The 576,716-nt window shown below is 45.2% G+C and overlaps 5 protein-coding genes, 1 non-coding gene and 3 pseudogenes across 14 annotated transcripts; 5 read left to right on the forward strand and 4 right to left on the reverse strand.

Annotated features, from left to right (window-relative positions):
- The first annotated feature begins 23,526 nt into the window (after positions 1 to 23,526).
- On the forward strand, positions 23,527 to 368,207 carry ATP10B (ATPase phospholipid transporting 10B (putative)). Of its 3 annotated transcripts, XM_053665940.1 has the most exons (28): positions 23,527 to 23,601; positions 23,848 to 23,970; positions 92,664 to 92,712; positions 97,035 to 97,076; positions 169,223 to 169,289; positions 221,353 to 221,416; positions 281,967 to 282,261; positions 283,279 to 283,473; positions 298,218 to 298,422; positions 311,271 to 311,356; positions 314,676 to 314,782; positions 318,179 to 318,310; positions 321,374 to 321,501; positions 322,979 to 323,231; positions 324,239 to 324,477; positions 331,187 to 331,378; positions 332,700 to 333,303; positions 335,669 to 335,778; positions 337,929 to 338,055; positions 340,840 to 341,024; positions 346,869 to 347,190; positions 349,908 to 349,984; positions 351,377 to 351,502; positions 356,447 to 356,647; positions 358,377 to 358,457; positions 359,735 to 359,839; positions 362,664 to 362,851; positions 367,699 to 368,207. In XM_053665940.1, the coding sequence occupies exons 7-28, from the start codon at positions 281,987 to 281,989 to the stop codon at positions 368,153 to 368,155; spliced, it is 4,395 nt and encodes a 1,464-aa protein (XP_053521915.1). In that variant the 5' UTR covers positions 23,527 to 23,601; positions 23,848 to 23,970; positions 92,664 to 92,712; positions 97,035 to 97,076; positions 169,223 to 169,289; positions 221,353 to 221,416; positions 281,967 to 281,986; the 3' UTR covers positions 368,156 to 368,207. The 3 variants fall into 3 exon arrangements, with proteins under 3 accessions (XP_053521915.1, XP_053521916.1, XP_053521917.1); XM_053665941.1 differs by lacking the exons at positions 23,527 to 23,601; positions 23,848 to 23,970; positions 92,664 to 92,712; positions 97,035 to 97,076 and adding an exon at positions 133,402 to 133,576; XM_053665942.1 differs by lacking the exons at positions 23,527 to 23,601; positions 23,848 to 23,970; positions 92,664 to 92,712; ... (3 more) ...; positions 281,967 to 282,261; positions 283,279 to 283,473 and adding an exon at positions 284,281 to 284,784.
- On the reverse strand, positions 84,114 to 84,599 carry LOC119046613 (transcription factor BTF3-like; annotated as a pseudogene).
- LOC119048241 (uncharacterized) lies at positions 217,250 to 217,369 on the reverse strand (annotated as a pseudogene).
- A 38,403-nt stretch (positions 368,208 to 406,610) lies between the features above and the next one.
- Positions 406,611 to 406,717, forward strand: LOC119036434 (U6 spliceosomal RNA). Its single transcript, XR_005079991.2, has one exon. It is a non-coding gene; the product is annotated as a U6 spliceosomal RNA (small nuclear RNA).
- Positions 406,718 to 489,978: 83,261 nt separating this feature from the next.
- Positions 489,979 to 491,069, reverse strand: LOC119036426 (branched-chain-amino-acid aminotransferase, cytosolic-like; annotated as a pseudogene).
- Positions 491,070 to 498,898: 7,829 nt separating this feature from the next.
- PTTG1 (PTTG1 regulator of sister chromatid separation, securin) lies at positions 498,899 to 510,920 on the reverse strand. Of its 6 annotated transcripts, none has more exons than XM_037128187.2 (6): positions 510,786 to 510,920; positions 506,638 to 506,738; positions 506,006 to 506,190; positions 504,677 to 504,770; positions 499,701 to 499,859; positions 498,899 to 499,054 (listed from the first exon to the last, which is right to left on the reverse strand). In XM_037128187.2, exons 2-6 carry the CDS (start codon positions 506,726 to 506,728, stop codon positions 498,975 to 498,977), a joined length of 609 nt encoding a protein of 202 aa, XP_036984082.2. In that variant the 5' UTR covers positions 506,729 to 506,738; positions 510,786 to 510,920; the 3' UTR covers positions 498,899 to 498,974. The 6 variants fall into 6 exon arrangements, with proteins under 6 accessions (XP_036984082.2, XP_036984081.2, XP_036984078.2 ...); XM_037128186.2 differs by lacking the exon at positions 510,786 to 510,920 and adding an exon at positions 507,264 to 507,314; XM_037128183.2 differs by lacking the exon at positions 510,786 to 510,920 and adding an exon at positions 507,210 to 507,307.
- Positions 510,921 to 511,036: 116 nt separating this feature from the next.
- SLU7 (SLU7 homolog, splicing factor) lies at positions 511,037 to 524,514 on the forward strand. The gene is made up of 16 exons (XM_037128201.2): positions 511,037 to 511,135; positions 512,779 to 512,964; positions 513,569 to 513,722; positions 514,063 to 514,143; positions 514,451 to 514,615; positions 515,484 to 515,552; positions 517,150 to 517,197; positions 517,402 to 517,533; positions 517,795 to 517,892; positions 518,073 to 518,140; positions 518,246 to 518,385; positions 519,208 to 519,369; positions 520,858 to 520,962; positions 521,118 to 521,189; positions 521,289 to 521,408; positions 522,679 to 524,514. The coding sequence occupies exons 2-16, from the start codon at positions 512,795 to 512,797 to the stop codon at positions 522,856 to 522,858; spliced, it is 1,764 nt and encodes a 587-aa protein (XP_036984096.2). The 5' UTR covers positions 511,037 to 511,135; positions 512,779 to 512,794; the 3' UTR covers positions 522,859 to 524,514.
- Positions 524,515 to 525,869: 1,355 nt separating this feature from the next.
- On the forward strand, positions 525,870 to 531,683 carry FAM200C (family with sequence similarity 200 member C). Its single transcript, XM_037128204.2, has 2 exons — positions 525,870 to 526,317; positions 528,543 to 531,683. The coding sequence occupies exon 2, from the start codon at positions 528,592 to 528,594 to the stop codon at positions 530,374 to 530,376; it is 1,785 nt and encodes a 594-aa protein (XP_036984099.2). The 5' UTR covers positions 525,870 to 526,317; positions 528,543 to 528,591; the 3' UTR covers positions 530,377 to 531,683.
- Positions 531,684 to 544,139: 12,456 nt separating this feature from the next.
- Positions 544,140 to 558,911, forward strand: C1QTNF2 (C1q and TNF related 2). 2 transcript variants are annotated; one of them, XM_037128200.2, is made up of 3 exons: positions 544,140 to 544,206; positions 554,745 to 554,996; positions 558,141 to 558,911. In XM_037128200.2, exons 2-3 carry the CDS (start codon positions 554,753 to 554,755, stop codon positions 558,752 to 558,754), a joined length of 858 nt encoding a protein of 285 aa, XP_036984095.1. In that variant the 5' UTR covers positions 544,140 to 544,206; positions 554,745 to 554,752; the 3' UTR covers positions 558,755 to 558,911. The 2 variants fall into 2 exon arrangements, with proteins under 2 accessions (XP_036984095.1, XP_053521889.1); XM_053665914.1 differs by lacking the exon at positions 544,140 to 544,206 and adding an exon at positions 553,725 to 554,169.
- Positions 558,912 to 576,716: the final 17,805 nt, after the last annotated feature.

Here is a 576,716-nt window from a genome sequence, read left to right on the forward strand (position 1 = left end):
GAGGAGCCAGAGACTGAATCCCTTACCAGTGGCTCAGCAGTTAGTCCAACATGTCTAGGTAATGAAGCCTCCACAAAGACAGGGTGTGAGGAGACAGGTTGGTGAACAGGTGGAGGTGGGGGGAGTGCATTGTGCTCAGAGAGGGCATGGAGACCCCTTCCCCCACACCCTCACCCTGTGCATCTCTTCCATCTGACTGTTCCTGAGTTACACCGTTTTTTAATAAACTGTAGTCTACCAAGTAAAATGTTTCTCTTTGTTCTGTGATTTGCTGTAGCAAATTAGTTAAACCCCAGGAAGGTCATGGGAATGTCTGATTTATAGCCAGTCAGTCAAGTACAGGTAATAGTTGGCATTCTCAGTTGGAGGGGCATCTTTGGAACCTCCCATCTGTAGCCAGAGGGTCAGAAGCTAACAACCTGAGCATGTTCCTGTCTTCCAAAGTGGAGCAGCGGTGTCTTACGGGCCTGACCCCTTAAACTGTGAGCTATGATGCTCTCTCCAAGCTGTTGGTGTCAGAACTGAGTTAAACTGTAGGATACCCAGCCAGTGTCTGGAGAACTGCTTGGTGCTGTGTTGGGGCAGGGAGATGGAGAGCCCCCCCCCACACACACACATGATGAATTTCAGTCCCAGAACTATTATCAATTATTCCTTGCCACATGGTGCATCTTCTTATACCAGCAAAGAAATTACTGACTTGTTTTTATTTAAGTCATATAAAGGTACACAGAGTAGATGAACCCGTGAACTATGAAACCAGAGCAACTGCTAAACTTCTCTTGCTCTGCTTCAAACTTACTTTCAACCCCTGTTTCAGAGTCGCAGTGAATGAGATGAAGTTGCAGTGTGATAACAAGGCAACCTCCCCCACATCTCAAATTTCCAACTGGAAACTTGCCTTCGGGATTTCCTCCATATCTTGCAATCCACAAATCACTTCAGTTATCCAGGCACTATGAACTTTAAAAGGTCTCCAGGGAAAAACTATTCTAATGGCCTGATTTTATTGTTAGTACAGCTGTAAGGAATTACTGCCAGTCCCTTACTGAAAAATACATGAGACAAGATAATAAAAAGAGGGGATTGTACAATAAATCATTCCGACCAGGTAGACAAGTAATAAACGTAGATCAACGAAAAGGCTAGGCTGTTAACTAATGGCACCAGCTCCCTTATTTCTGGGGAGACAACCAGTTTATCCTTTTGCTGAACAAGTGCCATTGCAGAAAACAAAGTCATTCTGGCCTCTATTATTGTTTTTGTTGTTGCTGTAACTAAAAAAAAGAATCAACAAAAGTTTGAGACTGGTTGGTAGTAGGAAAAGCCCAAGTTTGAAGTATATTTAAATACACATCTCGCGCAATGATGCTACAAAAACTTTTCCCATCATTTTAATGATATCTGCAATGCTCCAATCACTCAAATAATAGCAACTGAAAAATTAATAGGTATTGCACAAAATTCGATATTGAAAACCTTGGATGTAAATTTGATTGGGAAAGAGTTTCACATAGGCATGAAGACTGAAAATGGAGTTGATGAGATACATTTCACAGCTTTTCAAATCCTCACCAGTTTTCACTTCTCATTTCAGTGAGGAGAAGAAAGTCATTTAACCAAATAAAAAACTTCGAAGACTGTACGGTGGGGAGCTGCATCCTTGGATTCTGCAAGTTCTTTTGTCCCCCCAGTGTCAGTCCTGAAACTGATTTAGAAGTTTTATGACAGAGTTGGAATTATTCATAATTTGTGGCACCTAGAAGGATGAAATTGATCCTTAAAAAATAGCTGTATTGAAGGATAATTGTTATATAATATACTACGCATATTTGAAGTGCACGGTTTCCTAAGTTTTGACATATTTATATACTCATGAAACCTTCACCACAATCAGATAACGAATATTTTTGTCTCCCACAGAAGTTGCCTCCTGCTCCCCTGTTGTCCTGTGTTCCCTCCCCTCCCTGGACTCACCTCCCCCACCCTGCCAGGCAGTAACTAATCTCTATTCTTTCACTGTCCCTGGGTCAGCATTTCCAAATGCAATCATAGGGTTATGTAGTAGATACGCTTTTTGCCTGCCTTCTGTCATTCAGCATAATTTAGACTCATTCATGGTACATGTATTAATAATTTACCCCCTCTTGTTGCTAAGTAGAAATCATTATATGGATAGTCCACACCTTGTCAGCCATGAATGGATATTTCAGTATTTCTACTTTGGGGCTATTACAACAAATGAAGCTGCTACAAACATTATTGCCCAAGTATCTATAGGCACATAAGCTTTTATTTCTGTTGAGTAAATACCCAGATACACACCTAGGAACAAAATGGCTACGTCATACATTACAGTATGCTTAACTTTTGAAGAACTATAAGCTGTTTTCCAAAGTGATTATACCATTTTACAATGCCAGTAGCAGTGGTAAATTCCAGATTCTCCACACCCTTGCTGACACTTGGCATGCTCAGTCTTTTCTAGTTTTAGCCATTCTGTAAGTTGTGTGGTGGCTTCCCATTGGGCTTTTAATTTGCGTTCCCCTAGTGACTATTCATATTGAGCATCTTTCCATGTTTCATTGATTCAAATGCCCTCTGACAAAAATTAGGTGGTTTTTCATTTAGTTTTTAGAGTTATTTATATATTCTGGATACAAATCTCTTATGAGATATATATTTTACAAATATTTTCTCCCAGGGGATTCTCTTAACAGTCTTTTGAAGAGCAAAATTTTTTTTAAGTTTGATGAAATTTAACTTAAAAATTTAGAACTGTGTGTTTGATGTTATATGTAGGAAATCTTTGCCTAACTCAAGATTACAAAAATTTTCTCCCAGGATTTCTGAAGTTTTACAAATTTAAGTTTTTATGTTTAATCTGATGGTCCATTTTAAGACAAATTTCTGTGTATGGTGTGAGGTATGGATCAAAGTTGACATTTTTGCATATGAATTTCTTATTCAAGCACTATTTATTGAAAAAAAAACCTATTCTTTCTCTACTGAATTGTCTTTGCATCATTGCCAAAAATTAGTTCTTTTTGTGTGGGCTTATTTATGTGTGTCTTTATTTCATTCCATTGATCTATTTATCTTTGTGCCAAAAGCACATTGTCTTGATTACTGTAGCTTTCAAAAAGCATTCAACTCTAAAAGAATGGGTCATTTATGAACTCTCATTTCTATTTCATTGATACATATATCTAGATTTATGCCAGTAACAGCCCCACCCCCAACTGGTCTTGATTACTGTGGCTTTGTAGTAAGTTTTGAAATTATAAAATATGAGTCTTCCAACATTTTTCTTCTTTTTCAAGATAGTTTGGCTATTCAGGGTCTCTTGAATTGCCATACAAATTTCAGAGTCAGCTTGTCAATTTCTGCAAAAACATCAGCTGAGATTTTGGTAGGGATTTCACTGAACCTGTAGATTAATTTGAAGAATATTATCATGGTAACATTTGTCTTGCATGAGGTTGGGATGTCTTTCCATCTGTTTAATTTTTTTTCAATGATATTTTGTAGTTTTCAGTATACAAGTCTACACATCTTTCATTAAATTTATCTCTAAATATTCTTTTTGATTATATTACAAATAAAATTATTTTATTTATTTATTTAGTGTTTATTTCTAATGCACAGATATACAGTTGATTATTGTATACTGATCTTGTATTCTGTAAACTTGCTGAACTGTTTTTTTGTGTTTATTCTTTAGGACTTCACGTATATAAGACCCTCTAAAATGAAGATCATTTTACTTCTTTCTTTCTTTACTTATTTTCTTTTTACTTCTTCTTTCTTTTGAATGTCTTCTACTTCTTTTTCTCTCCTAATTATGCTGGCTACAAACTCCACTGCAGTGTTAAGTAGAAAAGGCAAGAGTGGGCATTCATATGCCCCTGATCTCAGGGGGAAGGGTTCCAGTTCTTCACCTTTGAGTGTGGTCCTGTCTCTGGTTTCTTCCACAGATACTCTTTATCAGGTGAAGGAAGTTTACTCTTATTCCTAGTTTGTTGAGTGTTTTCATCATAAAGGGAGTTGTATTTCTTCAAGTGCTTGTTCTGGATCCAATGACTTGATCACCTGGCATCTGTCCCTTATTCCATTAATAGGCTGTATTATGTTGATTGATTTCCATGGAAACCAATCTTACATTTTGGGGATAAATTTCTCTAGTTGGTGGTATTTAATTTCCTTTTGTGTTAATGGGATTCTCTTTTATTCGTTGAGGGTTTTTGAGTCTCTGTTTCTAAGGGATTTAGCTCTTCTGTCTAGTAATGTTGTCTGCTTTGGGTATCATCAAAGTGTTGTTTTCTGGAATGAAATGGGGGGTATTCTTTCCTCTTATTTTGGGGGAAGAGTTTTTGAAGAACTGGTGTTAATGCATCTTTCAATATTTGACAGAACTGAGCATTGGAGCCATCTGGTCATGGATTTTTTTTTTGAGTTTTTTACTGCTAATTCAAACTCTTTTCTTGTCAAATTTTCTTATTTTTAGTACATGTTAGTAGTTTGCATCTTTCTAAGAGTTTCTACATTTCCTCTAAGCTATCTAATTTGTTAATATATAATCATTTTTAGTATTCCCTTATAATCTTTTTTATTTCAGCTTCATTTGGAACAATAATTTTGTTGGGTATAAGTTTCTCAGCTGACACTGATGTGTTCTCAGTTGTATGATTACATTGTTTCTGATGAACAATTTGCTCCTCTATACATAAGATTTTTCCTCTATTACTGGGTTTGAGTGATTTGATTACCACGTGTCAGGGTAGTTTTCTTCATATTTCTTGTGATTCAGATTTTTATTTTCTTGGCTCTATGATTTATAGTTTCCATCAAATTTGGAAAGTTCTCAGCCATTGTCTCTTGAGATAATTTTTCTGTGCCTGATCCTCCTGACCTTTGGACGCTCTAATTGCTTGTACATTAAGCCACTTGAAGAGGTTCCACTGCTCACTGGTACTCTTCGTTGCTTTTCTATTCTTTATTCTTACTGTTTCATGTAGTGTCTACCAGTGTCTACTAGGTATGAGCATGTGAAACAATTTATTCTTATAGTATTATGTATTAATTATGGTATCATTTTCCATACAAAGAACTGTAAACCTACCTTTACCCCACCTTGTACAGTTCCAAGATTTAAAATGATAACTCTGGAAAACAAGAAAGATATATGGTCCTATTTTTTTTTAAAAGGGAACCCATTGCAATGATTGTGTAATATGTCCACCTTTGTAATATGACAAAATCCGCAGTTTGTCAACACTGAACTACATTTTTCAGTGTTCACTTTCTCGACTGTCTCCACGGGAAGATCCGTGGGCGGTTGGGAGCATGGAGAAGCAGTGCTCATTATTTAGCTCAGGCGCGTAGTTGCTGTCCTGCTGACTCACGCTGTTTTCCCGAAGCAGGAGCTGGCCCTGAGTCTGCTCTGCCTTCCCCTGGATCATTTTTTAGCTCCTCTGACTTCTGGGCAATGTGTGTATGTGTTTAGTTTTGTGATAACAGACCCTAGCTTCTTCTGCAGGGCATCGTTGTCACCGATATCAGAGACAAAAATTGGAGGGTATCAGTCCATCTTGTGGGGACCCCACCGGAGCTCACAGTGACAATTTGCTCTTCTGGTCCCCCACTTTTTGTGTTTCTCTTCCCTTCCTGTCAAATGCAGAGACCACAGCCTTCCTGCTTAACTGGCCTCCACACTTGCTTAAGGCCATTTCCCTGTTTAAAATCCCCTTATCTATTTATATCTATATTCTGTTAAGCTCTCCTAGCATCTGTTTGAATTTAGGATGCAAGAAACTGAATGCCTTTTACCCTCAACTTTGGGCCTTACTATAATTTCAGAATAACAGGGAAAATGCCTCTTAGGATCCTGTTAAATTTTATCCTCAATGGAGCCATGGAAGGTTTTTAAGGATGGGTCATAACATAGGATTTGCCCTTTAGAAAAATAACCTTGACTCCTATATTAAAAGCGTAATGGACCCTAGAGGCGAAATGTCAAGTTAAGTTGCTCTTGAAGCAATGCAAGGGGAACATAATGATGAGGGCATGACAAAGGGCAAAGAAAATTAACAGGCCATGATAAGAGATTTTAGGAAGTAGATACAACAGCATTTGGTGAACTTCAATATATTTAGTTCATTGAGTATTTGCATTTCTCCTGAGCAAGCAAGAAGTAAAAACACACAAGAGGAAATCACTCATGGGGGCATCAGGGCTGTGAGTCTCCTAAGTGAGAAACTGTCCACATACTGAGGACAAAGATATCTTAGCAATAATCCTCAACTTTTGTGCATCACCCTAATTCTCAAATAGATTATAAAGCTTCTTAGAAATTTCAGCTCATGGTCCTCCTGCATCCATAGGGGCTTGTTAGAAATGCAGAAGGTCAGGCCCCACCTGGAACTTCCTAAAGCAAAGTCTACATCTTTATAAGATCCCTGCAAAGATTCTAGCAGGCTGCCATTTAGGACAATGGGACAGGCTTTGAGGACATGATGCTAAGTGAGATAAGACAGAGACAGACAAATACTATAGGATCTAATTTATGAGTGGAATCGTCAAAACAAAACACTAAAATAAACACACGCACACACAAAACTGACCTTATAAACACAAACAACAGATTGGTGGTTACCGGAGGCAGGGAGTGAGGGGTGGGGATGGAGGATAGAAAAATGGGTGAAGGACATCACAATTTCCAGTTTTAAAATAAATTTCATGGAGACGTAGACTACAATGCAGTGACTATAGTTGCTAACAGTGTATTGCGTATTTGAAAGTTGCTAAGAATAAATCATAAAAGTTCTCACCACAAGAAAAAAATAAATTTGTAACTGTGTACAATAATGGATGTTGACTAGAATTACTGCAGCGATTATTTTGTAATATATTCAAATATTGAATCATTGCATTGTACACCTGAAACTACTATAATGTTATATCTCAATTACACCCCAATTTTAATAATAATAATAAAATGATTAAAAAGAAAATTGAAGATTCTAGGAGGCTGGACAAATCTAAATCATGTTTTGCTCTTTCAGCCCTTTAAAATAAAACATTCCAGGCCAAAGAGGAAATGGCTGGTACAGAAAATTTTAAAATTTGTCCTCCTTGCTCTCAGGGCGTCAAGGAAAAGCTGCCAAGTCTTCTTCACACTCCCTACCTCTCGGGTAACATTTTAGCCTCTTCCAAGGAGCAGGTGGGATTCCTGACATCTTATCACCACTCGTAATTTCTAAACACCACAGCAGCCATGGCTGTTGGTGGGATTTTCCAAAGCATTTGGCATGTGCCAGACTTAGAGTAACTCCAGCAAGACTAATAATAAAGGGCCTTTCTTTGAGATGCCTCAGAAGCAGATATAAAATATTATCTAGTTATAACTAGATAAAAGATGTTTCTTTCAGTGAAGGCTTTTTCCCCCTTTTCGAATATTCTCCTACTAATAATGAGCAGAGAAAAGATGAGGCTACTTATACCTCTGAATTCTTTTCATGAGACATAGATGGGAAGTGGGTTTGGCAGTGAAGGCACTGCACTCTGGGCCAGGCCTTGGGTCTTCCTCACCAGTGAACAGCAATAGTCCATTTCAGCAGCCCTCAGGTTAGGTCCGAGAACTTCAACTTGCAGGAAGCGATGCCCAGCACTGTGCTCAGTCACTAGCTGTTCATTGAGATCCAAAGAAAAGAGAAGCTCTGATTTACCTGCTTAATGTTCAATCTTACCCAACTAAACAAACTCTCTATCATATTCTGCAAAGCTTTGCTGGGTCAGCCTCCATTTCTAAACTCACCTCAGGCAATGCTGTTCTCTTTCTTCCAGCCATACGATTTTCTCCCATTTCCCCTAACACTCCAAAGTGATTCCATCTCTACGGAGTTCACACACGTTTCCACTGCCTGCATCCTCCCCACCCCCTTCCTGAGCATGTCATTCCTTTGCTTAAGGTTCATCTCAAAAATAAGCCTTTCAAGACCCCTTTGTACCTGCCTCCACTTAAAGTAGGTCCCCTAAGATATTTTGCTCATTCTTTGCCCTGTTCTTTTCTATCATAGCATTTATCACATTCATAATTATTTATCTCATTACTCCTCAGTTCCTTCATTAAATAATAAGCTCCTTGAGACCAATTCTGATTTATCTCTCCAGGGCCTGCTACATAATCATTGTTCAAAGGCATGATGGTAATTGTACAAATACATGCATGCTAGCCTACCCCCAACAGTGAGCCCTTGGCCATGGCCCCCTTTTATAATCTGTGTGTTTGTCATGCATTCAACCCTGTGTTCTTTTGTAACAGTGCTTATCCGCAATGATGACTAGAATCAGCTCCTGCAAGAAAAACATGTTTGTTCTTTTCTGCATATCCTACTTGGAATAGTTCCCCAAGTATAGGGTAGTTGGTAGGTCTCAAAAAATGTGAGTTTAAATGATGAATGATGGGCTCTCTACAACATAGCTAGTTTGTTCCCTCCAGGGGAGCATTTAGCTATTTTAAATCTCTGTTACTTAGTAAAGGTTGCCAAGTGCTTGCAAAATTTAATTGGAGATGAATGATTTCTTTTTCTTCTCTAGACTCTTTTTGTTGCCCAGAATTGGAAAGTTAAGTCATGTTTTTTGGTTTTTTGTTTTTGTTTTTTTTTGTCCATGAGATTTCGGAAGGAAAATGGCAGAAAACGATGCATGTAAGTCAGTAGAGGCTTGAGTTAAATTATTCTAGAATTTGCTTCTTATACCATGAGTGCTGTTTGTTCCTGAGTGAATAAAGAAGGGGAGCATGATTTCAGGGGAGAGAGGACTTTGGAGGAATTTAACTTTTACATTTTAATTAAATTATCTCCATAACATCAGATAGAGTTATCCCAAATGGAAAGAGAGATACTAGTTTGCACCTTCTGACACTTAATAAAAAATCACATCTGTTCTCCTTTTTATGGACACAATCAACATTTAAATGTCCACTTAAAAAAAGCATCTATGTGTATCGGGCACTGTTTTAGGTTTCAAAAAGCTTAGAGACAAGAAAACCAAAGTCCCTGCCTACACAGTTATCATTGGAGGGAACAGATAGGTAATGAAACACAGAGTCAAGAACAAGATCATTTCACATATTAAAACGTGACTCAAAGGAGGTCAGACAGGGGGCTGTTGTGTACAAAGTGCCTGAAGAGTAACAGTGACTTCAGCCTGGATGGTCAGGAAGGCTTTGCAGTGACGGAAACACGAGTGGGGACCTGACTGATGAGAAGGAGCCATCCTACTCCTCTTACCTCTTCCCCCACCTTTCCCTCATCTCTTCAATGTCCCTCGTCCTAAATTCCTGTGAAAGAGACTACGGTCCCACTTGGATGAAGTTTCCACTTCTGACCAAGGAATGATGGGGTCACATCATATAACATGGCCATTGGGGACCTGTGTTAATGAAGGGGCAGTTAAAGGGATCATTGTGGTTGAACCACCTCAGCAATGTCAGAAAGACTGTTGCCTGTGTCCTCCTACCCACACCCAGGATCTAATTGTTGCCAAGGGACAGAGAGAGAAAGATGAGGAACAGATGGCAGAGATGTGAGAGAGGTAGGTGCCTGCTTACAAGTGAGGCAGTAGGAGAATTCAGGCCACCTTGGGACTCAGACCTCAAGCTCGTGATCTAAAACTCACCATGCTGAGTTCAGTATCCCGATCACACAGTGAAACAGTCCAGATTCGAGGAAACATTTACTCCACTGATTTTAACTCTATCTTCCTCACAATGCACCACTGTGCAGATGACACAAATTTAATTGTTGCTCTGTTCTTGAAGTATTGGCCTAATACACTTCCTTTCATTATTTAGATATTTAAATGTATGCCTTTTTATACATGTGCCCAGGCAGAGAGGTGGTTAAATGCCATTGAATAACCTTACCATTGTGTTCTTGTTCCTTGTGTTTTTTGTTTAATGCCAAGCCCTGCGGAGTAATGATGGGGTTTTATAATCTGTAATTTTAAAACAGGCCTGAGTTGTCCTTCCTTATATTATCTCCCTAAATAGGACATACCTCCAACTCCTCATTTTTTTACTTTAGTGAAAGTTTTGACATCGCCAAAGAGGAATCAGCAAGAATATTTAATGCTGACAGAAGAGGAATGATGTCTATAAAGTTTCTAGTACTTTCCTCCTAAGCACCTGCATATTGGTGTGCCCATCATAATCTCAACCAATTAACAAATCAGATTCCTGAACTTTATTTCCTTCTTCACATTCACTTATTTAAATCCACTTAAACATATGAGCCTACGGGGACAATTTCTATGTAAGAATTGGGTTCCCCCCGTGGTGCGCTGGGTGCTGGAAATGGCCTAGAGGAATTCTTAGTGTGCTAAAGTGGTATTTTCAGACCTCTTGGCTTTGAAATGATTAGTACTGATCAGAAAATCAGCACAGTTTTAGGAGTGAGACATGGCCCGTACCATTTAGTGAGCATGTTCCTAGCCAAGCATTATGTTTAAGCCCTTTATACACATTTTCACATTTGAATCTTACAGCAACTCACACGTGACCAGTCTTGTCCCCACTCTAAAGATGGACAGTTTTAGAAGGAAACTAGTGTATTCTTTATCGCCCTACAAACATGCCTTTGGTACAGCCTCACTGAGGGACACACCCCCAGGCTGAAATCTGCCACAAACTACTGATTGACAGCAGGGCGAGGTGACAGTCCTCCTGAATCTGAAGTCGGCGTCCAGGACTGTACCCTATGCAACATGCCATCTTCATGATCACGCCTGAGGAAACTTAACATTGCCTTCAAAGAAAGAGGTTAACTGTCATCTCCAATTACGCAACAAATTGGTGAGCCTAGCTGGTATTTTCTTTTTCTAGAAATCAGTTCTCAGAGAGCTTTTCCAAGGACAAATGAAAATTACCACTTTTCCAATGTTTAAAATATTACCTCAGGGACAAAAAGGACCTTTAAGCCAATCAAAATACCATTTCTTAGTTTTATTGCCATTCTTCACATTGCCTCGGAAGGCAGGGTCACTAACGAGATGAAGGGTCAGAGATAAAGTCTTTTTACTGTTACAACTCATCTAGGCAAGCGTTTGTTATTTCTGATCATATTCCCACTTCCAAAGATTCTGATTTCATTAGTCTGGGGCGTAGCATGAGGATCGGAATTTGTTCAAAGTTTCCCCCAAACTCTTCGATGTTATTTAGCTTCAGCCTTTTAGATTGAGAACCACCCCTTGTTTATAAAATGAGGTCCTTTTAAATCATTTTTTTCAAATATCACTTATGGAGATTTCTTTGTGTGAAAGAAAAAGATCAAGGAGCAAAATTAAACCAGAAGTGGCACCTTATAAAGCCGGTAAGAGTATGGCAGCTCTAATCCTCACGTTGAAAGTGGGGGTGAGGCAGCAGTTGAGGAGGAAGAAGGATACACCTCAGACCCAGACCTGCTACTAACCTTCTTGCCCCGACCTGCAGCCTGAGCCAGATTCAGGGCAACCTCTTCACTTCCTTGCACTCATAGGAATCAATAGCATTTGTGGAGGTGAATGGAGAGGACTGGTTGAAAGCTAATGGTTTGGGACTTTCAGTTACCCTTCCAGGTCCACTCCAGGGCTTAGGGGTGATTTGGGAAAGTCTGAGGCCAGTCTGTGGGACCCTAGTTGGAAATTGGCTCTGCCTTAAGACATAGACATCCAACCAAGGACTCCTAAAGGCAAGGTGGCCCCTCTCTCCTCTTTGGGGCCTGGCACTGTGTAGCTCAGCAACCAACAAGCATGTGTTACCTTACTCATTCACACAGCAAATACATTTTCATGATCTACAGAGGAAGGTGCTGTTGTAAGTGCTGAAGAGACATCGATAAACAGAACAAACCTGATCTTGCTCTCAAGGAACTTTCAATATTATGGGGAAGCATGACAACAAATAATAAATACAGACAAAATGCTATAAATTACAGTAAATGTGAAGGAGGTAGTGTGAGACAATAACCCTGAGAGGCCTACTTCTGTCAAGGGGCTCAGAGAAGTCACTCTGCTCTGAAGAGGGCCTTTATGCCAAGGTTGGAAGGTTGGGAAGAACCAACCCTATCAAGGAGAATATGCAGCTGGTGCTGGGGGAGTAAAAATTTTCAGGGGAGGGAATGGCATTCACAGCGACCCTGAAAAGGGGAAGACCTTGCTGGGGTAAAGAGGGTTCAAGTCAGCCAGCGTGCCTGGAGCTTATTAAGTGAGCAGGTAAGTGGCTTAAGACCAGGAGGAAAGGACATCAGGGGCCAGGTTATGCTGGGTCTTCAGAGTCACAGCGAGAATGTGGACTGACTCTGAACTAAAAGCATGGAAAGTCATTGGAAGAAAGAGATGTGATGTCATGTAACTTTTAAGGTGGTCACTTTGCAACATGACAAATTGTAGGGGACAAAGTATGCAAACAGGGAGTCCACCTCACTGACTATTGAAGGAGCCAAAGGGGAAAAATGTGGCTGGTCCAGGGTTTTGACCTGGATGGCCAAGGGGGGCAAACTTGAAATTTCCTTTAAAAGTAGAATGCAAATGACTTCCCTGCAGGGAAGTAACATCCAGTCCCACCACTGAGTCACGGAGTACCATCCATGGACAGAGAAGCTGATGGGTCTGGATTCACTTTCCTCAATCTGTCTGGAAAGCTGGTATACCATCTGCCCTGATCACACAAGATTTTTGTTAGAAAAAGAAAGAATCATCCTTAATTTTATATTTATGAGCATATCAAATACAACAGAAAGACCAAGGTGCCAGCTATAGCATTGTCCCGGTAGTAGAAGTCACGGACATTGATTTCAGAACGTTGTCAAGGGTAAATCGGCAGATAATATTATACTGAGTTTCAATATCTAAACTATTTACTTCTCAATAAGGATTGATGTCTTGGGTCTGGCTGTGTGATTTATTAGCTTCGTAACCTTGAAAATGCCAATAATATCAGGTCACATACTACGTGCCAAACCTTATGCTTTGTAAGCATTTTGCACATCTCACCTCATTTATTCTTCACAACTATCGACTTGTTGTCCTCATTTAACAGATAAGGGAGCTGTAGCTCAATGAGATGGGGTGACTTGTCCTCCTAGAATAACTAGAAGGGGTCTCCGGCTGAGCCAGAACTCAAACCAGGATCTCAGTATGGAGCTTTGATGTTTCCATTTCCACAGGTTGACCCAGGTATAATCCTGCTAGCTTTACATGTTGGTTGGGAAAATCAAATAGTATATGCAAAGTATGTTTGTAAACTGTAGTACATTTCAGTAAATAGAGACGGTTCAGGACAGGTTGTAAGTGCTGTTTTTTTTTGGGGGGGGTTGTTTGTTCTATAAGATGGTCATGGACTGAATGCTTGGAAGTCTAATTATCCAGTGTTCTGACAAGGCCTGAAGATGGGCTTTTTTTTAATCATCTCTGTGTACTTTTGTGTTTGTCAATTATTTTTTTAATTGTATTTCCTCTTCTGGGTCCTGTCTAGGGTAATCTGTGTAGGATGACACGTTTTGGTCTGCCTTTTAGTCTGTTAGTTCAGAGCTGTCATTGATATGCCAACAAGGACGTCTTGAGATGGTATAGTTTCAGATTAATGTCTGTGCCAGCAGCCACAAATTGTAACTTTAAAACGTCTTCATAGATGTACAGCCCCAGTTAGGGTCACATCCTACAGGAATTGGGGAGTGGGATGCCTTTCTCTCATTTTTGACTGTGCCCGAAACAGAAAACAATCTTAACAAAGTGGGGAATCATTCAGATAATCCAGGACCAAAGAATTGTACACTGTTATTGAAAGTATGCACGGGAGAATAGATTGATATAAACTAAGCAGATAATTAATCAAAGAGTTAAACAGATGATGCTTCCTTTCAGATTTGTACCAGCAAGTGATGCTCCTGAGCATTTCAGATACATTATGGATTGACTGCAAATGTCTGTAGAAATGCACAAATAGTGTAATTAATGTTGAGTCTAACAAGAACATGGAAACTCAGCAGTGCGTGTAGAGGGTGGCATATTCTACCCTTGCCCTCCCTGCTGGGCTCAGGGCTCCTCAGTGGAAGGAGATGCTGATGACACTTCTTGCAGAGCAAGGTCATGCTGGACTTGGGGAAAAAAAACAATTCGTGGTGAGTTATAGCACCATTTAGGAGAACTTAAATTAGCTGTCTGGTACTTCCATTTCAGTGAGTATTGGCTCATTCTAGGCATTTCCCCTTCTTAAGTAGTGATCAGCTAAGCAAGGCCAACTCTGGGGAGTAAAACAGTGTACTTTTCTCCAAAACCCCAATCATAGCCATGCATAAACTGCTCAGGAACTTTGAAAAGCCTTCTAACACTAAATTTTCACCAAAAATAAAAATCTCAAGTGAAGTAAACCATTTGTATGCAAAACTCTCTAATTGGGAGTGTTACGCTTGCTCTGAGTTATGTAGACCTTGAAGATCAATACAATGGAGCTTGAGATGAACACAGTGATGCCCAAGACATCAGTGCCCTTTGCCAAGGGCCAGCTCAGTTTTAATCACTAGATCTGCCAATCGATGTCGTCACTAGCAAGGGTGTCTCTGAGCAGTCTCTGCCCTGTGTGCTATGTGAAGCAAAAGAGGACCCAGATCCTGTCAACAAGGTTCATAAGATCCACGTGAAGAGAGAGGACATATGCACAAATGAAATTTAACAACATATGCAATTAACAGATGACACAATAAATTCTACTCAATTGGAGCTACTCAATTCATGTACATACTGTTATTTATTCACCAACTTCACAATAACCTTGGACAAGCGAGCACTGAGCTCAGAAGGGAAAACTAACTTCTCACCAACGTATCAAGACTGTGAAGCATGATCCTTTTTGAGTTGGTCATTGAGGATGGAAGGTTTGGGCGGCAGGGATGAAAAAAAGCCAAAGAGAATTCTTTAGCCCAAGCCAATAATGGAGGAACTTAGACTGGAAGAAAAGAGAGAGGAATTAGGAATTGTTAAACCTGTTTTCTCATGTTTTAATATTTGATTTTTCAAAAGCACTTAACACTATATCAGCATTTCAATTTTCCTCTTAGAGTGCAGTCCTGTCCTCACAGGAAGCCAGTCCCCACTCCATGCAGAGATCTAGACATAGGCATGTCTGGGGTGAAGGGTCAGACAGAAATCTCTGCCTGAGACCAAGGAAACTGTGGGAGGTTATGGGTGAGGATTTGACATCAGATGGGCCTAAATTCAAATCCTGACACTGCCAGATCATTGAGCAAGTTAGCTTACCTTGCTATACCTCAGTTTTCTCCTTCATTTGTCTAACAAACATTATGTAATGCTCTGTTTCATACTCTTTTTTTTTTTTAGAGAGAGAGAGTGTAAGGGAAGGAGAAAGAGTGGGAGAGAAACATCAATGTGTGGTTGCCTCTCATGTGCCCTGACTGGGAACCGAACCAGCAACCCCTTTGCTTCACAGGCCTGTGCTCAATCCACTGAGCTACACCAGCCAGGGCTTTGTTTCATACTCTTCACAGATGGTGTGGAAATAGTAGAGAACAAAACAGACAAAACTCCCTTTTACCTTCCTGGAGATAATGACAATATCTGCCTGAGAGGATTTAGCTGAGATGAAAAGACACAAAGCACTTCACACAGTGCCAAGCACGTGGCTAGAGCTCTAAGTGTTAGTGGCTGCTTTTGAGTCAGGCAGACATACATGGTTCAGTAAGGCCGACTTAGACATCAGAGAGGGAGTGCAGTTATTACAGAACTGTCGCTTGCATGTAGACCTCACTATGGGTTTGTGCAAGAAAAAAAATCTAAATAGAAATGAGGATCAGGAAATTGAGTGACATCTGAAGCAACTCACTCGCCAGGAAAGTTTGGAAGACGCCGACCTCTTTGTTGGAAGCCACGTGGCAAAGTGGGATGCACACAGGGAGAATCGGCCCTTCAGCCTCACCTACACCAGCACAGACAGTGGCACTGCTAGGCACAAGCATGAGGATGGAGCACCGAAGGCACTTGCTCGGAGGAAGCAAACACTGGAAAATACGGAAACAGTTCTGGTGCTCAGAAGAGGTAAAGATGTGGAGATAGGACCTTCACCAGAAGGGAGCTGGAGGAAGTGGTAAAAACCAGATAAAAACCTGGTGCTCTTCTTTGTAATAACTGACCACAGCTTGCTCACAAGTTCCCTCCTGGCTATGGAGTCCATGTGAAGGGCACTGTCTCTCCAGGAGTTGAAGGCCCTCCAAGCAGGTAGGAGAAAGAGCATGATGTGCTGGTCTTGCCCCCTGCATGACGGTGCTGGAGCCCAGGCGATGAATGTGGTATCACCCACAGTCATGATAGCAGCATGGGGCTTGAGTGGTGCTCTGCACTGGCCATTCCATCTATAGATAAGTGTGCTGAGAAGAGGTCTTCATTGGGAGATATGGCAGGTCCTTCAGTAAAAACTATGAAATGCATTCATGTGGGTGTGTTTGGAGCAACAGGATAAACCATGAACAATAAAAATGATCATAATAAGTATAGAGATCAATGTCTGCCCCTAAATGAATATTTGGTAAGTAGTAAATGCCCAAAATGACGGAGAGCAATTGTAGAGAAAAATCAATATAGCCAGACTGTATGAGAACATTAATGATTCTCATTTTTTATGTATAAATTCTACTTCAGAAAGAGCAAAAGAGCAATAAAACAACTTAGGCTGGCTCTTTGCTGTTTTTCTTTCTTACGTGGCAGTGTATTTCTGTAGCTCAACTTAATTCCCGGCCACGCAGGACCAGAGGGACAGCGGTCATACCTCCTGATTCCAGATAACTGCTTTTACTTCTGCTATGGTGAATTGACCACTTTGAATTCAGGTTATTTACAATCACCTTTGATTTGATTGTTATGATTAAGTGTTTTCTTTCATTAAATATCTATTGAATTCTTTCTATGTACCCAGCAATCACCATCATGGGCACAGAAGATACAGGGGTGAAGGCAGATAAGGTCCCCGCCCCCATGAAGAATATATATTATCATGCGAAAGAGACCATAAAGAAGAAAACAAGTAATCAAAATGGCTTCACAAAGTAGTAATGCTATAAAAAAATAGAGTAATGCGTGAAACAGAGTCTATGTGTGGTAGATAGGTGCTTACACGTAGGTACTATACAAAGTAAGGCTATCTGGGGAAAGTTAACTGTGGGCTTTCGAGATCTGAATAACAAGAATCCACTATGTGAAAAGTTGTGGGAAGAACAGTCTAGGCAAGGTGAAGGGCAACTGAAAAGCTCTGGGTGAGCAATAGGCTTAGGAAGAATAAATTCTTGAAACAGAAGTCCAGTGAGCTGGAGTGTAATGAAAAAGTAGGAGAGGCATAAGAAACGAGTTTAAGGAGAGAGGAAACGTGCAGAACATGCTATACTTTCTAGACCTTGAAAATAAGATTACATTTTCTCTTGAGTGCTTTGAGAAATGACTAGATATTAAGCAGTCTGAGAAGTCACTTTAATTCTTTAAAAAAGCACTGGGCTTCAGTGTAGAGAATGGGCTGATCAATAAATTCCTAAGTTTATACCTGCTTGGGTAGATAGTAACTTGCAATTTAGTAGCCAAATTAAAACATCAAAATTCATTCACTCACCGAGTATTGTATTTGTTGACCGCTCCACGCTATGCATTGGGGATACAGAAGCCAACAAAATGTTGCCTCTGCCATTAAGAACCCCACAGTCCAGGGGGAAAAAAAGGAAATTAAACAAAATCAGTTGCAATTTTTACTTTACTCAGGTGAAAGTACAGATGTTTCTCCCTAATCTGAATTTAACACAGACTAAATTTTTAACCTTTTTTCATCTCATGGCACACATAAACTAATTACTAAAATTCTGCAGCACACCAAAAAAAAATTTTTGCAGAAATGACAAGTAAAATATTCAAATGTATAATTTTTATTCATTCATACCAGCCAGCTATCATAGTGTTGGCTGTTGTCATTCTTTTTATTTGACAGTCTAAGGGAAAAGGAGTTAGCCCCCAACTAAGTAGTCAGGTATTGCATGTTTGAAAATTTTTTGTGGTACACCAGTGTGTCCACCATGGTACAGTGCTTGAAAATCGCTGGCCTAGAGAGTTAGAATCTGTGACTCTCCACTGAAAAGACTCCACTCTTTCCAGGGGTCTGGCTAATAAGCAAAAGCCTTTATATTAGGCCTTCTTTAGTTACAGTATATACAAAATCAAGTCAAACTAACTTAAGGTCTAGAGTGTATGGAAGGTGTTTTACTCAGGTATATGAACACTCCAAATCTGAGGAGGCCTGACTAGTCTCAGTTTTAAGGAGTCAGACAATGAAATTCAGTGCAATCACAATAGATGGAAAATGAAGGCAGCCATTTTGGAAAGAAAGTTGCCACAGAACTCACCAAATCTATAAGTAAACTCCACCCTCATCTTTTGGTGATTATTGATTTGTTCATGAATCAAGGAAGTTCAAAGTTCCTGGTGTAAAGCAACAGATGGAAGATGGAAAAAGCTGAACAGTTTAAACTGCTGCCCTCCACAGGGAAAAACAAGTTTGAATTTTGAGTCATCCCAAATAAATTCAAAGACTTAAACAGAAAATATGCATAGATTGAAAGAAATTATGTGAAAACCCAGAGCAGATAATGGAAACTATAAGAACTAAATGAATGTTTTAGAACTATACAGTTAGTTATACAGTGTCTGATGAGAAATTTGGCAGATGAAAGGATTAATAAACAAAATCTTACTTAATCCATCACCACCAGACCTATCTCATAGGCGGTAGTTGACCACCTCAGACTTAAAAATTTGCCTGGTAAATTTTGCTTCTTTGTTAGTCTTCACTAGTATATGTTTATACCTATGTGTATATATGTGTGTGTGTTTAGACAGAGCAGAAAGCTATGGTCAGGTATCTAGCCAGTTATATCAGTAAAAAATTTTTAAATGAAAATTTACATTTAGAAATTCTTACAGATTTCATTAATATTTCTGTTTTTACAATGTGTTTAGATTACTCATCCTTACATATTTAGAGTTAGAATTAAGAGTCTGTAGACCACATTTTATAAAATAAAAATTAAATACATACTTACTTGTGCTTAGTATGAGACTCTAAGATAAAAATTATCTATTTTGTCCTAACATAATGGGAATAATCTAGTATATAAAGGATAATCAAAGACATCAATTTCAGCAAAAAGTTTAGAAACTGATAAAGTACTAGATACTTGAAACATTCAATCTTAATGATATTTCCTAGAGTCATCTTAATAACTGTTTTATAACCAACTAGCATTCATGGTAGATGCCGTAACTACATCTTTGACCTTTAATAAAATTTAAGAACCAAGATAGCAAGTGTGGACTTAAACTTTAGTTTCCATGGCAAAAGCCACAATTTTACAATAAAAGTGATGAATGGTGGAACAAAGAACAGTTATATGTATTATAGTAAAGAATGTCAGTATTTATTCTAACAAGTAAAATGCAGAGATTACATGGCTTTTCAAAAACAGCATATGCAAATTAAAAGAAATCTATCTTCTTTCCATTCTCTAAGAGCAAAGGAATGTTTATGAATATAAAAGCACTGGTGAGCAAGGATGCATGAGACCTACACATTTAAGGCCAATTGATTTTTGACAAGCATTCCAAGGTCATTCAATGGGGAAAAAGAGTCTCTAACACAGTGCTTCAACAACTCAATACACAAAAAAAGGATGACATTAGATTCATACCTCACTTTATATACAAATATTAATGTATAAGAAATGGATTAAAAACCAAAATGTGTAAGCTGAAATTATAAAATTCTTGGAAGAAGAAATAAGGTTAGATCATGAACCTTGTTTTAGCAATGGATACCTAGATATGACACCCAAATCACACACACAAAAAAGAAAGAGATATTGAACTTCATTAAAATTAAAAACACTTATTGAAAGACACAAGTGAAAAGATACCACAAAGGGGGCAAAATATTTGCAAATTATACATAAATGTGTGATTTTGTATATGTGTGTATAGATGAATGATAAAGGTCTAATATCCAGAACATGTAAAGAACACTTATAACTTAATAACAAGAAGATAGCCCATATTTTTGAGAAATGGGCAAAGTAATTAAATAGATATTTTACTGAAGAAGACATACAAATGGCCAACAAGTACATGAAAGTTTGTTCAATATCATTAGTCATTTAAAAAAACAAAAATAAAACCACAGTGAAATACCACTTCACACCCATTAGACTATAATAAAATGTAAAACAAGTTTTGGTGAAGATCTGGAGATAATGGTGCCTTCACGCAGTTGCTAATGGGAGCACAACATGGTAAAGCCACCATGAAAAACAATTTGGTGAATCACCAAAATATTAAACATGGGGTTACCATATGATTAGCAATTCCATTTCTAGGTATATTCCCAAATTAATTGAGAATGGGTATTCAAACAAAACTTGCAAACCAATGTTGAATATAGTACTATTCACAATAGCCAAAAAGTGTACACAGATGAATGGATACACCACAAATTGTGGTGTATACATACAATGAAATGTTCTTCAGCCATAAAAAGGAATAAAGCACCGATACATGCTACAGTGTGGAGGAAGGGCTCATGCTGTATGATGTGTCCTCAATAGATAAATCCATAGAGACAGAAAGGCGATTGGGGGAGGGGGATATGGAGTGACTGCTTAGTGAGCGTATGTTTTCCTCTTGTGATGATTAAAAAGTTTTGGAACTACGTACAAGTAACACTTGAATGGGATTGTACGTGTACTAAATTTCACTGACTTATCCACCTTAAAGTAATTAAAGTTGTTATGTGAATTTTAGCTCATTTGAAAAAAATAATGCACTATATAGTTTTAAGTCTTTATGCTAACATATTTAGAACACACCTTTCCTTTTTCTCCCTTTTTTCTATGAAACAAGTGCCAACAAGAAAAAGAGAGTAAAAATGCATTGGGCTCAATTGTACTATACTGCCCATTTTCATTTATTAAAGAAATATAAAATTTTAAAAATTATCCAGAAAAAAATCAGATATCTTCAGTCCTGCTAAGGAAAGCTAAAATTAAAAAAGACATTTTTAAGGTGGCTAATGGAGTTCTTCAGCTCTATCCTTCTCTAATTGTGAAGAGCAGAGATACAAAGTTCTTCAACAAATCCAGTTCTCCCCTCTCACTTAAATATTCTACAAGGCTTTTATTGCATAGGTTTATCCACAACTCCGATTTTGAAACCATGAGATCTTTCCTTTTTTTAATTTTATTTTTTAATTACCATTTACATATTTCGTATTCGTTTCAAGTGTACCACATCATGGTTAGACCATCATGTACTGTACAAGTGATCCCCTCCCACTCTTCAGTCCCCACCTGGCACCGTACAGTTATTACAGTGTTACTGATGTATTTCCTCCGCTGCACTTTCCATCCCCACGACTGTTTGGTAACTACTGACCTGTACTCCTCAGTCCCTCCACCCTTTCCACCCAGTCCCCCTAACCCCCTCCGCTCTGAAAACACTCTGACCCTTCTCTGTATCTATGCATCTGTTTCTGTCTTGTTTGCTTGTTTATATTGTTCTTTCATTTCCACATATAAGTGAAATTATGTGGTATTTGTTTCTCACCATGAGGTCTTTTCAAACTGAAGTTTTCTGAATCCTACAGCGCTTTCACTTCCTTTTAAATATCTGCACAGAGAATAAAGATGATTTGGGTCTTGGCCTGAATCACACGCAAGCATTCAGAATCATCAAAACTCCAATGGTCATTATATTCGAAAAGCTACCAAGAGTGAATGCAAAGGGATTGGATCTAAATTTTCAAAGGTGCAGAACTGATAAGCAATACATTTATGCCCTGAGTGTCAAAAATGTTCAATTCTCTAATTACTGTAATGTGTGGTTCCTTCAATGCTTCAGCGAGACTGCAGCCCATGAAAGGAAGCTCAATCTACAGAATGTATAAAAGGCTCAGCATCAACTCAGAAATAACTTTGGCTCAAAATCTTAAACACCAAATTAAATTGTATATATTGGGGGACAAGGTTCAAGTGCAAAAAGCTGGAGATAGCGTGCAGTGGAAGAGTCTCTCCCAAGAGGCCCGACCAAGCCTGAAGGGCAAAACGTCTTCCCTGGGGAAAGCGACATTGAGCTGAGACCTCGAGGAGGAATTGAAGTTACTCAGCAAAGGACAATAAAAGAAAGAGTATTTTTACTAAAAAAAAAAAAAATACCCCTTGTGCGTAGGCAATGAAAATCTGTGTCACTTAAAGGGAAGAAAGATGCCATGTGGCATGGTGAATAGGAAAGAGGTGTTCTGTGCAATGTCTTATTCATTTAAGGATTGTGAATTTTATTCTGAAACTATTGGGGATGCATTTAAGAAAAAGGACTCATGGACATGGACAACGGGGTGGTGATTGTGGGGGAGGGGCGTATAAGAGGGATAAGGGGTAACGGGGAAAATACAATAAAAAATAAAAATTTTTAATTGCAGAGTTACCTACTTAGTGACTTTGTACTGTAATGGGATATTTGACAATTGTGTGGAGAATTTGCCACCAGGGACCTTTATATTCAAAGAAACTAGTTGACCAGAACAGAAATAATAATATCACTGAGGTAGCCATTAACCTGAGAGAATGTGACCAGATTGAAGATGTGTTCAGGGAGCAACATTAACAGTCATATGAAATTGAATTAGCTGAAATGTCTTTAAAAGCCTTTGGTTATCCAAATGATGGCAAGGTAAGCCTTACCTGCTGACTCCCCTACAGAAAACAGCTACAGGCATACCTTGGTTTACTGCACTTTGCTTTACTGTGGTTTGCAGACATTGTGTTTTTCACATATGGGAGGTTTGTGGCAACTCTGCTTTAAGCAGGTCTGTTGGAGCCATTTTCCAACAGCATATGCTCAATTCATGTCTCTGTGCCATGTTTCGGTAATCTCACAATATTTCAAATGTTTTCATTACGATTATATTTGTCCTGGTGATCTGTGATCAGCGATCTTTGACATTAGTATTGTAATTGCTTTGGGAACCCAGGAACCACGCCATTATAAGACAGGAAACTTAATAAACACAGTCTATGTTCTGCCTGCTCCATGGGGGCCTTTCCCTCATCTCTCTCCCTCTCCTCAGGCCTCTTGGTGCCTAAGACACAGTAATATTGGAGTTAAGACTATTAATAACCCTACAATGGCCTCTAAATGATTAATGGAAGGGAAGAATTGTACATTCTCATTAAATCAAAAGCTAGAAGATTAAGCTTACTGAGGAAGGCGTGTCAAAAGCCAAGACAGGCCAAAGGCTGGGCATCCCGTACCAGTTCACCAAGTATCATAAACACAAAGAGAAGGTTCTTCAGGGGAAGTAGAGGTACTGCTCCAGGAAACATGCAAATGATGGGGAAGGGGAACAGCCTTATTGCTCATCTGGAGAAAGTTTTTGATCTTTTTACAAGATCAAACCAGCCACAACTTTCCCTTAAGTCAAAGCCTAATCCAAACCGAGGCCGTGTAATTCCCTTTGTTTGAAGGTGGAGAGAGGTAAGGAAGCTGCACAGGGAAACTATGAAGTTAGCTCAAATGGAGAGCTTCTAATACTCTCAAGGAAGTCCAGATTCTGTGCATGGATGCTTCTTTAAAAGGTTCAGTTATATTTTCACTTTCTTTTTTAGTTCCCTTATATAGTTTTGTTTTAATTTTGGTTTTGGGTTTGGTGGGGGAGGTACCTCTAGAAAGGTAAACCTCTAGCTTTGCAGTGGCCCCCTAACTTCTCCCATTTCCTTCCAGGAAGAAATAGATCATCTCATCAATCATATGACCCTGTGGCCTTCTGAGCAACTCCAGCCCTACAGCACCAAGGCCAGCATCCAAGGAACCAGGGTTTGGCGCATGTTGTTGACCACCTGCCAGGTAGGACAACTGAGGATGCATGTGGATTTGCTATTTGGAGTTTAATTACACAAGGAGTTAAGTCATTAACCTTCTGCAGCAGTCAACTTAAAATCAAGTTACTGTGACTCCCAAGGCTAGAATAACATAGCATGAAACAGCTGAAAAAAGCTAATAAATATTGAAAAAAGGCACATTTTTCTTAGGGGATGAAGAGTGTTTACAAGAATCAAAACCCTATGGCAGAGCAAACACTTATTTCGGCTTGCCAGATGGGAATCTGAGGTCCCGGAGGCAGGGGCCAAGCTGTGGGGTGCCTCCTCTCACTGATGAGGTTTGCCCTAGAATCCGAGGAGACAGATGGAGCTGCAGGTTGGAACCCCTTGGCAGTCTCCCTGGGAGTTGGCGCCATTCACTGGGCCAGTTCCCGCCTCTGGCCTCTCCCTTCTCTCTTCCCCAGCTCCCCTCTCCTCCTCTACTTGTGTTTGTAGCTTCCCTAATACACTGTGTCCCCATGAATGTTCTCCCCGGTGTACTTCTCTGGCCTCCTGTTATCCATTCCCTCCTCCCTTTTTGTCCTACCCCCTGCCCCCAGTATTTTGGTTCATAACAGCGCCATCCATCTTGATCCTTTCTGAGCCCATTAAATTCCTGTTTATTCACAAGTGTGCCAGAAAGAGGTCACATATAAATTAATGAGAAGGAAAAGAAGATGCTATTAGAAATTCTCATTTCTGTGTCTGGTACTCGATTTAAGGAGATTTGTTTCTGGAAAAATAAAAAGAGAGAAAACACTTCAGTCATTTGAGAAAGTGTAAGGGGTCTTCCAGCCCCCCTCCCCCCAAAAGTCTCTGGAAAAACTCCTCAGATCATGGCTAACATGCGTGATCTGATCCCACATGGTGAGAAATAAGTGGATTTCCACAAATCAGGGCAGATCACTGAGGAGGGAGTAATTCCCTGGCACCAAGCACTGTGCCAAAACAGAGCTTTTTGATGCCGCCAGGATGTTGGTAACAGGTTTGAAAGTAATTACAAAAGCTTTCATGGCTTAATTTATCTAATATCATGTTGGAATTCATGGCTACGATGAATTTAGGTTTTCATGGATAAGTTATGGAGAGGTGAGATGCACAGAAAGCCGGCCGGTGGGCTCACTGAGCAGGCCTGGTGAAGGGTATTCCCAAATCTTTATGATGAAGCATCATAGACCCAGGACATTCAGAGTCCATCTGGAGATATTCAGAAACCCCCGATCTGCAAACACTTTCAGAGCATATAAATCTCCTTTAAAAAGCAATTGTACTTGAAACATGTAAGTGTTCTCTTTACATTCTTAATTCTATGTACTAGGGAAAAAAACGCTTCTGAATCAGTTTCCTACAGAATAACATTTCTTATGCTTAGCTTCTAGACAGAAATTCCACAAGAGTTACTGCATATTCATGGCTAAAGAACCATTTGTCTGTTAAGTGTCTGATACCACCCTTACAGGGGACACAAGTGGGTGCTTCCACAAAATTAAAAGTAATATGTCATGGGACAGGAAGATTGTTAAAAATTACTCAAAACTTTGTTCCATCTGTGAAGGTCAAGGGTCTATGGCATAGCATGATGCAAAAAAAAAAAAATGAGGCATTTAAGCACAAAGGTTTTGGGGTTATTTGGATGGAGTTTTCAGTTCCAGCTTAGCCACCTTATTATTTATGATGCTGAGGAAGTTCCCAACTAGCTCTTCATTCACGAGCTCCAACACAGTGAATGCCTTTCAAGGCTCTAAGAGCAATGTCAGGAGTGCGCTCCATACAGCACCAGGCACGTGCAGGCCCTGGAATGGGAGTGGGGCCGCTCTGCTGAGGTCCTGCCAGTCTTCTGCCCCACAGCCTGCTCTCCACTTAAGCAGCCACCACTTGAACTGGTTCCTATTACATGGCAGGGTAAAAGCCACTTGAACTGGTTCCTGTTACATGACAGTGTAAAAGCCTCCAGTGACCTTCCCCTGCAGGCAGAAAAAAATTCAAAGGACGGGTGTTTTTTTAACCGGTTGTCAAGCCATCCTCCTCAGTCATGCTCCAGCCTCATTGCCCTTCCTCTGTTCCTCACTTGCTCGGGCCTCCTGTCCACACCCAGGCCTGTGCACTCCCTGGGCCCTTCTCTCGGGGAGAGGCCCTGCCCACATCTTTGCTTGGTTGGCGCTCTCTCATCTGAGCTTCTGTGTCACCTCCTCGGAGAAGTCATCTCTAACCACTTCATCCTCCATTCAGTCTGAATATCGTTATTTGATTTTATTACCGTAATAACTCTCATCATGATATGTAAATAATTATCTTGTTAATTCTTTTCTTTTCTATTGTCTTTCTCCCCCAATTAGTATATAATTAACACCTTTTTTCTGTATGATTCCATGAATCCCCGTTTGTGCTTGACATACAGTAGGCACTCAATAAATGCTATTTGAATGGCTGGGTGGAAGGAGGGAAGGGAAGAAAGGAAGAAAAGAAAAAGGAGGGAGGGAGGGAAGGAAGGAAGGAAGGAAGGAAGGAAGGAAGGAAGGAAGGAAGGAAGGAAGGAAGGAAGGAAGGAAGGAAGGAAGGAAGGAAGGACAGACAGGGCCACTAGTTGATGCACTGGATGTAGTAATGGTGAGGTAGGAAAATGATATAAAAATCTACATGACAAAGAAAATATCACAAGTTGCTGTAGTCTGCTAAAGCAGCTCAGGAAAATGGGACATTAAAAGAAAAGTGGAGATGAGATGGAGGAACTTTTAGGAAGTTGTTTAACCTCCAAGCATCTGAGTGTTTCTTCTTGTCCCTTGGGGGTGAAGACAGGTCTGCCCCTCATTTACGGGATGTTCTGGAGCCAGAGATAATGCGTGAAAGCGCTGAGCACTAATTAGCTCCGTCCAGGCACAGGAAGCCAGCAGGTCTGACTGGCTGATTGCAAGGTCTGTAGCTGAAAATACTTCTTGCCAGCTTGCCTGTAGGGGCTGATAAGGGAAATGACTGATTCTGTGAATTAACATATTCTAACCAGGTCAGAGGCCCGGGTGTAGAAAACCGTGGTAAAGATGGAAATAGAGGTAAAGCCCTCCTCATTTTCGTTGCTCTGCCCAAGTAGTGAAGCTGTGAGTTCTGGGGCAAAGGTTGTCACCTTGGAGTCAGCTGTGGGTGGCAGCTGAGTTTCATTTTCTCTCGGGGTAGCTACTGGCAAAATTAGTGGGGGAAAGTATACCTGTATTTTTTTGTGCAGACTACTTAGTTCTCTTCACTCTGCCCTTTCCTGTTTGAGTGGTGGGTTCCACACTTACTTTTTCTCTTCTGTTGGGAAGTACAGTATTTCCAGCTCTGCTACCCCATCTGATAGGCCTTTTCCACAGGACTTCTGAAGTATCAGATTTCCCTGGACACCCGAGTTTAGGAGAATGAGCACTGAACCAAACATCCAAGAAGATGAGGATTCTGGTTCTGGTCCCTGTCCTGTAGATGTGTGAGTTATGATTTCTTTGGTTGAAAGTTACAGCATCCCAGATCAAACGCTTAAGAAAATCACTGGCTTCCATAATTGAAGTCCAAGGGAGATGGGGACATGAGGCATAGCTGGGTCCAGGGATTTAGAAATGATAACAGCAAGCTCAGTCTTCTCTCCATCTCGCAACCCTCCTTCTTTTGACCTAATCTGAACTCTAACCCTTTTTCATTAGTCTTTTATTATTGACTCCCTCCGCATTGTAATGAATAAGATCATCAGTAACTCCAAGGTTTTTGCCTTAACTCACTATTGATAAGGGAGAAGCATCTCCCTGTGGTCTGGGAGGTCAGGCCAGTGGTATACTTAACCCTGTGGCAGACCAGAGCAGCTGCTTATGTGCACTGGGGGCTACGTGAAAGGAGGAAGGAGGCAGTCGCCAAAGAAAAAGATGCTTCTTAGGAAGACAGCCACGGTTCTTGTTATTCCCCCTCTGTAACATAATTGCATTCAGTAAGATTACAGATGTGTATACGCTCTGGAAAGCATAAATGTTTGCCTAAGTGAAAGCTGGTATGGTTATATAAAGACTTCTCTTTGTTATATGATTGGAGAACTCTTGCTATGCAAGGTATCGGTTGGCTTATAAGGCTGCTGGAAAGAAGAAATGGGACCGTGTGTGTGGGCATTTTACAGACTACCTGACATGACATTAGTGCCCAGTTAGTGTCTGTCCTTCATGCTGGGTGCAGGGCAACTTCCCAAAAGTTTTACTTATAGAGAAGAATCTAATGGAATGAGCCATTTCTGCCAAACAGCAAAGATGTTTGGGAGTGAGCAGGTACATTTTCTTGTATTAGTTAGCATATATATATTTCTTATTCTCTCTCAGATTTTTGTTCTGTCTCTCCCTATACAACTTGTGGAGGGAACTTCACAGAGTTGAATGTGTGCACGTGAAGTAAGAATGTTTGTTATTTTACCATTGGAATTCTTTACATGTGATGTGTCTAGCACATATTCATGTTCACTGAGTGGTGACAGTGATAACTTCAACACCAGCAATGACAATAGGAATAACAGGTGACAGTTTCGTGAGACAAAGGCTTTGAGTGGAGACTTTCTCGGTGTGAGCTGCACAGGAGGGCGTGAGAACTGACTGATACGTCGGTCCCTGAGGTCACGGGAGCATCTATCTGGTAGGGGTCTCTCACTTGCACTGTGCACATTCAGAGAAAAGTTGATTCTTCGTAACTGGCTTCCAGAAAGAGATCTGAAAGGCAAATGGCCTCTCAGAGCACAATGTGAAGCCTCACCCACAGAGGCAGGGAGCTGTGCTCGGGAGAGCACTAGAGTGAGCCCTGAGAGACCTGAGGAACGCTGTTCAAGGATTTATGTACCCCAGTGCTTCTGGGATCCAGCCCCCACATAGGACGAGGGCAAGTTGTTAGCTATTGTTTCCTCTCATCCAGTCCCCATAAGCCTCCTACTGGACTATTTGTCACTTTAGTTTCAGAACAGTAAATTCAACCCTAGTTTATGGACTATTCTAGTCCATCTCATACATAGACACCAAACACCTCTACCTCTGCAGGGTCCCCTACCACTTTAATTGATGTATCAAAACTACCTGAGTGGGAAAAATTTTGGAGGCAACTTGGGCAGTGCTGTGCTGCCTCCACAGAAGATAATTATTGTAGGTCTAGAACACAGAGGTGGGTAGGTGGTCCACAGAAAAAAGTGATGAACTAGGAACAAAAGAAGAGAAAGTGCCATCACAAGATACAAAAATGAGCAGGTTTTGACTGAATTACACTCAGTGTAGGTGCCAAGAAAATAGTCATGATATCAGTATACACCTGAGGAAGATGAATTGTTGGTTGGATGGATGGATGGATGGTTGGATAAGTGGAAGGGTGGATGGTTAGATAAAAAGAATGGAAACATGAATACATACCTGGATATAAAGACAAAAGAACTTGCTTTCTTTGTAGACAAACCAAATAGTGACTTTGCCAGTATTGCCAAAGGAGCTGTCATCAGATAAGGTAAAATTTATTACCCTGAGTGAAATCATTAAAGGACACAACAGGGATGTGCTCTTTGGACAGACTGGAATTATTGTTGTTGCTCATCGAGTAGAATGAATATTACTTATATGTTCATATTTGAAGTGGTAATAGAGTAATACAAAGTATCAGGGCATTATGTTGCTTTACCTGAGTATTAAATGCCCCGACTTTCTAGATAACGCATTGTGTTTCTGTTGCTTACAATCCACTGTAACACCATAAACATTGCCCTTCCTGGAGGGAATTACCTATAAAATAATTTGTTATGTAAGGTTGCCAGCGATGAGGCTAAAGCATACCCATTAAAGGCATTTACCCTGTGAATTCTGATGAGAGACTGAGTGAAATAAAGCATGAAATATGATTATTGTGGCTGAGGATGTAAGGATGGAAAGCCACTCATTTATTTTAGGACTGGGAATTAATTGAGCAGGATGTGTTAACTTTAAAAAGACGATTGCCACGGGGCAGAGCTTTTCCTGCCACCTCTTCTAGACCCAGGGGATTTGTCCTCAAGCATCCGGAGCCTCTGTCCGGCTATTTAACTGCTGTCCCTCCTCCCCCATTCCCTCCGCTATCTTAGGCCTCCAAACACCAGTGCTCTGGACCTCTTCTCTTTCACGAGATTCAACCACTCAAAAAACAGCTTATTGAAGGAGTTCATGTGTGGTCTCTAGGGAAAGACTATTTGCCTCTAACTCCTAGCATTGCTATTTACTAATAAAAAACCCTCAGGCCTCAGTTTCCTCATTCTGCATAATAATGATGGTAATGATGGGATTTATCTCACAAGACTGTTATAAGGATTAAATGAGCTAACTGTGCATTAAATATTTAGAACTTAATGGTAAGTTTTTCTATAGATGTTATAGTAAATTTTCATCACAAAGGCAATTAATAGCATTAAATAATCATAAAAAAGAAGAAAGAAAAACACATCCACAGGCCTCATACCCTAAGCCATACCTAGCTTTTGTTTTGTTTTAATGTACTAGCTTCAAAATAGGGAATTTTGTCTTCTGGATCCTTTCCATGATTTGGAGAACCCAGCAATGTGATCATTAGCTTTTAACACTATTTTTAAAGTATAAAGGGTTTTTTTATTATTGCAGAAAAGTGTTCCTGCACATAAAGACCAAAAACTCACTTCCCAATCTGAGAAGATCCCTAAACAACATTTAATAAATTTTAAGTGTATAGCTAGACTGGATACTTCATTAAACCAGTTCTAGTCTTTGAGTCTGGTTAACAGGTTCATCGAGTTAGTTCCATATTCTGTACAGTTTCACCCACAGGGCACTTGGGGTGAATTTACTGTACTGGAATCACAAGCGTGTCCTTGGCGGTCAGTAAAACCTGGGTTCAAATCCTAAATCTGGAGGTGTGGTCTGGGGCAATGACTGAGCTTCTCAGATGCCTCATCTGGAAGAATGAGGTTAATGACTGCACACAGTGTTGTGGGACTTGTAATAAGGGTAAGAAATGATCCTCATTTCATCTCTCACAATGAACACTGGTGAACGTCCCCAGGTGGAAAGTTTTCAGAAAAGAGGTTTTCCTGGAGGTGAAAAAGCTAGAGGCAGAGAGAGTCTTCAGGGGCGCTGGGCACAGGCCCTGCTTTCCTCTCTCATATGGCCCGTGCCCACCACAGTTGCACTGGTGCTGGGGAACAAGGAGTACTATGTCTGAGAACTTGCCTTAAGTCCAAAGTGTGAGGTGACAGAACCCTAAGTAGGAAAGGGCAGTGATGTAAGACTGGAGCTTTCAGACCTAGCAGATCCCTTACGTGTGGACATGGAGCTTTCAGATCCAGCAGATCCCTTACATGTGGACATGGAGCTTTCAGATTCAGCAGATCCCTTACGTGTGGACATGGAGCTTTGGATCCAGCAGATCCCTTACAAGTGGACATGGAGCTTTCAGATCCAGCAGATCCCTTACATGTGGACCAGGCCATTGTCAGCTGTGACTCCATCAGACATCTTGGGCTGCATTACAGCTCGGGCTGCTGTACCAAGAGACCACAGACTGGGTGACTTGACCAACAGAAACTTATTTCTCACAGTTCTGGAACCTGGATGTCTAAGATGAAGACGTCAGCCAATTCAGTTTCTGGTGAGAGCCCTCCTCCTGGCCTGTGGATGGTCACCTTCCCCCTGTGCTCAGGTGACGTTTTCTAAAATTGTGCCTGGGGGATGCTCCAGGAGACACTGAGCTCTCCGACATCTCTTCTTACAAGGATTCTAATCCCACTGGGTCAGGGACCCACCCTTACAACCTCATTTAACCATAATTACTTCCTATGGGCACTATCTCCAAATACAGTCATATTGGAAGTTAGCGCTGCAACATACGAATTTTGAGAAACAAAGAGGTAAAGGGAAGCCATACTGAGTTATGTGGCGCCTGCCCTTCGCAATTCGAGTTGTGTCAGGATCAGCTTAATAGTGGTTTGTGAGTGTGTGTGTGTGTCCTCCTTTTCCAAGCTCTAAGTCACTAGCATTGCCTCAGGCACCCACTGTTTTCTCACCCTGCAGATGATGTGTCTAGAAAGCCCAAATGAGCTGTCTCATCTCATTGAAGGCCAGGACGGGGCTAGAAAATCTAGGGGGTAAAATGATGGCAAGAAAAGTGGTGGCCCCAGTTTCTTGCCTTAACCACCCAGATAATTCTCACGTGTTCCACTCAGGAGGTGGAAACCACGTTTCTACTTGTCGTCTGTTACATATGCCTCTGGAAAACTCCAATAACCCAGGATGTTCGAGCGTGTTGAGAGGCACATTACACACTGCGATTTCCAACCTTGACTCCTTCTAAGAGTTTACAAAGGAGTTTTCCTGCCTCTACCTCGATGACTTGTCTCTTCAAGCTCACTCATTGCTGATGTATGACACCAGTCTTGACTTCCTGGAGAGAAGTGATTAAGGCGCACAGGCCCCTTGCTGAGGAACACATTAGCACAATTTCTAAAATACGCTCCTTAGACTCATTTGATCTATGATATGTATTAACATTTAATAAATATTGGGCTAGTTTAGGTCCTGTCTACATGTACTGGAAACATGTGTCAACACGATCCTTGAAGCAAGACAAAATAGATACTGTGGCAATGGCTCCAAAGTGTTTTATTTTTGTTTTGTTCTGTTTTTTCAAAACAGAGTTGTGACTCCAGAAACTTAAATGACATAATTATAAAGTGTGCACTGAGAAAGTATTCATTTCTTCTTAAAAATATTAATTAGGCACTTCTTAATCTCTGTTGCAGATCTCATTAGAAACTTGTTTTTCCTCCAACTGCCTCTTTTGATTAGACATAAATAGGATATAATTACATATAGGTGGGAGGTTATTACATACAAGTATGTTCAGAAATTATGTGAATAAAATGCACAATAGGGTTTAGTATTCTTCTCATCCAGTGATACAGATTAGAAGTAAAATAAGCAATATGTTCTCTCTTAGTATCCACCTGGTCTATTTCTTTTTCATATTAGCACTATGGAGCATGGTAGGCAATTGAGAGAAAAATAAGCAGTCATTCCAATCTCTAGCTGAAAGACAATTTGTTTAAATAATTTTTTTGTGTATTCCTTAACAGGTGAATTCCCCATTAGTGTTATTATTATCACCATCTCTTCATTTTACAGTCTTTCCTACCAGTTCCTCAGCTCAAATTTTAAGATGGATCTCTAAACCCAAATTCTGCTTTGAAGAGAAAAGTGAAAGGAATATTTACTGGACAATTGGAAATATGATTATTTTTAGTATTGCATGTCCATACTGTAAATATTTTGTTTCCTCCAGAAGATTCACAATGGCAAGACTTTCCAAAAATGTAATTTAGGAAATCTGCAGATTGATTTCTTTCCCTTATGCATCCAGGCTCATGCTCAAAACTGGATGGCTATGCACCGTGCATACCTGTGATAAACAGCTAATTACCTGTCAGTTACCAAAGCAATGTTTATAGGAAGCCTAAGAAGCTCTGTAACCCAGCTTGAGAGAAGAAAGCCCTCAAATTTTTACCTTTCAAGCCCTACTAGAGTTTCTGGCAGCAATGTGAGGATGTTTTTTTGTTTGACAAGTTCTTATGGAACCAATCTAACTTCTTTTCTTTGAGTGGAAGCTGTGTCATTTTGAGTGAGAGGTGGAGAGATTCAACTTGGAAGAAGCTTTGAGAGGCAAACACAATAGATTCATGACTTAGCCATGCAGAGTTCTGTTAGCAACAGTTGATACAGCACTGGCCCAGCGAGAAGCCTTCTTCAGACAGCTCTGCCTAGCTCCATGGATTCTAATCAACAACAAAAACCCTATAGATCACCAAAATACACAGTACTTCATGCCTTCAACAAACATGTTTGAGCACCTACTGGGTCAGCACTGTACCAGTCTCAGTGGATAATATACACAATGAACAGGGTATTAACAAGTCCCTACTTTGGGAGAGACATCCATTCATTGAATAAATCTTCAGCATTTTTCATGTTCTAAGCACTATGTTGGGTGACCTGAAAATGGTAAGTAGAGGCACAACCAAGATTTGGAGGAGAGATCAGCAGTAAGGAAAACCATCCAGGAGGAGGTTAGCCAGGAGAGGCAGGGAGGGCAGAAGAACATGATGGGAAAGAGGTAGTCTTGTGAACAAGATCAGAGGCGGGTAAATATGGCAGATTTAGAGAAACGTGGTTACTATGTCTGGAGAGCAGAATTCCAGTCAGGTAAAGGCAGCACCCTAGAGAGGTAAGCAGGGATCCAATCCTGAAAAGCCTTAAGTAAATTGGGGCGATTGCATTTTCAAAAGACAACTACAAGGCTACCTCCCAACCCACATGCTCTCTACAGTGTGGCCCTCTCATATTTCGTCCTTCAGATTGGAGGGGTCTCCACTCCCTCCCTAGGAATCTGGGTGGATATTTCCATTTCTGAGACAAGTTTATACACATTTCTGTCTTATTTTCTGAGTACGTATCCTTTTTGAAGTCAGCCACCATGCAGTAAAGAAGCCCAAATTAGTCCATGCAAAAAGACCACAAAGAGAGCCCTTATGTAAGTATTTTGGGCAGTTGCTGGCTGATGTCCAGCCAACAGCTAATCAGCCACTAGACATCGGGGTGTATTCTCCTGTGGATGACATGGGTGCCCAACAGTCAAGTTACTCCCAGGCTTCGAGTATTCCTAGATGAGATTTGAGACACTGTAGATCAGAAACAAGCTCCCCACACTGGGCTCTGTGTGAAATCCTGGCCTTGGGTAGTTTGTTATAGAGCAGTATCAAACAGAACACTTCTTAAGGAGTTTGTTCCTTTATTCTGAGGCAGTGGGGAGCCACTGAAGAGCTTTGAGCAGACAAATAACTGGATCAGATTATCATACTAGAAAAATAATTCCAGCTCAGAGGTGTGGGAGACATCAGTGAGGGTAAATTCTGGAGTCAGGGAGACCGTTGGGAAGCGGTGGCACAATTCAGACAATATGTAAAAGTGACCTGGACTTGGCTGACGGTGGGAGAGATAAAGAAAATAATTCAATAGTTGCATAGGAGCTACAATCTGTAGAGCCTGATGCTAGGTTGGATGTGGTTGGAGGAGGAGAGAAACATGGGAAACAAAAATCATGTTGGGGTTGTTGTCTTGGCAGCAGGGTGGCTGATGGTGCCTTTGGCTTTGATAGGAAGCACTGTAGGACGAGTCCCACATTTAGGTGGAGGGACATACTGGGCAGTCAGAAAGTGGGAGATAATTAATTCTTTGGGGGTCCCATGGATCCTTCACTCTCCAAAGCAACAACTGAGGTGTCTAGGAGGAACTTGATTATACGTGACATTTTCAGATGTCTTCTTCTGTTCTCCTAAGTCGAAGAACACAAAAGGTACAGTAGCCTATCTCAAAAGTTCTGCACATTAGTTGGAGGTGATTGACTGGCAAGTTCATGAGTAAAGCCTGTCCTGTTTCAAGGTCCTGCACCCAGAACTGGAGTGACCACAGTGACAAGTTAGAGTTGCAGATGCCATCCTAGGCCCAGGAGTCCAGCAGTAAAGTAAAGCTTGCAATGATGATAAAAATATAAGAAATGATAGATCATTTTTAAAAGGGCGATAACATCACTTCTTCGGCCTTTTGGGTAAGATCAAGTGTAAAAGGGCAATAACATAGTTTAAATAATATATCAGCCCCAGGGGATTATCTAAGTCCATGAGAAAGAGAAGAAATATGAGCAGGGAAACACTATGAGATGCACAGAAAAGAGTAAGAGGGAGATGCCACAGCACAGGTTGAGTTAGGAGGTGGGCTCTGGTACCAGGCTTCTTTGTTTTAAAGACCATGGCTGCCCCTTGGTAGCCTGAGAAAGTTTGACTTCCCCCCATTTATGTAGATGCAGAACTTACCTAGAGAATCATTTATTCACAAATATGCTGATGTCCTTTTCCAAAGAGGAGAAAGGTTTCGGTGAACCATGTAATCATTCTTTTCTATTCATACTTCTTCTAAGTAATACTTTTCTATTAATACTAACGACAATAGCTCTTTTCCATCATCTCAGAGCCTGCAGAGGCCTTCTAGGCACAGGGCACTAAAATGACCAAGATGTCTCAAAGGCCATGACCCATGGCCATTTTTGCCAGCTATACATGGTGTCTCCAGAACCAGAGGGAACACAGCTCTTCTTAAAATCAAAGGGGTTCATACTCGAGATGAAACTGAATTCTGTCTAGGCAAGAGATGTGTTTATGTGCACAAGCAATGAACCACACAGTGACTCCTGGTGGCAAACGAAACGGAGCCAGAGCAGCCTGGGGAAGCGGGAGTCCTGCTCCTAGACACATGGATGGTGTCATGGCTGGTGCTAAACCCCAGACCGCCTTCCTGCAGAATCCGTGTGATGCTGTCCCCGCCAAAAGCTTAAACTTATTCAAAAGTCAATAGAGAAAATGGATTTGTTCTCTTGTAAAAAAAAAAAGGGGGGGGGAATGATGGTGATGAGGGTGCTATTGATGATAACGGCAGCTCCCTTTCATTAAATGCTTACTCTGTTCCAGGCAGGGAGCTAAGAACTTTATATATGTAGTTTATTGTTAATCCTTTCAAAAAAAAACCTCTAGCACCAGATACTATTATTATGATCTCCAATCTACAGTTGGAGTTCTGGATTTAAATGGTCCAGTGTTCAGATTCTTCATTCTGCTACTATGCGGCCGTATCACCTCACCAGTGTGTACAAAGGGGCTAGTAATAGCATCTTCTCACAACTTTGCTGTGCAAATTCCTGAATGGATACATGAAAAAATAACAGCCACTTAGCCTAGCGCTTGGCACAGAGTAAAACCATGTGTGGCTGCATGGTCTCCATTCTGTGAGCACCTTTGACTGTGGTTGGCTTGCCTCTGCCTTCTCCGCGAGCACCTCGCCGTCCTGTTACCCTGCCCTCCTAACACTCAGCAGGTGGCTTCTGGACACCTGGCATAGTCACTGGTTGTGGCTGGCTATTGGAGAAAATGGCAAAGGCAGATTATTCCTCTGCTAAATAAAAAGTTTCTATATCAAATAATTGAGGGGGGACTTGGGAGGTGTTCCCCCATTGTTACTAACAAGGACATTTTTCAGTAATAAGTTGACCTTCCTCTTTGTGCTATGTCTCATGTTCATGTGCACCCCTTCCCCCCAAAAAGAAAAGCATTCTTTTATGGGAAATATAATATTTAACTATTTAATAAGAATAATGTAAAGAGGACAAGATCTGTGAATACAGGCCCCAGTGGTCAGAATTCTAAAGCGTATTAAGGACAACTCTGGGGGAGAAAAAAAAGGAACAAATACAAAATTAAGTCACATGTCTTGTTAAAAGACTTTTAATCACCCTCAATCTCTTGCTTCAACTTTACAGCTCCCCAGGGGCTCACTGAAGCCAAATGGGTCAGTCCGTTCTCAGACAAAAAGTGTTTGGAAACTCGTCTTCTTACTGAAAGATTCCTGAGTTTGCCTCACAAGTGCTCCCATTTCTGGCACACAGTGTGGCTACGGAAGTTGGCCCCACACAGGATAATGTGCTGACCTTCCCGCGGTGCCCTGTCCTGTGCGCCTTTGGGTTACGCTCACCGGTTCGGCCATGGTCCCTAAACTTGCCCTCTTCTCTGCCCAGACTAGCTGCCTTGTTCCTCACTGTCTAAGATTTCCCTTTCCTCCTGATGAATTCCCTTCTGAGACCATTCATTTGAGGAAAAACCTTGTTTAGGATTGTTCTAACTTACCAGGAAAGTTCTAATAACTTCTAGGGAAGAAAAGTGGTTGGTCTCCAGCCTTCTCCTTTCAAAAGACTCATTGGAAGTCGTAGTTCAACCTGTCTCTTTTCTCCAGTTCAGCTCAGGTGCCCTCAGTATTACCCCAAGGGCTCCCACCAACACTGCTGACCTCTCCCTCTGACCTTCACCTCAGAAGAACAGGTCATATTCTTCCCAGAACCAAGAAAGCTTTTCTAAGAAAATCTGACATCTTCAAGAGAAGCAGCTGAAAACTTTAAAGTGGTAGCTTTTCTCCTATACAAAAACAAAACAAAACAAAACAAAAAAACCACTTTATCACAATGAAGACCAGAGAAAATTCCATGAACTTGAAAAACACTAGGTTTTGAACAAGTAGAGAGTAATTCTGGGTTTCAAGCCATGGCTTAAATATATGGAATGTTCTTGAATCTGAGCCTCTCAATAAATTCAAAGCATGTTCTAGAAGACAGACTTCTGATGGGAACCAGTGATCAGCTCAGCTGCTTGGGAAATGCCCTTACATGCTGACTGAAACTGAAGTGGTCAGTCTTACCACCAATGGGCAGAATGTTAGACTGAATGTAATTCAAATTGAGTTCAGGTTTCAGAGGCCAGCTTGGCTTGAGTTCTGGACCAGGCACTGTGCCTTGGGAAAGGCAGCAGTGGACACGCCGTGCTTCTGAGCCTTGTGGGCACGTGTTAGACAATTCCAGTGATGAAGGAAATGAATCTGTACAAATTCTGTAAAAAAATAAAAGGACAGTAGTTCTCCCTTTCTCAAAGTGTATTGAAAAGTGTTACAGTGTTAGCAAAGTAATTTGAGAAACTCTGGACTCAGCAACAGGAAACAGGTTTCTCTCCTGGGAAGTGTCTGTAAATCTCCAAGACCAGAGTAGTGAATGCAGAGGTTTCTGCGCATGAAACATATTTCCGTGCCAGGGAGTGGTCCACACACCTGCCTCTGGGAGTCACTGTGCTTGTCGTTTCTTTTCCCCCAGCTGTGACATGTTAGGACAGAGAGAATGGCACGTGTACAGACCCCAAGCTTCACCAGTGGTGCTAGCGAAGGAGAAAGTACAGCAATATGCTAATATCCATTAATGTCTTTGCCTCATTATGCAGTGGCTTCCCAGTTTTGATTAATGAAAGCATTATTGGAAACAACCGCACTCGGTTCTTTTTCAGGCACACAGCACATTATTCCCAAAGGTGGGCACATTAATCTTCCTTACTTTGTTTATTTTTACCTTCCTTTGTCTTTATAAATGGCTTCCTGTGCCAGTTCTCAAATATCTTCCATGTGCACAAATTTGACTATGAGAAAATACCCTTCGGTGGGGAGGGTTCTGCAATAAAAAGTCCATATGACTCCCTTACACACGTACACACACTCCTAACACTACTGTCCAGCTGTGAGACACAACTTGAACAAAAGCCATCTGTGCACGCCTGCGCTTTAAGGAGATAGACTTCAGCAACTTGAAAATCGAAGAAATGAATGCCAGTGTACTGTGTTTTGTTCATTTGTGTTTGTGGTTTGTCAAAGGCAGGAAAGGGCAAAATAATTAAGTTAAAGGGAGAGGATAGGTCATGGAAGACCCAGCCTTGACATTGGGAACAAGGACTTCTCCTCCTATGGGGAAACGGGGGTATGAGTGTGGGCCTGTGAGAAGTGGGTGTTGCTGTAGATCAGAGAAGACCTGAGAAGAAGCGAACCACCCAGACTAAACCACTCATATAAAGAACAAAAAAAAATCTAGCACTTGCCGGGGCATGGTTAGGGAGAATGCCTGGGACCACTCATATAATCAAGACACCAACAGGTTGAAATCTGTTCTTCGAACACCCAGTGAATTGTCCTTTTGCACTCACTAACCTTTCTTAAATGTTTTCCTATCCCCTTTTCCCGACACCTGAGATGCAGGTTCTTCTCCATCCAGTTACATCCAATGCTCTCTCATCTTGGTAGATGTCATCATCTTCATCATCTGTCTAGGTGCAAAATCCTTAACCAAGGACTCATTCTTGATTTCTGTCTTTCCCTTCATATTTCCACTCAATGCATCCTCAAGGCTTATGGCTTTGCTTTCAAAATACACCCTTCAAAATATAGTCATCTCTACTCATAACAACAAGCTACATTTCCTTCTTGAGCTGTCTCTAATTGGTCTCCGTTCCTCTGTGCTCGATCCTGACTATCTATATACTTCAGCTAGCATGAGTGATATCTTTAAAATATAAATAATATCGTGTTATTCTCCTACTTAAAACTACCCAGCCCTGAGGCTATAATAAGGTTCTATTTTTGTTCACAGAGTCTGTGACCTGGAACCCTGACAAGCCTCCTTGACACATTTTGCATTCTACCTTAGAGCCACGTCAACCTTCTTCCTTCTCTTCAGAAAAGCCCACCTTCTTCCTGCATCAGGGCCTTTGCTGTCACTGTTTCTTTTGCTTGGGACGCTCTTCTCCCCCAGGACGTTGTGTGGCTGCATCTTTGTCACCACCGAAGCCTCAGTTCAAAAGTCTCCTCTTTAGAGAAGTCTTCCTTGACCCGTCAAACCTCTACCCCCACCCAGAGTCGTCCCTCCCTGCCACATAAACCCATCTTCAATTTTATAAACAGCTCGGCTTTATCCACAATTCAGTTTGGTTTTCTCTTCATTGTTTGCCTCCTCCCCACTCCTCTGAGCTCCACCAGAACAGAGGCTTTTTCATCCAGTTCATCCCTGTACCTTGGAAGCCCAGAGATTCTCTAATAAAATATCCTCAATAAACATTTGCTGACTGGATAAGCACACAGAAAATTATGAAATAAAAACCATTGATATCATTTGTTAAATATCATAAATCTTCATAAGAAAATGAGAAGTTCACAAAAGATTGTTAATTCTTGGGCTGTTAGAATAACACTATATAAATTTGACAATAGGGCAAATAAGATGCAGAGTAGTTAAGAACCCTCACTAAAGTTACTTCTCTAGTGCCTAAGGTGAGATAACAGGTTGTGAACAGTGGTTAAATGGCATTAAATAATAGCCATTTAAATTTTTTTATTTCTTTTTTTAAAGGGGAAAGGAGGGAGAAAGAGAGGGAGAGAACATCAATGTGCAAGAGAAACATCAATTGGTTGCCTCTCGTGTGCCCCCTACTGAGGACCTGGCCCACAACCCAGGCATGTGCCCTGACTGGGAATTGAACCCATGACCTTTTGTTCCTCAGTTTGGCATTCAGTCCACTGAGCCATACCAGCTAAGATAGTAACAGCCAATTTCGTTTGTAGGGAAAAAATGTACTTCTTCAAAGAGATAAGTCTGGGAATTAGTGGGGAAAAGGCTGGGATTTCAGTTGGAAGATGTTATTTTGCTAATACCAGTGACCAATTCTTCTAACAACTCAGTTTCAGTTCCCTTACATATTGTAAGGGATTCAACATAGCAAACCCTGAGAACTGTCATGAGAGACATCTGCCTGATTCTTTCTGAAGTGAAATAAAGAAGAAATTTATTTTGACCTGTGAATATGTATTTATACATAGAAGTTCTAAATGTATCTCAATATTAATATTTTAAAAATTTACAATCAGGAGCATTTGTCTTCTAGAAATTTTTATAGATTTGCGTTACTTGAGTACCTACCATGTATAAAATATTTCAATATATATAAAAATAATAGTGCATTATTTAAAACATTGGATTAGCCAAGAAGAGTGGGGGAAAGGAGAAATTTTTAAATATGGAGCCTGTAAATATATGAAGATAAAGAGAAAGAGAGAGAAAGGTGTACCAAGAGTGTTCTTCATATACTGGGGGGTTAATCACACAGAAGAGTGATCAACTACCAACTACTCTCACTGTGGCTACACAGAGCACAATGAGAATGAAAAGGTGAGAAGTCTCAGGAGACAGGTTTCAGAAGCTACACTGTAACTAAGTATGTGTAACAGTGACAGCTGTCCCACGCTGGATTGGGTTGTTTGGGAGACCAGGGGAGAACCCCATTGCCTGAACCATTCAGAGAAGAGCTATAGATACACAGTGGCGTGCTGGCAAATGCTTAAGTCTAGCTCTCCATGGAGGATGAAAAGGCTAATAAAAGAGCCCTGATTGACTGAGCTTGCTGATTTCCCTGGTGTAAATATTCCCAGCATGGCTGACTTCAAACTAACATCATGAAAAGTAGAGTTGGGAAGAAATAAGCCCATTCCATTCTCATAAGCTTGTCCAAGACAGCTCTAACACAGCTCTGGATGTGGTCAAAACTCTTTCAGCAGCAAGTTAGAGGAAACTTCATTCACATATAAGTTAAAAAAGGAGAGGAACGATTTTTGGTACATGTAACTGAGAAGTTGGGGGAAGGAGAAGTACCTCCTGACATTGCTGGATCCGAGTGGGACATTTATGGGAGTAATAATGGGTTTAAATTTACAAAATAAAGTACTGTTTTGGTGTGGGAGTTGTCATGAGGCTGTGTTAAGTAACTTTTAACTATGTGGGATATTGAGTATCCATTGACATGGATTTGTTCAGCCATTTACATTAATGAGCATTTAAATGCAACAGATATCATTTCAGGTGACTTAACATGAATGAATAAAAGTCAATGCTATTGGATAAAAAATATGACATAACCTATCTGAAGGTTACGTCATTCCTTCTTAGGCAAGCCACAGTTGAGTAGTTTGAAAATAGGAATAATGAGTGCTCGTCACATAACAATTAGATTATTTCAAGAAACCACCTCAATAAATACTCTATGCTAAGCAATGCACATGTGAAAGATGTTGAGAAGAATACATTTTCCTACATCTCAGCTAAGAGCTAAGTTGTATGGGGAATTCTTTCTCTCTTTTTTTTTTGTTTTTTTTCTTTCTTTTTTATAGAACTGACAGTTTTTTATTCAAACATATACCTTTAGACTTTCCTCTTGACTTTGTATGGGGAATTCTTGCTGCTTTCATTCATTCATGCATTAGAATTTAAATAAGATAAAGTGAACACAAAGTCTGAACAGTGTCTGGGACTGAATAATGATTTGTTCCCCCCACCCCACCCCACCATCTACGGGTGTCTTAGAGTCAAAATCAATAGGATTTAGCATTAAATTGGATGTGGAGGCATACATAAAAGGAGGAAATCAAGTGTGTTCCTGGATAAGAGGAAAGAAAGCAGTAGTGATTGCCAAGATGTATGCTCAAGATTTTTGCCACAGGCTTCTGGTGGGCTGTTGCCAGGTGATATCAAATAGCTGCTGACATTTCTTGGTGACACTGAGCAACTAGTGACATTTCCTGGTGAGCTCCGATGGCTCCCCTATAAGTCACCCAATATCCCTCTGACTCAGACAATCTATCGTTAGATCCTACATACACTCAAGTGTCATCAAGAGAGAACATCCTCCATTCAGTCAGTCAACATACATTTGTTATCTCTGCCATGTGTCCAGCCTGGTCTGGTCCAAGAAATTTAGCCAGTCACATAGCTGAGGTATTTTGGTTTTAATCTGCTTGGGGTCAATAGCTGTTGGAGCTGATTCAACACATATGGACTGTAGAAATTGGACAATGAAGAAAACAGTGGTTTATAGCTATCCATTAATTATTAGCTAGGTGATCATGCAGGCTACTTTGCCTGGGAAGTCTTTACATCTTTGCTTTTTCTTTTTAAAGGGTGGAGATGTTAAACTCAATAGAAACTATTGGCTGAAGAGATGACAAGTCCTCAAAGACTTAATTCCAATTAAAACCAAGTAAAGGAAAAAAACGCTTGTATCTCTAGATGGATAGAATATTCCCCACTGGCTAATTTACTGTGTGCCCTGTAAATCTTTCTTGCCTGAGAAGAGCCATTTGTCAAACCTATCTGAAGGTTATGTCATTTCCCTCTTAGGCAAGCAACAGTTGAGTAGCTTGAAAATAGGAATAATGAGTGCTCTTTACATAACAATTGGATTATTTCAAGAAACCACCTCAAAAAATACTCTATGCTAAGCAATGCATGCGTAAAAGATACTGAGAAGAATACATTTTCCTACGTCTCAGAATCGTATTATCTCTTCAGGGAAAGTGGAATTAGAAATAATTAATGCTAAAACAGGGCAGAGGTTAAGACACACTGGGGTGGGTACTAGGAGACATTTTTCCTTTCATGGATGGAAGCTGACATCTGAGACACTCTCTAAAGAAAACAATATTGGAATGAGCACCTTTAGCCCATTTATCCATCTTATTATCCCTTTATCCCCAGAGGAGAAAGAAGAGCTTATCCACTGATGGCCTCGGAGAAATCTGGATACTTAGGGAGGGAAAGCCCACTACCTTTAAAAGTTCATGGTAGACCATTAAGGTTTCCTGGTTTTATTATTGAAATACAATTATAAATAACAGCAGCATTAGGGGACACGGTGAAGATTTCATGGGACCTTAGTCTTCATTTATTTGAAACTCTTTTGAGTCTATAGTTAGTTCAAAATAAAAAAATTCTATAGTGGCCTCTGTATTTCTCTAAATTTCACTGCCTGATAGGAAAGCCACTAGCTGCTTGTTGCTACTGAGCACCTGAGACATCTTTTAAGTGTAAAATACCAGAGTTAGTATGACAAAAAAAGAAGTCAGAAGGTCTCATCAATCCTTTCTATGTTGATTACATGCTGAAATGATAATACTTAGAGTGTATTGGGTTAAGTACAAGATATTATTCAAATTAGTGTTGCCACTGTACATTTTTATGCAGCCGCTACAAAATTTGAAACTAGGTATGTGGTTCACATCACACTGTTATTCCAACAGCCCTTCTCTAAGTCATGTTCTCAAATGAGTTTGTGAAGGAAGCTACAGTTTTGCAATTAGCTGACTGGAGAGGCGTCTTCTCTGTAGGCTTAACTTTTCCCACGTGGGATGTAGCCTTGGGGAGGGGTGGAGAACAACGGAAGCCCTTAGGTCCAAACCACGTTTAATAATCTAGGATCACCTGTCGTTTATGAGCTTTTAAGCCCCATTTATTAATTATCCCCTTTGGCTTCTTCTGTCTTTTTCAATGGCTAGAACTAGTACGAGAGGACAAGGATTACCAGGCTCCTATAACCTTCAGCATGAAGGGGCAGGTGAGCTACTAAGAGGATATAGAGGAGAAAGAGAACACTTTTAATCCGGAGTATATAAAAAGACTAATAACAAAATGGCACTTATTTTGAGCAATGCGTGTAGAAATATTCTAGGACAATGACATATTAGAGATAGTATCTTAAAACCTGGGAATGCGGGACTGGACATCCACTGGATATTAGGATAGTTGCCTGGACACTGTGCAGCATCCCCAGGGTTGCTTAGGACACGCTGTGAAGGGACTCAAAGGAAGGCTATGAGTTCGGGGAGGACTCCATTGGAAATGAAGAGCCCTTAAGTAGCTGTCCGGCAGAGGAGTAATATATGCTAGGAGTGTGAAGAAGAGATTGACCTAAAGGGAAACTGGAGGCAGAGATGGAAGTACCTAGGCATTGCTCAGTAGCCTGTAGAACTTGGACATTAAAGATGATGAAAGCCAAATTGGTTTGGAAAAGAATGGCTTGGAAAAAAAATTTTTTAATGAATTGGAATAAACTCTACAATTTTTTATTTGAATTATCTTAATAACTGTTGAAAATATTCTGCAATTCAGCCCTAAGACAGGTGACTTACCTGTCCTTAGTCTACTGGGAAAAATAGACATCAGACTAATGTTTTCAAGTGTGTCACTGAGCAGGTCAAGTGCAAAGTACTTCTAGCACATTTTATTTCAGAGAGACATAAACTAACTTAGCCTTAAGCATCAGGAAGTGGCATTTTAGCTGGGCCCAGGAACATGATTCACCAGTGGGGCTCATTGAACAGGGAAGAGGGAACTGAATATACCAGGCTGAGGAAACTACAGTTATAAAGAAGTTCAGATGGGAAAAAACATGAGGGTTATAAAGAACCTACAGGAAGTCAGTGTGACTAGAATAATGTGAGAACAAGAAGGGAAGAATGGCATGCATGAGGGTAAAATTATGCATGGCTATGTTGTAATAGAGACTGCAGTCCATCTCCTTGCAAAAAAAAGTGGGAAGTCACTGAAAGCTTTCATACAGTGACAGGAAATGATTAGATATGAATTCCATATTGAAGTGAGACAGTAGGTTGAAGCCACCTAACAACACGGCTGAGAGGATAGAAGGAGAGGTGTGCTACGGTGTATAGAAAACACTGTGCCTAGAAGACAGAAAAAAATTGCTAAGCGCAGTATTAAAGATGTCCATTTGCTGAAAAAAGATGAATAAAGAATGGATTGGAAGGGGGAAGAGAAGCAGAAAGGATCATTTAGGAGGCTATTATATGTGATCAAGGGGAAGATGGTGGTTACCTGAATTTTCATTGTACCAGTAGAAGTAGAAACAAACGAACAAAATGAAGAATTTAGAATTATTTAGGCAAAAAATGGATAAGAACTACTGATGACTAATTGAATGTAGGGAAGTGATGAAGAGAGAATAGCCAATAGTAATCATGGTGTTGGTATGGTAGACGATGCCTTCCATGAAAAAAAAGGAACAAGGAAAAGTGTGAAGAATGTTTAAAAACACCATGCATAATATATAGAGCCTCTTTTCCTGTTGGATTAGATTTGTCAGGAATTTGTGATGACTAAGTCCAACACTGTCATTTCATAGCCAAGGAGCATTCAAAGTTTAAGTGATATTTGCAAGAGCTCACAGCTGCCTGCTGATGGAGCTGGAACTTGACCCAGGCCTCCTGAATCCTAGGTAGCTCCTTGTTGGACATCCTTGCTTCTCCAAGTTGGTCTACAGACCAGGAAGCATTAATATCACCAGGGGTCTTATAAAAAATGCAGATCCAAGGCCTCACCCAAATCTTCTGAATCTGAACTGCATTTCCACAGATTCTCATAGAATTTCCACATTAGAGTTTGAGTTTCACTGTTCCACGTCACAAATTCTCATTTTGTACATACATATCCAAAGCTAAATCCACAAGATATCCTTCTTTATAGCCAGAATACAAACACTTTTACTTTCCTTTTTCTTTTAACATAACTCAGCACCATAAATCTCAATTCTTTTTTTAAGTAAAAAGAACCCTTCCTGGTCATGCCAGGAGGCTGCTCTTACTCTTTTGAAAAAAAAAAAGAAAAAAAAGTGGCTGTCATCTCAGCCACTTTTTCAGTGACAGAGGATATAATTGAATAGAGCTATGAGTTTAAAAATGCAAGCAATCTATTTTTAATGACATATTTTTCTTAAGGATAAAGATGACACAGGTGATTGCTCAGATGTTGCTGGCTTGGTAACTCATCCCTGATACCAATCTGATGAATTCTGGACAACATCTTGTTCTCTGTTATTTGTAGGAGGAGACAGCATGCTCTTTGTTCTCAAAGGCTATAGACACTTCCCAGAGTTACTTTGTTCTCCACAAGCATCCAGCATATTTAAGTGTTTTTCACAGAAACTAGTTTGATTTGCATTCAGGTCAACCTTGTATTTGCAGGTGATCTTTTGGTTCATTCTTTAGCCCATGCACAGCACAAGCTTTTGTTATCTGTTGCTGTGAGTTGGCCCAATATTTCTTTCTTTTCCTTCCCTGTTACAACATCGCTTTTACAAACTCTGACCCTGTTGGTTTCTTCTGGTGCCCCAGTTCCTGAAAGTCTTCCTCAGCCTGTAGCTCAGAGGTCATAGTTCCAGGACACAGAAGGTCTTCTGAAAGCAGAGCACAATTGTATTTGTTTTTGGTTTCCCAGAACCTGGCACAATAGATTGCATTTCCACCTTAAAAGACAAGGGCCAAAAAAACCCAAACCAAACAGGCTTAAACAATAAGGAGAATTCATTATTGTTTCACTCACAAAACTGAAAAGTCCAGAGTATGCTCTGACGTGGGAGAAGGCTTGATTTAGTGATTTGAACCCACTGAGTCACCAAGGCCAAGGCGACTTCTCTTGGTAGCATGATGGCTTCAGTGGTTCCAGGCTCCCCATCCTCATCTCACACAATCAGCGGGGAGGAGGGGAAAGAATATCCTCTAGTTGTGCCCATGGAAGGGAAGAAAACTGTTTTTAAGAAGCTCATAGCTTCTTTTTGTTTTTAATTGTCTATGGGATGCCCATTCTGGAACATCCCTTAGTATCCAAGGAGATGGACTCTATTGATTGGCTTAAGCTAAACCAGGACACTCTTTAAAAAAAAAAGATTTTATTTATTTATTTGTAGAGAGAGGGGAAGGGAAGGAGAGAAACATCAATGTGTGGTTGCCTCTTGCGTGCCCCCTACTGAGGACCTGGTCAGCAACCCAGGCATGTGCCCTGATGGGGAATCGAACCAGGGACCCTTTGGTTCACAGGCCAGCGCTCAATCCACTGAGCCACACCAGCCAGCCAGGACACTCTTGAAATCAGGCTATAATGGTGGGGCCCAGCCATGCCACCTGGGTATGTATACCAAAGAGGATACGTGCACTAAAGAAAAAATTTTAGGTTATTCCAAAGACAATGGCAGCAAACTGAAGATTTCTGTGTATTGAATACATGCATGAACAATTGGGTTCACATTGATTTTCGATATCTTAACACAAAACTAAGTCTTAAAATGCAATCTAGGAATGGTAAAGATTATTTCTTGGATAATTTCTAAGAAGACAGGGCAATATCAAAATCTTCTTACTACTCAAAGCAAAGTAATCCATATTTCTATAAATCTTTAAGCCGGTTTATCCTGTCCTGATCTCTATTTCCCTCCACACACAGAAGAAAAGATATTTAACCCCTTTTCTTCTGTTCTGGTCAGAATGTGACTGAATCTTGCCAACTACCAATTTTGCTCTTATTCTGAGATTTGGAGTTTGTTAAAATTCTCAGCTCACATCTAACCTCAAGTGCCATTTAGTTGGTAACTTACCTTTCTTCCTCTTTAAAGGCCAAAGGTTAAAAATCACAGGAACACTGTAGTTCAGTCTCCATTTGACTTAGACTCTCTGTCTGATGCCTGCAACCCCAAGTTCATGGAGGGTTAAGTGTGGACTGCCATTTCTGTCGTGCATGTCTTTGGCCTGGCTGTACATCAGTACAATGTGGATGGGAAGCAGCATCTACTAGATCCAATAACCATGTCTTGTCAGCTCGGATTTGTGGTCCTTCCTCTTTGTTGCTTCTTTTTTTTAGTCAAATAGTCTTAAAACCTGCTGGGATTTGTAGTGTTCAAAAACAGCTTCTTGTTGCCTAGCTGGAAATATATCTTTTTTACCATTCTAAAGAACTTGTATATTATAACATGTATATGAAGCTGAGCCCTCTTAAATTACAGAGCAGGCCTCTGATCGTTCTTATTTTTTTGAAGTTTGTTTTCCTTTCTAATTAACTGCTGTTTCAATGACAGCTGTCAACCACTGTAAATATATTCTTAGTACGGACATATGATTTATATGAGGTTTCACGCTCCACCCCACTCTTGGACCCATCTCAATGAACCACACAAATCAAATTTAGTTATAGCATAACTAAGACTATGTTCTGTGTGACAGCAACACCATAGTTTAAAATTTTTTAAAGTTGTAGAATTGGTCATTTAATCCAAACATATTAAACATTTTGACAGGGTATGATAGATACCATTTCCTTACACGGCCACATAAGTTTTTTCTCCACTCCTGGTTTAGACCCTTTATCTTGAGATTAATTATGATGCCATAGAAGAGAATTATTAGGTTTACAAATATACTACATGTCACCCTAACGTAGCATATTTTAAAGATGAATCTGGGTTCAGATCTCTCCTCTGTGAATTACTAGCTGTGAGGATGTAGGTAAGTTGCCTAGCCTGTCCGACTTCAGTGTCTCCTGGAAATCAATGAGCTAATGCAGAAGAGCAGTCGGTGCAAGGCTGGGATGTGGCAGGCGCTCGGTGAATGCTCACTCCTGTGAACCCCTAAGTCCTCACGTATTCATCTCAAGCCCTTTCTAGAGTCAGCAGAATTAACCTGCTTGGGAATGCAGGTAGGGAGAAGAAGGAGAGACCTTCAGACATATTTGGTTATTGTAAAGTAAATGTTTTGAGAAAAGCATCTTTAGGATAGAAAATGAAAAGTAGTAACTACTTAACATAACCACCTGGAAAAAAATGCCCCAGGTTATACGTCAAATCTATATTGCAAGCCTAGACCTGCCACGTGTAAATAAAGACTTTGAAATGCAGTCACAGATCCATTTATTTCACCTTATTATCTGTAAGTGCTTTCGAGCTTTAATGGTTGAGTTGAATAGTTGCAACAGAAACCACCCAGCCCGCAAAGCCTCAAATATTTAATATTTGTCTTTTTACAGAAGAAGTTTGCCAACCCCTGGGCTAGAACATCACTTAAGATTATGAAAAGGTCATAGCCACATAACTTTCTGAGTCCCTTGGAGAGCTGAACTGGAGACCAGTCCTAGAATGCAGGCAGGTTATTTGGGAAGTGATCCAAGGAAACAGCACCGGGGGATTAGAAGGAATGAAATAGCATAGGAGAGAAAGGCTGTGTTTTCAAGCTGATCACTGCCATGGGCAACTGGGGCTCAGTCTTGCAGAGGCCCCTGAAGAGCTGTGTCAAATGCAGCTACAATGTCCACCTGAGAGATGGAAGAAACATGTATCTATCCACAAGCTTCAATCATTCGCTGGACAAGCTCCCCACTGGGGTGTTAACTCCCTCTCACTTCCAGATTTGTACATGCATGTACCACTGCTAAAGGATTTTTGTGTATATCCCTCAACTCAGCCACACAGAAGATTCAGGCTCCAGAAGTGAGGAGTGCTCAGTGCAGCTGTATTGAGATGGATGAAGTGCCTTTGGTGGCTCTGATACAAAGTGAGTTGCCCAATAGTGGCTGGAGCAGAGGACAGGCCAAGAGAACAGAGACAGGGCACACACAGCAGGTGTCCCACAGAGAACCTGATCATCAGTGAGTGCTTAGGCTGTGCAGACCACTGAGTGAGAAATGCTTTCTCTGCATTATCGCCCTGCCTATGACACTGACACAATGAGCTGAATAAGTCCTTTACTTCTTACAGTTAAAGACATGAATGAAGGAACTTAGGTTAGAGACACAAAATAGATACTAATAACTATGATAGTACTTAATATTGACTTCCTGTTATTTTCATATGCTAGCCAATGCTATAATCCCTCTACTGGAATTTACTCATTTAATCCCCACAATAAACACTGCAGGTAGGGGATATTATCTGTATTTTATTAATGAGATTTAGAAGGGTGAAACAGATTGCCCACAGACATACAGCCTGTAAATGGGAGAGCTTAGCTGGGACTCAAACCCATGGCTCCTCAACTCCAGAGGTCATGCTTTAAAAGATTTCCTTAATCTGCTTTCCAAAATTTTTATAATGGCTTCTTGGCCAAATGCATATCTATCATTACATACATTTTCTGATAGAATCTGTCCCAGTGTTTTAATGGTTTGTACACTAGGACTACACCAAACACTCCATCTCAGTGAGTCAATAAAAAGGTTGGAAACTCTGACATGTTTATCATTTAATCAGTTATTTTAATCACTTGTTATTGATTAGCTGACAGTAGAATAGTGAACATCCAAACTAAATTACAATCAATAAGTATGCCAGCGTCTTCACCAAGTTTCTGTGGGCATTTGCATTTTTATTGTTTAGCTCCTGGGTAATAGGAAAAGTGGCCCAAGCCTGTTAATAGTGCTTAGAAGCACATGAATACATTTCAAACTGATTTTCATAGCACAGTGTAAAATGGCTTTACATAATATGATAAGCAAAAGGCAGTGTCTCCAGATGAAAACCTAAATTAGATTTCACAACAGCCCAGGGCCACGCAAATAGACCTGAAGCTACAATCACAGGTCATGAATTCAAGGCCTCACTCTGTCACACGTGCATCACAAAGGCAAGTGCATAAGCCCCTTGAAGTTGGTTGCAGATTTTCACAGTGAAATGCAGTATACCTGCCAGACAGACCATCCTAAGGTTCAGATGACATCACATATATGAGCACAACCTTGCATGTAATTGACAGCGGGCAGGATTGAAGTCCGTTTCACTGGGGGTTGCAGGAGCACCAGAGCTGATGTCGAATGTGCCCACTGGTGTCTTTGAACACAATCAACTGATTTTTTTCTATCAAAAATGATGCACCTACAGTAATGAGTTCAAGAGCCCAGAAACATTGAATTTTACTACTGCCAGGGAATCTGTTAAGACGCTGGATAATTGTGATTAACACTGTGTTTCAGTAGGACCTTCATCATTGATCTTGCTGCTTGCGAGCATTAGCATTTTGGGCCAAGGAAATAACTAACAATGTGTTTTGAACAGGACCCTTTTTTTTTTCAGTCAAATGGGCACATAACTTTGGGACAATTTTTGAAGTTTTCATAAAAATAAATAGTTAAATTAATGAACAAAACTTATGCTAACTACAGTTGCAACAGAGGACAAAACATGTATTGAACTGAGCAATGATGATAAAAATTGCTGTCCTTTATTGGGTGCTGAGCATGTACCAGACATTCAGCTAAACACTTACTGTTCTTTCCCATCTTGGAGAATCTACCTTCTACCAAAAGCTCCAAAACTGCCAGAGAAGAATTGACTTCCTCGGTTTTTTCTCTGTACTTGCAAAGGTATTCTAGGTCACGTGGATATTTTTCCTTCTATTTTGGGGGGCATACATGTTCTGCTAAGTGATTCTAGAACATAAGTCTTCTGTGTTTGGATTCAGATTCATCCATGACTTTGTAAGGCAGACAGTGAGCTGAAATATGTCTAGAGATTTGTAATACTAAGGAAGAACCTGGAGGACATTATGCTAATTGAAATAAGCCAGACACAGAACTACAAACTGCACGATTCTACTGATATCAGCAATCTAAAATAGTCCAGCTCTTAGAATTAGAGAGGAAAGTGGGTGTTACATGGGGCTGGGGGAGGGAGAATCAGGGAGTCATAAACTGGTGTAAAGTCTGAGTTATGCAAGATGAATTTGTTCCAGAGAGCTGCTGTCCACCACGGTGCCTCTAGTCAGCAATGCTGAATTTTGCAGTTAAAAATTTGTTAGGAAGGTAGATCTCATGTTATGTGTTTTTGCCATAAGAGGGGCAGGAAGCAGGGAGGGGTGAGGGAGGGGTACTTGCCTAGAGAAGAGGTCTAGGACCTCTTCTTGCACTAGGACCCAGCTGGCAGGTGGGGTCAAATTTCTTTTTCTTTTTTTGCAAGAACCCCCTCTGGAAGGCTTAGGCTTTCTTTATCCTCTGCATCGAAAGCTTTAAAGGAACAGTATCCTGCTGTCAAATCTCCAGGGTGTAGGAGAAATGACCTGCTCACTCTCCAACTCAGAGCAAGAACTGCAAAGAGCCTGAGGGGAAGTGGCATTGGTTGAAATAAACTTTATGTGATGTCGCTGCAGGAAGGTACATGCTGACTCTGACATTGCCCCTGATTCTGTTGTCAAACTCTCCTTGTATATCCCTCAGTTGGTGATTTAATTCCTTCATTCCCATACCGGAGCTTTTGCAAGGTCCCTGGCCTCCTCTGTTCTATACTCTAGTAGCTTTGGAGGAAAGGCCTCTCTCTGGTGATATATTCCTCCAGTACAATTACTGTGATAATGGCTGGAATGTCTCTAATTGCCCCACCTTAACACACACACACATGATAAGGATACAACTGACAGCATGTGATAGACTCTGACCTATTGCTGTTTTTCTTATTATTATTACTGTAAGAATAGTTGACATGAGATCTACCCTCTTAACCCATTTTTAAGTGCAGAATGCAGTATTGCTGACTAGAGGCACTGAGGTGCGCAGCAGATCTCCAGAACCTGTTTATTCTTGCATAGTTGAGATGTTGTGCCCATTAACTGGTAACTCCCCAATTCCAGCCCTGGGGAACCACAATTCTACTCTCTCATTCTACAAGCTTGACTATTTTAGGTTCTTTGTACAAGTGGCATTGTGCAGTATTTGTCTTTTTGTGACTAGCTGTTTCACTTAGCACAGTGCCCTCCAGGCTGATCTGCATTGCCTGCTGCAGGACTTCCTACTGTTAGAACCATCCCATGGTCCAGCAATCCCAGTTCTGGGATGTTTATCAAAATGACTTGAAATCAAAACCTCAAAGAGATAGCTGCAGTCCGTGTTCATTGCAGCACTATTCACAATATGGCTATAGGATGTGGAAACAACATAAATGTCCATTAATGAGTGAATAGATAAAGGCAATGTGGTATATACACAATGGAGTATTATTCAGTCTTAAAATCAGTTTTTTAATTGGCAAAATTTTGGTTTTCTATTTTGTTGTTTTACTTTGAATTAATCTTCCAAAATTTATAAATTGAATAGTGCATGCTCTCCCTCCCTCCCTCCCTCTCTCTCTCTCTCTCTCTCTCACACACACACACACACACACACGCACACACACCAGAAATATTGGTAGCTATACAACCCTGGTCGACATTTCAATATGGTGACAGTCCATTAGAAGCAAGAAGGGCCAGCTGGTATAGACTGAAGTAAATGTTCTTTAAAACATCACAAGCCACTTCTGGCCCACTTAGTGTGGCATTTCAGGATGGTCCCTTGTAATATGAAAATTTGGTATCTCTTGGTTAATAAACCTCATTTTCACCTCCAGAATCCATATGGCCCTTTGTCTGAGTGATCGGCCCCCAAGAAAAAGCAAAGTTACTACCTGCTTATCCCTTTCCAGAGACCAAAGCTTGTTTACATCATCCAGGCTGACTTAGGTCCCTTGTGATAAAATATGAGAAACTAGAATGTGCTAGAATATAAGTTCCATGTGTTCAAGGAGTTCTGTTTGTTTGCATCACAGCTGTATCTGTGGCATCTAAAATGGTGTCTACACTTAGGAAGTACTCAACAAGCACTACTGAATAGCTAAATAAACCAAATTCATATGGCAGGTTTCCCAACTTCTTGACATAGAAGAGGGCTCATTTAATGAGCTCATTCTGCTCATTTAGTGACCATGACCCTACATGTTGGCCAAAGGATAAAACTGAATGACCAGACTATTTTATTTCTATAAGAGAGAGTTAGAGGTTAAACTGCTGAAGTTCAAATTCCCATTTACCACTTCCTGTGTGACCTTGGACAGGTTACTTATGCTCTCCATACCTTAATAGCTCTATCTCTAAAATGGCATTTACCTCATACAGCCAGGAGGTTGAATGAAGCAATCTATGTAAGGCATTCAGCAGAATATATAGTGCATGGTACATGCTTGATAAATGCTACCTGTTAATTTTGTACCTTGAAGCTCATTTTGGAATGGAAACTAATAAATCATTTCATCTGGGCAGACTATAGATGTAAGGTAGTAGTAGGAGATAATGCTAGAGCTAAACAGAGGGCCCAGAATGCAATTCTAAGAAGTCTAGGCAGTGGGAGTGATGCAGTGTGCTTAAGCAGCAAAATGGTTTAATGTTCCCCCAACTATGCATTAGGAAAATTAATGTCAGTGGCAGAGGATGGGCTGGATTAAAGGCAGTTACAGCCCATGGTCTCTGCAGGCACTGACTAATGCAGATCTGGGGTTTTCTTTCACTTATTTTCTTGTCATGCATGTAGAAATTATTCTTCTTTTCTTTAGTTTGGGAGGTTTCACAGAGTTCTAAAAGGTTAATTAGCTCCTGGATTTGTAAATTAGGCAAAGCCTGGACTCCCTCCCTCCCTCCGGGCAAAACAATCTGCACCAGCACTTCTCAGAATAATGCACCAATCAAAGAAGGAAATTCCGCCCACTCCCTTTGCACTCTCTGGTACTTAAGCCTTTCAAATACGTTGGGCTTGTGACCTGAGAGGTCATCTGGGAAGCTATCTTGGGAGCTCTTCAAAGTCAGCATTCAGCAGCGTGTTTCTGATCCAGGGAGAGGAGGCAGCAAAGAAGGACGTGTTGTTTGGGGCTTGTTGTCAAGAGCTGTTCCACTTGAACTCTCTCCATCCGTGGGTGGAAAATTCAATTAGTCTCCAGTTTGGGGCTATTTCTCTAGAACTAATAAATAATATTTCCTAGAATGTTAAAATTATTAAACAAGAGGTATCATATAATTCTTTCCAGCCAAATACCCAAAACCATTTATGAGCCTCCTGAGAAGGGATCTGGTTGTGTGAAGAAAAAGGAGTTGTTTACCCATTCAATGACTACATATCAACTAGCTCCTTTATTCCTAATCCTAGCTCCATACTGTTGAACAGTACAGTGTACCTGTCAGCATGGAACACATATGTAGTCCCACTCTGTGTGTTATGTACAAGTTCATGCCTAATGCCTTTGGAGTAATTAAGTTTGAATTCTGGAGTCACACAAACCTGGGATAGAATTCTATACTAGTTTTATAGTCTTGGGAACATTTTGACATGAGTAAATTTGTTAGCACATTAATATGTGATCATATGCCCACTGGCCAAGATTCAGACAGTCCTGAGGATTGGAAAGAGCACTGGAAGTCTCCCTCTTCTTCCACACAAAAGTAACCAATTGTCAAGTTTCGTATATGAGCTTACATCTACCCAAATATTTTTCTTTACATAAATGGGGCCATGTTGTTCATATTGTATATACTGAATTTTGATGAATTCATTGCTAGGATAAAAATACATATAAGAACAATATATACAATATTCTGTGTTTGTGTAAGGTCACTTTTTTAACAGCTGCTAGTATCTATGTTTTATTTAATTAATTTCTTCTATAGTTGGTGAACATCTAGATTATTTCTCTACCCCATAGTAAATTAACTTTCTTACCTGTCTACAGTACTGACATCACCCAACATATCAAACCAGAGAGGTTCATAAGCAAAGGGTCACTTTTTGGAGACACACACACACACACACACACACACACACAAAAGTAAAGCAATATATTAGAAATTTGCGTTATAAAATCATTTATAGGAGACCGTTCTGCATGGCGTGGGCCCAGCTCCCACTTGGAAAGGCCCGTGGAAAGCAAGGTCCAGTACACAGGACCCATGCCCACGGGTAGGTTCTCCTGTGGGGAATCAGGCCTGCATTAAACCTAGGGTGCTTTGAGACTTGCTTTTTGCTAAAACTCCCTCACCCTGAACTGAGGCAGCAAACATTTACTGCATATCTTTAAAGTAACTTCCTAAAATCTATGCTAAACCTTTCAGGGATGAATGTAACCAGTTCAACCACTTTTCCCTTTGCATTTGCAAATATCCTCCTTCTGTGATGTAATTAGCAACATCCTCTCCTTTGTTTTCTGTAAAAGGTAACCACCTAAAGTGAACCTGTGCATAGTAAATGAAGACCATCCTCAATGTTATGTGCCCAGAAAAGCAAAAATCTTGTCAAGGCAAGGGTCAGCGCATTCTTCTCTTGACAGAGTGGTCAAGGTACTCCAAGGCTCTCTGAGGTGCTCTCCCCTTGAGAGAGTGGCTGTGCTGTTCCTTTTCCTCCACAGGACTCCATAGTTCATGTGAATTTGTCTCATATCTCATCCACAATGCTGCAGACACTGCAGGCCAATGTCAGCATGAACCATTAGTATAGGCCTCAAAGATCTAAAGGGATCAAAGATCCCTTTAGATCTTTGAGGCCTTATAAGGGATTCTGAAAGATTTGATGTTTGTTGATAAAAAGTTCATGTCCTAAGTAAGAACTGACTTTCCTCCAAATAAGCTGACACTCGTGAACTCAGACATTGAGACCAGTCAGCATGGAGAGAGGGGTCGCAGAGACCTTAGCTCCTTAAAAATGGTAATGACACATATTTTCCTCAGGTGGTCTTTGCTTTGGAGTCGAATGAGTATGTTGCAAGATGAAAAACAGATTAGTTTCAATTATGGGAATGATTTGTTGGCAATAAGAAACATGGTGCTTAACGCATAGCCCTCTGTATCACATGGGCAGGGCAATATAAAAACCATCTATGTGCTCAGCTAAAGAGGAGAATTAGTGATTGTAATTTCTGGTCCTGTCAGAGAGACCAGAATGATGTTTCAGAAGCTGGGAGTTCAGAGTCCTCTACTTTGATGTTGTTGGGGAATCGCAATCACACAAAACACATGGATACCCCAAAGCCACAGGGGCTGAACCATTTGAATGATTATGTAGTGGCATTAAATTAATGGAAACCACATTGGAGAAGAAAGATAACTTATTTTAAGTCATGCAAAATGTCTAGTGTCTCTTGGGAATGGAATTACTTAGGAAGACAAATGAAATTAAATATGGTAGCTTTATGATATAAGTTTAATTTATGCCCATAATTTAATTGAGTTGACTGATAGCCAAGCTTATTCAGCCACTTGGGCACACAACAGCTTCAGTGGCAATAAGTTGATTTTTCCACATCACCCTTGTTCAAAACAGAATCCTATTAGAGTTCTCTAAATCTCCCTTCTACAACTCACCGAACTCATTTGATGCTATACTTTATGGAAGCAATTAGCTAGCATTAGAAAACCCTGATTAAAGCATTATGATTAATTCATGCATAGTCATTTCCACTTCATCAGGTCTGTTCATTTGAATCTGGGCTTAATGCTTCTTTTTAGCTACTGCTTCTTTATTTAAATAAACAATCAAAATTTCTTCTCTAAGCTGGTAGGAGAGAGGGAGGAAACCGGGGTGCCATAGGGTTGTGTTGTGATCTATTGCAGGTTCTTCCTGAGCTAGGCTCCCATAAGTTTATTTATGCTGTAAACATTTTTAGACTTAAGTTTTATGTCCAATGTGGATTTCAAAGGAACTTCAACCAGTGCATTTCTCCCTCATTGAAGTATCAAGTATCAAAACGGTATTTGATGTCCAGGACCTTGTAAAGCTTTGAGTTTCTTTTATTCAGCAAAGAAAAGCATAATTATCTGCCATCAAAAGTGATAGAGGAAGAAGTCCCAATTTCTGTATTCACCTCATAAGCACTCCCTTCCACTGAGACTGCTCCTCATCCCCAGCTTCTCCTCAATTTCCTAATGGTTTTTCTATTCCTAGATTCCTTGAATTTCTTCACTAAAGTTGCTCTGTACCTATTTGTTGCTCTCTATCACATTGAAGAGGAAAAACTTGTCTATTGAATACGACAGGGAGGAGTTGGCTGAAAATGGATCTGGTGAGCCGACCTTGAGGGAGAGAGTACGTACAGAGAAGGAGCTCTCCCACTAACAAATGCATGGGGTAGGCACGTTTCTCCCACACTTTCTCACATTTGTTAATCTCTCATCTCCCCACTCCAGTGTGCCATGGTGGACGACATTTAGGCTGGCTTGCGTTTGTTTCCTTCATTGGCAACGTGGCATTTTGAGAAGCCAGTGAAGATTATGCTTGGGACACTTTTCACCATTGAAAAAACTCTTCACTCAGAACATGTTCCCTCCATTATTATGGTTAATTTCCCCCTTCTACCAAGAAGATCTGAACTGACTGAAGGAGGAAATGACCCCAGAGAAGTAACAGTTAAAAACTACCCCCGTTATGACCACATACCCTTGGCATGTGTTACTAAACATGTGGAGCATTTAGTGAATGACTAAGATGACTACTGCAGCAGATTGTCATTGTGTGACTTCTGCTGGTCCCTGAAATGGAAGCAAACCGTGGTAGGAAAGGAGGTTGACACCACCAAAACCATAAAACTCAGTGGGAGAAACCATCTGACAGTGATTTGCAGAGAGGGACTTCAGCCACGTTTGTTCCAGTGAAAGGCATGAGGAGCAAAAGCTTATATATGTGTCGGCACAGGTGTGGGGTGCCTCAAGAGACTGTAATCATTTGAAGGACTATTTTTTAAAAACATTATTTTCATAATTCATGCACCAATATTCTTTATACCCCTAAACAGTTTCAGGAGGTGGTAATCTATATGGTGAAATGTTAAGGTGTTCAGATAGGACTATTGACTCTCTCAGGAGAAGGCTAGATCATCCCAAATCACTAATATTGGGGATGTTAAAGAAGAGCAAACATTTTTATTAGGTAGACACAATTTACCAAAGAGGGAGTATTATTCTACAGATTTATTATATGGTATTATATATAGTATACTACATTTTTATATATTATCTATAGTATTATTTGTCAACTAGCTAGAATGTATTCAAAAGATTAATCAATTATTATTTATGCCCAGGTAGGAGTGAGTTTGTAAAAGAGAGAAATTGGGCTAAAGGATAGCTCAGAGAGAAGTTCATACTCTGCCTCTTAACTTTCCCAATGACCTTGAATAACATAGTTATTCTGAATATCAACATTCTCATCTGGAAAATGGGCATGCCTAAGACAGACTTGGAGTCCCCATGAGGATCATCTCAGACATCTGAATGGGACAAAGTAGAAACTATATAAGTGTAACACGGTCCCACCTTATCTTACATGAGGTTAGATTCTGTAGTCAATATATGAAATGAAAATCAGTTAAAGTCAAAATTACCTGTTGAAAAAAATGAACACACAAAGTACAAACTGACTCATAGGTACAGAGAACAGACAGGGGTTGGGGGCCTGGGTGAAAAACATAAGAGAAGTGAGAAGTATGAACTGGTAGTCACAGAGTGGTCACGGGGGGTAAAGTATCGCATAGGGAATATAGGCGGTGATATCAAGATAACTGTGTGTGGTACCAGGTGCATAATTGAATTATCGAGGGGAACTACTTTGTAAAATATATGATCATCTAACCACTGTGCCGAATGAACACCTGGAACTCATATAAAATAATATTTAATGTAAACTGTAATTAGAAAATAAAATGTATAAAAAAGACAATTTTAAAAGAAACTACAAATTCATGTTAAAGAATACTTGTGAAAAAAATCTTTCAATATTCCTTAAAGCATAGAATTTATGGTAAGCTTGCCAAATTTAGAAGGAAAAAAAAAAGTTACTGTATTTTGCTGAGTATAATGCAGTTCTGTATATATTGTGCACTCATGTTTTTGGCCCAAACTTTCAGGGAAAAAATCTTCTGTTTTAATTTGTTCATTCAATTTGTTTATTTATTTACATTTAGATACTGGTTTTTGTATTATAAAGGAATTTTAGCATTTATTCCAGAGTATTATTATGCATACAGCTATTGCTTTCTAGAGTTACACTTTTTTAACGCATAAGCATAAATGAATTAAAAACATTGATATAGATGTGAAATTATTACTATCCATGTATAGTGCACATCCTTATTTTTCCCTCAAAAATTTGGACAACAAGTCTGCATTATACATGGTAAAATAATGCATTCTAAAAAAATATTTCTTTGTTAATTTGCAATTCAGATGTATTTTTTATTATTAGTTTTTTTTTAATTTTAAAGCTTTTATTTATTTATCTTTAGAGGGGAAGGGAAGGACAGAGGGAGACAAACATCAATGTCTGGTTGCCTCTCGTGCATCCCCCGCTGGGCACTGGCCTGCAACCCAGGCATGTGCCCTGACTGGGAATCCAACCGCGATCCTTTGGTTTGCAGGCCTGCGCTCAATCCACTGAGCTACACCAGCCAGGGCCTGTGGCCTGTATTTTATCTGGCAGCCCTAATTCAGGGCCACCCTCACGCACTGAGACACCCACCCGGGTCACCTCTCAGTGAGTGCAGCACCACTGGCTTCCCTGCATTCTCCGAACAGGTCTCTGTTTCTTCACTTGAGAACCAAGCGGAAAAAATTGGGGTAAGAGCCACATTGTACAGAAAACCGTGCCCATGTGCATAGCAGACCCACATTCTGTGAGGTGTGGCTCTATACACAGGGAGGCACCTAGGACCCGAGAGAAAGCGGAGCAGAATGGCCCCTCTCATCTGCCCCCTGCAGGGCATCTGCCCAGTGAAGGGAAGGAAAGCACACGCTATTTTTTGCTTCAGTTTTGGCGAATCAGATGCATTAATATAACTTAATGTGCAATGTAAAGGCTATATAAAGTGTCATCAATTCTCAGAAAACATTACCGTGGTAACTACTAACCCCACCTGTATCCTCCAAAAGAAGAGGAAGTTGGGTTTAAACTTCAGGCACGTTGCGGTCACCTTGGGTCAGTCCCGAAAGCCCCGTGATACCACAGCCCATGGTTTTCACTTCAACCACGTTACCATTACCATCCCGAGATGTGCTCCGCTCTTCCTGCAGGAGCTTCAAGAGGTAGAGAATGCCCCGCAGTGAGCAGGGGTATCATCACACACCCTCAGGTCTCAACTCAGAAACTTGGAGAAGAGCCTCAGGTACACACATTCATGCCTCTGACGGCCCGCCCTCGAAAATGACTGTTGAAATAGAATTTCAGTATTGGCGCAAGGGAGGAAGTACATGTTGCCTCTTCAGTGCCCAGAGAATTAATTCTCTCATAATCTATTACAATCCTCACATCTGGTAGAACAAACTGTCTTCATAAAGATGTTAACTTTTATCATCACTTGTTTAAAACAAAAAAAAGTCCCTTGTCTTTTAAAACCAATTTACTGCAATTAAGGACTCATCCAAGCCTGGGTAAAATGCTATTAAAATGAAAAGTTTCGCTATAGAAGAATGAGAATGTGAGATCCCTACTCTATTAGATGCTTTAAAAATCTGAGTCATTTTATTTAAAAGGACTTCAAAATATTCCCTCTACTTTTGAAAAGAAACCCCATTCATGCATCTCACCAAACTAGTTCCCAAGAATCTGTGTCAGATTTCTTTGTGATTGGGTTATGTTTATGGCAGCCCATTCAATCTATTGTCAAAATATTTATGACAGCCGCAGTGATTCCCGCAGGAGAGGATTCCCAGCGATTGAGAAGCCGCTATGATCTGAAGATGCCTTATTATCTCTTTCACTCTGAAGTTAGGTTCCCGTGCCTCCTTCCCTGCCCAGGGAGGAAGGTGGCCAGTGCTCAAAGCTGGGCCCAGTACACGGTGAGTGAGGGAGTCACTTCCGGCAGCTCCAAAGAGCATACAGGGGTGGCCATATGGTTCTTGAAATTCAACTAAGTCAAGTAATTTGCACCCTCATTACTGGAATTTTTTCAGAAACTAACTATGCTAAATGAATTTCCAAATGCCCTTCAAAAAGATTTTGTTTTTAAAAATTAGGGAATGTTATCTACACTGCCTAAGGGATAGCAACCACACGCATAGGTGATGACTTGGTGGACTTGGACGTTAGAGAGAGCCACACCAGAGCACACAAGTCCTGACATCAGGGCCGGAAGTGCAGATGGAAGAGGGTAAGGAAGCAGGAAGGTGCTATGCCCCTTCTTTCCTAGTTCCTCTATCATTGTTCAGATAGTCAGCTCTCACAAAATGATGATGTTTTGGGTTGTTTTGATATCCCATTTTTGCTTTATTAAACTTTCTCTCTCTTTCTTCCTCTAAGAGAGAAAGAGAGAGGAAGAGGAAGAGAGAGATTCGAATCAGAAATAGGAGTGTATTGCTTTGCGCTCACCTCCTCGCTTCTCTGGATGTTTCACATATTATCACATAGAGAAGGGTTGGACTAGTTTCTAAATGGCCTCTCATTTCTAACACTCTCTCCAGAAAATTGTTAAAGTTGGTTCAAAACAATAAACTCTGCTCTCTGAAATGCTTGAGACTCGATGGTGTCAGAGCTACACTTGAGCAAACATTGTAGCAGATACAAAAATAGGCCATGACTGTAAATCAAAAGAGCCCTGCTCTTTGAGCTGTGTCCCTGGGATCCGAATGCTGCTGAAGAAGCAAGTTCAAGGGAAGTTTACACAGGCACCTTCTTTTCTCATAGGCTAAATACGAGGTCATAACTTAGGCTGAAGTAGTTGATGTATTTACTTTCTCAGCAGAATAGCCACGAAAGTGTGTATGTGCGTGTGTGAGAGAGACTAAAATTACTGATATTTTAATATTTCATTAATTTATTTCCATCATATCTTAATGAAACAAGTGTCTCGAATTACTCAGTCTCCATGGCCAGCTTGCTCCTTCCACTGCTCAGACTTGTTTTGCATCACAACAATCTTCTCCTGCTCTGTAAAAACACATTTACGGTTTTTGCCTTGAGATTGTTTCTTAAAAATGTGCAACCTTGAAGAGCTATCTGCTACAGAAACCAATTCTGTAAGACTCTCTTCTTGAACTGAGCAAATATTTTATTTGACCTAGTTCCTTTCTCCTTGTACTGTGATCCATTTTATTTCTTCTTATTTTAAATGTTCACTATATGCTCAAAAAGAAGGGGAAAGGGCCTAGTCAAAGAATATGTATGAAGGACCCATGAACTGGACAACAGTGGAACTGGACTGACTGTGGGAGCAGGGGGTGGGCTGGGCGGAGGAGGCAAAGGGGGAAAAAATTGGAACAGTTGTCATAGAATTAAGCAAAAACTTCACTGTTGGTATTCATCAAATTTTATTTTAAAAGCCTTGCCTTTCGATGTAGTCATTAGTTAATTTAATAAACTTTATTCATACTTGCAAAATAAGAGACAAAGAAAAACTGTTACAGAAACCAATTCTGTAAGGCTCTCTTCTTGAACTGAGCAAGTATTTTCTTCAACCTAGTTCCTTTCTCTTTGCATTGTGATCTATTTTATTTCTTCTCATTTCCTATGTGTGCTCCAAACGACTATGTATTCTTAAGTTTTTTGGTACAATGATCCATTTTACAAACTTACTATTTTTGCTCTTAAACCTTCAATATCCTTTTTGACTTGTCTGTTTGGTCTAAACAGTTACCAAGAGTGGAGTGTATTGGACTTATTCCTGTAGTTGGGATTGCTATCATCTTTTTTATATTAAGTTCATTGTGGTATCTTCAACATCAATATTGTTTTTATCAAAAGCATTAATCTCTCAAGATTCTGAATTTCCCTCGCTGGCTTGCATAATTTTACTGGTTGTAAGCATGTGCTTCAAAGGCCCTATCTTATTCAACAATTTGTGTTCCTTGTTACAAGTGAAATTATCTTCATTTCAGACTGCAGGGTCAGGTATATCAAATCAGAGGTGACAATTAAATTGAGACCCAAAAAATAAGAAGAAATTATTTCAGTAGAGAGTGGAAACAAGGTCTTTTCAGGGAGAAGAAACATTATTGGTAATAATCTCATGTGGAAAAGTGTGATATTGTGATTTGTAATAAGAAATATATATTTGCTTCCTCCCTGTTTTGCTCCTAATATCCTTAGAATTTCCTAAGCAAAGAGGGTAATCAAGGTATCTCATGTTAATCAGGTAACTTCCAGAAATCACCTAAGTTTGGGGACTGGATACCTAGAGAACCAACCATGTGATTAGAAACTAGAACTTTCCATGCCACCCCTGACTTCCAGGAAAGGAAGAGAAATGGGCAGTTGAGTTCAGTTACCAAAAACCAATGGGTTAATCAGCGATGCCTTTGTAATGAACCCTCCATAAAAAGCCAAAGAACAGGGTTCAGGGAGCTTCCGGGTTGGTGAGCACAGGGTGTGCTGGGAGAGGGCATGGAAGTGCCCCGCTGTTCTCCATACCTGGCCTTTTGCATCCTTCTGTCTCGCTGTTCCTGAGTTACATTCTTTCATAAAAACCCAGTAATCTACTAAGTAAAAAGTTTCTTTGAGTTCTGGGAGCTGCTCTATCAAATTCATCAAACCTAAAGGGATGCTACTTGGAACCTCCAATCTGTGGCTAGCTGGTCAGAAGCACAGCTGATAAACTAGTGTCTGAAGTTGGGGGTGGGGTAGGGGATGGGAAGGGGCAGTTCCTCAGGATTGAACCCTTGACCTGGCGGACCTGATAGACAGCGTCAACATTGGGTTAAATTGCAGGACACCTAGACAGTGTCATTGGTCATTGTTCAGTGTAGTTTAAAAACCCACAAATCTGGTGACCATTTTAACATTGAAGATGGAAGAAAATACACAACAGTTTTGGCGTATTGTATTTTGTTATTTCAAGAAATGTAAAAACACAAATGAAACACAAACTAAGATTTCTGCAGTGTATGGAGAAGGTGCTGTGATTGATTGAATGTGTTAAAAGGGGTTTGTGAAGTTTCGTGCTGGAGATTTCTTTCTTTTTTTTTAAGGTTTTATTTATTTATTTTTAGGGAGGGAGGGAGGGAGAAAGAGAGGGAGAGAACCATTACTGTGTTAGAGACATATAGACCTGCTGCCTCTCGCATGTCCCCAACCAGCAACCTGACCCGAAGCCCAGGCATCGTGCTGGAGATTTCTCTCTGGATGATGCCCCGTGGTTGGGTGGGCCAGCTGAAGTTGACAGCGATCAAATCGAGACATTAATTGAGAACAATCAATGTTATACTATGAGGGAGATAGCCGACCTACTCAAAATATCCAAAATCAATAAACTTATTGGTGAAAATGAAAAATGAGTGTTTTATTTTTATGGAAAAACTCAACAGACTTTTGGCCAACCCAATACTTATTAAGCACATATTGATGGAGTAAAGCAATATGCAAGGTGGGCAAAAGTAGGTTTACAGTCATGAGTATGCAGAACAGTTTATTCTTGGAACATTACTTACTAGTTACTGCATTACTTTCCATACTAAAAAGTGTAAACCTACCTTTGCTCTACTTGGTTCAGAAAGAGAGCCCTGGGCCATGCTCCAGAAGTTGGTTCTGTTTTCAGCTATGGATTGATTACTGCAGTCATATTATAATGTTGGTCCCATTTATAATTGTGAGGATCAAATCAGATAATGCACATGAAGTATTTTGTAAAATTTGTATAAAGATAAGCTTTTATATTTTCTAAGCCAAAGCATTTGATGCTGCTTCTTTCATATCCCTGCTTGTTCTACTGCAAAGTATATATCTCAACTCCAGCCAGTTTTCCACCCCCCACAGCCACTGTCTTAATTCAAGTCATTGTCATTTTTCACAGGGACACTTGCAATAGCCTGCTTAATCCATCTCCTTGTGTTCAGCCTTACTCTGTTCCAGTCCATTCCCCACAAAGCAACTGTTTAAAACTATTAAACCTTAATAGTAAGGTTTACCAGTAAGCAACTGGTAAACTATAAAACCTTAAAAATGACCATAAGGCTTTTTATGACCTAGCCTTTGCCTCCTGTATTAGCTGTGCGTAGTGACACGCTCCTCATTCAGGCTTGCGTGTTTTCAATTTTGGTAAGATTTTTTTAAATGCACGCTGATACGACAGCTATCACAGCACAGTCTAACAAAATGAGTTCAAGACAACTAAGTGCCACCAGAGCCATCTCACGGAAAAAAACCAGAAGAACTTTTTGGCCAACCCAACACAGGAGGACAGCCCTGACAGCACCTGTCAGAGAGTTGATGTTCCTGCCACTCCCTCTCTCACTGCAGAAGTCTTGGCAAACCCAGCACCAGGAAATGCAAAGCCAGTAACGTGGAGCCAATAATAACAACAATAGATAAACTTTATTGCTACCTTCACAAACTTTCAAACTTTTAATATGCATTTTCTCATTTAATTGCCATAACAATCCCATGGTATCTATACTAATATTAACCCATTTAGAGTTAAGGAAACTGAGGCACAGAAAGATTAAATAATTCCCCCAGGGCGACAGAAATCATAACTTGGCCAAGCCAGAGTCTGCCAGCTTCTGCACTATGCTGCCCATAAGGAACTGCAGAAGGAAATCCGACTGGTCTGCGCAAGAACCACTGGGATCACTGACTTGAGCTTCCAGTTGGTGCCTCGCCCCTCAAGCCCTACCATCATCACTTCTACCGTAAAATGAAAGGCTTGTATCTCCTTATTTCTAGGCCTCCTTCCGATGCCTATTCTTTTTCCTTCCTGTCTGCTGGTAGGTAATCATGTTCTCAAGAGTTGGTTCATATGGTTTGGATGACTGCCCGCCAGTCCCCTCACTGGCCGTTTCCATCCAATATTCTCTTCAGGTTTAAAAACCACCCACTTCCCAGAGCCCCTGATGTCTTAGACAGTTCTCAGCAGACACAGAGGGTGCTTCCAAAGCATCCTGTCAGTTGATAGCCTGGCAATGAACTTGCCCTGCTTGCACACTCCCAGTGCAGAGCGCTAAATTGCAGAAGGTGTTTATCATATCATATGTCAGGCTGATAGCCTCCTGCTGCCGGCTTTGATTTGCTAAATACCTGCAAAAGATTTGGTGATGGAGCACCTGGGAGAGCAGGCTGCACCGCAAAGCTGCAGGCAGCATCTCAAGAGGATCCTAAGTGCCCTCCTTGTGCCCCTTGAAGGAACCACGGTTTACCTTGGTCTGTACTGAAATGGTTAAGGGAGGTGGGAACCTACCTCCAACCCTCTGCCCTGACTGATGATACATTAATGAACAATTATGCTGTGCTTATTAGCATGTACCAGGATCTGTGCCAAGTACATCAGTGGCACAAACTCCTTTAATCTTTCCAACACCCCAGGACTTTAGATACCTCACCCCCTGGTCATCCAGCAGATGGGTACTACAGCCTGGTTCACTTCTCTGCTCAGCTGCAGTCTTCCAGTTCCTTCCACCACACCTTGGATATCACACTATGATGTCTCAAAGGTAGTAATGAGTGAGCAAGCAGAACACGTTCTGCTGTGTTTTTTCTTCTCAGTTATGATATTCCTCAGCTCAATGAAAGCGCAGTGGTCACTAACCAAGCTATGAAGACACCATGATAAGTCAGTGGCTTCCTAGTCCCTGGATTAGACAACAGGAGAAAGGTTTGCCAAGTGGCTAATCAGAGCACAGTTTTGAGACTATTGTCTCCTCTGTCCCTGGATAATGATGACTGATTTGAATCAGTCCCAGTCTTTCAATTTGGAATTTGCAAATCAGTGGTCAATTGGTTCTGTTGAACATAATATTTTCCTAAAAAACCAAAAATAACAAAAACCAGATACTATTGCTAACACTTCTAATTGTTGGACTCCAACATGCCTGACTAAGCATTTTATATTTTTTGCCTATACACATTCTGCTATCTTGAGCAATTACTTAATTTTTCTGAGTCTCAACGTTCTCATCGGTAAAGTGGGAGTAATACAGTACTTATCTCAAAGGCTAGTATGAGGATTAATTGCAAACTTTGTAGGGGAGAGGAACATGTAATTGTGAAAGGTCATGTGCATTCGAATCTGGTCTCTGAGACTTCAAGACATTTAATAAGTCACTCCGTGTAGGTGTGTCCATGCTCTTTGTCTATAAAATGAGAATAATAACACTGCTTTCAGGATTGTGTTAAGAACTAAATGAGATAATGTACACCAAATGCATAGGGCAGCCCCTGCGCAGAGTACTTGCTCAGTTAGTATGGTTTTCTCTGTTTACATGTATTCATATTTTAATTTCTTAATTTTTGTTTTACTCACATGTAACTAGATGACTCTACTAAGTCAATAGATAAGGGAAAATTAGTTATATAGGTCAATGAACATAAACATTACTCAGGAATTCAGTGGATTTGATATCTTTGTTGGCAAGGTAGTTTCTCTCAACTCGTATAGTTAGGAGTTATGAACTCTGGTCACACAAATGTACAGGGGTCAGAAGTGGCTCTGAGCAGTGGAGTCAGTGACAAAAACAGCTCACACTTGCTGGTGAGCAGGTATCATCACAACCTGTTGATTCTGTGTGTGCAGAGCAGTGTGATTTTCTCTTGTGTCTGTAAACTTAAGTAAGGGACACACTGAGGCTGAGTCTGTCCTGGGGAAATGGAGCATTTGGTGGGGGCATTTGGTGCCACAATGTGTGTGCCCTCCTCACACTGGGGCTCTTGTACCAGGACCTTGGGGTCCTACAATTGACAAAATACTTTCCCCTGTTTCTCAGTTCTTTTATTCCTCGTAGGTTTAAGTTATTGGACTTAATTTTTTTGTTGGGAACAAGTAATTACAGTCCTTGGAAAGTATCAAAAAATGTTTCCGTGCTGGGTTTATATAAAAATACAGTGCCCTGGCTGGTGTCATTTAGTGGATTGAGGGCCTGCCTGTGAACCAAAGGGTGGCTGTTTCGATTCCCAGTCAGGGCACATGCCTGGGTTGTGGTCCAGGTCCCAGTAGGGGGCACACAAGAGGCAACCATGCACTGATATTTCTCTCCTTCTATTCCCCTCTTCTCCTCTCTCTAAAAGTAAATAAATGAAATCTTAATATATATATTAGCAATGGTCCCAGAGAGAAGGGGGTTTGACTTTGCAGAACACCCATCCAGGGTCTTTTTTTATCCTCATCTGAGGATATGCATATTGATTTTAGAGAGAGCAAGAAGGGAAGAGAAAGAAAGGAAGAGAAGCATTGATGTGACAGAGAAACAATGATTGGTTGCTTCTCACACATGCCCCAACTTAGGGACCAAACCCACAACCCAGGCAGTGCCCCAACAGAGAACTGAACCCACCACCTTTGGACTTATGGGGCAACCCTCCAACCAACTGAGCCACACTGGCCAGGGCTGTTTCCGGTCTTTCTGTAGTACTCTGTAAGAAGTACGTTCTGAGTAGATATATGAAAAACTGTTTCCTCTAGGTCATGTCTGTGCATATCAGGGAAGTGAAAATAGGCAGATTTCTTACTCTCAAAAGCTAACTTCTAGGCCAAGAGAGGCATGTGCTAACCTCAGACCCTTGGCATAAGAGAGCCTAGTAGGTCAGAGGTCAATACCCAAATTATAGGTATAGTAACAAACCCATGATATTGATCTGCTGAGAATGTGATGAGCTGAAAAAAAAACTAATGGGTTTAGAGTCAGAGAGACCATGACTAAGCTTCAGCAGTATGACCTGGAATAAGTTATCCATCCTCTTTCTACATAATCTCACGTTCTCTCAGAAGGGATACTAATGTCCACCTCCACAGTGTTTTGTGAGGATTAAGTGAAATAACACACACAAAAATCTTAGCTTGATCTGGCACAGAGCACAGACAAATGCATGCTAGGTCTCTTCTTTCTTCCTTGTCTGGAAAGGTGGGTCTTTTTTATGAGTGTTGCAGATTTTAAAGTGTGTCTTCTGTCCTTTGTGATTAAAGGTAGCACTCAGAGTAGGTAATAAGTGATAATAAGGCCTTTTGTTGAACAGTTACTACACATAGGCACGATATGTGTTCAACATTACAAGGTACCTTTCTCATCACCTCCTTCTTGCAGATTAATACACTGAGGCTCCAGTTTTAAGCAGCTCCATCAGTGACCTAGTTAGGAAGTAGCAGAATCCAGGTCTATCAGGGCAGCCAGCACACTCGATGAGTACGCTTTGTAGCTACATTAAGTCTTGGCTACATGACCTCATTTCTGCCTACACTTTTTGTTTCCTGTTCTCTTCCTAACCTCTTTTCATTATCTCTTCTACAGGAAAGCTCTACTCACGTGGGATTTATAACCTTATAAGCGATATTGAGGCTACCATTGCACATTATTTAGCAAATACTTTCTTCATATCCAGTTTCAATGAATGAAGGTATGGCTGTGTTGGAACCACTTGAGGAAGCCAACTGTCCTCAAGGGAACTGGAAGTACTCAGGCACATACATAGGCTGAGTATCATTGCTCTTGTTTTCTCCTTAAATCAAGTCACCTCTCCTGGGAAAACAAGTGTCAGGCCCAATTCAGGTCATATCTGTCTATGACCTAGAAGTAGCTTCCACGTTTTAGCTTGTTGATCTTCTTTGTCTTCCATTAAATGGGACCCTAGAAGTTAAGAGCAGTAATACTGTAGTAGTAACAGTAGCAGGAACAACAGCCATGGCCACGGCCATGGTCGAAGCATCAGCACTGAGTGCTCACTATGAAGTGGGTGGAGTCCTAGGCATTCCGTTTGTTCTATTTCATTGAGTCTTCATAAACAGCTATGAGGAACAGACATAATTTTTATCTTCACTTTAGAGGTAAGGAAACAGGTCAGGTAATTTGTCCAAGGTCAGTTAGCCAAGAAGTAATGACACTAACACATTCGCACAAGGTGCTGAACTGAAAAACAAAATATCAACTCCATCTTAAAGGCTTTGTCACATTAGAATTCCTCATACTACCCCACGAAGAGTTTGGTGGGTGACATTTTCTAAAATATACAAAGCTGCCAAAGTGAGAGAGATATAAATGATAAAACATAAAAATACAAAGAACAACTATGTGAAAATGTGGACAACTATGAATGAGATCATTTAATTTTTTTATGAAGAATTAAAACAGGGATCAGCAACGCATGGCCTGTAAGCCAAATTCAGTCCAGCACTTATTTTCTATGTCAGGTTTTACTGAAACCCAGTCAAAACCACTTATTTGTATATTGTCAGCAGCTACTTTCATGTGTGAATGGCAGAAAAGAACAGTTGCAACGATGACTTTATGGCCCGTGAAAGAAACAATATTCACTCTTTGTCTCTTGATGGGAAAAGTTCACCGACCCCTGGCCTAGAACTTCACCAGTTCTAATGATGTCCTATAGTCCCCTCAGGTCACGTGCCAGCCTCCCGCTGCTCCTCACAGGTAACCACTAGTGTAAATGGTGTACCTTGCTTATTAAAGCAGTGGTTCAGTACAGACACAGGGTCTGGCACAAATAATGCCCCTTTCTATTACAAAATCATAAGCATGTATTCTGTACCATAACACTATCACACTCAAGCACCGCATGGCATTTTAGGTGAAGTGTTCAAATTGCTGTCCCTTTCATACAAGACATGTGCATACCCTACCAACCACGCTCAATGGTGTTACTTCTGCCAGATCCTGTGTATTTATCTACAGTATCTTATAATGTTGATTGTTTTTTTAAAAGAAAGCTTTTTGTTGAAGTCCACACATAGAGAAATGCACAAACCCTCTGTTTATTCTACGCATGGAGTTTGAGATCTGGTTACCTGGTTAACTGGCAGAAAATGGAGTGAAATGGTACTCTCACAGCACCTCCGCAAGGACAAAGGGAGGCCAGCTAACCCTGCTGATCTAGCTGATCCCAGGGGCTGGGCTGGAAGTAAACCAAGTGGTTCCCAGAATGACCTCATGTGGGACAAGTCAGAGGTCAAGTAGAGGTTGCATGGAAAAGAGAAGCAACGAGGAAAAGTCATATCTGCTTAACCCATGTGGTTGGACATGGAAGGACAGTCCCAGGAGAGATGGCACAAAGTGAGAAGCCAAGGAAAGGCATGAAAGTAAAGAAACTCTTCATGGCTGACCATTGGTGTAGCCATTTTTATGGAGTGGGACTGGAGGGTGGATTGATGGGGCTGGTGTAAAAGCTCCACTTTGTAGCTGACTTAGCTTTGGATTTCTCGCCCCAAGAACAGGAATGTGTCTCAGACTAATGGGTGCAGACTGCTAAAATAGGTTGAAACCATTTATGCCGACAAACAGCCTGCCTTACAATGCCTCGCTCTTACACATCCCACTTTACCACCATATTTTTGTGGTTAAAGGCAGATGGTTCAAAATCACCTACCCCCACCTTTTACCTCAACATTTTTATGGCTTTGAGGACCCAGATTTGCTTTTCCTATTAAAAAAAAGTGAGACAACTTGGGATCTTTCCAAGGAAAATGCTAATTTTTATTTCAGATTATCTGAGGTAGTTGGGAAAATCCCGAATTGCTGTTTGCTGTGACTGCCAGGTAGGTTACACATATAGCATGTACCTGTCACTTTGGAATGTCTTCCCCTTGTGCATGGGGTAAAAGCATTTCTGTGTTTTATTTAAACCAGAAGCAGTTTCTATTTTTTTCAGAAGGGCATGCGCTCTCACCATGCTTTCTCTAGTGCAAACCCCCTTTTCTCTGTTTAGTTATCTGGGTGCTCTCGGGGAGCCAAACCTGCTGGGAGAGAATGTCCCAAATCATAACACAGAGCAATCGGAAAAAGCTGATCACATTGGATGAACATAAGTTGGCCGCTAGCTCTGAATCAAATGTTAGGAGGCATCAGGATCCCATATTTATTTGGTTTCTGTTCTAAAAAAGACAGATGGTGGGAGAAGCTGCCTGGATACGTTACTTCCCCAGGATCAGGAGATTTGCAGACCCTGAGCTCTGAAAAATATGTATCCCGTCATAGGGAAATATGAAACGTACATGTATACTCCCAGCACCGCTGAACACTGCAGTTCCAATTTTCTAAGCTGAGGTGAGGAAAAAAAGGAGGAGGTGGCAGAAAAAGGTGGCTTCTGCCCCTTCAACGCACATCAGCTTTAGAGACTAATTTTGAAACTGCATTTGCCTTTATTCTTCTTGACTTAAGTTAATGGGATGAAAATAGCTTCAGAACACATCATTTCTTTTCCAATTTCACAGAGCCACAAGCCCTTTCTTGAGGCGAGCTGACCTCCCACACTGTAGTGAATGCGTTTTGTTCTGTTAATTGCACCAGCATAGCCGGTAGACAGTCCGAAGTCACTCGCCACACCTGGCATAGGACACTGAGCACTTCATTAGCCCTGCATTAAGTCTCACCAGGAGGAAATCCTTTTTCCAGGAGGGTACACTCAGGAGGATCTGTGATTTCTTATCTCCTGATGGGATGTTTTCAGTATAGGGAGAACTACAAAGGATGTCTGTGGTTAAGGTTTTGTCAGTTTGTATAAGTTACCTTGAAGGATCATCAGCAAAGATGACAAAGCAAAAAGAATACAAATTTGGATTCAGACAGACCTAGGTTAACTTATGTAGGTACTGCCCTCACCAACTAGCACTATAATCTTTGCCAAGTTACTGGACACAGTGTTTCCCAAACCTCATTCACACATCAGAGTTGCCTGGGCTTTGGCCAAACAATCTGTTTTTTAAACAAGCCCTTTAAATGATGGTGAAACACAGCCAGGTTTGGGGGCCTCTCACCTAAATTCTCTCCACCACAGTCTCCTCATCTGTAAGATGTGATTCAGTACCTGCCCCACATGTGGGTACTGAGGACATAAAGGCCATGAAAGATCTTTGTCATTGTCCCATACTCAGTACATATTAGATGTCCTCTCTAATGTACTTCCTCCAAAAGATTTCAGCTCACTTTTAATTCATTGTAACTACCATGGATTTACTATTTCTTTCCCACACAAGATAGCTACAGCAGTTTTGCTGCTAAAGAAAACCTGCAAGTCACAAACGTAACATCTTCCACCCAAGAGGCGGGAGGATAGAGTCAGAGAACCAGTTTTCTTCTTTTTAACCACAGATCGAACTGTATGAATCAGGCACCAAAAAAATGGATTCGAAAGACCAGAATGGCACATTCTTCCCCCACTTCCTTTTCATCTGGAAGCCCATGAGGGTATAAGAACAACCAAACAGCAGGAGATCGTGCCAATTTGGGGGTCCTCCCCTCAAGTCGTGCTAAAGGCAGCAGTTGTCTCTGTTTACAGGAATTCCCTTCCGTTTGACCCACCAGTTCTGTGAATGTTTGACACCTTCTAATAGCTGCTTTCTGTGACCTCCCAAAAGTATTTCCTGTGTGGACTGGCTCTCTCCCCAGCCCCATCCACTGTGGAAACTGCAGTGTTGAAAGCAGCCAAACTCCTAACGTGATGATTTTTTCAGGATAGATGTTCTATGATGCTCATGTGTCTGTACAGCATTTTTTTCTCACTTCTCATTTTAGTCCATCCCTATCTTGGCCTCTTCATGTCAGCTTTCACAACACTGGATACAGGTAAAGCAGGTGTCATTGCTGCCTTTTTAAAGATAGATGATAAAAGTGAGGAATCCAAGATAGAGGAAGGTCACAGGGCTGGCTCGGTGACCCAGGTGGAGCCAGAAGCACCAGATTCTCAGTCTGTGACTTCAGGACTCCAACACCAATGGGCTCGTCCAATGTTACCTCTCAGGAGCAGGAAGTCCAGTGCATAGGTGATTGCTGGTTTCAGGAATTCATTTCTTTGTCTGTGCGTGTCTGTGGTGTGTGTTTTGATCCCTTGGCTGTGTGTCTGTGTGTCTGTGCCCATGTGGCCATGTGTATGTGCCTAAGATAATTCCCCTTTCCCTGGTTTTTGTCCCCATCTTACTTTGGTCTCTGTCTTTATCAGTCCCTCTCCACCCATCTCTCTCTCTCTCTCCCTATCCCTCCAAACGTTTCTCCCCATCTGTCTCCCCTCCTCTCTCTGTGTTATCAGCTGTTTTCTTCTTTCTAAATCTCAGTCTTAGATAAGCTTCTTCCATATGGTGTCAGAATGGTCCCTTGAGGTTTTAAGCTTCCATGCTTACAAAAATACAGAAACATGGGGTGCTATGAAAATCCTCTTTCTCTTTCTCTCTCTCTCTATGCCCTCACTACTGTTTTCACTGTCACTTTCATCCAAATGAACCCCTGAAACTGACCCTGGCTGACCTTGAGTTGTGCTCCTCACATGGACGACACTGGTACCCTGGACAACCTGAGTCACAGACAAGCCAGCACTTTGGACTCAGTCCCCTCGGAATCACTGGGTGTTGTGTAATGGAAAAGCAGGAGGCGCTTACCAAAAAAGAGAGAAAGCTGCGGAATTGGCAACGCCATTGCACGTCTGCACGGCCCTCACTTAGTGCACCATGGACTGCCCCCCGGATAGGATGTCTTTAAGGATTCTTAGTCCTTCAAAGTTAGGTCAAAAAGAGAATCCCATGCTGTTACCTGGAATAATGCCATGTGATGATAATAATCACTGAGGGCAAAAGCCATGTGAACAAGCCAACCTCCTGCTTCTAACAGAGAAAGCTCATCCATCATGGACTTTTACGAGAAGAATATTTTTACCTGTGCAGAAAAGAACATGAGGGAAGGAATGCTGAAGCAAGTTACATCATCTGAGCCTCAGTTTGCCCATTTGTCACCTGGGTAATGTGAGTCATAGGCACTTGGGCAGACCACAGAATCTGCTCTGGTTAGTTGGAGTAGAAAGTGATTGATTACAAGCTCACATAACTTGGTGGGAACCACACTGAGCTGCTATTTACCCAGGGTCCAGGGCATCAGGAGAAAAGCCCAGTCCTTTTAAGGGCTGTTTCATGGAAGCTCTACTGCAAATATCACCCCCAACCTGGATCAGAGGTGATGGAGAGAGGGAGCTGTAGTTTCACCCCAGCTGCTCAGAAGAGCCTCTGCCGTTGTGTTTGCAGGCAGATCAGTCTACGTGTGCATAGCTACCCATCTTGTTGCTCATTTTCCACAGCCAGATACAGAAAGCACAACACAAAGCCCGCTCTTGGTTGAGAGAGGCAGGTCTGCCCTTGCGCTGTATCAATGCTGTGGATCCTCTCAGCCCTGGCAGGAAACTCAGGGTTAGGCCAAAAAGCACAGGCTTTGCATTCAAGCCAATCTGGGCTCAAGGATGTGTGATTTTTACTTTACCCTCTTTAAATTCTCTATTTTTACCCCACTGTTAAGTAGGAATCCCTATAAAGAGAGATCAAGTATGCAGGGCGGCTACTTGTGTTTTTTCTATGGAACTCAAAAATGTGTAAAGATTATACCATAGACAGGCCTCCCCCTTCTGTCTTATGATCCTCCCCTTGGCCCAACTTGCTACAACCGCACGCAATATATGTCTCTGCAAATGTTCGCTGCCAAAGCCTCCTCCGGTGACAAGTTAGTCATCGGCAGCCTTTATTTCCAATTTCACATCCCCCTGCCTGAGGCCTCTCTCTGCAACTCACCCCTCATCCCAGGCACATGTGGGGTCCCCCAGCAGAGGCCATTCTGCCGCTGGCCCAGGCTCAGGACTCAGGAGGCACCCCAGGACAGACTGCTGAGGTCTCTGCTTCCTGGACACCAGGCCTGTCTCCACAGCATCATTCAGCTGAAAATAGACAAGGGGTTTATTTCAAGATCCATGCAGAAGAAACAGATAGATGGGGAGATGATTCAAACGACAGGCTGATGAGTCTCTCTGCAAATTCCAGAACCAACCTCACTCCTCTAAGAGCTTTCAGGCCATGTCCCCCCCCCCATGTTGCTCCCCATTCCTCCTGACCCACAACACTCAACTGCTACACCTCGTCCCCTGAACTGTAATTGTAATTCAGTTCTTGCTCTGTTCTGTCCATTGTTTTTGTATCCTTTATAAGACTATAAGTTTCCAGAGGAGAGGAGTCAAGAACAATTCTTTTTCTAGAGTGCCCCTGTTCCTAAGTGAGAAGTGTAGCTTTGGAATAAATAGACTTGTCTCAACTACTTACTAGTGATGTGAGTAAGTCTCTTAACTTCCCTGAGTCTTAGTATGTGGGGGGGAGCTGTTTAAATAACCATTTTAAGACATCCAGCATCATACCTGCCACAATGAGAGAGAACACTCACTGTGCACAGACTCTGGAAGCGTGGACCCTGAATTCAGGCTGTCTGGCGTCTTGAATGGGCTCCAGCACTTATTGGCGTTTCACATAACTTCATGGTGCATCATTTCTGTATCTTTAAAAAGGAGTCCAATCATAGTCCTTCATATATAGTGTTGTGAGGCTTGAGTGAGACAAGCCATAAAATGTGCTTAGTAAAGTGTCTGGTCCACAGTAAACTTCAGCAAAATTCTTTGTCGCCTTCTCATGAGAGGCTAAATTCAGACCAGCTGAAAGAACACACACCATCTGAATCTGCTCAGTCTTTCAGGAACATTTTCTGAGTTTCTTTTTAACTCAGTTAACTAAATAAATATCTCCTCATTACCCATTCTTGTTCTTTTATCACTGTACCAACCCTCCTTCATCCCTAGAATATTTCTTGCCCTTGATTGTTACAAAACAAAGAGTGTAGACACTTTCTGACAAACTGGTGACTGGAACATCAGGGCTTTTACATACAGCAAGTGACAACATTGTTCTCCCAAGATGCCATACTTTCTTCTCCATAAGCCAATAGCCAAAGAGCAGATGCCTGTTCAGGCAACTCAGCACCCCCTGTTGGATGAAGGAGATTTGGGCCCTCTTTTGGCTCTTGGATGACAGGAAAGGGACAATGCAAATGTAAGAGCTCTCCCAGCTTCCCACACTACAAAGTCAGCTACTGTTATGTAGGATGTTCTCTTCTAAACTTGACTCTGACAGCTGAATGCCACATGATGCTCCAACCCACAGTCATCATCCCCTTCTCAGAATTCTTATTATGCTCCTGGTCTAATTTGGAATTGCTGACACTCGCTTATATTCAAACTTTGTGTTATTCTATCTAGTTTCCTCAGCCACCCCTGTAATCAAGTCCCTTGTTTGTATTAAATTTTCCACTTAGGTAAACATCCTCCTAATACAGGGCCTTAAACTTCACCTTGTCTTCTATCCCATTTCTGTGCCTGCAGGAGAAAAGCCTGGGGCACTGTTTCAAAATGAGGGTGGTGAAAGCAGATGTTCTAGAAGAGTGTTTAATTAAGGAAAGCATGTGCCAATTACCTACTCGGAGCCCCAAGTCCTCACAGAGAGGAGGGAAAGGCAGACAAGAATACATCCTCGGCAGCGTGAGGAGACACATCCATGTCTTAGCCCTGACAGGAAGAAGCCACTATGCAAATGGCCCAGACGAGATGCAGAGATAGGTCTGTGAATGAATCTTCTCATTAGAATCAGCTATAGGTCCACCTTCTTTCCCCGTCAGGAGCAGCGAATCTCTTTCTGTTGGTGATCATTCACCACTGCTCTGTCTGTATTTCAAAACCTTTCCATCATTGATGATATCTTTTATTTCACCTCCCTACTCATTAGTGGTTGGGTTCTCTCATCATCATCCCTTCCTTACTGATGCTTTCAACTCAAAAGGTGATGGAATGTCTTGGGGCGGCTTTGCGCTTAGGCTGAGACAGGAGCTTTTCATTGCCCTTTGTGTTTGGTGGGAAGAAAGACAAATGCAACACTGTAGTGTTTTTTCTTGGGTTTTGAAGAGATAAACAACATTTCCTGGTCCCTAATTCATAGAAAACCCGGATAGAAGTGGGCAGGATGTCTCAGGTCAGAAGCCCTTGGTGGCAGTGAAATAAGGCACCATGAGTGGCCCGAAAGCCAGCGTCCAGGACAAACCCCTGACCAGGGAGTAGTTCACAGATTCACTAGGACTGAGCTGCAGTAAAAGACAGTAAGACACACCCAGGAGTGTTCTTATATTTTGAAGGCTGAGCACAAAAAAGTGGGGCCAAATCCAATGTGTAGCTGTACCTGCAGCAGCAGCAAAATAAATGATAGATAGATGATAGATAGATAGATAGATAGATAGATAGATAGATAGATAGATAGATGAAGTCTATAGGAGAAAGTGAGATAGACTCAAACTGCTCATTTGGAAATGAGCCAAATCATAGTCTGAATCTGATGCTTATCTTCCAACCTACCAAGTGGCAGGTGGGCGAACAGATCCTAAAGAGCTATTTTCTCTTCTCCTTGTGAATACAAGAAAGGGAAATACATTTAGTAGACCGTAACATTATAAATTCTGGAAGCAGCTTTTGAGGTCATCATTACTACCTGCACATGTTTTAAGTGAAGAAATCAAATGGCAGATAGTGTATGAGACATGCCCAGTGCCACCCATCTGCCAATGGCAGACTGAGATTCGAACTCAGGACCTTTGACTTCTTATCCACTGCTCTTTGACGTCTACAGGATTCCAGTCTTTGGGGCAATACTAGAGGAAACTTAAAAATTACCGTTAAAATAAGTGCCAGTTTTGTATCATGGGTACCCAGTATTACAGGAATATTGTCCTGTAGCCAGTCATGTACTCACCCAGCAATGCATTTGGAGTCAAGGTTACAATGTCACTGACTGCAGTTTAAGTACATGATGCTTGACCATGTTAAAGTCAGAGAAGAAAGCAACTAAGACACTGAATGTACATTGCAGAAATCAGTATAGGAACCTTGCATCTCAACAGTTGACTGGGATCTCAAGTCAGCTTCTAAAACAAACAACAAAAATAGTACAAAAATTACCCATCAGCACCCCTCAGAAGGCACTATGGGATACCACCACAATACTAACTCTCAGCATATTCCATACAAACTGCATTTGCTCCAGTTTCGGAACAGATTGCTCTTTCTGCAGTTGAACACCAGATGAAGTGGTGAGTTGGCTTGCATTCAGGGGCAGTGTTGTATGAAAAATATGTATCTTTAAACACTAAACACTCCACAGAGTGAGAGGCTCACTCTGGGGGAAACACGAGGGAACTTACTCCCAGGGGAGAAGAGCAGATCGGCTCCGTGTCAGGCTGCCTTGGACCATATGTTTCAGGGGAGTAGCTGGCGAGTCACCTGCATTATTTATTCTCTTCCCCTTCTTCCTTGTTTCTCCTTGTCATTGCTGAGCGGGAGTCAAATTTGCCCAAATTAAACGTATGTTGAGACTTCACTGAACTTCTCTGAATTTAGCCAGTTTGGTTAGCTCAAGTCACTGGCCCAGAATCAGGAAGCTACATATATACTCGTTAACTTATTTTGGTGGATTTCTCTGCTTCTGTGCTTCCAATCTCAGCTGCACTGATCACTGAAGCAATCGTACAGTGAGAATTTTTTTGAAGGTGGTGTGATTGGGAGTCCGGAGAACTAGTTTCTAATCCTGCTTTTGCAATGAACTAGCTGAGAACCTTGTACAGTGTGTTTAACCTCTGAATCACACATTCTTCGTCTTCAAAGAGAGGGCTCAGAAAAGATATCTAAGGCAACTTTTCATTCTAAATTTATAAGTTACTGCAAGTACTGGGACAACCAAAAATAAAACACAGGCACAAATTAGTAATATAATACCTCCCCTTCCTCCCTTCTCTTCCCTTCTCTCCTGCCTTTTCTAGTATTTCATTCCCCTTTTCTCCTGATTCCTCCCTTCCTCCCTTCCTCTTATCACTTACCCTCCCATCCCTCCCTCCCTCCGTCCACCCTCCCTTCTTCCTTTCCTTTTCTCTCCTTCCTACCTTCCCTCTTTTCAAACTATAATTAGGTACCTACTATGTGCTAGAGACTACGTAAGTCCTAAGGATACCAAAATAACCCTGAGATTAGAACATACGGTCTCTTGTACCTTAAAAAGTCTCTTTACTTATCTTGAATGCAACTGAACAAGTCCAATCTAATACTATTATCATAGACTAATTCAGTGTGAAGTTTCTTTGGAAAATCACATCTTTTATCCAATCTGGATAAAGATACTTTTTAGATTTCAACGGGGACTCATACAAATTTTCCTAAATTATATTTTCTAGAGCTGTCTCTTCTCTATTTACTGGTAAAGAAACACGAGGACTGAAGCTCCCGGCATAGTATGCAGAGCCATGGGGAAGCTTCTTCTTATATCCCGTTCCCTCCCAGTGCCAGAGCAGGAAGACAGGGTGGTTTACGAGAGCCCGAGTGTGGAATTAGACTTTGTAGCTGTACCACTCACCAGCTGAGTCTCCCCAGATGCATGACTTCACCTCTGGCAGTTGCAGAACTGTGGTGAGGCATGCTGGCAAAGAGCCTAGGTGAGTGCTGCACCCACGACAGGCATCAGACAGAAGGTAACTGAGCATAATTATGAGCATAACTCACGGGAAAGAAACTGACATCCACATTGCACCTGTTACATGTCAGGCATTGTATTATTAGGCTGCATCATGCTACAGTGACGAATTGATGTCAAAGTGTATAATGGCCCGAACAAAACAGAAGTTCGTATCACTTACCTAACAATACAGGTGGATGTTCCTAGTTGACAGCTGGCTTTTCTCCACGTGGTGATTCCAAGGCCCAGTCTCCTTTTATCTTGTGCTCAATGTCACCCTCATCATCACATCTGACAGAGACGGGAGAAAGTAGGCAGCCCCACTTCCTGAAAGCCTTGGTTCAAACGTGATAGAGAGTATTTCCGTTCTCAGTCCACTGTTGAAAAGTCCTCACCAGGCCACCTCTGGCTGTAAGCAGGAGCTAGAAAATGTCACTGCTGGCCACCACTACCCAGATGTGACTATATCCCAACGAAGGACAGCCAAAGGTTGGTGCCCAACTAATTCTCTGTCATGGTGACTTTGACTGTCAAGCCACTTAGATTTATCATGTAGGTATCATTATCCCCCATCTCATCGATAAGGCAAGTTCAAATCAGTCAGTGAGTAACCTCCCAGGTCACCTCCATCCAAGCCCTGGTGTCAGACTCCAGGGCACCCATTCCCCTGGCCTCACCTCACTGCAGCCCCATGAGGCAGAGTTCACAGGCTCTGGAGGGGTGGGCTGGGTTGCACCCCCCCCCCAGAATGCTGCCAAGGGGTATTAATTAACATGCACAATGCACATTTATAGCCTTCCTTTATAAATCAGAACATCTGGCAACTCTGGGTCTTTATTCCAGCAAAGCAACAGCTGCCTGAAGATGGCCCCACCTTCGATGCTGTAGATGGGTAACATGCCTTCCGGTTCACTCACCACTGTCCCCTCTCTCCCCAGTTTATCCCTGTCCAACCTAACCCATTACCATCCATCTAGACTCTCTAGGCATTTAAATCTGACACTTCTGCTTTGAGAGATGGTTTTATAATGTAATCTCTTGATAGGGAGAGTCAACATTTTGCTTAAAAAAAAACTTGTCATAATCATGCAAAGAAATTAAATATATAGGTTGAAACTGCCAGAAACCATTTAATACTTTTTTTGTGCTTCTTTGAATTTTGTGGCTGTCCTCACTCTAACCTCAGATGTATTATTCAGTCCGGATTCACAAGCCCACCTGAGTATATTTCCCCACAGCCTGGCCCTGTAGATCCGCGCAAGCTCCCCTCCTCTGCAAGACCACTTTTGTGTTCTTTCCCCAGCTCTCTCCCTCCCTGCACTTGTCTCCACTCCTCATTCCCCTCCCGGCAATAGCTCGACATCTATCAGTTTTACCCATCTAATCCATGTGTCAGCTCTTTGTCATCAGAGCCCAGAGAGTTTAGACTCCATGTTCTCAAGACTAGAGTTCAGTAAAGAAGTTGACAAGCAGAGGACAAGGGACTGGGAGGGAAGCTGGGCACTGACCATAGAGGGGAGAGCAGAGCATGAGCCAAAAATCCACCGCCTCAGAGGGCTCGTCCCCTGACCCTGAAGTGTGGCACCTCGGACCGTGGGGAGTGACTGTCAGGACAATCCCATCACACTTAATGAAATACCATTTTCATTCGAAGGCAAAAATTCTCTGACTCATCCACCAGGTTTGGCTTTGACAACACAGAGACTAGCAGCATGAATGTTGTTCACAAAATTCTCAATTTCTAAATGTATTCATTGTTTGCATTTCCCAAGGGCATGGTATTTTTTATTAATCTTTATTTCAAGCTTTATTCCCCGGCTTCTTCAGCTTAATTAGCTGCACAGATTGTTTTGTGTAGAAGCAAAAATGGAAAAGAGCTGCCAGGTCCAAAGAGCTAGACCTTAAAATATTAGAGACCTAGATTTGATCAGATGCACACACAAAATTTGAAAAAGCAGTCATAATATAAAATAGCATCCCCCAGTAACTTCTTCAGGTTTATCTTCAGAAGTTGACTCCATTCAGTTTGCTTCCTTCTCAGAAGCCTCTTCATCATTCTCCACTAGATCTGGAAGTGCATCACCATCATCATCCTCTCCCATGGCAAGTGGTGCTTTTCCATCCACAGGTTGTTTGGGCAGAGCTTCAGCCAAGTCTCCTTAAACCAGCCAGACTGGCTGCACCAACCTGGTTTAAGATGCTGGGCAGCATTTCTGTCAGCTGCTTTGTCTCAGCGTGGCCTCAAATGGTGAAAGTGCTCACTGCCAGAGATGCCTTTAAGGTTGTTCAAGTGATCACTGTCCCTTTGTTTGTGAACATATTTACCTCTTCAATGCCAGAGATCCTGTTTGCCCCTAACTTCTGTAAGGAGCACTGAAGTTTTCCATCATCTGCTGCAGCATTCTCTGAACCCTCTTCTTCTTCCTACAAGCAGTTCCTTTCTTACCAATGTGCACGTGTGCCTGCAGTTTGGGGAGTTTCTCTTGGTTCTTGATTGTTTCTTTCATCTTGTTGGGAAGAAAACAGGGCCGTGCAGGGGACTAGGGTTGGTGCTTAGGGGTCTTGGCAGACCAGCTGTGAATAAGGGCATACACACAGGGACGCGAAATGACAGCTCCAAAGGGCATGATCTTTTTTTTTAATAGTTGCTCACTGGGTGTGATTTCTATCATCAACTGGAATCTTCATTTAACTTTCTAATTGGTCATTCTTCTGCCTTCACTGCCTTAATCCTTCTTGAACTCACCAGGAAACCCTTCTAAGCAAAAGATCAAGAAAACCTTATTCCCATTGTCACGCAATGTGTTCCAAAATGAGTCCCACTAGTTCAGCAAGAAGCTCCTAAGAGGAAGTGTGATGCTCCTGAAGGTTTTGCCAAAGCTTCCTACTACATTGTCCTTCAGCATATTCATGACACAAATGAAGATGGGTCAAGATAAAACCATGCCTCAGTTAACAAAACAAAAACCACTTAAATGTAACTCCAGATTTCCCACCCTTATTCTATTACAGAATTCTACCCCTCCCCTCCTTTATCATGAAGCACCTGGTCATGTTCGCTGGGATTCGTGTTCCATGATAAATATCATAGGAAATTTTTCCCAGCAACAAGATGTTTTATTAGATGGAAATTCGTTCTTGCTTTTTTGTGGCCCTTTTCAACCCTACTACACATTGTGCAAGAAGGAATGTTTGGTTACAATTCTTTGTCACTTTCTGCATTCATAACTTTTCAGTTCTTCTTATGAAAGATGACATAGGTCCTGACTATGTGGTTTGCCCTGACCAGTGGTATGTAACATGAGCAATGGCTGGAAATGGCTTGTGTAGCTGAGCTTGTCCTCCTGCACTTCTGCAGGGACAGGAGAAGAACGTGTTCCAGCTAACCCACTGGTCCCAGAAAGAGGATGAGAGACACAGGAAATAGAGCAGCCCCAGCCACCCCACAGACTGCTGACCGAAGGAAGATTTCCTCACTGACCAGCAAAACATAATCAAGAAAGAAATGCCTAATGTGTACGACTCTAAGCTTTTGAGGTTGTGTGTATGCAGCTGTAGTTGGTTAACATACTGTGCTAGGTCCTATTCTAGAATATGTTGAGCTACAAAAGAGAAAAAAATGAAAAGTACTCTGCACCTCCAGTGACCACATAGTAAGACAAAATAGAAATAATAAACCACTAGTAATAATTCAAGACAAAATAAAATAAGGATGCCCAGAGAGGTACCATTAATACATTGTGAGAATGGAAAAGTAAATCCAATGTGATCCATAAGTTCTTTTTATTTTTATTTTTATTTTATTGATTATGCCATTACAGTTGTTCTATTCCCCCCTTCACTCCCCTCCACTCTGCACTCTCCCATTCCCTCCCCCACCATTCCCCCCTTTAGTTTATGACCATATGTCTCAAGTTCTTTAGATTCTATATTTCCCATACTATTCTTGCCCTTTCCCTATTTTCTACCTACCATCTATGCTACTTATACCTTCTCTGTACCTTCTCCCCCCTTCTCCCTCTCCCACTCCCCTGTTGTTAACCCTCCATGAGATCTTCATTTCTATGTTTTTGCTCCTGATCTAGCTGTCCTCTTAGTTTGCTTTTGTTTTAGGTGTGGTTCTTAATAACTGTGAGTTTGCTGTCCTTTCACTGTTCATCTTTTTGATCTTCTTTTTCTTAGGTAAGTCCCTTTAACATTTCATATAATAAGGGCTTGGTGATGATGAACTCCTTGAATTTGATCTTATCTGAGAAGCACTTTATCTGTCCTTCCATTCTAAATGAAAGTTTTGCTGGATAGAGTAATCTTGGTTGTAGGTCTTTGGATTTCATGACTTGGAATACCTCTTTCCAGCCCCTTCTTTGCCTGTAAGGTCTCTTTTGAGAAATCCGCTGACAGTCTGATGGGCACTCCTTTGTAGGTGAGTGTCCCCTTATCTCTTGCTGCTTCTAGGATTCTCTCCTTCATTTTAATCTTGGCTAATGTAGTGATCATGTGCCTTGGTGTGTTCCTTCTTGGGTCCACCTTCTTTGGGACTCTCTGAGCTTCCTGGATTTCCTGGAAGTCTATCGCCTTTGCCAGATTGGGGAAATTCTCCTTAATTATTTGTTCAAATAAGTTTTCCACTGGTGGCTGTGCCTTTCCCCCTTCTGGTACCCCTATAATTCGGATGTTGGAGTGTTTAAAGATGTCCTGGAGGTTCCTGAGTCTCTCCTCATTTTTTTGAATTCTTGTTTCTTCATCCTTTTCTGTTTGGTCATTTTTTCCTTCCTTCTGGTTCACTCCCTTGATTTGAGTCCCAGTTTCTTCTTCATCACTATTGGTTTCCTGTGTAATTCCCTTCATTTCAATTAGTTTAGCCTTCATATGTTCCTCTGATTTGTGACTAAAATCAACCAGTTCTGTAAGTATCCTGATCACCAGTGTTTTGAACTGTGCATCTGAAAGTTTTGCTATTTCTTCATCACTTACAGTTATGGGCTCTGGGGCTTTGAGATCTTCTTGAGCCATTTTTGGTCTGTTAGTGCCTGTTAAGTATGAGGAGCAGAGCCTTAGGGGCAGGGCAGGGTCGCTGGGTTGTGACGGTATATGTGGGGGTGGGGTCAGAGCGGGGAAATGGTGGCCCTCTCTGCTACCTCTCTTTGCTGGGGCCTGCTCGGTCCGTCTCACTGTCCACTCCCTTGTCAATCTATCTGTGCAGGAATGCGCCACCAGCACAGTCAACCCGCCGCCCTGCACCCTCACTGGATCCACCAGTCGCTCACTAGGTTGCTCACAAGGTCATTCACTGGGTCCGCCCTTTGCAACCCCATGCCTGGGATCCACATGCCTGAGTCCATCTGACCGAGTTTTCCTGTGCAACCCTGCTCTTCCAGCTGCTGGTTTCACCCCTCTTACCGGTCCAGCTGAAGCATTCGTTGTTATCATACTTTTGAAAAGTTCAATTTTCTGTGTTCTGGCTATGTTTTCTGTTGCTAATATTTTGTTGTCTCTAAACTTGGTTGTGTGAGAAAGCACGGCGTATCCACCTATGCCTCCATCTTGGCAGAAGTGGGCGGTCCATAAGTTCTTAAGCAAGAAGATAGAATTTAAGGTTCTTAAAGGATTAAAGGGGTTGTATTAAAAAAAAGGAATGAAGATAAAAGGCATTCCAGCGTAGTGGGAGCTCATCCACAAAAGGAAGTGTTCACATTTTCCCTCTCAGGGGACAGGAGTGATCTCTCATGTATGTTTATCTGTATGCCCTGTTTGTAACAAAGAAAACTAGGCAGCTATTCAAGCTCACATAGCTTCTATGTGGCAGCACTGAGTTCTAGAACCTAGGTCTCCCAACTCTAATTTTGTACCCCTGTTCTATAGGTGCTTGCATACCCTGGTATGGAATGGAAAAGCAAAAATAGAAAATTGGTTTGCTGTTCTGTGTGGGAGCAACTACAAGGGTCCAGGAGTGGGCACATAAAATGGATATATGCCCTGGTGAGCATCATCACAGTCATAACAATAAAGACCTAGATAAGGACATAAACTGCAATAGCTATAATTGACATTTGTCACTCACCTACCATGGGCTAGATGCTGTTCTAAGTGCTTTTTGTATGCCATCTGTGCTTCATAATAATGACCCTATGAGGAATGCACAATCAGTAGTCCTGTTAAACTAGATACGTAACTAAGGGACAAAGAACATAGACATTTCTCATGACTATACCGTTGGTGGGAAAATTAGACACAAAACCATCCTTCTCTGTCTCAGGAACCTGAGTTCTAATTACTGCATTCAACTATGGCAAAAAATTAGAATTCTCTCTGGAGCTTTTTACCAATGCCTATGTCCTGCCCACACTAATTAAATTAGAACTTCTGCTCATGGAGTTTCAGGGACCAAACCATCTTAAAAGCTTGCCATGAGTTTCATTAGTCCAGCCAGTGTTAAGAGCCCCTAGCTGAAGCAAGGCCAAGTCAGGGACGGGTGGGTTAGCTGGATTCAGAGTGTTCCCAAAGAGCAAGAAAATCATATAACAAATCAATGAGACAGAAGCCAAATAGGGTAACACTGGCCTCAGAGTTATAAATCAACTGGGAAAAGCTTGGAATTAACTTACTGAGAAAGCCAATGTTCTTAATGGAGAAAAATGTTCAGAATAACCCACTAGGGCATAACTGACCATACAGTGACCAACCAAAGATACAAAAAATACTAGATTGCACTTGAGCTTTCGGGCTAAGAAGGGGAAAGAACTGATGACAAATTCTGCCATCTTTTCTGGTCTGATTAAAAATTTTGAAATGGTCCTGGTTAGATTTTGGCATCCTCTTACCTTATGTTCTGAATCGTCTTGTATGCCTTTTGCAGGTGCCTAACACCTACACGTTTCCTCCCTTAGCTCCCCACTGCCATGGACACACTCAGATCCCCAAGGTCACATGATCTGGGGTAGGTCGGTCTACCCCTGCATGATCTAGTTCCCTGAGCAACCCCTGCTCTCATGTAAAATTCTTCACTGCAGCTGGACACAAGCTCAGAATCCTCAGCCGAAGGCAGGCCCTAAGAAGGAACAAGCATTGACACATGGATGGTGCAAAGAGAACAGATCAGTTTGCCACCTTGGCCTGAGAGCTTGATCAGGTGGGAATGAGGCAGGAGACCAGCTCCAGCACTGGCAGAGGCTGAGTCAGAACAAGAACGTTCGGCTGCTTGAAGCACAGGCTTTGCCTGCCTCCTCCATGCATGGAACTGCTCCTGGACCTTTTCCTGTCCATGATGAGGGATGCTCGCTTCAGTTTCACTTGCCAAATCAGACCTCACACTCACATGTTTCTTTGTTTACTAAATTTTCATAAAGACCTTCTGCTGTCAGTTCAGCAGCCCGTGCTAGAAGATAAAGTCCCTCAATTCATCAGAAGATAAAATTGAAGCTCAAAAATGGAAAGAGTTAGAATTTTAACATACAAGTGGGAAGGGAAATTGTGTCAGCTCACAACATAGTACATCAGGACTGGAATCATGTGTTCAGCAAACAAATATTTTCTGAACACCTGCCGTGTGATGGCATCTAGAAATAGATACATAAATTGTGGTTGGTATCCTGAAAACTCTATAATCTAGAACAGAGAGCAACAAACTGTTGACTGTGGGCCAGATTGGCCTGATGCCTGTTTAGCTAAATCAACGTTTATGGACACACATCCACACCCATTTATTTCATATACATACCATCTGTAGCCACTTTGCGCTATGGCAACAGAGTTGAGGAGTAGCTGTCACTGGAACTGTGTGGCCCACAAAGATGAAAGTATTTCCTCTCTCTGAGCCTTTACAGAAAATGTTTGCTGACCTCTGATGTAGTAGAAGGAGGCCTAAGTGAAATGGAGTGCTTCAGGTGTTATTACAAAAGTCTGTGTGGAGGTATATAGTGTGGGCAGCGATGATTTTCACAGAAAAGAAGAGGTCTTCAAAGAGACCCGAGCAGAGAGGCAGGATACTGAATGCAGGCAGAGGTAACTGTGAGCAAAACAATGGAGACAAGAAGCAGCAAGTCTCATGAGGGAACCACACTCAGCACAGCTGGCCTTTACTGAGGGACGATAGAGAGCAGGAGGAGTCAGCAAGGAGTCGGGGGAGGGGGGTCGGGGCCACCTTAGGAGAGCTTCTGTGCAAACCCAAAGCCACTGACTGTGCCCAGAAACCTCTGAGACTTTCGTGTGACAGATGCAGGCTATTCTAAAAATGGAATCCTGTATTTCTCTTCCAGGTGGCACAACTCCCCTCCCGGAGCCCGGGACCATTTCAGGCTCAGTAACCATGATACCATTCTAGCATAAGAGAAGGCAGAGTTTCAACTGAGTAAATCGAATTTCTGTCCAATGGATTTCTAGTCCCTGGCAACCAGGGTAACAGCTCCAAGGGAGAGTTCCAGGGCCCCCTGGCAGCAGATGAGCAGGAGGTCTGGTTTGCTCTGGGGGCCCTGACAAGGCTGTTCTAGGCAGTGACATCAAAGGCAAGATGTGAGGGCTGAGCACACATTAGCCAGGGAAGGAGCCAAAGAGTCACATAAGAACTCTGTCTTCACATTTCAAAATCCAGAACGGTTCTCCTGTTCCTGGTGGAATTACTGCATGAAAATATCATTGGGTCCACCTGGTAAATGGAGTCAGGACGGTCCCCACATCACAGGGTTGCTCTGAGGACAAAAGAAAGTAACACAGGAAAGGTGCTTGACATAAGGTCGGGCAGAGAATAAGCCCACAAGTAATGCCAGCCATCTCAGTGTCCATCTGTCTGTCTTGTTTTGTTTTGTTTTGTTTTTGTTCTCTAAGCATGGTGAGCTTGTCTTGCCTATTTATACAAACCTTCATAGTGTCTAGCTAGAAAAGAATTTTGGTCCATATATTATTGTAGAATATCAATTGACACTGGGGTTTTTTTTTTGTTTGCTTGCTTTTGTGAATCTCAGACTCAGAAGCAATGGAGCTTCACCTCTCACTAAGAGTGGGAATCCCTGTTTTCAAATCCCTAACAGATGGTCTTCCAATACTTACTCGGATGAGGCCAAAGATCACTTGTTCCCCAACTGGGCAGCTTTGGTTGGAGGAAAATACTTCTCCATATGGAGCTCAAATTCACTTTCCTGAAACAACCACCCATCGGTTTTACTTCTGACCTCTGGTTCACATAGAATATGGCCTCTGCTCCTTCCGTGTCATAGCCCTTCAGATTCCCTGGCAGTAGTTTTCCCACACAGAGCCCAGACCACGGGATGGGACCCCTCTATGGTACCACACTGTCCTCTCTCTCTGACCTTCAGTGGCAGAGGTCCTTTACCACAGAGGTCCTTTACCTCATCTCTACATCCAAGCACCTGGCACAGTGTCTCATTTCGTAGGCACTCAGCAAACTGTTGCTAAAAAAAGAATGCCTATTTCAAAGCACATTCTTTTAAAAGCAAAATAAGACTGTATTGTGGGGGTAACTTTGCCTACAGGTTCCCCCATCCACCACAGATGAAAATAAAACTGCCAAGACATGATCTGCTTGGGGAGGAAAGGTGGTCAGTCTCCCATTGGAGAAGGACCAAGAGCCTTTTCCTCAATGGGCTTTTATTGGGTTCGTTTGTATAAAAATACAGGTAAAGATCAAACAATAAACAGCATTCAAAGAATTATGAGGGCTTATTCTCAGTCAGGGTCAGATAGCTAAAGAGCCATAAAACTTTGAGAAACAGACTTCTTGCTTGGACGCTTATCATTTAAATGAAAACACTCTTGGCAAAGCAGGCTTCACAGGACTTTAGGAACTCTTTCTTATGCCCGATCACCCAGGAACCCGCTCTAACTGGCAAAGGGCTGCACCGCCTTCCCAGTCATAGATTTTTAGGCTTAAGTGGATTAAAGCCAGGAAGTACTTCTCCCAGTTGGAAATGGGGACTCAAGCTATGTCAGAATAGCCAGGGGGGCGAGGGTCCATCACTCCCTCTTTGCTGCAGCCCCCCAGTTCTTCCTTGGGGACCTCCCAAGTGATTATGTCTGGCTTAGGTTGCCCCTCCTCTGAGGGGTCTTACCCATCACTGACTAACTGACCAAACACTGGGGGCAGAGGATGAAGCAGAAGCATCGCTGCTGCCAGAGATAAGCTTTGTCTCCTTAGGGGCTCACAGTCCAGAGGTTGCTCACTCAGCCTTAGCCATGGGGGGCAGTTACCACTCCTGCAACCAGGCAGAGCGGTTCCCAACACTGTATAACATTTCAGTCAAGTTTATTCCAAACTCTAATGTGCATCAGAAAACGGGGAACTTAGTGAAGGTGCAGATTTCTAAACTCCACCTTCGAGCCTCTGATTTCATCAATCTAGAGTTTTCCTAGGCAGTTGCATTTTTATCAAACACCTTGGGCAGAACTGAATTTGGTGGTCTTCTGACCACACTTGGAGAAACACTTCTTTTTAAGCACTCCAGACAGCAAACCAACCAGCTTTTATTAAACCTGGTGTTTGGAAGCAGCAGACACATTGTCATTACATGTACTTGGAACAACTTCCCATTTGCTCTCTTATTGTTATTTTCTTCTTGCAGCATTTTGTTCCTGGGTCACCCAGCCACAGCTCCCCTCCCATGCTGAGAGGTAAGTATGCTTCATCTATTACATTCTTTTCAGACCTCCTGAGGAGGTAATTAGGCATTGCAATTGATTGCAATTTATTAATCAGAGCAGGATGTTATAGAGTGTGGGGGTAGAAGGGGGAAGCACAGTGTAAGTCTACTATAAATGTTAGGCAAGCACAGAGTAACAGGGGAATAAGGCAAAAATAACCACCAAATCACAGGATGTTTTAAGCTGATTCTCTATTTTATACTGCGGTGTCCTGATCTATAAAAGGAGAATATTAAAACCTGGCTGGTCTACCAGCACAACCAGATGGGAGGTCTATGCCATAAATATTCATTGACTGCCTACCCTATAGCAGACCCTGTCCTTAGTGCTAAGGATGCCTAGGAGAATGAGATGAATCCTTGCCTCATAGATAAAAATGTGTAAAGATATACATGTATATTCATACTACACAGCCAGTAAGTCAAACTGAATAATGGAATAGAGAGTGAGGTAGGGACGCGAGCAAGTGAGGTCTCCTACAGGAAGATCAGAGGTTCCGGGGGAGTCTCCAAGGAGGCAGCATTTAAGCAGAAAGCTAGGTGACATGAAGGAGAAAGCCACCTGTGGGTCTGTGGGAGAACGCTTCCGGGAAAGGGAATGGCCACAGAAAGGGCAAGGTGGGCATCAGGGGAGGAGAAGCGGACTCCCCCGAGGGAGGACCCAGTAGGAAGGCCTGCATGACTGGAGCCTCGTGAGAGAGTGGCAGAGGCAAATGGGTCACACAGATGGACACATGGGGGAAGTGCTCTGTGATGGGACAGGACTCCTGTTACTCAGTGACAAGCCACTGAGGACCTGAGCAGCCACCTAATCCTGCCATTCACTCAGCAGGTGGGGAGACACAGACCTGGATCTAAGTCTTAGTGGATCTGTCTTAGGTGGGGGGTTGGGGCCCAGGTCTCCTGTTGTTTCAGAGCTTCTGTTATCATCTTTCATGATTTTCTTCCTAATTTTCCTCCATTTTCCTTCCTTTTCTTTCTTTCGTTCTTCCCCACTCTTCTCCCTCTTCCTTAGAGTTCCCTTATTTCTCATTCCTTTTTCCCCTAACCTTTCCATTTTTCTCCCTTGTGCTGGCTCTCTCTTCCTCTTCGTGACCTCCATCTTTTCTAGCGCCATCATGTGTGGTCAGGGGTGGGTCAAAACAACACGATTCATCCCCCCATGAAAATGGCTTTGACCAGGAGGCCTGTGCTACTCAGGCTAGCTCGAATCCTGACATCCGAGAATCTCAAAACGTCACTCCTAATCCTGTCTCCACTCTCTTTGAAAGCATCTTGTTAGTTTGGCTAAAGATTTCCTTTTCCTATGTCTGACATTCAAGCCACCTCCATGATCACAGGAGCAGCATGTCTGCACCCCAACTGTGGGGTATTTGGTACAGAAGGTCCAAGGCAAGACTGGAGTGTAGCAAGAGCCAAACAGAGCATCTGATTCAACGGGGCAAGCCTTAAGTGCAAGTCACTGCTATTAGGGATGGGGGAAGATAAAGACTGTAGACATCCCATTGGAAATTCTACTTCCTTTAAAGAGGTCTCTCTGTCCATGTCTAGTCATTTCTGAAAGCAGCTCTCATACTTCAGCCCAGATGCTTGTGGTAGAGGCTAGGGCACGGTGGTACTCTGTGCAATGATGTCCGTGACCCAAACAGATGTTGGATTTCTAAACTGTGAGAGTAGAAGCAACACCATGTGAGTTCATCATGTCCCCTCTCCCGGGGCACATCCCCAAGTGAGTCCTAGCAAAAATCCCTGGCCATTATATTTCAATTTCACATTTCTAACCACGTAGCTAGAAAATGCAGAGCTGGTACCTGTAGAAATTGATTTTTCTTTTTCTGTAAAAAGAATCCTTTGCTGTCACAACAAAATGTATTCTTTTCTTTAGGAAAAAAAGTGAAAGGAATTACTGGGAGGACTTCCATCCTGCCAAACAGCCTAAGTCAGTCTTTCACATGGCTTTGCAACTCCTCCAACTCTTTCTGCCACTGCTAAAAAGAAGAGCTGTGTACACATAACGAGGCTGTAAAAATTAGCAATCCAAAATATACTCCCATAGCTCATGTTTCTGGGACTCAGTCTGCTCTTCTACAAAATGAGGGAGGTGATGCTTTGTGGGTTTGTGGCTACTCTGCCATTCTATTCCTTCTAGTTTCTTTTTTAAAATTATTTTATTGTTATTCATTTGCAGTTGTCTTCATTTCCCCCTTACTGCTCCCCTCACCCCAGCCAGACCCCCTCCCTCCCTTGTTTCCACCCTCCCTCTTGGTTTTGTCCACGTGTCCTTTATAGTAGTTCCTGAAGACCCCTCCCCCATTATCCCCTCCCACCTCCCCTCTGCCTTCTAGTTTCTCAGGTTCTTACATCAGGAATGATGGATGTGGAAAATAGAACAAGCCACAGACTTCTCTCTCTCCTCACCAATGAACAAAGAAAGACTGTCCTATGTCTTTCAATCTTGATATTGTTAAAATTATATATTTTTCATGAAATTTCAGAGGGGTGAGAAAGAGACCGAAGTTAGGCTGCAGGTTGCCTTGGGATGCTGGGGGAGCTTCATGGTGGTTTTGGCGTCCAGCTCTGAACCTTGACTACATTTATAAATAGTGTTTAATTTCACAAGGGAATTTGCTTTGTAAAATGTGTTTGCTTAAACAAGGCACCACAAACTGTCAGAGAAGTTCAGCAAATCCTCACCCAGAAAGCAGTGATAAAACAGGATGGAATTGTTCAAACCAACACTGTAGGGTTTTATAAATTGATCAGGGGCATATAAGAAATTGAGAAGCATTTATTTAAGGAAAACTATTAAATATCTGTAGTGACAGTGACAGTCAGTGACTTTTGAGGCTGTTCCCACCCACTTCCAGATCCATGGCACGGCACCTCGCCCACGGCTGGGCTGAATGTGAGAAGGCACGGTTCTGCTCTCACAGAGGGCTGGCTTGGTTGGAGCAGCGTAGAAAAATGCCAAGTGCTCAAGGGCTTTGTCAAAAACAAGGGTGAATTCGGTACCAGTGGAAGAGGACAAACATCATATCTACCCAAGGCCGCGATACTGACCAGGCCAAGCAGCAGATGAGCCGGAAATGCTCATCTGTAGGGGAGTGGGGGGAACCAGGTGGGCGCAAAGCGTTCTGGTAAGTAACCCAGATGTTTCTGATGGTCTCGAAGGCTGAGTGTCCACTCAGAAAAGACGAGAAAAGAACCTAGTGATCCGCTCATCTTTACCTGAATATAAAGCCTTACACAAGCTGAAATTAAAATGCGGGGACACCGCTGACAACTGCCTGGGTTTTGCAGCCATTGTGCAGTAGACACACAGCACCATCAGCAAAGCTTGGAAGTCGCAGAGGCCTTAATAAGCACACCTTTTGGCCAGTCCGCGGCTGATTGCTAAGCTATGCTGATCAGCAACAAACCTAAGAAAGCCAGACTTCAGAGCTAAAAAAGGCAATAAAAAAATTTAAAAATAAAAGTAATGATAAAAAGCTTAAAAAAGAAGAAAAATAAGCTAAATGGAGGCAATGGTGCTCCCAAATGCAGGGTAAACAGATTTGCCAGAAGCCAGTTCACTAAACAAACAAGTGATACAATTACTTCTTTGGGGGAGGGGAAGTCAGAATCCAGAGCACTATAACATATTATTTAAAATGCCAAGTGTCAACAACAACAACAAAAACAACATGAAAAATGCAACATAATAGGAAAGTGTGGCCAATACACGGGGAAAAAAGCATTGGTAGAAATTGTCTCTGAGGGAATCCAGATGTTTGCTTTAACAGACAAGGATTTCAAAGCAGGTGTTGTAATAAATGTACTCAAAGGAAAAAAGGAAGCCATGTGTAAAGAATTCAAGGAAAATATGACAGCAATGAATCACCAGATAATGCTGATAAAAAGATAGAAAATATTAAAATGAATAAATTAAAATTCTGAGCTACATGTACAAAACTGAAATTAAAAAATACACCAGAGGGGCTCAATCATTCTGGAAGTTCACTTCCCCCTCAGCTCCTCATTTTTCTCAGTGGAATATATTCACTAACTGTCTCCTGCCAATTCAAAATGGCTTCTGTTTCAAATGCAAAATTTTCCTGCGATTTGAGGCTGACTTCTGGACTCTGTCCTATTTCATTGTTTCCCTGTACGACCTGATGGGTACCATTCTTTCAGGTTATGGTTTCCTGAGAAGCTTAGGGTTTTTTTCTGTATATATTTCTTTTTATGAGTCTATTTCATATGGTGCCTCTGTTCTTTGCTAGTGAAACTGATGCATTTATTCCCACATTCTAGGTCCAAAACTTGAAGAGCGGGGGAAGAACGGCACTGCCCCTGGTGAGTGCCAGAGTGGGGATTGGGTGTCGGTTGCATCGGCCTCCAATATGTAGTTTTGTCTTTGTTTCGTAATTTTGTACGTATGTAGATTTTTCTTATTGCATCTGAGTTTGCTCTTTTTCCAGTATTTTGTAACAAAAAACCAAAACGCTGTTTGAAATATTGAAGTGTCGGTTGTGAGAAGTGTGCCCCAGGCCATTTGCCTGAGACAGCACCTAATACAAAGGATGGAAGGCTGGATTCCTACACCTCTGGGGCCTTGCACGGTGGTGGCAGTTGCGGAAAGTAAAAGTTAGAGAATTGCAAAGTGGGCATAAGGTTAGTGGGCAGGGTCCTGGTCCTTTCATAAAACTTTTCATTTGAAAATAAGCTTGAACTTGCAGAGACATTGCATGAAGAGTTAAGAGCCCATTACCCAGAATCCCCTCACTAACATTTTGTTCCATTTGTCTTCTCTCTATATACACATCACTACTCTTCTTCTTAAATGCTGGAAAGTAAATTCCATGCATTGTTGCCCTGTATCTCTAAATACTTCAGGGCACAATTCCTAAGAAGGGGGATATTTTCATCTGTACCCTCAGACCAGTTCTCAGCTTCAGTGAATTGAACAGTAATACAGAACTTTCATCTGCTGGCTGCATTTCTTGTCAATTTGCCCGATCACATCTTTGATTGAATTGGTTTATCCTCTAGTACAGGACCTCGTCTAGGATCCCATATTATATTTGCCTTTTCTGCCTGGAATGTCTGTGAAAACTTCCCCAGCTTTTCTTCTACTTTTATGACATCACTGTTTTTGAATAATAAAGTGTTTGGGCCTTCTTGGGGAAAATAAGGGCAATTTCCTCTAGGGAACTTGGTGAGCACAGAGCCTTTCCTCATCAGACAGGGAACGGGCCCCCTTGCTCAGGACTAGGAATCGACACGGACCCACCCACCAGAGTTGTTGCCTCAGAAGAGACAGGCACCTCAAAAAAGTAAACACCCACATAGGGTGAGCCCTTTGTTGAGGTAGATTTGTCCCAGGAGAAAATGGAAAAGAGAGGAAGTGGCTATAAAACCAAGTAGATCACCGTCAGCATCCTAGTAACCAGGTGTGAGGCATCCCTTCCTTCCATCCCCCCAACAAGCCCTTGTCTCCCAGAAGGACCCACCAACAGGTGCCAAGGGTGTCAGATCCCACAGGCAGCCCCCACCCACTGCCGTCCACTCTGTATCATGGTGTACACTGCCCCACAGAGCCCAGAAGTCTCTGTCCACCCACGGAGGACCTCCTCTGAAAAGGAGACGTCCACGCTGACCCTCCGTGTTCTTTTAAAAATGTGTTTGTTCAAATAAGGGAGGAAAGTCCTCTGTGTCTGCTGCATTTGGGGTTGAGGTTTAGGGTCTGGCGTAGCTCTGCTTCAATAACAGGGGAGCACCAGCCCCCAGCAGTGCCAGCTTCTGAAAGAAGAGCCTGTTCATGGAGGGAAGTTGACAGTGGCCTCGAGTATCCACTATCATCCAATGTTCCTGCATTTTCATCTGCTCCAATAGTCTATCTTTAAAATATCTTTTAATTTTATCATTTAAAAATTGACCCCAGAAATTACTATGAAAGTCTGTAAGAACCAGTGGAGGTGAGGAAATCCATTCACATCTCCAGGCAGGATCCTGCCTCAAACAGTCCTGCCTCTCCCTCACTCTCCTGAACTCCACGTAGCTATGGGGTACATGGGGCTACACAGGCCCCATGGGGCCAGAAATGCCCTGTGAAGAGTGAAAAACAAGTAACCTCACATCTGGGGAGGCTGAGCTCTGAGTTCAGAAGGGTGGGAAAATCTTTGTCCTTCAACCTCTTGGTGGGAAGAGCTGACACCTTCACCCAAGACCTCTTTCCCTTCCCGATGAAGACTGGGGAGGTGGGCCTGCCACCACCTCTTAGCTTAATGAAATGGAGAGCAGTCGAAGACTTCTCCTTCCCCACCTTGCCCAAAGCTCCCAGGTGTGTGTGTGTGTGCGCGCGCACATGTGCACAGAAGAACTGTAGAGCAGACTGCTGTGGGGTTCTCTCTCTGCCACAAATAAAAATGTTATTATGTATATAACCTCTCTTCCTATCTCAAGGTCAGAGAAGGTGCAACGAGCTCTGTGGGTGGGACATAACTTTGCATGTGTGCAGTGACCTTGGCTGTTAACTGTTGGACACAGTGGACCTAGGGGGTTCAAGTAAGAGAGGTGCATAAAGTACTTTCCTTTCTCTGTTTCTGTCTTCTTCCAAATGGGAGAATACCAGAGGGAAGGTGGGGCAGGGTCCAGAGGGAAGTTCCCAGCAAAATTAGGAGCAACGGCAGGACATGATATTCACAGACTTGGAAGAGGCGTTTGTTGCCTAGTCAAGCACCTCTCAATTCTGCCTCCAGCCATTAAATACAACTAGATTCCTACTTTCTCCACAGGATAAGACAGCCTCGCTGTTAAGCGGTTTAGGGATGGGAACATTTTCCTGAAAGTTCTGGCATTTGCGTTACAGAAATGCACAGAGACAGCACCTCATGGGCTTTGTGCATGCCAGAGCAGGTATTTGGGGGTGTTGCTGTGACAGAGCCTGGGATGGCTGGGATAAAGCTGGGGATCAGAGTAGTTGCTTAAGGATCTTAATATCTGGGATGCTCATCTATCTGGAAACAAACCTTGAACTTGACAACAGTGTCACCCTACTCCGTGGGCACCTTCTGGAAAAAAGATCCTTCCCATGGAAATCTGCCCAGTGCTTGGCTAGATGCCTTCTTTGCAGGCAGAGGAATCACCCAGGCCTCAATGGTGGCATGTTCATAGCACCCAGGGAAAACTGACAAGATAGAGAGGAATGCGGGTATAGTGAGTGGGAAATGAGGAAACTGCATGAAGAAGGGAAGGATCAACCATCTGGAAGGAGTATGATGTCCCTATTCCCCTTAGTCAAGACCTGCCTTGTGAACTTCATGACCTTGATGAAGCCATGACAGATTACCTTCAGGGACACTTTCATGCACCACAGAGGTCCTGCATGTTTCCCAGAAGGTGTGGTGTTCTGGGGCTCAACCTCAACTTGGACTCCACCTGCTGAAATCAGTATGGGCAAGGGTACCAGATGGTCCACGTGTTCACCCATGTGCACTGGGACAAAAGCATCAAAAGGGTTAGTGTAATGACAGCCGATGAAGTTTTCAAAGAGATGGGAGAAATTTTGGAAAGGGGCAGAATTTGGGGGGATGTTTCCATGAATAGTGTGGTAGAAAAAGCCCCAGGAGCTACCCTGAACACATCACTGCCAGTCTCCATGCTTTACCTAGTGGGCACGGCAGGGGCAACGTGGTTCATCCAGGCCCCACCCCACACCTTCACCCTGACTCTCTGCTGAGTCAGGGGCCTAGAGAGAAAGGGTTCTAATATCTAAGTTTTTGCTTATTTCTTATTCCCTAATTCCCTCACAGCTGAGTTTAAGTAACCGAGAGGCTTGTCTCCCGAGTTTGAGAACTTCCCTTGCTCCTCTGTCTTATGTTCCAGGTCTTTCGGCCCATCTTTCCCATTAGACTATGAGCTCCATGAGGACAAGGATCTCATCTCTCTTACTCTCTGTTATGTCACCTGCACCAAGAACAGAGCACAGAGCCTGGTAGGGAGTAAATGTACAGAGCCCAGAACCTTTGTCTGAGTTGGTCTGCCTCTTTCTCCCTGCCCACCTGTGGCTCAAACTAGGACATCTGTGTCTGCAGACCCGACCACGGAAGCACTAGAGGGGAGTGCTGGGGTTTTGATGGGACACTTATTACAAGCTTTCATTTTCAGGTTCCTTTTTATATAAACATTGCTGCTCCTTGTGGGGAGCTGGGTGCCTGCGTCCTGAAGCAACACATGGCTCTCTCTGGATTTAAATTTCATGACTGCATTGCAGAGATTTCGTGGGTGGGAAGAGGATCCCCAGTGTTGAGGAGCTGGAAAGCATAGCTTCTCCGGCTTCCTGAGGCTGAAAATCCCCAGCTCCTTGCATCTCCTCCCTGAGCTGTAAACTCATTATGCAGCGTTGACTGTCACTCCCAGGAAGGATGAGGGCTAAGAGCTCCCTCTCATTACACACATGACCACCCAGAGGATTCTTATTTGCGGCTTTCACTTTTCATTTGCTTCTTCTGCTGCAAAGAGATTAAAAGTAAGGACCTAAGAGAGGAATCAAAATATTAACAGCTTTTTGTTTGTTTTCATATTTCCCCTGACCTCTTCTGATGACAGTTGAAGGTCATAGGCATAAAGGTTAAGCTATGGGACCTTGTTTGTCACCCTGGTTTGTTGTTATGCTCTGTATGACAAGTTAATGTGTCACGGTCACTATTTCTTCAGCCATAAAGTGGAACTATCAACACGCCTGACTGGGTTATTTTAAAGGAAAGGGAAACCCAGGTATCAGCTGTCTTCTCGTCTTGCGGACCCTTTGTCTCAATGGGCCATCTCCATGATCACTCAGCACCTACTCAGATGCACATCTCAGCACCTGCTCAAGTTCCTCTGAAGCACCCACTCACACAGGTGTCTTCATGATCATTGTCTATTTTGTTAAAGTTTTTATACAACTGAGGAGGAAGTTTATATTGCACATATGCCTTTTTTTTTTTCCGTAACTTTTCTTACTCATGTTTGTTCTCCTAAAGACCTTCAGGTGAGCTTCCCTAGGTAGAAAAGGGGCAGGGGTAGCCCTTCCTCCAGAGAGGGCAAGTCTGCCTGGCCCCCCTCATTTCTTTCCTGGGAAACTGGGGTTCTTTACCTTGCAATTATGACACAGAAAGGGTTTCCACCCTCTAAACCCTTGGGACCAAGACCTTGAAGCTCTGAAACCCCAAGCGACTTATGACAGCAAGTTTCAGAAAATAGTCAAGTATTTTCAATGAGAAAGTAGTGTTCTTACTGTGAAGAAAATTTTAGAATCTCCCTGGGATCAGGCTGCTTGGATTATATTCTGGTTCTGCAATTTATTTACTAACTCATGACATCGGGCAAGTTATTTGCCTTTATTAAACTTTAATTTCCCTATTTGTAAAATGGAAATAAGGGAATTTACACTGTCATTTTATGAGTAAATAAAATAATCCCCCCAAAAGTGCTTAGCATAGGACGTTAAGAAATTGCCCTCCAGACATTAAGAAATCGCTATATAAAATGCCTAGTACCTAGCAGGCTTTCAACAAGGAGCAGTTGTTGCTATTTTGTAGGGTTCTGTGTGAGTCACATGATGTCAGGTGGTTATGTGCATTAAAATTGTAGAGATTTAAAGCATTGTTTGGAAAATACAAGTATTTTGAAAATATGTGGTCCAATAGGAAGCATTTCTGAACTCATCCAATTGGAACTGTCTGTGAGAAGAAATAAATGCATTTTTGGAAATGTAAGTTTTCCTATGTGTGCAACAACCTTTTAAATTTGGGGTGGGGATGCATTATCTTCCCCATGGCATCCCCAGACCAATGGGCCATCATTGTTTTTTCCTTACGAGGTAGAGTCTGTGTTCATAGGGTGGTCTTTCAGCGTGACCAAAGGCATGACCAATGGGGTTCAGTTCCACAGGTCTTTATGAAACTTTAATTTTATAAGACTTGTTGGCATAAGAAACATTGAAACCTATAGAGAATTTTTATGAGTTTGTTTTAACCAAACAGACACTTGCTGGGAAGCCCAATCTCTTTGGATTGAGAAAATGCCCCAGAGAGTGGCAGTTTTGCAGTTTATTTTATACATTACCATCCAAAGAGGAGGTATGAGGAGGGTTCCGTGAAATCTATGGGTGGTAGATTGGGGAGGCAAAAGAAAGTTCTCAGCAGGCAGACACAGCTGACAGCTTCTCCAGGCCATGCTCCAGGGGCAGAAAGCCACCCAAAGGTGCATCCTTCTGAGCAAGGCAGGGGCTGGAGATATACAGGTCCTGTTATTTTTGGTGCTTCGTGGAATAACTCTGTGGGGTTGGCTGAGGTTTCATTGGGTCTGGACCCCAGTTGGATGCCTTCATCTGCTCAGTCCTTCTCCCAACTACCTCCCACGTGCACTGATCCCTAATAAATATCCTACAAGCCAAGCTGCATCTCATTGTCTGCTTCTGGAGAACCCAGCCCATGACATATTATTGTGGACCAATATCCTTGACCCCTTAAAGCAGGAGTGTTGAATTCATTTTCACTGGGGGCCACATCAGCCTCAAGGTTGCCTTCAAAGAGCTGAATGTAATTTTAGGACTTTATAAATGTAACTACTCCTTAACTAGGGGCAAGGAGCTTTACATTCAGCCCTCTGAAGACAACCTTGAGGCTGATGTGGCCCCCAGAGAAAATGAGTTTGACACCCCTGCCTTAAGGAATGCCTAGGACCACGCCACATACTGTGGAGCTCATTGAGGAAGTGCACGTCTTCTTGTCTACAAGGAACTCCAAAGGGAGGTAATACCCACACACCCCTAAAATTGCTGAATAAGAATGCACCATTATTCATGTGGCAATATGTGACTTTACATGATAATGTGACAAAATGAGAGGTAGGGAGAATGTTCATAGAAACTAACAGTCGTCCAGGTTGGTGCAGGGTGTTCTCAGAGAGGAGATAGGCTTGTGTGGGCTCTGATGTTTGGGAAGAATTAGGACGAGCATCCTAACATGCAATTTTAAAAAGTTTCCCTTTTAGCCTTGGCCAGGTGGCTCAGCTGGTTGGAGCATCATCTCATATGCCAAAAAGGTTGCAGGTTCAATCCCCGGTCAAGACACATATCTAGGTTGCATGTTCAATTCCTGGTCAGGACATGTATGGGAAGCAACCAATCAATATATCTCTCTCACATCGATATGTCTCCCTTTCTCTTTCCCTTCCTCTCTCTCTCAAATCAATGAACATATCCTTCTTTTTAAAGGTTAGGACTTTTCAAAAATGGTTTCCCTTTTAGGTGGAAATAACCAAACTGGCCTTCTTAATCCATGATAATCAGATTATATTCAGCCACTGATCCCAGGAGTCCTTGCAGTTCTCTGGGACATTGCAAAACGAGAGCCTAGAACTCACTGGAACTGCAGCAGGACCAGGGGCTGTGCCTATTTTAATCCAGCTGACCTGACAGCTTAAAGGGTCATCATGATGTGTCGAATGTGGAATTTGTTAGGCAGTCTTAAAGAGATTCTGGAAGGTACAGATAAGGTTTGGCAAAAACAAAGTCTAAGCTCAGTTATTACGTGCTCTGAAATTGCCTCCCAGACAGCTTCCTGCTCAGCTGTAAGTGTCAGATGGCGGAGACCATGTCAGACCAAGTCCTGCTTCCCCTTAACACACACACAAGGGTGGGAGGTTTAAAAGGCACTTGTGGAATGGACACATGAATGAGCTGACCACAGGCAGAAGAGAACACTTTTCCATGCTGCCTTGCTCCTTCACTCATTCAAGCATCCCTTTAACAGCATTTATTGAAAGTTTATCTGCCAGAAACTACACTAAGCACTGCCTCCAGAGCTTAACAATGTCTAGTGGGTGCTGAAGACCATAAAAAATAATGTCAACATACAAGGCAAAATGGAGGACAGGCTGTGCAACACGAGGTGGTAGGGAGGGCTTTTCAGGAAGGGGACAAATAAGTACAAGCCTTAGAACCAGAAGAAGCTGACCAGGTTGAAAGGCAGGAGGTAGGATGGGGAGGGGGTGGTCATGTTAGGCCTGGGAGGGGACAGGGACAGAAGCATGGCTCATTTGAACAACTGCAAAGAGGCCAGGAAGCTGGGGCAGACAGAGGCAGGGAACAAGTAACTCAGGTGAAGGTGAAAAAGAGGCGGAGCCAGATCACACAGGAATAGAGTCAAGAATTTGGATTTTGACCCAAGAGCAAAAGGAAACTACTTAAATTTTAATAGTGATCTAATTAAATTTAAAAGCACATTTCTTCTGTGTGGTGGTGGGGGTGGCAGGGAAGGGGCAAGAGGGAGCTGCTCCCAGATGGCTTCACCAAAGCGCTTGGAAGGCAAGTGATGGTGGAGATTTTCTTTGTCTCTTTGCCTACTCTTTCTTTCTCTTCGTGGTGGCCTCCAGTCCAGAGCTACACTGTAGAGCTTGCCATAGTGTGTGTGCACGCTGGTGAAACTGATGATTCTCAAAGCTATATTTTGGGGCATGTGTATCAGAGGCAATGGGATATATCAAGAAAGAACCTGGGTGTTGGTGCCAGAGATGGAACAGTTGAGTTTTGACTGATCATTTTACCTTCCTTGATTTTGGGGGCCTTGATTTTGTTCATCTTTAAGGACAATTAAGCTGCATTCTCTCTACTTTCCTTACATAAGAGAGGCAAGGAGACATGAGATAACAGATGACTTAGAGGCCTAGTATTTTTAAAAAGATAGAATCTTTTTTCTCATAAAATATTAAATAACCAGGAAGACAGGTTGACTGCATTGGTGAGAAGTCAGAAAGGAGACACAGTTTCACTATTTTCAAGCACATGTGATTATACCAAGTAGTGAAAGATTTATTTTCGACAGTATGTTACAGGATTTTTCATAAGGAGTGAACCATATTTCTTAGACGAATGCCATGAGAAGCTCTCTTGGGGCGCTTCAGAGGCTGTGGGGAAAGCATGTCAGCTTTACCCAGAGCTGGTGACAGGAAGGGGAATTAGTTCATAAGAGGGAAAGCAAGAAAAGAGAGAGGGGATGGGGTGGGGAGGTGACAGAAAACTTTACAGGACACGACACCTCTCTGAGCCACCTTGCAAATGTGCAGTGAGGTGATCTAACTGACAAAGTGGGAGTAGCTTTATTTCCCTGGAAATAAGAGAATGGGCTGATGCCACAGTGGCTACAAGCACTAGGGACAGAAGTCATCCAGAGGAAGCGAGCCCCAGTGAACCCCTAAAAAATGTTGGTGCCACTTCAGCCTCCCCAGAGCCATGGAAGAAGTTATTCAAATGCAGGTTGTTTGTTCTCCAAAGAGTAAGGAGGCCTCTACTCTCTTTCCCCATGGTAGTAGCGGACAGCAAATAGAGGTCATTGCAGAGCACGTTTAGATGGACAGGCTTCTTGGAATGGGCACATTTTGGAAAGCTACCAACTTACTTCAGACCAGTTTTCTCACGCAGACCACACTACAGTCATCTTATTGGCATCATTATTTTCTTTGGCACAGTTTTTCTTCCCAGAGCATGGAAGGTTGCCTTCAGCCCAATTCCTTCTCCAAATCATGTAATTCCATGACATATGACATTAGAAGTGTTGACAGGCCCTTCGGATAGGAGGTGGCATAGCCTCATCCAGGGAGTGGCCCACAGTAGACTGACTGGTGGGACTGGGGGGAAAGAATGGGGACTTCATGCTCCTCACTGGGCAAGAGGGACATTCAGGGCGGAAGATACGTCTAACATCACATTTGCAGATTTGATTTTCAGTGTGGCATTTCCTTGATCTTGCAGAATGTTTGAGGATGTTGGCTCTAGAAACTAGCTTCATGGGTTCAAATTCTTATTCTACCACTTGCCATAGTACGACGTTCAGTCTATCTCAACTCCTCTGAGCTTCAGCTCGCTTGTCCCTAAAATGGCCATGCCTGCCTCACAGAGTTATTGTGGAGGCGAAATGTTCATTCCTTCTCAGCACAGTGTCTGGCACATCATGAACAGTTAGTAATGGTGTCTATTTGTCTAACTAGTATTATCTTTAATAACTGGGCCCTGTGTCACTGCTACCCAGAGCTGGAATTGGATGGAAAAATATCTCTTACCAATGCAATTTCTTATTAAACCAGCCCGAAACTTATGTATTTGACATTTTTCATGCTCACCCTTATTTTTGTTGGCTCTTCCTCATTGAAAGGGTGTCGCGAGAACTCACCTGGTCTACTGCCACATTCCTCTGCTCAGGCAAAAGGAATGGGCCCATTCAACTGAATTTGTTAGGGGCTGATAAGGACATGTGTGCAGAATGACTTAGATGCAATCTTCCCCATTCTTAATTCAAATGATCTCACCCTTTGAGATAGAAGGATGGAAGGAAATGCTATGCCATTGTAAAGCATTATAAGCCTCTGTTCAGTGGACTCAGAGTTCAGGTAAAAGCAAGCAGGGAAATGGAAATTTCAGAGAGGTTTCTTTTGCAGAACTGGACAAGAGAATTGAGCATTCTTCACCTGTCTGATGCTGATAATTATCTGTGAAGACCTTTCTTGCTCTTTCAGACGAGTTTCTCTGGGTTTTAGAGAAACTCATTCCATAGCCACTTGAAAGGGTAGGAAAGAGGTTGTCGGCCACTGAAGTTGTTTGGCATGAAATTACAAATTCTGAGAATCGAGATGAGAAAGAATGCTTCTCACAGGTCCTTCTCAATACCTAAAGTTTTGTCTCAATACCTAAAGAATAGTCTGAAGTCACAATAATGTTTCATATCAAGTATTTTATAAACAAACCACATTGTGTTACATTTGTTAAATTCTGTCCTTATGATAAGTTTGGTGATGAGGGGATTAGAAATCTCGTAGTTTAAACACATTAATGAATGAAATAGAATAATGAGTATCAGAGGTAAAAAGACCTTAGGTGACTGTCTCATTTGCTTTCCTTTCTAATTTCAAGGAAGAAATTGGGCTAAACAGGGAAAGTGACTTGTACAAGGTCATGTCAAAAATTAGTGTCAGAATCCAGGTTAGAAATCTTGTCTCAAATCTCCATTCTCTCTTTATGCTAAGCTATTTGCCAAACATTGATCTGGATATTTTATTTGAAAAAATACGACAGGCTTTTCTTTTAGAACCCTTGCTATAATCACACATGGAAATACGAACATTTATATTTTCAGAAAGCTTCCTACTGTCCCTTTAAGAAGAAGAGCATGAGCAATTACTCTAAGGAGCATGCTAGCAATGCTCCTTTAATAAAATGCCACCTAGTGGAGTTTTGGAAGCTGAACACACTTCTTCCATGTAGTCCTCTCCAAGAGAACACCTTTCTTAGGCTCACATTTTAATCAATATCATTATCTCCCCCGAGTGTTACATGATTAAAAATAACGCTGAAAATTGTCCTACTTCCAGAGAACAGCACGGAAAACGAAACTGCACAAAAATAAGTGAGTTCACAAGAAATAAGGTATGTGAGGTCAAACTGAAAAGCGTGGAGCTAAGGGGCCTTAAATCTTCACCTTCATTTGACTGTAATGAAAAAATAAGGGAAGGATCAGAAGGAAGCCTGTTCTGCTACTGCTGTTCCCTGCTCTGGGGCCTTCAAGCCTGTGTGGAAGGTGGAGGTTGGAATGGGGTGGCCTTGACCATGAACAGTCTGCCAGGGAGCGGCCAGACAAGGAAGCACCAAAAATGTTGTCTGGTCCAGCTCTCTGGAGGCACCGAGCTCCGTGGGAATCCAGTTCTAAGACTCCACCCCTATAGCAATATGGACGGTCATCCTGGAAGAATGAGTACCTCAATCTGGAAAACTCCAATGGAAAAGCACAAACCTTGGATGAACACCAGGCAGTTCAATCTCCCCTCAGTAGGAGGAAGAACTCTCAAAATCAGAAGTATCCAACATGGACATAAAAGACTGTCCCTTGAAAGGCTGAATAAGCTTAGGCTGGGACAATTCCACTGACAGCTGATTTTAAAGAGGTTAGATATTAACCATTTGGGAGATTCGATATTTATAAAGAATTGGAGCGAACCGTGTGTAATGGTGGAAGGTTTAGGGATCGATCTTTGTTTCAGGTTGTTTCCCCTGAGACACGGACTCCGAGGGAAATTTGGGCAGAGGATGCTGATTACAGAGTGGCCTGCTGGGAGTGAAGGAAGCAGGACCAGTCCGAGGGAGGTGCTGAGGGATAATGTACAAGCAAGGAAGGCCTCAGATCCAGGCCAGGTCTGGAATTGGATGGCCTTTCAGAGTTGTCCTGCCTTGGGGCAGGGCTTTTATATACAGCCATACCTCAGTCCTCGTCAGCTTCAAAATCCATCAAACACTGTACTCGTCGCATTTCAACCAGGAAAAAAGTGTTTCAGCACCTGGCACTTGCTGAGTGTTTGTCACACATTCGTCGCACTTGCTAGAACTTGTCTGAGTCATGACACTGCCCTGCAACAGAAAGTGCTTCATTGTCTGGAATTCGCCGGTTTTGGCACTCGTCTCCAGTTCCAGAGTGAATTGATGATGAGTACTGAGGTACCACTGTACCTGGGAGCAAGCCCAAGGGAAGGGGTGGGGACTCTGAGTGGCAGTACTATTTGAGAGTGACTCGCAGAGAAGGACTCACTGACACTGGTCAGAGGCCAATGCGTGAGAGTCTCGGCTCTGAGGGCTGGTGGGCAGCACAGAACGGCCTCCACTGCAGTCTGCTTTCTCGTCTCTAGAACCTCACCACGAAGTTACTCTGTCATCCTCAAGGCTAAATAACCCTTAACCTCATAACAGTTTGCATTAGAAACCTAATTTGTTCTTTTCTGTCATAGAAATTGGGCCCCCTTTTGAGTTTCAATGTCTCTGTGCCTCACTTCTTCATCTGTAAAATGGGTATAATAATAGTATCTCCTCTCATGAGTTATTATGGGCATTGAATGAAATAATAGCTGTGGACTGTGTGGACTGGCATAGTATCTAATTCATGGTAAACACAGTGAGCTATATTATCACTGAGAGTGAGACAGAGATTTATGTTAATTACACTGACAAACACAAATAACAAACAATTCATCTCCTAATCTCCAATATCCTTGCCTAGTTCATAGTTCTTAAGCATCCCCAAGACCTTTTCTGGAGGTCCATGAGATTAAAATTACTTTAATAGTAATAATAATAATAATAATAATAATAATAATAATAATAATAATAATAATAAAGCTAGCCATCAATTGCCTTTTTCACTTTCATTCTTTCTTGAGTTGAAGATGGAGTCTTCTAGAAGCCAACATGACATGTATTGACATTATTGCTCTGCTATTAATAGCTTATTGATGCCATTTTAAATGAAGTTACAAAAATTTAACTTTTTCTATTATTGTATTGAGTAACTGTTGATAGATGCCATCTCCATAAAAAACTAAAAAACATTTGTAGGGTCCTCAGTAATTTTTACAAGTGCAAAGGAGTCCAGGGACTAAAATGTTTGTGAGCCACTGGCCTGGACAGATGCTGCCTCCTCCTTCCAAGTCTCTGCTCATCGCCACACCTACCATGGAGCCTGCCTCGTGGTCTCCCCAGACTTCTGCTTCAAGGCTGTTCTCTCTGTTTTTATTACTGAGATCAACTCAGGATATGATCATAGAGATGAGGACATAGGACAGGGTCATTATGCTTTGCTCTTAGGGACAGTCAGAGGGAAGATTCTGTAATACCAAATGAAGTACCAGAGAAGCAGATGCTACAGTCGGCACTTGGACAAAAGATGCTGAGTGCCACCAAATGCATCACGAGTGGCGGATGTTCTGGCGCTCGGCTGCCGATTATATTTTGGGAGGACAGCCATGTGCAGAACAACGTGGACTCCATCATTAAATAAATGGTCACGTGAGACTTTCTCTAATATTACCATAGAGATGACTCACTCGAGTCAGTTCGACCGTGGAGCAGAAAATTGCAGCAATGCCATTTGGAACCATCAGAACTTAGGGAAGAAATAAGATAACTCTCACAACGCCTGCACAGACCTTAGTTTTGTCGTCCCTCCAGCCCTTGACTATGGTGAGTTGTCATTATGAGGAGGGGATTATGAATAGGAGGAACAGGGACCCTGTGCACCTGAAGGGAGAATTTTACGTGGAAGGGAAACACAAACAGGTCAGGAACATCGTCATCATCATTCTCTGTAATTCTGTCCTGCAGCAGCTCAGGGGCTCCTCCCAGTTTCCCTCCCAACAGTCCTGTGGGGTAGGGACAGTCACCCACCTGTGATGGATGAGAAGCCTGAGGATGCTAGAGGTTTAAAGGCCACACCTCGATTAGGCGATAAAACTGGGTTACTCAGCCACGGCTCCCCACCGCCAAACACACTTTGCCTTTGTGTGTCAGATAGATCCCATCTTAAATTTAATTTAACGTGTATTAATCACCTCATGAGGCACCAAGTTAGAATCAGAGGGACCTTTAAAGATATAAAGCTGGGCCCATGGGGGCCCTGCCCTCGAAGGAGCCACAGGGCAGGCCGAGGGTGAAGCGGCAGCCTGCATGGGCGAGGAATGGTGGCAGAGTCCCGCGGACACCAGAGGGTGGCAGACGGGAGAGACGATCCCGCAGCACTGCGGGCACTGTCCGCGTGGCACTTCGGAAGCAGCCTCTCGTTGCATCCCAGGCTCTCCAGAGAAGGTACAATTACTGTCTCTATTTTATCGACAAGTAAACAGAGGCCCAAAGTGAGGAAACGACTTGTCCAAAGCGCATGACGTGCGCATTCTAGTGCTTGGATGCAAATCCAAGTCTGTGCGACTGACCACGCCCAAGGCTGCTCTCTGCCCTGCACCCGCCTTCGGAGGGAACATCGCTAACTATCAGGAACTGGTAAAGACCAGGCAGGATACGTTTATACGTCAGACTAGATGTTTCTATTTATCTATCAGTTAGAATTACCGCTCTCTGCTAGGCAGTGTAGCCAGTGGCCTGGATGTGGATTATATGGGTCAGATAAGAGACTCCAAAGTCTAGCATTAACTGTCTGCTTGCAGAGGGGCTCCTGGATGGGGAATTTGGGGTATGAAAGAGCGTTATCATTTACATGACAACACTGTTGTACTTTTATTATTACACCATGCACAAGTGTCACTTTATTAAAAAGAAAGGCAAGTTACAAATGGTGGGAATAAATGAAGAGAGGAAAAGAGAAAGATTTTGAGATAGAATTAAAGGATGCATAGCATTTTGAAAGATAGAAAATAGGAGAAGACATTCTGGGAGACAAAAATTTGAGCAAATTCTGTGGGGTGATGTTATGGACTGAGTTGTGTTCACCCCTCCCTACAAATTCCTATTCAGAAGGTCAACTCCCTATATCTCAGAGTGTGACTATACTTGGCAATAGGGCATTTTAAGAGGAGGTGAACTTCACATGAGGCCATTGGGGTGGGGACCTAACCTGATATGGGCGGTGTCCTTGTAAGATGAGAGAGAGACACTGGGATGTAACTGCACAGAGAAAAGGCCATGTGAGGACTCAGCAAGAAGCCAGCATCTGGAGGCCAAGGAGAGAGGCCTCAGGAGAAGTCAAACTTCCATCACCTTCATCTTGGACTTCCAGCCTCCAAAACTGTGAGGCAAAGAAAATGTCTATCTTTGGTGCCACCCAGTCTTTGGTGGTTTATTATGGCAGCCAGAGCTGACCTATATAGATAGTGACATCCAAAGTCTTTGCATGGAAGAGTCTGAAGGGACCACCATAATGAAAGCTCAGGAGGCATTACCAAGAGATAATACAGAAAAGGCAGCTGGGAAGGCCATGGAGACATTTTGTTCTTATTAAAGATCAGATATTCAGATGAGCTATGAAGAGTAAGGAAGAAGGGAAAACGGGATTTCTCGTCTACAGTCTTGTAGAACAAGAGTCTGCCAAGAATTCCTAACACTATTTTTCTTTCCCCGGTCATTTGTAAAGTCATTTCACCTAACCAAATTTATAATTTTCCACACTGTAATTGTTGCTTTTCTCCCCTATTCTATTTATTTCTGTCTTGATGCCATCCTCAAGCTTATTTTTGTATCCCGATTTTATTCTAAACCTTAACTTTCTGAGGGTTATGAAACAGCAAAAACATACTTACTTGCAACTCTACTAAATAGAATATCAGAGTGGGAAGATTTTCTGAGTATCTTGTCTAGTCACGTTTGATCATAAAAAAAAAAGGGGAAACCCTCCCAAGGTCACACAAGCACACTTAGTACGGAGTCCTTCTCGCCAGTTCACTGTGCCTCATCCATCACCTCGTTCCCTAGAAAACTCATTGCACAAGCCCAGTTTTTGCTGATGTCAGAGCAGCTCCCACACCAGGTTGTCTGTTCTCTACCTACAGAGAGTATCAGTCCCCCGAGTGCAAGTGGAGGAGGAGAGAGCACACGGAGGTTGCAGCTGAACCAAGGTCACCCACCCAACCCTGGTCGGAACTCACACCTCATCTCCCCACGGGCCCCTGACACCTCCATCTTCTTCACCCTGCCAGGGGATTTCAGCACGAAACTCTCCCCGGGGAAACAATCAGTGTTCTGTTCCCAGACCCGTTTCCAAACTCAAACTGACCAACTTTCATCCAAGAGGCCAGCTGTGACACAATATGAAGGGTCCCTCTCTTCTACCCCCAGAAGCTCTTTCTACCTGACAGCCACCCAGAGCCGTGCTCTGGTGGGAGGTGGAACAGACTTCAGAAATTAATCTATGCTTTACTCTCCAGCTACTTGTCTTTAAGGTTCTGCCTAAATTTCAAATGATAAGCTCTAAGTTCTTTATCAGGCAGTTTTCCCCATTTCCAGCCAGTTTTTTGAAAGTTGTCTTTTTTAATGTACCCATTATAATCCAGAGACCCTGGTGGCTCAGTCTCAGAGGGACTTTATGTTGCAAAAGAATAGTCCACATCCAACAATAATGAGAAAAGAACTCCATTCTGCACTCAATCGCACTAACAGGCACCCAGAGCAGCCCACACTAAAATCATCCATTTCTCTGAGAGCGAGCTGTCTCATCACCATCCCCCCCCTCAAAACCCCTGCTCTGTTCCTGCTCAGGCAGCTTCCCTTCCTTTCCCTTCCTTTGCCCTCTCCCCCAACCCTTTATTATATAGGTTGGCTTAGCATCTCTCAGCAAGAAAGAATCATGCCTTTTACAAGAGAGAGAAATTGATCTGGTAACTTGGGGGCTCACTTTTGTGGTTCTCTGAGTTTGTCAGTATCTCATTCCTACCTCCTGGTCCTGTGGAAGTGACCTGACCCCAGAGCCCCTCTTCCACATGCCAATGCTTTAAATAGTTGACAAAAGGTTCTTAAGCCCATGTCCACTATCTTTTCTGTCCTCCGAACCAACCGTGCCTGCTATGAAGTCATTTCTTCCCTGGCCTTCCTATGTGACATATAATGTGGACGTACCGTGTAAGAGGGGTTCAAAAACAGACTTTGGCATTATTGTTAACAAATATTAATTAAACGCTCAAATATTAATTAAGCCAGTCATTAGTCTAGGTGCTGGGGATAAAGCACCAAATAACACCCTGTCCCCTTCCCCCGCCCCAGGAGAATACCTTCTGGTTGAGAGGGACTGAAAATTAATTAGTAAGCAAACAAATATGTAAGATATTATGTACTGATAAAGCTGGACAAATTACAGTGAAATAGGAGATGGAACGGGTGGAGTTACTTCAGCCACAGTGCTCAGGAATGGCCCGCGGAGGAGGAGAGATGCTGGAGGGGAGACCTGAGTAACCTGAAAGGTCGCTGTGGGGGCCAGTGGGGTCCCGTGCAGAGACTTGCAGATGGCAACAGCTTGGCGTGCTGAGGAGGAAATAACTGTGTCCCACAGAACTGGGTGCAGGGAACGAGGGAGAGACTGATGGCATACCACCTCATAGGGCAGAGGTCAAGGGCAAGGAGAGGGCATTTCACTCCTAGTGGGGTGAAAAGCTGCGTGAAGATTTCAACCAAGGAATAACAACTTACTTTGTTTGTAAAGGCTTGTTTGGCTGCTGTATGGAAAGTTAACTAGTAGGCAAGAGAAAAGACCACCACAACAGGCCGCAGTGAAATGAAGCAGGCAGGAAATGCAGGACTTAGGTACCACCGAATGCTATGAATAAAATAAAGGAGGGTAAGGAGCTAAAAAAATTACTAAGAACATGGAAGAGAAAAGCAAAGTCTTTAAAAAACCCTTCGGTGAATAAGAAAGTATGCCAAGTACAGGGCTGCACACACTTCGATGTTTGTAATAACAAAACTAATGACAGTCACTAGGAATAACATAGATGTCCCTCTATAGTACCAAATAAATGTTGATACGTTTATGTGATGGAGTAGTATATTGGCAATAAAAAGACAAGAATATAAGATTGTATTACTTATGTGACACTGTCTCTGAGATAAATTATTAACAAAAATTAAAAACTGATTGTAAAGTAGCGGGTAGAGTATTACCCCAATTCTGGGAATTAAAGAAAGGATAGATGAGTATAGACATAGGGAGAGATGAGTTCTGGATGGATATGTAAGAAAGGGTATCAGCGTCCGTCAAGAGAGTTAGAGACCGGAAAGACTTTTGCATTTCATTTTGTCCCTTTCTATATGGTTTTAGAATTTATTTTACCATGTGCATTTCTAATTTATAAAATAGACAAATTAAAGTTTTTTAATATCTAAATTTTCTTCCAAGACAAATCCAAGTCCAGGAATAATTAACGGAAGTAAATATTATTGCTTAGAAGGAGTCGTTTTTGACATGCATGACATCAGAGATGAAGCTGACTTTAATTAGGAACCAGGCAAAAAAAACGGGGCCATCTGTTCTGTGTGGTGTCACCTGGCACACTCTGTCCCCACCATCAGGGGTCAGAGCTACAGGAAAAGATTCTACCACCGGAAACTCTGCAACCCCCATGAGCAGCCTCGTATGGGACCAGCTGCCAGGATTATCCACAAGATAATTTCAGGCCAGAGAGATGATGGGAAAGGATGATGAAAAAAATACCTGAGGATCCCCAACAGATCAGGGGGCACCTGAGGAAGGGTGCCCATGACAAGGGAGCTCTGAACACCTGACAGTTGATGAGAGGGCTCCAGGATATTTCCAGGTACATTTATATGACCTTCCCAGGGATTTTACTCCCCAGGCAACTTGATCTGAGACAAGCCAAGACCCCGTGTTGCTTTCACTTAAGCTGTGACCCCCCTCTTCACTGAACATGTGTTTTGAAAAACCCTCATCTGCTACATGTCATCCTCATATTTGTAACACAATTGTAAGGTCTCCGAAGGAAGCTGACTCCAAGCCAGCTCCCAGGGCAGAACGGATTGAACAAGCCACTACAAGAACAAGGAAGATTAGTGGTGGGGTGCTTTTCCGGGTGCCTGATTTTCTTTTTTTTTTTTTTTCAGGTTAGTCTTCTTGTCTTATCAATAACCATCACCTTTTTTGTGACTCACCAGCTGATTTTCTGATAAATAGCATATGTGGTGAGAAATGATGGATCGGGATGAGGAAAATAGGTTTTTGTTCGTCCGTGGAGGCTTCCACACACTCCATGTCCTCTTCTCTAAGCTCCTATCTTTCAATGTGTCACACACAGTGGCTTCATGATCATCAGAGTTGCTGTAAACCTTGAGACTTTTTGCTGTTCCACACATTAACTGTGTAGGTTCAACCAGATCCTTTAACCTCTTCCTACCTTCCTTTCTTTGTTCCTAAGATAGGACATTGTGCACGGCCGGCAATCCATGGGAGAGGAAGGGATGCACAGTGGTTCCCATCAAACCTGGGTTTGCAAATGTTAATCTTTAAAATGTGTTCTCTAACACAAAGCAAGCAAGGTTGTGACAAGTGTGGTTTTCCTGTGCCCAAGGCCAGCATCACTACCACAGCACAGCTGTACTTTTTCCAAATGCTTCTGGCTGGGGTCTCAGAGCCTCAGGCAACGACCGTACTTGAGAGCTGACAAGTGAGCTCAACTCTCTGCTCTCCCTGCAGCCGCTCCAGCCAGGCTTTTTCTTGACTTCTATCTGTGGCTTTGGTCCCAAAGGTGTCAATTTCCCTCACATTTGTGTGGTGTGATGCATGCGAGCAGTGTAGCATTCAAGCCGTTACTAATGGATGACTGCTGAGGAGCTTTTAATTTGCAGAAAACACATCCCAATGCTGAAAAGGAAGCTAAACTTGCTCATGTATCATCATCTGTCATTGAGAGAATGTCTAGAAATCTATGGGTTTCTCATTAAATCATTTCCTTGAGACTTTCCAAAGAGCTTAAAAATAACCCAATATATGGGAAAGGAATTTTAACTAGCTTTTCTATCCACTCCTTTCAAGGGAAGGGGGGAGAATAACTAATATAATTGGTCAGAGATCAAGAATGAATTGTGCCATGAATATTAATGGGTGAGGCCCCTGCATTAAAAGGCCGTGCCCTGTGTTTCGCTCCTCTCTCTGCCTTCCTACCACTACACACAGCATAGTTTGTGAGTCAGATCAGGACTTGTCCTTGGCAGGACTTGTCAGCTGCCTCCTGCCTTCTTCAACTTCAAGAAGCACTCACCTAGCTGAGTCAGGCTTCTCCCTGGAGCCCTTCCACTGCTTCATGTGTGTGCCAGGTCGGGCTGGCCACGGCTGTGGGTCAGTGCCTCATTCATTTCAATTCTTTCGAAGTAACAAAAAATTTTCCAGCACCTACTGTATACAAGCATCGTGGTAGGTGGTGGGCATATAGCAGTGTACAGAGCAAAGAAAACTAGACCTTACATTCGAATCAATAAGGAAGTAAAACCTAGATTTCTCCAGATGGTAGTAAGTACTTTGGAAAGTAATAAGACGGGAAAGTGGGACAAGGGATGAAGGGAGGGCAAAGAGGATGTGTTCTCGTTTCAAGTGGAATGGTCACTGAGATGGTAACAGTGGAATACCCAAGCTAGCGAGAATCAAACCATGTGACTCTTTTGAGAGAAAAGCCCTCTAGGTATGGAAACGTCAAAGGTGAAACACAGGGGAATGTCTGGGGAGCAGCGAGGAAGCCAGGGTCTAGAACAGAGCGAGCAAATGAAAGAGTGACAAGAGGTAAGGTCAGAGTCGTAAGGTGGGATGGTGGGGAGCATATTGTGTGGGGCCTTGAAGGTCATGGTGTTGACTTTGGATTTTACTCAGGTTGAAAGGGAATGAAAAGAAGCTGTCTTAGTTCCTTAGTGCCACTGTTAAAAAATGACCACAAACCGAACAGCTTAAAACATCACAAATTTATGCTCTTACAGTCCTGGAAGTCAGAAGTCCAAAGTCAGTTTCATTGGACTAAAGTCAAGGTGTCAGCAGGGATGGTTTCTCTGGGACGCTCTGAGGAAAGAATCTGTTTCCTTGCATTCTTTGGGGTCTAGTGGCCACATGAAGCCTTGTGACCCCTTCCTCCGTCTTCAAACAAAGTACGTGGCTCCAATCTCTGCTCCCTCCTCCAGCCCGGACTGTCCCAGCACCCTCTAATAAAGACCACTGTGCTCCCACTGGATCCACCCCGCTGATCTCCTGGCTCAAGACCCTTCACTTAACCACACCTGCAACATCTCTTCTGCCATATAAGGTAACACGCCTAAGTTCTGAGGACTGGGGCCTGCACATATTTGGGAGGCCATGTTCATCCTCTCAAAGGGATGCTGATTTGATTCATGTTTCTAAAGGCTTCTTTGGCTGCTCTACTGAGAAAAGACTTTTGGAATGCAAGGGCAGAAACCAGGAAACCAGTTAGATGGCTCTTGCAATACCTCAGGCGGAAGATGAAGGTGGTTTAGTTCAGGGTAGTGGCGGCGGGGTTGTTGAGAAGTCATACCTTGGAGATGTTTTGAAGATAAAACCAGCAGGATTTGCTGATGTGGGTCATGAGAAAAAGAGAAGAGAAGATGATTCCTCCAAGTTTTCAGACTGAGCAATTGGAAGGATAAATATGCATTTTCCCAAAATGGGAAAGGTCTTTGGAATAGCAGATTTAGATGAAAAATAGTGAGTTTGGTTTTGTGGATAATAAATTTGAAATGTGTGTTGATGATTCAAATCGAGATATCAACACTTGAATTCAATGTTAGAACTTAAACCCAAACAGGTGAATCAAAACAGCCTTTACCAGGATTACGCACTGAGAGGCATTACCCATTGTACTTTAAATACCTTTTAGCTAGTATGCTCTGCATTTAATCCACACGGGAACATTGAGAGCAGGAGAGGATGGAAGATGGGCAGTAGCAGGGTTCATGCACCACCAAAACTCAAGCTGTAATGCCATCGGAATAGCATGGGGAAAAGCCCAAATCCCATTTAACCCTAAACACTGTACTTTTGCAAATCTAGTTTCAATTTCCAAGGCTGACACTAGATCTACCTCAAGCCTCTTAGGTCTTGGTTTATGGCCTATTCCTATGGTCTTAAACTCTGGTTTGCATCAGAGACAGTACAGGAGTGTTTCCATGCGGCTTTCTGAACTCCATCTGAAGAGTCTGCCTTAGGTCTAGATGATAGTGGCAGGGACTGGCAACCCAGATAACCAAGGGGGAGGAGGGTGGAAGGACAGATGGGTTGTGGTGATGAGTATCTGCGGTCGGCGGTTGGTTTGGTTTGTAGTTATGATTTCATTGAGCACTTACTATGGGCAGGTCTTATATCACTTTATTCTCACAACATCCTGAGAAGTGGGAATAAAGTGTTATTACTAGTGTCATTTTACAGGAGAGAAGACCAAAACCCTAAGAAATCAGATGACTTTCCCAAATTATATGCCCCTTCAAGGCAGAGCTAAGGCTTTAATGTGGGCTGTTTGCCTTGTCTCCCACATCCATGCTGGAACCCAGTGTTCTGTGTTGGAATGGGAACATGGGTTGATTGATGAGTGGTTGGACATGTGAAAGGGGATGAGATTCTATTGAAAATGCCTGGATTTATGTCCAGATGATTAGATTGAGTTCTGAAGCCAAGGTTTCCTGGGTTAAAATATGGATTCTGCCACTTGCCAGTGAAGTGACCCTGACCATGCAATCTCATCTCGCTAAGTCTCACTGTTCTCCTCTACAAGTGGGGATAAAATAGCACTTACACTGAAGGGTGACTGTGTGGGTTAGAGAAGATAATGCATAGAAATCTTACTCACCATGGCTACACCGTCTCTGCAGGGTCTGCCATTTGCTTCCCTCTCTCCTATTGTGCATCTTGCTCCAGAGATGGTGGCTTCTTTTTGCTCCACACGTAAGTCTGGTTCATTTGGGACATTTACCTTGGAATGCTTGTCTGCTTAGAAAACTTCCCCCATCAACGGTTATGGGGCAGGTTCTTTTTTACTCATTGAAACAATGTCGGTTTAAATGTCTCTCCCATAGAGCAGTTTTCCCTGTATGTGGAAAGGAAAGTACCATATTTTTCAGACTATAAGATGCACTTTCCCCTCAAATTTGGGAGGAAAATGGGGGTGCATCTTATAGTCTGAATGTAGCTTACCTGGCTCACTGGGTGAGGGGGGCAGTAGTGGAGTGGGTCACAGGTTATTAAATATTTTACCACATTTTTTGCTTCAAAAAATGTTTTCCTATTTTTCTCCTCTAAAACCTAAGTGTATCTTATAGTCCTAAAAATATGGTAGTTCATTATCTTCAGGTCACCATCACAGCACTGTCCTATTTATCTTTTCATAGTGGGTATTAGTGTGTGACGTTGTGTTATTTCTCTCTTTACTTGATTATGATTCGTACTCCTCCAAATGAAATTTAGGGTGCATAAGGTCCCTTGTTCACTAGTATAGCCTGAACTCTTAGACATGTACCTGAGATGTACAAGGAACTCAATGAATGTGTGTGGGAAGAAAGAAAGGGAGAAAAGGAAGAGAAAGAAAGGAAAGAAATAAAAGTACTTAGGATGTCCCCCGTTGCATAGAAATACTAAAAACAACTACTACTATTATCAAAGTAAAGGTTATTAAATACCTACTCTAAGTCGGGCATTTTGCTGAACTAGATGTATCCACCCCACAGCAGAGTATATCTCTACATTGTTCTAACCTACTGTTGGGTGTGGGCTGAAAATGCTGCAGAGGGCCACAGTGGGAACCCCGACCTCTTAGGGCTCACTGAATTCAGGAGCCATAGCCACATTTTCAATACATTTAGGAAATTCACATTTAACTGGAACCTGTCCCAAGCACACAACTCATTCTCCAAGTCCACTCCAGACAGCGTGACTGAACAGATGGACTCTGCATTGCACCCAGGAGTCCAGCCAACTCTGGTGGGGCTGGCCACATTGGAGAATCTTGCAGAAATGGGGTAGAATTTGCAAATTTCCTAACAGGGGTGAGGTCCTCAACCCCACTTCCGATTTTGAATCACACAGGTTATGGGTTTTAAATGGACCTTTTCATTATTTAGCTTCACTTAATGTTTGTTGCTTTTATGTTTGGGATGATGAGACATCATCGGACTTCCCTGCCAAACTCGGCATCATAATTCTTTGCCTGGCATAGGATGGATGGTTTGGAGGACAGACACAGCTTCCCTGGAGGGTCAAACCTGCACATTCCTCTTCTGCAGGCTTGTGGGCCTTGGTGAGAGAGTGACAGGAACGGTTCTGTGTAACCAGAGGACTTTTAGGATTTCCTATTCCCTTACCAGTTTGAATTAGCAACTGGACAGAAATGTCCTTCAGGGGATAATGAGGAAGAACTATTCCAAATTGGAACCACGGTCTTTCTGAGGAAGAATTTCTGAGTTCTCTGTGGTACATCTGCAACGAGGTTTTCAAGAGAGTGGCACCAGGAATTTGCTCTTTCTTGAAAACACCCATTCTAAACAGATTTGGAGCCTGTCAATCTGTAAGTCAGCCCCACTTCTGTCCTCCCTGCTTTGGCAAAATAAGTGTCAGAATTCACGTCACCTTGCAAAGACATATAGAATATTTGCTATGCTCCAGGGCCCATGGGTTGATGTTACCATGGTAAACAAGTCACTCCTCTCATGGGGCTCAGAGTCCAGTGGAAAATAAAATCAAGGAAACAATTTATTGATATCAATGTAATGAGAGCTAGGCTTCATAGAGCATGTGTACCTAATCTAGACTCAGTTAGAAAAACCTGCCATAGGAAGAGGTATCTTAATCTGAATCCTGAATAATAAGATGTATCTGAAAGAATCCTGGACCAGAAGTCAATGAATCTGGCATTCAGATCCCATTTTTTTGAGTTGTTAGCCTTATAAACATGGGCAAGTTATTTAAAATCAAAGGACATCCATTCCTTAATCTCAAAATTTTGCTTCAAATTTTTTTTCTTATTTTCCTCCTCTAAAACCTAGGTGTGTCTTATAGTCCTAAAAATACGGTTGTTCATTATTTCCAGGTCACCATCTCACCACTGTTCTATTTATCTTTTCATATCCTTTATGATTTGTACTTCTCCAAATGAAATTTAAGCTAGAAATTCAGGAAATGAGAACAATAATCAATCTCACAGAATCAGGTAGCAAAACATGTTTGAAAGTGATTGGTAAATTCTAACAAACTCTACCAAGTGCAAGGCAAGGTATCACACAAAATCCAATTGCCATCAGTCCTCCAGGATCCCAGCTTGTGTGTGCTTGGATCAGGGCCAGAATGTTGGCTTCACCTTTTCCCATCATCATTCATCATTCGAAAGTGCTTGAGCTACTTTGCAACCAAGCTGCACAAATGGAAACCCACACTTATCCACAGCCGCTGATATTCAATCTTACCTTTCAACACACCCCAAACTCTGACCCCATAAGGTTTTTTTCTACTCTTCGTACTTTCCTAGGAAGCCAAAGAGTATGAACCATGCCTATTTACCAGTATGATTTGTGATTTGTAAGTAGATTTGAAGATACAGTGTTAATATTTCAAGCGTCAGGTTGACTACCTTTCACACTAAAACAAGAGCGCTTTTCAACAGCACATATGAGCTACAAGCCCTCCTGTGGCCTTACAGCGATATTTATTTTACCTCTTGCCTGTAATAAAGCGCAACAGCATTCTCAGCTCACAGGGCAGTGCCTTTCACTTGTCATCATCATCGGAGCCACCAGAGTTAAAGATCTCTCTGCCTAAATAGAAACACATTTCTCCAGTAGCAAATACAACAGTGACTAATGTATTCACCCCCAAGTGGGATATCTGGAATCACATATAAGATAGAAAACAAAACTTCAGAATTCCGAGGCCCAATGCCCCGAAAACCAATGTTGATTCCTAGATATATTCAGGCAAAAGAAAACCCTCTTATCCACAGTTTTGCCATCCATGGTTTCAGTTACCCATAGTTTACTGTGGTCCAATAATAAATGGAAAATTCTAGCACAAATTTATGAGTTTTAAATCATGTGCCATTCTGAGCAGTGAGATAAAATCTCACCTCATCCTGCTCTGCCCGTTCCAGGACATGAATCATCCCTTCGTCCAGGTTGTCAGTAGCTACTGAGGCTATTGCATCAACTGTTGTGGTCCCTGGCAGAGCTTGTGTTCGGGTAACCCTTGTTGTACTCCACAATGTCACGTTCACATAATTTCTATTACAGTATATTGTTATGACTGTTTTACTATTGTTGTTACTCTCCTACTGTGTCTAATTTATAAATGAAACGTTATCATAGGTATGTTTGTACAGAAAACAACATGGTTTATATAGGGTTCACTACTATCTGCAATATCAGGCATCTACTTGAGGTCTTTGAATGAATCCCCTGCAGACAAGGGCGGGGGGTGACTGTAATTTCAGATTTTTAAGGTCAGATCTGGTAACCCATGACTCAATAGCTGATGACTCCTGGTGCACTAGGGTCCTAGTTCTAATGGTATTTTAAGTTATTTCCTGGAGACATTTGCCTCCATAAAAAGAACTGAACCTCTGATTCCAGATTGTTTAATAGGCCAATGGAAATATAATCTGCAGTGGAGAAGCTTCCTAGGCTTCACATCCCTCAGCTTGCAGCCCAGATGTAGTTAGGGATAAGCATTCAAAGGATGAATATGAAAAATTCAGATGAAAAAGAGCATAAATCACTCTGTTTTCGAAAACTCAGGTCGAGGTGACTGGTGCCAGAAGCCTCATAAGTGAGCAGCTGCATTAATCTTAGAAAAGTTAACGAGAAGTCAGGGAAGTTGGGTGTTTCTTATCTGTGGATCTTCAGAGTGCCCTCCTCCACTTTATGTTCCTGCACCTGTTGTTTTGCTGTAGACTCTAGGATGTCAGCCCGTGAACCCTCATTACAAGTGAAACAGGTCGTTTTGGCTAAAGAGAAAACCCAAAAGGAAGACAATAGTAGTTATACACTACAGGCTGTGTATGCAAAGAGGTGGCTGTGAGGGGCAGGATTCTAGGTGGGGGAAACTGAAGAAAGGCAGCTTAATGTTTTAAGCCCATCTTCGATTTTAAGAGGAAGTTGAATACTTGGCTTAACACAGAAGGAGGAGAAAAAATAGGAGAAAAGTAGCAGAGCATAGTGGGGAGAGCAGGTCTTTGAGTAAAGACACCTGCTTGGCCACTACATAGGATGTTTTAATGGGAAAAAGACACTTTGCTTTTGAGACCCAAGTTGACCCCTCCAAGAAAGGAAGATGTTGGACTATATGAACCCCCAAGTCCCTTAGAAGAAAGCTCTGAGGCTCAAGAAGTTCAGAAACCTTTTTGGGGGGTACTTTGAACCTCTCAGACCCATGATTAAAATCTTCGCTTAGACCCACTTTCCTCTTGTGCAATCTTGGGACACCGAACAGTTGGTTAGGTAGACGGATCCCTTCCCAGGCCTTTGGATTTGAAAAATGAGGTGTCACTTTTTCATCTTTGGTTTCAGTTGTGTGTTTTGGATTATGACATATAAAAGATTGTGAAAAGCAAACTCTCCAAGCTATACTACAGAACCTTAGACACTCCATTTCATCTGCAGGTAGTATTTCTTGAAGGGTTTGTCTTACAGATACACCATGGAAACCCACCATAACAATGTGATGTGTTTGAACATTTTAAAAGGGCCATATTTCTCATTGAGAGGAAATATACCTAAGCTCTGACCTTTGGAAATGATGGGAATAATAAACTGGAAGATCCCTGTGGTTGGCATAGGATTGCCCCTGTCTCAGCCATACATCCATTAGACAAATATCTATGGAGCATCTGTTGTATACCAGGCACTGTGCTAAGCACTAGGGAAGCAGTAGTAAGACACACATGGTCCTTACCCCAGTGAAACATGGTAGTTTAGAGGATGCTGCTGGTTTCATGGGAGATCACCTAGAGCTGGATGTCAGAGAAGCCCTCCCTCCCTCAGGGGCAGCAATTGAGAACTGAAGACTGCTCTGCTGCCTTTCCTAAGCCTTTCTGGTTGTTTTAGACATTCCTCATATGAAAAATTTCCCACTTCCTACCCCTGAACACACTACAGTTTATCAGGGTCCCCTTTAAGTGGAACCAACAGAAGTGAACCCCAGATGTATCTAACCTGAAAAGAGGAGAACAGGATTCTTCATTCTCTTTGTTCTGAATACACAGTTACATTAATACAGCCTATGACATTAGCTTTAGTTATAATATAAAAATAACGATGGTGGCAAGAAATGAAAATGACGAGAATGCCAAGACTTTGAATGCCCGGACTGAAGTCTGGATTCTGTCTCTATCCTGGTTTGGGTTGGCCCAAGAACAGAGATGGCTTGGGGAAGTTGCAAGGCCTAGATCACCTAAATTTGCTGTATAGTCTTTACATGCAGTTTCTTCTGCTGAGAAACACAGTCCCCTTCTCTATATCCTCTCCTTGCCCACTCCCCAGCTGGCAGTGCTTGTGAAATCTTCAAGTGCTAGTCTAGATACCACTTCCTGCAGGAAGCCTTCCTTAACTCCCAGATCCGATTGGCTTGCCCTCTTATGTGTTTCCATTTCGCCTTTGCTTGCCATGGCATTTCTCTTGCTATATTTGAATGGCCTCTTTTTTGTTCAGATTTGTGCAACATGAGTTCCAAATGGGCATAGAGAGAGAATGAATGAATGAATGAATGAATGAATGAATGAAATTGACTACTTTGCTCTGGGCCAACCAAGGATAACCTTCCCCATGACTCTGTTGTTTTTTTTTAAAAAGCACAGAGCTGCCTCCAGAGTAAATATTTATTTATTCCCAATGAATATTCTTCTATTAGGCTTCCTCTGATTTCCTCTGTTTTGTGAAATATGATTTATTTTGGTCCCCGGAACGTAATAAAGAAAACACATGGTATTTAAGGACTATTTGGTGGGTGCAAGGGGAGACAGTCCCACCACAGTCAGGCTGTCTCTGCAGCCTGTGAGTCCCAGTGAATCTCACCAAACCACTTTTGGGTCGTACGTGTTCAGGGAACTACTTGGGTCTCAGGATCGCACAGACCGGATGTACTCAGGATGATGCCATTGGTGATGCACTGATAAACTCTCAGGACATTCCTGGTGCAGCCCAGTAAAACAAAAGCAGGCCCGGGAATCAGTAGAACAAGGAAGAAGGTGGCACTAGTAGCTGAGAGATCTAAGAAAATGAAACCCCAGATCTGTCCTCAATCAGCTACAGGTCATCACACAAGTCACATTCTCTGAGCCTCACTCTCCTCTGCTGTGAAATGGGGATAGTTTTTACTTCTCTTGAAACCATACCTAGAACTTAATATACCCTGATCTTAAAAGCTGTATGGTAGCGTATAGGCCAAAGGATGCCCCATGTGAAGCGGAGAGGGAAAAAGTAAGGGCAGTAGGTTGCTACTCTTAAGAGGCAAATAGCGTCTCTCAATTTTTTTTATGCATCAGGCTTGCCTGAAAATCTTGTTAAAATAAAAATGAATGGACCTGAGCCCCAAGTTTCTGATCCAGTAGGTATGGAGTGGCCAGGACCAGAGCTGGGCCCTGGGGACATGGAATGAACTCACTGGTCCCTGTCTTCACAGACCTAACAATTTAATGGACAAGGCAGACATTAAACAATATCCTAACACATGGAGTTTTGAGAAGACAATACCACATTCAGACCACCCCCGCCCCACCCCCAAAGATCATTAAACTCTATGATGGTTCTCCAACTTTGGTGTACATAGCAATTATCTGGAGTGGTGGGTGTTAAGATACAAACCCCAGGCTCCACTCTCAGAGAGGTCAGTAGGTCAGGGGTGGAGCCAAGACCCTGAATTTTTCACACATTCCCCAAGACACCCTCCTGTGGGTGGTCTGTATCCCACACTGCAGAAACTGCATTATTAAAGGGCATCATTCTTTGCTGATGAGTTTTTAATGCAGCCTCCTAAGTTAGGGTAGGCCAGATTGTATTTCCTCCCACTTTAATAAAAGAGTTACTCAAAAGTACATTTCTATGCTTCAGTCTCCTTCTCTGGTATTTCAACAGCCTTCAGGGAGCTGTTTTAATTAAGTAATTCATGGAGAGAACACCTGTTCCAGTGTGCCTTGGTTTTATTTGGAAAACAGTGCTTAAAAACCAAAACCTCACTGTTTCTAGTACAAGACAGGCATCTATCTTGTTTGAAGGCACAGACAGTATTTGTAAAATGGGTGAGACTGTGAGAATGCAGCTGAGACCGTATTCTAGGTTCAAGCACCTTCTGATAACATGCACGAGGTATGTAGGTTTCACCTCGTGTAACCATTTTAGTCACTGAAGTGGGGCCAGGGGACCTTTGTGGGAGAGCAATCCTAAATCACTTCTGGGTGCAGTGGCACAAAGGCCTAACAGGCTTTCGTCTCTGCGCCTTGGAGACCAGGGTGCACGTGAACATGAGGCCGCAGCTGAAACAGAGCCAGTTTTAGAAGGAGCCAATTCAGACAGAAATGATCATGAACCCAATCGGCCTGAGGCCTCTGAGAGACTCAGGAGCACGTACTCCGCACGCCCAGGAAGCAAGACCATGTCAAGGAGGGATGTCTTTTCCCCTCAAACTCCCCGCTGACACAGTGGGACACTCTGTTAATGGTCTTTTCATGTTGTGAGGCTTTGTCCCCTCCCGGGAACACGAGAAGGGAGTGTGAGGGGACAGTATACATTGTCAGACGAGCAGGACGGAACATCCGCACAGTGTGTAACAGGAGGGGAAAAAAAAACCCTCAAACTTTTAATAAAAATTATCCAGCAACCACACCACATATCAAATGGAGGGATGTTCTTTGAGTCTGACCAGGAGGAAAACTATGTCAGAGAGAGATAAAGTAATTGGGCTTCTGTCGAATCACAGTGCCCCATGTTGCTAACCTATATTATGAAAGCTGGAAAATTGGTGTCAGATTACAATCTAAAAAGAGATCCCAAGCGGCCTTCACAATGAGTTGTGGCCAAGAGCCTTTTATTAAGACAGCTGTGTGCAAGTCTCCACAACTGGGACCTTCTTCGAGTCGAAAATTACCCACCAGCTGCACCATTACGCCTTTCCTTTAGCACTCACTCGCCAATATTTATGGGCAGCAACGCATGCAGGGCACAGAGTGAGACACTATTGGAGGGCACAGAATTCATCCACAGGAAGGCACCCTCTCCCTGCTGGGGGACGAGGTCCACACGAACTAGATCATCCCACCATATGGTAGCATCAGCCCCCCACATTCTCGCCGGCAGCTCCCACAGGAAGGAGATGATCGGGACTGGGAGCAATCAGAGAAGGCTTCTTTTAGGAAGCAGAACAAAATCTTGTAATGAATTCTAAGGGACAAAGTAATTACCATTTGCTGAGGAGGAAACAAAGGCCAGATTTTTAATCAGCTAAGTCTTTCCCTGGTGAAAGCACCCGAAATTATAGAAATACTTATCAGATAATTGCTAAATAACAATAAGGCAATATTTTCCACTGATTAAATTGGCCAGATAAAATAATTGTCAGCAGAGTTGGCCAATCTGTCTCTGGGGTTGTGTGTTATTTTCTTCAACTTTTCTGGAGGGAAAACTGTCACTGTCTTTTAAATTTGTCATACCCTTCAGGATAGAAATGCCACGTCAGTGAAGCAATGTCACGTTGCTAAATATAAGAAACTTCACTGCAGAATTTTGGCAAAGTAAAAATTACAAAAACCTGTATGTTTAATAATTGGGAATTAGTAAAATTTTGGCACATCCATATAATCCGGATAATAGGGAGAATATTTAATAAATCAGAAAATTTTCAGGAACTGAACATGAATATGATCCAATTTTGGTGTGAAAAATACTTTGTGTACATTAAAAAGCATTTAAAATTCTAGACATACATTCACAAAGAAATCAAATCAATGATGGTTCTCTCCGAGGGGTAAAGGGTGAATTTAATTATGTTTTTTACTTTTGTTTGTCATTTTCACATTTTCTTTAATGACCATGTGTTGTTTCAGAAACCCGAAAAACATAACAGTGCTCTTTTATAGACTAAGGAAAGAGGATGGCTGGGTAAAGAGCAGCGGTTTCCCGTTGCTCACAGGATGAAGGTCAGACTCTCTTTCATGGCTTGGCCCTCCTACGGCTCCAGTCTGGTCCACCACTGTGTTCCCACCAGCTCCTGCAACTATAGCCGCACAGGTCTCCAGGCCTTCTGCCATTCGCCTTTTATCACTGAGCCTTAATATAGTCGATTATATTGTCTTTGCAATTATTCAGCCCTACTCCCTTCCCTGTAAGAGGATTACATTTTTGCCACTGCTGGGTGTCTTGCTATGTCCCTAGTGTTGAGGACCAGACATCTCTGTCCCATTAGCTTTGGGCTTTGGCCTTGGTCTCTACTCAGGTCTCCATTTTGGATTTGGAGACTGTTAGGAGCTCACTGTCATCAAAAGGTATATAAGCAGCTCTGGCTGGTGTGGCTCAGTGGACTGAGTGCCAACCTGCAAACCAAAGGGTCATGAGTTTGATTCCCAGTCAGAGCACATGCCTGGGTTGCAGGGCAAGACCCCAGCTGGGGGTGCATGAGAGGCAACCACTAATTGATGTTTCTTTCCCTCACTTCTCCTCTAAATATATATAAATACATAAAAATCTTTAAAAAAAAAAGAATGTAAGAAGACACAAGGCTATATCCAAGCAGAAGTTTTCAGAGTCATGGCAAGTTCCTACCTCTTGACCTCTCTTTCTGCCACCAGAATAGCATGTCCCTGCCACCCAGGGACTCAGCCCATGAATGACAAGCAGAGTCATAGCCCAAGCAGAGCTGCGGTTAGTCTACAGCCCACCTGTGACATAAGTGATTAATGAGCCTTCAGTGCATAAGCCGACTGAGATTTGGAGGTCATTTGTTACTGCAACCAAACTAACTAATACACATGGCGTTTCTTTATCGGGAATATTCTGACCAGCCGCAGAGTTAACTCCATCTCTTCATTCACATCCTAGCTCTAGACCATCCCAGGACAGTTCTTCACACACTGTCTCGGCACCAGGTACTGCTTCTTCTTAACACTGACCATAACTTCACAGTTTTTGTGTGATTCTTTCAGTCAGTACCTGGTATGCCATGGACTCCTTTCAGAGCACAGATAGCTGCTGCCCATTCACCCACAGTACCTAGCACCTCACACAGCCGTTGGCACACAAGAAATCCTGGTAAAAAGTAGTTAAATGAATACTTGGAGGAAAACATGGATAAAGTAATAAGGACCCTTGAATATAGAGTTGAGAAGCATCAGTCAAATGAAGCAAATATTTGGTCTCCAAGTGAGAAAACATTGTAAGTCTTTTATAGCACAAATAAATACATGGTAACCATGTTCAGGATCTCCTAAATAAAACTATTTAAGCACTATCACTGTTTAAAGCACTTTACACCTATGAGCGCCGGTATCACATCAGCTTGGTAACAGCCCTGTAATAGAAATATTGGGTTGGCCAAAAAGTTCACTACATTTTTTTCTGTAAAATAAAACACACATTTTCATTTTCATTTTCATTTTCATTTTCACTGATAATTTTATTGGTTTGGATATTTTGAGTATGTTGGCTATCTTCAGTTATTGGCTTCTAGGGGGCAGAGGCCAGGGGTGCTGCTAAACTCTTCCAATGGATAAGCAAAGAATTATTTGGCCAAAATGTCAATAGTACCAAGAAACTTCAGAGACCACTTTTGACATGTTCCATCAGTCACAGCACCTTCTCCATACATTGCACAAATCTTTTTTTGCATTTCAGTTGTGTTTTTACCTTTCTTGAAATAATAAAGCATAATACACCAAAAATGTTACATGTCTTCTTCCATCATCAATATTAAAATGGCTACACAAAAATTCACCAATTTTGATGTGCTTTTTTAAGTGCACACTGATATGAACGCTGTCACAATACAATCTAACAAAAGTGTTTTGAATGAATTTAAAAACAATGAAGCACTAGTACAGCCATTGTACAGAAAAAAAAAAAAAAAACTAAACAAACTTTTTGGCCAACCCAATACTACTGTTATCCGGGAGGGGCGGTCAGCCCTTTGCCTCAAACCACATGGCCGTGAGCTGGTGGGGACAGGGCTTGAATCCAAAGAGTAGGTGCCAAAGTCCGTGTTGTAACCACTGGACTGTGCTGCCATTCATTTGATCTGAAAGTTCTGAGAGCTGGGAAAGCTGTGGAGCCGCACTGGCAAGGCGAGAAAACATTTTTGTTTAGTTTCCCTTCCAGATCACGTGGGGCCACCTGAGTTACTGGTAAGGTGCAGGTGGGCAGCTCCAAGAGAGCATTTCCCCTGGGTCAAACCAGGCACACATAGTCCTCCCACATCACTCTTGTCATTTGACTCCTGTTCAGTGCCCTCTGTCTAATTCACTGGTAGAACAATGCCAATATCAATCACCTTTTGGTCCTCTTCACACCCTTGCTGTGCCTGTCACAAGACCCCGCATATATTCAGTGCTTAGTAAATGTGTTTTGAATTGAATGGGCCCTGTAGTTCTTGCATTATGATTAGGTCATTGACATGGACAGTCATGAAATCTAGTTGACTTTCTAATAAGGCCCTTTGGGGGAGCAGGTGGGACATGAGAATCTCATTCTAAATTAAACCTGTTTCAAGAAATGAGGATCCTGAACACAGGTTGCCTCTGCCATGGGGCAAGGAGAGGGACTGATGGTGGGACCCATGCTCCCAGCTTCCTCTCTGGCTGCAGTGGACGAAGGGAGAGAGGGAGCCTGGGGAGGGGCTGGCGTGGGGAGGATGCACTTTGGAACAGAGTGTAGGGGTGGGAGGTCTGGGCCTCGGGTGGGAGAAAGGTGGGACTCTAGGCCTCACTGCCTCTGCTGATGTGATAAGAAAGGGCTCAGTGACATCATTTCAAAGCCCCTTAGAGCTAGACTATCTGTGAGGCTAACACTTACAAAGGTCATTTGGGAGTTAAATGGAAGAGGAAGGTACTGGAGTCAGCTGGAAAATTCCTGAAGGCAGGTTGGAAGAGTCAGCTGAGAACAATGGAAATGGGAGCTGGTCTTCAGCTGAGTTTTAAAGGCACCAAGAAATGGCAGCTGAGAATAGAGACTACGGACCTCTTCCAGGGTCATATTCCTTTAAGGAAAGGGTCCCCAACCTCTGGGTCGTAGCCCGGTACTGGTTGGGGCCTGTTAGGCATGGGCTGCACAGCAGAAGGTGATCTCAAATGTAATGCTTGAATCATCCCCAAACCATCCTCCCCAACCCTGCCTCCTGTGGAAAAATTGTCTTCCATGAAACTGGTCCCAGTGCCAAAAAGGTTGGGGACCACGGCCTTAAAGCACAGGTGCCAGACCACCCACATCAGAACCACCTGGGACATCTTAAAATACGGATTCCTGAGCCCTTCTGGAATCTGAGATTTTTTTATGCAGAAACCTGCATTTTTAATACCCCACATAATTCCTCTGAATCCTGAAATCTGGAAATCTCTGAGCTGGAGAAAGGTAATGCTAACTTGCTAGGATGGGGAAAGAAAATCCCAATGCTTTGATTTGGGACCTAAGCCGTTGTCCTTTTTCAAGGATGATTTAACTCTTTCAGACCACCTGTGGGTTCAGGGGTGTCGCCATTAGCTGGGATGATGGAGTGCCTTTTAATAACAGACATGGGGGCCATGGCTACACTTCCCCTGCTGATCTCCCCGAGGAAGAAATGGAATCTCCTTTCAGCCTGGTGGGCAGATTGCAACCTGTCTCCAGTTTTCTCCCTCGTCTTCCCACTGAGAATGAAAGTAGCTGCTCCATCCGTTGTAAGAAAAGCTGGGACCCCTGAAGGAAGCGTGCAGTATAGCCAAGTCTTGGGCAGAGATGTAGCTCCTTGGCCTGGACTGAGGTCACCCTGTGAAGGAGCTCGGCGGAACCCCCATGTCCTGACACTTGGCCTTCAAAATCCTACAGTCTTCAAGTTAATCACCAGAAAATGAGTGTTCTCCATTTCTCCTCAGCTTGGGCCAAAGTCGTGGCTCTAATTAACCCAGGGGCTCTCTCTCAAAATAAATTGGGGTGGGGAGGGCAAGCCAACCACCTACCAGCAAACAACCCAGCAGCCTCTCTGGGGTTAGGTCGGCTCCAGAGCCAGTTAGGCCAGCCCTGCCACAGAGCCTCAGTAGGAAGAGGAGGAGGAGTCCAGAAACCCTGGGCAGGGCGGGGCTCAGCAGGCCCGGGGAGGAGGAAATGGGGCGGAGGCCTGTGGAGCAGGTGTGTGATATTGAAGGCTGGGCTCTGAAAGGGGCTGGGGAACGCCTGCTCAGGCCAGGGATGAGAGGGAAGCTCGCACTGGCCGTTCCTCCCTTCTCATGGGATAACTGGAGGCGGTGGTGACCCAGCCTCCCTCTCTAGTGGCCCCACCAAAATGAAAACACCCAAGGAGTGTCGACTCCTCCAACAGAGCTTCAGAGTCTGCACCCAGGAGGAGGTAAGTGCCCTGCTTGATGCTAAGACTAGATGGTGGGTTATCCTCAGCTCTCATTGTTTGTTGGCCTGGATCAGGGGTGCTGCTTCAAAGGGGTCCTCTGAGGTTGCCCCTGGTCTCATCCTCAGTATCCTGGGTCCTGGGGGCTGTGGCTGGCTACAGCCACAAGGAGCAACAGGCATCTGGGGAACCCCATTCTTCTGTTTATTTGGGGAGCGCCCTGCTCACACGGCAGGTCCTGTGTGCGCAGCTGACTGTGTTACAAGAGCAGCTGTGTGTGGTAATGGCGATCGCTCTATGTGGTCTTAGCTTCTTCCAGTCAGTGTTGAGCAGGTAGCACCAGCCTTTCCTGCCTATGGTGTGGAATGAATGACCTGTATGGAGAACCCATAATATCCAAGACTGGGCACCACCTGTACTACTTCAGGGTCTGTTTCTGAAAGCTTACAAAACTATTGCACAGGATTTTGGAAGAAGTAGGTGTGTGTGTGTGAGGAAGAGAGAAAGTGAATGCAGAGTTGGGTTTTTGACGATGTTGACTCATGAAAATAGCATTGGTGAGAAGTCATGAAAAACTTATGATTTGCAAAGCACGAGGGTGAAACACCACGTCTTGCTCTGAGCCCATGGGGCAGGTGTTGGCAATGTGTGTGATTACAGGTGAGGATGCTGAGGTTCAGGGAGGTGAGCGGAGCCGATACTCCTGCTGCCGTGGTCGGGCACTGATTTAGATCCTGGTGTCCACTTCTCAGGCCTCAGTGGCCCCTTCTTGTGGATTTGGAGACTGTTGAGAGCAGTATGTTATCCACGTGGCCTGAGCTGTGAGAATTCAGAGGCAGTCATCGGAGCAAAGAGCTGGTTTGCAAAACACGAAAGCTGTCAATGGGAGGGGAAAGGAAATGTGTTTGAGAGGTGGACACTGGGCCAGTGCACTGTGGGCACGTAGAAGTAAACCGAACCCTAAATATCTTATCAGGCCTCTCATGTCTCCAACCCTCGCTTACTCCCCAACCTCGCCTCCGTTCGGGCTGCACCACCAACACGGGCTGCCTTTGTTCTTTCCCTCCTTGTGGTCTGTGTACCTGGTCTTCCCTCTGCTGGGAACACCTTCCCCGGGCTTTTCTTGTATTTGGCTAACCTGTCTTCAGTCAGGTTGCAGCACAAATGTTGCCTGTTCAGGAGGGCTTCCTAGACCACAGAATCTAATACGGACCCCCTCCAGCACCACTACCACCACCCCCATTGTATTCCCACACAGTGTTGATAATTTTCATAGTGCTCATGACAACCTGAATTTCTGTCTCCTTTATAAGTTCCATGGGGGCCTTCCCCCATGGGTGGGGGCCTTCCATGTCTTTTGCCTGCAGGACACCCTGGGGTCCCCAGGTTTTAGCAGATTTCCCAATAATGGCAGGGGCTCAGTTAATACTTGGTGCATGAATGAATGATAAAAGGCATCAGAAGAGGTCATGACCACCAGTTCGCCTCCTCTCATGCAACACCTCCACTCAGTCTCCCTTGGGAAGGCAAACATCTTGTTTTGGAATCTGAATTAAAGAGCACCTGAGTTTCAGGTGCTCAGGGGGCAAACGATTTCATTCTTGGCCTAATGTTGGGAAAAGGGCTGAATGACATCAAATGGGCTTAGTTTCCTAAGAGACAGCAGGGTGTGTAAGATAAGGCTGTCTCTGCCTGGTATTCGCCCCAGCATGTTCTTCTGGACACTGAACCTGGTCTTGATTGTGTTTATTCTTAGTCAGAGGGATTGGTAACAGCTGCCCTCTAAAGCCTGTGAGATTGGGAGGTACACGTGTGATAACCAGCCCTTTGCAAAGTACAGGCACTTCACAGATACTGCGTTTTTTACAAATTGAATGCAAGACCCTCCACCAGCAAAAAGATCGTGACTCACCTGATTGTGATACTCACTTTATTGTGTTGATCTGGACCTGAGCACGCAGTGTCTCCAAGACTCCAAGATTTCGTGTGACAGTGATGTGGAAACCAGAGCAATTTGTCTCTGGCTTTCAAGCAGGGTACCCTGCAAGTCATGAGGAGCAAAGAATACACAGGGAGATGTGTTTGTTTTGGAGAATTTCACTTGCAGAAAATCCACGATTTCCAAAGAAATCTATCAGAGGAAGAGACTTCTCTGCAGGGGTCCTTTTCCCAGGCAGCTGCCTACCTCCAAAATCGACTTAGACACTTTAATTAACACTCAGCCAATTCACTTGGCAGCAAGGAGCATTAAAATCCAGCCTAGCGATGCCTCTTCCTTGGTGAGCGCACAGACTTGGCAGTATTTTACAAGCTGGTGGTTTTATGGGTCCCTTCTTGCACTTATATATTCTTCACTGTAATGTGTGTGGAGCCCTTCTGGCATCAGCCCGGCCCTATTTGATTTAAGAGACATCTGATTTTTATATCTTATCCTCAGTTGTTCTATGATCTTTAAAAAAAAACAATTTTAAGACATTCCTTATCTGTTCTATTCCCTTGTGCTATTCTAGATTTTTTTAAAATTCCTGTTCTGAAAGAAATATATTTTGAATCAGGAGCCAAGCCACAGAGCCCTGATAGTCTTCTGGGGAGGAAGGGGCTCATAATCAAAGTTGTATTATGGAAATAGAATTACATTAAGTAATTCTGGAGATGTGGGCTTGCATTCTGGCCATGCTTCTCAGCAACCCTCTTGTAAACTCCTTGGGCCATGCTGGAGATAATAACAATATTGACAATGGACTTTTATTGTGAACTTGCTAAGTGTTCTTAGGATTCCTTGGATAATGTCATTTAATGTTCATGCTGACTCTGTGTTTTTGGAAATAAGGAATGTGAGACCCAGAAGGTATGAGGCATTCCGTCAGTGAGGGATGAAACCCAGTTTTAACACGTGCAGGCAGACTTCTTTCTTCCAAGTGCCCTTCGAAAAAAAATGACAAATATCTCCATAAAGAGAACAAAACTGTGCATCTTGCCAAAAAGGAATATGAATAGCCCAGAGCATATATTGGATACTTGCCTGAACCCAAAGTGTTTTAAAAGCTTAAAATCTGTAGAATTGGCAGGTACTTTGTGCTCTACTAGGGACTAATGAAATAACAATGATAGTCACTATTAACTACTTTTTCATACTCAGCACTGGTAGAAGCATTTCCTCGTATTAGCTCACATGCAAGAGACCACAATTCATCGCAATGGTGAAAGGCATGGGCTCATAGTTCAGAGGACCTGGCTCTGTCAGTGGCTACCTGTGTGACCTTGGACAAGTTTCTCAACCACTCTGTATGATATTCCCCATCTATAAGTCTGACTATTCTTGAACTTTTCTTTTGATGCTACTGTGAGCATTGTTTAAATGAATCTATAAAATGCCAAAACAGTGCTTGGTATGTCACGTTCTCTCAAATGTTTGCTGGCCCTGCTCCATTTTCCTCGGCCCCTCAACAAGGGAGGGTCCCTCCCTGCCCTCCTACCATTGTAGAAACTGATGAAAAGTCACATCACACAGCTAGACTTGGGATTTGAACTTCTAGCTGAGTTTACCCAGAGCCTTCTTTCTTCTATGTCATGTCTTCTCAATAAATTCTCTAGTAAACAAACTGGTGGAAGCTGATATTCCAGGACCCAAGCTACTTTCTCTCCATGCACGTTCCCAAATGTACTCGCCTCCTGACATCTTTTGGCTACTGAGTAAAATCTCTTACTGACAACAACTTACATCTCTAGGAAATCAGCAAGCCAGCCAGAACTTTCTCCTCCATGCAGGATTCTCTCTGTGGACTGGCAACCACTCTGCCCTGCAGGTGTGAAGTTTGCCAATTAAAAGCAATCAGTGGCACTACTGTTCCCCCAGAGCCCTGACCTCACTGTCCAGGGGCCTCTTCCAGCTCTGTGATGACATTGTCCTGTGCTGGCTTCACTCTGCTTATAGAAAGTCTCAGGAGTGAGCATCAGTGTCAGGATAAAGGACCAGAAGAAAGTGTCTAGGGGTCTGTCCTGGGCTGCTCAAAGTCAGAGGCCAACACTTTCGATCTTTTGACTGTGGTGCCCAGTTGGGTACTGGGGTTATTTTTCTGGGCTCATTCCACCCCTGGGTGGGCACTTGCTTCTGCCAGGACTCCAGCCCGTGATGGAAGACCACCACGACCCCTGAAAAGCAGTCATCCCGCTACTGCCTGCTCCGAGTCTGCACGACTCTGATATGCCTCTCAGATAATGACAGTAATTAATAATTAACAACTTCCTCTTATTGAGTACTGGCTACGCGTGCATTTATTTAACAAGTTCACGTAATCCTCACATAACAACACTCTCAAGCAGGTTCCTCTTCCTGTTTTAGGGAAGAGAAGGGTGACATTTGGGAGGCTGTACACTTGGCTGGGGTACTCGGCTGAAAGTGGTCCATCATGTGGTCTTCACCTCTGTGGCCCCACACTCCTCCAGCCTGAATCACACTGTTTGAGATGGTTTGATAACACATTGCTGATTAGCCTTGGAAAAACCAGTCCAGCTGGGCCAGCCCACGGGGGATGTAGGCAAACCTGCCTCACCCAGTTTCCCTTCCCATCGTGGGCGGCGAGCCTGTCTGTTTTTCTTTCACGGCATCTTATCCAGACACAGTAGTTCCTTAACTACTCAGCTTGGCTTCCCGACCCCGCAGCCCTTTAGTTGAGGAACATCACAACAGGTGAGCTCAAGAGTGGCATTTGTGTCTCTCCAAAGTGTCCTCAGTCCAGTCTTCACCCTTGTCAGTAGCAACCCTTCCTTGTTTCTCCAGTTATTCTCTCCTTCCTTGTTCTCTTCTCAGCCTGGTTTAAGAGCAAGCCGGTTTGATCACAGATCATAAAGCACATTTTCAGTGCTATGACATAACTCAGTAATTGCCATCTTCGCCTGAGGACTGGCCTATGAATTCTGTCACTTACAAAAGCAGACAAAATCTCGGTCTGCATCATGGGTGTGTATCAAGAAAGTGCCGTCCCTCCCAGGGAGGCACTTATGTAGCCAGGCTGTCCCCAGCAAGGAATGTAGAAAGGAGTCAGGTAAATTGAATTCAATTTCAAATACCATGCCCTTAAGTGCCTACGTGATCTTGCAAATTACTTATTTTCCATAGTAGTATAGCATGGCTTTTGTTTTGTTCGGATCTGCTTACCCTTATCGATAATGCTCCTGCACTGACCCCTGTTTCTATAGCATTTCACTTAACTCTCCCACCAGCCTAATGACATGAGGACAGTGATCACCACTCACAGATTAGAGACTAAGACTGGTAAGGTCAAGCACCCATTGAGTAACTCATGGAATTGGGCTTTGAATCCAGTTCTTTCCACGTCAAAAGTCCCTGCCCTGTACCAGCATAGGGAACTGGCTGATGGTTTGATATTAAATTCTTCCCTTTTTACCACAAGATCACACATTCTGTCTCTTGTGTGCAGTCTGCTTTTGCAGCTCGTGCAGAGAGTATTTCTCCAGGTCCCATATGACTGCCCTGTGAGGATAAAACCATCTTCTTCCTCTTCCTCTGCATGGTAGAAGAATCACCAGATACTGCTGCCTTTCTGGGACACTCAGAGAAAACCAGGGGTTGTATATGGGCAAGTCATATGGGCCATGGAGTTGGGGGCTTGGAGGGGACCCATGAAGACATGCACTCGTGAGTGTCAGGGCCTGCTCCATCTCGTTGTCACTGTCCCCCAGTATGTAGGAGAGCCTCAAATTCTATTCACTGGGTCGGTGTGTTAGCATCTGACAAAAGTATGTGTCTATGGCAGATTCATTTCCCAGATTTTTTTGTTTGCTTTTTTTTTTCTTGCAAACACAAAGACAGAGGGTAAGTATTGGGTCATTGGAATTCTTACATTTGGGGACATATTTTCTTCTATCGGATTCTCAGTAGAGCATTTCTCAGCCCAGGTACAATTTGAGTTTGGACTCTGTTTTAGGGTGGAGCATATCATTTCCCTCCCATCTAATGAGGCCATTACTCCTGCCATGGCTCATGGTAGAAGGCCTGTTACATACTGTTTAAGTCACAGGCAGAAGCTTGGCTTGGCAGTGACTATCTGAGTATCCCTGGACTCTACTCTTTGCTCATGTCCTCCTCTCTTTAATGCTCAGTCAGTGAAGAGTCAAGGACTTCAAGAGTTCCATTTATCGAGCACTAACCATGTGCCAGGCACAGTGCCAAGTACCTCCACATACTATTCCATTCAGTTCTCACCAGATTGTGACCTCAGCATTTTTGCAGATGACAAAAACCCTGATCCTTGGAAAGGCGAATGATGTGCTACAAGTCACAGAGCGGGTCAGTGGTGAGTCCAGGCTCTGGGCACCCAACCCCAAGCTCTCTCCATCGGGGGCTACACAGCACACTCACCCCTTGCCTTCAACCAAGGCCTGTTCTGCAGCCTCTCGTGTGGAAGGAATGCTGGCCCTTCTCTGGCTTCTCAAGCTACTCAAGCTACATGCCCACCACATGAAAGGTGTCGTTTTCTTGAAGGATGATCTCTAATGTCACCTAGAAAGTGTCTGGGGTGGGGTCCCTGCCTCTCTCAGGGGACACAAAATCCCATGAGGGACTTAGGCCTTCCTTCTTGGTTTCCACTGTGCTGATGACAGAGGTGGGCCCGCTGTGTGGCCTGATTTGAGAAAAGGCTGCCTTTGGTTACAAGTCACGAGGTCCCAGGAAAAGGCCTTTTTCACCGCCCAGGGTGTGGCAATGCAGGTCATCTGGGCTCAAAAAGGGGATGGGCAGCATGTCCTGTGCTTTAGTCCTTCGTGGCCTTCAATGTTCATATCTTGCAGCAGAACCAGAGGCAGCCCCTCACTAATACCTACCAGGCATCATTATTCCAATGAAAATTAGATTTGTGTAAAAAGGAGATGACTTTAAGTAGGGAATGAGTATTTCTTATCACAGAGAGTAACTGAAATGAAATACAATGATCACAGAGCACGAGGAGTAAACTCCAGCCAGACACGCTGCTGTCCGCTGGAAGCGGTGGCCCTGAGACTGGCATTCTTGCTTTGTTCAAAAGGAGGCTTCGGTCCTTGCTGCTCCATTTCCAGGCTATGCCATCTCAGCTGGGAAGTCCTGGAGCTGGATGGCAGTGACGGTTGTGCAGTGTGACTGTGCCTAACAGTGCCACTGAACTCTACACTTAACAATGGTAAACGTAGTAAGTTTTATATATACCCCACCACGATTTAAAAATTGGGCAACTCTATGAACAGTTATGAAACAACCCCCAAGATACATTAAATAGAAAAAGCAAAGTGCCGGGTGGTGTGCTTAGAATGCCTCTCCTTTGTGGGTTTTTAAAGGATACACACATACGTGCATCTAAGCCTGAATGTGGACGGCCCATGCCGAGAGGGCAGCAGGCAGTGTTTGATTCTGTTGAGGAAAAGAGCTTCTGGCATTTAGGAATAGAGAAGGATGGAGGGCCATGGTTTGCTGTTTGGTTTGTGTTCCATGTGCATGTATGACTCAACTGATCATTTTTTCACCAAACTGAAACTGTCTCCCTAAAGCAGTGATTCCCAACCTTGACAGCACCCTCAACTGTAGGTGCTCCAAGTGAGGCCCCCTAGGTGGCAACACAGCATTAAAACCTCAGGGTCCCAAGCCCCACCCAGATCCATGAAACTGGAATCTGCACTTGACCAAAGTCACCAAGTCCTTTGCAGGAAGCAACCACATAGGGCTGGTTAAATTGGAGTCACTGAGGCAGGGCTTGATTCTGGGAGTTTCTTAAAGACCCCAGAGGATCCCATAGGACAGTTGATTCTGAGAACCACTGACAATGGAATGGGGAAAGTTAAAGAAGTTGGAATAGGACCAGTCTCTTCCCATGTGACTCTGTTTTATTGAATGTGGGCTCCATGTACCTTTTAAAAATCTTTGCTGTCCCTCACTTGGGAGCACTGGCCAGGATGACTGTGTCAGGTCTTGTGAACAACACACAGAACTGTGCAATCACGAGATTCACCTGAGTTTGGGAGGAAAGATGTTCTTCCCCACTAGCTTTGAGCATATTTTCCCATTGTATAAATAAACATCACAACTCTACAATGAAACACATACCGATTTGGGGCTTCTCTTACCCAGGGATGGAGGAAAATGTCAGGGCATCATAAAAACCAGGCTTGAGAGTTAGAAAGATACATATTTGAGTTCACCTCTCTGATCCCAGTGTCAAATGAGGTAAATACCTACCCCATAGAACTATTGTACTGAATGAGATGGTGTAGACAGCGCTGGATCCACTGAGTGCTTCATCACTATTAGACAGTTATTAGACAATAATTATGATGTTTATGTCCACCCCTCCCCACCACATCTTGTCCTAGACTCTCTCACCACTCCTTTCACATTTGCTCATTCCACCCTGAGCATGTCATGCACAGATGACATTTGTCACACTGCAGTTGAAGCCATGGAACTTGAGTTCCACCTCCCCCATCTCTTGACAAACAGAAAGGGGAAAAAAAACCCTGTCTCTTACCAGATTATCTGACACATTTCTAAAGTACAACGGAGACCTCATTACATGGATGAACAGCTTTCCATCAGATCGTTTCTAGCTCTGATGTTAATATAATTGTTGCCGGGACATTGCAGTTGGCCTCAGATGCAGTCAGAACGAGTCGTGGCTCGCCACCCGGGGTGTTCCAAGTGCAGAGAGAGCGAGTGCAGGCTGCCAGGGTTTCTACGTGCACAGAGGATGCTATAGAGCGGACTCCATGGTTCCCTCCCATTGCTGCAACAGGTACCGGTTGCAGAGGCATAGGGTGTCCAAGTCAGAACAGACGTCCCCCTCACAGCACCAGAATCATCTCTTCAAAATGCAAATCCGAACATGTTGAACCCCTCCTTATAACCCTTGAGTGCTTCTTGTTAATTTGGGAATGAAGACCAACATTCCTGATAGGGCCTACGAAGTTCACCTTCCAGCTACTCCTTCCAGGCATCTTCCCAATGTGCTTTTGTCTGATTATTGGGTGTCTCCCTCAACAGGAAGTCTTTGCTTTGTGTGAATTCTAATTCCTAGGCACAGACCAGGTTTGATTTTCTGCACTATTGTAGCCCCAAGGTCTGCTTTGTAGCTGATGCGCAGTAAATGTTCATGGAAAAAAATGAATGCATGCAAGGATGTCACACACAGAGTTCCAGCCTAATATGCCACCCCCACTCTACAGCATGTCTTCCAGTGTCACCAAAAAGCTGGTAGACACCATGTAGGTAACTAGGCTACTTTCCACATTTCAGCTCTTGCTTAAGCTATTTCCTCTGCTTAATCATCTTATCCCTCACTTTCTTTGTCTAGGAAATCTTACTCCTAGACAAGGGTGATCTCCAATAAACATCCCTGACTCACCAACATTGCAGGTTCTTCCAGACGTGTCCCTCTTGTGCTCCATACATACCTTCTCTTCTCACTTCGCTCTGTTCCATCTCTGTGTGCTCTTCTCCAACACCGTGAGAAAGAGAAGCGAGAACACAGGCACTGTGTGTGGTGTGGGAAGTGATGGGCAGATGGAATTTGTGCCTGTGTGCGCAGGTGCGAACACGTGTGCAAATGTGCCATCGATGTTGAACTCAGATAAAGACATGTACCTTGGAGACTGAGCGCTTTTCCCTTGCTGTTCTTCTGTCTGGACACTGTTCCCACCTCCTCAGGCCTCAGTTCAGTTTTGTCACTGCCACACATAAGTTCTCCTTCCCCAAACCCCCCAACCCACTCAAACTCCCAGCTCTATGTTTCAAATCCTTACGTTTTCTTTGTGAAGCTTATTACCAATTCTAATTATAAACTGGTGTTTTTATTTGACATAAGCTTGCCACCTCCTCTATCCTGGCAGCCTCATGGAAACCTAGCACCCTGCAGGGGCTCCCTGCACGAACACTGGGTTCTCCGCAGCCTTCGTGAGAACCTGGAGCATGAAGAAACAGGAGGCAGGTGCAAACGCCCAACTTCCCTCCTCAGTGTGGTCCCGGGAGTGTGTTCCTCAATTGCTGGTGTAGAAACCCAGTCCTTTCAGCACCCAGGGGACGTGCCAGGAAGCTGTGTGGCTGCCAGACCACACCCTACCACACCCTGCCCCACGGTGCTCACCTCCCTTCTTAAATCAGGCCACAGCTCTGCTGAGCCCTTGTTCCTTGGAACACTCAGCCAGATCCAGCTGCCAACTGCTGAGGCAGCCAAGGAACATGATAGCAAACCCAGAAGGGAAGGCAGATGGCGAAGTTGTATTTGTTAAGTAGGTCTGACATCGCAGACGTACTCTGTCCAGAAGAATGAGCCTCACCTGATTCCAGGGACTAGCAGGGGAGGGGCTGCTATCTTATTCCCTCCCAACATTCCCCACTCAAAGCAGACAAATGGTGTGTTTTGACTTGTGGACTATGAGGCTCTTCTAGGTGACCCCCTACCCCTATTATATCACTTCTAACTGGACATTCTCCTGTCATTGACATTCCTAATATCACCAAACCACCCCAAAGCTTTCTTCTATTTGTCCTGCCCTAGAAAGCCGTCTAGTGACTGTCCCCAGCCAGCTAGAAAGTTAGATCCAGGCAGCCCAGGAAGAGGCATAAAAGATATGCATGTCGTGTGTTTGTCTTTGGTCACAGCCCCAAGGCCATTGGCAGCAAGGCCATGGTTACAGCAAAAAGATGAGGCAGAAAGAGAGAAGTGCACTGGGATCAGGATCCGGGGACCCCTGCCTGCCACCTGCTCTCTGGGCCTCAGTTTACCCCCATAAAGCAGAGGGCAGGGAGGTCTGAGTGACTTCCACATTGTGTTCCCTGAAGCTGTAAGGTTTAGATGGCACCCATCCCTCACACTTACCCCTACGTCTCACACAAACTCACACTCACATGTACACTCGTAACCACGGCAGATAGCCTGTTCTTTTCTCAGAGAAGCTCCCAGCAATTGTACAACGTACCAGCATCTTATAAAGGACACATGGCAATGCAAGTGATAAAAAAACAGGGGCCAGGAGAGAATGCAAAGGTTTGGAAGCCACTGAACCAGATGACCTCTGAACTGTGTAAGATCTGTGGACCCTCGGCTGTGACATCGGGATGCACAGCTTCGTTTCAGATGTCTATTAGAAAGTAGCAAGAGTGTTAAAGAAAACGGCCGCTGGAGCCAGACTGCCTGGGTTTGAACCTGGCTTCTACCAATTACTGTTTGTCTTTGGGAAACTTACTGAACCTTTCTGCACTTTCATTTCCTCAGCTCTCATATGGATATAAAGAAGTACCTTACAGAGTCGTTGTGAGGATTAAATAACTCTTTAATTTTGCCATGTATAATGCAACCCACATTTTCAGCCCAAACTTTCAGGGGAAAGATCTTTCATTTCAATTTTGTAACTCAATGATTTATTTATATATATTTAGATACTTGCTTTGTGTATTATAAAGGAATTTTAGCATTTATTTTTGAACATATGATGGTACAAGAAATTTTGTGTAACAAATAATTAGAAAACACAAGAATAGTTACAAGGTATTTCAGGTTCTGTCCATGTATAATGCATATCCTCATTTTTCCCTCCAAAATTTGGTCAGAAAAATGCACATTATACATGGCAAAGTGCAATAATAGGTAAAATGCTTAGAAGAATACTGCACATAAAGTAAATGTAAATATTGGCAGTTATGACTTTATTGCTCAGCATCTAAACTGGTTGGTCCTTAACATTTTGGGAGGATGGTGAGTCCCTCTATAAATGCATGTAGGCTATGGACCCTGTCCTTGCAAAACAAGATACCAACACATCTTGTGCATTCAGTTCAGAGAGCAGAGGGCGCACATCTTCATTGGAAAACCAAGGCTTCAGACAGGGAAGGGCTCTGCCAGGATCGTGTAATTCGGCTTCAAGAAGCAGGGACTAGCGCACAGGTTGCCCAGTTTGCCCAGTTTGCAGCCTGGTGTTCTTTTCGGTGTATGCACAGCTCCTGTCCAAATGCAGACGTGTAAGACTTGGATTCTACCACTGCTCCCCCACCTACTAGCTGCATGACTTCGGTACCTTTATGAGTATCTCTGAACCTCAGTTTGCTTATTGGTAGAGGAGAGACATGCCATTCATGAAAGGTGTTATCACATTCCCCTCTCAGTGGGATCACAAAGTAGGTGAGTCTCCTGCTTAGCCCCCATTTCTATAGTAACAAAAGGGATGCTCTGGGAAGCAAACACTTGGCTCCACACACATGGCAGGCTAAGGGAATGAAGAGGGTCCAATCTCCCAAATGCAGGATGGTACTGGAAAGTTAAGCTGGTGTGCTTCAGGGTTAGCCCCGGGCCAAAGCAGGGGAGGATAAATGCCTCATTTTGTGCTTTTATGAGGTCCCCTTGCCTATGTATCCAGGGACACAGTTCTCTCAAGAGCACAACCACCAAACAAGCTTCCCTACCCACCCTAGAATGCTATTTCATCTTACTTTTAAAAACTTCTAAAGGTATAACTCAATGTGACTCATTCAAGGAGGGGCTTACTTGTGAGGCTGGCATGAGAACCCTGGCCTCTCAGTTCTGAACTCAGGACCCTTCCTTTCTTTTTGCATGCACTTTGGTCTTTACAGAACGGCACCCCTGGGCCCTCAAGCTGGTCGCCAGCTTGTGCAGAGGCACCAGCCTCAATGGAGCCTTCTCTCTGTTTTTACAAACACCCCTGACTAGACTGGCCAGGGCCATGGCCATCATGCTGCTTCTCAGGAGAAAGGCAGGCTGTTTCCTAGGTCTGCACCCTGGAAGGAATATCTCCCATTGCGCCTTAAAAGGGCGCATTAGGCATCTTCCCAGCACTTTATAAACACTGCAGAAAGCCCACCTCCTCCAACCCACATTGGTAACTTCTTTCCCTGAACCACTCATTATCTGACTACTGCCTGGCTGTATGTACAATCGCAGCTCACAGAGCTTGCAATTTCCCTCCAGTTTATGTCTTCACTCCCCATTCGACCTGCAAAGGGTCTGCAGGGCAGGGTGGCATTTTATCAGCTCTTTGCCATTGGGTCTGGTCGAGTTTTGAATGCACACGAAAGCACAGTTTAACAATCGGTTTTAACCTAACCAAGTGAAACACAAAAAAGGCTGCTGAATGCTCTTTCGTAAATAAATACGTGCATATGTAAGTAAACACACACACATACAAATACGCACACGTACATACATATATATTTAAGTGGCACATCGTTGGCATTTTTTTAGAGAAATAGTTTGATGATTCGAACTAACCTGTCATAATGGACAATCAGGCAATTAGCAGATTTTGATAAATGATGGCTAATTAAATTTTAAGAAAAATTGAGTGAAGCCAATCTTTATTTGTATTAGAAAGACCCCAGTATGTCCTTGAATTGCTACAAACCTCTCATATAAGATACACATTTATTTAAGCACCTTCCAAAGGGACCTTGTTTCAAAGATTGCAATTTACTAAGAGATTGCAATTTACTGGGAGATTAGACTGGGTATTTTCATGGCAAATAATTCCATTTACCTTACTCTCAGGCCCTGTAACACTGCATGCCCTGAATAACTCATTACTAGCAGCGCGAGGCATAAGAGGTGCAAGAGCACAAAGAATACAAAGAAGAGGCAGAACATACAGTTCTTCACAATTATTCAGCTTCTTTGCCAGCCCTCTCCTCTTCTGGGCCTTCAACAAGGGAGAAACCAGAGAGGTGTGTTGCATTACCAATTAGGATGAGAGATTTGGGCCACGTGCCTTGACGTGAAGGAGATAACAGACAGACCACTTGGGAATACTGAAATGAGGTACACGCAGCTCTCATTTTCCCAAAGCTAGGCCAGCTCTTCCTCCATGGTCCAACAAAGGTTTGAGAGTGGGAGGAAGTAAAAAGAGCCAAAAGGGAATTCCTCTGACATCCCATTGTCCCCATCAATCTTAGGACACCAGGAGCAGCAAGTGACACTGAGGTTTGTAGGGTTCATGGCGCTGGGGCAGGAACTCAGATCTCTGAATTCCCATTCTGGTGCCTGTTCCCCCAGAAGGATGAGAAAGAGACCTCTTTCTTACCAGTTTGTCTACCTGGAGTCCTAGGTTCTTGTTGTCTTGTTTAATGGAGCTAAATGTTTCAATTGCATAGAGGATTTTGTCACAATCTGCAGATCAGCTGTTGTAAGAGGAACATCAGGATACCTTGGCATTGAGGCATGGGTCATCTTGTCTGTCCTCTTGTCCCCAATGAGCCAATAGCCTCCACAGCCATTCTCCCTCTCCTGAAGTATGGCCCTTTGTTAAAGACTGATTTCTCAAAGATGTAGGTGATGTACATCTTCGGGATTGTGCAGACCCTTCTCTTTAGGGTCACAGAGCACAGGGACATGTGGCATGCCATGTGAGATCGCCCCACGGAACCGTCCTGGTATCATCAGGGTCTCACAAGACAGTGAAAGCACAGTTATTGAATATCATCTAGAAACTTTAAAAAAATAGATTACAAAGCCTTGTCCTCACGCTGCAAAATCCCATATTTCTTTGGGTAACTTGTTCTCCATTGTTTTACCTCAATCCTTACATTTGTTTTTTATCCTGATCTACCTGGTGAGAACACTCATTTGATTTTATGCTGTTCTGTCTAACCTGATGTTTTCTCTGACCATTGCTCTCAGTCCTTTGCAGCACCTGCTGGCGAGCAGGCTCTTTGGCAGTGGTTACTTTCTCTTCGTCTTCCTTATGGGTCTTTATACATAATGTAATGTGTGTTTAAATATTCGTTGATGAGGATAGATTAATAATCATGATGCTGACAAAGCATTTTCACACTTTCTCTTTGCCAGACACTAGGCTGATATCTTTATTCACACTCCTCAAAATTATCGGATGGATTGTCTTATCATGCACACAACAGATTAATCATCTTGGTACCAAAATACAATACCATAATTCTTACTGAATTTGCAGGAAACTGAAGCCTGAATGAGACTAAACTTGGTGGAGTATTTTTAAAACTGCAGAGACCTGTATACTCACTCCCCATTGTCATTCCTGTTGTTGTTTTTGTTGTTATTCCGTCAGCTACTCAGTATTTACAGAGCACTCACTGGGTGGCAGACTTTGTTCTCTGAATAGGGACTGGAGCACGGAAGGAAAAAATGGACAAAGACCCTGCTCTCATGGAGTGTTCCTTCTGTTGGCAAGAGACTGAGAATATACATACAGACCAGGGGGACTTTAGAAAGTGAGCAATACTATGAGTAAAACAGGAAAAGCCTATCAGAGTTGAAACTTCAATGTCAAAAGGAACCAGTCTCATATAGAAGGGAAGGCGGCGGGAAGACACTTCAGACAGAGAGAAGAGCAAACACGAAGACCATGTTCAATCCTGTTGAGCAAAGGTCAAAGGAGAAACTGTGGCTGGAGCACAGGGGACAAGGACACGGGGTGGCGGTGGCTCGGAGTGAAATGCCAAAGACCACATTGTATAGGGCCTCCTAGGCCATATTGAGTTCGGATTTTAATTTACCTGGTCCCTGCTTTTACCAAATTTAGGAGCGGAAGCCCAAAGGTGAAGGGACTTGTTCAAGGTCACTGAAACATTCTATGGTTTGGAAGTGAGATCTGTTCGCTTCCTGACGACCCATCTCCTTAACTGGGCAGACGGCAGCTTTTGCTGCTCAGCTAAGAACTCCGAGGTACAGCCCGACACTCCTCTGTGATTTCTTTTCTAGTTTTTTTTCCCTGACTTATTATTTTCTTCCTAATTAGAGATGAGTATATTCACACTGCTTCACTGTTTTATAAACAAAAGCAGAAACAGAAGTGATGATAAGCCATACAAGTTAACATCCGTTATTAAAATATTGAAATAGTCAATAGACCTGATGAGTGCTCTGCAAACCAGCTTGTGTGCGCTGGGTCCATTGTTGTTCCATCAGGAACAGTGCTGTCACACACTGTGTCCAACAGGACACCCTGTTCCTGGACTCAGGACACGGACTAGTTCAAGAGATGGGTCTGAAGAAGCCCCTCATAGCCCTCCACCAGGTTGCTTGCTGAACACTGACCCAGGATTGGGTCACCCAGGACCATCCCTTGGGATGTTTGGGGGGGGGGGGGGCAGGGTGGAAACAGGCGTGATATGTGATGAGACCAAGGCTCTGATATCAGAGTTGGATCCTAATCATTCTTCAATGTCATGTTATTTTTCTTCATCTATTAAATCAAGACAATAGAAGATAACCCAGAGGGTTCTTGTCACATTTAACCAGGACAAGTATACAAAAAAGTATTTTGCACACAAAAGTAGACAAAGTACCTACCAAAGTGTCTGGCACCTCATTGGCCATTTCCTTCCCACATCTGTTAGAATCAAGGGCAACTTGTGTCCCAGATCACTCGGCCTCCTTTTTCTCTACACACAACATGCTGGTCCAAAAACTAGTTAAAAAGTACCCACTGAGCCCTGGCTGGTGTAGCTCAGTGGATTGAGCACGGGCCTGCAAACCAAACAACTGTGGTTCAATTCCCAGTCAGGGCACATGCCTGGGTTGCAGGCCAGTTCCCAGCAGGGGATACACGAGAGGCAACCATACATTGAGGCTTCTCTCCCTCTCTCCTTCCCTCCCCCTCTAAAGATAAATAAATAAAATATTTTTTTAAAGTATCAACTGAATACTTTGAGCATATGCCCAACCAAAGAATACTTAGGGAGTGTGTACTAAGGGACCCTCATTATACCGAGTATTATGAAGTTCATAGGAGGCACAGTGAGACATAGTTTCTGTCCTACAGAGCTTAGTACTCACCAGGACAACTTCAATTAAAATGTTCTGTAGGATTTTGTATTTCCCAAATGCCAGAATGTATGTCTTTGAGAGGAAGAGAGAGAGAGAGAGGAGAGAAGGATGCAAACTGGAGTGACCAGAAGGTTTCATGGAAAAGGGCTGGGGGAGAGGAGAGGCCTGAACTGGGCAGAATTAGGGTGGACCCAGAAGGGACATGGTGCTGACCTCCTAGGCTGAGGGACTAACAGCAAGGTAGGCACAGGCTGCACATAGGGCAGGTGTATAAGGGGTGAGGATGGTGAGGATGCAGTGACCACTGACCCTACCTGGACTCGATGCCCTGTGAGAAAAGGGCATCTTTTGAGGAGCTGGTGGCAGAGAAGATTTGGGTGGACAGCCTGGTACCAAATCAGCATTATCCCCATGATGTGAATGTGGTCTCATTGTTACCTGCCAACTTGAAGAACCTGAAAAGACTGGTACATTTAATTGTCTGGGAGTTCTTAGTCCCTCCAGAAGGTTGGTAAAAGCCCCAGACATACAGGGCAGTGATGTATGCATAGGAGCATCCAGCAGCTACACGTCCAATTTGGGAGCCAGGAATTCCAAACGAAAAGCTCATCTATGCTGCACCTTATTCTAGTCATCTCTTGCAACAATTGGTTTTTTTTTATTTCTTTGCCAAATAAACCAGCTCCTTAGGATGCTGAGAAAGGCTTCCCGACCATTCTGGCCCCAGTGCCTGTGCCGTGGCCCTCGGAGCCCCCTCCATCTCCCCCCAGCAGGCTATATTGTGAGTGTCTGAGCCTGGCCACCATGAGACCATGGCCTGCTTGAGGTGAGCAGACACCATACTTGCTTTTGTATCCACCATTCAGTCCCCAGAGTTTTGCAAAGTACCAGGCACATAGTAGATATTGGATTGGTATGTAATGTATGACATTGAGACCAGCCTTCCTGAAGCAGAGGGTGGTGGGTGGGCCAGAAGGAAGCTGGGGTCAGCACTTGGAGCCCATCAAACCTGACAGAGGGTTGGACCTGTTGAAGGTTCAGGGCCAGAAGAACAAGGGAATAAACAATAAGCATCAACCTGCACTGCCTGTTCCCTTCTCAGCAGAGCCTTTGATGGGGATGAATGGAATAAAATTAGCAAACTCATTAGCATGATGATAACCAGAGTCCCCTCACGCTGGGAGCCGGGAGGTGACCAGGGTATTCTCTGTTCCTGGCCTCCACGCCCTTCAGATCTCTGTTGCTTTCCTGTGGACACAGAGTAAGCGATGCTCAAACCAGGCTGGCCCCGCGGCTCCTCTTGGGGGACAGAGGGAGGGAGGGAGGGAGAGACAAATGAGCTTTGTCAGTGGGCTCCAGTCCTTCGGAGGCAGAAGAGCAGCCTCACTCAAGGAGCACTGTGATCTGGAGCCCAAGGGGGGCTTTCAAATCAGGTCCTCCTTGCTTTGAATCCATGATCTTCCACTGACTGTTTCCAAAGCAGGTGAACACCCAACAAAAGGTAGAGGTAGGTACCACCTCCTGTGGTGCTTATCGTCACTGCACTAGAGGGAATGGCTTCGTCAGGAAAACACAAGGGGGTGTCTTCCAGAGAGGCCCAGGCTGGGACCAGAGAGCTCAGAAAGGGTCATTTTTTAGTAGGTAGCTTTTTTCTCTCCTTTCATTTCTGTATTATTTTGTTAAAAGATAAAACCTAGGGAAGTGAACCAGAAATGATTTCAATTCATTCTGTCAATGCTTTGGGCAGGATAATTAACTGTAAGTGCACAACAGACAAATCTTGAATTTTCTGTGGCTCAACAGCTAATAATTTATTTCTCTCTGTATCATAGTCCAATGTGGGCTGACACACTTGTCCAGGTATCACATTAGCTCCAATATATATTGAGACTGATGTGAGTGATACACAGTCATACACATATATGTGCACATATATGTGTGTGCACATGTGTGTGAGTGTACACACATGTAAATGTAGACATGTACTTACAAGGTGAGGCAAAAGTAGGTTTACGATTGTTCATATGGAATACAATAATTAAATGCAAAGCCAAACTATCTCCCAAGACTTTAATCAGTGGCTGAGTGTTTCTAGCGCATTAGGCTCTATCCATAACTTCATTCTGAAGAGTTATGTATACAGTAGAGTGTTCTATTTAAGAACACAGACTCTGAAACCAAACTAGCTCTCTGACATTAGGCAGTTTTCTTGACCTTTCTAAGCCTCAGCTTACTTATCTGTAAAATGGGACTAATAGCAGATCCTAATTCATAGGTTTGTTATAAGCACCTGGTATAATACCCCACTGAGAGTTCAGTAATTATTAGTTGTTGTTCTCCCAGCTTGTTGGAACTTCATCCATGTATTAATGCTTTATATAGCTTTGTATGGCCTTAAGGAATCTCCTCCTCTCTCTAGGCCTCAGTTTCCCCATTTGAGAAAGGAAAGGAGGTTGTCTCAGTATCCCCCACATCCCCTTCTAGTTGTCATTCTATGCCTCCCCCATTCCACAGTCGGGTGGCACGAGAGGCGACACTGTCTTGCATGGCACCTAAAGGAAGCATAAGGTCTCTGTGAAAATAAACACATGGTTAATGTTGGCAACAGAAGTGCTAGCAGCCCACAAGTTCTTAAGATGATAATAGCTATCATTTGCAGAGTGCTTGCTACGTGCCAACCACTCCTCAGAACATTATAGGCACATTATCACACACAATCCAAGGATCTGCTCATCCCTTCCCTTCTCTCTTGCTGATGTTGGCAAAGCATGCGCTGCAATTTGGGCTGACAGGCTTGATGAGGTGTCACGTTAGCTACAATATATATTGCAGCTAATGGAAGTGATACACAAAAACACACATATATGTGCATACACACACACACACAAGTAAATGTACACATGTATATACAGGATGAGGCAAAAGTAGGTTTGCAATTGTTCATATGGAATACAATGAATAAGTAATAATACAGGAACAACCTCTGTGTTTTATATACTACAACTTTAAACCTACATTTGCCCCACCCTGTGTGTATATACATTTGCCCCACCCTGTATATATATATATATATATATATATATATACACACACATGTGTGTGCATGTGCATGTGTGTGTGCTTGTGTTATATATACAGAGAGAGAGAGAGAAGAAGCTAATGTGATTACCTTTCTGGGCTGTCTGCCCTCACGTCTACATTGTGAAGACCCAGGGAAGGGAAAGCTAATGTGTATCAGGGAACAGCGAAGTGCCAGGCATGGCTATAAGCATTTCACATAGGCTGCCTCATCTCCTCCTCACAGTAACCCCATTGTGTGCGTGGCACTAACACATTTATTTGTAGATAAATATATGAAGCTCAAAGAGATTAAATAGCTTGCTCAGCGAGGAAGCTGGAACCCCTCCTGGCGGTCTAACTGCAGAGCCTTTACACTATTAAGCTTCTGGACTTAAGCCCCCTTCATAAAGCAGAAAACCATGTCTAGCATCCCGAATAGTCCCAAAAAAGCGGGGTCTTTCCTAGTCCTGGGAAAAAGTGCAGGAGTGGTGTCTGAGACCCTCGGTCCTCATGCCTCTGGTGACAAGAGCGGCCAGGTGAGGCCACCCCAAGGACATTGACTTCTGTGTGTTACCACACAGACAGGATCCGTGTCACTAGTCAGGGATGGCCTCCTGGTCCCCACAGCCCACTGCAGCCCTCGCTGGGCTGGGACGCCTGCAGTGCTGTGGCTCCCAGTCCCCCGCATTCCTCTCTGAGCAAGACAAATGGTGGGTGGTCAGGTAGGGCCGTGCTCTGCCCCTGTTCTTCTGTTGTAGGAAATGGGGTCCCTTCAGGAAGCAGCTAGGCAACCTCGTCAGGTGTGTGACGAGACTCCTGAAATGGTGCCTGGCGTTATCCTGCACTGAGCTGAATAGGAGAACAAAAGGAGGATTAAAATTTCACGGAGGCTTCTGTAACATTTCATTGGTGTGGGCCGTGGAATGGTTGGATAGTTAGCATTCTGTGCAACAGGAAGGAGCAGAGTCGTGTTATTACAAGTTTTCTGTTTACTGAGAAGGGGCTCTGTGGCTCTGGTCCCTCGGTGGCTCAGTGGAGCCCATTTGCAATGCAGACAAAAAAAAATGTCTCAGTCAGAGCCTGTGAGAGCCAGTACAGCCAGGCCTGCTGGAAGCAGGTCTCTTCATGTGCTCGGGATGGTGAGCCTAGGACTCCAAGCGAGACGCCTTCAAGGCCCAGTGCCTGCCACCACCTCAATCTCACAGCGTTAAGAACAGGGACAGGCTTCTCTGAGACCCGGCTGAGTGGCTTGGAAACTCTGAGTCAGCAGACGGGGTTCTGGATGCGGCCCTGATACAAACGAGCTACCCAGCCCTGCGCAAGTGGGAGAGGCTGAGCCTTCCCGTCTGTGAGATAATGTTTAGACAGGATGGTGTCTGAGATGCCTTCCTCTTTAGAATGTCACAGGGCAAATACAGACCTCCCAGCCATTTGCTACTGCTGTTAGCATAGTTACTCATAGTAGTTTGGGGGGGGTGGGTAAATGGTTAGTCTAATAGGTTCTCGGCTCCAAGAGAGCAGATTTGTTTTGTTCCAGATTCTGCCTCCTGTGTCCAACAGTGCACGGAGTGGGTGCTTAATGAATATCAGATGGATCGTAGGTGGATGGGTCCAATTTCTCCTCTGAATTAAATATTGCCTCCCACAGACACGCACAGCCTGTGCTCACACGCACCCATCCCATGTGCACTGACCCTTCGGTGTATGCTCCACACATGAAGTGTGTCTGCACTAATCACTGGGGACAAACTCCTGACACAGAGGAGCCCTTTACTCATCTGGTTCTGTGTCCTGGTTTAATCCATCATTTATCAGCCACCGTGTCTTCGCAGTAACAGTGTCCTTCCCCATCTCCCAGAGTGTTCCAAATTATTCACCTATCAGATGTCTAATTACCTAATACAGGCGAGGGCCCTCTGACAAGCCCTCCAAGAACGAGATAAATTAGAAAGAGCCTGGGCGCTGCCATCAAAGAGTCTATGGCCAGTTGGGAAAAGCAAAGATGCCCCCATTTTTCTTTCTGTTACCTGCAGTTTGTACCCTGTTACCATTCTCTTTTTCATCATCCAAGCTCCATTCCTTTCCCCCAGAGCAGACTTCAAAACTGTGTCCTGCGCTGCCATTTTTATCTCTGCAGACGCCCCGTGTCTGCGTTTCCAGAGACCTTTGACCCTGCAGGTTTTCGCCCACATGTTTGCCAAAGTTCCCCTCCCCACTGAACATTGGGTAGCAAGGGCATCATTAGGGACCCTGAAATCAGGTGTAGTACGTTTGTTTCTCCAAGGTCATGTAGTAGTACATCAATCACAAGGCCAGTCTGGGACATGGGTTGCAAGTCAATGCTCTTGAACTCCCCCCAACTCACAAGAACATTTTCTGGACATCTCCACCTGTACCTGAGGTGTAGCTGAAGCAGTGAGACTTCTCTTTTTTTTTTCTTATAAAAATGGTCTTTTTTTTTTTAATTTCACCTCACACTTAAAAGAGAAAAAAATGGTTTCGATAAAACATTTGATTATCAGCATCCACTGTATAGACAGCCGTATGCTTGTTTTTAGTTAGTTCTCTCATTAAAGCCTTTCATACACGATCTCATACCTTCACTCCTTGAAGGATTAGTGGAAGCAGGTGCATTTTGGAGTTTGTCCAACACGTGTAGGCCTTGATCTTGGTTCTTGGTTCTGCTACTCACCCGCTGTGTGACCTTGGGCAAGTTCACTGAACATGTGCTTCATCAGCAGAATATGGGTCATTTATTTAAAGGACTATGGTGTGTGCTTGTTGGGAAGACTGAGTGGGGTGAAGTCTATAAGACCTCATTCTTTGCAGATGGCAGGAGCTCAGCAACCTACTGTCTGAATCAAGTTCAATGATATATTGGTCTTCTGCAATCCAAAAGGCCTGTTGAGAGATGCAGAAAAGGCTGAGGCAGCTGACTTCATTTCCAAAGCAAATATTCGATACATGTGCTTCCGATCCAATCCCCATACTTTGAAGTCTCAGCTCAGATATGACTTCTTCAGAGAGGCCCTACCTTCTGCCATATCTAAAATCAGCCCTTAATCACTCGTCATAGCATCACCTTGTATGTTTCCTTCCTGGTGTAACAGGGTTTTTTGTGTATTTATTGGCCACCACTTCAATAAGCTGGAAGTGGCAAGAATTTGTCTGCTTCTTCATTACTAAATAATCTCCACATTCAGCCCAGTGCTTAGAACCAAGTGCAACCTATTTTTAAAAATATTTTATTTATTTTTAGAGGGGAAGGGAAGAAGAAAGTCAGAGAGAAACATCAATGTGTGGTCGCCTCTCATGTGTCTCCCGCTGGGGACCTGGCCTGCAACCCAGGCATGTGCCCTGACTGGGAATTGAACCAGTGACTCTTTGCTTCACAGGCCTGTGCTCAATCCACTGAGCTACACCAGCCAGAGAGCCTATTTTTAACTGAATGAATGAATTCTAGCAGATGCAGGTACCCTGGGAAACAAAATGTAGGTCAGGCTATGATCTGATTCACAACTAAGTGAGATGCCTAAGGACCTTTTAGTTAAATCATGAAAACCCCTGTATTTCTGTGGAGACTATCAGTTTTCTACCTCACGCAAACAAGAACAGACATTATATAGAAGGTACACTTGGGCGTGCTAAGCCTAGATGAGGAAGAGAAGACGCAGCTGGGGTGGGTTGAAGCTTAGGTAGGAGGTGGCACGCGAACGTCCATGGCATTGGCAAAGCATTCCCGGGTAGCGCCCCTCTCTGTTTAGCTGAGGTCGGTCGTAGAAAGCCCTGTCCTGAGCTGAGAACCATACCTGCCCTTTGGTTGTGCTGGATGCTGTTGTTTCCCATACAGTTTTGTTCCTGCTTCAAACAGTTTTACTAAGGTGTGATTGCCAGACAATAAACAGTATGTATTTAAAATCCACCATGTAGGTTGTGGCATACACACCTGTGAAGGTTTCACAGGCAACCTGACAAACACACCATGGCCCCAGGTTTTCTCATGCCCTTCACAGCCCCTTCACAGCCCCACCCTGCCCCAAAAGCTTTCTGTTTGACTGCATATTTATTCCCTTTCCCACCTTCTTATTTTCAATAATTAGACACATCACTGTTACAATCCCAGCGTACCTTTCTTCTGGGAGTGGGTGCTCATGGTATTTTTTTCCATAGCCCACCTCTGAAGAAGCAGCTGCTTCTCTTGATATTCCTTATTGTAAATACAAATGCTTCCATATCAACTCTCACTTTGGTTCCTTCCCTGTGCAGTTGGAACTAAGGCTCATTGGGGATGATTTTGGCACACAACAGAAGTCCAACGAAGGCAGGTTCTGCGTGGGTGGCTTCGTGTGCAGGGCACGGCTGAACAGGCCAGGTTCCAAGCCCCACAGAGCTCACAGCTTAGAAAGGGGGACTGGCTATATCCAGGTGAACGAATACTCACTTCTGAAGGAAGACATAGGCAGGCAGTGGCAAAAAATTGCGTTTTTGTTTTTCTTGTCACTGTAAAGCATGCAGAATGGCCTTGAGTGGAAGCAGACAACTGAGTCAATAGCAGGCTCTTCCTCAGCCCACAGCTCAGGGAAGCCTGGGGAACAAGGTTCCGGGCTAGGTCATCGGCAGATGCTAAGGACCAGGAGCAGGAAGGAAACTGGGGCCTCAGAGGACAGCGGGCCACTGTGGCTGGAGCAAGAGAGACTTGAAGAGAGGCCTGAGGACACAGCTGGGGGGGTGGGCGGGGGCAAGATCAGAGTCCAGGGAGGACTTGGAGGGACTTTGAGTTTTATTCTAAATGCAATGAGAAGCCATTTGAAAGCCTCACTCAGACCAGTGGCCCAATTTGATTCATTAGAGATTACTGGTTTTCACTAATGGACACATAAATTTAATTTTTTTCTGTTTAAAACAGATAACTGAATAGTTACAGAAATAATAATGATTATAAAATTTCCTATATATTATGGTACTTTAGAGAAAAATAACGAGTTACTATTTTATAGCAAAGCACGTTATTAGGCACAACTCTGAGCATCTAACCAATATTTCTCAGTTAATAAAACGTGTATTATTCCTATTTTACAGAAGAGAAAATTGATTCACTGGGTTCAATAAGGGCCAATAATTTCCCCAGGTTTACAAAACCATGAGGCCAGCTGACCTAGGCAAATCCAATAGGACCAAGAGGAACATCTCTTTCCCTCAAAACTCATATGCAACTTTTAGACGCGAGTGCACGTTGAACCCTGCATCCCAGCCTCCGTGGAAGCTAACGGCTGTTACAGAGGAAATAGGTCACACACAGGAAGAGAAGGGGCGGTGGAGGAAGCTCACTGGGGTGAAGAACACCTGCTGGTGGGACCCTGGGGCCGGGGACAGAGTCCACGAGGGTCACCCAGAGTGTGGGTGGGTGACTCTCCACCCAGGAAAGGACCACGTGGCACGAGTGCCACACCCAGACAGTTTGGGCAAAGTGGAACACTTGGCAAAACACATCTCAGCACTGCACAGACATGGGTGTCTGCTCTTCTTACACAAAAGGCCTCAAAAAGTTAAAGAAACTTTAAAACAAGAGTGACAGCACTTTTCAAAAGGTTAAAGAAAACTAATGCACTTCAAATAATGGGTGGATGGATATGATGTGGCATATTCATGCAAGAGAATATTATTTTGTCATAAAACAAAATGAGTTTCAGATACAAGCTACTATCGCAAATCTCAGAAACACTGTGTTAAGTAAAAAAAGCCATACTCAAAAGGTCACATAGTATGTGATTCTGCTTATATTACATAGCATAGTCCATAAAGATAGAAAACAGATTCACAGTTGCCAGGGGCTGGGAGGGATGGGGGGAGGGGAGGGACTGCTCAATAACTGTGGGCTTTCCCTTTCAAGTAAGGAAAATGCTGGAAATAAAGGTGTCATTGCACAGCCTTGTGGATGTATAAAATGTCACTGTCTGTACACTGTAAAATGGCTACTTTGATGTTATCTAAATTCTACCTCCATTTAAAAAAATTTAGTAGTCATAGGGAGCCCCTGAAACCCCCAGGTAAGGAGGACCTCAACAGTCCATAAAGAGAATGTCTAGACATCTAGATAGTCATTATTTATTCTGTGTATTTCTGTTACACCTATTATGTTCAGCTTTCGGATGAGCCTAATAATACTTGGTCTCTGGCTTCATGAAGTTTACATTCTAGCGGAGGTCACAGATGTTAATCAAATAACTTTAAGAAGGTAAATCACCGATATGCCTCGTGCTCTGAAGGAGAAGCACCCTGGGGTCCGTTGGGGGTGAGGGGAGTCTTTCCTGATGATGTGGCCACTGAGGGATCTTCTAAGAAACTGACTAGGGGAGGGGAGAGGAGGGGAGGGGAGGCCAAGCCAAGCCAAGCCAAGGAAACGGCCCGTGCAAAGGCCCTGTGGCAGGAGATTTCTTGGTAGAGTCAGGATCAGAAGGAAAGTTTATGTGGATGGGTTGTAGACGTGAGAAGACATCCAGTACAAGGTGAGCCTGGAGAGACAGGTCCTACGGAGCCCTGACAGCCTCATTCAGGATTTTGGTTCTATCCCTCAAAAAAGTAACAACACCCTCAAACACATACCCTGCGTCTCCATTCCCTGCCCTGCACTTTCTGTCCTCAAGGTTCTTCATCCCCAGCCCAACATATGTCTACTGCATCCCACCTCTTCCTCATAAGCTCCCAAGGGCAGGGTCCCCCCCCCCCCCCCGCCCCCTGCACAGCGCAGGCTAGTTGCTCAACTTGCTGAATCAGTGCATGGGTTTTGACTTTGAAAATAGCCTTCACTCTGCAGGATGCAGACCGGATTGGTGTGGGGTGAGGGGAGAGCGTGGGCAGGCAGAAGTGTTGAGTTACCTCTCCCGGCCACCCCGCCCCCTGCGCTGCACTGTCTGTGGGAGGCCAGCAGCGAGTTTTCCTGCAAAAGGCAGGTCTTACCTTGAGGAGGAAAACCTGCTTCTCGCTGAGCACTCTGGCTTTTTAATGCAGAGTAACCCAGCAGGAGGTCAAACAGTCAAAGGTTACAGGGTGAGGAATGTCCATTCACTGAGGCGTCCTGGGACGCTGGAGGCAGGAGGCAGGGTGGCAGGGGTGTTTGGACAGCTCCGCCCTGGGTCTCCGGGATGCCGAGTCCGCCCCAGCCAGGCCTCATGAGACCTTAAGGTCTCTCTGTCACTCTGGTTCTCCTGCATATAAAGGAAGTGAATGATGAACTTGATCTAGATATGTAATTTATCCCCACTCTATTTTTTCCTACAGAATATTTTGCCTACTAATATACTAATAGCAAATGTTATGAATTTTGGTTGTTGTGATGAAATGTTACTGTTACGAGTGTTACAAGAAACTATACTGTGAATTTGGTACCACTTTCAATAGGATTCATTTTTCATTATTCCCAGGAATGCCTATATCTCAGAATTGAATGCCGTGTATACAAACTGTGATATTTATTTAATCTAGAGATAATGTTTAGTGCTCACGGAACTGCAGACTCCGACCCTCATTCCTGGCCTCAAGAATGAGGAATCACTGGAATGGAAAATGCAAAAGAGCATAATTCTAGAAAGAAAGGAATTAGCCAATTCCTTCTACATAGCCGATCGCAGACAGGAAAATGAAATGGCTCTCTAGCCTACATGGAGATCGGGCGCCCGACTCCTTCCTCCTCCCCTTGGCTTCCTGAGTTCGGATGGTATCATCCTAACACCCCACCCTCCTGAGAGAAAGGTCCTTCCAGGTTCAAGAAGCAGATTGCTCTATCCCTGGCCAGATGAAACATGCTTTCACCAGGCATGCAGACCCTGAGCTGGTTTCTAGAAAGGCTTATGAGATGAGGACCATTCAAACAAGCTGCCTGGCAGGGGGAGAATTCTGTTAGCTGCTTAATGAAGTTTCTCAGAAGCAAAACTTCTGGATTTTGAAGCAGAGACTCAAGTCTGGCAGCTGGTGCTGACCTCTCTCTTGGCCTCTACTGCGTTCACAGTTTTCTAACAGATTCCTTTGTCAGAGGTGCTGATATTCTTCTCCCCAAGCTCATCAATTTCTCAGCATTAATACATTTCCATTAACTTCCAATTAGGCACCGCTTCTCACGTACTTATGGTGGTGAGTGGCCATGGGCCACATTTGCCTCTTTACATTCAAGCCAGTCCATACCTGTGCTTGGTGCTGGGTGACACACAGAGCAGGAGCCACTTGCCAAGGGTGGGTCACACAAGACTCCCCTCCCTTAGCATTTTAGTCGATGCAGTCAACAAATACTTGAGCAGCGACTGCATTCTAGGTACTATTCTTGATGCTGAAGATTTTTGACAGAGAACAAAGGACAAAAATCTCTGCCTCTCCGCATATGTAGGTTGTATCACAGTTAGCAGTTCATAAGTGCTGAGAAGGAAAAGCCAAGAGTTAGGAGAGGGTGGGAATGGTCAAGGCTGGCAAAGGGTGGGGAGGGTGTTAGTGTTGAGAAGTTGAGCCTTAATAGGGACTTGTATCAGGAAAAAGTTACTCATGCAGATACCTGGGGGAAGAGCAATACAGACCTTGGGGACGGTGAATAAAAGACCCTAATGAGGGTGCATGACCAGTCTGTCCAAAGAATAGTGACTAGGATGGTGTGGCTGCAGTTGGAGGGGTGAGGAGGTCATGGCCAGGCTGAGGTCAGAGAAGGAGTAGAGCCGGTGGCACAGGGGGCTCGGGGACGTCATGTAGGCTTTGGGCTCTTCCTCAGTCCAGTGGGGGCCAGCGCTGTGTTTCGAGCAGAGGAGCAATGAGATCTCACTTGTGTTTTATTCATCACTTGTTCCTATTTCTAGCCACCTGATAGTTTTAACACCAATTGGAAATTCATGCCCGAATCAATGGCATTAGAGCCTGCCCCAGTGCTTTTTCTCCTTCCATCACTCATTCCATCCTGACCGGCTGACGTTCCTTGGTGAAGTGGAACTTCTCTCGTCAACTCTGGGGAGTTGATTGTTCAGGAAAACATTTCCTGCTGGAAGGTGAAAATAAAGGCTGAGGTCATTCTCTTGAGTGGCAAACTTTCAAGGGCAGCTTTTAAAAAAATAAGTAAATAGCCGCCCGAAATAGAGACAGATGTGCCTTGTGCTTTAGGAGGACTCTCTTTGACAATGTTACTTCTTTTTACTGGGGATGACATTGCAGCCGGCAGCCCCTCCTTCGGGGCGCCATCCTCCTCTGGAGTCCCCTTTTGGGTGGTGCACCCATCATACCTGGACGAAGAAGGAAAACCCAGAGGAGTGGGTGTTAATAGCCCCTCCCTAGGTTGGTAGGTCAGGTCAGCTGATCGGTGTGTCCGGGTCCTAAAGAGAAGCTGAGATGGGGCTGCATCTCTTCTTGGCAACTTATTCTGTTAAGTTCCCATGGCTTCTCCCGGTGTTTAAGGCTCTGTGAAAACTCTGCCCAGATGGTCTCTAACTCCCTCTTTTCCTGTCTCCCTATGCATACGCACCCCTGCATTCTGAAAATTATGATAGCCCCTCTAAACCATCCTCCACCCCCAAACACACTCTTTTCTGTCCCATCTCCAGATTTCATCTCTGGTATAATCTCCCCCGGATGTTGTCTCTGGTATAATTCTCCCCTGGGACATCCTTCTCCAGAGTTCTCTGTTCCTGTTAAATATCATCCTTCAAAGCCCTCATCAAATGCTCCTTCCCGGATCCCCCCACCTCAGTAACCCCCAAAGATGAAACCCATTTCCTCTTTTCCTGTGTGTCCACATCCCCTTGCCTTACCCCCTCATTTCTCACATTCTCAGCTGTACAAAGGTTACTTGTGTTTCTGCTGTCTCAGCCACAGGTTTATAAATGTCTTCAGAAGTAAGGCCGATGCACTGATTTTTTAAAAAATTTCTCCGGCAGCTAAAAGTAGTGTCTGGTTCATAGCAAGTAAGTACTCACACACTCGTGGGAAGCATTTATGCAGCAGCTGTAGCAATTTTCAAATGCCTGCTTTCATTCATGCATTTAACCAGTGCATACTGGGCACCTATTGTGCTTCAAATAATGAGCCCTTTGGGCAGTACAAAAATGAGGCAGGACGTAGGTCCTGCCTTCTGGGAGACTCCAGGTTAGGAGGAGAGAGAAGACACGCATGTGCATTGCTGGTTACAAACTAGGAGGCGCTAACAGCCAGAGTCGGGAACAATGGCCAAATTCACTCTGGTGTATCCCTCTGTCGCTGATGTTTTCTCCAATGGCCTCTGATTCATCCCATCTACTAGGATGAAAACTCCTCTCACTAGGCCACCAGGGATTCTCTCCTGTCCCCAGAAGAGCTTTCAGTATCAGTCTGATGTCCTCCCTGAGCTGAGAACAAAGACAGGTCATGTTTTTTCTCACTTATTAATTCAGGCTGGATTGCCACTCAAATGCAATTTTATAACTTTCTACCCGCAGCCAAGACTTTTATTTGCATGGTTCCCATAAATTAGGAATCAGTACAGTTAATCCCAAGGTTTAACCAAGGTGACCATAAACTCCAGCTTCCTCTGACTCGCCTGAGTGTTTTCTGGGTCCATTGTGTATGTGGTTCATCAGCCAGCGCTGCCAACACATCTGGGGAGAAGACAGACGCTCACTAAAGAACTGCTTTTTCTCTCATTTCCTGCCGGTTCAGACTTGCCAGTTCCATCTGGGACGTGCAGGGGGCTACCTCCCCTGTTAGAATCATCTCTGCTCATTAAAACAGGAGCGCAGAGAACAATCAGAGCTTTGCAATTCTCGGTTCATCTCTTTTCTCTGTTTACTTATTCATTCACTTAGGCATTCATTTATTCAACCAAAACTGATTAATCACCTCCCTTTTTACGTCCTCTGCCTATTCCCAGAAGGATCAGTGGTGGCTTGTGGGATCAAACGTGATGCAAAACAGGGTAGCCAGGAATGAAAACAGAGAGGAAGGAAGGGGCGTGGCCACCCTTTCCCGACGCGGTTGGAGTTTGGCCATAGCTCCATCCCAGCAAAAGAGAGATTTGTCGGATTTCTGGGGTTTTGCTTTCTACCCAACCCAAACATGCAAATCTGTGTGCAGAGTCCCGCTTTTCCTCCTAGCTAAATACATTTATTGAGCATCTAGTGGAGCACTCTGTTCTTGTATGCAAATGCCTTCATAATAAATGAATGAAGTCACCGGTTCCCAAATTTCTGTCCTTTGCATGCCACCTTTCTTTCCGTTTTTGGCTTAACCGTGTGACTATAATTCACTTTGCAGTTTTAAAAATTACCTTTGAAATTTGTTCTTTTATAAACTTGTGTCTTTCATAAATGGAATATTTATATCAGTTGCCATAACTAGAAAATAATGGTAAAAGGAATATAATTTACAAGAATATCCCACTCCAAATGCACAGTGGTAAGTACCTAAAACTGAGCCGTGGCATCTTTCTTTGTGTCACAAGAGAGGTCTGAAGGTGTTCAGGACTAAAATCACACCAACACAAACTGAAATGGCCAATTCTCTTGATTATGTCCCTACAACAGGAAGCTAAAAAAGGAAATCTCATTGTAGTCTTCGCTATTATATGACTGCTTTGAAGTGGCGTCATGACTTCCCTCACACTGCCCAAGACCCTTTTATACAACCCCCTACCTTAGGAAACATCGATCAGTCAACTAAAGCTGAAATTTGTGGGAAAGAGTCTCTTTTCTACCTGGATGATATAAAAGTTTTTTGCTAGTACACACACAGTTCATTTCAACAAGTGAAACATCAAGCCACCTTCACCCATGCATTTTGTTAGCAACAAAGAATGGTTGCGATGTTTTTGGCCCCAGAACAAAGCGCGTGTGTCTCTGTGAGGTGTCAGCAGTGCAGCTGAGATGCTGGAAGATGGGTCCGGGCCCAGCAGCAGTGAATTGTGCCGGACAGCAAAGGGGACCGTCCGTAAGTTCGGAAAGTCTTACCAGTTCCGGAATGTCTCCATCACTTGTTAGATGTCCTAGTTTCAAGGTGCTTAGGTTAGGAGCCTGAGTTCTTCTCATACTCTAATACACTCCTCTGCCTTCTTTCCTACCAATGATACACACCAATAAGCAGAATTATCTGTTTAATGGGTAGAGATCCTGCAAGGCATGTCAAGGACATTCAACATGTATGCCAGCAATGGCCCCTAATTTTTAATATGAGTTTCATTGGCATTCAGTTTGGTTATGTTAGTCTACTTGACAGGTTGGGTAATCTGCTTTCCAGTTCAGAACCAACACCTCTTCTCTTCTTTCTTGCTACCAGTTGAATCGTGTTCTCGCAAAATTGTGCAAAGACCTACCCTCCACTGCCTCAGAATGTGACCTCATTTGGAAATAGCCATGCAGGCGTAATTAGCAAGATGAGGTCATACCCAATTAAGTGGGCTCCGGATCCATTATGACTAGTGTCCTTATAAAAAGGAGACGTGTGCATGAAGGCACACGCAGACGGGGAATGCGATGTGACTACAAAGGAAGAGATCAAGATGCGTCTACACGCAAAGGCACATCAGAGGTTGCCAACTTAGCACCAGAAGCTGGGAGAGGGGCATGGAACGGGTTCCCTCTCACAGCCCTCTAAAGGAACCAACCGTACCAACACCTTGACCTCTAGCCTCCAGAATTGCAAGACCACACGTGTGTATTGCAAGCCACCCAGCCTGTGGTACCTCATTATAGCAGCCCTGGGAAACCAGTACACCTCGCTTCACCAGTCCCAGTCCAAGAGCGGAGGGTCGGAAATGCAGCAACACCACCTACTACACAGTGCTGTCTCTTGCTTGAGTAACAGACCTTAGCATTATCATTCAGTACACCCCATGTGCAAATGTACTCCTGACCCAGAATAATAATCTTCTGGCATTTTCAAGGAAAACAAGTGACCTTTTTATTAAAGAAGTTGCCATTGATTTGGGTGGTTATTTAGCCAATTGGTTAATGAAAAAGTTTACCTAATTTCAGGGAAGAAAAAAAGCTTTATTTGTCATTTTTAATATGTTGAAATTTTTTGATAAAGCCTCAAGAGAAACGTGGTACTAATTACTTGAATGACAGTGAACTGATTGTTGAAATACATATAAACACTACTGATCTAACATAAGATGGTAGCCATACATATTGTAATTTATTATCTTAATTTAAAGGGCATGGGGTTTTTGTTAGTATATTTTAAATTTTAGCTATTAATCCTTTTTTTCTTCAAATAGTATTGAGCAAGTTTCTCTTATAATCAGTAATAAAATTAGAGTTTTCTTTTCCCCTTTGTTCTACCACTCAATTTCCATTTGTTTCTTTGCTAGTATTTTCTTCTGTTTTGTTTTACTTCGCTCAGTTCATCATTCTCACCCATAAAATGCGAGAAAAATCACTGTAGTCCTACTGCCTCTTCTCCTTTATTCCTTAAACTCCTCCAAGTTTTGTCAAGGTTGATAAAGTGTATATTCTGCTCTGAAACCATTATCCCTGCATGACATTTAGTCTCAGTCTTATCCAGTCCTCAAAACAAGTCTTTTTGCTGTGATTTCTACAATCATATATGGCTGGGCTTAAGTTTTCCCTCCAGTGGATTTTTCAATAAAGACAATGAGGGAATAATATTGTCTATGTTCTTTCATATTCAAAAATGCACCTGGTATTTCGGCTGAGAATAAAGTTCTTAAATCATATTTCTAGGCCGTATTTTCTATCCCTGAGGATTTTGTAGGCAATGCTGCCTGTCTTTCAGCATGTGTGGAAGCTATTTCCCCACTGTATCCGGAATGTGAATTGTTTTCTCGTGGCTGCCCAAAGGAGTGCACCTTTATCTTTGACATCCAGGAAATTTACGAGGGTATGTGGTGGTGTTGGCCATTCTGTGTCACTTTGTCAGGGGCTCCAATTACACACATCTAGGATAACCCCATCGGTCTCTGGTATCAGCAATTTTCCTCACTACCTTTTAAACCTGCTTTTCCCATCCCCATATTTACTGCATCATGAGCAGTTTTTATTCATTGTGTGGCTGCCATTTCAAATTCATTTTTGTGTCGGCTTCAGTTTTTATCTTCCATTTCTTTCCTCAGACCAACCAGCTCTATTATTTTCTTTCCTTCTGCATTCTGTATGTTGGCAACAATGCAACTCCGGGCTTTTAGACTTTTGACTTAACCTCCAGATTTTCAGTGATGACTGCTTCGTGGGCTGATTTTGTTGTGGTCCGTTCACAGTGAAGACCAGGTCGCAATTTTATCTTCTCCCTGGCAAGATTTTTTTGTTGAGTGTTCATGAATTCTCACAGTTTTCTCCACCCCATTCCCCTTCTGCTCTTCATAGTATCTGTCAACAGCTGGGACAACTTTTTCTGAGCTTTTCTTTGTGATTACTCATTTTCGAATAAGATCCCTTGTTTCTAAACCAGTTATTTGCAGGAGATTTTTTTTAAGGAGGTGCTAGGGCAAGTTTTTAATGAAGAGTTTTGTAAGCATTTTTAGACTTCTCTTTCCCCAACGGAAAGAAACAGGCAGTTATAAGACTATTTTCTGGCCCGTGGGTACTGTTATCTTGAAATTAGGCTTTTGTCTAATTTCAAGATAAAATGTTTATCTTGAACTATAACAAGTCCTATTTTATGTTTAGCCCTGTTCCCTCAGGTTCTCTTTACTAAACAGAGACTGAGGGGGAGATGATAAATGATAGCAACCTAGGAGATGAATTGCATTGTCTAATTCTCATACTGACGGGGAAAACTCAGAGCTGCTCAAAATGCCGACTTCTTACAGCCTGTGACCTTAGACCAGCTACTTCACCTCTTTGAGCCTTCATGACCTTACTTATAATGTGGGGACGGTACCACCACTGTTTAACATAAAAGCCCTAGCTCCGAACTACGACACTACTTCTTTGGCCTCCTCTGAGATCAGACGGCTGACAGTTTCTTAGTTAAGAATTGGGGCTGCATTTAAGACTTTGATTTTCCTCAAACGCAGTATTGTAGAAACCTAATATTGTCATACTCCACAGTTATCTCCAGCTCTGTGATGACCATATTTGGCCATGTAACATGAGCACCCATTTTTTTGACCCAAACTTTCAAGAAAAAAGATCTTTTGTTTTAATTTTTTATTTGATTATTTATTTATAGTTAAATACTTGTTTTTTGTACTATAAAGGAAATTTAGCATTTACTTTTGAACATATTATGGTACAAGAAATTTTATGTAACATATAATTACCAAAAACAAAAACAGATACAAGGTATTTCAGGTACTACCTGAAACTACCTATGATGCCCATCCGATTTTTTTTCCCAAAAAAGTCTGGGCAAAAAAAGTGGCATTATACTCAGAAAAATGTGGTAAATTTTCAGAAACTCAGAATAATTCAAGCTCTTCAGCACCGCATTAGGAGGGTCAGGAATGTGTGCTATGAAATCCCAAAGAGCGGGATTGACAGGTCGTGGTGGGAATTGTGCCACTGAAAAACTCAAACGGTGAGAAACAAAACTATGAAACAGTTTATAGTAGTTTGTTTCTTAGTGGAGACACCAGGAGGTGAATGGCACTGACGGTCTGTGGCAGAAAAAGGCAGCAGCAATGGTTCGGCGCAAATCAAACGAACAATTGTATATGGACTCTCTGTGTGTGCAAGGCAGGGGCGTGAGCATTCATTAAATGCCAGACCCTGTTCTACGGATATAAAATATTTTGTATGTGAAGAGTGTGTATGAAAGCAATTATCCTGATGGAAACCATAGCGAACCAATCTTTTCTTCCATTTCCAGAAATGAGATTTTTCCTGTATATTTGTCATTACAGATGCCAACACAAATTATTTAGAAGAAGAGAAACACCATTTCCAGAGCTGCTGGTATTCCTGTGTTTGGTAAGTTTCTGTTCTTAGTTATTTCCTTCCGTGAGATTGCATCTTAACATGTATAATAATACATATCTGTTGTTTGTATCTATTTGGGTTAGATTAGATCTTTTCTTGGGAAAAATATATTTCATGAGGTTAAAAGAGATTACCTTGCTATAGAGGATATACGTGAGCTCGTGAATCCATGTCCACCCCTGTGGCAAGTGATTGGTCCAGAGAGGAGCATCCAATCCAAAGTGAACCAATCACAGGCTTTCCTGTGACTTTGGCAAAATGCGTCAGAAAAAGACTTTCTATTGAGGCTTTTAGCCGTACACATGTCTGAAGTTTCCAGAGGTCATCTGGTCCACCAGGTGGAGAAAGTCTGTCTAAAACATGCAAAGAATGACCTAGTGACATTCTGTGAGCCAATGAAGCGCCCTTTTTGCTTAAATAGTTTGAGTTGGGCAGAGAAAAAGTGGGTAGAAATGCCCCGATTGCAGTGACCTCACTGAGTCAGTGTGAACTGGCAGAATTACACAGGATTAGGAGTTATAAAGTAGCTTTGACAGTAATTTAGGCATGTGACCTCAAGCAAGCAAACTTAATCTTAGTCTCAATTTCCATTATGAGAGATATGGTCACATAGCATCACTTAAAATCTGAGGCCCTATTTTATCTTCTGTTTTTATTCCAAGTTCCATTGCTTTAACTTCATTAATTCATAGTTCCCTCTCATCTAGAAGTGATAGCATTTCCTGATTATTAGCATAGCTAGCTAGGGCAAGTCTTATTTCTAAGGGACAACCCCATCTCTCTGTTTCCGAGTCTCACTCCACCTTCATCCCAAGCAGCTACACAGCAAATGTGTGTTGTGAGACATCCTCAGGCCTGGGACCGCAACGCCCGTCCGGCTCTGAGAAAATCCAACCTTCCACCCAGAAAGCCAGTGTGACTATTTGCCTTCAATGAACAGAAAATCATGCACAAAGGCTACTCTGCAATGTCTCTTAATGCTTTTACTTTTCCTTCACATTCCTCTAACTCCTATTCTGATGAATAATTTCTGCACAAGTGCACAGGGAGAACTTCTAATTCTTTTGAAAAGAGATTCACATCTATTGCACTCAAATGTAAACACACATGCAGTAGACTCAAAGACTAGAAATTCCACTTTAAACTATCAGTGATAGTATGCTTCTGAATGTTCACTAGAAATTCCACTTTAAATGAGCAGCGATAGCATGCTTCTGATAGCACTATTTGTCATTTACCTCCTCAAGTCCGTCAAGAGTATTACATATGGAGGTTGCCATGTGTTATGGATGTGATTATGTAACAGATTATTAATATTGTAAAATTTTTAAAAAGCCTGAGATTCATCCTATTAACATTCTCCTATGTGACCAGCTGCTCAGGAAGAGGCTCACGTCCGCGCATGTTCTAAAACAAAGAGTTAAGCCTCACATTAGGGCCAAGAGTTTGCTTAACTTTAAAATATGTCACTACTACTTGTTGGTTACAGACATAAGCAAGACCAGTATTATGGTTGGAGAAGTGAGTTCTCCTAGCTGGCTCCTTTTCTAACTACCTGTTATTAATTGACCTCCAGTACACCCAACTCTTAACAGATGGCTTTCATTCACTGTACATAGCCACCATAGGGAAGTTCAGCAGATAATTTCAAATTCAGTTTTATATAACTTACAAGATTCTAGACATAAAGATATTTATGCAACATCGAGAGTTTGTTTTTTTCCTAGACTGGTGTCTCCTCAGTGCTTGGTCTTCTGGGAACCTCTCTTTAATTTGCCCTGCAAGCAGAGAGAACATGGACGCCTAAGCTATATCAGAGGCCTTGACATCCTCTAAAAGTGGCAACTCTCAACTTCTAAAATCTCGCTCTAACTCCGATCAGTGACATGCTTTAAATATGCTTATAAAATTTATAGTTTTCCTTTCAGCCATTATACTTAAGGACAGACCTTTAGACCCTGTTCAGGATAAACCACCAATGTCATGTCCACAGTGTGTGTGATGAACTAGTGAAAGGAGCCTGGGTCAGGGGGTCCCTTCCTCTGTCACCTGTCTGTGCGTGGACAGTCAGGGGAGCCTCTGACTGCTTGCTCTGGCCCCAGTATTTCCCCTCATGATTGATTCTCACTGACATCAATTGTGCTTTCCAGACTGACATCTGACCCCACATCACCATTGCCATCAAAAACCCCACTGGCTGCTTGTGGCCTATAGGACTGGTAATGACAGTAATAACATCAATAATTATGGAGCCAGAACTTCCTGGATATGCTGTATGTTAGCTAGACACTATGTGATGTACTTTACATACATTTTCTCACTGAATTTTTATGGTAACTCCCCAAAGTGTTACGGTGGTAGAAACTAAGGCTCAAAGAGGTTAGGAAATTTATCCAAGGTTTTACAGTTAGTACATGATGGAGCCAGAATTCAAACTCAGATCTGCCTGACTCAAGTTATAGTCTTTACCATGATACCATTCTGATTCTTCTTCCTAATGAACCCAGGTTCCTTGGCTAGTCTTTCATAAAATGGAAATTCTTCATTTATTCTCAAAAAACCTCTTAATACTCTTTAACATACATCCTCTTCTCCAGCTCAGTTTTCTTTGTGCTGTCTTTAAAAATCATATACCATCTTTTAATTTTTTAGTTTCTTTCTTTTTTGTTTCTCCCAACTTTTCTACCTTTGCTCTTCTTCTCTGCTTTTAGGTATTATACCCATTCTCTGCATCCTCAGTCAGTCATTCAATGAACAGGTTATTATTAAGCACCTACTGGCTAGTTATTATCCCTGTCTTCTACAAACTCACTGACTAGTGGTGGCATCAGATGCTGAGAGGGATCTATTCCATAATAGAAATAGCTGGAAAAGTGCCTTGTGCTCAAAAAGTTATTGGGGAAGAGTCGAAATTCTAACCTCTTTATTAAATCTCATCTTACATTTTCAGTGGTAAATAATCTTATTTCTTTCAGGTAAATCATAAACCCCTTGACCAAAAAGGCAAAGCCCTACTTCTCTTTTCTATCACTTTCACTCACAGATTAGACATAGGCACATAGAAAATATTTGGTATGTTCTTACTAACAAGCATATTTGCATCAAATAGGTTTTACGTCCTACCTACTTTTTTCAAAGAAATTCTTGGTGGAATGTGTGTATTTAGTAACATGAATGTCTGTATCTGCAAGTATATTTTCAAATATATGGAAGGTTTTTGTGCTAAAGAATAAAGAACCCTGAGTAGGAACCAGAAATTAAGAATCAAAACTGAGAGCGGCTGACAGATGTGTGCTGTTCGATAACTATCCCCTCTCAGGATACCAGTGATGATTTCTGCCTTATTGGCACCATAGTATTATTATGTTAAGCCAATTGAGTAAGTGACCTGAAAGGCTTTATATAGTATATTCTTTACCAGTGATACTCAAAGTGTGATTTGAGGACCCTTAGGGGATCCCCAGATCAGAGTTCAACCAGAGAAACAGAACCAGTAGCAGTTACGCATCGAGAGATTTATTGCACGGAATTGGCTTGCATGATTGTGGAGCTGGGGAGGCAAGTGTGACATCCGCAGGGGAAGCCGCCAGGTGGGCCAGGCTGGAATTACAAGCAGAAACTGAAGCTGCTGTCCACACATGGAATTTCTCCTCCTTCAGGGAAGGCACAGCTCTGCCTCTAAGGCCTTTCAATGGATTGACTCAGGCCCATGCAGTTTATCTACGAAAAGCCCTCCTAGTTAAAGCCCATTGATCAATCCCTCCACCGGCCACCCCACCCTGCCCCAGAACTGTCAGCCCGCTCTCTGTCTCTGAGTCTGTCCCTATTTTGCTTATTAGTTCAGTTTGTTCATTAGATTCCATACATGAGTGAAATCATATGGTATTATCTTTCTCTGACTGGCTTCTTTCACTTTGCATAAAGAAAAAGAACTCGTGGACATGGACAACTGTGGTGATGGAGGGCACATGGAGGTAGAAGAGGGTATGCAGGGGGGAATGATCATGGAAAAAAATACACCATCAAATGAACTATTAAAAAAGGGAAGCCTGTTGATTATGGACTTAAGTCACACCTACAGGATACCTTCACAGCAACACCTAAACTAGTGCTTGATTGAGGGACTGGGGACTGTGGCTTAGCCATGTAGACACATAAAACTACCCATCACAGTCTACAGAACTCTGGGGGATCCAAAAATCCTCCCTTTTCCAACTCTGTTTATATGAAGCTGGATTTTTCCTCATTTACTTAAAGCAACATAGTATAATAGAGTGAACACATGAACAGGTGTGAAAATCCAGCTGTCTCCTAATCCAAATATTAAAGAGCTTTAGAAAATTCTCACCAATATTTTTGTTTTGAAAAATAGTTATTTTCATAAAAATGTTAACATGTAATAAATATATTCTTTTTAAAGAAATAATTATTTTAAAACTTTTCTAACTTTAAGTTCCTAATACAATAAATATAGGTGGATTTAGCACACATAAACAAAAAGAAATGCATTAGGATTCTTTTGATCTTTAAGAGTATAAAGAAATGATGATTCCACACAGATTGAGAACCACTGTCCTGTATAAGTATGATTATCAAGCCTTACCCTTACCAATACAGCAAACAACTCAGTAGTTCTTCTTCTATTTGGCATAGATCATTGCAAATGTCTTCTGTTGCAGAGCAGGAAGTAGACAGTGTATAACCTTGGCCTTACTTTATGACTGTCAGGAGCACCTAATCAGTTCCTCCTCATGAAAAAATTACTACTCAAAGAATGGCAAGCTCTTTTTGTGACTTCCTAATGACCTGCCCTGATGCTATAAAATGCATATTTGAATATTGGCTATAAACACATTCAACATCAGTATTCAGTATTTTATTCTGAAACTTACTTTCTGCAGATCCCAGTAAGTTATCCCTGCCAAGTTTCCTTACATGATGGTCAAAATATTTATGTTGCGGATACTGTCACTCATGTGTCATATGCTAAAAATGAGTAACTAAAAAAGTGGGTAGAGAGGAAATTGCAATAACTCTCTATCCCAGTGAGTAAACATTGAGTTATTCTTCACTATTTAGTCACTTTTGGGTTAACCAGAAAAATCAGAAGAAAGGAAATCATGGGAAGTCAAATTATAATAAAAACAAAAGTGGCCAAAGCATGGTGCGAAGTAAATTTGATGAAAATTAATCTAGGAAAAATGGCATATCATATTCTAAAACATATTAGCATTATCTAGTGCCACCCTGAAAAATAAGTCGAAGGAGTATAAGTGCAGTCTTTTAAGACAGAAGTTGCAAACTAAGATTGCTAAAGGCACCAGGCAGGTAAGGTAACCTACTGAAGCTGTCCAGGTGGGAAATGGCAAGGCTGGTGCCCAGCGCCAGGTGTGAGTGATCGCTAACCAGCGACAGCCAGTTCTTCACTTGTGGGAATATGTCCTCATGGTTGTCAGTTCTTTGGCTTGTTCCACAAAAAGAATCTGCTTTATCATGAGAAATAATGCAATATTTAAATGCTGCCAACGAATCTAAAGTTTAATTCTACGCAGGCCAAACAGAATATTTCTGTAGATCATTAGCACTGTGTAACATCTGGATTAGGAACACCAACCATCACATAAATTACTTGATGACAAAAGTCCAAGAATACCACGAAGGTGTTCTTGAGTTGCCATTGTTGTTCAGCTGAGCCTGTCCTTGTCCTTTCAATACATTTAGTAGAAAGGTTCCTCCTCATCATTATTTTGTATTCTAAAATTACTTCAGATATCAAATGAATTGGTGGAGGTCCAGTCTGAAACTTCCCACTCCTTCAAATTGCTCAACTTTAAAAGTTTGCTCAACATCTGCCTGAAGAACGAGTGAAGCTCGAGTTGAGCAAGGGTAGACAGGACTCCCCAAACTCACCTCATTTAGTCAGTGAATCAGTCCTGCAGTTATTCTAACCCATCACCTTGGAAGTTCAGAAAACATCTAAGGCAGGATTGCTCAACTTCAGCACTACTGACATTTTAGACTAGGTAACTTTTAGTGGTATGTCCTGTGCAATGTAGGATGTTTAGCAGCATTCCCGGGCTCTACCCACTCAATGAAGTAGCACCCCAACTCAGTCTGATGATCAAAGATGTCTCCAGACATTGCCAAAAGCACCAAGGATGGGCTTCAGGGCGAGGCGACCCCTTGCTGAGAACCACTGATCTAAGGGTATTCAAGCATGCTCCCTGGTGTCCCTCACCTCCTCTCAGACTGCGTACACTGTATTCTTTCTAAGAAGAGCTGTGGAAAATAAAATATCTTCCTCTGTGTTACATTCCCTGGGGTGGTTGATGTCATGGGTAACTGCCCCGCTGTCTGTGCCCTTGTATTCGTCCTGAAGGAACTAGTTTTATGCCTCTTCTCACCTTATGACTGCTCATGATTTTATTTCCTCAATCTTTCTTCCAACTCTTGCTCATTAATCCTATACCAGTGTTTGCACCTGGTTAGCCAGCTAAAAGGCTTTAAGTTGCTTTCATTTCAAGTACTTAAACATCATCTTACTGTGTAGTGAAAATTCGTCTACCAGGAGTGTCCAAACTTTTGGCATCTATGGGCCACACTAGAAGAAGAAGAGTTGTCTTTGGCCACACATTAAATACACTGTTACACTTAACCACAAAAAAGACCTCGTAATGTTTTAAGTAAATTTAAGACATGGAGGGTTAGCATCAGGGGAGTGGGAGGAGGAGTAGGGGAGAGAAGGTACAGAGAATAAATAGCATAGATAGTAGGTAGAAAATAGATGGGGGGAAGGCAAGAATAGTATAGGAAGTATAGAATCTAAAGAACTTATGACACACGGACAGAAACTAAAGGGGGGGAATGGTGGGGAAGGGGGTGTGCAGGGTGGAGGGGAATGAAGGGGGGAAATGGTACAACTGTAATGGCATAATCAACAAAATATATTTTTTTTAAGATTTTGTGCTGGACTGCATTCGCAGCCATCCTGAGCTATATGTGGCCCTCAGGCCACAGGTTGACTCCCCTGATTTTAGACCCTTGACTTTCTCATGACTAAAATTAAGACAAATAAGCATTGACTTAGCAAAGTCATCATAAGATTTTTTTCTCTACAACCTTTCCTGTTGCATTTCAGTTTGTTTGAAGAATTTTATGACCCTGTTTTGTTTTGTTAATTTTATTTTTGAAACTGGGAATATTCCATGAGTATTTATTTATTTATGTATTTATTGAATTTAAGTATAGTTGGCATGCAATATTAAGTTAGTTATATTTGTCCCACATGTATAATATATAATTTGACACTTTTATACCATATAATGTGATCACCCCACTAATTGTGATTTTTTTATTGGGAATAATTATGGTCATTTATTCAGGTTGTTAGAGAATTACATGAGTCAAATTGTGTAGAATGTACTTAACATGGTGTTCGGCACAAAGCAAGAGCTCAGTCATGTTTATAGCAATCCCCACCAGTCAAATTCGCACAGCTTGCAGCAAATAATTGTTCTCAAGCGTATGAAGGCCATCCTGGGAGTGGGATGGGGGTCCAAAGCCATTGCCAACAGTTGCTTCTTTAAGTGGCCAATTTGGGCAGCAAGAATGTTAAAGGCTGAATATCACAAACGATCTAAAGACTATGTGAAAGGCTTGGTCAGTCACGGAGAACTGCAAACACATACAAAGGGCTCAGTTCACTTCAGCAGGTTGGCTGTGGGAAAGGGGAGCTTATTTAGAGCCTTGAAATGTGAGATCTCTCACCATGATTGATCAGGGAGTCCCGGCAGCCAGACAGAAGAAATATGGCATCTCTAACCAAACCGAACATAGTATTTCTTACCTGTTATTTGTTACTAAAGTTCTAATTAGCCAGACAGGGGCATTTAATTATAACTTCCTGATATAAATAACTTGCCACATGCCTGTTATTATTTATAATTACTGGGCAGCTTGGAAAATGGGCCTATGCTCTGAGGACTCCATAATCATGGGTCTGCATGACAGACCCCTCTTTTCCCAAAATTCTGCGTGCCTCTCTCTGCTGGGGAGGTGGTGAGGGAAGGAGCACTGGTCTCAGAACTGAGGGACTGTGGCCTGTAGTTCCAGTTCTGCCACCTGCTTCCGGTGTGGCCTTGAGTGGACATTAACTTCTGTAGGTGTCAGGGGCCTCAACCACAGCACAAGGAAGCAATGCCCAATGACCTCTAATGACCTTCTGGCAGTAGCATTCTGTGATGAACCAATCTGTGCATCTAGGTCACACTGGTGCCAAGAAGCCACAGGACTGGGAGAAAAGGGCGGAGAAGGAACAAGGACTTGCAAAGCACTCTTCAGCCGGTGTAGGAATGTGAAGTGCCAAGTACCTCTCGAAAAGATTCTGGGCTATTGAAAGCATTAGGCAAATTTCACGTTCTTAAAATGCTGTTGCTTGTGTCTTACAGCTCTTCACATTTTAGATGTTGAGGGTGCGTTATCTTTTCTAAAATGTTTTCTGTATCCACATTTCTTTTTAGTAGTCTGATAGGATCCAGTAGTGATCACAAATTCACAATTACCCTAGCAACCACCAAGATCATATGGAAAGATTTCCACGAAGTCAGATTTGGGATTAATTTCTTCCTACCTCCGTTCATTCTCAAGTTCGGTAATGTCCCTCTTTTGCTCTTCTCAAATTAGGCTTGCTGCTCGTTTTACCCCCTCTTTTATTTATGGACCCAACAATAACTCTCCATCAGTATGGCAACTGGTTCATGACATTTACCCCATCTAGCAAAGTTATGAAAAACATAGTAAAAAGATTATACATGGACAATTACTTTTAGGGTGAGATTTTTAAAGTGCTCAATAAACCCATTGATAATTCTGAATTTCCATATGTTTAAAGCATTCATATAACCCATAATAATAATACATTGGTACCACTTTCCTTATCCTGTATAATCAAACGGTAACCAAGAAGAGCTGTGACTACTGAGAAATGGGACTTCGGAAGCTCTGAAGGCAAATTCATCACCAGCATGCAACAGCCACTGCAGAGAGCCTTTTCTTCCTTTCTTAAGTGCCCTTGAAACCCAGCAACCGAATTATATTCCAGGCCCCCAAGGAGTGCCACAAGGTTATAATTGTCTCACACTTAATTACATGCATTGCCAAAGGTGAACGGACAAAGTCGTTTTTGTACCATTTGTAGAGAAGAGGATTCCTTATGAATTTTGATATCGGTGGCGCACTGATTCACAAAAGGGAGAAATGTATGCAAGAACCACGTCTAACAGTGATGCTGCTGTGTCAATGCACAGCCGAGCCGAGAACAAACGCCTTCACTATTCTGGGCCCGGGCCACCCTCACAGACCTGCTATTCTTTTTCTCATGGCCGCGCCAGGCAGCTTGTCTTTCCCTTTTCTTTACAGTTGTTTCTTTCCAGGCCATCTTCTTCTCTGAGGTTCCAAGGGACTGTTAGCTTAGTTGCTGGCCTGGACACCATCAGATATAATCAGAGAAATGAAAAACGCCATAGGAAAGAGAAATGCTGTTTTAGTCAAGCTATACAAGAGAATGATGCCACATCCAAGGTCTGTTTCTCAGAGCTTCTAATGCAGCCCACTCGGGAGGGACATCAGCTTTGCTGGGGTGAGTAAAAGCAATCTGGCCCTCCCTAGGCAGTGGGGAAGTGACTGCTGATTCTAAAGGTTTAAGCAGGCCCAGGATAGAACAACTTTCCCTTATACCACATTTGAAATGGCATGTGGTTTGCTGGGGGTGAGATCCACATTCGTTTTGTAACAGAATGTTGTGTTTTTCTCCGGTTTCGTTAGGATAAGGGGATGGCAAATGCTACTTCCTTATGCAACAGAGCTTGCAGCTCAAATGCACCTGAATACGTTTTGTAAATAATGTATCCTGCATCATCCAGTGTGGCCTGAGGATGCAGACAGAGTTAGTGCCTTGTTCTCAAAGCAGAAAGAAACAGCAGCTCTGAGGCCGAGAGTGACGTCGTTACTCTGCTTCCTTATCTCGATAAACCAAAGCTGGCACATCGCAGTAATATCCAGCTGTAGGTGGGAACTGTGGCTCACCTTTGAGTTCAAAGGAGAAAACTGATGCTTAAAGAAAAATATATTTACTCCCTGGATATTAACTGCTTGTCCCATAAAACCCCAAAGCAGGTGGTGGTTTAGCCTGCAAATGTTTATGTTCATGGTAGAATTCATCTGTCTTTTGGATTTGCTGTACAATCCTGGCCTGGTAGCCAGACGGGAATTCAAAATTCCAGAGAGGAACTTGACCTCCAACAGTCAGTCTAGCGCCCTGCTCCTTTCTTCTCCAACAGTCCTTTCTCTGTTTCCAGATCTTGTGAACACACACTCAAGAGTGCTGTGAGTATTATTCCATTAGCAGATGCACTGTTCCACGAGGCCATTAATCAGGCAAATCGCAGATGTTGTTTTCTTTCGGGATGTTACTATAATTACTCCTAATAACACCTACTGAATTTGTCATTTCATTGCCATTGATGACTCTTTAAAAATGTATCTGATGATTTATTTCTTAAAGTCATTCTGTACGGATTCCAGTTATATTTGTACCTGAGAGGGCTTAGGACCTGTCCCCCAGTCGTTACCACGTGTTTCCAAAGACTGTAGCCAGGTAACCTCATATATGGGTAGAGTCAAAGGGTCTTGAGAGACTGAAGGTTGAAACCCACAGGCTGAGTCTGCAGTCAAACCATAGTCTCCTGATTCTAATAGATGGGTGTTATCGTCTTGAGGCCTATGGTGCTGATAAATCCAGCTGAAGGAATCTGCATCTTCACAGGCAGAGCTAGAAAGGAGACTTAGTCCAGCTGCCGGGTTTACTGGGGGTGAAGCTGGGACCCAGAGACATGAAGTCGGAGTTGCCGAGATAAAACCGCGACCTGAATCCAAGCCTCATGGCTGTTCATCAGTGTTGGCTCTTCTGCTGCACTCAGGATGGTCCTCGTTGCTGTATCAGGAGGGACTAAAGGCTCCTTGACTTGAGAGCCAACTAAGATTGTATTTCTGAGACTGCACGCCTACTCTCCTAAAAGCAAAAATTCAGACAGACCTCAAATCCTAGTTTAAACCTAGGAAGCTCCATCTTCATTGCGGATTAAATATCACTGATCCGTCCTTTTTTGGTGACATTGTTTAAAATTTTTCTTCTGCATGATTCAAGCATCTGGCCCCTTGCTCCTCCTCGTCGTTTAGTTCTCTGTGAAATACACTTTCATTGAGAGATTGAGTGAATGGGGTGGTGATAACAGCAGTAGTGGTGTGGCATAGTAGGAAAGATACGCATTGGGATTGAACTTGGATTTGAATCCCTGTTTTCCTTCTTGTTAATCGGGTGACCTTAGACAGGAGCAGGGGGCGGGGGGGCGGAGGGAAGAGGGAAAGAACACCATGAGATCACCTAGTACAATGCAATGACTTCCTTATGGAAGACTTAATAATTATTAGTTATTGCTGTTAATAGGAACCAGATGAGAAAGAGTGGTAACTGTCATTTTTTATGCTCTATAAGGTATTAATGTTTAGAGAAAAAATTTATTTTCTGCTTTTTGTGTCAGTGATTGCTGGCTGCTGCTGGTGGTGCAGGAAGCCTTGCGGACAACAGCCTGCAAACAAACTGTGTTCGGGGGAGGGGGTGTTTGCGTCTCTTGGTAGAGGCTGTTGCATCAGTGTTGGTGTGGGGTTGTAGCTGAACTCAGTTGATTGAAGACAACACAGGAACACATAAGAATACATTACCTCATCTGCCTGGTAAAATAAAAATTTCTGATCGCTATAATCACTAGCAACCTGGATGGTGAGCTTTACACACACATACTACTCTATGTTGTCTGCCTTCTCCCTGGGTACCACCCAAAGCAGTGGCTCAGACGTGGTTCCCAAGTGTCAGCATTACTCAGGAACTTGTTAGAAAGGCACGTTCTTGGGCCCTGCCTCAGGGCTGAGGCAGAGACTCAGACAAAAAAAGGGTGTTTTTCCTATGCCTCCAGGGGGTGATGATCCTCTCTCAGAACCTGAGCTGGTGCTTATATACCACATTGTCTTTCAGAGAGAGTACTCCAGAGCAGGACAGTCCCCAAAATGATCTGAGATAGACAAAGAGGACTTCAGGGGACATGGGATAGGTGAACTACACAGTGACAGTTTCCCCTCTGGTCTCATTCAATCCTTCAGTCTCAGTTGACGTTAATGGATCTGCAATACTTCTCTAATCATCACTAATCTCCCTTTTCAGAAAAGAGAGCAGGGTGTACATTCAAAGTCTTCAGGGAGCAGCAGGGTCTAACTAAAATTTAGGGAAACTTTGGGGTTCTTTGTATTTACTTTCAAGAATACTTTTGATTTAGAACACATTATATTTGTTTTAGATTTAAGTGGCAATGAGAAGTTTCCTTTATAAAAGTTCACATTAGTTAATTTAAAGAAAAGCTAAAGAAAACAGTGATACGGTTGGTATGTGGCTATGGCTAAAACCATCGATGAGGGGTGAGTTCCTTCAGACCAACACGGTGACAAACCCGGAGTACTTTGTCCCACGGTGGCATTTACTGGCCGCCTGGCTTTCTTTAGACTGGGTTTTCTCATCAGTCAAACAAGAGTGACAATACCAACACTGCAGAAATGATATGAGAACTTAGGTATGAAAAGTGTTGATGTGAGAACTTAGGTATGAAAAGTGTTGATGTGAGAACTTAGGTATGAAAAGCATTTGCTTCAGACCTCAGGAAACAGTAAGTACTTGCTACATTCTTATCTGGGAAGCTCCATTTGGAAGCCCCATTGCCATATGCCCTTCTGAATACCATTTTTCACTTGAGTTTCAGAGTTCTTGTTTCCAAGACAAAAACCTAATCCCAAAGGGCCCTTCCAGCTCTTTTTAACTAATATGTATTTATACACACATATGTAGTGTGTATAATATACATATACTACATACATAATAAATTCTGTATCCCTTACCTTTATATAAGCAGGCTGTATTTCCTAGACATAAACCCTGAGTGCTTGGAGTAATACTGAAAGTGGATGAGCTGTGTTGGAAAAATAAAAGTGCACAAGCTGATGATGTGCATGTCAGAGCTCAAAGGTAATTGCATTGTATTTTATTGTCATCTGTCCAACTCAAAGCACGGCAGAGACTAGAAAATAGATTGTCATGGAGGTTTCTGATGACAGCAGTTTCCATGAGTTGGTGTAAATATATTCGAAGAGACTTGTTCCTACTTAATAACCCGCCTTTTTCCTCCTGAGTTGCTGATGCATTCACTTACCACATTTGAAAGGCAGCTTGTCCTTAGCTGTCAAATGAACTTGATAGAATAATAGAAGATTCTGAAAAATTCAATCAGATCTTGTTGATTCTCCAGGGAACTTCTTGGCTACTTACTCTATTTACAGAGAAAAATGAAAGATGGTGTGTCTGGTCTTATACAAAACACGGACCAAGTTCAATGGCACAGGTTCTAGTTTGCAGGGGCCATGTCATTGTTCTTTCTCAGCATTCCAGGGCAGCACAGCTGGGGTTTGGGGGCCCTTTAGAAGAGGAAAGCTGTACCTTTGGGGTTACTACAAGATTGCACTATTAGGAAATCAGAGGTGGCAGCCATCAGCTTATTTATTGCTCATAGCATTCTTGTCTGTTGGAGACTTAAATATTTTTTAATGGTGAAATCGGGTTCTCTTCATCAGACTATAAAACAGTTTGCACTCTCTTTTATATAACCGACTACCAAAGCACCCCAGAAACTAGTTCCTCTCCAATATTGGTGGTTCTGATGAAACACCCCAGTGGGGCAATTCAACTCAATTTAGCTATCACTTAATTGAAAACTACTATACAAGGTGTAGGGAATGTAGTTGGGCCAACAAGGGTTCATGTTACTGCCTTACTATCTCTTAAGTTTCCATCTCTTCTATAAACTGAAGATAAAATGTTCCTACTTCCCAAGATCGTTCTGAGAATTAATTGAAGAAATGATGTTGGGAATAACCAGAAGAACGAATATTCACTGAGCACTGACCATCTGCCAGATGTATGCGAACAACTAGGACCACTTTGGCCCTGCTAAATCTCTTACGCAGGTACAACCACCCACTCCCGGTTATGGATGTGGAGACAGACCCCAAGGGAACTTCATTAACGTGCCAAACACTATGTAGTCTGGCTCCAGATGCCTCGTGAGGCTTTAAAACACTTGACATTTCCTCAGCACTTGAGTTGAACCATGTGAAATTACAGATAGTCGACCATTTTCACTTACATAAATAGTAGTTTCATGTGGTTCTAACTAATAAGTGTTGAGTACAGATTAACAGTAGCTATGATTGCTACAGCTAATAACAATAGCAATAGTAATGTTGTTCTTTTATCCTTAAATCTCTCGATATAAATAATGTAGGTGGCATTAGAGTACAAAGACCCTGAACTTGGCAATCAGGAATTAGGTGAACTCTAGGTCTCAGTGTCCTCATTTTAACATAATGCAATTGGCCTTTTTTTTTTAAGCTCTAATAGTTGATGGCAAAGCTTTAAAAACTATCTCTGGAAATAACCCCTTTTCTCTCTAGTTCGTCTTGGACCACTCATTAGTCCAGCCCTGAATGACTAAATGCAGGGTGTATGTCGCCTCCACCAGGCATGTTTACTGCTCACACGTTGGATATCACAGTAGGGCCACGTCAACGTACTCATTTCTGAACACATGTACTCAACTTGCATCTTTAACTGTTGTAAACCAGTGATCAGGTGTCCGTGACCTGGGTCATGAACTATAGAGTGGCCTTGAAACTCAATGATGAATATAAGTAAATTCTTAAAGAAAAGGGAGTGAGTGTGTGTGTGTGTGTGTGTGTGTGTGTGTGTGTGTGTGTGTGTGTGGTTTCCTTCCCTTTAAAAATGTATTCTTCAGCGATCAGAAATAAATATGATGAACAAATTAGGGAATTTTAGAAAGGAAGTCCACAGATGTATGATACCAATATTACTTGGGGTATCTGAATAAGATAGGGAAAAGAAAGCAACCTGTGTGCCAAGGACTATTAGTACATTTATTTAAATTTTTTTTTACTTATTTTTTATACAGAGGGGAAAGGAAGGAGAAAGAGGGAGAGAGAAACATCAATGTGTGGTTGCCTCCCATGTGTCCCCCAATGGGGACCTGGCCCACAACCCAGGCATGTATCCAGACTGGGAACCAAACCAGTGACCCTTTGCTTCACAGGCCCGTGCTCAATCCACTGAGCTACACCAGCGAGGGCCATTTAAATCTTTTTTTTATTTAAACAATAACCAACTACCTTCCATGTTGTCATGTTTGAAACAGGAGAGAAATAGAGGTAAATGAAACATGGTCCCTATCCTCCAGAAGCTCACAGTCCAGGCAGAGAGGCCAGCATATAAGCACAGAATTATAGAAAAATAGATAATGCTCTGAAGGAAAATTAGTGAATCCAATTGCTCTAATAGATACAGGACTATTCAAGTTTTTTGATATATCAGTTGATAGGTTTTATTTTTATAAGAATGTGTCCATATTATCTAAAATTTTAATTTTATTGATATCATGTTGCTCATAATATCTTCCAATGTTTTTTTTGTTAGTTGAATTTCTAATAGTATTCCTTTCATTCCCTTTATGCTATTGGCTATTTGTGTCTTTTTATTATTATCAACCCAGGATATAACAGTTTTGTTAATTTTTTTCCTAAGTGGCAACTTTGGGATTTTAAAAATTCCATTTACAGTATCTTATTCTTAAAATTTCACTGACTTTCTCGCACTAACAATCTTTGTGTTTCATTTGCTTTCCCCCAAATCTTTCTCCTTGAGAAAGACACTTAGATCATTGATTTTAGTCTTTCTCCCTTTCTAGTGTATGTGCTCAAGGCCATAATTTCTCTCTAAGCATGGCTTTAGCTGCAGGCCACAAACCTTGATATGCTCTATTCATTATCATCCACTTCAAAATATTTTCTAAATTTCCACGATTTCTTCTTTGAACCATAGGTTATTAGTAGTGTGTCGCTTAGTTTTCAAATTGGAAGAAATGTTTTCTAGTTACCTTTCGGTTATTAACAATATTTATAGCTTATCTCCACTTCAGTCTAAGAACACATATGAATGTTTCAGCTTTTTGAAATTTGTTGAGACTTGCTTTCCAGGCAGCTTAGAGTCTTGTTTTGATAAAATGCCCCATATGCACTTGGAATCCTATACAACCTCCTATGCTTAGACACTTGACTGGTTTCCTAAAAATAGTACTGCCATAAGTAGCTTTGGGCATATGTATTTGGGGGCTGCTGAGGGTGTATCTTGAGTATAAACTCCTAGAAGTGGCATTGCTGGGTCAAGGATAGATGTAGATGTAATTTATTAGCTTGTGCCAAATTGCCCTCTAGGATTTTGCTTTCATACCAGTTTGCACACCTATCAGCCAGCAGGCAGGAGAGTGCGGTTTTCCTCAGCCCTAGGAATGAAGTGCATTGTCAAGCTTTTGGATTTTTGCCAATCTGATGAGGGCGATACAGAATCTCAGTCAGTTTTAACTTACATTTATCTTAAAAATGAGTGAAGTTGAATAAATACTCATGCACTAGACTCATGTTTATATATTTTGCCACCTCGTGTCTTTTATCCATTTTTCTGTAGGATTATTATTTTTTTTCCTTCAAGTGTTAAAGGGGTTTTTTTGTATATTAAGAATGTTTCCTGTTTTTCTGTGATGTACACTGAAAACATTTGTCATTTGCATTTTTTACTTGTTTATGATGATTTTGTCACATGTAGCCAGTTTATCAATCCTTTATCACATCTGGAATTTTTAGTCACAGTTAAAATCTTTTTTTTTAAAGATTTTATTTATTATCTTTAGAGAGGAAGAGAAGGAGAGAAACATCAATGTGTGGTTGCCTCTCATGAGTCCCTTGCCGGGAACTGGCCTGCAACCCAAGCATGTGCCCTGATAAAAATCTTTTTATTGTAATAGATGAGCTAGGTTCATTGATATTTATTCTTAGGCCCGGCCGATGAGGGTCAATATCACCACATCAATGTCATTTGTATTTATCAATATGACTGTAAGGTTTGGTACAATCTGTGATCTCATGTTGTAAATTCTGTGAGCATCGTATTTACCATGTTTCTTTCTCTGTTTGATGTCTTCTGGTTTTCCCCCTTTGGCTACTTATAATGTTTCATATTTCTGCCAGTGTTTAGCTTTGTATTACTAGTACGTTCGATTCTCTTTTGTCTAACTCAAACTTCTACTATCTTAAAGCTTTCGATGGGTCACCTCTCTGCAGATAAAACCCAGTGCTCTTGCTACAGCCCAGAAGGCCTTCCACAACCAGTTTCTGACTATTTCTCTTGGTTTTTCCCAGACTTCCATTCACCCACTGAAGCCCAGCAATATGGCTTCCTTGGCCTGTCTCAAACATTTTACTGAATCAAGATTTTTGCTGCTGGGTTTTCTCTGAGTATCTTTCTGCCAGACTCTTAGAGTATTCACTCCTTTACTTCATTCATGTCTGGGCTCAAATTTAGCTCATCTTCCAAACAGTCCTGACCCCCATATTTAAAATATCACCACTACACCAATCCCTAGCCCTGTATCCTACTTGAGTTTTCTTCAAAGCCTGGGCTACCACTTGCCATTATTAATTTAAGTCACAGGTAGATTAAAAAGGCCAAAGAAAATATTTGAAGGATCACTGTGAATAACAAACATTTTCTATGAGGTTTTTTGCATGGTATTATTAAAATGCTCTCCAGCTAAAAATCCACAACTTGGAAACCTGGGTTGGGCATATGGAGGCTTTCAAATCCAGAGCAGAACTGGAAAGACATTTGGAGCCTCTGCCTGACAACCAGGCGACAGCCCTGCCTGTTGAAGTTACTCTCTAGGCTGTTCCCACCCCACAGTTTGGAAGTTTCATCCGCATCTTACTATGATGGCGTATGTGGACCTATGTTCCTACATTCCCTGGATCGTTTTAATGGGAATCCAGACTACGGGTCCATTCCGAACCCATGAGTAAAGCTGTACAATGTGAAAATCCCTAGAATGGAAGTCTAGCACCAGCTGTCCAGAATAGTTATCCAACTTCATGCCACATAAATCAGAGATGAAGGGCATCACGAATTGATGAGATTTAGCACAGTAACCCGAGGCTTCAAAATCTGTGCCAGATGAGAAGGCAATTGGAGTAGGCTTCGAAGGACCCACATAATCTTGTAATTCTGGCACAAGTTTTGAATGAGAGATAGTCCAATCCCAAATGGTGCCTGCAATCTGTGGCTATGTTATAGAATCCTGGTACAGAAAAACTTGGTTCTGATAACTTTGCTCAAACTTCTGTGAGGTAATAAATACCCTTCTACACAGTAATGGTTATTGCATCCTAATGAGTTAATGATAAGTACAGGAATATCTCCCGGGTAAGAATGGGATAGAGAATGGATCATGAGGAAAGAATTCTAACAGTGGTTCTCCAGGGCTACAGGATAAGCCAGATGGCACTCTATTTGAAAAATGGGAGAAAGCTAATTATAGCTATTTACATCTCTACTCCGAAGGTAATGCCTGTATTTTCTGTAAAATGGCTTTTTTGCTAAGGACTATTAACTTGAGAGGGGAGAACTACCACCAAATGATATTTTAATGGCCAGCATAAAAAAGTGTGTTACTTTTGCTGTGATTTCATTGGGAAAAAAAAACAATCAAACAAACCCTGTATCTTGGTAGAGAACCTTTGATCATATTTTAGAAGCTCTGTTGGGTCTTTCTCATGAAATAAAATAGTAACAACATTTAAGGAAGAGAAACGCTAACATGGACTTAACCTCTCAGCACCGATCCAACCCAACAAGTGTTTAATGAGCTCTTGCTATGTTATAGCACTGTATGGAGTACCAAGGGATATAAAGAGGAATTAAATATATCCATTGGCTGCCTGTATGATTTTTGTGAAAAACTACTTCAACAGCTAAATCTTCTACACGATATGATAAGAGACAGTAACAATATATAAATGGCCCACCTCACCTACATTTATATAAGCAACTGATTTTTTTATTGCTGCTTTCTAGTTGAGAAAAAGACACCCCGTAAAACTCTTTCTCAGACCAGCCCGACAACTTGCAATGTTAGATCAGTGTGATCAGCAATGAGGAGAAACCACGACAGACTGACGGATGAGGCGGAAAGACTTTTGACTACCAGAGTATGTGAAAAGACAGCAAATCCATAAGCCTTAGAAGCCAAATGATATTCTTTTCCAAAGGCTTTTTACACTGAAAAGCCTTTTAAGAAAAGAAAAGTGAAATGTTAAAGAAAGACATTTTTAGCTTGAACAAGGGAATATTTGATCACTCCGGGAAGAGAATCTATTGCACAACCTCATAGTTTAGGGGGGAAAACTGCAAGGAATAATGGCAGTAAGAAATACCAAAAAAGAAAAAAGAGGAAGAGATGAAGGACAGAGATGGGACATGAAGGAGGCCTCCTTGGAGGCGGTGGCCTTTAATCTCAGGCTTGAAGGATGGGGTTGGGATGAGTCCATGGGAAAAAATGATCGTGTCTGAGGAACCAGAGTGAGCAAGCATATGAAAGCCTTGCATATGCTAGAAATCTTGTGAGGGAAAGCAATTTGTCTGCTGGGTTGCCAAGAGCTACAGAAGCAAAGATAGTTGGCAACTAGTTCACAGAGAGTGTTCATTTGAACTTTATTCAGTGAGCAGTAAAGAAAATGTTGGGTGTGAAGAATAATGCGATGAAATCAGGGTTTAGAAAGGTAATTCTGGAGGGGCAAAGAACTAGGAGAGTGCCTGTGAGAGTTCGGACCAGAGACAGCTCCATCTCACTGTGTTCTCTACAAATAACTGGCATACTGCTGAGCACCCGGCAGGCATTCCACAAATATTTTATTCACTCAACACTTGATTATGGCATGTCTACCACACAGAAGCATCTGTGGAGGCTAGAGAAATGGAGAAATGTTCCATTGTTCCCAAGAAATTTAAATTTTTATTGATTATTCATGAATTTACAAGGTTTTGAGGGTCATCCAAGGTTCAGTTGCCCAACTGTTTTTGAAATGGTTCGCATTGCGTTCTCGAGTGGTGTAGCATTGAATCACTAGGACCCACCTTCAAGACTAAGCTGTGCAAAAGATTACAAATTGCATGAAACAATTAAACCAACTTGGCTCTCTATTACATTTCCACATTATTCTCACTGATTTATTTCCCCTGAAATTGAAATGCTATCTAAGGAACAAGAATGAAAAATACCAGAGCTGACTCCAGGGCAGCCATCAGAAATCCTACAGAGGATTTATTCCTTCTATGTACTTCAGTGCTTGAAGAGCAATCCCTAAGTAGAAGCCAAACACCCTAAGTCCTAAGACTTACTTTTTAGACATTATTCAAACATGTGTAGTGTAGGCAATAGCTGCTCGGCAGACAGGGATTTGGAATCAGGAAGTGGAAAAGACGTGGTAATATTTATCTTCACAATGCCGTGTATGCCCCAAATCTGACTTTACCCTTAATCCCCAAGGAGAGAATAAACTGGATTCAAGCCAGTGGGTCAGGATCCAAATGCAGCGCATAAGCTTATTCCTGATGCAGGCAGGAGGTCCCGGAGAACAGCGTGTTCTATAAAACCTTGGGCATCAGGGAGGGATGACCATATGCTCCTCTTGCGGTTTCTGCTTGTCATTTTCCACTCCCCTTCCCCCTGCAGGTGACGGATAAACACAAGCTTAACTTTCCTTCCAACAACAACAAATAAAACCTCCACGAGCTATACATCTCAGCTTCTTCTTCCATAAGCACAGTCTGTTTCTGAGCCAGTGTTTGGCATCTGAAGTGCCAACTCAACGCAATGACTTTTCTTCCCTCTTTCTACCTCTCTCTCTGCCACACCTTAATCCAAGATGTGAGGAACAGGGCTCCAGTAGAATTTTTTTTAAAAAAGTCTTGCTGAGCAATGATCTCTGCTTCAGCTCTACAACATCTCTTTTGGGTGTTCTCCCACTGAGCATGTGTTCAGAGGGGTTCCTCACCTTATGTTAACCTAATATTCAGTAAGCTGTATCTCAGCTGTTACCCACCCCCCCTTTTTTTTTGAAACACCTTGATTTTCAGTTTCTAGAGAACACACAAAATATAATCTTGTAAGAGACTTAGAAGTGGCAGTGTTGAATGAGGCAGCCCCAAATTTCTGTCAACTAGTTTCATAATAACGAATCATGCATGGGTTAGAAAGCATGTGTGAAAATACTCTAAAATATACCACACAATTGTGACCAGACTTTCTCTGCTGGGTGAGAATTTGTGTGTGAGGGTCCAGAAGGATGTTGTAAACTGAGAAAATGAGTCCCTTGAGCCCCCTGATTAAGATTTTATTTCATTGAATTTTAAGCAGGGTTCACCCTAATAGCATCTCTCTGCTTGTTTCTATTTTATCCAAGGTTATCTCCATCAGTAGGATCTTATAAATAATGTTGTCCTGAAAGGCAACTTCTTTTTGTACAGATTCATCATATATATCACCAACTAACATTCATTGTTTTCTGCCACATCCAGCCAAGACTGAATGTGACCAGCCTGGACAGTATGCCCATTACACTATAGTAGCATTGTGCCTGTAATAACATGTAAGAATCTGCTGTTGCCCCTTGAAAAGATGGAAGTAAACAATCCTCTTCTCAGAGAAAAGAATGCTTCTCTCTCTCTCCCAGGGACAGTCATTTTCCCTGAAATCATACTGCTGGGGTTGGAACGCCTACCTCTCATACATAGGCTTTTAGGAGCACTGTGTTGGTGTGGTCACCATTTTCATGTCACCATCTGGTGCCCTTGGTTGCGTGACTACTTCCAAACACAGTAGAACCAAGACTGCCAGTGAACCTTAAGGTGTGCATACATCTATACCAAACTGTGTCCATAGGGACAAGGTTTCCCTCTAAAGTATTTGAATTAGACTTAAAGAGTTTGAATTTCACGTGAAAACATTTGGGAATTTGTTCTTAAAGTCACTTTGTAAAATTTCAAACACATATCCTCGCTGCCAAAATGTAAACAGTATAAAATCACAGAAAGTAAAACTGTGGTTCCTCTTCTTTTTTCAGTTTTCATTGCTTATTTAAAATTCTTCATCTCTTTGTAAGTTATTCATGCTCCTTCAACAGATTCTGAAACATATTTACCATAGTTATTTTAAAGCCTTTGTTTTCTAATTCCAACATCTGAACTGCTTCTGTTGACTACTTTTTCTCTTGATTATGAATGACCTTTTCCTGCTTCTTTGCCTGTCATAGCTTTTGGTTGTTTGCTAGAAATTGTGGATAAAAAGAACTGTAGAATGGAATAAGAAGAGTAAATCCTTGGAAAGAGCCCTTCAGACTGCTGACCGATGTGAGAAGTTGGGTCCACCCGGTCATGTAATCTAGTCCTGAGCTGCATCTGAGACATGCTGTAGCTGTAACTAGGTTCAGTTCACCACTGACTTCAGCAGATTCAAGGGCAGGGTCAGAGTGTTGCCTGCATCAGGACTTCACATCTTACTAGTGAGAGCCTTGCATCCCTAGATACTCTACAATAAAGGGCCAGCTCTCCAGGCTGTGGGAGATCTCTCTCTTCTCTATCAGATAGCCATGAGCTTTTTAGTTTTCAGCACCTTGTGTCATCTCCCCACCATACTATCTGCCCACCGGCCTCCAGGAGACTGATGCCTTAAAAAAAGATAGATGCCTTACATTTAGCGAAGGCTCATGCTTGTGAGAGGAGATCTCTGTCCAATCCCCTGGCCCACCAGACTTTGGCACTCTAATCCTGTGCACTTGGGAAGGCACTTTGGGAAGGAGGGGGCAGGTGAGTGCATTCTTGCTATGCTTTGCATTGGCTCTGGATTCTAATTCATCATGCCAGCCCACACCTGGCCTTGAGAAGATTATTACATATTAGTCTTGTTTCTCCATCCTCCCAACCATGGCAGGTCTTCTCCTTGTTCTGCTGTGCCTTCAGGGATGGAAGAAGTCTGGCAGTCTTCTCCCCTGGAATAGTTCCTCACTTTCATCCCCTTTCATTCCATTTTGCCCCAACAAGGTGTTCAGCGTCTATTTCTCTATCAGTTACAAGTACAGTTACTACGTTCTTTTGACACTTGCATAATATTGCATCATATTGGCTGAATCGTTTGTCCAAGAAGTTTCTTACTAATAGACATGTAGTTATTGTTTTAATATTAAATAAGTTATCTGTGAACAATCTTGTAAAGGTATTTAGAAGGTTTTTTAAAGATTTTATTTATTTATTTTTTAGAGAGAAGGAGAGGAAAGGAGAAAGAGAAGAGAAACATCAATGTGTGGTTACCCTTCACGTGCTCCCAACTGGGGACCTGGCTCCCAACCCAGGCATGTTCCCTGACTGGGAATCAAACTGGCGACCCTTTGGTTAGCAGGCCCATGCTTAATGCACTGAGCTACACCATCCAGGGCAGTATTTAGACTTTGATGAGTATTTCTAAGGTTGAATTTCTAAAAGTGACATAGCTAGTTAGAAGGCATTTAACTCACTTCTTTTAAAAGATGACAACATAATCTTTTCATGCCACTCCATGACATGCTTACGACAGTATCACTGTACTATTGAATTTAGGTGCCCTAACCACTTGTGGACAAGTGTTAGGCTGTTTGCATCTAAAGTAGTGCCATGAATATTTCATGAAGTGGGTGTCTGTGGTCAAGTTTGGTCAGAAAGCCCTATGTACCATACTCTCACATCCTCCATTCTTAAGTATTCAGAAGGTACTTCAATACATGACTTTGTGGAGCCATGTAGAAGAACAAGCTAGTTAACTTGAACCCAGGGTTTTTCATACCTATTGATCAAGGAACTCATTCATTGTCTATTACATACCGATATCCTGTGGATAGAACACATTTGGGGAAATGTTGCTTTAAATAATTGTGTTTCTTTAACAGTAAATCCAGTTGTTCCTGTTTCTTCTATCTCTTCCTTTATGAGTATGCTTTCAGCACTCTTGCACAATGAGTGACTCTTTTCTCCTAATTTCTGAATCTCCCTGCTCAGGAAGGCTGTTCCCCCTTAGAGATGGAAAACCTCTATGACTGTTAGAGTTGTCTGTGAGCTAGAAATGAGCTGCAGACTTCGAGAGCCTCATGAGCTCCCCCTTGAGTCAACCTCGAAAACTTCAAATGTCTGAACTCTTGGACTTACTTGGCTTTCCTATAAACTCTTCTTTTCCAGATTCTCATCTGTGTCTTCCTACCAGTAAAGTATGGCATCCTTGCCTGTCTTTTGACATCCTAGTCTAAGAAAGTCTCTTGCTTATGTAAGGCTTAGGCAGGAGGCATATGTCCTACCAGAAGAGAAAAAGTAGGAAATTTCTGTAACTTTATTTATTCTCAGGTATCAGAAGAGAGCTGTGTAGTTAAACAGGAGAGACCATTTCCTAGACGGAGTCACCATTCATTGTGAACTTACCACACAGGTCAGCCATGGTGCAAAAAAGTTACCTGAACGTCTCATTTACTTCACTCAACAACAGACTAATAAAATACTGCCCTTATCTTCATGGAGCAGATAAACAACCTTGGTTCCAGTAAAGTGTTTAAAATAATTCATTTGAAGTCACAAAGCAAATGAAGAATCGGGGACAGGGCCCAGATTTAAAGTAAGTCTGCTGGGTTTCAAAGCCTGTCTCTAACAACTACATATTCTGTCCACTGTGAGCATGTGTATGTGTGTATGAGAAAGAGACAGACAGACAGAGAAGAAAACTAACCAAAGCAGTTGTTCTGATATTTTGTCAGCTTGACTAGCATGAGAGTCAGGGATTGAAGGCCAGGCCAAGCCAGGGTAAATTTCCACTGGTCAGTTATCTGCCTGGATCCCGTTCTATACGCTGCCCTCATTTCTCCTCTGCAGCTTTCATTGGCATCAGTTGTAGAATGTGCGATACAGCTCTGCTCTGTGGATAGAATGTGAAATGGGGACTAGCCAGTATCTCTGAGCTAACGGAAAAACAACCCGTCTAGGGAGTTTCGCATACAGAAATTTGGTTCAGTTCCTAACGAATTTGCATTACATGAAGTCGACACTGTCTTCTCTGCAGATAACCAATCAATACACATACAAAGGAAGGCTTAGATTAATCTGCAGCTGAAAGCACATTGGAGAAAAGAAAGCACAGGTTTTCAAAGCTCAAAAAAACCTTAGGCCTTTTGATCTAGCATCAGGGTTATAATTTGTCACATGAAGAAAGCATATTTACTCAGCAAACCTGTACTGAGCATTTGACTTCCAAGTACCACATCGGCTGCCACAATGCCTACACAAACACACAGTGACTGCAAAAAAATAAGGAGTGAGCTGCTTCAGTGCATCTGGGAAGATTATCTTAAAAAGAAGATTAAAAATGTGTAAAAGATGCGTGCTATTAACTTCTGACATCCCAATAAACACTAGCAGGAAATAGTGTAAGTGGCATTAGGGAAATGACCTTTCTATTAGAAACCTCACATTCATTCAATAAATGTTTGCTGAGGATCTCGTACAGACTAGATATGTGCTGGGTCCTGGGAACGGGGTGTGAGGGTCAGAGACACATGGGACAGCTTTAACCTCAAACATCTCAGTGCTCAGTGAGGAAGAGAAACATAGCTTATTAAGGTATATAACAGTGGCATAAACCAAAAGTAAGGAAAACTCTCGAAGAATTAATTATATGAAATGAAAGTATATAAAACTAGTTGACATGTTATATTTAGCCTCCTGAAATGTTAAAAAATATTTAGGGGAATCCTAGGCTAATGCCAATTTTATCCAAGAGGAAACCAGTCACACAGGGAGAAGGGAGCGTGCCTGAGCTAGCCACTGGCAGAGTGGGACTAGCAGAATCACTGACACCCTGGCTACTGCCCTCTGACATAGAGTTGAGCGTCATGTAACCTTTCCTGGCCCACTTCTCACCTGCCAGGCAGTTGTGCCCACTGATTTTCTTTCCTGAGCTCTGTAGGTTGGCAGGAACGTTTGTGAGCATGCCCAACCAAAGCAGCATGCAAACAGTGTGAAATAAACATTTTCATTACACAACGTGACAGGGGCCAGTTTTTAGAGAACCAGCTTCCATTAGAATTAAGTGGGAAGTGCTGGTGTTTACTGGAAAAAGCCCCTTTTTGGCACGAGAGCAATGCAAATAAACAGCTGCTCCATTTGTGCAATGTCACTGCCGGCAGGCTGGGGAGAGTACCTCTCGTTTGTCTCGGATGTGTCTGCAGGCCACTAAGAGTGACTTTTCCAGGAATTAGCTTAATTTCCTTTATTATTCATACAGTAATGAAAACCGGGAAGCCAGCGTGCAGCTGTGAGTCTGTGTGAATTCCCCTTCAGTTTTACTCATTAAACTATGTGCTACAGAGACAAGGAAGCTTTGTAGAAACTGGTTGGAAATCTTAAGCAGGTTTGTGTACTTCAGCCCCAAATTCTGCTTCTTAGAGTTTATCTAAGACAGGTTACTCAAAAGGGATAAAAAAGGATTCACTGTATTAAACATACTTTAATACAACTGTTTATAATAGTCAAAATAATGCCAGCATCGTACATGTCAAATAGTGGAAGCAAGTTAGGTGAATCAGATCAGTTGGGGGAACTTTAAACACCATTAGAAATACTAATTAAAGCTGTATAGCTGTATGGAAAAAAAGCTTTAATGTAATGCTTGTTTTCATTTCTGACACTATGGCTGAATAGATAAACTAGAAATCTTACAAGATAATTTGGCTATATACTGTGAAAGTCATCAACAAGTGAAAATAGAACAAACCTCTTTTCATGCATTAGCTAAGCACCCAAAATGTAAAAAAAAAAAAAAAAACCCAAGACATCAAAAACATAAAAGAGGCCCTGGCTGGTATAGCTCAGTGGATTGAGCATGGGCCTGAGAACCAAAGGACTGAGGTTCGATTCCCAGTCAGGGCATATGCCTGGGTTGCAGGCCAGTTCCCAGCAGGGGATGCACAAGAGGCAACCATACATTGATATTTCTCTTCCTCTCTCCTTCCCTTCCCCTCTAAGGATAAATAAATAATTTTTAAAAAAAACATAAAAGAGAAAGAGAGAACTTATGGGTATGTTATGCTAAACACCTGAAGTGAGTTTGGGGGGTGGCTGTTGGTCTCTATAACATAAGAAGTTAGTAATTTATCACCCATTAGTGGGCCAAAGCCAAGATCTTAGGTCTCAGTTATTTGAGGAATGTTAAGTTGCCTATATAAAAGCAGGAAATTCAAAGGACTGCAACTATGGGGGGGTGGCGTCAGGGAGAATGATGCATTACTTAGAAAGGAATAAAGATGAGAATTATTAATTTATAGAAAACATGATTGTGTACCTGAAAAGTCCTCAAAGAAACTACTAGATTTATAAGTAAACTTAAAAAGGTCATAAAGTAAATATATAAAAATCATTTGTATTTTCATAAACTGAAAATGATTTAATATAAATTTTAAAACACTGTTTAAAAGCATTTTTAAACCACTAAACCAAATACATTACCTAAACACTCTGCTGAGAGAAATTTCGTAATCTAAATAAATCAACGTTAAATTCATGAATTGGGAAATGCGCTGTTGTTGAGATGTCAGTTCTGTTGAAATTTGTCTGTGGATTTCACACATTCTCAATGAAGACTCTCAAAAATCCAAGCAGGCTTTATCGCAGGAATTCAAAAGGTGGTTCTAAAATGTCCATTGAAGTGCACAGAGCTATTATAGCCAAAGAAATTGTGCAGATGAAGGGTAAAGTTGGAGAACTTGTGCTACCTGACTTGAAGCATCACTACAAAGTTATTGTCAAGACCATGTAGCATTGACATACTTATGGACACAGATCGATAGAACTTTGCAAATAAGCACATGCCTATGTGATCAATTGGGGTTTTTTTAAAGATTTTATTTATTTATCTTTAGAGGGGAAGGGAAGGAGAGAAGGAGAGAAATATCAATGTATGGTCGCATCTTGTGAGCCCATGCTGGGAACTGGCCTGCAACCCAGGCATGTTCCCCAACTGGGAATTGAACCACAATCCTTTGGTTCACAGGCTCATCATGTTCAATCCACTAATCTACACCAGCCAGGGCCAATTGTTTTTTAACAAAGCAGCCAAGGTAATTAATTCGACAAGGAAAAGATAGTTTTTCAACAAATGGTGCTAGAATAAGGAGGCTATCCATATGAGAAAAACAATGAATCTTAAAAAAAGAATTGGAAAAATAATGAACTCACAACAGATCTTAATGTTAAAACTAAAACTATAAAACTTCTTGAGGAAAACATTATGCTGTATTCAGAATGTTAAAACTAAAAAAAACTATATATCAAATTTAAAATCTTATAAGAGAAATTCTCATGGGAAAATAAAACAACATAAATAAACTAACAAGAAGCTAGCACAATAAGAAGGAAATAAAAAGCTGATGAGCTACAGAAAAAATAAAACAAAAAGTCAATAGCTGGTTCTTTAAATAGACTCATTAAATGACATATACTCTTGGCAAAATTGACCAAGGACCAAAAGAGAAAATACTTTTGAGGTTAAAGAGGTGCTAAATATTATGTACAACTTTAGAACAATATTTGCAATAGCTTTAGATAATATGTTAATGCCTTAAAATGTAATTTATCAAAACTGTTCAAGGAGAAAAATAGAAAAACTGAGTGATTAGAAAGCTTAATATCCAAAAAAAGAGCTTAACCACTAGATAGGTTTTAAATCCCTTCTACACATACCAAAGCAATATTTCAGATGAGTTTGGTTATATGTTCAAAGAATAATTAAGTTCATCATTAAAGTACTCTAGAATGGGAAAGAACACTTTCCATCTATATTTAAAGCTAATATAATTTTGAAGTCAAAAGCAGACAACCAGAGTAAGTAAAAAAGAAAAACTGTTGGCAATCTCAAGAATGAGCATCGATGAAATCTGAAATAACTGAAGTAATTCTCAAATAAAATGATAATAAGTTAAATTAAAATCAACAGATATAAAAAATATATCTCTAAGAAAGATTCAAAAGCAAGCTACAGGCTTGGAAAAGCATTTGAAATTATAAAAACAGCTAAGCATTATTTTCTAGAGTCTGGTTAAGAAAGCTTACAAATCAGCAACAGTGAAAAACAAGCTAACCAAAATGAGGACAAGGTCTGTAGCAAGCCCTCAGTTCACAGTAAGACAAGAAACAGATATAATCCCTGCCCGGGATGCTCACAGCCCCGCAAGGGGGACAAGAAAATAAACAGGTAGAGGATGATGTAGGATGAAGACAGATAATGAAGGTGAAGCTTCTACAAGCCAAGGAGAACCAAAGGTGGCCAGCAAACCCTCAGCTAGGAGGAAACAGGTCCTCAGAAGGAACGAGCCCTTCCAACACTCAGATCTGGGGACTCCTCACCTCCTGAACTGTGAGAAAATAAGTTTCCGCTATTGAAACCAGTTTGTAGTAAGTATTACGTTACAGCAGCTGTTGCAAACTACACGCAGTCGTTTAGCGGTAAATGATGAGGCGACATATTAGAGAACAAAGGAAGAACCTGCCTAAGTAAAATGACCAAGAAAATCTTTGGGAGTTGCCTTATTTCAGATGACATTGGAAGGATAAGAAGAATGCAGGCCAAGAATTTGGGGCAGAACGTCTGGAGAGAGAATGATTCAGCCAACCCCACTAAGGCGGGGAACTTATTCAAAGGCAACATGATTGGGGGGAGCAGTGACAAGAATTGATAGAATATAGGTTCTCGGGCCTTTCGAAGGATAAATGATTACTAAAAACAAAACTCAAAGTCAAGTTTTTCTCAAATGTCACCAAGACCGTGCTCCCTTTACAAAACCTCCTGACAACCCCCAGAGACAGCTTGCCATCCTCACGGTATTAGCTTCATAAGGAATGTGGCAACCTCATCACTTCCAGGGAGGTTAGAATAGTGAAGTCACAGATTTATTGGACAGTCTGACCTTTACACCATCTCTGGTATCTTCACTGTGTACCTCGACGCTTCCTGTCCACTCACCCCCCTCAAAGCACAGCCTGTTCTGCTGCTCAGCTCCGACAAGAAAGTACATTTCTCACAGTGGGTACAAGGACATGGCACAAATTTTAAAAGCTAAAATAAAATAGTTCACAGTGAAAAATCAAGTTCCTCTCCTTCCCTTAGCTCTCTTCCAAATAGCTTCCCTTACAGACATAATCACTGTTAGAAGTAAAGTCTGTGCATTTATAAATCTACATGAATATTTTATTTTTGGAACCCAGTCAGAGTTACTGTACACACATTTCTGCTTGTTTTTTTTTTCTCTTGGAGTTTCTGTATTGGCTCTAAAGAACGCATTCTTTTCTTTAATAGGTCTATGTATACCTTTCTTCTGTGGTCCTAATTGGTTGCTAGATTCTCTTATTGATTGAACTCTGGCTGGACCTCAGTAATTTTTCCTCATCACTCCTTTCTCTGGAGCCCTTGAAAAGGAAGCTAATCCCACTTGCACTTCTCTGAACTCCTTCATGAAGCAAGGGACATTCCTCTGCACTCCCTGGAGGCTGGCAGAGGGCTCTGCCACCACACACATCTGCAAAGTCAAGGTGAAGTCTGGAAGGCAGTCAAGCCTATTGGTGAAGAAGACAGATTTCCAGATCTGGAGTCTGTGCCATTTACACCTAAGTGATCTGGAACAGGTTACTCAAACTCTCCTTGTCTCGTCAATTTCTTCAACTGTAAAGTTCAAATGACAGCACCCAATGCAGATAGGGTTGTTCAGGGGATTAAATAACATTTGTCTAATGCTCAGCATGTGGTAAGAGTTCGATCAAGGCTGAGCATCATCGTTATCTTCCTTAAAAGATGGAGATCAATCCCCCAAGATGTTTTAGACATCAGTGAAAGGAAACCTCTACTCTGGGCTTGCATTTCTGTCTCCTGAACTTTATTCCCTCTGCTCAGAGAAATGATTGTGTGGGTGTGTATGTGTGTACTCTTAAGGAAAGATGGCAACGCCCCATTGCTCTCCCAAATTCTGCCTGTAGCTCATTTTCAGCTCCTGTCCTTACTGACTGCAAAGGCAGTTAACCTTGGTCTGTCTCCTGGAAGTGCTGTGTGACTTGCAGCTGTCTTCCCACAGAATCCCCTGCCTCAAGCCTGGGGCCATCCGCTCACACACACAGTTGGCAAACTCAAAGATCCAGCAGGAGCATCTGGGCACTCAGCCTTGGTAATGCCTGTGTAAATACTCTTAAATGCCTTGTATTTCACTGTACCTGGGGCCTTGGCAGGCAGTGAGACAGGCTTCTGGCGCTGGAGAAAGTCCGTTAGTCCCAGGTGGGTGTGACCCAGTCAGCGTGGTGACTCGGGAGTGCCGTGTGTGGCCTGGCCGGGCCTCAGACCGACAACCTTGCAGAAAGGTTTGGTTCAGCTTCTACACGAGCAGACAGCCTGAAACCTCCGGGATGATCTGAGTGGTTTCTGCAGGATGCACTGAACAGGCAGATCAGCTTAACAGATGCTGTTAAATACCAGTGGCTGTTTAATAGGAATCGGCTGAGGAGCTGTCATGTTGGAGACGTACGTTAGTATTAATCACTGCTAAATGCTTTTAATCATTTTTTATATTTCAATATTTTCTCAAATTGGGATACTTACATGTAGAATCCTAAGTGATATCATAGTCTTCAAGCTCCCTTTTCTCTACAAAATAATAAGAGCTAATATGTATAATATACGGGCACATACGATAGGCCAAACACTATTCTAAGCACTTAACAAATAATACAGTTATTCCTCACAGTAACACCATAAGGTATCTCTATTGTAGATATAAGGAAACTGAGGCACAGAGTGGACATATGACCCAGAGTCATACAGAGGGTGATGGAGCCCATGTTTGATCCCAGTGGATGGAATCCGGAGACCACATGCTTAATTTCTGACTATGCTGTCGCCCAGTGATTGCAGATCGTCAAGTGTCCAGTTTCCAAACTCTAGTCCAGTCTAATACTGAAGGGACATGGGCTTTGGATCCGAGTGAACCTGAGTTAGACTGCACGCTTCCCGGCGGTGTGACTGGACTCCCGAGCCTCTTTTCAGATGGGAAATGTCAGCACTAATGCATGCTCACATGGCAAGGTCACGCTCGTGGCAAATAGCAGGACCTCAGGTTCTCTCAAGGGACTTGTTTACAGAGCCCTATAAAGCCACCTCTGTGACAGACACTGGGCAGAGCTGAGGGGTAAGGGCTGCCCAACGTGGTTCGTCTTCTTACAACGCACACAGATGAGGCTGTAACTGAGAATGGACAGGTGCCAGGAGGACAGGGCGGCATGCCCTGTGTGAAGGGGGCTTTGATAGCAGCGTTGTCCGGAGTGAGCGTTCAGCCCTCATCTGAGTTTCTGAAACCACCTGCCTATTCTCTAATGCTGCCGTCTTAGCCACTTTAGGGAAATCTACTATTTTGGAAAGTCAGTACAAAATTAAGGATGTAAGTGACATTACAACTTAAAAATGATTGCATCGAAAGCATGTCTTTAAATTATGCAATAAATATTTTGGATCTGGGAAAAACGGGGGCAGGGATTTGACAAAGGTAAGAAGGCCTTCCTGAGGAGGTGGTGAGCTCCCGTACTCCCCTTCCTTCAGAGAAGTAGCTGCTCAGCCAGAGGGGTCTACTGGTCTCTGTGCAGGGCACAGGTGTAGGACATTCGATGTTTTGTTTTGTTTTTCCCCCAGGCGAGTTTGAGCATTTGAACTCAGGAGGCCATCAAAGAAGAGGAGGCTGGGTCAGGGCCTGGGGTCAGAAATTTGATCCCTAACTCCCTGTGGGTCCCACAGGGTCAGGGTTGCTGTTGGGGAAACCTCAGGGTTGCCCTGGTCTAACACACAGGAGGTGCTCTGTAAATATTAGTTTAAAGAACGCATCCAAAGCTTAGGAGGAAATTCTGCAATTTACATAGTACCTCACAGTATCCAGAGCTCTCTGACTCTATATCATTAAGATATAGCTGAGTGGTTGGACTACCAGGTTCAAAGTATTCCATCACCTACAAGCTGTGTGATCTTGAGCCAGTAAGATCTTCCTGTGCCTCAGTTTGCTTCTCTGGAAAAATGGGGTATGGAGAGAGTGAGAACAGGTAATGTGTAAGGCACTAGGCACAGTTCCCAGCACAGAATGATCTCCTGGCTATGCTGGTCACGGTAGTGGTCCATGGCAGGGGATGATGTGGTTGTTTAATCCCAGCAGCACAACCAAATGATGGGTCCTGGCATTCTCCTTTCACATAAAGAAAGTACTGGGGTTCAGAGGTCTAAGGCTACACAGCAAATCAAATCCAGATCAGCAGGATCCAAACCCTCCAGGGCTGGTGAACCAACAGAAGTCCTCAGGGCGGGGACAAGCTATGGGGGATTCAGGGAGGAAAAGGTTGCTCAGGGAGCATGTGCAAGAGTGAGGTCAGCTTGAGCGAACTCCTTCCTTCTAAGCAAGCCGTGAGTGAGCCTTCTGTTGACCACCAACTGTTCTCATCCTTCCTTTTTCTGGAATGGGGTCGAAGGAGGCAGAACTATGAAACTGGAGAGAAACTGAGTCCTTCCCTCCCATGAGCTCAGCAGGAGAATGATGTGAAGCTGGACAAAGCATGTCGCTCTCTGCTGGGGCTTCTGGGTGCTGCCACAGTGTTGGCTGTGAATCTGGAACCACGCTGCCCCCCACCCAGTGTGTACTTTCCACTGCTGGGAGGTTCTGGCTGAGAGGCTGCAGCTGGGGAAGCAGAGATGCTGTAGCCACTAGCAACCAACAGGAAACAGGAAGAAGGGAGAAAGGACTCAAGGGTGTTGAGCAGTAGTCACCTGGCTGTGTGTGGTTTCAGCAGTGTCCTCCGCCCTGTGTTTTGGACTGACCCACAACAGGGTTTCTCACCCTCAGTACTAGTGATATTGCACACTGAATACTTCTCTGTTGTCAGAGGTTGTTCTTTACATTTGTGTGAAGAACAGTTGTGACGGTCAAAAATGTCTCTAGACTTTGCCTAGTGTCCTCCGGGACAAGATTGCCCCCCAGTAAAGAACAGTGACTTGAAAAGAGTTTGTGGCTGTGGGTTAAGCCTGTGCTTGGATTTCATTTAGGGGCAGAACCAAGAGTGTGTGGCCTGACAGTATCTGAGGAAAACCCCCTGTACCACCAGGCTAGACGTCTTTGTTCTGTCTTTGCAAGTTGAGGCAAATCAGGAAGCACTTGGCTCATCACTTGTCTAGTGTGCAAGGAGACCACCATGAGGTGCTCACCTTCCCCCGCTTCTATTAACCTTTCTAAGGCCTCCCTATATTTTTAGGAAATAGTTTCTCAGCACCTGACATAAGGTGATATGAACTATGGCCAGAGAGGTGAGCTAGAGACAAAAGTTCTTGCTGAAATTCCTTTCATGCCTCCATCCCCACGTCCAGACGTGGTTGGAAGACAGCAGCAGGTGGGTGGGGACTCCGACAAGCTGGCAGACATTCATCTTGACCATCATGCCCGACCATATCCAACAAATACTGCTTGGGTACAACTTCTACGCGAGGCATTGTACTAGATGATGTAGAAGCTGCTAAGATGAAGAAGACATTTTCAAAGGTTCTGTCTATTTGGAAGGACCATGTTCATTCTCTGTCTCTAACTTCAAGACTGGAAATTGGAATCTAGATTTGGACTCCGATTTACTGGAACTTGGGGTGCACATTGCCAGGGTAGGGAGTGGATGGTTGGACTCTTCCTAAGCATCGATTTGCATTAGGACTTCTGTCTTCCTTGCCTAGCTCCCCAGTTTGTAGGTTCAGGAGAACAGAATAAGCATTCATTTATTCATCCCCTATGTATTTACTGAGCACAGATATGCTCAGCCCTGTGCTGCTCCAAATGGGAAATGGTACACAGAGCACATTTCGTTCTTGTTCTAAGGGGGAAGGCAGACATTAGGCAGAAATGTCACAGAATAATGTGTAATCACTGCTAGTAATAAGAGCTACAAAGCAAAAGATCAGGTGGCCCCATCTTTCAGCCTGGCTGCAGCCTGAGGCTGCTGGGGAGGGGTGCTGTAAACAGAGGCCAGAGAGCTGCTGGCACGAACTGCTGGGTGAGCTGGGAGCATAAGCACCGTGACTGCAGGATCCTGAGACAAAGTCACGGCCAGCTGCAGGCAGGGCCAGCACCTGCCTTTCTACAGGGAAATCAGCACCATTTTACTTCCTGCTGGGGTTTGTGGCTTTGGAAGCTTCCTGGGCAGGGAATCGGTGTGCACAGAGGTCCCTGGTGGCGGGGAGGTGGGAGGTAAATACATCATTAGTGGTTCCCGGGCCACAGAAATGAAGGAGAAGGCAGATTTGTACAAGTTCATATGACACTCTCCACAAGAAGTTCTGGGAGCAATGCCAGCTGGGACACTGGTTTTCACAGAGGGAAAGTGAGACCAACAGTCAGCAGACTCTGCATTGCAAACATACTGAATAAGAGGCAAAAGAAAGGCTTGGCTGTAAGGCCCCAGGTGACAGGGAAGGTGGACACTCCCTGGAAGAGGTGGGTCTTCACCTGAGCCTGGAACTGTGGGTGTTTTAAGTTGGCTCCTAAATTGGAGTCATTCCCAGATAGTGTTGAGGAAGCACTTTCTACTTAGGACAAGTCAATACGGAGACTCAAAAGGGAATGAATGGCGTCTCTCTATGGAATCTGTGGAGGAAGAAAAGAAACCAATTGTATTAAGAGCTAAATCAAGGATGAAATGGAGTCTATTAAGCAAGATCCAAGACTCTTCTCTGGAAGGAAAGTACTGCCTATAATTTATCAAACCACAAATATTTACCCAGCATGTACTTTGTGTGAACCATGGTAGTAAGAAATCTAGATCATAGTGTTATCATTGGCTGACATGAATGGATCAAATCCCAGCTCTACCACATTTTAGCTGTGTGATAAAGGGAAAGTTTCTTAACCTCTCTGTGCCTTTCAAATTTCTCATCCATAAAATCTTGATGATAATTATAATATTTATGTATAGAAGCATGCCTGGCATGCAGTAAATGCTATACAAGTGTTACTATTATTATAGTTTGTATCATTATCATTATTATAGGCCATATTATATTATAGGATTTCATTTAATTCTTAAAAGATAGCACTTACATTATTTCCATTTTACAGATGAGAAAACAGGCCTGGAAAGATCTAGCAATTAGCCAAAATCACTTACCTATGAAGTTGCAAAGCCAGGATTTAAATCCAGGGTGTTAAGACTCGAAGTTCATACTTTTAACCACCATCCTACAATGATAGGATTATAAGAAATAATGTATCTGAAATACCAACCAAGATTTTTGACACTTAATAAATGGCACCTATTATCATTGATGAAATTGGCATGTTCATCATTATCAATGGCACACCATTTCCTTCTAATGAGATAATCAATGTAAAACATTTGGTTCAACACCCTGTACATTGTTAGTGCTCCAAAGCAAAAGGCCTTATTACCACTGGCAAACAGTGAATGCCAAACTCCTCATCAGAGAACTTTGTGTCCTGAATGGAGGAGATTGTGGGTAAAACAATCAGCTCTAAGGCAAGAAGGAAAATCATTTTCTCCCAGACTCTGAGGAGCTGAGAACTCCAAGCCGCATAACACTGAACAACACTCCAGAACTTTTTGGCATCTGCCCCACTACCCTATTTGACCACTCTTCCCCGCCACCCCTGCCAAGTTCTGTATTTTTCCACAAGCATCAGCCAGCTCCAGCACTCATGAATGGCTTAATTCCAGCTGTGATTGGGCACCTGAAGCCAGTCATCCATTGATTTTTAGGCACATACTGAAAGTTGTGTTTAGAATTAGAAGAACCCTTCATTCCTGAAATAAGCACTTTTTGCAGCAATGTCAGCAAAGCAAGCATCAGCATTAATTAACAGTGACTTCGGAAAGTGTAATGTTTTCCACTGGATCTGAAGGGGGCTAGAGAGAGAGGACAGAGGGCAACACATGTGTGTGATGGCGGGGAGGGAAGGAGCTAGATTCAGAATGCAGAAGTAGACTCCCGTTTGCCTAAAAACACAGGGGAAATGGTTAGAAGCCTCTGTGGTTAGTGCGGAGACTGTTCAACCAGGTGACTGATCCCCCGAGGCCACGCCACCCCCTGTCAGTTGAAGACATTGTATGTGGCACAGGCATCTTAGCCCTAAGTTCAGACATGGGAAATTGTTCTGAGCATGAGGACGTTTCTCATTCATTTGATGCATCTTTTTAAAACACAAATCTGAAAAAAAAATCAGTCCTGTCACTGCCCAGCACCCTTTGATGGATCTCCATTTCACCAGTAATAAAATACTCTTTTCCTTGCCCTCATATGAGTTTCCCAGGGCTACCATAACAAACAACCGTGGTGGGTGGCTTGAAAAGCAGAAGTTCATCCTCTCAGTTTTGGAGGCTAGTAGTCCTGAATCAAGGTGCTGGTAGGACCATTCCCTCTCTGAAGGCGCTGGGGGTGGGGGGATGCTTTCTTGCTTCCTCCTGAGCTTCTGGTGACAGCTGGCAGTCCCCGATTTCCTTATCTTGTAGCCGAGTCACCCCAGTCTCAGCCTCTGTCTTCACATTGTCTCCCTCCCTGTGGGTCTTCCTGAGTGTTTCCGTTTTCCTTTCTAACAAGGACACTAGTCATTGCCTTGGGCTCACTCTTCTCCAGAAAGACCTCATTTTAACTAGTTACGTTGACAAAGATCCTGCTTCCAAATAAGGTCACATTCAGAGGTTCTGGGTCGAGTTGAATTTTATGGAGACACTGTTCATCCCAGAACACCCCAACTTCACCCAATGAGTTCTGGCCACTGTGGTCTCAGCTGAGCTCTCTGAAGGTGTCAGTCTTTCCCACCTGTGCCCTTTGCACCCCCAAGTTTTCTCTGCCTGGCTGGCTACTGCTCACCCTTCTGGTCTAGGTTTAAATGTCGCCACTTCTAAGAAACCTCCCTTTGCCCACTCTATCCAAGCTCTTTGATCCCATTATTTCCTCGTGGTCTCCACACTGATTTCTGGTCTAAAATTTATTTTTTTAATATATTTTATTTTATTGATTATGCCATTACATTTGTTCTATTTTCCCCCATTCATTCCCCTCCACCCTGTACACCCCTCCCCCACTGTCCTCCCTTTAGTTCATGAACATGTGTCTCAAGTTCTTTAGATTCTGTATTTCCCCTACTATTCTTACCCTCCCCCCTATCTATTTTCTATCTACTGTCTATGCTACTTATTTTCTGTACCTTCTCCCCCCTTCTTCTTCTCCCACTCCCCTGTTGCTAACCCTCCATGTGATCTTCATTTCTCTGGTTCACTCCTGATCTAGCTGTCCTCTTAATTTGCTTTTGTTTTAGGTGTGGTTGTCAATAACTGTGAGTTTGCTGTCCTTTCACTGTTCATCTTTTTTATCTTCTTTTTCTTAGGTGAGTCCCTTTAACGTTTCGTATAATAAGGGCTTGGTGATGATGAACTCCTTGAATTTGATCTTATCTGAGAAGCACTTTATCTGTCCTTCCATTCTAAATGAAACCTTTGCTGGATAGAGCAGTCTTGGTTGTAGGTCTTTGGTTTTCATGACTTGGAATACCTCTTTCCAGCCCCTTCTTGCCTGTAAGGTCTCTTTTGAGAAATCAGCTGACAGTCTGATGGGAACTCCTTTGTAGGTGACTGTCCCCTTCTCTCTTGCTGCTTCTAGAATTCTCTCCTTCATTTTAATCTTGGCTAATGTAATGATGATGTGCCTTGGTGTGTTCCTTCTTGGGTCCAACTTCTTTGGTACTCTCTGAGCTTCCTGGATTTCCTGGAAGTCTATTTCCTTTGGCAGATTGGGGAAGTTCTCCTTTATTTGTTCAAATAAGGTTTCCACTGGTGGCTGTTCCTTTCCCCCTTCTGGTACCCCTATAATTCGGATGTTGGAGCGTTTAAAGATGTCCTGGAGGTTCCTAAGCCTCTCCTCATTTTTTTAAATTCTTGTTTCTTTATATTTTTCTGTTTGGTCATTATTTGCTTTCTTCTGGTCCACTTCCTTGATTTGAGTCCCAGTTTCCTTTCCATCACTATTGGTTTCCTGGGCATTTCCCTTCATTTCAATTAGCTTAGCCTTCATATGTTCCTCTACTTTGTGGCTAAAATCAACCAGTTCTGTGAGCATCCTGATCACCAGTGTTTTGAATTGTGCCTCTGATAGGTTGGCAGTTTCTTGATCACTTAGATTTATCAGCTCTGGGGCTCTGAGTTCTTTTTGAGCCATGTTTTGATCTGTTTGCACCTGTTACATTTGAGGGAGGCACCTTAGGTGTTCACCAGGGTAGGGCCACCCAGGTCCCAGGTTTGTGATGCTGTATGTGGGGGCAGGGTCAGAGAGGGAGCAATGGGGGTCCTGTTCACTTGCCTAGTCTGCCTCACTGCTCGCCCCCACCTGTTTATCTGAGCACAAATGTGCGAGCCCGCCGACCTGCGCCGTGGCCTGTGCGGTCTGTCTCAGTGCTCCTCTCTTAACTGGTTTATCTGCACACAAATGTGAGACCGCAGACAGCCAGCCACGCCGCACCTTCCCCGGGTCCACCCGTAGCTACCCTGCACCTGGGATTCATGCCCTCGGCTGCCTGCTCGCTGCCCAGGTCCAGGGATCTTTTTTGCTGGACCAGCTCCGCTGCTGGCTTCGCCCCTCTCACTGGTTTAGCTGAGTGGCTTATTGTTTTCAGACTCCGTATTGTTCGATTTTCTGTGGTTTGGTTGCATTTATTGTTAAAACTTTCTTATTTTTAGATTTGGTTGTACGAGGAAGCAAAGTGTTTCCACCTACGCCTCCATCTTGGCGGAAGTCCTCTGATTTCTGGTCTAATATTTAGCACAAGGCCAGTGCTGTGTGCATGCATTTTCTTAGCTTTCTCACTAATTTTCACAACTGCTTCATTCCCTCCTACTTTGTCTCCCCAGCACCAACCACATCCCTAAATCATGCACTAAATAGTTGTTTGTTAAATTAAACACTGGAATATCTATTCTATGCATGGAGTACGTGAACTATAAGCCCTGCCTTCAAAGAATTGCAGCTGGGGGTGAGGTCAGAGGTGGACCCAAATAATTCTGAGGTTTGCTGTGTTGAGTTCAAGCAAAGAGAGACTGAACAAGTGTTGCGGGAACAGCCCAGAGTAAACAGCTCATTGACCTGGCAGGCAGTCTCATGGGAATACAGGGACACAGGTGGAGACACACTTCAGAAGTTGCTTTCAGAGCAAAAGGGAGCTGGTATTGATGCAAGGGAGTGAGAGTAATTCAGGGTGCATGCCCCATAGGTAATCTCCAGGACCCGGGGAACATCTGTGGGCTGCAGTAGCAGAGCTATGGGGAGCAAGGTCTGAGCCCAGCTGCAGCACAGCCCAGGCAGTCAGGTGGAAGGTGCACAGAGGATGCTTTTTCCATGTGGGGTCCTGGGCCCTGGTTCCTGTGCCCCCAAGAGGCCTGGAAGCCTTGTATGTTTAATGAGTTCTGACAACATAGGAGTCTCAGGGGAAGTTTCCTCTGCCCACCCTTGGGTGCCCCTGGCAGCTGACGCAGGCCTGCAAGGCAGTGTTCTTTAGGTTTCTGCCTCTCTCCCTCCCCTCCAATTCCAGCCTAAGAAGATTGTTTATTAAATCTCCAGGTGAAACTACCTCCTGATGCTCCTGGAGCAAACAGCACTTGACCTTTTGCTTCAACAGACAGCTGGCGTAGAAAATCTGCCTTTTTCCTACTCCTGCTGGACTCGCTTCTGGTCCTGCAGGTGCAGGGGGTGGCGCCTCCGTGGTGTGTTCCTTCTCAAGATCCCCGCTTCCTCTACAAGTCTTTCCTAGACAGTAAGTCAGAAGGAAGGGACGCCCTTGTCATGCAGAAATGTCAGACGTAAGGTCGTCTCTGCAGTCTCCTGCTCAGTCAGATGTCCTGAAGGAGGGACATCTTTGGGAAGGGCACATGCCAGTGGAAAGCAAGACAGGGCTGCTTAGGGTTCCCAAGGATGTGACGGTGAGCCTTGTACTCTATGTTTGCAAAGGGATTCATTTAAGAGGTACCACTTCCAGGGCTGACAAGGAAAATTCATCAAGCATGCTTAGCACCATGGTTGCCACATGGAAAACAACCAATAATAGTAACTGTTAGTCACTATTACTACTATTATTACTGCCACTGTTGTTTCCACCTTGCTTGTGGAAGTGGAAAGCTCTGTAGCACCTACAGTGAGACAGGGCCCTCCTTGAGCACTCGCTGATGTGTTGGCGGAGGGGACCTAGAGGGAGAATGAGGATGAGGAAGAGAGATGTCACATGGCTGAAGGTAGATGGGGGACAGAGGTCACAGAGAAAAGGAGGAGAAATAGCAGCTGCCGTGAATGTGGAATGGGAACGTGGAATATGTAGGAAGGACTTTGCTGCCTGAGGTGGATATGACGCTTCTTTTCTTAGGCTTTGTGTTGATTGTTAAGTTTCTAGCACAGGCCCAGTGGGGTCACTAATGTGGTGACATTAGAAAAGTAAAAGGTTCTGGGCTAAGGAATCTCAAGTCACGTGATCCGTACAGATGAATGCTGTTAATTTCTAAGCTCTGCCATAACAAATTACCACAAATTTGGTGGTTAAAAACAACAGAAATGTATTCCTTCACAGTTTCAGAGGCCAGAAGTTCAGAATCACACAGGGCCACTCTTCCTCCAGAGGCTCAAGGAGAAAATCCATTATTGGTCACCTCCAGCTTCTGGTGGCAGTTGGCACTCCTTGACTTGTGGCCATGTCACTCACTGTGTCTGTGACCTCATCACCTTCTCTGCCTCCAGTCTTCCTCTGCCTTTCTCCTGTGAGGTCATTTGTCATTGGATTTAGGGACCATCCACATAATTCAGAACGATCTTCTCAACTCAACTACTTTTAAATTACTCATATCTGCAAAGACCCTTTTCTAAATAAGGAAACATTCACAGGTTCCAGGAATTGGAATGTAAACATATTGCAGGGGAAGCTATTTAGCCCACCACAGGTACCTCGGGGCTGAGAAAGTTTAGGTGACTTGTTGAAGGTATTAACACTAGTGAATAGAGTTGCCCAGTGCGGAAATCTGAGGGACAGGGATGAGAAATGGCTTACTCAAGACAATATGGCAGATACCAAAGTCAAGTCTCCTCTCTACACCAGTCTTCCATGGTTTTACCCAAAGATATGTGTAATATGAGTATTTCTTACAATGGTTTGAAGATATTTTTGTCTGGGTTAGTGGAGCCTTTAAGCAAGTTGTGTTTTATTTTGTTTTGTATTGAGATATCCAATGTGAGATTCAATAAATCTTTTTTTCTTAATGACAATTTTAAAAGATGGCTTGTAAGAAAATAAGTGGAGTGATTTCTATCTAACATGGAGAAACAGTCATCTGCTCATGCATTCCTCTGCTTATTTACTCAACAATTACTAAAGTCCTACCCACTTCCTGGCTGTGTGCTTACGGCTAAGGAGACAATAATAAGCAAGGTGAAAGTGCTCCTTGTATTTATAGAACAAAACACAGTATTGAAGAGATAGATGACAACAACAGCAAGAAAACCATGTTATTTTAATATTTGAAAATTGGCCCTGGCCGGTGTAGATTGAGCGCAGGCTGTGAACCAAAGGGTCGCCACTTCGATTCCCAGTCAGGGCACATGCCTGAGTTGCGGGCCAGGTCCACAGTATGGGGCACATGAGAGGCAACCACACATCGATATTTCTCTCCTTCTCTAAAAATAAATAAATAGATCTTTAAAAAATAATAAAATAAGATTTGAAAATTGCTATGAATGGGATAAACAGTGTTGTGAGAGAGTCTATTGTTGCTGGTGATGCTAGTTTGGTGGAGGAATTAGAAAAGATCCCTGTGAAAATCACATGAGATTCAGAGAAGCCCTCTGTGCAAAGAGGCCAGCAAAGGCATTGTGTTTGCAACACAATGCCCCAAGGGGCCAGCAAACTTGGAACAATCTCAGAACCATCAGATTGTGGCCAGAACCCAGAGCAGGCTAAGGAAAGTGAGCGGCAGGAGATTGCAGAGGTGGCCAGGGGCCACTTTTCACTTTGTAGTCCAGAAAAAAAATAGGAACAAAATTCAAAGTACAATGAATTAAAGTTGTTGGGGCAGGGATGGATCTAATACACATTTTTTAAGATCTACCTGGAGAATAAATTATTGTAGGACAAGAATGAAGCAAGAGGCCTGGCTGGTGTATCTCAGTGGATTGAGCTCAGTGGATTGAGCGTGAGCCTGCGAACCAAAGGATCGCAGTTCGATTCCCAGTCAGGACACATGCCTGGGTTGCAAGCCAGTTCCCAGCAGGGGCCAGTTCCCAGCAGGGGACACACAAGAAGCAACCATACATTGATATTTCTCTCCCTCTCTCTTCCCCTTCCCTTCTAAAGATAAATTTTTTTAATCTAATAAATAAATAAATACATAAATAAAATTATTTTAAAAAAAAAAAGAATGAAGCAAGAACCTATTAGGAGTCTGTAGCCTCATCTAGCCACCCAGTGTTGAGGATTCCGACTTGAGTAGTGATTCAGCATATAGAAATGAGAGGATGAATCTGAAATACTATTTAGAGGTGGGCCTTACAAGTCTTGACTAGTGTACTAAATGTTGGGCATGAGGATAAAAAAGTAACTTAGGAGGAAAAGTGTTCCATGCTGGTGCCATTTAAAGAGATGGTATAGAACAAGGAAGCAACAGAATACTGAGGAGGGCAAGTGGAACCAGATTCCGAAGGGTTACTGTAGAGTCACATTAAGTTGGAGAAGTCCATGAAGGGTCCAAATGGAGATGTCAAATCAGACACCGAATACATGAGTCTATGGCTCAAGGGTACGGTCTAAGCTAGGGATACAATTGAAGAATCATCAGCCTATAGATGGTGTTAAAGCAATGGGATTGGACAGGGTTGCCCAGGGAGAGAAGGATCAGGTACTCTCGCAGAAAATGGATTGACATCTCACTCTGCACCAATTTAAGTCTGGGTTCTGATCAACTGTGTATTCTACCCTTTTCTAGCTTACAGATAAATTTTCCTCTGCTGCTCTGAGCCCTCTGGACCCTTAAAGTTCCCATGAATAAAACATAATAGCCCCCACAAATGGTGTTACATGAAGAAATCAAAATGTTTAAGGACTGCCAATGGGTAAAGGGCTTGGGTGTGACTTGGAGTGCAACCTTTCACAAGAGGGGTGTTGACCTCGGCACTGGGGGTTCTCACGGGTGTTACCATCACTTCCTCTCCTCCCAAATATTGCATGCGTTCACAACCATGGGATTTGTACTGGATGAGGTATAATTACTTGAAACACTAATTTCTCTCCTGTGGGCAAGCTCATGTTTACTATTTAACTGCATCCTGCTTGCTCTGTGGAAAAACTTGGCATAGAACCCACCCCCAACCCAGATAGTATGAGATAGTCAAAATGTGGCTGTACAAAAATTCAGCTCACCTGAAACCTCCCTTGACAAAATTCGGTGAGATTAGACAGACAGAGAACTTCTTGAGCTAGATTTTTCCTTTTCATGATTGTATTCCTGGTACCTGTCCCAGAGTACAAGCCAGTCTGCATGGCTGGGGAATGGGGCCAACCTCTCCGACCTCTCTTCCTATCATGCCCTGGGTCACTCTTTATACCTGGCTACATGGCTTTCTTTGAATCTCTCAAACACACCAAGTTCATTCCAACCTCAGTTTGTTTCAGTTTGTTCTGCATGAAGCACACTTTCCCCCGTCTTCATGTGGTTGGCTTCTTTTTGGATTCAGATCTCAGCTCAAATGTCATCTTTCGTTAGTGGCCTTCTCTGACCACTCAGTCTAGAGGAGGCTCTGTTTGTGTCTACCCCTACCTTATTATCCATGGCCTGTATTACTTCTTTGAATAAGTTATTTGTCCTTTTTTTTTTTACTTTGTAACCATCTCCCTCCACTCAAACAGAAGCTCCTTGAGTATTAGGCCCTTATGTGTCTCATCCTCCTATAACCCCAGGACTAAAACAATGTCTAACGCACAGAAGACACTCAATCAATAAAAATTGGTTTCATGAATATAGATAGCATTAGAACTTTTGGTAATATGTCAACTGCTCTGCTTAAAATTTTATAGTTACCTCATTATATTCTCATCAAAAGCCCTCATGAGTGGATAGTTATTATTTTCTCAAAATCACACAGCTGGTTGCTGCGGAAGCCAGAAATCAGAGCCAGGCCTGCCTGGTAGCTCAGCCCTTTTCCTTTAGTGCCACTCTGCTTTGCAGTGCTTTGGGGAAATGGATGAAAATTATGACAGAGATAAGATGATGGGATTTTTTTTAATCTTAAACTTCTTTCCACCTGGCTGAAGGCATAATCATTGTAATACCATTCATTCATTCATTATTCATTGGAGAAATATGTCCTAAACAACTTTTCTGCTGAACATATGTATTGGGTGATAGAGACTCCCAGACAAATGGACTCAAAAGTAGTGTTCACCTCTCTTTTTTCATTTATCATTTCAACAAATAAGGAATGAGCACCTACTATGGGTCAGTCATTGTTTTTGTATCTAGTCCAAACTAGTTTATATCCTTCCCAGTTGCTATGCCTGTCTTTCCATCTCCCCACCACCTATCTTTGCTGGTCCTCCTTTTCTATTGAAAAGAGATTTCTTCATGTGGTAAGAAATACTATCATGGTCAGCTCCAAGATTACATTACCACAGCCCAGTGATGGCAAATCAAAAAACAAAGCCTCTTCCTGTTCCTGTTCCTCTGTTGAAAATCCCAGAAGACTTTGATTGGTTTAGGTTTGGGTCATGGGACTTCCCTTGAACCAATCACTTTGGCCAGAGGAACACAATACTCAGAAAAGCCAGGCCCGAATCACCTGTCTGCCTCTGTGGTCAGCAACCCCATCAGAATCACATGGTTGGAGCAGCAGGGACGCAGTTGCCCAGAGGAAGGGAATGATACAGGACAGACAAGATGGAAATCCACCATCCTGCTCAAAATGCAGTGATGCACCAACTGCATACCAGATCTTTAGGAATAGGAGTATTGTCTGTCTTATTCACCACTGTTTTCCCCATGCTAAAGACCGTTCCTTAGGGTATATTATTGGCTCCTCAAAAACTGTCTATTGTACTTACAGAACAAATTAAAAGACATTTTATTATCTGAAAAAAATTATTTGCAATATAACGTACTTTACAATGAATAACTAAATACAACTGTTAGGCCACACTGTTGTCGGGGACTAAAGAGCTAGGGACTGGGAATACTAATACTTATGCTACATAACTTACCAAGCTTCCCTGATGATTAAATGCTATTAGATGTGAAAGGGCTTTGAAAAGTATTAAACAACATACAAACACAAGGCATGTGTTTTTAATAGTCAGCTAGAAAATGAATGCTCAGCAGAATTGTCAAAATAGGCTCTTAAAGGGGAATGGCAAAAAAAATGGAAGTTTGTAAAGAAAATTTCAACTGGCAAGAAATACGTAGGCGGCAAAAGACAATCTTCTAAAATGATGGGTTTGAGAAGATGAATCAGCAATGAATTTCAGTGCAAAAAATTATTTAGGAAGTCTGGACATACTTCTGATTGAAGATATTTTCAGTGGTTCCAACAGAAGTAATAAAAATGCCAGGCATGAATCTATTCATTTAACTTTCCTAGATAACCAGGATGAAAGAGTCTGAGCTCACACCTCCCATTAAATGCCTTTGGCTGCTGTTAAGACATGGCATATGCTTATTCAGTTGTAAATTCAGTGCTCAAAGTCTAATCATGCTAACCTAGGTGTCACCCTCCAAAAGAAAGTCAAATGGAAAGAAAGGCAGACTTCTGTCCATAGACAAACAGACCAATACCCTTAAACATGGGAATGAGTTAAGGTATGGATAACTGCTGTCATGGAGATCAAGCTTAGATGAGCAGGACTGTGTGCCCCTCACAGTTCAAAGGTGGGAGAGAGGTCCAGGGCAGGTAGGCAGCTTCACAAGGTCATTCTGAGTCACAGGCTGGCCAGCTGTCTCAGCCATCCTCAACATGTGGCTTTCATCTCTGGTTCCAAGGACACTGCTATACTGTTTTCCAGCCAACAGGAAGCGGGGAGGAGGAAGAGTCCTGGCAAGTAGATTTATTTTTATGGAGATGACCCAGAATTTGCATATATTACTCCCATTCATCTTTAATTGGCCCTAACTTAGTCACATGGCTGCACATAATCCCAAGGGAGACTGGGAACTAAAATATCTAGTTGGAAAACCATGTACACAGGTAACACTTAGGGCAAGGGAGGTGGGTGAGTTCTAATAGGAAAAGAAAGCTAGGGATGCAGGGGGACAGACCAGCAGCCTCTGCTCTGTCATGCATACATTGAGTTCATGCCATGTTTGGGGCTTTCAGCTGTAAGACAGGGGCCTGTATCCCAGAAGGCAAGAGACACTGTCACAGCGATGGCTCTCACACAAGGTGGAGTATGACAAGGGGGTAATAGAAACCCAGTGTTATGGAAGTTGAAGGAAAGGGGGTTTATTTCCCTCTGAGTGCAATTTAGGAAAACTTCTTGGAAGAGATAAGATTTGAAATGAGCCCTCAAGATTGGACAGGACTAGCACAGATAGGAAATTGGAGGTAAGAAAAAGGACTAGTGAGAGGGAAAAGGGGGGCCTTCCGTCATTACAGAGGGAAAGCTTGCACCCCACCCCTAGCCACACCCATAGCTGTGGCCTTTTGAGAACCACCCAACAAGCACTCCCCAGCCCTCATTCCACCAAATGACTACATGAATGCAGGTATTGTTGGCTATCCCTCCAAATCCAGTCTCTCCTATTTCCTTGGTGATGACAATCCTAACTTTTGAACTGATAAGAACAGATACTACACTTGATCTTAGCCAAAAGGCTGAGAAGCAATACAATCCTAACTTTTAATTGAGCATATTGTCCTCCTTAGTCTTCTTTAGACTTGTGTGTGATCACATGACCAAGCTTTGACCAATGAGATAAAAGGGAAAACATATGTAACAACTGAGAAGTATTTTTAAAGAAATAGCCTTCCTTCATACTCCCTCCATCCTGCTGCCTGAAATTCAGACATGATGGCTGGTGCTCTGGTAGCCACATTGGATCAGAAGAATGAAAGCTAACCCTGGGAAGCAGCAAAACAAACAGTGGGGATCAGCCTTCTTTCCTGATGACTCTAGAACCACCTTAGTAGAAAACCCTAGACTGCCAGACTTCTTTAAAGCAAAAATAACAACAGCAACCATAGTAATAATAATAATAGAGACTTTCGGTGTTGAAGCCACTGTTGTTTGGGGTTTGCCATATCTGGGTACACTGAGTCCTCAGTAGCACAGCCCCCTGTCTGCCCTGTTTTCTTCACCCACAGCTCCCCCAAGGCTGTTTTCTGCAGAGCACCAACAAATGCATATTTCCAGGAATGAATGCATATTGATTGAGTGAGTGAGTGGTGGGCACCCAAGTCCTTCTTTGGTCACTTTCCCACAGGGCAATACGGTCTCATGGTTAAAGGCTCATTCTCTGAAGTCACACATGAGTCCAGGCCCCGTCTCTGCCCTTGATTCTACCCATGTGTTTTCTGGGAACTTCCGTGAGTCTATTTCTTGTCTATGACATGTAACTTACCATTACTGCTTGGCTGTTGTGAGGTTTCATGGAGATAACAGATGAAAAGTGCTTAACGCAGGTCCAAGTAGTCAGTGAGGGTTCGCTGTTAATGTTAGTCCAGACCCCCTGCTCGTGCCCAAGTGGTCTCCCCTTGGTAGTCAAAGTTAATTTCTGGCTTGCACGCCCTTGTTTGCTTCGGTTATCCTGTCCCTCCAGCACTTTACGCTCACATATGGGTGTGTACACTCACTCATAGCCATGCACAAGTATGACTGGCGTCAAAACCACCTTAAATAACATTTCTCCATGAAACCAACTACCATGGCCCTAGTCAAGAATCTGTCTCTTCAACTTTAAAATTCTTGGATGATGCTGAATTCATTTTTTTTCATTTATCACATGCAAATGCTTATCACAGTGTCTGGCTTATGATATAGAAACCGAACATACTCTGGATGGATGGATCAATGGATGGAAAATTAACTTATATTCTCTGGCAGTTCCACAGGAATTTGTTTATCTTTCTACCCTCCCTGGTCAGCCTAGTGCCTGGCCCACAGCGAGGACTCACTTAGTGTTGATTGGACGGAGATAAGGGGAGAGGAAAATCAGAAAAACAGAAAATCAAGACCAGCACCCACCTGGACCCGTTCTTCTTTCTGTCAAAAGGACTTACTGAGAAGAGAAGCAGGGAGTTGACAGTCACTCTCTGGACTCTCTCCCAGGGCCTTTTTAGAACAGGAAAGTTAATTATGGAACCAGATTAACAGTTTCTTTTTTGATACAGTCGAAGTAAAACCAGCAGGATGCAATTTAGCTCTTCCCCACTTTCCAAATAGCAGCAAATTTTCATACAAAACAAAGAGACACTTGAATTGCAAATTACTTAGAGAATCAGCTAGCAACCCCAACGGAAGAATATTTCTGCTACTTTCAAAACCTGGCTGTTGCCTTTGCAGATTTAACCATGTAGTGGGACAGTCACAAAGGCTTGGGCAGCTTGCTGTGTCAACACTGGGCCAGGCAGGGGGAACTGGAATGCCACAGGATGGCCTTTTTGCTCAGAACATGTTTCTATTCTCCAAATCATCTCTAACTCAGATCATCCATCTCCAGTCACAGGATTAAGGCTGATGGGTTCCTAGAGGTCACTTCTGTCATGGCGGCAAGAGAAAATGCTTCCGAGGGCAGGCAGGGATGTAAATGGATAAAGTGGGCAATCGGGGTGCATGTCCACATCCCCTAGGGGGTGGGTGAGGACTGGGGTAAACTCCCAACCCCCACGCAGTCCCCTCTGCCATGGGGTTTTGCTGGGCCATTGCCAGTCATCGCTAGGTAGTTCTGTCAGGTCTGTAACCTGAATTCTGGCCTGAAATATTCTTCTTTTTAGCTCTTGACATATAAGTAATAAATTTTTAAGTACTATCTATTGACTGGGTATGGCTCATAGCCAACAGTTTATGAACTACTGATCTAGCTCAACTTCCTCCCTTGATGGGGAAACTGAGGTAGCAGGAAATCGTTTATAAAAGGTCACAAAATTGCAGACTCTTCTGGCTTCTTGTCCGGTGCCTTGCTGCTTGCACCACTCGACCTCTCCCAAGTCCCTGTCCCCTGCAGGCCCGGGGCAGCTTTCTTTTCACGAGAGCATTTATAAGACGTTTGTTTTCCGATTCAGATACATGACTCCTGTTTTTTAGAGAATCTAGAAGATAAAGCAAGAATAAGGAAACCTAAAATAAAAGCATTCAGTGGCGCCACTCTGATTTTCTTTCTGGAGACAGGGGAGGCTGGGGTGGGAAGCTGGCTAGAGACAGGATGCTTCCAGACACAGCCACCAGAAGGGGAACGAGGTGGTGTCTCATCCGGGTCGGCCCCTAACGTGTGCTAGGAAAGGTAGAATGGGGTTGGAGTGCATCTGCTCACAGCAGCGGGGCAGGGGGCAGAAACGAGTCAAGGAGACCCGATAGGGATTGTGGTAATGGAAGCAAATGTATCTGAAGGACTCAGACAGCATTCAGGTTCGACCCCTGTCACCCTGAGGGAGTACACACAGCGTAAACAGGCCTTCTGATTTATTTCTAAGTGGAGCTTGAAATCTCAGTTTTTATGTAACATTTTTTCAATGTTTCTTGGGTTTTTTTTAAGTGTCAATCAAACAAAGCACACAGAGGAGCAGGATTGGATGGCAGGCTTCCCCTTGTGGCCTCTGCTCAGTGACTCACTTCAAGTGGACCGGGCACTGCGTGCAGGTCAAGCAGCGGCTGGGTGGAGAGATGTTTGTGGTTAGTTCAGTCACAGACCAGCAGACAGGGCTGGCACGGAGATGACAGGGTCCGGAAGACAGACTGAGGAGGTGGAGGTCAACTGTGCCCTAAAGCAGGAGCCCCGTGGGGAGAGAGGGCTTCCCCCAGAGCCCAGCTGCAGCCTAGACAGATCCTTCAGGGAGAAGGTTCTCTGTGAAAATCCAACGCACCTGTTGTGGCCTTCTATTGTGGGTGTGGGGGGAGCAAGGGCTGGGGGTGCATGCATGCATGAGGAGACACACGTGTGTAACCATCTTTACTTTGCTAAAATAATAGAGATAATCTATTATCTTCCTTGGTAGCCCTGGGGAGGACTTCTCCATTTTCTCCAAAGCAGAAAGTTCAAGTCCATATGTCAACTATTTCTATTTTACTGTAATGAATGACTGAATGAGTAGGCTAGAGACTGCAGTGGAAAGAGCCCTTGAATGGAAAAGTCTTGACCTCCCTCTCCATCCTTACCTTTCTTTGAGTCTCCATCTCATACTTTGTAAAGTGAAAGCCCTGTGTTACTGAGGATTTGGGGTTAGAAGGGACAGAAAACCCAACTGGCTTAAGCAAAAAGAGTATATGCATTGGTTCACACAACTGGAAAGTGACTTTCATTGGCCCTGATCAGGTCCTACGCCCATTCCTGAGCCAGATGAAGTGGCCGAGAAGATCAAATGCACTGAGTGGCTGGGCCAGCACGCCTTCCATAGCGCCATCAGGCACTTAGCTAGAGTCTGTGGGTGATGTATGTGGCGGAGGGCAGCAAGTCGAGCAGCAGACCTGATTCCCTGGTAGGCATAGGTCGTTCCTGTTCAAACAACTGCCTGGAAAAATGTGCAGCCTGATCTGTAGATTTTGTTTCAAGCTGGAACCATCCAGATAAAGAGGAAAAGGCAAAATACATGATCACTGCCTGGTGCCAAAAAGAGGTGGTGCATTTTGTATTTATTTTCTCTCTCATGTCTTGCAGGCTTGCTGTGACAGGAAGGTTGGAACTGGTGGCACTCGTTTTGATGAAAGCAGCAGTGTGAACAGTGAGTAGCTCTTTCTATTATTCATTGGTTACAAAATGGACTCCTCTCTGGTGCACCAAGATGAGATTTATTAAACTACCCTTTCTTCTACCTGTTTAAACAAATATCAGCTGGCCTTGTTGGTAAAGCAGATGCCCAAGTATATGGATTAATTCTTCCCTGTGTGTGTTACCCACAGATAGAGAGGCAGAGGGGTGGAGGTCAGTGAAGGTACAGACATAGGTGAGGATAGAAATAAAGACAGAGATATACTCGGTCCTCAGTAACACAGGAGCTGTCAAGGTACAGATCACTTCAGGTGTGTTCTCGGCTGCAAGTAACAGAAAACACAGACTGAAGATGGCCTCAATAATAACAAAAGTTATTAGTTCTCATGACAATAAGTTCTGCATTAGGAAAGCTCCATGGTTGGTTCATTGAATAGCTCAGAAATATCACCAAAATCTGACATCTTCAGGGGCTGTCCCTTTGGCCAGAACTCTGGCACATACCCTTGCTTAAATCAGTCCCTGGTGAAGCAGATGGTAACAGCCAGGATTGGTCTGAGCCGATCATTAGTCCCTTCCTGGGCTTGGGATGGGGCCCACATCCCCTGAGGCACATGGCCACATGAAGGGATGAACAAAATTAAAGTCTTGTTAAAAAGAAGAAAGGAAGGATGAACGGTCCTGACAAAGGTCTCGTATCCTGAGCCACTGGAGGAAAAGCAGGCCCCTCGCCTTGGCTCACCTCCCCGCCAAGTCATGAATAAAATTGGAGAAATGTTTAGAAATAATTTGACTCTGGATATAAAACCCAAGGCATTACCATAAACCATAAGCAGACTGCTTCTCCAATTTGCATAATTATAAACTCCCCCTCAAAGAGTAAACATTGCTGCCAACTTTAAAAAAAAAAAACAAACTACAAAGCAGCGTTAAATATGCATTGCTAATTTGACTTTTTAATTTTCCTGGGATCATCACAGAGTTGTGCACAACTCTATAGATCCTGACTGCTTAATAAAACCTTCCACCTGTCTGAAAAGAAATCAAAAGAAAGAAAAGCTGAAACCCAGGCTTTTTAAAGCGAAAGCATTTGGGTTGATGCCTGAAAATTACCAGTAGGAGCTCATTGTATTCAAATGACTGTCAGATTCATTATTCATTGTGCGCTGACTCCCGTCATTCAGGTATTGGCAGTTACTTTGTGCAGCAGGAGGAAAATAACATTTTCTCAGATGTCTCCATTCAGTTTTGAGAGTCACCTGTGAGCTCCCTGTGGTCTTATAGTTGAATATTTATAGGAAGTGATCAGAGTGCCCCAAATCTCTCTCTCATTAATCTACTTAAAACGTCCACACCAGTCCCCGACTTGGACCTTGAAGGTCTCAGCTACAGCACAAATATGCTACCTGGCTAAGGTGGACTATCTTCATCCACCGTGATTTGACTTTATTGTTAGCCCCAGTGAGGACTGAGACACAGGGTAATGATGCGTAAATACATAGAAATCCTTCTGGAGCTATATTACTAATTTTATGTACATATATAATTTTATATATTGTATATGTACAAGAGAGATAAAGATTGTGTAAACACAACACATCATTGTGTTATACAATGTTACATGAAGTGAATTCCTTTTCATACAAGCTATTCTATCACCTGCTTTTTAAACCTGGCAATAGATTACAGATATTGTGCATTTGCAGTGTGGATGTGTTTATTTATGCACCATTTTTTATCACTGATTAATATTACGTATCAGGAATGAATGGGCATTTATTTACTCAATTCTCTATTGGAAGATATGTCATTACTAGTTTCTGTTTTTACTATTTTTAATTATACCAATCATCCTTGTGCACAGAGATTTTCCTCCACACGTAAGGTTCTCTCTTGAGCCAAGTTCCTCAAAGGGTGATCTCTGGGGCAGTGAGAGGTCAGCTGGCTGTGTCACAAAGAACTAGAATCTTGACACTGCCCTTGGGCTACCGGAGCACCTTCTGGGGACTCTGGCTACATCTGTGATGCTTTGAGCTTCTGCAGAAGGGAGAGGTTAAGTGATGGGAGGAGGAAAATTGGAACAAAGTGCACCTGCTGTGAACTTCTCTATTGACACTTTTATATCCTGCATAATGATGGATCAAAAAAAGAGAATTACTCTTATTGCAGGCAATCATTTATTTTTGTGTTCATTTGAGTAATTAATGTCTGTCTGTCTATGCTAGACTGTAAACCCCCTATGGTTAGGAGCCAGGTCCAGCTTTCTGTTGTTCACTGATGTATAGCAGATGCCCTACATACTTACATTACAGTGTGAATGTATTTTGGGGGGTAAGTGAATGAATTATAATAGAAAATGCTGCATGATGGAAAGGGATTTGGAAGGAAGTTCCTAAAGAGTGGAATGTCTACAGAATCTATTTTCTTCTAATCCTCTTATCCAGTACCAGTTGTGTCTATGATACTGTTTTGCCTGCAGCAGTGGGCATAGAGAGGCATTGAGCCACAGATATAGCCACTGTTTTAGGGCAACAGCAGATTCTTCTGTCTCAGGGAGTACTCTATTAGGAGCGGGTTATTGTAAATGGCCATCCATCCCTGTCAGTCCAGAGTTCATCTTTAACATAATTCACTCAACCCCTGATGTTAGGGTCAAACTATTTTTATGACCAGTATTTGATTAACTTTTACCTTTAACTTCTTTTTCTAAATAAGATAAGATTCTCTGAGATTATGAAAAATCACAAAAGGGACAAACTTGGAGGTGTGACTTCATACTAAATTCTGTCGCAAAATGAATGGGTTCTGTAAGGTTGTGCCAGTCTGATTTGCTCCAAAACACACTGGAAAGATGAGACTGTTTTTCTCTTTCCATAAAACATGAATTTGCCTTTTTTATTTCCAAAAATGTTGCCTGTTCTATAATGCAGGGTTTTATCTAATTTTCTCACATTTGTCACCCTTCCCAGGGCAGTGAGGGTTGTTGCCATGCTCTCTGCCTCACAGAGCCTGTCTGCATTTTGGTGGCCAGCCAAAGAGCTTGCTGAACAGAGAGTCCCTACACCCATCACCAAATGACCATTCCATTGGCTCCTGGACTTAGAGTAGTGATGACCCTAGAAATCTACAAACCATCCCTAAGGAGAAGAAAGGTTGCTATCGGGCTAACTGATTCACATCACCTGGGAGTTCCTTAGGAATGTAGAATCCCAAACCTAGTGAGTCATAACACACATTTTCTCACGACCCTTGGGTGTTTGGTTCACACACACACCTAAAGGACAATCCCTTGGGTTATTCTCACTGTCATCTTGTTTCCAAAATATCTCCCTGCTTTAACCAACAAAAGGAAGCTCATGTGAAGTGGAGAATAACTCAACACACATTATTTCAGTAGCTTAGAGTGTTATCATGATGGGTGGAGAAAATCTTCCATCCTAATTTGAAAGACATTTTCTTTATTTACAAACCACCATTTACTCCTTAGAGCAGTTTATCATTTCCAAAGCAATTCTCCCTCTATTCCTTCATTTGTTCAGAACGGCAGGCCTACAATGAGGCCAAACCATGGTAAACATGAGGGTGAGGATAAGGGGAGCTTTGGTGCACCCAGCGCCCCCTTCTGGACTTGCCTCCCCTGTTCTCTGAAGATTCCCAGTGCTCTTAGACTTTTTGTCTTACCTCAAGCAAAATCTACTATTCAGACTATACACGATGCCAGCCATTCATATTTTATATACTTTTACAGATTCACTCTAATAATTTTTCATCATACCTCTTGTGATGAAAGTCTTTGTCTCCCATTAAAAGAATATGGCACAAGAGAAACTGTGAAGCGTTAAGAGGTATTGACAGATCAGATTTGGCAAATAAGTTTTATCTGTGCGATTGATAACTTCCTGGAGTTCTGTGTTAGGAAGGATTCTGAGCCTATATCTGGGTTCCCCAGGAAAAAAATGTTTGTGACCAGTGATGACTGCTGTTGGCATGGAATAAAGATGGAGAAATGTTTCATACCAACATTCACTAAACCTTTGCATGACATGCAATGTCAAGTCACTTGCATGCTGGCTTAGTTATCTATTGCCAAATAAAAACTTACCCCAAAATTTAGTTTAAAATAATATTCATTGTCTCACCATTTCTGTAAATCAGAAATTTTTGAGCAGTGCTTCTGGTTCTGTGTCTCAAGAGTGTCCCACAAAGACAAAGCCGAGGTATCAGCCAGACCTGCAGTCTTACTCAAAGGCTGGACTCGGGAAGGATCCCCTTCCAAGCTCACCCATATGGTCATGGGGTAGCATCATACTTCTCAAGGACTGTAGTACTGAGGGTCTCAGTTCCTCACTGGCTCATGTCCAGAGAATGCCCTCTGTTCTTTGCCACACTGCCCTCTTGAGGGGACAGGTCTGCAAGAAGAGAGAGAATGTTAGCAAGAGGAAAGTTACAGTCTTTTATAACCTGGTCATAGAAGTGTTAGCCCTTCGCCTTTGCCTCTTGCGTTCATTAGAGGTAACTCGTTGTGTCCGCTCAAGGGGAAGGAATTATACACAAGTGTAAGTGCTTGTAGGTGGGAATTGTTGGGAGCCACCTTACAAGCAACCTGCCATGCACATCTCATCCTATTTAATCTTCACCATGACCTTCAAGATACATACTGTTATTATCACACTTTTACAAGTGAAGAAGCAAGCATAAAGTCATTTATTCAAGATGACACAGCTAATATGGGACAGCTGGGGTTTTGACTCACATCCATCTGACTTTAAGGCTCATATTATTGTCACTTGCCTTTTATAATCTTTAGAATTATTGTGTTGCCCTGGCCAGGTAGTTGAATTGGTTAGAGTATCATCCTATCTACCAAAATGTTGTGGGTTTGATCCCTAGGTCATAGGTTCAGTCCCCAGTTGGGGTGCAGAGGGAAGGCAGTGGGTTGATGTTTCTCTCTCTCTCTCCCTCCCTCCCTCCCTCCCTCCCCCCCACCTGCCCCTCTCTCTAAAATCAATAAATATATCCTTGGGTGAGGTTAAAAAAATACAGCCCTGGCAGCTGTGACACAGTTAGTTGGAGCATCATTCCATAAACCAAAAGGTCACAGATTCGATTCCCAATCAGGGCACGTACCTAGGTTGCAGGTTTGGTCCTGCATGTAGGTTGGGATACATGCATGAGACACCTGATCGATGTCTCTCACATAAATGTTTCTATCTCTATCTCTCCTCCTCTTCCCTTCTGTCTCTAAAATCAATAAGCATGTCCTCAGGTAAGGATAGACAAAATAGAATAATTCTATTAAGTGGTCTTCAAAATGTTTTGCCCATGAACCTCTATTAGCAAAACCTTTCAAAATACACTTTTATGATATGCATATATATTTATAAAGTGCATCTTAATCTATAATTAAATATGAGTAAAGCTTACTTTTAAAAATGATTGTGACTAGAAATTCTTTTATCCACACCTTAATGGGCGTCTAGCCCTCCCTTGGGACCAGTCCCACATTGAAGACTGCGGAACCGATGCCCTTCCAGCTGTGTGTGACTTCTATGATCCACAGCTCCCTAGTGGGCAGTCAGGTGGGCTGACTGGAGATGGAGGGGGAAGCTTCTGCTTCCCAACCAGTTAAAACAGGGACGAACTGTCAGCCTCCTCCTCACCCCATGATGGGCGTTGGGAGAAATAACGGAGGCGTAAGTGTTTGGACAACTCCTTCCTCTCACTTGGTGTCATCAAGTCCCTTAAGGCAAAATGAGAGCAGCCTTCTTCCAGCCTCAGAGCTGTGGGACTTCACTACAGGAGGGGGAAAAAAACTGTCTTTCAGTCTGGCTCCTAATCAGGCTTATGGGATGGAGAAAAGTTCAGATGCAGTTTCCAAGTGAAGCGCTGTCCTTCATAAAGACCTATTTGTCTTTGTCTAAAAATTGTGTGCGTGGTTTTTAAAGAGGTAACTCGTGCACATGGTAAAAAACATGTTTCATGCATTGTGGAGACTCAGGGACAGTTAAGCTTTCCACAGAGGCACCGTCAGAACTCTCTGTATCACTCCCCTATAATAACTGCTTTGGCAGCTTTCAGGTCAATGTAGTTGAACCGTGTGGGTGGTTCCCCAAATCGAGAAACTGTCACCAAAAAATGGGGGACTGAGTACTGGCCAGGCATCCACCCTGAAGACGAACTCTCGAGAATGTTCAAGCAGTCCTTTTATCAGCAACCGTTTGTCGCCATCACTTTGGTAGCTCTGAATCTCCCTGCCTCTCTCTCTGGTCCTGTCTTCTCAGCAAGACTAGATGACTCCTGAGATGCCCCCCACACAGGCTTTCCCCAGCTCTGTGATGGGCTGTCCTGCATGGGGGGGGGGGGAGGGCGGTGTCAGGCGCAGGCACCTGCCCTGCTTTGTTTGGTGCCCATGGTGTCGGACCAGTCGGAACTCACCAGATGTGGAAACCCGCCCCTTCCTCCTGCTTGTCTGACCAGCTGCAACTGGGAACCATTCACAGTTGCCCAACTGAAATGCCTTCTGAATGCACGTGTTTGCTTTGCCTTTCAAATCAGTATTCTGGCCAGAGTGACAGACACATACACTGAAATCAATCCCAGAATTCCGACTGGGCAGGATTTTTTTTTTCATGAGAATAAATTGTTATAAGCATACAGATGACTAGGCTGACTATATGGTTTCCTTTTACCAGTGTCAGGGGAGTGTGGGGGTGGTGAGTGTATTTTTTTCATAATAATAACAGCAGCAGCAGAAGCTACGTGTGAGCTCCTATTCTTTTCTGGAATCTTTATGAGACACGGACATTGTGATGAAGAACACGGGACCTGCCTCGGTCTAACTGGCTGGGGACCCCATCTCCATCTCTCAGAAGCTTCGTCACCCAGACATGTCCTTAATGTCTCTGAACATTAGCTACACGATCTACAAAAAATGTTCAGTAACCCAGTAACCACACCAACCACATAAGGGCTGTTGCGGAGGTCAAACCAGGCAGCCCGTGGAGAACACTTAGCCCAGTGCCAGCACAGAGTAAGCACACAGTACCAGCTGGCTGTTCTTGGAGCTGTCTCTGCAAGGTTGTGTCCTCCAACTTCATAAAGGTGCAAACTCAGAAGCAAACAAGGTGAACCATTTGCCAAAGACTACAAGTAGCAGAACTGGGCTTTGAGCTGGGATTTCAACGTAGGCCCATCTGCTCAATTCTTCAGCTATTCATTGGGTGCTGCCTTGTGTTCCAAGCACTGGGAACAGGGCAGCAAGTGAAGAAGGCACAGTCTGCAACCTCACGGAGCTGACATTCTAATGGGGCGATGGCGTTGCCTCTGTGAAGCTGCCCTAGCACCTCGTTCAAGTGCCTTCTGGATGCTCTTGATGGCAACTGAAATAGCTAATACTTATCAGGAGCTACTGGGCACTCACTTAATCTCTCCTGCAGCTCTGTGAGGCAGCTACTATTATTATCATCATTTTTACAGATACGAAATCTGAGGCTTGCCAAAGGCAGAATGACTCATCTGGAAGACAAGTACGTAGCTGGAAGATGGTGGAGCTGGGATTTGAGCTCAGCACGGTTTATTACATTGTCTCCAAGAAGTCAAGGTGGCTGGGGACTGGGATCAGAGCTAGGACAAGAAGCTGTGTCACTGCTACAGCCTCCTTGTAATCACATATAAAGTGTATCCCATTTTTTGTGTGTGCCCAGAGTTTCTGTAGTTACTTCCAAGTGTTTCAAAAAAAAAAAACTAGAAGAGACATTTAGCCATGAAAACAAAGAAATTGGGCACTACCTATAATCAGGCTGCAGGATTTAAACTGATGAACTCTGCTCTCCTAAACTCTATTCAGTGGTGTTTTCGAGAACCCCTGCATCCAGGGCCAAGCACCAGCAGGTCAACCAGTGGCAGGTCCCTGCCCCCATTGGCCTGTGAAAATGAAGCTTGACTTGTCTGGGTGCAGACCAGCATGGCCTGAATAGATATGGGCAAAGGCAGAGTCCAGAGACTGGCTGATGAACACAGCCACGGCCTGGTGACTTCTGCAGAACCATAAATCACAGACAGGACCATGTTCAAAGGAGTCGAACAAACTCAGATCTGCCTCTTTGATTTCAAACATTCGTCTGCATCTCTTTAGGTGCCTGGGGGTGTCCAGCGAGCCAAGGATGCTGTCAGTGAGTTAAGATGTTATGGCTCACAGCTACCAGCCAGTGAAGTGTCTGCACAACCCTGAGGCACCATGAGATTGTTGACCAGGAGTTAAAAACAAGGCAGAGAAGAGAGCCTCCCTGCAGGAAACAGAGATGCCCTGCCCTTCACAAACAAAGCCAAACACAGCTGGAGCCTGAGTTCAGGTCTATGTTATTTACAGCAGAAAGCGCACAGCCGAACCGGAGGCTAGGTTTCTTCTCTTGTTTGCAACCTGGAATGAAGAAATGTAAAACAACAAGTCTTTTGAGGATTGGCTCCCCAGCTGCCCCCCAAAGTGGACGGTCACCCCTGGAAAACATAAAAAACCGCCCAGGGCTGTGCTGAGCGGGCCAAGCGTAGTTGGTGGAACCACACAGACAAGACATCATTTTTAAAGGCTCTCTGGTCAGCTGTCTCATTTGAACCTCACAGCACCAAGGGAAGGACAGACACTGGGTATTTCTTTTTAATTCTCACCTGAGGATATATGTTTATTGATTTGGGGGAGAAAGAGGAAAAACATTGATCTGTTGCCTTCCACATGCACACCAACCGGAGATCAAACCCAGAACCTACACACATTCCCTGACCGGGGATCAAACCTGCAAACTTTTGATGTACAGGACAACACACCAACCAACCGAGTATTTTTAACTCACTTTACACAAGTATAAACTCTGAATATCCACACAGGTTCTTGTTAGGTTGGAGTCACTCAAGAAACCAGACAGACCCAGCGAGCCAAGAAGCAGGGTTTCTTAGTGGGGAATAAGAAAGTGGGGCCAACCAAGGGAGGTTGGAGAGCCAACCAAGGGAGGTTAAGACTCCCTCGGTTGTTCTTAGGGCAGGGTTTTCAGGTGCAAAACCTCGAGAAGGGTAACTGGTTGGGGTGTCAGAGTCTGATTGGCTAGAGCTGGCTGCTGGGTGCCGTTTCTGCTGACCATTGTCAGGCTCAAGTTAAAGCTGCATCCTGTTATGCCAGATAGACCAGCCCCAGATGCCAATCTCACCCGGGCATCTGGTTTGTCCTGGGTAGGGGCGGCAGGCAGTTTCCCAGGGCACAGTTTCCCATGGTGTAGTTTCCTGCCTGGTGATTTTCCATTCCTCCTGGGCCCACCTAGGTCTGTCAGTTATAAGATCTGCCTAGTGTCACACAGCAATTTGACGGAAGCAATGGAACCAGAACTCTAATCTCTGCTCTGAAAGTGCACTTGGACTTCCGCAGCATCTCTAGGGGAAGTGTGAGATGCACGCGGGGCACTCTGCAGGGCCGGTACCACCGGGGAAGCCCTCCATCCTGATTAGCTGGCATTAAGTTGCCAAGATCTCTCATGGCTCTTCCCATGAGGCCAAAATGAAGACCAGTGCTGTTTGCTCTGAACGTCCACCTCCTGGAGTTGTTCTAATGAACCACAGTGGAGGAAAGCATTGTCCTCAGTTAGATCCCATAGGAAAGCCTGGAGTGCCACGTCCCGCCGCTGACTCGAGTCTGGGAATGAATACACAGGAGAGAGAGGTGTGAGAGCTGCGATCTTTCCATGAAAGCTCGTGAGCCTCTGCACAGTGGCAAGTGGCCCTTCAGCCTTCAGATGTACCATATGGGATTTTTTAAGTGGCTTTTGTCATTTTTAATGGAAACACTGTGTTTTCACCCAGACAGACTCTGCAATCACATATCGAAGGGGCTGTGAGGTCAGGCTTTGCAGAATGGGACTGTCTGGGACAGAGGCAGAGGTTTCTGTTCCCCTGAAATGCTGTCACCCAGAACATGTCACCACGCCACTGAAGAGGAAACTGGCAAGGTAGTCCAGGATCAGGTAGTAGTCAGTTCGAGATCTGGATCTGTCACTTTCGAGCAGTGTGACTCTGGAAAAACACGGATGGCTCTGAGCGTGAAATTCCTCACCCGTAAAATGGTGCCATCCACACACCTAACAAGTGGCGCATGAAGTAGTCACTCAAATCAATGCACCATCCAGGTGTAGCGGTATCATTCAAATGGGACTGGAACTGATGCCAGAAACCACCTCACCCACGGGTTCCCAAATCAGCTCAGCCCCACTTGAGGCACTTAAAGATACATGTGGCCAGGCCATGGGTATTCCTGTCCCATGCAGCCTGCTTTTATGCCTTTCACCCTGACCTCTCACTCCTTGACAACCATTGCAGTTGGTTAAGGTGCTTCCAGTAACAGAGACTATACATATTTTTCAAAATCTATGAGGCTAGGGACCAAGATTACCAGGTGATTCTTAGGCCCTCAGGTTATCATGAGTCCTTAGCATGATCTTGGGGAGCCACTGACCTAAGCCCTAAAAAGGCTAAGACATCTGAGGGTCAGGGATCCACAGAACCAATTAGCAAATGATAATACCAGCAAAATAACAAACACCCTCAGGTTTTTTTATTTCCAGTCTAATGATCTCAACAAGTCAAGGCAACAAAACTAAGGTACGAACAAGATGGTTATCGTGCTGAATGTCTCAAGTATGGTCCATGTGGTCTACAGTGTGTTAGCAACTGTTCAGAGCCCAAGCGCTTACTGCGTGGTCCAGTTAGAACCACAAACCCAGGGCAGTGTGGGGACCTGAGTGCTAAAGCATCGCTGGCTCACCTTAGGAGAGGCCACATTGTTAGGACGCGAGGCCATGGCTCCACCAGGCATCCCAGCTCCACCCCACACGTACCACCACCAGGTAGCTTGCTGAAAGACAGGGACCGTGCCCAGGGGGAAATAACTGAATCAGAAGAGCACACCTGGCACAGAACCCTGAATGGGATGGCACGTGTCCTCGACATAACCTGGGGATGGCATTCAGGAGAACTCCTTTGCCCCGAGAGCTGATCTGAGCCGGGAAAGGTGCTGAGTATGGAGATCCCCTACCGCAGCTGTCTGAGTAGGACAATGCTTTTATTGATCCCTCCTCCTATTTATTATTGTTATACCATTCACCATGGCTGAGGATGAGGAAATGTAAGCTCACGGCCAGATCACAGGTCTGAGATGAGCATAAAGTCATAGAAAAAAGAAAGATGAGAGCCTCCAACCTTGACTAAAAGAAGCAAAATGTATTGTTCACAAACTCTGTAACTGTCAGTTATGACTTTTTTCAATGACAATATTTGTCAGCCTCTGTATTTCTCTAGGCTTCATTTTTTCTCAGTTGTAAAACAGACTCATAATGTACCTACCTCCTAAGATTGTAAAGATTAAACGATTTAATGTGTGAAAAGCACCGAGCCCAGTGAACAACTCATAATTGTTCAGTCAGAGTTAGATATCGTTATAATTACTATTATACTGTGATTTGGTTTTTAGAAGTGGTAAAATGTACTCCAGTCTAAGAGTGGGAAATACAGTGAATGATTCGGCTGAGTGCATTTAAATATATGATAATAATATGTTTATGTAATGTGATTTCCACTTAGGCCTTTCAATATAGTATTGGCTTTTTATTGCTGCATAACAAATTACCAGGAACTTATTTATTGTGTTACATTTTCTGTAGGTCCAGGCAAGGCATGGCTAGGTTCTCTCCCCGGGGTTTTCTGCAAGGCTGAAGTGAAGGCATTCACTGGGCTGTGTTCCCTTCTGTAACCACTTCCAAGCTATTCACATTGTTGGCCAAATTCAATTTCTTGCATTTGTAGCTCCGTAGTCCCCATGTCCCTGCTAGCTGTCCTTAGAGGTCCACTGCATTTCCTGCCATGTGGCTCTCTGTATCCATCACTCTTCAAAGCCAGTATCAGAAAGTCACTCTCCCACCCAATCCCTCTCACACTTCAAGTCTTTCTTACTAGGAAGAGCCCAGTTCCTTTGAGGGGCTCCCCTGATTAGTCACACGGACCTGGGATCATCCTTCTACCTTAACATCAACTGCTTTGGGACCTGAATTACATCGGCCAAACCCCTTCCCAGAAATACCTGGTGTAGTATTTGTTTGAATGGGAGAAGGCTGGCGTAGATCAGGGACCAGGAACCTTGGAGGATCTGTGAGGATTCTTCTTACCACAAATATACTTTCTCACCCACTCACCTTGTTTGCATCAAAACAAGGTGGGACAGTGAAAAAGTGAGAGTGACTCTTTTTTATGTAGAGCTCATAACATGACTCTTTAAAGGCTATTCTCATGGTTTTAGAATCCTGGCGCATCAGAATAGCATGTAACAGAAGGTGTGTGCTCCAGGACTGAGGCCCAAGTCATGATTCAACCCCAGCTCCATCCCTGTGGGTGAATGTTCTAACCACTCGGTGACTTGAGAGAGTGATGGCTACAATGACAGGCAAAGGATAATGACAGAGGAGAGATCATAGTCTACAGCGTAAGAGTGGTGTAGAACACGGTATTCACCCAGTGTGCGGTGAGGATGTAAACACTGCCGCAGCACTCATTTCTTCTAAGGCTGCATTCGCTCTAGGGCCCCCGTGAGGACTTTTGCCCTCAATGCATGCTGTCTGTTCATACTACCTGTAGACTGTATGTTTTTTTCAACCGACTTTCTTTTCTTATCAATGAGACCATAGTTTTCAAACACTTGTTTTCGTTTTTTCTGAGTTCACATTAGCATGAATGCATAACTGTTAAAAGTGTATTGAGCACAATGACCACTCCCCCTAGAGAGGAAACTTACACACATTGAGATGCTCTGCAGTAAGGATGGGACACGCCCCCTTCTAAATGAAAGGCGGTGCTCCTTGAGGTCCCTGAGGGAATGAATTAGGAGCTCCCCAGGTTTTAAAACCCTGATTTTGTTTGTTGAGAGAGTGCCTTGCAATTGAATTCATTTAAAGTTCAACATAAGACCAGGGAATGGGGCAGGTGCGTGGTGGGAGGTCGTATTTAGTTAAAACAAAATGAAAATACATCAGGCCCAGAACTTACACTCAGATCTTTTTAATTCCAAGGCCAACTTTTTTCAAATCACAGCAAGAAATGGGGGCAACTGGAAGGAGGCAGCTGAGGAGGTGTGTGGGTTGGGGGAGGAAGGAGGTAGAGCGGGAAAGACAGAAATGCAGAGGAAGAGAGGCTGACAAATGGGCATCCAGAGAGAGACAGAGAGAAAGAGAACATTAGGAAAGAAGTGGGGGCGGAAGGATTTGCTAAATTCTTAAGTGATAAACCTTCCCTGTCACCCGTCCATGGGTCCTGTGGGTTTTCAAGCTCAGAGCCTTCCTCTCGCTTCTCTTTGTATGTTATTTAGCTGATGGACGTCTCTTGCAGTTTCTTTTCTCTTAAGCCTGCAGACCCCCTCTCAAAATGCACATGCTATGGATGCTCACAAGGTGGAGTTATAAACTGTGCAACGTGCTCGCAATCAGGCCGGGGTCTGAGTCCAGAACCCGAAAATCAAACCGAGGTCCTTGACTCTGCATCCCTCCCTGTGTGGTCTAAAACTCAGCCACACTCGTTGCATTATGCTAACCAACAGAAAATCATACTGACCAGAGGAACGGGATGGTTTCAGTGTTTCTACTGAAAGTAGAAAGTTGAACTTTCTACTCTTTGCTAGGTGGTCCTCACCTAGGACTTCTCGCAGCCATTTGCTTCTCCAGGTGGAATTCTCTGCCTTACCCACTGCCTGTCCCAAGAAGCACTGAACCCCAGGCTGCTTGGCACCTGGGGAAGAGCACTTTCATCTGATATTTTAATTAGACCCTGATACCTGGTATGGACTGGGGTGCTTACTCGAACACCGGCAGGCTATTTGCTGTGAAGGAGCCCAGCTTATCTGGAGATTACTAGGGCAGATGGAGACTGTAGACAATTTAATAGAGCAAAGGTGTGGGCCTTGTCCAGTGTGTAGCAATTGTAAAATGTGGGTCCCCTCTCAACTCCAGCTTCTCTGCACTGCGCCTTCATGAGGCATATTTTATCTCTTCTATCAGCCTCCTTAACAAACACTGTCCATCAGAAGAGCAGCCTTGGAAGCCTTTCCAGGGAGAGGGAAAAGGAGGTGGGGCTTGGGGAAGGGTTAGAATTTATCAAGACAATGCAATTTGCCAAGGTCTTCAATGATCATCACCCCTCTCCTGTGCACCACTCCAGCTACATCTAATGAGCCTCTGTCTTTCGATGTGCAGCAGGAAGTCAACATCGGGCAGCCAAAGGGAGGCAAATGGAAGGGGAGCTAGTCAGAGTGGCCTCCTGAGCGTTTGTGTTTCCTTGGCATTGGAGATAACCCCTTACTGTCCCATGCCCAGGTTTCCAACTTGTGACTGAGGCTCCTGTTTTATGGAACCTCACCTGTATCGTCTGTTTTCTTTCCCACTGTGTCCCAAACACTTCTCCCAGTGTTTAAGGCAGCTTGTGTGCTCAATAAGCATTTGTGGAAAGAAGAATGAATAATGAGCCCGCTGATGTAGTGTTGCTGCTGAGACCCATCAGCTTCCGGAATGCATCCCTGCGGATGCTCTCAAAGCTCCAGGCTCATCCTGGGTAACTTGCTAGAAAAAGTCCACCTGTCGATATATTCACTGGCTGTAGAAGCTGGATGCTTGTAGTGGGCGTACACTGTTTGCCTGTGAATCCTGGCTAGTTTACATTTCAGCTGAGGAGCCGGGAACTTGCGACACAGTGGCAAATGGAACAGCATAGAATAATGCCTCTGGGGTACAGGCTGAAAGTTCAGAAGAGAGGGACTTCCTGTGGCCCAGGAAGAGGAGAAAGACTGTGCTTTAGGGCTTGAGTATCAGTAGTCAGAGAAATTGTGCAAGTCTTCCAGATAAAGAGGAAAAGACAGAAAACAGTTGGCAACATGGATTATGGACACAGCCAGCTTATATTGCCAGCTCCATTTTCCAACCATATAAATAGCTTAATCTGTCTAAATCTTCATTTTCTGGTTTATTTTTTAATCCCTACCTAAGGATATATTTGTTGATTCCAGAGAGAGAAGAAGATGGAGAAAGGGGGAGAGAGAGAAATAGAGAAACTTTAATCGGTTGTTTCCTGTACATGCCCCAACTGAGAGCCAAACCCATGTGCTCTGGCTGGTAATTGAACCCTCAACTTTTTGGTTTAAAGGACCAACTGAGCCACACTAGCCAGGGCAGTCATGTTTTGGGGTTTTGTTTTTTATGGGAATATGCATTTCAGTAAGAACTAGGATTGAATTTAGGAGACAAAATGTGTAAAGGACTTAGAAAAATTCCAAACATATAGCAAAGCTTAATAAATAACAATGATGGGAGGAGGGAGAGGAGGAAGATGACAAGGTGAGCAGTGACTAGGACCCCAGAGCAGAAGATGACTGACCTGGCTGAATGAAAAGCAAGAGACTCATAACTCAGGGAGGAGATTTGGGGCCACTGGCATCAGATAGGGTAAGGGACCCATTTCAAGAAAACCTGGAAGACTGAAATGACAAAGAAACACAGAGAAACATTCAGGACAGAGAAGGAAACACTTCCTTGCAAAGAGTGCAAGAAAGTCAGATTTCTAAAGGTCAGGCTCACCACATACAGAACACGGGTGTTTAAAGGAACGTACCTTGAAATCATCCAGGATGGCGGGCTTACATGGTTTGTTCACGTGGGCAAACAGCCCCTTTTTCATGCTATCGCCGTATTCGTAAAGGTCAGGGCATCCTCTCCAGTCCTCAGAGTTGCGAATACCTGGGGTTACACTGCTTTGTTAGTGTTCCCTGTTTTATGTGAAATAATCAACGTTCTCATATTTAGGAGTCTGGAACCAGTCAGGGTAACCTGTTATTTCTGTTTTGTTTTCTGAGGATTTTTGCTTCTACTGAAGTAAGAGCTGTGATCCATTTCATGGCCTCCAATATTTCACTCCAAACCATGGATTTTGGAGTCAGACAGACATGTGGGCTCAAGACTCAGAACTACCATTCAATCAATGGTACTGTGAGCTCAGGCAACTTACTCATTCTCTCCGAAGCACAGGCGTATTATTTGTGGAAAGCAGCTAAAAGTACCACTGTTGTTTATTTTTATGGATTAAAATATAGGTAAGTTCTCAGCCCAGTCAGTGCCTGGCATGTTGGAAGCATTAAGTCAGACAGAACAAGTTTTCTCACATTCTCCAAAGCAGTAACTTTTCTGAATTGTCCTAGTACTTCAAGGAAAATGTGAAGGTTAGAATGTGGACCCCATGACGCTGGGAGTCTGGAACTTCTCTGCTAAACTTGGAAACTCCCCCTGAGACTGAGTGAAGACAGATGTCGAACTCCGGCTGTCTTTGACCATGTCCTGGGCGAAGGCCTGCAAGTCAGTCTTCAGCAAAATGAGAAAAATTAGGAAAATGTAATATGTTTTTCATGAATTTAAATTTATGTTTAAGTTAAGGGACTATCCTTTATTCTAAGATCATGACCTCCCTGGTGTCTTTAACAGAAAAATAATTTCAGTGAGAGTAAAGGTAGTTTAATTTTGGTTGTTAGTTTTTATACTTATCCTGGAAACATGAAAACTTTGCCAATCGTAGATAAGATGCCCCAGTTTCCTTGGAGTTGTTCTTGTGCCATGACATGAAGAGAATGGGAACACTTTCCTGGGAAGTGGAAAACCCTCATTGTGTTGACTGGGACATGAGGGGCAGTCACAGTGGCTTTCGTGCAGGGGTGTTGTGTCTAGGAGTGCACAGGAAGGAAGGAAGGTCTTGGGGTGAGGAGTCTCGCCCACTCAGTCATCATCCCAGTTTGGAAACCCCATCTCACCTCCTTGTGCTGCAGTGCAGACACTGCTGCTCTCAGTGTTTGTGGAGCACCTGTGAGCAGCAAGCGGAGGTCTTGACTTATGTTCTGAGGGCAGCAGGTACTCAGGCTGCCCGGTTTGCCTGCAGTGAGAATGGAAGTTGGTCCCTCTCTTGATGTTTAGAATTTGAGAGTCACACCCTAAAATGGCTAGTGCTTTCTCCAGCTACCTAAGGATGCTGCTGTGAGAACATTTGAGAAATGCTAAAGACCGGGCCCGCCCTGCCCTGAGCATGGCCTCAAATGCTGCCTCGCAGCCATGGCCGTGATGAGAGCAAATGCCCAAGGAATGCCCAGGAATGCCCTCCAGAAGCCATGGTAACCAGGAAATCCTACAGCAGAGCCCAAGTAACCACAGGGCAGGCATTGCTGTAGCCCCACCTGAAACAGAATGAAGAAAAGAGGTATGACATTCAAATTTCCTCTCCAGAGGAAGGTGCTTCTGAAAGGGAACCAATTCCCCTTTGGTGAGGGTGGAAGATGAAGAATGAAATGTTTGCACAGGTTGGTGGAGAGAGATGATAGGAGGGAGCACAGGAAAGGGCAGACAGATGGATATCCCTTTGGGTACAGATGTATTGGCTGTTCTTGCACAGCCTGTTGCTAGAGGTATCTACAAAGCATACGCTCTCCTGTTTGAAAAGATTAGATTAAGGTAGACCTCAGATGTTCATCCAGTTCAGCAAAACACATGGTGAAACAAGGATCTTTTTTTTTTTTTAAAAAAAAAAAAGGTGTTTTTTTAAAACATTTAGTGAAAGGTAATTACAGATGCATCAGATTCTCTTAAGAAGAAGATCGGAGCCTTGGAGTGAGTTATATGGTTACCTCTGTTTTCTTTGTGCTACAATTTAAAGACTCTGGTATTGCTCAAAGGATGCATTGTCGTGCCAGAAGAGGCTTTGAAAAAAGGTACAATAGAGATTCATCCACCAGACAGATACCAGGCAGGTCTTTCCTTATCATGAAGGGTACAAAATATTTAATGGTGTCTGTGCCTAGAATTCAATGTGAAGTCAGATAATCAGGCAAATGCAGAGAAAACAATGAGAGCTTAAAAAGACCCTGAAAGGCAAGTCCAGCGTTCTTTTGCAGATTCTTGAGCATAATTTTTTAATTACTAAAAGGAATTTTAAATATCATAATTCTTTAAATTCTAATGGATTGAGTTGCTGGTTTCATGGTTATTTTATAGTAATAGAGCCTGGGACAATAGGAGACCCAAATCAGCCCTGCTACCATTTGATGGGTTTCCCAGGAAGAACATGTACAGTCGTTAACAATGAAAGGGATGCAAAACACTACAATACTAAAAGTGGTAGACATGCTCAAAGCTCTTATAAAAAGGACGGGGCTTACTGAAGTCTCCATTGCTATTCTCTCCTGGTCCCCCTCTCTGCCTATTTCCCATCTAAATCTGGACCCCAGTATTCCAAAACATGCCAGTAGGATAAGAGTGGCGACCTCAAAAAAGGTCCAAGTATACTCACCCACTGGGGGACATCGAACCAGAGAAAGATGAGGGGCTAGCAGCCTTTCCCTTAGTGGCCAGGCCTGCCTTTATCAGCTCACCACACAGAGACAGGAAGGCAGAAGCATAAGAAGGAGACTGAAGCTTTTCAAGGTTGTGAAGTGGAAGTAGGTCCCCACTGGTGGCTTTTGTGTCCGTACTTTGCTCAGTCAGGTAAGGCCCTTCTCTTCCCTTGCAGAGATGCCAGGAAGAGAACGAATGGGGCACAAGCTTTCTGATACTGGGAAGGGTTTCAGAATTGCAGGTGCTTCTGCTTCTGCAATAACAATAACAGTATCCATCATATACTGAGTGTATTCTTAATTGCTAGGTGCTATTAAGAATGCTTAATGTACATGAGCTCATTTAATTTTCACAGAACCCTGTGGTGTTGACATGATTGTACCCACAATACAGATGAGAAAATTGAGGCTTAGCAAGTTCAGGTTTCACCTACTTTGTCTATCTATTCAGTGTCTAAATGCCCACTGTGATTTATAGCCTACTGTGGACATATAGTATTAGAAAATTCCCCTTTCACACCACCCCTGCCGTAGGCAGCTTGAGGCTACCATTGGCCCTTGTGGCCATGACTGAGTTTCCCTGCTGTTGAGGATATTGTCTCTCCAAAGCCTACTACTCTGAATACCATTTGTACCGTCTCCAGCAGTGGTCCCCAACCATGGCGATCTGCCCCCATAGACATTCAACACTGCCTGGCAACAGACTGGCTGCCACACTTGGGAGGAGTCTCTTACTCTCGCTACTCATAGAGGCCATAGATGCTGCTAAACCTCCCACAGGGCCCAGCCTAAATTGTCAGTAATGCTGAGATTGAAAAACCCTGCTCCATTGCTACACAGAGTGAATTGAACTATTCTCTAGAGTAGCCTTCAAATGTCTGGGGAGAGCAGCAATGTCATCTCTATTCCCTCCATCTTATATCTACCCCCCATCCTTACCACACTGACTATCAAGTCTTCTGTTACCTGCCTGTTTCAACATTTCTCTTTTCTAAAAATGGAGGCTTAGAAGACTAACTGAACTACTCAAGATCAAATACTAGTGAATGACCAAGCCAGCACTAGATTAAAGACCACCTAGTAGTGTTTTGACCATCTTCCAATCATATCACATCTAATCTTTCAGTCCACTTGTGGGTAGTACAATGTCTCTATTCTCACAAAGTTTATACACCAGTGAATGTTAACATGGTCCTGCTCCCTACTCATCTGTGTTATCTCCTTTTGCCATTTGATTTGGTCATGTCAGCTTTGAAAGCCAATAAAAAGATTCTTCAAGGAATCTTTTATCAAGCCCTTCAAGGAAAGCATGACTATTTTTCTGTTGAATATAAGTCTGTTCACATAGATCAGTAGAGCAGAATGGAGAGTCTGGAAATGAACCCACAAAAGTATAGTCAATTGATTTTGACAAGGGTGCCAAGACACTTCAATGGGGAAAAGGGCATTTTCTCAATAGTTGCATAGTCATACATGAAAAAAGTTAAACTTGAATGCTACTGCACACCATAAACAAAAATGAACCCCAAATTGGTCATAAATCTAAATGTGAGATCTAAAATTATAAAACTTCTAGAACAAACAAACCTAAGAGAAAATTGTAGTGACCTTGTGCTTGGCAAAAAGTTCTTAATACAACACAAAAAACTTGGACTAGCAAAGAAAAAAAAAGTCACTTAGATTTCTGAAAATCACAAACTTTGCAGTTCAAAAGACAGTGTTACAAAAAAGCAAGCTATCGACTTAGCGAAAAATTTGCACAACATTTGCTCAAAACAGGGCTTATAGCTAAAATATATAAAGTATCTTATAACAGTAGCAAGACAAACAATACATTTTTTTAATTAGGGAAAAGATTTGCAGAGACATTTCACAAATAGAAAGAAAAAATTTACAGATGACAAACATGAAAAGATGTGCAACATTTCTGAAGAAAATGCAAATCACAATCACAATGAAATGCCACTACAGCCCACTAAAATGGTTAGAAAGTAAGCAGACTAACCCCACCGAGGACAGTCAAGAATGTGGAGTGACTGCAACTCTCCTGGTAGGAACAAAAATCATAAAAATCATTTTGTAAAACAGTACAGTTTTGTGTTTTAAAAATTAAACATATACCCACTATTCGATCGAGTCATTCTTCTAAGAATTTACCCAAGAAAAACGAGAAGTATATATTCCCACAAAGACTTAGAGACAGATGTTCAGAGCAGCTCTGTTTGTAACAGCCCCCAAGTCCACCAACAGGTAAACACATAAGTTGTATGTATTTTTACAACAAAAAGGAACAGATTATACACACGAGATAGATGAATCTGAAAATATTTACGCTCAGTAAAAAGAAGCCAGACACACACCCCCACCAAAAAACAAAAAAAGCACATACAGTGGAGGGACTTCAAAACCCTGGAATTTATTTACTAAAAATGTGTATTTATTCTTACATGTTTAAACGTCAGTCACCTTCAAAGCACTCTCCATTTGAGGAGTGCACCTATTAAGACTTTTTTCCACTGCTCAGAACGGGCTTTGAACTCATTGATTTTGATGCTTTTTAGTGCTTCTGCCATTTTTTGTTTCACCTCTTCCACATCAGCAAAACATTTGCCTTTGAGGACTTTTTTTTTTTCATCCAGGGAAACAAACAAACAAAGTCACCCATGGGCAAGATTGAGTAAATAGGGAGGGTGGGGCATGGGGGTCATGTCTCTGTTTGTCAAAAAATGCTGAGCACGCAGCAGGGAGTGGGCAGGTGTGCTTGTAAATTACCCATTATGAAATAGGCAAACGTGTTGAAAGTCTTAAAAAAAATCACTGAAGCCAAATGCAGCCTCTCGCAACAACACCAGCTGGTACGCTAATACACATGGGTTCCTAGAGCACTCACCTAATGAGGAAGCCCACAGAACAAGGGGCCTGCCCTCCAGAAGATAATTCTGATGTTTTTTGGGTCCCCCCTTTGTATACTGTATGATTTTGCTTATAAAATGTTCTAAAAACCATACATCGTCTATAGGGTCAGAAAACAAAGCAGAGGTTGTCTGCAAGACAGGGGTGGTGTGGGACGGGAACTTATAAAGGGGCAAAAGGAAAGGTCTGGGGTGATGGCTATATTCACTATCTTGATTGCAATGATTTCATGACTATACTTATGTTGAACTCATCAACTGCATGCTTTAAATAGGCATAGTTTATTGAACATCAAACATAATCAATAAAACTGAGGAAAAATTAGACGAAATAGAATCAGAGAAGGTGGGTCTGTGGGTTCTTTAGTTCCCGGTCCCCATTCAAGGAGCTGCCACCCCGTGGGGGGCACCTGCTGCTCTCCCTGTGGTACTGGCTGCAGCGGCCACACGGCTGCCTGCATCCTTAAGGGCCAGCCCAGCGAGGCCTCCCAACTCCTGTCACCTCTAGGAAGGTTCCCCTGGTGTAGTCCGTCATTCGGTGGTCAGCCAGCCCATCCACAAAGACCCGAAGAGACCACAGTTGCTTAGAAATTGCACATGCATGACATCAGTGGCCTCATCTTGGGTAATCTTTGTCAGTAAGTATGGATAGAGTTGCACTTTGGACCCCAGAGAGCATATGGGTCGCCATCTGCTAAAACAGAGCATCTAAGAGTGTCTTCCGCAAAACCTGCGGTACACCGTCCTTAAGTTGCATTTCACATTGTATCTGTCCCCCTGGTTGATTGCATGCCATCGAAAGCTCACCAGTTTTGATTTTGGGTTTTCACTGTCCCTTCCCTGACCGAGAAACAAAGTCAGACTTATTTCCCAGCAACCTTCTTCTCGGGGTACGGGTGTGCCACATTGTGCAAGAGTTAGGGATTCACGTCGAGAGGGTGCTCGGCGACCTGACAATGACGCTCTTCGACGGATTTTTGCCATCTAGCCATCAGTTTTTCCAGGTCTGTGAATAGAAGACAGAAAGTGGCTACAATGTTATATTATACATGAGAATCTGCCTGCTGTAGTAGAAATTGACTCAGACTTCGGACTCCAAGCTTATTTGTGTAATTCCCCAGCTGTCTGACATTGACTCAGTTTCTTCACTTTTGTGACCCTCAGTTTTCTCTCCTGTCAAAAGGGATGGAGTTACAAGGGTTTAATAAGATAGACTCTTTAAAGAACTTGAAAGAACAGGACACCATCAGGTAGTCATTCACATCTCAGGACCTGAAGTCAGACAGCCCACAGTCTATCCTGACCTTGCCACTTACTCTGTAGTGCCGTTGGCATCCTCATCCATCAAGGTAGGGACGATATGACACCTCCTTCATAACACTGGTGGGTTCCATTAGTTCATACATGTAAAGCATTTGCAATAGTACTCGGCCCAAGATGAGGAGTCGATAAATGCTAGCTGCCATCAGCATTATGATCACAGGTATCTGTCATGACTAGTGCCACAAAAGAGGTGTCAAGTAAGTGGTGGGCACTGTTCACTTATAACCCTCCATCTCTTCTGGTTTTCCACACAACCTCTGTCCCCCACAGCCCTCCCTGAAGTACTTCCAAGAAAACCCAAGCATTCTTGAGATCACAGTATGAATGACACTTTCCCCCCATGTGTGTGTTGTTCAGCAAAGCAAATAGAATAATAACTAATGTGAGATTGTAATTATCACGTACGTCAGGGAGGCTGCCTTGTAAATCAGACTTAATTAATTCTGAGTACTTGCTGCTTCTCCGGTGCTCCTACCAGCTCAGGAGCGAGTCTGCTAGAAATATGTAGTATGTAATAACTAGAAGTCTGTAACAAATAGGACTGTGGAGGCAGTGAGGGTGTTTCTAGAAAGGTCGTTCAGAAGAAGCTGGGAGCCATCCACACAGGAGCAGTTTCACAGCTGGGGGTTTAGACCTTCCATCCTGTGGTCCACCTGAAGCATCTATGCTGGAAGAGGGCATGATATTTCCTCACTGTAATGTTAGGTATCATTGGGCTCCTGTATCGGAAAATGGTCCAACCTTTTTGGGGTTTTTTTAAAATTTTTTTATTGATTATGCTGTTACAGTTGTTCTATTCCCCCCTTCATTCCCCTCCACCCTACCCTCCCATCCCCACCATTACCCTCCCTTTAGTTTATGACCATGTGTCTCAAGTTCTTTAGATTCTACATTTCCCATACTATTCTTGCCCTCCCCCCATCTATTTTCTATCTACTGTCTATGCTACTTATTTTCTGTATCTTCTCCCCCCTTCTCCTCCTCCCACTCCCCTGTTGCTAACCCTCCTTGAGATCTTCATTTCTATGTTTCCACTCCTGATCTAGCTGTCCTTTTAGTTTGCTTTTGTTTTAGGTGTGGTTGTTAATAACTGTGAGATTGCTGTCCTTTCACTGTTCATCTTCTTTATCTTCTTTTTCTTAGGTAAGTCCCTTTAACATTTCATATAATAAGGGCTTGGTGATGATGAACTTCTTGAATTTGACCTTATCTGAGAAGCACTTTATTTGTCCTTCCATTCTAAATGAAAGTTTTGCTGGATAGAGCAATCTTGGTTGTAGGTCTTTGGTTTTCATGACTTGGAATACCTCTTTCCAGCCCCTTCTTGCCTATAAGGTCTCTTTTGAGAAATCTGCTAACAGTCTGATGGGGACTCCTTTGTAGGTGACTGTCCCCTTATCTCTTGCTGCTTCTAGGATTCTCTCCTTCATTTTAATCTTGGCTAATGTAATGATGATGTGCCTTGGTGTGTTCCTTCTTGGGTCCAACTTCTTTGGGACTCTCTGAGCTTCCTGGATTTCCTGGAAGTCTATTTCCTTTGCCAGCTTGGGGAAATTCTCCTTTATTATTTGTTCAAATAAGTTTTCCACTGATGGCTGTGCCTTTCCCCCTTCTGGTACCCCTATAATTCAGATGTTGGAGCATTTAAAGATGTCCTGGAGGTTCCTAAGACTCTCCTCATTTCTTTGAATTCTTGCTTCTTGACTCTTTTCTGTTTGGTCATTATTTACTTTCTTCTGGTCCACTCCATTGATTTGAGTCCCAGTTTCCTTTTCATTGCTATTGGTTTCCTGTGCAATTCCATTCATTTCAATTAGTTTTGCCTTCATATATTTGTCTAATTTGTGGGTATAATCAACCAGTTCTGTGAGGATCCTGATGACCAGTGTTTTAAACTGTGCGTCTGAGAGTTTTGCTATTTCTTCATTGCTTAGATTTATAGGTTCCGGGGCTTTGAGCTCTTCCTGAGCCATTTTTGGTCTGTTCGTGCCTTTTAAGTGTGAGGAAGGGAGCCTTGGACTCCCAGGTCGCTGGGTTGTGATGCTGTATGTGGGGGCGTGGTTAGAGCGGGGAAATGGCGGCCCCCTCTGCTGTTTTGCGCTGCTGGGTGAGGAGAAGAGCCTTAGGTGGTTCACCTGGTCCGGGGCCACTCAGAGTTGCTGGGTTATGACGCTGTATGTGGAGGTGGGGTCAGAGCGGGGAAATGGCGGCGCCCTCCCTGCCGCTTGCCATGGGGACCTGCTGGGTCCCAGGTCCAATCACCCACTCCCTCGCCTGTCTATCCATGCACAAATGCAAGACCACAGTCAACACGCAGCCCTGCATCCTCCTTGGCTCCCCGCGGTCGCTTGTGCGGTCGCTCACTAGGTCCAACCCTGCACCTGGATTCCGAATGCCTGAGTCCATCTGACCGGGTTTTCCTGTGCAACCCCGCTCCACCAGCTGCTGGTTTTGCCCCTTACCAGTCAGGCTGAAGAATTTGTTGTTAACAGACTTCTGAAAAGTTCAATTTTCTGTGTTCTGACTATGTTTTCTGTTGCTAATATTTAATTGTCTCTAAACTTGGTTGTGTGAGAAGGCACGGATATCCACCTATGCCTCCATCTTGGCGGAAGTCCCAACCTTTTTGAATTGATGATTTTCTCCTAACCAACCTCTGGCATACTCCTTAATGTAATGGGTTTACTAATTTATCTCTCTGTTATGTGAAACAGTACTTTCTTTTATTTATCTAATGCATGGTTTTCACACTTGTTGTGTTTACTCTGACTAAATCTCGCATGTAAGTGTAATTCACAAAGCAGAAAGCAAGGGGGATGAGGGGTGAAGGTTGAGAAATGAAGCCAGGGGCCCCTGACCAAATGCCACAAACACCCCATCCCCTCCCGCCACCCCCAAGTACTTCCCCCAAATCCAAAATGCTCTTTGAAAACTTCGAAGACTTTTGCCCTAAACATACTCGCCTTCAATCAGTTTTCCAAAGAAGATCTTCATGTCCGTGTATTTCACAGAGAGTCCACAGTCCCTCTGAGTTCACCGGTTGTGGTTTGACCCATTTCCATCCCATTGCCTTTAAGCTGCCTGCTTTCCAAAGTGAAAAATCCTAATTTTTTAAAAAAGTATTCTTCCTATCCTACCATCCATTTTTCTGATCATTTTAATGATTGAGGAAAAAATAGACTGAAATCTTCTCAATTTTTTTAATCTGGAAAAAAGCACAAGTATAAGTTTGGAATGATTGAAGTCTGTGAATGTCCATGGGGCTGGGAAGGAAAAAGGTGGGCGTTTTGCAGCAAATTCTTCACTCATGGACCTAGGGACTCTTCCTTACAGCTTGACACTACAGATCCACCCCAAGTATGAAATTGAAGTTGCTCCTAAAGAGACTGGGTGAATCAACAAAGATGAAAAAGCTGTCATTGTTCATTGCTCATTGGTCTTGTGAGTGTGGGTCCATGACATGGGAGACCCCTCCCCTCCTCCAATGCCCTGTATAACCTCTGAGGCAGAGGTCCCTAAGGGATCAGGGCACAGGTGGACCTCGGAGTCCTTCAGAATGCAGAGCTCTGGCAGCCCCTCCCAGTTAGTTCATCAGCACTGGCCTGTGCACTAATCTTGTCCAATGGCCAGGTTTTATATATGGGCAACGGGAGACCAGAGCGGGGAGAATTTGCTCAATATCACACAGCAGATTCGTGGTGGAGAGCCATGCCCTTTCACCAGGCAACACTGCGTCCGTTTCACTGAACATGCTAGAACACCTGTTGGAGCCTGTCTGAGAATGCCTGTGTTCTTATTCCCCACATCAGTGCGTAGACAGCTAAGAGCATCTCACAGCCCACCTTCAGTCTTGAGGTTGTTCCACCGTGACCACTCTGCTGCAGCCTTTCGAAACCGATGCGACTTGCACTACATGTGGGAGACAGCATCTCGCAATGGTTAAAGGCACAGGCTGTGTCTGGCCACGTAAAGCTGGACTGACAGCCCTGCTTTGCTCTGAACTTGCCACATGACCTCCAGAACCTCCGGTCTAACCTCTTTGAATCTCAGTCTTCTTGTGCATAGAATAAATACCCCCCACAGGGGTGCTAGGAGGGCAAATCAGATCCTCCGTGTGAACCTGCCTAGCACAGGGCCCAGAACAAGGCATGTAAAAGATTTACCCATCAGAGTTTTGCTTTCTTTGCTTTCTTTGCTTTTTTTGCTTTCTTCTTTCCTTTTCTCTTCTCTTTTCATTTGGCTCCACAAGGCATTGACTTTGCACCCTGAGCCTCTTTATTTTTAAAACCAGGGTCATATTAGTACTGACCACACTGGGCAGCTGTTAGGAGAAAATGGGGTTACAGCAGCAGCAGCGGAAAACTCAACGTGGGATAGAGAATCTTCTAGAAGACTAACCATATTGCTGGCACTTAAATGTCTAGCCCCAGGGGCTTTTTTTCCATGCATATTTGTTATTGCCTATGGAAGAGATGCCAAGGAGATGGGGACTGTCCAAAGGCCCAGCTCACCCTTGAGAGGGAGTTCGTTATGGTGGGCAGGATAGCTATTGGATGTCCAGTGTGCAGGCCTGGACTCTCTTTGAGCCTGTCATGACCTTGCTCTGTGACTCTGATGGCTCGTTTAGCCCTTCTGCACTTCAGGGTAATCCACCATGCCTACCTCCTAGCACCGGTGACCCAAAAGAGAAATGCCCCACAGAAATCTAAAGACTCTACAAAAGGAGGAAATCGTATTTTTGTCTTTTCCCTGGAATAAAAAATGGGAAAGACCTGCCCCCTGGAGTTTGAATCAGCTCCGGTTTATCTTTATTCTTTTGCATGCACAAATATCTTTTTTATGTAAAGTAGCTTTTTTTTAAACTGAAGATTGGAAATGTGCCTGTCCTACTTAGCATCTGCGAGCAGCCGTCTTTGACTCCTACACCGTCTCCAGTTAGAGGACGCACACTGATCCCAGCCCGAGAGTCTGCTTCTGATCTTCACAGGGAAGACTCCGTGTTCGGAGAGTCCCTGAGTGCGTGCATCTAATGACCTAGTTCAGCCAGGACGGAAATGTGAAACATCGCTTCCCCTTCACCTGCCCCCCTTCTACCACAAGCGGACACTTCTACATGTCCACACACACTCACACTCATGCACACTCTTTTCTCCAGACCCTTCGTGTCAGACATTTCAGAATTCCTCCTGCCAGCACTTTGTGAGACATCAGAGTGACAACCAAGGGGAAGGTACCAGTGACAGTATTCTGATGAACCATTTTTACCAGCACAGGACAGTTGCCACAATGATGCAAAAGCGCTAGGTTATTGAAAATAAGTTCTTTGGGCTGTTAGGTATCTAGCAGATGGTAAGGTAAATTGTCATCTCTTGCTTGTTATAGAAAAAAGACACACATCCCCCCCCCACAAAGAAAGTGAAAGGACCAGACCATTATTAGTTACCGTGGCAACCCAGATGCACTGTATGCTCAGTTTAGCCTGTCACTATGGAAGACTAGAGGAGAAAAAGAAAACAACCCTAAGCTTTTTTTTTTTTTTGGTCAAATATTTTGAAGTGATATCTCAGCATGAACCTGCAACAACTTTTTCTGAACAGAACAGAGAGAAGAACTTGAGGGAGGGGGGATGGGACAGGAACAAAGGTCCTGGGGACAGGCTTGACAGGAATGAGCAGCACCAAGGAAACTGAGAGCAATAAATATTTACTGAGCCCCACCACACATCTGGTGCTGTGCGTAATAATGAACCCTCTGCAGCCTCTCATAGCTCTGTGTCTGGAAAAGACAACTAAACAAATGATTGCAATATAAGGGCACGTTCTTCCGGGACATAAGGACAGGGCGTGATGGGCGTAGGTGGCACGTGGTGCTGACATAGGTCTGGGGGGAGTAGATTTCCCACGGGAAATGTCTTATCAGCATCTGAAGAATGGGGAGGGGACACCAGGCAAAAATATCCTGGGACATCCCAGTTACAGGAGTAAAATCTCCCCAAGGCCTTGAGGAGAGAGAAACCTGGGGCCCGGGCCCTGCAGTGAGGCCACTATGGCCGGAGCACAGCATGAGAGCACTTGGCTTGGGCATTCGTGGCTGCACAGTAGCCAGGCCTACGTCGTGAGTTATCTAATAAGTCGTGTTTCAGGGTTTGGAATGTCTCTGCAGAGCAGTGAGGAGCCCTTGCAGCCTTTTAAGCAGGTTTGCAGCATAATCCAAGTCATGCCAGCAGCAGAGGGGAGGATGGTTCTGGAGCCGAGCAGTCACAGGGATGGGAGACCCAGGGAAATTAAGAGTGTGAGTGGTGGGGAAGACAAGACTAGGGACCGTGGACAGGCACAGGCGGATTCTAGAAGTTCTAAGAATTAGAGTCAACAAACGTATCGGGGACGAAAGAGAGACGGAGAAGGGAAAAGTGAAGCCCGAGTTGCTGGGCAGCTGAGGGAGAGACAGGGCCATTTGCAGTGATGGAGAGGGCTTGGCATGGTGTTGGTCCATCACAGAGGAGCCAGGTCGGTCATGCCATGTTCAGCCTGTAGAAGGTGCCTGTCAAAGCTTTTGTGTGAGATTGCGTGTGGGTGTGCTCTGACTTTGAAATGGACCCCATGGAACCCGATGAAAAGGTGACGCATTCACCTTAGGACATGATGAGGGAGCTAGTGTTGACCCCACCACCAGGTGCGTGAGAGCAACTACCGCAGAACAATTCAGAGCACCTTCTGCTCTCTGTCTTTAATGACAACCTGCACCCTCTCTGCTTCCTTCTTATCACTGCCAGCCTGAGCCTTAGAGGAAGAAGGAAGTGCAATTCCCCTGTTGCTATTTGCACTGACATCCGGGAACTTGGCTCCCATGCAGTCAGACTACCTAGGATCAGCACTGGCATTTACTAGGTAGGTGGTCTTGGACAAGCCATCGATGAACTTCTGTGTCTTTTTCCTCATCTGTAAAATGAGATAATCCTTCCACAATGTCCTTACGAGAATTACAGATCATTTATGTGAGGGGCCCGGCACAGAGTAGGCACCCAGTAAGCATTAGCAGTATTCTTTTATTTATAATAATTTTCAAAAATAAAAAAGGAGGGCATATGCTTCTCCAGACGCTTAGCCCTCCCTCCCTCTCAGACTCTCTGGGAATTGCTACAGCTGTGTAGGGATTGCTTCCCTTCCTGTGAAGAGCATCTGAATTCAGCAGTTATGAAACCAGGTGACATGAACGAGGAAAAACCCTGTCTCTGACTGTCCCGCTCAGAAACCTCAGGCAGCATCATGCCAGCTGGTCCCTGGAAGTCCCTCCTGCACCTCAGAGCACCTCTGCACAGCCAGGTCCCATGGGGCCGTGCAGCGGGGAGAACTGAGCTGAGTCAGCAGGAGGCAGAGAGCCAGGGAGAGACACCCAGCTGGGCCTGTGCTCCTGGATGCTCCTCCTTACTCAGTGGCTGTGTAAAGGGTGGATGAAGGGTATTTGGTTTTAATTGGGAAATGCTGTCAATTGTCCTAGGCTTATTTAAAAATCCATTAGCATTAGGAAGTGGATGGATTAAGCAATGAGGAAGGGAAAAGAGAAAAGCTGTTGATGACCTGCTTTGTAGGGAACAAGTGGCCTGTCCCAGCTTCATCAGCCCAGGGATGTGCTGAATGCTAAGGAACTGGTGGCGTTGATTTGGAGATGCTGGGGAGGGAGAAGGGGTGCCTGGGCCAATTCATTTACAGTCCTAGGCAAGCTTGTTGCTCTCACAGCTTCCAAAGTTGGTACTACAGTGACCCACGGGATGTATTTCAGGTTCCGGCAGCTGATTCTGGCAGCCTGGCAACCACGCCACCCAGCTGTGTGCCATATCGATGCCTGCAAATAGTTCCCCCACTTTGTCGGCTCTCTATGTGCCAAAATCTAAACTGGGCTCAGTGACCTCTTCATCCCAGGAGGCATCGGTCCGGCCCGGAGCCCTCAGTGGACCTGAGGCAGACAGTGACAAGGTTGCTAGAGATGCACCAGAGGGTGGGTGAGGGAGAAGGCTGCTGGGAAGAAGGGAGGACAAGGACAAAAGCCAGCTCTGAGAACAAGAGGTGGAAGGCTTGTGTGACAGGGCTGTGTTTTCATTTCCTAGGGTTGCTGTCACAAAGTTCCACAAACCGAGTGACTTTCTCTCTCACAGTCCTGGAGGCGAGAAATGCAAGATGTCTGCAGAGCCAGGCTCCCCCTGAGCCTCTAGGGCAGGAGGCGTCCCCTCCTCTTCCAGCTCTGGGAGCCCCGACATTCCTTGGCTTGTGGGAGCTAACCTCCAGTGACTGTCTTCCCTCGGGGTCCGCATCTGTGTCTCATCTCTTCTTACAAAAACACATCCTCAACTCAGTAGGACCTCATCTTAACTTGATTGCATCTGCAAAGACCCTGTTTCCAAACGAGGTCACATTCGTAGGTCCTGGGGGTTAGGACTTTAACATCTTTCCTGGGGACACAGTTTGATTGAATACAGGCTGTTCAAAGGGCTGCTGTCTGGTTAATCCAGTCCAGTCCTGTGGAAGGCGCAGGGGAGGCTGGAAAAGGACTAGTCAGGAGCTCAGGGTGACAACGTCAAGTGCGTGCAGAGGCCAGGGAGGCACCGCACAAGGCCACAGCACAGGAAGATGGCAGTCTGTAGGAGGCAGTGAGCAGGAGTGCTTATCTCAGATAAGGGCAGAGACTCCTTAGTGCCAGCCACTGTTGCCTCATGGCACCAAGGCCCCTAAAGGCCAGACCTAGCGAGGAGTCAGGAATCCGGATTTGCATGTGAAAATCTCACAATTTTTTTAAAAAGTTTGACGATGAATTTTTTTTCAAAAACATGGTACAGGCCAAACTAAGCCCACCTGCAAAATAGGAATAGTCATGAGCATCCATTTGGCACCACAGCAAAGAGCCTTGGGTTCAAGTCCAGCCTTGCCACTTGCTGTGTGATGCTGGGTGATTCACGTCCCATCTCTGGGTCACAGTTTCCTAACGGGATGAGATGTCCTTGATCATCCTGCTGACTACAGTGGTGAAAATTCAGAGGGATGGGACACCAGCCCACACTGGAGGAGCTTACACCTGAGTTCGAGAAACAACATTTATAGCTTTAGTGATCTCGTCAGATTGTTCTGAGGATTATGTAAGTGGATCAGTTTAAAGCCCCTAGAAAGTGCCTGCCACAGCCTAATGCTGACTAATTCCTCTCCTCCTGCTTAACCTTCCCAGGCTCCTCTCTGAGGGAGACTCGGCATCTATTTTAGCACTGTGGTTTCAAGCATGGGCTCCAAATGCAGACACATGAGGGAGCTATAAGTGAGTGGGGAAGAGAGACAGACAGACAGACAGACACTGATGACTAGAGCTCCTCATGCGTGTTCTGAATGCAAGGCATTGTACCAAGAGCTTTTAGGATTGTTTGCAATTAGTGTTCATGTCAGCTCTGTAAAGCAGATTTTAGAATGATGCCTAATTCTCTGATGGGGAAATAGAAGCTGGAGTTCCTGGGTTTCAGGTGAAGTCAAATTCCTCTCCATCGTGGTGGCTAAATCAAATATTTTTTAAGAGGCTAAGCCATCTAAAAGCCCATCTACAAACTGAAGATGGGCAGCCACCAGTCGAGAGCCTTGAATTCCAGTGCCAGCTGGGCCATTTCCTGTGTGACCTCAGGTGAATCACATACCCTCTCTGAACTGTGGTTGAGATATTCGATAACTTGCCGAGGTCACAGAGCTTGTACATGGCAAAGCCCAGGAGTTGAACCCAGGTAGTCCAAGGTCAGAGAATGTGCCATCTCTGGACTTGAGAGGACGTACAGTCCTTTGTAAGTGTTGCTGATGCTTGTCTAGGGCCCTCCTCTGACCAAGTCACCCACATCTGGGTGGGACATGATGCCAACACCCCTGCACTGGCTGATATCTTGACAAACTCCCATGATGGACAGTGAGAATGAACCTGTCTGAAAGGCTAAATAAACTCCTTTGAAAGTGAAGGGCAACGACCAGGCAGGGAGGCCCCTGCTTAGCCCTGCAGTATTTGATCTGAGACTGCTTCATTGAACTTCCTTTCCTGTCTGTCATGTGACACTTTTGATTCAGACTTCAGAATAAGAAAAATCTGGTTTTAATATTGGGTGGCATTTAGTCTTCAAAGCCACTAGGTGTGAAAATGAAGCTTCCCAGTGGTTTTTCATATTTATTTTTAGCAGAAAACCTTTTTTAAAAAAAATGGAACCTTATATAGAATGTCAGCATCTGAGATGGAATCAGCTGGTGTCCATTATGCGCTGCTAAGGCATAATGACAATGACCATGGTAATAACAGTGGCCGCTAATCCTTGCCGAGCACTTGTTGTACACCGGGCACTACTGACTCTGAGACCTGGACCAACACTCATCTCAGCCTTGCAACCACCCCATAGGGAACCGGGGCACAGAGGTGTTAGGTGATGTGCTCAAGGTCACAGCACCCAGTGTGGAAGTCAGACAGGCTGCCTCTGGGCTGCCCACGCATGACCTTTCCCCTCCGACTGCTCTGCTTGCTGTCCACCCTGGTTTGCTGCTGCCAGCAGAAGCAGCAGCTGACTGCAAACAAGAGCCAGCAATGGAGATATGCCTTTGAGTCTTATGATGCGGGTTCATACCAAAACTGCTGTTTGGATTTGAGTCACAGGGACTTCATACACATGAGGTGTCTCTCCCCATTGACAGCTACGCAGGCCTGTCTGTCTTAGGTCATCTTTCCAAGGAAAAGACCCTGTTTCCTGTGGAAACGTTAACGTTAGTTTCCACAGGGCATACTCACGTCTGCCTCCAATTGTATATTGTAAGTCAGAATATCCCAAATATAATTCTCCAAATTTGGTGAAAGACTGTCCAGCTTTTAAAGTGATTAGGAACAAACAGGCACCAAATCCCCTATATTTTTATAGATTAAAAAAAAAAAAAAAAAAAGGAACTGCCCTGATCCCAGGCAGACGCAATGCAGCAGCGTCTGGAGTTACTTTCGGGGACTCTTAGGTTCCAGCGGCCTAGCCAGAAAGCCGTGGTTCCAGCCAGGAAACACACTTGTTCACTGTCCAGGAAAGGCAGACAACAGCATCCTGGGCCGGGGAGCAACAGCAGCAGGTGGAGGCAGAGTCAGCTGATGGGAGGGTGGGTGGGGAGACGCAGCAGTCCCAGGCTCTGGCCCACAGGCCCGCAAGCTCTGCGGCCCATCTGAGAGCCCTGACCGTGGCCGCCCTCAGCTATGTGGGGTCACCGCGGTGTCTGGTTTGTCTGGGACAGAGCACCTGCGCTGGTCTGGGGCTGATGGCGCAACTAACAAGATAAACCTCCCTTGGGCTGTATTTTCTTTACGCTCTGCTCATAAAATATAACTTTCAAATAAAACTTGAAACCTAAACGTTAAGCTTCTAGAGAGTCAAACCATAACATGTTTCTAAGCTTTGGCGTTATTGTCATTGGGGCTCGGCGATTCTTTCTTGCAGGAGCTATCTTGGGCAATGGAGGACCCTTAAAAGCATCCCTGGCCTCTACCCACTGTGAATCAGGAGCATGACCCCCAGACATGGCCAAATGTCCCCTGGAGGGCAAAGTACATCCCAGTGAGAACTCTCAGTTAGATGATTTCAGAGGCACCTTTGAGCTATACAGTCCTATGAGCTCCCCGTGATATTTTAGATACATTTTAAATAACCTATTTTGCCATGTATAATGCATACTCGTTTGCCCAAATTTTTGAGGGAAAAATAAGGATGTGCATTATACATGGGTATCATCACATGGCATGGGTATAAAAATCCCGTATATAATGCGCACAAGAATGTGGGTGTGTGTTGTACATGGCAAAGTGCAGTAAGAAGTTTAACTTGCCTTGGCCGTGTGGCTTGCTGGGAGTGTTGTCCAGTGCAGCAAAAGGTTGGGAGTTCAGACCTGGTCAGTGTGCGAACAGAAGGCAGCTGAGCAACTGCTCTCTCTCCCGCTCCCTCCGTCCCTCCGTCCCTGCCACCCCATGAGTGAACATACACCCTCAGGTAAGGATTCAAAAAAAAAGTGTACCTCAATGTTACTTTTTTTTCTACTGCTAAATTTGTTCTTTGTCTACATGCCCTGGTTCAAAGGTTGAGGCCAAGACCCTAGGGCTGTGTTGTCACTCTGGTCGCCCCTGGCCATATCAACTCAGTTGCTTAACAATTTTTTCCTGAGAAGCAGAGTCTAAGCCTGTGAGCCGGTCACACGGGTTCTTCTCAGGCTTGACTCCATGAAGAGGCATCACTGATACACAAGAGTGGGGTCCGGAGAGGGGACCGAGTGGCTTTTAGCACTAAGAGAAAAATACTAGTAAATGTGGTAGGAAAATGTGGCCTCGCCCCAAGACATGAACCCGCGTGCACAGGGGGTGAGCTATCAAGTGATCATGAGAACCTTCCTCTTGGTCCCCAAATAATTGTTTTTGTTTTGTTCTGTTTGGTCAGACTCAGGGTTTAAGCCAAAAACAGTAATTTTCAAAATGCAGTTCATGGACCCCGGGGGATCTCTGAGACCCTTTTGGGATGTCTGCAAGGTCAGAACTATACTGTTATAATACAAAGTCGTTATTTGTCTTTTTTGCGGTGTTAGCATTTGCAGTGATGGTGCGTGAGTCAGACGCTCCAGGCTGAACCGAGGCAGGGGCACCCGGCTGTGCTATTCACCTTTTTTTATTTACCACCGTGGCTTGGGGCTAAAATACAGAAAGCCAATTTCATTTTTAAAGATCCTTGATGAAACAGTAGAAATTACTCATTTCATTGTACAAACTTTATTCCTGAAACTCTCAGCTTCAGTTTTATTATCTGCAAAATGGGGGTAATAATAGCAGCTCCCCAGGGTGGTCGTGAGGATTTAATAAAATGCGACGCATGAACTGTCTGGGAAACTGCTGTGCATAGAGCAAGCATTCGGTACACACTATGGCCACCGCCATCATCACCATCATAATTACTTTTAATTATCACTTCATTCCCTTTCCTCCTATTTTAGCTGGAAGGAGCTGGATGTAATGACTTCAAGGCAGCCAGAGGATTGCTTTAGGGATTTTTGTAAGAAGAATCATTTCTTTAAAAGCAATTAAAACTTATTTTATCAGACCTTTCATTCACTATGAGAGTACCAGCCAAGATGTCCGTAGGATGTCTATGGTGACCTCAGCCAGCACCAGAAACTAGGAAGTCACCAAAGACCCCCTCAACATCCCCCAGATCTCTCTTCCTTTTCTTAGGCACCTAGGAGTCTTCCCCCACTCCCTCCACCTTCCCAAATGTAGTTACTGTCATCATTTGAAGTGGCTACACTTGAGTTCAGAATGACAGGGGAAAAAAAAGACCGTTTCCTTGGTGATACTTATTTGCTCAGCCAGTGAAAAGCAAAGATGTGCCAGAAAGAGGTGAATCGCAGGCACAGCCAAAGTAGCTGTTGCCTCTTTCTCAGGGCCCAGCCTTAACCCCTTGCTGCCTGCGTGCCCTGCATGACAAACAGCCTTTTGGAATTTGAGAGTTCAAAAGACTTGCTGCCCAGTTTGTTGAAATCAGCAGAGAGTTCATGGACTCCTAATTCTACTGTGTAGATGACCGGCAATGAGGCGTCTAGGTAACGGCTTTTTAAAATATGAAATTAGTATGCTGTATAGCTAGCATCATGCTCACATGTCCTCCATCTGAAAATGCGCAGGACTGGATTCAGACCCCAGCCCTGCCACCTACTTGCTGTGAGAGAAGATTATCACCTCGCACATTTCAAGACTCTCTCCTACCCGTTATCCCAGATGGTCCCCAGGCTAGTTAGACCTTGGAAGACCAGGAGTAGGTGTCATTAACTCCATTCAACCAAGAATCAGAGGGGTACAGTTGCCCAAGATTGCGTATCAGTTTGCTGTGGATCAAAGAATCTCTCTGGCAAGTCATTTGATCTGCGGAAGCTTCAGTTTTCACATCTGTGTTTCTCCTGCGTAGGGTCGTTCTAATGTTTCAGTTTGTAAAGTGTTTGTGACACGTGCAGCCCAAAGCCTGGCCTCTAGTAAGTGCTCAACAGCTAGTTCTGAAAATAATGGTTATTTAGAGAATGATAACGGTGGTCTACACAGAGCAGTATATATGAAAAGACCCACTGCTCTAGCAGTTAGGAGACCTACCTGAGTTCCTAGATGTGTCCTTAATTGTTATCTTGACCTACTCTCTCATCTCAAACTGTCAGCTTTCAATCAGGCTAAAATGGACTTAATATTATCTGCCTCTAATTGCTTAGGAAGATAGTGAAAGGCTCCACCAAGCTATAGGGAAGAAAGTGTCCTTGACAAATGTAAAGCACAAAACATATTTGACTGATAATAGTTTTCTCGTTCTTTGCATTCTGCTGTGGTTGTTTTTGTTGATTTGATCCTGGGAATGGCAATGTACAGGCTGGGTACCCACTGGCTCTTCTAGCACATTCCTAGGCAAGGAGAGACTCCTGGAGACAACCTGAGACAGAGGCAGGATTCGGACCCAAGCCCCTGATCTCTGTCTAATTTCTCTCTCACTCGTAGAGTGGAAAGGGCCCTCCCCTCCTCCCTCTGGACCTGCTAGGGAAGTTGGATAATTTGACTAATGGCATTAGCAAAATGAGGAGCATCCGATGCTTCTGTGTAGCCATTCTGTTTGCTAAATTTACAGAAGCATTTCTGCAGAGCGATTTGTCTTTCCTTCCTCTCCTAGCTCTTCAGGGTAAAAGAGCGTGCAGCTGCTGACAGCTGGTGATGTGCTTTCCCTGTGAACAGTTCATAAAGCGTGACTGCTTCCAGGAGAGCTGTTTGTGCGAGCCTGGCAGAGGGCTCAGGCCACTAGTGGAGGCAGCAGAAACCGCCTGCAGAATAAACACGCAACTTCTTAAAGATCATTACTCCATATTGAATCGCTCCCTGATGGAGGCCAGGGCAAGGGAAGCGAGGCCGTTTCTGTTCCTTGTGCTTATAAACTTCCACCGACACGGGAGCTGAGTTGCTTAGAGGGCTGTCGGGATGGTGATCTCCCCAAGCTGGTCAGTGGCATGTTGGGGAGGAAGGTCAGACAAAGGTTGGGAGACTTGCACCCTGGCGCCTTCTGGCAGAACTCAGCTGGAAAAATGCAACTAGTGCTGTTCGGGGGCCTCATGTATTGTACTTTGTAGTAGCTAACGCTGTTATGTAACTTGAGGACTGATTGTGCTAATTCAGCCTTTGTTTTGCATTGAGGTCACAGGCCTTTGCTGGGCTGATTACAGAAGGGAAGAAAAATCAATCTAGGACTGGAATTGTTTAGTACTAGAGAGGAAAAAAAACAAGAGAAGTAAACCCAGTAGCCTTCCGATCTTTGAATAACATTCTCAGGAACTTGAGGTTCAAGTTCCCCACTTGAAGTGTTCAGGCCCAGAGTGGTTTACACACTGTTGTGCATGGACTTAGGGCTCTCCTAGAGTTCAATAAAGTCACAGCATGTGTAGGAATTAGCTTTGACAGTCGGCCTTGAAACAAAAGTCACCTTTGGTCACAGTTTCTTTTTGAAGATCTTTTAAATTTCATATATCTTTATATAAATTATATATTTTATATTTATATGTAAATTATACATACATATGATTTTGTTATTGGCACTTGATAAATATGTGTTGAACAAATGAGTGAATTTGTTAAAGTAGCTACAAGAACTTTATATTGAGCCAGGATCACCACCTGCCTCTCGATCTTGCGTCCCTCCTGACGCCACTTCACCAGATCCTCCATCCAGATGCCAGGGGCCGGGAAAAGCACCGCGTGGTGCTTGTGAAAGCCCCTCTCCATGTAATCTTAGCCCCTTGTAAAGGTGTCAGGAGCAGCTAAGAGCTCGCTTGCCGGAGACCATCCTTGTGTGAAGCCAAACTCACTCACGGAGGATCAGCTCACGCGTGGCTTGGCTGGTCCCTGTGACGGAAGGCTGGGTCGGGACCATGTCCGAGCTAACGCTTTTCATGTGTTTAATATCACGCTGTTATGTGATAGGTACCCAATCAATTAAATAGTCTTCTATTTTCTAATCCTTTCTTCATCATTCTCTTCCCCCTCCCTCCCTCTTTCTGTCTCTCTCTGTTTCTGCCTCCCTCCCACGTGCTCATTCTCTCTCTTCCCTTTACCAACCTTCCATCTCCACTAGGGATCAGAGGATGTCACTTCCACGCACTGTGACTGATGAAACGGCAAACTCAGGGGAACCACATTCCCTCAGCAGCCTTACAGTGCCCCACCCCCTAGGGACAGTCCCTGAAGGTATCTGTCATACAAAGCTAGCTGTCCGGGGCGGGATGAGCAGGAGTTAACACATTGTAATGATTTCACTCCACTCCAGATCTGGTGTAAATTGAAGATGAAAATGCATTTTCCCAAAATGCTTGGGCTGCTGCTGCAGATGCCTGAGCCTGTTTCACCTCTGCTTCCACAACAGTCTTGCCCGGGCTTCTCTCCTGAGCTAACAGGGGTGGCTGAACTCATATGCCAAGAAACTTGCCCAAGAAAAGTTCTGCACTTTTCACTAGCATTGGCAAATGGTGCGCCACTCACGGAGAAAGAGTCTAAAGCACCCCAGAGTGACCCTGACCCTGTCCTGCAGCCAGGTCTTCGGGAGACCCCGAACTCGTGCCATGCTGCGTTAGGCTTGTGTATCACTCAGCAGCCATCCCAGAGCTGCCTGCAATTGTTCTGAGGTTTGGGGGAAAGCTGACCCTTCCCCAGACTCATATTCTGTGATTGAGATCGTCCTTCTGTGTGTACTTCCCCTCAAAATACTCCTCCTACAGAGCTACGGTCATGAAGAGGAAGACGACAACACCTTGGTTCAGGGCCTCCGTTTCCGGACAGGTAAAGAGTCACCAGGTTGGCCACTTCCTTCCCAGCACCTCTCTCCACAAACGTGGCCATCAGGATGATCGCGGCGATAAGGAGCTCTGTCTCAGAACTCCTCAATAAGCCTGTGACAGAGTCCAAGGCAATTAGGGCTGGGAAAGAGGGTGCCACGTTGGGACATTGCCCTTATCTTTCCTGCAAGGTCTGCAGGAAAAGTCACTTCTCCGAGATCAAGACACTCTTAATCAGCCAAGTGGGGGACTGACTGATCTCAGGTAATCGGGGAAGACTGAACAGAGGTGAACTAAGACATACATCCAAGCCCCTTTTTCTTTTAGCATCTATTCAGGCTATTTTTATGCTTGGCCTCTCTTATTTAGCTTTAAATTATACTTCTCTTTGAGCATTTAGCCCTTTCTTTATCTTACTTGTAGTCATTTCTCCTCCTCTTCCTCATCTAGATCAAGCGTCATTATCTCTTTTGACCTTAATTTTTTATTATTATCATGTCAGGAAAATTCAGTAATTAATTCAGTAATTAAACAGATATCTATTCAGTGTCTCCTCTGTACAAAGAACTATTGTAAGCAATCTAAAAGATAAAATGGGCAAAACAAACAGAAACCCCTACCCTCATGCAGTTTATATGTTAGTAGTGGAAAGCAAGCATTAAAAAAAAAACTTTAAAAATATATATCAGGTGGTGATAAACGCTTTGGAAAAAATGTAGGGAAGAATGATAAAGAACACTTAGAAATAGGGTGGCTGGGGATGTTCCCAGTGGAAAAAAAAATGACATTCGAGCCAGATCAGGGGAGCTTAGTGGGTATCAAGACAGAGGTAACTGCAGGTCCTTGGGCTATGAGGTGGCACATGCCTGCTGTCCCCTAAGAGCAAGTAGGAGGGCAGTGTGGCTTCAGCAGACTGAGCAGGAGGTGAGCAAGCTTCGACAGGTGGCCAGAGAAGAAAGGGGTGGCTGAGGAATCCAAATACAAAGAAAGGACTTCTACTCCAAGCAGAGAGATAGGAGGCCACTTGGAGCATTTGGGGCAGAGCTGTGAAATCACTTGACTTTCATTTTTCAGCTGTGGCTACTCTTTTAAGAATAGGTTCTAAGGAACAAGAATAGATTGTATGGCCAGCTAGGAGTTTATTGCAACAAATCAAGTGAGAGACGATGGTGGCTCAGATCAGAATACATCAGTGGAGGAGGTGAGCCCTGGTCGGACTCTGTATATTTATTGAGGTAAAGAAGGTGGTATTTTCTGATTCATTGTATACTTGGGTATAAAGTCCAACAGAGAGACAGGCAAAGGGAAAATGACACAACAATTTGGGGCCAAGAATAGAAGGATGGAGTTGCCATATGGTAACAAATCAGGATTAAGCTCTCTCTGACTCAGTTTTCTCATCAGGCAAACAGGAAAGCTAATCAGAATGATAAGATTGTGAACGTTAAATGAGTTGTCACAAGCAAATGCTGAGCACTGTGCTTGGTGCGTGAAAAGCAAGTGTCAGCTACTGTTCTCGAGATTCTGGGTCTCTCCACACTTAATTCCATCAGAGAACTTAACACCATCTAGTGGGATGGTGTTTGTTTCTTTTCCTTTGGCTTCTCTCCTCCCCACCAAAGTGTAAGCTTCATGAGGCCAAGAATCTCACCTACAAGTTCATCAGTGTTTCAACCTTCACATATGCTTGGTGAATACTTATGAGTAGAAGCAGGAAAGAATTTATCACTCAGCCTGGATTTCTCATGACTTCTCTGCCTAACCTATGGACTGTCCGTCTCATACACTCATGCCTGTTGTCCATTTGCAGCTAAGAAAATTTGGTCACTAACATTAAGGAGGGCTTTAAGAGGAGGACCACACGTAGTTTAGACAGTTCGCTCAGAAAGATCTCCCTGTGCGAAGCCTCAGTGAAGGGGAGCATTCTAGCTAAATGCAGCCGTCCACAGGTGCTCCAAGATTCCAGGCAACGTGGTCTCTCGCCAAAATCTCACTGTGGTGTTCTTTAATTAGCAGAGCCACTGCCCTGCCTCCACCCCCGGGTTCCGCTGTCAAGATGCCTCTCATCTCCAGGCTGGTTTTCCATCCCAAGATGGTTTAGCTTGCTGTGCATGGCTGGAGGAAGACAGGGAAAGGGCAAAGAGGCAATTAGATTGAAATGGAATCTGGTCTTTAGAGGCCCCTTGTCAGGGTGAGGAGTATTGGATGTTCCCAAAGATGACAGATGCTTCTTACTTTGGGCTGATCTCAGGGGTGAGAGGTCGTTTGTAAATAAGATTTGCTTCATTTGGTTCGGCAAGTCCTGTTCTCCATGCCTTACTTTTTTTTGGTCCGTGTTTTGAGTCTTTTTTCCCTGTGTTTTGACATGCTCACAGCCAGCAGAAAGGTCATTTGGTGTGGAATGAATATTTCAAGTCCTTGGGAGCTGCTGAAGTAGCAACCAACAGTTAGACAGGTTCAGTGAGTACGCTAGTCATCAGTTCACAGGGAGCTAACACAACCCAATGGGAAGAGAAAAGGGAGAACAACTGGTGTAATGGATGGAGGTATACACGGGTGGATGAATGGATGGATGCAAGGATGAGTGAGTGAATCGATGCACGAATGAATGAATCCTCAAAAATTATTTCCTCTGATTTGAGCTAGGAGGAGAGAAGTAAGCTAAATTCTATTATTTATTCTTTATGTCGTTGGGCTGAATAAACTTAGTATTTATATAAATTATATTCCAGAAAATGTAATCTGTAAGTAAATAATAACCCATTCTGAATATAAACAAAAAATTTAATCCAAATCAGGGAACTTTTAACACACACCTGTGGACTCATAAGTCCATGAATTGCCTAAAATGTAGTTTTTTAAATGTATTTAGTTAACAACTACTTATAAAGAAAGCACCTACTATGGGGCTTTCATTCTTGAATGAATTAGAAATATTATCTCATGAATCCCGACAACCCTAGTACCCCCGCACAAGGGAGATAGTTGAGATACTAAGAGGGTAAGTGGGACTCACAGCTGGTAAGTGGCAGAGCTGGGGTTTCCACGCAGGAAGTCTGGATCTGATTGCATATACAGCGTCCTGATAGGTCAAGGCAACGGTCTGCATGTGGAGTTGTTTTCTGGTTTTGTTCTACTAAGGAGGGAGCCCTGGAAGGAATCCGCATATCTCGTAGAACCCAAGGCAGGCAGAGCAGCCGACAGCATGAGGGATGGGCAGCAGCAAGGTCGTTGGACATTTTGAGTTCTACTGCGGCAACCTGTTCAGCACCCCCATCCCAAGCTCCTGCCTGGACCACAGTGGACCTGGACAGAGGGGAGGCGGCAGGGTTGGCACTAGCCCGGGATGACCGCATCGAGATGCAGCAGATCCCTTTTTACACCTTGAATCTTTGTTTTGTACCTCTGATAAAAATCAATCTTATAAATCTGGTCAACATCACCATAATCACCTATGAATGAACCCTCACTGCTCGGGAGGTGTTAACGTTCCATAGGACAGAGCGTCACTGTCCTTGAATTCCTAGGTGTTCTGACCCCAACAGAGCAGTTCGTGTCTGCTGTCCCCAGCCTAGGAAGGCCCTACAGGCAATTTCCCACGTTTATACTCTGTTAAGTCATCACACACACACACACACACACACACTCACACAACTCCTCGGCACCCACAACCTGCCTTGAAACTGGCTTGCTGCCCCCCATGTAGCCCAGTCCCCAGCTGACTGAGTGACACCCCCAATAATCAAAGACAATATGCTGAGTCAGGAGAGTAGAAAGACTTTTGATTGAATGGATTGATGCAAACACATACGAATCATCTGCGTCTCCATCAAAGCCACAGTTTTGACCACGGGAGCATCTCTCTTTCGAAAGCTAATGCATGTGACACGCTAAGGAAGGCATTTCAACTGGTGTAAAGAATTGTTGGAGAGAGAAGGCTGTAAACCCAGGGGGTAGGGGTGGCATATGAACTCATAAGGGAAGTTTAAGAGAGTTGACTTTAATTTTAATTCAGTTCAAAGAAGCCCAGAGCAAAGAAGAGAGCTTAAGAAGCTTGGTAGAGAGAGATGTACCAGGAGAGAAAGCCAACATTTTCATTTCAGACTCCACTGCACTCAGATTTTTGTAAAGCCTCTTAAAAAAAAGAAGAAAAATTGCAATGTAATTTTACATTCAGTCTTTTACAGATGTATGTTTGCAAAAGCACCTATTTGAGGGGTTCTTTTTCCCTTCAGATATTTTCATGATTAGTGTTGGGATTTTTATGGTATATACCGTGTCCACAGAGCAATACCAATTCATAACATCACCCCTGTGGGAAATAAGGGCTTACATAAAGTCAACTAAATTTGCCAGCTGAAACAATTAGGTTAGTGGTTGCAGCTCAAGTATATTCAGAGTAGCCATAAGATCACTGGTGCCCTGGGAGGAGATGCAGGACATTGCAGAACCTTTTCTCAAGGAGACAAGCAACTTTTTGACTGCCCTTTGTCACTGCTGCAAAAGGAAAAAAAAATTCTAATTGCCCCAATAGCCTGAGAGACCTGCACTTAAGTCCGAACTGGGTCCTCCGTGATCAGTTTGGTCTTCAGGAGGTCACTTAGCCTGGGTCTGGGTCGCTTCCTTGTGACATGGTAATTACAAAATCTACTTGCAAGGTGATGGTTAAGCTTTAGTAATAATCCACTCAATAGCACCCGGCACACAGGACAGACCAAATCAACGGTGGCCATAGTTATTTTGTTTCTGACCATGACAATAACGGTGTTCTTACTAGACATTTGGGATCACTCTCAAAACAACCTGGCTCTTTCTATATGGATCTCTGGAATGCCTCATACAATTCCAGGCCATCATTATAAATCCCTGTTTTCATTTGATAATTCATCTCAATTCAACTCAGCAGCTATTCAGCGAGCACCAGGGGCGAAGTATACATGAATAATACATGGACTTTGCCCTCAAGAAATGGAAACTAATTTGGTATTTATTGTTCTGGGTGCTTGGTCCCAATTCAGAGGCCTCCACAAAACCTCCATCCTACTGAGTTGACTTATTGTTCATTTATGTGCTCATTTGTTTATGTAACAAACATTTAGGTCCCTGCCCTGCACCAGCCTGTGGCAGGTCTTGAACCAGGCACAGTCTCTGTTCTCAAGGAGCTCTTTGGAGGGGAGGAGTGAGCAGACAGAGATATGCATGGCGTGGGCGCTGAGCCCTGCTTAAATGTCAGAGAGAAGTGGCACTGGGGACAGCAGAGTGTGTACACGCTTCCTGGCCAGAGTCCCACCTCCAGCCCCTCATCGCCTCCTGCCCTGCAGAGGCGAGAACATGGATAACAAAGGGCTGAAGAAGTACTTAGTTCTTCGGCTGTCAACCAGTCTGAGCACTTAGTCCCTGTCTTTCCTGCTCCTTCATCTCAGCCTGCCTCTGTGTGACCCACCCAGACTGAGATCCCACTAATCCCCTGGTAAACCCAGTCTGCTTTCCCATTCCAGACCCAGCATCGCACCTTATCCCTGGTTTTCAGATACACACCAGGGGTTCTTTCTTTAGGAGGAGATGAGGCTGAGTGAGTGACTGGACCTCGGAAGAGCTCATAGAAGGGTCTCTGGACAGCAAGGTAATTAGGAGCCCAGCTTCAGAGGTCAGGCAAGTGTGGGTTCCAATCTGGACTCTGCCTCTGTGAACTCTGGAAACTTAGGAAAGATATTCAACCTCTGTGAGTCCTATTTCCCCTTCTGAAATATGGAAATAACCTCAGCTCTTAGCTCCAGGGCTCTTGTGAAGATTAAATAAGTTAATGCTTGCAAAGACCTTAGCTTAGTGCTTGACATTTGATAAGCTCTCAGCCAATTTAGTCCTGTTAATGCAGGCATGCTCCAAAAATACTGCATTTTGGAACAAACTGACTCAGGTTCAGTGAGGGCTTCAGATTTCAACAGGGGAGGCAGTCCGGGGGCATCTAGACTTTGTCCTACAAGAAGAGGGGATGCACTGCCCAAAAGGAGAGAACCAGAAACTCCAAAAGACACACCAGGCCTTACCCTCCACCCAACTTACCAAATTTTAACACCATGTCATTTTTGCTGGGTTTTTTTTTTTAAGTGTGGAAGTTCATTGTAGTATCTCCCTATTAATCCCTCTCCTTCCCTCCTTTTCCAGAATAACTATTGCCCTAAATTGGGTATTAATAATTCCCATGCATGCTTTTGTACTATAATAAGTATATATAGATCCATAAATAATATGTAGTATCATTTTAAACCTTATATAAATGGTATTTATGACAGAAGTTTCTAGGTATCTACTCAATACTGTTCTTCATGAAGCATGTAGTTTATTCTGGACAACAAGGTACCCAACTAAAGGATTACGTTCCCCACCTTCTCTTGCCAGCTCTGGGGTGGAAGCAAAGGTCGTTGGGCAGGGCTTCTTAGATGACCCCTCAATGGTCTCAGCCAGCAGTGTGCCTTTTGCTCTTCCTCCCCTCTTCTTCTTCCTTTGTAGAATGTGAGTGTGGGAGATGAAGCTCCAGCAGCCCCTGGGTTCATGACCCCACCTTGAAGTTGGCACGATGCTAAGGATGCCAGAGCAGTGAGGCCTGGGTCCCTCATGGCCTTGGAGCCTCATTGTCATTTTTATTTGTTTCAAATGTAGCTGAACCTAACCCTGAGTAATAATCATACTGTATATCATCTTCCAAATTGAAATTTTTGTTCAGCATTGTGCTTTTATTGCTCGGTAGTCATTGTGTTTATTTTATGGGGCAGGTATAGTGTTGAAATCACCAATTCTAGCCATGGCTGGTGTAGCTCAGTGGATTGAGTGCCAGCCTGTGAACTGAAAGGTCACTGGTTCTATTCTTGGTCAGGGCACATGCCTGGGTTGCAGGCCAGGTCCTTGGTTGGAGGCATGAGAGAGGCAACCGATTGATGTTTCTCTTGTGCATTGATGTTTCTCTCCCTCTCTTTCTCCATCCCTTCTCCTCTCTCTCAAAGTAAATAAACAGAATCCTTAAAAAACTAATTAATTAATCACCAGTTCTAGAATTAGACTGGATCATTCCCAGCCCAACTCTGCCACTGACAGCTATGGAACCCTGGGAAATTAACTTCTCTGTACCTTAGATGGCTCGTCTACAAAATGGGGGTGATGATATTACCCCCATCACAAGATGGTCAGGAGAATGAAATGAACTAATATTCACATGCAAAATACTTAGCGTAGTCCCCACAGGAAAATAATGACTAAGCCTACGGAGACTTTTAACTAGTCTTTCAAGTGCCATATAATATCTCACTTTATACATGTTACAGTTTAGTTTTCCCTTTCATGTTTGCTGGATATTGAAGATCTTTCCAGTTTCTAGCTTTTAGGAAACGATACGCTGAACACGTCTGCACACGTCTCCTGGTGGCCACGTGTGCTTGTTTCCCCAGGGTGCCCACCTAGGGAGTGGAAATGAGAGAATAAGGGTGGGCACACTTGCAAAGCTATGCTGTGTCCCAAAGTGGTCCTAGCACTTTGGATAAGAAAGCGCCCGTGGAGTCTCATCTTTGTCAAATCCCAATGAAATTAAACTTCTTATTTTTTTCCCCCAGTCTGATGGTGTAGCCAGGTATTACTGTGCTCTCACTTTCATTTGCATTTCCCTGATTACTAGTGAAGCTCGAGATAATTTCACGTCCTTTAAAGCCACTTGGATTTCCTCTTCTGTCAACAACCTCTTCCTGTCATTTCTTACTTTTCTGCTGGGATGTTTGTCTTTTCCTTTTTGAATTTGTACTAAATCCACCCCTCCCCACCCCACCAGGAGGGAGGTCTTTTAATACACCTGGAATTTATTGTTGTGTGTGATGTAGAAAGTGCTCGTTGTTGTACAAGTTAACAATGGTCGCCACACTATTGAGTAGTCCCTCTGTCCACACTGATTTGCAAGGCCACATCTGTCATGTATAAAGCGCCCCAATATGCACACGAGTCCATTGCCTGCCTCTCTGGTGTGTGGCCCTTGCCTATTTGCTATCCCGGTGCCAACACACACTGACTCTCAGTCTCTAGGGGGTCTTCAATCCATGAGCGAATTCAGGGATCTCGGTTTGTTGGCATCATGAAGGTAAAGCAAGCTGTAGTTAGGATGGATTTTTCCCCTGTTCTGGCAGCTCTTCCAACACTACGTAGGACAAGTCTCAGTGCCGCAGGAGCGAGCGCAGCAGAAGGGAGGAATGGAATACTCTCAAACTCGCCCTTTACCTCCCTTCTCAATACATATGCTGTGGTGTTTCAGACTCCAAAACCCATACCCACAATCTGCCGCTATCACAGTCTGCTGTACACCATGCTGTCTGCAATGGCCCCTCTCCCCATATTGCTGGAGAGCAAAGCCATTTGTCTCCCTAAGGGTCCCAAGGGCCAAAGGAAAGGTGTCTCGATGCAGTATGTATAGACTGGATAATTATAAAGCTCTTATGATAGAAACCATTATGTTGGAGATGTAATACACCACCAAATCTCCACATGCACAGCTCAAAAAAGATTGAGAAAATTGGAAATAAATTACCCCCAACCAGATGGGGTGTTATCTTCTTGGCGCTTTCATGAAAAGACAGAATGAAGTGCTAGGGAGTGGGAGGGAGGGTGAGTGTAGCTATCTACAAGTGTTAATTTGTTTTTATTTCAATTTCCTATGTCAGAATAATAAGCCAAACAAAGCAATGTCTCTGTGCAGAAACATGCTTGCTTGTGGTTTAATGGGTCTTATAATAACTGGGAATGCTTTCAGGATCTCAGATGATACAAGGAGGTTAGGACTAGCTGTCACAGAGAGCCCGGAGTTCCAGCCTTGAAAGCCAGACTCCTGTCCCCAACCCTATACCAGCTCAGGGGCCCTACCACAGTGGGAGAGCAAGGAGCAGTGTGGGTCCCTACAGAAGATCACTTAGTATGTTTCAAAAAGAATATAGGGGTAATAAAGCAAACCAAAGAGCCTGTTCGAGCAACAGCGACTTCAGGAGAATGAGTGTGCAGCCTGCCAACAGGGTCCGTCCACGAAAGGACGCCCCTGCAGAGAGTAGTAGTTACGTTCCGGCGTGTATTGCTTTTACTTTGACCCAGTGTTCCTTTACAGTGGCAGCTACTGACCCCAACCAAACCACAGGCATGGGTCAGGGGACCAGATGGTAAGAAACCTTTCCCTTTGTTTCCCGAGTCGTCCTGAAAGCAGTGTGGCTACGAAGGGAGGGCAGCGGGCAGCGGCCGCCCCAGACTGGTCACACATGGGGGCTTTTGTAAACTAAGTCCATATCTGGCCAATGGCAGGACCGGGTTTCTCACTGTCTGAAAAGTAGGTTATTAATATAGAACAGGAAAAAATAAACAATTCGTAAACAAGTCTTTGACTGATTGACTCTCTGGGTGCCGATGATCAAGTATCACTGTGGCATTGGGGTCAGGTTCTGTACTTCTCTCTGAATCAAAATTCTTTGTAAGTTGAACTTTTTTAACCATCCAGGAGAAATCCAAATGGGGTCTGTAGTTTGTATTGTACCAGTGTTAATTGCTTATTTTGACAAATGTATCCTGGTTCTATAAGATCAGCAGATTCTCTTGGTTGAAGAAACGCTATCCTGTCTTTGCAACGTTTTTGTAAACCTAAAATTATTCTGAAATCCAAAGTTTATTTTTAAACAAATCAACGGGGACAATCATAGTCATAAAATATGTAGGGGTGAGCATTCACCACTCACACTGAAATAGAAAAAACAAAAGCCAAGCCGCCTGGGCTGTGCATTTAGAAACTGGTGTTAACTCCACTGCTGCATTCCTTTGTGGCCTCAAGCAAGTCACCTAGTCTCTCTTCATTCTATTATTTCTGAGAAAAAAGACCAATCAGATGGATATTTAAAAATACAGACAAATTCAGAATTATCCACAGTCATACCAAATATGAAAATTCCATCTAAGCAAATTTACTTCTGCAGCTCTTCTGGTTAATTCGACAGTTTCAGTTCCAACATATGCAAATATCAAGTCATATCTAAGAAAACAGGAAACTAGAGGGTTAGACAGAAAGATGGCATGCCGGAAGTAAAGATGTCTGTGAAATAATACTGACAGCATGTGAATTTTGAGCTTGGTGCTACACCCTGAGTATATAGGGAGAGCCTTTGCTGAGAGGCGTGAGAGCATGCTGTTCCAAGTGCTTTGGTCAGAAATCCTCCTGAACAGAGTTAAGGACATGTGTCGTGGGAAGGGAGTTTCAGAAACACTTCCCCAGTAATTTACCTCTCTCAAAAATCCAGTCATTCCGAGTCACTGAGACTGAAGGAGCCAGAAATCAAATGCCATGGGTTTTGTTTTTATGCTTCATAACAGATGTTAGCTATAAACAAAATTAATTTCAAGTTTCTGGTGTGAGGGGAGGCAAGCATTAAAAAAAGTTCTGGGAGCAGATTCTCAGTGAAATTGATCCATGCCTTTGTTATTCAATATAAATGAATGTCATTTATATTGACTTTATTTACTGTGCCACCTTGATTGTTTTGTTTAATATATTTTTTATTATACTCTCAGAACTGTAATAAAACTTTGTACTTTCCTTGCTCACAAGGAAAAGGAACCTCTATTGGCTCTCAAGACTCTTAGCCACAGACTCTTCTGAATGGGCACAATGAGGAACTTAACCCCATGGCCGAGGAGACCCACTAGGATACAGGCCCAACCTACCTACCTCAGAGGATTGTCTGGGTGGGTGGGTCAAGGGGAAGTTCCCTGAGATTTTTAAAAATAATATTGAAATGCAAATGTTTTTATTCATCAAAGAAATGAAGCCTTTCTTGGTGCTTATCATTGTACCAGGGAAGGGGCGGTACAAAGTGCTAACTGCTCCCCGGAGGTGCTGGGTAAAATGACAATTGACCCTACCAGGCACTGGAGTAGAGTGGTCCCTGCTCCCATGAGATTCTGGGGTCCAGTGGTGAGCGCTCTGTAGAAGTCCTCAATCCCAACAAGTGCATGGTCTCAACACACAGAACTAGTAGCTAACACGGGGTAAGGACAGAGCACCGTGAAACACATGAGTAGCCCCTCAGTCATACTTCAAAACCGAGGAAGATTTTCTGGGAAGGGTGGCATCTAAGCCTTAAAAAAAAAAATGGAGGGAAAGTAGCTCGGTTTTGGGGACCTGGGAGGTAGAAAGTGCTGCTGGTGTTGGTGGTGACAGTGAGAGAGACATGAAAGGAAATAAAATAATTTCCTATGACTAGAGCAGAGCATGAAAGGGAGATTAACAAAAGACAAGGCTTTAACAGAGAGGCTGTATCCATCTCACAGAGGAAAGGAGTCATAGAGTATATTAAAGTTTTGTTTGGAATCCTGACCGAGGGAAATTGAAAGCCAGAAAGGGCTTTGAGCAAGGTGATGACGTGGATGGCTTTCTAACTTGATGACAACTTTTCTGATGTCACCGTGGAAACGCAGAGTGATGAGGAGCAAAGTTGGGAGGAGGGGGACAAACTATGAAACCTTTCAAATAATTCAAGCAAAAGATGAAAGTGGCCAGGACTGGCGTGGTGGCAAGGGGCTCGGAGAAGAGAAGAGAGAACCGACAGATACATCTGAGTTACAATCAGCAAGGCTTGGTGAAAGACTGGTACATTGGGGGAAAGGAATTGAAAGCCTGGGCAACGGAAAGGGTAGCACTGCCATTCCAGGGGACAGGAAAGGGGGCCAGGGAAGATATAGGGGTGAAGATAGTCCATTTGGAGGCAAACTGAGACTGACATTCCTAAAACACACCCAGATGGTGATGTCCAACAGACAGTTGGATATTTCCTGAAATTCCTCCCTACTTTGGGAATAGACATTTGGAGCATATAGAGACCTTTCAAAAACCTTGTTGTTTATATATTAAGCTAATAAAAGAGAAGCAAGAGTGAAAATTGGAGGGTTCAATTATTTCTTTGGAAATATGAGAATGATCAGCCCAATGCATGTAAAAGAGAGTAACTCAACCAAAACAGATGAATAAAAAAAAAGGCTGCATTGCTGAAAAGAGAAAAGACTCAGTCACGTAGCTAAGATCACGTACCTTGTAGGGACTTGCTGTCATAGAGGGGAGTAAACAGTCTGCCCTCTTCAAGGTCCCCTGTCAGAGTCACTCAAACTCTTGAAGTCAGAAAAGTCCAGGTGAGAATTGAACCCAAAGTCAAAGAACATGGGCCTTAGTGATTACCTGGTCCAACTCCCTCATTTTACAAGGGAGGGAACTAAGGCCCAGAGAGAGTAACCGACCTGCTCACAGCCACATTGCTTGTTGGTGGGACATGTAAACCAGGTGTCAGCTTGGCTTGCCCTGACCTTTAAACTCCAGCTGAAATCAACTTGACCCCCAGCCCATATGTCATGGAAAACCATATGCCACCACTTGCCCCTGACCCCAACTTCTGTGAATTCCTATGGGACTTAAGTTTCTTCCACTCGTCTCTGGTTTGATTTCCACCATTTGCTCTGTTTCTCATCCTCCACTCTCTTGTGGCTCTTCTTTCGCCTTCTCCCCTTGGCATTGAGCCAAGGACGAGGACAAGTCCTTCTTGATTTCTAGACCTCTACCCCCCAATCAAATGATACCATTCATACAAGGCCACTCTGTGTTATAAAGTTTTACTAACAATTTTAAAGTGACATGGAGGGATATTACATTATAATATAACAGCATATGTATTTTAAGTGAATAATCAATCCTTTAAAAAATAAAAGTCTTATACAATGGAATATTATTCAGCCATAAAAAAGAAGGAATCTTGCCAATTGTAACAACATGGATTGATCTTGGGGGTCATTATGCTAAGTGAAATGTCAGACAGAGAAAGACAAGTACAAAATGGTGTCACTTATAAGTCTAAAAAAAAGCTCCTAAGTACAGAAAATAGATTGGTGGTTACCAGAGGTGGGGGTAGAAATGGGTAAAATATAGTCAAAAGGTACAAATTTCCACTTATAAAATAAGTCATAGGGATGGCTATAGCTAATAATACTACAGATGACTATGGTATGATGACTATAGTCAATGATACTATATCATATATGAAAGTTGCTAAGAGAGTAGATCTTAAAAATTCTCATCACAAAAAAAGTTTTCTGTAGCTGTGTGGTGATGAACATTAATAAGACTTATCGTGATGATCGTTTTGTAATATACACAAATATTGAATCATTATGTTGTATACCTAAAATTAATATGATGTGATATGTCAATTCTATCTCAACTTTTAAAAAAAGTATCTTCTTCTGAAAACACACACACCAACCTGCTACCACCTTAATTTCTGTTTCTCAAGCTCTTGCCAGCTCCTCCTCCCTCTCCCTTCCCTCTCTGTTTTCCTCTTCCCATGAATCTTGATCCCTTGCCATTCATCCCAAAGGTTGATCAGGGTATATTCCCGCCTTAAGAAAACTCTGGAGGGAGATGCTAAAATGTCAGTTTTTCCCACCCCACTTCACAAATCTGACCCTATATTCTTTGCACTAAACCAAGTGACTAGTCCATTTGACCTTGAGAAGGCTCCTCCCGAATTTCCCAGGCTGCCCCACCTCAGTCTTTCCTGGGTGGATCAGTGAACTCCTCACTCACACAGCCATGCACGGGCTTCAAGGAGCTGAACTGAGCCCATCAGTGTGCACTTTTGTCTTGCAGTTGCATTCAGCCCCGCAGACTTGGCACAACTCTCTTCACCCTTCAGCTCAGCATTGATTTATTTCGTCTCTGGAAGCAATTTGTTCACTTTTAATTAGACCCAACTTAATTATTATGTCGGTAGAGTAAACCAAAACAATCTATAAGACAGTGTTTAAGTGAAGTCACATTTCTGCCTGGAGGGATATAAGAAATGAAATCACGCATTTCATTTTACCTGCCTCTTACCAAACAAACCCAAAAGATTGCCCACATTGTCTTTTTGTTTCCCAAGATCGTTTGCCTTGCTTTAGGAAGGTACCTGGGAAACCAGCCTTGGATTATAGGGAAGCAAATGGGGAAAGGTCGCTTTGGATGGAGAGCAAATGTGTGAGTGCGTAAGTCAGTGACTCTCCAGGTTTGTTCTTCGGCAACCCCTACGTAGAATGACCTGGGAGCTAGTTAAAGGGGCATATTTCCCACCCCATGCCCAGAGTTTCTGATACAGTGGGTCTGAGTTGGAGGCAGATTTTACACAAAGGCAACCATAAAAAGCATTAACAAGAGAACTGAGTCCTGACCAGTGTGGCTCAGTTGGTTGGGCATCACAGGGGTTTGATCCCTGGCCAGGGCATGTGCCTAGGTTGTGGGTTTGGTCCTCGTTGGGGGTATGTACAAGAGGCAACTAACTGATGTTTCTCTCCCTCCCTTCCATTTTCTCTAAGAGAGAGAGAGAAAGCTGGCATGATCTTACACTGTGGGAAAACAACTGGCTGCTATGTGAAGACTACATTGGAAAGGGAGTCAGGGGAGATGCAGGAATGTTGGAAGTCTATTGCAGTGGTTCAAGACAGGAAATGGCAGTACCTTTAGATTGAAAGTGGTAAATGCTGAGAAGCAGATGAGTTGAAAGACTATTTAGAAAGCAAAATTGGATAGAATTTAAGAAATAGATTGGCTATAGCACATAAAGGAGAAGCCTGGAAGTGCCTAGGTCATTTGGGTAAATGGAGATGCTATTCACAGACCTGGGCACTACTGAAACCAACATGGATTTTGGACAGAATCTGAGTTTCTCAAATGTTAAAGTTGATCTACCTAGAGAAGTGGAGATGGAAAGTTAGTACTGGAGTGTGTTAATCCCGTCCAAAGCTTACGAGAGAGGTTTGAGCTCCAAATCCACCGAAAGGAAGGTCAGCCTGCTGGGTAACCAGAGATGCCCTAAACACTAATGAACTGGGGGCATAATGAAGAACAACATAGCAGACTACAGAAATATCTTCTTGTCTGCTTAAAAAATAGTCGTCCTTGAAAATCTGTTGGAGTAAGGCTCTTAAGGCTGAGGAGCTAAGAGAAAAACCAATCGGGGATAAAATGCATTCACTCGCAAATTACCGATAGAGGCTGAGCATGGCGTGTTGAGGACACGTGAGTTTTGTCAAAATTTACCCTTTGCTCATTCCTTTCCCAGGAAGGATTTCATTTGCTGTATATTTTCATTATCATCTACAGAACTGCATCGTTTGGTTAATTTTATTTCAGGTGACTGCTCTTTCTTACTCATTCTCCCCTCCCCTTTCATACTCATCTTCACTCCCGCCAACCTCCAAAGGCGACAGTCCCCACCCCACCCTGTGCAAGGGCCTGAATGCGCTTCTTATTCCATGTTTTTTCCTCTCTAGAGGAAGTCAGCTCCGGCATCCGAATTATCGGACATATTTTGTTAGTCTGTGAATGAGGTGAATCACAGCTCTTTCTCCTCCCATCAGGAAGGACAGAGCACTTTCTGGGGCTTATGAGACCAGCTGCACACGCAGCCAGTGGCTGAGACCCCCAGTGGCTGAGAACCAGGTGAATGGAGGCTCAGAAGTTCAGCTGTCCCCATGACGTCTAGACTATCTGAAAACTCCACTGCAGAATAAGGTCTCTCCTTTGACCCTCCTTTCCCACAAAGGTCTCACTCAACTTTCCTGGGCAAGTCCCACAACTGGAAACCTTAGTAAGGGAATTTCAAACTGTGACTTTTATAATCTGGCTTACAACCAAATACATATCCTTGAATCTCTACTGCCACCAATTTAATAATATGTTGTGAGGATAAAAAGAAATAAAAGAAATGTTACCATATCAATTATGTTGACATATCTTAGGTTCAAAACACTAAAATGGTAGAGTTGGGATGGGAGGGCACATCTTGGATGCTAGTAAATATAGGTTTTCCTTAAAGGAAACAGGAAGAAATGACAGATTCTAGAGAGGAGTTGTTCGGTTCCCCTCGCCTGTATTCTGTTCTTCATCTGTAAAATGGGTATGGGTAAAATGGGCACAAAATTTCATGAAGTGATGGCCACTTTTTCAAGCAAATCTAATCAAATATGTGAAAAAAGGTGAAATGAACATGCAATTGATGACAAGGTTGTTTTCGTGCAAATCTTTCCTTGATGTACTAGACAGCTAATGGAACGGATAGGAATCTGGTTCACTGGGGTTTTATTTAGTTCTGGGTTGATGAAAACCTTTTGGCAACGTTGCTGTTTTGACATGTATGTAGAAAACAAACAAGCAAAAACTTGCTGAAACGTTAGCAGCGTTTCATGCATTAGTAGATGAAATGAAAATGATGGTGCTTTCTGAGCAATTGGTGATGTTTCCGAACCTGGTCTTCAGGACAGCCAATAGAGATACAGCAGGTCTGTTACAAGGTTGTGATAACAGGCCAACAGTTTTTATTTTAATAAAAAATAAGTCTTGTTAGTACCCATGGGGAAAAAAGTGGTGTGTCAAATCCTGTAATTGTGGATATCAATTTATGCTCTAGCATAAACCCAAAGTTGATATTTTCCCTTTTAAAAGGCAAGTTGACAAAACATACTGCATTTAATGAAATAAATGATATTCAGATATGGCAAAAGTTAGAAAAAGGAGATTTGAGATTGATTGCAATTTGAGCAAAACTGATATAACTAATTGATTATACTAACTTCAGATGATTTTTTCCAAGGTGCTTATTGTTTGTTAACTAGGTGTCTAACAAGAAATCATTGTGCGTGTGTGTGTGAGAGAGAGAGAGATTCACATATTTTGTCCTCAAGACAGAGTGTTTTAAAAACCCCTGTGGTAAAGACCAAACTTTTTTAGATTCTAATTAATTCTAATATCAGGTTAGTGTACTACTTACCAAGAATCCAAGTGTAGATTAAATTTTACAGGGTTTTCCCCATAGTCATGACTAACCGATATGCTTTTTAGAGAACTCTGTATCACAGAAGGCAAACATAAGGCCCTCCACCTTGTTATATCCAGCCCAGCACCTCATTTCTACCCAGTGGGAGTGCTGAGCTCTCACTTAACTCTTAAGGAGCAGGTACATTTATACAGTCCTAACATTACATCCAGCCCTTTGAAGACAACTGCGAGGCTGATGTGGCCCCCAGTGAAAATGAGTTCGACACCCCTGCTCTATATGAAGGGAAAATAATTTTTTTGAGTAACCACTTATTTCTGCTTTCTAGCCCTCCTTGAGTCTCCTTTTGTTTTTAAAGTCAACATGTTTACTCTGGCCACAGGAAGCTTGCAAATGTGGCTTCTTCCTGGGATGGTCACTTACTTCCAGACACACATGTACATACACATAACACATACACACATATTGTATGTCAAACACACACATAAACACACAACACAGTCAGATACTCACATGCATACACACAGAAGGCCATCCAGTTACCTCTCCCTCATTTCCTGACCTCAGCTCAAGCCCCACCTCTTCAAGGACAAGGCCACGCCCCTCTATAAGACAAGCACATTGCCTTAGCATTCCATTCTCCTTTGTGGCACTTATCCTGGTTGGTGAATATACATTTATTTCTATGGGCATGCATTTAAAAAGCTCTCAGTCTTACTAGAATGCAAGCTCCAGGAAGAGAGGGGTGGATATGTAGGTTTTACTCACCAACTGTAAAACAAGGGTTCTTTCAATAGCTACTTGTTGATTCAATGACTGGCTGATTGACCCGTAGGAGTGAAAATGGAATTTGCTAATGATGGGGTTTATTAAGATTCATTAAAATAGAAAAGGAAGGGCCCTGGCTGTAACTTTGGATTGAATGCCAGCCTGAGAATCAAAAGGTCACCAGTTCAATTCCAGTCAGGGCACATACCTGGGTTGCAGGCCAGGTCCCCAGTTGGGGGCATGTGAGAGGCAACCAATCAGTGTATCTCTCCTACATTAATGTTTCTCTCCCTCTCTTTCTCCTTCCCTTCCTCTCTCTCTCAAAAAAATACTTTAAAAAAAAGAGAGAGAAAGGAACTGGGGTTGATTAGAAAGTAGGATAAAGTTTGGAAGTGAGAACGGGATTTCTCAGCAATCTATAATTAACCCAGTATGTTAGGCTAATGGTCCACCAGGTAGAAATGTCCCCCGCAACCACCATCTAAGGGACGTTCTGCACAAGGAAAATGATGTTGGTGCTGGAGAGGATTGCCACTTCAAGCCAGAGTCATTTGAGTGTGAACCAGCAAAACTAGAGTTTATTATTAGTAGGAGGTGCCACTGCAAAAAATGTGAGGAGAAAGCCTTTCCAACTGGGAGGGGCTTGGAGAGTTGCTCCAGGCCTGCCCCTCCCTTCCTGAAAGCAGTAATAAACCACACCTCAGATAAAAGGGTTATACAATTCCCTTGTGTTTCCCTTTCTGCTTTTGGGAAGCAGTAATTTATTCAGAGGAAAGTAGGAGCGAGGACTAAGAAGCTGCCTTCCCGTCACTGCTCGTGGTCCTTGGTGGCCTGTTCTTGGGCACTTGGGCCAGAGCAGCTCTGATCTGCTCACCCCCCTGCCTAGGGCTCTTCAGGATCCCTCGTACTTGGGGCTTAGGGAACAGCCTTCACAGGCCACCTGGTCTGTCTCTCCAGCCTTTGCCACTCTGTGTCCCTGACTTCTGTGTACTCGGTGGGACACTCCTGTGAACTGTTTCTTCCTAGAAACAGTGCTACCTGGAACCATCTTCCACAACTTCTCTCCCTACCCAGCTAACTCGTATGCATTTTTTCACATGACTGTGAAAATAAATACTCTTTTCTACAGGAAGTCTTCCTGGCTCTGCTTCCTTGTGGTATGTGTGTCTGTGTGTGTACACATATACACACACATACAAATATAGACATTATTTTCTGAACCATTGGGATGTCTTGCTTCTCTACCCACACCAAACTTAGCATGGATTTCCTAGGAACCAGAACATTTTCTTATATAGCCACCATATAATTATTAAAATCAAGAAATTCAGTATTATTAAAATACCATTCCCTAGTCTGCTTTTACATTCAAATCTTGCCCATTGTTTAATAATATCCTTAATCCCATTCTTACCTCCGCCTACTTCAGGATCCAGTCCAGTATCACACATCACATGTCATTGTCATCTCTTTTCATTCTTTTAAAATTAGGAACAGTCCTCTGCCCTTCTTTGACCTTTGACACTTGAAAAACACAGGCTAGCTGTTTCGCAGACTAGCCCCCAATCTGCACTTTTTCAGTGTTTCTTTGTGACTGCCAAAGGCAATGTCATGTCCTAAGTACATCATCATATCAGGGGGCACGAGATGTCAAGTTACCCCGCCCTGAGGATGTGGGCTTTGATCCTTGGGGGGAAGGTGGTAACTGCCAGGTGTCTCTATTACAAAGTCATTCTTTTTACCATTTTAATTAATAACTGGGGGGAAGATACTCTCAAACTATGGAAATGTCCATCTAACTCTCATCCACTAGTCTGGCATCCATTTTATATCTGCTTTATTTCTAAAGAAGCTTACTTTACATTGTTAATAAAGAATATGATTATGATAAACGGGCTTTTTAAACCACCCACCTAAAATACCTGCATCCCCCATATCAACCCAACTTCTTTATTTATGACAATCTTACCACCTACAATTATGAGAAGTCCCATATGTACGGCACCAGCCAAGGCAATATTTCTCATTTGCATTTTCAACTCTATTCACGAATTATCTTTTCATTTCCTTTCCTTTTATAATAAAAAAAAATCCATGAGAGTGACATATTTTTATAATGAGAAAGAAGATATAATATTATTTCTGGCTTGTCAAATGTCATAATACTGCTTTTGGTCACATTATGAAGGGCATCTATAATTGCATTTATTTTTTCATGCTTGCTACAAGGACTCACTTAAGACTCTGAATAGCTTCTTATAGCCTTGGAGTCTGTGGATTGAAAATCATTTGGATTGATTAAAGTCATGAGGAGAATTATGATAAGGGTCAGATCACATGGGCACCATGAAGGGAAAAATATTACCATTTAAACTAGAAGTGGGACTTTTTCTCCTTAAGTGAATCATATTTACAATGATAGAAGGGGTAGCTCATTGTATGATTAATAATAGCTGACATTCGCTCATCCATTTATTCAAAAGAAAATCATCTTGCGAGCCTACTAGGTAAGAAGCCCCATTACATACAACTTGCAACTACAAAGGATATCTTTGAATAATATCCTTCTGGGTCTTCAGGCGAGCTTTGGCTGAAAGGAGCCTTGAGGACTTGGCTTGTAGCTGTCATTGAAAGAGCTCAGAAACAGAAATACCCTGGATAATGCATCATTCGTCCACCATCTAGAGAAATTGTCTGCTTGACAAGTGCTCGTTTTCAAAACCTCCCAAACAGTAGAGAGAAAAAAAGGACTCTCCCAGCCCCAGCTCCAGAGACCAGGTGAGAAAAAGCCAGCTGGTGTTTCGAGAACCCCACGCAGCACATCCCAGTCACCTGGGGCCCTGACGTCCTAGAGAAGAATCTCTCTCTTTTGTTCCACCTATCACTGTCATTTGACATTCTGGCCCCAAATGGGGTTCTCTGAAATATCATCCGTATCAGAAAATTTTAGAGCTGGAGAAGACCTAAAGAATAAATACCTTTCCCTTTAAGATCTATCTCAACAGACTTTTACATACTGCCCAATTTGTTCCTCACAAAAAGCTCGTGCAGAAACTGAAGACCAGCCAGGTGAAGGGACAGTTCAGAGATAGCAATGAGCCAGAGCTAGAATTCTGACCTCTGGGGTCACAGCCCATCAGGCTGGTGGCCATAATAGGTCATCAGAACCCTGCCCCCTTAAATGCTTTCGTGGCACTTATCCCCGTATTAGTTGTGTATTATTTATATGATTATTTGCTCAATGTCTCTCACCCTAGAGCAAACATGGATGATGGGGATTGCACCTACTTTCCACACTCTGTATCCCAGAATCTTCCCTGGATGGATGGATGCATGAAAGGATGAGCCGATACACCACGTACATGTATTTCTTCTGACCATAGTCACTTCTCATGTGTGTTTCCAGACCGCAGCCGGCTGCAGGGAATGGCCCTCTCGGTGGACTCGTCCTGGCCCCGGTGGCAGTGGCGATTCAGAGATGACCATCTCCAGCATCCGTCAGAAGCCACACCACTGCTGTCCCCAGACAAGGGGCGGCAGAGCTACAACCTAACGCAGCAGCGGGTGGTGTTCCCCAACAACGACACATTCCACCGGGACTGGGCAAAGGTCTCCAGGAGATACTGCGGCAACAGGATCTGCACGACCAAGTACTCACTCCTCACCTTCCTGCCCCAGAATCTCCTGGAGCAGTTTCACAGGTACGCACGCCCTTGGCCAAGCAAAACTCACTGTGACCAAGTATCTGCCACTCAGAGAATCCCAGAGTTCCCATGTGTACCCATGTGTCCCATGGGCCCCCTTTTCTTTAATATCCAAATGCACGTACATTGAGATGCCCTGCCATTCATTCGATAAGTATTTATAACCATTCTACTCTGTGTTAGGCCATGTGTTGAGTTCTAGAAATACATGTGGGAAAAAAAAGAGACCATCCAGAGTTTTTTGTTCAGTGAAAGAGACATTAATTTTACAAACTACATAAATAGATGTAATATTTTAACCCAGATAGATATTTTCAAGGAGACATATATTGTGCTGCTGGAGCAAGAGGGAAGTCTGGCCTCATTAAGACAGACAGGGAAGACTTCCAGGAGGAACTGATGATTGAAGTATAATCATCATTTCTTCAGAAAGAGGAGAATGCGTTAACTAGGTGAAAAGAGGCAGGCAGAAGTCAGGGAAAGGAGCCAGGAAAATGTTTCTACACATGGATCTTCCTGTGCAAAAGCACTGTGGCAAGGAGGAGCACGATGCACCTGGAAACCTTGAAAATGCAAGCCACTCTTTTAGGATAATATATGCAAAATTGCCTTTTAATTATAAAGCAAAACTTGCACTTAGATATCAGCCTAGATTTTGTAATCATTATTATAAAATACCATTTATTCTGAGCAACTACCATGCCCCCAAACCTTCTGTTGTATACATAAATGAGACCCATGTACTATCTCTAAGAGCCCTCTAAAGTGGGCAACACTATTCCCATTTCACACAAGACAGAACATTCTCAGAAAGGTCACACACTAAGTAAACAGTAGGAACCAAGTCTGAATCTAGATAGATTTGGCATCAAAATCCTTTCCGTGATGTTCGAGGTGACACTGAAAAAGAATGTCACTTGAGTTGGAGAAGGGCCAAGGGGAGGGGAGGAAGAGTGTGGAGAGTATATTTTTCTTCTCCATAATGCTCACTCACACCTTGCTTGCCCCCTGCAGGTGGGCTAACCTGTACTTCCTGTTCCTGGTGATTCTGAACTGGATGCCGGCCATGGAGGTTTTCCACAGGGAAATCACCATGTTACCACTGGCTGCCGTGCTGTTCATCATCATGGTCAAGGATGGCGTGGAGGACTTCAAGAGATACCGCTTCGACAGAGAGATAAACTGCTCCCACATCCAGATATATGAAAGGTAAGGGGAGTCATTTTCTGTGTCCTCTTACAAATCGATTATGCAAACTCATCAGCACTTTCAAAAGATTGGTCTCTCTTCTCTCGTATTAAGTTCACGTAATTTCAGTGATTCTCAAAAGGGCAATTTTTCCCTGCAGGGGACATTTGACAGTGTCTGGAGACATTTTTGTTGCCACTTCGGGAAAGAGGCTGCTACTGGTATCTATCTAATGGGCAAAGGCCAAGGCTAATGGTAAATAAACATCTTACATCTATGGGACAGCCCCTCACCACAAACAGTTATTATCCAACCCAAAATGTCAATAGTGCTGAGACTTAGAAACCTTAGTTTAACTTGTGTAAACACTCATATAATTAAACACAAGGATGTTATCTTATTCAGAACAGGGCTAAAAAGTCTAGTGTTGACTGGCCCATCTCAGGAGACCAAGTTTAGGAGCAGATCTTTGAGGGGTGGCAGGCAGTGTCTCCCAACACAACTGAGTACCATGTTTCAAGCGTCTGAGCCACTGGATTAAAAAATCACTGCTTTTAGAACTTAACCAGGTAGGGTTTAGGGCCCAGAGTTGGCACACCTGTTCCCAGCCGCTGAGGGTGGAAAAGAAAGATACCTGTGGGTGACGTCTGCATTCCAGAGGGTGGAGTCTCAGGAGGTAGGAGGAAGTGGTCTGGCGAGTGCACACCTGTTCTGTGCAAACTCTTTCCTTGTTAGATTTTTCCTCGGGTGTTTGTACACTGGCTTTTTATTTTCAGTTTACCTTTAAAAAGGAGAGAGAAGTTTCTAGCAGAGAAGGAAGGTAAAAGATGTCAGGGACATGACTCGCTGGTTGCTGAACAATGGAACCGAACAGGGAAAAGCCTCTTCTACGTGGAACTCACAAGCTATTCAATGAGAATTAAAGAGACGGGATTGAGCAGAGATGAGAGAGGAAGAAGGGAAGAGAAGGCGGAAGAAGAAAGAAGACAAGAAACGAGTAGTGGTCCCCAGCCTGCCCTTTGAAGGAGGGTCCCACAAAGAGAACCCCAACAGGCACTACTGTGGGAACCAGATTAAGACCAGCAAGTATACCGTGCTGTCCTTTGTGCCCAAGAATATTTTTGAGCAGCTGCACCGGTTTGCCAACATCTATTTTGTGGGCATCGCGGTTCTGAATTTTGTCCCCGTGGTCAACGCCTTCCAGCCTGAGGTGAACCTGATACCAATCTGTATCATCCTGGGGGTCACGGCCATCAAGGATGCCTGGGAAGACCTCCGGAGGTACAGATCCGATAAGGTGATCAATAACAGAGAGTGCCTCGTCTATAGCAGGTAATGTGAAACACTTTGGCTCGCCTTGGGGGCCCAGTCTGCTCTGTCTGTGGGTGCTACCCCTGCAGCTGCTGTGCAGAGAAGGGGTGAGGAGGGAGAGAATGTCGTTTTACCTCAGTGAAGCTGTTCAGTAATTTTAACTTCAGTAACTTTCTTCTCTGGCATTCCCTTGGCTGTTTCAAACGTGTTTAGTATTTAAGAATCTTGCATAAAAGCTCATGTATCCTTCATCCTGTGTGGCCATGTGCACCCTGGAGCGGGTTTGGACACCCTCCAGGGCAAGAGGCATCACTGTTTGCCGGGGGAGCCCCTTGCAGAGAGTTGTATTAGGAGAAGCAGCAACAGAGACTCCACACCTGGGTGAAACGCTGTATCTGTCACCGGAGAAGTACGTGACCTCAGGCAACTCACTTAATCTCTCTCAGCCTCATTTCATCATTAGTAAAACTGGGACAGTTCCTGGGGTGGTCACGATAATTGCACAAGAAAATCCTTGGAAAGCACTTAGCACAATGCCTAACATGTAATGAACGCTCAATGGCTTTCATTGAGCTCAACATAAGCCATGATGGCTTGATTTTTAGAGTGTAACACTCATATTACATCCCTCATCAAGCCTGTCCTTCAGCTTCTTCTCTGACGTTGTCCCAACCAAAGTAAACGCCACACACCACCTGCCTTGACACATTATTTGTTATTTTATATGTGTCATTGTTTTACAAAGGTTCCACTGAGCCCTTGACCAGCCTCAGGGGTTAGGGAAAGGACATGCACTTGGTCTGGAAGGGAAGAAAGTAGAGTTATGGTGGGTCTCAACTTTGTGCCCGTTCGGGTGGGCTGGAAGGAAGCAAGGCCGCCAAGCCCTGGCTCACAGACAGGCTGCCTGACTGAGCGCTCTCTGGGTTGGCAGCAGATGCTTAGATGATGGACTCATGAGCGGGTGAGGGTGTGACGTCTTGGAGAATCAGGAAAATGTGTCTCGCACACAGAGCACTGTCTGTCTGATGGTTTCCCCCTGACTTTGTCAACCGTAATTCAGCACAGCTTCCGCAGTGGCTCTGGTCATTCCGGCTTCAAAGTGGGTGCTGCAGCTGTATGAGCAGGGACTGCAACCTTCTAAGGAAGGGTCCTCTTCCTCGTGGAGGGGAAGACCACCCGTTTGGAGCTAGGGGGAGAGAGGGTTGCTGAGCCAAACTCCATTTGTAAAGTTGTCACCAGGGAAGCTTCTCATGCAGGTGACTCATTGTCTCCGGGTCACCCCAAGAAAGGCTCCATGTTCTCTGTCAGCTTCGGATGAGCTTCAGGCCTCCAGGCGGCAGGGCCACACCTGCGGCGTCTAAGAAATTGAATCACAAAGCTTTTGTTCGGATTTGTGGTTGTTTTCTCAGCTTGGCCTAATTGTCTTGAATGTTGCTGGCACAAGCTAGAGCTGCGATTGAGTCATGGCTCACCTGCGAATAAGGAGTGATAAACAGAGAAGAACTAACTGTGGGGGTTGGACACCTTTCTTTGAAGAGACTGGTTTTGCAGAAAGCATAGCTTTTCATTTCCACCTTTCTCCTTTGTTGTTATTTTCTTTCTTTCTTTCTGTCTTTCTTTCTTTCTTTCTTTCTTTCTTCCTTCCTTCCTTCCTTCCTTCCTTCCTTCCTTCCTTTCTTTCTTTATCTCCTTTCTTCCTTCCTTCCTTCCTTTCTTTCTTCTTTGTCCCTGCCCCTCCCCCCTTCAGAGAAGCTAGTGAGCCAGGAAGCTGGATCCCAGGGAGGAGTGCATGTGGACCTCAACTAGCCTGGTCCTGTTCTTCCTGCTCTGCCAGAAATCCTGTCCGAAGCATCCCAGAATAATGGGTCTGTTCTTTGGGATAATGTCAGGGTTGATCAGACCACAGGCTGGCCTGTGCAGGGTATTGGCCCTTCAGAGACTGGGCTGCTGTGGTTCTTTCCTCAGAATAACTTCCAGGACAGCAGAAAACCGGGGTGGTAACAATCCTAGCAAGAAGAGACCCTCGTCCACAGGCTCACTGGCAGAGAGGGGCATTCAGGGTTTTGTGGCAAAGTATATTTAGTGGAAAAATAAGGACAAAGAGATGTCTCTGAAGAAAAACATCCATGGCAAATATATATATATATATATGCTGGCCCTCCTGCCCCATGGTCCATGAAGGACTAAGAAAAAAATACCCAGTAAAGAAACCTATTCATCATTGACTCACTCAGTGTTGGTGCAAACTTACTGAACCTTGGAGATATTTGTTAATATTTATTGCTTTTCCAGGAGAGCCAAATAATTGATTACAGGGACTGGAAGGTAATTGAATAAAATAGACTGGATACAAACAGGAAAGCCACATTTGTGTGTGTGTGCTTATACATGGCAACTGATACTTGGCATTGGCAATAGGGTGCAGTAGAGAGCAGTGGGGACTGTGGCAAGGGGGCAGGGGGCATGCATTCATCTCAGGAGGCAGAGACGGCCTCTGAGCTGTAGCTGGTTACCATGTACCCATGTACCCATGCCTTACCCACATACAGGGTAAGGCAAAAGTAGGCTTATAGTTGTGAGTACACAAAACAAAGTTCATTCTTGTATTATTTATTAATGACTGTGTTATTTTTCCATACAAACAAATATAAACCTATTTTTGCACCATACAGTAAAGGCCTAATGTTGCTGGATTGCCCAAGTTTTATTAGGGGAGATAGAATTAATATTTTTATTTGAAATAACCTGGTTTTTAAATGTTGGTAACTGATTGATTTTTTTTTTCCAAATACTTCAGACCTATTTTATTTGACATAAAGTTATGTTGCCTGGGTGTTCCCTGCTTTGCAACTTTTGCTTCATGGTGTCCTAGGAATCTGGATTCTCTGCAAAAGAATAATTGGATTCTCCTTTTGAGATTTATCTTCATGGAGGGAACCTCTTAACCGCTTTGGGCAAACAGGGGTGTGGTCTAGGAGTCAGGGAGCCTACCCTCTCGGCCCAGATCTTTGGCTCATGGCTAATATAGTCAACTCTTGAACAACATGGTTAGGGACTGCACGGAGATCCACATATAAATGAAACCATGCAGCTCAATCCCGCCATTGATGTAATAGCTTAGAGACTTCATTTAAGTCTCTGAGTCTCAGTTTACACTTTTGTAATGCTTTGGAGTCAGACTAGATCTTGCACTGGAAATACACTGTGAAAGAACAGAACCCACCAGTACTCATTAACATAATCAAAGTTCCGAGAGACCCTCGGTAAGTAACCTAACCAGCTTTGTTTAACTCAGTTGTGTCTGTTGAAATGTCTTCTCCTCAAAGCAGCAGAAAGCTCAACTCAAACGAGTTTAAGCAACAAAGACACTTCTGGGTTTAAGTCAGTACAAACATGCTGAGGTGGTAATGAGGCAGGTAATGAGGCATGGTTCAGTCTGTATCCTAGACCCAACATTTAGCTGTCCTTTTCATTCAGTCCCCCTTTGTATCATCTTTATCTTCAGGCAAACTTCCCTCATGGTGATAAGATGGCTGCAGCAGCTCCAGCCTTCACATCTACATGTGATAATTGACAAAGAGAGAAAGAAAGGCACTCGAGAAGCACTCTTGGAGGTCAAGTCCCTCCTCACACCTCAGTGACCACAGTGGGTCACATACCTGTCCTTGAATCAGTCCCTGTGAGCAGGAGATGGGATTATGCTAATTAGGTTATATGTGAGCCACAGATTCCTACATGCAGGCTGCTTCCCTGAAAGCACATGTGAGCTACCCAGAGAAGATAAAAAACCCAAATGGAGAGAGAGAGAGATTTTCTGAGAGAAGGGTGAGCAGATGTTCAAGAGGCCACCTCCAATATTCTCAAAATTCGTAAAGAATATTTGAGTTTAGATTCTTTATAAATTGTTTTCCACATGCATGTTCCTAAAGTCCTTCAAACTCTGGAGTGAACCAATTCTATGAAAAACCCCAGGATAGGAAGCTGGCGAACACTAGATTCTGTTAGCTGTTTTGTTAACTGATGGATGCTCAATGGTACTTCCTTGTCAGATATCAATGATACATAACAGGACATCAGACAAAGAATACAAGATCTGAGGGGATAATTTTTTTTCTGAGAAGCAACATAATAGCTTATATCTCAATCACTAGTTCTATCCATTTTGTCTCAGATTCACACATCTGAGAAACTGATGCCCTTTTTTTAGGTTGTTTTCATTTTTGTGCAATTGAATACTAGGGCCCTTCTCATTTTGCCCAAGCTAATCCCATGCATCATCCAGCCTAGACGTGTTTAGACTGCGAGGGAATCTTTTTGCCAACACCAGAAGCCTTGTTAACAGACTTACAATCCTGTTAGAGCATTTTCTTTTAATACAGCAACTGTGCTTGTGGTCTAAAGGTGACCCATTAATCAGATTTATGGAATGACTTCAAGGAGAGATTAGCTTCAGAATTGCATTAGCTCTGTTTCTCCCAGGGCTCAGTTTAATGAATCTAGAAAAAAAAATACCCAGCAAGAGATTTTTTTTCATCCAGCTTAGTAAATTTTTATTTGTATTCAGAAAACAGGCACTAAGGAAGCAGGAGTGGGAACCAAGAGAATCCAGGCCGATTTTTGTATATTGTATATTGTCACATAGCAAAAGCGCTTAAAGGGCCAGGCACTCACTCATTCATCTGCTTAGCAAATACCAATTCAGGACTGAGTACGTTTGCACTGCCCTGGGCCCTGTGTGTCCTCGAGGGGCTCCCAGTGGTCCAGGGGTCAGGAGGAATTTGTAAACAGCTACAGTGGCCCATTTGTTTTGGTAGCCCATGTACAAAGGGGCCACAGTCAAGCAAGGGATAGGATGACTCATCTGCATGTGAGAAACTTGAAGGCTGAGGGAAGCCCCAAGGAGGTGACATTTCAGGAGGCATCAAAGGGTGCACAGCATTTGGCCACACAGAGGGAGCACCTTTCAACTCCCAGCCTGTTCACGCGTCACCTGGAAGTTGTGCATGTGGCTTTATGTTGCTATCCCAAGGACCATGGTCAAAAAATATCAGAAACTGAGAAGAATGATTTAAGTGAGAAATCCTTAAATTCTGACTTTTACCAAGATTTGGGAACTGCCTTTTCTGCAAAGTCAGGCAGCTGCCATAACATAAAAATAACTGCAAGTGCCCTGGCTGACGTAGCTCAGTGGATTGAGTGCAGGCCTGAAAACCAAACAACCAGGGTTCAATTCCCAGTCAGAGCACATGCCTGAGTTGCAGGCCAGCAGGGGATGCACTAGAGGCAACCATACATTGATATTCCTCTCCCTCTCTCCTTCCCTTCCCCTCTAAAGATAAATAAATAAAGTCTTTACAAAAATAAAATAAAATAACTGCAGGTGCTGCAGGCCAGGGGCTGGTCTTCCAACTGCGTGGCCCTGAGAACTGGTTTCCTGTGGGAGAAAAGGCGCCTGGCCGGCAGCCTGCTGTGTCGGTGTAGCAGTTGCCTGTTTTACCAGGGCCCCCATTGGAAAGCCTGAGAATAAGGCCACCAGGGGTCCTGATCCTGGTCTGTTGCTAATTACCCACACGACCTGAACAAAACCACTTAAGCAGTTGGGGCCCCATGTGTCTCATCTTCAAGTGGTGATCTGTGAAGGTGACCACTTTCGCGAGGTCCCCCCGGTGCCATGGACACGCGTGAATGAGTAAATATGGCCAAGACAAGATGAGATCTGTTTGGGGATGGAGAAGTGGGCTGTGGCCAGTTTCTCTGGGGAGAAAGAGGCCAGCAGCAGCCAGTTTCTCCGAGGAGAAAAAGGCATTGAGAGTCTTCTTCCATAGCCCTTTATTGGGTTGTAATACACAGGAATACAGGGCACAAGGATCAAACAGTAGATAACATTTCAAAGAAATCTGAGGGCTTTAGAGTCTGAGTCAGTGTCTGTCAGGAAGAGAGTTGCAGAAACTTTGGGAGACATACTCATTTCCTCTTGGACCTTTATCATATGAATGAAAGCACTTTTAGCAGAGCAGATTTCACAGGTTTAACAGCAAGTCTTTGTGGTGCCAGATTTTTCCCCAGGACACACACTGGCCAGGCAAGTAGCTGCACCTTTCCCCATCAGGTATTCAGGCTTAAGGGGACCAGAGAGCCAGGAAGCGCTTCTCCCAGAGAATATGGGGACTCAGGCTTTGCCAAAGCTGGGGGGCGAGAGTCCATTGCTCTCTGTTGCAGCCCCCTGAGTCCTTCCATGAAGGCCTCCCAGGTGATCGAGTCTGGCTTAGGTTGCCCCCCGCTGTGAGGGGTCTTACCTGTCATTGACTTCCAACCAAGCTCTGGGGGCAGGGAGAGGAACTGAAGCAGCATTTGCTACCAGAGCCAGGCTTTGTCTCCTGCGGCTGGCATTCCAAAGGTCGTCTCTTGCCTTCAGCTAAAAGGGGTAGAGATGCAATTCCTAGAACCAGGCAGAGCGGTCTACTACAGTGATCATAATCTCTCTATGGTATATTTTATTCAAAGGTGTACAGATGCATGCAAGAGGGCTTGGAAATAGCACAGCTGTAGAAACGAAGTAGGCAGTGCAATGCAGTGTGAAAGGAGGACAGGTAAAGCCGTCTCAACAATGGCACTTAAAATGTGACATCTGCCTGGATGTCACAGAGGCCTCCTGGGACTGCAGGACTTTGGCATCAGACCTGGGATTATCACAGAACCACCACTCACTAAATGTGTAAACCTATGGAATTGCTTGATCCCTCTAGCCTTCATTTCAACATCTGTATAATGGGGACAATACAAGCACCTTTCTGGTAGCTTGAATGAGATAATCCTTATAAACCATTTAACTCAGTGTCTGCACCATACCTATTAGCACTAGGTAATTTTTAAAAATTTGTTCCAGGCCCTTCAACTCTAATTTTATCCACAGCAATCCCAGTCTGAGCCTTCATCTTTCTTGCAGCATTCTCCATATGTACAAGGGAGGAATTGCTTATTTTACTAGGAAAAAGCAAGGATATTTCACAGAGCCACATGTACCAGTGCGCAGGGTTCCAATGTTCTAAAAGCAAACACCTGTGCTCTGTGCTCTCATTTCTCATCTATTCCAAGGACAGAATTTAAAACTGAAACTCGAGAAATCCCAATGGAGCCGGGATCTCTTCTCCTCCCAGCCCCTCACGTCTCCACACTGCACCTGAGCACACACACCAAGGTTTAGATCTAGGCAAGGGATGTGGGCGGCCTCATCCAGCCCAGAGCCTAAGCCACTTTGTTCAGCCCAACCGCTAACACAGAGCATGCGTTAGAATGTCATGCTTGTGCAGCTATTCATAAAGCAGCCGTTTGGACCCCTTGCTGCTACTAATTCTTCTGAATCACAGCTCTCCAGGAAACCCAAAGGAGATCCAATGATGAACAGGGCGGAATTTAGGGTTTGCCAGGGCCATTCTAATGTCTAAATACAATCATAAATTCATTTTCACCCTAAAATTACATCCAGGCTTGCCGCAAGTATTAGATGAGATGAATAATGTAAAATTCTTAGTACAGTGCCCGGTGTTGAGTAGCACTCAGAAAATGTGAGCTAACATATCACTGAGGAGAGTTCTACGACCTTGATAGCCAGAAGTCACCTTGAGCTTGACTCAAGGGGAGTAAGAAAGAAAGGGTAGGGTTTGGAACCACAGGAGAGAAAACAAATTCTTTGCCACAGAAGTGGACCACAAGCTGTAATACACAACAAAATGGGCCAGGGGGAAGAATCTGAAAAATGCGGACAACAAAGCAACATCAGTGTCATTTGAAGCATGCGGATGACAAGCACCACTGCCTGGACACTGTAGACCAGCAGACCATCACGTCCATCCCACAGGCCTTTGGTCTGCACTTGGTACCAGCAAACCTGGCTCCTCTCCAAAGCGTTAACTTTGCGAGTGCCGCCCTCCACCCACTGCCTCGCCCTGCGCGCAGAGAGGCCATAAACCATTTGGGCCAATTCAGCTTGTTGTTCCAGGACGGGACGCATTAGGTCTTCCCTGAAACTCAGTGGGTGGAAGAGTCATAAAACAAGAATTCAAGTGTCACCAAAGCTCTGCACTTGTGTCAACAGGCCCGATTTGTATGTTAGCGGGTGAAGATTTACAGCCTCTGGTTTGCCATGAAGGAGCTCACAGTTTCCAACCGCAAGGCTGCTGTCCCCCACGCCGCCTCCTTGATGCCTGTGACACCAGCTTCCGACACTTCATCTGCTTGGTGGCTCATTCCCAGACAGAACCAGGAGACCACAATGACCCACAAAGCTCTTACACTGTCATTCACACGTCCTGGTAGACGTACCTATGGGACCTTACCTAAGTTAGATCAGCTTTCTGGGTCTACGTTTTTGATCTGTGAAATAGAGGTAATGGTAACAACAGAAGTTGTTTTATTGTTACATAGCTAAGTGGTCATATAGGTTAAGTGCCTGGTTCATGACCAACACTCGATATATATAAGTTTATTATGCTTATTGCATTAGGTTAGATTATGTATTAGATGATATACGTTATCTGTACTATGTTCTAGTATATCACATTAGCACATATTATCATTAATGGGAGTTTCCACTGCTGAGTCCCTAACAAGAAGAGAGAGATTGGATGTTAAAACAGCTAAAGATTAGCAAAGCTCCTTTTCTGCTGCCTCCTGTTCAAGACAAATCTTTTCTTACCCTATTGGCTAGGAATTTTATAGTTTGCATTTTACATTTATGTCTGTGATTCATTTTGAGTTAATTTTTTAGAAGGGTATAAGGTCTGTGTCTATCTTTTTTTGCATATAAATGTTCAGTTGTTCCAGCACCTTTTGTTGAAAAGACCATCTTTCCCCAATGGATTGCCTTTGCTTCTTTAAGATCAGTTGACCTGATTTTTTTTAAGATGTAATTTTTTTATTTTTAGAGAGAAGGGAAAGGAGGGAGAAAGAGGGAGAGAAACATCAATGAGTGTTTGCCTCTTGCACGCCCCTTTCTGGGGATGTGGCCTGCAACCCAGGCATGTGCCCTGACTGGGAATCAAACTGGTGATGCTTTGGTTCTCAGGCCTGCACTCAATCCACTGAGCTACACCAGCCAGAAAGAAGCTTGTATTTATCGAGCACTGGGGGTAAAGTCCTGAGCTCCATACTCCATCTGTGTCATGTCGCCAATCCTCTGAGGCAAGTGCATGTATTACCTTCCACTGAAAAAAGGGGAGGCACCAAGAGGTTGAATAACTTGCCCAAGATCACACAGGGCAAGGGAGGGAGTGGAGATGCTGGGCTCCAAGCCTGCTCTTCATCCCTGCACTGCACTCATTCTCCCTGACTCTGCCCTTTCACCCCGGGGTAGGAACACTGCCCATTCTGGGCTTGACATTGACGCTTCCTGAAGGACAGCCCAGGTCAGCGCATCATCCTATGTTGAATAAAAAGTCCCACATCAGGGAACTAATCCTGATAAAGTCCCTCTACTCCAGCTTCTTGAGGCCCTTTTTATAAAACCCACACACTTGAGAAGTGGAACCTTAAGCATCTTCTCCTCTGCTACCCCCTCTCCTTTTACCTGCTTCACTACAGCATCCAGTTGGTTACAAATCTCCCTTGGTGTTTAGTTACCACTTAATAAGCTCTATCGCCTCTCAGAAAGCCATTTAGCACTGCCCCACTTAATTTCTCCTGGAGGCAGAATCTGCCAGATGGAGTCTTCATCCCAAGCCACATTGATTTTTTGGCTTATTTTTTTAAACATCAGTGGACATTCCATGAAGCTAAAATAGCAGTCAGTCCCCAGGTGTGGACTCACTGAGCAGAGAGGTGATGCAGACTGTGTCGATGTGTCCACCTGAGCCAGCTGTCCCACACGGGCTGGATTAACAAGGGAATGACTTCCTCGGGTGGTGGGAGCCAGCAGCTGGCATGTCAGGGTGTCACTGAGTGCAGGAGCTCGCAGCTTTTCCACCTCAGCTGCATTCCGCCACTCTTCTCCGCCTCTGCCTGGACCTCCTGGGGCTGTGCATCCTCACCTGTTCCACGGTCACGCTCCGCACAGTTGAAAAGACAAAGTGGACCCTGAGGGTCGGGAGATGAGCACAGAGTGGCCCAGCGCCCAGGCAATGTTCCTGCTGTCTCCTTTCTTTATTTCTAAAATTCCCACAAAATTTGACTCTGATTTCATAACCTAGCCCTATTTGGATTAATATAAATGTGATTCTTTAAATTATGTGCCAGCTAATTCACTCAATCATATTCCCTAAACCCTCCCCCACAAAAAAGCCCATTATTTTTTAAGAACCAACACACCCAAAATCGCATTGGTTTCATACCTTTGTTACTCCCAGACACACAGGACAGGACAGGTGCCTAGAGGTAGGCGTGGCTCTACTGGGGAAGCACAGCCCACAGCCGGGCATGCCCAGCTTGGGGAGGTAAGCCTGGAGCAGGACTGAGAGTGAGTGCTCCTTCACCACCATGTGCCATCCTAAGGAAGAGCAGGTTACATCCAAAGGAAAGACTGAGGCTGGTCTGACTTACAGCTTCTTGGGCGGCTCCATTGTTGTGATTCCTATCATTGTGGCTGCACTTGACAAGACAAATTCTCCAGCCCAAATCACAGGGGTGACTATTCATAAAAATGTGTACCATGAGTTCATGTCCATAACCTTCCATCTTCCACCATCTTAATAACCCACATCCCATAACAAGCAGTGCAGTCCTTGGTAAGAAGGGGAAAGAATGAGATTCAGTGTCCATCGTTGAAGGTGTGCTAACCTTGCCGTTGGTAAGCCTGCATCTGCTGCACCCCCAGCTGGCATTTGCAAACCTGCCCCCCATGCTCTGAAAGTGCTGATGGTCAGGAGGCTGCTCCGAGTTAGATGTGTTCTTGGGAAAACCGATGTCAGATACCAGGTGGAATGCTGGGATTACAGCAATCCACCGAGACCCCGCCATCCACAAAGGCATTATCCGACAGGACACAGATATCAAAGAGCAAGTGTGGGGAAGAAGATAGACAAGTCGGATGAAAAATCTTTGTTCCTTGGAGCAATGTCACTGTTAATATTTCAGAAGGCTTTTTAAAAGCACACTCTCATAAGGGTAGAGGGGAGGCAGTAGAGAAAGCCATAGTGCATTACCCTGTAAGATTTCTTTTCTCATAGAAAGTGGGGCCATTCCGATTCCTTTCAACAGTGCTCCCTTTAAACTGCTCTGAAGAAAGACCAGTTGTTCCCTGAACAAATTATTTCCTTCCCTCAGCAAATTAATGGACAGCAATGTTGGCACGCCCGATGGAGGAGGCTCCACCCTAAACACACCCATAGATGGATACGTGCATTTCTGAAATCACACTGAGAAGCAGCCTGGGACAGCTGTTCCTCTTCTTCATGTGGAAAAGAAGGGGTATGGGGCAGAGAGGAAGCTCAAAAGATGCTGAAGAATGCTTAAAATGCCGCGACGTGCTTTCCCACCAAGAGAATTACCACCAAACCGCCGTGGGTGCACTGCCCCCTGCTCCGCAGACGTGGTCTCCAAAGCTAATGGAGCAGTGCTGCCCGTGAGTGGATCCAACCAGAACACCAAGCTCCTGGAACCACGGGCACTCCCGCAGGGCTCTGTGGGTCTTGAAGGCTGCAAGGCTGCTCTCCGGCGCTCCGCTGCTCTCAGGGCTGCAGCCCCGATTGCTTTGTAGACGCTGAGATCTCCCCCTCGGCCCTCCAAAGGGAAGCACATTCATTTCAGGGACTATGAGGGAGAGAGTCCTCTGCGAGGGTCTTTTATGACAAGGAAAATAGGGTCCTAGGAGGACTTGCTCGGGGTTCCGCAGAGGGCCCCAAGGCAGGGAGGCAGACATCAAATCCCTCGGGGATGTTTGTGAAGTCAAAGGAGAAATGGGACATTCCAGTCATGTCTCTCTCTCTCTCTCTCTCTCTCTCTCTCTCTCTCTCTCTCTCTCTCTCTGTCTCTGTCTCTGTCTCTCTGGAAGAGTAGGCTTGACATGCCCAGGGCAGCCTAGATTCCAGTAGAAACAGAAACAATACCACGCCTGGGGGCGCTCAGCTTCCGTAGAGAAAAACAGCAAAGGAGGGCCTGCCTCTCCAGGCCTGGCAGGGCTCAGAGGCCTCCACTTGCAAGCCAGCTGGGCATCAGAAAGAGCCCATGTGGACTACTAGTCTGTTTCCAACTCCCACATTTCAAGAGGGACATTTCTAAATGCCACTGGAGACGGAAGAGTCCACACCCCCAGGGCAGATCTCGAAACTGTGTCACACAAGAACAACTGCCAGGCACTTGGACAGTTAAATGCAACTTGACAGATCCTAAAGGCTTCCTGGGACACCTGAGGGATGCCTTAAATTATTTTTCAAATGGAAGAAGAGGGGATGGATCCAATTACCTGGGAGAGCAAAGCTAGCTCCATGTTTGGCTAAGGAGAAGGAAGACTTTTTGAAATAAGAGCTCCTTGGAGTGCAATGCATAGCCTTGGGGAGTAGTGAGCCCTTTTTCCAGTGGTGGCAACTCTGAGGCCACCCTGCAACCTGGAAGGAGAGGGGGCGTGTTTCTGAGGAGGGAGCCTGCCTAAGCAGTAAAAACTGTGGGGTTTGGTATGTGTTGGCCCGCAGCTCAGGTTCCAGATGCATTTTTTTGTAAGACCTTGGGAAGTTGTTCTTGCATCCTCAATTGCCTCATGTGTACAATGGGTACAATAGTCTCTACTCCAGTGGGTTATTATGCAAGTAGATGAAGCACAATTAATTAACACCTGAACTCGGCACAGTAGAAATGGTAAGTTTGCCCTTATCGCTGCTCAGACTGTTATTATCTGAGCTTGCTGAATTGGATGGGAAGAGAAAGTATGTAATATCCTTAAGTTTCTTCAGTTCTCTAATTCTATGATCACTGCGGGTTCCACCCAAAGTTCCTGGTGCTGTTCTAATTCCCTGATGGCCCCGACTTTTCTGTTTCAGAACCACTCAGATCTTCCCAGACAGTGGCCTGTACCCTCAGCTTTCCCACAGCTACTCTCTTTATGTGATCAGGAACAGTCTTCCTATACCCCAGTTTCCTGCGACCGTGCTTTCTACCGTGATAACTAGCTACTGTATGGAAAGATGTATATTCAGAATACATGCTCATGTGACTGTATAGTCACCATCTGCTTTCCATTTTTCCCCTTCGTAGGAAGCAAAGCTGAACACAGTACCCAGTCAGCAGCCAGCAGTCAATCAAAACTCTCAATGATCATAAGGATGGATCTTTTATGGGTGGGATTCTATGGATCATGCTTCTCTTTTCTAGAGAGATTCTGGTGGAGGTCTCTGGGGGCAAGGGATAACTCAGAGCAGCCTTGTGGCAGGCTAACTTATCTAGGTCTGAGTAGAACCTTCCTGCACTCACTTATTGATTTTCCGGAGAACCTCAGAACTCGCTCTGACCCTGTCTTTCTCCCACCCAAGGAAAGAGCAGAGCTACGTGCAGAAACACTGGCAGGATGTGCGTGTGGGGGACTTCATCCAGATGCACTGCAATGAGATTGTCCCCGCCGACATACTCCTCCTCTTTTCCTCCGACCCCAGCGGGATCTGCCACCTGGAAACTGCTAACCTGGATGGAGAGACAAACCTCAAACAGAGGCGTGTGGTGAAGGGCTTCTTTCAGCAGGTAGGGCTCTTTCTAACATCCTCAAGGGTAAGGTCAGATGGAAGAAGCAAGCCAACTCCACTGGAAAACTGAACTTAATCTGGTGGGTAGAGGGGGAAGTAATGGCTGCCTCCTTTCCCAACCACTCAGGTACAATCTTCTCGGCAACCCTCTGAAATAGGTATCATCCCCTTATCACCATGGAGGAAGGGAAGCCTAGGAAAGTTAAATAACTTGCTGAAAGCCTCAGAGTTTCTAAATGAAGACCCGGTCTGTTCATCTGATGAAACTAGCTCTCCTCTCTAAACCCAGGAGTCTAGTATCTGTTCAGTTACCCTGGGACCAACCCGCTTCCCTGTGTTTATCTAATCCCTGCTCATCCTGCTCAGCTCAGCTCATCTCCAACGACAAGCCCTCCCTCCAGGAACCTTCTCTAGTATTCCTTTGACCCCAGCATGCACAGCAATTAGTTATCATTAACGGTTACCATTTGTGTGTATTTTACCTTCTCAATAGACCTGCCCAAAGCCTCTTTGAGAACACAGAGCAACCATTGACACTTTTGTTTAATCCCCACACATACATGCGTGGGACCTTGGACATCATGGGGAAGCCATTATTGCTTGGTGGTTTAGAGCCTGGATGGAGTTAGACTCCAAACCCAGCCTCACCATTTATTAACTGTCTCGCCTTAGGGAAGTTATTGTTCCCTCACACCATCACTCCCCCATCTGAAAATGGGTGAAAAAGTAGAACCCCCTCCAGAGAATAATTCTAAAGACTGATAGGTACATGAATTACTTAACACGCAGATAGACACAGTAAGAGACCAGTAAAGAGTTGGCAGTAAACGTCCATGGTGTCCGTAGGCAATAAGTTGACTGATTGAAACTGGGTGTGACATTCTCATTTTCAATTAAAATTCCCCTTGAAAGAGTTGATTTCCAATCTGGTACCTTTCTCTGCCTATGGGAAAGAACAAGCTTCATCCACTTTCTTCACTCAGCCAGTCTTTGGTTGGGGAGGGATCAGACAGGTCAGGGGACCCAGGAAAAAGAGAGCGAATGGTTCTCATGAGTTCAGTTGTCTCTGTTGAAATTCTCAAGAGGAGACCACTCATCATACTTCACTCCGCCTCTCTCAAAGTACTGTGTGAACAGTTCTCACAAAGTCCCTTTTTGTGTGATTCATCCAGCCCTCGGAAAGTCTGTTCTCTCGTCCCGACCATGGGAATGATAGTAGCTATCCCCTGGTTTTGCTGCGAGGTTTGAATGAAATGAAGAAGGCAAGGAAGAGACTACAGGGTTTGGTGCAGAGCAGACACACGGTGAATGGTCTGTCGCTGCTGCCTCAGCTGCCCCTGCTGCCCTGGGAATGGAACCTGCCATGGCCACCTCGCCTTCATCCTGCTGGGTGTGGTTACTGAGGCAGCCCGTCTCCCTCGTGGTCTCCAGGCCTCACCTGAGCCAGCCACTGCACTGCAGCTTGGCATCTGAGCTTCCTCTCCTTTGCTTGTCCTCACCACTCGGACCATGTGCCCCCAGTGTTCACAGAAAGGCAGAACCGGGTCTGGGTAAGCTTACAAAGCCATTCCAGACACACAGTGATGACCCACTTCTAGGCACAGGGCCCCGTGGGCCCTGAGAGCCGGGGCTTTCAGACTTTCTTAACCACACTTCACAATAAGAAATACGCCATGCACACGTGCATGTGTGAACAGGCATGTGAGTGTGTAAAGCTACTTCCTTACTTAAACTGCATGCAAAGTGTTCTGGGAATTTCTATTCTATTTCATTTTTTTAAAGTTCTGGGAACAGTGAAGCTTGTATTTGCTCATAAATCTCCCATCCGCCTCTTCACCTCAATATCCTCATCGCAATTCTAAGTCCTTTTACTCTCTCTTGGGCACTCATTTTGGTAGTGTTGAGCTGTAACAGTCGGTTGTTCTGTTTTGGGTTTTTCCGTCTTTGGCAGCAGCTCCCCAGCTGTTCCTTGTATATTAATTAGTCAGATAGTTTGGGATTTGACTAGAGTGAAGAGCCAGATGAAGGGGTCATTTCCGCTCCAATGCTAGAGAGGAGCCAATTTAATAACATCGCTCAAACTCTGACCCTGAATCCTCCCAGGGTTCTGGGCGTAATGACTTACAGAAAATGGTAAATTCGTTTGTGAAGAGTGGAAGATTTATTTGAGCTTGAAGTTTTTCAGAGTTCTCTCTTCTCTTTTCATTCTTGATTCTCCCCCCCGCCCTTACTTTTTTCAAGTGTATCTTTTCCATTTCTAGGTAATAACAGTAATAATAATATGCTCTTTATCAAGCCCTTACTAAGGCTTTGCATGATGACCTTATTTATCCTCATAAAAACCCAATGAGACAATTGCTGTTATTGTCCCCATTGTACACATAAGGAAACTGAGGCATATAGAAGGTTACTTGTCCAAAGCCACAGAGCCTGGAAGTGTCGGAACCAGGATTCAAAGCCATGTTCGTCTGGAATCTCAGCTGTTAAGGTTGTCAGTAGCTCATCTCCCTAGCCCTTTGTTACCTTGAGATGACCCAGAGATGCTTATTTGAAAATACACATTTATCATTTCCAATATTCTTTCCGCATATAAGTAATAAGTGGCAGAAAGAATAAAGGTAGATTTAGCTCCCTGGGGGAGAGGAGTCTTGCTGCTCTTTGCTACCTGACTTCCCCCTATGTCTTTAGTGCAAAAAGATTTCTGGATCTGGATAGAATTCTCTTCTGGCTGACTCTATACTATAGCATTTCTCCAGCATGTTGAACAAAAATGTTGATGACCGTAGCAAGAAAAATACATGTTGCACAGTCAGGTAAGGTCAGAAGGCAATAGGTTACAAGTTCACAAGTGCTGTGTCCTACGGGACTTCTCCATAAACCCCAAGGAAGAGAGGGGGCAGCTGCCACGGTAGCCTTTCTAAATGCTTAACCACAAAAACATTTTATTCAAGGATGACTGCAGAAGAGGTGAGATCACAGCTTAACAACTTGTCCCCAGTTACATTACAGGTATTTTTTTTCCAAGTACATGCCCTGGGTCTGGACATGTATTTTTTAAGCGTTTTCCCAGATTATCTTGACGTGAACCTACCACCACCTCCTTGAAAAGCTGTACAATAAAAGGAAGGTGCCTTAGAGCAGTGAGAACAAAACTACCACCTTTGTGCTTCTTACCTGCACTGTCTATTTTAGTCCTTGCTACCACCGTATGAGGTGGGCATTACTAGCCCCATTTTACAGGTGAAAATGCTGAGGCATGGAAGAGGCAAATTTCACTGATTGCCTCAGATTTTGAACACCTACAAATATGGATTGTTTAGAAATCTAATATCTTAAATAAGTATTGATGGCTTTCGTTAGCTTGTTTTTTCTCTAAATCCCTACTATCTATGAGACTTTTACCTTGCTGAAAGGGTTGTCACTAACCACAGGGATTTCTGGAAACCTCCCACCCCCCACATATCCCCACACCCATTGTCACCCTGTCACAGATGCTGAGAGGTGGCCACATTCTGTCAGTGCGAAGTCAGTCACAGGAACCTTGTTCCAGCTCCCCTTGGCCAGTGTCTCAAGGCAGAGTCTGCCAAACCCCTAGCTCAAGCCATAGTTCTTGAAAAACAAGGTTCCTAGTCAAAGCCTGTGCCTGTGGACCCTCCTTGGCCTTTCCAATACATATCAACACACTAAGGTCTCCAAACCAAGAAGGTTTGGAGTCAAGAGGCTGGCTAAACTCTCTAACTCTGAACTTTCCAAACTTATTTGACCTCAGAACCCTTGTTCAGCACAGTAATTTTGGGCATTCCTGGGGAAATTGGGGCAAAATATTACACTGGACCGTAGAACACCCAGCATCACAATGGGCAGAGTGGTGGAGAAGTTGACAATCCTTGTAGCTTGGGCAGTTCACTCTTTCCTTTCCCATTGAGATTCCAAGGGAATTCTAAAACATGAAAGGGCTTCTCAACAGACTCTTCCTTCTCTGACAGAGCATCAATCTCAAGGTTGCCAAAGAGTTCGTTTCAAAACCCTTTTCTCAGAATTCAACTTGGACCAAGCCAGTTTTTCTTTTTTCAGTCGAAATTTTTATTGTGATGGGCCATCTTTCAATTCACAAAAGTATTGACTTGTCCATGAAATATGTATTGCCATATCCCCTTGCTGGGGAAAAGGACAGGAAGAGAAGGAATCGCAAATTGGGATTATGCTGAGAGGACGTCCTTAGAGAATTAAATGGTACAGTTTCTCTCCAGTGGCATTCCGCTGCCTGAAAACTCATCTTTAAAGGGATTTCCAAGATGGGCACTTGGCATTTAACATCTGAAAACAAGTATGTGCCATTCATTTTGGGAAATGAAGCAACATCCAAACCAAAGAATCGGAAATTAATTCTTCCAATTTATTTCACATCAAACACATTCCTGGTGTTAAAGAACAACATTCAGCTGAATAGATCTGAAGATGTAACCAGCTGGATTAAGTGAGTCATGACTCAGGTCCTATCTAGCAGCTAGGAGGCTGCTCTGGGGAGCTGCAAACATGGAAAGATTTCATGAGAAGAAGGGTGGGCAAGTGAGCTATTAACAAAAGGAAAGAAAGGATTATTTTTAGACTAGGACATATTTTAGAGGAAAAGGAATGATGAGGGTTTTTATAGTGCAGATTGATTCTTCTTTTTATGGGGTCAGACGGCAAAGTGGGGGAGGAGGGTGACAAGAACCCAACATGACAGGCTACTTCATTGATGTTGACCAGAAAATTCCAGACTGGTTGATTAAGGTTACATGACCAAGAGAGGCTGACATGGCAATTAGACCAGGTAGTAAATCTAGGTTTGGTATCATTAGCTTTAACGCAAGTGATGCCATTGGGACCTGTGGTTTTTCTCTTGAACAGCTATTACCTGTCATTCAAATCGCCAATGCCTGGGTTGTACTGAAGCATGTGTCTGATTATTTCCTGGTGCCAACCAAGAACTCGCTACACCAAGTGAGGCGTGGGTGTGGACACTCACACCCTACCCCACAGAGAACCAGAATCTGCAGTTTAACCAGACCCCCCCACCCCGTGGTTTGTGTACACATTAAAGTTGGGAAGCCCTGGCCTCGGGCATCATTTATTATTGTAATCATTGTGCTTACCTGTTTATTGCTCTGGTTAAAGATTCTCAGTTGGCTCTCCCTTTTAACTAGCTTGCATCCGACTGATGGCTCAGGCATTTCCTCAACTGTGAACAGCCACTGGAGCTTGGGCCCTCCGCAGTGAAAGTGCCTGCCGACTTGAACATCCAGGTGGGGCAAAAGTAGGTTTACAGTTGTGAGAACACGAAACACAGTTCATTCTTGTGTTAGTAATTATCACGTTACTTTCCAGGTGAACAACTGTAAACCGACCTTTGCCTGCCCTGTATTTAGGCAGAGGTGCACTTTGCTCACAGATTGAGAAGGGACAGGAAGTCATTTATTGCCATCCCAGTTCAGCGGTGCCACTCCTCAAGTTAAAGCAAAAGGTAGCAAGCAGTGAGTCATCTCAGCCTTGCCTGCCCTGAGAACCAGAGAAAAATCCTCTTTCCCGGTGGATTCTGCAATGAGGCCTGCCCCTGACAGGTTGTTCCAGATTTCCGTTAAGGTTAACATTCAGTCTTTCTCCCTGTTGAACACTGCTTCAGTGTTGAGCCACGATCATATTGTTTCGGGTTCTGTTAACATAGGATCTACTTAATAACATATAATAATAACAAGTAACATCAATAACTTGATTGAGGACATTAAATAGGCACAGACAGTTCTTCTAAGTGTGAGGTACCTGTTACCTCTTTCTACTCCTCATAAATAACCCTACGAAATAAGCATTTTTGATCACCCCATGTCACAAAAGAAAAAAGCAGTTAAGCAGCCCTGCTAGCAATTGACTCTCTTCAGATTTAAACTCTCCTTCCTTCCTTCCTTCCTTCCTTCCTTCCTTCCTTCTAAAGATTTTATTTATTTATCTTTAGAGGGGAAGAGAAGAAGAGAGGGAGAGAAATATCAATGTGTGGTTGATGCATTCACACGTTGCATCCCCCGCCAGGAACTGGCCTGCAACCCAGGCATGTGCCCTGACTGGGAATGGGGAACCACAACCCTTTGGTTCAAAGGCCCGCGCTCAATCCACTGAGCTATACCAGCCAGGGCCTTCCTTCCTTTCTTTCTTTATCTTCTAAAAAGAAGATAAAGAAGAATTTTATTACAGAAAACTTTCAAGTATATGCAAAAGGACAGAGAATACTATGATGAATTTTTATGTACCATCACCTCATTTTATTTTATTTTTTTAAAATGTTTATTTATTTATTTATGTTTAGAGGGGAAGGAGAGAGGGAGAGAAACATCAATGTATGGTTACCTCTAGTGCATCCCATGCTGGGAAGTGGCCTGCAGGGAACTGGCTTGCAACCCAGGCATGTGCCCTGACTGGGAATTGAACCGCGATCCTCTGGTTCGCAGACCTGGGCTCACCATCACCTCATTTTAATAATTGACTCATGATCAGTCCTGTTTTATCCATATCCCCTCTTTTCTCTGCAAATTATTTTGAAGCCAATCTTTCATGTCACAACATTTCACCCATAAATATTTTAATATCTGTCTCTTAAGAATACAATTTTTAAAAATACCAGTTTATCACTGTCATGCCTAAACTATTCACAATCATTCCTTGACATTGACTTGCAAGTCAGTGCTTCACGTTTTCAGTTTCTCTGAATCAGGACTCAAAGAAGGCCAAAGATCGAGTTTAGTTTCCTAAACCTCTTTTACGCTATAGGTTGACTATTCTGCTTTCTTTTTTATTTTCTTTTTTGTATGTTTGCATTTTGTTGCTGAATAAACCAGGTTGTTTGCCCTGTAAAATCTCCCATAGTCTTGGTTTTGCTGATTGCAGTGCCATTTAGCACATTTCCTGGTATGACGTATTCCTAACATCGGTAGTTAAATGTAGTGCCTAAATCAGATCCTGGATGGATCTGAGTTTTGTTTGTTTATGTCAGTGTTTCATGAGTTGACTCCCTAGCATCTTCCAAAGGTGGCCAATGAGTCTTTCTTCTTTATTTTCCACATGAACTTGTGGATTTCAGTATATTTGGTGGATGTCAAATCAGTGCTGTTATTATCTTATTGACCGTCCCATCTGTAGCCAGTGGGAGCATCTTCAAATTGGCACCTGAGTTCTTTTGCCACAACCTCGGTAGCCTTATGTTGACACCTAACACGAACATAGTTTTATGTCAACTTATAAAAAGGGATTGCAAGATTAAATTTAGTCAGTGTTTATCGCTTGAGAAGAGGGAACAGACTGTAAGATAGAGCCTTCCTCCCTCAGCCCTCCAGTCCAATCTGGGTGCTTTGGCGGGAATCAGTCCCACAAGCAGAGACAAGGAGTGATTGGACACGCAGGCAATTTCCTCATCCAGATCAGAGGGGCCATGACAGCGGGTCGCCCTATCCTGTGGTGGCTGATCTTGGAAAGAACTCCTGCCTGACCCGGCAGCAGGAAGGTTACCAAGTGCCGGGAACTGTCATTAGTTTTCAGATGGGATTCTCAGACGTCTGTGGGTTCATTTGTATGCCAGGAAGGGAAGCTGGCTCAGCAGCTGGGGCGTGAAGAACATTTGCTTCTACAGTGTATCCAAACCAGTATGGAGAGAGAGAATGAGAGAACAGGAGAGAGGGAGGGGGGAAGGAGGGAAGGGAGGGAGGGAGGGAGGGAAGGAAGGAAGGAAGGAAGGAGGGAGGAAGGAAGGAAGGAAGGAAGGAAGGAAGGAAGGAAGGAAGGAAGGAAGGAAGGAAGGAAGGAAGGGAGGGCAAAGCTTTAAATAGTATTTTTGCAAGATTGCATTGTCCCTCCTGCACAGCTGCCAGGGCTGGCGGAGACTGTGTGCCCAGTCACCCCTAACACCTGCAAAGCCCACGGGAACTCTGCAGATGAGTTCCTGCCCCTGCACTACCATCCTAACCCCTGTGTGTGTGTGGGGGGGGGGGGAGATGGGAGAGAGGGGTTTTTCTTCTGGGCATCTGGCCTGAGGGCTGTGTGGGAACCAGACGCTCAGAGCTGCACAGGTGCATGGTGAGCCCTGGCTCAACTCTCCTCTTCCACAGTGTCCCAGGGTCCCAGTAAAAACTCAGTAAATAAATGCATTCTGTGTTTAAGGAAAGAGTTTAGCTGATTTCTCTTTTTTCAATTTATAACATCTTTCTTAAATACCTCCTAACAGCCAAGGAGGGCTTTCAAACTGGTCTAAGATACACTTCCTATCCTCTAAGACTTTAGGAGTATGAGTCCATTTTATAAGCTATAAAGACCCTTGTGACTATCAAAAAATTTTGATAAGCCACCTCATTTCCAAGCTCTCCTCCCTGAAAGTAGTTGCCCATTCAGAGTCAATTATTTAAGAAAATAATATAAAAAGTTACTATGAATCTGATTGCTTTTTTTAATGAATTCATAATTGATTTCAAGAATTCCTATGTAAAAATTTGGAAAACAACATATATGTGAGGCTTATTTTTACCCTGTCTATAGATGATATTTTGGTGCATATGGGAATTTGCAGACCAGTCGCAAAGCTTAATCTACCAACTGGCTTATAGGAACAGCTTGGCACTTGACACTTAAAAGTGTAAGAAAAGTTCAAAGTGAGTGGTATGGATATTTAAGAACTGTCTAGGCTCAAAGGAAGGAGAGATCGTAAGGGTCTGTTGTGGATAGATGTGTCCTTAAGAGGTGTAGCTGTTGAGCTTGTGTAAGTTTAAAAGACTTGTCAATATGGAAAACTTGAAGGGGAAATCATGAAAAAGGCCCAGAGGGTTAAACGGTTACATCAGGCAAAGAACAATGCATGTTTTAGAATTGGACAAACCTGCGTGCTCACGAGCTATTGTGACCTTGCATAAGTCACTAAGTGGAATCAGCGCTCAGTGTCCTTTCCCAAACAATGGAATAACCTGCCCTGAACCTGTCGCAGGAGAGTTGGGAAGATCAAATCAGATCAAATAAATAAGAGGCAGCATTTATTCCTGGACTATAATTTTACCAAATTAATAAACATCGTTACTTTTTAAAGGCCCAGATATGCCCATGTGACTGAGTAAGCCACTGTGTCGATTAGGCACAGTGCAGATTTGTCTGCAGGCAACAGAAGTGATCTAACTTAAGCAGAACAGAATTATTGGAAAAACGGGGCGGAAGGTGGCATGGAAGAAGGGAGCCCACGGCACAGCTCCCAGGAACCAGAACCAGGAAGCAGCGCAGTGGGAGAGATTGGTAGCCACACTGACTTAGTGCTCTCATTTGTTTTTTCTTCCTTGAATCACTCCACTCAAGTCAGAGTCCCACAGTGGGAGAGTCTAGTGGGCAAGGCATCTTGATATATGTTCCCATTGAAATTACGAACCCGGGATGGGAGGTAGTTTCCTAAGAAGAAAAGGTTGTTCATGGGAAAGCAGTAGAATGGATGGTGAGTCTCCAGAGAACAGTGATCCAGTCCAAAGAATTTCAGAAGATCATTCATACTTGTATGCATTTATGTAATCCTGGGCACAGACCAACCTGAAATTCAGCTGTGAAGATCGGTGGGAAGGAAGCCTAGAAAAGTCAAAGTGGAGGCTAGTTCAAGCAAAATGGAATATACTTCCAGCTGTTTGCTTCCCCCTGGGCTTCCCAGGGGGCCTGGGAGGATGCAGTTTGCTACATCTCGGCAGTCGGCGGGTGAGGAGTACCTTAACCCGGAGAGTGGTTACACACCAACCCTTGGCTGAACTTCCCATGCTCTCCTAGGTAACGCTGTTGATGCACATGACCTAAACTGGGGACTTTAGGTTGTTTTATGGCTGCAATCATTGATTTCTCTCCACTACCTACCTCTCCTCTCTGATTCTCCCTTCCCTATGGCTCAGAAATCATGGGCAGTCAGAAATGTTGAAATGCATGAATGAGTGAAGGGGAGACTAGTCAGGCCCTTGTTGGGGAATTGAAGGAAATAGCACGTATGAAATTACTTAGTTGTTTCTTGACACTAAATAAGCATTCAATGGAAGCTGTAGCAATAATAATCCTAATAACAGAGGAGAAGGAAGAGGAATAAATGATGATGATGATGACGACAACAGTGACGATGATCATGATTCCAACTGGCTTTGGATTCCAATTATATGAATTGCAATCCCGACTCGTTACTTACCAACCATAAAACAATGGCTTTAGTACAGCCTCCCTTTGCATGTCTGTCAAAACCTCTTAAAATTACTATGAGAAGTGAAGAACAGGTGCCTGGCACATAGTAAGTGCTCAGGGTAGGTAGACTTGGCTCAAGGTGGGTGGATGCAGAGATACCCACTCTCCTTTCTGCAAAGGGCTTGTCTTTGTCTGGACCCTGACTGATGGCTCCCAGGACTATGAGCCATTTTGCTGTCGGTAGGACTTCCATCAAGAGGCTGTGCACAGAGAAGAGCTGGTTAGGTGGACTCGGAGGAGTGAATCCGAAGGGAATCAGAACTGATTAAATGAAGGACCTGGCAGAGTTGGGGGTGGGCATGGCAAAGCCCTGCTGACCTTAGTCTCTTCTCTCAGCTCCTGGGAGTGAGCCTCAGGAAATGTGTCCAAGCAGAGCCTCAGGGTCTGCCTTTGGCCACAGCAGGGTCCACACATCCCTTACCATCGCCCATGTTCAGGAGGGGAGAAAGGTGCCCAGGGGACAGGGAGCTAGAAAGGGCCAGGTCACTCCTCCTTGAGGAGAGACAGAGGACCTGAGCCCAGAGCCCAGAAGACAAGCAAAGCACTTCAAGAAGAAGGTCACTAGGAAGCCCCTTGGAGGGACGAGAGAGGAAAACTTGGCCATTGAGGGGGATCCAGCAGGTCCGATTAAACTGGCTACGGGGACTTACACAGCAGGATCCTTAAGCTCTCAGACCCCACGGCCACTCCTCTCTGAAATGAGTTTGGATTTAGGAAGCCGGCGATGGGCTGATGGTGTGGATTGGGAGGGAAGCACACGGCTTAATCAGGGGCATGAAAGCAGCTGACAAATTACCGCATGATTTGTCATCATCTCAGAACCCGGCAAGTGTTTGTCCCTGAAAGAATCGATACCTGGAGGGAAGAGGGCCATATTTTTAGAAACTCTTAGATGGGTAATTTATTTCAAGAGACTGGAGAGTTTATTTATGCCGGTATCCCCACAGATCCAGTGGATGGTATATTTACACGAAGCCAGAAAAATGCTATCATTTCTTCTAATCAATTTGCCCCTTTGAGCAGCTGTGCCTTGGAGCTTCCAGCTGTAAATTCACTCCCCGTGCAAAAAGCTCCAGGCAGGAAACCATTTGCAGCCCCGCCTCTAGCACTCCTTCCTTTTATTTGCTTAGCACTCTGGCCCTTTCACAACTTCCCCACACTGATCCTATCTTCTGGGGCACACCAGATGCACAGAGGAGACGGTGCTGGTCCCATTCTACAGATGAGGAGACTGAGGCTCAGGAGTTGAATGCAGTCGTAGTCAGTATGCAATATCATTAAAAAAGCAAGATTTCCCTCCCCCTAGTTGTGTCCCCTCCCCCATTGGACTATAAAAGATTATACAAGTAAATTACCCATTGAAAGAGGGAAAATGGAGAAAAAACCAAGGACGTGTTTAAAGTACTTTGCCCCAAGAATATTCACCGGAGGGCAGTGTGCTCTGCAAGTGACACCAGACGGTCTGCAGTGAGACTTGCGTCCCAGTCCCGATGCCGGGGTGACCTTGGGCAGCCACCCTAACCTTCCTGAGCTACAGTCCTTCCAACTCCAAAGAGGGGATAATTAAAATTCCCACTTCTTAGGATCATTGGGAGCTTGAAAATAATAAGTGTAAAGTTCTTATCACAGAGCCTGGCAGAAATGAGAATACAGAAAATGCTGCTTACTTTGTTTTAATAGCAACTATTTCCCCATAATTTTTGTAACAGCAGGAGAAATTGAAACAATGTAAATGTTCAAGAGTGAAATGATTAAATGAAATACGGTGGCATTCAGACAATTGGTTTCTATGCAGGCACTAATAAGGATGTAGAAAATTTTAATGAGATGTAAAATGTGTTCAAGTATATAAACACCAAATCTCCATTTCGAAATGTATCACGGTATATGTGTGCCCATACATAAGTGTGTGTGTGTGTATATATATATATTTATAAACCCCGGAAATATTACATACACAAGAATATGAACTGTAGCTATCTCTAAATGGAATGATATATAATCTCTTCTTTTTGATCATCTATTTCTTTGCTTTCCAGTGTGGAAGCCACTAGCCACATGTAGCTATTTAACTCTAACTAAAACTAATGAAATCTAAAAATCAATTCCTTAGCCATCCTACCATGTTCCAACAGCCAGCTGCCATTCATGGCCTCCACACGGAGCAGACTTAGAACACTCCCATCACTGCAGGAAGGTCTGTCGGGCAGAGCTGGTCCAGCGACTCAACCCCAGGCATTTTTGTTGGTCACAACTAGGCCTGGCATCCAGGGGGCAGAAGCCAGAGATGCTGCTGCAGAACCTAAAAGGCCCAGGACAGAGAAATGCCGTCATCCAGCTTTTCTCTGCTGTGCATCCAAATTTTGTTTGCATCTATTTTCTCCTCCTTAATGAGGATTTAACTTTTTCCTCTAGTCATTATGACTAGCACAGCACAGCAAATCAGGGATTACCTTATTTGCAATGGTTCTAATCATGATTAGCTCCCTGATGATTCTATTAAAACTAGATCCCTCTTAATAACCTCGCGACATCAAAAATAATAACAATGATAACTGCGTGATGTTCTCTTTCTCACAGGGGGTACAGTTCGAACCAGAATGTTTCCACAGCACCGTCGTGTGTGAGAAACCCAACAACCACCTCAGCAAATTCAAGGGTTACATGTAAGTATCTCATGCCCGTGAGCTGCTAGTGAACATCTTCTCTGCAGCTAGAAAACATTGTCGTCGTTTTTTTGTTTTTTGTTTTTTTTTTTTCTCAAAATGGCCAAACAGAGAAGCATTCAGGTCTGGAGGAAATGCATTTCTTTATCACAAAGAAAGGCTAGAGAAACCTAAGTTGTGAAACTTTTCTGATTCTGTTTCTTGTTGCTGGAGTGACAGTTAATTATCTGGCAGGATTAGATTTCATAATGTTGTTTCTTAGAACTGAGGTGAAATAGCATCAGAATCAAGACTACACTCTGATTCAGGGGAGGCAGCGTAGATTTAACTGAGATTGGTTTTCTGGAAGACCCTGTATTGCATTGTAGGTGAGAACAAGGACTTTGGAGTTTGGCAGACGTAGGTTGGAAAGCAGATTCTATCACTAATGAAGCTGTGTGACCCTGAGTAAATTAATTAACCTCTCTGGGCCTTAGTTTTCACATCTGTAAAATAAAGATTATCATACCTACCTTACAAGATCTTTCTTTCCCAAGAATAAAGTTGTTTATCCTATGCAAAGCACTTAAAACAGCCACGGACCCAGAGTGAGTACTCAGTTAATGGTGGCTATTGCTGATGCAATTACTGTTATTCCTCAACTTTGGTTCAGCCTAAGAATTTTAAATTTTACTGAAATTGTGCTCTCACATTAGACTATTGGTCTTACTAAAAAAAAAAAAGGTAATAGGTATGAATAAATGTCCTTATATAGTGCTTGGACAGGTTTTAGAGTAGTTTTACAGAGCATCATCACATTCAATCCACACAACAACCCAGGGAAAAATGATTCCATTTTTCAGATGGGGAATCTGATGATCTAAGACGTTTCAGGATTCACCTGAAGGTGCCCAGCAGGTATAAGGCAAAGCCTGGCTTTACACCCGATCTTGTCACGCCACCACCAGCCCCCTGCCAGCGTGCATTCCCCGCTGTGGGCACCCTCGGCCCTGCTGGGGTGACCTCTCCACCAGCTGGAGTGGGAAGACCAGTGTCCGTGCTACCCCTCCATCCACGTTTCCTCAGGCCGTATGGGGCGTCATGAGGAGCAACATGAGAGGGGACGGGGTCAGAACAACGCAAGAGGAAGAGCAGCTTTTAAACGCCACTGACCTTTTGAAACCACCGAGCGAGCAGATGGAGACAGAGAAGGGCATGGACTCCTGGGGGAGAGGAGGATTCGTGGCGGGGATCTGGCAAGGTAGAGTTTGCCACCTGCCCCCCAGCAGGGAGTCCGTCCCTTGCACCCGGGATTTGTGAATTGGGTTCATCCCGAGTCACCTGCTCCTGGAGTCACTCTCCTTCCTCTTCCAGAACAGCCTCATCCCTGGGGTTCTGTTCTGCCCCAAACAACTTGGTCCAGCAGCCAGCCTCTCGGAGCTTTCCACCTGGGTTCATCCCCCCATCTCAAACAGAACTTTCCCACCTAACCCCCAGCACTCCCTCTCCTTGGTTGCTGCCCCCAGAGACGCCTTCCCTCACCTGCCCAGGCCTCATGAGTGAGCCCTAAAAGTCCCTTAGGTCAGCCTAGTGGCCAACCATGGAATGATGGAGAATCCTCCGCTATGGTCCTGCATCCTTTTTAATCCTCTGTTTGAAAGTTAGGGATGTCAGATTGGAAAATGCAACTTTTAAACAAAAAGATCTCGATAGAGCAGTGGTTCTCAAAAAGGAGTGATACCCACCCCTTCTGCCGCCCCAAGGAAATCTTTACAATGTCTGGAGACATTTCTGGTTGTCACACTAGGGAGGGGGCACTGGCATGTGGTGGAGAGAGGCCAGAGGTGCTGCAGAACAGCCTGCAAGGCACAGGACGGTCCCACAACAAAGAAAGACCGTGCCTGAGGTGTCAGCAGTGTCAAGGTGGAGAGAGGCTGCTCTGCCTACAGACGATCATTTGCCCAAGCCACCCTGGATGGGAAAGTTAGACACATAAGTGCTAGAAAAAAGTTAGCAATATGCTAGCACCCAACGGAGACACATCCCTGTTAAATTCAGAAGACCAGCCCAGGGAAGTGACTCTGATTCAGTGTAAGGTCCCGGGGCACCGCTTTGCAAACCCTCGAGCAGTGAAGCCACACAGGGGTCAGGGTCATGTGGGCCATGGGTGCCCAAGCCCTGGGATGTCTCACTAGGTGTTGGTCTTTGGAAAAATCTGTCACCCTCCCCGAACTTCACCTGTTTCACAAGGAAGGGTAATCACCCTGCTTACTTCCCAGAGCCTTGAAGGGTCAAATAACATGAGAGACAGCAGGTTAATAAACACGGTGAGGAGTAACTGGCATATTGAGTTGCTGAGTTTGAATCTCTGATCTGCCCCTTAGGAGGTCTGTGAACTTGCCTCAGTTTCCCCATCTGTAATGTGGGTGTGATCACATGACCTAGCTTAGCAGGCTGTCATGACGATTGAGTTGATACATGGAAAAGGCATATACCAGACCTGGAAAATGAACTATTGGAAAGTTAGAAGGAGGAAAAACCCTGAAGTTTTGGTTCAGATTAGTATTTTTGGTCTCCCCAGTGTTATGGGGAAGTTATAGTTAAAATTCCTAAAAATCCCAAAGGAAAGCCATCTGGGTGGAATAAGGGCCAGACGCCAGGTAATCACTGTGTCGCCTGGACCCGAAATTTTCTAGTGTGGGGTGAAAAGTGCAATGCTCCCTGGGCCAGAACAAGGAAAAAACTCTATCCGCCTTTAAGAAGCCGCCTCCCTGTATATTGCACTGAGGGCCACGGTCCATCTTCTGTGATGGAGCCAGAGGAGGGAGGTTCAGGAGCTGGGCCAGTGAGAGAAGGAGCTGGAAGGAGAGGAGCCCGCCAGCGGCCCCTCCTTACCTGGCTCCCCTACCAGAGGCAGGACTGCCTGGTGTCTACCCAAGACTCGGGGGTCAGGCCATGCAGTTCCAGTCCCAGCCACTAGGGGACAGCGGGCAGGTGAACCCAGCCTGAGGGGAACGGACCACAGTCCTCACAGGGCCAGAAGCTATTTCCCCCACGAACCGTTTTCAGGCTTTTTCAGAGGGCTGCTCTTCAGGTGGGCAAACGAGGACTTCCTTAGGGTGGGTAATGCCCTTCTAATGGTCCAGCCTCCCAGCAGCAACCAGAAGTTGCACCTGAACTTGGAGATTAGATTCCGAATTCGTATCGCTCTTCTGAAACAGAGGTAGGGTAGGGGTCGTGTTGACTCACCACTTCTAGTTCCGGGATGCCATTGAGGTTCCATTGTTCCCAGTGACATGGAGAGGCCACCAAACTGCCCCCTGTCTTTCCTCACCCCCAGGGAACATCCTGACCAGACCAGGACCGGCTTTGGCAGTGAGAGCCTTCTGCTTCGAGGCTGCACCATCAGAAACACCGAGGTGGCTGCTGGCATCGTCATCTACGCAGGTGACACTTCCTTTTGTCCCTTTCTTTTATCCTTCCTCCTCTGTGCCCTCCTCCAAATCTACCTCCAAGTCAGGGGGAACTCCCGTCAATTCCAAGGGGTAGATCATATAAACTTCCCATTTCCCAGCTGAGCAAACTGAGGCTGGAATCCCAGCTGCTCATTCAGTTCACAGGAGCCATAATTAGAGTCCCAGTGACTGTCACTCAGCTGAACAAGACAGGGAGAAAGATGCCTGATCATTCACCCCAAATGGTTTTGCAACACTAATAGGCAAGATGCAGTATATGTTGTTGAGCCTGAGGAATAACCTCACCAAACTGAACAACTTCATCTTTCATGCCTCAGTTTCCTCATCTATACAATGGGGAAAACATCTGCCTCACAGAGAGCACTAGTGAGGATCAAATGACCCAACACGGGAAACGCACTGTATCTAACACGCCAAGGCGTGACCGGTGGTCACTGTGTTGTTTTGCAGTTAAGTCTTTATCATTATCTTCATTCATTTTATGGCTTGAGTTATGATGGTTGGTCTCTCCTTGCCACTGCAATTTCACTTTCTTGAACAAAAAAAAAGACAGCAACATTTCTTACTATGAAATCTAAAGTCTTACAGGGCAATCTTAAGACGGCTGTATCCCTGGAATGCATAGCCCGGACCCAGTGGGCTCCCAGTAAGTGTCTGTTGTTATGATAACAACTGCAGGCTTCTTCCTCTGCAGAGAAACAGTCTCCCCAAGGCTTCCACTTGCGCTGGAAGACTCCAGAATACATTTCCCTAGGGCTTCCACTCACTGGGACACCTTGTAATACTTAGTTTGCTTGCTGTGTTGTGTGATTTCTTTTAAATTTTTTTGTCTGAGTAGAACCCCACTTTCGATGGACATAGAAGAGCATTTTAACCATCGGTCTACCTAAGAATCATTTTTGGGACTGTCAGAGAAAAAAATAAGCATTTAAACATCTCCCTCATTTGAGGGAAGGGAGGTTGTATTTGTTGGTTCAGGTGACTGTTTATAATGGTCTTCAGTAATGGAGTTCAGTGCCCTCCGGCAGACCCACTGAAGATAACCTCTGTCCCACCAAGAAACCCCATGTAGGTGTAGAGTTGGCCTCTCTGAGTGGTCAGAAACACAGAAGAAGCGCTGTGTGGCCCATGGGAGTGGTACGTGAGGGGACAGATTTGGAGAGAGAGTTCACTGTGGTTCTAGGGGCGTCGGGCTGCCTGCGGCAAACTCCACTCACCAGCAGCATGTTCCTGCGCTGGTTCAGCTAAGCTGTCAACACAGGGAGACTGAGAGTTCCTGCCTTGCAGGGTCATAAGGTTCCCACGAAATGATCTGTGAGGGGTACAAAATGCCCTCTCAAAGGTGTACTGAAAGGGTACTAATCATTTCCCGTGTTGTTACCTAGAGCAGGCGTGCCCAGCCTCGGCACAGTTGACATGTGGCCCAGACTGTTCTCTGTGGTGGGGCTGTCCTGTGGGATGTCAAGCAGCATCCCTGGCCTCTACCCACTAGATGCCATCGGCAGCACCTTCTCAAGCTGTGATGACCAAAATTTCTCAAGGCATCGCCAAATGTCATCTGAGGAGTTCAGTCCCCCTGGTTGAGAACGACAGGTGTAGAGTCTCTCCCTGGATAGTATGGATGGGCAAAATTGGAGCAGCTCGGTGTCAAAGCCCAAAAAAAGCCAAGCTGAGCTTTCCAGGGAAGAGGCCCAATGCAGAGGTGTGCGCCCCTGCTGTGTACAAGGAATGCATGTAGGTGCTCAGTGTATATTCATCCACTCCCCTGCCCCAAACACACACGCAACCATTATCTCCCATTTTACACACAGGGAATTGAGGTGCCAAGCAGTTAAGTCTGTCAAGGTCACTTGTCTCCTAAGATTAATTCCACATAACCCAAGGTCAAGGACCTGCAGAGTCTAACTCTGACTCTAGAGCCCACGTTCTAACTGCTGCGCCCCACTGCCTCCCCCTTAAGGCCAACTTTGGCTGAAAGCACAGAGGGAACGTGAAAGTGAGAAGGAGCAGGTGTTTGAAGAGGGTGGTCCCAGGCCCCATTGTGTGGGGTGACCCTGAGGCAGGCAGGAAGGCGCAGTGTCATCGACACGGTCGTCCTGTGCTCGCCGTGCTGTGGAATGCCCCTCGCAATGGCAGTGACCCCGGTCCCATTCAACAAGCCTAGAGTTTGCTCACTCCTACCATCTGGTTGTGCTTTAAATCCATGGGGCAACTAGCTGAACAGCATTAAACCCATTCACTGCTGGAGCTGATACATTCGTCTCCTTCAGTTTTGCACAGAAGAGATGTAATTGGTGGCTTGTCACTTGACTGCGGAGGAAGGCAGCATGGCAGTTAAAATTCAGCCCTTCCCAAGCACAAGCTCTGAACGCAGAGTCTCGGCTCAACTCTCAGCCGTGTGCTGGTGGGAAGGGAAGCGGGATGGGAATCGGGGTCCGGGCGCCCCATGTCACTCTGGCACTAATTTACTCTTCCATTTTAGGCAAGTTCCTTGTACTTTTCTCCAACTAGGAAAAGGGGTGATTGGATGAGATTGATAGATTTCCAATTTTGCTGTCCTTTCTTTGAACAAAACTTTATGTGGGCAGAACTCCAAGGCATGAGTCACGCTGCACAGTTCATGTCAGGGTGAAGGCCTCAGGCCCGACCTCTCTTGCCCAAGCCATGCCCACACCTCAGACAAAGAAACTAACAGGAAAACAGCTGGCCCTAAGCAGTGTCCTGCCCCAGGGCCTTGACACCTGCTGTTCCCCCTCCTCTTCTCCCAAGTCTTCTCTCTCCCTTCAAGTCTTCTTCAAATGTCATCTCTTCTGAGAGGCCTTCGGTGACCATGCTCTCTGAAACCATCCCATTTATTAGCCCTTCATTGACTGTTTATTTCATGGGACACATTACTACCTTTGGTTATTTATTTATTTCCTTGTATATTTTCACCAAAAGGTGAGTCATCTGTCTTAGCACTATCTACCACCACTAGCACTAACAGTGCCTTTGTGCAAGTTAGAAAAAGATAGCCCTTCCTCAAAATAGCTTAAGCCCTTCCTTTAAACCACTTACCATCATTCACCAGAAGTGGGCCACCATTAACTTACAAATCTATGACAACTGCAAAATGAGGGGTACCTCTAGATCTGTGCAGGGCACAGCCCAAGCATGGCAGCCCTACCAGTGCCCACCAGGGCCTGGCATGTCAAGATGCTCAATAATGTGAGGCCCCTGCAGCAGTTCTCAGCAGCCCCCCTGAGGCAGGGCAGATGCAGTTTGGGGGAGGAACCCCACCGGGGCTGTGGGCTCCTGTGAGAAGGCCATGATCCAGGCCAGAGGCAGACTGGATTCCGGAGACTAACAACCTCATTTTTGCTCAAAGGCCACGAGACGAAAGCCATGCTGAACAACAGCGGCCCCCGGTACAAACGCAGCAAGATCGAGCGCCGCATGAACACTGATATCTTCTTCTGCATCGGGCTCCTCTTCCTCATGTGCCTCATTGGAGCGATAGGTATGGAATGTTCTGGAAAGAACAATACACACTGCCACAGTAATCTTTTTCTTCGACTCTCTGAGCCTCAGTTTCCTCCTCTATAAAATAGAGTTCATCAAATGTAAGGCCTCCCCTGTCCTGTCACAAGAGACCAGGGATCTAAAAATGTGTGTGAAAATCTCCTAGAAGTACTAATTACTGAAACTATTGGAATATCATCTATTATTTATTTGTCCAAGAAATACTCACGGAAGCCAGGCCTCTCTCAGCATGAGAAGATGAAACAAGGTGAGTCCATTGGAGCTCCTGGTGCAGCAGGAAGGAGCTGGCACGTGGACGGGACCCGTAACAGTCTGTCCCCACCGGAGGGTCACAACAAGTTAACACAAACTTACTGGTTTAGAACAGCACATCTATTCTGTTAGCTCTGGGGTTCAGAAGTCCAAGATCAATATCACCGTAATAAGATCAAGAGGTCTGCAGGCCTGGCTCCTTCTGGGGGCCCCAGACAGAGAATCTGCCCCTTGTCTTTTCAGCTTCCAGTGACCACCTGTGTCCCTGGGTCTATGGCTCCTTCCCCTGCCTTCAATGTGTATTACTCCGCTAACACACTCTGATAGTTCACATCTCACACTCCTCACATTGTCTTCTCCCTCCGCCTCCCATTTATAAGGACACCTGTAATCACACCAAGGGGCCCACCGGATGATCCTGGATGCTCTTCCTCATCTCAAGATCCTTAACTTAATCAATTGCATCTACAGAATTCCTTTTGCCATGTAAGATAGCATATTCCCAGGCCACGGGGTTGGGGATGTGGACACCTTAGGGGGCGTTCTTCACTGGACTGGAGACCACAGGTGTTGTGGAAGCATCAAGGAGCAGGAGGCAATCCCAGAGAAGGTCGGCAGGTAGGGGGCAGGGGCAGGAGGGGGCAGGCAGATGTGCAAAGTAAGAGAGATGTCACTCTTGACCCCAGGGAGAGCACAGAGGTAGAAAAGGCAATCAGTTTGGACAGAGGAGCAGTTGGCTATTTGGTGCAGTGAGAGCAAGGCAAGAGTGGTGACCTGATCAGAACCTAGCCGGGCTGAGTTTCCCACCTGCACAGGGTGGAGAGCTGAGGGAGGCAAGGTGTGAGTGGTCCAAGCCATTCATGCCGAGCCTTGGCGTGTAGGCACTGAGGGACCCTCCTTCTCACCCACTCTGCCCCCACCTGAGGCTACTTCTCAGGACCCTTAAGGGGCCCCTAAAAAGCTCCAAGAAAGGGCAAGAGGGAGAACTCGCGTGCTGAGTCCAGAACCCCCTGCTGACCCCACACTGGGAGCAGCGGTGGTGTTAGCTCTTCAGTCACCTGCGCCAGCTACCATCCTTTTCACTGGTTTTAAAGGAGAGTGTCTTAAAGTCTAAGACCTTCCTAGGGCCCGAGAGCATGTGTTGTGCTGCCACCAGTGGGAAGATGGAGGAATTCAGTCCTCTGGACAGCCTGCAGTGTTTAATTAGTACTTCCCAGACGTGTCTAATGGCAGTCCCCATGCGAGCAGCCCACGGCTGGGAGGAGGGCACCTGGAGGGAGGGACACAGACAAGCAAGGAATCCGACTCCATGTGGCCACATCGTGTGTTCTGAGACACTGCAGGAACTGTCACCTTTGCTTCAGGACCTGCTTTTCAAGGAGTGTCAGAGCTGGAAAGGACGTTTGAGATCATCTCACTGTGTCTCCAGAGAAAGGAAGTTAATGATTATAAAGGTCACACAGTGAGATAAAGCACAGACAAGCCAGAAGTGGCTTGGCAGATCGCCCACACGATAAATAAATTGAGCAGGTATGGGAGAGGTGGAATCCTATTCTTCCTGAGAATGATGACTAATGCACAGAGACGGCCCTGCAGGATGGGAAAGCTCTTAGTCAACACCATTCCGGTTCTTTATCACACATTTACCTTGATTGTGTAACAAGTGTGTCTTTTTTTTTTTTTAATGGCCAAGCATGCCCTCCCAGGCCTTTCGGAGCACCCCATACCCACCCAGGTTCCAGGAGCCCGCAAGGCCTCCTCCACTATGCAGCCTTCTCTGGCTTCTCCCAGGGTCTCTGGCTCCTCTGAAGGCCAGTGGCCCTTACTCTGTACCATGTGTTGGCCCCTAACCTCATGCCTGGGAGTCTCCTTTCTCCTGCCACATATGATGGCATTTGGCCCAACCTCCTGGGAAAAGAAGCATCTTGGAGGCCAGGCAGCATTTTATTTTTTAGTCCCTATAGTGCCTACTCTAGAGCTGAGAGCATTGCACACATTTAGGCTCTTCTAGCCTCACAATAACCCTATGGGGAAGGGCAGATGAGGATGCTGAGATCCAGGGAGAGGCTAGCAGGTGCTGGATGCACGTCATCTGGTTAATCTTCAGATGATGGGTGTTCTTCTCCCCATTTGCAGGCAACGAGACAGAGGGCTCAGCCTGCACCAGGTGCTCGCGGAGCATTGCAGGCTCTGGCATAGCACCTCTCAAGCTGTGGGAGATTTGTCCCTGTACATCTGGCTCCCTGACTTGGCAGGGAACTTCTCAAGGACAAGAACTAGAGCTGATTCCTTCTTGAATTAATGAATGTCAGACCGAGGGAGGGAGGATGGATGGAGAGATGGATGGAGACATGAATGAACAGAGAACGGATGAGTAGGAGAATGAAGGAATGGATGGGTGGGTAGATGGACAAGGACATGCATAGGGAAAGAGACTAGACAAAGGTCTGGGTTGTCAGGACTCCCCAGCCATGCACTTTCGTATCCCTTTCCCTTTTGCCAAACCCGATATAACAGAACTTCATGGAAATATAAGTAATGCCCGTGCTAGTCACCTGTGGTGAGACAGACATAATGCCTATCGAGAGACTGATGTGTAGGCTACAGGAAGGACCACTGCAGAGCTAAAGGAACACAAACACACACACACACACAGCTAATTATATAGAACAGGGGTGGGCTGCTCCAAAACACGCTCATTTCCAGGAATAGGTCAAGGGCTGATGCAATTGACCAGCCTCAGGACTAAGTGGAGATTCTGTCTCACCCTGGCTTTGCCTCCTCTCAGGTCACAGCCTCTGGAACGGGACCTTCAGAGAGCACCCTCCCTTCGATGTGCCAGATGCGCAGGGCAGCTTCCTACCCCTCGCCCTTGGGGGCTTCTACATGTTCCTCACGATGGTCATCCTGCTCCAGGTGGGAAGTCCGCTCTCACTCATGGTCACAAAACCTGTGGCCAATACCCATACAACTGTGTGAAATGAAAATCAATGCCAGCCCCAAGAAAGAACTAACAGGACTGAGATGGGGAGACATTCATTGCTTTCCTGTGGGTCTTTGAAAATATTTGCATTTGGGGACTAGGCAGGACCAGCCTGTGTTGTGAGGGAAACTGGCCCCCAGATACTAGTAGAGAAAAATATCTATCAGGCTCTTCTACATCAGAGTAAGATTACAACAGGGACCCACGTGCACCTGCCCCTTTGCCAGGCACTGAACAGGTGGAACCTAACACCTGGGAATAAAGTAAAGTAGCTCAGGGAATGACTGTCGAGCCCTAAACACTGAGAGGAAGAAATCACAGGTGCTTGAGCATTTGATAAGTCAAGATTTTAATTTTTTTAAAAAAGGAACTGACCCTATATAGGAGAAAGAAACAAACACAGAGCACCTACATGAGAGAAGGACGAAAAAGATCTTCAGGCTCTATAAGAAATTACAATCTATGAAAGACGAGGAGGCTTCATCTGCCTTTAATGTTTGCCCTATTAGAGGGTGGTTCATTGTCCTCTACTGGCAAATGTTTTTGAGTCATTGGTTCATTCATTCGTTTAACAGAGTAATCTGCTACGTGTGAATCAGATCACACCCCTGCTCTGCACAGGCCTCTCCAGTGGTTTCACATCCTCTTGGAGTCCGAAGTCCGTACTGCAGCCAATCAGCCCTGAGTGATCTGGACCCTGACCCCCTCCCTCCCAGCTGCTCACTCATGTACCTACTCTCACCTCCCAAACACCCGTCCAGGGTTTGCCGGAAAGCTCCTCCTCCCACAGATAGCCCCGAGACACACCCTCACCTTCAGGCGTCCACTCCAAGGTCCCTCCCAGCCATCACCCTCTACCTCTTTACTTTTTCTCTATGAGACTTACCACCACCTGATATATATTTATCTGTTTGTTGGAATTTGAGGTCTTCAAGGCCAGAGATAGTGTTCTGCTCACAACCGTGTCCAGGACCTAGAATGACAGGCAACACACAGCAAGTGCTCCATGGATATTAGTCACTGAATCCGTGGCCAGCTGTTGACAATAGGTCTGAATCCCTGTCAGATGGGAAGCCACCCTCAGTGACACTGAGATCTAAGGGGGGAGTCCAGGGACTCTGCACAGAGGCAGGACAGCGTCTCACCTGCTCCCCGCTCCACATTAAACAACCAGTGGCAAGTGCCTGCCTCATCCCAGACTCCCCTGCTAGAAGAAGGCATGTCTGTTTTTCAGATCCCCCCAAGAATTTCAAGGGGCACACAGAGTCATTGACCTTTCCTTTCTCAGAGCACGTCCATCATGTGAGCCAACCTCAGCTTTCCATGGAAAGCCTTTGCCACCCACCAGACATGGTCCTGAGACAAAGACCCAACCTGGTGCCTGACGTGATGGGTCTCAATCTCCCGCAGGTGCTGATCCCGATCTCCCTGTATGTGTCCATCGAGCTGGTGAAACTCGGGCAAGTCTTCTTCCTACACAATGACCTTGACCTGTATGACGAAGAGACCGATTCATCCATTCAGTGCCGGGCCCTCAACATCACAGAGGACCTGGGCCAGATCCAGTACATCTTCTCTGACAAGACAGGGACACTGACCGAGAACAAGATGGTGTTCCGGCGCTGCACCATCGTGGGCAGCGAGTATTCTCACCAGGAAAATGGTAGGAGGCCTCCCAGGGCTCCCTGTCCTTTCCAAGGGAATCATCCTGCTCTCCCAGAGAAGGGTGATAAAGGACGTCATCCTGGCTCTCCACAGTGGCCGCATGGCTCGTGGAGAAGTAGCATCCTACATCCCTGTGGCTTTCTTGTCATAGGTCGGTGCTTCTCACATCACCTGTGAACTCGCATTTGTTCACGAGGCTGTCAGGGACCGCCTGTGTGTGGCCCTGCCACACGTCCCAGTTAGGTTCCAAGGTTTAAGAATTTCTTGGTCTACCTTACCTGAGAGAACAGGCCTAGGTCTAGGTGTGTGGTCAGGTGGACACATCCCAGAAATGCCTTCCATGCTAACTGATCTCTTGGATGTTCAGAGGCAAAGCTTCATCGTAAAAGATGGGGCTAGAAAATGCCCAGACTGTCATCTCTTGTGGACTGAAGGTGACCTTTAAAACTGATCTGATTCCCTCAGTCACCCTGATCTGCACACCGGCCCCCGCCCCATGCACACACATGCACACACACACATTTTAATTAAGAGAAGAAACTCCCAAGAGAGTGGCATTTATTCTTTTGGGTGGGATGGATGGAGAAGGAGAAACGTGGCGACATTCTAGGGAACCCAATTCCCTTTGCCTCAATGCTAACCATTTACATGGGAGCTTCTGATTCTTTCTAATAATCAAAACAGCTACATTATCAGACTCAGAGCATTCTAAGCTTCAAAACAACTCTTAGAGTTTGGTACTTTTTTTTTTAAACTCCCAAGGAAACAGAGGCACAAGTATAGCCGAAGCTCAATGCCACGTAGCTAGGAGGTAGTAGAGCCAGAGTTTGAACCTGTCATTTGGTTGCACCCCTTTCTCCAGTCAGGGCAGGCAACTCCCTACTTTTCAGAGCAGCACCATGTTCTTCGTCTGTGTTCTGACTTCCACTCCCAAAGTCTGGGGTCGCCCCCACCATGGTCCAGCCAAGGTATGTCAGGGGCAACGACAGGATTCCTTTCTTGCAGCCAAGCGACTGGAGATCCCAAAGGAGCTGGACTCAGACAGTGAAGAGTGGACCCAATATCAGTGCCTGTCCCTCCCAGCCAGAAGGAGCCAGGGTCCAGCAACCACGAGGAGCCAAGCAGGGGTCCAGCCTCTGAAGAGGAGCCAGAGCGCCCGGGTGCCCATCCAGGGCCACTCCCGACAAAGGTCGGTGGGGCGCTGGGAAAATGCACAGTCCCCTGTGGCCTTCAGCAGTTCCATAGTAAGTTCCTGCCTTTTCCTCTTCGATTTGTAAGTGGTCTCTGTCAGGGAGAGATGGGAGAGGGCTCCAGGCTCTGAAAAACAAAGGGAGTATAAACCCTGAAGGGCTCTCAGGACGCTAGCCCTTAGTCTTGCGTCTAATCTTCCTACCTGTTTTCTTGAGCTTACACCATTCTTGTTAAATCCCAAAGTTCAGTATTTAGAAATCAGGGGATTTCACATAAACGTAGATTTAGGGCTTCTATTTTAAAAAAGGAATTGGGAAACTTCTCCACACTGAGCCAGCATTTCCACATGGAAGTAATTGCTCAAATTGCAGAGTTGATGTCATTTAAACTGGGCATGTTATCCTCAGTTCATCATGGTGTCCCCCACCCCGCTTCTCTGTCTGTCCCTGTCACTGAGCTGAGAGCCAGCAGCATGCTCATTACACATTTTTCTAATGATACAGGTACGAAGAAAGAGGAATATTTGCCATGCTTCTGTTTCAACAAAGTGGAAAAACAAGAGATAAGGTTACTGGCTTATGCATTTCAAGAAAAGTGTGATCATCAAAAAGAGCCTTAAATTGTTGTGAAGCCAAGAACCTCTATGTCAAAATTACCCATGTCAAAACTCCCTCCACCTACCTGCCTGACCCCTGTGGTCACTGGACCCTGCAGCTTTGGTCTGGGGCTTTCTGCATATGGTCCCTTCACATTTGATCCACTGGGACATCCATCACTAAACATCCAGGCTGAGGGTGATGAAATTGAGTTTCTTCTCCAAGATTTCACAGCATTCCCTCGCAGTCATGGCCAGAACCGGGGCCTCTGGCTTCTGTCCCATTCCACACTCCTCGGCACCAAGCTCTCTCTCTGGGGGACACGTCATCTGGAATCTTCTGCACTTACTGAAAAGGGCACAGGGAACCCCAGCATCTTGAACAAGTCACACGCTTAAAGAGGAACCCAAAGTGCTCTTATCCCATTACTAGAAAATTAGATTTTCAAAATGATCCTTCCAGGGAATTTCCTGCCAGTATTTATTTTCATTAACACACACACACACAGAGAGAGACAGAGAAACACATCAACATCAATGAGAAAGAGAAGCATGATGGGTTGCGTCCTGTGCATGCCCTGACCCAGATCAACCCCACAACCTTTTGGTGTGCAGAACAACACGGCAGCCAACCAAGCCACCCTGCCAGGGCTCCATGTCCCCACCTTTAAAAAGTTGTGCCTCATGAGTTCCTTTTGAGGATTTAATCATTGAAATCATGCCTTCTAGATGGATGGGTAACTAACAGAGGTTTTAAATAACCTTCCTCAGAGAAAGCTCTCTGCTTTGGACACATGCTCACATATCTGGAGACATGGAAGGGAAATAGGAATTTTTAATAAAAACAGGGCTGGGCCCCCTCCCCTGAGATTCTGGTATATTTGGGCTATAGCAGGGCCTGAGCATTCATACTTTTATTTCTGGTGGTTCTAGTGAGCAACCAAGACAGAGGGCATCTGGAAGCATGCCCATCCACCCCGACTAGGAAATAGTCTGCCCTTGGCTCACATAGGCCCCTTCTCCAGCTTGGAGGGCATTGGCTGAAGGACTGATTTACACAGCCTCGTTGGGCTCTTATACCTCCTATAAAACATTCATGGCTAACTCTGGCTGGTGTGGCTCAGTGGATTACGCACAGGCCTGTGAACCAAAGGGTCACTGGTTCGATTCTCAGTCATGGCCCATACCTGGGTTGCAGGTCAGATCCCCAGTGGGAGGTGCATAAGAGGCAACCACACATTGATGTTTCTCTCCTTCTCTTCCCCTCTCTCTAAAAATAAACAAATGATATCTTTAAAAATATATCTGTGGCAAGAGTGGCAGGTCCTGGAATTAGTCCACGTCCGGGCAGCCCCAGAGGATCTCCCAGCTCCCACCCCTCCCACTCTCGGCCAGCTCTCGGAGCTTGCCTCCTCTGCCCCCCGCCCACCACATGACACTCAGTCTGGTCTGGTCATCTGCTGGCACCAGCAGGTCTGGACCTTCCCTTCAAAGACACAGTCAGAACTTATCTCTGAAGCCCCTGGGTACCCCATCGTGGTAGAGCAGCTGACTGCATTCCAAAGGAGCCTGGTCTTGGTCTCCTGGGCTCTTTGTTCTAAATCAAAAATATAATGAGTCTCAAGGAGAACAACAAAGGCTGGCTTTTTTATTTTACTACAAAGAACAATGAAGCATGGGTTATCTTTTGCCTAATTGGCTGCTATAAAATTTGTGGCTTCAGGGTAGGGCAATATATTCAGGAAAGTGGTGAGTGCTGAGCCAGCGTTTAATATTGTTGACGGACAGACGAATGTCTTTTTCCCCATCAGCAAGCAGCCAAGATGGGAGCAGAGAGTCTTTGTTTAGAAATGCCACTTGCAAAATGCTTTCCAGAACCATCAGACTGAAGAACATGTTCCTGACCTTAAAATTTGCATTGGGGACCCATGTATTCCCAAACGTCACCACCACTGCCTCCCCTCCAGAAAGAAAGCCTGGCCCTTCGCCTCCTTCCCTTATCTCAGTCTTCCTTTCTTCCTTAGTGAGAGGTTTGCACAGCACTCCAGTCTGTTCCTGGCGGGAGGGACGGCCCACATACACCCTGGCATACCCCCCCCCCCACCGGAAGGTTAGATGAGAGTCCTGGTTTAATTAGCCAAGCGCAGGGAAATCTTTTGGAAGCGATGTGACCACACGGGCAGGAACAGATGAAGGCCATCTCAGCGGTGCTTCGCTTAGTACCCGGGGTCCCGTATGGGGACACATGGCCACAGTGACCCTACTCACCAAAGACGGAAAACGCCCTTCTTGCTAGGCCCCTGAGTATTTTTTCCCCCTTGGGGCTTAGGTCCCATTTGGGGAAGGCTTACCACAACAATTCACATGCTTCCATTTAAACACAAATTTACAGATATTGGGCTCTCCCTGTACTTGAAGCAGACCTGGTAGCATCGAGGACACAGCATCAGCCGGGGCAGCATCACTGCCCTGAACAGTATTTCAGCCTCCAGCTCCTCTGCACCCAGGGAGGCTTGTTTCCACCACAGAAGTGCAACCACGTGGTTAAGCAGTGAAAAGGAACCAATGGGCAAATGGTAGAAAGTAGGTCTCCCTCCCCGCCTCCCTTCGCTGTCCCCACCACCCCAGAGGCAACCGCGGTTCATAGTTCCCTGTGTCCTTCCCAGCGGTGTTTTGCCTACAAGGAAGCAAACAAGCATTGCATCCAGGTGAGCATGTCTTTGACCTCACACGGAAGTATACCCCACACACTGTTTTGGACTTTGCTTTTTCCTTTTCACCTAATGAATCTTGGGAAATACTCCATGTACAGGGAGGGGCAAAAGTAGGTGTACAGTTGTAAGCATGTGAAAGAGTTTATTCCTGTATTATGATTTATTAACTATTGAATTATTTTCCATAAGAATAACTGTAAACCTACTTCTGCCCCACCCTGTGGGTAGACAGGCAGACAGACATTCAGTAGAGTGCTACTTTATCCCTTTTTATAATGGCTGTTAGCAATTGTTGGATGGTGGAGCCATCATCTGTTTATACGCGTGTGTGAGTTTTTCTAGAGTGTTTATTCAGAGACCATCACTACTAAATTCTGAGTACAAACATTTTTTAAATTTTGATTGACACTTCCCAAGAGGCTGTACCAGGTTAGACACTCACCAGCAGAGAAGTGTCTGCTTCCTCCCGCCCCTGCCCATTCTGTGGACCTCAGCACCCACTACTCAAACTGTGGTGCTGGAACCAGGGGCGTGAGCACCGCTTTAGGGAGCTGGTGGGAACCCAGGTGCTAGACTTGCAGAATCAGTATCTGTGTTTAACCAGGTGCCCAGCTGATGCGTGTGCCTGTGAAGTTGGGGCAGTGCTGGCGCAGTGTTTCAGGGTTCCGGTTTTACATTGGGCAGAACTGCATCCAAGTACCAGCTCCTTTTTTTTTTTGTGACCTTGGACAAGTTACTTCAGGGAGCTTCAGTCACTCCTTAATTAAAATGCGAGGCTGAGAGTAACTATTTCAATGCTGTTCTGATGATTAAATGATGTATTTGGAAGCACTTAGCAAAGCACTTGACTTTGCTCTAAGGTGTCAGTAAAAGCATGTGAGGATAATAACAGGATCCATAAGGTATCGTGTGAGGTCTGAGGTCACCTTCCTCAGAGAAGGTTCGTACGAGCTTTAGGTCATCCTCAATAGAAAGAAATCCAACCAGCTGGGTGTCTGGCCACGACAAAGCACTCACCAGAACAACTGGTGGCCCCGCAAGTTTATATTTCTTTTCGTTCAGAGAAGTAGACTAATCAAAGAGCCCCAAGGTGGGTAATGCACTGCTTTCTCCAACTGTCCTAAGTGCCACGATCCTAAATGTTAACAGATCAGACAGGAAACCAGTGGGCTGTGGGCGACAGTAACCACTGAGACCTTGCCCTGCAGCAGCAGGTCTGTGGCGACTGGATAAAGTTAAGTGACATCTGTGGCGGACACATGCAGGCCGGGCCCACTGCCAGCACCAAAGAGGAGGAGGTCTTTTGCAGAGATTTTTTAAAAATGCATCCCTGTTTGATTGGGTGCAAGTGCACCAAAGAGGAGTTTGAACAGAGGGGTCCATGAACTGACCCGTGGTGAGGTAGCATGGCGTCCTAGATAGGAGTCAGCTGACAGGTTTGCGTGGTGCCATCTGCCAGGCACTGGGGACACATGACCATCTCTCCTGATGGTACTGAGACTAGAGGGTAAGTGGTCATGGTGTAAACAACCGTTAAGTCACTTTAACCGTGTCACCATTCGGAAATACATAATGCATAGCTTGCAGCAAAGCAGGTGTGTCAGAGGCTGGGAGTCGGGTGACGGGAAAACTGCCCTGGTTCTGACCTGGGCATTCAGCGCGTGATCTTGAGCGGTTCACACCCCTTCTCTCTGCCACTGGGTTTTACTGTCAGCAAAATAAGGGGGTTGGCTCTGATGACCTCCAAGCTTGTTCCCAGCTCTGGGTATCTGTGGTAAGGACTAAAAGCACCCCACTCCTGTATCCCCCTCTCCCCCACAACAAAGAAGTCTATTTCATGACGAAAGATTCCCGTAACCCCTTTATAATCTCGTGGTCTGTCTGCTGAGCACTAAGGATTAGATACACAAACCCATCCGTTGTGCTTGGGATGCCAGACACTGAAGATGCTGGCTGCCAGCAAGGACCAGAGCCCTTTCTTCTCATAAGGTTATTCCCTGGCATAGAGGTTGAGAGTATGAATTCTCAGGTCAGATGATCTTGGATCAAGTGAAGGAATCTCTCCCGCTTACGGAGTGACTTTGGGTGAGACACGTAATCTCCCCGGGGAGCAGTTTCCTCATCTGAAATACGAGGAAACTGGGAGGATCACTGTACATTCCTTCTTCTAAACTTTCAACCAAACTCTGATTACTAAAGTATCATGGAAACTGATTCCAAGTTTCACATGGAAACTTCTCTGCAGAACAGCCTTTACCATAGCTAACTGTTGAAAGCTGGCAGTTGTTGAACTTTGGCTTCAAACAAAGCAGTGGTCAGAGTTCTAGAAGATACAGCTTTGTGGTCAATGCAGTCTCTCTCTATCCTTGAGGCTCTAACCTCATCTCTAGAGAGGATGAAAGAAATTTGGCCTTACAACATAGGTCAATTATGTGCTGGATTCCAAAGGGTGGCACAAGTGGCAACTTCTACAAAGATGTCAAAACTTGGAAACCCACAGATCCAGCCCACAGATTGAAAATAATAATGAGTTCCAGATCATCTTGGCTTTACCTCAAGTAATCAAGAGGCTTGGCAAAGTAGGCCAGCACCGGAGCGTCTTAACAGCAGAGCCATTGCCAGCCTTTCGGTGAGGTAGGACTGACTGGCCAGCGCTCACATCCAACACGGTCCCACAGTGTCCTCCTCTGAACTCGGGCCCGCTTCCCTCCTTCACCAGGCCTGCCTGAGTCCTGTGGACGCTCTGAGTCAGGAGCCTGCTCTTGAGGCTCAGAAGACAGAGAACTCATTGTGGGTGGGATAAGCTCTCATGGGCACATAGGACTTTTCATGGTTGTTGACGTTGAAGTAGGGTTTTGGTGGACAGGAAGGGACCTTCCAAGCAAGGTGAGATCAGAGGCACCAAACAGGAGTCTTCACCCAGGAGGCAGCAAAGAGACACCCAGCTAAGCTGAGGTCTGTGTTTAGACATGGTGGGAGCAGAGAGTGGAAGTGCAGACTGCAAACAAGTTCAAGTGAGTAAATTGATTGTGTTAACAATGAAGATCTCCTGAAGGTCTTTCCAGTTCAAGAGTACCTCAGGGAAATTGTGTTTTAGGAACATGCACAGGTGATACATATGAAGGGTTAGAAGGGAAATAGGTGAGACACAGAAACATCAGTTTGGGGGTGATGCAGAAATCAGGATTGAGGGCTGCAGGATCTGAGCCTGGCTGCTAGCATCAAAAACGGAGGAAGGTACTGTGAGGGGAGAATTGCCAGAGCCTATAACATCCCAGTGGGTGGGGGAAAGGGAGGAATCAAATCAGAGTCTGTAGTGCCGGGCTCAGGGGAGGGGCAGCCATCTAGATTCAGGAGTAGAGCAAAGATGATCGTTTTTGCCTCAGGTGTGCAAAGAACCTGCTGGAAGGGGCCTTGCTTTAGGTAAGACTCACCCAGGCTTCTCTCTTTCAGGAAAAAGATGTGACTCCAGATAAAAACCTACTGACCAAGGTGCAAGAGGCTGCCCTGTGGCTGGGGACCTTGCCAGACTCCAGACCCGCCAAGCCGGCCCTCTCCACCACCTCCTCCATCGCTGACTTCTTCCTCGCCTTAACCATCTGCAACTCCGTCATGGTCTCCACAACCACTGAGCCCAGGCAGAGGGTAGGGACTGATGAAGGTGGGGTGGCAGGGGGGAGGGGGGAAGGGGGAAGGGCAAGAGGTGAGGCCCTGAATAGGAAGACAAGGCACCTGGGGCCTAGCCACAGTGTCACCGTTTCATCACTCCAAGACCTTGAAATCATACACTTTCTGGGCCTCAGTTTCCTCATTTATAAATAAAATGAAAAAGGTTCTTTATGAGCTCTCTGTGTAGCCTTCAAATTTTGTGTCTGTCTGTCTGTCTGCAGGGTAGATAATAAAAGTTAATATTTTCTGAGCACTTGCTACATGCCAGGCTGCATGGCAAACATGTCAGTTGCACTATCATTCAATCCTCACAGTGCTATGGCTTTGGGCTTAACAAGTGAAGAACCAGAGGCTCAGAGAGCTTGAGTAACTCCACAAGAGTTGTATGGTTAGTACCTGACAGAACCATCTGTGTGACTCCGTGACATCATGCTATACTGGTCTCTGCTTTAGTAATGAAGACAGCTTCGTCTTTCATTACCCATGGACTCTCTGCCAAGCTCCCGTGTGAGTCACTGCTGAGAATATTTGGTGTCACAAGTTGTGACTATGAAATTAAGAAAAAGATTCACCCAGGCACCCACTCAGAGCCTTCCCTTCTTATGTCCAGATGCCAAAGCACCCTGAAAAGTCACTTCAGGCACTGAAAAGTCGCCCAGTTATCAGAAGTCTCCGGGGCACTCTGAGAGGACGTTAGCGTTACCTGAGAAATAAACTCTGTTTCCACGAGAGGAGGCAGTACCATCTGGGGGAGGACAGCCTCCACCTCCCAGTGTTTACGTTAATAGGGAGGGTGTAGCTGGCAGGGAGCGGACGATCCCACCCTCTGGAGTCACACAGAACCGGCCCTGAGTGCCAGCTCTCAGGCTGGGTGATGATGGCCCATTTACTTAACCTCCCTGTGCCTCAGTTTCCTCATCCATGAATTGGGATGATAGTAGCCCTTAAAGTTGCTGGGAGGATGAAGTGCAATGAAGGTTGTGGTTAGGGCGTGGGGAATGTGAACTCTTAGAGTGGGTCTGGCTTTTGTCTCCTTTCCTTTCCTTTGTGTCTGATTAGAGTGGATGGTCATTACCAATTCCAAGAATGTCACGAGTGGAGGAAATACCTGGACTAACAGTCTCATTTTCTAGCTGGGCAAACTGAGGCTCACCTAGGGGAGAAGGCTTGCCCACAACCTGGGAAAACCCAAATAATTTATTTAAAGCACAATGACCTTCAGAGTCTGCCATAAGACAGCTTGATACCTTTTTCCAATGTTGAGAGTAACATTCTCCTTCCCCCCTTTGATCTCAAGGTCACCGTGCCCCCCTCCACCAAGACTCTGGGAATGTCCCTGGAGAAGATCCATCAGCTCTTCCAGAAGTTGAAGCTTTTGAGCCTCAGCCAATCTTTCTCATCTACCGCGCCCTCTGGCACCGACCTGGGGGAGAGCTTGGGGGCCAACATGCCCACTACGGAGTCCGATGAAAAAGAGGACGATGCCTCTGTGTGCAGTGGAAGCTACTCCACTGATGGCGGCTACAGGAGCAGCACATGGGACCAAGGTGACATGCTGGCATCTGGGTCGGGCGCCTCCTCGGAAGAGGCTCTGGAGGACCCGGCCCTAGGCCTGGCCAGCTCCGAACTCTGTTACGAGGCCGAGAGCCCTGATGAGGCCGCCCTGGTGCACGCGGCCAATGCCTACAGCTTCACACTCGTGTCCCGGACACCCGAGCAGGTGACCGTGCGCTTGCCCCAGGGCATCTGCCTCACTTTCAATGTCCTCTGCACCCTGGGCTTTGACTCTGTCAGGAAGAGAATGTCTGTGGTGGTGAAGCACCCGCTGACAGGTGAGATCACCGTCTACACCAAGGGTGCCGACTCGGTGATCATGGACCTGCTGGAAGACCCTGCCCGCGGTGAGTGCCCCTCCCCAGGGCTCCGGGGAGACTGGGCTCTGAGGGGTAAGAGCAGCAGCATGGAACAGCAATGGCGAGTTCCAGTTATAGCATCACTCGGCCCAGCCAGTCCCCAAGGGCACGGGCCCACACACTGATCTCCTCAAAGCAGGTTCCTTAACACACACTGCATTCCGTGTCTCCTCGACCTAGAGAAGGATGGTCTTGTAAAAGGAAAGCCTCTTCATTATCCCAGTTTCTAGTTTTCCAAACTCATTGAAACATGGAGTACCCATACACTATTTTTGACTAGGACACCCATTCATATACCCTAGAATGTGCCGTGACCCTAACTCTTAATTTTGGAGAGAAGCCAACTAAACCCAGAGAGGGAAGTGACCTATGAGAAGTGCCATGGTAACTAGGGGTAAATTCTCCACCCAGGTACGGTCCCCGAAGCCCAGCCCAGAGCTCCCTCCCTGCCTCTGGAATTCTGCACCGGCTTCGTTCACTCTGGGAAGCCTCAGGTGTCCCTGTTTATCATCCCTCTCCCCAGCCTCTCCTGAATAGATTTTCATAAACCTGCACTGAGCCAGAAAAATGTTCCAAAGTCTCTCCCTATTAGTGTCCAATTTTGGAGCAGCAGGAATCAGTGCACAGCCACTCCTTGATTACTAACAAGGAGAGGACAGCGATGGGGCTACGATTCTCCCGAGATAGTAGATCCAGCCAAGCTTTAGAACTGTCCAGGCAGCCCTGTGCCTCCTGCATTATCAGCCGTGGAGCAAAGCCAAGAGGTTCGTAGGGATTGATGAGTGTTTAGAATGGGAAGAGAGCTAATGAGGTCTCTTCATTTCCAGACTCTGGCAGACAAGTGGATGCAGTGTCTCTGAGTCCCTGGGCCACGGCCACCAGAGCTGCCCTGGAGATGTTTTTTATTTGTTCCTCAGCCGATTGCAAAATGGCTTAGAGATGCTCCCAATGAAAGACACATGAGCAACGTTGCTATTAAGTGTTGAGAACTACAGCTTTGAAATGGATGAGGGGGAAAATAACCTGGGGTTTAACATAGCGATGTAGTTCGAACATCCAGTTAGATGCCAAGGTTTCTATTAGGCCAAGCAAAACAGGTCAATTCAAAGGTAACCAGATAGGCAAAAGGATTTAATCTTAGAGACTGATGCCTTTGAAAATAAAATATTGCAAATAGTGCTCAAGAAAACAATGCATAAAGACTGTGCTTAAGGCACCAGGAAAACAGGAACACCTTTGAAAAAATGAGAAAATAATCTCTGAGAGAAATACTGCAGTGTATAAAAACAGCCTTAGACTGCTATTGTGGGGGGGAAACCAGAGCTCGTTGGGCTTTCTTATACCTATCTTACTTTTAAATACTGTATCTTTAATTTTGCATTCTATGGAGGGATGGATGAGGTGCACAAAATCTGTTTACTACTTAGAGCCTCTGAAGATCTCTATCTAGACCTGTTTTTAAAATAAACTCTGACCCTTTTTCCGAGCTCAGCTTGTAAAGAGCGGCAATTGATTGGTGATGTCTGCGGCATCTTAGATAAAGCAAGCAGCGATAGCATCAATCCTGCCCCATACCCACTAACCCAGGATGAAAAATTCTTTTTATCTGGTAGATAAAAGTATGGGAACTTCAAGAGAAAAAGATAACTTTTTCTAAAAGAAATGTATTGTGTCGGACTTCCTAAAGGGGACTGTGAGCAACACAATGAAGTATTTTTCATTCTAAACACTAGATTGGTAGAAAATGCAAAAAAAAAAAATTCTAAGACCATTTCTTATCTAGAAAGAAAGCCTAATTCAGCAAACCCAATGTGGCGAAGAATTCAGCAATGAGAGTTGGACCCAAAGCTGTCTTGAGACCTAATTTAATCTAAGGGTTGAAGTAGATGCCAGAGAAGGTGCTGGAATCTATGTCTAACACTTAGCAAATAGTTGGTCATCCAGGGCTAAAACAGCTACAAAGAAAACACTGTGGATAATAATAAAGATTCAGATTTCTGGTGCCCTGGTTCAGAAGAGCTTCGACTGGACCTGGGAATCTTATTATTTGTTGAAGGTCCCAGAGAATTCTGAGGCCAATAGGCATTTGGGAATAACACACAGACCATCTACCCTCCTGAAACAGTGCTCTGCCCAGCCAGGCTTTTGAGGATCAGCTAGAGAAAGCAGAGGAATGAAGGAACTCCCAAAGTTAGCACATCACCTTCCTGGACTCCCTGAGAGCCAGGAGAGCTCCCCTGTCTCCAGGGAGGGCTGTAAGGGGGTTCCCCCTCTTAAAAAGTCCAGAATGTTAGGAAGGGGATCCCTGAGCATTTTGCACATGACCTCATGGGGGACAATGACTCTTTCACAGTGACCAATGCGGATGTGGAAAAGAAGGTGAGGAGAATCCGAGCCCGGACCCAGAAGCACCTAGATTTGTATGCAAGAGATGGCCTTCGAACTCTGTGCATCGCCAAGAAGGTGAGAACAGATTCCTCTCTACGTAGCTGAGGGGCCTCAACCCTGGTTCTGTGTTTTCCATTTCTTTTTAGAAGACTCTTAATGTTGGTTGCTGTGATAACTTTCAAATTGAGCTCTTCTGAACTCACCACAGACCCATGACCTTGATAGTTTTGCTGAGGCAGAAATCGGAACGGCAAGGTTCCATCAGTATGGCTTTGTGGTACCCTGCCTCACAGGGCATGTGGAAGCTGGTAACCACTAGCTCATAAAGTACTTTTAAATGTAATTTTGCCTTCAGTGTATTCTTTTAAAATTGGCATTATTTGCATAGATTTGGGATTTGGCAAGTTTTATGTGATCCCATAAAAATCTAGATTTCTGGTTTCTCTTGAAAATGGAGAGGATCTGTCAAAGCGGGTCTCCATTCTCAAAGGGCAGCAAACAGCTACAGCCATGTCGCAACTGATGCCTGAGGAGGAACATATTCTGTTGTGTTGTGGTCAGTCACAGTCCTCACCATTCCCAGTAGCATTGCCCTTGGCCCAGCTCTGGTCACATGGATGACCCACCTGACCCCCCGCAGGTCTTTAACTTGGCAAGGGAGGCAGACAGGGCTGCATATCCCAGAGCATGGGCAGCTAAGAGGCACCTACATCAGGTAGGGGAGCTATGACGGGCAGGTTTCCAGATGGCTACCCTGATTTCTCCTCCATAAATCCCCAGAGCTCATCTCTTCTATGCTGCTTAGGCAACCCCCAAAATGTCAAAGTTTATGAGTGCCCACTTTAAGCCAGACCTACCTGGTCCAAGTCCCAGTCTCACCACTTACGTGTTGTGGAAACTTGGGTGAGTTTCTTCACCTCTTGGAGTTTTGAATTTCCTTTTCTGTAAAGTGGTGGTGTCATTGCTCCTTACCTCCCACAGTTGTCATGGAGATTAACTAAGGGACACATGTACAGGGGACAGCCACCAGTGTTTACTACTCTGTAGATTATAATTATACCCTTACCACCTTCTATTTTCCATTGAAATCGTATGTGCCTACTTTGTCTCCTCTAATAAGACATAGAATTTCATAAGAGCAAAAGGCCCACCTGTGTCCACTTGGTTCTCCCTGTAGAGCCAGGCACAGAGAGAAAATATATTTGATGTTTGGACAGAAGAGTTATCCATTGCTTTAGGAGACAGTCTTCATGTAATGCCCACAAAAGGCTCCCAAAGTGCCGTGGGACTCCATGGGAGGAAGAGATGTCCTCCAGTTGTATTCTTCCGGTTTTTGGATACCACCTCCAATAGCAAACTGGTAGAGCTTTCTACCAGGCTATGCAAGATCTGGCTTCTGCTTACCTTTCAAACCTCATTGCTGGCTCCTTTCTATCTGGCTCCCCATCCTTTAGCCAACCAGCATGTTGAAGGAACAGACAAAACCAAGTTCAATGCTGTTCCACAGCCTTTGCTGTTGTCCATCCCCATGGACAACATGAATGAACCCTTCTCATCATTGGATCTCAACTTGTACATCACCTGGTCTAAGAAACCTGAAGATGCCAATGAAACAGCCCCTCCTCCCAGAGCTGTCCTCAACCCAGTAACCCACATGTCATTATATCATCCTCTTTAATTTCTGTATGGGACTCCTTGAAATAACCTATTCTTTTAAAGTATTCACATGGATAATGTCTCCTGCCCTCTGATAGCACATAAGCCCAGGTGCGCAGCGATCGGTCTGTCTTGATCCCCTGCTGTATCTTCAGTGCCCGGAGAAGGGCAGCGCCTGCTCAACAGATGTTTGGTGATAATGGAACATAACTGACTTATTGATCCGTGCATTTAAAGAAACAATCATTAAGGACAAAGCCCTATCAAATTACGTAGACATGACCTGACTGGTGTGGCTCAGTTGATTGGGTGTCGTCCCATAAGGGAAAGGTCACTGGTTCAATTCCCGGTCAGGGCACATGCCCAGGTTGCAGGTTTGGTCCCCAGGTCGGGGCATGAGTGAGAGGTAACTGATCAATGTTTCTCTCTCGCATCAGTGTTTCTCTCCCTCCCTTTTCCCTCCCTTCTTCCCCCTCTTAAAAAAAAATGTGTAGAGAAGCTCAAACAGACACATGGGAAGGGTGAGGGATTCACTCAGAGTTGTGAATGACTTTATCCCTGTCCCATAGGTCATTAGCGAGGAGGACTTCCGGCGGTGGGCCAGTTTCCGGCATGAGGCTGAGGCAGCCCTTGAAAACCGAGAGGAGCTTCTGATGGAGACCGCACAGCATCTGGAGAATCAACTCACCTTACTCGGTAGCTAAAAATAAGTCCTTATGAAATGAAAAATAGGAGCACAGCAATCTGGGAAGGGAGTTCTTGGCCCGGATTCTGACACTGTTACAAATGTGTCTCAATTAGGAGCCTTCCCCGGGGTGCCTTTCTGGATATTTGGCACGCACAGGCTGTGCCAACCTGCCACCCACACTCCACACGCAGCTTCCCCAGGGTGCCCGGGAGCATCCCTGCACTCCCTGCGGGTGAAGCCTTGGTTGCTGCTTCTGCATTCACTCAAATGCTTATTGAGCACCTGCTGTGTGCCAAAACAGTACACTAGGCATTGGGGCTACAACCGGGAACGAGAGCACAGGACCTGCCCTCGCATAGGTCAGAGTCCAGCGAGAAAACAGATTAACTGAGTAATTAAACAGAGTGTGGTAAGGGCTGGCCTGGAAGACGTACCAGCTGGGATGGAAGCACAAAGGAAAAGGTGCCAACCTGGCCTGGGGGCCAAGGAGGGGTCAGGCAGGCTGGACTGAAAGCGGACTTGGTCGGGCCAAGGGGGAGTGTGAGTGTTCCTGGCATGGAGAGAAAGCAGGGGCCTGCTGGTCCCTCAGGTCTGCTGTGCCCGGCCCCCCGAGGTTGGAGGAGAAAGGACCCAGGTTTTGAAGATCCATGTAAATTACACACCGAACGTTCAGAGAGGCAAAGGGAGTGAAAGCGGGGATAGATTTGCGTTTCACAGAGATCACTCCGGCTGCTCCTGCACAGAAGCAAGGTCGACGCACTGGGGGAAGAGGAGCAGCATGCAGACCACAGTTCAGAGACAGCGTTGTGTATTTCTGTTGGGCGGAAAGCATGGCTGAGAGAGAAGGGAGCTTTACTTACCAGAGTCAATCTCTCAGCCCGGGAGTAAGATCTCAGAAAGGCCCTGTGGGGGCAGCATGCACGGGGGCAGCATGGGCACAGGGGCCCGTGGCAGCTTTCTTTGCTCTCCCGAGATAACGCTGCCTTAGGTGCAAGGGCTACATCTCCGCCTGTTGAGACCTTGGCCCAAGGACACATCCCTGCAGCCCTCTGCGCCTTGGCTTCTCTGGATAAAACTCACTCCCCCACGCTGCCCAGCCTGGCCAGGTCCTGTAGGAGCATGATGCCTTGCTATCCATACAAAGGTAGCACCAAGATGTGAGATGGGTGGCATCCGGGGACGGAATTTTGCTCCCCACCTCCTCCACCCTTTTGTTCCCATTTTTTGACCACAGGGACCTTTGTCTGTGGCTTTACAAGGCCCCCTTGAGAGCTGGTGGGAGGAATTCATTGCAACAGGAACCAGGGGGTAGCTGGGCCACAGCTCTGTCCGCCACACAAGGTCACTGGAGCGTCATCCCGTTAGGGCGCTGAACCCTCTCACCCGCCAAGGTTTCTCATTTCTGGTCTCAGCTGGTGAGAAGGGCTCTTCAGCTTGAAAGGAGAACGCACTTGTCAGGACCTGTCTGCTTCCTTGGCAGGGGACGGTTTGCCCAGCCATCCCATTTCATTTTCTCTTTCACACAAATGTGCTTTTCCCCTTCCTCCTTCACTCTGCCTTCCTGTAACATGAATCAACTTCAGAGGCCCACCTCCCAAGCTCACCCCTGGACGGAAAGATGAGGCCAAGCCATCCCTCTTCCTGGGGTGGTTTACCTGCGTGTTTGGGCCTCAAACACAGAACAGACACATTTGGGGACAGCGAGGCTATATTTCTTCCCTCAAGGTGGCTCTGGAAAGAGACAGCTAGGGCCAGGCAGATTTCACCGTGCCACCAAGAAACCACACTGCCCTTCCAAGCCTGCCCGGCATTCACGGTCGCTCCCACAGGGAAATGATCTTTTCACTATGCATCCAGCGTAACTGGTTTGCCAACCTATTGTCACTCAGAACTCCTGAAAGAAATGAAATGCCTCGCTCCTGCCCAGAGTGAAACGGGCCTGTGCCCTGAAATGAATCTCAATTTAAATGCTGGTTTATTTTTGCTTAATCACTGCTATCCAGTATTTGGGTTGGTGCAAAGCTGGAGACGATTCAAAAACCAGGGAAGCTGCATGTTTAATTCTCTCCCAGAATATTAGCAAAAACCTGGGTCCCTATTAACTCTGCCATGAGCGGCTGCACAGCGAAGATTTCGGTCTCTTTGTCTCTCTCCACTCCACTGCCACGGTGCCCCCAGCTCTGCTCCCGGCCCATGCTCAGTCCCAGCGGCCCTGAATTCATTCACCCTGCGTGCTCCAAACTCCAATCAGTTCTCTAGAATGGTGTTCTGAAAACTCAGAACTGATCCTGCCACTCTCCGCCTTAAGCCCCTTTAATAGCTTTCTCAGCTGTGAAATAAATCCCAGTCCTTTAAGGCCCTGATCTGAAAAGCCTTATCTCTCGGCCCCTCTCTCGCCCCATTCTGCCTCCTTTTCTGCATCTTCTGTCACTCTGACCCCTGGGCCTGGACAGATGCTGGTCCCTCTACCTGGAATTCTCTACCTTCTCCACCTCTGGACTTTATCTTCCAGGTCTGAGCTGAAAGGGCGCTTTGTCAGCAAGCCTTCTCTGACCTTCCATGGTACCCTGGGCTGCTCATGTAGCTTAGTTATAAACCCTTATCAACAGGCCTGGGAGCTCCAAGAGGGCAGGGGCCAGCTCTGTGTTGCACTGCTGTATCCGGGGTGCTTAGCACAGCCTAGAACATGGAAGATATTCAATAATTCCTGCCTGTCTTGATAGGGCTTTGGGGAAATTAAGCAGCCACTTTTCCACCCTAACTGTGCCCTCTGGTGTCTTCGATCCCTCCAGGAGCCACTGGGATCGAAGACCGGCTGCAGGAAGGCGTGCCGGACACGGTGGCCGCTCTGCGGGAAGCCGGGATCCAGCTGTGGGTCTTGACTGGAGATAAGCAGGAGACAGCAGTGAACGTTGCCTACTCCTGCAGACTGTTAGATCAGACCGACACCGTGTACTCCCTCAACACCGAAAACCAGGTGAGGACAAAGCAGGGTCCACGCGTCCAAGGGCGGCGTGGCCCTCAGGCCAACTGGAGACAGGCTCGTGGGTGGTGTTTGGGTATATGAGGAGGCCACCCCTCCAAAACCTTGGAGCTCAGACGGCCCTGGAAGTCATCCAGCCCAGGACCCTGTACCTCACACCCACGTAGGGGTAGCCAGTGTTATATTAGGTCTAACAGCACATATTAGAAAGTTAGGCCTCTCCTGAATTCTACCCTTGGCCCAGCCTCCTCATTCTGTGTGTGAGGACACTGAAGATCTCAGAGGCTGTCACCTGCCCAGGGTCACCTTGTAATTTTTCATAGATAAGCCTAGAAAGCTGGACTCCTTCAGGCCACTGCTGTTTGTATGATACCATACCGTTTGCTCTCAGAACCTCAATGGTTCATTTATTATAGTTTGGATTAACTCATCCATTCAAAAAAAAAAACTTAAATTGAAATAATTCCGAGTTTAAAATTCCAGCTCCAACTTGTAGGTCGAATTGGTTTGCCACAGAATAAATCCTGAAGGGAATGACAGGTGAAACCAGCACATTTTGATGGGATAGGAGAGAAACAAGCAGAGTTACAGTGAACACTGTGATTTCCAACCTAAATAGGCTGTAAGTGGCAGGGAGCAAGGTTTGGAAACAGGGCTGTGCACAGTCTGAAGACCTGTGTTCAAAGTTGTAACACCATTTTATATTTAGGAGGAAGAGCCTATTTTCACAGTGCCCACTGCAGAAAGTAAACTCCCCCCCTCTCCTCCTAGGCTGATGAATATGGGAAGTGGGCGTTGACCTGTATGCTGCTACCAAAGGGAAGCAGGGATTGGACGAGAGGTGGGCATGGACAAGGAATGCACCACCTGGCAGTGGGGGGGGGGGGGAGGGACCGGGACGCCTGGAGCATGCCACAGAGAAAGGACAGAGCAGAGAGAGGGAAGACGGGACAGAAAAGACCAGCACAGAAAAAAAAAAAAGGAAGAAGGATGACAGAAGCTGATCAGGATCCAGAAAGTTGTGAGGTTTAAATCTGGTTTTTATTTCATGAAGAATACACATACACATTTTTTTAAAGGGTAGTATATACTGTGAACTGTGCCGGAGGCCGTTTAAATTAATTGGAAAAATCATTTACTTTCTTGTCAGGTGCACAGATGATGCTACAGTCAGATGAAACCCCAAAGAATTTTCAAAATGAAAATAATCTCAGGGAAATCTTTGGCATTAATATTACGCTTAGGAGAAAAAGTAATTTGCAGCTTGCTTGAGTTCTCAATCCCTGCAAGAGTGTTGATGTCTTCCTGCCCTGCTGACAATGGAAATTTTGTTTGCAAAGATTATTCCTTCACTCAAGGTGATTCCAGAAGGACATTGCAAACCTGTGATGTGAGCCGGGCAGGGGGAGAAGGGGCTGCTTCTGCAGGTTCTGTTAAATGCAGTGCGTTCCTGCAGGAAGCTGGGACGTTTGTTGATTAATTAGCCAAAGCTCCTAAAGAATGGTGGGCCACACTCCACACTGAGTTCAGTCACCGTCAGCTTTGAAAGTTGTCTGGGGCCCTCCAAGCAGGTGCCTGAACATTAGGCCCTGCCCACACCCCTGGGGTGCTAAGCCCAGGAGTCTGTCTTGTCCCCTTGTCTGGGGACAAGGAGTAGGTGCCTAGGTAGGTCAAGACAGCCACTGGGGAAATCCACTCTAAACCCCAGATTTATTTAAGCATCCATTTAATGTAATTACATATTCAGTGAGTATTTCCTCCAAGGGTTTTTATCTGCCTCATTTATTATAAATTGATTTAGGGCTACCATTGCTTTGCTATGCATCTTGAAGCTGTAAGCAAGTTAGGGGGCCTACCATTGCTTTGCTATGCATCTTGAAGCTGTAAGCAAGTTAGGGGGCCTATGTAGACCTCAAGGTTCTCATCGGTAAGATGAGAATTAACCACCCACCCCTGAAATGTCGATGTGTCACGGAATCTTAGATGGGGCTGTAATGTTGAGTAGGAACTAATAATAGCAACTATTATTGTTACCATTAACAACATATTGGAGGGCTTAATATTGTCCAGATACCGTAACTCTCTGAACTTCATTTTCTTCACCTGTAAAATAGAAATTAAAAAGGTTTATTTCAGAGGCTGTTTGGGACAGTTAAATAAGATCATAGAAGGCAAATATTTATTAGCACAGTATTTGTATTAGTTAATATATTGCTTAAAAACAGAAAACAACACTTTCATTATCACATAGTTTCTGAGGGTTAGCAGTCCAGGAGTAGCCTGGGTGGGTATGTTGTCTGGGTCAAGGTCTCTCTAGAGTTTTCAGTCAAGGTGTCAGGGTTGTGGGCTCATCAAAATGCTCAACTGGGTGGGACATTTGGGACTGGAGAGGAGTCATTCAAGTTCATAGACATGATTGTTAGCAGGTCTCTGTTCTTGCCATGTGGGCCTCTCCGCCCAGGGCTTCACATCATGGCAGCTGGCTTTCCCCGAGGCAAGCCGTCCAAGGACGAGTGTGGCAGAATGCCTTATGGGTAACCAGGCTTCATAAACTACCTGGGGGAGTGACATCCTGCCGCTTTTGCTGAACTCTTCGCTAGAGAGGAGTCGCTAGTCCTAGCCCACACTCAAGGGGAGGAGGTCTCACGAGGGCATAAGTACCAGGGGAGGAAATCACCGAGAATCACCTAACAGGCTGCCTACCCCAGTACCTCACATACGCTAAATCTTACATGAATGGTAACTACTATGATTATACATAGAAAGTTTGAAATAATTTGGAGATTTTTATTTGGAAGTTTGCATTCCCAGTGACTTGCTGCAGTCCTGAGTTGAAGGAATCTTTATTTATGGTGATCCCGGCTTCAGCAAGGACTGTCTTGATCTCTTTCCCAAGAAGCGTTTCAGTTACAACCAGCAGCTCCTCACACTGCTTCCTGTGGCCCCCTGGGTTCTGTGCACACCTGACTGCGGGTCAGCATCCCCTAAAGGGAGGATCGGGAATAATGAACTGCAGTCCCACTCACTCCAGACGAAATGACAGCATTCTCAGAAGCTTCTAGAATCAATAGTTCCCAAACCTGTCATTTCAGAACAACTACCGCAATTCTTGCCAAAATCCGCATATTACCTGCACTATTTTTTTATTGAATGATTTCACTTAAACTGACTCACTTTGAGCATTTAAAAGTTTATTTTCAGAAGGAATTTTTGGCACAACAGTAAATGAAAACTGTCACCCTGCACCATGCCTAAAACTACGCTGCCGAGTAAAGACCAAGTGAGCAACACGATGCTATTAAAGCTGGTGACCCAGTTGCCTGCCACTTTGTCTCCATCTTCATTTAACAGTGAGGTTTACAGAAGGTAAAGAGGATGAAGAATATATTTTGAACCAAAATCTGATTTTGTATTTGATATAATCAAAAGTAGTGAAGGGGACTTGATTAAAAAAAAATAACTTCTTCACTATGTTTCAGGGGAGACATCAGAAAAAATAAGTTTCTTTAAACCAGTAAGACTTTCACATCCAGTTTTATTTTTATTTTTTTATTTTTATTTTTTATTGATTATGCCATTATAGTTGTTCTATTCCCCCCCTCCACCCTGCACACCCCTCCCCCACCATTCCCCCTTTAGTTTATGACCACGTGTCACAACTTCTTTAGATTTCATATTTCCCCTACGATTCTTACCCTCCCCATCTATTTTCTACCTACCGTCTATGCTACTTATTTTCTGTACCTTCTCCCCCCTTCTCCTCCCACTCCCCTGTTGCTAACCCTCCATGTGATCTTCATTTCTATGGTTCTGCTCCTGATCTAGCTGTCCTCTTAGTTTGCTTTTGTTTTAGGTGTAGTTGTTAATAACTGTGAGTTTGCTGTCCTTTCACTGTTCATCTTTTTTATCTTCTTTTTCTTAAGTAAGTCCCTTTAACATTTCATATAATAAGGGCTTGGTGATGATGAACTCCTTGAATTTTATCTTATCTGAGAAGCACTTTATCTGCCCTTCCATTCTAGATGAAAGTTTTGCTGGATAGAGTAATCTTGGTTGTAGGTCTTTGGATTTCATGACTTGGAATACTTCTTTCCAGCCCCTTCTTGCCTGGAAGGTGTCTTTTGAGAAATCTGCTGACAGTCTGATGGGAACTCCTTTGTAGGTGAGGTGGCTGTCCCCTAATCTCTAGCTGCTTCTAGGATTCTCTCCTTCATTTTAATTTTGGCTAATGTAATTATGATGTGCCTTGGTGTGTTCCTTCTTGGGTCCAACTTTTTTGGGACTCTCTGAGCTTCCTGGATTTCCTGGAGGTCTATTGCCTTTGCCAGAATGGGGAATTTCTCCTTTATTATTTGTTCAAATAAGGTTTCCACTGGTGACTGTTCCTCTTCCCCTTCTGGTACCCCTATAATTCAGATATTGGAGAGTTTAAAGATGTCCTGGAGGTTCCTAAGCCTCTCCTCATTCTTTTGAATTCTTGTTTCTTCATATTTTTCTGTTTGGTTGTTTCTTTCCTTCTTCTGGTCCATTCCTTTGATCTGAGTCCCAGTTTCCTTTTCATCACTATTGCTTTCCTGTGCATTTCCCTGCATTTCAATTAGTTTAGCCTTCATATGTTCCTCTAATTTGTGACTAAAATCAACCAGTTCTGTGAGCATCCTGATCACCAGTGTTTTGAACTGTGCATCTGATAGGTTGGCAATTTCTTGTTCACTTAGATTTATCAGCTCTGGGGCTCTGAGTTCTTCTTGAGCCATGTTTTGATCTGTTTGTGCCTGTTACGTATGAGGAGAGGTGCCTTAGTTGTTCCCCAGGGTAGGGCCACCCAGGTCGATGGTTTGTGACACTGTATGTGGGGGTGGGGTCAGAGAGGGAGCAACAGCAGTCCCCTCTGCTCCTTCCTGCCACCGGGACCTGCACAGTCTATCTCACTGCTCTCTCCTTCGCTGCTTTATCTGCAAGCGAATGTGTGACCGCGGTCAGCCAGCGCCTTCACTGGGTCCTCCCGTCACTACCCCACACCTGGGGTTCGCCCTTGGCTGCCTGGGTCGGGGGATCTTTTTTGTTCGACCCACTCGGCTACTGGCTGCACCCCTCTTACCGGTCTAGCTGGGTGGTTCATTGTTGTCGAACTCCGTATTGTTCAATTTTCTGTGGCTTGGCTGCATTTTTGTTGCTAAAACTTTGTTGTTTTTAGATTTGGTTGTGCGAGAAGGCAAAGTGTTTCCACCTACGCCTCACCAATACATTCACACCAACAGATAAACACACAGTTAAGGTAGTTTTACAATTCAGAAGCCATAATTTGAGTGGTAATGATCTGCCTCTAGTACTAAGTTGGATGACCTTGGACAAGTCACTAACACTTTCACTGTTTCCATTTCTTCATGTCTAAACGAAAGCGGATAATAATGCACCCCCCCTTCCAAAGTTACTACACAGGAATGTCCCAAGGAAAACAGGAGAGCTGAAATGACTGTGACTCATAGAAAGCACAATACCAGCGTGATATATTGTCCTTATTTACTGTCTGATTTGGTTTATTATCGCACACCATCCCAGTATCTGTCTCTATCTTGCTGGGCCATTTCCATTTCCATTCCCATTCCCAAGCCATCTCCCCTGTTTTGGACATCAATTTGATTCCCAATTAATATTGCTTTGATGCTATTTGAAATAGTGCAGAGAAGCATAAAAATCACAGAATGATTCCCAGGTAAGTAATCTGTGTGGTGATAGAGTTTTGTAACTGTTTTACTGAAGGATAAAGTGAGATTTTAAACATACATTTCCAGTGTTGCTTACTCAGACCATATGCGTGATTCTGAATCTTTACAGGAAACCTGCGAATCCATCCTCAACTGTGCACTGGAAGAGGTAAAGCAATTTCATGGACCACGGAAGCCAGACCGCAAGCTCTTTGGGTGGCGCCAACCTTCTGAGACAACCGCCCCCACGGCAGGAGCGGCAGTTCCAAAGGTCGGATTGGTCATCGATGGGAAAACACTGAACACCATCTTCCAGGGAAAACTGGAGAAGAAGTTTCTGGAGTTGACTCAGCACTGCCGGTCCGTCCTGTGCTGCCGCTCGACCCCGCTGCAGAAGAGCGTGATCGTGAAGCTGGTGCGAGACCAGTTGGGCGTCATGACGCTTTCCATAGGTACCCATTATGCTCATGTGTGGGTGGCACTGTGGCAAGGCTGCTCTGACGAGAGGCCTGGGCCAGAGGTGGGGGTGGTCGTGCATGCGGGAGGTCAGGCACCTAAGTCAAGATGCTTAGGCTGAAGGTCGTTGTCTTAGAGGGAGAGAGGTCAACGTGACAAGATGTGGCAACCAGGAGATGAAGCACAGGCTAAACAGAGTGGGAGAGTGAACCAAAGTTCTCAGGATTAGCAGGTGAGCTAAGGAAAAATTAGGACTTGGCAGAAGGGCAAAGCCAGGAGGGGCCTCAACTTTGGAGCATCCAGGTAGCTCAGTAACGTACGCACAGGCCAGCTCAATTCTGGGATGCAGACCATCTCCCATCCATACTTCCCACACGGCACAATGCCGTGAACCTCAGGGGTTTGTGGATTTGATATGCTGCCAAGCGTCGATGGCTGGCGGGGAGATTTCAAAGTCGGGCCTGTTCCATATTTAATTTTGTATGTTTATTCCTAAATTCAAGGCCCAGCACAAAGCATACACCTGATTAAATGCTGGCTTGTTGGTCAATGAAGAATTCTTCATGGGAGAACAAACTTTAATCACAGTGGAGGCAGAGAAGTAGAACCTTCCAGGAGAACCCAACCCTGGTTTACAAGAATCTTACTGATCGGGTCTCCATTAACCCTCCAGCCATCTCTCTCCCCAGGTCCCAACCCAACGAAACCGCTCCCCATTCTCCAGGAGCCTTGTCCTCTCTCTCACATCCAGGCCCTTGCACGAGCTACTTCCTCTGTAAAACCCTCCCTCTGCCAGTCCCTCCTAACCTCCCTTTTCTCTGCGGCCTCCCCTGACACAGAGCCCTCGTAGCCCCCAAGTGCTCCGATGCTTCCTGCGGTGGCCCGCTCAGGAGACCAGGAGTCCCGGCACAGAGGCACAGTGCCAGGCTTACGCACCGTCTCGCCACACACCTGGCACGCACCACACGAAGCGTAAATAGTGCATTTATTTAGGGACCTGCTTACAGATGGTTTCAGGTTCTCTCCTTCCTACACAGGCGTGGAGAGATTTTCCTTCCTGGCATTCCATATAAGAAGCCTATTATACGTTGTTTTTTTTTCTCCTGGTATTCCGGGGAAAGCCAAGTAAAAATAAATAGAGAAATTAGGGAGTGGGCACCAAAAAATACAGGGCACAGAACTTGAGCCCCTACATTCTAATTTTATCCCCTTGAATCATCCTCTTCAAAACTTCAGACACACACAAGGGAATAGCCCAGGACTGATTCCCTGAAGAAAGGGACTGGCTTCACTCCCATAGGGACAGAAACAAAGCCAGCGGGGCGAGAAACAGCCTGATTATACACCTCTACTCCCACTGGTTTGCTAACAGACGAGGGTAAAGGGTGGATTTGTTCTGCCACAGGGAAAGATTAAAATTACGTGCTGCTCCGCTATCAAGGAAAAAAAAAGTCATTATGAGAATAATGGCTACTTATAATGATAAAGTGTTTAAGATCAGTAAACTTTGTTGCCAAATAATTAGGGGAAGGAAGTTCTCTCTCCCGGTGCCATATACTCTGTGAAGTCTAATACGGATTTAATTGCAGACGATGAGGACCTACTGGAAAGCAGTGGGTCCAGGGTGAAGTCAGTATAATGTGTAAGCCACGCCCCGCAAGCTGAATCCAACCCACTGTGTGTTTTTATAGGGATGCTAAGAATGAGTTTTATTCGTCTAAATGTAAGGACAGTTGTATGGTTTTGCTTCTTGGCCAACAAAGCCTAAACTATTTACCATCTGGCCCTTTACAGAAAAAGTTTGGTCAACTCAAGTGTGAAATATAAAGCATTAGGAAGCTTCGGGCTCGCAAGCTATATAGCTCCTTGTCCAAACGGCTGGCCACTTACTTATCCACAGCTATGTACATTTAAAGTTTAAATAGAATTCCACCAGCCACATTTCAATAGTCACATGCAGGTAGTAGCTTCCATATTGGACAGTCAAGATACAAGACATTTCCATCATCATTACAGAAAAATCGACCTGGCCCTAACCTCCAGTTCTCTGAATTATTCACTGAATGGCAACTCAGTGTGACTAAATGTACCTCAGTCAAAAAAAGTAGTCTCGTTTTTGTATATTCAGAAACAAAATCGGACACTGTCCCTGTCCTTAGAGTCCCTTGGTAATCTAACGACTTAGCTGTCCAGACATCCCAGTGGTCTTGATGTGGTAAGCAGTTCATGATTTACTGAGTTAAGGAAGGTATGCCAGCCTTGGAATAGGAAAGATCTCAGTTCCGATTTGCCTGGGTCTCTTCACTGGCTGGATTACTCTTGCCAAGTGCCTATGTTGCTCAGATTCTCCATTTACTCCTCACTAAAGTCCATCATAGCATTTGTAGGTCTTTTATGTAAACTATAAAGCAAAGCTCACATCTCACTCACCAATAATTCCCAACACCTAACCTGGTGCCTAGAAAAAGGATTCAAATATTGGTTGATTTTTTTTTTTTAAAAAAGTAGGACTCCTTGTCCAAAGAAGAAAAAACGTCTCTCAGGCCAAGTACTGTAGCAATTGACTTTTCCTGGAGGGCTATTTAGAGCAATGTTAAAAGGATTCAATTAAGTACAAATGGGACACTTCAGAGCCATTTGTATAAAACCCTCCCCCGTGTCCCTCAGCAGCAGGACCAGGAATAAAGACCCTTTGTGACCTCTCTCCTTTCAGGTGATGGAGCAAACGACGTCAGCATGATTCAAGCTGCGGATATTGGGATTGGAATATCTGGACAGGAAGGCATGCAGGTACAGCTCCCTCCACCTGTTCTCATTTCTTCCTCGCTCTCCTTGCTCCCTGTTGGGGTGTCAAGGCAATTCTGCAGTGTGGGGTAAACTTCTCCCTGAGAGTTTTGCGGAATTATCATCTGAAAGTTAGGCTTCCATGTCATAAACCTCCGTCACCAGCCCCCTACTGCCAGGTGCTTCACAGCCCAGAGAAGATCAAAAGTGCTGAGCCTTTTACAGACAGCTGGCAATAGCTGTGTCCTAAAGCCCAGTGGTACCCAGCCATTCAGGGGAGTGTTCCCAGAACCCGAATGTTTTTCCTTAAGTCCAGCTGCCTGCATGCGCTGGCCCCAAGGAATGCACAAACAGGAGTTTCCACCACAGAGAGTTTTAATACTGCATTGGCTAATCCAGAGGCAGGGAGCTAATGTTAAAGACCTGACTCCCCAAAGGTGTGTAGGTGACAGATCATATAGGGCAAAATCGTAAGACACTGTGGTTTAGGGCGTGCGCTGGGAGCAGAGTGTCAGAGGCAAGAGAAGGTGATGAATTGCTTCTCCAGGTCTTGAGGACAGCAACGAGGTCTTTTCTGCTTGTCCCTCTGTCTGGTCTCATGGGACAGTAGTCAGGGGTCGTCACCTTAGGGCTCAGAACTGAAACATAAGTGAGGTCAAGATGTATCATTAGCCTGTCGTGCTGCCCAGACCAGGCGACCAACCACTTCTCAGGTTCTGGCTACTGTCTTCTGCTGCTTTGGGGGTTGCTGCTTATCCAGGGGAAAGGTTGCAGGAAAGACAGAGCGAGGGAGGGGGCAACATGTTGAGAGAGAGATTTCTAGAATTAGGATTTAAAGCTAAATTTAATCAACGTCATAAAGTCCCCCCATTTCAGAAGACCAGACCTCCCTCTGACTCCAGGCCTCCCACCCTAGGTTCACGCCAGGCTTTATGACCAGACTTGTCCGAACCTCGGAGTCTTAAAAGAGCAGTAGAAACCGTGTCTCCCGAGGGCACAAGACACACTGCATCTGAGAGCGGAGCAGATGGCCGGCCTCAGCAGGCAGCCAGGGGTGTTCAGAGGCTTGAGGATTATTTTCCCAGAAGCCCCAACTCTCCAGGCCGTTACTGCATCCCTAGCATGGTGCCCGAAACATGCGGGGCCACAGTAAATGCCTGTCGGATAAATGGAGATGAAGGCCCAGCTAGACTGTGGGCCCCTCCTGACCTGCCCTTATCGGATTCCAGGGAGGTTTGGATTTCCTGGAGGAGAGGGTGGGGTGTCCAAGTCAAAAGAGCCACCCAAGGGCACCACGTATGGCCCTTTGGGTCCAGCACAAAGCCCTGCCCTGGGGGAGCCTCTACGGTGCCCCGGCAGCCAGGGTGGGAGGCTAACATCTCTGCTCCACCCCCGCAGGCTGTCATGGCCAGCGACTTCGCCATCTCCCGCTTCAGGCACCTCAAGAAGCTGCTGCTTGTGCATGGCCACTGGTGTTACTCACGGCTGGCCAGGATGGTGGTGTACTACTTCTACAAGAACGTGGTGAGTAGCCCACGGCCACCTCCCACCCGCGCCTTGGGAGTCCTGGGCCTGACTAGCTCCGGGGCCTCGGGCAAGACAATGCGCTTCTCTGTGCCTCGATTTTTGTCTTTGACAACATGCATCTCATACTAGCTGTTCTGTGATGTTATTGTGAGGACAGCAGTGCTATGGGGAAAGCACATGGTACCTAGGAGGCAGCAGGAGCAGTTACCAACGTGGACTCCGCAGTCAGACACAGCTGGTTCCAGCCTAGGCTCCTGTATTCAGTAATGGCCCTACACACCTCAGTTTCACCGTCTGTAAAATGGAGCTGGCAAAAGCGCCTTTTTCATGTATTCGCTAAGAAGACTGAACAAGAGCTCTTGTATAAAATAACTGGCATGTAGTGATCACCCCAGAGTTAGCCTTTGTTTTTTTATCACTGTTGCTTCCTACGTGAAATTTATTTTTTGGCTTCGAGGAAGAGAAGGATTTGAAGACCAACTGGTGTGACTTTTAGATGTCCTCCCCAGATACAGCCGCCCTAACGCAAGACCCACAGTCCACCCGTTGGGGGCGTGCAGGTAAAGATTGAGGGTGAAGTCCTCGACTTCTGCCTGACTCTACCTCAGGCAGACTCTGCCTGACTCTTCTGCCTCACCACTCACCTCCCAGCAGGCAGTGGTGAAAGGCCAGGATGCTAAATAAAGTATCTACTGACAAAAATGTTTTGAGTAGGGAGATCACCTGGGAACAGTCACTTAGCCTCTCTGAACCTTGGCTTCCTCATCATCAACATAGGGAGACTATGGCCCTGTCTGCAGCATTATACAAATACAAAAACAAGGCTTCTCCTACAAAATGTGGTCACTTCTGTCTTGTTGGTAAGGATCCAAAGTGGGCACACACCAGCCGAGGCAGTAGAACCGTGGGAGGTTCTTGTTTGAAAAGCCCTTGATGAACGAGGCGTACAGGAGGAAGTCAGGGCACTGCTGTACTAAGGGAGGGGCACTGGGGCCTGAGGTTTTTCATTATCTAGTTCAAGGACTTTTGAATAATCCCCAAGAGCCTCCACAGAGAATCCGTTCCCGTTTGCATAAGGAAAGGGGGTGGGGGAGCCCCAAGACGAGGGTGATGGAAGAGAGAAACAGCGGCCGAGTGGCAGCCTCAGAGTTCCATCCTCCCCTCCTGCTCCAGTCCCCAGTCCCGCCGGCAGGCGCTGCGGCTGTTTTGCGGGCCCAGGAGTGAGCACTTCTGCTCAGAGGTCAATATGTATAAACAGCAAGGCAAACAATCATGTTAATTCAATAAGCTGAAGGATACTCTTCCAGCAAGTCTCCTCAAAGTCACGCAGTCTGCCTTGAAAACTCAGTCTGAGCATAAAAGACTGTTTACTTAGAATTCAAAATACCCATTTAATTTTTTTTTCTCTTGGCCTCTCAGGGAATAGTTCTTTTGAATGAGCCCAGCCTCCTCTCCGCATTAAATTTGTGAACTAGAAAGAGAGATGTTTCCAGCCAGCCGTGCTTTCAAAGCTTAAATGATATTTATTTCCAGCCCGATGCCATGCTGGCTACAGCGATACTGACGCCCATTATCGCCCCTTTGCAATGAGAAGGTGGAGAACTGTGACTCCCACATGGGAAACCAGTTCCAGGGGGGCTTCAAACCCCGGCTGCTCGGAAATGTGACCAACGCGTTAATGACCGCACTGGGGCTCCTTGGGCGGCCTCAAGGCACGCCCTCCGAGGCTCCCAGACCACGGCCAGACGGGGGGAGTGGAAATAAGCAAAGTCCTCCAGTGCCTCCGGAGGAAGAAAACACTCTGTAGTGTTAAGACTCCAGCCTGAGATAAATGAAAATTGTTCAGATTATTATTGAACATCTGTGTCAGGGACATTCTCGGGCACTGGTTATGTAGACAGATGTGGTCGCTGCCCTCACGAAGCTTACAGTCAAATCAGGCCTCGGCAAACTTGTTCTGCAAAAGGCCACATAGTAATTTTAAGCTTTGTGACTCATCCAACCTCTTCTGTGGCAACATGAAGGCAGTTATAGACACTACGCAAATGAATTGCTGTGGCTGAGGCCCAGCATCGTTGGCTGGATTGGATTGTCAACTCCTGGTCTCAATAAATCTTGCTTTTCTAAATACAGTTTAGGGACCGGCAGCATTTAGCTTTCTGGAGACACATTCAGAAATGCAGCTCCCCATGGTCCACCCCAGAGCTGCTAACTCAGAACGTGCATTTTTAATACGATCCCTGTGTGATTCCTGGGAAGCATAAAGACTGATAAGCACTCGGGCAGGAAAGAACCAAGACATAGCTCCCTAGAGGAAGGTCAGGGTGCTATGGCCATGTCTCTAGGAGACAAGGAAACTGAGGCTCAGAGAGGGTAAGCGACGCCTCCAGGTGCACACAGCATGGGAGAGTCAGCAAGACTAGAACCCAAATGACCTCCCTGCTCCAGACATTTTTGCCAACAGTTTACTAAGTGTCCTGACCTCTCTGAACTCCCTGTAGAAAAGTGAGACTCAGGGTCTCAGTGGAAGCCAGGAAGAAATTCACCTTTCGGCCACGACCTGAAAGAGTAAATGAAACCCTTGGTTAACCAGTCCCCTTGCTGACTGGGTGGGGCTTGACAGTCTCAGTCCTTATAGGAAATTATTTCAGACAGCTTATGTATAATTTTACAGCATAGGTTGTACCTAATTCCAAAGAAGCGTAAGTCACTCACAGTAAAAACACGAAGAGAATAGGGAAGTTATAAAGAAAATATGAAAGTACAGATCAGGGGAGGAAAGTTGTGCCACGACCCTGGGATAAAATCCTAAGTATTCGACGCCTGATTGAAACAAGCAGACCAGTTCTGGGGCAGGGGGAAACCATATTGTCTTTGCTCTAAATTCAGAGATTAATTTGTCAAGCAGACCTTTATTTAGAAAAAGGCCACACAGAAACCTTCGGGAACTTGCCTTCCCTGGCCTTTTTGTAGGGAATGAAAATTAACCTGTCTGTGGTCAGCCTTTTTCCTAACCACCCTTAATAAAAGTCAATATTAAATGATAATTCAGTAAGGGCATTTCTATGGGAAACTGAGCCAGTGATAGCGAGGCACAGAGCGTTTTATCCCTTTAACTAGGACCCGGTGAAGCCCTTCAGTACCGCCCACGCCTGTGGGGTAGAGCAAGGAGCTTCAGAAAGGCTGTGAGCTGTCTCACGCCCAGTTCGCCAGCGTTCTCCACCCCACCCCTGACTTCTCTGACATTTCCTTCGTACTCAACACTGCTTGCTACTGTTAGGCAAAGCATTGCCAACGGTAACATCCACCACTAGTTACAGAGAACCTATCAGGTACCAAGAACTTCCCATTCATAGGTCCCCGTGAGAGTAAGTGGAGTGTAGGAGCTCAGGGCGGATGGGCTAGAGCCAGACCAGGTTCAAATCCCAGCCCCGCTCTGCTAGCGAACAGCAGCGTGGCCCTAAGTAACTTGTTTAAGCTCTCTGTGTCTCAGGCCCCTCCTGTGCGATGGGGATGCTACTACCTAGCCCGCAGGACTTTTGTGTGCAAATGTGAGCTGCTGTCTGTGAGGTGCCTCGGACAGCACCTCACCTAGTAAGTGCTTCATTTCTCCAGGTTAAGCTGGATGATGAGGACAGTGGTGGCAGCAGGTGCTAACAGCCTGGTGGGGACAGGAAGCCTCCCACTGGTCATCCGGGCAGAGAAGCCCCAGAATGAGGCTCCTGGGCCTGGAAGAATCGCAGCCGGCCTTGGTACTGCACAACCCAGAGAGATGGGACCGAGGAGGCTTGGGGCGGTCGGAGAGCAAGAGCTTTGAAAATCAGGTTGTGCCACCGTCCAGCTCTGAACGTGGGCAGGGGGGTAGCTGATGATTCAGAGCCTCAGAGTCCTCACCCGTGGAGTGGGGCTAGTAATGTTATTATCAAGATATACCATTAATATAACACATGGGCATAATCGTATTATTAGCAGTAATATTAATCTTGCAAGGCTGTAGGGACAAATTATAATGTATAGCACATTTAGTAATATACTAATATACTATGATATATCATATATCACACACCTGGCTCAAATGCTAATTATCGGTGTTAGTAACGGTAGTATTAACATGTTTGTATTATTATTACAATAATAAATAGAGAGCCTCTTCAGAATAACACTGGCCCGGCAGTTAGGGAATGAGAATTCTAGCTTGAACGCAAACCTGCTGAACAGTTTCTTACAGTGCCCGTCACCTGCTGTGCTGCGGCCGCACAGAGCGGAGAAGTTTTGGTCCTGAGTCCAGGATGCTGCTTATGTAGCCTTGCTCACGTCACCAACCCACAGCACGGCATGGCTCCCCATTATCACAGCCAGTAGTGGCGGCCAGCCCATCTCAGGGGGGAGGGCTTGCGAGAGAAAGAGCTTTAGCAAGCAGAACGCAGCTGTAAGGCAGCAGGTTGTCTGGCTCACCAGAGTTGTGTGACCGTTAGAAGAGTGTCGAGAGAGGGACCCCTCCTCACACAGTCTTCTTCCCTCCGTCCGTCTTCCTTTAGTCCCTGCTGCCTCTCAGGATCACGGGCCATGGTTGAGGTACCACTACTCCCACCTGAAAGGAGGCAAGACGATGTTCAGAAAGGTTAAGCACTTTGCCCAGGGTCACACAGCTACTAAGTGACAGGACAGGTGTTCAGTACCAGTCCTCTCTGCCTCCAAAACCTGTGCACTTAACCAGCATCGTGCACTTAACCAGGTCCTGAATGCAGTCAGTGGTTAGTCGTGGTAGTAGTGACAATAGTGTCCGGGGCTGCTGCTCTGAGGATCTGAGTTATCTCCATCCTCACCTGACTTCGCATGTCGGGAAGGAGGAGACTGAGCCCCCTGTCAGCACGGTGACTCGTCAGAGGCTCCCGAGCACGCGGGTCCTCGCTCACAAGGCCACGCCGTCTCTGCCCGCAGTGCTACGTCAGCCTGCTCTTCTGGTACCAGTTCCTCTGCGGTTTCTCGGGCTCCACCATGATCGACTACTGGCAGATGATCTTCTTCAATCTCTTCTTCACCTCGCTGCCTCCTCTCGTCTTCGGAATCCTCGATAAAGACGTGTCTGCGGAGACGCTCCTGGCGCTGCCCGAGCTGTACAAGAGCGGCCAGGACTCCGAGGTGAGGGGCCCGGGAGGGTGGGCAGGGGGAGGTGGCCTCACTTCTCCCTGTCACAGCAAGAGCACTGGGCTGGGGGTCAGGAGCCCTGTGTTCTAGTCACCACGCTGCCAACTCACCTCCCACGTGACCAAGTAACTTCGCTCCCCATTCATGGCCTGGTTCTCATTTGCTGTTGAGGGTGATGGACCGGATCAGTGACTGTGTTTCTTTTTTAGTAATTTCTTAATTTTACCACGTGCTATGGGACTGCCCTCATTGAAAGGGCCGAGGACATGAAGCCAGCCCCCCAACTCCAGGCCTTTATTGGAACACCTGGGATTGGAAGCCGGTCTGCTCAGCACTGCGTAACGCATTCATCATAAAGAAGGGCTCCCACCACACATCAGGGAAGGCAAAACCCAAGATCACAAGTGGCCTAGAACTTGCTGGTATCAAGTAGACCAGCGGTCACCAACCTTTTGGCAACAGGGGCTTGATTCATGGAAGACAGCTTTTGCGCAGACCAGGGTGGGAAGGGGGGAATGATGGTTTGGGGATGATTCAAGTGCATTACATCCAAGCTCACCACCTCCCACCATGTGGCCCGGTTCCCAGCAGGCCCAGACCAGTACCAGTCCACAGCCCGGAGGTTGGGGGACCCCTGAAGTAGGTAAAGAAGGCCTGGGAAGCCATCAGTTTTGTAAAAGACCCGGAGAGGCCACAGGGGCACCTGACCAATTTGGAGAAGTCAGATAGCAGGCACTCAGGAGGTCAGGAGGCAGGAGCCAGGGAGGGAAGCTGCCTCCAAGGAGGAGCTCTGGGAAAAGGGACAGTGAAGCACCTGAGAGGAAGTCCCTTGCACCTGGGGGAAAGGACAGCAAAGCCAGGTGTGGTGCTTGAGAGCTGGTGACATTTGTGGACAGAAAACAAAGAATTAATCCCAGCCCTGACCCAGAGTCAGGGGAACACAGCAGCCCCAGGCGGGGGAGACGTGGGGAGGGCTCATGTACATCCCAGGCCCCCCCTTTCCGCATCTGCGCTGGCTGGCTGTGTCCCTAACATTAAAAGAAGTTAATGTAGCAAAAGAAAAAACTGTGACTACTTTCCCTTTTCCCAAGGACGGCACAAAAGGAGGCTGTGTCCAAAGCCACTGAGCTCAGTCTCTCAGCAAACTGTGACCCTGGCCTGTGACAGATCCTCTTTTAAAATGCCGTTTAGAAGCCTTGGAATCTCTAAACTTACCAAGTTTTTTTAAAGAGGGGTTTTGTTATTCATTTGTTTTCTTTTTCATTCCACATATAAGTGAGATCACCTGGTACTTGTCTTTCTCTACCTGAATCATTTCACTTAGCATAATACCCTCTAGGTCCATCCACGCTGTTGCAAATGGCAAGTTTTGTTTTGTTTTGTTTTGTTTTTGGCTGAACATTCCAGTGTGTGTGTATAAGTACACACACATATATGTATATACAATGACCATAGGGGTACATATATCTTTTTAAATGAATGCTTTTGTGTTCTTCATAGAATACCCAGAAGTGGAGTTTCTAGATCACACGCCAGCTCTCTCCTTCATTTTGTCAGGCGTCTCCATACCATTTCCCGCAGTGGCTGCACCAATTTACAACCCTCCAAAGGCGCAGGGGGGCTGCCTGCCCACGTGCTCACTCACCGGCAGGTGCTGTTTGCTGCTTTGCGGCTGACGGCCCCTGGGGGGGGGCGGTAACTGCTGCTGTGTTCTTTCCGGCAGTGCTATAACCTGCGGACTTTCTGGATCTCCATGGTGGATGCCTTTTACCAGAGCCTCATCTGTTTCTTTGTCCCATACCTGGTAAGTCACATAGTTCCAGCCAGACAAACCACAGGGCGGGGCTGGCCCTGTTTACGTGACATCCTCAACTAGTAGTGTCTTTCTGGACACTTCAGAGCAGAGGTTCAAAGCAGGTGGCCTGCAGAGTACATCCAGCCGAGGGCATCTGACAAGTCAGAACACTTACTTTCTCCAAACATTCCACTCTCTGCCAGGTTTTGAAAAACTGAACGCTCACATTGCATTGGATCATTGTTCCCTCGTGGCAGAAATCCAGAGTTGATGCACAGCCCTGCTTAGATGGGGCCCATATTCTCCAGTTTGCCATAATCCCCACCCCTCCCTTTTGTCTTATACTTGGCCGCCTTCACTTATTTACTCTTTCCTAAGGGAGCACTGTAGGGATTTGAATTTACAACCCTTGATTTCGATTTGTGCTTCTTGGGTCAAGACAGCAAGCATTCAGGCAGCAAGATATAAAGAATACTACAGTACCTGAAATAAAAACAAGAGTGCGTGCAGCAAGGACAGCAGCCCCGTCTCAGTCTGGTTCCCCGGTGTAGCGTGAGAATTTAGAGAGTGAAGGATCTGTATTTCTCCTGGACAGAGAACCAGAAGGTGTGATAACTGCCACCAGGTAAACGGCAGTGTCTACCCAGCCTCACGGCTTGTATCCTTTTGCAATTAGCAACATGGGAGTCCAGAAAGCAGGCATTTTACCCTTGATTTGAATTTCCTGGCTTACTAATCCCTCCCCGGCCAGGCCTCTGCTTGCCTTGCTCCTATTGTGAGCTCAGCAGACCCACCCTCGAGGACTATTTGAAGTTCTACAACCTCAGTTCTGCCCGTCAAGACAGTAACTCCTCTTCTTACGGTCTCAGCTGACACAGCCTCTCTTCTTTACACCCAGCGTGCCTTGTACTTGCCTCCACTGTGGCATTTGCCCCCTTAAATCGTGCTGCTAACCCTGCCAAGTAGGCTGTGAACTCCTTGAAGGCAGACACAAAGTATCTTCAGCAATTAGCACCACGCCTAGTGGGTGCTCAGTAAACTGCTTCTGGAAAGCCCATGGTGACTCCCTGTGAAAATGGGTTTCTAAATAATGTAGCCCCGCCACTTCCCTTCTCGTCTTGTCTGCTCTGTGGGTCAGTTCCACACAGGTGGCAGCTGGGTCTTCTCCCCATTCCCCCCCACCCCCTGACACCCGCCTTCACTGATGCTTTAGAATCCCTGTGTCAAAGACACAGCCTTGAGCCCACGGGCACAGCTAACGGTCCCCCTTCGTTCCCCCTCTGCAGACCTACAGGGACTCCGATGTCGACGTCTTCACCTTTGGGACCCCCATCAACACCATCTCCCTCGCCACCATCCTCCTGCACCAGGCGATGGAAATGAAGACCTGGGTAAGTGCCTCGCTGGCTTAAAATTCACGTTCAAATCCGTTGTACTTCCTACCACTGATCCACTCGATAAATCATACTGAGCTTTTCCCTGTGTCTCTCCTAAACAAGGATGAAGGAAGTGTGGGAGGTAAAATGTCTGGCTTCAACGTGCTCATCAGGCTGCCAGGCAGATGAAGCTAACATATATAAAACAATGAGACAATTAGTTGCAAAAATTGGTATTAATTTTAAAAAGTGAAGGGTGTTTTTGGAGGCCAGGAGAACATCAGACTGATCATGCTGTGGAAGAGAGGTGTGCTCCCCCTTAATTTCAGGGTGAAAGATTAGAAAACTAACTTTATGTAACCACATCTCAAGCTGAAATATCCCATTTTAGTATCTAAAAGGGCAACGCCAGCTTTTTCATTAAGTTCTTCAAGTCAATAATTATAAAAACAAAGACATTAAATTGTATGCCAGGTTCCTAGCTACACAATTTTAAGGTATTATCTCATTTAACTTCCCGGAGCCCTTTGTGGTTGTCGGGCTTTTGTTTTGAGATTTAACAGACGCACAGCTCTCTGAAAGTTTAAGGTAAACAGTGTAATCACTTCACACACACACACACGTTGCAAGGTGGTGGATGTTAACAGACTTACTATGGTCACCATTTGCAATACATGAATGTGGTAGGTGTTTTTTATATTCCCATTTACAGATACAGAAGTAGGTAAGATGATGTTAAAAAAAAAACAACAACATGGGGGTCCAGAAAGCAGGCATTTAACCCTGGATTTGAATTTCAAGGGTTAAAACCTTGCCCCAAGCAAGTTCAAGAGAGAAGCTTGAACCCTGGCAGTCTGACTCCTGAGTTTTTAACTGCTGTGCTAATAGTGTGAGACTGTACAGAAAGATTTGTCCTTAGCTAAAGTGACTCTTTCTGAAAACACACATATTAAATTTTTTACACTGCCCCCAGTAAGCACGGTGTGTTCCTTGCGCTGTACAGGGGAACTTCCTCCCCCTCCACTGTCACGGGCCAGACCAGGCCCTGACATGCTCAGTGATGGCTGGGAAGAGCCACCCAAGGGGACTTTGGGATCAGCGAGCTCCCGTTTGACAACCCCCTCTGCTCTCACTGATGCCCCAGGCAAATAGAACAAAGTGATAGAACCAAAAAGGGAGAGCCATGGTTAAGTACAGGATGAACGTCTCCAAGAACCACCCACCTCAGAAGAGGCCGCAACACGAGTGGAAGGTACTGGACAGGAGCAGGCAGCAGGCGTTCAGGGTGCCAGGCCGCGCGGAGTCCGGCTCTGCTGGGTCTCAGGCCTGAGCTCAAGAAAACAACTAAAAAAAAATGACAATAACAAGTATTTGGATTTACAGCTTTATGAGAAGCAAGAGCTTTATGAGGAAGGGAGGCAAGAGACAAAGGTATAACTTTACTAGGAACTGTAAAGGAAACCTAGGAAACATTTAGAACTCTTTAAGTTGAAAAATCATCACTGAAATTAAAAATGCGATTTGTGGTATCTTAACAGGTCTGACATACATTTGATTAAACTCCCAGAAAGAAATGGGAGAGAAAATGATACGGGGGGAATATTTTAAAGGATAGTGACTTGAGAATTTTGCAGAAGTGATGAAATGCATCAACCCACAGTTTCAAGAAAGTCAGTAAAACCCAAACAAGATAAGAAGAAATCCACATATATCATATCAAAAGGAAACTATAGAACACTAAGAACTACAGAAACTATAGAAACAAAGACAAAATAAAAATTATAAAAGCAGGCCATGTTTTAAGTGACAGATGTTCTATGGAACAACAAATGAAAAGTGAGTAACTCCTGTGTGTGGGGAGCAGGCGGCGGGGGTGAAAAAGCAGACAACTGAACTTGAGCAATAAAAATGAAAAGAGTTACTAATTTCTCAGCAGCAACAAGGGAAGCCGAGAGGCACTGGCGTACCATCTTAAATACGCTGAATGAAAATAACTGCCAACAGAAATGCTGTGTCCATCAAAAATGAGAGTAAAATAAAGCGTAAGGAAGAGATCACCAGCAGATTCCCAGTAGAGGCAATTCTGAGGGGTGTACTTACATGAAGAAGAAAGAAATCACTGATGGGAGGTCCAAGATTTAAGGAGGAATTAAGGCATACGAAGTAGTAGACGTAACTAAATTTTAATAAATATTGACCACACTAAACTATAATGATGCAATTGAAACAGACAGTAGCAGTAAGATAAGCTGGGGGGAGGTTAACAGAGCAAAGCACTCCAAAGCCCTTGCAGGAAGAGAGAAAGGAGTTCTAAACCGTAGACTGCGGTAAGTTAAAATTGCCTATTATTATTTATCGAGTAATTGCTGAAAGAATCGAAATGGAGTACGTAACTTTCAAACTAGTAAAGGGGGAAATAAAATTATACAAAATAGTCAATAAACTTAAAAGAGGACAAGAATGGGGAGAGAAAGCAGCACAAAGCAGGCAGGGCAAAATAAGATTAGACAACGTCACTGAACTTGGGAAATAAACCACAGCCAGGTGTGGGAAAAAAATGGGTTTGTCACACAAACATCATACTGAAGAGGGGAAAAGTGATACAAAATATGACTCTATTTCCTAACAACTAAAAAAAACAGTCTAGGCAGAGAAGCGGTTAAACACCAAAGGACAACTTGGGAATTATCACCCAAGGCTGAGAGAGAGATTTAGGGGTGCTGGGGGTGCTTGTGCCTCTTCCCCCCACCCAGGAAAGCTTCAACCAGGTGAGGAAGTCAGTGCGCTGCCTGCTGACCCAGGCCCTGCTTCAACGGCCTTCTCTTCTTCTGGTCCACAGACCATCGTCCACGCACTGGTGCTGGCAGGCAGCTTCCTGATGTACTTCGCCATGTCCCTGGTGTACAACGCCACCTGCGTCACCTGCAACAGTCCCACCAACCCCTACGGCGTGATGGAACGCCAGCTCTCAGACCCCACTTTCTACCTCGTCTGCTTCCTCACACCGGTCGCGGCTCTTCTCCCAAGGTTTGAGCAGAAGGCCTCTTTCCTTCCTACAACCCGCCAGCCAGTTCCCCTCAATAAGCCATTCTCATAACCCAGAGTCAGGAGTTTGCCTCCTGGTAGGGAATGTTGAGGCTACTGTTTTCAAAGATAGGGCTTATCTATCTTTGGGGACAGAAAGAACAATGAACTTGGAGGCACACATAGCATGGACTCTGGTCCCCAGGTCGGCCGCAGTGTAGCCAAGTCACCAAATCCAGCATGGCCATGTCAGATGTGACATCTGTAAACAGAGAGTGGTCATTCCCATCCTCCAGCCTTACAAATTTTGCTGTGTGTAAGGGGTCATTTTGAAAAGCTCGACGGTCCTTTGTGAGCCCCAGAGCCTCGTACAAAGGCCTGCAGAGACAGGCAGGCAACCAGCTGAAGCACGGGTGTGGGGAGGAAGACCTGGGTGCCTTCCCCCATCATTGCCCCCGGGAGTGATCACACCAAGCATTCTCAAGCTTCAGATCTCTCCCACAAATTCAAATTCTGCACGCAACAGCCAACTTTTTAATATTACTCAAATTTGTTAACACGCGCACAAGATGTATTAGCCAAATAAATCATTCGTGCCCAGGGACTAGTTCTAACATTTTCAGCCTAAACCCTCTGCACTTGCCTCTTCCAGGGAACTAGCAACAACGCCTTGGGTCTCCTTGGAGCTTGCGCTTATTGAACACTGTATCTAACCCATCATTTTGCTTCTTCTATCACCTAGAAATCAGGAGGTGCTGTGGTTCTAGTCCCACTTGCTCAGGGCACAACTCAAGTGCCAGAAGGGACCAGAAATGTGCCCACGAACTCACCACGAATCCCGGTGGGAGCTAGACTCTCCCAACTTGGTGGCCAGGGTTCCAGTCTCCGTCCGCACTGTCCAGTCAAGCAATCGGTGAACTTGACAACCACGTACCCACAGACAAAACTTAGCCCCTCCCTCCATCCTTGAGATCTCACCACTCTGAACATCCCAATTCAGCCACTTGATCATTATAAGCTGTCGGGAAAACAGACCATCGCAATGTTGTGCAGAACATGTGCTAATCCAAAATCAGCTGACAGGGCTTCCTTTAATAAATATGGCAGCTGGTTTAACCTAGGTTGGCCTCCATGTCCTCTCCCAAAGCCACCTCAAAACCTTGACCTCTGTGCAAGGCTGCAGGCCGAAGAGACCAACATGTGGAACACCCGTGTTGGCTGAGTCTGAACATGCACTGAGTGCACTCAGCTCCCCCACTCCGGCCTCGACCCTTGGCCCACACACCACCAAGCTGCTTGTACTTCCCTAAACGCCCCTGGCCCCTCACCTCCCCACCGTAGCTCCTGCGTTCCTTCTACTCAGAATGCCCTCCGCACCAGCCCCTCCCCCTTTGACAGTATTTTAGGGAGCGCCATTCCAAGCCTTCCCTGCCTTCACCTACCTTCCTCAGACTGAAACAGGTTCCCCTTTCTTGCTTGTTCCATGACCTGGGTGTATCTGTCACTGCCCTTTAAATAAATTGCCTGTTTGTCTCTGGCTGCCCACTAACTCCCAGACAGAAGGGATCCCCCTTATTATACAACCAACACTTAGCACGATTCCTGTAGCAATGGCTGCACTCAGACTAACGAGCAAAGGAAGCTAAAGAGACAGAAGAATGGGGTTCTTGCTCTCAAGAAGCGTGCAGTGCAGTGAACGATCCAGACCTCAGTTTGACTATAATCCAAGAGTCAGAGAGACGAGTATTCACAGAGGGCCCTGAGAGCCAAGAGTAGGGAACAATTCAGAACAAGCGCAAGACTAAGACAACATCTCCCACCACACGCCGCCTTCAGCCCACCTCCTCGGGAGCTGGACCCCGGGAGAGACGGTGAGGGTCGTGCCCTTGCTGAAAAAGGGTATCAAATAAGTGGCTTAAATACTTTTGTCCACACTTTTGGGGTTAAACACAGCTGTGATCAAAACTGATCAAGGACTGATCTCTTCTGTTCTGTGTTTTTTTTTTGGGGGGGGGGGCAGGCGAATAGAAATAGAAAATTATCAGCCCCATAGTCTTTGTCTTACCCTTGGCTAGAAAACACACTTGGAGCGAAAAGCTACCAGCTTAATGAGAAGCCCTGCAAAGTCTGAAAGACTGTTAACACATGCTTTGAAAAGACAAGCACTGAGCATTCCAGCTTGCTCAACAGACACATTAGGAAAAAGTGAGCAAATATTTACTTGTTGGTTACCATAGCACATAAGTTAAATCTTTGCTTATTCTACATTATCACCACAAAGTTGTATTTCTGTTTAATTCTGTTTACTAAGTAAAGCAAAAAGGTTTCTTCTGAGAAAGGATTATTTTAATAGTTCCAAGGACTGTTGACTTGTAACCTTGGAAAAATTAACGTCTGTTCTAGAAATCTACACGATAGAATTTTTGCCCTATTTGTTCACTTAAGGTTATAAGCTGTATTTGTCATATTGGAGGTAGAGTTCACTCACCAACCTTGTGATCATTGGCCCACTGACCATGACCTCACTAATCTTGGTCTAATTAATTCAACCAGAATAAAAGAACTATACCTCTCTCAAAAGAAGAACATGTCAATCGTTTGGCAGATAAAAACAGAAGAAGCTAACACATGAATTTTAAAACATAATGAGCATCTTGATTAGCTACAGCACAGGACACCAGCCCTCGGACACGCGCCCCAACACGCTGCGTTTTTCTCCTGCTTCGTGTCCTTGACATGGCGTATTGTCAAGCTTTGGTCTTCAGTTCCTTTGTCTTCTCCCTTCACAGTCTCTCCACAGACATAGCAACCGCTCTTGTGAAGGTAAATATTTTTTACAGACGAATCTCCAGAGTAAATTCCCAACCCAGATCTCACTTCTGAATTCCAGATACATCTTTCTAGCTACCCCTGTGCCGCCTTCGCTCGGTATGTGGTTTTGAAGAAATTGAGAGACATCTGTGATTGAAGTCATAATCCTCCTGTTATCACCAGCACCTTCCAAGAAACCTGGGTCTGTTCCAGGGTTTCTTCCATCAAATGCTACCCAGTTGGGACCCGGGCAGCCCTGGGACTCATCCTCAATACCCCCTCTCACCTCATGCCCACGTCTAGCCCTTCATCAAGAACTGCCACTTCTATCTGCTCCATTTTTCTCAGCTCTACTGCTATTTCCATTCCTACCACCCCCACCGTGGACAGGTTATAACCCCTTCATCCCAAATCACTTCAAAAGTCTCTTATTCGCTCCAACCCATTACCACTGTGTCAAAGTGAGCCCATGTCACGTGCCTGCAATCCCCCCAGGGCTTCCCAAGGCCTTTACGATGCAGCCCAAGGGACCGAAACAGGGCTCTCGGTCGCTGCCTGCTCTGGCCCCAACAACCCCTTCTGTGTCACTTCCCCGCTCCAGCCACTGTGCGTGGACTCGGTCTCACCTCCTTTGTCAGACTGCCTCCTATGCACCCCTTGGTCCTCGGCTGAAATGTTTGTCCCTCCAGGAAGGTGTCTCATGCCCGATCCAGTGTCTGACACTGTGTCTTTCTGCTCCTCTGCTTCCAACTCTGCTCAGGTGCCTCGGGGGAGCAAGAACCGGCCTGGCCTGTTCTCAGCTCAATGGGGGGGGGGGGGGGGGTGCGGGGGGCCTGGCCCATGGTTGGGACTTGGTGGGGATCTCTGGAATGAATGGATAGAGAAGGAAAGTGGTGGCTCGGGGGGCAGTTTTAAACAGAGAAGATGCCAGTTTGCAGGAAGGAAGTTGAGTCTTTCCTGACCCTAACACCTGGACTGCCTCCCTGAGTGAGACGAGGAAGAAGGGGGGGGGGGACCTGAAGCCACAGGGGGGCTGCAGAAAACCCCCCCCACCCACTGTGAGGCTGCCTAACGCCTTCAGACGCCGGTGACAGGATGGGGGCCTCTCTGTAATAAGGCTTTACAAATACAAATTTTAATGAAAAGGATTACTTTAGGGAAAGACCTTAGGTGTCTACTTTTTAGGTAAAGAAACTGACCCCCAGGGAAGGAACGTGGCTTGCCCAGCATCACTAGATGGTGCAGGCTTTCTCCAGAGACCACGCAATTGTTTTCACCTTATTTTTTTCCCAAACGTGGTACAGGAAAACCCTCCAGGCACAGGGAGAGACGCCCAGTCCCAGGTCGGGAACTGACTCCACGCCGCTGGGCCAGGAAAAGGAACCCTGTGTTAGCCAATGGGAGACCCGGGAAAACCCATCCCATCTCTTGGAACCTCAGTTTCTCCATCTGGCAAATCATGAAAATTCAGCAATGCCATGAAAATCGCATGGCCCCCAGATTCAAGAGAATATGTATTTAGAAACCACTTAACGTCCACAAAGGGCTGCTCTTGCGAAGCATGTACATGTGCCTCAGTTAGAACAGCCGAGAGAGAAAGAACTGCCCTGCACACGATAAAGAAGAGAAAACCCAGGGATCCAGAGGGCTCAGTGCGGACCCCGGCAGGGCCACTGAGTGGCTCTGGGCAGATCCCTGTCTCACTGCCTCTGTTTCCTTGTGTGTAACACGGCAGGGGGGCGGGGGGAGGAAGCACCAGCCTCGTGGGACTGTTGGGAGAGACGAATTAGCGATATTTAAAGCTTTTAGAACAGTGCTGGCACATAATCAACGTTAGCTATTATGTGTTGCTATGGAACAAACTCCCAAATCCCAGAGGTGCTCAGGCATGTATTTGATAACCATCAGTCAGAAACGCAGCCAAAAGGACCGTGCCCTGGGTGGGGAGTTGGATTCAAAGATCTCTTTCAATGCTTAAATTCAAGAAGTCAACAAAAATCAGAAAAGCTTGACTCTGTTATTTCTTTTTTCCCCACCAGGTACTTTTTCTTATCTCTACAAGGGACGTATGGGAAGTCCCTCATCACCAAAGCTCAGAAAATTGACAGCCTCCCAACTGACAAGAGAGACCTGGAAATCCAGAGCTGGAGAGGCAGACAAATGCCTGCCCCTGTGCCCAGAGAACCTCAGCGCCCCCACCATCCGGTGCCACCTGTCCCTGAACAGGACTTCAGAACCAGCAGCCCAAAGAGCTCCGGCCCTCCCAAGCAGACGTGCAAGGAGAGCCGGGGGGTGCACGGAGAGAGGAGCAGAACAGAGCACAGGAGGGATGATGACCTGTGCTCTGCAGACGCCTCAGCTAAACTCCCAGCCAGAGAGCACCTCCTTCTGGGCGGCATGATGGCTCCCGGGGCGCCCCCCAGTGGACAGACCGGAGCATATCAACGCTCAAGCAGGGGCAGCCATCGCCGATCCCAGAGTTCGATGACCATATGAGGGGCCTGCAGAAATCCTCACAGACTCAGAGGGAGCCGCCCAGGCCCAGGCCCAGGCCGGCCCGGCCCCATGAACCCAAGACTCCTCCTCTTCACAAAGGACAGAAGGAGCCAGTCCTACTTTCGTCCCCACCAGTCTTGACTTCCTTGGAGGAAGTGCTGGTCCCAAGGGGTTTGACCAAAAAAACAGAAAAAGACTGGAAACCAGTCGACCTCTAGTTCTCTCCTGCTGCCGGGCAGCACGTCTTGCGAACAGAGTTTTCTAAAGAGGCTGTGTTTCTATGGTATTGAGTTCCCAAATGTTTTGCTCAGAGACGTTCTTCTCATCTGCTAGATAAGTAGAACCTAACAGGCCCAATACCTAAGTTTCCAAGATTCCAAGAAATATATCCACCCAGGCAACCTCTCAGGCAATGGAAGTTTCTGGGCTTGTCAAACCATCACCTCACCCCATGGGTGCCCGGGTTTCCATTTCAGGAGAGAGCCATACACACAGGGGTTTCATCTTGTTGGTAGAGCAGAGACGGCCGTGTCGGCGTTAATGTCTCTTCCAACCACAAAGAGTCGGGTCGCTGTTTGTCTCTAAGCCAAAGAAAACCACACGTAAAGATTAATGCTAGACCTGAACTCAGTGCCACAGACACGCCAGGGGGCTGTAGGGCCACAGCAGGTATAAGAGGCAGAAAGAACTTCTGTTCATTCTGAGCGGACTTCTGCACACTAAGGGAAATGCGTGTTCCCAAACCCAGGCTTCAGCTGACAGACCCTGTGTCCCGCAGCCTCGGGAATCTACCGAGAGAGCAGCACTTTTTGTAAAGCTATTTATTTGTATTTATTTTTAAAGAAAAGCACTCGTACTCATCCAGCTCTCAGAACAGGAAAAGGCTAAGACCAGTAGATCTTAGCACACCTGCACCCAGAATAGACCCACAGGACAGGAGCAACTCGGAGCCCAAACAATGACTCCTCTAAGGCTAGGGTCAATGTCAAACCCTATTCATGAAGCCTAGCCCAGAGAAGCACCATCGGGAGGCCACAGGCACGTGCGTCCATTCAATTAGGGAGACTCACAGGGAGTCTCGCTTGCAGGGAAAAGAAGGACTTCATGCGCTTCTTAACCCTAGAGGTAGTAAATTCCAAAAATGTAATCACTCAAAACAGTGTTGAAATAAAAAAATGGATGGTAGAAATCTAACAGGGTCTCAAGAGAAGCTAGGTCTCCTGTGGGCAAGGAGAGCCTGTCCCTCATCTTTTAAGGTAAGTCAGGGAGGGCTACTAAACCCTTTCTCCTTCAGGTGGTGCCTCCTCGTTAGGCAAAGTCCCTTTTGGTTAGGAATAAACTTGATGAGTCTTTGAGCCCAAGAGTCATAGCCACCTCGCTTGAGTAAACTTCTCAGCAACGATGCCCAAAATGAGCTCAACAGCCAGCTTGGCAAACGGCAGGCTGAGCTGGTCCTCTGACACCTGCAGACAAACCTGAACTGGAGGAGCTGTTTGGAGCATCATCCTGGAGCCAAAACACTGGGTCACTTTCACTGACTCCCACATAACAACACCAGCACTGGCCAGCTGGTGGGTATCCAGGGGAGTCCTGTGATGTAATGATATGCATTCTCCCAAATGAGGGGATTGAGCCAAAACTGGATCTCAGGGGCCCTTCCTCCATGCGATTCCTTCCCAGCCCCGAAAGCCAGAGGAGACAGGCTATTTCAGAAAAGAACTGAGGAATGGGAAGAGCACAGCCTCAGGGGAGCTGGGACCTAGATCTTTGCTCTCTAGAGCCAGGAGCCTTGAAGCAGGAATCCCCGCCTACAAATTAGGGTGGAACTGCCCTGCCCCAAGGCTTGGTCCATGAATCAAGTCAAAATGGAGGGGGTGGAAGGAGGTGAAAAAGCTTTCAAAGCTGTCACACCCTCGATAATGACACAGGGATTTGTATTTCAGGCTGAGAGGAACAGAGGTAACAGAGAAGTTGAGAAAGTGCCTGATCCTGACACCTAAATGCCAAACCATAACTGTGACTGGGATGTTGCTCTGTCTCGGGCATGACTGACCTTCCCCATTAGCTGGGATTTTCCCCGTCTCAGTGCTGCAAGTCCCACATCCTGGGAACCTGCTCGGTCCTGGCCAGCGGGGGCAACTGGCCACCCACTCCTGCCCTTTGTAAACCAAATCAGCTGTGACCATGCCGCATAACTACTCACCTACGACATCATATTAATGATTGCACTTAATACATTTTTATACTTTTATGTTCTTTTACTGATTGGCTGGAAATGTGTCATCCTTTGTTAGAAGAAAAAAATAAACGTTTTTTCAGAATTGTTTGCAATTCTGATTGGTCTGTCATCCATCCATCCTTTGCATTCACTCATCTGCTCATTCATCCATCCATCCATCTACCCACTGAATACATGCCTGGTGCCATGTCTAGGGGCTGCCAGGAACTCCTCCCTGCCTTACAGAAAATCACAGCCTGGTTGGGCACAGAGTGTCTGATCCCATGGAAGAATGCAACACAAACCAAAAGGGCTACAGGAATGAGAAGCAGCACACACAGTCCCCTCTCTCTGAAACCCTAACCTGGCCACCCACCCCCTTCCTGGAAGCCTGACCACAACCTCAAACCTTTATTGGTCAGGAGCCCCTTTTCATTCACTGATTCAGCATATATCCAGCAAGTGTCTGTTGTCCGCAGCATTGGGGCAGGTGGCAAGCTTAAAAGAGGGAACAGAAAAGTCCTACTCCTGCCCTCCAGGAGTTTACGGTCTAGAAGCAGAGATGGTGGTGGGGGGGGGGGGTCCCAGAGTAATCCAAAATTTCAGCTGAGACCTTATTTAACCAGCAGAGAATTAAGTATAACTGCCCTGAAAAAGGAAATAATCGGTAGATACATCTCCCCAGGCAAGGAAAACAAAAGAAAAAATAAACAAATAGGACAATATCAAACTAAAAAGTTTTTGCACAGCAAAGGAAATCATCAACAAAATTAAAGGGCAACCCACAAAATGGAAAAACATACCAGTACATCTGATAATGGGTTAATATCCAAAATTTATAAAAGAACTTACAAAACAACACACACACACACAAGAAAACAAACCCATTAAAAAATGGGCAAAGGACCTGCCTGAATAGACGCTTCTCCAAAGAGGACATACAGATGGCCAATAGAAATATGAAAAGATGCTCAACATCACTAATCATCATAGAAATTCAAATTAAAACCACGACGACATATCACCTCACACCCATCAAAATGGCCAGCATCAAAAAATCAACAAACAACACATGCAGATGACGATGTGGAGAAAGGGGGACCCTTTTGCACTGTTGGTAGGAATGCAGACTGGTGCAGCCACAGTGGAAAGCAGTATGGAGACACCTCAAAAAATTTAACATGGCCTGGCTGGTGTAGCTCAGTGGATTGAGCATGGGCCTGTGAAGCAAAGGGTTGCTGGTTCGATTCCCAGTCAGGACACATGCCTGGGTTGCAGGCCAGGTCCTCAGTAAGGGACACATAAGACGCAACCACACATTGATGTTTCTCTCCCACTCTTTCTCCTTCCCTTCTCCTCTCTCTAAAAATAAACAAATAAAATATTTTTTAAAAAATTTAACATGGATCTGCCTTTTGACCCAGCTATGCCACTTCTGGGAATACATCTGAAGGAACCCAAAACACTAAGGTGAAAAAACGTGAGCACCCCTACATCCATTGTCATGCCATTCACAGTCACCAAGATGTGGAAGCTGCCCAAGTGTCCATCAGTAGATGAGACGAGTGGATAAAACAACTATGAGACATTTACTCAACGGAATACCACTGGGCCGTAAAAAAGAAATGATGCCCTTTGCAACAGTATGGATGGGCCTTGAGAACACTGTGCTAGTGAGATAAGCCAGTCAGAGAAAGACAAACACCATCTGATCTCACTCATATGGGGACTCTAATAACACACTGAACTAAGAAGTTAAATGGTGACAGAGATGGAGACACCGACTCACGGATAAAGAGCAGGATGACAGCTGGGGGCAGGGAGGGAGGTTAAGGAGTTGAGGGGTTGAGCAAAAAGGAAAACGGCCTCGTGGACGTGGACAGTGTGGTGACTGCTGGCAGGAAGAGGGCTTAAGGGCACTAAATAGTAATGGGGAAAAAGTACAATAAAGATGAAATCAAAAAACATTAAGGGAAAGAAGAAAAGAGGCCCATGTGGCTGGAACCCGGTGAGCAGGAGGACGGGCCCAGGACGACGTCAGCAGTGACAACTGCATCAGCCACTGCGGGCTGGTGCTGGTCTGAGCTGAGCATGCATTGTCAGTAAGCTCGCAGCAACCCTGCAAGGCAAGTACTGTTATTCTCCCCTTGTCCATTGCCCTTTGGTGACATACGAACCACCCCCAAAGTTGGCCAATGAACACAATTAGTCACATGTTCACAATGCTGCCAGTGGGCAATTTGGGCGGGGTGGCCGGGACCACCCTCCCCATGGTCTCTCAGCCTCAAACACGTCGGCCAGCCTTGTCGCACGGCAGCAACGTTCCCGGAGTAAGAACAGAAGCTGCGAAGTCTCTCAACACCAAGGCTCAGAACTCACACGTCCTCATTGCCACCACATTCTCTCCAAGACCAGTCACGAGGCCAGCCCAGTTGCAAGGGGGTGAAAAAATATAACCCACGTTTAATGAGAGGAGTTACAGAGAGAGTTGAGACCATTTGTAATCTACCACATCCCACTTACAAAAGGAGAAACTGAGGCAGAGAGCAGTTACATACATTTGGCACAGTCCCACAATTAACAAGTGGCAAGGCAGCATTCTAACGCCCGAAGCCTGAAACCAAAGCCTGTGTACATTTTCTTAGCCACAGAGCTATACAAATGTGAGACGGGGCTGGAGAGACCAGACCACAGAGCGTGTGGTCTTCTCAACATCCTCATGAGAGACAAGGTAGTACGGTGCTTAACGAGCCTGAACTCCACCCCGTCTCTGCCACAGACCAGCAAGGTGACCTGGGGAAAGACCACGCCGTGTTCAGCTGGGTTGTTCACCCAGTCGAAGGCTTCAGTAAGTAAGGAAGACAGCAGCACCTACGGGGACCTGAAATTCCGATCTCCCCCAGCTGATCACCCAGCCAGGACTTCCCATTCTGCACACAGAGTCTCCAGGAGAAATCAGTCCACAGGCGTGAGTTCTCCCAGGTCATCAGAGAACCCGAGGCAGGGTGGGGCTCAGGCAGGACTGCACAGATTCAAAAGGTGGGGGCCGTGGGCTGGGGCGATGCCCCAAAAGGAGGCCTTTTCAGGGTACAAGAGGAGCGCAGCCAGTCAAGCTTCAGGATTCAGGCATTTTCAGGCCAGAGCCCAGACTGGCAGCCTGTTGTTCAGAGGCGTTCTGGCGCCACCTAGCAGCCGCGGAGGAGCTGCTGCACCTGAGGGCTCTCCCTGCAGCCAGAAGGAAAAAAAAAAAAAAAAACTATAAAATAACCGGAACAGAACAGAGAGGGAACTGGGAAACAAGCTGGGAGTCAGGAGGCCAGATATCAAGTCTGGCTCTGCCAGCACTTTCTTCTTTGACTCCAGACAAATCCCTTCACCAGCTTCAACCTCAAACTGAGGTTCAGTCAGTTTCCCCAAACGCTCAGGGTGGGAACTAGTCTGGTCCTAAACTGCAGTGCATCTATTAAAAGCTAATATCGTTAGCTATCAGAGAGATGCAAATTAAAACCACAATGAGATACCACTTTACACCGGTCAGGATGGCTATCAAAGCAACAAACAACAAATGTTGAAGAGGTTGTGGGGAAAAGGGGTCCTTAGTTCACTGTTGGTGGGAGTGCAGACTGGTACAACCACTATGGAAAACAGTATGGAATTTTCTCAGAAAAATAAAAATCGACCTGCCTTTTGACCCAGCAATTCCACTGCTAGGATTATATCCTAAGAATCCTAAAACATCAATATCAAAGAACCTATGCACCACAATTTACAATAGCCAAGAGTTGGAAGCAACCTAGGTGCCCATCAGTAAATGAATGGATCAAAAAATTGTGGTACATATACACAATGGAATTCTATGCAGCAGAGAGAAAGAAGGAGCTACTACCCTTTGCAACAACATGGATGGAACTGGAAAGCATTATGCTGAGTGAAATAGGCCAGGTGCTGAAAGACAAATACCACATGATCTCACCTTTAACAGGAAGCTAAACAACAAAACAAGCAAGCAAGCAGAAAAAAAAAAAACCAAAGACACTGAAATAGAGAACAAGGGGACAGCGACCAGAGGGGAGAGGGAAGGGAAGTTGAGGGGAAAAAGGGGGAGGGATTTGGAGGAACAAACAGGAAGGACACAGGGACGAGAACTAAGGGGGGGTGGAAATGGGAGGGAGGTGGGGAGCAAGGGGCAGGGGAGGCTGGGATGGGAGAAATAGACAAAAAAACTGTACTTGAAAAATAACTAAATAAAATTAATTTTTTTTAAAAAAAGCTATTTGGGGGGTGCTGGTTACAGTATAGGAATGAGCCCTGGTAAATGGACTTACTATGTGATTCCCCTGCATGCATGCACAAACACACACATGCACGCACACACACAGTGGAAGATCCCATGGCAGAGGCACCCCCCTAACCCCCCACCCCCTGCCATCTGCTCTCGGCTACTTGCCCAGTGCTCAGTGCTGAACACCTACTGTGACTCTGGCTGTTACAGAAAATCAGAGATGAGGCTGGTTTCGGCAGGGGGGGATGAGAAGGCCGGAGGGCAAATGCACGTCTGCGAAGATGAGGGGCCCCCAGTTGCCTTTTTCAGACCACCAGATACTAGGGGGCTGCAAGCACCTCTGGAGGGGCAGGGCAGCCCCGTTTCCACCGTCTGAAGAGCACTTGGAGGCCTCTTTTTCCCTGACCCAGGCTTTCAAGGACACAGTCCAGGTGCTAAACTGTGTAAGGAGTGGGGAAAGGGGAGCTTTCCTTTCCTATAATCTCCACCAGCATCTCCTACCACCCCCCAAAAAAGAAGAGCTGCTCACTACCTAAATGAAGCACCGAGACAAGTCTCCAGTACACCTTCCAGGCACAGTGCTGTCCCCAAGCCCCGCTTGTCCCCCCCCCCATCAGCCCACCACAAGGGCCAGCCCCTCACAGCTCACACTGGGGACCAAGGCCACCTAGAGTCTGTCCTCAGGCCCCTGTTCAGCCAATGGAGACTGGTTGACAGACACATGACTAAATTTTGAGGGAAAAATGGGTTTGTTTTGTTTGTTTGTTTGTTTGTTTGTTTGTTTGTTTTTCAGTATCATGAGCCCTTCCTACCCCTGTTGACCTATGTTCCCATAGACAAGGTGAAAGACATTTCTGGAGGCGACAAAACTCTGGTGAGAGAGAAGTAAACAAGCCCAAAGCCACCCAGGAATTTAGATCGAGAGCTGAGACTAGAAAGGGGTCCCCTGAAGCCCCTCGGCAAGGACTCCTCAACCACCTCACCAGCCAGAGATTAGGAACTAGCAATCCTTTCCAGGGCTGCTTGGCCATTTCAAAATGAGCAGGAAGACTAACACAAAAAGGTACAATTTTTAAAAAGGCCTCTTGGCAAGTGAGTCAGATCTGTCTAACTATGGAGTCCTTCCAGAATGCCCCACGTTGCCCTGTTTGCAAAAGGGCAGCCTGGGGGAGGGAAGGGCTACCCCAGTAAGAAGTCAGTGCTCAGCGTCTCCCATCTGCAGAGACGAAAATGAATTCTGTGCTCCAACAACTGCCGCTTCTGAGCCTCCTCCAATCCTGTCTTTAAAACAACCCATCTTTTACACACACACTATATATACACAAATACATTTTTGTTCCTTTCACAGGATGCAAAAGACAGAAGTGTGAAGAGAAGCATACATTTGCCAACCCCATTTATGAGAGACTCGTACATTGGGCAGTGAAAGTTCTCTTTCAAGAAGCAAGTACAAGAACCCTGGGCGGCGGGCCACTATGCTGCTTTCGCACACAAGCAGCCTGCATCAGCTCCTGCTAGGAGCTTTCCCAAAATTTCTCAATGGCCACAAACCCCAAACCAGCAGGAGCTGGCCTCAGCGTGTTCTGTGCCTCTTGCTGAGCAGCCCCAAGCATGGCACAAGCAGAGACCAGTCTCAACTTGCATTGTAACTTCCATCACATGGCACCAAGCCTGGCATAAGCTGCAGCCAGTGTTGTCTTGGAATGTAGCTTCAATAAGCAGCCATGAACCTGGAACATGTGGCAGTTGGCCTCAGCTCACAATGTGGTGCTCACCAAGGTGTCCCCAGACCAGCACTGGTGGCAGCAAGCCTTGATTCACAGCATAGCCTCTCACATGTGCCTCCAACCCAGCACAGGCAACAATGATCTTGGTCTGCTCAGGGGCCTCTCCCAAAAGACCCCAGAACAAACACACCCAGTGGTCAGCTTCAGATCACACCAGGGACCAGCCAACCAGCCCCACAAATGACACCAGAGACCCTGCTACAAAAACTCCCACTCCATGGGTTCAGCCCCAACATAACAGCTCATCTGGTGTAGTCACAGCCAGCCTGGGAGTCATTCCCAGTCACTCACCTGCCAACAGCAATCAAGGCTCAACTACAACAGGAGAGCACACACAACCCACACACGAGACACCCCTGGAGCACCTGGCTCAGGTGAACAGGGAGACTGTGCCATGGGTTTCACAGGACACCTACTACCTAAGGTCACTCTGCCAAGATTCTGCCTAATACATAGAAACAAACACAGGAAGGCAACCAAAGTGAGGAGACAAAAAAAGATGTCTCAAATGAAAGAATGGGACAAAACTCCAGAAAAAGAACTAAATGAAATGGAGGCAAGGAATCTACCAGATTCAGAGTTCAAAACACTGTTCATAAGAATGCTCAATGCACTAAAGGGGAGACTAGAAGAACTCAGTGACAATTTCAACAAAGAGAAAACATAAAAGAGAACCAGTCAGAAATGAGTAAAATAACCGAAATGAAGACTGCATTAGACAGAATCAACATCAGATCAGGTGAAACAGAGATTGAATAAGCAATCTGGAAGACAAGGTAGCAGAAAACACTTGATGGGAAGGTTAAAAAGAAAAAAGAATTTTAAAAGATGAGGATAGATTAAGGGGCCTCTGGGACAACATCAAGCATGCCAACATTCACATCACAGGGGTACTAGAAGGAGAAGAGAGAGAGCAAGGAATGAAAACCTATTTGAAGAATAATGGCTGAAAACTTTCGTAACCTGGCAAAGCTAATAGACATATAAGTCCAGCAAGCACAAAGAGTCCTGAATAAGGGGAACCCAAAGAGGCCCAAACTAAGACACATTATAATTATAATACCAAAGAGTAAAGACAAAGAGAGAATCTTAAAAGCAGCAAAAGAAACACAGTTAGTTCCCTACAAGGGAGCTCTCATAAGACTATCAGCTGATATCCCAACAGAAACTTTTCAGGCCAAGAGGGATTGACACAAAACATTCAGAGTGATGAAAAGCAAGAACCTAAAACCATGATTACTCTACCCAGCAAGACTATCATTTAGAATCAAAGGAGAGATAAAGAATTTTCCAAATAATAGAAAAATTAAAGGAGTTCATCAACAATAAACCAGTTATAATTGGTGTAGGAACTTCTTTAAAAAGAACAGATTAAAATATGAATAAGAAAATATGGGGAAAAATATCTCACAGTCATAGGCAAATACATAATAAAAGCAGTGAATCAACCAACTCTAAACCTAGTACAATGGTTAAATGGCAAAAGTAGGAAGATCATGTATAATTCCAAAATAAGTTAAGGAATACACAAAAATACCCACACGAAAAAAAGGTAAAAAATAATAACAAAAACACAAACATGGAAAGAGTAAAAATGGTACTGATTTTCCAATGTGTTTGAACTTAAGTGACCATCAACTTAAAATGGACTGCTATAAATCACTTGGTATATAGAAAGAACATAGTAACCACAAATCAAAAATCAAAAATCAACAGACAGACAAGAAATAAAGAGAAAGGAATCCAAACACGACATCATAGAAAATCATTAACATGCAAGAGAATGAGAAAGGAACTGAGAACTACAGAAATAATCCCAAAACAAGTACTAAAATAATGATAACTACATACCTATAAATAATAACTTTATATGTAAATGACTCAATGCTCTAATAAAAAACAGGTGGCTAAAAAGATTTAAAAAAAACAAGATTCAGGACTTCCACCAAGATGGAGGCATAGGTGGGAACACTTTGCGTCCTCGCACAACCAAATCTAAAAACAACAAAGTTTTAACAACAATAAACGCAACCAAGCCACACAGAAAATTGAATACGGAGTCCGAAAACAAAGAACTGCTCAGCTAAACTGGTGAGAGAGGCAAAGCCAGCAGCGGATTGGGTCGAGCAAAAAAGATCCCCCGACCTGGGCGGTACACAGGCCTCCGAGGGTGCAGATCCCAGGTGCGGGCTAGCCACGGGCAGAACCCAGGGAAGAGATGTGCAGCTGGCTGGCTGCAGTTGGTCGCTCATTTGCATGCAGATAAACCAGTGAAGAGGAGAGCATTGAGACAGTACGTGCAGGCCCCGGCCACCGGCACAGGGCAGTAGGCTCACACATTTGCGCTTGGATAAGCAAGCGGGGGTGAGCGGTGAGGCAGACCGGTTAAGTGGAGAGGACTGCTATTGCTCCCGCTCTGACCCCACCCCCACATACAGTGTCATAACCCAGCGACCTGGGTGGCCCCACCCTGGCGAACACCTAGGGCACCTCTCCTCATACGTAACAGGCACAAACAGATCAAAACATGGCTCAAGAAGAACTCAGAGCCCCAGAGCTGAAAAATCTAAGCTACCAAGAAATTGCCAAACTTTCAGATGCACAGTTCAAAACACTGGTGATCAGGATGCTCACAGAACTGGTTGATTTTAGTCACAAATTAGAGGAACATATGAAGGCTAAACTAGTTGAAATGAATGGTAATGCACAGGAAACCAATAGTAATGGAAAGGAAACTGGGACTCAGATCAAAGGAGTGGACCAGAAGAAGGAAAGAAACAACCAAACAGAAAAATATGAAGAAACAAGAATTCAAAAGAATGAGGAGAGGCTTAGGAACCTCCAGGACATCTTTAAACTCTCCAATATCCGAATTATAGGGGTACCAGAAGGGGAAGAGGAACAGCCACGAGTGGAAACCTTATTTGAACAAATAATAAAAGAGACATTCCCCATCCTGGCAAAGGAAATAGACTTTCGGAAAATCCAGGAAGCTCAGAGAGCCCCCAAAAAGTTGGACCCAAGAAGGAACACACCAAGGCACATCATAATTACATTACCCAAGATTAAAATAAAGAGAATCCTAGAAGCAGCAAGAGATAAGGGGACTGTCACCTACAAAGGAGTTCCCATCAGACTGTCAGCTGATTTCTGAAAAGAGACCTTACAGACAAGAAGGGGCTGGAAAGAAGGATTCCAAGTCATGAAAACCAAAGACCTACAACCAAGATTACTCTATCCAGCAAAACTTTCATCTAGAATGGAAGGACAGATAAAGTGCTTCTCAGAGAAGATCAAATTCAAGGAGTTCATCATCACCAAGCCCTTATAATATGAAATGTTGAAGGGACTTACCTAAGAAAAAGAAGATAAAAAAGATGAACAGTGAAAGGACAGCAAACTCACAGTTATTAACAACCACACCTAAAACAAAAGCAAATTAAGAGGACAGCTAGATCAGGAGTGAACCATAGAAATGAAGATCACATGAAGGGTTAGCAACAGGGGAGTGGGAGGAGGAGAAGGGGGGAGAAGGTACAGAAAATAAGTAGCATAGATGGTAGATAGAAAATAGACAGGGGGGAGGATAAGAATAGTATGGGAAATATAGAATCTAAAGAACTTGAGACACGTGTTCATGAACTAAAGGGAGGGGAATGGTGGGGGAGGGGTGTGCAGGGTGGAGGGGAATGGGGGGGAATAGAACAAATGTAATGGCAAAATCAATAAAATTTAAAAAAAAAACAAGATTCATACACATGCTGCCTACAAGAGACCTTTAGATCAAAAGACACAAACTGAAAGAATAGTAATAGAAAAGGTTATTTTCTTGCAAATGTAAGGGAAAAAAGCTGGAGTAGCAATGCTTATATCAGACAAAACAGACTTTAAAACTAGGTCTCTAACCAAGGAAGCCCACACCAAGGCACATCATAATTATATTACCCAAGATTAAAGATAAATAGAGAATCTTAAAAGCAGCAAGAGAAAGGGAGACAGTTACCTACAAAGGAGTTCCCATAAGACTGTCAGCTGATTTCTCAAAAGAAACCTTGCAGGCAAGAAGGGGCTGGAAAGCATTCCAAGTCATGAACAGCAAGGACCTACATCCAAGATTACTCTATCCAGCAAAGCTATCATTTAGAATGGAAGCTCAGATAAAGTGCTTTGCAGACAAGGTCAAGTTAAAGAAGTTTGTCATCACTAAAACACTTATTATATGAAATGTTAAAGGCACTTATATAAGAAAAAGAAGATCAAAACTATGAATAGTAAAATGACAATAAACTCACAACCATCAACAACTGAACCTAAAAAATAAAAAGCTAAGCAAACAACTAGAACAGGAACAGAATCACAGAAATGAAGATCACATGGAGGGTTATCAGTGGGAAGGGGGAGGAGGGAGAATGAGGCAAAAGATATGGGGAATAGGACGCATAAATGGTATGTACAAAATAGACAGGGGGAGGTTAAGAACAGTATAGGAAATGGAGAAGTCAAAGAACTTATATATATGACCCATGGACATGAAGTAAGGGGGCAAATGCTGGTGGGAGGGGAGGTGCAGGGCACAGGGAGTAGAGGAGAGAAAAAATGGGACAACTGTATTATAGCATAATCAATACAATATACTTTTAAAAAGTCACAATAACAAAAACCAGGGCTCTAACAAGAGGCAAAAAAGGGTATTTCATAATGATAAAGAGATCAATCCAATAAGACAACACAACTCTCATAAAAATCTAGCCACCCAACATGGAGCATCTACACACACAAAGCAAATCCCTACCAAAATACTGGGGGCATTTTTCACAGAACTAAAAAAAATAATCCTAAAATTTCTAAATTTTCTAAATAGAACCACAAAAGACCCCAAATAGCAAAAGCAACCTTGAGAAAAAAAGAACAAAGTTGGGGGATCCCACTGCCTGGTATCAAACTACACCAGAGGGGTAGTAATCAAAAAAGCATGGTACTGACATAAAAACAGACACATAGAAAATGTAACAGAAAGGAGAACCCAAAATAAGTCCATGCCTATATGGCCAATTAATCTGACAAAGGAGGCAAAAACATACAATGGGGTAAAGACAGACTCGTCAATAAATGGTATTGGGAAAACTGAACAAATGCAAAAGAATGAAACTGGTTCACTGTCTTACACCATATACAAGAATTAACTCAAAATGGAGGATGCTGGGAAGATGGCGACGGAGTAGGACGGAGCTGATGCTAGCTCCTGTACTCATGGGTAAAAATCCTGGCAGGTCTATAGAGAAACAGCACAATAAACTATCAGTTACCCAGGATTTATGAAATTAAAAGACCTGAGATTGTGACCGATGCTGAAACACCAGACAGCGGCAGAGTCAGCTACTGAAGCTGGGACACACGTGGCCCCTGTGCTGCTGCCATAGCTACGGGCCTGGGAGCCGGACACTCCAAGCCACTGTGACGGTCCTGGGCGACAGAGGAGTCAGGAACCTGAGCTGGGACATTCTCGGCCCCTGTGCCGATGCCATAGCTACGGGCCTGGGCAACAGAGAGTCAGTTGCAAGAACAGGGACACCGGAGGCCCCTGTGACACCGCCATAGAGACGGGCCTGGGCACTTGAGGAGGCGGCTACTAGAGCCGGGACATTCAGCAGTGGTAGGCGACCAACGCAGGGACCAGTGCGAGGACCAGCGTGAGAGTAGGTAGAGACAGAGAACATCAAGAAACTTCAAGGAGTCTGCACCACTGAACTTCACAAGGATCATACCACAGAAATTCACACCGTAAAACCAGGGTTTCAGAACAGATCAATTTTAGAAGCAGAGACTAACAAGAAGAGTCTCAAACAATGGGAAGACAAAGAAACAATCCCCAAATGAAAGAAAAAGCAGAAACTTCAGAAAGAATGTTAGATTCAGAAAGAATGTTAGATGAAATAGAGGCTAATCAACTATCAGATAGTGAATTCAAAGCATTGGTTATTATGAAGTTCAAAGAGCTCACAGTGAACTACCAGAAACTACAGGGGAACTATAATGATCTCTCTGCAAACTACATCAACATGAAAAAGGAAATGGAAACTATCAGCAAGGGACAAGAGGAAATAAAGAATACAATTTCCGAATTGAAGAACACAGTAGAAAGTTTCAAAAGTAGGATAGATGAAGCGGAGGATAGGATTAGTGAGTTGGAGGACAAGGTAGAAAGCATCTCACAGAAAGAGCAAGAAAATGAAAAGAGGCTCAGAAAGAATGCAGAGGGATTAAGAGAAATGCAAGACAATATGAAACGTAATAATATCCGAATAATAGGAATACCAGGAGAAGAAGAACAAGGGATAGAAAACGTATTTGAATGAGTAATGAGAGAAAATTTCCCTAATTTGATAAGAGAAAAAGTCACACAAATCCAGGAATCACAGAGAGTCCCAATCAAGAGGAACCCAAGGAGGCCCACTTCAAGACACATCATCATCAAAATGGCAAAATTCCAAGACAAAGAGAGAATCTTAAAGGCAGCAAGGGAGAAAAAAAGAAGTAACATACAAGGGAGCCCCAATAAGGTTAGCTACTGACTTCTCAATGGAAACACTCCAAGCAAGAAGAGAATGGCAAGAAATATTCCAAGTAATGAGAACCAGAGGCCTACAACCAAGGCTACTTTACCCAGCAAGGCTCTCAATCAAGATAGAAGGCCAAATAAAGAGCTTCCAAGACAAAATAAACCAGCCTCCACCAAACCAGCTCTACAAGAAATACTAAAAGGGCTGCTTTAAGGGAAGGAAGGATAAGAGAGAGACAGAGAGGAACACAGGGACAAAAATGGCAATGAATAAGTACCTATCAATAATAACCTTAAACGTAAATGGGTTAAATGCTCCAATCAAAAGACACAGAATAGCTCAATGGATAAGAAAGCATGACCCACACATATGCTGCCTACAAGAGACCCACCTCAGGACAAAAGACCATCACAGACTAAAAGTGAAAGGCTGGAAACAAGTTTTCCAAGCAAACAGACAAGAAAAAAAAGCTGGGGTAGCAATTCTCATAGTGGACAAAATAGAATTCAAAAAAAGGGCCATAAAGAGAGACCCAGAAGGTCACTTCATTATACTCAAGGGAAGAATCTACCAAGAAGACATTAACATTGTAAACATATATGCACCAAACATAGGGGCACCCAAATATATCAAGAAAATCTTAGAGGACTTCAAGAAAGATATTGACAGCAACACAATTATAGTAGGGGATTTGAACACCCCCCTATCAAAAATGGCCAGATCTTCCAAACAAATGATGAACAAAGATATTGTGGCATTAAACAACACCCTAGAGGAAATGGACTTAACTGATATATATAGAGAGCCCTTCATCCAAAGAAGCTAAATACACATTCTTTTCAAATGCACATGGAACATTTTCAAAGATAGACCACATGATAGGACACAAAACGAGCCTCAAAAAATTCAAGAAAATTGAAATCATACCAAGCATCTTCTCTGACCACAAGGGACTGAAATTGGAAACCAACCCCAAAGAAAAAAACCCAAAGCACCCAAAATCATGGAAACTGAATGGTATGCTATTAAACAACGAATGGGTCAAGAATGAAATTAGGGAAGAAATCAAAATGTTTCTGGAAACAAATGAAAATGATCTCACAACAACCCAAAACTTATGGGACACAGCGAAGGCAGTCCTGAGAGGGAAGTTTATACCAATACAGGCCTACCTAAAGAAGATAGAAACATTTCAAACAAACAACCTAACCCTACACCTGCAAGAACTCGAGGAACAACAACAAAGACAGCCCAGAGCAAGCAGAAGGAAGGAAATAACCAAGATTAGAGCAGAATTAAATGACATAGAAATTAAAAGCACAATTCTAAGGATCAATGAATCCAGGAGTTGGTTTGTTGAGAAGATAAACAAAATAGACAAGCCTTTAAGTAGGCTCATCAAAAAAAGAAGAGAGAGGACACAAATAAACACAATCAAATGAAAGAGGAGAGATTACAACTGATACCACAGAAATAGAAGGGATTGTAAGAAATTACTATGAAGAACTGTATGCCAAGAAATTTGAAAACCTAGGGGAAATGGACACATTTCTAGAAAAATACAATCTTCCAAAACTCAATGAAAAAGAAGCAGAACACCTAAATACACCAATAACAGCAAAAGAAATTGAAGCAGTAATCAAAAAGCGCCCATCACACAAAAGCCCTGGACCAGACGGATTCACAGGAGAATTCTACAAAGCATTTAAGGAAGAGCTAACCCCTATTCTCCACAGACTATTCCAAAAAATCCAAAAGGATGGAAAACTCCCAAATTCTTTTTATGAAGCCAGCATCATCCTAATCCCAAAACCAGATAGAGATACAACAAAGAAAGAAAACTTCAGGCCAATATCGCTGATGAACATAGATGCTAAAATCCTCAACAAAATATTGGCAAATTGCATCCAACAATATATCCAAAAGATTATACACCATGACCAAGTGGGATTCATCCCAGGGATGCAAGGATGGTTCAATATTCGCAAAACAGTAAATGTAATCATCACATAAACAAAAGCAAAGACAAAAATCACATGATCATATCAATAGATGCAGAAAAAGCTTTCGATAAGGTACAATACCCATTTATGATAAAAACACTCAGCAAAATGGGAATAGAGGGAACATTTCTCAATATAATAAAGGCCATATATGAGAGACCTACAGCCAATATCATACTCAATGGACAAAAACTAAAAGCTTTTCCACTAAGATCAGGAACAAGACAAGGATGTCTGTCCACTTTCACCACTTCTATTCAATATAGTATTGGAAGTTTTGGCCACAGCGATCAGGCAGGAAAAGGAAATAAAAGGCATCCAAATAGGAAAGGAGGAGGCAAAACTGTCACTGTTGGCAGATGACATGATAGTATACATGGAAAATCCTACAGACTCTACCCAAAAACTGCTCAAACTAATTAATGAATTTGCAAAAAACATCCGGTTACAAAGTCAATATCCAGAAATCAAAGGCATTTTTGTATACCAACAATGAATCAGCAGAAGCAGAAATCAAGGAAAAAATCCCATTCGATATAGCAAAAACAAAAATAAAGTATCTGGGAATAAACCTAACTAAGGAGGTAAAAAACCTGTATGCAGAAAACTACACAGCCCTGAAGAAAGAAATCAAGGAAGACACGAATAAATGGAAACATATACCTTGTTCATGGATTGGAAGAATTAACATCATCAAAATGTCCATACTACCCAAAGCAATATACACATTCAATGCAATACCTATTAAAGTACCAATGGCGTATTTCACAGACATAGAACAAACACTTCAAAAATTTACATGGAACCATAAACGAGCCCGAATAGCAGCTGCTCTTTTGAGAAAGAAGAACAAAGTAGGAGGGATCACAATACCTGATATCAAACTGTATTACAAGGCCACTGTAATCAAAACAGCCTGGTACTGGCATAAAAACAGGCACATAGACCAATGGAACAGAACAGAGAGCCCAGAAATCAACCCAACTCTCTACAGTCAATTAATATTCGACAAAGGGGGGCAGTAACATAAAATGGAGTAAAGATAGCCTCTTCAGCAAATGGTGTTGGGAGAACTGGACAGCTACATGCAAAAAAAATGAAACCTGAGCACCAACTTACACCATACACCAAAATAAATTCAAGGTGGATAAAAGACTTAAATATAAGTCATGACACCATTAAAGTCCTAGAGGAGAACATTGGCAAGAAAATCTCAGATATTTCACGCAGCAACTTCTTTACTGATATGTCCCCTAGAGCAAGGAATATAAAGGAAAGAATAAACAAATGGGATCTCATCAAAATAAAAAGCTTCTGCATGGCTAAAGAAAACAGTATTAAATTAGCAAGACAACCAACTATATGGGAAAACATATTTGCCAATGATACCTCAGACAAAGGTTTAATCTCTAAAATATACAAAGAACTTACACGACTCCACTCTAGGAAGACATCGAACCCAATTAAAAAATGGGAAAAGGACTTGAACAGACACTTCTCCAAAGAGGACATACAGAACATCCAGAGACACATGAAGAGATGCTCAATATCATTAGCTATCAGAGAGATGCAAATTAAAACCACAATGAGATACCACTTTACACCAGTCAGGATGGCTATCATAGACAAAGCAACAAACAACAAATGTTGGAGAGGTTGTGGGGAAAATGGGTCCTTAGTTCACTGTTGGTGGGATTGCAGACTGGTACAACCATTATGGAAAACAGTATGGAATTTTCTCAGAAAAATAAAAATCGACCTGCCTTTTGACCCAGCAATTCCACTGCTAGGATTATGCCCCAAGAATCCTAAAACATCAATTTCAAAGAACCTATGCACCACAATGTTCATAGCAGCACAATTTACAATAGCCAAGAGTTGGAAGCAACCTAGGTGCCCATCAGTAAATGAATGGATCAAAAAATTGTGGTACATATACACCATGGAATTCTATGCAGCAGAGAGAAAGAAGGAGCTACTACCTTTTGCAACAACATGGATGGAACTGGAAAGCATTATGCTGAGTGAAATAGGCCAGGCATTGAAGGACAAATACCATATGATCTCACCTTTGACAGGAAGCTAAAGAATAAAACAAACAAGCAAACAGAAAAAAAAAACAAAGACGCTGAAATAGAGAACAAGTGGGCAGCGACCAGAGGGGAGAGGGAAGGGAACTTAAGGGGAAAAAGGGGGGAGGGATTTTGAGGAACAAGTATGAAAGACACAGAGACGAGGACTGAGGGGGGGGGGAATGGGAGGGAGGTGGGGAGACCGGGAGGGGGGTGGGGTGGGATGGGAGAAATAGATTAAAAAAAAAAAGTACTTGAAAAATAACTAAATAAAATTTAATATTAAAAAAAAGAAAAGAAAAATACAATCTTCCAAAACTCAGTGAAAAAGAAGCAGAAAATCTAAATACACCAATAACAGCTAAAGAAATTGAAGCAGCAATCAAAATATGCCCATCACACAAAAGCCCCGGACCAGATGGTTTCACAGGAGAATTCTACAAAGCATTTAAGGAAGAGCTAACCCCTATTCTCCACAGACTATTCCAAAAATCCAGAAGGATGGAAAACTCCCAAATTCTTTTTATGAAGCCAGCATCATCTTAATTCCAAAACCAGATAGAGACACAACAAAGAAAGAAAACTTCAGGCCAATATCGCTGATGAACATGGATGCTAAAATCCTCAACAAAATATTGGCAAGTCGCATCCAACAATATATCAAAAAGATCATACACCAAGACCAAGTGGGATTCATCCCAGGTATGCAAGGATGGTTCAATATTCGTAAATCAGTAATACATCACATAAACAAAAGCAAAGACAAAAATCACATGATCATATCAATAGATGCAGAAAAAGCTTTCGATAAGGTACAACACCCATTTATGATAAAAACACGCAGCAAAGTGGGAATACAGGGAGCATTTCTCAAAATAATAAAGGCCATATATGAGAGACCTACAGCCAATATCATACTCAATGGACAAAAACTAAAAGCTTTTCCACTAAGATCAGGAACAAGACAAGGATGTCTGTCCACTTTCACCACTTCTATTCAATATAGTATTGGAAGTTTTAGCCACAGCGATCAGGCAAGAAAAGGAAATGAAAGGCATCCAAATAGGAAAGGAGGAAGCAAAATTGTCACTGTTGGCAGATGACATGATAGTATACATGGAAAATCCTACAGACTCTACCCAAAAACTGCTCAAACTAATTAATGAATTTGCAAAAAACAGCCAGTTACAAAGTCAATATCCAGAAATCAAAGGCATTTTTGTATACCAACAGTGAATCAGCAGAAGCAGAAATCAAGGAAAAAATCCCATTTGATATAGCAAAAACAAAAATAAAGTATCTGGGAATAAACCTAACTAAGGAGGTAAAAAACCTGTATGCAGAAAACTACACAGCACTGAAGAAAGAAATCAAGGAAGACACAAATAAATGGAAACATATACCTTGTTCATGGATTGGAAGAATTAACATCATCAAAATGTCCATACTACCCAAAGCAATATACACATTCAATGCAATACCTATTAAAGTACCAATGGTGTATTTCACAGACATAGAACAAACACTTCAAAAATTTACATGGAACCATAAATGACCCAGAATAGCAGCTGCACTTTTGAGAAAGAAGAACAAAGTAGGAGGGATCACAATACCTGATATCAAACTGTATTACAAGGCCACTGTAATCAAAACAGCCTGGTACTGGCATAAAAACAGGCACATAGACCAATGGAACAGAACAGAGAGCCCAGAAATCAACCCAACCCTCTACAGTCAATTAATATTCGACAAAGGGGGCAGTAACATAAAATGGAGTAAAGATAGCCTCTTCAGCAAATGGTGTTGGGAGAACTGGACAGCTACGTGCAAAAAAATGAAACTTGAGCACCAACTTACACCATACACCAAAATAAATTCAAGGTGGATTAAAGACTTAAATATGTCATGACATCATCAAAGTCCTAGAGGAGAACATCAGCAAGAAAATCTCAGATATTTCACACAGCAACATTTTTACTGATAATGTCCCCTAGAGCAAGGAATATAAAGGAAAGAATAAACAAATGGGATCTCATCAAAATAAAAAGCTTCTGTGTGGCTAAAGAAAACAGTATTAAATTAGCAAGACAACCAACTGCATGGTAAAACATATTTGCCAATGATACCTCAGACAAAGGTTTAATCTCCAAAATATACAAAGAACTTATACGACTCCACTCTAAGAAGACACCCAACCCAATTAAAAAATGGGAAAAGGACTTGAACAGACACTTCTCCGAGGAGGACATACAGAAGATCCAGAGTCACATGAAGAGATGCTCAATATCGTTAGCTATCAGAGAGATGCAAATTAAAACAATGGATACCACTTTACACCGTCAGGATGGCTATAATAGACAAAGCAACAAACAACAAATGTTGGAGAGGGTGTGGGGAAAAGGGGTCCTTAGTTCACTGTTGGTGGGATTGCAGACTGGTACAACCATTATGGAAAACAGTATGGAATTTTCTCAGAAAAATAAAAATCGACCTGTCTTTTGACCCAGCAATTCCACTGCTAGGATTATATCCTAAGAATCCTAAAACATCAATATCAAAGAACCTATGTACCACAATGTTCATAGCAGCACAATTTACAATAGCCAAGAGTTGGAAGCAACCTAGGTGCCCATCAGTAAATGAATGGATCAAAAAATTGTGGTACATATACACAATAGAACACAATGGAATTCTATGCAACAGAGAGAAAGAAGGAGCTACTACCTTTTGCAACAACATGGATGGAACTGGAAAGCATTATGCTGAGTGAAATAGGCCAGGTGCTGAAAGACAAATACCATATGATCTCACCTTTAACAGGAAGCTAAACAACAAAACCAACAAGCAAGCAGGAAAAAAAAAATCAAAGACACTGAAATAGAGAACAAGGGGACAGTGATCAGAGGGGAGAGGGAAGGGAAGTTAAGGGGCAAAGGGGGGAGGGATTTGGAGGAACAAATAGGAAGGACACAGGGACGAGAACTAAGGGGGGTGGAAATGGGAGGGAGGTGGGGAGCAAGGGGCGGTGGAGGCTGGGATGGGAGAAATAGATTAAAAAAACTGTACTTGAAAAATAACTAAATAAAATTAATTAAAAAGAAAGAATTAACTCAAAATAGATTAAACACCTAAATGTACAGCCTAAAACCATAAAACTCCTAGAAGAAAGCAATGAGCTCTCTGACATTGTTCTTAGCAATATTTTTGGGGGATATGTCTTTCAAGCAAGGGAGACAGAAAAAAAATAAACAAATGGGACTACATCAAACTAAAGAGCTTTTGCACAGTGAAGGACAAGCTGAAAAGAATTTACTGAATGAGAGAAGGCATTCTCCAACGACACATCTGATAAGGATTTAATACCCAAAATATAAAGAACTGGTACAACTTAACACCATAAAAAAAATCTGATTAAAACATGGGCAGGGAACCTGAATATACATTTTCCAAAGAGGACACATAGACGGCCAATAGACATATGAAAAGATAAGCACCATCACTAATTATCAGAGAGATAGAAATTAAAACCACAATGAGATATCACCTCACTACTGTCAGCAAACCTAGCATCAATAAATCAACAAACAACAAGTGCTGGTGAGGATGTGAAGAAAGGGGAACCCTCATGCACTGTTGGTGAAATGCAGATTTGTGCAGCCCCTGTGAAAAACAGCATGGAGGTCCCTCAAAAAATCAAAAATAGATCTACCATGTGACCCAGCAATTCCGCTTCTCGATATTTATCCAAAGAAATCTAAAACACCAATTCAGAAAAATATATGCACCCCTACGTTTGTTATAGCATTATTCACAATAGGCAAGATATAGAAGCAACTGATGTGTTCATTAATAAAGATGAAGAAAATGTGGTATGTATATATTATATACTATATATATATATATATATATAATGGGATATTACTCAGCCATAAAAAGAAAAGAACATCTTTTCATTTGTGACAACATGAATGGACCTAGAGGGTAATTATGCTAAGTGAAACAAATCAGACAAAGACATACTGTATGATTTCACTTATATGTGGAATCTAAATAACAGAATAAAGGAACAAACAAAACAGAAACAAACTCATAGATACAGAGAATGAACTAATGGTTGCCAGATGGGAGGGGGTGGAGCATGGGTGAAAAAAGGGACGAGATCAAGAAGTACAAATTGCCGGACACAAAAATAGTCACGGGGATATAAAGCGTGGCACAGAGAATATAGGCAACAGTACTATAGTAACTACGTGTGGTGCCAGATGGCTATTAGACTTAGTGGGATGATCACTTCCTACATTATATAAATGTCTAATCACAATGTTGTACCCCTGCAACTAATAAAATGTTATATGCCAACTGTAATTGAAAGATAAAATTTAAAAAAAAAGGAACCCTGGGCAGTTTAACATTTGCCACACTTCTAGTTGAGCCATCGTCTTTTTAAGGGACAAAGGAAGCGGGGGGGTGGGGGATACAAGACCCAGAAAGAGGACATGAACTTGCAGGAGGTTCACAGTCCCTTCAGCTACTCTAGCTTGTCCCATGAGCCTGCTGACTACTCATCTTTTTTTTTTAATTACTCCTTCTAGAATATTAGAGCCTGAGGTCACAGGTCATGAAATAAATCCCTTCTAGGTCATCTTGGGGCTAGAGCCAAGCCTTGGCCAATGCTAGGGGTAGACAGGCTTGTCAGAATGTCCTCTCATCTAGTCCTGACCACAAATCCAGGAGGCAGAGGCAGGACATTTATTTCCTCTGCCTCTCCCGTACCAGGAAGTCTCCGTCTCAGCCACCTGTCTTCTCTTCCCCATTGGCAGAGACTGAGTGATGACCCAATGATCAAAATTCCCGGAAAATCATTAGTTCTTGATGACCTGTCTTAAAAGTTTTCCACACATATCCTGGACTCCTTTCTCTGCTTTGGATTTCTTCCTTCCAGGGGGTCAGCAACCACAACGGGGCTGAGACTCACCTCAGGTGGAAGCCAGCCTCTCTTTTGCTCACTTTCTTCTCTTTCGCTTTTGGCCACTGGACTGAGTTATAAATAAATTACTGTTTCCAGCCCTGGCTGGTGTGGCTCAGTGAATCGAGTGTTGGCCTGCAAACCAAAGGGGGTGCCAGTTTGATTCCCAATCAGGGCACATGGCTGGTTTGTGGGCCAGGTCCCCAGGAGAGGGCACGCAAGAGGCAACCACACATTGATGTTTCTCTCCCTCTTTCTTCCTCCCTTCCCCTCTGCCTAAAAATAGAACTAATAAAATCTTTTTAAAAATTACTGTTCCCATCCTGTGGATGTGTCTTCTGGCACCAGTCTGGGTAGAGGGGAGGAGAATGGGAAAGTGGAGGCCAAGATTGGGTATGGGCTATGGACATTCCTGAGTTCTATGTCCATGATGCCACCAAAATACCATCAAAATTTCAATTGTAACTTATCACCAACTTACAGGTAAGCAAACAGAGACTCAAAAAAAGGAGCCTAACCAAAGATGCACTAAGAGGTAGACCAGTATTCCAAACCAGGTCAGACTCCCAGCCCCTTCACAAGTAGGGCAGCCTGGTCTTCAAGGAGCAGCACGATGTGTGATTTGCCCAAAGAGTCCAATCTCACAACCTTCCTCAGAGTTTCAAACTGTACCCCCAGCAACTTAAACATCCCAGCCTCCTCCCCGCCCCACTTCTCTGCAGACACACCCTCCATCCACTGCCACAGAGCCCAGGAGAAAGGCTGGCGCCCTGGAAGACTCGTTGACATTGGCCTGGCTCTAATTACCGTTCTGACAGCCTGCGCTATGCCTGGCAGACAAACCAGAGCAGAGGCACATTAATTTCTGCCCCAGCTGGCTCCTACCCTGGGCAGGCTCCCATTGGCGTGCTGAGAGGGGCCCCCCTGGAACCCCTGATGCTGGAGGAACACCCCCAGCCATGCCTCTCTTCTTATTCTTAATTAGAAGTTCCATTAGAACCACTACAGCAATGAGGCACACGCCAGGCAGCATACTTCAGGACAATTAGCACGCTCCTTGGGTTGCTAAAATGGCCTGGGCCCTGGTTTGAGCCAACATAATTACACCAAAACATATAGCCTACCAGGAGGCGCCTGTGGTAAGGGGAAGGAAACAATTAGGCAGCACAATCTATCAGGCAGTTAGGTCTGTAGGAAATTATTCTGTACACATAAGAGTCTACCAGAGGCTGAGACACATGGAGATGGTCTCTTGCCTGTGGCCCAGTCTGTCCATAAACCCACCCCACCCCACCCCATGCTGGGAATGCTCTGTGCGTTTGTGTGTAGATGCCGAGCTCGTGGAGAGACTGGCTGTGAGCATCCCGGGTCTGGATCACTGTGGGCATGAGCATCGCTTCCCTGGACTGTGGGACAGAGTCAGCAGGGCATAGGGGTTCAGGAACTTGTACCTACCTCCCTGCCGCTTTCTGAATTCCAAGCCACTCATTAAAACCTGCCCCTAAGACAGCTCCTGGCTGAATCATCCTGGTGATTCTGAGTATATAAAAAGAGCAAATTAGAAAACCGGGAACAGCCCTCTGAACAGCAGGAGAGCTATGGAAAACCACCCGAGGCTCCCTGGGCTCTGTTTGAAGCCACACTCTTAGGTTCCTCACACAGGAGCGTCTGGTCTGCCTTCGATTCCCCGCCCTGGCTCTCATGCCGAACCGCTGCACCCTCCACAGGCCAGCAGTGCCATGGTCATTAACATTCCACTGGCATTTCCATTGCACACTCCAGACCTGTTCTTTCCGCCCTTTCTAATCCTATTCAGACCAAGTAAGCTTCGTCCTGGTGTTGTGGTTTGAGCGGCAGCAATTATTAAGACTGCAGATGATGGTTTATTAGCATTTATTGAACCACCACGGAGCCCTGCGTGACAGCAGTGGTCACTAGGTCTCCAACTCCCAAACTGAAATTAGCAAGCCAGCGGGACACAAGTGCAAGTGGCGGGAGGAGGCCATTTCAGGAAGAATTGTTACTCATGGTTTTCCACCTAAGGCTGTAGACAGGGTGGAAGGTAGTGAGGCTTTGGGAAACGGGGTGGCCAGGCGAACAGGAGGCAGCCACTGTTCGGTTGCTCATTTGAGCATGGACCACAAACTGAAGGGCAAGGGCACTCAGTGCCATAGACCAGTGGTTCTCGTACTTGAACAGACGTCAGGGCCACCTGAGAACTGACAAAACAGACATTCCTGGCCCCACACCCAAAGTTTTTGACTCAGTTGGCCTGGGCTGAGAGTCAAGACTTTTCCAGATCCCAGGTGATGCTGGCGTGCTGCTGACCCCAGGACCACACAGCGAGCTCAGCTGCCATTGACCCTGGAGTACAGACCAGCCCCCTGGGCACGGAGCAGGATGGAAGGGGTGGAAAGTCGACCTGGAGGAGTGAAAGGAAGATGTGCAGCACCTGTGCACGTATCCAATCCACACCATCCGACCCGTTAGACCAGCAGCCAGCAAATGCGGTTTGTAAAGAGCCAGAGAGTGAGTATCTTGGCCTCTCAGGCCGAACCGTCTGTTGCTACTCCTTACTCCTGCCGTCACGCACCACATAAATGAAGGACAGTAGCCGTGTTCCAAGAAAAAGTTACTTTTATTCCATTACTTACAAAATTGTATTCACTGTGAGCTCATTTAAGTCTTCCCTACCTCTGTATCTCCACAGTGTTCAAAACAGCCACCACGACCACTCACTGAGTGCCCACCTATGCTGTCAGTTCAATAAACCCACTATAGCTCATCTGCTCTGGGTGTCAGAAATGGTGCCCACTCGTCATCCCAGAGCCAGAGGAATCACGACAGCCACAGGCCCTGGCTTGGAGGGTTAGTCAGCTAATGAGACACCAGTTAAGGTTTACAGGTCGCAAGCAACAGATATGAGACTGCGTCACTTACATAAAAGGAAATGTGTTGGGAGAATACGGGGATGCCCACGGGCTGGAGGCCCAGACAGATGGGCCCTGTATTGAGAAGGCCAGAAACCAGCGTAGCCCTGAGGAGAGACACCAGGGCCCACGCCCAGTCTCAGGACTCTGTTTAACTCTGTCTTGGATCGGGCCCCAGCTTATGCCCAGGCGCACCTCACACACATCGAGGGTTCAGCTCCAGGCCATGCAGGAAAGCAATATCACAATAAAGTGAGTCATCATTTTCCTGGCTACCATTTGTAAAAAAAAATCTGTGAAGCACAATAAAGCAAAGCACAAGAAAACGAGGTATACCTATAGTTTTAGATTTTCCCCAGATGATTCCAGTTGGTACCCATGGTCGATGACCACCGCCCAGGTCTCTTCAGCAGAGTTATTGTCGTTCTCCTACGTCATTCCAGATTTTACCAGATCACCGACTCCTGATAATGTTAAAATCAACTTTTTTTATTGTATTTTTCCATGACCAATTAGGCTCCTTGTACCCCCATGCCCCCAGCAATCACCACCCTGTTGACCATGTCCATGAGTCCTGTTTCCTTTTTGCTCAATCCCTCCACCTCCTAACACCCACCCCCCACTGCATCGCTGTCAACCTGGTCTCCATGTCTGTCTCTATTTTGCTTGTCGGTTCAGTTCATCAGATTCCACAGATGAGTGAAATCACATGGCACTTGTCTTTCTCTGGTGGGCTTATTTCACTTAGCATAATATCCTCCAGATCCATCCATACTGTCGCAAAAGATAAAATGTTCTTCTTTTTTATGGCTGAGTAGTATTCCATTGTGTAAATGCCCCATAGTTGTTTTATCCTAGAATCATCTTTCAGAAGTCCGCCCCAAGCCGCCAACTCCCCAGGTTCACCAGGTGGACAGCAGAACAGCACATTCCTAGTCAAAGCATTGTCAGGTGTCTCATCTCAAATGACTCCCAGCTGCCCTATGAGGTAGATGGCACAGATGTAACTGTTCCTCCTTAAGATAAGGAAGCTGGTGACGGATGTGCCCACATTCACACAGCAAGCGAATGGCACAGCTAGGATGAGAACCCGGGTCTCCACAGGGCTGTGGCTCTCCCACCTTTAGAGTGACTGAGACACACTGGGATCCTTGTCCCAGTGCAGTGTCCTTGGCCTCAAACCCAGCAGTTCTGGTCCAGCAAGTCCTGAGTGAGGCACAAGCACCTATGTCGTCACCAAGTTGCCACTGTGCATTCAGCCCCAAAACCTCAGTCGGTCAAACACGACCGCTGAGGAAATCCTCTCTGCCAATGGCCTTGAGTATTACCCTGCCCAGAAGAGAATCCACCAGCTCACTACCTCAAGGTGCTTTCCGAACCTATGGTATTTCATTGGCTTTTCCCTCCATCCTCTCATTACCTACTGATGTTAGCTTTCCAGAGCAGTAATAGCCAAAGACAAGCTCCAGATCAGTGGTGGTCAGGGAGTTTCAGTTCAACATGAGCTCTCCGGTCAACAAGCAGTGGCTTCTTACAGCCTTGGCGTGAGAAGCAATGAGACTGTAAGAGGTGCTGGAAGTACACCTCGATAAGTTAGTGATGTCCGTCATGGGCATGGTAGGGATGCTGGTGGCCAGCCTAGCACTGCTCTGGATAGTTCCCTGGCCTGAGTTCTCTCTTATTTTTTTTTACAGAATACTTCTGCAAAGAGAGACCTCGTTTCTGACTACAGATAATAAGAAATGATTTTTTTAAATTGCCTCCATGCTGCCCATAACTCTGGGTTCTGCTTGAGACATTTGGATGCCGTGATTTAAATGTAAATATCCCCTGAAATCCATCAATGTCTGGGGAGCTGATTAAGCACCATGGACTAGAACAGTGTTCTTTTTTCTGGTCTTCAGGCGTTTTTATTTTTGTGAGCTGATATATTACCATGGTGAGGGGACTTTCTCACACATTCTGCTCATGATAACAGATGAGGTGTGAAATTGATTCTGAGCACCTGGGAGGGTTATGATTTATCATCATACATTAGGCCCCGCGGAGCTTTGCTGGATGAGTCCCAACTACACTCAGATCCAACCACACTTCTGGAAACAGGACACATAGTGACTCACGATACATTAAGTACAGCTATTTCAAGCTGGTACCCAATAAGCAGCTCCCTTTCATTCATTCGGTCAACAAATATTTACTGAGCATCTACTATGTGCCAGGTACTATTTTAGGAGTACAGATAACACACTGGGCAAGAGAGACTCATCTCTAGACTTGCCTCCTCTCCCCAGTTATAACTTACACTCACCATTGGGTAAACATGCCAATAGCCTGGTACTTAGGGATCAATGCTTCACGTGGCCTGAACGAGACTACATCCTGCAGTTTTCTGGACTACAGATACTTGGAGGAGCCAATCTGACAATGGCTCATGCTGCGCCTTCATTGTTTGTTGCTCTCGGTACAAAGGATGGGCCCATGGAAATTTTTTTTACTTTATTGATTTTAGAAAGGAAGGAAGGCGTGAGGGGGGGGGGAGAGAGTGAGAGAGAAGAATCAATTTATTGTTCCACTTACTTACGCACTCACTGGTTGATTTTTCTATGTGCCCTGATCGGAGATCGAACCCACAACCTTGGTGTATTGGGATGACACTCTAAATACCCAGGTACTCGGCCAGGGCAAATGGAAATATCTAAGGAGGGTGTTCAGCACGTGGGCCCCAAAGAAAGTCACTCAGTCACAGAGCTTCAGGCAAAAGCCTTCCCTAGCTGGAATTGTGTGGACATCTAGAAAGAACTCTCTCTTCTGCCAATCCGTGCCTAAAACCATGTTCTTACACAGGACTGGGCAAGGGACAATGGGGAAGGACACCAGAAATTCATTAGGAAGTTTTCTGAAAATACACACTCCTGGGGCTCTGTTCTGACACCCCAGAATTCTGTCTCTGAAGTTCCAGCTGGGCCTCAAGATAGGGCTATGTTTGAAAAACACCCAGTGGTGATTCTGATGAATCTAGAAAACACCGTTTCACTCAGATACAGGCCTGGCCTCTGTCCAGATACAAGGCACAATTTATAACAAAGGGCATGGAAACCTGCATGACCGGGAACCTCGCCACTGGGATTCCAGTCCTCATTTCGTCTTCAAGCAGCTGTGTGACCTCAGGCCAGGCATCAGGCTCTCTGGGCCCCATTTCATGAGACGCACAGGAGGGGAGAAGGGGTAGATGACTTCTAGGGCGTCTCAAAGAGCCAAGGTTGTGCAGTTATGTTTTTCCACATTTGCAGGCCAATTGCAAACACTAACTGATTAAGTCCAGTATAAATAATCACCGACAAATAATTCTTACAGGAAAGTAATGCACATTAAAAACCCATTTGTGCCCAGTCAGTCCTTGGCATGTTTACATGTCAGGATCCACCCATTCTGGATGCTCCATGTAGGGTGTTCATGGACCTCCCAGCAGCAGAGTCACCCTTGGGCTCTTTGTCACCCTGCCTCCCGCCTTCCTGCCCTTGACCCACCTTTCGGAAGTCCCCACAGCCATGGTACTTAGTCATTGTCTGACCCTCAAATGGAAGCTTCTAGATTTCTCTAAGAATATTTTCTGTCAATTCCATCCTCTCATTAAAGAATCCAGAGTTGTGTCTTTTTACACACCTCCAACAGACCGACTTTTTGCCTAATCAACTCCCTTTGATTAATATTCCGGCCCTTTTTCATTCTGATTACCTGCCTCTCCACGCCGCACTCACAAACACCTGCAAATACTCTGTGCTAATGAATGGCTAAGCAACAAATCAAGTGACAAGCATTGAGATTGGTGTCCCTATTGCTTCTCCAGACAGATCATTTCCTTTGATGAGTGGGACTGAAATCTGACTTTCTTGCCCAATCATACTAATGATCTTCTCCACACCCCTCCCTCAGTTCTTCACCAGTTCCCAGTTGACTCGGCCAGTGATCACCTTTGGAAAGGGGCTTGTATTTCCCCACTGAGCTAGGGTCACAAAGCGTATGAGAACAGGTATCAAAACTTCCCCGTGACAAGAATTCCTTGGGGATGTAGCAACCCCACACTCCCCATTTCACCCCCTCCCCCATGCTGCCAGGTCTCGAAGCATGCACACTGGATTTCTTGCCCGAGGCTTTGGTTAGATTCGGCCACAGTGAATCTCTCTCCTCTCAAAGTCCCCCCTGGGCTGTGCTGGGACTGGGGAGGAGGAAAGTCAGGGAGGCAGAGGGTAGGAGGGAGGCCAAGGAAAAATATCGAGTTTCTCTTCCCTTCCCATACACAACCATCCAGACTCCTCGGAACCTGCCTCCCTCCAAAACACTCCTTTACTATCTAGGGCAAGTTAGCAGCAATTTGGGATTCTTAAGATTTTTTTTATTACTCGGGGTCCATACCCCAGTCATAACCAATATATTTCTTTCATAGCCAAAGACATAAACTGTGCCTCCACAAATAGCCTAATGAATAGACTTGTCTCCAATAACGTGTGTGTACACACTCATCCAGTATTTTGTAATCAAAATCCCATAAACACACAATGAAGGCTATGTTCACATTTATACATTATAAAAAACATCTTGTCAATACACTTTTACAATTTCATTTTCAAAGCTATATAATATTTCATTGATTGTATGTATTGATTTTTTTTAAGTAATGGTCTACTGTTGGACAGCCAAACTATCCAATATTCTTTATTTTGGATATCTAGTTATTTTAAACTATAAAGTAAGGGGGAAAAAACCTCTTACACCACCTTTCTCACCTGCTCAATTATTTCATTAGGATACATTCTTAAAAAGGAGTAGCTCAGTCAAAGAAAACCAATGGGCACGTTAAAGGAATTGATATGTTTCCCCAAATTTTTCTCCAGGTCTAGACCAGTGGATATCCTATCAGTGACATGAGTGTTTACAAGAGAGGGCTTGCAAGCCCCAGTTATAAAGAAAGAAGAAAATATATATCAAAAAGCCAAGAGGCCTTTCCCTGGGTGCTTGTGCTTTATTTGTTCCTCCAAACAAGTTGATCTCTATCACTGTCCCTTTGAAACCTTTCAATATCTCTGCCCCTGAAACCCTGCCTCCTCTGTCCCCCTCCCCAACACTTTCTCAGGCAGCCGAAATGGCTGTAAGAAGAAATATCTCATCATCTAGTCTCAGTGCTCACTTATACTGGTATGCACCAAGTTGTTCCTGTGTATTAGACAGCTATTACTGCAACAATACTGCTGCAAAACTAAACATTACGAAACTAAGCTTGTAATAGCAAGCATGTATTTTCTTGCTCACGGAGCCTAAATTTGTTTTGGGTGTTAGGGCAGCCACTCACCCATCCCAATTCATGAGCAGCACTCCTGACTGCCTTCCTGCTGTAACAAAACACAGGGCTCTGGGACCCTAGTTGCTATCCATTTATTGGAGGAGTCATTGAAAGGCTGTGGCAGTGCCTCATGTCAAATCATGGTTCTGAAGGGCATCAATCAGCCCATGGCAACTGCACCGAAAGAACATCAACAAAATTTAAAACATAACGAGGACAGAACACTTCCAAACTCACTTCACAGAGCCAGCCATTACCCTGATCCCAAAACCGGACAAGAACACTGCAAGAAAATTACAGGCTCAGACCCCCAATAAACACAAATGTAAGAATCTTTGACAAAATATTGGCAAACCAAACTCAATAATGCAATTTATTCCAGAGATGCAATGGGAGTTTAACATATGCAGAATCAGTATGATTCATCACATTAACAAAATTGGGATAAAACATCACATGATCGTCCTCAATAGGTGCAGAAAAGGCATTTGACAAAATTCAACGTACGTTCATGATAAAAACTCTCAACAAACTGGGTATGGAGGGAATGTGCCTCAACATAATAAAGGCCACATATGACAAGCCCACAGCTAACCTCATACTCAGTGGTTCTAGTAAGAACAAGACAAGAAAGCTCCATTTCAGCACTCCTTTTCAACACACTATAGAAGTCCTAGATGAGCAGCTATGAAAGCAAGAGAGAGAAAAGGCATACAAATCAGAAACAAGAAAAAGTGCCTCTGCCTGCAGGGAACATAATGTTATGTAGGAAAAAATACCTCAAAGACTGCTCAAAACACTGTTAAAATAAACACATGCAGTCAAGTTGCAACACACAAAATTAATATATTAAATTCAGGTACATTTCTATACACTAAATAAATTATCAGAGAAATTAAGAGAATGATTTGTTATAATATCATCCAAAAATTCAAATACTTGGGAATAAATACGAACAAGGAGGTGAGTGATCTACATGCTGGAAACCATGAGACCTTCACGGAAGAAATGGAAAACAGAAAATAGATGGTCCGCACTCATGGATTGGGAAAATTAACTAATGTTAAAATGTCCACACTACCCAAAGCAGTCTACAGTTCAATGCAATCCCCATCAAAATTCCAATGAAAATTTCACAGAAATTTTTCTAAAAATCATAACATTTGTAGGAACGCGTGAGACCTGAGAGCACAAAATTCCAGTTGGTTATAAGATCAATAAGTTCTGGGGATCTGATGCACAGCACAGTGATTATAGTTAATAACACTGTTTTATATATACTTGGAAGTTGCTGAGAGTAAATCTTTTATATTCTCACCACAAAAAAGAAATGGTTCCCTGGCTGGTGTGGCTCAGTGGATTGAGTGCTGACCTGTGAACCGTATGGTCTCCAGGTCAATTCCCAGTCAGGGGACGTGCCTGAGTGGCAGGCCAGGTCCCTGGTTGGTGGCATGTGAGAGGCAACCAAAGGATGTATCTCTCACACTTGCTGTTTCTCTCTCTGTCCCCCCCTTCCCCTCTCTCTAAAAGTAAAATACTTTTAAATGGTAATTACATGATGTGATGGAGGTGTTGGGTAATGTTATTACGAGAATCCCTTCACAATAGAGAAGGATAGCAAGTCAACACCTTGTACATCTTCAACTTACACAATGTTTTATGGCAATTATATCTCAATAGAGCTGGAAAAATCCTGCAATTCAATAAGTGATTTGAAAATTAGAATAATCTGACCCATGATATGCACTACAACTTACATCATTTGCCAAACAGTTTTTAAAAATATGGAATATATAGACTAAAAGGAGTTTCATTTTTATATTTTGGTCTATATTACTAAACAAGTTAACTATTTTGAGCATCACCTCTGCTTGTTATGCACCTAGTACATTACAATCTTCTCACTCCTGTGCTTCTCTCTCCTGTTAGAGTCTGACCCACCCCGTTGCCCACCTAGAAGGCAGGAAGGCCTTCCCTCCCATCCCAAGACCAGCATGCCAGCACACAGAAAGTGTTTGCAAATACTGGAATCACAGACTCACACAGCTGGAATGGACTTTAGAGATCCGGTCCACGGTTCCCTTTACATGTGAAAAACTAAGATCTGGGCAGAAGAACTGACTTGTGAAAGAGCAACCAGCTTGGATTAGAACCCAGACATCCTGTCATTCAGGAAGGACGCTGTAGCACAGGGGTTAAGGACTGATGCCGAGAGATGTGGGTTCCAATTTTAGCTTCGCCACCTACTAGTTACATGATCTTGTTTCCTGTCTCTCAGCCTCTACAAGATGTAGACACTCCTACGTCCTCAGGTTGTCAAGAGGGTCAGTGAACCTATTCTGTGTGCATGAATATATACGCATATGTATAGATATATATGCTCTCATTATTATTTTGGCTCCAGAAAAATCTGTCTCATCCTAATCCAAATCGCCTTCTTCTCAGCTGCCCTCTCCCACAGCCACAAAAAGAACATGAAAGGGTAGAAAGGAGGCAATGAACACAATGGTAATGGGCTGTAATAATGAGTAATGAACCTATCCGGATGCTCCGAGCAATACAAACGGCCATGACTTTAATGCCTGCTGGCTCCAATGTCGGGGGGGCTCTGGGGCACCACCATGGTTTCTACATTACTTGCACAGTTGTGCCAGGGAAAGCAGGCCAGCCTGTGGACACACGTCTCAGAGCAGCCCTCGCCGGGACTGGAAAAAGCCTGCTCCTGGGTCAGTGACATGCTCCATGGTCCCAGGGGACACTTAGAATGGGCCTTATAGACTCGCCGCTAGGGAAATGCCCTAATAACAACAAAATTAACTTCATTAGAAAATAAAATTAAAATCTGTACGCCTTTTATAAACACACATTGGGCCTCTTGACGAATGGAGTCGTCAAGAAAGGGCAAGGTAGGTTTTGGGTGAAGTGGTAGCACGCTGTGTTGGTTCACTTCAATCCGCAGTGTGACGAGGGATTCAAAATAAATAAACAAATAAATAAATAAATCTGTAAGATTGTTCAAACCCCCAGCAACTGAAAAAGATTCATGGTGGAAAAGGTCAAAATCTCCTGGAAAATGTAAGATTGGGAAAAAACTGGCATAACCCAAATAAAACTAGGTCTTCCAGCTCCTGTGTTGTGGCTTCTCTGAGTGATATCACACTCAAACACAAATCCTCCTACTAAGGCCTCCAAGAGAAGCAAAGTCTTTAGAAAAGGAATCTTGAAGATGCACAAAAAAAAAGGAGTTAATTACACCACAATGACAGAGCAATTCTAAAATTCCCAAAAGCCCTCCCTGGCCATTTGCACCTCCTTGTCCCCAAAGGTGCCCTGGGTGGCCTCAGGCCCTTTCTCCAGCAGAGCACCCTCTCCTCACACTTCCTAGGGGTCTCCACACTACAGAGCCCTGGGGTTGAGAAGCGATTCTCCTCCTCCTTAGCAGGCAAGAATGGGAGACCAAATATTCATTCTTTATTACTCTCCCCTAAGAAACGACTTTTAGTGCCATTCAGTACTTTTCCAGGCCACGGTCAAGTTCTAAAGAGTGCCATCACAAGCACTGAAAACCAGCAACTCATTTTCTGAATCACTTTCTTCTCCTGCTACCCAGAAAAGATCCCTGCAGTTTGGGAAGCTATTTAGGCACATTCTCCTACAGGTTTTATATTCAACAGACTATTCTGGTCTTTCTGAGGTTTTAAAGGAGCCCCTGTTAACTTGAAAATTTAACCTCTTTTTTGGCTTTCAGTCTTTCTTGTTTCATCTTCTCAAGCCTCAACCAAAGGCGTGGGGACCATACGACTGCTACTCAAACCTTAGCATTTGTAAAGGGCTTACATTCCTAGGCCTGGATTCTGTGAACAGCTGAGCAGGTGAAACCTAAATTAAGCTGCACCTGGGCACATTGGTTCTCCTGGAAGGGAAAACTATCATTAGGTTTGCATTTTAAAGCAAGTACATGGAGTTACAAAACCACAACAATGAATATTTTCGTGTATGTATGTATATGTATGTATGTATGTATGTATGTATATATATATACATAACAACACTACATCCAAATCACAGTGTCACAGGATTATGACATTATTAACAGACTCACCACGTGCCCCATGTCCCACAGCATCAAAGGATAGAAAAGCCTTTGCCTCATCCTGGACTAAGTTTACTCTTGCAACAAAAGTGATCTTCCTATAGAAGAAAGGTCACAATCCTTGGAATCAACGGATCCAAGTTCAAGTATGGTCCAGACTTGACCTTGGCCAAATGCTAGTAAAGGATTATATTTGTTGATCTCCTAGTAAACTAAATGTAGCTACAAATTCTTTACAGCTTCTGCCATCAACAAAGGAGCTTCCCCAACCTTTACATCTCAGCTGTTCTTGTGACCTGCTTTGACTAATAGAACATAGAAGACAGAACATTGTTTAAGTCCCAAAGCCTTACGGCTTCTCCCTCCAGCATCTCGGAATGCTTCCCCAAGACCACCATGTAAGGAGCTAACCCAACCTACTGGAGAAGCCATGTGGGGACAAACAAGGCATAGCCTACATCTAACATCAATGGCCAAATAGACAAATGAGGCCTTCTCCTACCTTCCAATCCAATTGACCTGCCAACATCCAGCATTTTGAGTCCAGGCAAAAGCAGCAGAGGCACCTGGCCAGCCTAGAAAAGCATGAAGAACGAGTCATGTTGCTTCCCGCTTCAGGGTGGTTAGTTACACAGCCAAGGCTGAGTCCCTATCTCGTCATTCAAGGGAAGACAATGCCCATCCACTGTTCATTCATTTATCCAGGAGAGCTCTTGATGGCCCACTACACAATATCCACAGAACACATAACTACATATAATTTTGGGAATCAAATGAGATAATGGATGTTAATATACTTGGTAGCTTTGGTTTTATTGTTGTTACTAGCACCTCCCTTTCCCTGAGCTCCCACATTTTCTAAGCACTTAACTTCACTTGCATTTGGCACTCTGCAGCTCAGACAGTATTGTGTTCAGTGCTCTCTGATAGAACTGACCTTTGACACCTGCCCTTCTACTCTCATTAGAAGACAGGTCTATCCTTAAATGAGGGAGCTCTGGGACTTTCTACAGGTCCAGAAATTCAGTTGTTTGGGGGGAACACACAACCATGGCCACAAATGCTCACATTGAGGGCTTTCCCATTACCATCCCAAACAATAGCCTCTCAAAAAATTCTCCAGTGCCTGTAATAGCTAAAATTTATTGAGCACTTAATATGTGCCCGGGGCAGTGCTGAGCTTTTCGGTCAACTATAGTCTGCTCAATGGCACTCTGACTAGGTGCTATGACCATCCCTAACTTGGGGTAAGGGCCCTGAAGTTCCAGCGACACTAAGTGACTTTCCCAGGGGCAGACAATGTGAGGTGGACTGAGATTCGTCCCCTGGAAGGCTGAGGCCAGAGTGCCACCCTTACCCACCACCCTGGCCCACTCGCTTGGATGTCCCAAACCTTGTCCAGGACAAAGGACACATCTTTTTGAAGCTGCTTTCATTGGAGGTTAAGTTCTGTGACCTTGGCCAAGCCATCTCCTACTCTAAACCCCTGCTCCATGCCAGGTAAATTACGCAGGTTAGATCAGGTAATGTCAAAAATCCCTTCCAGCCCTGAAAATCAAGATGGTAAATTCTTCCCCAACATCTTGTTATAGTCAGGGTTTTATTCTCTTCCTTACTAAGGCAACTAAAGAGCATGCAGGGAGGAAAGAAAAAGCAGATGTTATAAGTATGTTTATTAACTAACATAAGAAAATGAAAGGGCTGCAGAGGGGATTCCGCTTCTATCTCCCTCAAGGATTAGGCCATGGTGTGCACTGTTTGACTTTTTTAATGCCTTCAGTCAGAGCTGAGAGCCTGTCAGTGCGCTTTAAACCTGACATTGAAGGAAATAATTCAATTAAAACAGGCTGAGACTTTTGCAAGGTATTAAACTTCCTGAAGAGAAGATTTAGGAAGGGCTCCAGGCAACATGGGTGAGACCGTGGGAAATTGGAAGAGCCGGGGCAGGGTGTCTCTGCAGGAGGTGTCCCTGTCGGAAGGGACGCTGCACTTCGGGGGGAAACCGACTGGGCCCAAAAGCTTCCCTACAGCCCAGGGGATAAAACCTACCCTTCCATAGCATGGAAAGGAGTTTAACAGCAATCACTCACAGGTGCCATTCACTGAGAGCTCGCTATATTGCAGGGAGGGTGCTGACCTAAGCCGTTGCCGTGCATTGTCTTATACAGTCTTCCCAGCAGTGTGAGGTTCAATGTCATCAAGCCCAGTGCTCGTTTTGACAGCACAAAGACTAACATCAGAATGACCGGACACGATCAAGCATGGGCCCTGTTCAAGGATGACACGCAAATTTGTGAAGCGTCTCATGTTTTCTGTAATGGCTTGTACTTGTTTCTTTCCATTAAAAAAAAAAAAATTAGCCCTGGTTGGTGTGGCTCAGTGGATTTAGCACCAGCCTGTGAACAAAAAAAGGTCACTGGTTCAATTCCTGGCCAAGGTGATATGGGAAACTTTGAAGAACCTCTGTTTAACCTTTATTTGCCCAGGCCCCAGGCGCCCTAGGGAGAATGATGGGGCTGTCTGGGATAAGTAAACAACAGTGCATTAGCTAGGACTGAGATGAACACCCCTGCTGTTAAAAACTGACCTTCGAATTTAGCCTTTGTCCTCTGCTTCTGCCCCATAGCTAGAACTAACTTCCGCATTCTGCTTCTGTATCCCGCTTTGCTACGTAGACAGGAAGACCCTGTAAACTATAAAAACCCCAAGAATCCTTTGTTTGGGGCTCAGAATTTGGATACTGACTCCTCTGGGCCCCTGCATGTTAATAAAACCTCGTACTCCAGAAACCCTCGGTGTCTGGTTGCTTCGTTTTCCTGCAACAAAGGCACTTGCCTGGGTTATAGGCCAGGTCTCCAGTTGGGGGCGTGTGAGAGGCAACCACACATAGATATTTCTCTCCCTCTCCTTCTCCCTCCCTTCCCCCTCTAAAAAAAAATAAATAAAATATTTATGAAGAATTACAGTAAACAATTTTAAAATTAAAAAAAATCATGAAGCCCATTTTATACATAAGAAAACTGAGGTGCCAAAAAGGGCCATGACTTGCCCAAGGTTACCCTGGTGCCACTCAGAAAGGCCAGTGGCACGTTACTGCAGGCATCTGAACTTGGGGAAGCATGTGGACACAAAGCAATGGAGACACAGTCCCTTTCCTTGGGCGCATCCAGTCTGGTCAGCAGACATGACTTGGACTAAATTACAAGTGACTGAACTAGGATCCGAACCCAAGAACAGGTTCCTACAGGAGCGGAGCACAAAAATCAAGAGTGTGGAAGGACGAGGGTGTGAAACAGGCAAAATGAGGGTCAAAAAACCACCCTTCAGTTGGGTCATCACAGAGGGGCCCAGTGAGCCACTTTTTTTTAATCCTGATAAAATTCTTGACTCTAATTCCAATGTCCCTGGTGGGGGGTGGGGGGACGGGACAGTGCCTTTCTTCCCACACCAAGTAATTTTCCCGTGCCCAGTGGATTTTGACAATTCAACTCAATTTGTCACTATTTTCCCAGAGGTAGCATCAGCTATCACAGGGTGAAGGCTCCAGTCCATGAGATGTCCCACCCCATGTCCCCACTTCAGATGCCAGTGGCAAGCCCAGGTCTTCCGACTGTCCACTATAGGTTAGAGGGAACAGTGACCTCCTGCTTACGCTCAATTAATTTATTTAGAGCGACTCACACAACTCAAAGGAGCATTGCACTTACGGGATCGCAGGTTCACTGTGAAAGGATGTAACTCAGGAACAGCCAGCTGGAAGGGACACAGCTTTCGTGCCCTCTGCGCAGGAAACTAGCTGAACCTCCCCAGGCTCGCTGACCGGAAGCCCTCCCAAACCCGTCCTCTCAGGTTTTTCTGGAGGCGTCATTAGGCTTGATGGGTTAAATCTTTGGCCATTGGTGAAGTCAATCTCCAGCCCCTCTCCCCTCCCCGGAGGTCAGGGGGTGGGACTGAAAGGTCAGGTCTCTCATCCAGGTTGCTCCTCCTGGCAATCAGCCCCCACCTTCAGGTGGTTTTCAAAAGTCATCACTAACATAACAAAAGGCACCTTTACCGCTTTCGTCTCAGAAATTTCAAGGGTTTCGTTTGTGTGTCTGACTGAGGAGGAAGACCAAATATATATACTTATCATTAATCACAGCACCACAACTGGGCATCCCCACAGGGTCAGGAGCTGACCCAGTTCAGTTCTATTTAACCAGTATCTGGCACCTCCATTTTGTTGGGAGAATGGAACAGGACAAAGACAACAGAACACAAAACAAAATTAAGTAATCCGAAAGAAAAAGAAATAATCCTAAATCTCACCAATCTCCCCTGAAGGGAAAACAAAAGAAAGGGAAAGAGAGAGAGAGAGAGAGGAAGAGCACGTGCAGCAGGCTGGAGCCCGTGGAGGGGCGGGGGCTGGGCTCGAGCACCCGAGATGCCTATTGGTTCTCGTGGGAGCCCCGGACAGCTGAAATGACCACCTGGCACTGCTGCCCCTCGATCAGTACTTATGCAACTTGAGTGTTCATTAGAATCACCGGGAGAGCTTGTTAAAACACGGACTGCTGATTCACCCAAGTTTCTGATTCAGGCGACCAGGGAAATTGGGCATTTTTACCTAATCCCTGGGTGATGCTAATGTCCCTGTTTCAGGGCTGAGCACTTTGAGAACCAATAACACTCAGCCTTCACTGCACATTAGAGCCACCTCGGGGCTTATAAAAACACCCCGGCCCTGGCCCGCCCAGATCCATCAGAATCCCTGGGGGCGGGACCGATGCATTTGTGTTTTTTAAAAACTGGGACCAGGTGGCTCTGCTGTGCGGCCAAACCAGGGGGAAGCTAACAGGAGAGCGTGTGTGCACTTCAAGTTCATACGCCATAAAAGTTAACATTTATTGAAGTTATCATGCCACCGGTCACTGCTGAGTGCATTACTGCCTGGTCTCACTTAATTCACACAGGCACCTTTAGGGTAGGGACTATTATTCCCATCTCCGTGATCAAGAGAGTCGGAGAAAGGAAGTAATTTGTCATGGGCCACAGTGGACTTTCCTTGAAGATCCATCAGGTCAAGACCATACACTCTCTCCCGTCCACCAGACCTGGGCATGGGGTAGTATCCTCCCTCTCTTCCAGAACATTCTCCTTCCTTCTCCTGTAAAATGCCTGCAGCTTTTAATCTCGTGTTATTGTTATAGGAAAATGAAGCAACCAGACACCGAGGGATTCTGGAGTACAAGGTTTATTAACGTGTACGGGTCCAGAGGAGTCAATCTCCAAATTCTGAGCCCCGAACAAAGGATTCTTGGGGTTTATATAACCTACGGGGTCTTCCTGTCTACGTGGCAAAGCGGGATACAGAAGCAGAATGCGGTAATTAGTTCTATCTACGGGGCAGAAGCAGAGTACAAAAGCTAAATGTGAAAATTAGTCCTATCAGTGGGGGTGCTAGCCCCAGTCCTTGTGACTATCCTGCTGTTTGCTTTTCCCAGACGGCCTTATCGCTCTCCCAGGGCGCCTGGGGTTTGGGTGAACAAAGGTTTTCCAAAGCTTCCCACATCGACACCACGGACCACCGCTCCTGTTTCAGCCCCACTCCCAGCCTCGGGTGCTTCGTTCTGGAGTATTTAGCTCCTGTCTGTCCTCTCTCCAATTGAAGTTTCGTTACTTTTTTGTGTTTTAAAATTTTATGTTTGTTTATTTTTTATTTATTTAATTTTTAAAATAGTTTTATTTATTTCGAGAGGGGGAAAGGAGGGAGAAAGAGAGAGAGAGAAATATCAATGTGTGATTGCCTCTCATGTGGCCCCCACTAGAGACCTGGTCCACAACCCAGGCTTGTGCCCTGACTGGGAATCAAACCTGCTACCTTTTGGTTCACAGCCCACGCTCAATCCACTGAGCTATGCCAGCCAGGGCTTGTTTATTTATTTTAATAGTTGATATAGTCACAGGATTCAAAATTTAAAAGGAATATCTATGGTGTTATCTTACCCCCTCCCCTCCTAAAAATCAAACTTTAATCTGAACAAGTCTTTATCACAACCAGTTTACAGAAAGCACAAAAACCAGAGGAGGAGCTTGTTAAGCGATACCCTGTGACCGCATCAGCAACATCCAGAGCACCTACATTTCTGACCCTTCCCACGTCCTGTTCCCCCAGTTCCTTGATTTTCTTGCGCCCCATGAGCTTGTTCTCCATCCCACTTCAGCAGTCACCCCCATGGCCTCGCCACAGGCCCCAGACCTCATTGTCACTACCATTGAGGCCCGGGGGAGGCTGCCCCACGATAGCCCATTGTGACATCACTTAGAGGTAAAGTCACTTTAAAACTGGCCACGCAAGAACACTCTGACCTGTCTGTCCCCTGGAAAGCAGCAGGTAAATGTGCCACATGAAAGCTGCCCACCCGCACCTAGAGGCAGAGGGAGGCGCCCTTACGAGTACAGTGAAGGGATCCAGGCTCAAGGTGGTGACGGAAACTAATTTCTACCTAAGCCCAAACTTCGTCAGATTCCTCACTAAGGGGTACCCCAGTGCCCTGTTGATTCTTCAGAAGTGCATTGTGTCTTTGCCTGGTAAGTATAACAAGTTGGCTGGTTCAGGGAGCATCACCTATGACCTCCCGTGTGCACACGTTATTTGTTTGTTCTGTTCGCCTGCTTTTGTGTCCACATTATCAGTCCAGCCAGAAAAACCCAAGAAGGGGAGTGGAGGGCTTCCTCTCCGAAATCTCCCTCTGGAGCATCCCTTTCTCCAAGCCAGCATGCGGCATGGAGGAGAGGGAGAGACAGTGAGTGACCAGAGGCTCAGCGTTCTGGTCCATTGTTATTACCGCTCCCTCTGGGCCAACCCCCTGGCCTCTTCTCACTTTGTCCCACTCTCTTGGCTAAACCACACATTTCTCAGTTAAAACCAAGGTGCTCTGCACCTGCACCCTGAGAGCTTAAAGGGACAAAAAACATAGCCACACCAACTGGGTTCCTGTAAAGTCGACCTTGAGCCTTGAGCAGCTCCAATTGTTAGTCCATGCACTGTTCCATCCTTCTAGATGATTTTTTCATGCCTTTTCCCATCACTGCAAACCTCAAATCCCCATTCCCGTTTTCAGCCTTTGACTTTGCTTCTCGAAATCACTAAGAAAATAAAAGGCAACTGAGTAGGCACTTCCGCAAGTTCCCACCTTCACTTCACTCTCCTGCATCTGCACCCAAGGTCTCCCGGCCCCTCCCAGGGCTTTGATTCAGGGACTCAGACCTTTCCCTCTGCATTTTCCTGCTCTGACCCCACCTCCACATACAGCGTCATAACCCAGCGACCCTGAGTGGCCTGGCCCTGGTGAACCACCTAAGGCGCTGCTCCTCACCTAGTGGCTCGAAACAGCAGAGGGGGTCGCCATTTCCCCGCTCTGACCACGCCCCCACATACAGCGTCACAACCCAGCGACCTGGGAGTCCAAGGCGCCACTCCTCACACTTAAAGGGCCAGAACAGACCAAAATTGGCTCAGGAAGATCTCAAAGCCCCAGAGCCTATAAATCTAAGCAATGAAGAAATAGCAAAACTCTCAGACACACAGTGTAAAACACTGGTCATCAGGATCCTCACAGAACTGGTTGATTATAGCCACAAATTAGACAAATATATGAAGGCGAAACTAATTGAAATGAATGGAATTGCACAGGAAACCAATAGCAATGAAAAGGAAACTGGGACTCAAATCAATGGAGTGGACCAGAAGAAAGCAAATAATGGCCAAACAGAAAAGAGTCAAGGAGCAAGAATTCAAAGAAATGAGGAGAGTCTTAGGAACCTCCAGGACATCTTTAAATGCTCCAACATCCGAATTATAGGGGTACCAGAAGGGGGAAAGGCACAGCCACCAGTGGAAAACTTATTTGAACAAATAATAAAGGAGAACTTCCCCAATCTGGCAAAGAAAATAGACTTCCAGGAAATCCAGGAAGCTCAGAGAGTACCAAAGAAGTTGGACCCAAGAAGGAACACACCAAGGCACATCATAATTACATTAGCCAAAATTAAAATGAAGGAGAGAATCCTAGAAGCAGCAAGAGCTAAGGGGACACTCACCTACAAAGGAGTCCCCATCAGACTGTCAGCAGATTTCTCAAAAGAGACCTTACAGGCAAGAAGGGGCTGGAAAGAGGTATTCCAAGTCATGAAATCCAAAGACCTACAACCAAGACTGCTCTATCCAGCAAAACTTTCATTTAGAATGGAAGGACAGATAAAGTGCTTCTCAGATAAGATGAAATTCAAGGAGTTCATCATCACCAAGCCCTTATTATATGAAATGTTAAAGGGACTTACCTAAGAAAAAAGAAGTTAAAGAAACATGAACAGTGAAAGGACAACAAAATCACAGTTATTAACAACCACACCTAAAACGAAAGCAAACTAAAAGGACAGCTAGATCAGGAGTGGAAACATAGAAATGAAGATCACAAGGAGGGTTAGCAACAGGGGAGTGGGAGGAGAAGAAGTGGGGAGAAGGTACAGAAAATAAGTAGCATAGACAGTAGATAGAAAATAAATGGGGGGGGGGCAAGAATAGCGTGGGAAATATAGAATCTAAAGGACTTGAGACACATGGTCATAAACTAAAGGGGGTAATGGTGGGGATGGGGGGGTAGGGTGGAGGGGAATGAAAGGGGGAATAGAACAACTGTAACAGCATAATCAATTAAAAAAATTTTTTTTAAGAAAAAAAAAAGAGACCTTCCCCTCTGGCCTCATCCAGGGATCCCAGACCCTCCGGCACCAATAAACCAATAGTGCAAATTCCCTAGCTCTGCTCAACAGAAGGATACCACGGAGACAGAGAATAAACTGTGGTGGGGGTGTAGGTCTCTTTTCTTTTGTTCAATTGGAAATTAAATTATTCTTTTGTGCTATGTATCCGAGTAAAGGATAAAGCCCTTGATATGCTATTATTTAAACAAACAGAAGGCTGGGCATCTCTATTGTTCTTCCGTGGATGTCTATTTATCTGGCTCTTTCTTATTTCAAGGGCAGTGACCCAAAGAAGACAAACAAAATAGAATTTGAAGTCCTTAATGTGTTGTGTGTTTACTGAGATTTACAAAGACCAATTGTTCGATTTGATTAGCAAAAATAAAATTGCATTCAGTCTTTTTCTCTTGTAACCACTGGAGGTTCTCAAAATGAATTGTGTATTGGGTGGGACATATAAATGGGGGGGAGAAATATTATTTTTGTCAGCTTTTCTAAAGTCTTCACTTGCCCCAATTTTTGAAAAAGAGTTCAAGAATCAGACCTAGTAATCCCTGGTGAAGTTAATTGCTTGGCAACATGATAAAAAAATGGCCAGACTGATCTTCAAGTCCTTGTCCCATCCCACACCCATCACTGATGATACCGCCTCCTGAGAGAGGCCTCCTGTCTGCAGGCAGAGACCCACAGTCCTGAATTTCCTCTCTCCCCATCAGCGCTGACCTCTCCTATGGCCCATCTGACAGAGGGAACCTTTCCCACAGGGAATCTGCTCACATTATCAACGATAAAGTAATCAACACTGAGTGTTAGGTTGGTCGGTGATGCGAGCTGTGAAAGAATTCATAAAGAGAAGAAAGAACACAGCAGGGCTGTCAGACTCATTTTCACCAGGGGCCACATCAGCCTTGCGGTTGCCTTCAGAGGCCCCAATGTCATTTTAGGACTGTGTAAATGTAACTACTCCTTAACTGTTAAGGAGTTTAAATTACATTGGCCCTTTGAAGGCAACTGCGAGGCTGATGTGGCCCCTGGTGAAAATGAGTTTGATGCCCCTGGTATAGAGAGTAAAGTTTTTATTTCCTCTCCAAGAAAGGAGAGGAGGGGCATGGTGTGGAGAGGTACACCAGCATTGCGGGGTGGGGGCTTTGAGCTTTTATTGGACTACGATTGGATTAAAAAGGGTAGGGGTGCTGCTGGGTGGCCCCTGGGCTGTGAGAGGCATCGGAACTGAGGCTGTAGTTTGTTCCAATATTACCTCTGCCTGGGGCTGTGGAGGACTGTTAGTCCTGTTCTTTTTTCTTTCTTTCTTTTTCTTTCTTTCTTTCTTTCTTTCTTTCTTTCTTTGTTTAAAACATTTTTTAAATTTCATTTATTTATTTTTAGAGAGAGTTAGAGAAACATCAATATGTGGTTGCCTCTCATGTGGCCCCCACTGGGAACTGGCCTGCAACCTAGGCATGTGCCCTGACCAGGAATAGAACCAGTAACCCTTTGGTTTGCAGCCCACACTCAATCCACTGAGCTACACCAGCCAGGGCTAAACATTTTTTGTTGTTCAAGTACAGTTTTCTGCCTTTTCCCCCTACCCCTCCCCACCAACCCAGCCCTCCCCAACTCCCTCCTAGGTTGCCACCCCTCCCCCTTGCTACTGTTCATGTGTCCTTTTTATACTTGTTCCTGCAAACTCTTCACCCTTTTCCCCTGAAAATCCCCTCCCCTCTTCCCTCTGGTCACTGTTAGCCTCTTCTCGATTTCAGTGTCTTATTTCTGGTCATTTCCAGTCCTGGAAACACAAGCTTAGAACAGTAAAACAGCCTCATGTTTAACAAGGTCACAGGCCTGCCAGGCAAATGGGTCCACAATGGGGCTGGCTTTGTTCTTTTGCTAAGGGGAAAAGCTGTTAAGAGATTAAGGTCTCAAAAATAAATAAATAAATAAATAAATAAATAAATAAATAAATAAGAGATTGAGGTCTCATGCACAGATGTAGGAGGGTGCAGCCAGAGGGCCCCCAAAAGAAGGATTTGTAATGGGGTCCAGAACTTTCCAGGGTGTCCAGGAAATATTAAAAATATGGAATGTCCTCACCCCCACAAGTCTGAGCTGGGGGCATGGGATACATGGAGCAGGGCCATTGAGTTGTTTTGCATGGCAACAGTTTCACAGATAACCTCTAGAATGGTCATATCTATATAGATATTAACATATCTATAGCCTTTAACTTGTTTCATAGATATGTTAAATAGCTGTGACATTGCTTTGAGTCAGGGAGAAGGGAATGAATTCCACCCAAGATGTAACTGGGAGGCAACTCCCAGCCCCCATTACAGCGCCTGTGTGAGAACTTGGAGATGATTGGCCCCACGCTATGGGGCCACGCCTGCCCAGACTCACTATGGCAGCCCAGTAAAGCTGGGAGGATATGGAGGTCCTGGCAAGTGTAGCTGATTGTGGGAGGAGTCGGAAATGGAGCTGCAGAAGAAGACTGGCACGGGGATTTAAATGCAGAGGCGGCAGCCCTTGAGGGGAGAACCATGGGCTTTTGGCCAGAATGGGGACTCCTGCAGCCATGTGAGAGAGAATCACCATGTGTGTAGCTTTAGCAGAGATCCACCACATGGCTTTGGCAGAGAATCACCACTTGGCTTTCTATTTCTTTTCCTGAGATACGGTACCTTAAACTGGGCAAAGTGGGAAAGAAGGACTGTGTGTGTTTGTGGGTGTTTAAGGGATTTTGGGATTTTGATGAAGACATCAAGTCATTACTCTTAAGTCTGTATAACTTGAATAAATAATTCCTTTCCTTTTCACCAATTTCTAACATGGAGAGCTACAATTCTCTGGTGAAGGGAAAGGCAAACCTAGTACAGGGGGACCCCAGGAGAAGGGGGGTCAACTAGGTAACACTGTGGGACCCCCTTCCCTGGAGGCCAATCAGGAAAACCATGGGAGACCGCATGTGCCGTAGCTTTACAACTACTTGTCACAGTAAAGGCCTGCCAAAACTAGCCAGGAAGGATCCGCCCTATAAGAACAGAGTCCCTTCAGCCTACGAGGTCAATCTCTGCTTGGAGTTGGCCTGCTCCCATGTTCTCTGCTATAAACTCTGGGTGTTCGGTTCAAATCTTTGTCCCAATCACCAAGAACCTGGTTACCTGTGCCCACCTGTGACACAGACACACACATACATACTCTCCTTAACAATGTGTCTGGATTTGCCTTCCAAAATCCCTGCACCTGTTGCTAGTCACTCGTGTTTTCCAAACCAAAATGCAACATTTGGACTTGAACACTGCTGACAATTAAGATGATTGGATTTGATTCTCATTATTCTTCATTAAATTGAAAATAGGGGCTTATATATTTTTTCACTTATTAATCTGTTCTAATATTCCTGCACTGAATATATCTTCATTGCAAGAATTTGAATAACGAAAACAATGAATGTAGAAACTCTATTAAGGATAAAGAATGAGCTCCCATCCCGATCCCCTGGATGATGCTTGTTTTTTTAATGCCCTTTCTCCCTCCTCCCTGGCAATTAAAAGACAAGCATCTGTGCTGGGGGAGGGTGTGAACGTGTGTGCATGTGTGTGTTTTAGAGCAGAGGTGAACAGCAGGACAGTTTTGCCACCACCGGTGTGGTAACAACATGGTGTGTCTTGACCTGGAGAATCATCTCAACCCATATTTTACAAAGATAATGATGAGTCTCCTCCTGAGTCCATGTCAGATCTCAAAGGGAATGTCCTGCCTAGACAAGACACAGCACAAGTGGTCCCAGGTACATGTGGGACGAAGGTCCCCAACCCTGGCTGCACGTTAGAATCACCTGAGGACCTTTAAAAAGACTCATCATGCCTGGGCAGCACCTAAACCGAGACAATCAGGCTGCCAGTAGTGAGGTCCAAGCCTGGGAACAGAATAGCTCTACAGGTGATTCCCATGCACAGCCAGACGTAGGGACCCCAGTGTGTGAAGCTTCACATGTACAAGGAGAAAAATGCAAACAAGTGGTATTTATTCACTGGGTGGGATTAATGAAATTGTAATGCATCCACACAATGGGATGCTGGCCAGTCCTATCTTTTAATTTTTCTTAATAAGACAAATTTTCAGGTGTTGTTCAAAGCCATTCTCTCCATCAGTGTTGTGGGCACAATAATTGAGGGCTATAAGTTTTGGGGAGGCCTCTAAAAATGTTAGAGACTTGAAAAAGAAGTTGATTACAAAATATAAGAGTAAAACACACAGAAAAACAAGAGAGGAAATCAGAGTTTACTGCAAACAACCTGATTCAGAAGCTCGTCATTCCTCTTTGTCTTTGAAGTCTCCCAGTTCTCTGATTTTATGAAAACAGTGTGGTATTGATAAGGGACTTAAGAGTTGGAAATTTTTAGGTTAAGTAATAGCTAATAAGCTTAGTAATCAATGCCTATAAAAGCTTTTGTTCCGGGAACTAAAGGTATGACCTACCCTGACCCCAGGAGACCATAAGCAGTTCCACCTTTGTTCCTCAAGGGGACTGAAAGCAACTCAAGATGTTATCTGAGCCATTGTACTCCAGGACGAGATGACCACCGAACAGGACGAGAATGCTGAAGTTGTTTTTTTCTAATCCAATGAACTTTTCCCTGAATTTCAAAACCGCTCACCATACCCTATTTATTCCCTGCTATAAAAACCTTGGGCTGGAAAGAAAAGACAAGATGGTCTGTCAGGGTATGAACCCTTCATCTTCTCAGATCGCCACCCATCTGACTAAAGCACCCATAAAGATTCAATTCCTCTCTCTGCTCATTGGGTTTGGTGGTCACAGGCAGCCCGAACTCCCATGTCTTTTCCAGTTTCAGTATGTCAGCTCGTCAGCTTGCCTGCTGCGCACCTGCATTTGACCTGTTTGAAATATTTGCCAAGGGCCACCCACAGGGAGGCGTCTAGTCCATCCCATCCTGTCTCTACACTTGTGGTTTTAAGCACTTGGGGGTCACGTGCCCCACTGACATTCTACCGAAAACTGCAGACCCTTTCTCCAGAAAGCCCATGTACGCACGAAATCTCAGTGGATACTCAACCACCTCAAGACTTATGTGACAATCATTTGTTTATGTGATCATTTATTCACTTGCTTGTTCATTCACCTATTCATGCATTTACTGTTAATTGCTGAGATCCAGGTGCCGAGTTAGTTATAGGAGATGAGTGAACTATGGTTCCTGCCCTCAGGGAGTCTATAGTCAAGGCTAGACATAATAAACAGACCATCTGTGACAGTAAACTTTATGTGTCAACTTGACTGGGCAAAGGGGAGGCCAGATAGCTGGTAAAACATTACTTCTGGATGTTTCTTAAAGAGATTAGCATTTAAATTGGTGGGCTGAATAAAAAAGGTAGCTCTCACTAATTCATGTGGGTATCATCCAATCTATTGCTGGTCTGAATAGTGTGAAAAGGAGGACAAAGGGTGAATTTGTTCCGTGACTTGGGCTGGGACAGTGTCTTCTGCCCTGGGACACTGGCATTCCTGGTTGGTGCGCCTTCAGACTGGAACTTACACCACTGGCTCCCTTGGTTCTCAGGCCTTTGGACTTGAACTTGGACTGAATTATACCACTGGCTTTTGCAATTTTCTTTTTGTTGCAGTAAAAGATATACAATAAAAAATTCATCATTTTTAAGTGTGCAAATCAGTGACATTAAGTATATTTACAGTGTTGTACAAACATCTTCTCCTCCCACTATCCATTTCCAGAACTTTTTCATCATCCCAGACAGAACTCTGCACATTAAATAGTAACTCCCTATTTCCCACTGCCAGGCCCAGGTCACCTACCTTCTATTTGCTACCTCTACGAATTACGCCATGACCTTTGGGGAGCTCACAGCTTCATGGAAAAGAAAGACAATCCTCTGCTCATCTCCCCTAGTCATCAGAGAAATGCACATTTCAATGCCAGCAAGAAACCTAAAAAGGTTTCTTCAGATTTTTGATGAAGACACAGGAAAAGGAGATGCTCATGGGAGTGAAAACCTAAGGTCATCCCGTAGGACAATGAGTCAGTGCTCACCATGTGCCCTACCCTACCTCGCCCTAGGGTCAGCGTGGCTCACCTTACCAGCCAGGAACCCTCCTTTTAGATATGCACCCCTGGGAATTTTCACGCTGAGTCCTAAGAGGACATGTGGGAAGTTACTTTCCACGACTCCTGGGAGTACTCTCTTTCAGCCTCCTCCTACCTATGGAGAATATGTTAGAAACATTGGTTAAATAATGCTCTACCACCGGCAGAAGAATCCAGAGGCAATGCCCTTGACCCGACCTCACCCCCTGGTTCCCTAATTTTCATCTCCAGCCAGGGAGTACAATTTATCCGTGTTTCCAGGCCTGGTGGGGGCAGTTATTAGAGGACAAGTGTCCCTTGGATGCTGAAGGCAGAAACCAACTAGAGCCATGGCCTTAGATTCAGTAGACATCTTGGCGGTCACTGTGTGAGAATTGGAGACCCATCTCACTGGGGCCTTCCATGTAGTCCTCTGTCTTTTGTGGGTTAAATACTTAAGAGCACACATCTCGAAGGAAATCATTTTCTATTTTTTCCCCGACACTATTAAACACTTTGCTACAGGAGAGCTATGAACTCGTGGATGGAAGGGACCAGAGATACAAGGGGAAACTGCAGTTGAACCCAAAGGTTTTGAAAGTAGAACCTGAACATGACTACTCTGTAAATCGTCTTAAAACAACATAGTTCTTGCTGTTAATATGCCCTACTCAAGTCGCTTAAGAACCTCAGGGTCTCTATGAGGATTTCAGAAGAGCCTACTTTACAGGGCTCTCATAGGAATAAATGAAACAATAATTTTGAAGCATTTAGCACATACTAGGGAGCCAATAAATGATAGTCATCATTCACAAAAATTTTCCTCAGCCAATAAAGTTTTTTAAAAAGATTTTATTTACTTATTTTTAGAGAGCAGGGAAGGGAGGGAAAAAGGGAAGGAGGGAGGGAGAGAAATACTAATGTGTGAGAGACACATCAATTGGTTGCCTCTCACATGCCCCGGGCTGGGGGTCTGTCCCACAACCCAGGCATGTGCCCAGACTGGGAACTGAACTGGCAAACTTTCAGTTCATTGGCCAGCATTCAGCTCACTGAGCTACATCACCTAGGGCACAGCGAATAAAATTCATTAAGCACTTCTCTGTTCACTGAACTAGCCCTCGGGTATAGAAAGTTAGACCTAAAATTAGAATGTTTTAAAGGTGAACAGTAACTTAGGAATCATCCTGTTTATTTTTTCCATCTAAAATCTTCACTGTAACACCAAAAAATAGTAGTAAAAATAGAGCTGTTCTCACGGGAGCGGTCGGTGAATGAAGACCTACCCTGGGAAACCTGGGGCACCACGGAACACAGCAGAAAACCTCAGCTCGGTCAGCCTCTTCATCTTACACGGGAGGACTTGGGACTTAATGGTCTGGCTCTAATTGCTTGTTCAAGGTCACCCAGCTAATCAGAGACAGGCTGCCTGGGTTAGGAGCTGATGTCAAGGAAGTTACCAACAAGCTGTGGAGACAGGATATATGCATGCTGGGATAAGGAAGAAAATTTGGGCTCAGTTTTTTGTTTGTTTGTTTGTTTGTTTTGGGTTTTTTATATTTTATTTATCTATTTTTAGATAGAGGGGAAGGGAAGGAGAAAGAGTAGGAGAGAAACATGAATGTGTGGTTGCCTCTCATGCACCCCCTACTGGGGACCTGGCCTGCAACCCAGGCATGTGCCCTGACTAGGAATCGAACCAGTGACCCTTTGCTTCACAGGCCCGTGCTCAATCCACTGAGCTACCCCAGCCAGGGCTGGGCTCAGTTTTCCAAGCTGTATTAACAAAGCGAGGGCCCGTGGGTCTCCGCTTCTCCATTGAACTTTCTGGTCTTAGTAAGTGATGCCTAAGCATCCATTCCTGTGAAAAGAAGGATCAGTTTCATGCTCAGTGACTCCTGCCAAGTTTGCATCCGGTATTTTTATGAATTCATGGATTTGTTATGAATTTATTCCCTAAGTAAAATAAAAATGCAAATATGTTCACACTGTAATTAAGGAAAATAGTTTTAAATAAAACATTCTGAGATTTGGAAACACATAGAAAAAGCTCTGAAAGCAACTATGAAGTCTGATATCTATCTTCTCTGAGCCTCACACAATAAAACCTGTATCATCTTACGCAGCACAAAAGCTTTATTTTTTAAAAAACTTATTAAGACATATATCGTATATACGAAATAAGCTGCACCTGTTCTGACACCTCATTCTAAGCGGGCAGAGTAACAGAGAGACGGGCAACTTCAATTGAATGCAATTCTTGCCTAAGGGCGGGACAGAAGACTAAACATTTCTGAAGATGGGGTGTCCTCCTGACTTCCCGGAGGGGTGGGAACAGCCCAGGGGCAGTGAGGCTTTCTTCAGCACCCCGTCCCCCAGCGCCTGGGGCCGCCGTGGGCTGCAGAGAGCCCCCCAGACCCGCCCTTTCCATCTCTTTCAACACTGCAGGCAGGAGCTTTTCTTGGGGAAACCCACAGATATTCCATCTATGTTTTTAATCTTATTTAAAAGACCTCAGATGGAAACAGAGAGGGGTTTCCACCGGAGCGCACAGCAGATGAAGCGGGGGCATCCCCCTCCGTCAGCGGCTCCTCCTCCCACCACCCCAGGCCCAGCCCGTACACTCGACACAAAGGAAGACGGAGGCCCAGTCCCTGCTGGCAGGGCTCACTGCTGGTGGTTAACAAACTCGAACACGTAGACATTGAAAGGAATAGACATTTCAGGGGAAACTGTTCGATGCCAACTGAGTTCAATGAATTGAAAAGCCATGAGAATTTAAACCACAAAATCATTTAAAATAGTCATTGCTAGTATTTAAAAAAAAAAGAGAGAGAACTTAGCAAAAAGAAATGAACCATAAACTAAGCCTGAAATAATGCTAAGCATTGGGTATTTGGGATGGAAGGTATTCTGGGTGGGGGAAAGAGTGAACAGAGGACCCTCTCCCACAAAAAAAGAAAAAGATAAGATGTATGAAAGCAAGTGGAAAGGCTCATCTGGGCAGACACAGGCTGTGGTTAGAGATAGAAACTGAGGCCAGACCCTAGTGCAGGATTGTGGTCGGCCTGTTAGGAGCAGGGGCTGCACAGCAGGAGGTAAGCTGTGGGCAAGTGAGAAGCTTCATCTGTATTCGCAGCCGCTCCCCATCACTGGCAGTGCAGCCCGAGCCCCGCCTCCTGTCAGGTCCACGGTGGATGGTGGATTATCGTAGACGGGGAACCCTACTGGGACCTGCACACGTGAGGAATCTAGGTTGCGTGCTCCTTACCAGAATCAGATGCCTGGTGAGCTGAGGTGGTGATGCTGGTGTTGGTGAGCAACTGCAAATAGATTACCATGAGCAGAGAGGGTTGACTGCACAGAGACCATAATAAATCAATTGCTTGCAGACTTATATCAAAACCCTATCCATGAGTGGCAAGTGACAATTAAGCTGCATCCCGTGGCAGGCTCTATAGTGGCAAGGGAGTTGATGTGCTTCAGTTGTACAGCTGCATCTGCATTAAGGTGAGTTGTATACTTATTTCATTATATATTACAATATACTGATAATAGAAATAAAGTGCACAATAAATATAATGTGCTTGAATCATCCCGAAACCAACCCCCACCCCACCCCCACTGTCCATGGAAAAATTGTCTTCCACAAAACCGGTCCCTGGTGCCAAAAAGATTGGGGACCACTGCTCTAAAGGATCTGAATACCCTCCACCCTCTGGTGACACTGATCTGATAAAATAATTCATAATCAGCACTCAGTGGCACATGCTTTGGTCCCTCACTCTCAGAAACCCAGCGATGAAAAACGCCTTTTCTGTTTCACACAAATCCCATCAATTGGTAGAAGCTGCAAGGAGAACTCTGTTGAGAAAGATTCTACAGTCACAGCTGAGTTCACCGTGAGTGCTGAGATTTACAAGTGGTTCCTGTCGAGGATAAAATGGGAGGAACTACAGTAAGAACAGCAGTGTAGATGCTTTGTGTTTGCCAACTGTGCCTTAGGCAAAAGGGATGGCATGGCTATCCGGGTGAGAAATTCAGGCATCCAGTTTGCTTAATGGGAGAAATATTGTGGAGTAGAGAATGTCTCACAACTTCTACTAGATAGGTGAACTACCAACTCCATGCTTAAGACCGACCCCAAATGAGTATTCTGCCTGAGACTATCAGTGCAAATATTGGGGCTGACATCTGTCCTCAGCAGTACAGAGTACTGTAATTGATTAGTGATGTCTGCCATGGGCTCAGCAGTAAGGACGGGTGCTCTGCATGCTACATACCGACTGTGCCTAACTTTATTGGAAGGACAGACCACACAAAGAGTATTTTGGCCTGGCTGGTGTAGCTCAGTGGATTAAGCTGGGGCTTGCAAACCAAAGGATCGCAGTTCGATTCCCAGTCAGGGCACGTGCCTGGGTTGCAGCCCAGTTCCCAGCAGGGGACGCATGAGAGGCAACCATACATTGATATTTCTCTCTCTCTCTCTCTCTCCTTCCCTTCCCCTCTAAAGATAAATAAATAAAATCTTTTAAAAATTGTTTTAAAAAGTATTTTGGGCATCAGAACCAACTGATATAAGGCTAGGTATTCTTGTTTAGCTTGATTTAGTTTGGGATTAGGAAAGATATGTTTTTTAAACTATTAAAAACACAGTTGTTATATAACCAAGCTGGCAGGTATCTTTCTGTGAATCTACGTAATTGCTAAGATCAGGCCAGAAAGAACCCAAGTCAGGACCACAGAGCTCACTCATAAGAGAGCTGAGGAATTTTAAAGCCTTTAATCACAGCAGTTGTGTTTATCGTTATCTCTGGTGAGATCCACCCAATACTTGAAAACTTGCAGCCCGCACCCTGCCAATGATTCCTGGAGCAGACCAACCCTCCCTGGCAGCTTCTCCCCCTTGTCTTTGATCTCTCTGCCTCTAATTTTCTCTCCTGTTAGAAGCCCTCCCTGCCCTCCCCTCCCACACTCCGGGGAATGATGGAGTCTGCTGGCAGAGAGAGCAAATTTTTTCTTCTTCTTTTTATTCTTCCTGTAAATGCAAACAAATGACCGGCACTACAAGAACTTTCATATTTGCAAACACTCCGGTGTGTCTCACAAAAAATCAATTTAACCAAGATCCATAAAATATAAATTCACCTGCTACAAACACGAGATGACTATGGAGATTTCTCCCCCTACCTCCTCATCACACAGCGTCCATACAAATGACTCTGGAAACTGCACCAACTACTAGAGCCACTGGATGAATTTCAAGGTCAGGAGCATTTGCAGCAAAAAGAAATCAAATGAAATGCACCGTTAAAAAGGTTCCCTTTGCAGCACAGAGACTGCCCTGGTGCACATTCAAACACAAGTAGATGATTTGGACAAAAAATAAACCATCCACCTTCCCTTTGTGAGATTGTGGCTGAGAATCACAGCTCCACCGCACATTCCCAGAGGCAGTCCCTAATCCAGAGTCTTGGTGATATGTTTCTGTCCATGAGGAAAACATGAGAATTGCCCTGGGCATGGGAAGAGGAGGACAGGAGGGGCATAGCTGCTGAATGTTTATACATATAAAGTGGTTACCTTTAATTGTAAAAGAGTACCCTTACTTGCTGGAGAAACTTTACAAAACACCAGGAAAAAAATTTGAGTCCTCATTCCTTCCTAGACACTGCGGTCTCTGAAGGCTTGTGGCACAAACTCCAGGTGAAGACAGCTGGGCCTCGGGCCATGTCTACGAAATCCAGATTTCTGATGTTGGATGGGTCCCCATCTGCACTTTCTAGAATCACCTGTAGAGATTCTTATGAGGACCTCCTCTCTGAACTGTATTCCAGAGTCCATTGCACAGGAGGTCCTCGATAAAGACGTGTTGAATAAATAAATAAATGCTATCTTAGCTTGTTTCTTTGCATAGATACATTTTTCTTCTCTTTCTTTCCTTGTTTTCTTTAAACATGTTTTAATGGTTTTCACCTAACGATAAGTCACTTGCCTTTTGCTTGTCACTGTCCCCTGAGTTTTACAAGTGTTGTCTTACTTATAACGATCCCATAAGATAATTATTATTTATAACCCCTGTTCTCCCATGAAATATCCTAGGTGCAGAGAATTTCTGTAACAGGTCCAATGTCATAAAGCTAGAAAGCATTGAAGTGGGTTTCAACTTCAAGAGTATAAATCCACAGTCTTCACGCTTTAAGTCTGCATCCATCTTGAACTTTTTAGGTTTTCAATATTGTTCTAGATTTTTTTTAATGATTTTATTTATTTTTATTTTTCAAGAGGGGAAGGCAGGGAGAAAGAGAGGGAGGGACACATCAATCTGTGGTTGCCTCTTGCATGCCCCCTACTGGGAACCTGGCCCACAACTCAGGCACGTGCCCTGACTGGGATTGAACCTGCCACCATTTGGTTCACAGGCTGGCACTCAATGCACTGCTCTAGATTTTTTAAACAGGAATATGGTGTTCTACTGTACAGATGCATCAGGATTTGAGAATTATTGAACAGTTCTTCTCTGTTTTACAATGCTGCATAAAGAGCATGTTAACTAAATTTTCTCACAACCATATTTTTATTTCCTGAGAGTCCATTTCTGAAATGGCACCAACAAGTCAAAGGGCATGACCACTTTTTGGGCTCTTGATTCAGACTGACAAACTGCCCTAAAATATTTTAATATGTATATATCCACAGCAGCATAAAGGTGTCTATTTCTTTCCTTAAAAATACAGAAACTCTGAGTATCATTAAAAATAGAAATTCATGCCTCCATTTTGGGGGAGTGTGTTTTAGTTTTTAGTCTGGAAGGCTCACCTTTTACGCACAGGGCCTGATCCTGGCAGTACCATGGGCAAAGAATTAGGAGGACATAGCCCTCCTTACCCCACACCCCAGGGAAAGCCCAGGGTATCTCCCAACACGGTTTGGGTTTTGTTTTGTGTTTTCATTTTGTTTTGTAACCTCTTCACCTTTACTATTTTGGGGTGTTTTCATTTCTATGCATTTCACAAATTCACTTCCTCATATCCCAGCCCTTGGCTGGACATGCTTCTTGGAAGATTCATGAAAGGCCCACTAAGGTCCAAGGAAAGCCTTATCTGCTGTGATTATCCACAATGACCTGATAAAGAAATCGAGTTCGGCCAGGCTGAGCAACTTGCCCAGAGCCACGCAGCTTGTTAAGGAGACACTGTCTGCATTCTCAGACCTGGAGCTCTAGACCGCCACCTTCCACGGCCTCTCCCTCAGCAGAACTTGCCACCCATGAGAGAATAATCCAGAGCTGTGAACCAACCATTCCCAGGGCCGGCTGACCTGGCAACCCCAACTGCCCAAATACAGACTGCTCGCCCCTGTATGGAGGAGAGAAGGCGAGAGCCTCCCTGCCTTGCCTGAGCACTCCAAATGTAACCACAGCTCCTGCAAGAATCACTGGCTTCAAACGCTGCCTCTGGTGGAACTGCAGTCATTATCGATCCGGAGTGTTCTCTAAATGAGCTCACAGTCCACCACAGCCCGCAGACAGCCAGGTTCCTAGGGGCAGCTGCTCCCGTGACCAGCCCTTCCTGGCTCATATTTACTCTGAGAAGTTAGAAGTCAAAAGCAAAAGCAAATAGAGAGGGACTAATTATTCTGAGCAAAGGCCCGGCAACCAAGGAATGCTGTTCTTCTCCTCTGATAAGCAAGAGAACAGCTGAGCTGGCACGCAGGCACTGCCCGAGTTGACAACCCTTCCGCTCCATTCCCAGCATCTCTGTCATCCACTGATTGTGTGTAAGCTCCGTGGGGGCAGGGGCTGTGACCTGTCACTCAAGTGCACTGATTGTTCCCTAATGAGAAGCCTAGAGGAAGGTGCAGGCAGACTGGGCTGACAGCTGAACCCAGTCCTCGGGATCCAGGTGCCCTGACTTTTCTGCTCTGCCTTCCTGCTACGCAGCCTCACCGCCCCCACCCCGCTTTCCCCAGCTCCAGCCATCAGCCCCCCACTTGAGGCAGGAAAACAGGAAACGGGGTGGCATCACCAGGTACCATTCCCATCTGCCCTTTTGCTCAGGAGAACAGATCCTTCCCCAGGGACAGCCATCCTTCCCCTCACCTCTTATCCAGCTCAGGATCACACGCCTGCAGATGGGGCGGGATGGGGCAGGTGGGTGGACTGTAACCTGATTCGTCTAGAACAAGCACTGAGTCGTCACTGGAGTCAGACAAATTCTTGCCCCTCCCCACCAAAAAACGGAGGTTCTGTGAGAAAGGAAGGAAAGAGGGCCCAGCAAATAACAATGTCCGTCACACTGTCCACTCCACACGCAGCAGAAGGCCTGGTCTGGAGGCTGCTGTCCGGTAACTGAGGGTGGAGACAGCAGGGTGGACTGAGGAGCAAAGTCCAAGGGGAGGACAGGGGAGGGTGGAAGGAACCAGTGGGAATGGACTTGAGCTCCAGTGGGTGAGGGTGTGAAGGCCAGAAACTGATAGTACCACAACTCACAAGTATCCCAGTGACATTTTGGTTGAGGGGAGATGGTCAGGGGCTCACTGTTCCCAGGAACACAGAGACCACAGGGCACCAGGCCGGGCCACCACACCACCCAGCAAAGTTCTGCCCCTGGCACGGAAAGCCAAATTGTCCTCATGACGGACCTCAGGGTTGGGTCCCCAGGCAGTGGACTCTACCTATCAGGAGGGAGCAGAACAGAGGAGCAGGGAAGCCACGCAGACCGTGGAGGAAAGGCTGGCTCTGGGACTATTTCAGTCAAGCCTTGGCGATCCCAGAAATCACCAGGGGAGACTTAGAGGGGGAGCATGCTGTCAGCCAAGCAGGCATGTGCCAACACAATTGGTATTTGCAGGCTGGTGACATTGGAGCTGCAAATGGACAAGGTAAAGCTGGCTCCGGTTCTCCCACACAGAGGAATGTGGCCTGCCCATAGCCTCTCGGGCAGGCTCCAGAAGGGCTGGCCTTCTGTGTGAGGACGTGAGGGTGACAGCCAAGCAGGACTCAGGGCATCCACTGGTGGCCAGGACTCCCGCTACCGCTAGGCTACACGGGGACCAAGATGCACTTCTCATCCACTCTTCAGACGGTCCCCTCTGCTCCCGTGGGTCTCCATCTCCTCATCTGTAAGATGCAGGGACCACATAGCGTCTCTGAGGTCTTCTCAACACTCATGTTCTATCTCATTAATTCAACAATCAACAAAGAAGAAAAGCGTTGAAATAAATTAGAGCCACTAGCCTGAGGGTATGGTCCGACCGACAGGCAGTAAGACTCAGTGGTTGAGAACTTGGGCTCTGGACCCGGCCAGACCTGGGCTGAGGGCCAACATCTGCCACTTACTCTATGATCCCGTGTTTGTAAGCCTGAGACGAGTTTTCCTTACCTGTAAATTGGAAATAATCATTGCCATCTCATAAGGCAGCACTGAGAATTAACAATATTATGCTGGCTAATGAAGCGCCAGGCAAACACCAGGCGCTTCATGAACGGCCCTCTCAACAAACCAAAACAATGAATCTTCAAGGGACCGTCATCCTTTAGGACTTTGGGAATCTCAAAATCCTGGTTTGGGTTTCCAAGTCTTTGCTCCAAAAGGACTGTCCATTTTCTCAACAACCAACTCGGACTCAAGGAGGGTGTCAGAACCATCCCACCTTCCCGAAACCTCGATGGCCAGGTGTTTTATCTCTGCACAGCCAGGGTGAATCTGAGACTCAGATGGGGGTGGGACAGGTCCTCTTTCGGGGAAGGGCCCGCCCATCTTCCTTCCATGGATCCTGTTGGAGAGCCAAACAAAAGGCTCTGCCCACTCACATTCAAATATCTATTCATTAATCGGATGTAATTCACATTACATGCCACTAATTACCCTAGGAAGGCAGTAAAAATTAACAAGGATCTACAGTTTAATTGTTTGATAATGACAGGGAGTGCCAAAGTGCCCTCTTGAGTAATAAAATTAACATTTAAACTAGTTCAGTCAAAGAAACTTCTCTTAAATATAACTCATCACGATTAGCGTGGCTCATTTATTTACTTTCTCTTTGAGTGACTCTAAAACACCGTCACTCATTACCGAACTTTGAGGAGCTGCCCAGTGGTCCAGGGCAGTGACTGGAGTGTTGGCAGGGTTGAGGGTGAACTGTGGGTGGCACCCACAGCCCTCACACATGATAAAACCACACTGTCCTGCGTTTATTTAACAAGAGCCCAGAAGCCAGTGCATCTCCCTCCTGGGAGATGGGAGCCTGGGCCAAAGCACTGCCCAGGGTACAAAATTCTACAAAAACTCAGACATAAAATGTTTTGCTATGGGGCCATTCCTTCGCTCCTGAGCTTATAGTGCTATTCCAGGGTTCTCTCTGGGATTCTGCTTAAGGGAATATGGTGGTTTTAAAAACACACCTGTAAAAAAAGGCAGAGTGTAATCTCCTTTCCCTTAAACATAGTTGGGACTTGGTGATTCTCGTCTAATAAACAAAATGTGGCAGAAGTGACATCGAGTGACTTCCAGAACCAGGTCCTAAAGGGGCTTCAGCTTCCTTCCGCCTGGCTCTCTCTCCCGAGTTGCTTGCCCTGGGAATCCAGTCACCCTGTTGAGAGGGAGCCCAAGTACGTGACAAGCCACACTTGGATGTCCCAGCCAACAGATGCAGCTAGACCCCCACCCAACAACATTCAACTGCCAGACTCATGAGTGAGCGAGTCTCTGGATGACTCCAGCCCCCAGCCTTGGACTCACTCCAGCTGAGGTCCCACACCCGTTGCAACAGACACCAGCCGGGTGCTCTGAACTCCGGACCCACAGAAGCCATGAGATAGTAAATGAGAACATTATCTGAAGCCACAAAATTGGGGGATAAGCTGTGACACAGTTAAGAGATGGCTCCTACAGGAAAGTGTAGAGATGTCAGGCTTCCTGGCTCTTGAACCAAACCCTTAAGGTCAGGAAGGCATGTGCAGCCAGGGAGAAATGGGAATTCAGGGAGAGGGCTCGGCTGCCCCTGCCCCAGCCTTCCAACATGCCTGTCACGCTGCAGAGCACCTTACCCCTTAAGAAGCTCTTTAGCCCTGAGCAATTTTAAGGTTGAAGGGTTGTCTTCATTCACAGAGGGACTAAGCACAGTTTATCCACCCGGGATGCACGCCTTTCCTAAAGAGCTAAGGATTGGCATCGATAATCCCTCGAAAGTGGACATTTCGAGAGCTTCATCATGGTGTGACTCATTTCGCACAGGCTTGGGAGAAAGAAAAAGCCAACAGAGAGGAAATGGCTGTGTTCTGAGTGGGTCATGCCCACTCCTCCTCGCTCAGCCCCAAGCCCACAGCCATGCCCACTGTCTCACAGCAGAGCTGCTACCCTCTCTGGCCAGGCCAGCTGCCTTCTCCCTCATTCATTATTCGCTCATTCATTCATGCATACGCGTATGCATCTGTTCAGTATGTATTGAGTGCTTGCTGTGTCAGGGGAGACAGACATTAAAAAAACTAATCACAGAGGAAAAGAATTCCACTTGTCGCAAGCACTAGGAGAGAGAAATACAGAGTCCTATAGGGAGCCAGGGATATTTAAGTTGAGCCTTAAAAAAAAACAAGAGAATTAACGAGGCTGGCAGGGGTGAGGTGGGGGCATAGAGAAAGCATCCCAACCAAAAGGCCACACAATAGGAAGAAAGATGCTATCTGGGAGCTTGAAGAAAGACAGCTGGCTGGAAGAACAAGAAAGAGAGAACCCCAGAGGGTCTGAGGAGGGAGGGAGCAACCGAGTCATGTGGGGCCACATGAATATATTCTGTCTGTGTGCCGGGAACAACAGGCAGCTAGAAGTTTACAGCAGGAGAGTGACAGGGTCAAACTGCATCTGTTAACTCATTCCAATTCTTCCCCGGTGTAGCCCGGCTCATGTTATATCACATCAAGTTGGTCAGGTAGCTTTCTCACTCACCAAGCTGAGGGCCTTTTAAGAGGCCTAGCCATAGCTGTGACTCCATCAGGTCCCTACTGCTCTTGGGATCAAGAGCAAACTCCTTTTGTGGCCTGCAAGGCTTTGGGCCATCCATCCCTGGCCCACCTCTTCAGTCACCTACTTTGCTCTCCAGTCACCTGGCATGGTTCAGACACAAGGGCAGACCCCTCACTTCCTCGGGGGGCCTTCCAAGGTGTCCTGATTAAGACAGCACACCTGCTAAACGTTCTCAGAGCAATCGGTGCTTCCCCACCAGAGCACCTACCAGGATTTTTGTCATAACTCATATACATTACTGATTTGATGTCTGTCTCCCCTCCCAGCCTATCAGTCTCAAGAAAGCAAAGAACTTGTTTGTCTTGGTCACCATTATATCCCCAGGACCTGGCACTCCAATAAGTTGGCACTCCAGGAAGAGCTGTTAGATAACAGAACGAATAAGAAGGCATGAATAGGGTGCCGAGACAAAAAAAAAAAAAAATGGCCCAAGTGAAAGAACATCAAAGCTCCAGAAAAAATACAACTAAGTGACAAAGAGATAGCCAACCTATCAGATGCACAGTTCAAAATGCTGGTAATCAGGATGCTCACAGAATTGGTTGAATATGGTCACAGATTAGAGAAAAAAAGGAAGGCTATACTAAGTGAAATAAAGGAAAATGTACAGGGAACCAACAGTGATGGAAAGGAAAGTGGGACTCAAATCAACAGTGTGTACCAGAAGGAAGAACCATTCAAACAGAACGGAATGAAGAAACAAAAATTTTAAAAAATGAGGAGAGGTTGGAAACCTCCAGGACATTTTTAAACGTTCCAACATCTGGATTATAGGGGTGCCAGAAGGAGAAAAGAAAAAGCAAGAAATTGAAAACTTACTTGAGCAAATAATGAAGGAGAACTTCCCCAATCTGGCAAAGGAAATAGACTCCCAGGAAATCCAGGAAGCTCAGAGAGTCCCAAAGAAGTTGGACCCAAGAAGGAACACACCAAGGCACATCATCATTACATTAGCCAAGATTCAAATGAAGGAGAGAATCCTAAAAGCAGCAATAGAAAGGGCACAGTTCACCTACAAAGGAGTTCCCATCAGACTGTCAGCTGATTTCTCAAAAGAGACCTTACAGGCAAGAAGGGGATGGAAAGAGGTATTCCAAGTCATGAAATCTAAAGACCTACAACCAAGATTGCTCTATCCAGCAAAACTTTCATTTAGAATGGAAGGACAGATAAAGTGCTTCTCAGATAAGGTCAAGTTAAAGGAGTTCATCACCAGCAAGCCCTTCTTATATGAAGTGTTAAAGGATTTATCTAAGAAAAAGAAGATAAAAAATATAAACAGTAAAATGACAGCAAACTCACAGTTATTAGCAACCACACCTAAAACAAAAACGAAAGCAAACTAATCAAACAACCAGAACAGGAACAGAACCACAGAAATGGAGATCACATGGAGGGTTAGCAACAGGGGAGTGGGAGGGGGAGAGAGGGAGAAAAGGTCCAGAGAATAAGTAGCATACATGGTAGGTAGAAAATAGACAGGGGGAGGTTAAGAATAGTATAGGAAATACAGAAGTCGAAGAACTTACATATGTGACCCATGGGCATGAAGAAGTAAGGTGGGGAAAAGCGTGGGAGGGGGCGTGCAGGGCAAAGGGGAGAATAAAGGGGAAAAAAGAAGGCGTGAATAGGAAAATGGATGAATGAACGCAGGCATGACCCCAGTGGCCACCCAGGCCAGCTCATCAGCTGATGTTGGACAGCTGCCTCTCTGGTCGCTCTCCGGCTCCTTCAGGGACATGACATCTTTGCTGGCCTCCCTGCCTCTCCACTGGAAGAAATCAATGGTAACAAAGCTTCTCCGGAATAAACGGAAAGTAGAAATGAGTAAGTAGAGAAGGCCAGGAAGGCATTTCTGGCAATCTCTGAGTAGTTATTATCTTAACTGTTCTGCCAAGCAGGAGGAGGAAAGCTGGCAAACACCTGTACTCAGTAAATGAGCCTACGCACAGGGCTTTGGCTGCGTTCCTCAGCTCCCCAAGTCAGGGGCAGTTCAGACGCTAAAACAAGAACTAATGGGGTCAACTACAGTCCTCTAGGTCAGTGCTTCTCAAACTATCTCTGGTAATGGACCAGGTTTTACTTTTATTTTTAATCCATTATTGATCAATTCTTCACAAAACACAGAAATTATACACTTGGATGAGGCAGCAATGTCAAATTGTTTTAAAAGTTTCTAACTGCTCACATCCGATCTTTGTACTCATTTTATCATGGGTAACAAATGACTTGTAGGCCTAGTCCCACCTGCAAACCACACGGTGAGTGGCGCTGACTCATGTGACCTCCATTCCCACTGCCTCACTCTCCAGCCGTGGCAGACATTGCCAATCAATCGTCACACATTTCCCCACCGATCCCACGTTTGGCTTTAGAAGCTTTCTCTTCCCCGTGTTCAAGACAACCACCACCACACCAATGTTCGGAGACTCTGCAGACAAACTTGTTCACCATCCCTGCTCTGCATGGTCCAAAGATTGGCCATTGGTAATATGTATGCCCAGAATAAGAAATGACTGTATTTTTATTTCCAGTCTAATGAAGAGTTCATGGAGAATGGCCGTCTCACCAAAGGGAGTCCCTCCTGTTCCTTCAGCCCATTCCCAACCTTTCGGTAGCTTGAGATACACACACCAAGAGGAGACCGACCGATCTAGCACACAGAGAAACTCCTGCTGTGGTCTCAGATGTAAACCGTGGGGACCGCATCTGGGAACCCGAAATCCCTGGCCCCCCATTGCTTTGACTCTTTCTCTCAAATTCTCTCTTCCTGTGGCCCACCTGCTTTTATTTCAAGTCATCACAAGGGCCCCTTCACAGCGGGTTGTTTTTACTCCTCATCACACTCTTCGACAGCAAAGGCCGTCACCCCTTCCATGCTCAGTCTTCCCCCAGCAAGATGACCCCTCGGCCCATCTCAATCTTCTCACCGAGAGGCCAAAGAAGCTGCCACAGGGGAAGAGAATGGTCCTGTCGTCTCTGGTGTTCTAATCAGGAACTCGACCTGGAGAAAGACAGCTTCCACTTGGAGCCTTGTGTCTGTCTCAGCCTTGACTATAAAGTTCCCTTTGAAATGTTTTTGCTCTTACTTCTGGGCCTCACAAGCCCCAGAATCACACTGTTAGAGCTAGAACAGGCCTTGAACAGCATGGGCTAATCCAAAGCCCTGTTTTGACAAGGGGAGAAACAATGAGTGAGGTTTGTGTGAGCGGTAAGGAGACCGAAGGCCCTCCCCAACCAGAGGATGACCTCGGAAGAGCTAACTCCCCTCTCTGAGACTGTCCCCACGGAACACAGATAAGATCCCTGAAGTGGCGTGAGTGTGACCCACTCACACAAGGCTGGTTGAGAGTTAGATAATGTGAACAAAAAGTGCTCAAGAATGTGAGTACCATATGAATGCCGGGATTTTAACCGCCCTTCTCAGAGCACCAAGGGAAACTGGAGGCCCAGGTCAGAGTAGAAATACTGGGAGTAGAAAGGAGGGGATGGGTGATCCAATACGGCCTTTGACAAAGATCTTTTATGACTACTTTATTGACTATTTGTAGCCCAAGCAAGAGATCGATGTAGCTTGAACTAGGATGGAGATTATGAAAGGAAAAAAAAAGACAGATTTAGAAATATTTATGAGAATCATCAGGGCTGGCCGATGGTTTGGATATGGGAAGAGAGAGGGAGGGGCATGCTCAGGGTGGCGTTGCTGGGTTATTTAACCAGACGGCAGTGTTGGTTGATCAGACAGGAGACAGGAGGGGAGATCCAGGTTGGTGGGCCACCGCTGGGAGAGCAGTCTCGACTCTGGACATGTTGAGCTTAAGGTACCTTTGAGATATCCAAGTAGAAATGTCGAATAGGCCATCAGAGCTGAGGGATATGTGCGACTCAAGTCTGTCCACACAGGTGGGAACCGAAGTCATCGTCTAGGATAAGATCATGGAGGGAGAGAATACAGGGTGGGACCAGAAGTGAGCACAGGAAGAGTCTTGAGGAAGTGCGGAATTGAATGGCAGAGGAGGGTGAACCTGAGGAGAGACTAAGGGGAGACCAGAGAGACAGAAGGAAGCCAAGGGACGAGCACAGTTCAAGAAGGAAGACATGACCAGGAGCATAAAGTACTGATAAAGAATTCAAGATAAAGATGGATGTTAACTCAATTAGCAGCAGAGGTCACTGGTCCTTTCCAGACAGAAAGCAGACCCTAGACCCTTCCCAAGAGAGGTTCTTTCCTGTTCCTCACCCCTCTTACCACCCAGCAGTCAAAACGGACCTCAAATCTCAGGGAAAACCAATCATTCTTAGGGTCCTCACCACTATGGCTGTTTCAGTACAACAGCTTGGGGCTTTCCCTAAGACTGTAATTTTCTGGAGGACCCCCTGAACCCTACACACTAAGAAATCCATACACGAGATGGGCTTGCTCTAGATCACAGGCGGCTAATATGCAGCATGGCTACAAAACCCACCCAACATCACTGATGGGTGAGGAGTTTCCACCTAAAAACCTGTCCCTCTGGAGGGTCGCTGTCCCCACCTGTCGTGCTCCGGACCCGGGATCCCCTGCCCGCTTCATTTAGCCCCATTCCCCACCCTCCCCTGAGGCAGGGAAGATGTCAGAGGAGACAGAGAGGAGACGCACTCCACGCCACAGCATGTCTCCTGTCCCCGACCCGGTGCTCCTGGCCGACTGGCTGCCTCAGCCCACAGCCAGACCGTTACAACTGTTCCCGATGGCGATGTGACTCACAGCGATTTGCTTTGGAAATCAAAGCCTGGGGACTGTGCGCTTCCCCTGCAAAGCAGGCCCCGCTCCACTGGAGAAAGGGGATGACTTGGCTCCCTGCACAGCGGTGTTTGTTTGGCTTGTTCTGTTGGACACGAACACCCATCGGGTCCTGCCCAGCACGGACGGTGCGCATGCCTCCTTGCCAGTCTGATTTGGGAGGCAAATAAGCCAAACAAAGGAGCAGATGATCTCGGAGGCTTATTTGCAGTCTGCAGGGTTTATATTTAGCCGTCCTGTGACTGGGCTGCAGGCTCTGTGTGATGTTCGCCCTTGGGAACTTCAGTCCCGGGGACGCAGAGGTGCGGCAGACCTGGGAGGGGGCAAGGAGGGCCTTGAACTGCCGCTCTGGGGCCCAGGAAAACAGGTCAGGCCAAGTCTGCCCACTTAGCCGTCAGCCAGACATGGCTGAAAACATGGGAGAGATTATAAAAATGTGTAAGAGGGGATATTTTTCTTACTAAGCTGTAAACTGCCAAGCACAGGGGTGTGTGGTCCCTTCCTCTGCCCTTTACGACCACCCTCGGGAAGCCCAGCAGCTTACAATGTAGAACACCTGGGTCCCAGTCCTCATCTGCCATCAGCCAGAAGCCAGTGGCCCTGTAAACTGAACCAGCCAGAGGGGATGATCCCTAAGATGCTGTCACTCTGCCCATGACAAGATAATGCAGGTGACCCCCAGGATGTGCCACGGATGGACAAGTGGGGACCTGCTGGTGAAAACCATGGGACAGTCATAATGGAACATCCGCAGTCTTTAAAAATGGTGATGCTGATGCCACCCCGCCCCAAAAAAAAAAAAAAAGAACTTCCATTAAAACATATCTCAAAACTATAATAATCGTTAGAGAAAAAATGGTGGTGCTAATCTATATTAATGGAGTCTGAAGGTAAGTATAAGGCCTCATGGAGTGAGAGTATTATGAATGAGTGAGAAGCAGCGGCAGACTGTCAATCAGCCAGTGGGGGGATGGGAGAGAGTGAACATCAAAGGCAAAGGCCCCAGAGAGGGTCTCCCAGAGGAAGACGACCCCAGACACCAAGCGGAGCCTCACCTCACCCCTGCTGGCCCTTCCCACTCTGTATTCTGGGACCAAGTCATCTGGGAAGGTGAATTCCAGAAGCTGATGCAGCCAGAGAAAAGATTTTGTACAGGGTTTTGGTGCTTGCTTATTTGGGTTTATTTTGGTTTGCAGTCTCTGTGGTGTTTCATGAAAGAGAACTTGGAGAGAAGGCCCAGTCCACTGCCTTCCCCAGCTGGATCCAGCAGGGGGGACGTGGGGATGGGAGCCCAGGTCCCCGGGGACGCGTTCCCATGGGGGCTCCTCTTAGAACAAGCCTGCAGTGGGAACCAGCCTCCTCCAGACCTCTTGTCTGGGCATAAGTCTTCAAATTCTAGAACGACAAGGCAGCGAAGGGCCTTAAAGCTCATCACCACCCAACCCCAGGGAGGCGCTGTTCCCCGGCCATCAGCTGGCAGCCTTGTGGGTGCGCCGGTTCAATGAAGCTCTGGGTTTCAGGGTCATGAGAGGTTTCACGTGATTTTCAGGGAGGGACTCGCTTCTGGCAAATACCGCCCCAGTCAGTCTCCCAGATCAGATCCAAACGCCTCATCCCATCAAAGGCAAAGAGCATTCTGACTGTCCGGGTGGATTCGAAAGAGCCGAGAGTGTCCCTCCCTGCACTTGTCCAAACTGCCCATAGCTCTGCATTCCTCTGTGTTAAATACAATCGCTTGCTCAGATGAAAGAAGGCGTGAGTCAGGAAAACAAGACGGCCGCATAGGAGAGAGCCCCCAGATTGGAAATCGCCGTAGCAGGAGTGTAAGGGCCCAGCTATCCTCACCACTGGATTCTTCGACCCAGAAGGGACTTTTCACATCATCCCATCCTTTCATAAGGGGGCAGTTAGGCCCCAAGGGGTTATGCCTCTTCAGCAAGGTCTTGCAGCAGCATACCGGGGGCCAGGACTAGGGCCCTTGGGCTCCTTCGCACATTCTGAAGGGCTCAGAAAGGTTAAATTCTAGTCCAAGGCACCATTCCCCTGTTTTACAGGCAATAGGAACGTCCGCCTCCAAAAGCCCCCTTTTATAAAAATTTTCTCTTCTGGCACTAGCCTCTGTAACCATCAACAATGTGCAGAATACAATCATCATCGTCAATACACCTGTGTTTCCAAGTTGAGACTCTTAGGACTTGGGGCTTGGGAACTTCATGCGAGCCAGACCTGCGGAAACCCTGTCCGACTGCCGGTGTGTTACCTCCGGGCTTTAGTCCTTTGCCTTGGCGCTCCTGCCCTCTAGTGGCAGAAAGCTTTACTGCAGTCACTCATCTGCAGACAAAAGAAACGGAAAGAAACGCTTGACGAGGGGCTAGCGGCAACCCGCATCCTTCTCCGTAAAAGCAGACCCGGTTATAACGGGACATGTTTTAACGTCACACCCATAAATGCAAATAACTAGGCGTTAGCCCGCAGCAGATTGGAACCTGCGGAGAGGTGAGGCTAAGGTATCGAGGATCCTGGGTTGAAAATAAATTATATAACTGTCTCGGGGACTTGTGGGACAAATGTGCTCTAAGAGTGTGACGGGGGCAGAAATAGGACAAGCTAAAATCGCAAAAGAGGGGATGCTGGCATGTGGCGGCCAGCAAACACTGGCATCGATGCGTTCAAAGTCCCGCCCAGCTTCACACAGGCTCCCCATGTTCGAACCTCCCGTCCCCACCCCTTCTCGGCTAACCCCTGCTTCTCTGCCCAGCTCAGCTAGAGCTTCCCTGGTCTCAGTACATGAGACCAGCCCTGCTCATCGGCTCGCACAGCACCCGGTCCTCTCCCTTCGTAAGACTCCCACAGTCCCTAATTCTGTGTTTCTCGGATCATTTTCACCCCCACACTGAAATGGGATCTCCTACAGGACAGGCACTGAGGCGACCTTGTTGACTATTGAATCTGTTTCCCGAAAAGTGATTAGCACCCAGGAAGCCCTCAGTGAATGCTTTTTAGTGGAATTAATGAAATCACAAGTGTTGGTTGAATGTCTGAATCGCATCTGTGCAGACCATCAAGAAACAGAGGTCATCTCCACAGATAAAGCAGGTGAACTGTCTCTCCGGGCTTCGGTGCAGCACCCCCTGGTGGTCACTGCTTTTGGGGCCACATGTCAGGATTACTCCTCACCTGTAAAAGGCAGATTTTTGCCCTTGACTATCACCCCAAATGCTCACCATGGCCCTTGGGGAGGGTAGCTGGGCTGCTGTCTTTGCCATAATTACACTTAGTGACAGTCAGCCTCCATCCGCTGGGCTTTGGTCCCTGCACAGTGGGAAACCCGCTGGAGGGCTGAGGGACTCGCAGGCTGGAGGCTTCGAGGATGTCAGGAGACCTGACCTTCAGGGCTGCCTCTCTGTGTGACGCCTGCCTCATTGGAGCCTCCCCGCCCTGGCTGCACTTGTAAAATAAGATCTTGGAGTAAGTAACATCAAAATTATTGGTTTCCAGGTGCCAGAAACCCAACTTAAACAGCCTCAGGGTAGAAAAGGGGACATATATTTGCTTGTGAAACTGAAAAGCCATGAATTTGGGGCTGACTCAATCCGGGAGACCAAGTCACATCACCTGAGCCTGGTTTCATTTCTCCGTCCTCCAGCTCTGCTTCCCACGGGTTAGTCCACCTGGGGGCCTGCCTGCCCCTGTCGGCAGGGGTCTCCAGCAGCTCCAGCCTCTCATCCCCACAGCAGAAAGACAGAGGGGGCTTCCTCAAGGCAGGACCACACAAAAGCCCCAGGACTGCCCCGCTGGTGCCTTTGGGCCACATGCTCATCCGTGAGTCAGTCGCTGTGGTCAGGGAAGTTTCTGGGCTCCACCTGAATTACCTGTGCCACACAGCAAGCGGCCAAGCACCCAGGATGTAGGGGAATGGCTGCTAGACACACACACACACACACACACACACACACACACGCAAAATAGCCCTTTAGAGTTTCTGATCCTAAAGGGCTCTCCAAGCTTTGAATATGCCGATGTCACCGATTTGATGCTGGGGAAATAGAAGGGAGATTAAAGCCACAGACATGCTCTAGAGTCAGCCCAGCCTCAAGCCCCTTCAGAAAGCCTGCATGCCAGGTAAGAGCCCTCACCCCTTCTAAAGGAGGCGAGGGGTGGCACAGGCAGCCCTAGAAAGCCAGCAGTGAACCCTGACCCTCCAGAAGCCAAGGGGCACAAAACAAACAGTATTTCGATAACGCCACTAACAGAGCATTTCTATTTCCCAAAAAGACGGACGCTGTCAGTAAAATTCATTTTTTAAAAAACTTATTAAACTTTCCCTTTCACTGCTTCTTTGTATCTCTGGTTGCAGTGGAGCAGGATGCAGGTTGCCATGGTGACAGCTGAGTTTTTGGTTTTTTATTTTAAATAACAGGGCTCAGGAGCTCTGGCTGCTGGCTGTACCACCCCAGGCAGGACACAGTGGGGGGTAAGGAGAAAGGCAAAGACATAGAAGGAAGGAAGCCGCAGGGCTCCTCTCAGCTCCTTGGTCTGAGGATGAGGTCCCCAAATCACACACCCCGGTTTCTTCACAATGTAAGAGAAGGCGGAGCCAAAGTGCACAAGGGCAGGACATTAGAAGTCCCTTTGTCCACCTCCCACCTGATTTTCTCCTGTGACAAATGGGCTTTTCCTGTACTTACACCTCTCCCTGGGAACGATGGGCCCAGCCCACCCAAGTTTTAGATGGGCCACTGGAGACCTGGCCCTCAGAAAAATGCTCCAAGACCTAGAGACCCTGAAAGCAAGGGTCTGTAGGGCGTTTAAGTGACAGGAATTTGAGGGCGGGGGCTCGGCTGCTGTCCATTCAAACAGCCCTGGCCACAAACTCCAGTTCTGGTCTTGCATTCTTGGGTGGCCCCACCGCTTGTCTCCCGAGAGAAATAAATATCAGGCCACCAAGGCCGTTCAGTATTTGTAAGAGTGCCTTCTAGAAGTTGAAAGCAATAGTGGTAATAGTAATAAACACAGTGACTGTTCCTCTAAGCTGGGAAAGTGCCAGCATCATCACAGTGGGAAGTGTCTGACTTTTCCCCAGAAGTCAGGTGAGCAGAGGCCCCAGGAGGAAGAGGAGGATCCACAGAGATGCGGGTCCTGGGCCTGCGGCATGCCCCGGCCCGGCCCACATCCCCAGCCCAGTCCTGGGCCCTGTGTCTGACCATCTAGCAGCCTGGAGCCCAAGGGTCCCCATCAGCACTCCCCAGGCAGATGGCAAGGAGCAGGCAGAATGGCTGCACTTTTAGAAAGAGACAAAAACAATAATAATAAGCCAGACTCAGAGTGAGGGGGAGGTGGGCCACCCTCCTGCACCGTCCTGAACAGAGTCAGGAACTCCAAGGCCCCCAGCCATGCGGAGGCGAAAGGCGGCCACCCAGCACTTGGCCTGTCACTGGTGCTGCCTGAGACCTTACTGGTCTCTCTTTCCAAGGGCAAGCTTAGGTCGCAAACCGCCACCCTCCACCCTCAAAAGTCAGCGCTGCCTGCCCTACAGGTGCAAGCCTGCTCACACACAGGCCTGGAACAGGGGCGGGAGCAGCAGGGGCCTTAGACACGGTGCCCAGGCGTCTGGACACACGAGGCTTGTACAGCTCCAGAGTGAGGCCCAGGTCCATCAGCAGAAAGGCACCAGGAGCCAGGCTTAGGGAGGTAGGAAGGGGGCCTGTGTTTCACCCCACACCTTTTTCTGGACTTCTTCTAGACTTTTCCCCTCATACCTATATTGCCTTTTCAAAGACAGATTCTGTTCTTTACAGAGCGCACATACTGAATCTGTCCCCTGTCCCAGCCACTAGGAGTCAGGAAGACAAAGTCCCAGATCTATTCGGCCAATAATGCTGAATCAGTGTCGCGCCAGCCTTGGTCTTCCCCCCACACCTCATTTCCGTCCTGGGAGCTGTAAAATGGGGTTGATAAGACCTACCCTACCTTCCTCACAGGCAATGTAGGAGTTCGGCGAGATACAGTAATAGCAGTGAAAACAGATACAAACTGCTCAACCCTAAAACAACCCTATCAAATAGCAACTAGTATAGCCTCATTTTAAGAGATAGATAGATAGATAGATAGACAGATAGATAGATAAGGCAGAAAGAATGAACTTCTTCATGTTCCTGCAATTGCACACCCTGGCCTTCTGATTCTACAGCCAACACTCTTACCCACTAAACACAGTATGTCAATTTGACATTAATATTCATTATTCCAGGTGCAGCTTCCTGTCCCAAGAGGCTTCGGGGAGCGATCGGATTGCCTCCGCCTGTTTGCCCCAATATTGGAGTCTCTGCCTCTGCTTAAGACAATTCAGTGAAGGGCTAGAATCTAGAGATAAGGGTAGAAGCAGATCCCGGGGCGGGATCCCAGTCCTACATGTCAGCATTTGTTTCTTGACGGAGACCTCTGCCTCGGCCAGCCACACGTGAGGCTCCTACACACGCTGCTTGGCACTTCCCCACCCCCACCATCGCCGTGGCAATGAGGGACCTTGGATGCCAGACCTCAGTCATTGTTCCTGATTTACCATCTTCCTAATTCACACTTCCCCTTTCGGCCTCCCCCTCTCTCCCCTGCAGACCTCATAAACCTCCATAACACCCACCAGCAGGACCAGCAGCTCGCCATCCCCCCAGGCCCAAACCCTTCTCAGATGCCCCTGAACTGCTGGCAAAGACTCTACTCTCTTGCCCTAAAATCTGTCTCCCCATTTCATCAGGCTCTGGCTCACCGCTCCCCCTGACAGCCCCTCAAACACCTGGAGGTGGTCCTCATGTTCTGCCTGGGCCTGTCTAGGCCAGAGTCGAGCATGCATCAGCCATGCAGGTCTTGCTAAACCACAGAGGGCTGGGCCCACCCCCAGAGTTTCCGATTCAGGGGACCTGGGGTGGGCCCAGAAAGTTCCATCTTCTCTAGTGGCCGCTGCTCTTGGAGATCCTACTTTGAGAAAACTCTAGATAAACTCTCCTCGTTCCTTTGAAAACTCCTCCTGCGGGGACTTCCCCAGGCTTCCTGACCACTCTCCTTGGGACCCGCTCCAGTTTGCCAATATGGTGCCCAGAACTAGACAAGGAACCTTAAGTACAAGCTTTAGGTTGCAAGGAACAAAGATTCCCTCGGGCTACCTCAAGTACCTCAAGTAATAGGAGGTGTTTATTGTGGACTTAAGAAAAACAGGAACATCAAGTTCATGGCCTGCCTGACTGGACCCAGGGCTGATGAGGCCTTTTGGGAAGAGCACAGCTGGCAATGTTATTGAATCTCTCTACCCACAGGACAAGAGAGCTTGCCAGTCCCTTGGCAGCTGTGTGACATTTATGCTCAGTGCTCTCTGCTCCTCTGTCCACCATTTCTGCTGCCACCACCAATTCCTTATCCCCTCTCCCTTACAGACGTTCCCCACCTCCTAGCTTCTCCTTCCTCATTCTCGCTTCTGTTTTCTTATGTTCCTTGTGTTCCATCTGTCCTCTCCTACAGCGTGGCCTCTCTCCGTGAACATCTCAGCTCCTGGGCCTGCCACCAACTCCCTGAATTTCTCTCTCTTTTTCCCCTGCAGAGAGAGTTCCCAAAGGAGAGAATCAATGAGTGAGTCTGTTTCCCCATTTGGATAAAGCTCCTCAAAGCAGCCCATGGGCCTGTGCCCAATCTGTTGCAGCTGACAAAAGGTTGGAGCCCATGATGTAAGCATGAGCCATCCCCATTAGAAGGAGGTCACGGGAAGAACATGCAGCCCATTGACTACCAGTAGGTTTCAGCGTGCGAGGCAGCTCCGTTTGAAACACACTGGCTGCTCTTAAGACTGTGGAGAGGATTCAAAGGCCACATCATCCCAGCGGAACGTGATTCATTAACGCTCTCTGCCTCGGGCAAGCACACCGGAGTCCTCCGCGGCACATGCAGCTCCTGGCCCTCCCCGTGTTAGAGCGCGTGGTCTGAGGAGGACAACCTACGAGGAGGCGTTGCCTTCCTCATTCCAAACTTCCAGCGTCTCTGCACCCGGACTGAGGTCACGTTCGCTGTTTGCACAGCCGGAGCACACTAAGGCTCCACACTGAATGTCAGCCACGTGGAACCCGGAGCCTTCCCCTGCCTGCTGTGGCACCTCCTTCTCCCCCACACCATATTGTGCAAGAAGGAGAGAAAAGGAACCAAATGGTTGGAGTTTACATTTTTCCCTGGTAGACTCCACCTTGCTTCATTGAGCCTATGAGTTTAAATGACGTCTTTTTCTGGACTCTTCGATAAACCGCTCAAACTCTGCCTGCAGGCATCTGTCCACAACATGGAGGCTCAGTGTTTATTCTTTTACAGGATCGACTCGAAAGTAAATCTAGATTATTTGTTCCTGTGGACCTACTTTGCACCATTTGGTGGACTGTCGCTCAGTAATTTCAAGGACTAATTTCAGATGACCATGTACACGCGTGTGTCTGTCCATGGTGTCCATGGTGAGGACAAAGACAGTCAAACTACTCCATGGAGGCGGCTCCTTTTCTAGAACAATCGTGGTCACTCACCGAACAACCATTCTGGGCAGTGGACGCCTCACAACCCTATTTCTGTCCCTGACAACAACTTGAAGAGGTGGTTTTTATCGTCGCTTTGTTTTAGGGATGAGACAACTGAGGCATAAAGGCCCAGTCACCTTTCAAGATCACACAGCTTATATGCTAGGGCTGGGTCCCAGCCTCCACCTGCCTGGCCCCAAATCCAGTGTCCTTCCCACAGGGTCCAGGGCCACGCGCTTGTCCCTGTGCACGCCTCGCCGGAAGACAGCAACGCTTGCTGGAAATGACCGAGGGCAGAGGTTGGGGACTTGAATATACTTAACAAGGGGCCGCCTTTTTAAAAAGCACCACCTACCTTAGGTTTTAAAGAGTGCGATCTAGCCAGGCTTTGGAATGCTACACAGTCATTCAAAGGATGGGGTCGATCTACATGTATTTGTGCAGAAACATCCAAGACTTTTTGTCAAGTATGTCTGTCCTGATCGACTTTCTCTAACATTACGTTAACATACGTAGGTAGGAGACACAGATTGATGGGAGACTCTCTGTTTCTATTTATAACATTTCCATTTTGATTGAATTTTCACATTTATATACCACTTTTAGAATTCGAAAACACCGTGTCAGAATCGTCAGTCATTCCGCCCCTGCAATTCCAAGTTTCACGCATCTGCCCGCTGCGTAAAGAGCGGAGCCTTCGGTGTCTGTGGGGACGACAGCAAGACACACGCTGTCTCTCCCAGGAGGACCTGAAGTGGGCGGGGCTTGGGTTGGTTAACGCAGTGGTTCGCTGAACCGTGACCTCCTAAAGTGTCTTGGCTCCTTCCCAGGCTAAGCACAAGACCTGGGTTCCCTCACCTTGTTTCCCGGCTGTCTCGGTCTGGGGCAGCCCAACCTGCTAGGGTAATGTCCTCCCCCACCCGCCCCTTCAGCAGCGAGAACACCCTATTCTACCAACATCCACGGGAGACTTCTCACGTCCTGCCAGTCGGAACTCCGTTCCACAGCCCTGTGAAAATTAACTCAACAGTGGTTAAAGACTTCAGTGGAAGAACCAAAGCCTAAAACTTCTAGAAGGAAATCTAGATGGTAATCTCTTAACATTGCTCTTAGCAATGCTGTCTTAAATATGACTCCAGAGGCAAGGACAACTAAAACAAAAATAAGTAAGTGGGACCACAGCAAACTAAAGACAAGGGGTTAATGCCCAATGTGTCTAAACAGCTCATATACCTCAACAACAACAAAAAATCAATAAAGAATGAGTGTGTAGCAGGTAGAAGAGAGTAAAGGGGGATACATGGTAACAGAAGGAGACATGACTTGGGTTGTGAACACACAGTACAGTGTACAGATGATGTGTTATAGAATTGTACATCTGAAACTTACATAATTTTATTATCAATGTCACCCCGACGAATTTAAACAAATAAGTAGAGGACACAGGACCTGAATAAACATTTTTCCTTAGAAGACACACAGTTGGCAAACGGTCACATGAAAAGATGCTCAACATCACTAATCATCAAGAAATTATGAGTGAAGACCACAATGAGATATCGCCTCACACCAGTAAGAATGGCTATTGTCAAAAAGACAAGAAACGAGTGTTGGTGAGGATGTGGAGAAAGGGGAACCTTTGTGTACCGTTGGTGGGAATGCAGACCGGTTCAGCCACTGTGGAAATCGGTATGGAGGTTCCTCAAAAAATTGAGAACAGAACGACCACATGATCTAGCAATTCCACTTCTGCGTATGTATCTGGAGGGAAAAAACCCACTAATTTGAAAAGAGGTGTGCATCCCTGTGTGCATTGCAGCATTTGTGCACGACAGCCAAGGAGCAGAAACAACCGAACGACTTAGACATCAGTGGATGGAGAGACGAGGTGCACACACACACAGTGAAACCCCACTCGGCCATGAAAGAGATGATAATAATGAAACCTACCAGGGCACCACACAGAGGCACCTTGGGGGTCTCTTACGAAGGGAGATAAGTCGGACACAGAAAGAGAAATACCATACAATGTCACTTATATGTGGAGTCTGAAAAACAAAAAGAAATGAATAAAGAAAAGAAAGCTTGCAGATACAGAGAACAAACTGGAGGTTACCGGGGGGAGGGGGCACGGAGGGCTGGGCAAAGCTGGGGAAGGGGTCAAGAGGCACAGACTTCCGGTCATAAAATCGGTAAGTCACAGGGATGGAATGTGCAGCCCGGTGACTATAGTCAAGAATATCGTTTTGCATGTTTGAAAGCTGTTAGGAGAGTAAGTCTTAAAAGTCCTCACCGTATTAAAAAAAGCTTTTTGTAACTGTGTGTGGTGACAGACGGTAACTAGACTTTTTGTGGTGACCATTTCGCAATGTATACAGTTATTGAATCACTATGTTGTAAAACTGAAACTCATGCAATATATCGATGATACTTCAATTTTAAAAACTAACAAACAGACCCGTCTTGGGTGTTTAAGACACAACTCCCTATAAATAGGGTTTAGTGAACTCAGCCACTCCTCGGAAAAACTCCAAGTATCACCACACCACATAGTTCAGCCTCTTGTCCACTCGGAAACTCATCAAGGCCAAGGTCTCGAGCCCCATGTTGCAATCTCTGATATGGAATCAATGACTCTTCTGGCAGGCAAGGTTGGCCCAACAAAGCTGCCAGGGAGAGAGAGTGAAGGGGGCGAGGCTTCCCCAGCCCCACCAAAACTGAGCCTTGGGTTCACCAGTCTTCATTCCCATCTCCCCCTATCCATCATCACCAACTGTCCCCTAAAATACCCTTGACTTTGACCTGCCTCTTGTGCCGAATGCCTTCATCTGTCCCCAGCGAGGCTCTCTCCATTCTTCTGTACCCTGGTCCGTGCCCCCAGAGCCTGCAGAAGTGAATCAATGGGCCCCCGCCCCTTGGACTTCCAGGTGGGTTTGGCGCTGCTGGGAGACCAATGGGAAGGAGCAGAGAGAACTGGTGAGGTTGGGGCATTCATCCTCCAAGTTCCCTCCTTGTGGGGTCGCCGAGAGCTGGCTGCATCCAGAGGCCTCAGCTCAAGGAGGGCAGCCCTCTCCTCAATTCTGTCTCCCCAGTTCCTCATCTGCCCCCAAAGACTTAGGAGTGGCAATGGAACCCCACTATTACTAATCTGGGGTTCTGCACTGTGACTTGTGGTCTCCCTATACTGTGCCCACGCCTTTGTAAATAGTTTCTGAAACTCAGCTTGAAGTATCTGTTTCCTGCTGATACAGCTCTCAAATTTGATCTTATGTGGGTCAGATGTTTCTGCTCGGTGATACTTCTGCTCCTGCCACCTGAATCACGGTTCTGCACAGTAACCTAGACCTCAGCTTCTAGTCCCAGAGGATGGGGGTCATATCCCACTTCATCTTCTGTAGCTAGGAGACCTCAGGCCAGTCACTGTACCTCTTTGAGCTTCAACTTCTTCATCTGAAAGTGGTAGTAATACTAATAATGTGTCCACTCTATAGAGATCCCCTGAGGATCAAATGAGACAATAGGGAGCAGTGGGGAGTGTGACAAACTACAGAACTCATGCCGCATCTCTGAGAAAAGGGAGCCAGTGTCTCCCCTGACCCAAGTGGAAAAAAGCCAGCCCAGACTTCAGTTTTTCTGCTACTTCAGGAAGCCAGAAGTCCAGATTTTATATGAAATCTCCCCTTTACTAGACAGTCAGCACCATGAGGACAGTAGTGACTATTTTATTCATTACTGTGCTCCCCCACTAGAATAGTGCCCAATACATAGAAGTAATCAAAAAGTATTTGTCGAATAATTGTTCCAATTTTAAAATATTCCATCTCATCAGGGAAAAACAAAAGCAGGACCAGGGTGGTAAACACACAATACAGTATACTGTTGATGTATCAATTCTATGGAATTGTATACCTTAAGCATATATAGTTTTATTAATCAATGTCACCCCAGCAAATTCCATAAAAAATTTTAAATTAAATATACATGTCTAGAAAATGCAAAATAAAATAAACAACGCTCAGCTGTAAAAAACAAAAACAAAAGCAGGTCCCTGCCAGAGCTGCGTGGCCATGGGTGGGCCGCACCCTTTTTACCTCTTGCTTCCCAGGTGGCTCCATCCCCCGCTCCCGGTCAGCCCTGGACACACCACCCCTGCGAACCGCTTCTTTAGATTTACGCTGAAGAAATAACCACAATTGAAAGCTGCTAATAAATAGTGGGTCCTTTGGGGGACCCTGCTGTGTGGACACAGGCAGGTTTTCATGAAGGGGGTACAGTGATCATTTTCGGAATCTCCCCTGCTCAGCCCCAAGCCCACTCCCCTGCAGTCAGGCAGGTGAGTCAGGTGAGTCCTGTGCTCAGGGCTGAGGGGAGATACAGCAACTCGTTTGAGCCCGAACAGCTCACCACCCACCTCTCCCTCTGCCACAGCCTAAGGATACAAACCCAGTGAGCTGCAGATTTGTTACCCCATTTATAAATGCCAAGGAAAGGGCTCTCCGGCAAAAGAATGACTCGGCGGACACAGGGCAGATAAATAATGTATGAAACCACTTCTATTTTAACGGCACTTTGTGGTGACACTAATACTGATGAAAAATGTTAGCATGTGTTGCGTGGTGTCGTATTCGGTGAGAGATGAGGTTTGACAGGCTTGGGCTCACTTCTCATCTCAGCCAGAGACACGCGAAACAGCAACTGCCAGCCAATGGGCGTGACTCCCTGCCCAAAGCAGGCCGGCGGGGCCAGACGAAGACCAACGCTTGACCTTGGCAAGCATCCTGTGGAGGCCACTGCCGGTTGGCTGACCGAGACCCCTCTGTTGTCGTCATCTCCCACTCCAGAGGTTGGCAAAGCTTCTCAGCTGCTCCTGCAGTTGGCAGAGGTCAGGTAAATCACAATGATTCATGAGTGGGATTCTGCTGTGGGGAGGCAGGGGTTCTGGGAAGAAAAGGTGCTTTCCCGATAAAAGAAGCCCAAGTGTCCAGTCGGCACCATCTGTCTCACTCTCTTCCTGCCCTGAACTGGGATGTGATGTCCAGGGCTGTCGCAGCCATTTTACAGCCAAGAGGCGCAGAGAAGACTGCAGTGACAGCAGTCTGGGCGTCACCGAGCCTCCAAACCAATGCTAAGAGGTGCCAATTTTTAGATGAGAGGAGAAAAAAATAAATGCCTATTTATGTAAGTGTCCGGTAAGCCAGATGTTCTGCTCGAAACAAATGAATGCATCCTGACACTTAACCTCTCTGTGCCTCTGGGGTCTCATCTGTATAATGAGAATAATAACAGTATCTACTGCTGTGTGAGAGACTGATGGCTTTAATGAGTATCTGTTCAAAGCCTTGAAATAGAGCTTGGCACATAGTAGATCCTTAACACTAACATCATTACACATTAATGAAGCTGCTAAGCTTTTTCAACACTCCTAAAACCACCACAAATAAAGTGTGAAGCAATGTAACCAAAAGACTAAAAAAAAATAGAGACAGATATGGGGTGGGGGGACTTGCAGAAGCAGCAGATTCGGAATCAGGAGGACCGGTTCTAAATGTCCAATAACAGGAAATAATCTTGTTAACAAGGCACCGCATGTCTGGCCATTGGAAATGTATAGAAAAGATCACATGCGAACATGGGAAAATGCTTACAATAAAATGGTTAAAAAAAATGAAAAGAAACACAACACACACACACAAATTACATTTGAGGGATGATTTCACTTACATTTAAAAAAGTAAAAATGAAAAGAAATAACCCCAAATGGTAATCCATGAGCATATGGAAAATGGTTTTTTCCTTTATGATTTTTCTGAATTTTTCAAGTTCTCAGGGGAAAAATGCTTAATCATTGTACAATAAAAATTTTCAGATAATTTAAGTTTTTTTCTCATTTATATGTTTTTGCCTTTGCAAAATTCTTTGCAGTAAACTCATGTTATATAAGACAATTTTGTTTCTCAAACAAGAAACTACATTGGCTGCCCAGAGATGGATGGAATCTGACCAGTCTTAGCATTGCAGGACCAAGAGCAGAAATGCATCATGGTTTCTTAAAGGCTACCTACTGTGTGCCTTTAAGAAATGGATACTGTCATTCCGAGATACTTTAAAGTCTGAGTGTGCCCCAGAGGGTGGACTTGGCCGTGTGGAAGGTCCCCTCATGCTTCCTGAAGACACGGGTGAGCCAGAGTGGACCTCAGCATCCACTCCTCTAGTGTTAGTGACAAGGAGACACAGAAGCAGGGGGATATTTATTCTTTCATTCCTTCTAAGCTGAGGTGTCCCCTATGCATTTTTTGGGTAACACGATCCTTTTATTACACAGATTTTGGAGTTGAGGCTCAGCCTCACCCATCACTAGCTGCAGGACACGGGGACAGACAAGCTACCTAACTTTTCAAAAACTCCATTTTCCCATCTCTAGAATGACGGTGATGCCATGCGCTCCACTGGGGAGTGCCGGTTCCAGCACACACGTTAGAGTGTGCCAAAAGGCTTTGCAAACCGTAAGGCCCAGTGCCAACCTGGGAGAGAACTCGGGCTCTGGTGAGGCGGCCTTGGTTAACATCCCCGCTGCAACACTTCACAGTGCATGAAAGTTAGGCCGGGGAGGTTGCATCAGTTTTCCCATCTAGCAAATCGGGATAATATCTTCCTGGTAAATGAGTGCAGTGGTAAACGCCTCATATAGGAAAGTTGCCATGGTGTTGCTGTCTGCGCTTTCCCGGGAGCAACCAAAGTTAGCTCTTCCACTTGGAAGAGCTGCCCTAGGAGACAGGAGCAGGTCTCACCTTCAAAAACAGTGAGGGGAGGGGGGGAACAGGGCTGCAGGAGGGGGCGCTGGTGTGAAAAGGCAACGGGGAATAAAGTTGGCAATACTGCCAGTGAGTTTACACAGCGAAAGGTGATGGCTAGAATTAGTGGGGTGATCACACTGCAAGGTATAAAAATGTCAAATCGCTATATTGTACACGGGAAACGAATATAACCAATGTAAGATTGGATACCAACTATACCTAAATAAAAATAGACATAATAAGAATTCCCCCCAAAGCCCCTTAGTGCTGTGAAGACCAAAGAGGAAGTGGCAAGCTGCCCGATTCCCCGCCCACACCCCAGCACATTTTTCCACTCACTGTCCTCCACCACCCAGACCCCCGAGCTATGGACCGTTTCTCTGAACTATTATCCAAAGAACGGGGAGGAGCAAGAGGGCCTAGAAATAAACATATTTTTAAAAGGAATTGTAAAGGTCAATTTCGTGTCGACCTGTATCCAACATCATTTTGGGTGTGTCTCAGAGGATGCTTTTTAGATGAGTTGAACATTCGAGTTAGCAGGTTGAAGGAAGCAGTTGGCCCTGCCTACTGGGGTGGGGGGGGGGGGCGGCGCTCATCCAGTCAAGTGAAGGCAAGAACAGAGCAAAAAGGCTGACCCACTGCTGGGAAGAGGGGACACCTCCTGCCTGATTATTGAGCTGGGACATTGGTTTTCCCCGGTTTTGGATTCAAACTGAAACATCCATCCGTCGTGGGTCTTGAGCCCGCCGGCCTTTGGACTGAAACTGCACCTTGGCTTTCCTGGTTCTCAGGCCTTCAGACTCAGGCTGATCCACACCCTCAGCTCTCCTGGGTCTCTGCCTGGATCACACACCTGCAATCTTGGGACTTGTCCAGTGGGACTTCATAGTCACACGAGCCAATTTCCTATAATAAATCTACACACACACTATACACACACATATGAGGTCTGTCCAGAAAAGTCCAACCATTGTTAATGTAACAAGAATGGTTTTTGCGACACTGATGTAACCTGGCAGCCCAGGAGAGTGGACTGGGACTCACATGTGTGAACAATGACGACTTCACTGTACTAGTCGACGGGACTCAGGAAGCCAGTGTGTCCCTAGGTCAGTGACTCCCAGCAGCCATGGACAGGTCGTGACTATTGAGTAGTGTGTCCAACCTCCTCACATATCCCACCAGTGTGAGCTGTTACCTGAAGACGGCAGACCTGTCTCCTTCCAAGTACGAGCCAGACGGAGAGTGAGTCTACTCCCAAGACCCCAGAGCAAGAAGAAAAAGGATGAGAAGGAAAGAGGAAGTGGAAGGGGGTACAGGAGCAAAAAGAAAGTCTGAAAAGGCCTAAAACTGTTGCTCGACGTGTTGCCTGAGAAATGCCTCGATGGGACTTCCCAGGAGTGACAGTGAAAATGGGGGACCCCAGGAGACGCTGGGGCTGCGGGTCAGGGGGGCCCCAGGAATCTGCTGCAACTCACAACCTCTTGGGGTGACTTTACGCACCTCAAGTTTGCACTTTAAAAACTTGCGGACCTACTGGTCCCTGGTGTAGATGATCACTGGTTGTGAACTTGGGGTTCTGGGGTCCTGCTGTGCACCCACTTTTCAGAGACAAACTGCAAAGAATAGCCCCACATGTATGTGTAGGAGGAGACCAGCATCTTTCTTTTTTTAAATCATTTTTTAAAGACTTTATTTATTTCTTTTTAAAGAGAGGGGAAGAGAAGGAGAGAGGGAAAGAAACATCAATGTGTGGCTGCCTCTCGCTCGCTCCCTCACTGGGGGCCCGGCGCGGAACCCAGGCATGCACCCAGACTGGGAATCGAACAGGCGACCCTTCGGTTCACAGGCCGGCACTCGGTCCACAGAGCCACACCAGCCAGGCCAAGGCCAGCATCATTCACACCGACATCCTCAGCTGAGTGGAGGGGGTGCCCCATGATTGACGCCAGTTCTAAAATGTTAGGGTGCATTCGTCAGCTGAAGGGTTGTTGAAACAGAAATTGCCGGGCCCCACTCCCAGGGTGTCTAACTCAGTAGGTCTTGGGAGGAGCCTGAGAACTTGCATTTTTAACAAGCTCCTGGTTCATACTGATGTTGCTCATCCAGGAAACACACTTCGAAAACCACTGATGTACATGATGAATTCTTGGAAAGCAGCATGTGTATACTGAGGGTTCTTTCCTTTCTTATTTGGGCAGAGAAGCATAAGCAAAGGAGAAAAAAGAAATCTGCTACCTTACCACCCACTACCCACTGGACTTACACACGCTCCTCTTGGAATCCCTCCCTGCACTGCCTCCCCCCCCCCCCCCCCCAACACACCCCGAACCTCCCTCCAACGCCCCCGACACATCTCTGCAACAAAACTTCTAACCAATGCCCAGCGTCCGTGCTGTCTGGATTCATCACAATTGTGCGTGACGCATCTTCTGGTAGCTTTGTTGTTTTTAATCAAACATGCTCAGCATGAGAATCAAGCAATGGAGAAAAGTACAAGGGAAGGAAATGCATCTCCACTCTCACCGCCCCAGAGGTACTCCCCAACAGTAACTGATGTACTTCTTTCAATGCCCATAATCCTCTAGACTTTCATAAGTTTACATAAATGGAATCATATAATCCTAACTGTTTTGCACCCTGCTTTTTCCACTTTTATAAAGTAAGTTTAGATGAAGCAAATACAACCTCCAAAATTCTCGGAAAATGTACTAGTGGAATCCGAACACAAATCCTCACAGGAAATGAAGCGTTCTTTTATACTGTGAATTTTTGCCAACTCCTCGTGACCCACCAGGTTGCTGTGTGTGCACACACACGCAGGTATATACTCCCCATTCCATCCATCAGGTTTGCTTCAGGACGAGTTCACCTGCAATTAGAATGTCTTTTGTAGGAAGTCGGAGCTCTGAGTCTAAGTCGGTATTCACAGCAGAAGGGATCCGAAACAGAGTACTGAAGCCCCTAACGTAAATTCTGAATTTTCTCTGGGGGTCTAGGACTGAGGACCCTAAACTCTGGTCTCAGCTGAGTTTCCCCCCTGTTCTGGTTCTAGAATGAGTCACCACCAGCTAAGGGTTGAGTAAGCAAAGGGCGGAAGTGGGCAGAGGGAGAGGAGTGGGGGAGGCCCTTGACAGGATCAGCGCAGCCCAGAGAGCACACCCACACCCCACACCCGTGCTGGGGGGCTTTCGGAGGGACCAAGCACCCCTGCGCACCCACAGAGGTGCACAGGACAGACTTTTGTTCATCTGTCCTCATTTTCCAGCTGAGGTTTGGTGTGAGAGTCACTGGATCGCGCACAAAACGCCCTGGGCCGGTGCCTGGGACACTCTACACACTCAGTAAACGGGTCACTGAGAAGACAGAGTGGGCATCCGCGTGCCGGAGGGTCGCGGGCCAGGCCGCGCTTTTGGCCTGCAGACTCCAGTGAGGTGGGCTTTTCAGGACGCCAGGAGACGGTGAGGAATGGAAGATGAGTTCCCAAAAACACAAAGCACACTCTTTATTCACCGTCGACTATAAAGCCTGACAAAGTCCAGACGGTACACACCCAGCCCCCAGCCGTCTGTCTGAAAGTGGAAATCCTCATAGCAAGCCCCCGCCCAGGAGCAGACCCAGCTGGTTTGGTCCTGGAGGAGGGCAGCAGAAGGGCGGGGCCCACGGCACACAGCCGAGCTTGCCAGCAAGCAGAGGGAACCTTCCCAACCTCGTATCCCTTTTCCCTGAGAGAAACTGGGGGCGAGTAGAAGGACAGTCTTGTTTGGAATACAAAGACACAATGTAGCCCTAATATTTTCACAGAATGCAGGGAGGTCGAGATTCAGATAAAGGGAGAGGGGGATTGTAAGAGGGACGTACCCGTGTTTCTCATCTTAAAAGAGAACCATGACCTCAGCAATTTATACAGAAGAATACTTGTAATGTTCCCAGGAAGAAGGGGAAAAAATCGCTGCAGGGCAGTGCCAGGTGTCTCAGTTGCACTGCGGTCATTTGCCCAAGAGAACAGAAAGCAGTGAGTCCGGTACCCGGCTCGCTGTGAGTGACCAGTCCGTATAAACTCGTCCTGCAGCAGCAGCCGCGGCAAGGACTCGCCAGGAGCATTCGTCCGGCTCCTTGGAACCCTGTTCGGCACAGAATGCAAGGCTTCTCGCAGTGAAAATGAGTGCTTTTCCCATGAACCCACCCTCCCTGTTCCCTCAGCACTGGGGACTTCGCCCTCTGTCTCCAGTCTTGCAAGTTCTTCGGCTGACCGTGGGGCTGCTCTCTCCAGCGTCCCTGCAGTCCACGACGACAGAGCCATCCCAGCTGAAGAACTGAACTTCACAGGTCTGACAATGACACAACCCATGGAATTCAGTTCTCAAAGCTGAGGGTACACAGCGTCCTTCCCGAGTCAGCGCAAAGCCCCCCTCCGTGCAGTCCAGGCCCATCCCCAGCTGGAAGATACAAGAGAAAAGCCAGGTGAACCCAGAGCAGCTGCCCCCCGGTGCCCGGTCTAGCCCGGGCACTCACGCAGCCCGAGCATCTGAGGGCACGTGCACGGTGGACACGTGGATCGTGGAACATCACTAAGCATCAGAGCTGGTCTTTCCCTCCTTGTGGCCCTTGCACACGCTCTCCCCCGGCCTGGAAATCTCTTCCCTCTCTTTAACACCAGCTCATCCTTTGGTTCTCACCTGCGGCGCCGCTTCCTCCAAGAGGCCATCTATGGCAGACACTGCTAATTGTTCGCCCAACCTGTGTCCACCTAGAACCCCAAAGTTTAATCCGGGCGCATGGACACCTGGTGCATGATGTCATTTCCTGGCTTACGTGACCGAGTTTTGAGCGGAACTGATGAGCCGTCCGCTGTTCCCACCCTGCTTCTCACTGCTTGGATAGTAGACATGGTAGAGGGCCCCCACAGGCCATGCAGATGAGGGCAGCCCCCAACACCAGGGGAGGGACCGAGCAACCTTCTAGAAGATCCCTGGAATGGTAGACCTGCAAATGAGCCCAAGACTGCTGCACACCTGCTCTACTGAACTGCACCTCTACCTGGTTTACCCACTGCTGTTAGAGCACCTCAATACCGTCCTTGCCTAATACCTCTCTGCTAACCCTCCTTAGCCTGCTATTCTCATTTCATAGCATCTAGTTCAACAGTGCTTGCCACGATTTGTAGCTGCAAATCTCTTTGAATCATTATTTGATTAATATGTGTCTCCCCAACAAGGTCACACTTTTCACAAGAGCAGAGGCTATGCTAGGGTTTTTAAATACACATATAAATATCTGTAAGAGCTTTATGGAGATATAATTCACACACCATACTATTCACTTACTGAAAGCATACAATTCACTGGTGTTTTGGTACATTCACCGAGGATACAACCATCAACATGAGCAATTTTAGAACATTTTCATCAACCCCAGAATAAACTGAACACCCATTGGCAGTCACTCCCCACCTCCCCCAGCCCTAAGCAATCATCAATCTGCTTTCTGTCCCCATAGAGTCGCCTATTCTGTGTGCTTTATATAAACCAAATCACACAGCAGGTGACCTTCTGTGGCTGGCTTCTTTCATTTACCATCATGTTTTCAAAGTCTTTGAGATGGACATTTCAAGACACCAAGAGACAATGATAAATCAGAGATGAGTTCTCAAAACAGATGAAGCACACCCTTTATTCCCCATCAAATCCACAGCCTAATGAAGTCCAGAGAGCACGTAGGTGGCTCCCAGCCCTCCCCCAGAAGGTGGAAACTGCCATTGCCATTGCCACAGCAGGCCCAGCATGTGTCAGGTTCAGTCCTACCAGCACTTCATTGCTCTCATGGGTCAATAACATTCCGTGGTGTGGATCTACCGCATTTTGCCTGTCCGCTCATTAGCCGGTGGGCATTTAGGTTGCACCCATATTTCACCTTTTAGAATAACGCCTCTGCAAACACTTCCTCACAAGCTCTTGTGTAGTTTCGTGCTTTCATTTCTCTCGGTTTGACACCGAGGAGTAGAATTGCTGAACTACATGGCAGCTCTATGCTTCACCTTTTGAGGAAACTCCCCGACTGTCTCCCAGAGTGGCTACACTATTCTCCAACTCCATTAGCAGTGCATGAGGGTCTTAATTTCCCCACCTTCTTACCAACACTTGTCATGATCTTTCCTTTGAGGGTAATCCTACTGGGAACTGATATTTTGTGGTTTTGACTAGCGTCTCCAGGATGATTGATGATGTTGGGCATCTTTTCTCGTGCTTACTGGCCATTTGTGTGTCTTCTTTGGAGAGGTGAGTATTCAGATCCTTTGCCAATTTCTTAATTGGGATGTTTGTCTTTCTTCATTAAGTTGTAAGAGTTCTTTCTATATCCTGGACACTAGCCCCACATATATAAACATAATTTGAAAATATTTTCTTTCTATAGGTTGTCTTTTACCTTTCTCGGGGTGTGTGTGTGTGTGTGTGTGTGTGTGTGTGTGTCCACGACATTATTTCCAGTTTCTAGCATGACATCGGGGTCATGGCAGACACTCCAGTGACTGGGAAGAAAGGAAGAAAGGAAGGAAACTTGTGGAGACCATGTGGTTTAATTCCTTATTTTATAAATGGGGAAACTAAAGGCCTAAAGTCACAAAGACGCCAGCATGATGAGATAATAAACACAAGGAGCTAGAAGTGACACTGGGTTCTAGTCCCAGCTTCTCTCCCACCAGCTCTGAGAGGCGGGCAGTCTTGTTCCCTCTGCACGTGGGAGACCTTCTCCTTCCAGTCAGGTATTGGAAGGAGCAAAGTAAACCAGTGCATGAGACAGCATTGCTTGACCATGAGTTAGAACCAAGGCCCAAGGTCAAACAGCTAAATCATTCAAGGCAGTAAAAGGCAGTCATTCAAGTCGGTAAAATTGGTGACCCAATTTCTGGTCCAGGGCGCCTGCTGGGGCATCATAATTCATTTTTCAGATTGTTGCTGATTTCCATCATCAGTTGGGACACTTCCTGGTTCAACACAAGGAAGGCGGCACTGACTTAGCCCCAAACCACAAAAATTCCGAGCCTTCCCACCGACTCAGAGTCCCAGACGAGAAGTGATGCTCCCACCAAGTGCGGGACACTTGGTGTCCCCCCTGAGCAGGGACTGGGTCTCACTGACTATTGAATCCTCCGCATCTAACGCTGTCCCTGGCACAAGGCAGAGGCAGGGAAGTACTGCCCAGTCGATGAGTGAACAAACAAATGAGCGTCCACTGCACATGGACTTGAGCCCCACAATCTCTATAAAGCAGATGACAATGAACTTACTAGACAGAGGGATTCTCAGGGAGTCTGCGGCCTATCTGCAGTCAGTAAGCACAGCGGCCAGGGAACAGGCTCTGGACTTGGGCTGCCTGCCCGAGCTACCACCTCTCTGAGCCTGCCTCCTCGTCCGTACCTGAAGGTATAACAAGCGATCTGTCCGCTGAGTTGTAGTTGGGAGTGAGCAGGAGGATATTTGTAAAACGCAGTGCCTGGCGTGCAGCAAACACCCAGCAAGTGTTATTTTTATAACAGACTCAGGAATGAGTGCTGTGATAGATTCATGACGTCGGCCGCAAGTGCAGAGAGGAGAGAGGCAGCCACCTCTGTGCACCTCTGCCAAAACGTACACCTGTCCCCGTTTGCCGCTGCGAGACACCTGTGAGTGCCTCAGGCCTTCGCTCGCGCCTGGCTTCCTGCTCCATTCATCCCGGGGCCCAGCCGAAGCTCCGGGCGCTCGGTGTTCTGGGGGGACCTGCCCGATTTGGTGATTACTACATGAACGCTTTCCATTGCTCATGGGGCAGCCTCAGTCCCACCTACTCAGAATGCACTCACTTGCCTGGGGAGACACCCAGCAGCTTCTCCATCGGCCTCAACTCCATGCGGCCTGTTCCACTTAGAGCCCGATGTACCGTGCGAAGGCCCACAGGGAGGGACCGTTTCATAGCTTCAGTCGGCCTTGCTTCCACTTTCACAAGGTGGAAAACCAAGCCTTAAAGGGGGAAATGTTACCCCCACACCCCAGAGTGCTTCGACTCAAACGACCCTGAGAGATGGCAGCCAGACAGACAGAAATGTGACGAGAGGGGGAGCCACACAATGTAAAGACCCCCAAGTGACAACGGCCTGACGGGCCCCAAACAAGACACCGTACGCGCCTACCTCCCTCCACTCTCACGGCGGAGAAGCAGACACTTCCGCCACCCCCAGCTGACCACACAATAATCATCTAATTGATTAAATTCAATTAAGAAGGAGGAAGAGGAAGTGGGGGGTCCTGACTCAGGACCACCACACAACACGCACCCCTCACACCTTCCAGAACGAGGGGGGTGGAGAGAATGGAGACACAGGGAAGGGGAAAGAGGTTAAGCAGTTCAAACACTCACCCCAGCACACATAACTAACAACTTTATCCATGCTGCCCCACTGTCTGCCTCTAGAAGTGTGTTGTTTGTTTGTTTTTAAGTGATTTCTTCCCTTGGGGAAAAACAAGCAACTGTGGAAGGCAACAGAAAACAGATGCTAAACCTGGTGTCCACAGCAGAGGCCCACAGCTGGTTGGAGGGAGACCTCACTCCGGGATTGACCCCCGGGGAAGGCAGGCTCCTCCCACTGACTCAGTGCAAACCACTGGCCCAGGTTAAAGCCTCGGCATCCTTGGGGGACTCCCCTAGCCCCTCTGTGAGCGCTGCAAGCTCCGCCTTCACAGTACATGGGAGCCTAACCTCTCACCTCCCCCAGAGCCACCGGCACTTCCCACCCAGCCCAGCCACAGCCTCCTGCTGGTCCCCCGGATCCATCGCTGCCTCTACTGTCCATCCTCCAAGCAGCAGCCAGAGGGATCTCATCAAAAGCTGAATCAGATCATGTCGCTCCCCTGAAAGGCCCTCCAACAGTTTCCATCACACTCAAAGCAAAATCCGACGCCCTCAGCTGGCCCTGCCAGGGCCCTGCTGTCTGGCCCCTGTCCTGTCTCCAGACGCCTTTCCTCCGGGGCCTCCCCCACACCCTGCCCACGGGGCTCCTGGCTGACTCAGGGCCACCACACAACACGCACCCCTCACACCTCCCAGACTCTCCGCCAGCGTCACCTCCTCGGTCACTGGACCCCTGCCCTAAAATGACCGCAGATGTTCCCTCGCTGACGCCCATGCACTGTCCCCTGCCCTGTTTTTCTTCACAGGGTTCTCACTCTTTGACAAATGTGGTTACTGCCTTGCTCATTGCCATCTGCCCCGCCAGAGTGAAAGCTCCTTGGGGTGGGCACGTGAGCCCAAATAGTGCCTGACATGGTGCGGCTCAGCTCCCAGCCTTTTCTTCGTTACCACCCCTGAAAGAGCCTGTTTTCCTAATTCCCCCACCAGGGAATTTTAATACCACAGGTACAGTACACAGCTGTTGTACATCTAGATGTACATACTAGATGTACATCTGTGCTTTATGCATAAAAGGAAGAAGACTTCTTTCAGGCCCAAGAGCAAATTTTCATGCCCTTCAATGATCAGTTTATGAACTAGTGCTCGCTAAGCATCTGCCAAAGGCACGCACCTCCTGAGGTGGACAGCTAGCTCGCTGAAACACGGCACCACCACTCAAGACCTTGGGCGCAGCTGGGGAAATTCCAGGCGCCCTCCCTGCCCCGCCCCCCCCCCATCTGTAGTGCGAGCACATCCTGTCGAGCTGTGTCTGGTGACTAGTGGGTTATTTTTCTAATTCAGGTTCTCAGCGGTTATTTTTTAACCCTGATCGTGTTTTGCATCCCAGTTCTTTCTGCTGTTGACTACTGAAATTTGCTCTTCCCTCCCCCTCACCCCCACGCTTGCTTTAACACCCAGGTGAGCCCCTTCGTTCCTGCAAATTTCCTTCTTCCTCCCACAGACCTTCATGGAGTTTCTGTGTGAGCCGGACACTGGAGATGAAAAGACCACTGTGGTCCAACCCCTGCCGTCCGGAAGCCACAGGAACTCGAGGGCAGGCAAACAGGTGTCCAGTACCACGTGCCCAGTGTCCTGGTCCTAGGAGATGCTTGGAATGGACAACTGCACTGACCCAGAGGGATCTTTCCTTCCACGTCCACCCATCCACTCACTCACCAGTCATCGTGCATTCACCCAGCAGGACTCAGACCCGATGCTGGGGATACAGCAGGGAACAAGATGAACTTGGCCCTTGTCCTCATCCTCGTGGAGATCACCACACAACAGGACAGACCAAGAGCTCAGTGACAGTCTCACAGAAAACAAGTGAGCTTGAATGGCAGAAGTGCCACCAACGAGAAAGCACACGATCCTGTGAAGAGGAGACGACGCTTCGGGAGAAATCGTGAAGGACGAACAGGACGTGGTCTGGTGAGGGGCAAGTCCAAGGAGGTCCAGGCAGAGGGGACAGGATGTTCAGACACCCTGAACTAGGATGTGGCGGGCCACACCGGTGGGGACTGACAGGGGCCCTGCGGGGGCCAGGACGAGACCAGGAAGGCACAGAGGCAAGGGAGGCCCAGGCAGCCACAGGTCAGCCCCAGGAATCTGGAGTCAACCCTAACAGGGGACAGAAGAAGCAGGGAAAGGGTGTGATCCCAACTGCATTTTAAAAAATATTCTGGCTGGGGTTGTTGAACCATTGGGAGGGGGCAAGAAATAGTCCCGAGTATCCACCGCCTGGTCATGCAGTGTGACCCTGGGTCCTCCGGGTCCTGAGTCCATCAGTCAAGTCACGGACGACTGTGAACCTCTCCAAAACAGCCATGAGATTTCCAGCCTCTCTCCCCGCTGCCCCTTCACAGCCCATGGTAGGTGGTTAGAAAATGTATCTCGAGCAATTATTTTGTGATAACTAATAATTCTATATTTCCTTGTGACCAACAGTCACTTCCTTCTGCCCTCCGGAAGACCCCCATCTGTCTCTGACCCAGACAATCACTCCCCCACTCTCTGCCCAGTGAAGACCACCGGAACTTCCAGGTCAGGTCCCTTCAAGTTCTCTGAGCCTCAGGGAGCGGACGGGGACATAAGAGGCCACCAGGGTCTGAATGGCACACCCTTTCAGCCACCGTGGTCAGCTCCCTGCGCCTAATCCCCACCCCTGCGCCGGGGTTAACCAGGACCTCCAGTCTCCTGCTCCTCGGTCTGCATCTCCGGGTCAAAACAAACTTAAGCTGCACGGTCAGGACCATTTCTCCACCAAACAGAGGGCAGGGCAGAACAAGTCAGCAAAGTGATTGCTACCTATTTACCAGGATGAACTCAGTGCTATGAGCCTTTTCGTCAGGTTCGTGAGATTTGTAGTCAGAAACCGTGGAAACAAAAGAACAACACAAGGGTCTTTTACCCACTGACCACTCACATTTATCAACACTGCTGTTGGATGTATTATTAGCATTTCCCCAGTGCGTGAAATCCATAACAAGCTGAAAAACTGAGTTCTCTGTTGAGACAGAGCACCATTGTGTGACTCCGTCAGGTAAATGTATAATTTGCCCTTAGAGAAGAAACTTCACTCCTGCTTGGGTCTTGGTGCATTATGATAAAGAAGCTATTCATTTCTGTTTCCAAAAGTTTATCCCCTTCTCTTTTATGTATTTTCCCACTATCAAAGGGAAAAATAAAAACTGAGTTATTATAAAAATGATTTTGAAAAAAAATTCTCCTGTGGCACTTTGCTCTTGCTACATGGAATCAGTCAGAATTTAAAAGTGGGTTTCCGGTATGCGAGGCTTTTAGAAAAACTACTAATCTAGTATAAATGTGCAAATCTAAAATCCTATCCAAGCTAGCTTAATCCTGGTCTTCCAGTTTACCCCCAACAGGTCTCAAGGAGGGAGATCCATCCACATTGCTTTATATTTGCTATTAAAAATAAGCAGTCCCCGACATAGCACTTCATTTTTTTTTAATGAAATAATTATCTCATTTAGATCTGTGACTTAGGAGGAAAGACTGGAGTGGACATGGTGATATGAAAGACACTGGGTCAACAAACCTTTGCCAGTCAGAAACTGCAGGGTTATCTCGGTGTTAAACTGAGCTAGCCGTTTGTGTCCAACGAAATCCCTTTGCAGCCATGTGGTGAGTTCTTGCAATGAGATGAAAAGACTTTCTAAGACACAGCTCACCAAAGCAATGACTGCAGCCCATGCACCAGGCACTCAGCACCTCTGGGCTCCGGGGCCCAGTCAGCCAGGCATCAGACAGAGCCTGATACAGAATATGCTCAAAGCCTGCAAAAATCGTGGTGGCTGGATCGGCTCTGCAGAGGTGGGGTTTTTTCCACTCTGTCTCCCAGCCTGGCCACCTCAGGCTCCGAAACCAATGCCAAGCTCCACAGCCCTGTCTCCACGGCCTCAAGGGTCTGTCCCTCCATGCACGGGCTCTGCCCACGTCCTTGACTTTTGTGGTCACTAAGGTACCAGTGTCTGGGGGCTTCTCTGACTCCAGACACTTTCACAGCCTTCAGTGCTCACTTGTCAGAACACTCTGACCGCCCTTTGGAGGCACAAAATGTCACTTTTGACTTAGCAGATCCCCCACCCCCGGCCCAACGACCCTCTTGTGGAGAACACAGAAATGGATAATAATTGTAACAATGATCATAATAGCAAAGATATACTAAGTACTTATTATGTGCCAGCTGCTGGGTGAATTATCTCGCTTAAAACTCACAGCGAAGCTATGAGGCAGGTACTATCAGCAAGTATCATTTTATAGGTGAGAAAGGTTAAGTGACTTGCCCAGGGCCACAGAGCCAGCACGTGAAGGAACTGGAATTTCAACCTAATCATTCCAGAACCCAGGCTCCTATGCACCCAGCTACACTGGCTAAGTGAACTAACCAACCAAGCCTCACCAAGGCCATCAAACCAGCAAGCCCTGCCGGGCCCTCAGACCCCCCCAGCTCAGGCCAGGGCTCCCCTGTCTCCTCTTCAAACCAAGTCCTGGTTTCAGTGGAGGAAATGAGTCCTTCGGGCACAGGTGGAGACAGCTTACACACCCACATCACCCACAGTCTACTTAAAAATTTAATAATCTTATTAAAAGTCACCCTCTCCATGAGAGGGGCTCTCAGGAAAGCTGAATAGCAAGCATCGAGGGTTTGCAAAAGCTGGAGCTACAAAAGGGAAAACAACGTCTGGGCGACAAGATAACGTGAATGGCTGGAAGATGAGGCTTTCACCCACCCCACTCTGAACTGCAGGATGAGGGTGTGTGTCCACAGCAAATGAACACCACGTTCCCGAAGCCAGCGCCTGAACAAATCAAGTGACTGCGCAGTCTCCCCTCACCCCAGATTCCATCTCCCCACTGTCGTTACCGTCTTGCTTTGAAAATCATTTTCTGGGCCCTTCTGCTGCTCCACAGAGCTCAATTGTTCCTCACAGGCCTATTAACTAGCTGGAATTGCTCTTCTGAGCCGCGAGTAAAATCCACACGCAGCTTGCATGAGTTCGTCAGGGGACTGGTTAATTAACAGTTCTGGAGTCTGGAAATAGAGTTCCATTTCATGAACACATAATTTGTTGGTGAATATCGTTATGATTTAAGCACATTGGTTCCTTGGTGAGGAAGATGTGGAGGTGGTCGAAAGACGGGAAAGTCTGGGTGTTTGTCAGAAGTGAGATCAAATGGAGCGTTTTTGAAATAATAGTAACAGCTGATGTTGTGTTAGACCTATCCTTCCAGGGTCTGTTCTGAGTGATTCATGGTTATTTGCTTGTTTGGCCTTCAGGACTGTTAAAAAATAAATAAACAACAGGCCAAAATGGAGTCGCTTATGCTAAGCCACATCTCCAAACCCACCTTAATAACTCACCTACTTACAGTTTCAGCCTTTCCGAGGAGTAGAATTTGAAACCTATCAGTCTGGGATTTCCTGATCCACACTAGCAAGGGACCCTGCAAGATAAAATCCCTGCTACTCCTTTCCCCCCAAAAGAAGATGACCTGGACTGAAAAGAATCCTTTCTCTCTTTTTGCTCATAATTCTCCTGCCTAGCCTTCTGCGTACAGAGCCCTTCTATTTTGTGCAACCTCCCCAGAGCAGCCTCCGAGCTGCTAGACGGGACGCTGCCTGAGTCATGACTCACATAATCCAGCTGGTTACATCTTCCATTCTACTCAGTTGCATGCTGTTCTTTAACAGGATCCTGCTAGGAGACAGGCACCATTATTTGCATTTTCTACAGGAGGAAATGGAGGTTCCCTGGTAAACCGAACAGTGGAGCAGGGACAAGCACAGGCAGCCCGACTCCAGGACGGGAGTGGTTCTCGAAGTGAGGGGAGAGCTGAGACCCCAGCAGATATTCGCCGTGTCTGAAGATAATGCACATCGCCATGCGTAATCGAGAGAGCTACTGGCACCCAGTGTGCAGAGGCAAGGGACACTGCTAACCATCGTATAACGGCACAGGATGGCCCCCACAGCGAAGCATTAATCAGTCCCAAAATGTCGACAGTCCTGAGGAAAAGGAAGCCCACTGCAGAGCCTCGTCCTTGCCAGTGTGTCCGAAGCTGGTGCTGAGAGAACAAGGCATTCTGCACAGGAGGCGGGTCACCACGGCTGACCCCCTTCCCGATGTGCCAGAGAAACACCTGTGCTCCTTCCTGGCCGGTCACCTCCGCAGCAGCAATGCCTGTCAGCAATATGAATGATGTTTTTACCTGCCTGAAGTCTGGATGGGACCTCTTTAAAAGCCCTGTGTGATCTCAGGTTCCCTATCAAAAACTGGGACCTCTCTAGAAACAATATTAGTTAAACATGTGACTGGGGAGCAGAAAAGCAAAACCATCAACAGGAGAAAAGTGAGATTCTGAGAAGACATCGTTGTACACAGGGGAATTTTGGACCTTGCAAAATCACCCTTCCCAATCATAAAGCAGCCGAGAGGGCTACACAGGAGCCCTCTGTACTCTCTGCAACTCTTCCATCAACCTCAAACCCGCCTAAAGTTAAAAGCTTGCTTTAAAAAGTAGCAGCGGGAAAGACTGGCACCTATTGAGTGAAAAACCGTATCTGTCTTGCACGTCAGAGAGATGAAAGAGCCAACTGCAAGTAAACATTGTGATAACAAGTAAAGCCATACATGCTTCATAAGCACATGTAACAATACATCTTTACAACCTCACTTGAGAAAGGCTTTTCTAAACAACACACCAAACCCATCGAGGGAAAGGCTGGCGGGCCTGAGACCACCTTGGTGGCGACACCATTGCACTTTGAAGAGGAAAGGAGTATCGGTTCGGGAAAGAAGTAACCCGAGTTGTTCTGTGGCTTTCCTCCAGAGAAATTTTGTAGCCAGGGCCTTGCCTCTCCGATTACAGAAGTCGATGGGAAAGGCCCTGGGGCCCATCCCCACTGGCAGGCCTCTCTAACCAGCTTTCGATTTAGGAGGTAAATTCTCCTTCCTGCCCTCTGTTCCTGGTTGGAGGAAGTCTCTGGCAAGCAGATGGGATGTTGTTACTGGTGCACAGGCATAACCCTAGAGCCGCATCTTGGTGTTCCCACGTCTGCTCTCCGTTAGCAGAACAAGGGGCTCTTTTCTTGTTATTTTAATACTTGAGCTGATCAGAGTGACGTTTCCTCCTGAAGCAGCTGGTAACAATGATCTTAAGCCAGGCTGCGGCTGGTCCCCTCCCCCGCCAGAATGGTGGCACTGTGGGACTCTTTCCCGAACCTCAAGAGACAAAGCTACAAAAAACTTTCAGCTCAAACTTTCAGCAACACCCAAAACTCTGGCATTAGCTTTCCCTGAGATCTATGCAGTTTTATGCACCAGCCCCCAAGAAATACTAAAGCTTCAAGACGGTCATTTTTTTTTTCAGCATGACCTTTGCCTTTCTGTCTCCAATAAGAAACGCTTCCAAATAGTAGTGTCTCTTAAGGATATAAATTTCTTGCAGAGTAAGAAACCTAAGAAAAATCTGTAGGAGGGGGTAGACAAGGCTCTCTGTCCCCTGTTTGATAGTCTAGTCAGCTGATAGCATTTTCCCAGTGTCTCTTCTCATAGAACCAAAGACACTTTGCGGGAGAAGGGCAGCCCAAACCCTGTCCAACAATGTATCAGAGCCGGTCTGGGGAGGAACTGAGTCAGGAGATCGGAGTGGACTCCCTGCTGGGCACTGTGGCCTCACGTACGTAGGTCACCCGACCTCCTCGATTCTCAATTTCCTCGGCAGTAAAATGAGTATAACTCAGTCATTCGACAACTGTTTAATAAGCTCCCATTCTGTACCAATTCTACTGTCTTCACGAACCTCACCAATTTTATGGAAGAATGACATGCAAATGTAATTTCCATGAAAATGCTTTGCAAATTGTAGATCGTAAAGACTTCATTGGTTATTGCTAAAATAAAAAGAATTTGTTGTTGTTGTGATTATTAAGACTGAGCCTGAGACCCAATTAAGGAACTTTTGCCAGATTGTAGAAAAACCAGACGGAGGAATCACCAGTGGAACTCCAGTGGTGCCCAGAAGCTGGCTTGTGGGACCACACCCAAACCTATAAATTGCTGCCGACCAGAGAAAACATACACCAGGTACAGCAGAAGGAACGCCTGCTTCAGTGTAGTCGGCAGGGTAATAATACGGGTGTAATAATTTATAGTTTTAATTTGAACATTTCACCTAAAATGTCATACGGTGTGCTTGAGTGTGATATTGCTATATTACAGAGTTACATGCTTATAATTTTGTAATAAAAGGTTTTGTAATAAAAAAAAAGAAGCATTATTTGCACGGGACCCTGCATTTGCTACAGACTTAGCCCAAGGGCTACACTGAGAAGAGACCACCAGGTTTCCACAGCCCAGAGAGAAATGGGAAGACAAGAATTCGGAGGGACAAGAATGACCAGGTACCCGGTCCACGCCCAGGCGTGGTGGATCATGAAGAGAAGACTCAGACAGTACCCACCCCACGCTAACCACCCAGGTCATTGCAAGCCCTCCGAGCAAACCCCAAAGTCAAGGCTCCTACCTTCTTCTCCCTCCGCGAGCTCCACCGCCAAGGGCTCTTGCGCCATTGCTTACCTGTTCTGAGGAGTGCCACGTGCCAGGACGGCAAGGTAATTTTTATTGAAAACAAACACCTGAAGAGAAGTCCGTGCCGTTCGTAACAAAGCCATCGTTAACAACTCGGGGCCTCACCACGCTTGTCAGGGTTCAGGGCAAAACCCTGTGGAACCCCAAGCAGGCAAACGAAATAAGACACAAGGGGTCGTGAAGGTCCCCAATGACGAGAAAACGCAGTGATACAATAGCAAAGCCTTCAAGAAAGAAAAGCTACACTCTTGCCAATGGATACAAGTCCGGTTCAGTACAACAAAAAAAAAAAAAGAAAGAAAGAAAGATTAATTCCAAAAGAAACCAACAAAACTCGTATATTTAAAGACAAGATTGAATGAGATCAAGAACAGAAACACAACGGTGGGGGTAAAGTGGAGAAAACTGTACTTGAACAACAATGAAATCTTTTTAAAAAAGAAAAGACAGAAACACAGTAAACACAATGTAGCGGCCGCAATCCCAGCCCCTAGTCCCCAGCTCACACCACACGTCCTGGGCAGCGCGAGCTCACATTCTCCTCCCTGCAGAGTCTGTGACTTGCTAAACCCAGGCTCCAGTCTACAACCCCAGGGAGTACAGCCTGTGATCACCAGTATACCTCCTACACGGCTTCCTCACCCCACCCTACCCCACCCTGAAAATAACAAAAGGTTGGAAATATTTCCTTCCTGGCAATGGAACCTCATCTTCACCAAGGCACTGGAAGTATCTGCGAGCCAAATTGTCATAGTTATACACCATGACAGGAGTCTCCCCTACTTTAACTCTAACTCATTCAATGCACCCTAAGCATCTTGATTATATCTTCAATGTGCCATTTACTACGCAATAATCCACTCTTCAAAAGCCTGCCGCCTCTCAGACAGGAGATAAGGACGTCATAAATCAGCCTGCAGTGATTATTTTTCCCAACGCACACGTACAGGGAGCTCCTAAGATTTTACTTTACCTTTTCCAGGGCTGCAGCGGCCCTCCCCCTCCTCACCCTGCTACTCCCTCCGGCCCACCCCGCCCACCCCGCTGGCCTGGCTCCCTGCCCGGGTCTGGGTTTTACCACCGCACTCGGCCCCCCGCGGGGCCGTCCAGGGAAGGAGCTGTCAAGGGTCTGCAGCCAGAGCATCTTTCTGGAGACCGGCCCTTGATCGCTGGGTGGAGGAAGGCACTCGAAGGCCCATTTGCATATGCTTTTATTCCATTTCCACACCCTGCACGCAAACGCTCTCTGGAAAGTCCCTTCTGAATTCCCTCCAGGGCGCAGCGAAGGGGGGGAAGAGGCTGGGCCGGAATAGAAGGTTGCAGCCTCACGGTGTGTCAGCGTCTCCCTGGGGGCGGCCTCGACCTCCCTCCGGCGCCCACCCGGTGCGGACCCAGCGAGGGAGGCCGTGGGACCCTCCCGCAGCGCGCCCCGGGAGCAGACATCTGCTCTGGCCCGCGCGCTCTGCAGCGTTCTGGGCAGGACGCCCGAGCACGGCTCCAGCCTCCCCCGAGGAAGCTCTGGTCGGGCGCCAGGTCCCCCGGCTTCCTGCCTGTACTCTCCGCGGCCGCGGGGAAGTCCCGGGACCTTTATTCGCTGCCCAACGACCCTGCTGGCTTTTCAAGTGTGCGCAGGCTGAGTTTCGGTCAAAACCTCAATGTAACGTTACCCAAAAATAAAAGTAAGTCAATAACATGTGTGCAGGCATATATATATATTTATTTACTTATATAGTATTCTTAAAAGAACGGGCCTTTTGGAAAGGATGAGGATCAGGCAGAAATCTTGTTTTCCTTGCTGCAGATCCGAGGGCCCTGGATTTGCTCAGCGTGTGGACGAGCGGATGCTGTGCACCGGGCACTGGCTGCTGGAAGTAGGCAGATGCGGCAGGCAGGGGAGGCGGGAGAGGCGGGAGCCTCCTTCCCAGGGCTCTTCTCCAACGTGCGGGTGTGCAAAGCGGTCTCGGGGCTCACGCAGCTACAGGAATCCTCTGTGCCAGGCACCCGGCTCGACGCGTCGCCGGCAAGAGCTTTCCTAATCCTACAGCAAGGGGGGGTCGGGAAGCCAGGGTGTGACACCCCTTTTACCGGTGCAGGGATTTTACCTCCCACGAGGTTGGGGTGACTTGCCCAAGGTCGCACAACTAGTAACTGTTTCACTGGGGACCCTTTCATGCCCCTTTCCCCAAACTGGGAAGAACTCCGGAGGCGCTTGGAACATGCAACTGCGATTGAAGATTCCCAGACAAGAGTCTCTGGAAAGGTACCCGCGGCCACAGGTTTCGACTTCCACGTACAGTAACTCACCTCCCCGAGCTTCTCGGAAGGAATGTATTGCTCACCTTTGCCAGGTTCCCAAAAAGTTGGTTTGAACTTCTATTATTAATAACTTATTTTCTTTTTCAATTGCAGCTCACATGCGATATTATTTTATATTAGTTTCAGGTGTAAGGCATGGTGGTTAGACAATCGCATACTTTACCAAGTGATCCCAGTATTTCCAGTACCCACCTGGCACCACACGCAGTTATTACAGTATTACTGACTATATTCCCTGTGCTGTACATTCCCGTGACTGTTATTCTAACTGCCACTCTGAACTTCTTACTCCCTTTTTTCATTCAGCCCACCACCCCCTTCCCCTTTGGCAACCACCCATCCACTCTGTGTCTATGATTCCCTTTCTATTTTGTTCTTTAGATGACACACATGTGAGTGAAATCACGCGGTTTTTGTCTTTCTGTCTGACTTATTTCACAGAGCATGACACCCTGTAGGTCTACCCATGCTGTCACGGATGGTAAGACTTCATTCTTTCTTGTGGCTGAGGACTATTCCACTGCACGCATATTGGTGCTGCTGCTTTTCCATCCACTCTTCAATAGAAGATGTGGATAGATAATCACTGCAGGCTGATTTATGATGTACTTATCTCCTGTCTGAGAGGCAGCAAGCTTTTGAACAGTGGATTATTGCAAAGTAAATGGCACATTGAAGATGGGCACTTGGGTTACTTCTATAGCCTGGCTATTGAAAATAATGCTGCAATGAACATTGGGGTGCATATATTTTTTATTTTTTTAAGAATACTTTCATTTATTTTATTTTATTTACCTTATTTTTTATTTTTTTTAGAGAGAGGGGAAAGGAAGGAGGAAGAGAGGGAGAGAAACATCAATGTGCGGTTGCCTCTCACATGGCCTCCACTGGGGACCTGGCCTGCAACCCAGGCATGTGCCCTGACTGGGAATGGAACCAGCCACCCTGTGGTTCCCAGCCCACACTCAATCCAGTGAGCTACACCAGTGAGGCATATTCTTTTAAATTAGTGTTTTGGGTCTCTTTGAATATGGACCCAGAAGTGGAAGCCCAGGGTCATAAAGCAGTTCCATTTTTAATTTTTTGAGGAAATTCCATACTGTTTTCCACAGTGGCTGCACCAGTCTGCATTCCCACCAACAGTGCACAAGGGTTCCCCTTTTTCCACATCCCCACCAATACTCATTGATTTATTGACGACAGCCATTCTGACAAGCATGAGGCAATAGCTCATTGTGATTTCAATTGCATTTCTCTTTTGATTAATGAAATTGAGCATCTTTTCATACATCTATGGTCCCTCTGTATCTCCTGTTTGGGGACGTGTCTATTCGGGTTCTCTGCCCACTTTTTTTCCATTGGTGTTGAGTTCTTTATAAATTTTGTCTATCAATCCACTGGCAGAGGTATCACTGGCAAGTATCTTCTCCCACTCAGTAAGTTATCTTCATTTTGTCGGTGGCTTCCTTTGCTGTGCAAAATCCTTTTAGCTTGTCATAGTGCCACTTATTTCCTTTTTTTTTTTTTTTTTGCCACCTTGGCCCGAGGAGACACATCAGAAAATAATTTGCTGTGAGAAATGTCTGAAGGGGACTAAGGGGTAATGGGAGGAAATACAATACAGATTAAATTAAGAAGAAGAAAATATCCGAGATTTTACTGCCTATGCTTTCTTCTAGGGTTTTATGGTTTGGAGTCTTACATTCAGGTCTTTAACCCAGTTTGCGTTTATTCTTTACAGATAACTTTTTAAACAGCAAATATTCATTGAGCACGTGTGTGCCAGACACAGTACTCACACACAGACTCTTACCCAGCCCTCCCCACAACCCTAAAAAGTGATGAGCACCGTCCTCAGATTACCAAGGAGGAAATTGCAGCTCCGAGAGACCCAACGACTTGCCCAGGGACACACAGCTAGAAATGGCAGAGCGAGCTCCGCACTGAAGTTTGCTCCGCTCAAATCTCTGGCCGCCATACCCTGCACCCCTCTGCCTCTCATGGGCTTCAACACCAAAACTGTTCACTTGTGTGAGATTCTCTCTTGTGGGGAAGGGGAGCTCCTGGTGGGGGGTGTGGGCCAGGCCCCGGACATCTGAGTCGGCTCTGAGCTGACCTTGCGCACTATTCAGCATTGGCTGCAACACTGGATGGATGAAAGGTAAGTCACCAAAGTAAGAGAGAGTACCTAACTGAACTTTTTCTCAGTGAGTGACACTCATTTAAAAACTTTACATATTCCACTTGGGGCTAGACTCAGAAGGAACAAGCAGGAGAAACCCAAGCCCAGCTGGTCTCTGCCAAGTGCATTACCACCCTGCAGTCAGTTAACTGGATTTCTGCATTCCTAAGGGCTTCACACAACACGAGGGGCTGGCTTGGTAGGGTTTTCCAGAAACTGGCAAGTGGACTCACAGAGCCAGGGCCTAAGTATCAATCCATTGCGAGCTGTAGGCACGTCCGCTGCCTGCCTACGGTCTCCATAAGAAGAGACCCTCTCACCTCGAGCCAGGTTTTCACAGACGATGTGGGAATTTAGCTTCATCCTTCCATAATCAAAATTTACATCATTCCTATTTTGTCAGGGCGAGGGAGGCATGGAGTAGGATGGACGTGAGCTTCAACACGGTTTCCAGAACTTCTACGCCAAGGGAAAGTGCTAGGCAGCTCACCCACAGTACCGTATTCAATGCTCATAACGCGGTCATTACCATCTCTGCATCACGGATGACTTCTCAGAGGTACAGAATTAGTGAGACCATCCCAGGTGGGGAAGTAAATGACTATGAACCTTCTGCCTTTCCTGGCTGGGGGCCCCAGTGTAACCAAACCCCATGCCTCCTCTCCACAGACGCCCACAAAAGCAAAAAGTTACAGGGTTTCTGGGTCGGAGCTATTTTCTACCCAGTTACTTGAGAGGCAGGGGAACGACAGGAAACTTTTTTAGCCCTGAGTTGTTTTAAGTCCACTCGAGGCCACTCTTCCTTCTGAACAACTCACTCGCTCCCCCGACTCTCTACCATCGTGCTGGCCATTTCCAAGTGCACCCACAGCCCACGGTAAGTACTTCATACAGGCAGCCCTCCATCTGGCACAGCACTGTGGTAACTGAAACTCGTGTTGACATAGGATTTGAGTTAAAGTTCATGAATCAACATAAAGTTTGATGTTATATTGGAGGGGCATTTAATTAAAACTGCAGGAGCTGTGACTTCAGTCTCTTTCTTTTTGAATTTTGAAGCCGGTCAGCTTTTCCCACGAGCCCTAGCAAAGCACGTACATACAGCATCCAGAGTCGGGTGCACTCCTGGTTCCACGTTTAAGACACGGCTTTGCTCCACGTTTCACAAGGCGCAGGCAGGAAGCTTGAGAATCTTGCCACTATCCACTTTAAATATCACGGTGTGGGCTCAGGGGTACAGAAATGTCAACCTGGAAAGATGACCTTCAAGTATGCCCCTGTGTCTCATGGGGACGTTATACCTGAGTTGTGTGACCCTCCGACTCTTTGATTCAGGACTAGGAAACTGTGACATATGTGGCTATAAAAAATACCCCCAAGTGTCACGATGATACTTGTGTTTCCAGCCCACTCAGGAGCTGAGACGCTTGGGGCTCTTGAACCCAGGAAATCCCCAGACAGACAGCATCTCTTGGGGTAAGAATTAGAGCCGCATCTCGGTCAGCTTACGGTTCAGCTGGAGCCCAGAATCAGAAGAGAAGTCACCCTCATTTCTGCAGGTTCAAGGGAGGGTGAGCTGTGTCCGAAGAGAAAGCCCACAAAACCACATGCCCTGCTGCTCAGGTGGGCCGTACGGGGCGTGATGAGCAGTAGGAGGCCACCAAGGGTCACAACCAGCACCCCGCCCTTCGTCACATCATGTACCGTCCCCATGCATGCCTTGACTGACGCTTTTAACTTCTCATTTGTGCACAGCTGGTCTCTCCAGCTTGTTCAGTGCCTACAAAGGACAGACAGCAAGGACTAGCAGAAAGAGCTGGTGTCAACTCCAGCTGAGAAAACCTAACAACTTCTAATGAATTTCTAATACTACAGGGGAAAAACTCCTCCCTGACGAGGTTTCGTTAAAGCTTAAATAAGTGCCAGACATACTACACGGTCCACGGCAGGCTCTGAAAATGACAGAGCAAAAAGATCACCTATTGAATATCTGTATTTCTTGTGCAGCCTTTCCCCAAGCTGGACACGCAGAGAGCTCTCTCAAATTTTGTTCCCGGTAGAGGGTTCACGCTACATTGTTACATAAAAGGGCAGGCGAACAATAAGGATGCAACTGTGTGCCTGCATTCTGGGAGACGTCTGCTCCTGAAACTGAAAATGGGTGAGGGGACCATCGAGCATCTCTGGAGGTGGGAACAACAGCACACGTGGGCCGGGAAGGGATACATAGCATCCCCAGCTCTGGAAGTGGACACCTGCTGCCATACTGAGATAGCCAACCCCCCACCCACACGCCCCTGGCCCAGCAAGAAGGCAACACTGTAGCAAAGATTTAGCAAACAGTGCTCATGCACCAAGCTGCGTTAACCTCAAAATACTTGGCAGCAAATCCAATCATCCTAGATAGGGACTTGGTTAAATACATTGTGGTGCATCTACCAAATAAGCATGTCCGCTCTACTTAAAATGATGCTACAATATTGAATGTCAGCTGTACCTGAAAAGTAAATTTTTTTTATTAAAGATACTGATGCTAAAGAATGCTTGATAACATTTTTGAATTGTCTGTATCTCTTTTAAAGTGAAAATAACACTATAAAATGCTTGCTGTTATGTGATTTCCATAAGAAAAAGTGAAAGCCACACACCAAATAAACAGGAGTTGTGTACGGAAGGAAAATGGGATGATGTGAGGTCTTTCTTGCATCTTCTCACCTGTGCTTCAACATCTAAAAAAAATCCAAGTATATTCATTTTATAAAAGCAGGGTGGGGGCAGTTTGGGAGAGAGAAAAAGGAAAAAAAGAGGCGAAAAGGGAAGATCAGAAAGGGGGCATCAACTTCTTCCCACCAAGCGCTCCCCTCTGCAAACCTTTCTGCTTTCGTCCTTCAAAACTTCTGAGAAGCACTACTTGCCACGCTACTAGTGAAAGATTGCTGATAAAACACGAGGAACGTACATCCAATGCTTTAGTAGAGAGTAAATATTTCTAGATCAAAGGTAAGTGCAATTTAGAGGTGATTTTAATTAAAAATTACTTTGTCTTTCCTTTGTACTCCTAAAAGCCTGAAAGGACTTCCAAGCTACCCCAAAAGTCCCAACTAAGTGGAATGATCCAGAACAACATAGGAACACCACTTCAAAAGCACCCAGGACAGAACACAGCTTACAGCAAGCAGGAGGAGGGGAATGATCCTGTGGAACAGAGCTACTTCAGTCCCAACCCGGGTCTGGCGAAACCTTGGGCGTGATGGCCAAGCAGAGGGCCCACAGCCAGATGGTCCAGGTTGAATTCTCTTGCTTCCACTTAACAAGTGGGCAAACTACTTGGTGTATTTCTCTCCGTTGCCTCATCCTGGAGCTAGCAGAAATAGCATTTCATAGGGTTTTCATTAAACGAATAGGCGCACATAAAATCTTTATTAGAACTATGGCCAACAGAGAGTAGGTAGTGCATATAAGTACTTGATTATTCCAGGAGACAGTTAGGGCATGCTGGCAGCCAAGCATCCATTTCCTGCCGAACACTAGATCTCCTGCCTGAAACCCTCGCTCCTCTGTTCTCAACCCTGTTATTTTGAATGAAATGGATCCCACGCTCTCCTCCAAAGGTGGTCACTGATTGGCTGTAACCACTCTTCTGAGCAATGATAAAAATGGGTCAGGAAAGAGCACATGACCCAGTTCAAGCCAATGAGAGAGATGCAGTTCTGAGGCTTAAGAAGGGTCACCAAGAGACCCTCTCTCTGCCTAGATGATGCATGACTGTGGGGCTGCCTGTGCCAGAGTGTCCCACGTAGGAGCTGAAAATGAAGCCATCACCAAAAGAAAGCTCCTGACAGATATCACTGGAGTCCCTGGATCAGGCCTCACCTGAAGCCAGCACAACTGCTGAGCAATTCAGTTATATGAAGCAACAAGCTCAGTTATTTAAGCCATTTGGCTTGGCCTCTGTAACTTGCAGGTAAGAAGTGTCCATGGTTAACATCTCTGAGATGACCCATCCTCTGCATTTTTTTCTCTGGAACCTGACTGCGTTGTAGGCATTCTCTGGAATTCTCTAAATCAACAGAATTCCATTGAACCTCAGACTCTCTATGATGAAAAGGAAAGAAAATAAGCCTTCAGCTGCCTCCAACCCTTTCCCACCTCAACCATTTCAACCCACCCCAATTCCCAAGTACCTTCTAAAACCAACAACAAGACTTGAACAATGATCCAGGCATTTGGAATAAGAAAAATACAGAAACTAAGGCAAATGCATACAACTCTATATTGTGTATATGTGTCTTTTAATGTGCTAACTACCCTAAATAATAAATACAATTTGAAACAATGTGCTTAACCAAACTGGTGAAATCTCACTACAAAATTGATGTTGCTGGGACTTTGTGATGAGCTACTTGAAAGCCAGGGCACATTGTCACACAGCTTTGAGTCACCTCAACACCTAGGCCACTGTCTCCCAACAAACAGACGCTCACTTGTCAAATTCAAATGGGATTCATCCAGGCTGCGCCCTGCTTGAACCACAACTGCAACTATTTATCGAGCTCCTACTGTGTACCAGGCATTTTGTTAGTTTATACTTACTCTCTTAGATAATTTACCTTGAAGCACATCTGCATGGCAAACACTGAACTTTCATCCCTATTTATAGAGGAGGAAACAGGGTCAGTTTGTCCCGGGGCCGCGGAGGTAGTAAACTGTGGCACTAAAATGAGAACCCTGGCCTGATATGTAAAAGACATATCAACAGTGAAACACATCACATGAGTAGCAGCAGCAGAAGAAACAATCATGTGGTTACGTGATGTAAAGGTCAAGGGCAAAGATATCTAAGGGGCGGAAGGCAGTGTGATGCAGAGGAAAAAAGCAACAAGAGGTCACGCCGCTCCGCTACAGTGAGCTTCGTGACATTAAACAAGACAAAGAACCCATTTATTCGTTCATTCAAAGAGCAGCCACGGAATGTCCAGTCGGTGCGTAACACTCAGGAAACAACAGCAAATAAAACAAACACAGGCCCTCTCCTCGGGGAACGTGTGATCCCGTGAAAATCCTGGGAATGAAAAGGCCATTCAAGATCCCGGAGCCCAGCTCTCCCTCCGACAGATGGAAAGACTGACGCCCAGTCAGAGGGAGGGACCTGCTCAAAGGTGCACCGCGGGCTGGTTCACAGCAGGGCTGGACCAAACCCAGCTCCTCGCGTGACCCCCGGCCACGCTGCACAGAAGGGAAGGGGGCGGGCCGCCGGCCCCAGCCCGCAGGACCCCCCAGGCCGCTGAGAGCAGCGCAGAGGCAGGCGGACCAACACAACACCGACTGCAGGGCCGGCAGGAGCAGTGCACGTGCATCACACACACACACACACACACACACACACACACACGCAGGAAACCACGTACATGCGCTCTAAGTAGGGAGCTAAGGAGCCTCCATAGGATGGGTGTGCTTTTGTCACTGCGGCTGCTGCTAACGATAATCACAATAAATGCCGGTTTTACGGCTTGGTCTGGAGAATGGCCGTGGTATTCCAAGAAACACGGGGAACGCAGGTTGTAGACCCACTGCAACTTGATTCCAGAGGTTGGTTACGCGGTTTTACGAAGAAAACACGGACGTGTTTATGTTTTGTGTGCCCACGTCTAAACGGAGATGAGAAGATACACATCACTGGTTTCTCGGGGGGTGGGACGGGAGGGTAGGAGAGGCAGCTGTTCACCTTTCCTTCACATACGACTTGTGTCATCGGACTGGGCACAAGCGTGTGTTTGTGATCATTCTGTTTGAGTGTGTGCTATACACACGTAGTTCAAGTTCGAGAGACAAGAGCATCCAGGGGAAACTGTCGCCCGTGCTCCCCAGGCCCCTGCCCCACAGGCTCCCAGTCCCTTGCGCGTCTCTCGGAGACGCGAACACGGAGTCAGGACACGCCCCGCACCCGCCTCCTTTCACTCGACGACACGTTTGGTGTCACGTGGTCTCCATCAGCTCGGCCGCTATGACAGGACACAACAAACCGGCTGGCTTGAACCACACACACCAACTTCACCCAGCTCCGGACCCTCTTCCCGGCTGGGCCGCATCCTCAAATGAGCAGAGGCAGGAACGAATCTCGTCCCGAGGGCCCCGCCTCCCGCACAGAGGGCGTCTGGTGCAGAGGACGGGCCGGACGAGCACTTGTCCAATGGGTAAATATGAAGGAATTGCATCTGTGAGCCTCTTTCAAGACACACGTATTCTTACCAACTGTAATGTACTTAAGTGTAGGAAAAGCATATTACACTTGGAAGAGGGAGCTGGGGAGTTGTATTGGGTTGATCAAAAATTCTGTTACATTGTTTGCATAGAACAAAAGACACATTTTTCATTTTCACCAAAAACTTTACTGATTTGACCATTTTACTATTGGCCTCTAGTGGGCAGAAGCCAGGTGCTGCTAAACATCTTCCGATGCATAAGCCAGGCTCACAGCACAGAAGTATTTGGCCAAATGTCAATAGTACAGGGAACTTCACAAACTGCTTCTGACACATTTGATCAGTCACAGCACCTTCTCCATACACTGCACAAATTTTTTTTTTTGCATTTCAGTTGTGTTTTCACCTTCCTTGAAATAGTAAAGCATAATACACTGCAACTGTTGCGTATCTTCTTCCAACTTCTTAAAATGACTGCACAAAAATCTACCCATTTTGATAAGATTTTTAAATGCATGCCGATATGACAGCTATCACAAAGGCAACTGAGTGCTACTAGAGCCACCACACAGAAAAAACGTCACGAACTTTCTGGCCAACGCGACAGATGGTAATTATGTTTCCTGACAAGATGTCTGCTAGAACCATGGGGCACGCAGTTGCACGTGGGGGGATACAGATCCCTCACGGCGAGGCGACGAGGCGTGTGCAAGGGTGTTCTCTGCAGCAGTGTTTGTAGCGGCAGAGCAGGGGGGCCGGTGTAACGTCCGTCAGCACGGCGCCCGTTTCAACAGCCCCGGGCACTGGGGTCCACCGAATGCTCCGTGCACCGGCCGGCCCGTGTGTGAGACACGGAACCTTCTCCGGGACCACCCTCCAGAGGAACGAATCGAGATGCAGGGCAGTGCACAGCGGCTCCCACGGCATTTCTCTAAAGACGCTGCACTCACCTGTGCTGCACGTACAGGGACCATCTCCAGAGGGCCAAACAAGAAACTGGGACCAGCAGCTGCCTCTGGGCCTAGGGCTGGGCGGCCAGAGGGAGAGGGGATGAGACTTCATTTTCATTCTATGCGTTCTCGCACTATTTACTTTTTCATATCACTCCGGTGCAGAACTCCTATTCAAATAAACAAAAGGGCCACGTTTACATGCCATCCTGTTATCGATGAGAGAAGATCATACTTTCAACATCCGTTAGAAAGCATTCATTCAGTTCAAAGACTGGCGGAGCATTTATCACGAGCCAAGCAACGGGCTGTGTGCGCCGGCCGCGCGGAGGGTCCTGGAAGGGCTGAAGGAGGCCCCGCGGACGCCAGCGCAGGGTCTGGAGAGATGCGCAGTCCTTCCCCGCGCGCGCCAGGCTCCACCACTGTCTCGCTGGGTAACTGGGGAAATCCACTCACCTCCCTGAACCTCTGTTGTTAATGTTGTTGTAGCTGCACAATAAGGATATTTAAAGAGCCTACTCCCCACCCCCATCTCCAAAAGCTGTTGGAAGGATAAATGAGATAAGGCAGGTGAAATGCTCATCCCTGGCTCTTAGGATCAATAAATGGTGACCAGTGCGGGCCATCGTCATGGCAGGTGTCTCTACCTGAACCTAGCTACTTGCTCTCTCCAAACCTGTTCCTCCCTGCACAAACCATTTTAGGAAGCTCAGAAGAGGAGTCTAAGGCAAGCCCTGTAAGATAAGGAGGCAGATCCGACCGACACGGGTTCGGGGAAGGGAAAGGGGGAGCTCCCTTTCAGAGGAAGCAGCCTGAACTAAGAGAATGAAGCAGTAACGACGCTGAGGCCCCTCCGCAGTGAGGGGCCCGGGGAGCAGGCAGGGTGAAGCCCGGAACGCTGTGGCCAGACCTTCCGGGACAAAGCGGGTCCTGAAAGCTGAGGAGCCGTGGAATTTCCTGAGGGGTGCAGTGGCCCTCAGAATGGAAATGACAAGGCGGACAGCCCACGTGGAGGTCAGTTAGGGGAGGTGAAGGGGAAGCTGGAGACCAACTCCAGAGTCTAGTGAACGCCATGAATCTGAGCTTCCCAAGGCAGATGGAGAGAGAAATGAGGGTCCCTGTAAACATGTATTGATCTGATGTTGCCAAACCCTTTTCAATTTCCAAGCTGTCGGAAGATCTGAGCGTTTCTGTCTAACTCATCCAATAAATATTCATTAGGCACAATAGTGCATTAAGCACTACACCCTGAGCCAGAAATATAACAGTAAAGAGAGCACAGTGCTGGATCTTAAGAGTCCTAAAAAAAAAGAAAAAAAAGCCCCTGGCTGGTATAGCTCGGTGGATTGAGCACGGCCTGCAAAGCAGAGAATTGCGGTTTGATTCCCAGTCAGCGCACATGCCCGAGTTGCAGGCCAGTTCCCTGCAGGCTATTTCCCAGCAGGGGAAGCACTAGAGGCAACCACACATTGATGTTTCTCTCCCTCTCTCCTTCCCCTCTAAAGATAAATAAATAAAATCTTAAAAAAAAAAAAGTCCTTAAACTCCACAGCCGAGTCCCAGCAGGCTGTCAATCACAATGGTTCTGGGACAGGGGCTTGCAAGGGATGCTGGGATTTTAAGGAGGGACACCTACTCCAAGCTTGGGTGTCAGCAAGGGTTTAGGAAGCGACTTCAAAACTTAGAATGAGAGGCGGGTTTTAAGATTTTAAGACAAAGACCCAGGGAAGAATACCCCAAGCAGAGCAGACAGCTAATGCAATGCTCCCCGGGATGTGGGGGAGCCGGCCAGAGGTGAAATAAGCCGGATGGAGGTGGGCAGTAGGCCGAAAGGCGGCCACAGGGGGGCCAGGTCATGACCTAAGGTGTTAGGATTCATGCATAAGCATCAACCTCTGGGTGTCGCTGGGCACCAGCCTGACACCACTGCCACTGCACAGGCCCCGCCGCCCCTGCAGCTCCGGCCGCACACGTGGGAGGGCTGCCGTGGGCACCTGGGTCTGGGAGCCTCCCCCACGGCCTGTGGCAGAAGCACGAGTCAGGCCAGTGAGTCGGAACCAAGTTAAAAAACGATGACTTTGCTTTGTACCAGATTTCTAAATAGGGACTTTTCTTCAGCCCCATCAATGTCATGTGCATCGGGTTCCTCCTTTCACTCCCTCTTAAAAAGAAAAAAACTAAAAAAAAAAACCCTCCTGCCGAATGCCAGGAAGGCGGGTATCCTGATGCGGTGATGAGGACATCTGCACACTGAACGCAGAACTTGGTCTGCAGGCCTCTCTCATCCTTTCATCTGACAGTAACAATGCCCAGGGACACAAAACGCTACCGCCTTCTCGGGACGCAGAATACCGGAGCCAGTTTTACTTTGCTCTTGGTTCTGATGCTCGGAAATGTTTTGTCACTTGCCCAAGGCCATCTAGCAGTTTGCTGTTCTCGGGGCAAGAGCTTCCTCCAGCCCATTTTCCCACTTAGCTTTCCCAGCCTCTTCCTCCCCATTCCTCTCTTTCCCTTCCCCCTCTCGGGTGCAAGTCCTGGACACTTACTGTCCGCCTCCCGGTTACAGAGGGGAACCCGAGGCCCAGGGTGGAGCGGCGGGAAGCATGCCCTTGAAATACCCCGTTGCTGGGTGTCTTTCAGTCCAGAGCTGAGTCTAAACCCCAAGAGGCCAGAGGTCAGGAAGGTGGGGCTGGGGCTGCATTGTCTCTCACACCGTGGCTCTCGTTGAAGCCAGGCCTCCGTTGTCGCTGCCCTTTATCTTGTGCCTGCTCTGCAGCTTTCCCAACATTTCCATGAGCCCCCTGACCTGTTTTCAATGGGATCCCTGTCTACTTCAGACAGCTTAGCTGGCTTTGTTTCGGAGACTCCAGTGGGTACAGGAACTCCCCCAAAGTGAGGCCTATCTCATCCAGGTCTGCCGAGAAAGGAGCAGAACTCTCTTTCTGCTTTAGGTGGCAGCCACACGATCATGCCAACAGGGTATCTCCATCAAGACAGTGCTATCTGGTCTGCAAGGCCCTAGGATTGCCGGTCACAGGCAGGTGTCCCCGAGCATGAGCAAACCATGTGACCCTGCTGCCCCAGCCTCCTTGCCCAGCCCCACCTGCCTTGGTGGCAGAGCTGATCGCGGGCCACCACGGGTTAACTCTGTCCCTCCGCTGCTCCCCCCACTGTCTCCTGCCCCATGCGCACCCTTGCAGGCCCCTGCACCCAGGAGCCATGCAGAGACATAGGAAACCTGTGGGCTACAAAGCCACAAGTCACTCAGCTAGTGCTATAAAACAGAAATTTTTAACTTCTAACAGTCTTAAAACCACACAGAATATGCTCAGCCCTCGCATCACCACCAAGGCCAAGTGTGGGTGGGACCGCCTTGTACATTCACACTCACCTTCCTCAGACAAGGCCTCCCCTTCTCGGGTGCCTAGGGGACTCACTCCATCAGGTTAACAACACTGGGGCCAGGGCCCCAGACAGCGCTCCCCAGTGGCCTACCCCTGGGACATCTGTTTCTCCTTCTTTAAATGCCTTAGGAGTCAGCAGGGACAACTGCTAACACACGGGCCAGGCCCCGTGGCAAGCCCCCGGCGTGCACATTATCACGCCAAGCTCCCAGTGAACACAAACAGTGCGACCATCCACGCTGCACGGAGGGGAACTGGGGCCAGATCAGTGCGGTGCCTCGCTCCAAGTCCCAAAACCGGGAGGGGGCAGAGGGAAGACGGAAATCCAGGTCTCTCGGACCCCAGGGTCTCAGCTCTTCACTGCTCCGCCCTGCCGGGCTAAACTGCGTCTCAGATGAGAGGGTGCTGGTTGGGACTCCTCTGAGAACCCTTGGCTTTCTCCAACCCTTTTCAACGGGAAGTCTAAGCACAGAACAGGAAGGCGCCCTCAATGGAAGGAGACCCAGGGCTTTGGAGAGTCTCAGACTGTTATCGCCGAAAGAATGTCCTCATTTGACAGGGGAGGACTGAGGAGGCAAGTGACAGGTGCAGAACGGGACACACAGCTAGTAAGTGGTCCCTTGATTCCGAGTCCAGGAAGCCACCCAGCGAATCAACGTCTCCAGAGTGAAAGACGTTTTGACCACCACTGTATGAGAGGTGATTTTAGGGGCAAACAACAAAAGCTGTAAAATTATGTGGATTCTCTTAAATAATAAGAAGACTATTCCCTTATACCCCTCTGTTAGTCCTGATTACTTTAAAGACACTCTCAGCTTATCATCACGAATATATCTTTAATATCTCTAACACTTGTTAAACTCCTGTTTTATGGAGAGAGAATGAATGTTTGGTGGGAAGCTTAAGTATGAGCAAGAATGTAGCAGCTTTGTTTTCTCTTTTTTTTTAGGTTGCCCTCTAATTATACCAAGTGATACAAGTTTTCCATTTATACATTAATTTAAACTTTCCATTTAAATATACTCCAATGTCTCTAGGGTAAAGAAAAACTGAGTCAACTTAAAGAAAATGACTAAATGAATAACTTACCGCTTGCTGTAGCAGAAAGTAACCTCAACAATAATTCCAATGCAAATAGAACAAACATGTTACTTCATAATCCCCTTTAAAGCAAATGGCTCCATAAACAAAACTAAAACTTCAAAGCACATGACTCTAATCATGGTGTGTGCATGTGACAAGAAATCTATCACAATGACTCAAGGGTCAGCTCTACACTCTGTGACTTCCTCTCTTTATACCCCACTTCCCACCCTTAGCACTCAGGGGACCTCGGGGAGCCAACCAGGCTACCCCAGTAGGACTCTAGCGCGGTGTGATTACAATGGCAGGGGAGACAGCCCAATGTCACGAGGTAGGCCCCTGAGGTTGGCAGGGGTGGAGGAATATGCCGCCCCCTGGTGGACACTTTGGAAAGTTGCGCTTGCAGGCTGACACCCGGACGTAAGCCTGATACTCAGTTGTATTTTCTTTAGTATGATATGTAAGCATATACCACACATGGATAGGCATATACCGCCTTTGAATTTCACTTCAGGATAGTAAAGGCAGTGTTACAAAGTGCTGTCTGGTGAGGTTGAGAAGTAGCGTGAGAGGACGGTGAGACCAGCTCCCTGCTTTAAGGGTGCACAACCACGGCAGGAGGGTCCCGATGGAGACCATTTCCTAGTCCGAAGTGTAATTCCCCTGCCTGACCAAACTCTCTCGCTCATCTCCTTCTGTCCAAACCCTGCCACCTGCCAGGCCTCCCTCCTTCCCTCCCTCCCTCCTTCCAGCTCAAGGCCACCTTGCTCTCCTCTGCAATCAGCATACTCCTCCTGGGTTTGAACCTGCTCCAACCGCCTTTGAGCTGGACTTTGCACCAGTCACCTAACCAGCCCGAGCTCGGGTCTCCAGCTATTAAAAATGAGCACCATGCCCACACGCCCCAGTGCTGCTCTGAGACTCCCCGAGAGGATGCACGTGAGGCAGTGAGCGCAACCCTGGCATGAAGAACCTGCTGGCGAAATGTCAGGTGACCGTGGTGAAGCCCACAATCTTCCTCCCACCAACCCCTTCCCGTCCCTCCCAGGTTTATTTAAAGAGATCTCTGTGAGTGTGTGTTGACTGATACAGGGGCGGGTGTTTCGGACAAGACCTACCACCCTCACCAAGCACGAATGCCCTGAAGACACCTAAAGAACGATTCCACATCAGAGAAAGCAGCACGTGAATGGACAGGAAGGCAGGAGGTGCCCTCTAGTGGTATGACTTCGTGATTGCAGGAAGAAGAGCAGATTCTGGACAGAGGAAGCTGAGAAGGATTGAGCCTAATTTTCGAGGAGAAAGACAAAACCAAGTGTTAAACTGAGGCAGCAGCAATGACGCCTGAGAGATACAGTGGGCACTTACTGTCTCCTCAGTGGACCACCATGGATGCCTTTATTATCTAACTACGCCATGGGAAGTGGACTGCCCAAGGTCAGGTAGAGCTTGGGTGGTGAACCCAAAGGTACCAACTACAAATCTGGAAATCTCTCTCCTCCCGGACAGCAAATGCCTTCAGAGTAAGAGCCGTGACTTGTGCATTTTACATCCTTCACAGCACTTAGCACAGGGTTATGCATATACAAGGGGGTGACCCAAAAGAACCAGAATTTAATTATTAAAAATGTGCATTTCTTTTGTTTAAAGTTCAGTCACCTTCAAATTTCCCTCCATTTGAAACAATACACCTACCAAGACATTTTTTTCCACTGCTCAGAACAGTTTTTGAACTCCTCAATTTTTGGTGTCTTTTAGTTCTTCAGCTGTTTTTGTTTCACCTCTTCTGACTTATTTCATCAGGGAAACAAAAAAAGTTGCCGGGGTGAGATCTGGTGAATAGGGAGGGTGGGGCATGGGTGTTGTGCTGTTTTTGGTCCAAAACTGCCGAACACCCAGCATGGTGTAGGCAGGTGCACTCGTAAATCACCCATGATGAGATGGGCAAACACACTGAAAGAGACTCCAAAAAAAATTCACTGAAGCCAAATGCAGCCTCTCACCACAACACCAGCTGGTACAGTGATACAGACGGGTTCCTAGAACACTCACCTGGCAGGGGAAGCCTGTACTACAACGGGCTTGCCCTCCAGAAGATAATTCTGTTTTTTGAGGGGTCCCCCCTCATACTATTATATGTATTATTTGATGAAATAATCAACATTTATAAAATGATCACTCTGTGCCCAGCACTGTACAAAGTGATAGTAACACATTTCATTTGTTGCTCACACCAACTGCACGAGGTAGCCTGGTTTACAGGTAAAGATATTAAGTGTCAGAGAGGTTAAGTGACTCGCTTAAGATCACGAGGCCTGCGTCTGCACGCAAGCGCACGAACTCCAGATGCTGGCCTCTTACCCACTCACCGCAGCTCTCAACCTGTTTGGCCTTAGGATTCCTTTATGCTCTTAAATGACTGCAAAGAGCTTTTGTTTATAAAGATAATATCTAGCAATAGGTACACTATTAGAACTATTTACTGACCTAAACATTGCAGTAACAACCCCTTTTAATGTTAATATAATTAATACATTTTCATGAAAACTCTTTCCCCAAATAAAATAACATTTAGTGGGAAGACTGATACTGTTTTATGTTTTTTGCAGATTTCTTTAATATCTGGCTTAAAAGAAGGCAGCTGGATTCTCCTCTCCACATTTGCATTCAGTCCACTGTGATGGCACACTTCACATAGCTTCTCCAAAACTCCAGGACACACATGTGAGAGGATGATGCGGAAATGGCAAATAACATCCTTAGTTCCGTTGTTGACCTGGTCTTGACCTCGTGCACCCCTGAACAGATCTTGAGGGACCCCTGGGGTGTCCGGAGCCCCTGGAGAAGCACTGCTCTGTAACGCGTGGTCTGTGGGGCAAAGGAAAAGGCAGTGATCCCCACAGCCCTGGTAACTGCTCGGATGCCACTTCTTCCTCTTTTCCTCCACGCCTGCTCTCTTCCTGGCACCTGCGTGTCTCCTAAGTTACCTTCTCCTTCCTCTGGGCCCTGGATGCAGCCTCTGGGGCAGGAGGAGCCCGAGGCAGACTCCCTCAAGCAACTCGGAGGGGCCCTGCCTAAAGCCTAGATGCCGCTCTAGAAAGACCCAAGGGCAGAAACACTTAATTCCTAACTATTATTCCACCTCTCAGGAAAAGAACTGAAAAATCCTCGCTCGATTTCACCCAGGCTAAGAAACCTAGTATTAGGAAGTGATACTCCCATTTATGTTTCATTAAAATGAATAAATGTGTCAGTACAAGACACACTGCACACCCAGAGGGAACCTTGGCTCCCTGGCCGCCACCCCTGCCCCGGTCACCAACCCTCCCCTGGCCTCCCCGTGCCTGCACCACCCCGACGGGGGTCACTTCCAGACCATGCCCCCTCTGCCTCCCGAAAACCCCAGCTGGAATCTCGGGTCATCTGACTACACCATCCCCTGACCGTCTTGCTGCAAACACCGGAGCCATGCCCTCCCTCCCTCCTTGAAGGTTGGGCCCCCAGCTCACCGCCGTTCTCTCCAAACCCCACTGCTTCACTCTGTTCCGCCCAAGACCTGCTCTCAAAATGCCTCAACGATCCCCCTCCACCTCCCTCAGTCACTCGCTCCCTCTGGTCAGCTCCTGGATATTATCACGACCCCTAACTTCAACCGCTCCATAATCTGATCTTCAAGCACCTACGCACCATCTTCCCTGCTCAGCCACCACCCTGTCCCCAACAATCTTTTGCACCACCACCCGCCCACGGAGGGACTGACACTGGGGGTCCAAACTCATTCCCGCAGCCTTCCAGATCCTACCTGATGTGGCCGCTGACCGCCTCTCTGGCGCCGTCTCCCATCCCCCCTCACTCCCAGCCCCTGACCTTCCTCCAGTTCTTCAAACATGCCAAGTCCATTCCCACCTCAGGGCCTTTGCACCTGCTCTCTCCTCTGCCTGGACAGTCTGATCCCTGGATATCCTCAGGACTCTTTCTTCAACTCCTTTAAAAGCACCTTTGTTCAAAAGTATTTTTCTTCAAAAGTGCCTTCCCAGTGAGCCCCTCGATAACCTATTTAAAATTTCAACCCACCCACCCACAGACATATGTTCTCCCCTCCTCTATTTTTTTCAGGCACCTATCACTTTCTAGCACATGGTGTGACTTATTATTTTGTAGATAATGTGTTCCTTCTAGCTGGGATGAGAACACATTTTTATCTGTTTTGTTCAGCGCTCTATTCTTAGAACCTAGAACAGTGCCCGACACATAGGGAACACTCAGCAGACATTTTTCCCCATAAATGAAAGGAAGTGCACTCAAATTTGAAATAAAAATAAAAGGAATGGCTCTAGTTGGTGTGGTTCAGTGGAGTGAGTGCCGGCCTGCGAACCAAAGGGTCGCTGATTCAAGTCACGGTCAGGGCACTGGGTTACAGGCCAGGTCCCCAGTAGGGGACACACCAGAGGCAACCACACGTTGGTGTCCCTTTCTCCTTTCCCCTCTCTCTAAAAATAAATAAAATATATTTTTTTAATTTTTTAAAAAATAAGAAGGATGATCAAGTCATCTATATAAACCTTTTTAAGAGGTAAGTATTCACTTACTATTTACTGACTACCTATCATGTGCCCGGGGACTCGAACACCCAACTACATACAATGCGGGTGGAAGGGCAAAGGCGGAAAGGCGCTTGGGTCTGGCTGACGCACGCGCAGAGCTCAGAGTGGACTGCGGCGTCCGGAGGAGGCGGGAGATCCGCCTTAGGAGGGACTCGGGGCCTGCGAAAAACGTGAAGTGAGCAAACCCAGTTTCTCCAAGGCTTGATTTGAAGAAACAAAACACTTTCTGAAGATGAACCTGTGTCACAGGAAGGTGTTACCTGTGAAATTTACTCAGATCGGCTTTCAACACACACACACACACACACACACACACCTCATTTGGTTGAGGAGCAGGATATGACTTATGCTAAAGAATAAACACACATTTTCGGACCTGAATTGAGGGAGGCACTGAGGTTACTGAGGCAAATTCTCTGCTGTGCGACTTGCGTTATTACCTTTCTAAGGAAAGGCAAGATGAGATGGTACTACCAAAACCGAGTTTGCAGAACACTGTCTGATGACTGCAATTCATTTTCTCTGGCATGAGGAAACAATCGCCCTGCCGACACCAGTAATATAAGCCACAATATGCGCAACTAAAAACAGGTAGGCAAAGAATCTGTCATCATTCAAAAGCAACAGTCTGTGCACAGATAATATCCTGTATTTTCCACTCAGGATACGACGATCATCTAGTTGCTCTCTTCTCATCCTCGCTCAATTATCAGCCAACTTGCCCCAGACCCAGCTCGCAAGCACAGGCCCATCCTCCACAGATGGAATGTGTAGTCTTGCCCTGTGCGCGATCTATCAGACACGGGCCAACAACGCCAGCTGTGGCGGGCCAAACGTGTCCTTCCCTCCGTTCTGCTCCAGGGCTACTGTCAAGTCAGCCAGGGTGAGGGACCTCCCCGACACCTTAAATTCGCCCCGCTGCCTGCCAGGTCAGAGGGCTCCGCCTGTCACTCCTGGGAGAACGATGTCATCTAGCGGAGGAGTTGCCAGTTCTTCTTCTCCACCCTCTTTTATCCAGTCAAGAAAAAGATTCCCAGTCCAACTTCCCTTATGTGATTATCTTCTCCCCAGCGCCACAGAAACTGACTCCCACTATCCATCGCGTCACGTTGGGCAAAAAGGGATGAGTGTGATTCCCACCCACCCTGCAGGCCCCAGGCCCAGCTGCCCTCGCTCGCACAGACATTGCACTGGCCCAGAGGGACACTGGGTTCAAGGTTCCCCTCTATCTCAAGATCACAAAGACCACGGCTCCGGGAGACCTCTTGACTCCAAGGCTCAGTTCCAGTGAGTGGAGAAGGAATATACAGACCCGCAGATGTTGAATTCAGGACCCATTCATGATCCAGGTTCACAAGCGGTTGAATACATTCCATAAGCTCTTCCTTGTCAAATTCTGGCAAAGTTGCCCTCAGAGCAGATCAGTGCATTCTGCCCATGCTGAGCTTTGGCCGAAAGAGTCGAACTGTAAATCTGCTCCTCAAAATACCTTCGTTCCTTCAAATAACTCCACTGCACAGGGCAAAGCAGATGAGCTAGGATGCAATGACAGGTTTTGAAAAGGCTCGATATGTGGTCTCTTCCATCCAGACTCTGAGGACCACTCAGAGTGTCAAGATGTGATCCATGAAACAGCTGGGAAAACCACGGTATTTGGGTCTGGTTTCTCCTTTAAAATGGTGGCTGGTGTGATGACTAGATCTTTTAGCCTTTAAAGTTCCCACGACCACGCTGGATCTTGCTCCGCTGGTGTGTTCTGCAGGGCATCATCCATCGCTGCAGTCCTTCGTTGTGTTCGGCGGCTGTGGGGATGGCTGGAGCCGAGCGGAGGCCAAACCCCGTGTGTCCCAGTCCGTCAGACCTTCTTGGTTGTGGGCTGTGCGCATGTCTGAGAAGTGGCCGGGGTGGCGGCTGCTGCTACTGCTCGTGGTGGCGGGACTACCTACATAAATGGTGAATGTAGCACCTACTTATTTTTCAAAATGTATCGAGATTCACTGCTGGGAACCGCTCTGCCTGGTTTCAGGAGTTGTAACTAACCCCCATGGCTAAGGCTGAGTGAGCGACCTCCGGAATGTGAGCCACTAAGGAGACAAAGCTTGTCTCTGGCAGCAAATGCTGCTTCTGCTTCATCCCCTGCCCCCAATGAATGGTCGGTTAGTCCATGATGGGTAAGACCCCTCAGAGGAGGGGCAACCTAAGCCAGACACGATCACTTGGGAGGCCCTCAAGGAAGGACTCAGGGAACTGCAACAAAGAGGGAGTGATGGACCCTCGCCCCCCGGCTATTCTGACATAGTCTGAGTCCCCATGTTCTCTGGGAGAAGCGTTTCCTGGCTCTAATCCACTTAAGCCTGAAAACCTATGATGCAGGAGGCGGTGTAGCCCCTTGCCAGCTAGAGCGGGATCCGGGGTGATTGGACGTAAGAAAGAATTCCTAAAGTCCTGTGAAGCCTGCTTTGCTAAGAGTGCTTTCATTCATATGATAAGGGTCCGAGCAGGAAATGAGTATGTCTCCCAAAGTTTCTGCAAACCCCCTTTCCCGACAGACACTTATTCAGACTAAGCCCTCAGATTTCTTTGAAATGTTATCTACTATTTGATCCTTACCGCCTGTATTCCTGTGTGTTACAACCCAATAAAAGCCTTTGAAGAAGAGGCTCCTGGCCTTTCTCCTCTGAGAGATTGGCCACCTCTCCTCCCCAAGCAGATGTCTTGGTAGTTTCACTTTCATCCATGGCAGACAGGGGGACTTTGCGGGCAAAGCTGCCCCCACAAGTCACCTTTCAAAGTTTTTAAAAATATCACAAAGAGAATTTTTTGTCACCATTAAATGTCTGAATTGGAAACGGATTCCCGGACTGGGACTCCGATCCCTCAGCTCGTTCAGCTTTAGCACCTGTCTCATCCCCAGTAGCTTTTCCAGAACTTCTACCTTCACCATTAAGTTCCACGAGTTTTCCCGACTCAAACCCGGGCTTCTTCAGCGTTTTGACTTTCCTAACAACGACATCACAGAGTAGAAAGATTGGCAAGACTTTTCTGTCTTCTTCAATGCTACCTGGAATCTATTTATTTTTTCTTTTTAACAAAGAGAATGCCTCTTTTTAAAAAGATTTTATTTATTTTTAGAGAGAGGGGAAGGGAGGGAGAAAGAGAAAGAGAAACATCAGTGTGTGGCTGCCTCTCACGTGGCCCCCAGTGGGGACCTGGCCCACAACCCAGGCATGTGCCTTGACTGGGATTTGAAGTGGCCACCCTTTGGTTTAAAGCCTGTGTTCAATCCACTGAGCTACACCAGCCAGGGCCAATTTTTTTTTTTTTTAAGAATTCATTTATTTACTTTTAGAGAGAAGGGAAGGGAGGGAGAGAAGCATCAGTGTGTGAGAGATACATCGATAGGTTGTCACGTGATCCCCAAATGGGGACCTGGCCCACAACGCAGGCATGTGACCTCACTGGGAATCAAACCGACAACCTTCTGTTTTGCAGGCCAGAGCTCAGCCCACTGAGCCAGAGGGCCCTGGAATCAATTCACTGACCACTTCTTTCAAGTCATTTGCCCTGTCAGGTCATGATTTGCACCATCTTTGGGATTTGGCAGACCTGGTGAGGTCTTCCAAACCTGATTGTTGCACTTTTTAGTAAAACCAACACAGACCAGACGATACGAATCACCATCAGTGGTCTCGACACCAGCCGAGCTTCAACAGAGGAACGTCCTCCTTGCCTCCCTTTTTGCCTCTGTTCGTAAGGCGCTTCCTCTGCCCACCACCACGGTGCTGCCCAGAGAGCCAGCAGGACCATCTCTCCGAGTTTCAACAGGTCGAAAAGTGAAGTGTACGTTGTGTTTATGCCGTTGGTACACCACTTCATCTCTTTAACATGTGACAACTTGTCATGGGCTAAGCAGTGTGTCTCCCACCACCCCACTGCCCCAAATTTGTATGTTGAAGTCTTCACCCCAGTACTCAGCATGTAACTGTATTTGGAGAAAGCCATGAACGAGGAAATTAACTTAAAATGAGGAGTCTAGGGTAGACGTGCTGGTGTCCTTATAAGAAGAGATTAAGACGCGGACGGCCCAGAGGAAGACCCTGTGAGGACAGGGAGAAGGCAGCCGCCAGCAAGCCAAGGAGGGAGGCCTCAGAAGCAACCAGCCCTACTGACTTCTTGATCTTGTACTTCTAGCCTCCAAAGCTGTCAGAAAATAAAGTTTTGTTGTTTAAGTGCCCGGGGTGTGCGGTCTTCTGTGTGGCAGCCCAAGCACACAGTTAGTCTTAAATTTGGTCAACTGCTAATAACTGAGCGTGGTCTTCAGGAACACGTTCCTCCCATGAAACAGTCCTCCCGACTGTTCCTCCAACAGTCCTGCGGCTGAGCACCTGCGAGGGGCCACACACTGTGTGCTGCCGTCTGTTCCCACTCCTCTGTCTCCTTTTCAAGGTATGACTCCCTGCCTGCTTTCCCCACCTCCCTCCACCCGACTAGCTCCTTCAGCATCTCCCACACCACCCTCGCCCCTCTGCCTCCAACTACAAGCCAGGACTGAAAGATTATTTGTTTTCCTGCTCTGGTTAGTAGCTATTTGGAATCTGGAATTGCAGAGGAGTGTGCTCAATTAGCTATTGATCTTTCTATCAGATGAAGATGCTGCCGACTTGTGCCCTGACCCAGACTATACCACTGGGTACCCCAACGAGCTGCCCCTTCCAGTGAGTCGGGGCACAGGTGCAGGAAGCCAGTGCCGGCTGTGGCCTGGGCTCCACGCGGCATACCCATGGCAGGCAGCTCCCCCTCTGCAGGGGGACTGCCTGATGGAGGGGTGGGGCGGTATGTGCCATCACCATGGAAACCCCTCCCACCTCCAGAAGAAGGCCAGGCCTGCAGCTTGGAGAAAAAGAGCTCTTCACTCTGGGCTCCTCTTCCAGGAAGGAGGCCTCATGTACAGGGAGTGTAGGTACAAATCCTCCTGGGAACCCATGCACACAGGGAAGCAGGCAAGCCACTTGGCTGCCACATGACCTGCTGTAACACAATTCCACAGACTCATTGTCTGCCTACCCCAGGCCAGGCCTCGGACTTGGAGACTCAAAGATAACCTCTCAGCAGCCGTTCATTCTAGCTGGAGAGGGACAGAAGACTGGCCATCTGATTGCTCCTCTTGTTTGAGCAAACATGGCTAATGTCCTCAAAAGCAACTAAGTGCAGCATGTTCTAAAGTGGGCTTGCCGTGCCCTGGCTGATGTAGCTCAGTGGGTTGAGCACGGGCCTATGAATCAAGAGATCGCGTTTCAATTCCCAGTCAGAGCACATGCCCGGGTTGCAGGCCAGTTCCCAGCAGGGGACACATGAGAGGCAACCATACATTGATATTTCTCTCCCTCTCTCCTTCCCTTCCCCTCTAAAGATAAATAAAATATTTTTAAAAATTTAAAAAAATAAAGTGGGCTTGCCAAGATGCCCGAACCAGGCCCGTGAGCACCAACCACCAGGAGGGAGGACAGGTTTGGACTTCTGGCATCTGCAGGGAAAAGCCACGTGGCGGTGGGAGGGAGGTTCCCCGTTCCCTAGGCAACGGTCACTCTAAACAAGCCACACAGGAAGATTTGGACCTGTAAGAAGGGGAGAGCTCAGGGACTGTGGGCCACCTCCTGCCACCAACGGAGCCAAGTGAGGTGTGAGGGCTCTTGAAGGAGCATTTTGGGAGCCTGAGGATGCGGTGTGTCCGTTTCAGTCTTCTTACCACCCTGTGGGGAGGAAGGGGGGCCACTGGCATGGAGACTTGAACTTAAACACCGGTGCCCGCTCCTGGTCCAGAGATCTCTCACCTGCTGGAGCAGCCCAGGACTGCAGGGCCTGGGGATCCTCTGACGTGGGGTGCCCAAGAGAGCTTGAACCCATCGCATTCTCTGTGGCCCTCAAAGTGTATGGCAAGGAACCCAGTGGTTATTAATGGAGGGGCAGAGGTCACGGATGGCCTTGGACTAAGCAATAGGAGAACCCCCTGGGCAAGGCATGGGAGGAGGCATGGGACCATTTTGGGGAGGGACAGGGTCCACAGACATAGAGAAACAAGTGGTCACACACATACCTGAGCAGAGACCACCAACACCTGGGATGAAGCCAGGACACGCCCATGACCAGCATGTGGCCGGTCCCGCAAGCGGAATCTCTTCTCCCTCCAGCAGCCTCCCTGGCCCTGGGCCGCAGGAGGGGTGGGTGTGGCCCAACGTCCGCAGGGGGATGGGGCTGTGGAGAGAACATTACCACACGTGCTGGGTCCCAGCCTGAGCCTGTGCCAGGGGAGGGAGGAGGACGGCCTGCCGTGAGTTGGAGACTGAAGCTTTAAAACGAATGGGACTGAAGATTATATTCCAAACCAAACTGAACTTTAACCAAAAGTAACTGGAAAGCTATGGAATCTGTTGAGATGTTGTTAAGAATCACCCACTACCTAGCAAGGAAGAGAGGTCAACAAAACATCACTGGCAGCAGTTACTGAAGCAAGAAAACCAGTTCACATTCCCACCCCGACAACCTGGACCTTCTCAGAAGGGAGATGGGCAGGGCCACGAGAACACAAACAGGACGCAGCTATGGCAGGCGCAGGAAGCGACCGCTGGGCCTGTGCTCTACCCAGACACGATCTCCGTGGAAACCTGTGAGGGTGCAACCTGTGAGGGCTCCTTGGCCCTGAAGCTGCATGATGCCAGCAGCAGGCATGGTGCAGTCACTGCGTCTCTAGGAGCCTGGATCCCCCCAGGACTGATGGCATATTCACTCATTTCGGCAAACACCTGAGCACTGCCACATGCCAGGCACAAGCACACACCAATGAGTAGGACAGACCTCCGCCGGCTCCTCGGGCAGCACAACAGCCAGACAGACAAACAGACACAGCTTAGTGTGGGACACGCTAGGAGACGTTTAAGTGTCTGGGCTAACTGGGCAAATAGGAGGCATCTAGTCCAATCCTGGGCTATCGGGAAAGGCTCCCTGTGAGAGAAGCATCTCAGTGGAGAGCTCAAGGGTGGACAGGTGTGAGCCAGGCCCTGATCAGAAGGGCTTTCCGGGGAAGGACTCACATGTCGCCTCCTTAGGAGCCATTGCACAGCCTTGGAACTTGATCCCAAGAGCAGCAGGGCTTCATTAAAAATTAAACAAGCCCCCCTGACCTGTGTGGTTCAGTGGGTTGGGCATGATCCCACAAAGCAAAAGGTCGCAGGTCAGGGCACATGCCTAGGTTGCAGGTTCGGTCCCCCGTCAGGGTGCATACCAGGGGCAATTGATCGATATTTTTCTCCCTCTCTTTCTCCCTCACCCCCTAAAAAAATAAAAGTATCTAAACATTAACTAATTAATTTAATTAAATAAGGAATGGCTGCCTAATGAGCATGGGTCTCTCTTGTGGGGAGATGAAATGTTCTGAAATCAGACAATTGCACAACACTGAATGCACTAAAAGCCACTGAATTGTACACTTTAAAAAGGTTAAAATGGTGAATTTTATGTTATATAAATTTTATCTCAGTTTAAAAAAAGAGACACCTGGACAGTTTTTTGTTTGTTTGTTTTTAAGATTTTATTTATTTTTAGAGAGAGGGGACGAGAAGGAGAAAGAGGGAGAGAAACATCAATGTGTGGTTGCCTCTTGTGTGTCCTCTACTGGGGACCTGGCCTGCAACCCAGGCATGTGCCCTGACTGGGAATCAAACCAGTGACCCTTAGGTTTGCAGGCCGGCACTCAAATCCACTGAGCCACACCAGCCAGGGTGGAACTTTCAATTCCTATCCAGATGGAATAATCAGGAACAATTTACCCTCCTGCTCAAAACAACTAACAAACAGGACGAATCTATCAAACAATGGTTTCCAAGAAAATAGAGATCAGGCAAAAAGGACAATGACCCCTAAAGGATGGGAAATAAATGAGGTACACCCTATGACTGCCAGGGTGGGGAAGAAAGGAGGGCCCAAGCCAAGCCCCCACACTGAGAGAGAGCAGAGTCAGGGTAGACCAAGGCAGCTAGTTTGCAGGGCAGAGCACTGAAGGAGAACTGTGGGCATTTGCAGAGGGTCCCCCTATAGTATTCAGGAGAGCACAACACAAGTGAGAAAACTACCTACTCCCACCTCCTCCTATCCCCACCCGGCAAATAAGCACATGGAAAGATGTTCTTCAACCTCATCAACCACAAGGAAATATTGCATACCAATCAGAATGGCTAAAATAAAAAACAGTGACAATACCAAGTGCTGACAATGATGCAAAGCACCTGGAACTCTCAGACATTATTGGGTGGAATGCAAACTAGTACAGCCACTCTGAAAAAGCATGATGGTTTTTATGAAGTTAAACATATGCTTACCTTATGAACAAGCAAATCCATTCCTGGGCATCTACCCCAGAGAAAAACACCTCTATTCACCAAAAAAAATCTGTACATGGATAGTCACAACAGCTCCTCATTCATAAATGCCCAAACCAGAAACAACCCACATGTCCCCCGACAGGCGAATGAACAAACAAGCCGTGGCATGGTACGTCCGGCAACAAAAAGGGAAGACTGACAACCACAACATGAACACACCTCAAAGGCTTCCCAACGTCTCAAAAGGCTACACACCACGCACTGCCACCTCACAACACTCTCCGAAAGACAAAACAACAGTGACAAAGACTGCCGGTTTCCAAGGGTTAGGGGCGGGACGAGGGCATGACTATATAAAGCAGAGGTTTGTAACAGCAAACATTTTCTGCAGAGGGCCAGAGAGTAAATATTTTAGGCTGTATGGGTTGCATATGGTCTGTGACATCTTCTTAATTCTTGTTTGTTGTTTTGTCCTTTTCACACTTTAAAAATATAAAAATCTGCCCTGGCTGGTGTAACTCAGTAGATTGAGTGCAGGCCTGTGAAGCAAAGGGTCGCCAGTTCAATTCCCAGTCAGGGCACATGCCTGGGTTGCCGGCCAGGTCCCCAGTAGGGGACACACGAGAGGCAACCACACATTGATGTTTCTCTCCCATTCTTTTTCTTTCCCATCCCCCCTCTCTAAAAATAAATAAAATATTTTTTAAAATATATAAAAATCCTTCTTAGCTTCTGGGGCCAGAGGGCAGATTTGACTCAGGTGTGGCTTGCAGACCCTGCCACACGGGAGGCAGAAAGAGGGAGGCGGCTGGGGGTGTGACGCGACTGTCCTGCATCCTAATTGCAGGGGCGGTGGCACGAACCTATAGACTCGTCAGAATTCAAGAAGAGATCTTCCCACCAGTGAATTACCTGCTGCAATCTTCAAAGAACCCAACTGAAGATCCCAAGGAAGTGGAGTTCTTAGGAGATGCTGAGCTTCTCAAATTCTGATCACTGAATACTGGGTATTAAAGTCACTGGAAACGCAACGGAACCAGCAATAAAGAATGCCGAGCAACGATGCTTAGTGAGCTTGAAGTCGCTCTTCTACTCAAAAGATCTACCAACTGCCACCAGTCAGCAGCCTCGACAAAGCGGTCAAGTACACACTGAGGGGGTGCGTCTCAGGGAGAGGAGTGGCCGCTTCTAACATAAGCTGTTAAAACAAACCAAAGGGTTTTATATTTTTCAGATCAGACGAACTTCTACTGTCAGATTACAGATCCTTATCTATTAACACTTCTAATGACACTAGTTTTTATATTGTTGGAAGCAAATTACAAATACCAACCGCAACATTAAGAGTCTGTCAAGGAACTGCTTTATTAACACGAACGATGAATACATACACACAAACTGGGAAGCACTAAGAAGCTAAGTCTCCACGTCACAGCACACAGGCGGCAATTCAACATCCAGAGTGGACAGGATGCTCGAGGGAGACTGCAGCGCATCTGGAAAAGAGCAATTCCTTATTCAGTGTCTGCAAACCCTTCACTCACGGCCCGTCTCCACACAGGTGTTAGCTGTCGTTTTTAATCATCGGTTGTTTTTCCCGTGTCTAATGAACCCCTGCCCCACCTACACACCAGTAAGGGTCAACAACACCACACGTGTAAGCTACAAACTTTAAATTATGAAAGAGTGGACGTTATCTCATCAGAATAGAAAACCCTGACGAGGGCCTCTCAGCACCACTCTGAACCGAGACCTCCAACACCGTGCAGTGAGGTTCTGCCATTCTGTGCTGCCGTACCGATGCCTCGATCCCGTACAAGCTCTGGATGTGACTTGGAATTCCCATTTCAAGCAAGTTTATTACACCTCAACTTATAACCTACAAAGCCACATGCTAAGTTCCATCTCGTTTTGCTCCATCTAAGGCTGGCCAGACTCCAGAATGACTTGATTTCGTCTGGGCATTTGGAGCTAATTGAGCTACCAATTGAGAATAGCTTTTACTGTTCTGAAACCTCATCCTGAAGTTCAAAGGACAGAACTCACTGGCAGGCTAACCTTTCACCCAGCTGTCCACACGGTGATGCAAGTGTCCTGGCGTTGACTGCTCGCGGCCCTGCCACAAGGGCGCTGTGCACTTACCAGACGCCCACGGTGGAGAGGGCATCTTCAGAGGGGAAGGGGGGCCGAGGTGTAACAGCCTTTCCAGGTTCCTGTTCTCCTCGAGGATCATAAGAGGCACTCCGTTCAAGGGCAGCTGGGCGATCCGGTGCTCTTCAGGCAGGTCGAAACTCTCGAAGTCTGCCACGCACAGAAAGGGTTTTGTCAGGGCACCAGTTCTCAGTCTGGTCGGCGGACTCCCGGGGGCCTGAGCCCCTGTCAGCGGGTCCACGAGGTGAAAACCGTTTCTCTAGTAACATGAACACCGTTTCCCACTGCGCTGGCACGTTCAGCGACGGCACAAAAGCAACAGTGGGGAAGGCAGTGTGCCCTAGACGGCGGCAAGGGGCGATACGCCACGTTCCTCCCTACCGCTCACCTGCAGTAGAAAAATGCCGGTTTCAGGTACAGTAAAAAGTATTCATTTTTTTTAGCTCTCGATCTTTGAGGCTATATCTTTGTAATATTCTGTATGGTGAGAAAGTAAGTATGCCAGAAAGCACTCTGCTGTATACTAAAGTATGACGGGGATCTCAAAGAAGAAGGGTTTGGGCAATTGCTTGACCTGCAAGCTACACTAGAAGCCTTTTTCCAAAAGCCATTTAGTTGCAAGAACTGAAAAACAAATTGTGGCTACTCAGAGTCAGGTGTTGGCTGCCCATTTTCTCAGAGGAAAGAAAGAAGTCTATCCCTTCAGGAAAAAAAGTGCTTGTTGCCAATGATAAAATTCACAATTTCGAGAAAAAAACTAGAGCTTTGGAAAACTTATCTGCAATCATTAAAACTAATGATCACAGCTTCATCATACTTCAGACTTTTCTGATAAGATCGGTGATTAAAGAACTGCTCTTCATCTGGCATAATGAAGCATTTCAGCATTTGGTTTATCTACTTTTTTCAAGAAACCAATATTCCTCAATGACCAATGTGTGATCAATGAAAGGATAAAATACATGTGAAGTGCGAAGAAGACCAAGTCATTTTACTGCCAGAGTATAAAATGTTCAGTGGTATGGTTTCAGATCTCACCCTGTGTGTTCAGAAACAGCCACCGACTGAATTTTAGTGTAGTATCAAAGAAAACTACACTTATCAGAAAAGACTATTAAACGCTTCCCCCTTTCGGAACTAGATATCCCCACGAGGCCAGACTTTCTTTATACACTTTAACTGAAACAGATGCATTCAGTTGAATGCAGACATCAAAGGAGAAGCCAGCTGTCACACAGTGAACCAAATAAAGCAAATTTCAAAACAAAAAAAAAGCCATGCCAATCTTTTCAATAAGCTTTTTTTGTTTTGGAAAAGTTATTTTATATTTTTTTAAGTTATTTATATTAACACAATGTTTTTTTTAACCAATTAATAATTTTAAATATCTTCACTTCAATTTCTAATACAGGAAATATAAAAACACTCAATTGGGGTCCTCCTTAATTTTTAAGAGTGTAAGAGAGTGATTAGACAAAAATTTGAGAACCACTGTCTGTGTTATTTAAAACTGGTTTTTCTTGACAGTAACAAAGTAAGATTTAAATATTGAATCTTTCCTCTTTGCAAGGAGGTTTACCATTTTCTCAAAAGATAAGAACAAAGAGGACCCTGGCTGGGCTGCTCAATGGGTTAAAGCATTGTCCAGATATGCCAACAAGTATGGAAGTTCTCTGAAGCCTACATACTAGGAATTTGATCCTTTTGAAGCCTGGTAAAACCCAGAAGTCAAAACGGAACTGAATGAGTGACTACTTAATTTAAAACCACGGGACTTCCACCAAGATGGAGGCGTAGGTGGAAGCACTCCGCCTTCTCACACAACCAAATTTAAAAACAACAAAGTTTTAGCAACAAAAACGCAGCCAAACCACAGAAAATTGAACTACACGGAAGTCTGACAACAACGAACCCTTCAGCCAAACCGGTAAGAGGGGCAAAGCCAGCAGCAGAGCGGGGTTGGGCAGGAAAGATCCACCAGACCGACACAGGCGCATGACCCAGGTGCGCCAGCAGCCATGGGCGGATCCCAGGTGTGGAGAAGCAGGCGGACCCACTGAGGGTGCAAGGCAGCGGACCCACTGAGGGCAGACCATGGTCACACATTCGCATGCAGATAAACCGGTGAAGGAGATAGCGGTGGTGAGACAGATCACGCAGGCCCCAGCGGGGGGGAAGCGGCAGAGAGAGCCACCATTGTCCCTCTCTGGCCCTGCCCCCACATACAGCGTCACAAAACAGCGACCTGGGTGGCCCCACCCTGGTGAACAACTAAGGCTCTGCTCCTGGTACGTAACAGGCACAAACAGATCAAAACATGGCTCAAGAACAACTCAGAGCCCCAGAGCTGATAAATCTAAGTGATGAAGAAATAGCCAAACTTTCAGATGCACAGTTCAAAACACTGGTGATCAGAATGCTCACAGAACTGGATGATTTTAGTCACAAATTAGAGGAACATATGGAAGCTAAACTAATTGATATGAATGGTAATACACAGCATACCAATAGTAATGGAAAAGAAACTGGGACTCAAATCAAAGGAGTGGATCAGAAGGAGGAAAAAAATGACCAAACAGAAAAGGATGAAGAAACAAGAATTCGAAAAAATGAAGAGAGGCTTAGGAACCTCCAGGACATCTTTAAACTCTCCAACATCCGAATTATAGGGGTACCAGAAGGGGAAGAGGAACAGCCACAAGTGGAAAACTTACTTGAACAAATAATAAAGGAGAATTTCCCCAATCTGGCAAAGGAAATAGACTTCCAGGAAATCCAGGAAGCTCAGAGAGTCCCAAAGAAGTTGGACCCAAGAAGGAACACACTAAGGCACATCATAATTATATTACCCAAGATTAAAATGAAGGAGAGAATCCTAGAAGCAGCAAGAGATAAGGGGACAGTCACCTACAAAGGAGTTCCCATCAGACTGTCAGCTGATTTCTCAAGAGACCTTACAGGCAAGGGGCTGGAAAGAAGTATTCCAAGTCATGAACTCCAAAGACCTACAACCAAGATTGCTCTATCCAGCAAAGCTTTCATTTAGAATGGAAGGGCAGATAAAGGGCTGCTCAGATAAGATCAAATTCAAGGAGTTCATCATCACCAAGCCCTTATTTTTAGGAAATGTTAAAGGGACTTACCTAAGAAAAAGAAGATAAAAAAGATGAACAGTGAAAGGACAGCAAACTCACAGTTATTAACAACCACACCTAAAACAAAAGCAAACTAAGAGGACAGCTAGATCAGGAGCAGAACCATAGAAATGAATATCACATGGAGGGTTAGCAACAGGGGAGTGGGAGGAGGAGAAGGGGGGAGGAGGTACAGAGAATAAGTAGCATAGATGGTAGGTAGAAAATAGACAGGGGGAGGGCAAGAATAGTATGGGAAATGTAGAAGCTAAAGAACTTGTGACACATGGAAATGAACTAAAGGGGGGAATGGTGGGGGAGGGGTGCAGGGGGGAATGAAGGGGGGAATAGAACAACTGTAATGGCATAATTAATAAAATTATTTTTAAAAACACGAAATTGTGAAGGGAAACAGACAAAAGACTCAGAAGGAAACAAGTCTGTGACATAAGAGGGCTAGTTTCCTTTATCCACGAAGATCTCTTACAAATAGTCACATTATCAAAGGGAAACAAAGATCCAAATCGAAGTTAAACGAACTACAATGGCCAATTACCAAAGATGCTGACTTGGGCATATACACCCCCCAATTCAAAACAGAGATACCCACTGTGTTTCTGATGAAGATTGGCATTTTTAAATAGTTGCAAACAGAGAGCATGGGGGAAGCAGGAGGGAGCTTCAGTACTTTATGCTGCTATTTCAAACCTGGCCATGCCTTTTTCCTGAAACACAGCACACCGGAGCCCTCCTTCCTGGCCTAAACCTACCTCATTTTCCTAATGTCAGAAGAGTAATCATCAGCTCAGAGGCTCTCACAGTGTCATCACACAACGTTCCTAAAGTTCACTCACTGGGCACACTCACAAACTCAACACTGTAACTTCCAGAATACTAACTGCGGAATTGTCTGCAATGGAGAAAAGCCACAGACAGCCAGGATGTGTACTAGTGAAATGACCAAATGCCCTTTGGGTGAAAGGGCAAAAAATCCAGCTGAGAAAGCTATAAGGCCCTGCTTGATCTGCCCCCACTGCTTCACCCGTATCATCCTTCACTCTGCTTTCGGTTCCCCAGAACCGCACCAGTCCTGGGTCCTACCTCAGGATCTTTGCACACACTTCTATGTACAATGCTCTGGCCTTACCCATCCTCTTCTTCACCCACCTGTCTCCTTAGGGCTTTCAAGACTCCACTTTGTATCACTTTCTGAAAGCTTCCCTGTTGTTCCAGGCTAGCTCCAGTTCCCCCTAACGGGCCATTTTTCTGCTTGCTCCACCCTCACAGTGAGATGGTTTGTTCAGAACTGGACAAATTCAGAGCCTCCGAATAGCGAGCAAACAGGGTGTGGTCTGGCATACAGTAGCCTCTCCTCAAATATGAGTAAATTAAAGCCAAAAAACCTGGTTCTATAATCAAAATGTTTCAGATACATGTAGCAGGTTGATGGAGTAAAAAAAAAAAAAAAATCATGTTTTCACTGGCTATGTGAAGTTTTCAGGCATTGTTTAATTTGCTATAATACCCACTTCCTAACAGGCTTACTAGGGCTGTCCACTACAGACTGACTTGTTCAAGATTAGTGAACACATCTCCTGCCCCCCGAGAGGGGAAAAGGTTCTCCACATCACTGCTCCAATTCCCCTCTGACCTAGGATGATGCCCCACAAATAAATCTACTAACAAGTGTATCTGTTCAAAGCAGCCCCAATTCAGACAGTATCATTGCAGTTTTGGGTAATGTGTCGTATTCGTATCCAAAGCAAGTTACAGCTGAATTGGATTCTAAGAAATTCAAGGTGAAGGCATTTCTGTAACACCAAAAGATACTACCTAGAGGATTGAAGGGAAAGAACTTCTCTATTTCTGGGTAGGTGTCCTCTGAGGCAGGAGCAGAGCTTTTTCCTGTAACAATCTTCTCAGTCACCTAGAACAAGCCAAGAAAGTAAGAGTCAATGAGAGGACTTCTTCAAAACATGTGAAGGCTGCCCTGGTCAGGTAGCTCAGCTGGTTAGAGCGTCGTCCTGATACACCAAGGTTGCGGGTTTGATCACCAGTCAGGGCACATACAAGAAGCAAGCAGTGAATGCATAAGTAAGTGCAACAACAAATTGATGTTTCTCTCTTTCTTCCTCTCACGCCCTAAAATGAATTTAAAAAAAAAGACGTGAAGGCTTCACTGCATTTTAAACATTTTCAATTTCATGCCGACTTCTAAGAATCATGATCCTTATTTCCTTTTTTCCATCCTTAGTTTTGTGATTACATACAAATACAATTCAACAAGCAATTCTAGTATTGAGGCTCAAAAGTCTGAAATTTCAGTATTAGTTCCCATCAGCCTAAGCCATCAAGAATGCAGAGCAGAGGTAATTAACTCAATTGCTCAGCCTACCAGAGGAGGAAAGGATCCTGAGTCAGCCAGAATACAAACTAATCCTAAATGCTTTTGGAAGTGTGATTTTTCCATGTGTTTCCTTCAATGTTACTTTAATTGTTTTTTCTTAATACATATTAAACAAAACAATCATTCGAATAAAGTGTTAATATGCACGCCAAGTCATCTTTCTCAGCCTAGGATGCACTGACCTATAGCACTAGCTCACTAGCTAGTACACAAACATAGAGGTGGACGTGCTAACAAATTATCACCTAACCGTGTTGATGCTTGCTCTGGGAGGTGGGGTGGAGGATGGCAGCACCTAAGCTATTACATGCAAAGCACTTCCTGTATGTGTAAGTAGATACAGACATACTTCATTTTATCACATTCACTTTACTGCACTGCATAGATTTTTTTTTTTTTTAACAAACTGAAAGCAAGACCCTCCAAAAAAGGACTCACTTTATGGCGCTACTTGTTTTACGGTGGCCTGTGGCCTGGAACCCAACCCTCACTATCTCTGAGGTAAGCCTGTGCTCCCAACCAATCTGCTTCAAGTCATTAAGGGCAGGTGAGGCAACAATATCCACCAGCTGCTTCAGAGACTTCTGATCTCCAGGTACAGAGGAAGTTCCCCAAAACAATATGATTCTCTTCTGCCAATATGTTTGCTAGCCTATATTTGCCCTTCTCACTGGGAAAAAAGCCAGATAGGATGTCATTTTAAGAGTCAAAGTGCTGAAGTGTTTAAACTTAGTGTTGTTATAGACAATACTTACCTTTTTAGCAGGGAAGGTTGTCTGTTTCTGCTTGAGCGGTCCATTGCTCTTCACTGACTTTTCTGAGGCTCTGTTGACAGTTCCCAAAGCCTTTCTGGGAGCTTTAGGTAAGGCTGGTGGAGCATCAAACATTTTGCCAACATGCGTTGTTGAAACCTGAGATCTCCCATCTAAAGCTTTGACAGCTTTAAAAAAAAAAAGCACTATAAGATTATTTGGGCAATACACACCTGTGCAACTTGAAAGCTGACTTCTAATTCTCACCGCAAACTCAACCCCCACTTTCGACCATGGCATGGCAATTGTCAATCTCATTCAAATATTGAACATGCAAAAGACTCATAACAGGCACGTTGTAATAGCAGTAGAGGTACACCTCAGAGATACTGCAGGTTCAGTTGCAGACCAAAGCAAGTACAAAGCGAGTCACAATCTTTCTGCTACTTGGTCTTGCCCTTAATTCGTAAAAAAAAGCAACATCTGCGAAGTGCAATAAAAGGAGGTATGCCTGTATTCGGCAAACTTGACTCTAACTACCTACGGAAAGTACACTAAATGCCTCCCTAGACTCCAGGGCACATCCGCAATTGATCCAAAATACCTGTGTACCTGATTGCAGCCTGTATACTTACAAGGCCGGGACCCCAGCTTCAGCCGGTCCTTAGGAGTAACACGGGTGCCCGGTTCTCCGTTTTCCTTATCCACAAAGATCACAGTAGCCATTCTGATTTAACTAGGATGTAAAAGAAATATTAGAACCTGGGGGTTGGGAAAGACCACAGAATCTAAGGTGTAGCACAAACCGAACTTTACATTAAGCAGAGAGAAGCCCGAGCTTGTGCCAACGGGCACTTAATCCAGCTCTTAACTTTTGAAGGATGCGTCAAACGCTAAATTCCAGAAGAGTTGGCAGTTTGCAGCCGGCAAGAGACACGGGTACTCATCAGAACCAAACGGTCGGGGGTCGCGACGGACTCGGCCCTACAGACGACTCGGAAAGCCCACGACCGGGCACGCGGTCCTTGCCCCACCTCCTCCAAATCCCCTGACCCTGACCCACCCCCCACCCCGAGTCCCGGGCCCTCGGCGCCGCGCCCCACATTCCCGGCCGCCACACGCAACCCCCAGGTACCGGCTCCCAGTCCCGGGTCTTCTGCCCCCAGCCCTCAAACGCTTTTTTCCTCGCCACAACCCCGCCTACCACACAGCCACTCGCAGCTTCTCGAGTCACCCACTTTAGGATCAGCAACCAAATTACCCACGGCTCAGCCTCCTGCTGTCGCGCTCCGCCCGGCCCGGCGTTTGAACGATAACTCACATTCCTATTGGCTCATCTGCCCAAGGGGCGGGACCGGAATGGGAGGGAGGTTCCCCCGAAAGAACCAATGGGAGGAACCTAAACCCCTTGGGTTCCGCCCCTAAAGCTTTTTCCCCCAGAGCTATATAATCTAGGGCCTAGATTATAGCTTGTTTCTTGAGAAGAAAAAAAACAATCAAACCTCCTGACACCTTAAAAATTAACTTTCAGGGCCTTTTTAACTTGCTCCCCACACAGGTAGAAGAGAAGTGAATATGGTCTATAATTACAAATAATTGTGATGATGATTATGATATCGGGATACAGTTTTGTTGTTTCCTATGACACCTTAGGGTCCAAGACGTTCTTAAATGAAATGATTGTGAGGTTCAAAAAGTAATTGGCAACAGAACTGTTTTCCTAAAGTCTTCGACTGATCAACTCTTCGTCCAGAGAGTAAACAGACCAGATGAAATAAAAACGAAGAGGCATCCTGGACTACCATGCCTTTACGGCCCCACCTGAAGACTACCCACCTTTACGGCATGATAGTCTTCAGGAAAATTACTGAGGAAAAATGGATACATTACAGCTGAAAAAATACACAGTCAGGTGGGGGGAATGACCATATTAGGTTTAAAGGACACCAGCAGAGCAGAATGAAAAACTAAGAAAAAAATGTAAGTGCAGGTAGATCAAACATCAATATTTGAGTCATTCTATTATGATCGTAATTAAGAATAGACAGATTAGCCCCTAACTGAAGGCCTTTCCTCAACATTTCAGGCTAGGATGCTGTTTCTAGTGTGGCAACAGGAATCTGTATCTTAGGATCAAGATGATGATCCTAATGAATACATAATTCGGGCTTCCTTAAAAAGTCTATCATTTAATAGGGACTGGCACAGACATGGTCCTCAAAATATGGAAGCTCACTGACCCTTCCTCCCTGGTATTTCAGGACCAAAGTTAATTGAATGATTTATTCAGCAAACAATTACTGAATGCTGCTTAATGCATCTAGAAGAAAGGATCCTAACTCAAGACAGTGAAGAAAAGAGAACAAAATAACCATGCATATCTTTATTACCTCTTCCCTGTCCTTTTTCTTTTAATTCCTACCCTTCCCCTTATTTTTTCCTTGTATTACCTTCTACATGCCTTAGCTCCATATTATATCATCGGCACACAAAAGTGTTCATTTTTTAAACCAAAACTGTACAACATCTACAACTTCCAAGTGGGGATCTTCTACCTCCTAAGGTTTGGGGCTGCAAGGTTTATACCGCCCTAGGGGTACATCTTCCCTTTACAACAGGAAGCACTGTCCCCCAAGGTCATTCAGTAACTGAAAATGCCATAATTACCTCCTCTTTGAATGACCACGGTTTTCTTATTAATGATGCTTCAGACCTACTTTGTTCTTCCAAACAATTAGTGGGATACCCAATTGTTACCCTACCCTCCCTTCACAAGGGCACACAGATCCTAATCAACCCCAATGTATCCTAGTCCCGATTTACAAACAGCGACCCACCCAGAACTGCTTCCTTAAATCCTCCTCAAAATTAATCCTCCGGGGAGGAACCCAAACCTTACAAAAGATTCTTCCCTCTTGCCCAGCACATTCTATGAATCCTCTGGGAGAGGAACTCTCTGGCTGGTGCCATGCGGTTTGAACTTAATACACCTCAGCACTTCCAAGCAAATTTCAGTAATTGTTTTAAGATGATAAAAACCAAGTGCAGGTTTTTATTCATAGACTACTCCCTTTCAGGCTATTATTCTCTGACACTTTATTCCTTTATTTATTGCCCTGTAGAATCAAAATTAATATTTACATTCCTAAACTCTAGGCACTGAAAATTCTTTTTTAAAGATTTTATTTATTTATTTTTAGAGCAGAAAGAAAGGAGAGAGGAAGAGAAATATCAATGTATGGTTGCCTCTCGTGGGTCCCCTGCTGGGAACTGGCCTGCAACCCAGGCATGTGCCCTGACTGGGAATCGAACCGCGGTTGTTTGGTTCGCAGGCCTGCACTCAATCCACTGAGCTACACCAGCAGCCAGGGCTGCAAGGTCTTGATAAGAAAAAAATAGATGATATTAAAATGGGCTATCTTATTGAGGCAAAAATGTTAGCTATTTTCACTTTTATGTCTTAAAAGGAATACATGTTATTTTGATACTTTTTTTAAATAACCAGAATAGGTGGAACTAAAAATGAAAATTCCGCTGAGTTAAATGTGAAGATCTAACTGGCTTTATTTAAGGATTCATGAATCAGGCTGCATCCCACCTAACAACTACACCAGCGTTCAAAAGGCTTATATAGGAAGAAGGATGAGGCGAGGGACATATTGACAAAAGAGAAAAAAGAATTATTTGGGGGCCAGGACATCTTTTGCAGGAGTTGCTGGAGGAAGAAGGGGAAGGTATTTATCAAGCAGATATATTCTTCTTTCCATGGGGTAACAGATGAAAAGTGGCCATGTGACAGGTAACCACACTGGGACTTGAGAAAGTGTGTCTAAGCTGCTGCTGGAACTTGATCAGTAACCAAGGCAACACAGTAAATTCCTCACCAAGACTCCCCTAGGACTAGCCACATATATTTCCCAATAGCTCTAATTAAAAAGATAAACGATTATAGAAGGCAGTCAGCGCCTGTTTTTTCTACATCCTAAAAATGTGTAAAAATAATTGCTTTGAGAACCCTTCCCATGACTCGGGATCCAGGTGCTTGATGACCCTGCCTTAGCTGTATATTCTCTCCACCTGATGTAAACCTACTAATCTTTGAATACACGTAACTAAAACAGCTGATGCACGGCTGTATTTTTCCTTGCCCTCCTGCTTATATAAACATCCCTAAACTCTGCTCTCACACAATGTCTTCAGATGGGTCCAAATAAATCTTTTTTCTTAAATTAACAAAGGTGCTAGTCCTCTTTCCTTGATATGCTTGATTAGAAAATTCCAGACTGGGTAATTCAATTATATTTCTGGGATTGGTTGCAACTGTAGTAAAAACCAGGTTGGAGGTAGACGGCAGCAAACAAGGTTGGAGGAGGCAGAGTTGTAGGTGAGAAAGGTGAAGCTGGAGAGTCCCGGAAAATGGGCCGCAAGTTTCTCATTCTTAGGTACAACCACAGAGGCGAAATGAACGCCAGGTTGAGGAGGAAACGGGGAACGGGTACCTTGAAGGAAGCCGCCATCCTAAGTTTCAGATATCGTACTTAGGCCAAGACAGGCCAGAACTCTGTCGTCAGTAGTTTTCAAAGTAAAAAGTATGTCACTGGAGCAGCTCTACCCAGCATGATAGGTATTAGCTGCTTGTGGCTATTAAGCACTTGAAATGTGGCAAGTCTGAGTACGTGTGATATCCATATCAGACTTTAAAGACTTAGTTTACTTTTTTCTTATGGCGAATTAATATCCTGAATATATTGGGTTAGATAAAATATTGCAAAAGTAATCTTACCTGTTTCTATTGTCATAATATGGCTACTGTAATATTTTAAATGACACCTACGGCTGGCATTATGTTTCTCTTGGACGACGTTGCTTTGGAGGTTTTTAAGGTTGGGTGGTGGGACGTGACATCGACAAATTTGGGGTTTACACAGTACTAACTTGAGAAAGTCAGAGAAGTAGCAAAACCTCGAAATCTCGCGAGACTAACGTTTCGGGATCTTGGGACCCAAAGAGTTGTTAGTGCGCATGTGTCCCGCGGTGGCTGCCGGAAAGCACTGAATACAGGAAGTAAACATCGATTTACTGGCTTTGTTTCCGTCCGTCCAGTGGCTTTGGGGTCCAGTGCGACAGGACTGGGTGAGGAATTATTCTGAGAACTTGGGTGGGGAGAGTAGTGAGGCGAGCGAGAGCGCGGATGGTGCGAAAGGTGGGGGGAGGTGAGGGAGATGGGACAGTGCAGAGGCGGTGGCGCCGGCGGGTCGTGTACAAGGAGAGGAAGGTTAAGCTCGAGAACCCTGGAAAAATAGGCCGGACTTCTAATTCTTAAGATACATCGTCAGGGGGAATGAGGAGCACCAGGTTGAGGAGGGAACAGGGAACGAGCACCGAGAAGGAATCCGCAGTCTAAACTTTACACATGGTATTGTACTTCGGCCTAGTCAAACCAGGACTGTGTCTTTAGTGGTTTTTAAAGTGAAAATTATGTCATTGGAGCTCCACTGCCCAATGTGATAGCTGTTATTACTTGTGTCTCTTAAGCACTTAAAAGGTGGCTAGTCTAAGCAAGTGTAACATCACTATCAGATTTTTTAAGTTTTTTTTTTTATGGCGACATGATAAGCTGGAAATACTGGGTTAAAGTACTGCAAAAGTAATTTTACCTGTTTCTTTGTATTGTCGGAATATGACTGCTGGAATATTTAACATGGCATGTAGTTGGAAAAAGGAGTAATACCAAGGCAATAGCATTGAAAAGAGGATTAGATGAATATGAATGGTATTCAGAAGGTGCACATAATTTTTAGTGATGAGATAGATGTGGGGGTTAGCTGGAACACGTAGGTAAAGGGATGAATGATGGTGTTTTTCATTAAGAGAGGAAACTGGAAGGAGAGTAGATTTTGTAGAGGAGAGCATGAGTTCAAATTAAAATTTGTTGAGGTTAGGTGTCTCTGAGGCATGTAAGTGGAGATGCTGTGAAGTAAGCAGTGGTATGTGTATCAGACGCTCAGATCAAAGGTCTGGAATAGAGAAATAAATTTGAGCCCACAGTGGTGTATTGTGGCTACTAAAGTCGTGGAAATGGATGAGCTTGTCCTACTAGTGGTGTTCAGGGTGATGAAAGAGGCTATAGGACTGAGCCGTGCAGAATCCAAAATTAACTAACTAGGCAGAAATGGATAAATCAGCAAGGGAGACAAGAGGAGCAGTGAGAGGAGTACAAGAAAAACCGGAAGAATACAGGGTCCCCTAAGCCAAGGGATAAGAATATAGCACAGAGAGAGGGAACAGTACTGAAAAGAATGTCCACTGATAACTTCGTGGTAACTTTTCACAGCGGTCAGGGTTGGAAGCTAAATTAGAGATTAAAGAGGGAAGTAGCGGATGATCAAATAGAGGTAATAAATATAGATAACTCTTAAGGCATTCAGTCTTTAAGGGTAACACAGATTAGACCCTGTTTACTCATTAAGGGTCAGTGTGGTAGGAAAGTTTAACATTTACATACAAAGGAATTTGGAAACGTGTATGAGAGAATCTTAAGAAATTTTAAACACATATGTATATCTCTTCATTTGTAAATTAGAATTGAGGGAGTAACTACAATAGTGGAGACTTTTATTTAGGAGAAAGAGAACTGTTCCTCACAGATACTATGAAAGAATAGGAACATATGAGACAGTATTTGTTACCCACAGTATGTGTCATTAGAAGGTAATTTTGATAGATGAACTTGTGAAGGCCTATTTACACTAATACAGATTTCTTCCTTTTCACAGAGGAAGCCAGATAACAATGTCGGCTACCGCTGTGGATACAGCTAATGCTGCCCCCCTGTCGGGGTCCAAAGAAATGAGTTTGGAGGAACCAAAGAAGATGACCAGAGAGGACTGGAGAAAGAAGAAGGAGCTAGAAGAACAGCGAAAACTGGGTAATGCTCCTGCAGAAGTTGATGAAGAAGGAAAGTAAGTAATTTTTTGCACTATCTGTTCATTCAAAATTCAGATTCATGTCTCCTTTATCAATTCCTCATTCGTTGACAGGAAGTTATCTTTACATTTATATCATGTTTGTTTTATGAAGCTCATATGTGTACGGTTTAGTAATCAAATAATGTTGAAGGACTTACGGTGAACCCTATAGTCCCTTTCAACCCTTCCTACTCCCCGTCCCACTACAGGAGTTGACTACTTATAAATCTTTGTATTTTTTAATTTTTCTCGCTGTTACCTCCACGTGTCTAAATAATACACTTAATCCATTATTTTCATCAACTCGAAGACATTACTGTTTACCCCTTGGTCTGATACATGATTTATCTCATTAAAATACATCTCTCTTTCTCCTTCAGTTATATCACTATTCTTAGTTTCTTTGTGGACAATTTTCTCACTCCACTTTAAATAATTTTTTTTCTTAAAATTATATTATGGAGATATCAAGCATATCCTCTCCTCTCCCAACTGCAGTATCTCTATTCTGAGATTCTGTTTAGGCTACCTTTAGTAATTGTAATATCAATTACTCTTTAAACTTTATTCTTAAAAAACATTTTTCATTTTATTACAGAGACATCAACCCTCATATTCCTCAGTATATTTCTTCGGTACCATGGTATATTGATCCATCCAAAAGACCTACTTTAAAGCATCAGAGACCACAGCCCGAAAAACAGAGGCAGTACAGCTCATCTGGAGAGTGGTACAAGAGGGGCGTGAAGGAGGTGTGTAGGCACCCTGTACCTAGCCGTGTGTAAATGGAGATTTTACTTTAAAAACTTTACTTAATGTAATGACCTTGAATACAATACTATGTAAAGGAGAAGTGGATTACATAACTTTTTATCTGGTATTAAAATTCGCAATCCACGTAACATTACCTCCTGTGTTTCGTTTTATAAATTTTATATTGCTGAAGTCCTTAAGCTTTCTCATTTATAAAAGTGTAGAGACTCTCACTGGTTATCCTTTTAACTAATAAATCATTGTGTTAATATAATGAGAGTCAATATTATTTCCAACGTACTCAGATAAATAAAACATTTTCTTTGTATTCACGCACAGAATTCCATAGCTACTAAGTACCGCAAAGGAGCGTGTGAAAATTGCGGGGCCATGACACACAAAAAGAAGGACTGCTTCGAGGTACGTGCCCCTTCGAGAGTTGAGGAAACTGGTCACCACCCTTCCTTCTTCACGCCTTGCCAGGGCACTTTATTCTTTTTTCTGAAATTACCCATTCTTAGCTACCAGTTAAACAAAAATTAGTTCGCATGAAAGTAATCTTAATTCAGCATCTTTAAATTTTTCTTCTGGAAGACTAACTGGTAAATCTGTAAAAGAGACTGTAAAGTCCCACGGTATGTCCATACCTGCTCTATAAACATCCTACGAGATTTTCCTCTGGGCTGCAGGTACCCAGGGAAAGGTTCAGTCTTACCCTGTTTTCCAGAGACCTAGGCGCGTTGGAGCGAAGTTTACAGGGGTTAATATAGCTCCAGACGAACACATGCAGCCTCAGCTGACGTTTGACTACGACGGGAAGAGGGATCGGTGGAATGGCTACAATCCGGAAGAACACATGAAAATTGTAGAAGAATATGCCAAAGTAGATCTGGTGAGCAAAATTCCTGCGTTCCTGGTGTTCTTAACGAATGTACAGTTGGTGCTGTGTCTAATTTAGCAACTCTTATTTTTTGAGTCTTCAAGGAGTTTTAAAATGGTGGCATTTTTATGTAAGCCTAATTAAATAATAAGCATACACTGAGGCAGCAATTTCTTCGTATTTGATTCTCACGTTGTCCTTTACTCCCTGACTTAGGTTGCAGAAAATTTTGGAAGTGCGAGAACAGATTATAGTGTCCAAAGTTTTTGGCTTCTTAAGGTTATAAAGTCAGTTCCCAGACTGTATGTTGCCCATGGGCTTACTTTACAGTCGTCTCAGAGCACTTGAGGGCGGTGGAAGGGGGCCAGGCAGCTCGTTTCGGAAAACCGAGTTTTACTTTAATTCAGCCTCAGTTTTTGTCTGTTACGTTTTCACCTGCTCACCCCTATTTAAAACCATAGTCACACTGCTTTTTTATTTCTCTAAGCGGGAGTTAACATTGAAAAATAATGAGATTTTACATAATCTAAATTTTATCTTCTTGTGAACAGTGAAATATATGGTAATACTGGGCCTGCCTGACAGGAATCAGTCATCTGGAGTCAGGTGGCCGCCGTTTTAGACAGGCTTGCTCTCTGCACTTCACCTCAGGTCCTCTCTGGCTCAGCTTCCATTCACGCCTGGTACAAACAGGAGTTTGTAACTGCTGTTCCTTAGAGAGCATAGGTCTAGAGCTCCAGGAAATTGCAGAGAGATGACCTTGTCCACCGACCTTTTCTGAAAACAATAGACTTATTCCTCTTAAATGTATTAGAAAAATTAACTGTTCATTTGAATATTGTAAGTAAATTGCAGATGTTTTGTTTTGTTTTTTGGTTAGGCAAAACGAACGCTGAAAGCCCAGAAACTCCAAGAAGAATTAGCCTCTGGAAAATTAGTGGAACAGGCCGTAAGTAATAAAAATGATTAATAAAAAAGTTTCATATCTTAGTAAGTGAAAATTGAAACGAGAATTTATTTTATGTATCTTCTGCTATTGAGAAGAATAAAACTGACACTTTTATAGTATTCAGGCAAATATAAATTAATGTAATCATTTTGGAAAGAATATTGCCATAAAATACTTGTATACCTTTTCTGGAATTAAATTAGCAGATTCTCCATGCTAAAGAATTTTCTAGTACTCGTAAAAATTATTGTACACAAAGGTGTTCATCATAGAATGTTTTTCATTAGCAAGAAATGGAAATGGTTTAAATTTCTGGAGAGGCGATTGGTGAAGTAAGCTGTCCTGCAAGCCAACATTTTAGCACATCAATTTTAGCACTAAAGTTAACAGCACAGCTAACAGAGGCTAGAATCCAGCTCTGCCTCCTGTCTAACCAGGTGGTCCTAGAAGAATTAATTTGCCTCTCTGAGCCTCCGTTTATCAACCCTAAAGTAGGCTACCCCCTAGGGAGTCTAGGGGCTTAGCATACATATCACATAGTAAACATTTGGTATTAGTAGCTATTGTGATTATTTTTATCAACTTTGGAAAAAGAAAAATGGCCTGTTTCTTTTAATCTAACATATTCTCTGTCATAGAAATAGTATAATTTTCCGAGTAAGCATCAGAGCGTTGATCATTTTTGCCACTTGGGAAGTTTGATGTTCAGGTTAACTACATGTGGCAGAGCAGTCTCCGTCACAGAGATGCAGCTGTCTGTGTAGCAATACGAATGTCCTTTGTCGACCTAGCAACTTGGGGGGATCCCAGATATTTTTTTAGTATTTCTGAGTTTGAAAGTTATACATATTTAGTGAAATAAAAAGTTAAAAGCATATATATTCCCTTTGTTAACTACTAACATTTCAAAGTAGGTCTTTCTAGGTCCCACGCCACATCCCCCACACACGTGTTATATATGTGTGTAACTATAATAACACGTTTTTTATGTGGATTTATCTTTACATACTCATGTATCACCTGCTCCTTCAATGAAACAATATATAGTTCAATGATGACTTGTCTTCTCTGTCGTGTTAAATACAAACTTAGTTACTTTTACATAAATTACATGGTTGAAAGCTTAAAACAATGTAAGATGTGCATCAAAAAAGTCACCTTTCTCCGTCCACCCTGTCTCTACCCCTCATCCCCCCCATAACCTTTTATATTCTTCTTGTGGATTCTTTCAGGGTTTCTTAAGTAAATACATACAAGTAGAAACACAGAGAATGTTGTTTCCCCCTTTTGCCCATCCCCCTTTTTAAAAAGATTTTATTTATTTTTTAGAGAGAAGGAGAAAGGGAGAGAAACATTGATGTGAGAGAGAAACATACATAAATTAGTTCCCTTTTATATGCTCCCAGCTGGGACCTGGCCCCCAACCCAGGCATGTAGACTGACTGGGAATCGAACCAGTGTCCTCTCAGTTCGCAGGCTAGTGCTCAGTCCACTCAGCCGCACCAGCCAGGGCTATCTTAACTTTTTTTTAAATGTTAAATAATAAATAGATTTAGTAGAATAAAATAACAATTTTTTTTCTTCTGTTATGATGCAGAATTCTCCAAAACACCAGTGGGGAGAAGAGGAACCAAATTCTCAAATGGTAATGAATATTTGTCCTATCCGGTTATATGTTAAACTTTTAATTTCTGATGGCTAGTATAATAATATAATTATTACTAATATAATTAGTACTAACAGCTTTAACGAACACAAGTGAATAAGGGTATGGTTAAAGGGAAATGAAAGGAAAATAGCTAAATGCTATTTTGCTTTTTTTACTATTTTTTTCCGTTCCCTTGTTCAGGAAAAAGATCATAATAGCGAAGATGAGGATGAAGATAAATACGCAGATGATATTGACATGCCTGGACAAAACTTTGACTCTAAGAGACGGATTACTGTTCGGAATCTTAGGATTCGTGAAGATATTGCAAAAGTAAGCCTGAACAATTTAATGTACACATTTAAAAAATAATTTGTCATCCCAGCCTAAAATGTACCTATTCTTCTAATATCTGGGCATTATACGAGTAATGTAGTCAATCATTCCAAAGTTAGGTATCGTTCTGTTTTTTCCTCCATCTGTGCCCCAGAATGCATTCACACACAGAATTGATTGTGACCAACTTCTAGTCTGCTGAAATTTTTTTGTTGGAAGTAAACAGTAATAGAGTTTTTAAATATTTTTCTCTTCTAGTATTTGCGGAATTTAGATCCAAATTCTGCTTACTATGACCCCAAAACGAGAGCAATGAGGGAGAATCCCTATGCCAATGCAGGGAAAAATCCGGATGAGTAAGTACATTTACAAGTAGTCAAGTTAAATGTACAGATTTCAAGATGGAGGGGTGAGGGGGTTTGCTTTTAATTATAAAATTGAATCTACATTAAAACGAATATCATCTGAGGTTGAGTCAAAGAATTTTCTTAAATCAATCTCTGAAATAGTTTTTTTTCTTAAATTTGTATTTGCAGAGTGAGCTATGCGGGAGATAACTTTGTTAGATACACAGGCGATACCATTTCGATGGCTCAGACGCAGTGTAAGTATTTGCTGTATTGTCAAGGCATTCCATACCAGCTCATAAGACATTTGGGGCATTTAAAACACCATGTAGCTGACAACTTACTGCTTTGAATTGCCCTAGTGTTTGCATGGGAAGCCTATGACAAGGGATCCGAAGTGCATCTGCAGGCCGATCCTACCAAACTGGAACTGCTGTATAAGTCCTTCAAAGTCAAAAAAGAAGACTTCAAAGAACAGCAGAAAGAGAGCATCCTGGAAAAGGTAATTTTGACAGAAATGCTAAAGAACGTTTCCTAAAGAAAAGGTACTACTTAATAAGCATTCGATCCACATTTGAAAGACTATCCAAAGAGAGTCCCTTTTAATTTACCAGGAATAGTTCTTTTCTTTCCATTGACTTAATCACCTGGCAGACGGTATTAGTATAGCTGTATCCCTGAGCTTTGGTAGCAAACACACCAGCCCAAAACTTCACAGCTTAAAATGAACACCTATTTCTTCTCATTCTGTATTGGTCTGGGCCTGCTCATCTGCGGCTGGGTGGACTTGGATGGCCTCACACTGGTCTCTCAGCAGTTGGCAAGCAGGTTGTCTGAAGAGAGCCTTATCTGAACAGTTCATCTCTGCCCCTCCTGGGCTATCATCCTGAGTAGGCTAGTCTAGCTTCCTTCCTTGGCATTCTCAGGACACCAGAGGTAGAAGCAAAACGTGTGCCCCAGTGCACGAGTGCTTTCCAGGCCTTTGTGTGCATCACATGTGCAGGCTTCCCACAGGCCACAACAATTGGTATGGCCACCCTATATTTAAGGAGTGGAGAAGCAGACTCGGTCCCTTCAGGGCAGCAGCATCAAAGTTGTGGCAAATGAGCGTGTGTGCAGGATAGAGGAACGTGGCCACATCCAGCAGATAAATAGCAACTGAGACAGCTTGTTTTTGTCTGTGAAAATTTGGTGGCATTTGCTTCACTGTGTTTTGCATAACAAGGCCTGTGAAGAATATTCCTTTAATCTTTATGATTGGAAATAAACCCTTCAGTAAGCAGTTGAATGCAAATCTTTATCATAATGTTCAATGTCCTTTTAGTATGGCGGCCAAGAACATTTGGATGCCCCTCCAGCTGAGCTGCTTTTAGCTCAGACAGAAGACTATGTGGAGTATTCGAGACACGGGACAGTCATCAAAGGACAGGAGCGGGCTGTGGCCTGCTCCAAGTACGAGGAGGACGTGAAGATCCACAATCACACGGTATGTGCCGTCCCAGACCTGTTGCGTGTCCTTGTCGGCGTCCTGCTCTGGGCCATATCTGTATGTTACAGCTTCACTACTGAATCCTTCCTGTGCATTTCGGGTTTTGGGTTTTTTTACATTTTAAGTTTGTTTTGTGAATTTTTCCAAAATCAAAAAAAAAAAGTAAAAGAATATTAGTCTGTTCACATGTTGCCATATATGCTTTGACTGAAACACTTGGAAATTACAGATATTATAACACTTCACCCGTGAAAATTATATGTATCTCTTAAAATTAGAGATAGTCTTTTTTCATAGCTTCAGTAGCAATTCAGAAAATTGACATTAGCTCCTTAATATCATGTAATCTCTTGGCCTTATTCACATTTGCCATGATGTACTCCAAAAGGCTTTTAAATAGCTCTTTGGAGGGTTTTTTGTTTGTTTCTTGAGTCACTCCAATCAAAGTTTATTTTGATTGTTATTTGGTCGTTATGTCCCTTTTTTCTAGAGTGTATCTCTCCTTTTTCACGACAGTGACTTAGGCCGATCAGGCCTAACAGATCAGGCCAGTTACCTTGTAGAGTGTTCCATTCTACACTTGACTGGTTTCCAGTCATATAAATAACTTTTCTCTATTCCTTGTAATTCCTGTAAACAGGAATTCACATTTAAAGGCTTTATTAGTTATGTTAGTGTTTGACAAGAACACTTCAAAGGTGATATAGGGTGCTTCATGTTGCATCACGTCATAAAGCATATAATGTCACTTGCTATACTTTTAAAACACCCAAACCACAGTTGTCTCTCTGAGTTAGGTTAAAAATTTAACTACCTGTGGCAGTCGGGCAAGTAAACATACGTGAGTGAAGTGAGCCAGGCACATTGAACAAAGCAAAGAACACAGACCCTGTCTACTAGGAGCATTCAGTGTTCATCAATAGCTAATTCTTGCCAAGCAGGAATGTGGGCCCAGAATGTCATAGTCCTTAATTTTTCAAGAGAAGTCACACATCGTAAGTTTTTAAATATGTCTTAGAAAGAATATAAAACCACTGTACTATAAAGCCTGCTTCTCACACTTGAGGTCAGGACAACCTTTGCTTGTTAACTAGCTCTGGAATCCTTATTGTTTTCCTCCTATGTTACCTTTGAAAGGCTGTATTTTATACTCCTATCAATAGTATATGAGAGTCCCTAGTTCAGGTTCTTTTTTTTTTTTTTAAGGGTGTGTTCTTTTATTATTTTTTAAGATTTTATTTATTTATTTTTAGAGGGCAAGGGAGGGAGAAAGAGTGAGAGAAACATCAATGTGCAATAGATACATTGGTTGCCTCTCACACACCCCCAACCAGGGATCTGGCCCACCGCCCAGGCATGTGCCCTTGCTGGGAATCAAACCAGTGACCTTTCGGATGGCAGGCCAGTGCTCAGTCCACTGAGCCACACCAGCCTGGGCTCAGTTTCCATTTTAAATAACATCTCTTTCTCTTTCTTTCTTTGCAGCATATCTGGGGATCTTATTGGAAAGAAGGCCGATGGGGATACAAATGCTGTCACTCTTTTATCAAGTATTCCTATTGTACTGGAGAAGCTGGGAAAGAGATCATGGTGAGTAATTGTCCTCCAGTTCTCAGAGCTGTGAAGCAGCCAGAGCCTCAAGTCAAAGTCTGTATGAAACATGTATCCTCATGCTTCACATTTTAACTTTTTTGCATAATTGGTAACTATGATAGTTAAGCCCAGTTGCATATATTTTCTTGCAGAATTCAGAGGAATGTATTGTAAATGACGTAGCTGGAGAAGAATCTGTGAAAAAACCCCAAACCCTCGTGGAGGTAAGTCCTGAAGTTTCAAACACCTGAAAGAGGACTTTAAAACTTCCACTAAAGCTTTGTTTTTGCTTAATAATGCTATGTTTTAATCCTCTCTGTCAGATGCATCAGGAAAAACTAAAAGAGGACAAAAAGAAGAAAAAGAAGAAGAGGAAGAAGCATCGAAAGAGCAGTTCAGATAGCGATGATGATGAAGAAAAGAAACATGAAAAACTGAAAAAGGTACTTTGTGCAGTGTAAATAATGAAAATGACCACAGGTATTCTGTATTGGTGAAGGACCTTAGGAAATAAATTATCTAGTACCATGTCCAAGCTCAATTTAAAAATGAAATGAGTTCCCGTTCTGGGTAGTTCGCTCATGTCACCTCGTGAGCGGAGATTCTGTGTGCCTTGGTATTGCCTCCTTCGTCAAATACTTGACAAATATCACTAGTGTACAGGCAAAACATGCTTTGTAAAAGCTGTGATTTTAGCATGATTGACATGTTTCCCAGAAAGAATTGCCTTCTAGTTCAATAATCTGTAAGTTTCAAGTCCTTGGAAAATTTCAGAATTAACAGTCTCCACCAGGAGCATCACATGTGGGCTTCTGTGAGTAAAATGAACATCATTCAATTTTTGCTATTAAGTAAAAAAAAGTGGTTTTTTTTTACATTAAAAACCCTTTATTTTACTAGAGCAGTTTAAGTCCAAGCAAAATTGAGAGAAGGGTACAACTATTCTCTATAATACCTCGTTTATAGCTTTCCATCTTATCAACACCCCCACATTGTGGTACATTTTTAAAACTGATGAACCTGCATTGATGCATCATAATCACCCAACATCTAGTTCACTCTTGTTTTTCTAATTTTTTATTTAATTTATCGGGGTGACATTGGTTAATAAAATTATATAGGTTTCAAGTGTACGATTCTATAATACATTATCTGTATATCGTATTGTGTGGTAGCTATCCAAAGTCAGGTCTAATTTTGTTACCATTTATCCCCCCTTCTACCCTTTTTAGTAAAAATTCTTTAACATTGAAAATATCGTAGAACGATTTGGGCCCTACGATGATAATCATAGGAGCCAAATAGTGATTAGTTGCAGCTTGATAGTGGAAGGGCTGACTCCCAAGCTCTTTCAGGTAATCTGGGGATGGGGTGAGGGTGGTTGTTTTGTTTGGTTTTGTAAGATTTTGTTTATTTATTTTTAGGGAGAGGGGAAGGGAAGGAGAAAGAAAGGGAGAGAAACATCAATGTGTGGTTGCCTCTTTCACGCCCCCAAATGGGGACCTGGCCCTCAACCCAAGCATGTGCCCTGACTGGGAATCAAACTGGCGACCCCTTGGTTCCCAGGCTGGCACTGAGCCACACCAGCCAGGGCATAATCTAGGTTTTTGATGCAGCAGTTTATATTCAGTGGAGTCTTGTGGTATTCCGCCACTTTGGAACCAAAGGAGCTGGTGGAGAGCCATGGCGCTCATGCGTTTCCTCTCACTATAGGCACTGAATGCAGAGGAGGCCCGCCTTCTTCATGTCAAGGAGCTCATGCAGGTCGATGAGAGGAAGCGGCCTTACAACAGCATCTATGAAACTCGGGAACCCACGGAGGAGGAGATGGAGGCCTATAGAATGAAGCGGCAGAGGCCAGATGACCCCATGGCCTCTTTCCTTGGGCAGTAAACTCGCCACAGACGGTCACCTGTGATAAACGCAGCCGATGACTGTAGATGGAAAAGTCAGTGTCTGCTCATCTTGCTGCCTGACTTTAATAAAGCTCCCAGAAGTCCTATGGTAAATGTATTCCTTTCCACACTGAAGAAACAGAAGAAGACCAAGGAAGTGGCACATTAAGTGCAGATTAAGACTGTAGTTCCAATTTTATGTTAGTGATACAGAAAGAGGCCTCGGTTCACTTGCCCCTGTACTACCTCTCACACACGTGCTCTCTCTCTCTCAAGACTGTCTTCATCTCAACAGTTAAGTCTTAACCTTTATTTCTTCAATGTTTATGGCACTTTATCTAGAGTTTGCACACATTTTAAAGGCAGATTACTCTTCCTCAAAACTAGAATCATTTTTTTTATTTTTCACTTTGACTCTTTTTTAATCCTCACCCGAGGATATGTTTATTGACTTTAGAGTGGGAGAGAGAGAGAAACACGGATGTGAGAGAGAAGCAGTGATTCGTTGCCCACCCCGCAGGCACCCGCAGCCTAGGTCTGTGCCCTGACCAGGAATTGAACCTGAAGCCTGTTGGTGTTTCGGTTGACGCTTCAACCAGCTGAGGCACCTGGCCAGGCTGGGCTTCATTTTTTAAGATTAGTAGTAACTATACTGTAGCTAGTTAGTTTATAGTCATTTGTCGTTGCCTCCTAAGGTTTTCCTGGTCTGCAGCTAAAATAATTCAGTCTGAAAGGAAATTTATAGAAGATGTGAATAACTTTATCCCCTATGGTAATAATTCTGTTTTTCACTTGTTAATATGCTTTTGATTTGTAAAATATTGGCTTGTGTCTTACACCCACAACTAAATGTGTTAGCCTTTGGATGGAAAAAGAACTCTCTTTTCCATTCGTGAATCAGAGGTGAGTAGGTCCTTTACCATTCTGGAGATGAGCCTATGGACAGAAACCCTTTCCTGTGCCATAGAGGCTATAGTTTTTGATAACTATTTTTTTGTTTTAATTGTGATTGCTTCTATGTAACAATCATGAATATGAAATTTGACTTTAAAAGCTTATAAAATTCCCTTGTACCTAGCCTTTGTATCCAGCAGGTGTCACTTCATAAAATTTGCAAAAGCAAAACCTGAGGTTGAAGGTTTCTTAAAAGAACTATGAGGATAGCTTGTAGGGCTACTAGATTGCCATGATCCTCAGGCTTCTTCTAAGGACATTGTGAAAATAATACTGACAGTGAGACCGGGTCCATGAAAAAAAACAAGTTTCAAACCTTCGACATGAGTACATTGACTTTTAACAGCTCATTGGATTTTCTCAGCTACCAAAATCCACTAAGATACTGCATTATGTTAGTATCTCAGAAATAATTCTGGTGCTCCCGATGGCAGCACATACACAGAAGTAATTCTGCTGAGAGAGGAGCTGAACCTAATTGTCAAATTCTGTGGATATCCACGTGGTATCCAGACTCAGATTGGTAGGAAATTAAGTAAAACAGCAGTACAAATAGATCTAATTTTAACCACTTTAAGAATGTCAAAAGTTTGAGTTTTCATATTCCTACTTTAACATAGGGTAGTTCAACATAAAGTCCGAGGCTGGTGTTTATTTTGTATCTTATTTATCTTTTTTAATAAAGATATGATTGAGAATACTTAAGTGTGTATGAAATGGTTTGTGGCATTCTTTAAGTATCTGGTAGAAAAGTGGCTATTGATAGGGCTCTGAGGGAGCCTGGGCAAATCAGATTTTCAGGGTCCTTTATCTCAAAAAATGTTTCGCCTGTCTTTTCTGGGCCTCTATCCCCTCTCCTGCAAAACCTAATTTACTCTGATTTTAGGGAGAATTCTGTATTCCTGAAATCATGTCTTATTTGTGTTTCCGTTAGGAAGAAGGGTAATATCCGGAACATTTCTCAAGATACATGCTTTGATTTTATCTCAATAATAGATGCCTTTGAGTGCTGGAACTGTGTGCTGTAGTTTCCATATATAACATCTCCTCAAAAGAACTGTGTGGAGTAATGGATGGTGTTGTACTTTGCAACAAGCACTTGGGCTTAATGACTCTTAGTTTGCTCAAGGCCCAAGTTCAAAGTGCTGGAGCCAGGAAAGCTGGTCTTCTGCGATTTCTTCCGCTAACAGGAACCTGGAGCATGCCCTCAGTCTTTACCAAATTCACCATCAACACCTGAAGATGATACTTGTGGCCCACATTCTTAAGCACTCTCTGGTCTTCCAGCCTTGTGGGATGCTTCTAACAAGATTGACTATACAAAAAAAAAAAAATTAAATGCCATTCCCTAAGTATATAAGAATTCTGGACTAAAATATACGACAAATAGGACAGAGTGCTATGATTGTGTTTGTTTCTTTAAATAATGTTTTCTAGTTCCTCCTTTGGAGTTTATCTCTCAAATTTAATCTCTAATCTAGGTTTATGACTTTATGGCCCCGTTAAAAAAATTATAAATAAAGATATTTTTTTCTAAAATAGATGATGATTCTCAGGAAATTCCTCCACTTGCTCCGATTTATGGGAGGGGTGGAGGGTGACCTGCTTGGGCAACAGGACCCGAGCCCCTGAGCCCTGGAAGCACACCCTCCACTGTGAGCATCTTAATGGAATGGATAGCCTGTCTCATCGGCTTGAATGTGTGATTCGGGAGGACAATGGACTTCCTGTTCTTTTTCGTCACCGATTCCACATAGAAAATGGTAAATTACTGGACTTTTACAAGCTCACCTGACACTCTAAAATTTCATTTCCAAAGCTCTGAAGAGATATATAGACTTTGCAGTGTCTTCCATTCCTTAGATTCCATTTTTCTGGCAGACAAAATGAAAATATTCCCAGCTCCAAGCACACAATCTGCAAAAAAAACGGGTCTGGGGCTGGGGGTTGGGAGACTGGGGGGTGCAGGGGTTCACGGCCCGTGCGCATGCTCCTTATCCAACCCACCCCGCCCCCCCAACCTGGGGCCCCGGGGACCGGCTGCTAAGGCGCCTGCGTGCTGGGGAGGTCCGCCCGCAACTGCGGGCGGGAAGCCAGCCGCAGAACCCGGATGGAAGCCCAGCGCGGCTGGGGCGGAGGTGGTTGCGGGCGCTTCTGTGTCACTCCTCTCCGGAGGTTCCTGCTCCTAGGTCGCACCTAAGGAACCACTGCCTAGAATGGTTCAGGCGGCCAGGGGCTAGGCCCCAGCCTGAGCGGAAAGTGGCCTAGACCCCGAAACAGGCTTCTAAAAGGATCCTGAGCATCCTTGGGGCCTGCGCCTGGGGCTCGGAGAAGGGCGGGTGGAGACAGAGCCAAGTCTTCCTTCGTCGCCACCGGCGCCCAATGCACCCTGGGGCTGCCTCCTAAGCGTCCTTAATAACACCAGCAGGTCCTTGCTGCCAGTTACGAGCTGCGTGTGCCTTTCACGCATGCTCATAAATAAACATCCCAACGACCCTATCAGGTAGGTGCTATTGTCATCCTCAGTTGAGGAATTGGGACTTGGAAAGGTCCCAGTCTGTAAGTGACAAAGCCAGAATCACAGGCTTTTGTGTCTGGAGCGTTTGCTCGTCCCTTTTATCCTGGCTATCTGCTTTTCATTATAAACTGCAGTGATTAAATCCGCTGCCTGCCTGGGCACCCGCACCTGATACAGGATAGACAGAAGTAGAATTTGGAGTTTTAGGTTTGCAACTGCACTTGGGTGTTGTCATTGCTGAAATGTATATGTGTTAGCATTCCCCAAGTATTTGTTGTGGGGATGTTCACTTCTAACTTTTTTTTATGTCAATTTCATAGCTACCCTTGTACTTTATCAACTTGCAAAAACATTCTGCTTTGTTATATCAGATTTTGCATCCTAAGATGCCTTCAAAAGAATCATTCTAAAAAAGAATGGCATCTATCTTAACAAGATACTGCTTTTTGTTTGCTTATTTGACTGTGTATTGTGGAAAGTTTCCGGCATACATAAAAATAGAAAATAGAGTATGTGTACCCATCATCCATTTTTAACAGTTAACATCTCAGGGCCGATCTTATTTCTTTTATCTCCACCCCACTTTTGGTGTGTGTGCGCGCGTGTGTGCTGGAGTTCACTATATCAAAGGAAACCCCCGGCATCTCATCCCTTCACTTGTAAATAGTTGAGTCTGTATTTCTAGTAAGTGAGGGCTTTTTTTCAAAGACAGCCATGCCATTATTACACCTGTTTAAATAGACAATGTTTCCAGACTATGATGATGCTTTTTCAATATTTATATGTTTTAGAATATTGTGACTACTAACAACCACAAAGGAGAAAGTGGAAATTGCGAGGTTCTAAAACACAAGAAAGCTTTTTGGGTAGTAAGTTTATCTTTGAACACTGGTGACAGGAATAGTTGTGTTTCTCCTAAGCAACTTGTTTTGCTTTTCTATTTAGACAGTATGAATCATGGGCTGACAGTGTGTTACACTTTAGCAGCAGGAAACTCTGAGCCATATTTGTATTCTACTTCTGTGTCAAGGGTGTTTTAATCAGACCTGTTTGAAATTCTCTGCTTAGGTTGCAGTCAAAGCCCCAACCTAAGGATCAAATAGTTTTGCAGTCCTGTTTAATCCTTAATTATTGGGTTGGCTAAAAAGTCCATTTCACTTTTTTCTGTAAAATAAAAGGCACATTTTTCATTTTCACCAAAAACTTTACTGATTTGACCATTTTGACTATGTTGTCTATCTCCTGCTGTTTGGCCTCTAGTGAGCAGAGGCCAGGGGTGCTGCTGAACACCTTCTGATGCATAAGACAGGCCCACAGCAAAGAAGTATTTGGCCACAGTATCAATAGTACCAAGAAACTGCACAAACCACTTTTGACACGTTCAATTGGTGTCACAGCACCTTCTCCATATGCTGCACAAATCTCTTTTTTTTTGCATTTCAGTTGCGTTTTTACCTTTCTTGAAATAATAAAGCATAATATGCTAAAAAATGTGTATCTTCTCCCATCTTCAATATTGAAATCATTGCACAAAAGTTCACCAATTTTGCTGTTCTTTTTTTAGTGCATACTGATATGACAGCTGCTACAATACAATCCAACAAAATTGTTTTGAATGTAGTCAAAGACAAGCACCACTACGGCCATCATACCAATAAAACTAAACGAACTCTTTGGTCAACCCCATAGTAAAAAGAACTAGCCACTCTGCCAAAGTACCTGCCCTTCCTTATTGTAATTAGTGAATTATTTCCTTCTCTATTCAGGGCTTCATACCAGGGGCTGTGCATACATTATTGGCCTGGGATGGAAGGAGGGGATGGTAGTGAGATGCCCCTGCTGGGCATCAAAATGTACCATATTTGTTCAGAACATATATCTTTCAAAGCAAATTAAGCCGTAACTGCAATTCACCAGTAGAGGACTTAAGAGTATTCACAACTTGCGTAAACCTAAATCGCCCACATAGATCTTGCTGGACTTAAGCTGTGAGTTTCTAGCTTCATGTCGGAATGTCATGCTATTGGAATGGCTTACTTTGAACTGATATCTTAACAGGCTATTTCTTCACATGAACACAAATGACAGGATGGTATATGATGTGGCTTTGTTTTAGTTTGGTTAGCCACTGATTTTTTATTTTGTCTTTTTGTTTGTTTGTTTTTTGAGCCACTGACTTTTAATGTGTGGGTTATATTTTATTCCCAAAGCAAAATTCTGCAGCATCTCTGGAATACCACCTGAAAATCGCAGGGTGCCATGTCGAAGAAACGCAAATGGGATGATGACTATGTTCGTTACTGGTTCACCTGTACGACGGAGGTTGATGGAACTCAACGCCCACAGTGCGTCTTGTGTAACTCGGTATTTTCAAATGCTGACCTCAGACCATCAAAACTCTCTGACCATTTTAACAGACAGCATGGCGGTGTCGGTGGGCATGATCTCAGTAGCCTGAAGCATATGCCAGCACCATCTGATCAGAGCAAAACCTTCAAAGCTTTTGGAGTTGCATCTCAAGAGGATGCCTTGTTACAAGCCTCCTATCAGTTTGCATATTTATGTGCCAAGGAGAAGAATCCTCATACAATAGCTGAAAAACTAGTGAAACCCTGTGCATTGGAAATAGCACATATAGTTTTGGGTCCAGATGCACAGAAGAAGCTTCAGCAGGTACCCTTATCAGATGATGTGATCCATTCGAGAATTGATGAGATGAGCAAAGATATCCTACAGCAAGTTCTAGAAGACATCAAAGCCAGTCCTCTTCAGGTGGGTATTCAGCTTGCTGAGACGACAGACATGGACGACTGCAGTCAGCTGATGGCGTTTGTGCGCTACATAAAAGAAAGAGAGATCATAGAAGAGTTTCTATTCTGTGAACCATTGCAGTTAACCATGAAAGGAAAAGATGTGTTCAGTGTCTTCAGAGACTTCTTTCTGAAGCATAAGATAGGGCTGGATGTATGTGGCTCTGTTTGTACTGATGGTGCCTCATCTATGCTTGGAGAAAATTCAGAATTTGTTGCTTGTGTGAAAAAAGAGGTACCTCACATTGTGATTACACATTGTTTGTTGAACCCTCACGAACTTGTCACGAAGACATTGCCTACAAAACTGAGGGATGCTCTGTTTACTGTCGTGAGGGTAATAAATTTCATCAAAGGGCGAGCTCCCAATCATCGCTTGTTTCAGGCCTTTTTTGAAGAGATCGGAATAGAGTACAGTGTCCTTCTTTTCCACACCGAAAGGCGGTGGCTTTCCCGAGGCCAAATACTCACTCATATTTTTGAAATGTATGAAGAAATAAATCAGTTTCTTCACCACCAAAGCAGTAGTTTAGTTAATGGCTTTGAAAGTAAAGAGTTTAAAATTCAGCTAGCCTACCTTGCAGATTTATTCAAACACCTCAATGAACTTAGTGCATCTATGCAAAGGACTGGGATGAACACAGTATCAGCTAGAGAGAAGTTATCTGCCTTTATTAGGAAGTTTCCGTTTTGGCTAAAGCGAATTGAGAAAAGAAATTTCACCAACTTTCCTTTCCTTGAAGAAGTCATTGACTCAGACGATGAAGCTGGAAGCATTGCCGCGGAAATCACACTGCATCTGCAACAGCTGAACAGCTCCTTCCACGGGTATTTTTCTGTGGGAGATCTGGAAGAGGCAAGTAAATGGATACTGGATCCATTTCTTTTTAACTTGGATTTTGTCGATGATGGTTATTTAATGAAAAATGATCTTGCTGAATTGCGAGCGAGTGGCCAGATTTTAATGGAATTTGAGACCATGAAGCTTGAGGATTTCTGGTGTGTTCAATTTATGGCGTTTCCAGACCTGGCAAAGACAGCTCTGGAAATCCTTATACCGTTTGCATCCACGTACCTTTGTGAATTGGGATTTTCATCACTTTTACATTTTAAAACAAAGTCCAGAAGCTGCATTAATATGAGCGAAGACATCCGTGTGGCCATTTCAAAAAAAGTTCCTCGTTTCTCAGACATCATTGAACAAAAGCTACAGCTACAGCGGAAGTCGCTGTAAGCTGATACACTTTTTTTAAATGTAAAATTTTCAGTATATTCTGAAATCCATTGTAAAATTAAGCTATAATTCTGTCTCTTTCCTTTTATGTTTATGGTATACCAAATCCTGTGTTTGAAAAATTTAGCATCTTTAACTTTTAATTTTCACATGAGTCATGTGAAAGTACGTATGTTTTATAAAAGGCAAGCAGCAGAAAAGATTACTGCTGCCTAGTTAATACATAGGATTCTTCTAAGTGTCTGTTTAACCTCTTGATGTGACACATTAAAAGGACGCCCCAGCACTAGAATAGCCAGCAAAGTGGTTCAGTGGGCTGAGGACTGGAACCAAGATGGAAAGAAAGCAGGACCTCTCAGAACACACGTCTCCATGTTAAGAGTAAGAGTCAAAGGACGAACCGACCGGCTGTTTTCCCGTCTGTGAGGGCTGTTGCGGGGAGATCGACGGAATCAGAAGAGGATTATGAAATGTCCTAGAGGGAGAAGGGATGATTCTGGCTTATATAGGATTTATTTTTAAATGCGTTCTTTGGAGTTAGTCTCGCAGTGTCCATTCCTCTAGCTACCATGCCCTAAATACGACATTAATAAATATCCTAATATCCTATTAGTTACTCTTTGTCTTCTTTGAATTGCATCAGGACTCCAGGTCATGGAGGCTGCGAAAAGGAGGTCCCCAGAGCCTTACCCTAGAGATGCTGATGTAGGAGGTCTGGGGTGATCAAGGATCCTCATTCTTAACCAGCGTTCCAGCGCTTCTGATGGAGTCATTGGTCGTCTGGCCTCATCTTATTTCTCCTACACTTATCTTCCCTTCATTTATTTTTAGAGAGGGGGAGGGAGGGGGAGAGAGGGAGAGAAACATCAGTATGTAAGAGATGTATCAACTAGTTGCCTCTCGTGCCCCCAACTGGGGACCTGGCCTGCAACCCAGGCATGTGCCCTGACTAGGAATCAAATCAACAACCTCTTGGTTGACAGGCTAGCGCTCAGTCCACTGAATCACACCAGCCACGGCCTTATATGTATTTTTCTAGCATGGTTTAAAACTTTTGAATGTACTGGAATATAAATAATAAATTGACGTGAAGGCACTATAGTAATTAAGAGCCATCAGAAAGTTTCCCACAGGGCCCTAGATGGTGTAGCTCAGTGGATTGAGCACAGGCTGTGAACCAAAGGGCCGCTGGTTTGATTCCTGTTGTAGACGATCGGCGGGTAAATACACACTCTTGGAGTCCGGAACCGAATTGATAAAATTTTAATGGCCAAAGATTTTTCCTGCGCAGGGGCGAACTTCCCCAACTGTGACCGGAGTCACGTAGCTACTCAGAGCTCCAAAATGGAAGTCGCGCCTGGCTTACAGGGTACTGGGTATTTATATTTTCTAGCAAGCAAGCAGAGGCATACAGAAGCAGAGGTGGCGGTTAGCTATTGGCTTATTTAAAAACGGCGAGGGTCCCTGATTGGTGGGTGCTGCTGCTGGCGGGCACTTTCTGGTGGGCCCGGGTTAGTTACCTTATTTGGCTAGAGTTTTAAACCCAATTGTTCCCGGATGTTTGTTCATCACCCTGTTCCAGGAACTGCAGATCCAGGGTTGGGTAATGCCCTAGCTGTAATTTTCCTAGCTGGGTATAACAATTCCCAGTCACGGCACATGCCACGGTTGCAGGCCAGGTCCCCAGTTGGGGCATGTGAGAGAGGCATCCACACATTGATGTTTCTCTCCCTCTCTTTCTCCTGCCCTTCCCCTCTCTCTAAAAATAAAATATTTTTTTTTAAGTTTCCCATGGGAATTTAAGTTATTGTAGTCTTTCTGAATGATAATTCGGCAAAATATATATTTAGTTAAATAAATTTACATTTTATTTCAAAACTTTAATGTTGAATCAAAGTGCTGTGTGCTCAAGGCTGGAGAAAAAATGAGTTCTATAATAAAAAGCCACACTGTTCTTCCTGCCCAATTTCCTTGCCCATTTCTGCTTTAACATTTCATGCTTCCACCCCTATAGCCAGGTAATATGCCAAAGACATATGCCAGGTTTGATTTATCTTTAGAAGTTATATATTGACTCTTCCAGATGACAGGTAAGGTTTGAATATATACAACATCCATCTTCTTTCCTATTACTCTTAATTTTTTTATCATTACGGTACTCATTTTTGTTCCTCTGTTGGTTGTTCATATCCCTTTGATTGAGGATTTTTCCTTCTAGAAATTTTCCACATGGAAGAATCAGGGATTTCCACAAAGTGTTATTTACAAGGTGGGTCATCACAGCATTTTATAATGGTGAGCAATTGGTGGGGGGGACCTGGAGGGGAATGAAATGTGACCACCAAAGTGAGATGCCACTAAATACCGCACCTTGAAGTTCGTCTTGTCTACACAAAACCAAATGTTATCACCCATCAAAATACTTTTGTCAATAAGTATAAATACGTACCTTCTCTCATTTAAAAATGTAGTTACAAAATACGTCTTAGTTGTTTCTAGTGTCATCTAAGGTCAAGAACGGTTGGAAAGATTTCCTAAATTAGTAAAGGAATAAGTCTGGATGAGTGTGTGCTTCATGCATTTGCATATCTAAAGGCAGGAAGGAGTAGCGATGGGCGTGAAGCCTGGGCCCTAACAGCCCAGGAGCAGGATGCGGATGAAATGCCAGAAGCAAACGACCTTTCACGGTCTTTTGTGAAGTCCACTAGAATTCGCCCTTAGACGAAATTCATTCATTTCTGCTCGAAAACAAAAAAACCTGGAGGACATTTTAAAGGGGAGAGCTGATTTTTTTTAAATTCATTTTCAAATTCTAGAAGTTTATGTTCCTTGATCAAATGAAAGAAACTTAACTTTTTTTAGTTAAAAAATCTCCCACAATGATGCATATATTAGCACATATAAGTCATTTGTGTTGGCTTCTTTTTCTCCAAGGAAAAGATAACTTGCCTATGTTTTTAATATATAATTAAGGTCATCGATAAATTGCAAAGGGGAGCCACGGACAGGATGAAGCCATAATCATTATGACCAGCAGATGTCACTCTGTGCATGATTGGTTGAAAGCAAACTTTTTGTATTACAGTTTTGCCAAGTACCTGATTTTAAACATCTCTAAAAAAGCAATTCGTAGCTCAAATTTAAAGTGCCCCACCTAAACTTATCTGTAGGCTCAAAACTGGCAGACAGAACTCTGCTGGAGCTGGTAACCACCAGAACACAAAAAGTCACTGGGAAACCGGGCTGGGGAGAGAAGGTATAAATGGCTTTTTTTCTAAAACTTATGTGATCCTGCGGATTTTTTGACATCTTGGCTGCTTTTCTAAGTCACCAAAAGCTCTTGAAATGGGTAGGTCAGTCAGCATTTTCAGACATCATTCAATGGGAATTAAAACCAAATAAAGGATAAATTTTATAATATATTACTTATATTTCAGGGGGTTTTTTAATTAGGCTCTTGATAATGACAATATAGAATCCTTTCAGCACTAAATTCAAAATATTTTAAACCTGGCTTTTATATCGACCAAGCACTTGGAAAGATCAAATTTGAAGCTTTTAATTTACCTTCATTTAAAGGTCAGTATAAGGTGATTGTCTAATCCATTGTGTTTTGTACTTTATCTTTTGAAAATAAAAATACCTAAGGTTATTCTCCTAGCGTTTTACATTTTTGCTCTAAATCTCACAGAAATGGACTCAGCTGGTGGCTCAGCTACTTAATGGCTGTGTTTCCTCCATAGCTCTCAGCAAATAGGAACCAAGTGGTCCGGCAGACCAGTCATCTCTTACTCTGCCCTGCTCAACACTCGTTCACCCACTTTCCACAGTAGCACCCTTATTTTTATCTAAGGAACGTTCCTTACCCCACTGTGGGTCGGTCTGGTTCAGTCCTGGCTAATTAGAGTCTGCTCCAGTACTTTGGCCGGAATCCGTGGGGAAGATTCTATACTTGCTAAACTCGCAGGATGTTGAGTCTGGAGCTTCCAGGGGTCAGCTCTGCGGCCAGAGGGTGAAGCAGTGAGACAGGCCCAGAAGAGGAAAGAGACAAATCCCTTATGACATTGCTGCAGCCCTAAATACAGTCATAGTTGTTGTCTTTTTCTTCCTTTCAGTCGCCTGGGCTAACAAACTCCCTCTTTTGCTTAAGGCCATTTGTTTCCTGCCACACGCAACCAAAAAGACTGCTTTGTGTACTTGCTTTTCAGTCTCCCTGTGAATGGCCCATGGGAAAGTTTGGACTCCGTTCATTTTGTTGTGTGATTTTGTACAGCGCTCACCTACCCTGGGCCTCAGTTTTCTTCCCTGTAAGATGAAACTGGTGGGCAAGTTTTCCCAAGAGAACCTTTTCATTTTTTCCCACGGAGGCCATATTTTATTTGCTTAATTTTGGAATTTTGGTGACACCGACATCAGTATGAAGAACCTGGCCTAGATATAAACGGAAAACTTGGTTATTTTTGTTTTGTTTGTTTTGAGATTTTTGTTTGTTTTTAGTTTTCGATTTTTTTGTGTGTTTTTTTTTTACAGTGGGATCAGTTTGGTTTCTGGAGCAAACGGTTTCAATGTATCATTTCCTTCTACTCACAAAAGCCCCATGCCATGATTTTGGACTCTCGCCCTTTATCAGGTTTACCTTTTTATTCTGGCACTGATACTTATCCAAATTTTCAGAGGACCTTTATCCCCAGGGTTTTATTATGACGGGTCTCACACATACCAAAACGTTGGAAGAGTGATACAATGAACACTGATACGCCTACTTCCTAGATCCATTTAGCGTTTTGCTGCAGCTGTCTGTGTATAAATGAGCAGGTGCTCATGTATCAAACAGGGTCCAGTAAGAAACAGAAAACATACCAGCGTTTCAACAAATAGAACCTACAATAAAGAATCATTAACTAGGAATTGGAGAACTGCAAAGGCAAAGGGGATACAGAGATAGTAAATTCTGGAATCAGTGAGCATCACTGCCTCGGGGTGAACAGAGGGAGAGGTTGAGATTAGAAAAGAGGTCCCTTGGAAGTATGACTCAGTGAGGAAGGGGCTTCGGCTAGACTTGCACATGTGTTAGTAGCACGAAAGTGGGAAGGAGGGGTACCAGCCCGCTGGTGCTGCCCCCTCTGAGAGCACGTAAGGGGACTGGCTCCGCAAGTGTGGGAAAACCGCACATTTAAACCGACTAGTGTCTACTGCTACTGGGCCCGATTCCACAGTAGCTGCGGGGCCTCCATGCACTCAGCACCGCAGTGTCACCGAAAGTGGGTCCGAGTCACACACTCAGGTGTGGTATGTGTTGCTTAACAGGCCGACCACCAAAGCTCTCCGTTAGAAAGGCACGTTTTCCCTTTGGACTTTTCTAAAAAAGAGTGTGTTTCATTTTTTAAATATTTTATTTATTTATTTTTAGCGAGAGGGGAAGGGAAGGAGAAAGTGGGAGAAAAACATCAATATGTGGTTGCTTCTCATGTGCCCCCTACTGGGGACCTGGCCCGCAACCCAGGCATGTGCCCTGACTGGGAATCCAACTGACAACCCTTTGGTTCGCTAGCCCATGCTCATCCCACTGAGCTACGCCAGCCAGGGCGTGTGTTTCATTTTTAGTATGTGCTTCAGGTATATGATGAATCAAAACAGTACAGTGAAGGCTGCGTCTCCCACCTCATCTCAGCTCCATGGTTCTTCCCAGAGGCAGCCACTCTTACTAGGTTATTTTTAAAGAGATGGTTATACATAAAAGCGCATACTTTCATAAGTGGTAGCATACTAGGCACTCTCGTATGCTTTAAGGTTTTTAATTTTTTATTATTCACATCATAAATTAAGTGGAGCGTTATTTAAAAGAAATCTATGGAAATCTTTTGAAATACAAGAGTTAGAGAAATTTGTCTCCTGCTTCACAACAGCTAGCAGTTTGTAGCTGCTAGCTAAATTTCATTTATGCAGTTTAATCATGCCTCATCTTCCCAGTTGGGGATTTCTGCGTTTCTTCCAAACCAAAGGGCGGCGGTAGAGCTTTCATTTCTCGTATTTCCTCCCAAAGTGATGCTGGCAAAGTCCTGGTTTCTATACTCATTCGTATGCTGCTTTCTCAAAGCTTGATTCTCTAAAGCAGAAGCCTCTCCAGGGCTGTCCAGCCTGCAGCCAGGGGCCACATGCAGCTCAGGACAGTTATGAATGTGGCCCAACACAAGATCACACATTTGCTTAAAGCATGAGATTTTTTTCGTTTGCATTAGTGTTTGAGTATTTAATGTGTGGCCCAAGACAACTCTCCTTCCACTGTGGCCCAGAGACACCAAGAGTTTGGATGCCCCTGCCAGGGCATTTTCCTCAAATCAAATGTCTGTTCGTTTCTGGTCCTCACACTGAGTTGGGAAACCTAATCAAGAGCTTGTTGCATCAGATTCTGGAATGAATTCTCCCCAACTGAGGCCCTTCAAGTTCCATCTGGAAACTGGCTGGATCTTTCCTGGGTCGTTTCCCGTTGAATTAAATTGTGTCTATTTCGGTCTGACTTCATCTGTGCTGGGACTTTATCTCTCCTGAAATCGGATCAGAAGAGCCTCTCAGAAGTCTCTGGTTCTTCTTTTCCTCCCCAGGAAATCTCCTCTGCCCGCTAACTGTGGTCCAGTAGACAGAACGTATGACCGGACCAGACCTGCACTCCCATCCCGGTTCTGCCCCTCCCTCCCTGTGAAACACTGGGAAGATGGCCTTTTTCTGCACCTCAGTTTCTTTAGCTGTAAAATGGGAGAAACACTTGTCCCAAACTTGGATGATTGCAACAGACTGCTCTTTAAAATATTTTTTAATGCAAGTATATAATTACTGGGGATTTATGATGATTAAGTCTCCAAACTCTGCCACATCCCCAGATCCAGCATACCCATAAGAGCAAAGGAAGAACTTCCAGGAACTATAACACAGCATATACTTTTAAAAAAAGTATGGAGGGGAGGGGTGTAAATAAGTAATAGATTTTTATGGTTTTCAAAATTAAATTGTCCCAAAAGTCATGCAGTAAAAAATAAGTCTCCCTCTTACCACTGTTTTCCAATTGCCCTCCCCAGAGACAACTTCTCGTGTTGTCATTTTTTTTTTGTATATCCTTCCAGAGACAGATGATGCTCCTACATCCTTGTGTTTGTGTGTGTTTTCCTCACCTCTTCTTATTCAACTTGAATGGGAGACAACCAAACACATTGTTCTGCTCGTTTTTCTCAGTAAACAATTTATCTTGGAGATGATTCCATAAGAGTACATAGAAGTCTGTCTCTATGTATGCAAAATGATTTATTTAATTATTCCCCTGTTACTAAGAATTTAGATTGTTTCCAGTCTTCTATCAGTTCAAACAACGTTGCAAAGGACATCCCTGCACTCGCTTTCGGGATATGTTACAGGAAATAGAAGAGCTATGTCAAAAATTAAATTGTACATTTCTCATTTCTATAAATCTGCAAGGCCTTCCCCGCAGTTCAGCTGTCATCTTGTTTCACTCCAAGTGACATAATACACACACAGCTGCCAGCATTCACTCCAACGTCACGGTCATCCTGTGGCAGCAAGTCCCCCTCCGCAGCTGTCCCCATCTCTGCCTCGTTAGTGAGACTCCATCTGGGATGATCTCACGCTAGAGAATTTTGCAGCCCCACAGCCCCTGGTTGAAAGTAAATACTGACAGCTTGGGTCTTGGCCATTAGCTGTTTGGAATGATTCAGCAATCACTTCTAAATACTCTTCTGTACAAAAATTGGAGAAAGGGTTGAAAAAGGCAAACAGGAAGGCCTACATTTTAATAATGGACGCAAGACCAAACGGTCTTGGATTTCCTTTGTCTTGACTGCACAACTCACTACCAGGTCACTGGAGGTCTCTGGCCCTCTTTGTCCTCCCGTGAAATGAAGAGCACAGCCCAGATCACTCTCCAGGACCCTGCCTGCTTTGAGATCTGAAGGTTCAGATGGAGTGTAGGCCAGGGGTACGCGTCCTCCCAACCTCACTGTGTTCGGGAAGCAAGAGGTGTCACACATCCGTCCATGACTGATGTCCAGATGGTGCAACTGACCAGGGATTTAGACTGTGACGTGCTGGCAAGCAGGTTGGGGGCTTAGTTGGGGCAAAGACGGCCTTGATTTGTAGCATTTGCTGATTTCTGTAGTCTCGTTATTCCCACTATGACCATTTCAAACTGCTAATGAGCAGACATTGAACTTGGAGTTGGGAGAAGAGGCACAAAATTGGCTGCTGGCTTCTGTAAACAATCCACTAGGAGTTCAAAGAAAGCATCTCTTCAGACTGTTCTGTGTTGCGAGGAAGAGGAAAGATTTGATATAGGCACTGAAGAATACCGTATTCAGGTATTTGTCCACGATAACCAACAAAGTAGCTTAAACAAAGAAAGAGAATACGAGGATGTGAATGTTTTAGCACAAGGATGTGGACAAAGGGTGTAATAATGCAGTCATGGCACTTGCTCCCACCTGCCAGTTCTTCGTGAGTCTGCTGTTAGTTGTGCACTGATGTCATCAACCCCTGTTATAAGCAGGCTTCCTCCCCAAGGCAGGAAATAGGCTCTGCACAACCCAGGGCTCTGTCGTCAGTTAACCAATCAGAAGAAAAGCAGTGCCCATCGTGGGGGCGACAACTTTCGAGAGGTCCCCCCGGAGCCACGGACACACATGAGTGAATAAATATGGCCGAGAAGCGATGAGATCTGTTTGGCGATGGAGGCGTGGGCTGTGGCCAGTTTCTCTGGGGAGAAAAAGGCCCCGAGCACCTTTTTCCATAGCCTTTTATTGGGTTGTAATACACAGGAATACAGGGCGGCAAGGATCAAACAGTAGATAACATTACAAAGAGATCTGAGGGTTTCGGTCTGAGTGAGTATCTATCAGGAAGAGAGTTGCAGAAACTTTGGGAGACATACTCATTTCCTCTTGGACCTTTATCATATGAATGAAAGCACTCTTAGCAGAGCAGATTTCACAGGTTTATCAGCAAGTCTTTGTGGTGCCAGATTTTTCCCCAGGACACACTCTAGCCAGGCAAGGAGCTGCACCTTTCCCCAGGTATTCAGGTATTCAGGCTTAAGGGGACCAGAGAGCCAGGAAGCGCTTCTCCCAGAGAACATGGGGACTCAGGCTTTGACAAAGCTGGGGGGCGAGAGTCCATTGCTCTCTGTTGCAGCCCCCTGAGTCCTTCCATGAAGGCCTCCCAGGTGATCGAGTCTGGCTTAGGTTGCCCCCCGCTGTGAGGGGTCTTACCTGTCATTGACTTCCAACCAAGCTCTGGGGGCAGGGAGAGGAACTGAGGCAGCGTTTGCTACCAGAGACAGGCTTTGTCTCCTGCGGCTGGCATTCCAAAGGTCGTCTCTCACCCTTAGCCACAAGGGGTAGAGATACAATTCCTAAAATCAGGCAGAGCGGTCTACTACAGCCCATGGAAAGACTGATTGGTTCTGCTTGGGCCTCATGCCCACCACATGGACTCTTAACTGGACAGGAAAGGAAAGGGTACCTGGTCCACGTGCCCCTGCAGCCAGAGGGCAGCCAGGGCACTGGGAGGGTCCACCCTTTCCCTACCACTTCGTACACGTGAGCGTCATCCTTACAGACTTCCCCAGTGGACAGAGGAATACTGGCAGATAAGAACCATGAATTTCTCATAGATATATGGCCAAGGCTTTGTGATGCACGACAGTGGGTACTAGTTTGAAGAAACTGCTTAAGTGGAGGTGCATCTAGGAGCCACCAAGAAATCCCACCCCCCACCAAAGCAGGGCTACCAAGGGCAGTGGTTCTCAATGAAGGGTGATTTTGCCCCTGTTGGGACATTTGGCCATGCTGGAGATATTTCTGGTAGTTACAATGGGGGAGGGGGTAAGGGGGGTACTATTTTCTCCTAGAGGATAAAGGCTAGAGATCCTGTGATGCACAGGAAAGTCCCCACAAATGAAGACTGTCCAGCCTCAAATGTCAATAGTGCCGAGGTGGAGAAACCCTGACCCACAGGAAAAATAGGAGAAATGGCTGGAAAGATGTGAAAACAGAGGGCTCTCAGTTAGGCTGCAGAAAGGCCGAGGTGTCTGGGTTCCATCCTTCAGCTATCACACAGGGGAGGATTAGAAAGATGTGGACAAAGGCTACTGTGGCTTTCACACACACTAGTGCTTCAGCCTGGCACCTCTCGCCGCTCCTCCACTGCTGCCTTTTCATGCCTAGCCTTTTTTTATCCTTTGCCACTCAGCTGAAGTGTCACCTGCGTAAAAGATCTTCCAGGCCTCCCAATCAAAATAAGTTCTCTCACAGGCCCCATACCACCATCCTCGCCCACAGTTCCCTCTTCTTTTCCTCCATAAGTCTTACCACAGTTTTGAATTGCACGCTTATATGGGTGCTACTTGAACCCAGTTCTGTATCCTCATAAGCACCATGGCGGCCGAGACCTCGCTTACTTGTTCACCACTGTGAGCCCAACATCAAGCAGAGTGCCTTGTGCATTGTCGTTGTTTCAGATCTAATCACCTGGTTAATTGATACGAAGGCTGATTATCTGAAGAGAGGTTGAAGAGAGGAGGCGGAATGGGGAGAGGGAAGAAAGGCAGTCCTCCGGGTTCCACCCATGCTGCTTCTGATCCACATTCCTCTCCCTTCTCTGACTTCCACATCAGCGAGGGTCCAAGTGAAGATGCAAAACCCTTCTTGCTATGTGAAGCAGACAAGATTTACTATAGAGAATCAAGAGGATTTAGAATTGTTACACAGAGAGCTCTGGCCTGGGCCTCCAGCAATGATTCCCAGAACTCCACCTCTGTACCGGCCTCACAAGGGAGCTCCACTTTCTGCCTCAACAGGGAAGCCAGGAGTGCAGGGAGCAGCTACTGGTCCAGCCTAGCTACAGGAACCCACCATCCAGGGTGGAGTCTGAGGCAGCCACTGGCAGAACTCCAGAGCCACGCTGCCTCTTTGGCTCAGCACCTAACTCAATTTTTTAAAAATTCAGTCTGGCACAAGCACACAGGACTGGCTAAACCTAAATTACAGTGAGCGCTCCGGCAGCAAGGAGTCTAGGAAATGGGCTTTTCGTTTCCCAGCCTCTGTAGAGTATATGGGAAGGCACACTTGAGACAGGTTTGGACAGATGCGGACAAGCCCAAATGCACATCTGTGGCCATCAGTATCACGATGCCATTCGTCTTTCCTTGTTTGGTGCTGGGCATGTGCTTTAGGTACAAACAGATGTGAAAGGAATTGAACTGAATCAAATGAAAGGGACTAGCCTCCTCCTTTCTTTTTTTTTTATTTTTTAATATTAAATTTTATTTAGTTTTTTTAATATTAAATTTTATTTAGTTCTCCTCCTTTCTTTTTTTTTAATTGTGTATTTATTTTGATGGTTTTTTTAGAGATTTTATTTATTTATCTTTAGAGAGGAAGGGAAGGAGAGAAGGAGAGAAACATCAATGTGTGGTTGCCTCTCATGAGTCCCCTGCTGGGAACTGACCTGCAACCCAGGCATGTGCCCTGACTGGGAATCGAACCTCGATCGTGTGGTTCGCAGGCCCGAGCTCAATCCACTGAGCTATGCCAGCCAGGGTGTTCTCCTTTCTTAAAATGCTTTGTACCTTCCTTACTGCGCGACTGCATTTGACCTCTTCGAGGAATGTGTGTTCTCCTTCATTTTCCTCGTAGACCAGAAGTTCATTTCCTTGTCCCCACACTCATAATAGGTAATAGACGTTTGTGGGCTGAATTAAACACAGAAACAGGCTAGAGGGAGGGAGTTCTGAGCCCCGTGGTAGCTCGAGGCAGTTCCCGGAACAGCCATTTCCCAGTACTCTGGAGTCCCTGCTGCAGGAAGCCGTTCCCCCTGCAAGCACCCTCGGGACAAGGCCCCAGGGATTCCGCTTGGCTCCGGGAGACCTAGGTTCCTGGGGAACTTTCCAAACCTGGAAAACCATCCATCCCTCATTCTTCCATTTACGCAGCCAGGAAACGTTAAGTGCTTGCTGGTTGCCAGGGGTTAACCATTTCCTTAACAGCAAGAGCAGGCCAGCGGTCTCAGCCTCTGCTAAAGTGTCGCCCCAAAGGTAACACACAGAGATCCCTACTCTACCCTGCGAGGGGGGATCTCCTGAGTCCTTTAGGTTCTGAAGGGGCTCCAGGCATTCTAAGCAGGGTTTCCTCACCTTTTCCGATCCAGACACATCTGGAAACAGACCGACCTACCCAGATGTGGCGACTTACCCTTCGGGTGGCGGATGAAAGCCCCCTTTCCAGCCATCTGTGAATCAGCACACTACTCTTTACTTCACACAGCATCTTTCGTACATGTAGTGAACTCACACCTCCCCTGCACCCAGACAGGTCTCCATCATCCCTCAGGGCTCAACTGAAACCTCTTCCCCAAGCTTCCCCCCAACCCCCGCCCCAGTTTTATCCTCAGTGTTTTTCTCTTCTGTGGCACTGGTTTCACTTGAAACCCCCTGAGTTGTCCTCACCGGACTCAACTGCCATGAGAGCAGGCACCACGACTATTTGGTTTAGCTCTGTCTCCCCGGCACCTCGCTTGGGGACCAACACATAATAGAGGCTCGTTAAACGTTTGCTGAATAGATCTGGTCATTGAGCCACTAACTTTCATCCTCAAATAATATTTATGTAGTATTAGTAATAGTTCTCTACATAGTTCAGTGGCTTACCAACACCTTTATGGGCGACTGTCCCAACTTTAGAGGCAAAGACAGTGCAGTAATATTATTCTCCCAACTTTTCAGAAAATGAAACACCATCTACAAAGTAGCTGACTTGTCTAACATGGTGGAACCAGCATTAGAGTTCAAATGCATACCTGCATTAGAATTCTGACTGTAAACCCTGGGTCATACACCATCTGCTAGCCAGATGTTCTGGCGGCCCAGGGAAATACTGGTGGCTGGTGGAAGAGAGCAGTGGAAGGAAGGGAAGGGAGCAAAAGCCAGGCCTCTGAGGACCGTTTTTCCCCTCGTGTCTGCTTGTCACCTGGATGAGGGTGACTACGACCAGGGGCACCTGCCCACACTATTATGCATGCACACACATCTGGACACAATCCACACCAAGGCGTGCATGCATATAAACACACCCAAGGTATGAGCCACTGCACAAGCAGATGCCACAGACATCAGGCATATACATACTGATAGGCAGTTATGTGTGCTCGTATTCACATTTAAACATGCACCCAGTGCACAGACATCCAGCCACTGCCGTGTCCACCCAGCAGCTGAAGTACTCTTTGGTTGCACACCAAGTTGCATGTGCATGTACATGTGCATACACGAGCTCTGATGTGTGTTTGCACACAAGCACTTATGCATGCACACACACGTGTGCCTGATTCTCTTTCTCAAGTACATGAACATTCAGCACCCAGGGAAATGAGTCTGTTGTAAGCTGTCATGCCCACACGCACCCTCAGGTCCACAGTGACACGAAAGCTCATGTGCGAGCAACAGACATACGCGCACGTACCCGCATCCTTGCATATGCCTGGGTAACAATCACTTTCATGCACGGAACCCTCCAAATACACGGACAGGTTCTACACACGGAGAGATGCCTTGACACACCCAAGTTGCCGCCAGCGCTGAAAAGTTTTTTCCAAACCAACTCCTAAGGGGGAATCGCCACGCTGCGAGCGGCCCACGTGACCCGGAGGAAGGCGCTCCCGCCGGTGACGGGATGGGAAAAGTATGCCTGGGGCGGCGCGGGAGGCGGGGACGCGGAGCCCGGCCGATGGCTTTGTAGCTCCGGACGCTCCGGGACGTGGCGGACAGCTGCGAGGGTGAGTGTCCGCGGGTTGTCTGCGGAAGGTGCGGGCTGGGAGGAGTGGGGATGCGCGGCGCCGGGGCGGGGTAGGGGATGGGAGTCAGTAGGAGGAGGGGGAGGACCGCGAGCCCTTCTTTGCAGGCTGGGCAGTCCACGGATTCCTACCTCTCGACCTGTGCCTTCTGAACTATGTATAACATGAACTAACATTTATTGAGCGCTTACTGTGTGCCAGGCTCTCTGCTCGGTGGTTTACCTGGTGCTGGCAATAGTTTTACCATTTACTGAGCGCCTATTTTGTGCGTGCCAGGCCCTGCCAGCCCTCTGCTCCTGCTCTTCCATTTCCATGACAACAGCCTATTTGCATCTGCAAAAGAGGAGCCAGACTCAGAGATGTTAACGACTTGCTCTGGGTTGCACAGCTAGTAAGTGGTGATAAAGAGATTTGAACCCTGCTGAGTCTGAGTCCAATACCCAAGCTAACAATAGGTTGACTCGCAGTCAACATATATCATCTCATTTACTCTTCACAACACTTGCTTAATGAAACACATTATACAGACCGGCAAACTGAGCTCAAAAGGCACTACATGGAAAGCAGAGATTTGCACCCAGTTCTTCACAACTCTCTTCGCTCTCCCTCCTCCCCCACGTTTGGTTCTTAGTTCTCCATCCCCACTGCCAGTGCCCCTTCCAGGACTGACTCTCTCTGCTGAACCTGGCAATGGTCCCCGGTGGCCTCCCAGGGTAGGCCCCTCCCCTAACACCATCAGTGCTTTGCACAGCCTCAGGGTGGTCCTCCCCTGTCCTTTCACCTCTGACCTCTCCTGCCTGGAGCCCTTCCAGAGCCCCCTCCTTCGACTGGCCGTCTCCCAGACACCCTGTGTCCCCGCCACGCTGAACCAGTGGCAACAGCAACAACAGTGTCCTGTGTCTGCCAACCCAAAGCTGAGCACTGTCTGAAGTCTGTCCTCTCCCACTCTCCGTTTCTGCACCTCTGTCTACACAGTCCTCCGCCTTACTCTGTTACCTGGTGATCACATGCATTATGGCTGCTTCACCCGCCACCCCATCCGAGCCCCCAGGCTTTCCGACCCCCACTGGTTCTCACACAGAGCACGCTGCAGACCCTGTTCCTTGCACGATGTCCGACTGCCCCCAGCCCCTGCAGGGACACCAGCCTTGCCTGCCTGTTCATCGGCAATGGCAGGGTTACCTTTGTCTTAATTGACATAAAACTAACAGTGTTCATTGTAAGAAATGCAGGCACTTCAAAAAGACAGCAAGGGAAAGGTAACAGCCTTTCTATCTCTCAATTCTGAAAGGCAGCCCCTTTAACAAGATGTTGCGTCCTTTCAGAGATTTCATGTATGCATTTATGTGTCTTTTTTTTTAACTCAAAGACAATCGTACCTCACGTTCCCTACTGCTGTTTGCCGTTTTCACTTTTTGTGTCTTGGCCATCTTTCCGTATATCTGCCTATACAGGCCTACTTTGTTCTTACAACGGCGTCTCAGCTCGTCCCTGCACAAACAAACCGAGACTTCTTTCACGAGTCTGGGTTCACCTTTGAAGACACTCTGCCTCCATCAAGTATTCAACAAATTCCCCCGGAAGCTGTTTCTTTCTCTGCAAATCCCTCCCTCCTGCCCTGTGTTGCTGTTCCTTCTCTCATCCTCATGTGCCCCTGCAGCTGACAGAGACGACCAGGACTTCTTCTCCACAGTCCCAGTGTCTGCTGCCGGCAGCTCCAGAATACTCACCGTGGGGTCTCACAGGGGTGTGCACACTCACGGCTTCCTGCCAGTCAGGCTTTGTCCTCGCGAGATGAACTCCTGCAGAAATTTGACTTTCTGTTACTTAACTTCTACTCTATGTCTTAAAGGAATTCTCTGCTGAATCTTTGTTCAAGGAAATAATCCTCCCTTGGGTTTGTGATTTCTGTAAATGGCTTGTTCGCAGAGCAGCCCTGGAAGGTATGTGTACATGGGTCCCGTGCCTGAGCAGAGGGGCCGTCCATGGTACAGGGTCATGAACCCCAGGCCCAGAGCCAACAGGCCTGGATTCTATCCCAGTTTTGACCTGGGAAAAATGACTTCATTTTTCTGAGCTCTGTTTTCTCTTTTGCTACATGGGGTTGATAGTATCGGTCTCTTAGAACTGTGGGGAGATTAAAGGAGAAAATGAGCATTAAAGCTTTGAAATAAGCCCTGGCTGGTGTGGCTCAGTGGATTGAGCGCCAGCCAGCAAACCAAAAGGTCACTGGTTTGATTCCCAGTCAGGGCACATGCCTGGGTTTTGAACCAGGTCCCCAATTGGCTGCATTCAAGAGGTAACTAACTAGTCAATACATCTCTCACACATCGATGTTTCTCTCCCTCTCTTTCTCCCTCCCTTCCCCTTTTTCTAAAAATAAATAAATAACATCTTTTTAAAAAGAAAGCTTTGGAACGAGAACACACAACTTGCATGGAGAACATATTCACGGAGAATCCCCCTTTTCTTCAAGGTCAAGGGTGGCAAACTCATACGCCCACCAGGGCTGTCCTTTTAACCTTCTCCCATCATCTCTCTCCTCGTTCTCACATATGATTCTTACATCAGAATGATCCTGCTTCCTGTGGGCCAGGTACCGCGTGATCTCATTTGATGTTCATATTCGCTCTGTGAGGGAGGTACAGCAACCGACTTGCTCAGGGAGACCTGCCTAAAGACCTCACGGCATTCAGACTGGTGTAATCAGAACTCACCTGCCACAAGAAGCACGGCAGGATTTCTGCTTCCCGGTTTGAACAGGCTGTCACGTGGCATAAACACAGTTTGCAGATCGCAATTCATGCTGCCTTGCAAGGTTCTCGGCAAACTTTTACCCATCAAGGCAAATCATAAATATGTTCATATCATGCTATTTCAAATTCAAATGATTCAAATACCATCATATGGTATTGTTTTTTTTTTCTTCTTATTTTACAGATGAGGAAACTGAGGCTCAGAGGTTAAATAGCTAGAAAATGATTCTTAACCACCAGACCATCTCTGTGCTTCTTGAAGGCTAGTCCTATGTCAGATCTCTGTGGAGTTATTCTGAACGTCTATAGGGCCTGAGCAGAAGGGGCTCCATGGAGACCCGTGGGCCCAGGGAAGTCAAGGGCCTAGTCTTTCCCCTTAACCCTTTGGAGCTCGGAATTTGTTTCTCTCCCTCTCAGTTTCCAGATCTCTGAGCGTGGCCCCTCTGTGCCATTCCAAGGAATCACCTAGCCCCCAGATTTCCTCCCCCTGCCGTTAGCGTGGTCCTGGCTGACCTTTGAGAGAGAGCCTGTTACACAGAGACAGGAAGGGGGAGGTGTGCTTTCTGTCCCGGTCACACAGCTACGCCAGGCTGGATCCTCATTATAACCAGACCATGTGCCTCTAAGAGCAGCAACCACACCTTTTCATTCCAGCGTCTGACTTCAGAGGCAGTAAAAATGGGTGCCGTCACTGACTGGGCACCCTCGCCAGACCATGGTGCGGAGCACCAGCTCACGTGATGTCCCACTGGCCTTCTGTCACTTGAAGAACTAAGCACCGTCCCATTGATTTCTCTGTCTTTATTAGTCACCCGTGTTATGGAGCGTGGTCATGCAGGTGACTTAGCGGTGTGGGGCCAAGGCAGGGACCCCATGACTTCCCTCAGCACAGAATGGCTAGGCAGGAACTAAGGCCCAGCCTCCCTAAGGACACTCTTCTGTGAACAACCGACAGAAACACAACACAAACTAACCTAAGTGAACATGGAGAATTTATTCGAGGACTACAGGGGCTTCCCCCAGACATGCTGCAGGACTCCTGGAGGAAGGTCAAGGCTGTTGTTTTCACTAGTTTTGCCGCAGTTGGTGACAGTTACAATTATACACGCAGTCTGAATTTTTGTACCGGGTGTTACTTCCAACACCCATTAGCTTGCTTGATTTGCAGGAGGACAAGAAATAATAAAATAATAATAGATAATGCCCTTATACCTCTTTCCTTATGCCAAACCTTATTCTAGGAGCATTATACCATCATAACAACCGTGTAAGGTAGATGCTTTTATTGTCGTCCTCATTTTGCAAAGAACATGGCTGAGGGAAAGAGGATAAGTAATTTGTGAAAAGCCCCACAGCTGGTCTGTGGGGTTTCAGCCCAAGCAGTTCTGCTTAGAGCTAATGCAGTAGTCAGCGTGTGGCTGTTGGGCGCTTGGAATGTGGCCTTTCTGAATGAGGATGTGCTGCAAGCGTGAAATGCGCACCAGGTTTCCAAGACTGAGTGCCAATTTAGAGCGGAAAGTACCTCATTGGTAATTGTTACATTGGTTACAAGTGATGGTGTTTGAGATGTATGAGTCTAAATAACATATAGTATTACAATTAATCTCATCTGCTTTTTTTAAACCTTTGTAACATGGCAGTAGAGACATTCGAGGTGGCCTGTGGCCTCGTGCTGTCTGCCTGCTGGACAGCACTGTGCAAACAGGCTCCCAGCCCTCGGGAGAGGCTGGGCACGGGGCTCTGAACACCCTCAGGCCCCCTCCCTCCCCGCACGCCTGGCACATCTGCTGCATTCCTCTCGCACACTGCTGTGCTGAGCAGGTCCAGAGCTCGAGGGCTTTGGCCTCAGCCACCCAGAGCCTGACTCTGGACCTCGCTGCACAGGCAGTTGATGCAGCCTGGAGGGTGGGCTCCAACTCCACCACATCACGTGCCACGTTTGCTGGTGTCTAAGGCTTTGGGGTGTCAGCACAGCGCCCACCAGGCTGACTCCTGGCCTGCTTTCGGGAGTGCCACTGGGAAAAACCCCTTGAGGCCCTGACTTCCGAGACCTCGTTAGGTCATGGTTTGGCCTCGAACCTCTTCTTCTAGACTGAGCCAGAAAGAGGGGGCGGAAAACAGGAGAGAGCTCAGATATTTTCTGGGGCCTTGTGACCAGTGGGTCCGATGACTTGTCACGATCTGCACTGTTGACTTTGCATGCTGGGGTGTCCGCATGGGCCGTGGTCTGGACAGCCCAGGAGAGGAGGTGCTGGGTGAACACCATGTGTAAGTCGCTGGCACCCACCCTCCCGCCTCCAGTTGGTGTCTCAGCTCCTCAGAGAACCTGGAGAGGGCTGTTTCCAATTTGCTTCCTGGAATTCAGGGAGGGCGTGGGGTGTCTCTCATTATAGAATTTGCAGTCTCATTAAAGCCAATTTTTAGCGCACTTCATCTGCAAGCAAGCCCGGCCCCCATCCCAACCACAAGCCCTTCCTTTTTAACTCCAAACACTGGGAGAATTAATTGCCCAGTTAGGCCAGATTCAGGTATCCTTCCCCAGGCAGAACTAGGCCTCCCTGTGAAATATTCTGGGGGGGGGGCCCAGTGCCAGGTCGGGTCTGCATGCTGTTAGTTCAGCTGCAGTTGTCGTCAATTATAATTTTAAAGGAGGCTCTAACTTTTGTATCACGTTTTGCTCTCAACGCCCATTACCCCTCTGGATCCTCAGAACAGCCCTGCAAGGCAGCCGGCTGAGACTTACTGTCTCCACTTTGTACTTGAGGAGATGGGAGCCCAGATAAGAGGAAATGACTTTTCCACAGTCACTTGACCAGTGCGTTACAAAGCTGGGATGCGTCTTCTGAATCCAAGTGCATTCATGTCACTGGGTTTCCCTCAGTAGCCAAGCGTGGCTTTGTCATCCGCCCGGTTTTGATCTTTTTGCTCTTTTATTATCAGTGACCATTCCCTTCAAGGCTGGAACGATTGTGAGCTGAGCAATCACTGCATGTGTGTGGGCGCCGTGCTAGACTCTGGTGACAGAACACAGAGCAAGAGGGACAGGGCGTCTGCTTTCCTGGCCCGTCCACACCAAGGGAAAGAGACAGACAGTGAACAACTCAGTAAAGAAAAAAAGATATAATCTCAGCTTGAGCCACATGCTTTGGAAGACAGGCCAGGGAGGTCTGACCCGGGCTATTTTAGATCCAGAGCTGGGGCAGGGCCCTCTGGGGAGAGGTTACTAGACCTGAGTGGGGAAGGATGAGGCAGGTGGCCCTCCAAGGGCTTTGGAGAAAGGAGAGTGCCCCCTCCACATCAGGGGGCATTTTAGGCAGATTTCTCACGTCTGCTGAGCATTTGCTCTCACACCGTGCACTAGAAGCTTGGAACACATTTTCTCATTGTAGCTACATGAACTTGGACAGGTAGGTACTCTGCGGTTCCCGTTGGATAGTTGAGTGGCCAGGTGTCACGTCTCTTAATCCCTGAGCCAAACACCACCCCTATCTATCGGTGTGTCACGGCTGGACCACGAGCAGCTCAAATTTATTTGAGCATAATTTATATCCTCTGACGTCCAGGGTGACATTATTCAGAACTCAGCCCTAGCAGCCTTGTTCAAGGCCCAGACAAGTGTCCCGGCATCTCTACCGGTAGGACCATGTTTAGGTAAAGTCAGTGAGGGGCGGAGGTCCCACCTCTGGCCCTTCCCACACCACAGTCTGGGTGGAGGGCCCTTGGGAAGGAATTGGCCGGGCGTGGAGGTGCAGAGGTGTGGTCCTATGGGTGGGAGAAGAGGAAGAAGGAAGAAGGCTCAGGCTGGGCCCTGTAGCACCTAACATTTTCCTAGAACCTGTATATTTGTGAATCATTAGCTACTTAATGGGGAGATGAGGAGGCCAGGCAGTGGGCAAATGAAAACCAGACTGAAGATCTCCGTCCAAGTTTAGCAACTCATGATTCTGTATTTGGGCTTCCACCAGCCAACATTTTCTCTCTCACCAGGGACACTGTCATGCAGCCTCCGCTATTCAACTCGTGCCAGAAAGGACAATTTAGGAGCTAAGATCATTTTTAAAAGGTGAGGAGGGACCAATACATTTTCCCTCTCTGGTCAGTTGAACAGATATGTATGGAGCACCTGCTATATAAAAAATATTCTGCACGCGCCCCCCCCCGAGTTGGGTTGGGGTCCCTGTGCTCTAGGAGGTCAAAAGGAAGGAGGGATTAGGTCTGGTTTGGATCAGAAAAAAAACGAAAAGGGAGACGACTTATTGAAACCCAAGAGCATAGGTGCCCTTTTGGATTTAGTCCACTGCCGTGTTTTTCCTCTTTTGTGGATGCTCTTGAGGGTAGACTCTGGGTATCAAACATTCATTATTCAAGGAAGTATTTCTTAAACACCTGCTGAGTGCAAGAAAGTTGGAAACTCAGGGAGACAGCAAGTCAGCTGCGGTCCCCACGGGAGTGGGCCAGCTTCTGTGTTAATGGGGGACACGATGGGGAGGCAGCAGGCCCAGAAGCAGGTAGGCAGGTGGAGGCAGGGAATACAGGTGAGTTTGCAGGAACAGGTGAACACAGGTGAGCTTTCTGGAAAGAACACAAACGAGGAGCTGGGGACCAATGGGAGAGCCATCAGGAAGGCCTTGGAGGATGTTACATTTATGCCAAAACACAGGGTAGAGAGCCAGCGTGCCAGAGGGTTGAGCCCCTGTCAGAAAGAGGGGCAGAACAGCCCTGGCTGGTGTGGCTCGGTGGATTGAGCACGGGCCTGGGAACCAAGCAACCACGGTTCGATTCCCAGTCAGGGCACATGCCTGGGTTGCGGGCAGGTTCCCATCAGGGGACTCACAAGGGGCAACCATATATTGATATTTCTCTCCCTCTCTCCTTCCCTTCCCCTCTAAAGATAAATAAATAAAATCTTAAAAACAAAAAAAGAGGGGCAGAACAGAGCTCCGTCTGAAAGAGAAGGGGTGTCTGGAGGAGCAGGAAGAGGTGGGGAGGAGCTGGGTTAGGGTGGGGTTGTGGGGGGAGCTGGGTGATTTAGGGCCTGGTGAGCCACATGGTCAGGGGTTTGCTATTTGCAACCAGTAGCCACTGCAGTAAGATCCTCCAGGAAGTGAAGCTCCTGAGTTACGCTTTTAAAGGGTCCCTCTGGCTTCTTCAGCATGGAGTGTCCATGGGGGAGGGCAGGGAGAGGACCAAGAGATCAGGCAGGCTGCTGTTGCCAGGTCCAAGTAAGGAATGAGCTGATGGCCTCCGTGCACCCTGGTCTTTTGGATCAGCCCCTGGAAATACCCAGTAGTTAACACTCCAAGGAGGCTCATGGCGGGGAGTCAGAGCCCAGGAGGCTGTCCCCTCTACCCCGACCCCCATCATTTTGGCTAAGCCAAGTGCAGACCTCTCAAAGAACAGAAGGTTTTCGTCACGCACCAATTTACTCAAGGGCCCCAAGGGAGAAAAAGCATCGCTCTTAACATTTTCAAAGTCGTGTCTTGTGTGTGTGTGCGTGTGCGTGTGTGTATAAAATGACAAAATACAAAATATCCAAGAACTCTTCTCTTGCTCTGTGTAGCTTGGCCGCATACTTCAAGGTCTCTCCTGTAATTTGGAATATTTAGGAGGAAAAATCAAAGACACACTGACATAATGGAAAGCATTTGAGCATCAGGGTCAGCCAAACCCAACTTCAAATATAACTTCTGCCACGAGCTAGTCGTGTAAACATGAGCAAATTGGCCTCTCGGAGCTTCAGTTTCCTCTTCTATAAAAGCAGAAATGCCAGGAGGAATTCCAGGAGAAGGCAGCAAGGTGCAGGGGTCTCAGTGTGGTCTTCCAAGCCCCGTAGACTCGGGTTCAAGTGCTGTCCCCATTGCTCCAATCCTGTGACCTTGGGTAAGTCATGTGACTTCCTAGAACCTCTGAAAAATGGAACAGTAAGTTTTCCACCTTCGTAGGGTTTATTGTAAGCTGCAAATGAAAGGATTCAGGTAGAAAGTGGCACCCAGTGCCTGGGGCATTGTAGACGCCCCTTACAGCCAGTTAGTTGCTGCCTCAGTTTCCCTGTCCCTAACTGAAGAGGTTAGATGAGACCATTGCTCGGGGCTCTCCCCAAGTTTGTGATGCTGCATTTATTTAAAAGACCCTGAAGAGTTAACCTGTGTGGATTCCTTGGGGTCATGCACCCCCACCCCAGGTTTTCTCACCACTTTGGTGTGGAGAGTAGCCTGCTGGGGCCAGACCTAGGAGGGCTGGGCCCAGGCCAGGAGCAAGGCTATTTGGAGCTTGTTTTTCTGGGAGGTGTTCTGGGGCCACGGAGACTATGCTCTCCCGCCCTCTAGGTTTGGAACTGGAATCCAGTCACCCCGCCTTTATTTCCAAAACAGTCCCTGGCTCCAGCCACGGGAACCTCCAGCTCCCAGAAAGCCATTGCTCCCTGCATGTTCCAGAGCCCCGCTCCTCCGCCCTGACGCTGGGCCCTGCCCTGGGCCAGCTGTCACTGAGCCCTGTCCTTACTGTCCCGAGAGGCTGGAGAACAGACCCTCCTTTCTCTTGCCCAGCGTGTGTGTCTGAGAGTGGAGGTCGGAAGAGAGAGGGGATGGGCAACTGAAGCACATGCTGCCCCCTCCCTCCCGCCTGTCTGCGTGTGCCTGGCCCTTCACAGGACTCTCGCCAGCCCAGGAGACTCGCTCCCACCGCTTCCTGCCTCTCTCCCTCGTCCAAAACGTTTGCGGATTGCAGCTTTCCAAATCAGTTCAAACCTGCTTGCAGAATGCGTTTCCCTTCTGGGAGCCCCAAAGTGCGGAAGTGTCGATGTTTCACAGCTCACAAGTCACACTGACCAGTTTCCCAAGACTCTTCCCCATCAAGTCCAGAGGGAAGAAGATGGAGAGTCTGGGGCTGGCGGACTGTGTAGGGCACCAGTTTGCAGGAGAAACAGCAGAAGGAGTTTGGAGCGGGGGTTGAGGTGAAGGATGGGTAGGAGACCAGTTTTTTTTTTATTATAAGCCTAATAGTATTGTTTGATTTTAAAATGATGTGAGTATATTATTTCAATGGATATTTCTAACTTTAAAAATGAAGGACACACTGTAACCGGGGACAAAAGGGCAGACACTCTGGATATGCCCAGCCACCTGCTAACGGAATGCCAGGCACGTTGTGAACTTCTCTGGGCCTCCATTTCCTCGCCCGTACCTACCGGGTAAGGATGTCTGAGGGTGAAGAAACATCTGGAAGGCCCTCAGCCCATGCCTGGCACCCAGAGAGCACCCAGCAGAGGAGTGGCACCATGGCCCACCAGTGTCACTCAGCCCTGAAGCCTCACTCCCCACCCCCCACGATGGGCTACCCCGAGCCCCCTGGAAGGAGCAGCAAGTTGTAAATCATCACCTGCCATCTGAAGTATTTCTGCCCTTGTAGCTTTCCATTTGGGTCACATATTTGAATGAAGCTGTGGCTTGTTTCTCTCTGTCCACAGCTCGCCCCAGTCCGCTGTCACTGGGCCATACATCCTGCCACTCCAGGGGACAAGGGTGGTATGAGGACAAGTGCCTCACCCCAAGACCCTCTAAAGTATATTCTGGGCCCATGACTCAGCTCATCCAAGTATATACGCAGGATATGATGACATTGTCCGGCTACTCGTATGTATGTGATGCAGGGCAAGCAGGAGCCAGAAATATCACCCAGTTCCCAGCTGCTGCCTCCTCCCCTGCGTCCTCTCTGACAGCCAGCAGTGGCCGCGCTCCCTGCTCACAGCTCTCTTGCCTCCTACAGGTGACACCATGATCCCCTGGGTGCTCTTGGCCTGCGCGCTCCCTTGTGCGGCCGACCCTCTGCTGGGCGCCCTCACCCGCAGGGATTTCCAGAAGGGCTCCCCTCAACTGGTCTGCAGCCTGCCTGGCCCCCAGGGCCCACCCGGTCCCCCAGGAGCTCCAGGGCCCTCAGGAATGGTGGGAAGGATGGGCTTTCCCGGCAAAGACGGCCAGGATGGCCAGGACGGGGACCGGGGGGACAGCGGAGAGGAAGGTAAGAGGCCCAGCACCTGCCCCTCCTGTGCCACCTGGTCTTGACAGCGTCTGGCACAGAGAGCTGAAAGCTGGTGTCGACCCGTGTCATGATCAGCCAAATTAACATCCCTTTAAAAAACGAGCCCTGTGTTCTCCTGAGAGAAGCAGTGGGTGTTAAATCTTGTGCTCCTTCCCCAGCTACACCACTGGTTTGCGGAATGACTTTGGGCAAGTTTCCTGAAATACTACTCAGATCTCTTTTGGTGGCAAGTGGCAAAAACCCAATTTATAGCCCCAAATGGAATTTATTGGCTCATGCAATGGAGAAGTCCAAGAGTTAAGCTTCAGAAAAGGCTGGATCCAGGAGCTCAAATATTGTTATCCAGGCTCTGCTTCTCTCTGTGTGTTGGTTTTCGCAAAGGCTGGAAGTCCTGTAATGGTTCCTGGTGGGCTCAAGCCTTCCTCATCATGGTTTGATCCATAGAGCAAATCCCAGGATGACTGACCCTCCCCGATCACTCGTGCATCCTGAACCAATCCCTTTGATCACGGAAGTGAGGTACCACCACTTGCCTGGACTGGGACTTGTGCCCACCCCTGGACGTGTGTGATTGGGTGATGAGGGCAGTTGGTCACTGTGATTGACAGCCTCACTGGGACCCCATGAAGCAGTGAAGTGCAGTTCCACAAAGAAAAAGATGCCAGGCAGCCAGCAAATACATTGAATACTGTCTACACACCCTCTTAGCCTTGACTTTCCTTATACCTCCAAACTGTCACCCCAGCAGCACCCCAGAATGCACACTTAAAACAGTAGGGAAATAATAGCTTTTATCTGTATGGCATTTTCACACTGACAGAGCATTACCCCATTTCCCGACTGCAGTGGGAGATTCGTATGTGGACATGTGCTTTGCACAGGGCCAGCCCCAGTTTTCCCCGACGCTCACCCCAGGAACCCTCGGGCAGGAAAGAGGTCTCTGCTACTGGCTTTTCCCTCTCGGCCAAGGGCTGCGAGGATGCAGGCTTGGGGCTGCCTTTGGCCACCTTTCCTGCCATGTACTGAATCTGTGCTGAGAATTAATCCAACACACTGAGGAAGGCGGTGTTGAGAAGCAGGAACCCTGATGTGTGTAACCCAGATAAAACTCCGGTTTACGCCTGGATCAGCCAGAGTACGGGACCACCACCAGCCCCCTGCCCCTGACAGACACGTGTAAACCCATCTCCAGAAAGGTCTTGAAGAGTAAGTCAGCTCTTCCTGAATTGTCTCAGGAAAGTCATCAAGAAGGAAGCACCTTGCTTTCCAATAAGCTTCCCTATTGTTCATTTCCCCCAAAAAACTTAAGTCCAAAATGTCTCTCTTTACTCCTCTTCTCCTAGCTTTCCCCCACCTTGTGTTTATTTTCATTTTTTGAAAGACTTAATTTAGTTTTAGAGAGGGGGAAAGGAGGGAGAAAGAGAGGAAAAAAACCATCAATGTGTCTGTCATTGTGTCTCCAGCACCTCCCACTGGGGACCTGGCCCGCCACCCAGGCATGCGCTCTGACTGGGAGTTGAACCCGCCACCCTTTGGTTTGCAGGCCAGTGCTCAATCCACTGAGCCATATAAGCCAGGGTTATCTTCATTTTTTCAAGGAACAACTTTGTGACCTTTCCTAGTTTTATTTTTCCCCATTCCCTTTAGTTATATTTAATTGCATGAGTAATACACAAATACATTTTCACTGTAACAAATTTAAACAATACAAATAGAACAGGAGTCCCCCTTAATTTGCACCCCTTTCTTGTCCACCTCTCATCCTCCAGAGGTAACCCCTGATAACTGGTTAAATGTGTATGTTCCCTGGCCTTTTTCTATGTATTTACACAGTGTACGATAATGCCAGGCATTGCTGGGTGGAAGCAATCAGTTCTTGAAATTAGATGTTCAGCGAGAAAAGACTATTAGGGAATCTATTTCCCACTTATTTAAAACAAGAAAAATAAAAATGCATGTTCACCCAAAACTCTAAACCACAGTAAAATGTATACATGTAAGGAGCAAAGTATCTTCTTAGGGTGTAAAATGCCTATTTTACTTTCTATACGTTCAATTTATGCAGTGGTAAATAAAGAGTTGCCTTGTCACAATGAGGCTAGAATGTTCTTCAGCACCAACAACCTTCAGGAGCAGGATCCTTGATTGGCATTCAGCAGGCTTCTCAAAACACCTATACCTGATTCTGCCTGTTTACCTATTATATCAACTGTCCACTTGTGCTGGGACGTGACTCAACTCTTTACCCATCATATGTTTTATTTAAGATGTTGTATTGAGTTTAGGGGACATGAAAATAAATGTTTTCTATATAATCATGGGCCAAAAATGTCATCCTGAAGGAAATGCACATTTTATGAAATACGGGCATGAAGAACCAAGACCTGTTCCACAGGAAATGTAGCCTAGGGTAGGCCGAGTGTATTCAGCAAGTGCTTACTATGGATCAGGCAATCTTCCATGCAATTAAATGGGTATAAAGTAGCATTGTGGGTTGCTTTGAACAAAAAAAATTCCTCCACCGGCTCTTCCCTCTTAACGGGATACTTTGAAGATGTTTTCATATAGTGTACGTAAGTCTGCCTCATTTTAAAATCTGCATAGAACTGCCCATTATGGGTGGACCATAATTTCCTCATCATCTCCCCTTGCAAGTGGGCAGTTAGTCATTCATAATGTTCACTATGGTGAGCAGGGCTGCACTAAACTCCCTCCTGCGCATGGGCAGGGATGGGGCACTAGGCAGGGATTTCACCCAGGTCAAAGTTTTGAGGTCAAAAAGTTTCTCTCAATTCTCTTCCCATCCGTTGCCAGCACAACCCATTGTGTATTGTTTGGGCAGACAAACCAGACTCTTCCTTAGGAGGCAGGAAAAGAAAAGGCTGTGAATTGTGTTATTTTTGCCCCGACCCCCAATGATTCTGGAATGTGTCACCGTTCCCGTTTTCCAGATGGGACTGCGAGATGGGGCCCAGGTTAACACAATGGGGATTTGCAACTCCAAAGCCCTCTTGTGCTTCCCATTACTCGGGGGCTTGGCTCCAAAGATGGAAAGCCAAGGCCCACAGCCTCTGCCTACGTTTCCGAGGGCCCCTTCATAACTCCAGCTGCTCTATCTTCCAGGTCCCCCGGGCCGGACAGGTAACCGGGGGAAGCCAGGACCAAAGGGCAAAGCCGGGGCCATTGGGCGGGCTGGCCCCCGCGGCCCCAAGGGCGTGAGCGGCGCCCCGGGGAAGCACGGCACACCAGGCAAGAAGGGGCCCAAGGGCAAGAAGGGGGAGCCGGGCCTCCCGGGCCCCTGCAGCTGCGGCAGTGGCCACGCCAAGTCCGCCTTCTCAGTGGCGGTGACCAAGAGCTACCCACGGGAGCGGCTGCCCATCAAGTTCGACAAGATCCTGATGAACGAGGGCGGTCACTACAACGCCTCCAGCGGCAAGTTCGTCTGCAGCGTGCCGGGGATCTACTTCTTCACCTACGACATCACGCTGGCCAACAAGCACCTGGCCATCGGCTTGGTGCACAATGGCCAGTACCGCATCCGGACCTTCGACGCCAACACGGGCAACCACGACGTGGCCTCGGGCTCCACCATCCTGGCTCTCAAGCAGGGGGACGAGGTCTGGCTGCAGATCTTCTACTCAGAGCAGAATGGGCTCTTCTACGACCCCTACTGGACCGACAGCCTCTTCACAGGCTTTCTCATCTACGCCGACCAGGACGACCCCAATGAAGTGTAGACGGGCCCGTGCTGGGTCTGCAGGGACAATGAACAGGCTCCTGGACTTCTGCTTACAGAGCACGACCCCTGGACAGTCTGCTGGGGCTGGGAGCCGGGATCTTCCAGACTCAGGGCGACCTCCTCTCCCCCCTTTTTCTACACCATTAAATCCAAGCTTTTTTTATCCATCCTTCCATTTATCTATTCACTTTTTTTTTTTTTTAAATACCTACTGGGTGACAGGCACTGTGCTACACTCAGGGAGCTACCACAGGGAACAAGAGAGACAGAGGCTCTGGCCTCAAGAGCCTTACATTCTAGTGGGGTATACGATTTACAAGAAAACACACAAATAATGTAATTTTGTGCCAGGATGGAAATGCACATGCCATGGTCAAGAGTAACCAGCATAACAGGAGACAGGGAAGAGGTGGGCTTTTTTTTTTATTCCATATTTTTAGGTTTACTTATATATAGTAAAGTCTACACATCTTAGACAGCTCAATGAATGTTTACATGTGCACTCTTTGTTACCGCCACACAGATTAGGAACAGAATATTTCCAGCCCCCCAATGACCCAAGGCCCTCTGAAGTCTCTTCCCACCAGCACCAGGAAGGGGTTAATTGTTAAGCTGAGCACTGAAGCAGGAGACAGCAATGCAGAAGGCTGGGTGAGGGAAGAGGTCTCCTGGCAGAAGGAGCTGCCAGTGTAAAGGCCTTGACATTGAAGAGTTTAGTGTAGCTGAGGAACTGCCCGAAGGCCAAAGGAATGGAGGGAAGTAACCAAGGAGATGAGGCCAGATTATATAGACCCTCGCGGGCTATGGAGAGTTCATTCCACTCAAGAAAGCTGGTCAGGATGCAAGAGTGAGCAGGACCTCAATATGGGGATGACCTTGAATCCTCTCCGTGCATGAGTCAAATCCATCTCACACTTCAGCACTTTATTCTTGGCTACACATCTCCTGCAGGCCCACGTCTCAGCTGGTGAGCTACATGGGGGTACCCCCGCATGCCGGAGAACCACAGCTCTGAGACACCGGACCAGTGGGACTGGGTAGCATGTAAATGAGTCACCCCTGCCCCAGGGGTTTCCAGTGCACAGGAATCTGAGGCACCAGAAGCCACAGTACAAAGCGGCTGGTGGGAGAGGGCTCCCCAGGTCAATTGCTGGAGAGAATTTTCTGATGGAACCACAGCTCCCCGGCAGATGGCATTCACCAACCTCTAGCTGGAAAGGGGCCCCAGGAACAGGGAGCACAGCCTGGGGGGGTCCCCTCCCTAAATAAAATGGAGTTTATTTGAAATAACTCCATTGTCACTGGGCCACAAAAAGTGTGGAGCTAGGATGTACCTGAGAAGCCCAATGTGTAGGTCAGTGCTCTGCCTGGCGCCCCAGTGAGTTTGTGCAGGAATCTCTGTGAACAGTTCTTTTCACCTTTTTATTTTTCTAATATTTTTAGGAGCAATTTTAACCACTTCCTTTTCCTTCCCCCAGGGATGCAGGCATGTAAAGGCAGTGAACTTAACCCTTTGTACCCTGGGTAATGAATTCAACCCAAGCAAGACGAGCAGGGCCACTTCTGGGCCTGACCTAAGCCCATGCTCTTTTGTCACCCTGCCGGGGAACCTCTTGGGAGCCTGGTGAGAATGATGGGGGTGGGGGAGCCATGGGGGCAGAACCTGGCAGGAACCCTCTCTGGGATCTCGTCTCCTTTGGATGTGGTCCGGGACTGCTGGAGGTGGCGAGACAGGAGTGCTGGCTTTGTGGCAGGTGGGCAGAAGCAGGTGACACAGTGCAGGGGGTCTCTGGTAACCAGCTGACAGCAGGGAGGAGCACTGATTTACCCACTAGCACTTCTGAGTGGCTGCCTCCTTGGTGAACCACTGGGGTCCTCAGGCAGGTGACGCAGGATGGAGGCCCAAACGAGAAAGGTGTTCCAAGAAGGTTGCCTTTCCAGACACTTTGGGGGACTGACCCCACACCGTGAGCCTCAGCAAAGGGGGCCTGCCTACCTTTAGACCCTCACGTTTGCAGGCATCGACGAAAACCCAGAGCCCACTGCATCTTTGTGCAATAAAATTGCCCTTGACCCCGGGGTCTTTTCTCATAAGGGACACACTTTGAAAGGCAGCCGTTGGCAAAGATAAACTAAGCTCCACACTAGTGAAAGTGGTGAGGTCAGATTTTAATCAGGAATACACTATTGCAACAGTATAGAGAGAATATATAATATAAAACTTGCAATAATACAGGTGAGGCAAAAGTAGTTTTACATTGTATGGAAAATAATACAATAATTAATAAATAATAACACAAGAATGAACTTTTGCATATTCACAACTGTAAACATACTTTTGCCCCGCCCTGTATGGATAACGTATTAGTGTAATATTTTAATACATCGAAATTAATGCAAAAAAAATCTCTGTGATGAACAAACTATCGACATTTTAAATAAAGACAAGATCTGCCAGTGCTGGGATTAGGGCAAGATGAGGGAGGCTGAGTCGTCAGCAGCCCCTCCAGGAGGAAACTCTTTTCACTTCCTGCCTGTCATCTTCACTTAGTCCACCAGGGGGGGCACGTCTACTACACAAACCTTCAGTCCTGAGCCTTAGAGCCTGGAAGACCTACCCAGGTCTCCAGGCTGTTTTCTATATTCAGGGCGAAAGAAAGAAAAAGGAAGGAAGGAAGGAAGGAAGGAAGGAAGGAAGGAAGGGAGGAAGGGAGGAAGGAAGGAAGGAAGGAAGGAAGGGAGGGAGGGAGGGAGGGAGGGAGGGAGGGAGGGAGGAGGGAGGGAGGGAGGGAGGAAGAAGATGAGGAGGAGAGAGAGACATACGTCACTCTGGCTCATTGTTTTATGTACCCATGACCTTCTGCTAGGGACAGAAAAAGAATTAAACACAAGAGCTGCATGTCTTTCTAGCGTCATTAGCTAAAGGGACTTTGTGCTCGTTCTAAATTGCAGGCACAGCTGGCATGGGGCAGGACTCTAGCGGTTGTCCAGGAAACAAGCAATCTGGGTTCCAGCCCTACTTCCGTCTTCAGATTCCTTGAGCAGATTTGGCCAAGACATTTCTAGTCTGGTGGCCTCAGTTTTTCCATCTGTAAAATGATGTGTTGGATCAGATGACCTCAGATTCCATCTGGGCACTGAACGCTTATGTTTCTGCCTCCAACGTGGAGCCAAGAAGAGAGCCTGACATTCCTGAAACATAAAACAGCTGGCTGAAGCGGGCCAGCATGTTCTGAAATGTTGAACTTTGACATTCAGCCCTCTGCTTTCGCTAAAGACTTCCGACAGATTGCTGTTCTTGGGTTTTCTGAGCTAGAATAGAAATCATGACTAACTGTTCCCGAACATTAGCCACAGGCTGGGTTTTACATATATTGTTTCTTTCCAGCCTCTCAACAGCGACCCCCGCCCCCCGCCCCCGCGCCTTTACAGGTGGAGAAATTTCAGTCCTAGAAAGAATGCCAAAGGTCACCTCTCAGGCAAATGCTACACTGGCCTGGTCCTCCCTGACTTTCTCTGTGTCCCCTGCAGGAGGGCAGCCAGAGAAATGAGAAAGGCTGGAATTCTGAAGCTCCCCTGAGTGGCAGGGGGTGGGGCCCCAAACGCTTTCCTCCCACAACGCAGGATCCCATCTAGTGGATTAAAGATTTCATGTCGGTTCAGCAGACAAGTCCTAAGCACCTGCTGTGGCAAGGCTGGGGAAGGCACTTGTGGTGCCCAGGACAGGCGGAGAGTCAGAATCTCCCAGGGCAGGTGGGACTGTGAAGGGGGCGAGGCAGCGGCACCTGGCCTGACCCTTCCGCCTCCTGGGTGCAGCCTGTGAGTCTGGCCCTCACAGCCCCTTAGTCTGCTCTCAAAAACAGCCAGTGTTGCCAGTCCCCCGGCCAGCGGAAAACGTAAACAGGAAAGACTCCAACTCTGCTCTATTTAATGGGGGTGGCACATGAGTGTGTTTCTTTTTCTCATGCCCAATTTTTCCCCTTTCCTGGTGTTCCTTCCAGGAAAGCCCAGGTGAACCCTGAAAATAGACCCTGAGGGTGACTTGGAAGGTAAGCTCACAGGTCCGACTCCTTAACCAGCATCTGCCGCAGGGGTGGGGTTGCTTGCTCACCCCTAAGAACATCTCTAAAATTTTCAGCCACTCCCTGCTTCCTGCTAAAAGAGAAACTCTCAGAAAGGGCCCACAGATGGCTATGGGCAAATTGCTTTTTAATTTTTCTAAGACATTTTCCATCTACTTTCTAATTTTGCCTCAGGTTGGCCCTGATTGAAAACAAAAAGGAGGAGGTCCATTTCATCAGGAGCATTTGTTTTCCTTGATGCCCCTGTAAGCCCACAACAGCCATTCATCCCGCCCTCAACTGGTTTCCAAGCTGAGGCCAATAATTATCCAGAATAACCTCCTAGCGTGAAAAGTCCATATCCCACTTGGGGCTCCTTTATTCCCTAAAACTCATTAATGTATGGGCTTAATTGCGTGGAGATCAAGGGCCTCAGAGGTGAAAGGCTAACTAGGGCATTAAATCCTGAACCGCTTCTCGGAACTGTGGGGGCAAGTGGCTCTCGAAAAGCCCCACGTCCCCGAGTCAGAGTCTGGGTCCAGGCATTGCACAACCAGAACCTGTTCGGAGGGGGTTGTGCAGGGTCTGGAAGAGCCACCCTCTACAAGCAATGGAAAGAAAGGAAAACGAGAGTCCTGAGGGTGCCTGTCCCCTGCTGCAGGGTGGTCCTGGGGCCAGGCACCAACGGCTCTGGGATGCTCTAGAGGAAAGAACTTGAATAATGGCTGGACTTCAACAAGTGGCCCATTGAGCCAGTTGATTTGCTCAGTGACTATGTATTACTATGTGCCAAGCACCAAGTAAGTCAAGTCACATTACTATGTCATTATGACTATGTGCCAAGCACCAAGTCGGGCCCTGGGGACCCCGGGATGAGCAAAACCTAGGTCTGGTTTCCGTGCCCCTGGAGCTTAGAGTGCAGCACAGGTGGCTGACAGACGCTGGACAAACGACCACACGAATGTCTGTGAGATGTCAGCTGTGAAACGGTGCCACGAGAGTGGCAAGGTGAGGATTTGCCCTAGCACGAGATCACGGAGAGCTCTGCCGCTGGAGCGACAACGAAGCTGAGAAGTGCACAGTGCACACCTGGGAAGCAGGCCCAGAGTAGGGCAAAGTGTGGCAGTTGGTGGGGGAGATCAAAGCAGTCCCGTCCCCCAGGTCATGGGAGGAGAGGGTGCAGAAGATCGAGGGGCTGAGCCCAGATCTAGGAAATTGCCAGGTCAAACTAAAAACGTCTGTCTTGACCCTGAGGATAATGGAAAACCGCAGAGTGACTTTAAGCGAGCAGGTGACATGGTATCGAGAAGACTTGTACAGCTGTAAGGACATTTAAGCATCGCCAAAAGAATGGCGTCCTCACAGGATGCTTGACGTTGAAAGCAATGACAATAAACATTTACTGGCCTCTTACTAGGTGTGAAGCTCTGTGCCATTTACTTTGCATGGCTTAGTAGCCTTGGGCATGAGAACACCATCTCAGGGAGGTGTAGAGCAATGATGCCCTTCTCACAGGTGAGGGAGCAGGGTGCAGAGGGCCCTGCGAGGTCAGCTGGCGGGGCTGCAGAGCAGGAGCCCAGACCCTGGTCTGTCTGGCTCCGGAGGCTCCATCAGGACCACAGCCCTGGCCCTCCACCCTCCTAGCGCTACAGAGGCCAAAAACGTTGGTACCCTTCCTTCTACCTCCTTAGTTTTCCTAGCCAGACTAGCAACCAAATCAACAGAGACAGGACATCGGGAGAAAATCAGATGTTTACAAACATGTGCATGGGCAATTCATGTGAGCATAAAAATTCGGAAGGCAAGGAGGCAGCACTGGGTGTAGAGAACATTAAGGACAGGAGAAAAGGAGAGAAATGGGGGAGGTCTCGGAATGAGGAAGAACCCAGTGTACTTCGTCAGTGGTGGCAACAGAGAAGCAATAGGACACAGTGGGTATCTCGCTAACAATCTTGGAGTCTTCCTGACTCACGCTAGGGTAGAGATTCCTAGAGTGATTAAGCAGGTTTTTCTGTCTGAATCTCTTGGGCAGGAAAGTGGGAGGGTCAACGTTTCTTTCTGAGTCTTGCTCCTTAATAAACAGCTTAAAATCAATATCCTAAAAAGCAGCTTCAGGGTGGCAAAACTTTGTTCCCTTCAGCACATTGGAATCACCTGGGTGGGGTGTTAGAATTATAACCCCCCCAAATTCTGCTGCAATGAGCCTAGAGAGCAGTCTGGGTGTTGGGAAGGTTGCCGACTCCCCAGGGGAGTCTGGCCTGCAGCCAGGTCGAAACCCACTGGCCTGCAGCCCAGGAAACCACAAGGAAGGCCTGCTGTAGCAAAGAGCCATCTTGCTGGCTGGACTCAGTGACCCCAAGTCCCCTTACTGCTTGCACAGTCTGGGATTGCATGATTCACCATTTCTGCTTCCAGAAGCTTTCTCCCAAGGTCACTGGGTTTCTGGAACTGACAGGTGGAGGCAGAGGGACCTGGGTAACATCTCACTACTCTGACAGATGGGCAGAGAGAGCCAGGGCTGCATTTCCGAAGCCCTCCAGCCACCTTCTGGCTGGTTCGGACCCAGCCCGCAGACAAGTTCAGAGGAGGAAGAGAACAGTCAGCCGATCCTGGTGGGCACTGCCAGAGCTAGGTGCTGCTGGCACCCTTACCAGGGACTGATCTGCTCCTTTGAGAGCATCTGGAGCCTTGGAAGTTTGCTGGGGACCCCTCCCACTGGCCCCACCTGTGGCTCCCTCAAGTCACAACTGCTTATCTGACCCTCTCTGAGCCCAGTGGCCCATGGGAAACTGGAAAGAGATGGGGCATGGAGAGTGAAGAACAATACCTCATGTCAGCAGGCTGCTTTCTGCCTGTTCCAGAACCTCTGGAGCAATTATCTCACAGACTCAGAATCTGATAGCTTCACGATGACCTCATGTGCCCTCCTCATAATATAAATAAGAGACTTGGGGGCGGGGGGTTATCAGAGATTGTATGGCTGGTACCCAGTCATGCAGCTTGTGGGTGACAAGGCCTAGACACCAACTCCCACTGGTTTTGAGGCCCCTTTGTTCTCAGGATAACTCTGCAAGACAAGGGGGAGCGGCACTATCAGTCCACTTTACAGATGAGAAAACAGAGGGGCAGAGATGAATCAATCTGCCCAAGGTCAACTGGATCCCATGGCCAAGCAGAAACCATTGCCTGCACCATTGGCCTTTCCTACCATTACTTCTGAGGGGCAGAGAGAAGGCAGGTGGGGAGCAAACAATGCCAGTTAACATGAGTTTTAAGTAGAAAAGTTGCATTTAGAACTGTGAGTTCTCAATTCCTCAGAACTAGAGTTTGCCAGACAAGCCCAATCCCAGTTCAACCCAACCCAACCCAACTTTTCCTTGACTTTATGTCTCAGTCTCCTCATTCATTAAACGAAGATGGTAATGCTCCTCACTGACAGTCTAATTAGTAGAGAGATAAGCAACAACCTAGAGAAGTTGGTAAAATAGTATGTTGGATGGTCCCAACTACTATGGAGAGAAAATAAATTAGGAAATAAAATAGGGCTCTGGTTAGGGCTGGGTCACAACTTCAGTGAAAGGTTACTACAAAGCTGACATTTGAGTGAAGACCTTTTAGAAAGTGAGATGAGGCTATAGACCTTTTAGAAGGTAAGATGAGACTATCTCAGGGTGTTGTGTGGGTGGGAGGGGAGCGTTTCGGGGCAGGGAGAATAGCAAATTCAAAGGCCCAAGACAGCAGGTTGCATGGCGTGGGGTCAGGAAGTCACAGCAGCTAAAGTCAGAGGAGTAACCGTGGGCATTGTGGACCGTGTATGGCGGCACAGACCATTGGCCTGACCTTGGCTTTTACCTGGAGATGGGGAGCCCTGACCCTGCATTTTGAACAGAGGTTTTACATAGATGGGCATCCTGTAAACAAGAAATAAGTGAAGACTCCAGGACCCCCTGCGGAGGTGCTCATGGGGTGGCCAAAGCTGCCCTAGTTCTAAGAATGTGTCCTAGTGATGAACACAATAAAGGGAGTGGGGTAGAAAACAACCCCAGAGAAATGTACCACCTTGACCTGGTTATAACAATTATAGGTGAGAAATAACTCCACAGACCAGGGTAAGGATGTTTGCCCTCTTAATTTATTTTTTATTTTTGATTTTTTCTACCATTCTCCACCGGGTTTTAGCTCTGAGGAGCTCACATGACAATCTTCGCAGCACAACAGACTAGGAGATGCAACTCCCCGTCCGCATCCCACCTCGACCCAGGCTCAGACATTCTCCTAAATGCTTGGTGCACATCACCCCATTTCCACTCATTTAATCCTCACACAACCTTGTGAGCTGGGGCCTGTCTGCTTCATGACATTTTAAATCAACATTTTACAAAGAAACCCCTCCCATTTTAGACTTTTTCTACTTAAAGACAAGCGGTACCTCTTCAAATGGGTTCATTCACAAGACACTGCCTCAAACACCAGAAACGTTCCAAAGCTGGTGATAGAGTGGAAATTACTGCTTTCCACTGTACGGATAAGGAAAGTGAGGCTGCTGCCCGAGACTTGGACCAGAACAACACCCGAGACTTGGACCCACAGCCGTGTACTGCAGTCACGGCTCGCTGTAGTAACTGACAACCCCATCCATGTAGGTGCTTATCTCAGAAATGCCACATCATTTCCCGGACGGCCATATTGACACGGAGGGTTCGTCTTAATCTGAAATTAGCAGGACATTGGCAGATGGAGCCTCCCCGCCACACCAACCATCTGTTGACTTTTTGCTCCATGGCCCAGCTTCTGAATTCTGCTGATCCCTTTTATTCTTTAAAATCTATGTGACTTTGACATTCTACTCATTAACATTTCTATTTTATGAACGTGGCAATAAAACTATTTTTCTTAACCAAATCTTTGAATCATATTGACACTTAAAGGAAAGTGGCCATGGCCTTGGGTACCCAGAACACATTAATGCAGTTGGACCATTTGGATATGTGTTTCCAATTAGTCAACCACAGCTTGCCACTTGGCAGATATGGGTAGCAGATGAAAAGGCCCTTTCCGTGTCAGTGTGAACGTGTCACAGAAAGCAAGCCAGTGACAATTTGTCACATGAGAGAAAACCACCATATCATTAGGCTGAAATATTTGGAGAAGGTAAGAAAATCTTTGTGTATTTAAATCAGAGGATTTTTTAAATATGCTGTTCATTATAAATTCTTAGAGTTGAGAGGCAGTCAAGATTTCACTCTGGGGAGTGGTGAACTTGGGAATATACTTTTTATTTTATTTGTACAGAGTCCTGTGCATTTGTTAGTTCTATCTCTGTCTTGGGTTTTATTGCTATCTTTTCAAAGCTGTCTTTCTCACCTATGATCACTGCCTGATAAAAACAGCCTTCATCACGTTCTTACTCTTCTCTTCCCATCACTCTTTGCCAGCAAAACCTTGGTCTGGCCAAAGCCACCCTCTCCTTTCTGCACTCACTCATTTCCTACTGGAGGTTAAGAGAACACACAGGTGTGTTGATCAGTCTCATCCATGTTTACAGATGTCAAATGGCACAAAATGTAGTCTGGTAACCTCACCAGCTCCCTTCCCGAACTCCCAGCCTTCTCAGTGAGAAGTTGCTGAGGTGCTGGATGGAGGAGCAGAGTAGCAGGAGACGACATCAGAGTGGCTGAGATGCTCCGATCCCATAGGCCCTTGAAGGCCCTTGTAGGGACCTGGCCTTTATGTTTGGTGAGCTGGGGCACCATTGGAGGGTTTTGAGCAGAGCAAGGAAAAAGTTTGGCTTCGATTTTAACAGCATCACTTCAGATATTGTTTTTTTAATCTTTTTATCTTATTTATTTCTTTTTAGAGAGAGGGGAAGGGAGGGAGAAAAAGAGGAAGAAAAACACCATTATGCGGCCACCTCTCATGTGCCTGCTACTGGGGACCTGGCCCACAACCCAGGCATATGCCCTGACTGGGAATCGAGCCACCGACCCTTTGGTTTGCAGGCTGGCACTCAATCTACAGAGCCACACCAGCCAGGGATCCAGCTACTATTTTGACAATAGACAGTAAGAGGCAAGGACATGATTACAATAATCCAAGCAAGAGATCCTGGACTCAGGTAGTCACAGGGAAGGGGGCTCCAAGTGATCTGATTTTGACTAAATTTGAAGGTAGAGCCCACAGGGTTTGCTGATGATTTGGATGTGGGGTATGCTCAAGAGTGAAGTGTCAGTGAAGATACCAGGGGTTTGGCCTGAGCAACTGTGTGGCTCAAGTCACCCTTTACTGAGGTGGGAAAGACTCTGGTGGGTGGGAGTGGGAGGTGAATAAATGAAGAGTTTGCTGTTGGACATGTTGGGTTAGAGATGTCCATCAGATATCTCTGTGAGTTTCCCGGGGTTGCCGCAACAAATCACCACAGACTTGGTGGCTTAACACAGCGGGAATGGATTTTCTCACAGTTCTGAAGCCAGAAGTTTGAACTCTGCATGTCAGCTGGGCCATGCCCCCTCTGAAGGCTCAAGGGAAGAATCTGCTCTTTGCCTCTTTCAGCTTCTGGTGGGTGACAGCATCCTTGACTTGTGGCCACAGGGCTCCATTTTCTGCATCCTTGCTCCTATTACCTCTGTTTCACAGAGAGGTGGGAGGGAATCACGGGGCGGGTGCTAGAAGCCGAGTGTCTTCGTCCATTTGGGCATCTGGAACAAAGTACCATAGACTGAGTGTCTTATAAACAAGAGAAATTTCTAGCTCTTAGTTCTGGAGGCTGGGAACTCCAAGGTCATGGTGCCAGCTGGCTGATTCAGTGTCTGGTGACAACCTACTTCCTTGTTCTCACACAGCCATCTTCTTGTTGTGTCCTCATATGGTGAAAGGGACGAGTGGGCTCTCTGGGGAACTCTTGTACAAGGGCAGTGATCCTGAATGCATTCGGGCTTCACCTTCATGACCTAATCACCTCCCAAAGGCCCCACCTCCTAACACCATCACCCCGGAGATTAAGTTTCAATGTATGAGTTTGGGAGGGGGCTCGACATGCAGGCTATGGCGCACAGAGGAGTATGAGGAGGTGGGGGGCTTTGTTTTTAATTGGCCTGGGGTCCAAAGGGAAAATGGCAAAGTTCAGGAGATGGGGTCAGGCAAGGGAGGATGGTGGGCAGGAGGATTCGAGTCTCAGGAGTGAGGGGAGGCCCGGGAGACCTAAGCTGGAGGGTGCCAGTACCTGACTGTGGTCTCAAGGCAGATCACGATGGTGAGGCTGTGAGTGTTGGGGAAATGGAGGGATGAGGTCTTGCCTGAAGCATCTTCTTCCTGTACCTGATCCCTCAGCAAGTCGATGGTTTCTAGGATGGGCCTTAATCAAGTGGTGAGAGTCTAGACAGTGCAGTCAGATGATCTTGGTTCAAATCTCCGCTCTTGGTGACCTTAGGCAATTTATTCAGTGTTTCTCTGTCTCCATTTCCCCATCAGTGAGATGAGGTCAAGACTAGCACCCACCTTTAAGAGATTTTGTGACTACTGAGTTAGTGTATGGAGGATGCTAGAAGTGTGCCTGGCGCGTAGTAGGCCCCCTGTGTGTTTCCCAGTCTTTGTAAAAACATCCCAAACCTTCTACTCCATTATTCTGACACTAGTCTAAGCCGGCTTTGTCACCCACCACCACCGCTGGGTGTTTCGTTCCCACGTCCCAGTCTAGCCCACGCTCACACCGCAGCCAGAGTGATTTGGAAACCGCACATCAGTCCACGTTACTGCTTTGCTTGAAATCTTCCTGTGAGCTCTTATCCGTGGCATTTAGAATAAAACCCCAAGTCATTAGTCCTAGATTGCAGTGTCTCTCACCATCTGGCCTTCCTCTCCGCCTCGTTTCCTCACCCACTAAGTTCCCAGTTTCCTCACCTTTCTCTTCCGTGACATGCGGAGCACACCCTGCGCTGGGCCTTTGCGGCAGCTGCCCCCCGTGTCTCAGACTATTCTTTCCCCCCGTGTCTCAGACTATTCTTTCCCCCCGTGTCTCAGACTATTCTTTCCCCCCGTGTCTCAGACTATTCTTTCCCCCCGTGTCTCAGACTATTCTTTCCCCTGATTTGTGCGTGGCCAGATTCTTCTGGTCCCTGAGGTCTCGGCTGAGGCCTTCCACCGTCCGCTTGTCATGCGACTTCCGCTCACGCACTGTGATCACGCCGATTTTAATTCTCTGCCTGGCACTCACTACCCTTTTGTATTTTCTTGGTTTTGGTTGTTTATGTCTGTTCTACTTTGGATTTCCCCAAAAGGAGAGGCTAAGACAAGGATGCGGGTGCTGATGGCCTATTTGGAAGATGTTGCCAGAGGCGGGGGTGAGGATGCGGAGAAGGTGAGAATAGGATGGGTACAAAGTCCATGAAAGGGTGTGATTGTGGAGGAGAAACAAGCTTTCCTTTACGCTTGAGGTTCTTTTGGCTGGTCTAATAATCAAAGAGACGAGAAACAGCTTAGCGAGAGAAAGTAACTAAATTTAATATATACATGTGTTTGGGAACCCTGCATATGTGAGGGACTCAGAGACACCCCCCCCCATGCACAAGAGATTCAGAGACAGAAGGGGAACGTGGGTACCTAAGACACTCTGAGCCAGGGAGGAGGTAAGGTGCATGGGGGGCCTTTGCAGAATGCTAAGAGCAGAAGTAAACAGAACATTTCCCTGCCATGTAGTCGGGTCAAAGAGAGATTATGGCAGATAATGTCTTATTATGGGCAAGGGCCCTTATTCAAGGTCTTCTAGGGAGCTAAAGGGAAGTTTCTCCTAAGCTCAGGTTAAAATCTCCTTTAGCTCAAAACAGTCAGCATGCCACAGAAACACACCTTGAGGTGACTTGTTCTGAACACCCCCCCCCCCATATAATCGGCCTCTGGAGGGGAGGGTCTTCATCTCACCAGGACCTCTGGGAAGCACACAGGATGCCTCCCAGAGTTTTCCTGCCGAAAGACGGGGCGGGGCTGAAGCCTTTATCCCACCCCACCCCCACCCTAGTAGCAGAGGGCTGCTCCTGGAGCATTCGTTCCCTGAATTCCAGGTTGCGCTTGTCTGAGGGCCAAGCTGGTTCCAGCTGCTAGGCTGCCCTGCAGGAGACTCTGGCAGCCAGAGGCAGTCAGCACTGCCCAGCACAGCCCTGGCTGGACACAGAGGCGGGCTGCACCCAGGGCCACCCTGGTGGCGTCTGCTGACCCATTTCTCCCCCTAGAGTATAAGCTCCTGGTGCGTGGAGACTGCCGTTTCCGTTCACTCTGTCTCGAGAGCCCAGAACAGAGCCTGGCAGAGGGTAGTATCAGTAAATATTCACTGAGGGAACTTAACCCTTCCATCCGTCTGGGGTAGGTGCTGATGTTATCTTCATTGTTCAGATGAGAAAATTAAGACTCAGTCTCCCTCACCTGACTCACCCAGCTGGCTGGCGATACAGCAGGAATGTCAACCCAGGCAATCGGACTCGAGACCCAAGTTCTGAACTAAAAGAACTTACTTTACCAGTAGCTGTAGTTACTGAGGAGTATTATTAGACTTGATCATTTAATTTAGTATAATGTTTTCCGGTATTTTTTCAAGATTGCCCTATTTACCTGGCAAAATGGCTATGACGTTGCGTTGGAGTGTCATGTAGAGGACTCATAAGGACGAAAAGTGCAAAGGGATCGAAGGTCTTCGAGGGTGAGAGAAATACTTGCACCTGGCCAGGCTCGATGTGAGATTCCTGGAGGGAAATGGAGAGCTCGTGCTCCCTCGAAAGAGCGTTCCTACAAGGCAGTGTGCTATAGAAGCTTAACCTGCATACTTTTATTAACCAGTGTCACCCCGGTGAATTCAGTAAATAAAAAGTATAATAAAGAGGACCTCTGTGGTCGCCCACCATTGGTGCCTTACCGCAGGGGTCAGCAAACCTTTTTGCTAGAGGCCCCAATGGCACCTAGGCTTTGTGCGCCATCTGATCTCTGTGACAGCTGCTCACCTCTGCCATTGTAGCATAAAAGTAGCCACAGAGAATATGTAGACACATGGGCATGGCTGTGTTCCAGTAAAACTTTATTTACAAAAACAGCTGACAGGCCAGGTTTGGCTCACAAGCTATAGTCTGCCTTATAGGAAGGCACTATTCCAGATTTTCTGATTCTTCAAGACAGGGTGGAAATCAGGATTCTCTATGAAGATTCCCAATTCTGAAAATATACGGGCTGCTGTTTTGCACTCACTAATGTAGCAGCTTGCCTTATTGCCTCGGAGGTACGTGTACTGCTGCTCAGGAAATAAGACATCAGCAACCATAATGCATGTGGCATGTGAAAAGTGCTGTAGCTCAAGGGAGAAAATTTTCTCTGGACTGGGCAGTAGTTGCTGAAAACTTTATGGCAAAGGTGGGGTTTGCTGGGGTTTAAAGTTAGGTAATGTTTTTCCAGGTAAAATGTACAGCAGGGGAGCAGTCTCAGCAAAGGCAATGCTATGAGCACAACTATTTGGGGAACCCCAAATATTCATTTTGAAGGGAGCAGAAGGTAATAGGCCAGGAAACACGGAGGGCGGTGAAGGATAGCTGAGCGGGGTGGGGTCCGGTGTGCAGACTTTGGGCCCCTTAGGAAGGTTGGTGTGAGTGACGCCCACTACAGATTGGAACCTGGAGGGACAAAAATGGGAGACCAGTTAAGACACCGGGAGCATCAGCTGTCTGTCCTTCCTGGCTCCCAACTGTCTGTATGCCCAGCCAAGGGTACCAGCACGCTAATAACACATGGGTGCCTGGTGGTGTAGGAGGGTGGGTTTGTTCAGGCTCTTAACACTTTAATCAAGCTTTAATCGTGTTACAAGGAAAGTGATATTTTTCCAATAACAACATATTATAATAGTCGGTTGCCCAGCACTCTCCCCGACAGCCCAGCCTCTGTCTCCCCAGGTGAATGGCTGCTACCTTCATCCTCTGCTATTCAGCCTTGGGTCTTTGCACACTTGGAAGCTGCGGAAGCCCTTCGGAGAAGGTGATCGGAGGTACTCTGTGGTCTGAGAAAAGCAGTGTCCTGCTGCTGACAGCCAGGACTGCCTCAGCTGGTGCGTAAGGGTCCCACAGGCAGTCCCTAGCAGGTTTATCTGGTGGCTCTTTACTGTCCTGTCGCAGTCTCCTTCCTGTTCATTGTCAGAGGAGGGGGGCAGGCGCAGGGGCTTTGAAGTTAATGGCTGCTTTTATTTCCTCCTCCTGGAGTCTGGGGGGCTCTTAGGGTCCCGCTCCATTGTTCCTCACAGACTCCTGGTCAGGCTGGGAGGCTCCTTATCGCACCGCACACCTGCTCCAGAGTTCCTGAGCTGGGGCTGCCGCTGGCGTGGCTGGAGGCATTAAAACAAACACAAAAAGGGCAACACAGTGGTTTAAAAGTCAGGAGACAGCTCGAGTTCTTATTTCTTTAAAACTTCTAGCAATGCAGCAATGATGGGCCCCAATTCTGAACCATCAGAGGGGTGCAGAAGGGGCTCCTCACTTTAGACTCACCCCGAACTCTCTGCCTGACCACAGTCCCCCCCATCCCTGCTGTCCCTGGCCTCATGGCTGGGGTGCCCGTCGACCAGCAAACACGTGCTCGTATGTGCGTATGCATTCAGTTCACACCATAACCATGGAAATGCCACGCAAAACTTACATCCCATCTGTAACAGCCCTGTTTCCAAACGAGGTCCCATTCTGATATAGTAGGTGTTAGGCTTTCGGTGTATTTTGTTGGAAGGACACAATTCAACACATAACACAATCCTAAGAAACGTACATGGTAGGGCATTTCTGAGCACAGGCCTCCTGCACCGTGAACTCGCCCCAGTAGAGGGAGATTCACTTTTTACTTATGCCTTTTGTACCATTTTTATTTTATACCTTTCTTTTTTAAGTACACACACACACAAAATGTCCTAGGTTTTATAAATGTCCGACTTTATAAATGTCCTAGGTTTTGAGTCCTGTTGGTAAAGTGCTGCCTTTTTATTCTTCCTGCCTGGTCCGCAGGCCTAATCAGTGGAGTTCTATCTCAAGAATTTCTGGTCAAGGATCGTAAAGGATTGGGCTAATGCCCTCTTGACTATCTAGAAACGTTTTAAGGGATTGGCGTGATTTTTGGTTAAAGACCAGAGTGGTAAACAAGGCTTATGTCTGAGCGTTTACTGCCCGGATGTCTTCCTTCTGTCCCTGTAAACAGAGCCAGCCTTCATGCTTTCAGTCCTCACGGAGCAAGGAAAACCATTAAGATACCAAGGGAACACTACTCAAAGCCCAGCCCTCAGCTTCCTCTGAAAAGCCGAGTGCTTGAAGAATTTATGTCATTGACCTCCCTGTCCCCTGGGATATTTACAGCCGTGTGGCTATGACAGCAAAAGACTGGAAACGACCTAAATGTCCAGCAAAAGAAGACGGGTTACACCCACTGTCATGGGGCTATACTACACAATTGTGGCTGATTCTGCAGTTCTGTGCGCACTGCTGTGAAACAACCAAGGGAAAAACCAAGGTGCAAAAGGATACGCACTGTATGCTATCATCTGCATAAAAGGAGAAAAGGGCCCTGGCTGCTGTGGCTCAGTGGATTGAGAGCTGGCCTGCTAATCAAAGGGTCGCTGGTTCAATTCCCAGTCAAGGCACATGCCTGGGTTGCAGGCCAGGTCCCCAGTGGGGGGACATGTGAGAGGCAACCATACATTGAGGTTTCTTTCCCTCTCTTTCTCCCTTCCTCTCTGCCTAAAAATAAATAAATATATAAGTTTTTTTAAAAAGGAGAAAAGGCGCGAATGTCTATGTTAGTAAATGCGTGGGTCACTTCTGGGAAGAAACATAAGGTGCTGTTTGTCCTTGGAGAGGAGAATGAGGTCTGGGACCCGGGGTGAGGACAGGTATGTATCTGTCACGTGAGAGCTTGTATCGCAGGAAAATAGAAAAGAATGGGGAAAGTTACAGTGAGCAGTTGGGAATAGTCGATGGATTTGTCCTCCAAGGAAGATTGGAAAGGTCATTTTGTACCTGGGGAGGTTGTAGATGGGGAAGATCATCCTGCTCTAAATATTTTTTGTTCCCAGTATGTGAGATTCAAAGGATTGGGTGATAACTGGCTCCGAGTGAGCACTTGATAAAGGTTTGTTTTGGAAGGAAGGAAGGAAGGGAGGGAGGGAGGGAGGGAGGGAGGGAGGGAGGGAGGAAGACTTCTGGGCCTGGTGGGGATGGTGTGGGTGGGAGCAGTCAACTCCAGTCACACTGTCCCCTGGCTGTCCACTTGAGGAAGCCTCTTCTGCTAAGGGCTCCGCCACCATTTCTACCTGTGGACAGTGAATCACCACCTAAAACATCAGTGCGAGGGTTTGAGGTTTTCAGAGGCTATTTTTTAATAGCCTGCAAAAATTACTGGGGCAACATTGGTCAATAATGTCATATACATTTCAGGTGGAAAACTTTCTAATGCAATATCCATACACTCTATTGTTTGCTTACTACTGGAAGTCCAGCTCCTTCCGCCACCCTCTACCCTCTTTGTCCTCCCCCACCCACTCTGTGCAATGTACTTGTATGCTTCAGAGATACTGAGAAAATCCGAGGCTCCTGAAAATGATACACAGAGGCCTGCAGAGTATGGACAATGTTTAGAACCCTTTTAAAATAATCCTTGGGAAAAAAGCCCCAAGTCTCTGCCTCCCTCTCGCCCTACTGGGACTCCTGATAACTGAGAACTGAAGTTTAGGAAGAGAGGGCTCCAAATTAGAGAAAAATAAAGGCCTTTCTTTCAGTGTGCCCAGCATAGAAAAGTTATTGAAAAAGAAGTAAGACAGCTATGAAAAAAACAGAAACAAAACAAGACTTAGCACTACGTGATTCCGTGGCAGGCCACACGGGCTAAGCATTTCATGTGGTT

Source organism: Artibeus jamaicensis, unplaced genomic scaffold (genome assembly GCF_021234435.1).
Source record: "Artibeus jamaicensis isolate MK-2021 breed Jamaican fruit bat unplaced genomic scaffold, CSHL_Jam_final contig_432, whole genome shotgun sequence".
NCBI classification, from domain to species: domain Eukaryota; kingdom Metazoa; phylum Chordata; class Mammalia; order Chiroptera; family Phyllostomidae; genus Artibeus; species Artibeus jamaicensis.

Bases quoted from the DNA above. Each gene is read 5' to 3' on its own strand.
- ATP10B (XM_053665940.1), top strand. From the start codon at position 281,987: ATGGCCCTCTCGGTGGACTCGTCCTGGCCCCGGTGGCAGTGGCGATTC. The intron at 324,478-331,186 runs GTAAGTTCCTGC...TCTCTCTTTCAG, and splicing joins TGGCCTTCAGCAGTTCCATA to GAAAAAGATGTGACTCCAGA. The intron at 333,304-335,668 runs GTGAGTGCCCCT...ACTCTTTCACAG, and splicing joins GCTGGAAGACCCTGCCCGCG to TGACCAATGCGGATGTGGAA.
- PTTG1 (XM_037128187.2), bottom strand. From the start codon at position 506,728: ATGGCTACTGTGATCTTTGTGGATAAGGAAAACGGAGAACCGGGCACC. The intron at 499,860-504,676 runs GTAGTATCTTTT...TGTGCGTGGCAG, and splicing joins CTTTCCCTTCAATCCTCTAG to ACTTCGAGAGTTTCGACCTG. The intron at 499,055-499,700 runs GTAAGTGCACAG...GCTCTTTTCCAG, and splicing joins CTCTCCACCGTGGGCGTCTG to ATGCGCTGCAGTCTCCCTCG.
- SLU7 (XM_037128201.2), top strand. From the start codon at position 512,795: ATGTCGGCTACCGCTGTGGATACAGCTAATGCTGCCCCCCTGTCGGGG. The intron at 514,616-515,483 runs GTGAGCAAAATT...TTTTTTGGTTAG, and splicing joins AATATGCCAAAGTAGATCTG to GCAAAACGAACGCTGAAAGC. The intron at 518,141-518,245 runs GTAAGTATTTGC...GAATTGCCCTAG, and splicing joins TTCGATGGCTCAGACGCAGT to TGTTTGCATGGGAAGCCTAT.
- FAM200C (XM_037128204.2), top strand. From the start codon at position 528,592: ATGTCGAAGAAACGCAAATGGGATGATGACTATGTTCGTTACTGGTTC.
- C1QTNF2 (XM_037128200.2), top strand. From the start codon at position 554,753: ATGATCCCCTGGGTGCTCTTGGCCTGCGCGCTCCCTTGTGCGGCCGAC. The intron at 554,997-558,140 runs GTAAGAGGCCCA...TCTATCTTCCAG, and splicing joins GGGGGACAGCGGAGAGGAAG to GTCCCCCGGGCCGGACAGGT.